Raw genomic sequence first — 461,319 nt, 5'->3', positions numbered from 1 at the left:
GGGTAGGCTTTTTGTAATACATCATTCAAAATAAACGGGCCCAGCTAAGAATAAGGGCCATTTTTTTTTCTCCTTCTATGTTCCTTTCGTTTAATAAAAATATTTACCCACCCAGGTAATAAGGTGAATGTGAGCTGACTTTATTACCCTTACTGACATGAAGTGATTGGTTGCTGGGTGACCTTGCTTCTGGTTTTATGGTCTAGACTAGCAGAGGGGTGTGGCTACACTGTTGAATTAGTACTGAGTTGTCAAGTTTCTCTTGACGTGAACAGAGGTTCAGTGTCAGGGCTGCTATAGTACCAGAGAAGCAAATAAATCTGGTTTGCCATTTGTTATGTTCAAACCTGGATCTGCAAGTAAGATCTGAGGGAGATAAATATCTGACAACAGGAGCTGTCAAGTCCTGAAGAGGCCATGCTGTGTACCTCGTAGCAAACCTGTGAAAACCGGCAAGGAACTGTGATCTGAAATCTTGGATTAGCTCAAGAGAATATAAAAAGCTTGTGTTCAGCTTGCTGAAATGCTTTAGCAAAATGCAGTACTGGAGAGTCTAGCTGGTTTGGTTTGGTCTTGCCCGGAGAGTTATTTGATGTTTTTCCCTGGAAATCAAAGCTTTTCAACTAACAAAACATGGAAGAAAATGAAGGAGCAGATATTCTGAGAACGAGCCCTGTTTCTAATGGCCCTTGGTACAAGGTGAGAAATATATATATATTTAATTACAGAAAATATTCTATGTTTGTGTAGTTTGTAACTTTAGTAAACCATTTCCCTAAAGCCAGAGTGCATACACATGCTGCACCAGCCTTTGTAAACAGCTGAAAAACTGTCTTCAGAGCAAGATTGTGCTAGACATTAAATATAAATGAAATGGTGATACTGATTGGTAAGAATAATGTTCTTGCCAGTGTCAAATACCAAGAGTTATTACATTAGAAGCACTAAATAACTGAGTGTGTTGCTCTAAGGAAAGAAATTTAACCAGTTTTTTATCTGTTTGGAATTTCCGACAACTCATAATTTTAGCAAAGCCGCTCTTTTAGCATTTACAGGTCAAATACGTTTAGTAAAATCACAGTGAACATAAGGTAAGATAAGCATTAACTTATGCAAACAAGTTGACGATTCAACTGCGGAGAACTTGATGTCCGTGGGTAAACTTCTAATATTATTCTACCAAAGCTCCCTGGACAGCATTTAACTTTATTAATGAGAACAGCTGTGCTTCTTGTCAAATCTTGTACAATGACATTTTGAGATTTGTTTTCTGTTGGGTTGTGTTTGTAATTTGATCTCCTGTAACAACATTGTCCTTGGTTCACATATATCCACAGTAGCAACTCTGACATCCTGTTAAAAAAAAACAAAACAACAACAACTCTTGTTTCCTGTGTTTTAAAATTTGACAGATTTCCAGTTTGGACAGGTTAATGTGTTTATATTCATCTCATCCTGTTACATGAGATTAAAAGATTAAGGTTTGGGGAGCTGGGCATATGATTCTGATTTTGGTTTCCTGTAAAACACTGATTTGTGCCCCCTGCCCCCCTCTTTGCCAGACCCCGGCTGTAAGATTCTTTAGGAGTCTCCATAGGAGTTTTGCCCTTAATTATTATTATTATTATTATTATTTTTAGTGGGATCAAGTTTTTACTCCATATATTGAAGTTCTGGCTAAGGACACCCTGCAGGCAAAAATCAAGAATGTAGACACATTTAGATCCTTGTCTACTGAAACATATAAATTCTTGTTTAGTCTAGTCTTGGTGCCTGGTATCAAGGTACCTTTTTTCTGACAGTTACATTGAAGATTTAAGTGAACATATTCAGGATATGTAGATGGTGAAGGGTCTCTCTGTATTTACCACAGTCTTCAATGTTTTCTTATTGGAAATAGAAACTGGTATATTATACAATGATTTCTAAAGCTTGTTGAATGCTAAAGAACCAGAAAAAAAAGAAAAAAAAGAAACAGGGCAATTGTTTGATTTGACTGTGTTTGTGCAGCTTCTGTGTACTGTTTAAGTTTTTGATCTTGTGAGGGACTTTAGGGGCGGACTTTTCTGCCTGTGAATTCCCTTACCAGGAATATTTGTAGGTTTGCCTTTTAACCATTCATAATTCTGGACCTTCCTGTGTAGAAAGTTTGTCATCCAATCAGGAAGCACAAACAAAATTATCTGACTTCAGAGACCAATTAACCACTGCAAACAGAGACTGGGGACTAATCAGATGGAGCAATTTGCAAACAAACAAGCTGAAAATTGTTCATCCAAACTATTTGGCAAGTGGTTCCAGATAGAAAAATATGTTAGCAGAAACCTGGATCAGCTTGCAAACACACACAGTCTTTATTCATTCATCCGTGCTCATGATTTATAAAGAAGATTAGAGTAAATTTATTAACCATTTTGAAGGCAACCTAGAAAGTCATCCTTCACTTCTTTTCCTTTCCCAGTACAATTCTTTTACAGCTCCCATCAGGCACTGTCTTATTGTCATCAGAAACCTTTGCATAGGAATCTTGACAGCATGCAACACCGAAGCAGTAGTAGACCTATTTAGCAGTAGGAGTTGTTCTTGGTTGCTCTGAAAGTTTTGAGAACAGGTAAAGTTTTCCATGTTCCTGTTCATGACCCTAAAAATATGACCTTCCCATGTAAAAGTCATGGCTTTTTATAGCTTTCATGAAGACCTAATGGAAAAAACCCTAAAGAGCTTTTTCAACATTATTTAAGATGTAAAGTCTTACTAATTTTTATCATGTTATAGTACATTTCTCTACCATCTCATTAAGACTCAGAGTTTTTAGTACAAGCCTTCACATTTGCAGATGTAGTTTTCTGCTTGTGAATCACTGTAATTGCAACTCGGTTTTGGTGAAAACGTTACTGCTTAGACATCTACTTGTTTGCACCCAAATATCAGTCTCAGTGCAGAAATGAGGTACAGTGATTTGTAGGCACAAAACTGCACCTGTAAAACAGGAGGCGGTGTTATAGCACAGCTGAAAACATGACCCACTCTGTCAGTCATTCTTGTACAATGACGATGACAATGTACTCGGCCCAAGCTAGTCTGTGCCCTTGAGCTTTCAGCCTAACACGCTGATCAAACCAGATGCAGGGGGAAATGCTGGAAGGTGTTCAGTTCTCCCATCCTCCTCCCACTGTGCCATGCTGAAGCAGAGGGCCCATGTTGTTTACTCTTTTTAGGCCTTGCAGAAGAATAAGTGTTGTAGGAGTGACTTGAAGCTGTGGCCAGGATGGGAAAATTCATGCATAAGGCAGGAATGAAAATGCTATTGACGCTGGCATTTTAGGCAAAGTGAAGGGGGGGACACAAATATAGGACTCTGAGGGCATGGAGGTGCCAGTGAAGCAACTGGTGGAAGGGAGTGCCATAGTCTGATCAGGCAAGAGGGTTTAGTTTTGTTCTAAAAATATTACACTTTAAATTTAGAAATGAGTGCATTTCTTGGAACCTACTATGATGGAGGGGAAGAGAGCAGAGTGTGTTTATGCACCATCTTTTTGGCATTGAAGCCTTGTGTTCAAATCCTGCTTCAAGGCACAAGGGAAAAGGGGTGTTCTTCTCCTATTTGCTTATATTCTACAACCAGCAAATATTGGTATAGACTGCCAACTTCCGTTTGAAACCTGAGAAGAGTTTCTGCAAACATGTATTGCTGGGATCCAGGATGAATGTGTGGAGAAGCAAGCATTCACAGTGTCTGGCTCCAGCTGGTCTTGTTGGTACCTTGCTTTCGTATATACTAAGTGTACTTGCAGATTTTAAAATAAAAAGAAGCTGGTTAGATATTAACTCCTGGAAATAGCTGATATTAAGGAGTAGCAGATTACAACACAAACTGGATGTTCATAAGCTGCTGAAGGGTAAACAGCAAATTTGCTGGGGGGGGAGGGGGCAGAGAATTTGCTCATTGCATCTAGCCAGAGTGCGCTTGTGTGGAAACCTTCGTTCTTTTTACTAGTTCACAATTCATGCTAGTTAATCCTTTGGGAAAAATCAGTACATTTGACACAGGTGCTCAACAGTCTGTCCTTTTTCAGATGGCTACAGACAAAGGGTCATGGCGGTTATGAATGGGCTTTTGAGCCCTGACTTTCTCCCAAGTCTGCACATACCTTTTGTGCTTTAAGGGAGGACAGGGAGTTATCACACTGCATACTCTGGAGTAACTGTCCTTCTGTGCCTACTTTTACCCCAGCATAAGTGAGAACTGAACCAAAGCAATTTAGCCCTGATTCATTTAGGGTCATCTACCTTGCTTTAGCTCTCCCCAGGGGCATAGGGGCAATTACTGCAGAGCAGCTAAGGTGCAATGCATCCCTGGCCCCTTAATTGCAGGCCCATGAACAACAGTAACTGTGTGTATGGGTTTCCACAAAATTCCCGAAGTGTGCTTCCCAGCACAAATTTAGGAACAGCTGAGCTCCAGCCTTCAAAGATTAGTTTGCTCACCACCTTGCATGTGCTTTCCAGGAAACTCTTCACACATGAGCTCTGTGAACCTTAATTATTGATGCATTGCAGAGCGCTGGAGCAGCAGTACTCTTGGCATTTGTTGCTTTGTAGAGCAAGTTGCTGGCGTAATTGTGACAGGAGCTGAGTTGTTGGGGGGGGATTCATTTTGTTCTTAATGCACAGAACAGAAGTTTGCTGAGATTACAAGTAGAGAAATTACTCTATTGTAGTATGGGCTCTGGAGGGAATGGGTCTTTAGTGGGGGTATTGAGTAACAGGAAATCTGGCTAGGAAAGTCACTTACTGTAGTTAAGTTACTAAACTGCAAAGATAACTTCATAATGTGAAGCTCCAGTAAACGGATGTGTTCCATGAGTCCCGTGGCCCTGGCATTCATGGTGTTCTCTATACTTAGAGAGAAAAGTGCCTATTAAAGACAGGATTTCTGACAGGGCTCCTTGTTGGCCTACCTCTGCTCCTCTTGAAGTCTTTGGAATCTGTCTGCAGTGTGTACCTGGGGAAGGATGCTCTGCAGCAGAAGCCACCCACACATCCTTAATCACATGTGTGCCAAACCCCAACATGACAGCAAAGTTGTACCTGGGATGTGCCCTCTCAGGGCCTGTGCCTGGTGTGCTGGAAAATAGCCACCAGTAAGGCCCCTGTATCTGTGGTTTCCCTGTTGCATTTCTGAGTTTGGTGCTTGTGACTGGGAAAGCATATGCAGGGCATTTAGAAGTGTCATTCATTGGACCAGAGGGGACAGTGTAGACACACCTGGAGGGTCACTGCCTTCAGTGCCTTCAGAGGCAAACCAGCAGTGACTGTTGTCCTTATCACCTGGTCTTGCAAGATGCTGAGCAGTCTTGGCTCTGACCACTTTCTAGGTGCTCTCCAGCTTGCAGGATCAACTCCTTAGATGTGGGGTACTTACCACTAGCAGTAAGTAAGGACACAGATTCTCACAGTGGTGAAAATGTCCAGCACTGCAGACAGCTCTGCTCTTTGGAATTCAGACTTGAATCTGCTACACTTGGCCTCTGTTTCATAGGAATTTTTGATTTTGGACCTGCACAGTCAATGATATTAAGAAAGCACTAGGGTTTCTGGGACCTGTATTGTAAGGCTGTGAAATCCTCACTAAGATGGAGAATGGCAGTGTTCTTATTTTGCCAGTACTGCTGGGAAGGGGACTGGTTTGTTGCATCAAGGGCCACATCCAGACAAGCGCGGCTGTTTGTTTCCCTCGGGACAAGTAGCACTGGCACACGTTGCAGGTTACCCTGGATTGGGTAGGGGACTGGCCCCAACAGCCTTACCTGGGTTTCTGGGGGCCTTAAGGAACTGCAGCTGTGCTGCTCCTGCAGCTGGACGCCTGGCAGGCAGCTGGAGCCTTGCTTTGGCTGGCCAGGCTCTGGTTTTGGGCGGCATGCCCTGCTGCCACATGCACCGCTACTCTTTGCTGTTGGTGTGGGGTTTTTTAATGACAAGAATCTAAGGATCTCCTGGGGTCAAACCTCCCCTTCCCCCAAGGTAGCAGCATGGGGCATTCCTGTATGTGCCATGCGTGGTGCCACAGATGGGTCTGTGGTGCCACATACTGCACGTCTGCACTGATCTGGATGTGGCCCTGGAGTACAGTGAAAAGAGCCCGATGCTGTAGCCAGGGCTTGGAAGTATCCTACCAGCCTACCAGCACCTTTCTTCTGCGACCTTCTCATTCTCCCAAATTCGAGCTTACCTATTTCTGTTTGGTTGGTTGGTTTCTGAGTTGGAGTCTCTCAATGAGGGTGCCTTGAAGCTATGCTGAGTGTCCAGGACATGGGGACCCCTATGATGACAGTGTGTGGATAGTATGGAATTAAACATGTTATGGCTCATCATAAAATACAAAGAGGGAGAGAAAGGGCCATATTATGAACATCTGTATGATTCTCTGTGAATGATTTTTGCCTTTTGGTACTATGAGTGAATGACCTTGGGAATATGCTGCCATTTATCTTCACTGTCTTCCACTCTTAATAAAGATCTCAGAACTCAGTGGGATGTTAGAAGTGAAATTTTAAAGGCCAGTGGCCCAATGAAGCCTCATCAAAAGGAAGCCAAACTCAGGGAATACATTTGGAAGTCAACGCCTTTAAGGACAATGGCAGGTGGTGAGTACCACCTCTAAAAATTGGGGCAAGATGCCTCAGGCTGGCAATCTAAAAGCAGTGCCCATTTGTTAGTTCATTGCTATATGCTTCAGTTTCTCCACTTGTAAAAGACGGATAGTGATGTTGTCCTCCTTTGTAAAGTGCTTTGAGGTGCAGGGCAGGGGAGTTGTTTTACCTTGGCTACGTTTGTATTTCAGTTCTGCCTATCTTTTTCCACCTTTTAAAAAAAATCTCTTCCACAGCCCTGTGAAAGAAGGAGCTTGCCCCCATACTAGGAAAGAGTGAAGAGCAGTGTTCTTGTAAACTTGCAGTGCACAAAAATGTGACCTTAGCTAATTAAAAATATTACATTAGAAACTCTGCCCTTAGAGTTGCACAGTGCTGTTGCACAATCCCGGAGAGCTATTAATCTCGCAGGCAAAGCAAAGCTGTCACAATGAATGATGGAACCTCATGCAAATAACTTTTCCTGTCTGTCAAGGTCTTTCTTTTCAATATCTGCATTTTGTTTATCCCTTGTAATTCCACTGCATTCACTACAGGAGGGGCTTCTGCACTGCTGACCAAAGACAAACCGAGCGGTGGGACTGACTCATGAAAGCCTTGCCAAGTCAGCAACTGGCCCCTGGGCTGGGATATTACAAAAGCAGCTGGTTTCATTCTCTTACTCAGCAGCGGCCAATGGCTCTCCTTGCAAATAAGCAAGAGTTCTCTTACAAACACTTGTTTCATAAAGGCTGCTAGGATTTGCCGCTGTACACTTTTGTCTTAACAGATTTGACAGATAAAATGGCCATCCCGTTATGATAGCCTTTATATGCAGGGTAAAAGGAACAGAAGCTGTGGTTATAAGAGGATGGGCTGTAGCTGAGCTGTGTTTCCCTGTCTTGATATCCCATAAATGTGACTTGAGAAAGAAATAGAAATAGCCTTTGCTAAACTGAATGCATGTTAATAGCTTCAATAAACACCCAAATCACAATAATTCTCCTCAGCTCTGAAATTTCCACCATTGGTTACTCTATGAATTGATCTCTGCCAAATTTTAACAAAAATAGACTTTGCTATTTGGCAGTCATCCCAGAACATGTGACACTGGGCATTTAAAAAACTGAAGAGCCGCAGAATTAGTATCTATGTTGCTGACTTTGAGTCTTGATTCTTTCCATCAATAATTCCTCCATGGACTTCTTCCGTCCCCCAACTTGTATTGACATTAAATTCAAGGTAACAACGCAGCTCTTTTGAGCTCCATTGAAAATCTTGTCCACTGGCCTTTTCATGCTGGAAATGGTGCCTCAAGAACCTTATTGCTTTTTATAATTGTAGCAATCTACTTCTCACCTTAGGATAAACTGAGCACCCAGGAAGCAGGCTGTCTATTACTTTCCACTTGGCAAGAACACACAAGTCTTTCTGCTAGCATATGATCTCCAGGATTTCACAGGTTTTACCGCTGCTGTGCTCTGTGCACTGTCTGGCAGTATTAGAGTTGTGCTACTTTTCAGTGAGCAGGAATACACAAGTTTCACATTAAGCAGAAAGCGACTTCCCCACTCTGTGATCTTACAGTTAAGGTGGCAAGTAATAGTCTATTTGCATTGAGCAAATAGCTACTCCAGGCTGAAAGCAGACCAGTGATATCTACGTGAATGTCATTTACACTGTGTATTTTTTTTTTTTATAATTCTGATTCTTTCAGGGCTAATTCTACACCAGACCTGAATAAGTCACATCAGCACAGAGGCTGTCCTCGGACTTATACTGGTGTAAAAGCTGCTTACTTCATTGCAAATGTGTAGTTTGTCCACCTCTTTCCTTACCTGGGAAGTTTTTCACCTAAAGGGCTGTCTGTTTTCTTTCTTTCTTTTTTATGTGTTTTATACAGTGCTGTGTATAGTTGGTGTTTCCTGTCCCTGGTTGGTGGTCCTGTGCACTATTAAGCATAAGTGACAATGGCAAAAGGGACAGGGCATTTAATTTTCAAGTCTTCTAAGGAATCCAGTTGGTACTTGGAGCTAGTGTTGCTTATCTGTGGTCCCCTCTACATTTTTGGGGCTGCAGATATGGGCTTTTGGGAGTTCTGAGGCCTGTACCATGCTGATAGCTCTTCTCCCCAGGTCTTACCAAGACATGCAGCCCAGGTGTCTGAGTTTATTCCAAAAACCCCAAGCTTCCAGAAAATGACATAAAATAATATTGAAATGGGAACCGCAAGCTATAAAAACATAACTAGAGCTGGTAAGTTAAATGAATAAGTAGCTGTTAAATGCAAAATGAAAAGGTATAAAAGGACAGTGGAAGCTTTTGCTATTTAGTGTAAAGTGTTCTATAAATAAAGTTAGGTTGCAAGATATTGACAAAATGGGTCACCCCTAATTTAAGATGTCATAGGCAAAGGAATAAGTGGCCCATAGAGCTGACTAATGTGGATGGAAATAAAGAGTAATTTGGGGAGGTAATGATATAATGCAGTGCTTTTAACTGCAGAGCTTGCAAACTCAATGCCAGTTAATACTGTCCACTCAATCATAACACATTCCTCCAATAGCCCTATATGGAGATTGAGACTGATCTTTATCTGACACTGTTTACTTTGAAGTCATGATAATTAAGGCTAGAGCACCAGCTACCTGGTAATTAAAGCTAGAGTGTCAGCTATGCTGTAATTAACATGCTCCTTTGCACCTAATTTATTTTGACAGTATAGATTAATGATGGTAAATGACCAACAAGGTTTTATCATGAGATGATTCTTCTACAGTAAGAGCTGCCTTAGACAATTACAGGAAGCTATTGTTAAATTCAGCTATTGTCCTGGTGTAATTGTGCTTGTTAACTCTTAGCATTGCTTTGCAGTAAAACCAATCTAAGAGCTTAATAAAAACTTGGTTATGGTCCCTGAGAGCCTGAGCCACACTTGTAAGAGGGGAGAGGCTAAAATGTCCAGGTAGCACTGGCTGGAGGTGACTTCTCTGATTTTTTCAAAGTTGTTGAATTGCTTTCAGCTCCCTTTTGATATCAACAGGGATGGGGCTGGATCAGCATGTCTGGGCAGTGGACTGTCATGTCAGGAGGTCTGCTGTGCAACAGGTCTTGCTATGCAGTGTTGGTGAGGCAGTTGGTAGTTACCCAGCCTTGACCAGCAATAGCGTTGTTGGTGGCTCGCCTGTCCCCCTGTACTCCTGAGTGCACCTGCCAGGCTAAAACTCTCTCCTGCTTTTGCATGCATTCTGCATCCTCTGTAGCATATCTGTGCAGGAGCTGCCACTGTTTAATTTTGTGGTTAGGTTCATGTAACAGGCACTGTTAGATATTTACATGATGATTCCCCAATGAAATATATCTAGATGAGTCTTTACATTTGGCCATCCTAAAAAAAAAAAAAAAAGAGGCTGAATCGATATGACTTGCTCAAGGGGCTCTCCCAAAGCAGTAGACGTGCGCGTGATGGAAGGTGGTTATGACTGTCTTTCCAGAGCTGCTTACATCATCTTGATTTTCAAGCCAAAGGAGAACACCCTAGCTAAACACTAATGTGTCACACCTTGCAGAAAGTGATAAATGTTACAAGTGCAGTTACATTTTCCAAAACACCTGACACCCCATCTCTGATTGGTTCTTGCAAAATGTGGTTTCTTCATCATCTTGTCTTCTGAGAGCTTCCTTGTGTACACAAGTACTTAACCTGACTTATTTAAAGTGCGTCACACATTGCTGCAAGAACACCTGATTAATGGAGGTGATGAAAATGTATTCTTCCTCTGTCAGTCAATAGGCATTAATATGTGGGAGTCCAGTCCAAAAATGTGTAATCACAATAGAGATTTAGTCCCTTTGGTATTGAAGGTTGCCTGAGTAAACTAGCTCTAATGCTGTGGGTGCTATTCCCTGCTGGCCCACAGAGGTGCTGCATGAAATGTCTCTCCGAGATGTTGCAAAGCTTGAATCCTGCATACCTATAACTGGCTCTTGGATATTTCAAGAGAAGGTGTAGAAGTCAATAGTCCAGATAAAAGAACAGAGGGACAAAAATATTATACCAAGATATTTTAACACAAACAGGTATCCAGAATACCGTGCTAAAGATTTGAAGTAACCTTTCACTGAAAAATGTATAGATTCTCTCCTGAGAGTCAGGACAGAGTGGCCCCAGAAATTGGGAGAGATCATTAGGCAGAGTGGAAATAAGGAGCTGTGGCACCTCAACTTGGGTTAAATGTACAGGCAAGCAAAAAAAAAATGCTTTCCGGGTGCCTTCTCACATGGCCAAGAGCCATCCAGCAGCTCCTTTTGTTGTGTAGATGGGCCACAAGAAAATGATGCAATTTATTTAAATTTAAGATGACCCTGAATGTAAAACAACCCCCCCAATAATTAGATTCTATTCATGGAAAATTTGTACATTTGTTACAATTATTGGAGAGTCATCTTTAATTCATCCATCCACCACTGCAGGGGGGCAGGTGGGAGGATCAAACAGCTTGCCCCCTACCCACCCCCCATCCCACTTCCTAGCCTCTGCTCCCTGCTTCTACCCCTGCCCCCCTTTCTTACTCTTGTTCTGTGCTGGCAGGCTCTGTGCATGCTGCAACCCGAGGCACTGAGCACAGCCGTTGGCCTTAGCCCTCTCCCCTATAGCAGCAAAGCAGGCTGTGTGCTGCTGCCATGGGGCCAGGCTGGGGCTGTGCTCAGTGTCCCAGGCTGCAGCAGGGACAGAGCCTGCCAGTATGGAGCAAAGGTAAGTGCCCCACTGCCTCATGTGTGATAATAAGGCAAAGGGCTTCTTCGTCAATGTTAAATCTTAGAATCAAGTAAATATGGTAACATTGTTACCTTTGAGACTTTAGGAGCTGAGCAAGTGGGAGACAGGATTCTTTGCAGGAAAACCCAGTGAGGAATGTACTTTTATAAAAGAAAGAAATTGAAGAATGATGCTGGCTAAAAATGTGTTGACCAGTTCTCATTGCCAGTGATTGCAATGATGGGGAAAGTTGAGGTCCTCAGCTAATGACTGTCCAGTTGGGCTTACAAGTATATGTATTTGCAAACAGGCATTCAATGTCTACTTACTTTTTTCAGGCCCTGGCAATAGAGGATGAGTTTTATCATGAATTTTTGGACAGCTCTAGAACTTGCATTTGCACAATCCCAAGAGCTCTTCACATGTGTGAATGCCTTCAAGTGCCTTCCCCTTGCTCTCTAAATCAGTGCTATGGATGTTTACCTGGAGAGCAATTAAGAGTACGGTGCACTGGATGAAATTGTCTTATCTTAGTGCACAGTAGCATGCACAGTAGCATGCCAACAAAAGTGCATGTGTGCAGAACCGCTGTGCATTCAGTTTGTCCCTTACCTCCTACTGTAAGCCGAGGAGCGGTATTTTGCTGAATTTCCAGCCTTTGCTCTTACCAATGGCAAGACCACAACAGGCTGGGTGGCAGATTCCCAGAGTTAGGCTAACTAGGTCTCATGTTACCTGCCAAATGTATCAGGTTAGTGGCAGGCCAATATGAGGACCAGGTACTGACGTAACCACCTACTCAACTAACATCCCTTCCATTCAGACAGAGGATCAACTCCAGTCTGCAATTTACTTTTTCCAGGCAAAAGTCCTTTGGAGGATCCCCAACCTCCGTTTATGCCTCTGGAACAATTCCCTAGGAAAAGTCAGTTTGCCAGCGATGGCTAGAAATCCATTCCAGACTTACCTATCCTAAATGGTTTCTAGTTATTTCTCTGTGCATGTCATCTGTCAGCAAGATGTACAGTAGATTGCTGGGCCATAATCCAGCAAATGGGTCATTAATTGAAAGTATCTTTACAAATTTATGGAAAAGCCATTATTGTTCTGCCTTGCCATCAGATATTAACTTAATCCTGGCTGCTGATGGATTGTGTGTGATGCATTCTACATTATTCCTTCTGATCTGGAGTAGGGTGCCTGTTCTTATAGCAATGGGTGATGAAGAAATAGCTGAGGACTGGCTGGGGGGAGCCACCAAGAGGGGAAGGAAGGAGCGGGATTCAATCCGGCCCCTTTCCCCCACAGGAAAAATCAGCTCCACGTGTTCTGAGTCTTAGTTAGATTTAGAAAAGAGCCAGAAGTGACAGAGAGAAAGCCACGCTCTGGGACATCTCTTGAAAAACCCTGGGGATTTTCTTGTCACAGCAGTGTTGAAAGACTCCTACCCTCCACTTCAAACCTCCTGAGGGAGGCCTGTGGGAAGGGGATGAGGCAGTACATGAGATGATTCAAGGTCTGGGAAGTTTTTCTGCTGTGGATCCAAGAATATTGTAAATTAGAGCTAGAGCAGGGGGGGAAACACAGGGAGGCTGCATCCAGTGATCTCTAGAGGTCCCTTCTAACCCCAAACATCTGTGACTCTGTGAACCACCATCAGGGCTGGGGGTGTGGAGAGAAGGTTATGTAGGACAAAAACAGGGTGTGTGTGTGTGTGTAACAGGAAAAAAAATGTATCAATGCAATTTGCTTTGTTCAAACTGAAACAGTTTGTTTTGGGTTTATAGGACTTTTTTTAATGAACAGTATTTTTATACAAAAATACCATTTAGTGAGGAAATGTTATTTTGAAAATGGCAAAAGAGTCCCCCTTGGTCTTTCTGAAATAAAGCATTTCATTTGAAAATATTAACATTTAAATGTTTCAACATTTTTTTTAAACTTCCTCTCAGTTTCTTTGGCTAAAGCCATTTGTCAAAATCATCCTGATTTAGCAGCTAGTTTTAGTCATCTCACAACTCCATCTCTTGGCAAATGTAATATTTGTTTTTAAAAAGTTTCACTCCGTTATAGTTGGGAGACCCACATCCAGGGTTTGAATTACAGGAGAGCTTGGGGGAGGGAGGGGTGAGCCCTGCCATAAGAGACAAGACCCCTTCTGTAAGATTTGAAAATCATAACCTGGGGTGTCTCCAATTTTATTAGGGCATCGTGATGGGCTGCCCAGTTTTGTTTCGTTTTTGCAGACCCTCCTCCCCTGCCCGCCCCGCAAGAATCAAAGTTCAAACGCTGCCCACATCCTGTTGGTGCTGAACTGGTGCGACACTTCCCTAAGCCCTGCCCTTTACCTTCCACATTGATGAATACTTAAAGAACTCCATGGCTTTTCAAATCCCTTGCCTTCCCCTTTTCACAGCGGCTCCACACACACACAGGAGGGCAGTTCTTTACCCTCTGTCTGCACATTTACTGTACAGTTCTTGCCTATAACTGAGAAAAGTATAGACACGTATGGAGGAAATAACACAATGTTTGTTACGAAAACTGGGAATATGCTGTCTGCTTGGCTTCCAGCTTGCTTCCCTAAATAACAGAACTGCTGTCATGTCTGCCAATAATTTGCGAATGGGATGAGATAGTGAATCTGCCATTTACACATTCCCTTTTTTTTGGTTTCTGAATTGAGGGAAAATAAAACTGATGGAGATGATGGGAGATAGAGACCAGCTGGTGACCAGAAAACATTAATTACTGGGATCTCTCTGGTTTCAGGCTTGGATGTGCCTGGAGGTTTATGCCATAGATAGTTTAATAACAAAGTCTACATTGGGAAAGTAGACTTGCTGGTGACCAAGACAACCTCATCATTGTGCAGTGTGTGGCTTGTTACTGGAATAAACTCTCACTAGCTGGAGGTTTGCATATCATGCTGCCAGTTACCAAACATGCTTTATTTTCTTATGGTAGCTGGCATGACTTTGTACATCAGTAAATGCCCTTTGTAGTCAATAAATATGACAAGGACTTTGAAATGTCGGTTTTGTCAAATTTATGATCCTTGGGCTCGACAGACTGGCCTGAGCAATGATTTTTTTTTTTGGTTACCTCTGGCCACGCTTGGTGCCCCAATGTGGAAATTAGAGTCTGACCAGGCCCCAGAGCACAGCATGAGAGTTTGTTCGTATTGGTCTTCAAGGAACAGAATGGAAACGATTGCTCTACGTTCAAAACAAGTCTTAATTTGAAGCGTCTCTACAGTGTTTGCTTTTTGCCTGTGAACAACACAAACCAGTCACATTCTGGGACCAGTTTGCAAAAGGATTCTGCTTCTTTCTAGCCACTTGTATGAAATGGCTAGGATTTTACAAGTTCTACAGCCACTTCATAGGGGTGCTGAGATGTAGGTGGAATTTAGCTGTAGGTTTTGGTTAATTGGTTGAATCAGAATGTAAATGATGATGATGATGATAATTCAGGTTAAGGCAATATTCAGCTCAAAATAAAATGTTTAATTTTAAGCTTCTCCTTCCCCCAGTGTTCTTAAAATATACATTAAGTAAATTTTGAAAGAAAAATGTCATTTTGAATTTTAAAAAAGTAAAATGATTTGATTTGAAATAATGATGCAGCTTTTTCTAGCCTTTTTTGACTAAAACAATTCACCAAAATTGGCCTGAGTTTGCAAAAATTTAAATTGACCCAAAAGAACATTTTTCATCAGGACTTGCTCAGTTCTGGAGTGGACCTGTGAGCCCTTGTTGGTGCCTATCTTAGTACAATACGTTTTGGAGAATTTGGCGCCATGTAGGAAATGCAATATTTCTTCATTAGGTGCTTTTCCTTGTTCTCAAGGTTTTCTAATTTATCACCTCGGATATTATCTCTGTTAGGTAATTTAACATCAGCTGCTTCCAACTGCGTTGTTCTATTTTTGTCACCTGTTCTTTCGACCTCTTCCTATGTGTGAATGATTATCTTTTCACATCAACTTGAAGCAATTTATTTTTCCATCCATCCATTTGCTCTTAGCCTTGATTTCTTTATTTCCTTCTTCGGATCACTTGACAAATATCAGATTTTGAAGGAACTGTCATCTGCAATAGTTTAATATATGAAAAATATGATGACAGCTGTCCAATTTCCATGGCTTTTAATCATATTTATTTTTTATCACTACCAGGATGGAACATGTTTTAAGTTGCCAAATAACTAATTTTAAGTGTAAAATGATTGTACAAATGAAACCTTATTCATCAGAATTGCTCTCTGAGTCTATGCAGAGTCCTAGCTTTTCACTTTACTGACGGAAAGGAATGTTTCTCCTATCAGCTTTGTAATATTAAAATATAACCTTGTAGCTGCCTTGATTTGTATATCTTAAAAACAAATTCACTATTATTACATAATGTCATTTTGTTGATCTGAGACTAGAACAAAATTTGTTCAACCTCTGATCTTTTATATGATGTACATGTATCAACCACACTTTGGATCTGTGTATGCAAGGCACATGCACTATTATTACTTTACTCATGCAGGAGCTAAAAAATGGATGGACAGATCCTGCTGAAACACATCCAGAAGAAATCATCTCTGGGCTGAGACCAAGCACAGTCCAAATGGAATTTGCTTGAGAGAGATATGAGCAACTGAAAAAGTGGGGTTACAGTGAAAGCAGCTTTCCAACAATTAGCTATTGTAGTCACTACTGATGAAATTTATACTGTGCTTTGTGAGAGAGAGAAGCCAGTCTGAGGCCTGCCAGTCAGCCAAAAGCACTAAATGTTTTTTGCCCAGAAGTGGGATGTGTAAAACTACATTTCCCCAGGATCCATGCCAAATGACTAATCTTGGCCTCTTCCAGGCATTCCAGCGTGTCTGGTTAGTGGTTATTCCAGCCATCCTATTATGTTTTTGGGAATCATGTTTAACAGCAAGGTGCATGCTATACAGAGGGAGTTGATAATGGAGCTAGGTAGAGCTGGTAACCAGGTTATGGTGGCTTTACATTAAGGGTATCCTTTATAAAGAATGTGCATGTACTTGAAGTCCAAGTTGTAAATCACTTATAGGCTATTTGGTTTCTTTGGCATAGTATACTCCAGGGTCAAGGGGGTGGGGAGTGGGAAAGGAAGACTTTTGCTTTCCAACCTTGAGCAAATTTTGTTTTTTTCCCGAAGTGACAGCCTCTCTGTCATACCCCACAGATGAGCTAGAAAGACTCTACCCTATAGTAAGTCACTTCTGATATGAGCTCCAAAATGCTTCCAGTGAAGAAGGAAAAAAAAAGCTTGCACCAGTTTCTGGAAAGGCAGATCAAGCTAGCATGCCCCCTATATAACTTCAGCTGCCACAATTTACTATGTGCACCTTAACATAATCCTATGTGCAGCCATCCCTTTATCACGATGCACAAAGCTGCTTTTGTAATACAGAACCACTTTTTATAGGGCTCCCGAGATAGGTTTTGTGTCATTTCACATGATTTTCCACGTTAAGGGATAAAATGTGTTTGAAAACAGTGGTAGTATTGGCATGAGGTTGTAGTTGTGATGATCTAGGAAATATGTAAGAGGAGAGGATTTTTTTAGGATTGAAAACAGTAATATTTTTCACCCTGTGATTACCTTCTGGCAGGAAACCTGAGGCTTGAACACTTTTATCTTAGCTAGTATAGCTGCAAATAGTATTTCTTCATACTCAAATGTTTTTTGGAATCGTAGGGAACTGTTTTGCCTGCCTCAGTGGTGCACAGTATGGTTTCCACACGTTAATCACAAACCTCCTGCAAAAGAAACATGCTGTCTAGTTTAAAATGGCTTTCTTTTAGTTTTGCTTGAGCCAGACTTTGTTGCTAGACTATGAGATATTAGGTGAATTGTGGACTATTTTTATATGAGGCTTATTGGTTTATAAAGTTCTTATTCATTTGCTTGCTCTCTTCTAGTTTTTCTGTTCTCCTTACCTAGAAACTTCCCATTTCATACCACATGGCCTGTGGTTTGGCACCAGTCCCTTAGTGGAAAGGTGACGTCATAAGACCACTTTACCCAAAGTGCGTGGGTGAGGACAACCACAAGAATGAGCTGACCTGCACAGCAATATGTTCTGGGATAGGGAAGTGTGTTATAACCTTGTGGCACCCAGACTGTGTACACAGTTAGCTTTGCCTATACTGTATAGGCACTATTACATTTTATTCACATTTCATGGTTATATCAGTTCAGCCTCTTTGCACCCTGACCCTGATGTAATATTTTGTTTTAATGCAGGTCCTTAACATGGTAGATGTGCCCATATGGAAAGATTCTCCCAAGGCCTAGCTCCATGCTGGTTGGCTAAACCAGCTTTAAACTCACTTAGAGTTAGTCCTCAAAAAAGCTCTAAATTTGCCACAGGGGTAAGGAGTTAAGCTGAATTTCCTACTGTATACATCAGGAGTCAGATGTGTGAGTCAGGTATTTTGAATTTGTAGGGATTGGGAGTTGCTAATAATAAATTGACCAATATTAACACGGGCTCCTCAACCATACAGAGTGTCCTTCAGGACTGCATGAATTGGGCAGCATTGCTAGTTGCCATCAGAAGCATGTGGAGGGGAGGGGAGGGCTCCAGTGTCCACCCTTTTGAAGTGCAGAAAAAAAAAACCTCCCTAAACCCTAGCAATTTTCTCAGCAGTAGAATTAGTGGCTGCTGCCCTGTGTTCTGTGGCTTTCTATGGCTCTTGCAAGCGTACCAAGTTGCATAATATTTGGGATGAATATATGCCAAAGGCATGTCTGTCATTTTGCTGTGCCCACAAAGTAAAATCTGAAAGATGCAGCACAGTGGGCCTTATTGCAGCTTTGGTAGAGCTGTAGCTGGTTCGAGGGTGAATGTGTGTCCCCTTGCAGGGAGTGCCTTGTTCTCAATCGCCAAGCCCACCAGTATCCAGGCCGGGAGGGAGCAGATCAACTTTTTTTGTCTATCGCTTAGCCTCTTTTCCATTAATATAGCTCTTTAATTCCATCTCAGAAAATAATCCCAACTTTTATCATCATTATCTATAATAAAACCTAGCCCTTAAACTGAGCCAACATATAAAAATTAAAAGTCTTTAAAACTAGCAGCTTTAAGAAAATAAACAGAGGTAGGAAACATTTCCTGGTACACTGTGTGAGATTTGGTGTTGGTTTTTGCACTTTCTCTGATGTGTTGGTTTATATACCATACAGAAGCCAGGATACTGGCCTAACTGCAATCTAAGTTAGCTCAGCGTAGCAGCTTCTGTATTTCTAATAACTAAAAATGCAGGCTGTTCCTTTATGACAGCAGTATGCTATATTGACACCTCAGTTTCCTTGCTTTGCTGACTGATGGGGCCATCTTCCATGATGTGCTGACCTTAACAAAAATAAGGGCTAGAAGGTTCAGATGGGTTCAGAGTGCTCAAGCAATAGTGCTGATGCTAGATACAACTTTGGAGGCACTGACTAGGTAGAAGTAACAACTTCTTTGGTGCTTTGTTGGAAATTCTTAGTTTAGCAGAGCTGTGGCTCAGCATCCAATAAAGGTTTAATATTGCCTAATGCCCATTTTACTGAACACTTTGAATGTGTGGTTGCTTAGACATCTCAGGGAAGAATGATGATTGGTTAAGGAACTTAGAATTGGACTCAGTTCCCAAAACAGCTTGGGTGAGCCCTAGGGCAAATTGTTGACTATCTTTACCTTTAAATGGGGAATTTGAATTGCAAATGAATTGACCTATCCAATGTATTCTGAGATAACTAATGGCAACCATGGGCAGGTATATTACAGTTTTGTTGTTACATTCTTTTCAGAAGTAACCTTTACAGTATCTTATGAGAGAGAAAATATAGCACCAAACTCATCCATTCTTCCTCAAGTAAAATCCAAGATTTCTGTAACATTGTTAAAAAAGTTCAAACTGAAAATGACTAAGGTAGCCTGGATGGCCTAGGTATATTGTAATTGTATTGTGCATAATTTAGTAGAGCAGTTAACATTCTTCTAGTTATATGGCCCCTGCCTGTCTGTTTTTGTTGTACTTTATTTTTCCACTGCTCAACTGCATCATTGTTCCTTTTAACCACAGTCACCTAAGGTCAAGCTGTACCTTGCTGGGGAGATGAATTGCAAACCAGCCTCGTTAAAACAAGTGACTTCAACTTGTCCCTGTTATTTATCCTCCCAGGTTGTGAGCCTGGAGTCTGGCAGAGCACATAAAAGTAAATTTCATATCTCAGAAGCTCATCAACTCTTCAGCTGAAGGATAGGGCCAGCTGTCTTTAAGGGGGGTATGGTACAAGAGCTGCTAAGATATATTTCCCTTATTCAGAGGCCTGTGAAACTTCTTTCGATAGTAAGTTTGGGGGGGGTGTTGTTTGTTTTGCAAATGACAGTTGAATTCCAGTCCTTTCACAGAAAGTCAATTCCTCTTGCTGTTATGAATCAATACTGTTCTCTCTTTCATAATTATCTTGGGGGTCTGAGCTTGCTCTCTTTTAATCCATGGGTATTTTGAGATACTATCTCAGTTACAACTGTCTGAAGAATTTGCATGCTTTCCCATTTCAATCTCTTCCTGGCTCTGTTTCTAGTAAAGATGCTTTCTCTTCCTCTTGCATTTTTACAACCTTTAGCTTTACAGCAGCCTGTTGTCTTCCAAGTCTGTTGGGTGGAAGCAGGACACCACCAATTCAAAAACTCCACTTGGAATGAAAGGGAATTTTGGTAAAAGCAAACCCTGACCTCTGCAATCTGATCTGTGTAGGCTGCCAGACTGTTGCATCCAGCTGATTTCAGTATAGCTACTTCCAGACATTATGGTCTAACATGCAGCATCCCATTTAAAATGAATAGGAAGAGAAGTCTGTCTGTATAAATCAGGTAGCAGCATCAAGGCCTCAAATGGGACAATACCAATATGTAGTGAGGGCAGGGCCCTCTTTCTTGGATCTCTCAAGTGTACTTTAACAATATACCTGCAGCAGCAAGATATTGACTGGCATTGTCCCCCTGCTTTACATGTGGCAGGGCAGGGTGCTGTGCCTTGTGGCTGTGTGACAGGGCTGACTGTAGTTTTAGTAATAGGTTAGACAGGGACTTTTATGGGATGGTTTGGATATGGATAATCCTGCGTCAGGCAGGGGCTGGACTAGATGACCTCTGGAAGGTCCATTCTAGCCCTATATTTCTGCTCTATAAGTCTTAACACATTGATACTCCAGTCTTAATAAGTACAGATAGTCAAAAAGCTCAAGGCTGAATCAATTCAATCTTCACAAGTTAGTTTAAACTGCATAAACTGAACCAATAAGCAAGTGAACAGACATTCACTTTTGATTCTGGAAACGCAGCCTCATGCCTGTAGTAGCTCAAGTCAGAAGCTGGGGGGCGCTAGACCATGCCTCCCTGGTCAGCTGGAGCAGGTAGCTTGGGCCAAGGCTAGCCTACCTGTCTTATGAGGTGAGGTTTTGTGGAGGAGGTTCAAAGCATCCTGGGGTGGTGAGGGACTGAGTTAACTTGAATCTGGAGGGGATCTGGAACAAACGTACAATAAACTAATTAGCCCAAATCAGTTAAGTCTGATACTACATCCATCCAGGTTTATCTTAAACCAGTTACAGCCATTTTGAAAGTGGTTTAAGTGCATCTGAACTTCTGTTGCATTACAGATTTGAACCAGTTTCTGATCACTTATACTAGTTCTATGTAATTTCTGTCCCTAGCCAGTGTGATCACTTAATGGTTCAGGATTGCATAGTATCAAAACAATAAACTGGATAGAGATAGACATGCTCAGAAATGATGACAATAGCAAGTCCTTTAAGCTTTTATTCTTGGTACCACATCTTTTCTCATCTGGTGAGTTTTACTGTCATATTTCAGGACGAGAAATGTTTAAATGGACCCTGTTCCTGATTGTGACGTGTGCCTTTGTGATGCTATAATCACCATGAGAGATTTTGTGCATAGCAAAATTATTTGGGTAAGAATAAGTCTATGAAACATATGTGCTTTAAAATAATGAAGAACTTGATGAAAATGGCCTGGAAATGTTTGATTCATGGCAGCAAATAAAATTCTGAAAGTCGCCTATTTGCGTATTTGTGAAGGAGGAAAATGGAAATAAGTTTTTAAATAAACTTTCTGTTCTTCTGAAAGCTGGAAGCTCTGATGAAATGGCATTTTCACAGTACTGATACTTGTGTGTCAGAATGTACGTGAGCCTGTGCCTTTTAGCTGATCAGTGTTAACTTGCACATTCTTTGTGAGAACTGCAAAACTGTTGGGTTGTTATCACTTTAAGAGCAGGAGATGACTTTATGCCCCTATAATAATACCTATTTGGATAGTTGAACCCTCTTCTCTCAATTCTCTCTGTGGAACACTTGTCAGCATGAAGGCAAGCAGACACATTAAGATCTGCCCTTGTTGGCTTCAGCCATCGACTGTATTAGATAAATGATATAAAATATCTACCTTCCTCCACTCCTTTCACTATTGAAGATGGGCAATTTAATGTCCAGACAACATTTCATAGTAGGCATTTACAGGGAAAATACAAGACTTATCCTGGGAGGATGACATTTTTTCCCCATCATACCGGATGGCTGCAAGCCTGTGAGTATGCAAATTTATATATAAACTTTGTTTTAGTTCACAGAAAAGTCATGTCAACCCAGGAGTTGATAGTAAATATAAACATCTAGGGATGATATGTTGTGAAAGCAGTAGTGTTAAACTCTCAGACATCAAGAAATCAAAAAGTTATTTCCATAGAAAAAATATTAACATGGCTGTATTGTATATTCTGGATGATTATGGTACATATTTAATAACAGACCGTAGTATACAAAATTATATATGTAGGAAGACAAGCAGGAATATTTATATGCATAAATGCAGCATGGGGAAGGTTATGTTTCTCTGAAAATCTTAACTTTCACTTTATTGTGCAACATTATTTTATTCTAACTTTTTCTTGTTTATCCTGAGATCTGAGAGAGATGGATTTAATGTATGAACTAAGTCCCAGATTTAAAAAATAACTTCATTGTTATAGCTATGGGGGCAAATAAGTGGACCAGATGGGAGAAGAAGGATCTTGACAGCTGGTAGGGTCCATCGTTAGCCAGAGTGACTATCTGGAAGTAACATCTGGCTCACGATATGAGCTAAGGAATTCTGTTCAAGTAGATCTGAGACCTGGCTGGAGCCCTGCTGACACTGGTAGGGCCCTTAGGAAGAATCGGGTGCCCTGAGGTCATTGCAGGATCAGACCTAAGTTTTCTACTGTATGTTCTTAAAGTCTTGTTTTTTTCAAGCAGTCATAGCTCTAGATCAGATCATCTTCCCTGTGGAGACAGCTGGGGAAAAAGGAAAGAGGCTGAAGAAACTCCATAAACAGACTGACTGAGTTCCTATCCGGTGCTCCCCAAAGCAGGAAAGTTTTGGGAAGAGCTTCCATGTATGCAGGAGTTAAGGCTGCCCAACCTTGGAAATCTTCAGGGTCCAAACATACACCCTCGCTGCCAACACACAGAGCAGACCCTGACTGCATGGACTTCTCTGGTCTTTGTGCTACTCTACTGCTCACAACCATTGGTTGAGTGAGGGTCAGGCTGCTCTCAGGCAGACACAGAGGGGCCCTGTGGGGAGTTGATATATCTTAGAGTTCTGTTTCCTGTCGGTTAGATTTCTTCAAAGAAAGGTAGGAGCTGAACAGAAAAGCAAAATACAGGCAGACTCTTATTTGGTCCCTGTGGATCAGAAGCCCTCCCATGCAAGCCAAAGAGAAAAAGCAGTCCCTTGAAATCAGCACAGTCCCCTTCCCTGTGGACCAAGAGAAAAAGTCCTGTACTTGTGCTGTATTTGTTCTAACACCGTACAAGCTGTTGCCTCAGGGGACCTGTACATTATGGCCTCTTCCCTAGGAAGGTCTAATCATTTTACAGATACAGAATTATTTCAATTACATTAGTGACTGCAGCCAGACTTGTGACCCCAGTATGTTAAGACTGTACGAGACATAGTAAACCATGATTCTCAGAGGCTGTGTATCTAGATAAGACAGCCAAGAGGAGCAAGGGTATGGGTAGCATGTGGGATAAAGGGACTTGTCAGAGCAGGGAGCGGGATGTGTATTTCCTGGTGGACAGGCTGGTGTGCTGTTCACTAGATCATGCTGGTTCCATGGAAAAAATAAAAGGAGTAAATTGTGCCTAATTACATAAGACGGCTTTCAAGTTTTCAGATTTGATTTTTATATTTTGACACCACAAAAGCCATAATGTAAATACCTATTGGGTCAGAACACATCCCGGAGGCCCCAGCTAGGAGTTGCAGGGAAACCAGACTTTCCAAACAGCTTTCTAAAAAAGGGAAATTATAGTCATCAAGTGTTTGAATGGGAATTAGTGGTGTCCATAAAAGGCCAACACAAAATAGAAAAGACCAGTGTTTGTCCAGGAGGGGAAAAAGGAGCTGGAAGAAAGCTGCCACTGTGGGCTGGAGATATTAAAAAGTTATACAGCTTGCTGCCCAGCCTGTGACAGCTTGGTTCCTTAACATTCGTACCCCATGCCTCATTGGCAACAATAAGTACCTTTGTGAAGATGAGGTGAAAAGGCATCCTCAGACCAAGCTAGTCGGACCTACTTGGAAGAAAATGTCACCAATTTTTTATTAAAACATTTTTTAAATGACCCTTGGTTTGACCAGCTGAAATGTATAAAAGACTGGGGCTGGATCCAGCATGTTGCTGGGAGCTCCTGATGCTAATAGTAGTAAAAGCTGCTCAGCCTCTTGCAGGTTCAAGTCCTGTATCCCCAAACCTGTGCAGGGACTAATTAACGTCTACTTGAAATCTGTTCCCCAAGCATAGTCCCACTGATCAATGAGGACCCAAATGCTAATTGGAACTAACCATGGTGGTGACTTATCAGGGACACTCCATTTCTACCTGCCACAACACTTCCCAGGCAGGCCAAGGCCAGGAGGCAGTGTCAGCAGAGAAAAATGTTTTATATGAAGCTAATACAATGGAGGACTCTAATCAGTTATTTAAGCATGTGTGTCAGCGATCATTACAGGGTCTGTAGTGTTGCATGTAACTTACAGATTATTATCTTTGAACTACTGCTCTCCTCTCTTCAAGTAACTTTTTTTTAAAAAAAGAGCTTTTTATAAAATAGATTGGTATATTTCACTTACACTCCAACCCCATTGTCTGTGTATACAGTGAATGGTTGTTTCCTAGTATTTGCGCACGCACATGCGCGTGCGCACACACACACACACACTTTAAGGATTGTTTAGAAATACCATACTAGGAAACCGCCAGTCACTATATACAGACAATGGGCTTGGAGTTTAAGTGAAAAATCTGCATAACGCTAAATAAAAACCTGAATGCAAATAACAGGGGTCTGTACCCAGGTAAGTGACAGGGGTCCGGATAGTCCTAGGATCAAGGGGGTGGTGCAAGCAGCCATAGGAGGCCTTAAATGCCTCTACACTAGTGCTTGTAGTATAGGGAACAAGCAGGAGGAACTTGCCCTCCTGCTAACTTGCACAAACCTGGACATAGTAGGGCTCACTGAACCTGGTGGGATTAAGCCCATGATTGGGCAGTCAACATTAAGGGCTACAGACTGTACAGGCGGGATAGAGCACCACACCCCGCCTTTCCTCCCCGTTCTATGTCAAAGAGCAATACACATTCTCAACAAACAGCGCTGGGCCAGAGGAGGGGCAGGCTGAAGTGCTCTGGGTAAGAATACAAGGGGGTCGGGGGGAAAGGGACTTAACAGTGGATGTCTATTACAGACCACACAACCAGGGAGAAGAGCTGCACTGGGAGTTCTCGGGCCAGCTTGTGGAGGCAGTTAAGTCGAGGGATGTGGTTGTCATGGGTGATCTGACATCTGCTGGGAGGAGCAGTCAGCCAGGTCTGACCGCTCACATAGGTTCCTAGTCGAGATACAGGATCTCCACCTAACCCAGGAGGTACACAGTCCAATCAGGGGAAGTGCCTTGCTGGACCTGGTCCTGGCCACAGACCTGGTGAGGGGGCTTCGGGTTCTCGACCACCTGGGCGATAGCGATTATCGTCTACTGGAATTTACTATCCAGCAAAGGGTGTTAAGGGCCTGCAGCAGGGCAGTAGCCCTTGACTTCAGGAGGGCCGATTTCAATGAGATAAGGAGATTAGTAGGAGAGACATTGAGGTCCTGGAGGGTAGGGGAGTTGGGAGTTCAAGATGAATGGTTGTTCCTTAAGGAGATGATCCTCTGTGCCCAAAGGGTGACAGTCCCAACATGACTCAAAGGGGGCAAGAGCACTCAAAAGCCCCCATGGCTCACCAAAGGCATTCAGGAACATCTGAAAGCTAAAAAGGAGGCATGCAGCTGGTGGAAGGGAGGGGCTATCACCAAGGAGGATTATACCTCCATTGCTTGAGACTGTAGGGCAGTTGTTAGGAAGGCTAAGGCGGAGACAGAACTAGGACTAGTGACCAGGATCAAAGATAACAAGAAGTCCTTTTTTAAATACATAGGGAGTAAAAAGAAGGCATCGGGTAATGTGGGGCCCCTGCAGGATATGCTTGGCAATCCGGTAGTTGCACCAGGTGAAAAAGTTGACCTCTTTAACAAATTCTTTGCCTCCATTTTTCTAAGCAGGGACCGGGACACCCCCCCCCTCAGGATTCTGGACAGACTCAGGAGAGGTACCGCCAGGCCTAGGGTCAGAAAAGACCAAGTTAGGGAACTTCTGGTGGGGTTGGACGTGTTTAAATAAGCAGGTCCAGATGCTCTCCACCCTAGGGTGCTGAGGGAATTGGCAGGGGTCATTGCGGGGCCCCGGCACAGCTTTACAAGCACTCGTGGTGCTCTGGCCAGGTGCCAGAGGACTGGAAAAAGGCCAATGTGGTTCCCATTTTCAAAAAAAGGAGGAAGGAAGACCCAGGTAACTATAGGCCCATTAGTCTTACCTTGGTCCTGGGAAGCTCTTTGAGAAAATTATCCAGGAGCACATCTGTGAGGGACCAGCAGGGAGGATGATGCTCAGGGGCAACCAACATGGGTTCATTGAGAGCAGGTCCTGTCAGACCAACCTGATTGCCTTTTACGATCAGGTCACAAAAACCTTGGATGCAGGTGTCGTGGTGGACGTAGTCTTTCTGAACTTCAGGAAGGTCTTTGACACTGTCTCTCACCCCATTCTCATTAAAAAGCTAGGCAACTGTGGCATTGATGCCTACACAGTCAGATGGGTTGTAAATTGGCTAGAGGGCCACACCCAGAGAGTGGTGGTGGATGGCTCATTTTCAGCCTGGAGGGATGTGGGCAGTGGAGTCCCCCAGGGCTTGGTCCTCGGGCCCATGCTGTTCAACATCTTAATCAGCAACTTGGACGAGGGGGGGAAAAGCACCTTGTTCAAATTCATGGACGACATGGGCATGCTAGAAGGGAGGGACAGGCTACAACTAGATCTGGAGGTTACAGGGGTGGGCGGATGAGAATAGGATGAATGGGATTCAATACTGACAAGTGCAGGGTACTGCACCTGGGGAGGAAGAACCAGCAGCATACTTACAGGCTGGGGAACTCCCTTCTCGTCAGCACAGAGGCAGAAAGGGATCTTGGAGTCATCATGGATTCCAAGATGAACGTGGAACGCCAATGTGAGGACGCAGTCAGTAGGGCCAACTGCACCTTGTCATGCATCCACGGATGCATCATGATTAGGTCCAAGGTGATCCTCCCCCTCTATGCGACCTTAGTCAGGCCGCAGCTGGAGTCCTGCGTCCAGTTCTGGGTGCTGCAGTTCAGGAGGGATGTGGACAGCATGGAAAGGGTCCAGAGGAGGGCCACTTGCATGATCGGGGGGCAGCAAGGCAGACCCTATGAGGAGAGGCTACGGGACCTGAACCTGTTTAGCCTTCACAAGAGAAGGCTGAGGGGATCTGGTAGCCATCTATAAACTTACCGGAGGGACCAGCAGGCAGTGGGAGAGTTCGTGTTCCCCCAAGCACTACCCAGAGTAACAAGGAATAACAGCCATAAGTTGATTGAGAGTAGGTTCAGGCTAGACATCAAGAGGCACTACTTCACAGTGAGGGCTGCTAGGATATGGAACCAATTTCTAAGGGAAGTGGTGCTCACTCCTACCTTGGGGGGTCTTCAAAAGGAGGCTAGATAGACACCTTGCCAGGGTCGTTTGACCCTGCTACTCTTTCCTACCCATAGCAGGGGGTTGGACTTGATGATCTGCCAAGGTCCCTTCTGACCCTACCTACTATGAAACTATGAAGCATGAGGGATAAAGGTTTACTGGTGGGTTATCTTGATTTTCTGTTACTAAACAGAGGTAAATTTACTTTGCTGTTATGGCTATGGTTTCTACTGCAAGGTGCCTCCAACTCTTGGAGGGAAACAAGTGTTTAGGGGAGAGGGCAGAAAAAGTGGGAATAATATGCAAGAACAGAGCCCACCCTGCTACCCTTCCTCTGACACTGTTGTGAACCCAGGACATGTAGGAAAATAAGGATCAGGTTCCTTGTTACTAAATTCAGGGCAACCTTAAAAGTCCTGAGATAGAGCAGGACTGATTCTCCTTCTCCATGTTTGGGGGCTTAATGCATTTGTGGAAAGTGCACCTTGTAGGTGAGGAGCACTAGGTTCCAGTTATAGCTAATTTGCTCCAGAAGTGGTGAAAATGCTTTGTGGGAAAACCCACAGGAGAAGACAAGAATTTCCTGACATTCATCTCTCAGTGCTTCCTGGAAATCATCCCCTTAATGGGGAGGGGAGGGCTCAGTGGGGAGCCATGTGAGCAGACTGTAGTGGTTTACTCTGGGCTTAGTTTTGCTTTGTGTATGGCTTGTTCCACTTATTACTTTAAGTAGTTTTCTCATGTTAACATTTGAGGACCCCCTCCAGCATTCACAACATACCCCAAGCTCCTTCTGACGCCAGCCCAGCATGGCTGCGCATTGCAACTCCCTCTACTGGGAGTTACAGCTGCAGAGGGTGGAGCGAGAACTGGTTTTGACAGCACTAATTTTCATGGCTTTTTGCCAGGGAATTTTGTGGTGAGCCCCAGTGGACCAGGCCCCGAAGTGCAGTTGCTGATATGGCCCACTTTATGGGTGAGGCCTACCCCTGCAAGACAGATTGAGAGGCTGAGGATAGGGAAGAGCAGGCAATAGACCTCTACTCAGCAGTGTGAGAAAATCCAGCCCAGTTTGCATGTGCTTTTGGTGCATCTGCCAGTGCAGATGTCTGAAAGCAAGGCCCTGTCTTTCATGCCTTTGTGTGCAATCTTCAGCTGCTGGGACTGCTGATGGAGTGAGGGAATTAGGTTGGAAGAATCTGGCCTTATAAGAGATGAGTGATATTTAGCATTATACATAATCTAATCCCCTGTAAGTAAATAGCTACTGAGACGCTGAGAGACATGTCATGCCAGCAGGACATCACTGTTGAGCACAGTTCCCTTTAAATCTGGCTTTATTGGCACAAAATTGGAGCTTATGTACATATCATGTGAGCATCACACAATGGAAATTATTCTTTGTCACTGCACAGCATTGCAAGCCCTGCAGGGAGCTTCTCCTGCAGCTGTATCATGTGCAAGTTTAACCTGCTTGGGGTAGGATTAATTTGGGCAGTTTGCTTTTTGACAGTGTTTCTTCTTGCATCCCTGTGCTTTATCCCCAGTGAGAGAGATTTCCTCTGGGATGTCTGATCTATCCAGAAAGCAGGCATTGCAGCGCTGGGACGAGGCATTGGGAATTACATTGTTTTGAGCATGTTAGTAAATATGTTACATACCAAGACTCTTCAGTTATTAAAATGCCCACTGGGCCTTTTCCAAGTAAATCTATAGAAATCTGCAGCGACTAATAAAAAGCCAGTTTCTTTTCAAAGGCTACTTGCTTAGGGGCAGATTCTCAAGTGATCGGCACCCAGAGAACTGAGCTCTTTTGAAAATGTGGTGACTTGTTTTGATGCCCAAATGGAAATGGAGCTATTTTTTGTAACACAGACTTCTAGGAGATGGCAGAGATTCCTGTGCTGACAGTACAAATACAAACTTGGAGTTTCAAAACCCAGAGTGCATGATCTTCCTCAGACAGGAATGCTACTCAGACTACAGCCTTGGCTACAATTGCGATAATTACACCCAACTTGGAAAAGTATATTTCATTTCCGATTTTTGCTGGATGTTCTGTTTTGTTGTGACAAGTTAAAGCCAATTGGTCAGTTTGGCTTTGCTTTCTGCTGGTGAGTGAATATGGTGCCACGATGTTGCAGCTTGAACCTTCCAGAGGATACAGGAGCATTTAAGTCTCCATCCCTTGGTCTCTTCCACCCACCCCACGTCCCAGGGATTTCTTTGGAAAGTTTTAGAAGATGTGTTGGGTCAGGCCCTCTGCTGCAAGACTACTTCTTTTCACCAGGGTGCCAGCAAGTTCTGACTGTATGACTGTAGGTCCAGAGCAAGGCTCTTTCTCTTCCCTGCTTTTTGGGGGGGGGGGGGGGTTGGCAAAAGTGCATCTGTGCGTACCAGTTTGCATCAGTGAGTTTGACTCCTAGACTAGCATCAGCTGACATTTATCAAATTGCCCCACAAATTCTTTACTTGGCAGGCAAATGTATTGATTACATGATATTCTGCCAAAGTGTGTCCAAAGTATGCACCTACAAGCATTAACTGATAGCTCTGGATTTGGCTACCTGGGTATGAATTTAAAACAAGAGCAAAGAAATTTAAGTTTTCTCTTAAATCAAAAGCAATAGAAAAGGTAAGCTATAAAGTAATAGCCTGAGTCTTGTCTTAATGATTTGGAGCCATGGTGGGGAAGGAGTTAACAAATGTAAAATATTCTCCTTGACAACTGAGATCCACTAACCTTGAACCAACAACCTATATATTCCACATGACAATCTTGCATCCCAGTCAGCTGAAAGCTCTGTTTGCTTAGTTTTGTTTTTCCTAAGCACCATGCTCGCATTGACAGGAACTTAAAATGTGTGAGAGAGAGTGAATTAATTTATGCAAATGACTGATCTGCAAGAGTGCTTAAAAACAAAAATCATTTGTGGGGCCATGTTATGTCTGTGAGCCATATAGATGAAGAGACTGAAACTTCTGATTCCCACAGCAACAATAAATTGCCCCTTGAGAGGTGAAGGGTGACATAGTCCAGTGGATAGAACACTGGATTGGGATGTGAACACATGGCCTCTCTGCCCCCTTTGCCACTGGCCTACTGAATGACCTTGGGTATGTCACTTCACCCTGTGTGCCTCATTTCCCCACCAATAAAATGGCAATAGTGATCCTGGCCTCTTTTGTGAAATAATTTGAGGTCTGCTGATGCACTGTACTATGTAGGAGCTATAAGTTATTTTTCTATTGCTTTGCCCTTCAAGGAGCTGGTTAGGATCTGTTTAATAATTCTGTAATCCTGCCACTGTCAGTTACTTCCTCATGTCATTCTGAGCCAGACTTCTTTTTAAAAGAGATTAATATTTTGGGGGACTGTTGCCCTTTGAGTTTTAAAAAAAAAAAGTTTAAAAAACATGTCATGTACTTAGAAAAATGATGTCACTTCCCCGAGCTCCTGTGGAAGGTGAGTTTGGGTTAATGTTCTAACTGGATAGCACTCCCCCAACCCCATGTGCCCTGGGATAAGCAAGGAGCCTGGTCTACTGCAATCTGCATGCATGAGCTGCTAATTCCACTTGCTAATTCCACAGCTTCTTTCCTATGTGAGTCCCATCAGCAATAAACTATAAATGAGTCAGGAGACCCAGTAACAAAACAGTTGTCCCCTCATCTGGTTACAAGACCTTTAAAAGTTGCAGTATAGACAGGACCTGGTGATGTCCTGGTAACTGATCCAAAATCTTGGGTGAGCCCAGGTTTTAACCTGAGTGTGGGCTTGTGGGTAGGCTCTGTCTGTCCTGTGTTGTTATAAAATTCCCCTGATGCACTTGTGCACTGCAGGTCCTCGTTCTTAGCAAGGAATTCCAAGTTGCAAATAAAGCAATTGCTAACATTATCTGAACACAAGTAACCCTGGCTTTGTGAGGTGCTGAGTGACTTGTTCCTGCTACCATCAGTGGGAGAATGGGATGCTCCTTTAAGACACTTGAAGAAACAGGAACTGCAAGCTGTGATGATTTGGGGAATCTGGCTATGCTCCCTGCGAGTGTGTGTGTGTGTGTGTGTGTGGGGGGGGGAACGGACAGACGGATGGACATTTTTTTTCTTTTTAAGACTTTTAAACCTCTATAATAAATGTATTAAAAACAAAATGTAGAAGTGCGAAAGCGCCTGTTTCTCCCAGGAGCTGAGCGTGAAACACTTCTCAATAATTAAAACATTTGTGTTGCCAGATATTGAACCACCCTCCTCTCAATGACCATCATGGGGTTAGACATTTAGGACTAGCTGTCCATCCAACATCTTGCAGAGTGCCCTCTCAATGGCCTAGTCCATATTTTGTTTCAAGGTGAAGCATCCAAACTCAAAGGTGATGTGTGCCTGATCAAGAAGTGAAAGAGTTGGAGCTGGCCTCTGCAAGCTGGTTTCCCTGGTTTTTCAGGGTCACCATCTTGGTTTGACATGCTCCCTTCAGCCACTCGGTACAGGATAAAGAAAGTGTATATGGTCTTGGAGAGATCTAAGTCCAGCACACCAAAGAGGGCACTGAGGACAGCAAAGAGTGGCTATAGTTGGGGGCAGATAATAGTCTTTCATTTCCTCATCACAGAAGGGGCAGGCCAATGGCTGACAAAGGTGCCTGTGGCCAGGGTTCCCTGCAGCAGACAGCACTGGAACTTGCCAGTTCTCTTGGTGCTGTGTAGCTTGTACAGGGTGCACCAGTCTAGGATGGCTTCCTCTAGTGTTACTGGCATTAGGTACTACCCCCTGGTCATGTTGGGGTAGGCAGTGAGGACACAGTATGATGCACTTTGGCTGTCCACATGTACAGTGCCTTCCAGACAGGATCCCAAAACAGATGCTGCTGCTGTCCTCACTGGGCACAGCAGGCGGAACAGCAGGGTACTGGCCTGGCCAGAGAAACAGACTGCAATGATTGGAGGAGAGGGATGAGGTGAGGGACTGTTCATACATCTGCTTATTGCAGAGGTAGATCAGCTTTATGGTGTGTGACCAGACCAGCAAAGTGATGAGGCCTCTGAAAGTGAGGCATGCCGCCTCTTCTGCAAGGCTAGGTTATGGACCAGGGGCTCCTGCAGCAGCTCTGGAAATTGCAGGCACCTGCCCTAGGATCTCAGTTGGAAGGAGGCCTATCAGGCCCAGGCTATGTTGGGTAAAAGGGTGGCAGGGCATCCCAGTTCAGGCAATCAGGGTCCAGGAGGAAAAGGTCCAGACCAAGGTTGAAGTTCCACACCTGACACAGGAAAGTGATGGCCAGCCATTGGCATGGAAAGGGTTCATCAGCAAAAAGCTTTCCCAAAAAGCCTTGCAAATGGAAAACAGCCATATTCTTTGCTGGGTGGAGCAGAGCCTGCCTGTTGTGGTGGTGGGCAAGTAGAGGACAGCCAGCTGGAGCCAGTGGTGCCCATTCCGGAAGTCCCTGAGGAGCTTCTGGAGCATTTCAAGCAGGATCATTGATGAGTCCAGGGTAGAGAGAGAAAATTGAAAAGCTTTCCATGTGGAGTATGGAGTTTACTTGCTCTGTTTGTCATCTTTTGCCTCCATGGTGAAATAAAGCTTATGTGAGGTAATAAGAGAAATGACTGTATCTGCCAGAGGGCTAACAAACTAGGGTCACTAAACTTTTTGGTTATCCATTCAGTGGACAAGGAGAACATATCGCCATGTGCCCCCCCATGGCGACTTTTGGAAGTACTAAATGACAGCGCACTAACAGCTGTAACTGCGCCAACCCAGCGGTGCATGGTTATTTTTATACACTTTGTCACAGTAATGATGCACTATAACAAGGTAGCTTATCGCTACAGTGATGTAGCATCAGCATCATGGTTTGTGCCACCGACAATATGTCACCATAGTGCATCACTACAGCAACATAGCTTCACATGGAGACACACTCAGAGAGAGATATTATTCGGGACCAAGCAGCTATTCAAGTCTGAACTCCAAAAGGAAGGGATCTGGGTGTTCTGTTTGCTGTGGGAAAACATGGATTTTTCTCCTTTAACAGAGAAAAATGCAGATTTTTCTCTCTGTTAAAGGAGAAAAACACGGGAAATAATGGATTGCCCCTTGCAGGCTGGCAGTATTCCACTAAGTCTCTTGACAAAGCAGGACTCTACACTGAAAAGCAGACCTAGGGTTAGGCTCTCAGGCTGGCTGGTGAGCACTTACACTGTAGAGCCATGCAGTTACAGGTAAAGGAGACAAAAACAGCTCTGGCAAGAGAAGGGCATGCTTTCTTTTTCAACTTCTGGACCAGCTGAAGGAGGAGGAAACTGGATGCACAGGAGAGAGCAAGAGTCACAGTGCGAGAGCGAGTGTGATCTGAGGAGAAACTGTGTTCAGGAAGGGCAGTTCTGAACTCCTGCGACTTGGACTCTGACCTAAGTCCAAAGAACTCTTGAAGCTGGTAAGGAAACTGAGGAAGGAAAGTGTGTCCTGGTGTGTTATGGTTTTATCCCGAAATGTATATTTCTTGTGCTATTGAAGTAGAGAGTTACTGTTTTTAGGACTTCTTGCAAAATGGCATGCCTGTCTGCTGCCACTATCCTCTGACCCTGAAGAGATGAACTGCATGATCAAGTGCACAAAGCCTGGAGCTTGGGCAAAAGTGTGCTTAAGCTGCAGAGTCTTAGTGGGGTCCAGCACTCATCCTTAGTGCCTAAGCTTAGTAGCTGGGTTGTGAGGTTCTGTTTCTCTGCAAAGTGAGAGGCTGAGCACCTATACCCTGAGAGCATGTCAGAGAGATCGAGGAGAGACAGAGCTTCAGCCTATTCCAACCAAGGAAAGCTTAATAGGTTTAACATGGTGTGACCTAAAAACTGGTAACTGTCCAGTAGGTGAGATATACTTGCATCACAGCTCAGGTCCAAGTAAACAGTGAGGTGGATTTGGGATTAGAAAACTGAGACTTCCCAGCTAATGCAAGCTTAATTCTGAGTCCATCCCCACACAAACTAGAAACCATGTTTTAAAACTGGATCCTTTCAAACTACACTAATGGGAATTTTGTATAGTTTTTGATAATGTAATTGATTTACAAAACTCTGTCACCTTGGCCATCACATTGTGCTAACTACTCATGTACAAAACCAGTTATCAAGTACTGTTTTGCTTGAAATGGTATAACCTCACTTGATAATCTCTCTATAAAACAGCTGTAGCTGTATGGTTTGAAAGAATGGTACCCATGTGGATGAGGTTTGTATCTTCTAGAGATGTGTTGATTGAGCAGTGAGGCTGCATTTCCCACATTAAAAACTGATAGTGCTGTCTGTTTCTTGCAGACAAAATAGAAATTCTCTCCAGAACGCGTATGTGGTCTTGTCCTTGCACCTGACCTAAATGTGGCTTCTCTTCTCCTGCCTACTCTGTCATCTTCTGCAATCCTTGTGCTGCTCTTCCTGCTGTTCTGCTACGTGTGCTGACAGCTGTAAAATGAAATTTACAAGAATCATGATCTACGAGCGCTGTGGCGCAGCACTGGAGAGGTCAGGATTCTTGTAAATATCTCTTTACAGCTGTCAGCAGGCAGAGCTGAACGCAGTCAAGTGGTGGGCAGGGTAACTTCCCTGATGAGAGCTGTGGGATCTAGAATACAGTTTGAAAAACCATGAGAATTGTGAATGAATTCTACTAGTAAAAGCTTTACCATGTGGAAAGAAACAGCTGGACCTGAATTGTTACATGGACTTCTTGTGAAGAGAAACAAAAAAATCATAAAATTGTCTCCGTTTATCTGATGGAGGGTTAGAGTCGTTTCCTAGGGAAATAACCATTTAATTAAAGGCACGGATTCTGATACTTTTAGGAAGGGCAATGCCATTCCCCATAAAAGCTTAAAAGATCAATGGGATGACTCATCTCAGATGCTCTGAAGTGTGGGTAAGGATATCAGAATCTGGTCCAAAGTTAGACAGTGCTTCTCACAACATGGTCAAGTACTGAAGTACTTAACCAAATCCTGCCTGCTATACTCCTATGTGTCCATGTAGGGTAGGATATTTAAAGTACTTAAGGGATTCAAGACCACAAGTGCCACTGCCAGTGAACAGGATTTGTGCTCCATTGTAGTTATGGCTCTGTATGAGTAAGTAACAAAGAATCTGGTCCTTAATCAGTAACTTCAGCAACCAGCAAGGGCACTCTGTCCCACAGGCACTTGATCTGTCCTTAAAAGTAGCTTTGGAGAGATTCTGAGCTTCCAGTACTGTCATGTTGCCAGCATCCATTTCTAGCTCCTCCGGGATGAACCAGTCTGATTCCTTTCTGTGTTGCTTTAATTTTGCTTGTCTCCACAGTGGCATAAGTTAGACTCTACGTCCTATTTCCATACAGTTACTTAAAAGAATTGGGTAACCCAACAATAGTACAACATACCAAACACCTTTTTATAGCCTTTAGCATCTAAATCAAAACCAGGTGAACAGTATACAAAGTGCAAGCCTGGTTTTCTCAGAGGGAGGTTCTCAAATTATGGTGTATACATCACAGCTGGATCTGGTATACAAAGATTGGTTTAGCAATAAAAAAATAGAATAAAAGCTTATTGTTGGCCTAGGAATTCAAAGCTTGCCTACAGAAAGGACAGAACTGCAAAGGGCTCCCCATGCCCTGAAGCTGTGTCAGGTAAAAGTTGCTTAGGAGCAGAGAGCAGGGAACTCACTAACGGGAAAGAATGAATGCTCCAGGATCCCAACTGGCTGTATAGTCATGTAGCAATATAGATAATGCTGCCTTTGAAGCCCAGACATAATTATAGGGGTGTGGGTGGGGACAACATTGTCTTTGTTCCTCCCTTCCCCACAAAGTTTTGGCTGACTTAGGGAGAGGGATGGGCAGGGAGAGCAGCCAAAGGCCGTGTAGGGCAGCAGTGGCTCTCAAAACTCTTCTTCTTCTTCTGCTGTTGATCAGCTGCTGGACTAAGTAACCTGTCTGGGGGAAGGGCAGTCTCCTGCTTCCAGGGAAAGCTGTTTTCCTTGGTCTGCAGGCAGAAGAAGGTTGTAGATAGATCTTCTGGTCAGAGTTTGCTCAACTTCAGGGGATTAAAATGTGAGGGCTCATCATCAGTTGCTGGCCTCCTTTCTGCCTGCCAGCAGTGGGACAGAGACCAGGGGGTACTTGGGAATCTGAGGGACATTGAGAGTGTAATGGAGATTCCTTTATTGACTGTGTTGTTCCGGGCATTTGGGAGCCAGATAATGGGAGTAAAACGTCTGTTCAAGATGCTTCAAAGGAATGGGAACTCTACTAGCGACTGAGAGTTTTGGTTGCCCTTACAGCTCCTGTCCCTTTGCTCTTTTATCTGGGGCAGCCACTAGGCCTTGTCCATGGTGCAGAGACCATGCTTGCCTACTGCTGTCCAGGTCTCCCTTTCCTGAGCTCAGGCTCTAGGCAGGCTTGCTGCATCCCAGCAACAGCAATAAGCCAAATTTCCAGCTAGCAAAGGTGGGGGATAGAGAGAACTGATGTCCCTCTCTGTCCGACAGCCAAGCAGGGCTCAGGACTCAGACTGCCTTTCACTATGGTGCTGAGCTGTGGGTTGGAAACACTCCACAAAAGGCAAAGAAGAGGATTGGAGGATTTTGGTAGGGACATTTGAGAGGACTTAAGACAGACGAACAGTAGTGGTGACAAGTTTTGAAGGAGGAAACTGGAGATAACTGGGAGGTTTCAGGAGAGACAAAATTGGTTTGGTTAGGCAGAAAGAGGAGCTTAGGCTGGAATGAAGAGGAAGGAGAAACCAATGCTGGAGAAGGTATTTGGAAAAGGGATTGTGAGGAAAGAATAGAGAGAGAACAGAGAATAGAGAGAGACTGAAATTGGGAAAATAAAAATGGTTGCAAGAGAAGCTTTTCTGGCTCAAGACAATTTCTGCCCCTATTTTCTATCACCTACCAGTGCCATATTCTGGGTTACCATCTCATGAGATTTGCCCATTCTCAGAACTTTATTCTTCCACCAAATACTCACTGTGGGCCTATGTACTTATTATTTTTAATGTAGTTTACATAAAGTCATGACACAATTGGCTAACGCCTAAATCTAATATTGACAAATAACCATGCAAGGGGAGATCAGCAAGGGGCATGTGAAATGGATGCATATTCCTAAAACTGTGGAAGTTTTGTTGGGGAGCAGGTGTAGCTAAAATGAATGTGTGGATGGGAGGACAGAAAAGCAGAGGTTGTGGCAGTGGTGTAGTCTTTGGCAAAGATGATAGAGGATTATTCTGAGGTAGGAATCTAACTGATCACAGGTATATGTATAATGACAAAGAATCTGATGGTGAGGTTTAGGTTTTTTTGCCATACACAATATACATTCTATGAATGCTTTAGTATCTGTTCTGCTCCCATTCCTGTACAGGTCATGCTGATGACTTAATCATCTCAAATTCCTCTGTTGCCCTCTCTCTCATCCTCCAATTCCTCAAATTAAACTTTGCGCTCATTCACCACTCACCTCTTAAAACTAGGGAACTTTTCTGAATTCTCTCAACAGAATCATTTCTCCTTTGCCCTCATTTACTGATTCTGTACTGACCCTATGCATCCCTTGTGCCCCTAGTCTGTCAGTGTGTACACTTCTGTTCTTCCTCTGCTCTTCTGTTCTCTCAAATGGTAAACTCCATAGCTGAATTTCATTGCAGCAAATAAACCCAAATAAGCTTCTCCTCTCCCAAAACTTAATGCAAAAAGTCATGCTGAAACATGCATGTGTATAAACTCCTCCCTCTATTGCAGATAGTAGAGCCTGAATACATTTGTTTTAATGATATACTATTTTTGATATTTCAAATAGAAACAACAGTGTGTGTGTGTATGTGATGTCTATATTGATAGATATATTACATACACATAGATAGATATCGATATATATGGGAAACAAGACATGACTACACATAACCAGTACCTAAAACCAGTGTCCATGCCAGCATTTTAATTTAAATACATATTTTTCCCCTATATTGGATAGTCACACTGACTCCGTAGTGTTTCTGCAGTTGGTTGCTTTAAGTTCTTTGGAGCCTAATTGTGTGTTCTGTGTTCACCTCATATTCCCATTGAAGACAAAATGGGAGTTCTCATGGAGAAATTTTGCAGGATCGGGCCCTTGTTGATTCTGGTAAGCTTTTCAATCGTGAAATCACAGATAGGAAGCAGTAGCAATAAGCTATGTCCTATAATAACAGAAAAGCTCTGGAAGATTAGAATACCAGTATGAGTCAGTATGTGGGTGTGATCCTCATGTCTGGGTAAATAAAATTTTATATTCTGTCATACTATTGTTATATAATATTAAGTTGTCCATATAAGTAATATTTTTCCTACATTTATTTGTCTGTGACAAGTTGAGGTATTAACTTGAAATGAAATTTCTTTGCCTCCAAAAAGCTTGACTCTAGATTTCATAGACATCAGGGCTGGAAGGGACCTCAGAAGATCAAGTCCACCCCCCGCCCAAAGGGCAGGAAGTCAGCTGGGGTTATAGGATCCCAGCAAGATAAGCATCCAGTTTACTCTGGAAGGTGTTCAATATAGGTGCTTGAACCACCTCCGATGGCAGACTGTTCCAGACCTTGGGGACTCGAACAGTAAAGAAATTCTTCCTTATGTCCAGCCTGAAGCGGTCTTGCAGGAGTTTGTGACCGTTCAACCTAGTCATCCCTTGGGGCGCTCTGGTGAACAGACGTTCCTCTAGATACTGGTGGTCACCCCTGATAAACTTATAGTGGCCATCAGATCACCCCTGAGCCTGCGCTTTTCCAGGCTAAAGAGCCCTGTGGCTCTCAGCCTGTTGTCGTAAGGTCTGTTTTCCTGACCTCTGATCATGTGTGTTTCTTCTCTGGACTCTCTCAAGCTTCTCCACATCCTCTTTGAATTGTGTCAGCACTGAAAACTAAGCTTGGATCCCTGCAAATTAAGTTATGCTCCTTTTGCCTTTTCTATCAGCATGGGTAATCAAGGGGTAAGAGGAGCTTAGCCAATGATTTTGTTGATGTATAAGGCAGAATAGACTGCAGCTCCCTCTGACAAAGCTGTGGCGGCTCTGAAGTGCTAACCACAGTAACAATTTGCTGGTTAGTAGAGCCAGGAATTATAGCACCTTCTTCCTCAACAGAGGCACTTTTCTGTTGCCACTTGTTGTGTGTTAGCCAGTAGCACTTAAAATTTAATAAACTGAAGGTGGAAAAAGAATGAGGACAAGATGTTTCTAAAACCAACACTCAGGTATTTGAAATTAATATGTTAAGCCATATTCTGTCATTGCTGTGAGAGATCCTAAAGGTCTGAATGACCTTGAAACAGCATTATTGTCTGACCTTAAAACGTCCCAGATCAAGTAAATAAGGGACATAGTCGCATAGGAGAAGCTACCATTACCCATGCTTGAACCACTTCTGAAGGTGAGAATGGGAGGACTCCCTTCTTAGCTTTTAAGCCCAATATTAACTAGAAATAACTATAACAATATAGGTACTAGGGTGAGACTAAAAAGCCATGTGTGGCCCTTGGGTTTGCACCTTTATAACCTGTATTTTTACCTCATTACCTGTATCTCTTCTAAGCATGCACACACAATCTTACGTTATCACATGCTCAAATACACTGAGAGCTTTTGACTGAATGGGAGCTTTGCTGTTGCATTCTATATTCATCACTTGCACACACATTCTGTTTTTAATTATGGCAAATTGGCAGCTCTGCTATAGTGAAGGTTGAGAGTCACCTACTGTTTAAAGGATGGCAATTTTAAGTGCTCTAATATTCATGTGCTGGCTTGGATTGCATATACATTTGCTGTGTCTAAGGAATAAGCAGGGTACATTATTTGGAATCATTGCAGGGATTTGTTCCCATCTCCCCACCAATCCAGCTGATTACAGAATCACCTAGTTTTGTTTTCCCCCACCTATTTGGCTCTCACCTTCCCCAAACTGCTTTTACTCTCAGGATTTATCTTGAACAGGGCATGTCATCCACTGTCTCCTTGGGGAAGAAATGCTAAAAAGAGTTGTTGAGGCTAAAGTTTGGAATTCTGGGTTGGTACAAGTTAAAAAGGAAGTGCCTAAGGAGGTGCAAGGCATATGTGCAGTAAGACTGGGGCTCTTAGCAGCTAGAGGGCTTGGAGTATGAGGACTGAGAGAATGCAGGGAGGGGTTTTGCCCTTTCTAGCCATTATCCTGACAGCTGTGCTCTGGGGCCAGCACACCCCTAGAAAAAAGACCCTTAGTAGTATAAGGGATTTTCCAAACACTGGGGCTGTTTGAAAACCCAGTTCATTGATTACTAAAGCTTTGACAAAGACCCAAGTCTCTAAAACAGTAGCTCATTCCGTTATTCACTAAGGATTAGAGAAATTCTACCCCCGCCCCAAAAAAAGCAAAAACAAAAAACCTAACTCAAACCCCTTTGTTTTCTGGAAGCCTGGAAACCCTCACAGAGTAGAAGCATGAGATGAAGACATTTGAGTACCTTCCCTTTCCATGCTGTGTTTGGAAAGGGAAGTGAAGACATCTGGGTCCTCTCTCTCCTCCCCCACCATTCCTTCCTATGACTGCTTCATGAAGCCAAGAGAGGCTACTCCAGGTCTCCCATTGTCTTCACTCATCCCATGTTGAAGAAGAGTGTCCAGAACTCTCAGTGTATCTTCCTGGAGTTCGGGATCTTCCTTGCCCTTGTCCTGTAGCTGCTTCTGGGGCAAAAATGGAGAGTCGGAGCAGTGCACGATAGGGTGCAAAGGAAAGAAGGGAGTCAGAGCTATGCAGGGGATTGTGGAAGGAGGCTCCTGAGCTCTCCATACCTCACCTCTATTCACCTTTCAAATGTGCTCCTGTAGTGATGAGACCTGGATGGGGCACTGGGAATGAGCACAAGGTGGAGTGCTGAGAACAGGCACGCTGACTGCTTGGCAGTCATGAATTTTAGAGATTTGGGGAGAGTAGTTGGAACAGGCAGGCTTGGTGTGTGGCACAGCATGAAGCACTAAGATCATAGCTGAGAAGTGATAAAAGGCATGCCTGGAGCATGCACTGAGCACACGGTATTGAGATTGGGATGAAGAGCTGAAAACCATGCCATAGATTTGTAAGTGCTGAAACTCTTGGGGAAAAGGGATAATGAGAAGGCTTATGAAGATAAAAGGAGCAGTGCATAACATTTCTCTAAACCCAGTGTTATCTGAGACATTAAATACCCCAGAGGAGCACGGGCCTGGTATGTTTCAGCAGAGAAGCACAGGGATCTATGACAGTGTTAACTAATAATAACTAATATGTGACGGGGCTCTCCAGGGCTTAGTGAAAGGTTCAGAAAGGTAATGTCCTGGAAGAAACTTTAAGAACAAAGGGGAAAATATGGGGCCTGAGACAGTTTGGAGCAGCTAAGGTGGAGAGATGGTCAGGGAAATGAGCACAAGGGAGAGAATTTGCGTACGCTGAAGCGCAGTGGTGGGAAACACGAGCTGGAGCCACTGGGAAGAATAGGTCAGGTATCCAGGTTGTACCCATATTAGTCTAGAGGCAAAAGCAATCGGGATTCGTGATAGAGGTGATATCTTTTAATAGATCAATTAGATTTTTGGAAAAAAACTTCTTTAAATTGCAAACTTTGGGACACAAACACCCATCCTCACGCATAGGAAGGGTGAAACCATTGCATGGTTTCATCATTACTGAAGAGCTGTTAGCAGTAAAGAGACTAACTTGGGCTGTAGCTTATACAGATGCTGAAAAGTTATTTTTGAAGAAGTTAACTGCTCAAGAAGTTCATTAATGCCAAGATAAGGTTGCTTATTAGTTCACTGTACTTTTCAGACCACAGAATTCATCAGGAGGTTTTGCAGCTAATGCTGGAACCCAAGCCTGTGGACTCAAATATAAACAATTGTCTCCTACCGATCCAAAAGGCTACTGCCAGCTGCAAGGAGCAGAGTTAAAGGTTACATTGTGGCAGCAGCATATCCTGTAGCTTTTAATTTCCTAGTTGTCACAGGTCTTAGCATAAGGCCTCAATATGCTGGAAGTGTTCAAGATGCCACTGAAGAATTGTAACTCAGTCATCATTAATGAAATGTTGGGGCAGTTCAGTTTCCTTTGCCTACACTGTATATTATTGATGATGGATAATTATTATATTGTGGGTGTCTGCTCTGCTGGTACTTTCTTCGCTTCATTAGACAGCAGCTTTTTGAGTGTTGGTAATGTGCTCTAAAACTGTCTTAGCATTTGTAGTGTCACAATTCACACATTGGTACTAGATTAGTTGCACATCTGTGATCTTGAGAAAATTCTGGCAAATCTGCATTAGTGAAGTAGCGCTTCCTTTTTTGTACTTAGTTACTTGATAAGATGCTTTAAACATAGCCAAGTGCTTGACATTTTTTTACGTTACAAAACAGTTTCAGCATCTATGTTTACTGTAACTTTTTAGCATATTTGAATGCATTTCTTCTCCCTCTGAATGCCTTTGCTGCCTGCTTCGTATACCTCTTCCTCACTAGCAGACATGCATATGGGCATGTAATTCTTAAAGAAAAAAATTACCTGGCAGCCTTAGAAGGAATCGAAACACGACAGAAAGGCTGCAGTTACCACCCCAAGCCAAATGTGATGGACTTAAGTTCAGAGCTAATGTTAAGGAATCCAAACACTTGCAGTGCACAAAGGCACCTAAGCCATCTCACCCTGTTTGATAGCCCCGTGATAATTATGATCACTGCATGTTGATGTTTGTGGTTCAAGATGAGAGTGCTCTGTGCATGTCTGCGCAAGATGCTAACTGTGCAATAGCCCAATAATGCTGTGAAGTAGCATCACAGCACTAATGTTGCCAGTACACTAGTGTGCATTATTGTTAGGCTACTGCACAGTAGCATCATCAAACAGGTGTCCACTAGGACTATGGTGCAGTAACTTGGTTACTGCGCATTTACTACTTGATTGTACAAGTACTAAACCAAATGTGCAGTAACCACTGGCAGATAAGATTCTTTGGGTACATTTGATCTTTTATTAGACCCACGCAGACGGTTGGAAAAATTCTTCTTTCAGGTATAAATACCCTTCATCAGGCTGAGGAAGCACCTGCAGTTGGTATAACCCATTAGTCTCCAAGCTTTTTAAGTAGGAGATCACCTTTGGCATTTAAAAGCATCCCAAGATCTACCATGTGCCACCACCACCCACCTTCCCCCTGCTCAGCAGGTAAGTCTGTGCGGCGGGAAGAGGGGACAGATTGAGAGAATTATTTGGGGGCACACCTCCCCAGCAGGTAAGTCCCACCTGGCTGGGACTCCACTCAACTTACCCCTGTTCCTGCCTCTGTGGCACTGTCCCGTGGTGACGTGTAGGGGGTACATGGGGTGCATGTGCACCCCCTAACAGGCAGTACACCCTGCTTAGGTGATGGGCAGGCAGGAGCGCCGGTGCCCCCCTGCGCGTGCCAGCTGGGGCGTGGGAGTGCCGGATGAAGCGCCGGGGCCACGTCCGGGAGCGCCGCGGCCCCGAGTTTGGCCGTGGTGGCCCCAGTGACCCGTGGCACTGTCCGGCACCGCGGGGCCTCGATCCGGTGAGGGGGCGCCCCTGCCCCTTCGCAACGGACTGACCTGCTGGGCCGGGGCGCCCCCCCGCCTCCCATCGACTCCGAGATCTACCGGTGGCTCGAGATCCGCCGGTTGGTGATGACGCGCTCACGCGGAGCGCCCCCTGCCCCCGGGACGGGCCCAGGCGGAGGCTGGGGGGGAGCGGGCTCCCGGCGCTGCGCCCCCGGCGCTGGTCGGTGCGGCGGGTTTGAAGTTCCCGCCCCTGCGCGGCACCGCCCCCGCCGCCGCCCATTGGCCCGCGCCGCCTCATTTGCATTGACGCCAGTAGAGGCTGGAGGTCAGCGCCGGCGGGGGCTGCGATTGGCTCCGGCGCGCCGCTGTCAAACGCCGGGGCAGAGGAGCGGAGCGGAGCCGAGTGGCCGGGGGCGCCGGGCGGGTTGGGCCGGGCAGGGCCGGGGGGCGCAGCGGCACTCCCCCGCCTCTCGCCATTTCCGCGCCCCGGGGCGGGGGACCCGCGCGGGCCCCGTGGGGGCCCTTTGATGCCGGCCTCCGGGGCGCCCCGCTGGGGGCCGCGCTGAGCGCGGCATGCGGCGCCCGCTGCTCGGGGCCCTGCGGAGGAGGAGCGGGGCATGACTCGGCCGTGAGGGAGGGCCGGGGCCCCCGGCCGCGCGCGGGGCGCTGCAGCGTGAGGCCGGGGCGCCGCTGAGCCGGGCTCCTTCCTGCGCGCGTGTCCCGGGCCGGGGGATGACAGCGCCCGCGGGGCGGCGGGGCGGCGCTTCCGCCCGGTAGCGGGCGCGGGGACGCGAGGAGCCGGAGCCGGAGCCGGGAGCAGCCCCCGGCGGCCGCGCGCCAAGCATGGGCTGCGCCCCGAGCATCCACATCTCCGACAGCCGCGTGGTGTACCGCAGCAGCAAGGAGTCGGAGGAGTCGCACTCGCCCCAGCAGACCAACGCCAGCATGGCTCAGCAGCAGCAGCAGCATCCGCCGGGCAACCCAGTGCCGGGATTATTCATCAAGTCCTCCAACCCCGCCGCCTACAAGGCGAGGACTAATTCCGCTCGGAAGGAGCGCAGGGACAACAGCCAGAGCCTGGAGGCGGAGACGCAGAGCGGCAGAGCCAGTGTTAAGGTAAAGCCCGGCCGACACCCGGCGCGGGAAGGCTCCGTGGCCGGAGCGGCAGGGGCCGGGACGGGCGCGGGCGCGGGCGCGGGCGCGGGCGCGGGGCAGCCCGCACTGCAGCCCCGTTGCTGCTCGGGCTGTTTCCCCGGCTGGCAGCACCCTGCCTCCCCGCGGCCCGGGGCTGGAAGGAGAGGGACAGATTTGGCTGGCGGGGCTTGTTGACTTCGCTGCTTCTGGCTGCTGGAGAGAAGGTCGAGGGGGTGTGCCTGGGCGCACAGACATGGAGCACCCGAGCTCTGTGTCCTAGGGAGACGCATCCTCAGAAACAAGCGTGCGACTGAAGGCGAAGGGAGAGTTAGGAGAGCTGAAGAAATGCCTTTCTATTTACTTCCTATTCCTTGGTCTCCCCGCGTGGGGCCTGTCTTTGGTCAGTTCCTACTGTCGCAGGCTTTGTTGCCTCACCTTTACTCTGTGGTTTTTTTTTTTTTCGGGGGGGTGGGGGTGGGGAGGAGGGAAGGCACTCTGCAGTTTGGAGGGGAAAAAGAGACCCCCCCTTCTAATTGAAAAATCAAGTGATGGATGCACCTGAGATGTTATATAACATGGCTGAGTCGCTCTGGTTCCCGTGCTAGGGGCTGAGACGCACGCTTGTCCATGTAAGCTATAGGTATGAAGGATAGGAAGGAGCTAAAAGAATGGCAAAGCGTTTTGCAGACTTGCTGTAATAATCATCAGTTTTCTTGTGCATTTAATGTTTGTATCAAGAATGCCGCTTAGTTACCGATTTGAGCAAATTCTTCTGCGGGGAGGGTGACTCTTAAATAATTTTCTTCATAGAGATGAAAAAAATGTAGGTAACAAGAAGAAACTGCGCAGGTTGAAAAGGGATTTAATGGTATCTAAAAGGGTTCGTAAAAGCAATTCCACATCAGATTACTATTTTTGTGTGTTATAAATACTTTATAGGGAGCTAATCTATAAGCCTACATACATGCATCAAGACACACTGATAAAATCATGGTAACCACAGTAAAGAATTGTAGGTTATTTGTTTTTGTGCATACCCTGAGATTTCTCTGGGAAGCTTTTTTCCCTCTTTCAGTTGTAAAGAATGTTTGAAGAAGCATCTTGCAACATTTTATACAAGAAGATCACAACTTTCACCTTTGAAATGACTTCAGAGTGTTTTGCTCTTTTTTGGCTTTTTCAAATAAAACTTGTTTTCAGAAAGACTAATTTTTGTGACATTTTCAGTTTGATTTCAAGATGCTTGTGAATATGCTGCCTATTATTGGGGGGCCAACGACATGAGAAGTAACTGGGCTGGACATCATATAGTTCATTGTTGTTCACATGTGCACTGTACTTTATCCATAGTTTTGGCTTTTTCACTAAATGTCGTATTTCATAGGTCTAGTAACACTGTTTCAAAATAATTGTTTTTGCTAAATATGAGTGGGATTTTTGTTGTATTGATTTAATACAGAATCTAACCCCCATCTATGCAGATTTCTTGTTCAAAATCCTGCAGTCTCTTTCAGATACATAACACAGCATCGTCTTTGTTCTGTGCTTTTTTATGTATGTTGTGATCACGTTTATTTTGCTTGCTTTATTAATATACAACCATATTGTCACTGAAATTATGCTGGGTATGAAAGCTAACTAAGCAATTATTGTGTCACCTACTTTTCACCATGCAGTCAGGTTACCTTAGAAAAGAAACTGAGCACAGAACTGCAAATAAGGGGCCTGCCAGTCCTATTACTAGTGAAGTCAGTGGGAGTCTTGGAGCAGGGTTGGATGCAAGGTTATACAAACACACAGTTTTGAAGGTGATAGGAGCTTGGCCTAAGAGAGAATTGTGGGAAGGAGCGTGATGCCACCAACCGAGCCTCTGCAAAGTGCTGAGTATGTCCTTTAAAGTGTTTGGACACTGTCAGATGCATTGAGCCTGGAACATATGATATTAGCACTTCTCAAGGCTGGTCCAGGTACTGTAATCAGAATTTGTGTGGATAGCAGTTACCTACCTGAGGTGCATTTTTCTCCGTGTCAGGATGATATTCATTCACTAGGCCAAATTACACATGTACAAATTGAAGTCCAGAAGGTCATATGTTGAAGATCAACAACATTTGACCTATTGCGTGTATCATCTATTTTAATTCTAACTAACATTTGCAGTTACCCTTTTCTTTTATGCAGTTTGCACAGTATACCTTTTTACATAATGTTGATGATTCAAATAGAGGAAGTATATGTTAGTTATAAGATGTGCAATTTCTAGTAAAAAGGAACCATACAGAAGAACAGCAAAATCCTACCTGTAACACTGGACTATATCTATTGCTAGCTGGCACTGAGATTTATTCTCATTATTCTGTGTTGTCCAATGGCAGAATAACTTTCTGAGTGTTTGATGTTCTGTATATATTTCATAGCACCCATCATCCATGAAGCATATTATCTGAAAATATTAACTTTTCATCCCTAAAAAGGAACAGAAAATCTAACTTTGTCCAAGGTAAGGTTGCTGAATAGCTTGTGCACATTCATGCAAGGCAATATCTATATGTGGTGCACATAATTATGGCGATATCTATTCAATAATAAGAGGAGCCATGCAGTAAATTGAATTTGGTGGCCTTACCTGCCCTCTCCCCATTACTCAGTGTTTTTGTGTGTTATGTTAACATTCCAAATCTCCAAACAGCTTGAAATAAGTGTTGCATTTAAACAATGAATAGACCACAAGAATGTTTTCTTTCCTCCCCCATATGTAGAATCTTCAGCCCCAAATTGCACTTGTCAGAAGTGCAGGATGAGCAATACTTAACTCTGGAACAGTGACAGGTTTAAGGTTTGGTTATCACATGACCCATCCAGGCAAGCAAATGGAGCTTTATACTGTGTTTTTGGAAAGGAGAGCTGTCCACAGAGACAGCACTTGTGATCTCCAAAGGTTCCTACACAGGGGATTTTCAGGTTGTGAAAGTTGTTTGTGGAGGACATTTATGTCTGTGTTTTCTTTCTGCCCCTCAGAAGTGTGTAGCTGGACTCTGGGGCAACTTTACAGAGATACTCTAAATCATTGATACTATGTTTTCTCATTTATAAAAATGGAGCATAATGTAGTGAAAACTGGTGTGGTGTAAAAGGTTTATTGGCTTCTTCTTTTTTTTTTACAATGACTTGCATAACATGTTTGAGGCTTTACCACTTGTGAGCAATGTGCCATCCCAGCAGCCTGGCATTATTAAATCCTTTTTCTACCCCACACTGCATACATTATCTTTCTATTTTGTGCTGTAGTTCATTCACTTGTGTAATATTTTCTTTTCCCTTGTATTACTCCTTACTCCATGAATATGCACCCAGATATGAATATATTTTTGGTGAAGTGGGGAGGCAGGCAGTAAATCAGAGGTTCCTTTATTTTATGTTAGACACAAGCCTAAGTCTGCAGGGCCACATTGTAAATGACCATTTGTTTTACCTGCTGATTAACCTGCCTTTGAACTCCAAGGCATTAAGACCATATACATTGACATCACAATATAGAATCTAATTTTTGCATATAACTGCCCATGATTTAAGCCACCAAACTCCTCTGTTCCTTTTTCTGCTTGTTCTGGTAATTCTCTCCCTTTGGAACACAGGATGAGCTATCTCTCCCTTTGAAACTCCCACATGTACTGTCCCAACTCCCACTGAGGCCATCCAAGCCTCTCCTGCTCCCACTGAAGCCAATTCTCAGTCATTTCCCTAACAACCTTCCCCACCACCACTTCCCTCCCACTTCCACTGACGTCAGCCCTCCTGCACAAAGATCCTTGCTCCCACTGAGAGGATCCTTCCCACGCTGAGACACTTTAACCTTTCTCACTCCCTGTGGCTGCCAGACTCCCAGGTTGACTTTTGATGCCTTCCTTGCAAAGGATGGACCCTGTTTTACCAGAGAGCTGTGGACTTATTTTGAATAGACTGTAAAGTAAACTTAAAAGAAAAAATAACAAAAAAGCACTTGATGTGACAAAGCATGCTTTGTTTTAGTATTTGTGGTTGGAATACAGCTGAATAATTCCTTTATCTTGTTTATAGTAGATGGCAGAAAAACACCAGTACAAAAAACAGTCTTTAGGCCTCTCATCAGGTATAAATTGCTTCACTAGCCGCGTCCAAACAAGCGCAGCAGTGCGGTACGTGGTGCTGCAGACACATCTGTGACACCATATATTGCACAGTCTGTTTTTCTCCACGCTGCAAGGGAGCAGCATGGAGGGGTTTTTTTGATCCTTGGATGTCCAGGGGGCACAAAAACCAACATGGAAAAAAAAAAAGTGGAGTGGTGCACATGGCAGCAGCGTGTGCTGCCCAAAGCCAGAGCCTGGCTGGCTGGAGCCACACTTCGCTCCTGGCTAGACTCCATGCAGCAGGATTGCTGCTGCTGCAGTCCTGGAAGGCCCTGAGGACTCAGCCTCCCATACCCCTTGCCATGTATTAGAGCGCATGTGGCACAGACGTTCCCCAGGGACAACCAGCAGCAGCACAAGGTGGGCAGCCGCTGTTGTCCCCAGGGAACCAAATGTCCACGCATGTCTGGATGTGGCCACTGAGAGCAGAGCATATGTATGTGATTTTTGATTACTCCACCTACCCCCAAATGCTTGCACAGGTCTTAGCCCTGCTTTTGCTGAATTAATAGGATTTTTGCATAGGAGCAGGATCATTCTTGTTTCCCTTACTGATAAATCTAGTTACATTTCATTGTAATGTCTTGTTTGAATAAAGCAAGTAGGGTTTGGCTGTGGATGTTTGTTGTGGATAAAGTTAATAACTACTTCGTAATGTTTTTATTTTTTAATTTACATCTTGCTAATAGATATGAGGCAACCTCTCTTCTCTGTCTTCTAATCTATGCTACATCCTTCATCCTCCCTGACTTAAGCTTCCTCGGTGTAAATTACTTGACAATTTTAGGCCTTCCAACAGGTTTTTGAGCCCTTCCCCTCTGTACATCTGATGTAGTTTGATGTAGGAAATGTTAAAAATGAGCCTTTCCTTAGTCTCCATCATCTGTCTTAACACTGTGCCCTTTTTAAATAACTGTATTTATCAGAGGATGTGTAAAGATATTTTGATGGATCAACAGTAAAGAACTTTCTAGTGATAAAATTTCACACTTTTTTTTTAATAAAAATACAAAGTTCACTGATAACTTAATAATATGCCACCTAATTTGTTTTGCCCTGTACTCTTTGTCATGTGAAATTAAAGAATCCAAGGCACTGATTTCCGTAGTATCTAAGGTATGAACAGTTCAGCTTTTTAAGATTTGGAGCGATAAGCACAAATAGTTAATAATGATCACTGTGGTGAAAAAGTCCCACCAGGTGTAAAGACTTACCCCTGGATCATGTTCAAAGACAACATTCCTGCACTTTCAAAATTAGAACTGGCTTGCTAACTACCACTGTTCTCTATTATGGTGCCCTATCCACCCAGTAAACAGATTTGCAAACTACACAGGGAGATAAAATTTTTTTAGTTAATTTATAGTTCAAAAGAGTGTACATCAAATGTAATTTCGCATTTAATTCCCAAGGTGAATTTTTATATTAATTATGTCTAATGTTTTATTGGTCAAATTTGTGTATTAATTTTAGTGGAACTTCAACAAGAATTCATTTGAGTCTGTGACATTCTATATGTACTTGTCAATCTGCAGTGCTCAATATTTAGATGTAATGATTTAAGCACAGTTTTAAACTGGCAACAGGGGGCAGGATGCATCTTCAGGTTTTTGTCAATGCATATATATAATAGCTTGATTATAAATACAATATATATACACACTAACTAACTGTATATATGTATATGTATATATGTTTTAAATGGGTATATAAAATTATACATATATAATTTTATATACCCATTTAAAACATTATATATATGTGTTTACACACACACACAAAGAATAAAGTTTTGATTTTTTTTTTCAAAGGCTCCCAGTGAAGTTATTTTCAGATCCCATAGACATTCACTGGAAATTAGGTATGTAACACCCTGGGCCTCTTAAAAGGTCTCAGCCCAAACACATAATTTATGTTGATACACGTTACAAAATTAATAGTGAACATTCTAACTTGTGCATTCTTCCAGATCATCCCATTTTATTGTGGGCTGGACTAAATCAGACTCCCAGTCCCAGTTTTCCTTTTCCTTGTAAAATCTGTAAATATGTCATGCTGCATTATGCAAAAGCTTAGTGTTTTATAAACCAGGGGTTGCAGCTTTCACTTGGTAAGATTTTGTTCCTGGAGAGAGGAAAAGTCTCTGAAAGTTTACACAGTGTTATATTAATTACTGTCCTTTTTGAGTGTGGCTGGCATTAAATTATTTTCTTCTTTTCAATAAAGGTTTAACATTGACAGTCTTAACACGAGGAAAAACAACCTGCCAATAAACACGTATAACAATGTGATGAACAGCTCTTACAAAGTAAGATAGCCTGTAGCATGTTGTTAAAGGAGTATAAAATTTAAAGGCAATGTTTAAGATGTTGCTAATTACACAGACCCTCATCCAGCACCCGGAGGACATGGACAACAAGGGGTGTGTGAGAGGAACCAAATGCTGGGTTGGGTCAGAGGGAATAGTATTCTCTTTTTGTTACTTCATTACATCTAGGCTATTTTTATTCTATTAGTCCTTGCATTTCCAAGATGTTCATGGCATCTTAACCACTTAGCTCCCTGGACCTGTACCCACCAAAGCCAGTAAGAGGTTTGAAACTGTTTTTAAGAAGAACAGGATATGGCCTGTTCAATTTAATGTGCCATTTGGCTGTTAGATCCTGTATTTAGGTTTTAGTTTAGTTTAACTTTATCTGCAAGTGATTTTTTTTCTCTTGGTTGGATTTATGCTCTCTTTTACGGGTGGGGTTTTTTTCAATGGAGGAAGGCAGTGCTGGGGAGGAACAGTTGTCTCATTTTGTCCTTAAGAAATACCAGATCATGTTTGGTTTTCTCTACTTTTTTTTGAAGAAACTCCTGGGTATGATGGAACATCTATATTGTGTCCTTTCACATCTTCAATAGTACTCTAGATGGTACTGAATCTCTAACAAGTACTTCCTGTCTGTAAAATGTTAGTCATTTAAGTTAAATGAGTGGTAACCAAAATAAACAAAGAATGACTTTTTTAAAGCGCACTGACTAAAATCTCTTCCTCATTTAGTTATGCGACTTTCGTGTTGCAGATGCTTCCTTTTGGTGGTTCTTCAGTCATCGCATGGTATTTGTTGTAGGGTAGGCAGCATCTGGACCATGTTGGTATGACTGTGTCTACCAAGTCTGTTTTTGCACATCATATGGCAACAGAAAGGTCGCAAGGCCTTATTTTGTTCTTTGTAGCTCGTGTGTTGCTGCAGTTGGGCAGTTTGAGGCGGTAACAGTGTTGTGAGCTACTGCACACGCTCACCTCATTCTTGCTTCAGTGGGCGGCTAGTTCCTCCCCGCGCTGCCCCAGGATGGGACAGAAGAAACCTGAGGGGACTGGGCCACTTTTGAGATGAAAAGTCTCCTCCCTTCAGATTCTGTCACCCTAGCTGGAAAACGGTGAACTCCAGAGTTTTTGGAGATCTAGGAAGCTGACCTCAAGTCCGGTTCTTTTCCCACATGTACATGTGCATGAGGGGAAACCTTGACACCTAAAAATTAGGGTGACATATTTTTGCTGGCTTGAAAACAATTTTCCTGTTGTTCACATGTGCAGTATTCCTGTGTGAATTGCATAGCTAATGAATTTCAAGTAAGGTATTCTTGTTTTTTACCCGTAAATTAATATAATTATTGATACACAATCATCATCAGTTAAACAGCTCTGGTTTAAGGAGTTTGGGTGATTTGTCTGTTTCTTAAGTGGTTATGATGGGAATTCACTATCAGCACAGGTGACATTATTACCACTATCCTTCTATAGTTCTGTGAAAAACTGTATGTTACATGTTTGGAATAACAAATATTTTTTTTTTCTTTGTAAACTAAACATTTTACAAAGGGATACTGAGAGGCTTCTGATATGAACAGCTTTATTAAAGAAAAAAGGTAACCTTGAAATCACTTCATTGTTTGCTGGATTCCCCAGTTTCCTAAGTAAATCCATACAAAGAAAACACAGAATCGCTGGGCAAATATAAAAGAATGACATCCTCTACTTCCCATTGTTTTTAACTTTGAGTTAGCACTGACCTTTAACTCCCTACTGGGATGCAGTGGAAACTTTCTGAGGCCCCATTTTACTTGCCACTAGAAGACAATGTATTTTTAAAGTTACATATTTGCCATAGCTTTCTATCTTTAACTTTGAGACTCTATCATACTTAATAAAACTCCTTAAGAAAAATAAACTTAAAAGGGTTGGCAACATAAAAATTGTGGTTTATAAGGAGCTGATTTGGAAAAACTATTCTTATGTTTTAGGTTCTTCTTTTTTTTTAAAGGACCTCAATCTGTCTTTCAGATAATCATTCCATGTATTAAGGCAGGTAGACAAGCAGCATAACCAAGCACATTTCTTACTCATGCTGGATACTAGAAACTCCTTTTTTTTTTTTTTTCAGACTTCTGGCTGTTTTAGCACAGTGTTTCTAAAAGAATGGTTTTAGTTCCAAATTTCTATTTGGATAGTAAGCTTATGTGTTGCCCTCTGCAACCCACCTTATGAGCTTTGAGTTTGTATGCACATGTGATTCTTTCTAGATAACATTTAGCCTTGTATGTAGTTTCCCTTTAGAATATTTTTTTGACTTTTTTCAGAGTTCATGTTAGAAATTCCATGAATGGTTGAGGACAACCACATATACTTTGGCAACCTGAAGTAGAAACAATTTCTTCTTTTCAATACTATAGTTTAACTGACTCAGAAGTGAAGATCTCCATGAACCTCACAAAAATAATTTCTTGATAAATGAACATAGTTCTTAGAATAAATATCAGGGCCCTACTCTGCACTCATGGAAGTTCTGCCATTTACTTCAGGGATAGTTGGTGCAATCTTGGATTCTGTATGTTTGGCTTTGTAAAGAAAAACAAATAATTATATTAAATATACTAAAAGGTTTTGTGTCTGGGCCCAAGTCTGTCCATATGTCCAGTCTTATTGTCCGTTGCTTAAGTCAGTGGATTCTACTGGTGAAACTGAGTGTAGGACACAGACTGCTGTGTTTACCTTTCAATGTTGCTGAAAATAATTACCTATAGTGTGCAAGGTTTTAAAATAAAAATAGTGGCAATAATATTTGTGTTAAGACCCAAGTTTTGTCTATTTCTAGAAATACATCAGTGAAAATTCATTGAGCAAAATCCTGTGGGACTTGATTGTGTCTAGGTTGTCTTCCCTTGCCTTTCTGAATAGCATCTCTCTGGATTCACACACGTGGAACTGAGAGCCAAGACCTAATGTTGGATCTTGGATTGACTGAACAGGATCTTTTATGATTAAGTAATCTATTAATGCAATTACTAAATGTTTTACTTGCATGTGTGAGATTATAATTAATGATGAATTTGAAGGTAACATCTGTTAGCAATGCTACAAGAGGGCCAATGGAGGAACAGGTACTTTCTCTCTAATATAATGTGCTTGTCCATACTGTGGATATATTATGAATGTATAACTTGTTGTGACTTCAGATCACAATATAAATTGAATAATTATGTTGACCCTGTATAGTAAATGGTCTTTCAAAGAGAGAGCCTTTAGTTTGTAATAGTTGAGCAGAATTTTATTTACGAATATTCATGCCATCATAATTCTCCAATTCTGCTTGTTATCATTTGTACAACAAAATGTTTGTCTGATATTTAGTGATCATATAATACGATACCATGTTGTAAATATGTAATGAGGCAGTGAGGCCTAGTTTTAGAGCAGTAGGCTGAAGTCAAGAAAATTGCATTGGCTTCATAGTTTTGCCACTGACTGCTGTATCACCTTTAAATTACAGAATATTTTCACCTATAGGCTTAATGTTAACTGACTTAGTATAAGATAAGTGCTTTAATCTGTTTAGAAACTCAGGGTCCATGTCCTCCAGTATCTCCTACAGTTGCTTTTGACATGCCTCAGTTACTCCTCCAATGACTATAGTCAGATCATACCCATTCAATTCTTATTTTTCATGCTTTTGGCTTAAAATATAGCTTTATTAGCAAAGTTCCATCTCTTCCAAGATACATTGTCAATGTTGAATAGACAAATTTAGTGGCAAATTAAAACAATGCTGGGTGCAGCTTTTAAAATGAGGAATTATTTGATAATCATTATTTTGGTGCTTGATCTAATATTATTTGCAAACACTGTGGCAATGGCCAAGAATAAACAGCTTTTGCCAGAAAGGGAAACACCTGCAACCTTAACAATTGCTTTACATTTTGAAGGGGATCTTCATGACCAAAGGGGCTTGATGCTCTTTTTGTATGGAAAAACAATATATTATACCATGTTGCAAGCTTAAACCCAAACAGCTGTCTGAGTACAAGACACCAGGGAAATGCTGTAGAATAGAGTAAGGGTATGGACCTAATTCTGCTCCTGTGTAATTCAGAAATCCTATTGGCTTCATTGGTCCAGAATCAGTGAGTGACTGTACGTGGAGGAAGAGCAAGCCTCACAAACTCAGCTCCTGCTGTATGCTTCTGTTGACTTTGCTTGTAACTTTTAATTTAATTAATGAAGGGTGGGGGGGGAAACTGTTTCCTTGTAATCTTCTTTTCCCTATGGAAATGATTTACTTTTTGCAGAATTTCAGATTAAGGGCAGCCCTTATTATCTAGTCACTTTAGTTTTGTTATCATGCTCCTTCACCCTCCAGCTGTACGAGAAATGATTTGCCATTTAATACAGTGAAACTGAAGCTTTTAACTAAAGCAGTTAGGTCAGATTCAGAGCTAGGCTTCCAAATTGCAGCCCCAAAATGTAAGCTTAATGCCACATTTCCCCCCCTGATGATTAATGTACCTAACCTTTGGCTTCTCTCAAAGAATGGAACTTTGTATTTGGGGCTGGCTGTTCACTTTGTAGGAGTTATTTTAATTTTCCTAAATATTGTGGCTTGTTACAGCTTTTTTAAAAAGAGCATGTTTACTAATGAATCTGAGAGGATTAACTAACTTGGAACTGAGTTTTTTTTTCATAGGCTAAAAATTAGCATGTTGCAGCCTTCTCTCAGCATTCTGCCTCTGGCATTGGCACTGACCAGTGAGGACCAGCTTTTTGGGGATAAGAAGGGATTTTATTTATATGGGCCTCATTAATAATAAATACATAAATAGCACAGGAAGAAATGGCTGAGTATTAAGACAGCATCACTTTCTCAGTGCTGAATAATTTCCCAAGGTATTGTTGGCATGACCAGAACTCTCTTCTCTTGGAAAGCTGCTAGAACTGTCTCACAGCTGGGTTGGGTGGGAGAGAAAGGGCAGTGACTGCTCCAGTGGGCAGACTTCAGCTAAAATGCATTCTTTTACTAGCAAATGGAAAAACAAAAGCTTTTTCAAACAGGTTTTTACATTTTTTTATGGTTCATCAGGCTTAATATTCACCTTTTACCACATGCTTTTTATTGAGGATGTTAAATCTGCTGTCACTATTAAATTATTACCTGTATTTGAAAAAGTGATTTAAAAATATATATATTTCCAATTGCTGAGTAAAAACAAAAAGTTACAGATTCTCACATCTTCTCTCTCATCCTGCTGAGAGGAAGAAGCATGCCTAATGGTTAGAATTAGGTGGTGGAGACTTCAGTGCTAATCTTGGATTTACCACTGACTCAGTCTGTGACTTTTGGGAAAAATTTTCAAAGTTGCTCAGACACAATTTTTTAGGGGCACTCATGATTAAGGCCAGATTTTCAAAGAGCTTGGCACATAGCAGCTCCCACTGTGACATTTATGACTGGATTATCAAAAGTATTTGGTGCACAGTGTGCACTAAAAATACAACCTCTGGTTTCAGGGACTGAATGGGAGAGTAGTGTTTTTGAGAATGGGCCCTACTTTGTGGCCCTTTGGAAAAGCTGAATTTGGCACCAGTGGTATAGACCAGGAATTGTCAACCAGGGGTCTGTGTACTCCCCGGGGTACCTGGGAAGGCCCTAGGGGTACCTGTGAGCGGGCAGGGATGGAGCGTTGTCATCAGCCACCCTGTGCTACTGCCTCCTAGAAGCATGGCCAGAGGGGGCAGGGTGTGAGGGCAGTGACACCCCTCTGCAGGCTGCACAGGTGCCACCAGGCTGGCTGGATTCAAGGGGGAGGGGGGGGGCTGAGCTCATGGTGGGTGGTTTGGCCTTCTTCTTGGCGCACACAGCCTTACCTGCACCTGGCACCACTGAATTGTTCCATTGAGCTCCGTCCTCTTTGCATAGCAGAACGACACTAGTTTCAATGACAAAAAACTCTGCATGTTTATAGAAGAATGATCTTTAAAATATTTGTCATAAAATGTTAAGGAACATGCTCAAATTTTCCTTGATCAGTAGGGTAGGGGGGATGCTTTATATCAATCAGGTTTTTTTGTTTGTTTTTTTTTAAAATGCATGTATTTAACAATAAGGTCACCTGCTTTCACGTGTCGTTTACACAGTTGAACAGCTGTCATGGCTGCTCAGGCTGTTGTCCCTTAAAAAATGTCCTCAGGTGATTGGTCAGAGAAATACACATAAGCAATCACTTGTTAAGGCTTTCTCAACCAGTGCCATTCACATCAATACAAATGGCCTCAAAAGTTACTCTCTGCCTATGAAATCTAGTCATAAAGGCTAGGGACAGACATTCAAAAAGCCTGAGTCTGAATTGATTAAATCTTTGCAGGTTAGTCTAACCTGCATAGATTGAACCAATTTGCAAGTGAATAAATGTTCACTTCTGATTCTGGAAATTGAGGCATATATGCCTGCAGTGGCTCAAGCTAGAAGCCGGGGGAGTGTTCGAGCGAGCCCTCCCTTCTCTTCTGCAGCAGCCACAGTGCTAGAGGGAAGCTGATCTGGGGTGTGTGGCCAGCCCCAGGCTGATAAGTATGATTGAGGAGGGGCTTAAACCCCTACCCTGGCCTGCAGGGGCGCCAGCTGGGGTGTGCCTGGAGGGGGAAGCAGCCCTTGCCTGGCCTGCCCTCTAGTGGGGTGGGGCATGACCAGACACTGCCCAGCCAGCGCCTTAGGCAAAGTGGGGATTAAACATAGAGTCACTGATGGCTGAGAAGGGCCCTGCCCCTGTGGCCCAGCCTGGGCTGGCCCCTTTGGGACCTTCCTAGCTGGCTGTGGCTGGGAGCAGTCTGGGTGCACAGCTCACCTGGCCTCAGCCCAAGATACAGGCAGCTGGGAAGGGCACTGCCCCCCCCCACGCCCAGCCCAGCCCGGGCTGGCCACTCTGTGCCCGCTCTCAGCAGCACCTGCAGGCCGACCCAGCTCAGCCCCCAGCCCAGCGAGGATAAACCCTCTCCCTGCCCCCTTAGGCTTACAGGGTCATGCCGGGCCGGCATCTGGCCAGTCCCCTGCCCTTTCTCTTGCTAGAGAACAGAGGAGTGGGGCCAACCCTGCTCTCTGGAGCAGACAGCACAGCCCAACCCAAGGTTGAAAAGCATGCTGGTATGCTGGAGAACTCTGGTTTAACTTAAACCAGGAAGGGGTCTGGGACAGAAGTTCCATAAAGTGGTTTAACCCAAATCAGTTAAGTCTCATGCTGCAATCACCCAGGTTTATCTTAAACCAGTTTTGGCCATTTTGAAACTGGTTTATGTGTACTGATGTTTATGTCTACTGATGTGTACTGAACAGGTTTAAACCAGTTTCTGATCACTTAAACTGTTTTATGTGTAATTTCTGTCCCTAACCAAAGGGTATAGTGCTTTTTGGGAGTACAACAGCCTCCCTGCTGCAGAGATTCAGGCCATGTGTTTATTCCTCTCTCCCCCTCCCCCCCCAGTAAATTCACCAGGGTGGTTCAGTATCATTATTCCCAGTATACTCAGAAGCAAAAGAGCAGAGGCAGTCCAGTTAAGCACTGTGCTTCTGCTGTAGCTGGCTGCCGCGAGAACACCAAGGACCTGTAGCAGCTTGGGTTAAGTTGGCTTTTTCTTTCCCTTCCCGCCCCTACCCCCAAATTGCAGGGGCGTTGAGATTTGTCCACACTACAGTTCCTAACCCCAATTCATTGATTGCTATAGTTTGTATTGGTTACTGCAAATACTTATGTCCCAGAACAAACATTTACAGAGTGAACATACAAATCATACAAATATGCTTACCAATTAGTTCAAATTAGCTAGCAATTGACTTAAAAATCCCTCCATATACTGAAAGGGCTTGTTAAAGACCTTGCTGGTGGAGGGAGCTGAGAGAAGTAGAGTGGTGGCAGTTCTGGGTAGGAGGTGATATTGTTTCAGTTCTGTCTGAAACTGATTTATGGAGCATGTTCCCCTTGATGCTCCTGAAGTGGTTTGCCTGCATCTATCCTGCATGTGCATGATACCTCTAAGCACTTTGACTTGGCTGTGTTATCTATGACTTCCCTCTTCACTGACAATCAGAGAGGCCATTTGGCACAGATTTTGAAGGCCCGCAGGAGATTTCCTTGCTCCCCAGTCTCTCCTCAAATCAGTTTTCTCATTCCACAGGTCAAGCTGTTTCATGAAATCTTTCATGTTGCTGGCCATTTCCCAACGCATATACTACTTAACTAATGATAGAGAGAAGTATAAAACTTTCAGGCACGTTGGATGCTTTGTCTATTGGTGCAATCTTTCACCTATTGAATACTTCATTTCTGAGTACATAAAAATATAGGACACTATGTGGCAGCCCCCAGAGCTCTGCATGGAAATATAGTTGAGGATATTTGGAGCCTGTTTTTTCACATAAAATTGTTAAACAATGGTTGCTAACTAAGCTTGGCTTAATTAAGTTGACAATTTGAACAGATGATTTGAACAGTTCATTAGCTGTGGACTCCGGCTTCACATCTAATGAGCCTGCTGACAGGAAGGTGCAACTTCCAGCTCATGCTTCCTGAGACCAGGATTAATGATTTTCATTTGCTGCAGTCCTCTAGCTACTCAAACCAGGTCTGTTCATCACTGATCTCAAAAATATCTTGCTCTCAGGCTCAGTAAGGATATCTTTGAGTTTAGAAATTGAATGGAACAGTCCAGCTTTGGAGAACTGTGCACTTTACAGCAGGGGTGGGCAAAATACTGCTCATGAGCCAGATCTGGCCCACCAGGCTATTCTATCCAACCCATAGGACCCCTAAAAATATTAATTTGCTCCTGGCTGTCTGTCAAAGATGACAGGATTGTGGGGCAGTAGGACCCAGGGGGAGCTGGAAGCAGGAGGCAGCACCCCCACCCTGCCCACCCCCAGCTATTCGTCTGCTTCCTGCTCTGGCCCTGCTCCAGCACCACATGGCTCCTGGCTCCATGGCCAGACCAGGGAGCACAGTGCTGTGCACGGTCTACGCATGTCAGGAGGGAAGAGAGAGAGAGGGAACACAAACATAAGCAGGGGCAGAGTAGAGTGTATGTGTGTTCGGGTGAGTCCCACACTCACACCCCACCATACACATGCACCCCCCCCCCCCGCACTGCCATACATGCAGATGCCCACACCCCCTCACACACTGCAGCCACCTCCCCCCACACACATCCCCCACAAACCCCATACCCACCCACACTCCACACACCCACCCACATGCTCCCTCACCCTAGATGCCCATCCCCCACAATATACAAGTGTAAGACTTCATTTTAAGCTATCATGGAATCACCTCTATGTACACTACACAAACACATGTAAACCAGAGCAAAAAGATTTTTTGAAATCAAATTAATGAATGTTTTAGATGCTCATTCTTTCGAATCTAATTTGGTATTTTTCTGGTTCCAAGATGGCAAACCCCTTGCTGAAAGGAATACTTCTGGGGGTAAGGGGAGGGACTTCTGGTGGCAAAGGTCAGGGGTTAGGGGGCGGGACATCCAGTCCCAAGATCTCGACAAGGGGGCGGGGCACCTGTCAAGGCATGGGGCTACCCATGTGGCCCTCAACAGCTTGCCAAAACTGAGTAAGCGGGCTTCCACCTGAAATAATTGCCTGCCCTTGTTTTACAGGCTAAGGCTGTTACTAGTCCATATATGCTGACAAATCTCTGATGGTGTCTTGGGGGCATGGCTGAGGGTGCACAGGCAAGGAATAGCTACTGCTCTTGGTAATATAGGTGCCATTGTAATTTATTACCTTTCTTTTTTGCAAATGCACAGTTCTGCACATGCAGATTTTAGTTGCTCAGTTTTAAAAAAATATAAAATGGCTCATTTTCTTCTCTTTTCCTTATCAATGAATTGATGCTTTCCTATGAATCTTTTTGCCCTCCGCCAGTTAATAAACTCTTCATTCGCTCCTTCTGTACTCTAAGGGTTTCTGTCCCTAATCTTCTTAGTCTTTGTGCTACAAATTCTTGGGAATAACTATAACAAATCCCCTGAAGTCAGTAGGAGTTGAGTTTGCTTCCTTGAGGGCTTCTGTTTGGCTGTCTTGGTTTCTCTCCCATTTTTAAATAATTTTAGCCTCACTATATTGGTAAAGATGACACACACTGTTGGCTTGTAATTCTCCTAGTCCTCCTCTTATAATGATTTAGTTTTACATTTACCTGTAGCCTTCTATGATAAACCGTCATCCACATTTGCTCTTTCCTCAGACCTGAAGATGAATGATTCACATTCGAAAGCTCTTCTAAGTCTATCCCAACCATGCAGTTGGCCCAGTAGATAAAAAATATCACCCACTAAATCTTGCCTCTCACATTTCCTGGCCCATCACAGCTACAACATTACTGCAACACTATCATCCACAATAACAGTTTTTTCAGTCTTACTATATTGGTATAACTTACTGATAAAACCATCTAAGTGTAGGCAAAACCATCTAAGTGTAGGCAAAAGTCATGGGCAGGTTAATAGTAGCAAGCCTCAGGGGTGTTACAGTGCCATTTACAGCAGTGCCATTTATGGGTGTGGTTTATTACAATATTTTTAGAAGGCAAAAACTGTAATGATCTAGGCAAGATGTGTTTTTTTGCTCAGATAATTTATATGGGGCAGAATTAAAAAAGAACTTTCTTGCCATTGTAAACTGTGTACATGAGCAGAGCTTGTCAATATGGCTAGGTTACATCCACATTAGAAAGTTTCCTTGCCAGAGTATTTGTTGACTTATTCCAAAGTTGTTATGTTGCTGGAGCAGGAGCCTACTTGACTGGTTTTGTTCATGCTGGGCATCCTCTCTGGAAGAAGCTGCTGTGTCAGCAGAAGATACCCATGTCCCTACTTTGCATAAGAGCCCAGGACCTTTCATTACCAAGATTGACTTTTTACTGGAGCACCTCCACATTGGCCTTTTGCTGGCAGATGTATGTTGGCTTTGTGGCGTTCAAGAAGCTGTATTATTTTGGGCTGTAGAAAGGCTGGGTGTTGCTGGTTTATATCAAATTTCTGTGTGGACATGTACATGCATCTGGCAATAAAAATGGCAAAGTAGTAACAGACTAGATGTGTGATCTTTCAGTTAGGAGAAAGAAAGGGTTATTAATGGGCCTTTTTCCTCTGTCCCTCTTGAAATTAAGTCATATATGCATTTCATGTTGCTTTTCCAAATTTCCCATGATTATGTAGCTCATCACTTTGTGAAACAATGTTAAAGCAAAGCTAAGCTCTTAGTTAATGAGCTGTATCATTTAATGCCTGATATAAGTCCTAATTATCACATTAAAGTCTTTATTTGAATGTAGAACAAATTAGCATTTGCAAGGGAAACATGATGTTTTAGATGTGGCTTAGTGATACTATGTTGGTAACACAAGGGTACATTTTAAAATGCTACACTTGTTACTGAGTTGTCACTTCCCTTTCTGTAACTAAAGGTCTTCACTTGACTATGGCTGGTGGCTTTCACTGTGGCAACCATTCTAGCATGAGGTTCTACTTGTGCTTATTCAGTTATGTAATGGGGGTTCCTACACTGCTTCCTGGATCCAGAGCACAGGCCTCCTTACAGAACAGATCCGCACCCACTTCTCATAGGAGGGCAAGCAGTGATGCTATTGTCATTACTTTTTTTAAATTTTAACTGCCACTTTTGTGCAGGCACAGGCATGGGAGAAGGTGGTGGGTGGTAGGCATGGGCAAGGGCCAGGGCAGGGGGGATGTGTCGGGGGGGGAGGCACAGGCATGGGGAGGGCCAGGCATGGGGGGGGGGGCATTGGATCTGCCCATATGATCCCCCCCACTGATACTTTTCTCTCTACAGTGGTGGGGGGAATGAATATAAGACAACCCTCCAATTAGATTATGTACATGGAAAGTTATAACAGATGTATAATTATTCATGTATAGAATTTAATCATTGGGTGGTTGTCTTAAGGTCAAAGTCGTCTTGGATTTGGGTAAATATGTTATTAAAAAGCAGTGTTTCAGTAAAAATACAAACAAAATCAAACAAACACTTCAGGTAAAAGCAACAATCCTGTTTCTATGCAGTCATACTAGAATTGATTTTATTAGCTTTCAGTGCTGTAGTGTGTTTCCTATTTTTTTTAAGTTTATCTTATTAGCATTTAAAATTGTTGTCATGTACCAGTATATAACCAAAATAAAACAAAAACTTATTTTGTAGGAAATCTTCTAAAATTTTATCTAGTACAAAAATCAAAAATAAATAATCAGATGGTATGTAAACCTTTGTTCCTTAATTAAAGTTTGCGTATGTGACTTGTTTTAGTTAAATATGAAGGGGGCAGTCATCAGTAGTGACATTACACATGACTCTCAGTTTTGTATTAGACAGCTGGTGCTGATAGATTTCATAAATAGAACTCCAAGAGTATTTGTTTGTAATTTTTTTTTCGTCTTTCTCTGGTTTTGTCACCATGCCAGCTGGTATGAATACCTGTTGGGGTAGCTACTTTATATATTTGATATATTTTTGGTCAGACTTCTTAGCATTGAGGGGATACGGTTCTCCACAGCAGAAGGATTCTGATGATATCTGATGATCGATTTAGATAATTTAGAACTACCTTTGCCTGCAGAACGTTATCAGTCTTGCATCTACTATCTGAGTTAATGAAGCCCAGAGCCTCAATTATGTGTGCAGGTTTGGTTTTTTGTTTTGTTTTGCTTTTTTGTAGCATCTACCTCTCCATTATAGTAGCTGTGAAAAATGGGATAAAATACATATAATCCTATAATATCAGGATCTGTCACCACCACCTCTTTTCAAATACACATAGCATCTTTTTTTTTAAATGGCTGTGCTCATCATGGGCCTCATTTAATGGAATAAATCACTGTTTTCCATCTTTAAATAGCTTCTGTGGCTTCCCATTTTCTGATGCACTTGCATCACTTCTCCCTGAGGCAGCTCTGGGGGACACCAGGCTGCCAGAGGTGGGGCACCTTATGGGTAAAGCCAGAGCAGCTGGGTGGTGGTATGGGGGTTGTTACCTCAACTCTGGGTTACTCAGCACCCATCTCCACTCTCCAGCTTTGGTAGAGGATTGGATGTGGCTCCCAGGGTGAGTAACTCTGGCCACCCCATCATTAGTACTTACTGAAAAGCAGCGTCCACTTATTTTTGGTGCAACATATTCTAGGAGTACCCTAGAGTTCACACTTCATGCTGCATTGTCAGCCATTTCCTTTTGGTTTTGAGAGGAGTATGCATGATAATCTCATGTTACTAGGCCTGACTCTTTTCTCTATTACACTAGAATAGATAGGCGGAAAACTCCATGTAGGTCCCTGGCATTACACTGGTCAATCAGAAAGCTCTATTATAGATCTTCAGAAGGTAGGGTGGGGCCTTGGATGTCTTTTTCTTCCTCATTTTTCTGGAATCCTGTTAGTACTTGAAGTTGGCAGAGTTATTGGGAGTCTAGTCTGCTCTACTGTGGTGTAGCAAGGACTTTGGTACTGCTTTATGGCGGTATAGAGGAATGTGGAGATGTAGAGAAAATGTTTACAGCTGTGGTAGCTTGGCTTTGTGCATTCCTTGCAGGAGGCAGATTGGTAAAAGCTGTTAGCTTTAAACAAGCTTTCTATCCTGCTTGAAGCCAGTCTGAGTAAGTGCCTAAAATTCAACATTATTTAATCCTAACATTCATATCAAATATTGTCTGCTGAAAAAATAGCTATAAATAAACAATAACGTGAAGTACTGTTAAAAAAACTATATCCTACGACAGCAAATTCCATGTGTTTACAGTGGAAAACATGTTTTGATGTGTGGCTCTAATATTTTTCTCTGATATTGGACATCAGTGGGGGGTTTTGTCTTTGTGCTTTGGGCCTGAGACCTTCCTTGAAGCACCTGGCTCACATTTCTGTTCCCTGTCTCTGCTCATCTGTGTCTTCAGCTATGTCTTGAGATCTTCCAGTTCATCCTGAAATGAAGCAAACTCAGTGCCTACATACATTTTCTTATTTTATTGCCTTTGAAACTTTTGTAGCTTCTATCCATCAGTACCTAGATACTTTATTCTCCTTGAACATTAGAGTGCTTAGTTCTCCTTGAGGCTTGCGCCAGTGCGGGTCCAGAGATTATGGATTAACTGTGTCAGGGGCATCTGAGCTACAATGTGAACCATCTTCCAACCGGAAACTGGATGCTCACTCTCACCCTGGTGTACTAAGTTCTCACATGCAGTGGGAACAAGAGCGCCTTGCCTGTTTTCATGCCACTTGCATGATGTTGTCTTGCACAAGGAGTATATCACTGGAGAAGCACTTCCTTGCTTTTTCTTTATCCTGTAAGGAAAATCAACTCCTTGATTCTAGGAGCCCATATTAAAATAACAGTTTGGTAGGTCTGATAGATAGCTCTTTCTAAACTGTACTCTTCTGCTGGAGGAAACTAGCATACTAAAAATTAGACATTATAGTGCAGTAGAGGGAAACATGTTACCACAGCAAATGTTGCATAGATACATTGGGAGAGCTTGCTGTTTTATTAAAATGCTTTCTGTACTTTCAGCAATGCTTTTATAACCACCACACTCTTCTTTTTATGAAAAAACAAACAACAATCCCCTACCCCTCAAAAAAACCCAGCAAAAAACCCCAACCCTTGAGATAGGCTGCCTTTTGCATTGGTGGGAAATACTTCTGCTATAGAATGCTATTTTTGTCAGTGCCTTGTGAATTTTTATTGCTTGGGTAGGAAGATAAGATGGTAAAATACAAAGTGTTAACCGTTGAATGATGTATAATGGTCAGTCAAGGCCATCATATGGCTTGTGTCTGCTTAGTGAAAGATAAGCTACAGTGCAAGGACTTCTGACACTTGTTAGTGTTCAAATTTGTGTCTAGCTTGTCTAAATTAAAGGAACTTCTTCTGTGACTAGAACAGTTATTTAATTTTCTGACATTTTATTCTGAGTACAAAAGACTTTTCACTTTAGTCTCATATGTATTTTATTTGCAGGCACAACAAATTTGGTATTGAAAAGAAATAGAGAATATTATGTACAAAGGAAAAGGCTGGACATTTTTTCACATTCCAGCAGCTTGAGGATTTGGGCCATCGGGACAACATTCAAGAATGAACTTACTGCATCTGTAATGTAAAATTTTATTTTTGTGAATGTGTTGAGTTATTGTGCAGAGCAGAGGGGAAGGCAAAGGGCCAGCTTTGTGGAGGGACTGAGGAAAAACAGGAGTGATAGTACCTTCTCAAGTGCCACATTATTTGTAATGCCACAGAGCAATTGCTGGTGGCTTGTATAGGACTTTGTAAGTGCCCTTGTTTATTCTTGTGTGTTTTAATCAGCAGTGAAGTAACACTGAAATAATTGCTTAAGTTCTAAAAAGAAATCCCATTTTAGACTCACCTCAGGGTAGGAACTGTATTTGCTCAGATGCTTGTACAGCACTGGGCACTACTGTGCCAACTGTGCCATGTTTGTACAACTTAGGCATTGGTGTGACAGCTCTGCAGCCCCAGAAACTGGTGCAGGAAGAAAAGGGGAGTTCCCATTTTTATATAGAAAACCATATAAAACCATATGAATCATATGATTTACATTGATATAAAATATATATAGAAAATCATATGATAGAAATCATAGGGATTAGAGTCATAAGCCGGTAGGCCAAAGGGAGGGAACAGGTAAAGGGTTAGGAAACATCAACATTGTGGTAACATATATTCAGCGCCTTAATTTCCCCCCACACCTCCAGAGGTGTCCCTAAACAAGCCTTTGGTCCTAAGAGTGCTCAGACAGCAGCCTGCAGCTGCTCCCTATCTGAGTCCAGTTCCTTCAGTCCACAGTCCCGGTTGGTGAGCCAGTGAGATCTCTAGCTCCACTGTGCACTTTTCTGTGTAGGGCTGACTAGTTTCCATGTGCACTCTGTTCTCTCCCTTCCCCTTACTCCAGCCTCAAGCTTCCTTTTCCTTTTTCCCGTGTCTCCCAGCCCCTGGGAATCTCTGGGAGTTGCAGTCCAAACAAACAGCCAGCTCCGCTCTGCAGACTACCCCCCTGGTTCCACCTGCTGTTACACTCGTTTCATTCACATTACACTACCATAGCACAAATAGAGAGGAATAAAGAAAGGCTGCAATAATAGCATTCTCAGGAAACTGAGTGTTCTTTTACAGGCTCTATATAATTATGTAGCACGCTACTTCTTTTAAACCATATTATGAAATCATTCTTGTTTGTCCATAAGAAGAATGTTCTGTGATTCTGTGACTTGTTTATCTATTGGCACAATTAATTACTACAGGGTTAATGTCCCAATTATTTGTTTTAAAAGTGAAAATTAAAATAATTGGACCTAACATATGAATGGGAGGAAAGGGAAAAGTGCTAAAGTGTGTTTTCTTCATTGATCATCCATTTAAATGCAAGTTTTTCCACTTGAATTTATTTAGATTGTTTTATTTAAAATTAAAAAGGACTCCGAATACCAAGATGTCCCAAATTTACTAAAAGTGTTTGTATTCTGAGAATACAGGTCTAGCAAATACAAGACTTTACTAAGTGCTACCTTTTCCTGTATGAGCAGTTCCATCTGAAATCAATGTGCATTACTTAATGGGAGCAAGGCTGGCAGAACTGGCACCAAAGATGCATAAACCATGCTACTTACAGGGAAGTGAAAGATTTAAGTCTACCTTAGGCAGAAAGCTTTACCCATTCAGTTCTTTACAGAAGGGAATTTACACAGTTGGTACCAAAGGGAATAAACAGACCTAGCAAAATAAATCATATTCTGTTGTTTTAAATAAAGTTGTTCATGCCCCCTCCTCTGCCCCTTTTTGGTGTTTCTTTAGGAAACATTTTTGTTTCCTGGGAAACATGAAAAGCTATACAGGGTTGGGTTGAAAAAGTTCTTGTCCCAGGATGCAGGAATATGCTACCACCCTTTCCAAGGCACTCCACAATTTTCCTCTTCTCCAAAGCATCTGGTTAGCTTTGCTGGTTAGTATATGGCGGGGCAGGGAGCTGTGGTTCTGTTCCATGTCCCCCTGGAAGTACTGGGCATGCATTTTTTCTCCCTTTGATCCACACCTCAACTGCCAGCTGGGTAGGCCTAATCTCTAATTTGGTGATTCTCAACCAGGGTGCCAAGCAATGTTAGCACTGCTAGGTGTGCAAGCATAAAATTCAAAAGGACTCATATTTTAAATAAGAATCCATACTGTTCAAAACATTTCAACCTGCTGTGGCCTTTCTGAGTTCTTTTCAATGGGAGAATTGTTCTATTTTTCACTTGTTTTTTGACTACAGAATACTAAAAGGTGGCATTTTCCAAGAAGTCTCTTGAATCTACTGATGAATGCCACAAGTCTTTCAAGGGGTCCTTGAGTCTAGAAAGTTTGCAAACCACTGCACTAATTTGATTGTGAAAGAGTATACCCCCCTGCTGTGGTTGCCCTTGTCTACTCCCTAATATTTAACAAAACCACAGCTACTGCTGCTGCTTTATATTTTTTATTTTGATTTCTTCTTATGACTTCTGCCAAATCCTCATAGGAAATTTCAGTATAATGTTTTCTCCTTTAGAGTCTGTAGATCAAGAACCAATCTCACAGTGCAAGCTACATCATGGAATGTAGCAAGGCAAGGCTGGTAGACCTGGAGAGAGGTTTTCACCTTCCAAAAAGGAAAAGAAAACATTTCTCATCAGAGGCATGAATTTTACTGAATAATATTTTTTTGTTTGGTAAATGAAGCTCTTATTTCCATGCTCATACCCTTGTCTGACCATACTGTAGTAATTTTAGAGCTAACTGTAACAATTAAGATGAATTGATGAGTGAGCCATTTACCTCCCAAGAATTCTCTACATCCATTTTATACATTTTTCTGGGGGTCAGACAAAAGTTAGGGCACACTTTAATAAAGGAGCGAAGAGAACTTGATGGAACACTGTTTACCATCCTAAATACAGATGATGCTCTGGTAAGACTGGTAGGTAGGGACCTAGTTTCATAGTTTCATAGTTTCTAGGGTCAGAAGGGACCTGAGCAGATCATCCAGTCCGACCCCCTGCCATGGCAGGAAAGAGTACTGGGGTCAAACGACCCCAGCAAGATGTGCATCTAACCTCCTCTTAAAAACCCCCAGGGTAGGAGCCTGCACCACTTCTCTTGGAAGTTGGTTCCAGACCCTAGCCGCCCTGACCGTGAAGTCGCGCTTCCTGATATCTAACCTAAACCTTCCCTCTGCCAGCTTGTGACCGTTATTCCTGGTCACTGCTGGCGGTGCTCGGGGGAACAGGGACTCCCCCAATGCCTGCTGATCCCCCCGATTAGTTTATAACAGGCCACAAAATCCCCCCTCAGCCTTCTCTTTTGGAGGCTGAAGAGGTTCAGGTCCTGTAGCCTCTCCTCATAGGACCTGCCCTGTTGTCCCCTGCTGATACGAGTGGCCCTCCTCTGGACCCTCTCCATGCTGTCCACATCCCTCTTGAAGTGCGGTGCCCAGAACTGGACGCAGTACTCCAGCTGCGGCCTGACCAGTGCCGCATCGAGGGGGAGGATCACCTCTTTGGACCTGCTCGAGATGCATCTGTGGATGCATGACAAGGTGCTGTTGGCCTTCCTGACTGCCTCCCCACACTGCCGGCCCATGTTCATCTTGGAGTCAGTGATGACCCCCAGATCCCTTTCCGCCTCTGTGCTGTCAAGAGGGGAGTTCCCTAACCTGTAGGTATGGTGCTGGTTGTTCCTCCTGAGGTGCATCACCTTGCACTTGTCTGTGTTGAAACCCATCCTATTCTCGTCCACCCACCCTTGTAACCTGTCTAGGTCTGATTGTAGCCTGTTGCATCCTTCCAGTGTGCCCATGTCCCCCCACATCTTAGTGTCATCAGCAAATTTGAACAGGGTGCTTTTTACCCCCTCGTCCAAATCGCTGATGAAGATGTTGAACAGTGCAGGCCCAAGGACCGAGCCCTGTGGAACCCCACTGCCCACATCCCTCCAGGCTGAGAAGAACCCATCCACTACCACCCTCTGGGTGCGGCCCTCCAGCCAGTTGGCGACCCATTTGACTGTGTGGGTGTCTACACCACAGCCCCCCAGTTGCTTAATGAGAACAGGGTGAGAGACAGTGTCGAAAGCCTTCCGAAAGTCCAGGAAGACTATGTCCACTGCTACCCCTGCATCTAATGATCTGGTGATCTGATCGTAAAAGGCCACCAGGTTGGTCTGACAGGACCTGCCACTGATGAACCCGTGTTGGTTGCCCCTAAGCATGCAGTCCCCTGCTGGCCCCTTGTGGATGTGTGCCAGCATAATTTTCTCGAACAGCTTGCCTAGGATTGAGGTGAGACTAACTGGCCTATAGTTTTCCGGGTCCTCCTTCCTGCCTTTTTTGAAGATGGGGACCATGCTGGCCCTCTTCCAGTCCTCTGGTACTTCATCAGAGCACCACGAGTGCTTGTAAAGCCGTGCCAGGGGACTTGCAATGACCTCGGCCAGTTCCTTTAGAACTCTAGGGTGGAGATCATCCGGACCAGCTGACTTGAATCTGTCCAACCCCTCCAGAAGCTCCCTAACTAAATCCTTGGTAACCCATGGCCCAGGTGTGCTTCCCCCAGGGCCCGAAGGCAGCTCAGCAGGGAGGTGGCTGTTCTGGTTCCTTCTTAGGAAGACGGAGGCAAAGAAATCGTTAAACATGTTAGCTTTGCCATCTGGTGTGACGACCAAATTTCCCAATGCGTCCTGCAAGGGCCCCACATTACCCAGGACCTTCTTTTTACCCCCTATGTATTTAAAAAATGACTTCTTATTGTCCTTAATCTGGGAAGCTAGTCCCAGTTCCATCTCTGCCTTGACCTTCCTAACTACCCCCATACATCCCTGAGCAACTACAGAATAGTCCTCCCTGGTGATGACCCCTTCTTTGCATTGGGTGTAAGCCTCCTTTTTAGCAAGGAGACATTCCCGGATGCTTTTGGTGAGCCATGGAGGCTTGTGTGCTCTCCTGTTCCCTTTGATCCTCGTTGGGATTACCTTCCTTTGGGCTTGGAGGATCGTCTCCTTAAGGAGCGACCACTCCCCTTGGACACCTGGCTCCCCTCCCCTCCGGGACCTCAGTGCTTCTCCAACTATCCTCCTTAGCTCATTGAAGTTTGCCCTCCTAAAATCTAGGGCCGCTGCCTTACTGCATGCCTTTGCCACCTTGCGCTGGATGGTGAATTCCAGCAGGCGATGATAGCTGTCGCCCAGGTGGTCGAGCACCCGCAGCCCCCTCACCAGGTCATCACCCATGGCCAGCACTAGGTCCAACAAGGCATCTCCCCTGGTGGGGCTGTGCACCTCCTGGGTTAGATGGAGGTCCTGCACTCTGGCCAAGAACCGACGTGAGCGTTCAGACCTGGCTGACTGCTCTTCCCAGCAGATGTCCGGGAAGTTCAGGTCCCCCATGACTACCACATCCTTAGCCTTCACTACCTCTGTGAGCTGACCCAAGAATTCCTGGTCAAGCTCTTCTCCCTGGTTGGGAGGTCTGTAGTAGACCTAGTTAACTCGTGGTGAGATGGAGCTAGTTTCATGGCCTGCTCATGGCACGAAGGGCTGATTTCGCTGGCATTTCCCAGTGGCCCCACCCCTCACTGCTAATTGGTGGAGAGGCCCTGCCATTGCTGCAGACTGTCAGTAAGTCTCAAGCATGTAAGAGGTGGTTGCAGGGATTGCCACATTGTCTTAAGTATCGTGGTAAAGATTGGGAGATTCCAAAACTATTGTATGAACAATACGCTGTTTGTTTGGGGGGTTTTGAGTTGATTTCATGGGAAACTGTGGCCAATGGGATATTTCCCGTCAATCATCGATACCTCTGATTTTCATAGAAAACCGTAAACCCATGAATTAAGTAGGTCCCCGCTCACAGGGACAGGGGGAACTGCCATTCCAGTGTTTTTTGGCTAGAGCAAGAGATGGAAGCTTGTTTTTTTTAACTGAGGAAATAGGAGTTCTTAACTTTTTCTAGAGATCTAAATATTTCTAAGACCAGCTAGAACATTTCTATAATGTTCAGTATGCCTGGGACTTCCTTAATAAGCTCCTAGGTTTAGAGTAAGAGATTTTAGAATGGAAAGTTAAAGAAAGAGTAAACCATGATGATACATCAGCCAGTAATGCAGCAAGCAGTGCTTACATGGTAGCTGATTTAACTTCTCTTAAGAATCTTTCTCTTGTATGAAATCAACATATGCTGTAAAGAAAGTAGCCCCCAAAGAATGCTCAAGGTGTTAGGCAATTTCCTTACTAAGTGGAATGCTGACCTTAAGATGCCCTAATGTTCTGGTATGAGAACTTTTGCAATGATTGATTCACTGGGATTAAGCTGGATATGTAAGTGGCTGTCATGGAACAAATGTTGTCTATTCAATCCAGTCTAATGCTGCACAGAGAATAAATTATTGTTTCCCTGGACATAGAAAACAATCTTCATTAATTGCAGTATCCTTTTGCCGTCAGAGAAACATTAGCTCTGGGACAGACCTGTGTATCAAATTTACAGGAGTTGCTTCTATAACATCATTCCTGTTTAGAACCTGGAGACGTCTCTCCTGGTGTCTGAGGTTCAGATATAGGTACTGCAGACACTGAAAACATTGGATAAAAAAGTAGGTAGCTATTGGCAAAGTTGGGGAGGGTAAAAATAATTTCCATTCCAACTCCTGGTATTTCTAACCAGAAAAGACACTGTGATTATAGGCATGTGTAAGAGCCTGAAGAAAACTAGTTGCTGCAGACAGTGGAAGTCCTTGGCAGTGCAGAAAAAAGGAGGTCAACCAGTAGCCAAAATTGCTGTGGAAACACAGATCTATCATGCAGTCCAGTGGATCAAGAGAGGTCCATGGGAATCCTCCAGATTTGGGGTGGGTGTGGTAATTGAGAACCCTTTGAGGAGGGCAGCAATTCCTAATAGTGAAGTTGTATTATGCATGTGATTTTTGGTCTTCCCCACCACAGGACTGCAATACCTGTGGAGTACATAAGTAGGCAGGAGTTGTCATGTCTGAAAAGCTGCATACCTTTTCTGTAGGCCAGAGCCCTATATGTCTCCTGATCTCTTTGATTCCTCCCATATGACTGATTCTGTCATAGTTTGGTTAATGCCTGGAGTTTTACCATGCTCATTTTTCGGCTTAAGCTGCCTCTTGCAGTAAGGCACACAACTGGTGCACATAGGCTAACTGCCTTTTTAAAGAAAGCAAGTAGTCATTATCCCTACAGTGGAGTTGTTTCCAGAAGTGACTGTCAGAATGACAGCATGAGGTTCCATGCTTGTTCTCTGTCACTTGAAGATCAAACTTGCTTAGCTGACAATTCAAAAGGTGATTTGTTTTTTAATTGCCACTACTGCAAACTCTCACATTTAGTTCGGAAAATCAAGCTGTTCTCTGAGTCTTACCTCATTGCCGGTAATAAAAATTCCAGCTCATTCGGCCATAGCAGCATTGGGTTAGCAGTGCTAACAATAGTAAAAGCTTGTTTTTGTCAGCAGAGTTGGCAGATAAGATCTCAAAGAAACGTCACACGGACAGCAGATGTAAAGTGCTCTTCTTATATAGCTAGCCTGTTCTCTGTGACCACTGGCTATTGAAACAAACAAACACCTGCTATACCTTCAATCTGCATTTTCTTTCCTGGATAAAGCATAGGATGTCCATCTTTGGGAAAACTTATAAGGCTTGTATACTAATCATTACTTTTCTTGTCTGTTGGTGACTTTGACAGCCAAAAGGTATTTTATTATTCCATTTTTCTTCCTCTTCCTAAGCTTCAGTACCATAATTTAAAACTTATGTAATTAAAATAGATTGGCTTCAATAGGAATTTGTCTTGGTTGATTTGTAGGCCAGCAAAGTTTTGCTTAAAACTGATGGAATGATGCCACGCTTTTCTGCTTGTTTAACTTTCATTTATCACTAATTCTTTATTACAGTGACCTCATACTTTTTCTGTTGCGATTTGTTTCCTCATAAAGATGACCATGTCCTTTTAAAGGACTAAAATGCAATTTTTTGCTTTTAAAGAAAACAAAATCCATCTGTGTAATTCTCATGCATTTACTTTTAGTCTGCTAAAATTACCTGTCTTCCTAAGCTCCTGCTGTTTGTCATTGTCCTGCCCATATGGAAATTGTATCAACATAGTATTGCCCTTTTTTAAGTAGGAAAACCTGTTAGCAAGACCTTTACTCAGGGCTCTCTATCACTAGCATCTTAGCTTTCCTCTTGTCACTGTTGAGTTTCAGATGCGAATAATACCTGTACTTTACAGTAAATGCAGTTGTCTTTCCTTGTTTGAGGGTGACATTGGAGGTTCCAGCCCTCGGTCATCAGATGTGTGTAGGGATGGAACTGCTAGTGTTGCATTTGCCTTAGAAGCAAGTTGGCACTCTGTTCACAGGGGTTTCTATGTTAGCTTTGTCCTCCTGACATTTTCTGCCATTACCACTGCCACTGCTGTGCTGTGCTGGCAGCAGTGGTGGGAGCCCATATGTAGATGATTTCATAGGTTTTAGGGTCAGAAGGGACCTATTAGATCATAGAGTCCGATCCCCTGCCCTGGGCAGGAAGGAGTGCTGGGGTCAAATGACCCCAGCCAGGTGTTTCTCCAATCTCCTCTTAAATACCTCCAATGAAGGGGACAGCACCACCTTCCTTGGAAGCATATTCCATATTTTGGCAACCGTCACAGTGAAGAATTTTTTCCTATGTCCAATATAAATGTGCTCCCCTTCAGTTTGTGGCCATTGTTTCTAGTTACCCCAATAGGCGCCCTAGTAAACATCATATCCCTTATTTCCTGCTGTCCCCTCCTGATGAGTTTGTAGATGGCCACAAGATCACCTCTCAGCCTTCTCTTGTGGAGGCTGAAGAGATTCAGGTCCCCCAATCGGTCCTTGCAGGGTTTTTTCTGTAGGCCTTTGACCAGATGGGTGGCCCTCCTTTGAACCCTTTCTCAGGTTATCTATAGCCCTCCTGAAGTGCGGTGCCCAAAACTGGATGCAGTGCTCCAGCTGTGTCCTGACCAATGCCACATAGAGGGGAAATATCACCTCCTAGACCTGTTTGTGATGCACCTACTTATGGAAGAAAGAGTGAGTTTAGCTTTACTTATTACTTCATCGCACTGGCGGCTCATGTTCATCTTCAGGTTGACTATGACTCCAAGATCCCTTTCTGCAGTTGTGCTACTTAGAATGGTGCCTCCCAGGTTATAGGAGTGTTCATGATTCTTCCTCCCCAAGTGCAACACATGGCACTTATCTTTGTTAAACTATATCCTATTCTGTTTCACCCACTTCCCCAACCTGTCCAAATCCACCTGGGTTCACTCCCTGTCCTCTAGTTTGTTTACCTCCCCCCATAGTTTTGTGTCGTCTGGAGACATGGACAGAGTGCTTTCTACTCCCTCATCCAAGTCAGTAATGAAGATATTGAACAGTACCGGTCCCAGGACAGAGCCTTGGGGGACTCCACCGCCCACATTTCTCCAGGTAGAAACTGACCTGTTCACCACCACTCTCTGGGTACATCCCATAAGCCAATTTTCCACCCACCGGACTGAGTAATAATCTACACTGAAACTGTTGTTTATTTATAAGAATTGGGTGTGACATTGTGTCAAAGGCCTTTTTAAAATCTAAGTAAATAACATCTACCTCCATTCCTTCATCCAAACATTTTGTGAGCTGCTCATGAAAAGAAACCAGGTTAGTCAGGCAGGATCTGCCTGCTATGGACCCATGCTGGTTGCCCCTTAGCATTGTTTTACTTACTTACTGGTCCCCCACAAATGTGATCCTTAACACTTTTCTCAAAGGTTTTGCCAAGGATAGAGGTGAGGCTAACTGGTCTATAGTAACCTGGTTCCTCCTTTCTCCCCTTCTTGAAAATAGGGACCATATTGGCCCTTTTCCAGTCCTCCAAAATCTGTCCTGAGTGCCACAACTGTGCAAACAGTTGTGCCAGTGGTTTTGCTATGACTCCAGCTAATTTCCTAAGTACCCTAGGATGAAGATCATCAGGGCCTGTTGACTTAAATACATCCAACCCGTCCAAGTGCCCCTTTACTAGGTCAGTGCTAACCTGGTTGGTGGTTTGGTATCTATCTTGCACTTATATAAAGTCCCATTGGGATGTATGCTTGTACTTGTGTCCAGGAACACAGGTGCACAATGGTTTCTGGCCTCATTGCCTGCTTGTGCTCAAGGCAGATCTGGAAAGCACAGTGGGTCAGTGTGCTACTGGAGTCTTATCCATGTTTGCTCTTCCACAAGTACTACGTAGGGTGGAGCTACAGTGGGAGTAGCAATACTCGTAAACTTGATAGGGAAAAGGCCAGAGTTTCAGTCTTCAGTGGCTCTGAGCTGCAGCTCTGGGGTTGTAATGTAGAAGTGTTTATGTAGGGAGCTCCAAACTGATGGTGTGTCTTGTGCTCTGTATTCATGTGCACGTATTGCTAATGTGGGGGTCAACTGGCATTTGGACTGAACAAAATCCTTAGACTGAAAACATGAGTGCCTACTGATTATAATGAAGTCTTAACTTAAAGTATTGTTTTGGTATTTCTGATTTGTCTCTAGAGTATGAGAAAATTTGGAGACCTGCAGACTGGATGGTTGTTGAGTCCCTAGATATGCTAGCACGTGACAATTTGAGGGGCAGTATATGTAAGTGTGAATAGCAGAAATAAAGTTTACAATGGTGATATCTGCTTAATTGCCACTAAGAAAAATAAGACATAAAATGCATGCAAGATGTTTTAAGATTATATTTTCTACCTATCACTCTGTGTGGCACCACTTCCTGGACACTCTGGTGATGTGGGCTCTTCCTTAAAGGTTTACTCTGTATGCTTGAAGAATAAAATCCATTTATCATAAGAAGAGTCTCCAAGAAGTTCATCTTTGGAGAAGTCACTTTTTGGCTGTATTCCATAACAGATTTCTGTTACAGAAAGAGAAACAGATTCCTCTTCTTTTGAGGAATTACAATCACAAATGCAAGTGTTCTTTTCTAACGTTTGAGAGTGGAAAGCTTTGAGACATCTGTCTGAATTGCAGCTATGGAGACCCACTAGATACCTGAAGTCGATGAGAAAAGAATTTATTGCTAATTTAGCGCAGGAGTCATTTTTGAGGTTCTGTTGTTTTACTAGTTCTTGGAGACGACTCAGTTTCTGTATCTCCATGGTAGATATGCATTAACTTTCTTTTGATTGCTGATCTTTGGTTTGACCCCACATGGTATTATCTGTCATGTCTAAACTACTTCTGCTACTACATCCTTGCTGAAAAGTAGACATTAACATCTTGTTTTTGAGATTGAGTTATCAATTAATTAGCAAGCCACAGTAACAGTCACTTGAGGGTTAAGCAGCTCCCAAGGGATTATTCCAGCCATTGTTTTTCTTTTGCTCCTTCCCTGCAGCCAGGCTGTTTGTTCCCCTAAGAAACTGTGTCACCTCATTATGAGCCTTATGACTTTCCTCTACAAACACTGCATATTCCACTTTATTGCAAGAACTACTGTGTCCAGGTGAAACTCCTGTGTATGTCAGAAAGATAAATTGAAACAGACACTGATCTGTATGGGAAACCTTGAACTGAACTGACTTTGAAGCCACTTCCCAGTTGCCCTCTTCTGGATCCAGCTGTCTTGCGTGATTGGGAGCAGGAACGATTATCCTAAGGTTGTTTTGCCCATGAAGTGCGCACCCATGTAGAGTAGATCATTTTTTGTTGTTGATCTTGAACCCTGTGTGATTCAGTGGGAAATGCAGGAACATGAATGAAAACCAAGCAAGACGCTGGCAATGGGAGGCCTCCCCCCTCTGTGGGGCCCTTGTGGTTCCCAGATTCAAGCTGTGAATTGAGAAGATTTTGTTGCCAGAGCAATTGCCTAACCAATCAGAAGTGTTTAATTTCATGATTTGACTTGGCAGTTTTTGCAACTTTAGCAGAAGTAAGTGGTTTGCGCTGATCTAACACTGCACATTTTCTCTCTGTGACATATCAGTTCAAAAGTTTCCATTTTCAGAATTCTGTGGGAATATTTTGTTTTTCCTCCTCCTCCTTGGACCAGATCTCTTCAGGTACCTACCAGGTGTGAGGTTTCTGAATGGGTAGTGTGACTTCTCTGAAGAAGCCTCTACAAACCAGATTCTACACTAAACAGTCTTCCTTTTATAGTATCTGTTTGTTACACAGAGTCTCTTTCAGTTTACATTTGCTCCTGCTTCACAGTAAGGATTGCTAGCTACTTCCTTCTGCCTTAGTTTCCTAATCTGTTTGTTTATTCCCATATATTTCTGGCATAGTTTAATTTAAGCCCCGGAGTTCAGTGAAACTCTGACTAGGACTGCTTTCAGAGTCTGTGCACACAATCATTTCACAACTCTTACTTAGCCTGACTACCTTACTATTGAAAGGAAGTGGAACAGGGCTGTAAGACTCTTTGGTAGTTGAAGGAATGGACCTACTGTCCCCCATGCAAAGCATGGAAGAGTCACAGCTTATTGCATAGGAAAAGAAAATTCTGATTTCCTCATTGGGGACAGCCCTATCCATCAAGATACTTTGATTATCTGTTCTTACTGAAATAAATTTGCATATCTTAAGTTTAATTCAGGGGATAAAATGATGCGTGCAAACCCTGTGGCAAAATGTCAGGTCTGATGTGTCATAGCAACTTATATATGTGCTTGTGTAAGTGCTTTGGATCCACCTTTGTGATAGTGCATTTTAAACTTTAAATAGTTTAAAATGCTGTTTGTCATTAAATAGCGACACTTTTGTGTGTTTGGTACCCTACAGTACAAGGAAGTAAAAAAACACTATGAATATCAGTAATGATCTAAGATTATACAGCAAAACTTGAAAGATTTACGGGGCATGAGTGGTATATACACCTACATAGTGTATGAGTAAGTGGTATATACACTGATCAGAGCATGAGTAGTACTAAGCAATAAGACCTAGGAAATGTCCTTTAGTACATTCAGGATCATAGGCTATTTTTGTGGGGTGTTAGAGTTCTTTAAGGCTGATTGACAAAAAGCTGACTGGTGAGAGTTATTTTCAGAAAGAAATAGATGTAGCGATTTCAAAGTTTTTAAAAAACTGACCTAGAGAATTAGTTGGCCTAGAAAGCAAGTTTCTATGATCAGAGGTGGACTCTGGACATTAAAAGAGGTTGGTTTTGTTAAATGAAAGCTTCCTTCGTGCTTCTAGCGAGGGACATAAATATGTCTCATTTGGAAAAAAAAAAAGGAATAATTACTGGTCCTAAAAAGTCAACATTTTGGACATGAAAAGCTAGCTTCTGGCCCTTGTAAACTGGATAAACTTCTGTGGGTTGAGTGTCCTTGTTTGTGTATGTGGCTGATTAGCATGAGTCCTCTACCCAACATAGCTAGGCTCTGTCAATCACATGTGGGTCTAACGAAAAATGGCATTCTGCAGCCAAGTCCAGTGCCCTGCCAAGATACAGCCAAGATATGTGCCCTGCAATGACATGAAAAACCACAGTCCTTTTGTGGCAAATAGAGTCCTTTTCCTTTGAATATAGTAAGTGGAGCAATTTAGGAGAGTTTGCAAATATATGGCATATTTTCTAGGTAAAAGTCAATTTTGCTTTAAAAAAAAAAGTGGGCCATACACAAAAATCATTCCACTTCTAAAGAAATGTCACTAAGAAAAATAAAGCAAGTGCTGGATTAATTTAGCTTGGTTACTATTCGTGTACACATAAGTGATTAAACATGTCAGAGCACGTTCCTTAGTGAGAATCTGATCAAAAGCATTTCACCTGAAAACAGACAAAGTCAAAATAAAGCAAACTCCTTGTACAAAGATGTGAAACGCATTTCATTGTCATTGATTAAAAGAGCTTCAAACTATAATCTCAATTGCCGTGTCCAGACATGCATGGAAGTTTGGCTGTCCAGGGACGACTAACGGCAGTGCACCTTGTGCCACCACTGGTTGTCTCCAGGGAATGCCCCTGCCATAGGCGCTCTGGCGCATAGCAAGTTACTCCAGGTGGGGTAGGGGAGACTGGGGCCAGCACTGGGCTGTCCCCAGCAGCCTTATCTGTGGGGGGGGCTGCAGCTGCATCTCTTCTGCCTCATGCAGCTTGGCTGGAGTGCAACTCCAGCTGGCCAGGCTCCAGCTTTGGGTGGTGCGTGCTGCTGCCATGTGCTCTGCTCTGCTTTTTTTGGTGTTTTTTTTTCACCCGGGATATAAAAACCCACCGCGCTGCTCCCTTGCAGCACGGAGAACAACTGAATGTGTGGCATGTGGTGCCGCAGGCAAGTCTGCAGTGCCACATACCGCACAGCCATGCTCGTCTGGACGCAGCCAATGCATCCAAAATGACGTCACAATTCCCCAGTAGTGTGGGGATTCAGTTTATTTGCTGAAACTAGCTATAAATAACCCTGGGCAAATGACAAAATTGTAGGCAATCGGTATATCATTCTGAAAAGTGACAATTAAAATTGTGTGCCTTTGTAAATGATCAGAGTAAGAATTTACAGTGTGCCAAACCTGGGGTTTAAAACAGACATGCTTATTTATCTGAATTTGGAATGACACACGTCTCTCGCTAAAAAAATTCTACGCTCTTTCTAACTTGCTAAATTATCAGTGGCTGTGTACAGATGTACATTTCTACTAATTTTTCTAGTAGCAAAATAGCCCAGGAGCTGGAGGGCTTCACAAGCAACCTCTCTAGCCAGGGGGCACTCAAGGGCTGTTACCTGGGCTACCTCTACCGTTAAGGGAGCCCATTAATTGACTGCCTGCCCTCTACCCTACCTGAGGAGGAGGCAGGCTGTCAACTGGCAGTTTGCAGCTGCTGAAAAGCAGCAGCTGTTGTAGCGAGCCAGAGAAGGTTCCTGCCTGGGAAAAATGCCCCCCATCCTGCCAGTTGGCAGGAGGGAGACATTCTCCCATTGTGGGAACTCTCCCAGTTTCCCCCACAGGAGACTAGCCCCTGCTCCTTGCACCTCTCTGGGCTGATCTGGAGGAGTGCAGGGAGAGCAGGGGAGCACTCAACTGCTGCAGCAAGGCTGACCCAGAGCATCGGTTGGGGGTGGGGGCAGTGACAGGGGCATTCAGGTGCAGTAGCAAAGCTCCCAAGCCTTGCCATCCTGGCACAGCAGCCTGTCTTACCTCATACTACTCTGGAGCAGCATGGGAGGCAAGGAAGCTGGAGGAGCCAGGAGGTGATCTGGGGAAAGCCTCTGCACACTCAGCCTAACTCCTAGTTCCTACAGCTTCCCTTGTACCCTTGTATTATTGGTAGGGGCAATAATTTAAAAACCAGAAGGTCTGGGAGCTGGATGTGGAGACTTTCTACATCCTGGCTCCCAGCTTCTCTTTGCTACCCAGCTGAGCAGTAGGATGGCAATTTAAAAGCTGGCAGCAGAGTCACCAAGCCTTGCTTCCAGCTGCTGGCTTTTAAATTGCTGTTTCACTGCTCAGCTGGCTGGCAGGGCAGTAAGGGGGAGCTGGCAGAAGCCAGGCTGGGGAGATTTTCCTAGATCTCTGCTCTCAGCAGCTGGCTTTTAAATCATTGCTCAGCTGGGTTGCAGGACTGGTGGGGGGAAGCTGGTGGGAGCTGACAAAGCCCCCTGCCTCTCTTTCCAAAACTGGGATTGGCCCATTTGGGCTGCTAGTTCCTTCACCTCCCTGTTTATGAGAAGTGAGGAGAGCAGCTGCTGCCTATTCCATCTCAAGACCAAAGAGCATTTCCCTTGGCTCCATACCACAGAGGAGTTAAGCTGGGGGGAAGTGTGCAGAGGTTCATTCTCTCAGGAGAAACTCTCCTGGGAACAATCTAACCCTGTTCATTTCCAGGCAATTTTTTTCCTGGAGCAGCCATTTTTGCTCTGAGAGAAAAGACATGAATGTCTGTACACTTTTGGTTTCTACTAGGAGAATGGCAGTTCTCCCAGTAGAAACTGAACCTCTGTACTTGGCCACTGTCTCAGCCAAATTTAATCTTGATGAAGTGTTTGGGTTTTTTCTGTCTTTCTCTCCAAAATCTCTCTTGAACAACATATTTATGTGCAAAAAATACCTATTGAAAGAGAGGTTTTGAATAATAACTTTTTATCAGTCTTAACTATACTCTTGCCCTCACGGTATGATGCAACAGTACTGATATGTAATAATTGACCTTTGGTCCTTTCTAAGGGGGAGTTTAGACATAGGTTGCAGAACAGGCCCATTTGAATGGATCTTTTTCTCTTCAGAGTAGGGACATTAATCTAGCCAGAGCCAGTTCTTTTTGGTCTGATCCGAGTGTTCTTAATTGAAATCAGTGGCAGTGGAAAGTGCCCAGTTTTTTAAAGAGGTGACCAGCACCTTGCTGAATTGGGTTGTAGTTTAGCAAATGAGAATGATTAAAAAAAAAAAATCAATACATTTATTAATAACCATCAATTTGGTCTCCATAGAGAAGAAGTAGCATCTTGAAAATCATTGTGTCCCTTGGAACTGTCCATCTTAGACTCAATAGTGGAGGTGAATATAGATTAGTTATCTTATACAAGATGTAGGGGAGCTATGGTAATTTAACTCTGAAGATTTTAATCCAGTCTTATTGTAAGCACATCCATCCACCAGGCATATTTCCTTGGGTTTTTTTAAAACTTCTTATTGTGCAATAGTAATGTTCGTTTAAAGATGAAGCCAGAAACAGAAGCTGATGCTACCTGGGTAAGAAGTACATTTTTAAGTTGTAGTTCATTTTCATGTTGTTTCTAGGAAAGATTTGTTTTTTCCTATTATTGCATATTTTTTCTCTTCTATAGTATTAAATGTTTCTAGCAAACCTGGGCAACTTTTTAAGCAAAAACATTGGATTTGATTGAATGCTGTGCTTTCTTAGGACACTGGATTCTGGCATAAATAGCTTCTAACTTGTCTTCTGAACTGTCAGCAAGGAAGATTTAAGGACTTTTAGTGAAGGCTTAAGTGGCTGGACTTTTAAAAAAAATAAGCTCAATTCAGTTGATTCTGTAACATAAGACGTTTTGGTGCTTCATAACAAAGCCCCAAGTTCCCTTCTTCCTGCTTTTTCAGTATTAGAAAAATATTTTTGAATCTACAAACATCAGATCTGAGGACAGTGTACTAGTACACAGATAGTATGTGGTGGTATTGTAATTTTGCTCTAAGAATTTTATGGAGGCTGCAGAACTGTTGCTATTACATATCGTTAAAAATATAGTTTAAAAAATCCTCTTTATCAATATCACTGATAACAGAAATCAGGTTTTTTTTTGTTTTACTCCCAGAATTACAAGCCATTTTGCTTACCCTAGAGACTTCAGAGCTCTTCAATATCTTATTAAAATAACAATAATAATAGCTTGGATGATTGGGTGAGGGTTTTGACTAAAAACTCTGGCTAGTTTAAGAAGGGATATCACTAGTCTTTCTCAGATGCACATTTTGAAATTGAAAAGTAATTTCTTAACTTTTAATACTGCAATTACAGACAAATGATATTCAGCCTGAAATGAGGTCAGTTGTAAAACAATTGCATAAAATAACAGTGAGGGAAAATGCTATGGATTTTCAGTAATATTGGCTTTAAGAAACTATAATGGAATATGTTTTAGTTCCTAGATTAAATTGTCAAGTATTTTTACCATTCCAGCCGGATTGTATAGAGTGAAGTAATTTGGCTATTAGTATAGTAATGCACTTGCCATGTATGTCAGTGTTCTTTTTTAAAAATTTAGAACAGTTTAAAGTTATATCCTTGGAATTGTATCTAATTTTCTTTTTAAAAATATCCTATAGGAAACATATTTTAGTTTTGAGCTATAATAGAACTTTTTTGTAGGCATTCTGTGATTGAGTGGATAGTATCACTTACTTGTTACCCAACAGTTACCACTATAAACCCATGTTTTCAGTTAGTTATAAATTTTTAAACTTTAATTATTTGGGCTGAAACATTTCAGCCCAGTGCATGAAAATTTTCATGCTCAGGTTCTTCATGCTCATGATTGTTTTTTCTGTTTTAAACTTCAGCCAAAATGGTTTAGCTGTTCACAAGAATTACCTTAAAGTGGGAAGAAATGAAACATTTTTGGTCATGTTGTAACAATTCTGAATACACATTCTGTAAAAAATGTTAGTATTTCTACAGCTTGGCAACAGAGACTTTGCCTGATGAATCTCTGTTGTCCAAAGATATTGAGGATCTCCAATCTCCATACAAATCAAATTGATGTCACACCAGGGCAAGTGTCTAATTTCATATTACTTTAAGAAACTTCTTTTTGATGTGTAGCTTGCTTTATTAGTCTTTAAAAAAAGTTCTTGTTGTAAATCTTTGCACGTCACTTAAAAATATTGACAAGTGTGTGGGGTCAAGCATGTTAAGTGCTTGGAGGAGAAATTCTTAACTAGGTTATTTTATTAAAGAGGAAGTTGCTACAAACTTCCCTTCTCTGGAAATCTAGAATTCTACATGGGTAAAGGGAAGAAAATGTAAAAGGAATGAAAGAAACCTAGTTCATCTGTTTCCACTAATGTCTGGGAATGGCATGTACAATACAGTTATAAAAAGTGATATTTAAATAATAGGTAAGTTCACTGATCACAATAAAGAAAAACATGGAATTAAGAGATTTCATTCCCTGTGAAAAACTCAATGTGGCGGTATCTAGCACTGCTAGAGGATTATATTTTAAAAGTATATAAAAGTACAGTTAAATAGAAAGTAATTGTAAACATTACAATATCCCATGGTTGCATTGCTTAAAAATACCAAAAGTAGAAATTAACACTTTAGGGACTAGCCAACTATATTTTTTCGTATGGCTGAATTTTGCGTTTTGGAAGATTTAAAAATAGTAACATACAGTATCTGATCCTTGCATCTCAAGGAAAATAATAGATTTTTTTTCCCCCCCTATGAGAGATGCTACCTGAATTTATAGCTGAAAAGTTTACAGTCTTCTAAAACTTACGCTAATAATGAAGCCAGTTATAGCATATTATACTTTCATGGAACTGAATCCTTTTTATTTAAAAAAAAAAAAAAAATGCCCATTTGGTTAAGCAAATACCAACTAGATTTATTAAAAATATTATGACTATATTTCAGATATTGTTTGATTTAAACAGCTTTAATAGATTAAACTATGAGCCATGATACAGCAACAAAGAAGTAAATATTCACATGTTCTGTATTTTCAGAATTGCAAGCTACAATACAGGAAGCATTGTACTGTTAAGCAATAAGAGAGGGCATATAGCACAGGAGAAACGAAACACTTTACAGCATGGTAAATGTATTTATGGGGGATGAAAGTGACTAGTATAGCATAATAAACAGTGAGCAGTCTTTGGCTCCATCCACTGCTGGCCATGAGTTTCTATGCTGACTAAAATACATTTCTTTTTAAGAAAGTTGACTTCAGAAGTTTTCTGGGGTTGTTCTAGGAGAGAAGAGCTCTAACATTTCAGGATTTTTGTTAGGCTGAAAAAAACTTGTATCTGACCGTACTCATGTCACTGTTTTGCCATTGGGTGTGGATAGTTGTAAGGCTTAGGGTGTTCTAAGTGCACTTTAAATCCCAAGAGTTTAGAAGTACAGGCCACTTTAAGACAGGCTTAGCTTTCCTAGAGAGTTTCAAAAGTACATGGGGAAAAAGCAAGTACTATTTTGAGCCAGTCCTCTGTGAATCGGTCCTCCTATTCCCCTCCCCCCACCAGCCTTCTGCTGTTCCCAGCTGATGTAGGGCAGAGGGGGCCCCAGAGCCACTTCATTCCTGCTCCAGCTGGGGACAGCAGCAGCAGTGGGTGGATCCTTCTCTGTACTTGGTCTCCTCCAGGTATTCTTTGCCAGTTTGGGAGCAAGCTTGGGGGGAAGGGGAACCTGACTGCTGCCACTGTCCCTGGAGCAGGGCAAGAGGAGCTCTGGAGCCCCCTCACCCCCATCCTGATGAGCTCAGGACAGTAGTAGTGGCAGGTAAAACACAGGGGAATGGAAGGGGAGGGGAAGTGCTGCTGAGGATGGAGGAGAACAGAGGGGAGAGATTTGTACCTGCTTTGGGGATTGCTTTACCGTGATCTGAAAAGGGTGGGATGGGGTGCAACCCTGCCACCGCACCCCCTGTAGATTTGCCCCTCCAAGTGCTGGGGGCTATGTGGCTTGCCTATCCCTTGCCCCAAATGAGCCTCGCATGCCAAAGAGCAACTTTTCTAGTGAGGAGTTAAAATTAACAGCACACTTTCAAGGCAGAATTTGAAAAGCCACAGAGATCCCAAGCAGGGGGAGGGGCTGGGAGGAGGGCAGAGCATACAGCTGCCTGGGAACCACAAGCAGGGGGCCACGGAGCCCCCCACCACCTGGCAACCTGTCCATTATTTCCTGGATAGCTCTGTGTACTCTACCATGCCCTGGCGGCATTTCGGCAGCAGTGCAATTCATGAAAGGTGCAGTTTCAGCTTAGAACCCTGAGCAGGACGTGCAGGGATGCTTCTGTCCGGGGACAAGTGTGAATCAGTTCATAATTGGTGACATTCCTGAAACTGCTCAAGTGTTATGTCTGTCTGTACCTATTGACTTGAATAGGCACAGCACTGCACCACTGTAACTGTCCTTGTGGGCCTACCAGTTCCACCGGTCAGACCATAAGCCCCAGTTCTGTCATGCAGTCACATGTTCACAGGCACAGCAACCCTCTCATAATGTCAGGAGGCAGTGAGTGAGCTCAGGAGTTGGTGTTTGCAAATTAGCATGTGATTGGGGTTGTAGTTCAAAGAATGCAATGACTGGGGGAGAAAAAGTTCTTTCATGTTTGCCGCCTTCTTCTTAATGGCTCTCTTCAGATTATTAGAACATATGAGTAAAGACCTTACCATCTGCTGGAAAAGGCAGAACAGCAGCTTCCTCTAAAATGGAATAATGCTTGCTCTGTTGATTGGACAGCAGAGTAGCTAACATCTGGATTTTGATCACTGGTTATCTTTTAATCCTAAATATGTAAAACTTTTCAGCTACAGAGGCCAGAGTATAGTGAGGAGGAGATATAGATTACAGATCATAAATTATTTCACCTTGAAAATCCTACATGATACAGCACAATGAAGAGGAATAGCATAGCAATATGACTTTTTTACTGTTCTTAACTGCAGATTTCCCTTTCAACCAAAGTAATTTGACTTTTATGAACATTAACACATGCTTGTTATCAGAAGCTTTAGGTAAAAAAAAATTGGGAACAAATATTATCTACAAGATCGTTACATTAGAAAAAAGTGAATTTAGTGTTAATGAAAGATGTAAAGTTGATGGTAATGCAATGGAATCCCCCTCATGCCCATAGAGTGGGCACTACTTTAGGAGTGTAGGGGTCCAGTAGGCTGCCTTCACCAAGGGTGAGAAAATAGTTCTGTTCCCATCCCTGCTCCAAGATTGACTTCCCTGGGGAGATGGAGAAGGAGTGTGCAAACTGGGACAGCACAATTTAGGACTGGTTTATTTCCTTAGAGGTCAACGCAAAAACTTTTGGGAGAAAAAAAAATGTTGACTTGAATATGCTGGGGATGATGTTTGCATGCACAGTTGGAAGTAAATTATTATTTGAAAACTTCTTTATGCTGATGAAACTCAGTTCCAAGAACTGAACTGTTTTTCATGAAAGATTATAAATCTTATATAAATTAGTGAAGAACATTGTGAGGATTTAAAAAAAATGTATCATTGGAACAGAGGCAGGGCTGGAATTTGTGCTTCTTTATTTCAGGCTTTGTTTCAAAATTAGTTGTTTATTCTTGTAATTGCCATAATTGTATAGTTCTTAAGTCATCAATAGGATCCTGTCAGCTTTTTAAAATAAAATGCTTTGATTTAATGCAGCATAATTTTAGAGTAGTGGATGAGAGATTTTCACAGAGAGAGTTTAGTTTTTAGAACTTTTAAAAAAAATCAGTTTCCAAGGCCAGTCTTTTTTAATGTTGGCCTTTACCTCCTTAATCTCCAGGGAGAAAGAGGTTGGAAAAGCAGAGCTGACTTTTGCAGCTATGATAAACAGACATTTATCAAGCACAGTGTGCCAGAACTCTGGGTTGTAGAAGCCTGCAGCATTGGGTTTCAGGTGAATAGAGCCCTTACTTTTTCTCCCACAGAAAATATTTGAGGTCTTTCAATCTATATAAGCCCTAGAAGACTTTAGCTCCATGGGATGCCAACTTCTGCAGGGGAAAATTAGCCTGCTATACAGAAACCCATAAGCCAAGAGTTCAGCATAGGCATCATGGGCACCATTTGATTGTGACTCTTTCAGATTCACTCTGTCAGCAACTTTTGCCTCCAGAATTATCTTACAACTTTCATTGCAAAAGTACTTGGATCCCCTCAAGGCTCCAGGAAAAGGTGAGAGTGGAGATGGATGGAAGAAAGCATGGTACTGATGTGGGACAGGAGGAAGGTAGAAAGCATTGCAGATGTAAATAAGGGAAGTAATAACATAGGTAAAATGCCTTGGAGAAAAAAGAGAGGTCTGAGGAAGAAGAAAAAGTGAAAGCATAATAGGCAGTGAAAAAATTAGGATACACAGAAAGGATGACCGCAAAAAAGGCAGATGACAGGATTCTGGGCAAATTGTTTGGGGCCCCATTTGATGATGTTTGCTAGACAATGAAGGCTGGTAAAGAGACAGGAATAATTGGAAATGGGAAAGAAAGGTACAGCTCAGCTGAGGGACTGAAGAAAAAGTTTAAATGTGTTCAATATTGTGGCTCACCATGACTTGAAAAAGAGTAGGCAGTACCCTATAACTTAGTCACATATCCTGCAGTAACCTGTTTTTGGGGTAAGTTCCCATCAGCATTTTCTCAGTCTCTTGGGCTAAGATCAAGTGATCAGCTGAAAGCCTGATCAATGCCTTAAAAGCAGAGACAGGGACTGATGGAGCATTGGGGTATAAGATGACTGAAGGAGGGAAATGGGAAGCTGAAAACAGCATCAGTGGTGGCAAGTAACCAAGAAGTGGAAAGGGAAATGAAGAGCAGAAAAAATATCTACAGATAAATGAAGAGTGGACAGTCTGAGAAGAAAGTTGACAAAGATGGGAGCAACAGGGGAAGTAGCAACAATGACAGAGGCAGTGGCAAAGAAGGTGATGGGGAGAGGAACAAGGCCAGAGGAAAGACAGGAGCAGAGAAGAATGGGACATAGACCAGGAACGGCAGGAGAAGGTACATGAGATGAGAGGCAGAAAGCGGCAGCAACATGATGGAATTCTGGTCCACCAGGAGCAGCATGGTGGCAGGACATGGAAGATGCACAGAGAGATGTTAGGGAGGATCAGAAACTGTGAATAAAAGCAATATCAGCCAGTGAAAGGATGCAGACGAGAGTGACGATAAAGAGAGATGATTTCATAGGTGTAGGCTGCTATGGGCAAAGTCTGGGCAGATCACAGCAGTGTATATTTGGTCAAGCTAGTTGAGCTGACCAGTTGTACTTTTGCTTCTGGCTTTGGCCAAGGACCCAATGTTCAGGGCCCTTGCCTCTGCTACAGCCAAGCTAGTGGATAATACCCAGAGACCACCCCAGGCTTGTTAGCGATGTAAAACAAACAAAAGAAGTTAAACAAATTTAGCACTTAGCTGTCTTCCAGTGATTCTTCCAAGCATCACCTCCTGGTTGCCTCTTACCTTTCAGAGGCTTTGCAGAGCCTGCAGGCTTGTGCAACAAAGCAGATGATCAAGCAAACAAACAAAGAGAGAAGAGCCCTGTGCCAGGTTCTCCTGGTGGCTGCTTAATCCCTGGGAGCTCCAGGCAGCCAGCTCCCTAGCCAGGTGAGGCTGCTTTCATTGTCTTTTATCCTTCCCACTTTGGGCTTATGTGGCTAACCCTCTTTCATTCCCCACACCTGTGTCAGCTCCCTTGCTGTGGTTCTCACTATGCCCCAGAACCTGGTTCCCCAGCCTCTGTTGAGTTCTTGCAGGTCTGGGGAGGGTATGCAGAGGTGCTCTTGGGGTGTGGAGCTGTTCAGACTCCCCCAAACCCCTAGTAACAGGGCAGGATCCTTGTTACAATAGGAAAGATATTGTCTGAGATATTGGAGGTGCAGACAGAACATCTCACCAGCCTGCTTTTGAAAACAGAAAGACTTACTGGAACAGTGAAGGGTATAAAAACTTTGGAAGAAACATGAGGAGGAATGTGGGAGGGAGGAATTAAGAGGGAAAAATTTATAGCAGGTGAAAAGTCAAGGGAATGAGTTATTATATTAAGACTGTATACAGATGTATTAGAGGCAGAAGACACAGAAAAGTGGATGGAATTGCATGTGGAAAGAGTAACGTGTGTAGAGAAGGCTCAGGACAAATATAGTATTTGGACAGGGTCATGGAGGGTATGCGTTATATTGAGAACAAACAAGTGGAGCCCACATGGGGTGCAGCACTTCCCATCTGTGATCCAGGTGGGGCCCCACAGATATGTTATAATATACCATGGGAAACCAAAGCGATGCAGCAAGCATGGAAAGGAGGGACACCTGTGTGCACACTGTCCCCTCATGGTGTGTTACAGATGTGAAGGGAAGGGGCATAGAGCTGCAGAGTTTCAGGAGTCCCTAAAATACAGTAGTTGGGAGAGCGTGGGGGGAGGGTGTCTCAAAGCCTATGCAAGCAAGGTCAGACCCCCTGAGCAACAGTGTGAATTAGAAAGGGATGGTGGGGGAGAAGGGAAGGGTGAGAGTGAAGAAGAAATGGTGGACGAGACCTTACAGGAGGGAGGAAAGGAGAAAGAGGGGAGTATAGTATTTGTAACTGAGGTGGCTCAAGAAAAAACAGAAGAAGAAAGGGAGGAGAGAGTGGGAGAGAACCCAGACACAGAGTTGGGGGTGGGGGAGAAAGAGAAGGAATCAAGCAAGCTGAAGAAATGGAGGTGGAACAAATAAGAGCAAGGGAGAGAAAAGGAAGAAAATCAGGAAAAAGAAACTTGGATATGTGGTGAATGAGTTGGAGCCAGAGCCAGAGAGCAGTTTCCTTCCATTAACTCCCCTGGGCTCCAGCCTGGAGTGGCATGCTAGATGCAAGAAGTAGCAGGCAGGTGGGAAAATGAAAGCTTTCCTGAATGTGAAGACAAGCAGATTGCAAAAGTGAGAGGTGGGGTGGGGGGAAGAGTCCATCACGGTGAGCATCAATGCTACTGAGCCCTAAAGAGCTAGGTGCATTCTTTTAAAATCAAGCACAACGGCACTGATAATAGTATCTATTAATGTCAAGAGTGTACTAACAAGGAAAAGAAGGGAACAGGTCGAACCAATGTTAAAACAAGTAAGGGCAGGCAGAATCTGCCTACAAGAAGGTGGGGTCTGGGAGAAAAGGGCTTATAAACACTTTGAGAAAAGGTGGAAATGGAGACCATTCTAGTGGTCAGGGACAAATGAAAACAAAGCAGCTGGAGTGGCAACAGTGTTCAAGAATCCAGAAGTGAAAGCAAAGCAAGTGGAAGACGTCATCAATGGCAGACTGCAGCCAATCGTACTGTCAGTCAGGGGAGCAGAATTAGAAGTTTTCAGTGGATATGCGTCAGCAGAGTGGGAGGACAGGAAGACTCTGCTTAGAAAGCTATCAGTTGATGTGGTTGGAGGGAGACCGTGGATAATAGCAGGTGACTTCATAATAGAATTGGGTGACAGAACAGGGGAAGGAGGAAGCAGAACTTTACACAGTTCATCCAGGTTGTTAGCAAATATAATACAAGCAGAGTCACTAAGAGTCATGTGGGTAGGGGAGAAAGTTTTCACTAGCACTGACCCCCATTTCAAAAGAAATAGAGATTAGAAAGAAAGAAACCATCATTGTGGCATTTAGTGTTCACTGGATGTTGAAGGCAGAACTGAGTCTTGGTAAGAGCACTGTAAGAGGAAGGGGAGTGTAGAAGTTAAATGTGCGACTGCTACAAGATGAGGAGATATTTCAAGTGTACACAAGGCAGTATGAGGGGTGGAGACCCCTGAAGTAATATTTAAGAGTACAAGAGGATGGTGGATGATGGTGAAGAAGAGGGTGGGAGAATTCTTCAGGAAGGAAGGTCAAAGAATTATTTGGAAAAGAACAAAAAGGCTGAGAGAGCTGCAAAGACAGCTGCAGGAGCTGCTAAAGGAAACTGCTGAAGGTCAACAGGTATAAGAAGAACTAGAAGAAACAAGGCAAGAGCTAAAAAGCTGGTTTAACAGAAAGATGAGAGAGAATGTTTTAGAGGAGAGCCACATTTATGATCAAAGGGCAAAAGAACAGGCCTTATGAAGAGAAGCTGAGAGTGATGAGACTCTTCAGCCTGGAAAAGTGCAGGCTCAGGGGTGACCTGGTAGCAGCCTATAAATATATAAGGGGTGTGCATCAAGATCTGGGGGAACACCTGTTCACCAGAGCACCCCAAGGGATGACAAGGTCCAATGGTCACAAACTCCTCCAAGACCATTTTAGGCTGGACTTAAGGAAAAACTTCTTTACTGTCCAAGCCCCCCAAGGCCTGGAATAGATTGCCTCCAGAGGTGGTGCAAGCACCTACTCTGGACTCTTTTAAGAAATGTCTGGACACTTACCTTGCTGGGATCCTTTGACCCCAGCTGACTTCCTGCCCCTGGGGCAGGGGGCTGGACTCTATGATCTTCTGAGGTCCCTTCCAGCCCTAATGTCTATGAAGTTGAATCCAAGCACCCTGTGTGGGAGAAAACGAAGAGTAGTCCTGATACTTTCCAGGCTTAAGTGAAGATGCTGAAAGGAGAGTGAAAAACAGTGCAAGAAGAAGGTGGTACCCAGGTGGAAAATCAGGCTGGGTTGTTGGAGGCAATGAGTAGATTTTATGAAGAGCTGTATCAGAAGAAGGAAAATGGGAAGAAGATGAAGTTTTACTGGAAGAGATTGAAGAAGTAGAGGAGGAGGAAGTAAAGAAAATGAAAAAAAAGATAAGCTTAAAGTAAGTGGAATAGTGTTTAAAAACCTTTTAAAATAAGGAAATCACCAGGAGCAGACGGACTACTATGGAACGTTATAAGAAATTTTGGACATGGGTAGGGAGGGATATAATGGAACGTTTTGAGGATCTAACAGAAACAAGAGAAGTAGGGAAAGATTTTGTATTTTAAGCGGTGTTGTGTTCTTACTTTTCAAGAAAGGGGAGAAGGGGCTTCTGAAAAACTTGTAGACCAATTATACTACTTAACAGGGACTGTAAGTTAATGGCCAAGACACTGGCTTTTAGGATGAGGAAACACCTCCAGAAGATAATACATGAAGACCAAGTATGAACAGTACCAGGTAGAAGAATTTCCAAAGCAATCAGAGTGGTCAAATACTGTCGCACATCTGAGAGCGGAAAACAAACAGTTATAGTAAACCTAGATTTAGAAGAAGCATATGACAGAGTGGATCATGGCTACATATTTGAGGCGCTAGGAAAAATGGGGCTCCCAGACATGTTGGATAAGGTTACTGTATAGAGAAGTGGAGAGTGAAATCCAAATTAAGGGGCACCCAAGTGGGGCCTTTAAAATCCATACAGGGGTGAGACAAGGGGGCCTCCTGTTGCCCCTACTATTTTTGTGCAGCATGAGACTGTTAGCCTCAAGAATGTCAAAAGCGGAGTAAAGATACCAGGAGGGGGAGAGGTAAAATGCATATTATACATGGATGAGATAAATATAGCTAGAGATGGACTGAAATATAGATAGATTGAAAGGGAGTGCTAAAACATACATCTGAGTATGGAAAAGTGAATGGGGGCTAACCTAAGTAGATTGAAAAGCACCATAATGTGAGCAGGGAACTGGAGGGACTTGGAGAAGGTGGGCCTTCACATAAGAGAGAGAGAAAAATCAGTGCTAGGAATCCCAATGGACACCGAGGGGAAGGGTAATACAGTATGGGAAAAGGTGATGGCAAGGCTATGGCAAATACTTTGCTTATGGTCCAGAAGGACACTGTCCTTTGCCAGAAAAGTGGCAACATTTAAGGCTTTGCTACTGCCAATTATTCTATATATGGGAATTGTATTCCTACCAACGTGGCAGCAGATAGCAAAGTACAGAGGGAAATATGTGCGTTTTTCTGGAATGCAAAAAGAGAAAGGTTGGCTAGAGCTGAACCGTGCAAAGCAAGACAGATGGGGGAATGCGAGCTGTTGGACTTGGGATTGTCTGTCTATGTGAAATATGTAAGCGTGGTATGCAGGGTGGTAATGGTGGGAGAGGGGAAAGCAGCACGAATCACCCAATTTCATGTCTGAGAAGGGGTCTGCCATTTTCTGTGTCACCAAAATAAACCTGCTAGCGTGGGAGATTGTACTATATGGACGTGCACCAAAGGGACTGGAGGAAACACTATTAAGAACTTTATTAGCGTTTGTTAAAACTAGTCTGTGGAAAGTAAGAAACCTTTGGGTGTTTAAAGGTTTGGCTTTTACTGAAAGAGAGTGCCTGAAGCTGGGGCTGCATGAACTGAAATACTACGTTGATTGGGACAAGGAAGAGATCAGAGAAGAAGAGGTGGAGAAATGGATGAAAAAGGACTGGACTCACTTGTTTTGCTGAACCAGCAGAGAGGACTAATGGGAGGGGTGGATTTTCATGGGGTTCTTTATGAAGAAAAATAGTTCAGTAAAGGTTTGTTTTTTTTGTGGGAATTTGATTATGTTGTTTCAGGGTTTAATATATGGAATTGTATGTTTTTGGATAGGTAGTTGTTTTTGCTGTTATGAAGTTTTGGTAACACAATGGTGCTCAATATATGAAGCTTCAAGTGTAGGGTCATAAGTGTGCTTTTAATAAAATTTGTACATTAAAAAAGGCTTCCATAAGTATATTTGCCCGGTATGGGCCATGTATTTTATAGTGCTGCTCGTTGTTGATTGCAGTTGATCAGCTGCATAGTTGATTTCCATTACTGAGCACATGCAGCTTTTGCCAGCAGTTTACTGATAGTCAGTGTATTTAATGAGATTTCCTTGTCTACAAACATAGATGAGAGATTCTCTTGCCCACCACCCCCAGAGTGCTGATTGGGGGAAAAGGCCTTGTCTTATATTTGAGTAAATACAGTAGCTATAATAAATACTATAGACCAAAATTTCTGAGTATTAGCTTGGTTTCTGGATAGGAAGAAGGCCTTGCACTCAGTCTCCTTTAAATGCTGCAGCTTATATTAGGATTCTTTTTGGAAATTTGGGGGGGAATTTGGAATTTTTTTTACCTTTGTCAATTGCCAGCTACATAGACTCATTTCAAGATGGATCAAAACCTCAGGAAACATGTCTGGTATTTATTTTACTCTAACTTCACATGCATAGAATAGTAATAGAATTTGGAGATAAATGGTACTGTTTTACCCAAGATGAAAATAATACTCTAAATTGCAGAAATGAGTTTTCAAGCAGGAAAAGTTTGATAAAAAGTTCAAGGTAGTATTCCTGCGTAAGAATACAAAATCCAGTAACAGGTGGAGTGAAACAGATTTATTATTCACTTGATTCTAAATCATTGAAAGTGCAGAGGCGTTGCAAATGTTGGATCACATCATAACTCCACCAAAAATGAAGCATGAGTGATTTCATGTGAATAGAGTCTTGAGAAGAATTATAACCACGTGATTTATGAATCCTTATGAGAGTTATAAAGAATTACTGGTGTGAGTGAAAGCCGTAATTCCTGATCTTTACCATGATGACTGGTGGTGAGAACCTAAAGATAATTTGCTTGAGTGTCAAAAAAGTTACTACCCCAAGGCAAGTCAGAAAATAGGATTTTTAATGAACAATTCTGGGTGACTTTTTTTGGCAGTTTCTGTTGTACTTCCAGGCAGCTGAGGCAGGACGTTTTGTTCTGTTATTATTTTTCCAAATCAGAATCCCAAAGCTTCTGGTTGTATTTGTAGCAATGGGATGACCCCTTAGGAGAAAGGAAAGCATAAAAGAGCTTGTAGCCAGTGAAGGTTGCAGCACTGTCTTCAGCTGAATAATTTTCCTTCCTAAAGCTTAGATTGTAAACTCTCCAAAGACTTTTTTACTATTTGCTTGTATATCACTTTGCATAATAGGGTCTGATCTCTAGTGCTACTAGAGTATAAATAATAATTAAGTAGCAATAGTTTGGGTTGACTACTAGGGCTATGCAGTGCTTTGGTTGCTGATACGATTCGGCCCAATTCGGTGGCTAAATCTCCAAATCCTAATCGAATCAGGAGACCCTTTAATCTCTCCAAATCAAATTGGAACCCTCCAAATTGATTCAGAAAGATTTGATGATTTGGACATAGACACAGCTTTAAATGTTTTTTTCTACATACCTCAAGGTACCAGGCGGCTCATGAACACTCCTGTGGGGCACTCCATCCGCCCCAGCATTGCAGCGTTCATGAGCCACACCTGGTACCTCAAGGTACATAGAAAAAACATTTAAAGCTGTGTCTATGGCCAAATCACTGATTCTGTGAATCAGCATTTAATATTCAAATTTGGATTCGGCTGAATCAAATCAGGACAGTGATCCAAATCAATTAATTGAATCACTGTCCCCAATTCAGGCTGAATCCCAATCAAATATGGCCTGTTTCGCACACCCCTATTGACTACCCAGTGAGATTTCACCTTCTCCATTGCAGGCATAAATATTTCCTCATCTTAAACCAGTGGTCACCAACCAGTGGATCTCAATCTGCCGGTATATCTTGGAGCCTCTTGTGGTAGATCTTAGAGCCTCTTGGAGTTGATCGGAGGCTGGGGTGGGGAGCTGAGTGCCCGCATGCATGCACATGTGTGCCCCAGCCCAGCAGGTCAGTCCATTGGGGAGGGATGGGGTGAGGGCTAGATCAAGGTCCCCATGGTGAGGGACAGTGCCACAGAGGCAGGAGCAGGGATAAGTTGAGTGGGGCCCTGGCCGGGTGGGACTTACCTGCTGGTGCGGTGCACCCCCAAATAATTTTTTCTCCCTCTGCCTTCATCTGACCTTCCCACAGACTTACCTGCTGGGCGGGGGGGCAGGAAGGGGGTGGGTGACAGTGCTGCACGGTAGATCTTGTGTTGCTTTTAAATGCCAGAGGTGATTGGAGACCACTGTCTTAAACTCTTAGATGAAAACTGCCTTGGGGGGGGGCGGGTTCTGTTTCACTTGATTTCTGCATCCCAGGCTCTGACCTTATAAAAGTGAGGCATATGAGTAGGTGTTTTCAGGTTCTAACCCTGTATGTTAATATTGATGTTGTTACTACTAAATACACTAAAGCCAGGGCTAGATTTGAACATTAGGTTTAAAACTTTTCCTGTACTGCAAATGTTTGTTCTTAATTATCTTTTTCTAATGTCTGTTGGACTGCCTATGTTGTATTACAGCTGTTTTACAGAAATATGATTAACAGATGGTAACCCAAACACACAATATATTTGTCCATCCTTTTTACCGTTATAACTGATATAATGGAGAATAAAAACATTTTTCTTAGCTACAGAAACATAGAAAAAAGGTGTATAAGGAAGTAGAATTTTGCAATCCTGGTATTACTTGTTAAGATTCTAAGCCTAAAAATGCTTAAATGTTCAAGTTGAAGCATATGTGTAGTCCTATGTGACTTAATCATGTGTAAAATTAAGCACCTGCTGAAGTGTGAGCAGGATCAGAGCTTATCTTATTTAATTGAAAACCTTTCATGCTAACATTCTCTTTACGTGATTTAAATCGCTGTTACAGAATATTAAACAAACCACAGTAGATCTGGGAGTTTAGTACTAATGCAGCATTGAAATGCAAGCATCATGATGTAAATCCCATGGAAATTGTGATGCTGCCTCAGACCCAAAGTGCAGTCTCTTGCCTCTGAGAGAGTCCAGCACTATCTGCTGCAGAGGAAACTAGCAAATTGCTCCCCACATTAGACAAGGTATATATTATAGACCTCTGCTAGTGTAATTATGCTCTTTCAGGTCTTAATAAGTGAATGAACAGCTTAATGTAGAGCCTTGGGATACCATAAAGAAAACTGATGATTTAATACAATATTTTGTTTTGTGTCCTCACCATTTTTTGATCTGGCAGGACTTTTCCTCTCATTCTACATCTAGTTAGCTTGCTTAGTAAGTTCTCATATGGGATGCTGTCAAAGGTCTTTTGAAAGTCTAAATAAATGACATCAATGAACTCTCGTTTGTGCACTGCTCTGACCTGTTCAAAGCATTCTGAGATTATTGAGACAGTTTTCACTTGCTGCAACCACACTGGTTAGAGTCTCACATATCATTTTCTTCCAGTGGTTTTATTGTTCTGTTTTTAATTATTTGAAGTAGTTTGCCAGGTAAAGATTTACTGGTCTGTAATTCTCTGGATAATTCCAGAGAGTTATTTAAAATATCAGTACAGTATTTGCTATACGCCACTCCTGTAGGAGAGCGACCACTTTTTGATGAGAAGGTGCATGTTTTTGTTATTAGCTCAGCCATTTCATACCTAAGCTCCTTTGGAATTTGTGGATGTAATTGTCTGGGCTGGGTGATTTAATGCAGTGTTTCCCAGACTTTTGATACCTGGGGCACACTGTTTCTGGATTAAAATTGGTGGCACACTTTGCTGAAAAAGATCTGAGTCCTTTTCCCCCTAAATATAGAACACATTCCATTCCTCTGCTGGAGGAAATCATAGCTGTGCTGAGATAGTACTGTTTAAAAAAGTGACACTGAATGCATATTTCTTGAAGCAAAGCATTAGTCTCTATACTACTGGTTCTTAACCTTTTTAGCCTCAAGGCACCTCCATAACTTTTTTGAATTGCATAGCACCCCATTTGAAAATCACTGAGATGGATCTCAATTCAGAAAAGATTTGGGAGGGGTCTTAAACTAAAAATGCTGAGACTGCCTAATCTCTCAGGTGCCACGTAAGGGCAGTGGGGGCAGAACCTCACCCTCACCCTGACCCTGCATGCCCTGCTCTTTCTACTGTCTGCCCCCTCCTATCCCTTGGTCAGTATCTCAGAGGGCAAGGGCAGCCTTTCACTACTCCTGCAGGGTCTTGCATGATGGCCACCACCCTCCTGGATCCTCCCACTGGACCCAGAAGCATGGCCTGCCTGCCCACTTGCAGCAGAGTTCGCTTCTGGGAGCATGGGAGATCCAGCACAGGGGGGTGGGGGGAAGTGCAGGAGAAGGCAGCAGCAGTGACAGCAGTCCCCACAGGAGCAGCTGCAGGCAATGCTGGGGCAGGCATAGGGTGCCAGAGAAGGGAGCACATGATTTGCCTCCTCACACAGGGGGATCTTGCAATACAGTTCCTTGCTCTCAAGGTGTATGCTAACATGCCACAGCATGGCCTTTTGTTTCAGAAATTCTTCAGTCTCCAAGAATACATTACGAGTAAAGGAGTCCAGGGTAATCTTGGCTGTGAGGATTTAAGCAGAGAAAACATTTAACCTTTCAGTCATGTCTTTATCTTCTTTGATCGTTCCTTCTAATTGGAGGTGACCCAGTAAAACTTGTTTTTGTTTTAGCTTTTTATTTCTCATCTGAGTGAAGAATCTCTTATTTGTCTTTGAACCTTTAACTCTTCGCTGTTGGGAATTCATTTTGACCCTTCTAATTCTCCTCATGCTTAGAGCCTGGTCCAAAGCCCATTTATATAAATGGAGGTTCGCCATTCACTTCAGGGGATTATGGACAAGGCCCTTAATCCCTAGGTAGTGATTCTCAACCAGGGTGCTATGGCACTGTGGGGTGCTCTGAGATCCTTTTAAGGGTGCCGCACAATATTTGCACTGTCAAGCATGAAACACCTACTCACGATTCATAAAATAACCCAGGCACGTACACTAGGAATCCATAGTGCCAAAACCATTCTGACCTGTTGTGATTTCTGAGCTCTTTGCAACAGAAGAATTGCTCTACTGCTTTTCCATAGTCAAAAAAACAAATGAAAGCTAAAAGCTAGTATTCTCCAAGGGTGGGAGGCACTTCAAGTCTAAGGAGAGGTGTCTTGAAACTGATTAAGTTGAGAACCATTGCCCTAGCATCTTGAATATTGCTCCAATGTCATTAAGCCAGATCCCACTCCTTTTGTGTGTTGGAGACCGGACCACATTATTGTGAATGGTAATTTTAACCATAGATTTTTATATTAGATATAGGGTTTGTCCCAAATTTTCAGAAAAAGGGCCTCAATATGATGACAAATTTGGAAATTTTCTAAGGAAAAAAGACCTCCTGTTTGTGTTTGGCATTTTGTGGAATTATCTGAATGTGGGGGAAGGGGGACAGAATGGGCAAGGGACTGGCAGCAGAAAGTATGGTGGGGCCAACATCCTGTTCTGCTTGGGAGCCAGTCATGATATGCTCTTCTGAACTTCTTGTATGTTCAGCTTGGTGTTTTTAAAAAATCTTTCTAACTGTGCTAATACAAACCTTGGGTGGTGCCTGAATTCTGCAAATCTTTCCTTTTTCCTAAAGCAGCCTGTGATTAATTGAAATAATTAATTCCAATGTTAGTAAATTATGCTATGTGCTTCTTCTAGATGTAAAATATATGTCAACAGGAATTGGTACTAAATTCATGCAGAATGTGAATTCTAAATTCCATTATATCCCAGATATCCTATTAAAGGTAAATCAGGTAGAAAGTGAATTCTGTGCAAAATATCCATTGTATTAGGTCCCAAGGGATTTTAGAGATTCTCACAGGGTAACGCATCTTACTCGGCAAGGAACAGTAAAATGTCAGCATCTTCCAGGCTTCATACTAGAAGTCTTTGTCTGATCTGTACCCAGCATTTTAGATTGAAAGAGGATAAGTGTTTACTCTAGGTATTTAGCACCAGTGCAGAGTTCAAGAGACACATTCACGAGACACGAGAATTCATATATGGTGATATCATTTGTTCTGGACTTTCGGAAGAGAATCCTAAGGTCAAATCTATTTTGAGTCTGAGAAATCTCTTGCTGTTAAGTGCTTCATCCTGCAAGGTACTGAGTGCCTCCCACAGAGCACTGAATTACCTTATCTCCAGCTGCTGTCGGAGAGATGCTCAGTATCCTGTTGCACTAACTTTGTTTCTTCTTTCTTTCTGTAGCCTGGGAGTTGTGTTTTGCTTTGTCCAGCTTGCATTGCTGCCAGGATATAACACCCTGCCTGATATGCTGAAAGGAGCAAAAGGGAGATGTTATTTCTAACAAACTGTTTTTCTCTGAGTTTCCCCTTTTTTTTTTGTTTTCTTTCTTGAATGAATGGCACTCCCCATGCCTTTCTTTTGTAGTATCCAAATCCTTTATGCTTCTCTAATGTCTTTGAAAGGAGGTAACCTAGCCTCCTAGTCCTGTTAGGATTGTCTGTCTGAGAGGCCTAATGGTAGTTTAGTTCATGAGTAGGAAAATGTCTTGTTCTTAGTTTTTGTGCCAGGGTTGTTGAAGGCAGGATAGTTCATCATATTTAGTTGCCAGCTTCACCAGCTTTCTTTCAAAACATACATGTTTCCAGGCTCTTGAGTTGCCAAGTTTGGGGACAGGTGGCTCTATCTATCAACTAGTCCAGACCCTACTTTTACTACTGGGGAAAGAAATGGTGTGAAAGAGAAGAATAGAATGAAGAGTAGGGTGAAGAAAAAGTAAAAATGTATAGTATTTGGGACAAAGGAATATTATTATTTTCTCTACTCAGATATGAGCACTGTAGTGTCTTTTGTCTTCCTTCTGTGAGCCAACACCAAAGATTGATGTTGAATTAATTGGAATGAATTTGGACTTTAAGGAGAACCCTGGAAGTATAGTTTGAATATTGTTAGAAGCCAAAAATGTTTCTGAGCAGCATTTTTTTTAAAGGCAAACAATTACACCGTCCTCATATTGGCTCAATAGTGGCAGCTGCATTTTTGTTGCAAGTCAGAAAATGTTCCCAGTAGAATTGGCATTCTGTTTATGGTGATCCTGCTACATGATGTCTCTGTATATGCATAAATTGTATACTCAACCAAGATGATAAAAAAAAACCTTAAAGAGCTGGAGACTAATAGGAAAATAATCTGGCCACCAAAAATATTAGAAATTCTCATTAAAAAGCCAAGCTGTGTACAGCTGCTGAACCACTGAAATCCTTAGTATGATGATACAATAATAAATTATGCAGCATCTGAGAGCAAACATCACTTCAAAGGCATCCTATTCATGTTTAAAAAACGAGTACATTGCAGTCTATTCAGATCCTCATTGCTTAGCCTTATTTATATGATATATGCTGCCCTTTCCAACAAAGTCTTCAATGTATTGCAAAGAAATTCCCTCAAAATGGTGCTCACAAGATGTCATGGCAATCAGAATTTAGATGGAAAGCAGTAAAAGGAGAAAACTGGACAGATTGCAGATGTGGGAAAACATGAATGATTGCAGAACATGCTGATTTGTTATCCATTTTAAAACTGCCATTTTATTGCTATGACTCCTCTTTGGTAGAGGAGTTATTTACTCATTTCTGCTTAGTCTCTTATCTGACAAACTATGGAAGTAAACTTTTTCTTGCCATCCAGGACCAGCCTTACTGTTTGGCTCAAACTAGGGATGGTCTGGCCTTTGTGCTTTAGACACCTCAGAGCTTTGACGGGGTGCACCTCGTGAAGTGATGCCAACCTTTGATTAAGGCATCTCATTAAAAATGCAAAGGTAACTGAAGCAAATCTTTTTCTTTGAAGAAATCCTATCAGCTAAGTGCTCATTTCCTCTCTTAAGTCTTACATTAAAGGAGCAAAGACAGGTGGTCTGATAAGACTGAGATAAAGCTTATTGAGTCAATTTACCCACTGATTTGGCAAAAAAGTAGTACCTTGTTTCATGCAATTTTAAGAGCTTGTATCACTCATACTTGCTGTATAAATATCTAGGGTAATCATGAAATGGTTTTATATGCATGTGGTAAATGGATATATTTACATATTTCCATGGGATGTAATGTCAGTAAGATAAGATCTCACCTACATGCACTGCCAGCAGTCTCTGATATTAATGCTTTCTCTCTGAACAGACTGCTCTTTTAATGAAGATGAACTCAAACTATTGCTGATTTTCCAGATGAGGTTAGGATGAGGTAGTACTATTGGTCTCTGTATCATTTATACTGCAGTGACATATAGGAGCCCTCTGTTACACTCCAGCTGCGTACACACTGCAAAAGCAAAAATAAAACAACAACTGGTGTATCATGATTTGCTTATAAATCTTTAGTATGGTTAGTACATTTGCATACATAATGACTTTTTAAATGTTCTCTTCAGATAAATGCTCAGACAGAACTGTTGTCTTGGCTTGAAGTTTCTCCACATAGGATTATAAAGAAGTTAAATTACCCTGTCTGCTGGAGAGGTGCTATAGTAGTTGCCTGTTTCCTCAACTCTCCCCCCAGTTTTCTTTGAGCATTAGGCACAATATTAGACTATTAAGATCCCAAAGGTACAAAAGCAGCCACAGTGAGATAAACTTAAGGATATGCATGTAAGGAATGTGAGAGATCCTCCTCATCTGGAGCATCACAGTCCTGGACTGAAAAGCTTTTATAGCTGCATTTGTGGATGCAGCTCCTCATTATCACTACAAGTCTTCCTGCACCTTGTTGTATTAAACACCATTACAATCTGGGGGGACAAAGCTCTCCTTTACCTCCTATTTCAGAGGGCTCCTAGGATTTCCTCAAGGTCAAGATGACTCCATTTTTAGAACATGGAAAAAGAGGAATTACAACACATCTGTGACTTTTTTTTTCCATGAGAAAATAAAAATAAACTGAGAGAAATTTAAGGACAAGTTCAAGCTTCCCTCTAGAGACTTGGACATGCATTTTCAAATTAAGCAATTCTGTTATCCATGCGGGAAAATCTCCCCCTCTAAAAGAGAGAATTATTTTGGAAGAATAGCTCTTAAATAGCTTAGACGTAATCACTGACTACACTAGAGAAATATTATAAACTGTTCTTGGCATTGCTAAGTCCACTTCCTCTCTATTGACCATAAAAATACTGTGAGTGCTGGTGTAAATAGATCTCCCATTACCACCGGTATTTAATACTGTTATGGAGCCCTGGTCAGAGTGGGACTAAAATTGAAAGCCTGGTCTCATTAAACTCAAATAAGAGTTTCATCATTGATTTCATTTTGATCAGGATTTCACTCTAAAAGGTGAAAAAAAAGGAAGAAGGGAGGACTATCTACACTAGTGCTCACCATATTGCGAATGTGCTATAACTAGAACACGTACATTTCTATATGTGAATAGCTGTAATTTTGTCAAGTACCATAACTTTGATGATAACTTTTGCACCTAATTCTGGGTAATATGTTTATTATTTAATTTGCTACTGACTTACCGTGGATGCAGATAAAATGGTTAAAATAGGAAACAATCTCTGAACAACATTTCTAGTTAGTTGTTAGAAGAAAATGGGATGGTAATTCACCATTTCTTTTAAAATATATGAGATAAACATGCTAAATTGGAACATTTTTTGTTTATTTTTTTCACAAACAAAGGTAGGCAGTGTGTGCGTATGTATGTAGGATGCCTGGAGGACTAACCAAAACTGTCACAGAATGCGTAGTGTCCATGCATAACAGTTAACTGGTTCAGAATAGTGCTTGATTTTCCAGGTACACTTTTGAACTTTCCAGGCTGATTTACAACAGTTTAACAGGCATGTATGTCTATCCACTTCAGGTTTAAACCACATTTAAATTGTTCGAAGTGTTACATGTGCCCATATCCATTTGTTCTGTATGGATTTGTAATACTGTCAAACAACTTCACATTCAGTCCATTTTAAAGGTGTGATTTGGTACATCTCCTACACTGTTATTACACCTTTCTGTTTGCTACACTTTTCCTCCCTTTGTTGTTCTTTGCAACCAGTCATGCTGTATATATGATATGCCTTTCTCTCTTACTCTCGGCAGTTGCCAGAAAAAGGGAAGATAGATGGATAAATACTAAGGAGCTGACCCTGTATCTTGCTTAATGGCTCCATTTCTTCTTCTCACAGTTCGTTTCTGAGGAAATTGAAGCCTCCAACTTTCCTTGGCTGCTACATGGGAGAGAGGGAACAGCCTCCTGCCTCTGCTTCCTTCCTGGTTTCTGTAAGGAAGATAGCAATGGGTTTCCACTCCCCTGATACCCCCCAATCTCTGTGTTTGGGGCTCCAAACTAGTACATGGCTTAGTTAAGCTCCTGCTGCTGCTCAGATCTTTATCATAAAATCATAGAAATTAAGAGCTGGAAGGGACCTTAAAAGATCTAGTCCAGCCCTCCTGCTCTGGGCAGGAATACTTTTGAGATCATATGATCCCAGCAAGGTGTCCATTCAGTCTCCTCTTGAAGACTTACAAAGTTGGGGACTGCACCACCTCTTTGGGAAGTCTATTCCACATTCTGATCACCCTAACCATGAAGAAATTCTTCCTTAAAATAATTCCTTGTTCCCACTGGGCACCTACTTCCCAGCTGACTCTCTAGGGCCACACTCAGACTTGAACTCGCAGTCTTCCCACCAGTAGCTCAGCACACAAACTCCTGAGCCAATTTAGCAGAATTAAAGGGAGGCAGTTTCTGTAAATTTCCACTTCTGGTAACCACCAGCACCTGTGAGACTGACCCAATTCACCATGCTGCAACATGCAGGAAGAAAAGCTTTGAGCAGGATAGACTCTGTGACACTGCCTAGGGAAAGCCTGAGAGTGCTTCAGGGCTCCTGCAAGCCAGGGGTCAGCAATGTTAAGCAGTGGAGACCATTTTAACAGTGCTTAGCTCTATATGTTTCCAGCCTGGCCTGCACTGGAGCTGGAGTCACAGCTACCATCTATCTGTGCTGCCTTTTTGGCAGTTTGGACATACGTTGTGGGAGCAAGCAGTCAGGGCTTTTTTTCTTGGCAGCTGGCTCCGTAGGGAGGCAATATAGACATGGCCCGTGTTTGCAGATTTGGGAAGCCAGCATTCCAACAGATTGTGCTCAGTTTATATTTGGAAGATTATTTTTACAAGAAGGCTAAAACCTTAACTTGAAAAAGAGGGAGTGAGAATGTTAGGGACCAGGGCATGAGTGATTGGGAGCAGTCACCTGACAGATGGGCAAAGTCTAGAGGGGCAGAGAGAAGTGATAGTTTTTGCTCAATCTGGCCCCTGAAAGTGGTCTACAGCTGTGACCAAACAGGAGTGCATGGCTGAAGAGCACTTTAAAAGGGCCTGATCCTGCAGAAGTCTGAATTTTCATTGCATGAGGGTTCATATGAAAACTCTCCAAAATGGATCAATTTCAGTATCTTGCATCTGCACTGCCTCCCAGCTCTGGCATTGTTTTCAGAGTGGGAACGGGGCAAGGGAGTGGATACAGTTCAGTTTGAGGTCTTTTCAGTCAGTGCTGGAGGATGGGATTGGGTGTATTGGAGTCCATTCACCCCACCTTCCATCACTGGTTGGGGGCCCCCCAGAATGAGCTCCTTCCCACTCCCTTTCCCCTCTCCCATTCTGAAAATAGTGCCAGGGCTGGGAAGGGGAAGGGTCCAGGGAATCATTAACTCGTGGTGCTTCCTGCAAAGCACCATGAGTTACAATGGAAAGCTGCTCTTCTGTCTGCACCTTAGGAGTCAGGATCAGAGCTGGAATCAGAAACTGAGGCCAAAGTCAGGGTGTGCCAGAGGTCAAACCAGAATCAAGAGCCAAGAGTCAAAACCAGATATCCAGTAAGACGGAGCACATAGAGGTCAGAATTAAGTACCTTAGTTTTTGCCAGGACATAGAACTGCAGGCTGGGCCCAGTTTTTAAGGGATAGAGGGGTGGAGCATGTTGCCTATGGCCTCAGGCTGTTTTAATTGCCTCATTACTCATTAGGACTGACTGGGCCCTGGGCACTGACTTGGACTTGTTCCACATGGCACCTATTTCATTGCAACCTCTGGATGAATTGTCCTGATGCATTGATTGGGACCGGCTGAGCCCTTGGGTCTGAACTGGCCTTATTACAGAGAGAAATCTTAGTTTTAAGAAGCAGTTGATGGCATCTCTCAGGAAACTTCCTGTTTCAAGTGCATGGGCAAATAGACTTTCCAAGGTCCGAATACTAGAGTTACTCATTGGAATTACTCGCTGAACGTCCTTTCTGAGCTGGAGTGGCTCTTTAATGGACATATTTGTGCCTGTATCAAATCAGTAAAGCCACTTATTTATCATCTTGTTTAGAAAATTTTCTAAATATTCACATAAGCTTCAATATAGTTTATTTCCCTTCATAGCTTAGTGCAATCTTGGATTTCATTCCTACTGGCTTTCTTCAGAGATTTACAGAAGGCCAATGGGGCTGAAACGTAGGATTGAACTAAGCTATGTAAGAAAACTATGTGAATCCTTAGAATCTGTTTGGTATGCTATGATGGAAGTGCAGTTCCAGGAACTGCTTTTTAAAATATAATGGTACATTATTAATTTTTCTGGGGGGGGAGATGGCAGTGGATCTACAATGTCCTTGTTATCATGAAATGTCATGTATTTGTTCATAGGGACACAAGGTTCTTTGGGTAAATGTGATATCTTTTATTAGACCAACTAAATAGTTGGAAAAATTGTTCTTTGCAAACTTTTGGGCACAAATATCCTTCATCAGGCAGAGGAAGTATCTGCAGTTGGTCTGTGCTCTTCCTGGATGCAGTAGTAAAGCAGCTAGAGGTCAGCACCTATGCAAGAAAGGCAGTTAAAATGTAAATTAAGGTAGTCAATAGGTGAGAGACAGGTGAGGCGGAGAAGCGGAATGACTGTAACTGTAATCAATAGATGAGAGATGGGTGTGGGGGGGCAATGAAAGGAATGAGTATAGTTGGTAAGAAGTGGAGAGGTTAGCTGGGGAGTCAAATGTTAGACAGGTTATAATGTGTCATAAATCCAATGTCTGTATTTAATCCGTGATTTTTTGTATCCAGTAGATTGATGAAATTAAGTTCATTGGCTCATCTGTGAAAGGTGTTTTGTTAATTCCCTTTGAGGATTAGAACTGAGAGACTGGAGAGAGAGTTGTTTTTTGTAAGAAATGTGCCCCCACAGGTAATTGGGTATTCTTGTCTTTGATAGATTTTCAGTGTACTGTATGTTCATTTTGGTGCACAGTTGCTGTTTGGCTTCTCCTACATATTTTCCATCTGAAGGTGCAAGTGTAAGATCCAGGAATGTTGATGGTTCTGTTGTGGGGTGTAGTAATTGTGGGGGTGGTGGAAATGTGTTAGCAGGTTTGACATTTCTTGTCACGGCATGGCCTGGATCCATTTGCTGTGTTTTGGGCCATAGGAAGTTTGCTTCTGGTGATGGGGCTGGCAAGGTTTGGTACTTGTTTAAAGGCTAGGATGGGTGGTTCTGGGAAGATCTCTTTAAGAACTGGGTCTCCTTCTAGTATGGCTTGTAATTGTTTGAGGGTTTTCCGTATAGGTTCCAGGGAAGGATGATATGTCATAACCAGTGGTGTGCGATTCATGGGGGGGGTTTCTTCTGTACTGCAGTAATTCTTCATGTGGTATCTGGGTGGCTCTTTCAAAAGTGTGGTCTCTCTTTCTGGAGGAGTGACCTGCAAAGGCTCTTTTGAGATTTGTGAGGTGACATCCATACTTTTTTGTATCCAGTAAATTCTTTCTGATTCCTTTCAGCAGAAGTTATGGAATAAGATGAGTCATTTCTCCTGAATAATGTACAGGTCCCAAATGAGTGAAGGGTAAGCTGCCTCCACCATGTGGTTTTCCTTTCCCTGTTGAAGGATGCTGTGGAGTGTGTTTTGGAATTCACATTGCAGGGCAGAGTTGGATGAGGCACGCTATTCCTTTAGTAGCTTCTCAGATATTCATCTGGGAAAGTAACAGAAGTTGGGCTTGAGTCTCTAGTTCATGTTCCTTAATGAAACTAAACATTGCTTCTTTCAAAAAGGATCTAAATGACTGAATTGTTCAGCAGAGACCATGGCACAGCTGTTCTGTCAGGGAATCCGAGCACAGGCCTCTTATGGGAATTTTGTTGGCTGGATTCTCCACAGGTTCTGCAAACCTCCGCTCACCAACAAAGTGATGTTGGGGAAACTTCTATAGACACTTCATTGAGTTTTCCTCCCCTTACTGCTCTCCTGCAGGTTTTACTCCTAGGAGGCATAATCCAGCTATACAGTTTCTGTCTTGTTTGGGCATTTACCTTGACCCTGTCACTATAACATCTGATTCCTTTTTGGCAGTGTATCCATGAGAAGAGTTTATGGAAGGAAGAAATTAGAGATTTGTTTAGCATTGGGGGTGATGAGATCTGTGACGATTAATATTTCATGTTGAGGGATTTCCACAGCCTAGTTCCTGAGAAAGTTCTGTCTCCTGAACTCATGCACCTTCCCTGTACCAGTAGACAATCTCTGTGTTTCACTGGAGCACAGTTGTAAGGGAGCATGGCTTCAGAGGCCACATAGGCATTTCTGGGAGTGCAGAGCCAAGGTGACTTGTTCACAGAGGCTTGCATTACTAAGCAGATGGATTGTTGTGTCTTGCTCCAACTGGAGTTTTTTGGCCTGAGTTGATTAATTCCTAGATATAGGAGTGAGTTGCAATAACCAGCTTTGGAAGTTATGAATGTATGGACTGCTAAGGCAAGGTCTTTGTCTAATATGATTGTACCTTGTCAGAAAATTGAATCCCTGTACTATGTGGTAGTATTAAGGAATCCAAAGACATTGTAGAGGGGAGGCAAGTTCTTTGAAGTGTTTATATTTTCTAACCAGAATCATGTCAGTCTTGTCTGGCTTCAGCCTTTGACACTGCTTTTCATCTAGGCCAGTGGTTCTCAACTGGGGGTGCCTACACACGAGCGTGGAGGCTGCTCCGACATGCTGGAATTCCAGTGCATCGGAGCAGACTTGATTTAGTCAAGTCTGCTGGAGTGTGGCAATGGCTGTGCTCCAGCAGCCTCCTGCGTCTTCTGTATCAGCATCCCCGCACTTAAAAATGGCAGCAGGGGCACTTGAACTAAAGCTTGTTGAATGAGCTTTAGTTCAAGCACCCACGCTGCCATCATTAAGTGTAGGGACGCTGATACAGGAGACGCAGTGGTGCTTTAATTGGAGCATCTCTATGAACTGCACTAATTAAAGCACTGCCCTTCCACCCCTGGAGTACGTGTAAAGAGTGCCTTGAGATACCACAGCACTCTGGGGTGCTGCATAATCTTTTTAAAAGTACCAAGGCACTGGCACTAGTGCTGCCACTGTTGCCACCATCTGTTGACACTCCCTTCCATGTATCTCTGTTTCCAGGAGGTGTCTGTGGGGCCAGGAAGCAGCTGTGGCAGGAGCAGGTGCTCTTGTCTGCATTAGGTTACACAAGAGCCTCTTGAAAACAGGTGAGCAGGGCAGATCCACCTGGTGCTGGCAGTGTGGCAGCTTGGAGGTAAAGTAGGTAAGCTGTGACATTATAACAGTGGTTCTCAGCTGGGGTGTTGCCAAATTCACAAAAGTTATGGAGTGGTGCCTCAAATCTAGCTGATCTAGGTGCTCATTTTGGGTAAGCACAGAGAGAGCTGATAGACGGTACTATTTACTGATAGTATAGAAGTGATGTAAAGTTGGTTGTCACTTAACAACTGTTGCTTCTTTGGCCTGTTTTGACTCCCCAGTTTTCTAACGGGGAAAAGACTTCAAGATTTGGATCACAGTTAAGAAACTGTATAGGATTCTCCTCTGTTTTGGTAGTTCTGTGTACTGTTAAAGTGTTGTGATGTTGCTGCTGATGCTCCCAAAATGGGCATGCATGTACCTGTATTTTTTTAAATGTGGTAGTAGTGTCTTTACAATAATTTTGTAGATTGTTTTTCTTTGGCAATATTTTGTATGTTGGTCTTTCTGGCATGAGTGAGGTGTGGTGATGGAAAGAGGTGAAGTTTGAGTCTTTGAAGCCTAAAATATACTGAAAATACAAAAGAATAAAAAAGGAAGAATTTTGAACATTTAAAAAAATCTTTTCTTTATAAAAGGCATGGCACTGTGTCTAAAAATACTTTAAACTGTGCAGGTATCTCTGTGGAGTTGCACACTGAAATCTTTGTCAATGAATCAGATCTTTTGCTAAATGCAAACTACTCTGTGAAAAGAGGTTGTGTCCTGTGGAATGTTTGCTACATTCTGTAAATCCAAACCTCGCTGTACTAGTTGCATTTAGCACAGAAGGAGGGCTTTTGTACACACCCAGGTTTTCTTTGTAAAACATGAGGAGCTTTCCTGATTTTTTTTTAATTATTATTTTTTATTATTATTATTAATCTCTTAGACTTGTATTTAAGTCATAGTATGTTTTTTTGAATAAGATATACTTTATTAATATCAGCTGAAGATGATCCAAAATGAATCTGTTTGAAAGAGTATCTACTTTTTTCTTAGTAAACAAATTATTAAGCTTTCCCTTGAACTACTGTCATGTTCATATTTCTCTTAAACAAAAACAAAGCACGCAAAGTCTAAAGCAGTATAAATATTAGAAAAGTTAGTGACAATTTGCATTTTAAAATAGATTTCACTCAAGTCATTTACAATAAACATGACAGCTGAGGTGTACTCACTTTCGACTGCTATTCTATCATGTTTCTCAAATAAGCATTAGTATTTACAATGCTGTATTCAGTCGGAAAAAATGTGAAGCTGTCTTGTGTATTTTCTCTGAAGGTTAAAGCTTTGAATCACGGGATAATTTGTGATAGCTCTAGGGCTTATTGAAACAGTTCAAGAACACCCACAAAAGAATGTGGTTTGTGCCATAGTTATATAGTATTTAACATTGTGTTCCTTTGGCTTAAGAGCAAAGATGAAGATATCAAGGAAAATTCAACCACCCTGTATTTTAGCACCGCAGCATGAATTTTACCAAAAAAGCTAACTGTTCCATAAGATACAAAAGTTACTTTCATATGCCATTTTTCCATGTGCTTACTTTCCTTTGCAAATGCATATCTTGCGTATTAGAGAAACTAAGGAAATATACTTCTAATTAAGAACTTTTAGCTGTTCAAATAAAATGAATTTATTAAAAATAATTGCGAGTGACTAATGCTGTAGAAAGGTACAGTATTTAAAATAAAAAAGTTTCACATTTAAAAACATATTTGTCTACTTAAGGAGAAATCAATGTTTCACCCTTTTAAATGAAACCTGTAGGAGCTTATGATCATTAGCTTGTATTGACAAGCTCTAAGTTTCTTGGGTTTTTTCACTCAAATATTCCTTGAAGAGCTATGCATGTGAAGTTTTACAAAGAGAATTGAGCTTCCCTTCAGACTAATTACTGTTTCTTGTCTGACTGCCAGGGAGAAGGTTATAAAAGCCTCCTCCTATTTCCATTAGCCAGAAAGTTAGATATACAATATTTAATTTCACATGAGTTTTTGAAAATATACGTCTATTCATTATAGCTACACTAAGCATAATGGCAGTTTTCATAGTATTTCAGTGTGACTGTGATACTTAAGTATTAGATATGACTGATAGAGAATGTGTTTAAAAAGAGGGAGATTTACTACTACTGCAGTAAGGTATAAGAATGTCAACTTTTTGTTTGTGACCAATATTTGTCACAATATACATGTAACTGAAACAACAGCCAATTGCTATGGGTCTTATACACATGTTTTATATAAAAAATAGTATTTAGGATATAATCCATAAAAGTAGACCTTATAAAACCATGCATTTGCATCATCACTAGGTTGTGTGGGTATCTCAGGTGTACAGCATAAACCTCACCAATCAGGCTCTCAGCCACTAACTTAGCACAATGTGAAACTATCTGTAATATATTTTGTAACAGAGTCTACAGTTGGGACACGAGAATTCAGGTTTTGTTTACATGCTTTCCCTGCATTCTGCACCGTGTCATGATTTGGACTTAAAGTACATTGAGGGTACATACAAGCATTACATTTAGATCAGTCTAATCAAGGTCTATATAAATGCCCCAGCATGTAGATGTTCACAAGGCTTAGGTTGCCCTAAAAATGGCATGCTCGATCTAAAGATTAAAAAAAAGAGTTAACCTAATCTATTGAGTTTTAACCTAACCTAGTAAACACTTACACCTACTGAACAGCATACCAGGGCTGTGCTATTCTTATCCCCACATCCTGACCCTGACTGTTCTGTTCCCCCCTGACTAACTTACCTCCAGCTGCCTGTGCCACTCACAGCAGACTGCAGACACCTGTACACAGTCCTTCTGGTTTTGATTTTAGATGGCTTTTAACTAAGCCACCTAAACCTAAGCCAGGTCTCACAAACATTTGTTTGTACCCTGAGTGATTGATAGGCCTTTGATTCCCTTTTGGAATCAAAATGCTTATCTTAGCCTCTTGATACTTGTAATATTTTTTTTCTGTATTAATTTGAATCGTTTCCTCTGCAACAAGCAATATAATATATAAAAACTGGAAAATGAAGGTAAATTTGGAATTTTTTATTTCTAATGTTTGCGTAAGATACAAAGTGCTGTTTCTTAACTCCTCCACAGCTTCTTAGAAAGCTGTCTATGAGCAAATTTTCAGTGAGTTTTCAGTGAGTTTAATGGATATTTGTATATGACAGCTTGATATTTTTACTCGCTTTATATCCTTGTTCAAATATTGTCTAAGTTGTTTTTCAGATATTTTCAAAGGTATTTTTTGAAATCTTCACATTGCTGTCATTGCTGGGGGGGCATGGGAATCTTCTGCTTTGCTTTGGCCCTTTAAATCATTGTGATCATTTCAAACAATGGAGGATCCAAATTTAATAACTTGGGCAAATAAAAAGACTCTTGCATGTTGCAGTTGACACTTAAGAGCTCATTTGAAACTGAAAATATTAGTTTCTCATTCACAATATAAGAGTGACTTCAAATTGGAGTGGTAAGTGACAGGAAATTAGTGAAAGGATCTTTGAATTGAGGAAAAAAATGTATTTATGCTTTCTCATGGGTCAATCTAAAGCTGTGCTATTCCCACAGCCACCATGGGCTGCACAGGATACTATGCTCTCCAGTGCATCTCTTTAGTTTGGGTTTGGCTGCTAACAATGCATCCACATACAATTTTTTCCCTGGAACTGTATAATGGAGTTGGCAGCAGCCTTTACACGAGCAGTCCCTGTTTCGTTTAGTTGAGTGTCTTGTATGTCCCCTGTTACAGAAAGGGGGCATGAAGTTAGAGGCTGTATTGAGTTCAAAGTGCAACATGATGGAAGGTACAAAGCTGAGAACATTAGTAGTGAGGAAAGAAGACTGAAGAGAAGAAGGCAGAGATGCAAGGGGCACTAAGAACTTTTCAGAATTTATCACTGTGGAAGAGGGACTTCATTTGGAGGTGCAAGTGACAGGATGTCAGGGTGGAATCTAGGGATTGAGGAAGGAATAAGGATTTTTGTAGCTGTTTCTTTTGGGTAGAGTGGAAGAGGAAGAGTTCGGAGGTAGGGAAAGGTTACATTAATCAGGATGAGAGTGGGCCAGATGATGGCAGTTGCTCAAGAGGAAGATGAGATAGGACATATCTAATATTGGAAATGAGGAGAAGAATGCAGGAGTCAAAGAAGACTGGCAGATTACAATCATGACTTGGAAAAAAAAAGTAAAGAGGTAATGGTAGAGAGATTTCAGAAAGGGAAGAACTTTAATTTCTGGAAGGACTGAGTGGCAGATGGTAATGGGTCTGTTTAGAAGGAAATGGAAGAGAGGAAGCTGGAGACTTAAGGGTGAATAGAGGTTGAAATGATAGAATAGACAGAGAAATTGGAGAATAGTTTGCTTAGAGGAGGTAGCTGAAGCCATAGGGGCCTGTAACACTGCCAGGATGGAGATGACAGAAAGGGGAAAAAGGAAGGAAGGAGAAGCCTAAGGGAAGGATCAGGATCAATATCAGCAGATAGGAGTATGAGGTACCAGAGAAGGTGATATAGAAGGAGCAGTCAGAAAGGTATCTGGGCTTCGTCTGGCAATATCAAAGCAATGGAAGTTTGACTGTTGACTTCAGATCAATTTTAAGGTGAGAGCAGTCAGAAGCCTAGAGATTGGACAGAGTAAAGTAGCAGAAGTGCTCATTTGTCATGAATAACGATAGGGAAATGAACCTTTGAGCTGAATAGGTAGTATCATGGGATGAAGAAAGAAACCAATGCATGAAAACTAGGGAAAGAACTAGAATAAAGGCAGAGCTAAAGATCTCATAAGTGACAGAAAGCTTGAAAGCATATGTAAAGGAGCACACTAAGGAGCTAGATTCATTTGCTGTCTAAAATTCCCTTACCTTAAGGCCACTCCTTGTAATAACTTTTAAAATTCCTAATAGAATAACGTAAGTATTCTGAGGTTACAATCTTAGAAAAGCAAACTAAAAATATACATAATTAACTGCTGTGTAAAATACTATTATCATTTGTTTCCCTGAAGTGTAAAAATAAAGTGGTTACATATATCACATGGTTGTGTCAAAAGTAGATCAAGCTCTTTGAACTGAACCTCATATTTAGTCTCATGATTCTTGGATGATCAGAGGTAAACACATACACAGAACAAAGGAATTGAGTCATCTTTTTCATCAGTTTGGGGCAGTTTTTAGAAGTTAGGCGAGGTAGCTTAATCATTAATAGCAATTAAGTTGTAAATTACGCTGTTTTTTTCTTTGTAAAATTGCAACGGTGAATACTCCAAAGGTTGTGCTTTCATCTTCAAAGCCAAGTAGCTGTTAGAGCAAAACTTTTAAAAAACAGTTTCATCTGAGGAAACCCCAGAATCTTCAGCATGACTCAACTAAGAGTGTTTTAAAAGCCAAAATCCGTGTATGTATGTATTTCTGTGTGTGTACGTATATGTGTGTGTATGTGTACCCCCCCATGTATGTGTGGGTATATATTTGTGTGTGTGTATGTGTGTATTAACTTTGCTGTTAGATTATCATGTATTTATGATGTGCTCAATGACCCCAGCTAGATTATACAAGAGACTTCAGGAAATTTGTTCAAATGTTCAGGATTATAAGAAACCACCTCTCACATTATTAAAAAAAAAAAAAAAAAAAAGGACCATAACTGAGTTACTAAAGGCCACCATTTCTGTAGATTTCAGTCAGGCAGGCAATGGTATGTAAATGACTGGAAAAGTATGTACAAGTGTACTGTATTGAGAGATTCAGCCAGCCAGCCTAGCAACTTGACACCAATGTGCACTAAAGATAAGTGCAGAAGCTGCTCGTTTTTCATCCAGTAGACTGGAAAAGCTTGAACACTTTGTGAAGGTGACTTGAATTCAGAGAGAAAAAGGTGCCAATTACTAGAGAAAGAACATCATCAGTAAAGAGTAGAAAGAGGATAAGAAGGCGCATCTCTTTGGAATGGTGGGGTGCTGGCCCTCAGAACATTATCTAAATTAGTCTTTCTTGGAATAGAGGCGGGCATAGAAAAATGATGTGCTCCAAATGCCAGTGATTGTGCATTTACTACAGTTTTTCTAAGACAGTGCTGTCCAATTCATTTGGGTTGGTGGGCTGGAGCTGGACCACAAGGCTTCTCCAGGCTGGATGACCTACCTCTGGTAGTAGAATGAGGGGCAGCAGGGCAAACACCTACATGCTGACCATGTTGCCACTACTTGCCCTGCTGCTATAATACATCTCTAGCGGGGATCTCAACCCAGCAATTTTACAGCAGAATGAGTGGTGGCAGCATTAACCCCCCACAGCTCCTGGCCCCGCCAACAGAGTTGCTTTGGCTCAGACAGTATGGAGGTTTACACTGCCACTGCTCACTCCACTACGGAATTTCTGTCCCCATGGCTAATATTTAACCACTCATGTCATTTGGACAACCCTGGTCTAAGAAAACCCACCACCATCAACAGTAGAATGTAAGTCAAGATCAGCCTTTCAAAAAGCACCATCGCTAATAATCCACTTTATCTAACCAAATTCTTCCTCAGTATTTTGCACCACCGAGACAATACCTTCTTATTGCTCATCAGCAAACCAAAGTCACCAGGACAGAAATAACATTTCTTGTATTTCCTGAAACAGTGAGGCTCAGGTGGCCACCAGTTTAGGGACCCAACTTGAGTCTCCAAAGATCTGGTTTTCCAAGGTTCTGATCTCCCCCACATCACATCCACGTGATTTTGGGTCTGAAAGTCAGACCCAAAGTACTCCAAACATTAAGGAGCTCCAAACAATGAGAACTTTTGATCCATGAGCCATCAACCATCCATAAAAGCTCAACAGATTATTACTGCTAACTAGATACAATTTAAGCAGACAACTTGTTTGGCTTGTTGCTTCTTACCCCAACAGAGCTTTTGAGATTATTATTAGGTTTATTCTATTGTAGATGACATCAAAATGATGTATTTTTGGGTCTTTTCATTTTTTTAGTTTACCTTTAAAGTTTTTTCTACAAATCCTTATATATAATCTTCAGCATGTAATCTCCATATAGATATATATATATGGAGATTATATGCTGAAATATTGATTTGATTCCTTTTCTTCTGATATCGAGATATATAGATATAGAGCTATAGATATAGATATCAGAAGAAAAGGAATCAAATCAATATTTCATAGATAGATAGATATCTCTATCTATCTATCTAGATATCTATATATATCGAGAGAGAGAGAGAGAGAGAGAGAGGGATTTGATTCCTTTTCTGATTATATAGATATGGAGATTATGAGATGAAGATTATATATAAGGATGTGTGTGTGTGTGTGTGTGTGTGTGTATGTATATATGTGTGTATGTATGTATACACACACACACGTGCGTGCGCGCACACACACACAAAAGGATTATAGATAGATAGATAGATATAGATATATATAGATTTGATTCCTTTTCTTCTGATGCTTGCAAAGTTACTTGAGAACGTGGGGTTTGGAAAAATCTCTGTTTACACATTTTGAGATTGACAGAGGATGTTTAATTACAAACATCTTGGTCTCTGTCTCCATCTGTTGGAATGAGGAGGATGTAATCCTGGCGTCTAATTGGCTGCTTATTTGATGATTCACCCCAACAGTGCAGACATCTTAACTGTTTTTTTGTTCATTGCCTCTACTCTTGTAACCTAGATCTTGGGTTAAAGAATTATGTCTTTGGAAAATTACTAAGGGCAGTGGCCTTTCATTAATATATCTCGAAGAGGTAAAAATAACAATATGGCAACCATGGGAAAACCTCCCTGGTCTTTGGAGGGTCAGATCATAGAGGCTGATCTTAAACAAAAGGCTAAGTTCTGTAAACCGTTGGGGGTAATGGACATATATTTAATATTAATACTTTTAGAATGTAATCCTGCTGCCTTTGAAATCAGAGGGAATTTGATCAGACTTCCGGGATAGCAAAACTGGATCGTCTAGGCAAGTGGAATTTATGCCTTTCTTCAGTCAAAGTGCTCACTTTATAATGTCCTTCAAAAAGCATTTGAGTCTGAGAAGATGCATAAAAATACATCAATTTTAATTCAGGACTTGTCCACTTATAAAGTTCCTCCTGCAGTATCTTTCTGTTCCAGACCCTATATCTCTCTATCCAAAAAAAACTTGCTTCCCCTTCCTTTTCTCCAGAATGATGTCAAGCTACAATCATTGCAATGAGTCAACAGGAACTGGTTAGACAGTTGACATCTGCTGTCAGGGCTGGTCAGCAGGAATGTTCTGCTATCCTTTTTTACAGTACTTTAGCTACCCTACCCTTTTAATGTGTCTTCAGCATAGGTTATTAAAGCTCCATCCTTGGAAAATTTTAAGACCAAGTTAAACAAATACATGTCTGGGCAGTTCAAACAGAGATAATCCTGCCTTGAGTGGAATTGGGCTAGGTGACCTCCTGAGGTTCTGCATTTCACTGATCTCATAATTCTCTTGTATTCTGAGTTGCAGCCTGGGCTGGTAGGAAATGACAACTTGTAATTTTAGTTTAAAATATTTCAAACATGCTAACCAAAACATCTACCAGAACATTTTTTTGTTTGTTTGTTCATGTGACACATAGAGATATTTCTGTTTTTCAACATTGCATCAGATTCTCTTCTCACTGGATTAGTTAGTAACTATACAGTTGATCCTGTATGCCAGTCAATGTAAATGAGAGAAGAATTTAGCCTTTTTGGTTTTCAAATGTATATATTACATTTAGGCTTTTCTGTGTTGCATAACAAGAAAGGTATTTTGGTGAAGTGAAACACAGAAATGAAACATTATAGTTTGAGATACCACAGGAAAGATTTTTAAAGATTGAACCAGGTAGGCATGAGCCCTCAGTGCTGACTAAGGTGGTTACAACCTAGAGTACTTCACTTTTGGATCAGACATAAATTTGCTAAGCCTTGACTGTAAGGAGATGTTCACAAGAGAAAATGAAGACATGTCAGAGCTTAGTAGGACAAGAATACCTTTTTTTCTCTATCTCTTGCAGAATATTTTTTTCTGTCGTCATACATGGTAATGGATGGTGAGTTCTTGCAATAATTTGTGGTGAAGTAGTCATCTCTTAAGGACATCAGCCATTAAATAACTCCTTTTCAGCTGCAAAAGGGGTTGGTAAAATTAGGATTGTGGGTTTGGGTCAGTAGGTTTTTAATTAAACAGGTCATTACAAAGTGAGATTAATTAAAAGACAGAGGTTTTGCGAAGTCCATGTAGAAGAACTTTTGATAAAGTGCATGCAGGGGTCAGGGATTTTCTACCATCTTACCTAGTGGCTGTTGGGGAACAAGGTTTCCAAGGTCTGCACCTCTCAGAGTTCTTACCATATGGATTGCCTCAAAGTTTATGCCCCCAGGGTTTCCAGAATTCATGTTTCTGGGACAACGGGGTTATATGGACTCTCCCAAGGTTGAGGACAGCTTCTGACCACCCCTGCCTTGAGGCTGGGAGCCTCAGGACTGGTCTATTCAGGCCTGGTTTCATTGCTGATTTTTAATTGAGAAGTTTTGATAATTTTTAAACAGGATGTGTATCACATTTCCTTTCTGCAGGAATTTCCCCCTTTTTTTTTCTGAAAGGGGATGACAATTGGGGAATTTATCATGGAACACAACTTGTGACTTTTGTCCTAATTGTATGGAGATTCTGTCTTTGTACAACTGCAGAACTAGGATTTCAAAAGGGGCAAGTAGTTCAATAATTTGGCTATAGCTTCTGAAAATCAGCTCACAGAAGAGGGTGTTCACCAAGTCTAGATGCAGTTAGCGTGCGATGGATCCTGCCATCAGAAATAGCCTTTTCTGCCTGTTTTGTTGCATCCTATTTTTCATCATCAGTGATTAAAGACCTCCAATCCACAGTTGCCTTTGTATTATCTTCTTTCTCTTCTGTTTTTGGTTTATTTTCTTGTTACTGAAAGAAAAACAAGAATTTTGGGTCACATGAGGTTGAATTTAGGGTCCCAAAACATTTTGGTTTACTTTTCTTGGCATTCCCTGTGGAGCTGGGCAGGAGTAGTGCATTGCCATTAAAATGAAATTAAATGAACAAGTAAGAAGTAAGAGAATCATAAAATCCTTGATGAAAACTTCTGTTTTCCACTCAGCTCTCAGAGTTTTAGGGGGATAGTGGTAGTTATTTCACACCAAACACTGTGGAAGAGCATGGTTCATTTGTTCTTTCTCTTCCTAACCATTCAAAAGAAGCCTACCAGCAATAGATACCACTTTTAAATGCTAATGGTTCTTGGTTCGATCTGGAAAGGTCCAAGTATTTCTCATTCTTTTTTTCCATAACAGCACCACAGCTACCTTCTCTCTTCAACTGGGCTACAAATCTAATCCTTCAGAATTCATTTGGATACTCATTTATTTCAGCTTTTCGTTTAATTATAAAAATAGATTTATTTTTGTTTTCAACCGTGAATAATCAGGTTTACAAAGGATAAAACTCCCTTGCCCATCCACCCCAACTTTAATAGTATTCATTTGGTTAGTAACTCATCCCACCCCCTGTTAAATGACTCAGTAGATTAGCTCAGATCTCTTTTATGAAAGGTTTCACTTTTGGGATTAAGTGAACAACCACATTCTTAAACTAAATAACCCTACCCTAAGGTTTTTCAAGGATGGGGTGATTGTCCTACATAAGATTTTCCTCTTCCTCCTGACAAACATCCTATCTGAATTACACCTTGATGTAGTCAGTCAGCTTATCAGTTATTGAACCTTTAGCTTTTAGATGCCGAGTTGAAAGGTCTTAGAAGGTCCATCCTGCTTTGTTTCTATTGACACTGGCACTACCAGTGAATCTACTGCATGCTACTATCCATGTATCATGCAATGGTATGGGAGAATCTGCTGTGAGGTTCAGGTCTGTTATTATTTGGGCAATTAGTGGAGCAATAGGGTGGTGTTCTTAACCCATTTTGACAAAACGCTACTTGTATCCAGCCTAAAAGTGTGATTCAGGAGTTGGCTAATAGCATTGCAAACCCAACTTCTAAATTTAAATTGCTTCTGTTCTTGCTCAGAGTAGACAATTAGGTTTTTTTTCTAAATTGATATTATACTTGTTTATTTGTTTGTGGTACTTTTTATTCCTCATAAATTTCAAAACTTGTTGCTTAGTTACCTCTTGGGAGCCTTGTTTTCTCACCACTTTTCTAGTCTGTAATCTGAATGTTTCATTTATCATTTGTTGCAATCTATTTTTACAAGCTAGTTCTTTACAGGGACACTCCTGGAATATTTTAGCCTACAGGAGTGGAAACACATACATTATTGTTTCTTTAAAGTAATAACAAGAAGATCCAACTTCCCTCAAACCCTCTCTAGCCAAAGTAGAAGCGCTACAGTAACATAATGAAAGGGATCTGTGAAAGTTTAGGGACAACCCCAATTCTGAAAATGTTCCTTGCTTAATGGGAAACTGCTTTTCTCAGCTTCTTGGCCACTGTCATATGACAGAGTGTCAGAGGGTACACATGTACATTTGGAGCTGTTTCAAAAAGGAAACTTTCAAAAGGGCAGCAGCTGTTAGCTTCTAATTGTTACCTGCCAACAAGCTGGGAATGATACAAATGTAGCAAAACTGCTGCAACTTTAACACTGCTTCAGTGACTCTGAAGGAGCATAAGCAAGAAACAAACAAAATGTCAGATGCCTGTCTTTCTCATGGCTTTCATTTTGAGAAGCCCAACAATAATATGAATGGATGTAGCAAAGTTCAGGTCAGTATTTTTTTTTTAAGTTTATAGGATTGGGACTGATGCTGAAGAGATGAATATATCATTTCCATTGAAAGAGATGAGGCATCGCCCCGAGCTGTGGTTCCTAGCTGTAGTTTATTGCACAGATATCCACGTTTAGGGAAATCTGCAGGTAGACAAGTATAGCATAGGTGGCTGTATGCTACTCACTTCCAGCTCTGTCTCTCTCCCAATGTGTAAGGGAAATTCCAAAGATGGGGGAAAATGTGAACAGAATATGCTGTATTTTGGTAATCTTGCACCTGCAGAACTGCCCTCTAAGGCTGGTTCAAATAAAACGTGCCCTAAGGTTGCATTTGTTTATACTGTGGCCATATTTGCTCCTCATTCCCCCTCAGTTTGACACTATTGGCCCCTCAGGTCCTCCAAGCAGATAAGCAGCTGCCCCAAAATCTCTAGTCCGCAACTTCTAAATTTAAATGATAAAATAATATTCTCTCTCCTAGATGCAGCCACAGTGTTATGGCAAGTCCCGCTCTACCCTGACAAGGCTGTACTGACAACATTTAGCTAAAAGGCCTTCTAGCATTATTAGGAAAAGCAGAATCAATTTCCCTGAATTGCTTCTTGAAAATACTTATTTTGTATTTAGTAAGATGGCAGTAGCAGCTCACATTCTTCATCTGCGTGCTTTGTTTTTTTTCTCTGCCATTGAGGACATGGTCTTCTTGAACCCTGCCCCCTTTTAGTGAAAAATTCTACTTCCATAGTGTTTTACTTCTACATTCATAGACTGGAAAAACTGTGTGACTCAGTAATTAAGTAGTTTAATGGAAGGTGCAGCTTTAGATCATTAATTTAAATCCAACTCAGTCTGAGAGTCATTATCATCTATCGGTTGCTTAGTGTAAGCCACATATATAAATAGCTCGGTGATCTCGGACCAGTTCTCTTAGCAGGTATGTTATCTGTTATCACCACAGGCTATGCAGAGAGTCTCAGTGAAGGTCTATGGCTGAAAAGGTATGAGCACTAAACTATCTTCCCATCCCCTTCCCACATTGCCAGGGCAGTGTTGAAAAGCTTGTACGGCTATAAAGTGTGTTGTCCCTACTGTGTGGATACGTAGAAAAGGTTAGTCTCTCGCCTGTCAGTCTGAAAGCATGCTTGAGTACTCTGTTCCCTTTAAAGAAATGGAATATTTCCACCGCTCAGCAGAGCTATGCACAGCAGTGTAGGGATGATCGTGTTACAGCAGAACCTGTTCTTAGTGTATGTAATCTAGATTGTACCCTTCGACCCCACTTTTGCACATCCAAAAAAAAAAAAAAGTTTGTGGAAAGGCTACAGGAGCTGGTAACTGCCTGGGAAGAGAGAGATTTGAAATTCTGGGAACAAGGGAATTTCTCCCCCACCCAGTCTCTTAAATGTGGGTGAGGGGGAAGAGGTGGGAAAGATGGGCCTTTATGTCCTTGAGTCTCAACAGTCATAACATCAATATTTCCAGTCCCGCACCCCATTTAAAACTAGGTTTCAGTGAATCAAAGTTATAGAGTAGAATTGAGTCAGAGCCAAGGCAAAACTCTGGCTTGAATCCACCAGCTCCAAACGAGCAAAACTTTTGAGTCGGCCTGGAATTTCTCTTGAACAAACAAACAAACAGTCTTTTTTCAAATCCTTCTCTTTTTTTCCTCCAGCCTTTGCTTTATGTCCGCTTTTCCATATTTCTTTTTTCCTCCTTTCCTTCTGTAATATTGTTTTGTTTTGAGAAGTTTTCAGTCCGTTGTGGAAAGTGTTCCTTCTTGTGGTGTTTTCTTTGAGACAATCAGGGGCAATGTTCTTGTGGCAGTGCCAGGTCTAATACCACAGGAAGAGCTGTGTCCGCTGGAAATACCACAGAAAAGTATAGAACCCACAGTATTTTCTAAAAACACAAAATGGTTTTGAAAGCCGAATACTGCAAGGTCAGCTCAAATGATTATTTTGTCTTGCGTGTGTTTCTTTAAAGGGGTGCTGAGGAATTTTGGTTACGTTTTAACTAGGTATTGCCACCATATCCATATTCTTCTGTTTACAAATGCTGCTCTAAAGCCCTAGGAATGTCATGATTGCATCATCTCACACCTTTTTAGAGAAACATAGCTCAGCCCACAACAGACAGAAGAATTGATCTAGACTGGGTTTGTGTTGTCTCGTGTCCTTGTTTTCACCGCTATACAGTCCCATAGTATTTTATAACATAACTGTGCCCCCTATCCTGCAAATATTTAGGCACAGGTTAGTTCTGGTGAAACAAACAGGACTTCACATACCTGTTTGCGAAAGTGGGGCCATCATATGTAAGAAAGTACACCAAGCACAAAAGAGCTACAATAATCTCTCATCTTTTCAGTGTGACAATGAATTTGCACACTAAAAAAGAGACCACCTCCACCCACTCTTTATGTGTTGTGGCTTTTTTTAAATCCTTCTTGTCAACTGTGACCAGAATTCAGAAAAAAGTTGGCTTAATCCATTCACCAACCAGAGGGTTTTGCTAAGAATAGCTAAGACCATAAACAAGCCTCATGAGGACTGGAAGCTACTCCATTAAAAAAAAATCTATGAACACAAGATGTGACTTTAAAAAGAAGAAATCAGAATACACGTAAAGGCAAGTTGTAGAGTAGTTGGGTTTGGAAACATGGTTCTTATGTTTTCTCTCCCAGTGAGAAGAGCCGAGTAAAGGTATTAAGTAAATGATTTCCCAATGACAGCGAGTTAACAATGGTTGTTACATTGAGATTAACAGATGGTTCCTGGAGTGAATACACTCATGGGTCTTGGCTGACATTGTAAACTGTAGGAGTGTGGCTCAAGCGGTTTGCGAACAGCATCAGCGCTGCGAGCATGAATTCTCTCTGGGGCCAGCTCTTGTTATTGTGATAACTTAACTCTCAACCAGCTAATGTACAAAACTCACTTCAGCAGTCCAGTTTCTACTCTAAGAGAAATCAATTTAAAAGTTCCACACCCTTGCTGTTGCCAACAAGTTATTACTGAATTTCATTTTCTAAATGTTAATTCTACTATTCTTAACCTGTCAGTGAGCTATTGTCACATGACATTAGATTAACTCTGCTAATTATGGGATTTTCTCCTATAACTCGGAAGAAATATTACTTCTGAGAATGTAAGGATGTATTATCTCCTCCCACCAAAAACATGCACGAAGGGCAACTTCATACTTCTTTACCTGGCATTTCTAGCCATGTAGAGAGAGTAGATTTGCCAAGATCCCCGAAGAAATCTGGCTGCATCCATGTTTAAATGTCTCACAGTTTTATGTTAACTTTGTGCTGTGCTACCTATCTCATGTTAGGGCAACATCAGTCTGCTCCAGAGAGATAAGAACAGCAATCTGCAGACCTCTAGCATCCTCTTCCCCCAACACCCAGAGCAGGGATAGAGATCAAGGGTACAGACAGAAGTGCAGCTCCCCTCTGTAACTCAGAACACTTTGCAGGAAGCGTTCTGACTTACAGCGATCTCCTGAAACAAACAGAAGTTCACTGTTGGTTCCAGGCCGGAGGGGAATCTAGCTGCTGGCTGCCAGCCTTCAGCCAGTTCCCCTAGCAATGGCCCCTCCTCTCTGCCAGCCTGTCCCTGTTTCAGAATGTGGGGGAAGGGAGCCAGAGGGAGCATATTCTAGGGTTTCCCCAGCTGGCTCTGGAGGGTGGGGTGCATGAATTGGAGCTCCCCACCACCTTGGAGGTGTGGGGGGAAGGCTCCAATAGACCTGCCCTACCCCCCAGTAGGGGCTGAAAACCCCCCAGGTCAAACTCCCTCTGTTTCCTTTCCCCCTTTCCATTTTGAAAACAGCTCAAGGTTGGCAGGCAGCACGGACAGAAGTTACAGAAGACGCTCTGTTTTGAAACGTCTTCATCTGACCCATCATGCAATGAGGATTCAGATTTTTGCCTGATCAGTCATTTTTTAAGCTGTCTGCAGCTGTGCACTTGTGTTTGGTCATGGCTATAAGCCACTTTCTGTGGCCAGATCAGGCCAAAATTTTAACTTTTGTCTGCACCCCAAATGTCTTGGCTCCTAGACTTGCCCCTGCTTGCCAGCCCTCTAGTGGCAAGTCAAAGCTGTGCAGACAAGAAACAATATTAATCCTTCACATGCAACTGCTCACAGCACATTCTAACTTTAACATCACTTAACACTTCACAGATTTAGTATGACCCAAGTGCATTGTGTAATTTTACCCATGCTGCATTCAGGCTGTGATGCTACCTAGGCCATCCAATCCCAATCAAGCCCCAGGAGTGTTGTGTTCTTACAAAAGGTATCCTGTAGACCCAAAGCACAGAGGGTCAGTACTGTGCTTATGAGCCACAACTGGCCAATATTTGTGTTTGTTCAGTTCTCTGTTTTCCTTGGAGGAAGTGGGGGGTTGTCTCTAATATTTCATTAAAACACTATTTAGCTGCCCTGAGTTTTCTCCATATTTTCGTATCCCATAATCACTGATTACCAAGGGGTGTGTGTGTGTGTGTACACTCAGTTTTTTCCCTTCTAAGTAGCTTATTCTGAATGCCTCCTTGATTCACTGTCATAATCCAGCTTTATGTGACCTCATACACCTCTGTCTCTCCTGCCCAACTGATCCAATTCAGCCAGCTCCAGACAAAAGCATGAAGTCCAGTTTCTAAAACAGTGCATTTATTGCATACTTCCAGATGACACAATGTCAGCATTAAGTAAACCCCTGTCCCTTCTTAGCCTACAGAAAACAGACACACTCTCATGTCTGGCCCATCTGCAGCACAGAAAGTCTGAGAAAACAGGCCTTGCAACATGCCCAGAAGGTCAACAGAACTGGTGCTGTTGGACAGGCTGAGTAGCACAGCAGAAGTTTTCAGAGTCCGTACGGCATTAACAACAAATGAGATATAACGGAGCAGAGAGATATGGATATGTAAAAACAGGTCAGACATTTATGCAGTTTTCTTCAGATACCCTGAGTTTATAGATAATTGGTCTTTGGTTTTTCTAAATAAATCTACAGAAAGTGAGGCAAGGGTAACCAGGTAAAATCAAATTAGCACATGAACACTTGTGTAAGTGTTAGACAGCTAAAAAGGACTCAGTATATTAAGCCATGTTCTTGGTCTGACAGTTGTCACAGATCACTGTTTGCATCCACTGTATATCACTGAAATTCCTTTTGGCTTAGTGACTTTGCTTGATGTCCCCCAAACGAATGTCTTTCAAATTTGGAGAGAACTGGAAAAGCTGTGTTCTGCCAGACTGAAATACCATGTTTTACTCAAACAGATCTGGAACTTTAGATCCAAGCTCTATAAGCCTCACATCTTTCAGCTGAATGATAAAAAGTGCGTGTTGATGGCTGCATATAGAAAATGTATTGAAAGTCCAATGGGTAGCCATGGGAGCTTGCCATGGAACACAACTCTTCCTGGGTACTTCAGCTGACCACATCCTCAGTATATGAAAGATACAAATGTGAGCATGAGGGAGGACATGTGAAAAGTAGAAGAAGACTGAGATGAGGCCAAGAGAGAACAGCAAACTGGAGACAGCAAGGAAAAGAGGAAACGAAAGTATTAGAAAGCAGCAAGATGGAGGGATTTCCACCGCTTACTTCTCCTGCCCCAGGCTTGTTGGCTGTCTTCCTGTACTCAGATCTTTAACTCCCCCTGACTACTCTTCCTCAGGACAAAAGCTCTTCCTATATTCAGTTTGGCAATCTAGTCAGCCTACCAATATAGTAGTCGTGGTGGGAACTCACCACAGAGGAACGCTCCTTTTCCCTGTTCCTTCAGTTAGAGCCAGTACACTGCACCTATCCAGGGTGAGCTCAGGAGGCATATGGTGCTCTGACAGTAAGCATTCCAGGCTTGCCTGCTTCCAGTTTCTTTCTAAAAAAGCTAATCTTTCATATAAACTACTAAGATTTAGGATTTTCTTGTTTTTACCTCTTGTATTTGAAAAAATCACCTTTGGAAACTGTCAAGTCCTTTGAATTAAAGCTCAGGTTTGCATATGTTTTCATAACATGAAAAGCATGGCTCAGTTTGTCGAATAAAAATTGAAGGGGAAGATCTGTTTCTGCCCAATGTATACACTTCATGCTCTAGTTAACAAGCACATACATGTAAAAGTCCAAGCCTATCCCTGCTGTAACCATGCCTCTCCCTTTGTTGGAAGTTGAGTTACACCAGGTGTGAACTGGATCCGAAGAACTTGGTTTTCAATATGGTAAGTGGTGTCCACTGCTTCAAAGGATGTTGCAAGAGGTTCAAAGGCCCATGGGTATTAGAGGGTTCTTGACTTCACTTATGTCAGGCTCTTCCCATTGCTCTCCTGGACCTGGAATCAGTTCTGATGGTATGGACTTTGCCCAGGTGATGATTAGGCTTGAAAAGAACCAGTGTAAGGCTCTCATCCATGACTGTTTGGCTTGGGAGGATTTTTTTGTACCCCTGTCTTCCATTCTCAGTAGGGTTTGGTGGGGTCTGACTCTTACTGGCAGCCTGTCCTCTCAACATTTTCAAAGCTTCATGCTTCTGTCTTCTGTGGGTTTGTCTTGGCCTTAGAACACACTGTCCTCTTGTTTTCTGGGACTTTATTAGCACAGCTGCATCCAGGCAAAAGCCTCCTTTCACACTTACTTGAATACGTGAGTTAGTTAAAAAAGGTGTATACACCGCTATGCGTAGTGCATTATGCCAATTAAAACTACCAGTGTGTTAACAAGAATGTATTTCAAAATAAAGTCATTAACAAACTCTCCTTTACTTCCTGCTCATTAAAAACTAATCTAATAGTCAATTAAAAGTGTGGCCTAATAATCTTTAAAAGTACACTGCAGTGTTTAGGCCATATTTTGCCTGGAACTATTAACTAGATGTCAGGTCCTGACCAGAGTCCAGCTGCTTATAGCGCAGACCTGGGTATTCTTAAACCCTATAGCTTCAGTGTGTACCTTCGCTGCAAGAAAGGGAATGACCTTCTCTGCTGGAAATTAGTTTTCTGCGGGTTTCTCAGCACTAGTCTGGAAACCTTCCTTTCTAAAAGATTGTTGTGCTGCTGAGCTTTTTTATATCCTCTTGTCTCCCATTTTCAGTAGGGAGAATCAACCAAATTTTCTAAGCCACAGATTCATAAAAACATGGAAAATTAGGCTTGGAAGGGACCTCTGTGCAACCCCCTGCTCAAAGCAGGACCATCCCCAACTAAAGCATCCCAGGCAAGGCTTTGTTTACCCAGGTCTTAAAAACCTCCAAGGATGGAGAGTCCACCACCTCTCTGGGTAACCTGTTCCAGTGCTTTATTACCATCTTGGTGGGAAGGTTTTTCCTAATATTTAACTTAAACTTCCCTTGCTTCAGTTTGACATGATTGCTACTTGTTCTGTCATCTGCCACTACTAAGAACACCATCTTCTTTGTAACCCACTTCAGGTAGTTAAAGGCTGCTATTAAATCCCTCCTCAGTCTTCTCTTCTCCTGACTAAATAAGCGCAGTTCCCTCAGCCGCTCTTCATAAGTCATGCGCCTCAGTCCTCTAACCATTTTCATTGCCCTTCTCTGGACTCTCTCCAATTTGTCCGCACCCTTTCTGTAGTGAGAGGTTCAAAATTGGACACAGGACTCTAGATGTGGCCTCGCCAGAGCTGATTAAGGGGAATAATCACTTTGCTCAGTCTGCTGGCAGTGCTTGTACTAATGCAGCCCAGTATGCCTTCTTCACTACAAGGGACCAGTCACCTTTGCTTTCAGCCTTCTAGAGGAATTAGCAGACAACTGGAAGGGTCAAGGCCAAGGGGAGAATAAGCAATCTGCAGAAGTTTATATGGATCCCATGGTTAGGGGGCATTCAAAGGGCCCAAGGAGAAAGTTCCCCTGTAGTGGATGCTCAGTGAAGTTGGCATTGTGTCTGTTTAAAATGCAGAGCAGCAGAAAGGGATAAGTGGGCCTGGTGGTCCTGTTCTGTCAGAGAACTGTGAGCACCAGAGAGGCTGAAAATAGTGTAAACCACTTGAAAGTGCACCATGGTCTGAATCTTCTTCGGGAATGGACCAGGAGAGAATTTCAGTGTTGTTACTCCTATTCGTATTAGAGCCCATTGTGTTAAGTGCTGTACGTAGACATACAGGTCTTGCTCTGAATTGCTTGTGACAACTTTCATGTTGCTAAAGGAAGATAATAAAATATCCCTTTTTTTTAAAATTGCCCATAGCTGCCTAAACGAAGCACCACCATGAAAAGTAGCCCTTATACAGTTAAATTGTTAATCAATCTTAATATGTATTCTTACATTGGTACTTAATACAGTAAAAGCATATGTTTTAGTCCTGTTTTATGCCATTAATAACTGAATTACTTTTATGCGGTAACACTGTGATAAGGTTAATGTGATGATATTTTTGCACGTGCAAAGAAGGAATTTCATGGATGGGTACTTCTGCCAACTGGATTGTATAATTTTATTCACCATTTTTTAGGCTGGCTGATGAACCATCTTAACAACTCTCAGAAAAACACAAGAAAGTAATATTAAATATAAGCAATGCTTTTTTTCCCCTTTTTTGTAAATGAATCGTTTTAAGAGAAACACCTTATTTCCAAATTGTTATTTATTTTTAATTTTTTAATTTTTTTTTCATTTCCATGCCAAAACCCCAAGTTCTCTGTCACAATATGATGAACAGATAGACATCTGAAACAGAAGAGAGCTGAATTGTCCTGTGTATCTGACATATCAGCAGTTGTATATCTTGAGAGAGGGCCGACAGGGTGAGGTTGCTGTGTAAATTAACTTGTATAAAAATAATGGCCAACATTTTCAAACCTGGCTACTAAATGGAAGCTCCTAAATCCATGTTGAAGGTAAAAGTATCGTATGGAGCTAAATGAAGACTTTCCATGGGACTGTAGCTGCAAGAATGAATTTTGAGAATGTGATAGAGACACCTTGAAAATTTGTCCCATAAACTTTGGTTGGATTTTTTGATGTGCAGCGTACTTACATTCCTGGTGAAATCATGAGAGGTTTAGGACTGAGGACCTAAATCTGGATTTTGGATTTGGGTTTGGGTACATAAAGCTTGATAGTACTTTCTTGCCAGTTGCAAGCAGGAAGCTTCTGGGGGGAATTGCAGGAACCAAAGCCACCAGCTCCTACAAATTCAAAACATTCAGTGAAAGAAATAAAAATAAAAAAGCATTTAGTCTATATGGCAACAAAGAGAGCCACCAGAATTTGAATGGTATAAAACAACAAACTCTCCCCTTCACAACTGTACAGAAAGACTTTTCCAGCAGCCATCAGAGCTTTTCTGTGCTTCAACAGAGTTGAAAAGGAGCATCTACTTCATTTTCACTGTATTTGTTGAGCACCATGTTGTAGATGGTGGTGGAACTAGTAAGGATCGCAATCATTTGAATCTACTACTTGGTTAAATGCACACCATGAGGTAGGCAGTAGGGCCGTGCGAAATTTTGCTGGCAGTTTTGTTTCAACGCTGTTTCAACTGGTTTTGAGCTCAAAACAGCAAAATTGAAATGAAACGGAGAGCTTCAAAACAGCCTTGAAACGAAACAAGGCAAGTCAAAACGTTTCGAAATGTTTGAAACATTTCAAGTTTCAAAGCTCAAGCTGGGCTTGCCCGCAGGGAAACAGAAACTAAAGTAAGGAGGGGGTGGAGGGAGTGCTCTCACTGTTGACTGTGTAGCTGGCCAGTGACTGTCACCCTCCCCTGAGGTCTCTTCCAATCCCAGTGCTCTGGGATGGAAAAACTGCATAAAAGGCAGCATTGTTTGAACTGCCCTGCTTTCTGCCTTGGCATCAGCTGAGTGAGGGTGCACCTTACCATGCACACACAGTGTCACCCACCCATGTCACGAGTTTTGCCTGTCAGCAGCCCCAGAACCCAGACTCTCCCTGTACCAATCTCCTTGAAAGCTGGCAGGCTTCATGGGCTCAGCAGGGGCTAATGTTCCTGCAGCTTTCACTCTGCTGTGCCTTGACATACACAATGTCACCCATGTCACAAGTTTTGTTTGTCAGCAGCTTGAGGTGCAGTTTCACCAAAACCCCTATACCTATCTCCTTGAAATGTGGCAGGCTTTGTGGCCTCAGCAGGGGCTAGCACGCCTGTAGTTTTGACCCCGCTGTGGCTTAACATACATGTGATATGAGTTTTCTGCTTTCAAGACTTTGAGATGCAGTTTTCCTGAAACCCCTCCACCTACCTCCTTGAAACTTGGCAAGCATCATGGTCTCAGAAGGGGCTACGATTCCTGCAAGTTTCATCCAAATCAGGCCAGAAATGACGAAGTTATAGGCTATTTTGAGCTTCCCCATTATAGCCTATGGGCAAAACGTCAAAACAGGGTTGAAATGGTGAAATGGGACAGCAGTTTCGAATCAAAATGAAATTTGAAAGAAAAACTGTTCCATCTTAATGGAACAGTGCCGTTTCGCACAGTCCTAGTAGGCAGCATCTTTGAATATCAGCTTTAGCTGGACAGAACAGTGCTATAAAAACTCATCCTGTGGGTGATTTGTCCTTTCCCTATACTGTGTGTACACATCTCTGAGAGTATGGTTCAGGCTGACACTTTGTCACTCTTTCTCCTACTTAATAGACCAAATAAGCATCCCTCCTCCACTCTTTCTAAATTAACCCATGTAGTTGCAAACCATTCACTTCACAGAACAGAAATGTAAGTGTACAAAATGAGAGAAAATACAATAACCTACTATATTTGAAGGTACATTCAGTTTATGGGGAAAGTAGTCACTTCTTTCAAGGCTCTGGACTCACATGCAGACTTTTGAGATGGTTTTTTCAGTCAGGACATGGTTGTAATTATTTTTAATGTATTAAAATCCAAAAGAGCCAAAGTCAATAATTTTTATGACCTGTTTAATGCCAAACATAAAACCAGAGGGCTGGGTTCCCCAGTCACTCCTGCATTTTTTCTTGCTTCTAAGTTAGGGTCTATAGATGAAAAAAGTTATATTTTAAATACAACATGTTAGTTTTGATGGCCTGACCTCTATTTTTTTAAGACTTCTGTTTTTGTACTAACACTTCTTCCATAGTCTACCAACGTAGTTCCCGTGGCCAGTTGATACTAAAGGAGCATGCAAAAAGATATGCACGCAGGCAAATGAAAAACACAAGGGGCTTTTGCAGGGTTTCTTGCCTCTTGATGAGATACAAGATCATAGGACCAGAAGCAGCCTTATGAGATCACTGAGTTCAGTCCTTTGATGGTGCAAGTAGCTGCATCATGTAATCTTTCATAAACTGATTGAGCTCAATCTTAAACTAATTAGGGTTTTATTTATTTATTTATTTTGGGGGTTTTTGCCACTACTATTGAAAGAATGTTCTAAAACCTCACTACTCTAACAGGTAGAAATCTTCTAGTTTTTAGCTTAAACTTATTAATGGCCAGCTACTACCTATTTGCTCTAATACCAACATTGTCCTTCACCTTAAACAGTCCCCCCCCCCGCCATATATGTGGATAGATAGTCTTTGTTTTGGTAGCTTACTTGCACTCTTTGCTTTCCAAAGCTGATTTTTTTTACGTGAGAAATGAAGCCCTTTTCTTCTGCTCGCAACTTCCTGGTTTTCTCTATTTCAGGGTATGCTCCTGAAAAATTGCTCACTGCTACTGTTCCACTAGGAGTAGTAATGCTAGGCAACATTTATAATGATTAAGTGGCTGTTGTACTGAGGCTGATGCCTGTAATGCCTACCAGTATTGTTTTGTTACTTCCTTGTGCTCTGCCACCCTTCTGCGTTCATCTGTTGTCACATGTTGCACATTGGCTTTGTAAGCTCTTTGGGACAGAGATCACCATTTTAGTGTGTTGGTACAGTACCTAGTCTAATAAAGCTCGTCTGTCACAGGGGCGTCTTGCTTTACTTCAATGTTAGATTGGGATCAAATCTGTACAATCTAGGGTGGAACTAACATGAGCTGTAGGCACCCACATCCAAAATTGCATCCTCAGAATCCCTGCTCACATACCACTAGCCTGGGAGGCATCTGGAGTGCAGAGGTGGGGTTTTAAGGTTCAAGTTCCCTAAAATCGTAACATTTTGCTTCTGGAAATACCTAGAAACACCTCAATCTCAACAGGACCAAGCAGCTTAGTGCCTAAGGTATAGAAAACAAAGCAAATTAGTTAGTTAAAAGGCGGTGAGGACTTATGACAGACAAGCAGATGTTTAGTAACTTTCTGTGTGCTGCCTTTTACTGCATGGTTAATGGAAACTAAACCCATGGCAACATAACTCCGTTTCATTGAAGAATAAGCTGCACCAGCTTAGTTTACACTTATAAGAATAGGTACACAGACAGTTACTGGGCTTCAGTTGTTTTGCAGTTGGTCTCTGCCCACATTTGACTTGCTCATTTGTTTGTCCATTCCCTTATATTCTGCATGGCTCAGTTGAGGGGCTTCTGGCAGGTGTTTTCAGCCTGCCTGCTCAATCAGGATCTTTATAAAATGCAGTGCTTTCCTTCAAACACAGTCCAAAGACAAGGTGATTGTGGTAGTCCCTTTTTTTTTTAGAATAGCTGCAGAATTCATTCAGTTCCCTCATCTTCCTGAGAAGATTTGAACAAACATCTTGCACTTTGCATGTGCATACCCTCACCACCAGGCATGGAGGGTGTTCTAGGCTGGGGATATTTGTAACCCCTCATATTACACTTGGGTAACTTAGGGCTGTGGATTTAACCACAGGAGCCAAGCAAACAGGTAAAAAGTTTAAATATTGCAGCACGCAGCATCAAAGTGGCTTAGCCTCTTTGTAGATCTGGTTAACAAGTCTACATGGTGTGGTGGGGAGAATACAAATGGCACTTTGCACCAGAAGCAGTAGTGTTCCCAGTGGTGGCATCAAGAATATACTAATGGAATATATTTCAGGGGGAAGCCAAATATAGAAAGGACGGGAGGGCTAGAGAAATAACAGCACAAAAGCTGAACAACTAAGCAGGGGAGAAATTTCTAGATGGATTGTTCAAGACTCATTTGCTGTGGTAGTCTTGGTAACACCTGTTTAATATCAGTAAGTAATTAAATTACCATATTTACTCAAATATAAGATGACACTGATAATAAGACAATCCCCCAATAATTAGATTCTGTACATGGAAAATACATAAATTTGTTATAATTTTCCAGGTATCAAATTGAATTATTGGAGCCTTCTCTTGAATTTGTTCCCTTCCCACTGCTACAGGAGGGAAATTAAATCTGGAGGGCTGGTTAGCCCCCTTATGCCCTGCTGCCCCTCAGCTTCTTCCCCCTGTGGCCCCTTCTCACCAGACCCTGTTCTTCCTGAGCATATGGAAATGCATTGCAAATTTTGACGCACTGACTTTGAAATAAACATGCCTGTAGTAATTTGCATATTACTATGGGTACCCTTAGACTTAGTTCATCCAGAATTGATGCATCTTACCTTTTTTGAAACTGCTGCAAGTTTTAGCACAGATAACCCATCAACAGACTTTTAAGTAACACATTTGTACCTACTTATATGTAGTACAAATTATGCAAGATATTGGCGCAAAGCCAAAAGACTCATAATGTATCATGGTTCATTGGGTTGGGTCTGAGCAGAGTCAACAATGTTTTAAGCCATGGTGACCCCACAGCTCAGGACTGCTCAGTATGTATGCATACTCCAAATACCACCCCTCCTTCATGAAGAAGCCATGTATAATTAGCCCCTGACTCATGACTAGAACCAAGTATTATTGTCAGAAGTCCTGGGATCCTTCAAAAATGTGTATGCAGAAGAGGCACAGGGCAACCTGGTCCAGCTCTACCTCATATGTGCTAGGCTAAGAGAGGAAGCAACAGAGGGATTTTGAGTGAACTGTTTGGGGCCATGTTTGGTGATGTTTGCCAGATATTGAAGGCTGGTGAAAACAGTAATCATCGGGAATAGGAAAGAAAGGCAGTACTCAAGCTGTGGGAGTGAAGAGGAAGTTGAAATGTATTCAGTATAGTGTCTCACCATGACTTGAAAAAGAATCTTAAAATCATAGAAAATTAGGGTTGGGAGGGACCTCAGGGGGTCATCTAGTTCAGCCCCCTGTGCAAAGTGGGATCATCCCAAACTATATCATCCTAGCCAAGGCTTTTTCAAGTCAAGGGAATGAGTGATTATAGTAAGAAAGCATATGGGTTAATTCGAGGCAGAAGAAATAGAAAAGTGGATGGAATTACATGTGCAAAGAGTAATGCATTTGTAGGTGGTGTGGGACAGATACGGTATTCGGACAGGGTCATGGAGGCATACTCTTTTTAAGCCGAGCACAGTGGCACTGAGGGAAATCACCAGGAGCAGATGGACTGTTTATGGAGTATTATAAGAAATTTTGGGCATGGGTAGGGAGGGACATAATGGAAGTTTCTGAGGAAACAGCAGAAACAGGAGAGGCAGGAAAATATTTTTTTTGAAGAGGCATTGTGTTCTTCCTCTTCAAGAAAGGGAAAGAGAGAAAAACAAACACAGTTAAAGCAAACCTAGATTTAGAAAAAATGTATGACAGAGTGGATCATGATTACATATTCGAGGTGCTAGGAAAAATGGGGTTCCCAGAGAACCTTATATGTTGGATAAGGTTACCATATAAAGAAGTCAAGTCCAAATTAAGGGGCACCGAAGTGGGGCCCTTAAAATCTATACAGAGGTGAGACAAGGGTGCTTCCTGTTGCCACTACTGTTTGTGTGCAGCATGGAACCATTAGCACAAAGAATAAGAAAAGACAAGTTCATAACCAGGAGGGAAAAAGGTAAAATGCGCATTACACATCGATGATATAAATGTAATTGAAAAGGGTGCTATAGCATACATCCAAGTATGGAGAAGTGATGAGGGCTAAACTAAATCAAAAAGAACCATAATGGGAGTGGGGAACTGGAGGGATTTGGAGAGGTTGTTCCTTCAAATAAGAGAGAGAAATCCGAGTACTAGGATCCTCATGGATGCCAAGGGGAAAGGTACTACAGCATGGGAAAAGGTGATGGCAAGGCTACAGCAAATACTTCGGTTATGGTCCAGAAGCACACTGTCCTTTGCCTAAAAAGTGGCTTTGTTTAAAATTGTGCTGATTATTCTGCATATGGGAATTGTATTCCCATCTTCCCACTGACATGGCAACAGTTAACTAAAGTACAGAGGGAAATATTTGTGTTCTTCTGGAATGCCCAAAGAGAAAGGTTGGCTAGAGCTGAACTGCACAAAGCAAGAGATATGGGGAGATGTGGGCTGCCAAACTTGGGATTGTTCCACTATGTGAAATATATAAGCATGGTATGCAAGGCGGTAATGAGTGGAGAGGGGAAAGTAATGTATATTGCCCAATTTCAAGCAGCTGCAATTTTGAGGAAATGGGAAGTATATCAGACCTCTTTGAAGAGTCCATGGGCGTGGCAGCTGCCAATTCATTACACCTGGATGGAAAGCTTCATTCAGGGGTATGAAATAGAGAAGATAGGACTGGAGGTCCTGCAGGATCATAGAAAATTGATGAAAGTGGTAAGGAAGGAAGACAGGATGGCACCAGTGGGAAATTTCACAGAAGCACAAGTGAAGAAGGTGTGGGCAGTGGTATGTAAACAACTTAAAGGAGACATGCTGACTTAGCTTGCATGGTTGTAAAAAATATCTTGCCAATGAGAGAGGTGCAACACAGATGGAGCTTGATGAGTTCATCAAGGTTGCCAAGGGAGAGGCGAAGGGCAGAAGAAACAGTGGAACACATGGGTGACTGGTTCCACCTTAGTCGGGGCGGCACATGCTCCCCCAGCGACTGGGAGGAGTCACCCTGTGGCAAAACTCACCAACTGGTGGGGTCGATCCCCCCGCAGCCAGTCTTGCCAACCAGGGGGTAGCGGGGGTTCCTCTGTGGCAAAACTCACCAACTGGGAACTAGCTGCGTTGCTCCTGAAAGTGGCTGTGGTGCTACATCCGGCACTCCCACTCAGCTGCCGCTTGCAGGGGGACACCAGCGCTCCCACCTGCCCCCCCCCGCCCATCACTTAAGCAGGGGGTGCAGCCTGACAGAGGGTGCACCAGCACTCTCAGGGGGTGCATGTGTACCCCTATGCACCCCCTATGCGTCGCCACTGGTGGGACATGTTTTGGGAGTGGGTCTGCTGCTTCCCAAGTGTCACCAAAATAAACCTGTTGTTAGTATGGGAGATGGTACTATATGGACTCAGGCCAAAGGGGCAAGAGGAAACATTATTAAGGACTTCATTAGCATGTGTTAAAAGTAGTTTATGGAAATTAATAAACCTCTGGGTATTTAAGGGTTTGGCTTCCACTGAAAGAGAGTGCCTGAAGGTGGGATTGTATGAACTGAAATATTACATCCATTGGGACAAGGAAGATATTGGAGAAGAGGAGGTGTGAAGAAGGACTGGGAACGCTTATTTCACTGAACCAACAGAAAGGACTGATGGGAGGGGCAGAGAGTTTCAGGTGGTTACTGAGGTAATAGTTTTTCATGGGGTTCTGTATGAAGAAAACATTTTGTAACTTCTTTTGTGGGAAGTGGTTGTATGTGGTTTAAGGGTTTAATATATGTAGTTGTATGTTTTTGGATATGTAGTTGTTTTTGTGATATGAAGTTTTTGTAAAACAAGGATTCGCAATGTTTAAAGCTTTGTAAGTGTAGAGTGATAGATGTATTTTAAATAAAAAAAAATGTATAAATAAATAAAAAGGTTCCCATCAGTATATTTGCCCAATGTGGGCCATGTGTCTTATAGTCATGCTTAGGGTTGGCTACATTTAATCGACTTCATAGTTGGCTTCCATTACTGAGCACATGCTGCTTTTGGCAGCAGTTTAATGATAGACAATGTATTTAATGACAATGTATTCCTTATATGTAAATGTAAGATGAGGCACTTTTTCCTTCATGCTGATTGAGGGAGAAAACTTTATCTTGTATTTGAGTAAATATGGTATAATTTTGTTTTTCACTTAAGATGTGGGAATTCCCAGTAGCGATGCTTTGAGAATTCCCAAAATTTGTCATTCCTGGCATGGCCAGACAGTGGAGGGAAAAAGGAATTTGTGAATTCCAGGAGTCCTTTAGGCCATGGACAGACATAAGTTTGTAGTGATAAATATCCCCTTTTAGAGCTACAAAAGGCAAGTGTACAGTTTTTCAAAGATGACTGAAGTGCTGTAAAACAGTACCTCTTTGAAAGAGGAACTTTATGGTTTTGTAGTAATATGGGTACTATCTGTACACATAGGCACACAGTCCTTAATTCTTCTTTCCAGAATTCTTTCTTCTTTCCACCCTGCCTGTTATAAACAAGTCGGGGGGATCAGCAGGCATTGGGGGAGTCCCTGTTCCCCCGAGCACTGCCAGAAGTGACTGGGAATAATGGTCACAAGCTGACAGAGGGTAGATTTAGGCTAGATATCAGGAGGCGCGACTTCAAGGTCAGGGTTGGCTAGGATCTGGAACCAACTTCCAAGCGAAGTGGTGCAGGCTCCTACCCTGGGGGTTTTTAAGAGGCGGTTAGATGAACACCTTGCTGGGGTCGGTTGACCCCAGTACTCTTTCCTGCCACAGCAGGGGGTCGGACTAGATGATCTACTCAGGTCCCTTCCGACCCTAGAAACTATGAAACTATGAGAATTTGCCTTTGTAGTGACTTTGTAGTTCTCTAGCCAAGGGGGCTGGAATGCCTGTATGCCCCTACAGCCTTATATTTTGTAGTACCACAATGGTCTGAAATACTTTATAGCAGTACAAAGGAACACCTGTCCATATCCTTATCCTCTATTAAGAGAACAGTCCTGCAATCCTAGTTATGAAACATCCTTTGCAGATCACCAGTGAGAGAGTTTTTCTTTTTTATCTCCCAGTTTCTTTAGGATTTGATCTTTTTTGAGCTTCATTTGTTGTTCCATAAAGGTCAATAATGGCTGCATGGGTGGATCCAGGATCATGGCAATAGGTGCAGATGTGTGGTGCATGCAAAGTGAAGAGAAGAGAGCTCATTGCACATGTGCAACACATGTTCTGTGATCCTGGATGACACTGAGCTCTCAGAGCTCACCAGCATGTCAGTGGAGCCCTCTGGATTCGCCCGTGAATGGAAGGATTGTGGGTCTGAGCTTTATTTGCAAACTCACTGCAGAGAGATCAGGTTTTTGGGAATCTGCAGAGAGCATCACTTCTTAACAATAAATATGTTATAAAAATTAATGAATAATATCAAGCATCTTGTTCAGGTCATCCTCCCCGTATGTATTTTATATTTTGCTGGCTGGCCAATTTTCTTTTGGATATTAACCTTGTCAGTTATGAGCTAGTAAGTGATGAAAAGCCACTTGGTGATAAAGTATTAAAGGTTTGGTTTCCCTGCTTTCTCCCTTTCATGCAAACCATTATTTAATTGAGCAGCTTTCAGGTCTGCTGCCTGCATTGATTTATTTCATGTAAGCTCCTTTTAACTGGATGCATTGTTAGTATGGCAATAGAAAAATATAAACAATATAAATGAGTAATGGCAATAAGGTATTGTTAGTTGGCAATAGAGAACACCTTTTGACTCTGTAAGATTCTTCCTTGTTTAAGGACAAGAACAAGAAAAAGCAAGGGTTTCTTCTTTAACAGGACAGCATATCCAGGTGGAGAGTATATAGTGCTGGCCAGCAATGGATTGCTTCAGGAGAACCCTAGCTCTTTCTATTCTGCACAGGGACCTAGCAAAGATCTCTGCCCCATTTTCAAAAGAAGATACAAAAATTATCAGTATTCACCTGAGTCTGCTTACAGCCAATTCAGAGGTGCTTATAGTCAGGAAACTGCCTTTCAGTACAAAATATCCTCTGTAAATTCCAGCAAAAATTCTAACTCTGCAGTCCTGTTTATCTAATTCCTGTCTGTCCCTAAGAGACCGAAATCCTCAGTGGCTTCTCCATGCTGTCCTCCTAAGCGCTCATCCAGCTAAGAACAGATGCATTACCATGCCACCGCTTGGAATCAAACAGCACAGCTCAAATCCTGTGAGTGAACTATTGACTCTCAAATATATATGCTCACAATCATTCCAGAGAATATGGTTTTTTTGGAAAGCAGGTTTTCATTTTCTGTTAGTTTGCACAGTGCGTAGCAGAGTGGAGCTTGACTCGTACATGTTTCTTCAGTCTACATGTTAAATAGCAAGCAAAAGTTTTAAAATAAAATTTAAGCCATTTTGATTAAATTCAAACAGCCTGCACAAATCGGAGCCTGCACATGCGCACTCCATGAAGACAAACTCATGCTAAATACAGAGGATAGAGATTCAGCTGATATAACTCTGTGCATCTCAACTGACTTCAGTGTATTTACAGACTGCCACCAGCTGAGGACTTGGCTACCAGCATTAGTTGTTTGCTGACCACACATTCTCCACAGTTTGCAGGAAATGATGGGAGAATGCATTGATGAAAGGACAAGCTTTATACTACAATTTTATTTATATTTATTTAACAGGAGCCAGGGTATCAGAATCTGGCTGCTGTTTATTTGTGTGTATTAACAGAAAATAGAAGTATTATAGGAATTTGTAGCTTAATGAGAATTCAGTGTGAACTGATGATGGGATTGAGGCTTGGGCTTTGGCTTTCTATTATTTTTATGCCTTAATTTGTAGTACCATCTGTTAGGATATGTCAAGCCTTTGGATAAGCATTACTGTGGTTCTGTAATATACCTTCTGAGCTCTGGTCAATGTAACTAGGTAATAGAGCATAAAGGGCCAGATCCTCAGCTAGCACAAATTGATACGTCTCTGCAAGTGGAGTGATGCTGATTTCCACCACTTGAGGCCCATAATATGTTATTGCTCCAGAGTACAGGCCATTTGGATTAACGTGATATTAGTAAATTGTGGGGACACCAAACATTACTTTTACTTAGTAGGAGATAACACTGAATTAAAATTACCTAGAAAGTCAAGCAGAAAATAAGGCAGGGTAATGACATAGGGTGCTTGTAGGTGTGCGGGACTCCTGGAGTGTGGTAATTAACACGCTCCAGCTAACTTCTGTGTCTTGTATATAAGCATCCCTGTGCTTCGAAATGGTGGTGGGAGTGCCTGTTTAATGAGTTTCAGTTCAAGCACCCCCACTGGCATTTTGAAGCATGGGAACGCTAATACATGAGATGCTGTGGTGCTTTAATTACAGCAGCTCTTGGAGCCACTCTAATTAAAGCCTCCTCATCTCTCCCCCTGCCCCCCCCAGAACTTGTGAAAGTGCCTTTAGAGACTAGCTCATTCAGAAATGCTTAAGCTTTTGTAGGCAACAGCCTACTTTGTTGGATACTTTGAATATTTCTACATGAAATGGGATTCATAGCCTCTGATGAAATAGGTTGTTGCCTACAGAAGCTTAAGCATTTCTGAATGAATTAATCTGTAGGGTAGCTACCCTGACATGCTTTCTGCCTGTCTTCAGATTAACATGGCTAACAACTTCTCCGTAGAAAATCAAAAAAGGAGATCCAGAGCTACTTAAGGTTTTTTTTCCTTGGCAGGCAAATAAACAATTGTAAGAGCCTGGGAATACCCCTTTATTCCCACCTTTAATAACTGGCTCAGTCGGCCTCCTCAGTCATCTACAGACTCAACAGTAACTTCCCTGTTTACTGGAAGATTGTAATCCTCATTTTGAGTGGCTATCAGTGACAATGGCTCCATGAAACATGGCAAACTGTCAAATTAGAAAAAATTAATATATTCTTTCAAAATAAACTCAAAGCCTTTTCTTTCCAGTATGGACTCTGATGCAAATTCACTCCTAGTTTAAAGGGGTCGATGCGACCTTTGTCTGTTTATGATAGGAGTGTATTTTTTTTGCTTGTAGATTCTCCATTTGAACAGTTTGGAAAGCTGCCGGGAAAAATAATTTATGTATCAAACCTCCTGAGTGAGGCTGCAACTAATGAGAGTTGACAAGTCTTTCAGTGACTTTTTTCCAGACTTAAGTTATTCCATATTCTAATATTATAAAAGCCTAAATCTGTCTGTCTGTCCATAATGCTCTATTCCAGGGGTGGGCAAAATACGGCCTGTGGGAAGCTCAGGTAAAGGGGGGGACCCCGGGCAGGGAAGGAGCCCCAGGAAAAGTAGTCCAGGAAAAGTTGCCCCTCCCCCGCCCTGTGGTCAGTGCTTCCTGCTGCAGCCGCTCACAGCCTGCCGTGGGGCTGTCCTGAGCAGGCACAGGCAGCCCCACATGGGCTGTGAGCAGCTGCAGGGCAGGGTGCCAGCCACAGGGCGGGGGAGGGGCTGCTTTCTCCGTGCTCAGCACCAGCTTGTAACCCGCCGCTGCAACCAGCCTGGGCCCTGCGCCAGCTCCGGGCTCTCCCGTTGGGGCTGCGCCACAGCAGCAGCAGCTGCAGCCCCCACTGCTTGCTGCGCTGGACAGTGTTTGCTGCTGCTGCCCACCTGGAGCTCGCACACTGGGCAGCACAGAGGTAGCAGTGGCAAATACTGCCTGATGCGGCCAGCAGGGGGGCCCTGACCGGCAAGCAGCCCCGACGGGTGAGCCCAGAGCTGGTGCAGGGCCCAGGCTGGCAGCAGGGACAGGTTACAACCTGGTGCTGAGTGCAGGAGGGGAAAAGTGGCCCCTCACCTGCCCTATGGCTGGTGCCCCATGCTGAAGCCGATCGCAACCTGCATGGGGCTGCCTGTGTCTGCTCAGGACAGCCCTGCGCAGGTTGCAAGTGGCTGCAGCAGGGAGCACCAACCGTGGGGCAAGGGAGGGGCCACTTATCCCCCCGTACTCAGCACCAGCTCATTACCTGCTGGTGAGCGTGGGATCGGAGCTGTGCACTGCCCCCCGCGTGTACCATGGGGTTGGGGGGGCACTGGGAGTGATCAGGAACACAGGGCCCACACCAGCGTCCCGGGGCCAGCGCTGGGGGGGCCCAGAGCAGGGCAGCAGGACTACAGGGTCCCGGCCGGTAGGGGCTGTATGGAGCTGGGCTAACTGCCCCCTCTCCCTGCTGCTGCAGCCCAGCCTGGCTCCACAGACCCCTGCCAGCCTGCGCCCTGCTCTGGGCCCCACCAGTGCTGGCCCTGGGACAGCTAGCTTAGAGAGGAATTTTGAGGCGCCTTTTTAAGCAAGAAAGTGCCTGGCAGAGCATTCTTCAGACAGTCCCTCAACTTCAGATTTCAATTGCTAGGAAATTACCTATTTAGTGACCTTCAGGGCATATTCCAAGGCCTAGGTATTTCAGCACCTGTGGGATGTTTGGGGTTTGTGGTAAATCTTTTTGTGCATTCAAACTAGAGGAAAAAACCCAACTAATTTTGAATACATGACAAGAAAATACATGACAATGTGGGCTAGAATTCAAAAGGTGTCAACTTCAGAAACAATTACATGGGGATTATAGTAAACATGGTAGTAGTGCAGCGTGGAAAGCAGGAGTCAAATGGGGTGGAATATGAACTTATTGGTACCAGAGTTGCTTTTGCTATGTTAGCTTCTTGGTCCCATTAGAATACTTATCCTGACTCCCTTGACTTAGTAGCAAGTAAACAAGGTGTACTATGTATTTAGTTACTTCTTAATTGTGTTAGAATTTGCTTTGTTTTGTCAGAAATTAGATTTTCAACAAGGTTAAAAAGCTGAAGTGATACTGTACAAAATGTGCACATGGATTTGAAAATATGGCATTAGTTGATCTTGGGCGCATTTTTTTATGTAAGCTATGTCATACTATGATCCATTCCTATAATAAGCCAAGGAAAAAGAGAAGCAGTTTTCCAGTCTAAGCAATCATTAGGTGTTACAGAGCTATTTCCTTTACGCTTTTTGGTTTGCCAGAGCCTCATTCAAATTAATAAGATAAGCATAGCCAGTTGGTTTTTCAGTTTTCAAGTAAGCTGTTTTGTTTGTTTTTGCAAGCTACGCAAACTTCTTCAGCAAGCATATAGTCTCTGGAGATAGTACTAAGGACTGGTTTAGAATTGTATTTCATGATCTCCTATCCACATGGATTATAATTATACAGTTACCTACTACTAGGATTTCTGGTCTCACGAATACAGTATTTGGTTCTTGCCAACTAAAAGAAAATCCATTGCAATTCTTTTTTTAGGGTTATCTGTCAAAGGCCATTCTAAAGCCAAGAAAAAATTCCATTGAATTGAGTAGGACTTGACCACATTTGTAGGCACTGTTCTGAAAAGAAGGAATTAATGAGAAAAAGACCTAATGCTGGCAAAAGGCCTGATTTCCTCCTCCCCCACCTAAAGCTGTGTGCAGCTGAATGTCAGATCTATATGGGTGTGCAGTTAGGACATCTGCACACTCAAATAGACTGGTAATTTGTGAGTGCACATACCCAGTTTGCACATGTGGACATGGTAACTGCTGCATCCAAATTAGGCATTCCTTTGTACACAGCCCAGATCTTTTCAAAATCAGGTATTACAGTGCTAATACACATCACATTTAAAATGTATGCAGTCTTTAATTCCCTTTAAAATCCTTAACTAAAAAGAAAAATGAGGAGTCCTTTGCACCTACCATCTAACATCTGGCCCTGAGAAAATATATGCTCTGTTCACTTGCATTTTAACTCCAAAGTTATGTGATTTCTTTTCTGCTGTTGCACAGGCTGATCTGTGTCCCTCAACTGCTTTTATTCTTCCTCAGCTGCTCCTGTGGCATCTCTCCTACTGGATTATGCAGTAAAAACTAGTCTTATCTTTTATGTTTGGCCAGCATTTGTTATGTATGTTACTCCTAGCTGAACAACAATGCTAAGGCCTATTTGATTATGAGACAGTTCAGTATGCTCATCTTCCCATCTTGCAGAAACCTAAGTTGTTCAGTATTTCCTTTGAGAATGTTGGTCTAACTTTCTGAGGTTGCATGCTGAATATTAATTCAGAGACCTGACTTAAGGCACAAATTTGGAACATGATGATCCTTATCCTTTTTACCCTGGTTCTCATAATACTTAATGCTTCTCTTATTCTGACTGAACGTCCTAAAGGGTTTGTGACGCAGTTCTGCTAAATTGATACAGTATTGCCAGCCCCCAGGGATTACAAATCATGAGATAGGCCCAAAAATATCATGGGATTGGCTTAAGGATAATAAGTTTGAAAAATAATCATAGAATCATGGAAGAGTAGGGCTGGAGGGGACCTCTAGCGGTCATTTAGTCCAGCCCCCTACCAGAGCCAGAATCATCCCTATCCAAATTTACCCCATACAAATCCTTGTCTAATCTATTACTAAAACTTATATGGTCAACCCTCTTACACAACCACAAAGCAGAGCGTCCTAACTTGCCACAAGTAAAGCAGCAGCAGCCAGTGTCCTGCTTCTGCAAGGGTTGTTACATTATAGTCAAGAGAGCCAAGGAAGAAGGCCATGCCCCCTGTTACAAAGGAAGACAAAAAAACCACTGTCTAGACCAATCTGACAATGGGACCTGACTCCAAATATGACGATTGGTTTGATCTTGAGTGGAGGGTCAAGACCCTCTATCCCAGAACCTCTGGGTTTTAGTCCCAGTCTCAGAAACATTGGCACGCTCTACCCAAAATCCCCAACCTTAGCTTCAGCAACCCCTAATGCTTCTGAGGAAGGCCAAACCTCCCTCCCCAACATGTATAGCAACAGAAGGAGAAAAATTATTCCTGGCCCCATGTGGCAAGCAGCAAAGGGAAAAAGCATGGGGAATACCCATAGAAAAGCACAGGTATAGCTACTCCTAGATAATCCTTAACCAATACTGATCCAACCTCTTCTTGAACACCTTCAGAGATGGAGGTTCCACGACTTCCCTAGGTAGTCTATTCCATTGCCTCACTCTTCTAACAGTGAAGAAGTTTCTTCTGATATCCAATCTAAATCTCCTTTGCTGTAACTTCAAGCTATTGGTCCATGTGCTGCTGTCTGCCACCAGGGAGAAAAGGTGTTTTCCCCTTCTTTAATGGCAACCCTTCAGGTATTTGAAGACTGTTATATCACTTTTATGTGCCTTTCCATAATCTAAACATTCCTTTTTCCTTCAACCTTTTATATGCCTTGCCATCTATGCCCTTTATGAACTTTGTCGCCCACCTCTGAGCTCTCTAACTTCTCTACACCCATTATAAAATAGGCCCAAAACTGCACATAATAATCTGTGTGAGGCCTCACCAAAGCACTATCACCTTCTGTGTCTTGTAACTAATGTTCGTAGTGATGCAGCCCAAAACCACATTTGCTTTTTGTGCAGCTGCATCACACTGCAGACTCATATTGAGTTTACCATCCATCAAGATGCCCAGATCCCTTTCCATAGTGCTGCCATCCAACCGGGTGTCACCCATTTTGTATTTGTGTCTTTAACTCTTCTTCCTCAGGTGTAGCACCTTCTATTTGTCACCATTGAACTTCATCCTGTTAGCTTCCGCCCGGTTTTCCAATTTGTCAAGATTTTTCTGAATTGCACTGGTGTCTTCTAGTGTGTTTACAATACTTCCTAAGTTTTATGTTGTCTGCAAACTTTCTCAAGAACCTTTCCATTCTGGCATCCAAACAATAAAGAAACACATTGAATAGCACTGGGGCTAGGACAGACCCCTGTGGGACTTTACTTGAAACCTCCTGCGATTCTGATATGGATCCATTTATAATTATCTTTGCTTCTTGCTAGTGAGGCACCTGTCTATTCACCTTATAGTTAGGGATCTGTAATTTGGAGTGTGCTGCGCAGTAAGTAGCTCCTTTAATCTTGCTCCTTTTGCCATGCATTCCCCTCCCTCCCACCAGCACCACCATTGATTGGCTAACAAAGGCCAATTGTCTTGCAGCTCACTCCTGATTGGCTAGGAGAAAAACTTTGGTTTTAAATACGCTGCGTTTTTTGCCTCCCATCACTGATTGACTGAGGGGCCCTGGCAGCCCTGACACTTGCTGCTGATTGGCTGGGAGGCAAAAACAACCACATATTTAAAACCACAGTTTTTCCCTCCTGGTCAGTCAGCGGCAAGTGGAGGAGCCACTGGGTTCTCTCAGCCAGCCCTTAGGAGGTGGGGGGCAGTGGGAGGTGCATAGCAAAATGAGCAATATTAAAGGAGCCGCTGCCACCGCACTTCCAATGCAATTTAGATAGATTCCTATTTATAGTTGTTCTGTCTAACCTACATTTCTCCAGTTTGTTTATGAGATGGTCACATGAGGCTTTGTCAAGCCTTGTTGAAGTCCAGATATACTGTATTCACTGCATTCCCTTCATCCACCCAAGCCATTATGTTGTTGAAAGAGATCAGTTGTGTTTGGTACAAAATACGGATTTGGGGGTTCTCTCTGTTTGCATTCTAGTTTCTGAGCCTTTATGATGTGTGCTTTCAACTTTTCTCTGCAACCATGGGGACTAGAATTACTTCCCTGTTTCTTCATGAAAGCAGATAGTATCTTGTAATCATGACTCCAGGAATGCAGACTTTAAAAAAAATACCAAATATCATGAGATTCATTACACAGTCTGTAGAACTGGTAACATAATGTCGCCAATGACTTGATAAGGAAAAAGAAGAAACCCTGGAGAAACAATAGAAACAAATTGTTAGGAGGAAAACAAAACATATCCTCTGAAGTTTTTCTTACTTGTCAGGCTCTCATGGTTTTGGTATTTAAGCTTCATCCAGTCTGGTGTTTGCACGTTGTTTGGTGCTGTCCCGAATTTGTTTGTGGTGTTGTGTAATATATTTCAAATTGAGAGAAAGTCAGCATAGTAGTCGTATTCTCAGAGATAGCCTAAAACAAAAAACTCATCTATCGCTTATTTAATAATAATCTTCAGATTTCTAAATTATTTTAAAATAGCTTTTGGTTGTAATTTTTCATTGTTAACTTTTCTTGTGAACTCCCAGATATTAGCATGTTCTGGCACTGATTTCTTTGGGAGTTGATCTTTTCAGCTGCCGTCAAAGGAAGCAGTTTCGGTTTCTTCGTTCTTCCTTGCTCTTGGAACGTCTCTCTGTCTTTACTACAGCATTCCAGATTACTTGAATTTTTGATGTGGAAATAATTTTTTTTTAAGAGAATGGCTTCAGCTTTTCAGGGATAAATAAAACTTTTATTCACACTAAAAATAATAGGATAACCTTTATAGAGAAAATAAGAAACTAAGGACAGTTTAATAGTTTTGACCATTAATTTTAGAAGTAAACAGCTTAACTTGTATATTTGTCAATCTTACTTTGTTTTATAGTGTTGTTCTATTAAGATTTGAGTAATGATTCTGAATATTTCTATAGAAAATGCAAATCTTCCTGAATCTCAGTAAGTGTTTAGTGCTGTTATGTTTAAGTGTAAGAGAGCAAAAACACTTGAAAGTCTTTAGTTCATCAAAAGAACAGGAACTCTGTAGGCCTCAGACATGCAGGCATCCAGCACACTTCCTGTTCGACAAACTTTGTACCCTTTGGGGAAGAATTATGTCTAAGGGTGAGTGTATTTTAATCTCTAAAACCATTCTATCCAAGGCAGATCTGTCTTGATTGCCAAGTGTACCAATTTGGTTGGTAGTAGTTTTATACAGGTCAGATCTTCAAAGTGGAAGAAATTAGTGTAGCTCAACTCTTTAGAACAGAATTGCAGTAATTTACATGAGTGAGGAGTTGGCCCGAAATTTGTCCATGAGATGAACTATACTGAGACCGTGGAGTCATGCAGAGCTTTGAATAGCTATCAGACTTATCACAGACAACATGTATATTCACTCATCTCTTTACCTAGGAATTAAAAAAATGCTCACACTCTAATCACTGAGGTCTCACAGATGGTTTTTAACCTACACCCCAAGAAATTATGTAATGATGTGCCTGTGTAATTTTGTGTATAAAACGTATAACTGCATAATAGCATAATATTGCATAATTCACGGGTGTAGCTGATGAATGGGAAGGGGGAGCTCTTGCCTGCAGGACAGGGGAGGTGGACATGGGGGTGTGTGGTGGAGGGGGTGTGCCACATGCCCCCCCCCATTGTACACAGTCCCTGCCGCTGGCAGGCCATTGGGCCTGGCTGGGGCAGGCAGAGCCCACAGCAGCATGTGGCTACAGCTGAGTGCCTGTGGCTGCACATAGTTCCTGCCTACAGTGCCATAAGCCCCACATGCTGGCATGGAGTCAGCCCAATCTGGCCCAAAGGCACCCACCAGCAGGCCAAACTGGGCTGGCTCCGCACCATCACATGTAGCTCCCAGGATTTGCTGGAGCTGCATGCTGCTGGGGGCTCTGCCTGCTGCAGCCAGGAGCTTCCTGAGGGCCTGCCAGTGGCGGGGGCTGTACTGAGGAGGCATATGGCAGTGAGGGCTATGCACGGGGGGGCATATGCGGTGGCAGGGGCTATGGACAGGGCAGCCAAGTAGTGGCAGGAGCTATGAGTCGGTGGGGCGTGTGGCAGCAGGGGCTGTGCATGGGGGGGGCATATGGTAGGGTGTGTGGCAGCGGGGCTATACTGGAGGGGCTTGTGGTGGGGGGGCGGCTGTGCAAGGCAGGCTGTGCACAGGGAGGCATGTGGTGAGGGGAGCTGTGCATGGGGACATATGAAGCAGGGGAATCCACACCCACCCAGAAACCTCACACACCCCCCCACACCCCCCATATGCCTTCACAACCTCACCCACAAACCCCACTCACCCCCCCAAACTTCACACCCCCCAACATACCTGACACCCACCTCTCAACCACACACGCCCACACACGAAATACCTGCATATATTTCTAAAGAAGGTTCAAATAGTGTTATATTTAGTTTAAGTGTAAAAGAAAAAGTAATTCATGTTGCATAATTTTGAGCTTTTCTGTGCATAATTCCCTGGGGTGTACTAACCCAACACTGCTGCACAAATGCTGAGCTTGAGGTACATATGCTGCTGTATCTGTGCTAATATTCCAATTTAGACATGAATATCAGGATATTTAGACTGTCCATACTTGACATTTGCAGATTTAGACCTATATTTTGAGGAACTAAAAATTGCTCTCTAATAACAACATTGTAAGGTTCTCCTCAGATAAATAAAACAGTGAGTTGTAAACAGAAGCTTTCTGGTCCAAGAACTGCATATATGATATTTTCAAGAAATTAGAACAAGTTTTTTCATCATTATCAGGACATTTAAAAGTAAAAGTAAAAAAAGTTTATTTTGTCCATACACATTTGCTAGAGGCTCTTTCTCTGCCACACACACATACATATAAAATTGTATTTTTGTCATGTAAAATAAAAACTTGTTAGTCGCACCACTCATTGCAACTCTCCATTCAGAAGTTTTGATGTGCTAGGCACGCAATGAGCTGTTACCTAGTACTTATGGTTTTTCTACAAATGTCATAAACTGCAGCTATGTTTTCTCTGTATTCTGCTGTTGAGTCTTGCCAGAAAGTAAGTCTTTAGATGCTTTTGCATTTTATAATTGACTGTTTGATATGTTGCTAGACAGGTAGCTTTCTTGCATTGTGTTAAAGAAGGGAAAGAAAAAATCACTCTTAAGAATCAGTTTAGACCAAGAAGACTCTTATTAAGAATGTCATCAGATGTGTCTAATGCCCATGAATTCAAGTATATGTTACATTAGTTGACTCTTGGGTTATATTGGCATTGTTACATGCTTTGCAATTCCTTACTGTTTAAATGTATTTACTGCATAGAGTAGCCTCATCTTGTTTTGGAACTAGCACTTTTCTCCCTGTTCCTTTCTCTTAATTTGTCTTAATCTAAATTATCCTTCCCAGTTTCTCAAGGCTTCTTCATACCCTCATTCAGCTGCTCTAAAATTCTCCTTTATGTGCATAGATTTGTGCATCAATCTGTTGCTAGAAATACATTGAATTATTTTCACCATTTCCAAGGACTTCTAAAATGAAGCATTTTGAAGTATACATTCTTATTATATGACTTCTTTGGCTATACGGTGATTATTAATCACCACAGAAGCAAAAAGGAAATGACATCAGTAGATAAGATGAGCTATGCAATAGCAGCAGCTTTATTCACATTGAATACACTATTCATTTACACAAAAAGATCATTTCTCAATTCAAAGAGGAATATTCTAATTTAAGGTCTAACTTAGGCCATATGTCAAAATCTCTATGGAAACAAAGCTTACTACTGTGTAGTGATCCCATTAGAAACACATTCCTCTTTGTAGATGGGATAGTAGTAGGTGCATCTAACACTTGGAACATCAGCTTTTTCTGACAAGCATGCTTTTACATCTGAAAATATTCTTTTCCATATTAATGTGTGTTGATATATTTCTGTACTGATAAAGATGACATTTTTGGGAGGCCATTTTGTTAATCAGATATAAAATGACCTAAAAATAAAATTGAACATAAAATAGTCAATTTCTTATAGAATGCTTGTTGGCTATCTGAAACTTGATCTTGGATTTTATCTGATTTTTCTATCTAAATAAAAATGTTTTTATGCATCACTCTAGGTGAATAAAATAATGTAGGTGAGAAATGACAAAGAATCTTAATACATAGATTAGAAAATAAGATTCCTTAATTAATAACATAAGAGGAAGTACAGAGTTGGACTAAAAGGAATGTCATGAAGTTCAATACGGACAAGTGCAAAATCCTGCACTTAGGATGGAACAATCCCAGGCACCAGTACAGGCTGAGGGCTGACTGGCTAAGTGGCAACTCTGCAGAAAAGGACCTAGGGGTTACAGTGGACAATAAGCTGAATATGAGCCTGCAGTGTGCCCTTGTTGCAAAGAAGCTTAAAAGCATACTGGGCTGCATTGGTACAAGCATTGCCAGAAGATTAAGGCAAGTGATTATTCTCCTCTATTTGGCACTGGTGAGGTCATATCTGGAATACTATGTCCAGTTGTGTGTCCCCTACTACAGAAAGGATGTGGACAAATTGGAGAGAGTCCAGTGGAGGGCAGTGAAGATGGTTGGAGGGTTGGGGAACAGGGCTTATGAGGAGAAGCTGAGGGAACTGGTTTTATTGGGTGCCTATACACATGCTCTGATGCATTCTGATTAGAACGCATAGGGACAGACTCAAGTGATTTGTGAATCAATTTCTACTACGAGAAGTACTAGCAGAATAATCAAGTCTGCTGGAGCATAACTAAGAGCTGCTCTAATTAAAATGTCCCTCCCCTCTGCCCGCTCCCTACCCTGGAGCATGTGTTTAGGCATCTATTTAGTCTGGAGAAGAGAAGATGGGGAGGGGGGGAGAAATCAATCGCAGCATTCAACTACAGCCAGGTACAGACATTACACACAAATCAGTATAAGTGTCCAGAAACTGGTTAAACCTGTAACAGAACAGAAGTGCTCATAGACCAATTTAAAAATGGCAGAACCTGGTTTAAAATAGTCCTGGATGGATGTAGTGTTAGATTTAATCAGTTTAAGTTAGGCTGATCTATCAAATTTCAGTACTAGACCCATCCTGAATTAAGTTAACTTGTAGCTCTCAGCATCCCAGGCAGGGTGGGCAGGCTAGCCTTTGCCTGCACTTATCTGCTGAAGTTGAGCTCTGAACCAGCCTTGCCTCTGCAGCTATGGCAGCAAAGACTCTGTTCCCCAGCTTTGCATCCTACTTACACCTGTCAGCAGGGCCAGGCAGTAGGGAGGGGCAGAACAGAGACCCCTGCCCCCCTTCACGAGCACAGCTGGGAGGGGGAGGGAGGTGCATGGCGGGGACTTCCCACCTCCTCTACTGCATGTCCCAGTGCAGCTTCTCTCCCCGGCCCTAACCCCCACAGCAGTGGGGGGTGGGGAGGGAAAGCAGAGGCCCTCACCCCAACCGTCCCAGCTAGATGGCTGGTAAGAGTCTCTGTGCTGGGCTGTGCAGCAAAGAAGAGGGGAAGCCCCTGCTGCCTGGCCTCCTTCATCAGTTCTTGGAAGGCTGGGTCCATGTGGTGGAGGGGGTCTCTGCTTCCCTCCCCACTTTACCCCCTTTGCTACCACTGTGGGCAGGGGTGGGCCTGGGAAGAGAGTCTGTACTGGCTGCCCCCCTCCCTGCAGCTGACCTTTGGGAGCATGTGCCCATCAACCAGTCTGGTGTGGCCTGCCACTTGGCTTCATTCAGCTGTCCTTGGCAAACTCTGGCATGTTGGGAGGCATATGAGAGCAGCCCCAGCCTGCTGGCCTTGTCCAGTGCAGGCATCTGCATCCCTCCCCAAGGGCAAACATGTTCCATTTACTCCCGATCCAATCTACACAGTTTAAAAAGAAACCCAGGGAGGTTTGACTGATTCTGCCTTGTGCTTTTTGAAAGTTTGTACCTAGCCTACCTGAAACGGGGTTCAAAAGAGGATGGAGCTAGACTATTTTCAGTGGTGACAGATGGCAGAACAAGGAACAATGGTCTCAAGTTGCAGCAAGGGAAATTGAGGTTAGATATCAGGAAACTCTTTCTCACTAGGAGGGTAGTACAACACTGGAACAGGTTATCCAGCAAGGTGGTAGAACCTCCATCTTTGGAAGTTTTTAAGACCCAGCTAGACAAAGTCTTGGCTGAGATGCTATAGTTGGGGCTAGTCCGGCTTTGAGCGGGGGTTGGACTAGACGACATCCCAAAGTCCCAACCCTAATTTTCTGTGATTCTAAGATAGTTTTTTTTGCCAAGCAAAGTCTCTTTGAGCTCTGGTTTTATATACAGAGTTGGAAAAGAAAACATATATGCTTTGTTTATATTGTGCCTTCCATCCAAAAATCTTAATGTGCCTTAGAAACATTAATTAAGCCTCACGACACCATTGTGTGGTAATTAAGTCTTCCAGCCACTTTGTGGATATTAGTTTGAGGCACAGAATGGTTAAGCAGCATGCTGAAGGTCACGAAACGAGTCACTACCAGAGCCAAAAATAGAGACTTGGCATGGTTCTCTCTGCTCACGATACTGGGCCAGAGCGCCTGCCCAGCCTATACCTAAATTCAAGAAAAGGGTTTGGTTTCAAGCAAGGGAGGGAAAATGTCAAGATTCTTAGGTAATTTCTATCTCCAGCTCTTCTGAGATACTTGTGTTTGTGTGCTGCTGTAATTGTTGTCTATGGAAATTGAAGGCAGTTAGGGGGAAGGCGGAAGAAGTCCTCAGAATAGTCATTCTGACAAGAAATACTGAGAGATATCATTAGCCATGCTAGTCTGAAGTCAAGCAGAAATTAGGGTAGATTTGCATTTTATAGCCTAACTAAATTAGTGAGATATAGATAAAAGAAGCTTTCAGGAAGTGGAGATATTTATTAATATTTAATAATCCACTTAGCATTAAGTTCTTAATACATTATATAACATTGACAATTACATATCTTAATATAAATTATTTAATGTTTATTCAATATTTAAGAAATATTAAGCTGAAAAGCGATAGTACCCTCTTTATCAGCAGATTGGTCAGCATAGCCACCCATCCTTCCTTTGCTACCCTGGCCTTTGTGTTTTCATACAATAGGATTCAACTACTTCCCTTTTTATTTAAGGCTATCTGCTGCCTGCCTTTAGTCACTGTGTGCGCCTCCCACTAAAATTACAGTTTGACAATGGAAGCCTTTAAATAAATACACCCATGTAGTTTATAGAGATGTGATTATTTGAAATCTATTCAGGTAGTTGCTAGACTGCTATAACTTCTTTCTCATCAGAATAGACCAGTGTCTCTTTCCCTATCCACATTTTAACCTCAAACCTTTAATAGCCTGAAAATTGACAATTTTAGCAAAGAATGGTGTTTATCTAGGACCTACAAATCCAGGCTTCTGATAAGGTAAGCTGATTTCTTGAACTTGTTGATAACACATCAACAAGCAGTGAGCTCTGTGCCACTGAGACCTTGGGTCTCAGCCTCTGGTCTCTACTGCCAGTCCCACCCCTCATGCTAGTGAGCTGTCCATCTCACCTCACTTTTCAACATCTTAGATCTGCAGAGGGAGGGAATGAATGAAAATGGAAAAGCCTCATTATTCTCTCACTTGCATCTCGGGGTCCTCTGCTCAGATCTGAACTCATGCAAATCTATCTAATACTTTTTCCATGTTGATACCCATATGTGAATGAGTTGGGTGAGTTTTATTCCTATTTCTCAAGTCAACATCTCAGTTTGCATGAATTTTTACGTTTGTTAGTAGGTTCAACAGGAACAGTGTGTGCATGGAACAGAGAAGCCAAATAATTTCAGTGGTATGAGCAATCTAATATAACCATTCTCTGGTTAGGTCATACTGAGTGCATCTACGCAAGATGCTTACTATACATTAGCCTAACACTGCGCAGTAGCGTGTCATGGCAAAAACTGTGCTAAAAGCATGCTGCGCAGTGGTATTAGGCTAATGCGCAGTAAGTGTCACTAAATAACTGTGCACCAGTGCTACTCTGCAGTAACTTTAGGCACTGTGCATTTAGTTAGTACTTTATTAAGGAAGTACTAAACTAAATTTGCAGTATCTAAGGTACATTAATCAATGTATAGACATGCTCACTATGTTGTCAGAGGTCATTTTACTTGATCTCCAACTCAGCAGACATCCAGCTACATAGGTCAAGTTTCTCTGATGGTTCCACTCCCGTTATTATTATCTGTTAGTTCCACTGCTGAGTAGCCACTGGTGTGGATTGTGCTGAACAGTATTATTTCCTGACCTGACTACCAGTAGAGTATCCAGAGGGTTTGCAGGTGAACATTTATGGGAGTGGTTGTGTTTTATTTCACCCCACATCCTGCCTAACTTCAAAGTCTAGCAGAAGCCATCTGGGTATGGTGTACCCTCCCGTCCTGCTTGCAGATACTGAGGGGTATAATTTCCCCTCCGTTCTTTTTCTCAAGCAAAAGCTATTGTAGTCTGTGGTAATTACCTTGAAATCATGGATTACTGTGAAATAAGTATCCTCATGGGGTAATGAAGGATGAATGTGGCTTATTTTTTTGGAAGGGGCTGGCATTATTTGCTCTTGGGTATTCTTGTTTAGCCATTTGTTGCCCTCTGGCTGCTTGCCAGGTGAGGATGAACCAAGTCAGTTAATGTAACTATGGCTGCCTCAGGGATGAATTTGACCAAACACTTGTGCCTTGTCATTTGAGTGCAGCATTGACTTGGCCAGTTCTGTGTCTTCCACTCCAGGATTACATGTTTCTCTCTCTCAGAAGAATTTGGCCAAGAGGTCTAAGGAGCATCCGGCTCATGCCTATTGTTCCCCTTCCCTGTTACAACAAGTAAGGCAGACTTTTGTACTGTTCCAAATTTAGATGCTGATTTTTCATCTTAATTAAGAATCTGTTCACCTTGGTTTATGGCTAAGAAAAATACCTGGATGGCAGGGAAGCCCTGAAATTTTGTTCATTCCTGCTCATTCAAAAAGTTAATTCTTCATATTTTAGGAAACATTCCTTGTGTGTTTACATTCAGATTTCCAGGTTCTCTGAGATTAACACTTCCAGGTTTGTTTCAGTCCAATAGACAGCCAGTTGCTTAGCCTGAGTATTTAAAAGTCTATTTTAAAAGACTCTCTGTTTCCTAGGTAAAAATAGCTCAATAGAATCCAAAGCAGCAGAAAAAATGGCCAAATCTAACCACCACTTTATCAAATACTGCCATGTTCCATCCTTCACCAGTGACAAAACTGGTCAGATCCAACCACCACTTCATTAAATACTGCCATGTTCTTTCCTGTAGAAATACAGCCTGGGGAATGCTTGGCAAGACTGCACTACTACAGAGAAGGACCTGGGGGTTGCACTGGACTGTAAGCTAAATATAAGTCAACAGTGTGCTGCTGTTGTGAAAAAAGCCAACAGCATACTGGGTTTTATTAATAGGACTGTCACTTGCAAATGCAAGGGAAGTGATTCTTCCACTCTTCAGTATTGGCAAGTCCTCACCTGGAGTACTGTGTCTAGTTTTGGTCTGCATACTTCAGGAAAAACATGGACAGCTTGGAAAAGGTCCAGCACAGGGCAACAGAAATTATTAGGGGCTTCAGAGGCAATACTTATAAGGAAAAACTGAAAGAACTAGGATTATTTAGCCTGGAGAAGAGGTGACTAAGGGGGATTTGTTAAAAGTCTTCAGATACCTGCAGGGTAATTACAGAGAGGATAGAGATGGGCTTTTCTCTCTGGCTGTAGAGAACAGGACTAGAAGGAATGGCCTCAAGCACCAGTGGAAGAAATTTAGCTTGGAGATTAGGAGGGGCTTTCTGACTATGAGGGTAGTCAGGCATTGGAACAGGTTACCTAGAAAAGTTGTGGAATCTCCATGCTTGGAAAATTTCAAAAGCAGGTTAGACAGACACTTGGCTGGGATGGCTTAGTCAGGGATGATCCTGCCCTTGAGCAGGAATCTGAACTAGATGACCTTGTGAGGTCTCTTCTAACCCGACTTTCATATAAGCCTATGTTTTGTTGGGCAGTGGAAAAGATGGAAGGCTGCTGTTTTTGTTCTAAGGGTGGCATATGTTATTGAAACAAGCTACTTAGGAAGTGGCACTAAGGCTACATCTCTCTGGTCAATTCTTGCTCTTTACAGTTAAGAGTTATCTAAACTAGATTGGGATGTACATCCTTCCATTCCACTGAAGCAGCAGTTCTGTGTGCCACAGTATTTCCTTGGCCTGGCAAAACCTGGATTCAAGTCAGAAATGAGCTAAAAGATTAATTTGTCAAAATATAGGTGTCGTTTGCCCACAGCTGACAAATATTAAAGCAGTTATAGTAAAATAAATGTTAGACTACAAAGAGATGTTATTACCTCCTGGATCATACCTCCATTACTTCCTGGATAATATGTATATGTACACACATACACACATGCCACATACAGACATTGTTTCTACTGGAAGAGTTGCTGGTCTCCCAGTAGAAACCACAAGTATACAGATGTTCAGGATTTTTCTCCCAAATCAAAAATGTCTGTTCCAGGAGAAAAATAACCCAGGCATAACCAGTGTTAAATCATTCCCAATAGAATTTTTCTTGAGTGAGTGAATTCCAGGGTGTTTTGCTTCTGCCCCTAGAGTCAGTGTGTAGCTCACTGGACTCTCTTGCTCCAGCCATCACAGAGCAGAACATGCCCCCCTTCACAATCCCAGGAAGATGCAGGCTGACCCTGAGTAGTTTGGGTCAGCCAAGCAGGGTTGCCCTGTGCACTACTGCCATCTGTCTTTAGGCAGACTGAGGGAGCCTGCAGAGCAAGCTGAGATGTGTGCATAGTGGACCTTTGGCTGTGCAGCATCAACACTGCAAGCTTTTTGCTCTTCAGGGGCTCAGAACTTGAATGTCTGTTTAGGCATCTCCAAGTAAGATTTTCTAGCAAGAATGCAAATCTGTGAGCATTCTCCCAGATCATTTGAATGTGTTTATGCAACATCATTGTTAAGGTGTCATCTGATAGTGGTAATAAGATATTATAGTCAAATGGTGCCATGCTGTGCATATGCTAGGTGGAATTTACAGTTAAGCATGATCCGTTTCAAACAAAAAATATTTATTTAAAATATAGGCAATCTTGTTCAGAATATCAGCATGAAAATTAACTAAAGTATTAAAAATTATGGCTCTAGAATCACAAATTTTGTCCAGATCCTCAAGTGGTGTAAATTAGCATAGCTCACTGACTTCAGCGTGGTGACTTCAATTTACACCAGTTAAGGATCTATCCCTATCTCACTGAAATGCTCATTTTCATGAAAAATGCACCAGACATCATAGGATTCCAGTAGTTCCGGCCCATTTGTCTGCTGCTGCTAGGAAGTTGTTTACTCTTTGTATCACTCTCTGCTGACGTCTGCTCACTGAACAATGTCATCAAATTTCCTGTTTTTTGGCCTCTGGAAAGTAGCTCCCCCACCTTAATGCTAAGGCTTTGCTGCATGGAGATCCATGGAGCCGGATAAACCCAGCAGACAGGATGTAAGGTTAAAAGCAGCATAGCTAAGTAAATAAAGTAGGTGTTCAGTTGTGAACTATAGTAGTCTGCCTACCATGTGGATAAAACTGACAACTTTAAACACTGAACTAGGTCTTAAAAAACCCACATTATTTCCATGTTTTTTAATTAAAAATATAATCTTCTCTTTGTTTTTCCTTTGGTAAATGAGATTTCTCTCTAAACAATGTTAGCAAAATTCTTCCTGTTGCTATAATCTAAAATAGATTATAATTTAGTGTTATATGATACCACTCGCATCAAGGTATTGCAGAACACTTCGCAGAATATTAGTTCAAAGGCTGGTAAGACTATAAAAGCCATGTTGTGTTTATCAATAGCTCAAGCACTGATTTGAATAACAACCCCTTTCAGCGAGAGCCGAAATGCTGACTTTTTATAGGGATCTAATTCCCTGTGTTTTGTCTATAATATTACTGATGTCACTGTATTAGCCTGCTGCAATCCAGAGCAAAAGGAAGTGACTTTTGGGAAAACACCCTTGTGCAAAAAATAAAACCCCAAACAGGCACAACTGTGCTTTGTTCTCATTCCTCCTCAGCTCCCTAGCAGGTCTGTGACTCCAAACAACTGTTCCTCCCTCCCTCCTCCTCTCGCCCCCCTGCCCCTCCAACTTTTAACCATACTCTGCTCTCTCCTGTATCCTGTGTTTCCCTTTCTCCAAAGCAGCTTCTCTATTCTGCCCGGAGTGGCTCATTGCTTTATGAAAGCAGTGCTTACAGGGGAGTTTAGAACATCTTTCTCTTTAAAAAGTTACTTTTTTAAAATGTGGAACTGCCTTGGAAAGCAGTAAGAAAAAAAAATGGAGGGTGACTAAACATTAGGACAATAACCAAGAGAGTCAAAGTGATATATATGTAAGCTGAGTTGTCATCAGCATGTTAGGGTTGTTTCCTGGTCAGTCAGCTGTGGTTGTTTTTTTCCCCTTTTGTTTGTTTTTTTATTTTATGTTTTGTGTAATTATTTGTTAAGGAACAGAGATTAATTCATGTAAAACTAACGTATTGATTTGATTTTCCTCTCTTCCTTTCTGCCTCCTTCTTTAGAATAAATATTGTGTTAGTATGACATGCTTGTACTTTTAATGAGTGGGAAAATTCATCTTATATGAATTATGAATTGAGTCTGGAGCAAGGTCTACAGTCCTGTAGTGTTCATCTCACCGAACTGAGGGATTATCTTTTTTTTTTTTTTTTTTTGGCCTGCACACAGTTAAAACATGTTGGATCTTCTGACCAGCTCCTTCAAATGTCAAAAGCAAACTAATAGGTTCCTACCCCCTCCAGTCTCCTTTGGACTGCTAGCACCTAAGGTGGCAACCAGCCAACACATCAGATATATGCAAAAAAGTACTGGCTACAGGGTCCAAGTGATCATAGTGCACCCATGCCTCAGAGAAACACATGCCCATGTCAAGTGAAAGCAAATAAGAGAAACCATTGATGCTCCATGATATAATTTTTTCCTGCTTTTGCCTTTCCCTTATGCAGTGCATAAGTGAATATGGCAGTAGCTTAGAATTGTCATGCTATAGGTTTTTAAAATAAAGGGCCTAATACAAAGCCCGCAAAGTCAAAAGGAGTCTTTCCGCTGTTTTCAGTTGGGTTGGAATAAACCCCTAGATGTGGGCCTTCCCCGATACAAACTGCCAGGCTAAAGCTTGATTTGGAGAAATGAGACTGGTAGTGCAATGTATTCAACCTTTGTAGTGCCTCTTGTAGGGTTATAAGAGAAACCAAACAATGATCTGGACCCAGTCTCTGGTGGATATTTGCCCAGAGTGTAAAACCCATACCAGTCCCCTCCCAGTTTGGAGTAAATGCTGTCTTTGCTCAGGAGAGGTTCGGGAAAGAAGTGTCAGAACTGTTGCAGCTAAGGTTTAAAAGTTAGGTAAAAGTAACATGTCTTCCATTCAGTTGGCAGAGGATCCTTTCTCTCTTTCTCTCTCTGCCTCTCCCTGCTCTAAGTCCTTATATGTATTCCCTTTTAGCTCTAGTAATGTTTTACTGCTTCTCTGTGGCTCTTGCTGGACTTTTGTTCCCTACCATCAGATAATGGAAGTCTTTGTACTTCTGCCCCTATAACAACTCTGCATCTCTTTATTCTGTGCTGTGATTCCTCATTCCTTTTCCCCTTTGCATCTATTTGCAATAGTTTGATTTTGCCCCTTCTTGGCAGTGTGGGGATAAAGCTCCACTCCTTTTCCCACTCCTCTGAACAGCTTGTCAGTGAAGGTGAATAGAGGGACTTGTGTCTGATCCATTCTAAGGTTAATTACCTGCCTCTTAACTTAAGGCCATACTGCCCAGCACAGTTGCCTGGACAAGAGCTGGGGGTGTGCTATACCCCAAAAAACATGATACAACCTTACCATGGAAGAAGGGAGTTCTGGAGAAATTGTACCCTCGGGCTGGCCTGCTTGCATAGTTCTTTCTGGGGTCCTATGCCACAGTTAGACCCTAAATGCTCAATTTAGTTCTTAAAATCAGGACCTATTGCTCCCAGTTATATTAATTCCTAACCTTGCCCTTGTAAAAGGGATGTATAACTACAGGTGCACACAAAAACCATTGTAGAGGCAGTTTATTTTAATTCCATCAAATAAATTCCAGATGTTGGCCTCTGTATACTGGAGCTGATAAATGCAGCTTAAAGCTACAGTTAGAATCATAGAAAACTAGGGTTGGAAGGGACCTCAGGAGGCCATCTAGTCTGACCCCCTGCTCAAGGCAGGATTAGCTCCAACTATACCATCCCAGCCAAGGCTTTGTCTGCTTGGGTCTTTACCTCCAAGGATGGAGATTCCAACACCTCTCTGGGTAGCCTGTATCAGTGCTTTACTACCCTCCTAGTCGGATGGTTTTTTCTAATATCTAACCTAAACTTCCCTTGCTGCAACTTGAGACCATTGCTCCTTGTTCTGTCATCTGCCACCACTGAGAACAGTCTAGCTCCATCCTCTTTTGACCCCCCGCTTCACGTAGTTGAAACCTGCTATTAAATTCCCTCTGTCTTCTCTTCTCCAGAATAAATAAGCTCAGTTCCCTCATAGGTCATGGCTCCAGCTGTCTAACCATTTTTGTTGCCCTACGCTGGACTCTCTCCCATTTGTCCACATCCTTTCTGTAGTGGGGGGCCCAAAGCTGGACACAGTACTCCAGATGTGGCCTCACCAGTGCAGATAGAGGGGAATAATCACTTCCCTCAATCTGCTGGCAACGCTTCTGCTAATACAGTTCAGTATGTCATTAGTCTTCACCACAATGGCACACTGCTAGCTCATATTCAGCTTATTGCCCACTGTAACCTTCAGGTCTTTTCCTGCAGAGCTGCTGCTGCCCCAGTCTGTCCCCAGCCTATACTGGTGTATGGGATTGTTTCATCCTAAATGCTGGAGTTTGAACTTGTCCTTTGCATTTGTTCAGTCATTTGTTGGGTTACAGAACAGCAAGGAAAATGAGAAGTACCACTACCACCAGTAGTAAGCAGTCCCTTGAACACACTTAATGAAGTAGGATAAGTGCAAGGTGCTGCACCTGAGGAGAGAGAATTTCCAATACACCTATAGACTAGGAAGTACCATTCTGAGTACCACAGCAGTGGAAAGGGATATCAGAGTCTTAGACAATGCAGAAATGAACATGAGTTGCCAATGTGATAAGGTAATAAGTAAGGCTAACTGCACTCTTTCTTGCATTAGTAGGTGCATCACAAGCAGGTCTAGGGAGGTAATACTTCCCCTCTATGCAGCATTGGTGAGGCTGCAGTTGAAGTACTGCATCCAGTTTTGGGCACTGCGCTTCAAGAGGGATGTGGATAACCTTGAGAGGGTTCAGAGAAGGACTACTCATATGGCTGAGGGCCTGTGGATCAGATCCTATGAAAACAGACTGAGGGACCTGAATCTCTTGTGGAGGCTAAAGAGAAGGCCAAGAGGTGATCTTGTGGCTGTCTACAAACTCATTGGGGGTGGTCAGCAGGGATTAGGGGATACTCTGTTTACCAGGTCACCACTTGGGGTTACTAGAAATAATGGCCACAAACTAAAGGAGAGTAGATTTAGATTGGATATCAGGAAGAAATTCTTTACAGTGAGGGTTGCAAAAATATGGGATGGGCTCCAAGGGAGGTGGTTCTTTCTTCTGCCTTGGAGGTGTTCAAGAAGAGATTAGACAGGCACCTAGCTGGGATTATTTAACCCTGGTGCTCTTTCCTGCCTAGAGCAGGGGGTTGGACTTGATGATCTACAAGGTCCCTTCTGACCCTGGAAATCTATGAAAGCTATAAGTAGGCCTGTTTTTGCACAACCTGATGAAATACAGACTGGTGGGAAACTATATTTCAAGAAAATAGTCTACACCTTACAGAGTGAGGGGATAGGGAAAACTAAATCAGAAAGAGAGAAAATACATATATTTGTACATGCATGTTGGAAGAAATGGATCATGTCAAAATGAAAAATGTACTTAAAAAGTGAATCTATACACTTTTGGAGCTTGGCTTTTCTATAGACTGTGTCAAATTTTTCTCCTGAGATGGAGTACCTTAGATGTAGTAGTCTTAATTATCTACAAAGCCTGCTAACTCAGTTCTTCGAAGTCACAGCAACAAAATGGATTTTTCCTTGAGTTTCAGACATAACAGAATTATTTTAACTTTTATAGCTTTTATATGCTTATTTTTACTATGCTGTTTCATTAATGTAATTAATATACAAATTGCAAGCCTATATTAAGTTTAATTTGACATGCAAAAATAAATCAAAACAAGTAGTATGGATGGGAAATACAGAATAGAACTAGATAAACCATCATAAACAACTTGACGTTCTAGTACTTAAAAGGTACGGTGAGTGGAAATTGTTATGTTTTAATTTTCATTTAAAAATAGCATTAACTTTTCTTTGAGTTATCATATGTGAATAGAAATCTCATTCTTCGTTTATAGCAACAGAAAAATATTTTCAAACATAAGCTATAACATTTTTCATATAAAAATCAATTGTCATTGAATTAAGTTATATTTATTTTATTAATTAAAGCTTTATTAACAAATAATGCTTTGTTTAAAAGAAGGATTTGAGTAAAAGTTACAGGATTGTGTCCCTCAATAAAAAGGAATGGGTGTAGGACTGAAATACCACATTTACTTGGAACTCAAAATTATGGTTATCATGATTACCTGAAAAACTTACCTACTGATTGATTCAACATACCTACTCGTTGATTCAACATGTGGAGCTGGTTGTTCAAAACAGAGGGATTCAACTGAGAAACAAGGAACCAAATGTGTCTTTTTTGATGATTTCTAATTTCAGTAACCTAAAGAAAAGGAAGATGAATATGGGGAGACTGAATGAATGCAGAGTGCACTAGATAATTGCTGCTCAGTGGACTTTGAATAGCTGTCCAGTAGAATGAAATTATTTAGCATGTCACAGAACTACAGCAGAACATGTTTGTTTCACTCAGAAATAGTACACACATTTTGTTGTTTAATTTTCTGAGAACATGCTGAGAGCAACTGATATTGGAAGGGGCAGAGAGGAGGCTTTCAACCTCCAGTATTTTCTAGCTGTCTTGCAGGACATTGTTTTGTTTCAACACACTTAGAATGCTTTGAAACAAAATTATTTTACAGAATAACTAGTAAATTATGCACTTTGTACCATATTCTGAAGTCATCCAGAGTCCAAAATACTGATTCTAATCAAGCAACAACAACAATTTTAGAAGTAGTAAAATGCAGAGAATATTCAAATCCCAAAGTATTAGTCCCTTTGTGCTCACTGCAAATGTCTGCTGTTCCTGAAGTTTCAGGCCAGCTGTGTAGACTATACATATTACTGATTCTAATATTTAGTCAAAATATAAAACTGTCATAAAGTAGTTCAGCAGAATGGAAACTAAAACATTGAAGCAGTCCACCATTTGTTTTGTCTTGGAGAAGAAGGACAGAGATGGAGAGGAAACTGCCAGCCATACAAATATGAATGTGGTAAAAATGTTTGTCCTGGCTCAGAGCAACATACAAGTGCATAAAACATATCAAATGAAATTTCCCATGATTGATAAAAGCTTTCCTAATCAGAACACTATTTCTCTCCGCTGCCTATTGTAAGTCATTACAGCTTTATGTTCAAAGTTCAAGCAGAAAGAGAATTTAGTTATTCTATCCAAGTAATAAAACTTCCTAAGAGTTTGATCCAGGTCATTCTTCAATAAGCCTATAGGTTTTTTCCTTTTAATTTTCCAGAATGATCCTGGAAGGAGCTGGGCAACTATTCTGGAGGTGGTGATAAACTCCGGAGTCCGTCATTTTTTCCCTCATTTATTTGTGGCATTGGACTTTATTCTAGAAAGTAAATTTTTTTTGTTTATCCCTCATATCTGGAGTAGTAGTTTCATATTAATGGTTTCATGCAAAGTATTCTTATTTGACTAGCTTGGAAGTAAGCTTGTAGCATTTTTAAACACAGTAACGGACCTCTCTTTTGCATTAAGCTCAAGAAATTTCACATTTATTCTTGCAGTACAAAAAATCAGGTATAGTGATCATTACCCACTGGAACGCCTGTGCGTCGGGTGTGTTCTAAATAGAATTGTTGTGTTTGCTCTCTGCAGTGTTCTTATTTCCCATTGCTTAGGAAGAAGAGAACTTACTACAGTTGGTATCTTAATCAACCCTGCTAGAAATGTCCAAAAGTTTCTTTTTTGCATGTTGCAGTCAGATCTGAGCAGCTTTGATTCCCCTTAGCTCAGCTGTGCAGATATAATGTCTGCCTCCCCAAGGGAGGACAGGGAAGCTTGGTAATTAATGTTTCCTGCTAAAAATTCTGATATAAACTCCCTGTCAGAGCTTAGCAGCCTGGATCATTGTCTGGGAAGAAACACTTGGTGCAAGGGAGGAAGAAGGAAGTGGTGCCTGTGAACTTGTTAATGGTATCGCCAGACATTACTTTAAAGTCTTTTTGTCTCTTGTTGGTCTTATGCTCTGGCACTATACTTTCCTGGTCTTTCTGATGCAGAATGCTTAGAACCTCTGCATCCCCTTGCTGAGAAAAGTCAGCTAAGTGAAAAAGTAATATTCAGAGTACAGAAATATTTTGGATTGTTACAAAATCAATTCCTCATACTTCTAGTTGCCAGAGTCTGTACCTCAGAGAAGATTTCTGGGTAGTTGCCCATCTTTCTTGAATCTCATCATGGTTCTTGTTTGCTTGCATTAGTTTGGAACAATTTTCCAATATGGTGATTGTGTGGACCCTTTCTCTTTCAGATGGATTCTTCTTTACCTTTGTTTTTACAAATGAAACAAAGCTCCATAGTTAGACTAAATGGTGCTGGTGTTATACTAAGTTCTGTGGTAGAGTTGTTTAGACCGTGGGTGGCCAACCTGAAGCATGGGTACCATAAGTTGCACAGGCAGCCTATGTGTGGCACATAGCAAACTGGGGAGGGAGTAGGGCATACAGTGGCAAATAAGGCAGATAGCGGAAAGCAGAGTAGCCGATTGGGCAGGGAGCAAGGGAAGGAAGTAGGAAGCAGAACAGCAGATCAGGCAGGGAAAGGACATCGCACTGGCACTCAGGAAGGCTGTGGTGGCACTCCTGCTGAAAAGGCTGGCCTCCAGTGGCATAGATTATGTCACCTCTTGCTTGAACTTGCAGTGTAAATTCCTTCATTTTGTTAGCTGCTTCACATACATAGAAGGTGTTTCCAAGACAATGGGAATATCTACACATGCATTAGTGTGCCATGTCCCCCCAAGATTCTGTGGCACATCTGGTAATGTCTGATGACATACCACTTGGGATATGCTGGAATAGGCTACTGCACATTAAAGTGCACTTGTAGGTATGCCCAGTGTCTTGTATTTTGTAAAAAGAGTATCAGTCCCCACCTAGGAAATCATTCCCTTGGAGACCATCTACTTTGTAGGCAAGTTGTTGACAAAATTGTGCAGGAGGTGGTAAGTATAGATTTCATAGGCGTTAGGGCTGGAAGGGACCTCAGAAGATCATCAAGTCCAGCCCCCCACCCAAAGGGCAGGAAGTCAGCTGAGGTCATAGGATCCCAGCAAGATAAGCATCCAATTTATTCTTGAAGGCATTCAATGTAGGTGCTTAAACCACCTCCGCTGGCAGGCTGTTCCAGACCTTGGGGGCTTGGATGTAAAGAAATTCTTCCTTATGTCCAGCCTGAAACAGTCTTGTAGTAGTTTATGACCATTCAACCTCGTCATCCCTTGGGATAAACTTATAGGTGGCCATCAGATCACCCCTGAGCCTGCGCTTTTCCAGGCTAAAGAGCCCCATGGCTCTCAGCCTGTCGTCATAAGGTCTGTTTTTCTGATCTCTGATCATGCGTGTGGCTCCTCTCTGGACTCTCTCAAGCTTCTCCACATCCTTTTTGAATTGTGGGGCCCAAAACTGGACGCAGTACTCCAGCTGCGGCCTCACCAAGGCCAAGTACAAGGGGAGAATGATGTTCTGAGATTTATTTGAGAAGCATCTATGGATGCAAGCCAGCATTTTGGTCGCTTTAGTAGCCGCAGCATCACATTGCAGGCTCATGTTCATCTTGTGGTCAATCATGACCCCCAAGTCTCTTTCTTCCATAGTGCTAGCCAGTGTAGCACTGCCGAGCCTGTAACGATGCTGCAGGTTTTTCTTCCCAAGGTGGAGAACCTTGCATTTTTCAATGTTAAACACCATCAGGTTCTCGTCCGCCCATTTGTCCAGGTCAGCCTGGATCACCCACCTGTCTTCTGGTGTGGATGCTTTGCCCCAAAGTTTGGTGTCATTAGTGAACTTCGCCAGTCCGCTTCTGACTCCAATGTCCACATCGTTAATGAAGATATTGAACAATATGGGTCCAAGGACAGAGCCTTGGGGGACCCCACTGGTCACAGGACACCATGATGAGGGACTTCCATCTATTACTACCCTCTGGGGCTGACCACGGAGCCAATTTTCCAGCCAGTGGATCGTGGTGGACCCAAGGCCACAATTGGCCAGTTTCGCCAAGAGGTGATCATGGGATACCGGATCGAAGGCTTTTTTGAAGTCAAGATATATGACATCAATCTCTTCTCCCTTGTCCAGGTGATAGGTCACCTGGTTGTAGAAGGAAATGAGACTGGTTAAGCAAGACCTACCTGCAACAAACCCATGCTGGCTATCCCTTAGTATGTTGGCGTCGGCCAGTCCATTAAGGATGGCCTCTTTAATAAACTTTTCTTAGATCTTTCCCGGGATAGAAGTCAGGCTGATGGACCTATAGTTAGCCGGATCCACTTTCCTCCCTTTCTTGAAGATAGGCACCACATTGGCCTTCTTTCAGTCTTCAGGCACTACACCAGAGCGCCAGTTTTCAAAGGTCTGTGCCAGAGGCTGGGCTCGCCAGCTCTTTGAGTACCCTGGGGTGTAGATTGTCAGGGCCAGCTGACTTGAAGGTATCCAGCTTCTTAAGGTGTTCCTTCATGAGGTCAGCATTAATGGAGGACAGGGGATCTCCCTCACCTGGACCTTCCTGTCCTGTAGCAGGCATGGGCGTCCCATGGGACTGATAAAAGACTGACGCAAAGTACCCATTTAATGGGTTGGCTTTTTCCTGGGCGTCAGTTGCCCCATCTGGTTCAGCAGGGGTCCATGCGTGTGGCTTCTCTCTGGGCAAGTTGCCCTTGCTTTTCCTCTGGTTCCCCACGTATCTGAAAAAGGACTTTTTATTGTCCTTGATGCTTGAAGCTAGTTGGAGTTCAATTGCAGCCTTGGCTTTCTTGTTTTGCTCCCCGCAGGACCGGACCGTGCAGAATAATCCTCCTTGGAGGTGAATCCTGTCCTCCATCCTTTATAGGCCTTTCTTTTTAGTCTCAGGAGGTCTGCTAGGTCGCTGGAGAGCCAGGGGGGCTGCTGTGCCCTCTTGCTGCCTTTCCTCCGAGATGGAATAGACTTAGCTTGTGCATTGAGGATCGCTCCCTTGAGGAGCAGCCACTCTTCTTGAACTCCCCTCTCCCTGGGATCATGGTCCCTTAGGGACTAACCAGCCTCCTGAGCTCGTTAAAGTTGGCTTTTCTGAAGTCAAGGACTTCTGTGTTGCTGACTGACTTGCCAGCTTTACGGCGGATGGTGAAGGTGATCAGCTCATGGTCACTGTCACTCAGCTTCCCATAGATCACTAGGTCTCTGATTAGGTCATCTCCAGTAGCCAGTACCAGGTCGAGCAGCACTTTGCCTCTCATTAACCCATAGACTTCTTGAGTCAGGCAGAGGTCATCCATGCACGAGAGGAAGCTTTGCGACTGCTCAGATTTTGCTGAGTGATCTTCCCACGAGATGTCTGGGTAATTGAAGTCACCCATGACAACCATGGTCCTGGAGCATGCGGCCTCAGCCAGTTCCTGGGCGAACTCCTGGTCAAGCTCTTGACTTTGGATGGGAGGTCTGTAGTAGACTCCCACCGTTGTATCCCCTGTGCCGTGTTCCCCATGGATTTTAACCCAGAGGGTCTCCAGTCATCCACCCTGGTCGCCAAGATCAGCTTGCAGGGTCGTGTAGCTTTCCTTAACATAGAGAGCTACACACTCTCCCCTTTTATCTACACGATCCCTCCTGTACAGGGTGTAGCCATCAATACCCGTGGTCCAGTCATGGGTGGAACTCCGTGCTAACTCGCGCGCCAGCAGCCAAGTGTGCCTGTTTGCACAGCCTGTTCATGTGGCTCCGGTCACATGGCTCCCTGGGGGGCTGGGCAAAGTAGGGGCCTGGGTGGGGCTTGACCCAGCCCGGCTCCACTCAGCCGCCTCCTCCCACTCAGAAGTTAACCCCCTCTCACCACGGGCCCCACTTGCCTCTGGCTGTGCTGGGGATCAGCAGAGGGCTCTGCGGCTGCTGGGGGGTCTTTGGGGGGGCTTCGGGGGAGCGGGGGCACAGCGGGCTTTCACCTGCATGTCTCTTGCCGCTCCGGAGCCTAAGTAGATAGTAGTAGTCATTTTTCTGAAGTTGCTTTGTTGCAAAATTTAGTTTAGGCAATGATATGTTTAAAGTACAAACATTATGGTACTCCCCAGGACTATGGGTGTGTGAAACAGGCCCTATTCTATTTGGATTTGCATTTGGCCTGAACTGAGGACAGTGATTCGATTAATTGATTCAGATCACTGTCCCTGATTCAATTTGGCCGAATCCAAAACTGAAGATTTGATGCTGATTCAGAGAATCACCAATTCGGCCATAGACACAGTTTTAAATGTTTTTTTTCTATGTACCTTGAGGTACCAGGCGAGGCTCATGCATACTGCAGCGGTGGAGTGGATGGAACATCCCACAGGAGTGTGGGAGGCCCCCTGCGGTGGTGAATCCAAAAGTGGACCAGAAGGCCACTTCTGGGTCCACTGGGGAGTGTGCTTGGGCCCCCCCCCATGCTCTCCTGGCTCGGAGATCAGCCACAAGGGGGACCCCAGGCACCATCCCAGACCCAGGAGGCATCAGTCGCCAAGCCGGGGGGCTGGGGTCCAACGCACTCCCTGGCAGGACTGGAAGTGCTTCTGCTCCACTTCTGGGTCTGCTGCCGAGTGCACTGGGGACCCCCCCACATTTCTGTTGGACACTCCATGCACCCCAGCATTGCAGCATTCACAAGCCACCTGGTACCTTGAGATATGTAGAAAAAACATTTAAAGCTGTGTCTGTGTCTGAATCGCTGAATCTTTCCAAATGTCTCCAAATCAATTTAGAGATTTCAGATTTGATTCAGAGAGATTAAAGGGTCCTCTGATTCGATTCAGAGATTCGGCCACCGAATTGGGCCCAATCTCTGCCAAATTGAATCAAGGACCGAAGCTTAATATGGCCCTACCAGGAACACCAAGAAAAAAGCTCACTTCACAAAAAACCAATGCCGTGCCAGGATTTGAACCTGTTTGTTTTGAAAAGGCCCACTGGATGGTTCAGGTGGACTTGCAGGTTGTAAAAGCTGATAAAGAACTTCAAGGGCTGATTTAAAAACCAGCTCCACCTTTCAAGCAGAGGTGCTGCCATTTTGAAAGCAGCTGTCCAAATGACAAATGAAGATCCTACATCTGCCTGATCATGTGCGCATATGAACCAATATTCATGTTACGCAAAACACACACTGATCATTTTAGATTATTGTGTCACGTATTATCATTAGCCTTGTCAATGTACAGTGTACTCTTTATACTTCTCCACCTGCAGGGCCCTTTACTGGTGCAGCTTCTTTTTTTTTTCCTCCTTTAAAATTTCAGAATTGTTCTTTTCTTTGGTAACTTGTACAAAAAATCTTCATGAGAGTGCTGGCAGCACCTTACATGTAATGGGTGGCTACAGAAGCATCTTTTAAAGAATATAAGTATTTCTAGTTTTATCTCTCCAAATTATTCAGACATCTCTTTCCTTGAAATCTCTGTTAAATAATGATGACATTCATAAGTTTTAAAAGGGGCATTTAGTCTTTATACATTATTATTCTTACAGTTCTGAATTATAACGCCATAGAAAGTCACCTTGACATATCTGGAAAATCTTTGTCATTCTGAAGTTATTGAAAGTTTTACTATTTACTTCAGTGCAGTCCGAATTTTGCTTGCAGCCAGTACTTGGTCTGAGGGACTGAATATGTTTCTTGCATAACAACTGTACCAATATATAGTGTCTTAAAGGTTTCCTTGATGATTACTTGTTTATTAAGAAAGAAGTCTAGAGGGATGCTGAGTCTGCTGAGAGCAGGGTTGCCATAGATACTAGTTCTTCTGTGAGGCACTTCTGGAAGGATAACGTATTAGCCAAACAGGCATTTCTGTTTATTAGAAAGAAAAGCATGCTGCATAATGCATCGTTTTGCATGAACAGTCACTTCTTTTGCAGATCCAGCAATTCTTTTGCCCAAGAAGTGTTTCTTATATGCAGAACCTACAAAAAATAGCTTGGAGTCTAAAAGGACAATATAGTTAAAAGCTGTCTTTGCAAAATGTTTTCAGTCAGAACAAAAATGTACCCTGTCTACAAAACCCCAAATAGAGTGAAATAGTGTTTATTAGAGAAGTAGAATAAAAACCCCAAGTGGTTTTGCTGTATTGAATTATGCTGTTTGGAATTGGGAAGATGTGAGCACCCTTTTCTAGTGAAGATATGTGCCTGAGGGTCGGGGGGGGGGGGGGGGGGGGGGTTGCCATAACTGTAAAATGGTTCTACTGTACTTTTAAAAAAACTGTTCATCCCATCAATGAAATGTGCAATATTTAAGCAGCTCTGCGGGCTGACAGAAGCTCTGTGTATTACTGAACCAGACTCAAGTACAAGATCAGTGTCAGGTTTCAAACTCTCCTGTAGGTCCACAGAGATGAACGGGCATCTGTATTAAAGGAAACTAGTCACTCATTTCCTTGGATAGGGAACAAGTTCTGGCTGCTGAAGGGAAGAAGGGATCCCCAGCTATCTTTATCTACCTGTTTGTTTGTCCTCCTCATAACAGTACCCTGAGAGCTTTATCCATCTGTGGTGGACAGCAGGCAACATTAATGCAAATATGTAGAGAAATAAAGGTAACTGCCACAAATAAAAAGAGTATCCCTGTTTTTTATTGAACAGAAAACTCAGAAGAACACTTGCAGCTGCAACAGTGCTTGTTTCAGATTATTCTCTGCTTGTTAGTCATATGCTTCTTTAGAAACAAGTTTTGAGGCTAAGAAGCCTTCATTTTTTTAAATGTTCATGATTTTCCAAAGTTAAATGAGCATTTGTCGGGCTCAGGATGGGAAATGCAGGGTTGCAGTACGGAGTGGAAGTATTTATTATCATTATTTAATATTAGCGGGTCTGAGCTTTGTTGTGCTTGGGCTCTGTTGCGCTTTTGGACACAATAAACCAGAGCCTCTGCCTTAACAAGCTTGCAGTCTAAAAGGCAAGTTATAGCAGGTGCAGAGACAAACAGATGGGCCAGGGTTGGAGGTACTGGAGCTCTGAGCTAACAGGATGAGGATACATGTAGTTTTCAGCCAGTCAAGAGAAGCCATCTCAACTCATTCCTTGCCTCGCTGTTAGCAGATTGCAGTTAGTTGTAGGCCCTTGACAGCAGTAGGATGATGTATTCTGTTCCCAAAATTAGGTTTTGTAACAACAAATACTAATGTGTAGAAAAAACTCAGGTCAACACCCAGGCATGGAAAGCTGCTTCCCATAGTCAAAGCTCCAGGAGGTTACATTTTATGAGACGATTTCCACAACAATATGCTCCAGGTGTACCTTGTTGTATCATGAATGGTACACAGATCACCTAGGCCATGTCTATATGAGCAGGGGTGTGCATTTGCAGCAGCACAAATAGTAGTGCTACAAATTTGTGCTGCTACTTTGTGCCGCAGTGCACACCCTTGCCACTGCACTTTGCAGCATGACACATTGTCCTGCTGCTCCATGTGCTTGCTGCAGCGGGTTGGCTGGAGCACAGGGGCTGCCTGCTCCCCCTCTCCACACACTGAGGAGCCCTTGCAGTGAGGCATCTTGCATCCCAGCCACGGAGCAGCTGGCTGAGGTGCACCGTGCCTCAATATGGGGGAGCAGGCAGAGCCCTCACTGAGGCACCCTGTGCCCCAGCCAGCTGGGGACAGAAGATGGTTTGCGGTGCCACAAACTGCACGTGCCTACATGTCTGGATCTGGCCATAGAGGCCACTGCAATTTGCTCCGAGGCCCCCTCTCCATACAGTAGTTTTGGCTCTGAGCCACATGCCAGGTTTCAGCACCAAAGGAGAAGTGCATTCCTCATGTTCTTTCTTTAATGTCTCTCCGACTTTAGTAGGAAGGATGGGCAACCAGCCTCTATGAAAAGTTGGTTTGTTTCTTAACCGGTGACCGCTTCCTAGTTTAAGACTGATTTAAAATGTTCTGTATGAGAGCCCAACAGATCCACTGTCAGCTTTGACCACTATGTGCTGTTTCTGTGCTAGAGCTACTTCTTTCTTGTCCTGACCTGTTTGTGGCCGTTGCAGTATTGGTAGATTAAGGTATGAAAAGTTTGCCTGGCATGGAGAAACAGTAATTGGAAATTTCCCTGATTAGGCTGGGCTTTTCTCATAATGAAACCTATTCAAATATAGGTACCACAAAGATAAATGCAAGAGAAATGCATATAAAGGAATTGACTGAATGTCCAAAAAGAATCTTTTGGCCAGTGGCAGACACCTTTCATATCTTGGTGTAGCTGTAAACACCTTGAAATAAATAACTAGCAAGTGGTATCCAGTAGAAAGAAATATGGGAGGTAGATATGAAACAAATTAGAGCTCGTTGCTGTACTCCAGGGTGTTAAGATTGCTGCAGAATTACAAGAGGGTGAGTAGTTATAATAATATTAAACAATAGAACTACTGTGGTATATTTAAATCTCCCAAAATGCATCACAGCTCAACTGTTAAAATGCAGGCAGCAAAAATTTCCCTCTGGGCCAAAAGAATGTATTATTTGTACAAAGAATCTGCAAAAGAAAGAAGAACAAGGCAGTTCTCAATCTGCCTACAAAATTAATACACCCGAGGCAGTGGAAGGTGAGTGAAATATCTTTTTAAGTCATACAGAGGAGTTGGGAAAGCCAACACTAGGTATATTCTCTGCTGTTGCAGAATGCCATAGTCCCAAACAATGTTATTAAACTGAATTGTAAAGGTTTCTTGGCTTATCTCTTGCCAAACTTAAAAACCAACTTCTTTGATGTCTTCTGTGCTACTCCGCCTGAGTATAGTTTCTGTCTGTCAACAGATAGAGAGAGCACAGTATTTTGAAGGTTCTTACTGATACTATCCTCAGCATATGAAGGATATACTGTCTCTCAGAGCTCAGTATTATCTGCTCTCAGCCCACGGAGCAGCTGTATCCTTGTCAAATGAGAAGAAAAAGAAGTAGGTTGCAGAGGTCTATGGGAATTTCTTCCCGTCCACATTTATGCAGCTGCCTCTGAAGAATTACATGAGACAGACTGAGGGTTCTTGCTCCCCCTTGCAAAGGAGGAAGCAGTAGGGCTCAGTGTTGTGAGAGAGTTGAGGCATGGAGTAGTCATCAGGTTCCAAGGAGCATTTTCTAGACATGGACTGACATTCAACTCCGAAACAATAATTTTTTTGGCAAAGGCTTGGAGGACAGTTTCCAACTGATAAAACTGGCAAACTATAGATCTAGCTGACCTACTAGAATTCATTCAATTTGACCTAAATATGGAAAGGGGCACCAGCACCATACAAGTACCTTTTTCTCATCTGAAGCAATTACATTTCCACATATTGTACTTTTTTCCTGTTGCCATTACCTTTGTAGACTTTTCAAGAATACTTCTTCATCAATTAAATTCTGAAGAATTGTTGGACTTGGTAGAGCTCTGAAGGGCTGAAAGTATCTTTACTGCTGTTTTTGCATTTATAGTGGTAGCTATTTCCGCAGCCTATGTATAGATAACCACTATTATAGGGTTTACAGTTTATTCAAAAATACAAGCCAGATCATTTAAGCTGCTGTTTTTCTCTTTAGCACAGGATATAACTCCAAATGCTTTACCGCGTGCCCTTACCACACAGAAGTAGCTGGCTCTAGAGCACAGTAAGCATTCCAAGGATCTGAACTGTACCAAGCTTACAGCCTCCAGGTGTATGTGTATAGGCATGTGTAAAGCAAACTATCAGTGAGAGAAGATCCAGAGCTTATTCCACAAATCTGATCACATTTCGGCTTTTGGATTGTTCAGATCCAGATCTGGATGTTGTATGTCAAAACCATCTTTACCTCAAATGCAATTTTAGCTCTTGTGTGAAGGCAACTGAGGAAATAGGATGCACACACAAAATTTCACTTTAGTGGAGTTCTCATAGTGGTGAGTGTCATCTAGCTTTTGCTTTTCATGTTTTTAAACAGGTACTGAGCAGACCAGGCTGGAAGTACTGTGCATAGTAAATATAGTAATGTATTTGTAGAAGCTTACTAGGTTGGGCAGATGCTGAAACACATCCAACATGTTTGATTTGAAATTAGAATTCTATGTACGAACATGGAATTGACAATTAGTGGGTCAGACCGTAGGTCCACCTTGCCCAGTATCTTGTCACAGTGTACTGGGCCTGCTGCAGTGTCCCTCCCTTATCATGTCCCCCCTCAAACATCTCTCTTCTAAACAGAGCATGCCTAGGCTCTGTGCTCTGTTGTGGATGGATCTCTTTTTAATTCTGTGCTTCAGTTTTCATGGACCATTCTTGGAAATATAGTACACATATAAGTACAAAGAAGAAGTGATACAGTAGTTAATCTTCATAATATCCTTACTTTCAAGGATAGGATCATTTTGTGATAATGAATCTCCTTTTATGTTGCTAGGTCTTCTATCAGTAAGTATTTAGGAAAGGTCACTTTGCTAGCTGAACACACTACTTCCATCTCTCTCTAAAATACAATTAATATATTGTGGTTTAATACTACTGGATTAGATATCATTCTTAAACTTAAAGCTTGAGACTTGACAGAATGATTATTTGAATAAAAGGCTATTTGGAAAAGCCACATTTTACTATGTTGTGAAGTCTGCTTATTATATAAATGTATCATGTGCCTGGGTAGTTCCCACTGGCTGTGCACTGCAGCTCCACCTGCTGGCAGAGAGGCAATTAGAAAGACTGAGGCATTTGCAAATTGTGGATGATTTGATTTGGATAAGCACTCTCCTTTTCACTGCTCCAGTTACTCCTCTGCAGTGGAGCCCTTCTCAACACAGGCTGGTTTACAGCTGAGGCAGCTGTCATGGTTTATACCTTGGACTGGACTGGGAGCTGAGTAAAAACATTGTGTATAACCTTCGTAAAATACTAAGATCAGCCTGCAAAGGAAATGTGTCAGAATAGCATATGGTAGTTAATAGCCAAGGATTTTTTTTCCAGTTGACTGCTGTTTTGGAGGTTTTTTCTCCTTTCCAGTTAGTAAGGGTAACTGAGGCATTTTAGACAAAGCCAAGATATTAGAGCGCTAGTAAATAGGAAACCTGTGGAATGTAGGCCCTTTTGATGTGTCCCACATCATAACCAAGTAGTTTTATCACCATGACTAGCACATGGATTAAGCTGCTTTTTCCATCCTTTGCTACAAGCATTCTTTGAGCAAGCTCATTGAACAGATTGTTTTCCATGTAAGAAGGGAAAAGGGAAACCTTCCCCCTCCTCCCCCAAAAAATGTGAATACATTTTTCCTGTAGATTCTGCTCTTCTGTGTAGTGAAAAAGAAACCTGAAATGCCTTCATAGGTTATGTCAGGTCACCACCTAGCTTGTTGTACTTTAATCAGACCAGTCACAGTTGTTTGGATCTCTCTTTTGTAAGCTTATTTCAGTTGTTTGTATTTACCCAAATGTTCACTTCTCTCTCAGCATTGGATATGTGAATTATTTTTACTATTATTTTCACTAATGTTTCAGTGTAGGGGTCAGAGGGTGTAAAACCCTTCACTGCACATGTAGTTGTTGGTAAGAACCAGATCAACTGCCATTAAGGTCAGTGGACCTATTGGTTTCATAATTTCATAGTTGGTAGGGTCAGAAGGGACCTGAGCAGATCATCGAGTCTGACCCCCTGCCACGGGCAGGAAAGGGTGCTGGGGTCAAACGACCCTGGCTAGGTGATTATCCAGCCTCCTTTTGAAGACCCCCAGGGTAGGAGCGAGCACCAGTTCCCTTGGAAGTTGGTTCCAGATCCTAGCCGCCCTTGCTGTGAAGTAGTGCCTCCTGATGTCTAGCCTGAACCTACTCTTAGTCAACTTATGGGCGTTATTCCTTGTTACTCCTGGTAGTGCTCGGGGGAACAGGGTCACTCCCATTTTAATAAGTCAGATCATGCACTATATCCCACTGATTTCAGTCAGACCTAGGTTTGTGCAGGAGCCAAGCAAGTATGGTTTAGCTGGGCAGAGATGCTTTCTAATCTGTCTTTTTATTTGCACAGAGAATGCAAACAGGTAATACCACTGACATTTTAAAATTGGGCAAATTAAAGATGGGGCCATACTGGAGGAGCCTGTAGAGGGTTGGTACAATCATCCAGAATTTTGCCCGCTTCTCACCATTTCTCCCAGTTGGGCCCTCGTTTAAAGCGATAGTCCTGTCGCTAGGGTTGTACGGGCCAAATAAACATTTTTTTAAAACACTTAAATTCATAACTAGGTCACTTTCACTATCTCAGATTCTGCTGTGTATGCTCACATGTTTGTGAGGTTCATATCTGGGCCCCGAATTTAAAGGAAGTAGCAAAATATGCATCTAGATAAATGTGCATTGATGCAGTTGTTATGCCTTTTGTTCTCTGTTCATTCTTGTAGCTTTAGAGTTATTTGTAAAGTTTATATAGTCCTCCCATAAGTCAGCTTCCCTTTTAATAGTATATTAATCCTTGCCAAAGCCTTTATTGTAATAGTTTTGGGCACAGCACTTAACCAAAACTTTGATTCTCAAGACTACCAGCTTCAGAAATACAGCTGAAATGATTAATCAAGTTATTTGAATAGACTTCAGCAGGTTTAAGAATTAACCAGACTTCACCAAAATTTCTAGCTGACATGAAGACAGGGTTTTTCTTCTATCCAACACAGAAAGTTAACATGTAACAAAACAGGTTATTGCATTTGGGCAGTATGCAGAACTGAAGCTTAAAGAGTACATACATCGATGTTTCCAGTAAAAAAAACCAAAACTCTCCTGGTTGTGGGCAGAAATGTGTTTTACAGACTCAGCTAACTCTCCATTTGATAAATCCTTCTTGTTTTATCCCATTGAGAAGACCCATTGTTTTCAAAGAAGTAGGTTTGGTAATAGGGTGAGTAGGGTTGAACTCTTTGTGCATGATTTTAAAAATGGTGATATATGGTGATTGGTCACAGTTGACAGTATCTACTTAAGAGGAGCCCTCGTCTGAAATAGCAGGGATTTGCAAGGGAGGCTGAGGTGTTTTACTGGCAGTGTGGTAGAGGGGAAAATTTCACAGCACCTGGCAGTACAATGTTGCTTGGCCTGAATTTGACTTTTAGGCCCAATTCTCCTAAGTGATAATGCTTCCTGTAATGTGCTAGTCTCCTTTAATGCCTGTAAGAGTCAGTGCTCAGTCATGTGCAGTATTAGACCTTCAGTCTTTTAATGCTTCCATAAATTGTTTTGCAAACTGTTAGAAAAAAAGAAGCATATGAAAAGCAAAACTGGCAACAATGATTGTATCTTATTGTTAAAATTAACCTTGGACCTGAACCAAAACTCTGTTTTGACACCTCTAAACTTTGATGAAGTTCAGCTGTGGATTTGAATTACAGTTCAGGCCCATCTTTACTTGAAATTGAAAACACTTGCTGCTTTATGCTGGCAGCTGGACTGCACAAAAATAAATATTTCAAAATTTAATTTAAAGTGTGGTTGCGGTCAGAAAAGTGACTGTAAAAATGGTATCTCTTTGCAGCAGATACGTTCCCTGTATATCCTCCAGGAATTTCTGCTGACTTTACTGATTAAAACTAAGTTCTTACTATTGTTAATCCTGCAAAGCCAATAAAGCTATGACAGGGAGCTGGACTCACATATGCCTCATGCAATATCAACAAAAGTATGCATTAATTTCTTAGTACAGAATTTTTAGGACTGGCAGTAAGGTGAGAACTAGAACAAAGCTGATAGATTTTTACATTCCAGAAAGAATTTCCAATGCTGGAAATCACAACCCCCCACCTCTCCCCATTTCAGGAAGTGTTTAAACTGAGGAAGCCTGGTCTGGAAATCACTGTGTGTAAATCTGGGACCCCTCAATATCAATTGTAGAGCCGCTACCAAAAGCCCTCTTTAATAACAAAGGTGAACATCAATTCCTGTGTTGGTTTTTTGGGCTTTACACTGGCATTTCCCCCCCCCCCATGGTTTTTTGCCCATTTAAATTAATATTGCTGATTTCCAAGTTGATTCGATAAAGCACGCGTGAAAAATTTTAAGGGCTGAGGAATGGAGCACTAAGATCATAGAGAGAACAGAGCATATCATTTTAAAATATTTTATGTGAACTATGTTGATGGCTCTTTAAAAATATTTCTTGGAAAAAAAATGAGGCTGCAGAGGAATATCTGTCTTCAAGTGTGGTTGTGCTCTGAAAAAGAACAATGTAAAAATACCACCTTTCCACTCAACAGATCTGTTCCTTGAGCGTATGTATCCAGAGTCCTTTCTGTTTACTACATTGCCAAAAATAATTTTCTTCTGCTTTTTCATTCCCCTGTGCCCTGTAGTGCCTACACAACTAACAGAGAACCAGCTAGCTTCTAGTTCCCCTTTTGTATCAACAGAATTGTTTGCAGATTGTTTGTCATATCTCTCGGAAACCAAAAAAACCAAAATAAAAAACAAAATAAAGGTTAGCTGTATAAGGTTAAATAAACAACGAGAGATGCAGATAAACAGCAGGATTTTCAGAAGCATCTACCCTGCTTAAGTGCTTTTGAAAATTCTACTAAACCTCTAGATATGTACTTAAATACCTTTGCAAATCTGTCCTCAAGCCTCTAGGTCACCTTTGTACTTAGTCCTGCCCTACAGGCAAGCGGATCATAAGGCATAGCTAGTGGTATCAAAGACAGTCAGTAGAGCTTGTGAATAGTAATTTACTAGTATTTTACACAACCACGGACAGTGTCCAGCACTGCTTATATTTTCTTTTATGACACAAGAGAAGGAAGGATTCCATTGTGGGTCTCAGATCCCAAGCTGAGTTGGCACTTAGAAAGACACCCTTTTTACATATGATTTGAATATAATTTGAGATGGTAATCATTACTGATACAATAACCATGGTACACCAGAATGGTGCCTTTATACTGTTCTCAAAGTAAAACTGTATTTTGAATATATGTATGATGTCAAGCATTTATATCTGAGTGCTGTAATCTTCAGTTTAGGAAGGTGTCCTAGCAATCTGACCTCTGGGGAGTAATGTACCACTCAGGAGATAAAACATGCATGTGCATTTGTACAGCTTTCCTGTACTTACATAAGGAATTTCATTCCTGAAAAGCTTCCTTAAAGTGAAGTTACATGCTTTTGCCTTTCTTTTGAAAATTAAATGCTTTTTACACTTCTAAAAGGAAGCAATTTCTTAGCGTTTGCATGCGTCATAGTGTAGCTAAAATGATATAGAAATTTCTGAAAAATAATGAGCTGTCTGCCGTGCTTATGTGACTAATATATTTCTTTACATTTAAAGTCACAACGAGAAATGACTTAAAGAACAGCTTGCTGATTTATAACCTTGTTAAAGTGGCACTGAATATGAATGTCCGAAAGCAGCACAGCACCCTTGTAAACAGACAGACTTATAATGATAGCAATATATCTACTGGTAAATAAGAGATGTCTTCTCTAAGAGAGCTAATTTTCTTCCACTGTGTGTGGATACTTCTAATTAAGAACATTTTCCTGTTATTGTTTTTAGGTGCCACTAACAGATGTTCAGTTTGGCCCTATGAGACTCCATCAGGATCAACTTCAGGTAACACCTTAGAAAATATAAAAACTCACATGCGGGCTTATGATCAGAACTGTCTTCACACCTATCCTCTAATTTGCACGGAGAACAATTAAGTTAAACTAAGTATTTCACAGCACAAATTAAGTCCAGATTTTTGGCAAAGCTCACAAAATTGGCCTGCAATATCTGTGCATGTAAAGCCTCTTGGGGCTTATTTGCATTTAAGGTAGTGTGTATTTAACAGATATTTATGTACAGCAATTCTAAGTAGTTTCACATGCTAAAAAAAATTCACTTTTGACCAGCCCATCCCCAGTTTCTGGCTGGATCCAGTTTTCCCCTGGATTTCTCAACTAACTGAATATACCATCTATAACAGAGGTGGGCAATTATTTTGGGTGGAGGGCTGCTTACTGAGTTTTGGCAAGCCATCGAGGGCCACATAATAGGCAACCAGGGGCAGATAAATATTAATTTTCTAAATTTTTTAGGGGCCACGTGGGCCAGATAGAATGGCCTGGTGGGCCGCATCCGGCCCCTGGGCTGCATTTTGCCCAGCCTGGATCTATATAACCTGTTCTGGTTAACCTACCACATTTCCATCCTTGTTCCAATCCAGTCTGTTTTTTACCCACTTCATTTTTCTGAAAGTGATCTCAACAAAATTGCTCTCTGATAGTCTGGATAGACAAATCTCACAACTCTGCTCCATTCATTCTCTTGCACTTCTGCCTTGTGATTACCTTTAATACTCATGAGGGTAATCTCTTTCTAGAAATTCTGTCCTTCCCTTTTTGTTCTTCTTGCCTCTCTGAGTGTTCCTACAGTATCTGTCTTACCACTTTTATCTCATCCCCTTTTCAGTGGGTATAGGCCCACAGGCGCAGTAGGCCATTATCTATGCTCCAGTCATCTTCTTTTTCTATACCCAGTTTCAATATAATATTATCCATTTTTATGGCTTATACTAATGTCTAGCTCCAAAAATTAATGTAAGAGTGGCATCTTCCCCTTTCCTGATGGGTCTTCCTCCTTCCATACTTGTCCTTTTGACATCTTCTGGATGTTTCACTGTCAAAACTTCCAGCCATTGTCTTTAGATCTAGCTTTGTGTGCTGTGAGGGAGAGGCCTCTATTACCAGTTTTTTTTTTCATAGTTGGTAGGGTCAGAAGGGACCTGAGCAGATCATCAAGACCCCCTGCCATGGGCAGGAAAGAGTACTGGGGTCTAACGACCCTGGCTAGGTGATTATCCAGCCTCCTTTTGAAGATCCCCAGGGTAGGAGCGAGCACCACTTCCCTTGGAAGTTGGTTCAGGATTCTAGCCACCCTGACTGTGAAGTAGTGCCTCTTGATGTCTAGTCTGAATCTACTGTCAGTCAGCTTATGGCCGTTATTCCTTGTTACTGCTGGTAGTGCTCAGGGCAACAGGGACTCTCACATTGCCTGCTGGTCCCCCTTGGCAAGCTTATAGATGGTCACCAGGTCCCCCCTCAGCCTTCTCTTGTGGAGGCTGAATAGGTTCAGGTCCCGTAGCCTCTTGTTGTAGGGCCTGCCCCGCTGCCCCCTGATCATGCGAGTGGCCTCCTCTGGACCCTTTTGATGCTGTGCACATCCCTCCTGAAGTGCGGTGCCCAGAACTGGACACAGTACTCCAACTGCGACCTGACCAGTGTCACATAGAGGGGGAGGATCACCTCCTTGGAACTACTTGTGATGCATCTGTGGATGCATGACAAGGTGAAGTTAGCCTTCCTGACTGTGTCCTCACATTGGCAGCCCATGTTCATCTTGGAGTCGATAATGACTCCAAGATCCTTTTCTGTCTCTGTGCTGATGAGAAGGGAGTTCCCCAGCCTGTAAGCATGCTGCTGGTTCTTCCCTCCCCAGGTGCATCACCTTGCACTTGTCAGTATTGAAATCTATCCTATTCTCATCTGGCCACCCGTGTAACCTGTCCAGATCAAGTTGTAGCCTGTCCCTCTCTTTTAGCATGCCCACTTCGCCCTGGAGATACTCACAAACTGATCAAGTGACCTTCTCTTGAGTAAGGTAACTAGGTCAAGCTCCTGAAGTCTTTACTTGAAGGCCTGGTTTCCAGTTTTTTAAGCAATCGTGTTTCTCTTCCCTAAATACTCTCTACTTTTTCAAGATACTTCTTGAATTGAGGACACCAGAGTAGAACACAATAATAGAACAGAAGATTCACCTTTAAGGCCTTGATTAGGCTTTCAGTGCTGATGGGAATGTACCACAAGGATGGGCCAGTATAGCCTCTCTGAATAAAACATACGTTAGTGCCCATTACACACAGCCCCCCTCACTGCCAACTCTTTTTGAAGTCATGATGAGCCATGACATTACATACATTTTGATTTCCTCTTCAGTCCCTCAGCTGAGCTATGCCTTTCTTTCCCATTTCCAATTATTTTGTTTCTTCAGGCTTAAATGCCTGGCAAATATCATGAAATGGGGCCCCGAGCAGTTCACCAAGAATCCCTCTGTTGCCCCATTTCTCAGCCTATTGCATATGATTAGTATGGCCTCACCCTCCGTGAGATGAAGCTGGACCAGGTTGCCTTGCACCTCATCTGCATATATATTTTCGGAAGATCCCAGGATTCGTGGCGAGAACACCCAGTTCCTTTCATGTGTGGGGACAAATTAGCACATGGATACTTTGTGGAGGGTATCTGAAGTACACACACATACTGAGCAGTGCTGAGCTGTGGGGTCAGGATGGCTTGAAATGCTGTTGACTCTGGTGGTGCCTAGCCCGATGAACTATGTAGTAAATCATAAGTCTTTGACTTTGGACTGCATAGTTTGTACTACATATAAGTAGGTTCCAAAGTGCAGCTCTAAAACTTGTTTATGGAGTATGTGCGCTAAAACTTGCAGCAGTTTAAAAAAAATGGTAACATGCATCAATTCAGGATGAACTAAGTGCATAGATAGTATATGCAAATCACTACAGCCATGTTTAATTTCAAGGTTGTTTTTCACATTTGCTCCTCACTTTAATGTGCTCAGGGAGAGCAGGGTCTGATAGCAAGGAGAGGGGGAGTGGTCTTCTAGAGAAAAAAGTTGGGGGAAAGCAAAGAGCAAATGAGCTACCTGACCCCTGCTGTAGCAGTGGGAGGGGACAAATTCCAGGGAAACCTCCAATAATTAGATTCTATACCTGGAAAAGTATAACAAACTTCTATATATTCCATATATAGAATCTAATTATTGGAGTCATCTTATAATCAGGGTCATCTTCAATTCAATAAATATGGTATTTTCTAGAAATCTTTTGATTGTAATTAACTATAGTAACCTTCTTTAACTGTCTATTAATTAATTTCTTTAACAACTGTTCCATTATTTTGTCTAGGATGGGTGACAGCCCCTTAATTACCAAAGTCATTCTGGTTACACATTTTAAAGTATTGATACAACATTACCATATTCAGTCCACTGAAATTCCCTCAGCATTCCAAGATTTTGTGAAAACCAGTATCAATGGTCTACATAGCTCCTCTAAAACTCTGTTATAAGACTAGCTGTTTTTAAGAAGTTGAACATTAGTAACTACTGTGTAACATCCTCCTCCTACTTGGTGGTGTAGAAAGTATTTCATGATCAGTCATAATATGATGAGGAAAAAACTTCTAGCTTTTTCCCTTGACTGTATCATTGTTGACCATTGCTATCCAGTAATGAACCAATCAAGAGTTTAGTTAGTACAGCCTCATAATATACCTGGCAGGTACCTAGGTATTATTATCCCCATTTTAAAGATAGTAAAACTGAGGTACAGAAATGTTAAACAGCACATTTATGGCAGAGTCAGGAGTGCAGCCCAGATCTGCTGACTGCTGTCCTGTGCTTTGTTATAAAGGCATTTTCCTCATAAGGGCGTTATAAATTAACTTCAATAAATATAGCTCAAACTACGACATGTTTTTAAAAAGAGTCTAGTAGAAACTACTGTTCATTGCTATAGAAGGAATCTGAGCTAAACGAGTACAAAGTCTCTTACCCTTACAAAAATATGCACTACATGTAAACGTTAAGATTTATTGGTAGACATTCCATCAACCTGGTCCAAAGTGTAACCACGGGTGGAATTCCTAAAATAATGCAGAAGTATAAACTACAGTAGACTCTGGTGTGTTTTTAAAGAGGTCCTAGATTATTGTTTGACTACACTATATATCTGTGCATAGTTTGTACATATATCTGTACATAAATTATCAAAGGTGTGCTGTTGTGAGACAGTGAGCCAAATTCGGAACATGTCTTTGTCATTCTCAGCTGGTTCTCTCTATGAAGTTGTTTGTATAAGCAGCGTTTAACTAGGCCTTATATTCTACCCATGAACTGCCCAGAGACGGATTCCTCTTCGCTCCCTATAGATATCAACCTGATTCATATTACATTGAAGTCAACCAGAGTTTTGCTATTGACTTGAATTTCCTTTAGGTCAGGGCAGGTCTTCACAGTTACACAGTGAATTTGTGACAGAGCCAGTGCTAGGTCCCAGTCTTGTATTTTAATCACAGCATTCTTGCTGTGAAATAAATTGCTTGACAGACTCCACATACAAGTTCTAACTGGGGTGTGCTGCATGCAGAGAAATACTGACCAAACTCTCAAATTGACATGCGTTCATGCTAACATGCTTATCCAGGATTCGGAGGTCCACCAGAACAGGGAGTGCATATTACAAGGGAGCCCATACCAGTAAAGTACCTGTGCAGTTTTTTCCCACAAATTTGAGGCAGAATTTATGTATACACATGCACAAGGTAAGCCACCCCTTGACTGCAGCAGTGTTAGTATATCACTCTAGCAAACCACCTCAGCATGGATGGTGGCTCCAGGATGCTGTAAAGGGGATTGCAGAGCAGCAGCCAGCACTGCAGGGGGTGCACCCCTGCCTCCAGCTTGCCAGAGCTGCTCCTGTCCTGCTCCAGCTGAGCTGCACAGGGAGCTCATCTCAGCCAGGGACAGCGGCAGTGGCAGCAATGGTGAGTCCTGTGCCTTTTCCCAGACTGGTGGGAAACACCTAGGGGCATCTAGGGCATCACGCTGAGAAGAGAAACCTTCCTGCTCTGCTGTTACTGTCACTGGCTAAGCCCATCTACCCAGGCAGCAGGGCTGGGTTGGGGCAGGAGTGGCTCTGGAGCTCCCTCCACCCCTAGGGCAGCTGGGTGTAGTGGCAACAGTGAGTGTGAGGAGGGGGTGGGAAGGAATGAGTGTGCCACTGAGCATGGAGAAAGAGGGAGGGGGGAATTTTTACCTGATTCAGGGACTTAAAAATGTTCCTGTCTGATGCTGCCAGTGTCATCAAAAGGAGGGGTCGGATCATGCCACTCTACCCCCTGTGGATCTGCCCCTGCACTTCAGTAGACGGCACTTTGTACACACGTATTTACACTTATGTAGTACACTGGAATGGGTGGGCCTGGAGAAGTGTATATTATAGGCTCCTTTTGTGAGAAACCATAGGTTTACTGTTCTTATATATGAGCAGTATTCTAATTTTAATAATGTTGCCATGAAAGCATTCCATGGGTTTGTAATAAGCAGGTACATTAAATACTGCATGTAAATCTTACAAGTGAACTTCATTAATGTTTTCATAAAATTGCATATGGAGACATAGGGACATAATAGCAGTATTTAAGTATCCGGAAATTTTAAAAATTTTAATTTTTAAAAAATGCTTCACTATCTTCTGTTGAACCAGGTACTTTTAGTGTTTGCCAAAGAAGATAACCAGAGTAACGGGTTCTGTTGGGCATGCGAAAAAGCTGGATTCCGGTGTAACATTGCCAGGACACCTGAATCTGCACTAGAATGTTTTCTGGATAAGCACCATGAAATCATCATTATTGATCATAGACATTCCAGATATTTTGATGCAGAAGCACTATGCAGGTAAACCTAGTTACAATGCCATTTTAAAACATACTGGTTGTAGTATAACAAAAAAGTTTCTCATTTTATAGCAGATGCTTTGCTACATATTTGTTGTTTTTATATTAGAAAAATACTAGGGTCTCATTTATAATCTCCATTGCTTCATAGCAGGAAAAGCAGTAAATAACAGCTACCATTTCCTTGCCACAGCCAAGTATGAGTGTTGGAGTTTCAAACAGTTAGGTCTACAATTGCACACCTGATTTGCGCACACACATACACAATTGCCATGATTGCACACGTAAACCAGGAGATTTTTTGTATAAATTCATTTAATTAGTTATTTGCATGCTCAGTCATAATAACTACATATGTACAAGACAACTTATTGTGAGTACATTTACAAGGTTTGAAAACCTTGAATGAAATGCACATTTATACTTAAAAAGACCATATTACAAATTTACCCCAAAATTCCTTCTACAAACTATGGTAACACAGGAATAAGGGACAAAATAAAATGGGCTTTCTTGCATCTTCTACAAAGTCAGTGGTGGCTTTATTTCCTTGACTTTCCAGTGACAGATCCCTTAGGAATATGTCTAGACTAAATAACAGACAGTAGGGTGGGGGTGGCAGGGTCAGAGTACTACTGACTGCGTGAGTGTAGTGGGGTCAGGGCACTGGGACAAATGCTGTTCTCCTTGTTATAATAAAGTAATTAGTTTAAGATCTGTCAGGAGATCTGAAGAGCAGCAGTGTTCCCCTTGTTCATTTTTTTACCACTCAATCCCTGAACAGAGTAAAATGCTCGTTAACAGAGTGAGGATAAGTCTAAAAAAACTGCAGAGCAGCTTAAGGGAGGGGCTTGTTTTGAAAAGGAGCATTGAAATGCTGTGTCAGTATGCACTTCATGTCATTTGTTATGGAGCAGAATATTTCCTATTCTGTCACTGGAACTAGCTGAGACTTTGATGAATGTAAAATCTTCGTGTTATATTTTCCATTGATACTCATAAGCTACTAAATTTATTCTCTTGTCTTAATTACCAAACACGTTTGGGATTTGGGCTGTGTTTTGTTTTAGTTGGAATTAAGCAAGAATTTTATAAAGGTACAGTAGTGTTTATGGGGATATGAATTAAAATGAGGTTAAGTGATCTTGTTTTTTATTTTAAGGTCTATCAGAACAACCAAACCCTCAGAAAACACAGTCATTATCGGTGTAGTACGAAGGTAAATTACAAATATCTTTATTCTTCAACGTGAATTGTTAATGAATGTGAATTGAGTCTTTTACAGATACAGATACTAGACTGCTTTATATCAGAGCATTTTACTCTGGTGGCATTGTATTTATATCATGTGCTGAGTTCTTCCCCCCTGCTGAACTAGGGGTGCCGGTTCACACCTAGGGCACAAGAGCAGTGGTGACTTCTCGTTGCTGACGCAATTATGTAGCTGCCGCAATCATATAACTGCCAGCAGTAGCCAATTTTTTTTGGCCCTCACCCACAAGTCAGCTCCCAGAGGGGTGACCCATTTTCTCTGCCCTAGTTAAGCCACTGATGCCCACCCCTACTGGAGTACATCTATAAACATGTTTTACCCACTAGCTTCAGAACAGGAAGTGTCACTGCACTGCTGCAGGTGGTCTGATTAGCAAATGCACTGCCCGCTTCCCCCCTTTCCATCCCCAGTCCTGAACCCTATGCAGACGAACTGCTAACACTGCCCCTGATAGATTACCATTCCATCTTTCTTTTGGCCACATCCTTTTTTTGCTAAGAGTGTACTACTGTAGACTCTGCACAGCAGAACAAACCAGAAGGAAAGAAGGAGGTGGCAGTCAAGACAGAGATGAGTTGGTGTGTGACTCATGGGGCCAGGCCAGAGGCAGCTGTTGGGCCTGACCTCAGTTAAAAGAGCCAGAACAGTAGTGGGGTGGGAAGAAGCACTGGGTGGGGAAGGGTCCCTGATGATTCCATCAAAACAGCAACAAAAGCAGTTTAAGTTGAACCATCCAGAACAGTAGGAGTGTACCACACTATGGAGGCAATCCTGGTAAACAGGGACAACTGAATCTCCCCAAACAGCAAGCAAAGTGTCTACACAGAGAGTGTGGAAAAGGGACTGAGATGACGAGCTTCCTGTGCAGTTTAGGATCTAAGGATCCAGGCAGCATGTTTTAGAAATGCTTATGCCGGTTCCATCACATGAAGCCATGAGAAACTCCACAGTTTTGCACATGGTCTTGCACTTGTTCTTAAAAATGCCAGTGACCCAAAGAAAATAATAAAAATAAGAGACCCCTATGCTGCTGCTGGATGTACCCTGCCTGGAGAAATGCTGGATGCCTATTCTGTTTGGGGTAAGGCGCACAGGAATCCTAGTGCATTTCTGGTATACGTGTCAAACTCTTTCATTATACTACAAGCAAGAGACACTTTGATCTTGAAAAGAAGATTAGATACTTCAATCAGTGTTGAGTACCAGCTGACCTGAATTGATTTTTAAAACAACATCAAAGTGCTGGAACATTTCAGCTATTTTATCTATATCAAGTTATAACACGTCAGTAGAGGATTTCATATATTCTCTTCCTCTCACTATTGCTAATACTGACATATCACAAAATAATGTAAAAGTAATATTAAAAATACATTAAAAATAAGATTTCTAATAATAGCAAAAGGAACAAAATCTTGTTGAGAACATTTCCTGAGAAATGGAATTTAAGAATGTATATTGTTATTCTGAATTTCAAGAAAATCAATTTCAAAATGTTGAACTGTCCCATGAAACCAAAATATCAGGTTTTGATCCAGTGGAATCAGCATACAAAAGGCCTTTATTAAGCACTTGCATACACTCCCTTCTTGAGTATTACCCTCAGTTCATTTATGCCAGGGGTTTTCAACCTTTTTGGAACAGTGAACCCCCAGGGAACAGCTTATAGGGAAGGGAACATATTATAAGCCATGGAGGCTCAGCCCCTAGATCTGGGCCACAGAGCCATGCCATCTGGCCTGCAGGGTTCTCAACGGGTCTGGAAATTTGGTGGCAGGCGAGCAGTGGCAGAAGTTCCTGCCCCCTGGCTGCCAAATTTCTGGACCTGGCGGGAGCCCTGTATGCTTCCCCCAGGATCAGTGCACAGAGGTGTCCCAGGCCCAATCTAGGCACACAAGGGCCAGCTGGGGGTACTCAGGAGGGCTGTGGGAAACTGCTATGTTTCATTTCAGTTTCAGATTCAGCCATTTCAGAGGGACAGTGATTTGTTTTGGTGTTTCAGATCACTGTTCCATTTTGATTCATCTGAATCTATTTCAGAATTTTGACACTGTTTCGGTGCTGATTCGGAGATTCGGATTGGCCAGGGAGAGGCAGGAACAGCTGGGGGGGCTGCAGGTTCTCCCCTGGTTCCTCCAGCTGTGCCTGCCTCTCCCCAGGCAGGGCGAGCCTCAAGAGAAAACCCCATGGTTGTCCTGCCCTGCCCCATCCCCTGCCCGGCCCCAGCCTCCCAGCTTGAAGAAAAAAAGCAAAAAAAAGCAAAAAAAAAAAAAAAAAAGCCCAGCACTCACCAGCTGTAGCAGTGGCGATCTAGGCCTCTGGGGGCTCGTGGCAGAGCCCCTCTGTGCAGCATGGGGCAGTGGGGTGCAATGATGATCACCCCTGCCTCCTGCTTGGCACCTGCACGGCAGCTGCTCCATGCCCTCGGCAGGGTGCTTTGTGCTGTCTGGGAGCTTGGGGCCACTGGAGCTGAGCGTTGCCAGGCTCCAGCTGACATGTGGAGCCACCCCAGCTCCCAGACAGCACGCAGCGCCCTGGCAAGCTGCACTGCACCTGCATGATGTGACAGCCGCTATACAGATGCCAAGTGGGGAGGGCGATCCCTGCTGCCTCCCCACTGACCTGCGCTGCATGGGGGGCTCTGCCACGAGCCCCCAGAGGCTCTGATTGCTGCTGTTACAGCTGATGAGTGCAGGGTTTTTTTAAAGTGCTGGGTGGGGGATGGGACTGGGCAGGGCAGCCATGGGGGCTTCTCCTGTGGTTCCTCCGGCTGTGCTTGGTGCAGGCTGCCTCAAGTAGACTTGGGTACTGGCACTGGCCCCAGCTGGCAGTGGCAGCATGCTGTCATCCCATACATAGATCTGGGGGCCTGTGCCCCCTGGGAGGGCTGCAGGGATGTACCAGACTCCTCCTGGGGGGTGCAGGCCCCCGGATCTGTGCACAGGAAGACAGCAGGCTGCTGTCCCTCCCCTAGAGCACTGGGATTGGAAGGGACCTCAGGGACAGATCGCAGACACTGGCCAGCTACACATGTCAATATCAGAACAGTCCTTCTGCCCCCACTTCCTAGTTTCTGTTTCCCTGCAAGCCCAGGTCCAAAATATCTGAAACATTTCAGATGGTTTGGTTTCATTTGGACATGTTTCAGAGCCTTTCATTTCATTTTAGATTTGGTGTTTCAGGCACCGAAACAGGCCAAAACATCTCCAAAACTAAATGGCTGCCAAAATTTTGCACAGCCGTAGTGCTCAGGGCCCCAAAGAGGTAGCATGGGGCTTGGGTGCAGCAACATGGGGCCCCAGTTCAACAGCATAGAGCCAAGGGAGGCAATATAGGGCCCCAATCCAGCTGGCAGCATGGGGCTGAGGGAGATGGTGGAGGACCACTCATCTGTCCCATGGCACCAAAATGTTGAGCACCACTGTCATAAGTATTTCTGACTTCACAGTGCCCCTGCCTAGTAGCTGCATATACATGAGACGCTGACTGTGCAGTCTTTACTGTGAATCTACATGAGACTTGTTTAGCACTTGTATAAATAAGTACTAAATAACTGCGCAGTAACTGGAGTTACTGTGCAGTCACACTGAGCAATGGCTTTTTCATGATGCTGATTGTTCAGTAGCATCGCCCCATGCTCCTTGCCATGCAGTGCTACTGTGCAGTAGTCACGGGCTACTATGCAGCCAGCGTCTCATGTAGACATGGCCAGTGTAAATCAGAGAAGTAAATTTGCATTGGGGCTGGTGTAGGGACAGGTTTCATTGCAAAATAGGACTAAATGAGGTGAACCACAGACAGTGGGATGGGAGATGGCCTTGTCTAGTTGCCTTGCAATAGGAACAAACAGTGCCTTATCTCCATTTAGGATTTTGCAGTGGGATAACTGGGCATATTTTCTCTGCTTTTGTGCTGCACCTGATTTCCAGAAGTGAGGCAGTGCAGCTGTGTTAGTGCAGTGCTCAGGACACTCCAACACTGGTCTCCAGCTCTCTGCCTTCCCCGTGACTATCAGCATGTGCTCAGTGCCATGCTAAGCTACAGTGCTTCATTCTGGGGATTTTGCGTATACAGAGTGGGAGCAAGAACCAAGGCGTACTTCAAGGCAACTTTCCCAAGTGCGGTATGGAGACAGTGCAGATTTGGCCTGTCGTATCTGGCTAGAAAAATGCACCTTTGCGTGTCGGTGAAGACAAAGCTCAAGTTAGACAGGTTTGTCTGCATGTGAAATTATCACCCTTGTATCAAGATCTAGCACTTCCTTTATGGCTTCTTGCCAATATTTTACTCCTTTTCCTTTAGGTTCCTGGCTTCCTAGTTAGCTACCAACTTCTTCCCCCCAAGACATAGGCATAGGTCTTTTGAAAGTTGTATATGGCCAAGGTTACTGCTACAGTTTATGCGGGATACCACACACCAGTCTGCTGTTCAGAAAGTGCTGAGCACCTGACATTGGAAGATGCTTTTTGTACATGGGTGTCTTGATTGCACACCTACCGCATCCAAAATTATTAATTGTTTGCTTAGTTTTGTAACCCTTCCAGTGAGAGACGTTTTTCGTGGGTAGCGCTCTGGGTAGCAAAGGGCTAGTAATACAGAAAATTTGCAATAGGGAAACAATTTTGTCAGTTTGTTTGCTTGCAGTCTCCCTTTTGTGTACAAAGAGTTAGGGAGATACTTGAAAAGAGCTTTTTTTTTTTTTTTTTAAATACAGCAAAAAGTGAATTTGACATTCAAGATATTTATCAGTACCCAGGAAATATCTTGTATTCATAATAATGATATTCCAAATTTCTATTATTTTAGTGTATTTCTTAGGTCTTGGTTCAGCAAAGTATCCAGTCCTGTCATTCTTTCATGTGAAGTCTCACTGCAGACACACTGATTCCTATGTGTGATGAATACTGAGTTAGTTATAAAGGTATTTCTGATGTTTTCTTTCTGCTTTAAAAGACATGGTGATCGTGAAGAGTCATCAGTATTGCCCCTCATTTCTGCTGGCTTCACAAGGGTATGTATATATTGTAATTCACAGGATTGCTTTTTAATGCGGGAACTATAACATATAATAAGAAGTTGTGTGGGAGGTTGGTTGTCAGTGGTCCCATCTGTCAGTAGCCTAGTCTGTATATGGTCCTCACTTTTTCCTGTTCATTCTTATAGATTTTTTTGACTAGCTTGCAGCAATGGAAACTGCTTGAGAGAGATTCCTACTAATCAGAGGCTCCTAGAAATAAAATGCACTGTTGTATACTTGCATTTATTTAATACATTTCTTTTAAAATACGTATGCTAATCTTTTTAAAAGCAAACCTAGGTAAGATTGACCCATTAATAACCACTCTGTAGCAGAGCTGGGAAGTAGTGTGTAATAAACAATAGAATAAACTGCTGGAAATATATTCTATCAAATGCTAATTCCTGTCTGTAAACAGGTTTCACACATTATCAGGTGCTATTATATATTGTTTGGAGTCACCTGAAATGTATCACACTGAATCATTTCCTTGGCAACTTGTCCAATTAAGCAGGCACTATGCTTATTACTGCGTCAGTTAAGTGGAGTCTTCATTACATTAAGTTGACAGGAAAAAAAAAAGAAATATTTGCCTTAAAGTGAGACTCAGAGCATGAACAGGCTGGTTTATATCTACCAGTAAGAATTTAAAATAAATACTTACTGGTAGAGAAATAACCGAGAAACAGGGCTGTACATGTGTTTCAGACCTTGCCTGGAGAGCTACACCGGTAAGCTTTCCAGCCAAGGGACACTAGGGGTGCTGACAGGCCCCCACTCAAGCTCATGACACTTTACATAAAGCACCGTGAATTAGAGCAGCCCTCCTTACCCAACAGACATCTGCCTATTAGATCAGAGCAAGGGAGAAAAATGGGGAGGGGGAATCAAGCTCCATTTTGGAGCTGATCGAGGTGAGGAGCCTGCCTGCAGCCTCTCTCCTGTACACTGCTCCCCCTCCTAGCTCTAGTGCTATCTGTAGAAAGGAGAGGGAATAAATTATGGGTTGGAGTTTGCCAGGACTGAGCTGGAGAGAGGGTGTTGTGGGGGGGAGACAGGGGGGACTCCAATCCATGCCCCCCACCCAGCTCAGGCCAGGCAAACCCCATCTCACAGCTCGCTCCCCCTCCCTTCTCCCCAAACAGCACTAGGGGCAGGGCTGGGCTGATGCAGCATGTGACAGTTTGACCCTAGTGGAGCACCTTCATTTGATACTTCATTTGATGAGGTATCACACAGTTGGCCAATTCTAAGGGGCCCAGCACTGCACGTGTGTCTGGGCACAGCTGTAGAGCGCTTTTAGGGGACTTATTGTGCAACAAATGTAACTTCTGCCCGTGCCCTAGGTGACTGCTCAGTGGGACATTCCTGCCTTTAGGGTAGCCCATTACTTGACGACCTGTCCTCTCCCCTGCTTGGGAAGGGTCAGGCTGTCAATAGGCAGGCCCTGGCTTTTAAATCCCTGCATATGCATCTCTTATAGGCTGCACACAGGATGATTTAAAGCCAGAAGCACATGGAAGCAGAGGTGCAGGGAGTGGAGCCAAGGAAAGACTCCTTGACCCTGGTCCCTGGCTAGGCAGCACATACAGAATTTGAATCCCATGGGGTCGGGAACTATGGCAGAGACTGCTTCTTAGGCCCTGGACCTTAGCCCTGCAAAAGCTCTCTCTACCCTGTGGGCTTTAATGCTGCCCAGGTGGGTGATGTGAGGTAGAATTTAAAGCCAGTAGGGCCAGGAACCACAGCAGGGAGCACATCCACAACACCAGCTCCCTGACTCATGGGCTTTGAAGATGTCACCGACCTGTACTACCCATCTGGCTCTGACATATAAGTGTCTAGAACTGTGTGCATCTGAATCTGTTCATTTTAGGCAGACTTACTCTACTTTATTCATTCGGGTGGGGGTTACATAATACATCTTTATTTGTAGAAAAGTAAACTATTGAAACTTTTCTAACTTTTCATTTGCAGAGATATGTAGAAAATTCTAATATCATGGCCTGTTACAATGAACTAATTCAGCTGGAATTTGGAGAGGTGCGGGCACAATTTAAATTAAGGTAATGCTATCAATGTCAAGAAAATATCAAGAATATCATAATAATAATAATATCAAAACCAAAAAGAGCCAGATTCATCCACAGACTAAAAACAAGTCTTACTGCACAGAGTTTTATTACAAAATTAGATGGTTAGCCATGTTAGTCTGAAGTCAGGCAGAAGGCAGGGTGGATTTGAATCTTATAGACTAAATCAGATATGTGTGTGGCATAAGCTTTCATGAGCCCAAGCTCACTTCATCATATACTGTGGAAAGACATGCACAGAGCAGTATATAAAATGGAGAGAGTGATTTGAATACAAAAGGCAGGAACACAGAGAATAAGGGAAGAGGGGTTAGGATGGACAGTGCTTACAGTTGGCCCTCCAGGCTCAAATTGCATCTCTCAGGGAACAGGCTGCCCAGCTCATTTTTACAGTAGACCCAGATGCTAGGTGTGATCCTTATCAGTACAGACCACATCACCGGACCAAATAACACAGAATTCAAGGTCCATTTGTCATGGAGCGGGAACCAACGAGCGGCCGTGTACTCACTAGCGCCCCCCTGCCATGTCACTTAGGCAATCCAGCACCCTCGACTCGCCCGCCACGTCTTTGATCTTAGGTTCAGTATGGGAGGCTGCCTACTTGCACCTATGACACCGCGCTGGTATTGCCTCCGTTCCAAATGGGGTGCTCTCACCCCAGCCTTATGGGCAGTGCGTGCCTCCGACCTCCCCTTATAGCACGCCCCAAGCCTTGCAGCTCTTCCTGGACGTTGTCTGGTCCTGCGCCCCTTGGCCTGACCCACAATCAGTGCCCCTTCTCTGGCGCCCCTGGGCCTGACCCGCAATCAGCGCCCCTTCTCTGGCGCCCCTTCTCTGGCGTGGCCCCCTTGACTGGATTAACCCTCTATATCAACTGGGCTCAGGCAGCTTAAGCCCTACCTGGCCCCTTCTGAGTCCTGTCGCTGGTGACCATCCAATTGGGCTCAGGCGGCCGGAGCCTTACCTGGCCCCTGCTGACCCCTGCCGATGATGGTTGTCCAACTAAGTGTGTCCTGGTAGGCTCAGGCGACCGGAGCCCTACCTGGCCCCTTCAAAGTCCTGCCAATGATGACCCTGACATAAAGTGTGTCCTGTAAGGCTCAGGCAGCCGGAGCCTTACCTGGTTCCTAGGGCTCCCTGCTGGTACGGGGACCTTCCAGACAACCCTTTAGCTTGCACCTGTCTTGGGTGCCTGTCATTGAAACCTGCCGCCCGCCTTGGGGTGGCTTGATCAAGTACGTGGCCCACCTAGGTCCTCTGCTGCGCCTCTCGCACCCGTTGCCCCCTCTGGGGCCTTTGCCACGCCTCTCCGGCACAAACCACTGTGCCCCGCTGGGCACCGGGAACCCCTAAGTGGCTAGGGAGCCCCCGTGAGGCCTCCTCTCACCCCTACAGCCTCACCCGGTCCTCCAGTGTAATCATAACAAAACCGTAAGCCAAGCAGCTACAACACAAGCAAAAGCCCATCGGCTTATAACACAAACCACACGCCGCGCTGGTTCTCACCGATACCTTTCTCAGGGCTCTCTCTCCCCTCGCATCATTGCAGCGGTCAAACTGCCACCGTAGGCTCTGCTGCTCAGCTCTCCGCCGCAGAGCTCCTGCTCGTGCAGTGGCCAGAGGGGAACTGCTCACGGGCTCCACCCTGAGCTGTTATAAAGGGCCCGGACCTGCCCCCTTCCGGTCACCTGACCGGCTGGTTGTCCCAGCAACCCGCAGCTGCGCTGCTCTGCTGCTTGACAACTCCTCTCCTCTTATCCTTTAAGTCACAGGGCACCTCAGTGCCCCTGTGACACCATTCACCTGAATCTCTACCAATGTCATACCATCACCTGCTTACAGTACCGCTCTGCTGTCTACATTGGACAGATGGGGCAATCCCTGCATGTAAGACAGAATTAACACTGATCTTATGTCAGTGCCCCATAGATGAATACTTTAACTTCTCTGGACAGTCCATCACTGACCTCAGAGTAGCTGTTCTTAGGCAGCAAAACTTTAAAAACCAACTTGAACAAGAAATCATTCACAGACTGGATTGTGTTAAGTATGCTGTAAATGGGGACTACGGATTCTTATCTCATTACATGGGTTAGCTTTCATGTCCCCTTTGTCCCTATGGGTTTATTGCTTGTTGGCCTCTCCCAGAACTGCTCCCCACCTCTCCTCTCCCTGCCTTTTTGTATTCAAATCAGTCTCTCCATTCTGCACACTGTCCTGTGTATATCCTTTCTCAGCATCTGATGAAGTAAGCTTGGGTTCACAAAAGCTTATGTTATACATATCTCTGATTTAGTTAGTCTATAAGGTGCAATGTTATACTGCCTTCTTCATTACAGAATGTCATTTATCCAAAGAAATACATGCCTGTTTATGCTTAAAGCAGAAAATCAAATTACTGTGTTTTGTTTTTGTTACGGTTTTTCTATTTTACACTAGTTTATAATTACATACATTGAGAGACATGTAAGTGAAATCTAATCAGTTTTCTTTTTCCATCTGCCAGGGCTTGTAATTCATTATTTACAGCATTAGAGAAAAGTCAAGAAGCCATTGAGATCACAAGTGAAGACCATGTAATACAGGTTTGTTCTAGTTTATTTTTATAAGTATGGGGGATTCCTCTATGGCTTGCTACATTTTATTTCATATGTAATTGATATTTGCTCTTTTTTAATGGTGCAAGAAGCTGCCATAATAGTTCTGAACAGACGGGGTTAAATTTTGGTCTAAGGCAGAATTTTTCTCGGTTGATTTTTTTTTTTTTTTTTTTTTTATAAAACAAATTTAAAAGAAAAAAAAATCAGTCTTTGGAGCCGCTTTAAGGATCTGTCTGGTTTTTCTGTTGTTTTTTTTTATTTGTAATGCTTAGTTCATATGTCACTTAACTGCTGGTGACTACCAACATTGTTTTATATCTTTCCTTAAAATGTGTTGCTATTATTCCAGAGGCATGACTTCAAAGTTTACTTGGGCTCATGCTAAGGGGTCCCTCCAGTTGAGCCAGCTGTAAAGGGGTACCTGGGTCATCTGGGCTGGAGCGTTAAAGGCCACTGGCATTATTGCTCTTATGTGTCCTGTGGCTTTTGAAATGGGTCTGCCATAATGGTATTAACCTGATGGGGTATTTGGCCTGTATAGGCCTTTGACTCGTCCTAAAATATTGAAAAGTAATTAATTCTTTTGAAAAGTTAGCTGAAATTGAGGCCAATTCAAACTACATAAAAGGCACCTAAGTTTTATTAAACGTGTTATTATAATACAATTTTTATTACAAGTTTTGGCAAATATCCAGAGGCGACTAGAACTAAATTAACAAACTTTACTGTCCTTGAGTTCATAGTTTAATAGTTCGTAGGGTCAGAAGGGACCTAAGTAGATCATCAAGTCCGACCCCCTGCCATGGGCAGGAAAGAGTACTAGGGTCAAACGACCCCGGCAAGGTGATTATCCAGCTTCCTTTTGAAGATCCCCAGGGTAGGAGCGAGCGACCACCTCTCTTGGAAGTTGGTTCCAGATCCTAGCCACCCTGACTGTGAAGTAGCACCTCCTAATATCTAGCCTGAATCTACTTTTAGTCAACTTATGGCCGTTATTCCTCGTTACTCCCGGTAGGGCTTGGGGGAACAGGGACTCTCCCATAGCCTGCTGGTCCCCCTTGGCTAGTTTGTAGACAGCCAAGAATTCCATGATGCACTGCACAATTGCACACAAACTGATTTAAAAGAGAGCAGTTGAACTGATTTTGAATGCAAACCATGTTACCTACTAGTTTCTGTGACAGTGGGGCCAGCTGACATGGAAGAAGATAAATCATATTGGAACTCTACTGAAGCGAAGCCAGAACACACTTTTAAACAAGGTTTTGATAGTGTTTGTCTGCCAACACTAGCTGGGCAAACCCATTTAGGAAATGATTTAGGTGGAACCAAGTTTTTGAACAGTGTTAACTAAAGTCTCCAGGTGTCATTGGCAGTCCATTATTTCCGTGGTTCCCAAACATTTTGAACCAACAGATAAAAAACAGACATCACTTTTCTGTCATCAGACTTCAAACTGAAGACTCTCAGGGTGAATGGGACCTGGTGTGCTCTGTGGACCAGCAATGGATGGGCCACTTATCCTGGACTCATGGTCCAACCATGGTTCACGAACCACAGTTTGGGAACCACTGAACTAATTTATAGCTTGGGAACCACATAATTGCCTTCAGAGAGGAGCCAGTTCCACCTGTCAACACAAAGCCTTTACAGATGATGAATTATAAATGGATCATTTAAATTTAACCTGCTTCTTGGGTCCTCTTGGCACAGATCTTGAGAGTTATACATCAGATTAACAAAAGACCAGAATTTGGTTCCTGGTTACCTAGAAACATATTTTTCAGACCAAATGCTGCCCTCCACAGGTGACTCAAGACATAGCAGACCCTCCCCTACAGGGGAGTTCTGGATCACTCCCATGTGTACTCTGCAGATCTTTTTCTCCATAGTAGGGAAAAAGGAGAAGTATTGTCAGAGGAGAGGTCGGTCAGCAGGGGAGTTTTGAGAATAGTCATTAAAGACTATGAGGCACTTGGGTGTTACTGAGATGGGACCATGTAAACAACTAAAACAGATGTGTTTGCAAGTGTGTAGATTGCAGCTCTGAACCTCTTCTGTAGGTGACATGTAGGAGATTCACAAGGCTGTGCAGCCTCCATTTTTGAGTGACGGTTTTATCTTTCCCAACTCTCTTCTTCATAATTGTGCTTTGTGTGCACTTGAAGCTGCAATACTATTCCTTGCGTGCCAGAGAAGAGAGAGAAGGTTGTCTTACAACTGATGAATAAAAGGAATCTGCTTCCAAAGTTAATGTTGTCTATGATGATTTCTTTTAAATGCACAGTTGAGATGTGAGATGTATTCCCTTTCTCCACTCACGTTTGTACGCTGCCTTTTTGTGTCTGGGTGCTAGATTTCTGGGAGATAATTCTTTTGTTGTGCTTGGAAGAAAATATTGAGGTATCTGTTCCAAAGTTAATATATACAAAAGTTTTTTACCTGAGCTTGATAAATCTAGCATTAGGTTTAACAAATTAGGTAAAAATTTAGTTTTCTTGACTTTTTGACGTAAATAGGATGCTAAATGCTCTCCTGTTTTTATTTTACAGTACGTCAATCCTGCATTTGAAACCGTGATGGGCTATCAAATAGGTGAATTAATAGGGAAGGAATTAACAGAAGTGCCTATAAATGAAAAAAAAGCTGATTTCCTAGATACTATTAATTCCTGTATAAAGATAGGAAAGGTAAGTTACAGTGTAATATAATTTATCATTCCATGATATTAGCATATATTACCTATGGGAAGGATGGTTGCCTGTGCATGAAACAGTGTAGATTATGCCTTCACAAACATGTAATATTTGGGGTTTTCCTACACACATGCACAATCCTGTTGAAGTTGGTTATGTGAATAAGGCAAGTGGGATTTGATACATCACATACTGGACCCAGTCCTCTTCCAACTGAAAACTCTGTATTTATTTAGGTTCTTGATAGGTTGAGAGGGCTGCTTAGTAACAGTGAAAAGCAATCTAAAAAAATCTGTGTCTTTGGGAACAATAAATATTCTGTATTGGTGGACAAACAGGTTACCAATAGTATTTTTTTTGGTGTTGTCAAACCGTTAAAGGAGTCCATTTATATTTTAAAGAAAACATTAGGATGGACTAACCTGTTTCTAGGAGCAGAACTGAGATGAACTTAAAAGGGTAGGGTCTTATCAAGAATGACTCACCCCTTTTCGTAAGGGTCACTCCTTCTTAAACTGCATAGAGCAGGGAGACCTAGTCTCGTTCACTTTTTAGATGTGTCACATGTTAAATGCATTTAGGGGACTTGCCTTGTACATGTGTGCCATATATTGCCTACTTCTGAGGTGCCTTGTAAGGTGTGGAACTCTAATAGGTAAGGGGAGAACAAAAGGAAAAACGGTAGCCTGCTATAAGCAAGTTTTCTAGCGGCACCTAGATTAAAAGAGAACTTAACTGAAATGCTTTGTTGTGATACATGGAAGCCATCTAGTGAGCACAGTATACAGAAGCCTCAGGAGAGTGTTGCATAGGGTGCTGACAGGTGTGCAACTTCGTGCTGTAACTCATGACTCTTCACAGAAAGCACCATGAGTTACAGTGAACCTACCGACCCAGCAGACGTTTTCTGTTTGGTGGTGGGGGGAGGGAGGAGGAGGATCAAGCTTCACTTTGGATCCAATCCAGACCATCTGCAGCCTCTCTCCTAGTCCCCCACCCTGCCACCCAGCTCCAGTGCTGTCCTCAGGATGGGAGGGCAGAAAAGGCAGGGGAGGGAGCTCTGGTCTGGGGTTTGCCCAGGCTGTGTTGGGGGATGGGGAGTGGGTAGATTGGAGGGGGACTCCAATCCACCCCCCAAGTGGGGCAGACCCCAAACTACAGCTCTCACCCCTGCCTTTTGCCCCCTCCCATCCTGAAGACAGCATCAAAGCTGGGAGGGGGGTGCGAGGCTGAGCTGACGCGCAGAGAGAAACAGAAGTTAACGAAGGTACTCTGCCTTAGAGCACCTACATCTGAACTCTCAGTAAACAAGGGTTAATTTGTTGTGTGACTGGACACTTTTTTAATACACTCTGTAGCTGTCCACTAGGGGTGTGCAAAACAGGCCATATTCGATTTGGATTTGGCCTGAATCGGGGACAATGATATGATTCGTTGCTTCAGATCACGGAGCCGATTCAGTTAATCTGAATCCGAAGATTCATGCTGATTGGGAGAATCAGCGATTTGGCCATAGACCCAGCTTTAAATGTTTTTTGTACATACCCTGAGGTACCAGCCACAGCTCATGAATGCTGAGATGGTGGGGCAGATGGAGCATCCCACAGGAGCATGGTGGGGGGGGCCCACATGCTCAGCAGCGAACCTGGAAGTGGACCGGAAGTACTTCTGGTCCACTTCTGGGTCCGCTACCGAGCATGGCTAAGCAGTCAGCCATGGGGGGGACCCCAGGTGCCCCCCTGGACCCAGGAGGCACTAGTCTCCAAGCTGGGGAGGTGCAGGGGGCCCCCCCAAGTACGCTCCCCAGTAGAGCTGGAAGTAGACCGGAAGTACCTTGTCTATTTCCGGGTCTGCTGCTGAGTCTGCTGGGAACCCCCTGTGTTCCTGTGGGACGTTTCATCTGCCCCACCATTTCAGCATTCACGAGCCACCTGGTACCTTGAGGTATGTAGAAAAATCATAGTTTTATAGTTTCTAGGGTTGGAAGGGACCTGAGTAGATCATCTAGTCCGACGCCCTGCTATGGCAGGAAAGATTACTGGGGTCAAACGACCCCAACAAGGTGTTCATCTAACCTCCTCTTAAAGACCTCCAGGGTAGGGGCCAGCACCACTTCTCTTGGAAGTTGGTTCCAGATCCTAGCCACCCTGACTGTGGGGGCTCGCCTCCTGATATCTAGCCTAAATCTACCCTCTACCAGCTTGTGACCATTATTCCTGGTCACTCCTGGCAGTGCTTGGGGGAACAGGGACTCCCCCAATGCCTGCTGGTCCCCCCCTGACCAGTTTGTAACAGGCCAGTAGATCCCCCCTCAGCCTTCTCTTGTGGAGGCTGAACAGGTTCAGGTCCTGTAGCCTCTCCTCATGGGGCCTGCCCTGCTGTCCCCTGATCATGCAAGTGGCCCTCCTCTGGACCCTCTCCATGTTGTCCACATCCCTCTTGAAGTGCGGTGCCCAGAACTGGACGCAGTACTCCAGCTGCGGCCTGACCAGTGCTGCATAGAGGGGGAGGATCACCTCCTTGGACCTGCTCGAGATGCATCTGTGGATGCATGACAAGGTACGGTTGGCCTTCCTGACTGCTTCCCCACACTGCCAACCCATATTCATCTTTGAATCAATGACGACTCCAAGATCCTTTTCTGCCTCCGTACTGACAAGAAGGGAGTTCCCCAACCTGTAGGTATGGTGCTGGTTGTTCCTCCCTAGGTGCATCACTTTGCACTTGTCAGTGTTGAATCCCATCCTGTTCTCATCCACCCACTCTTGTAACCTGTCTAGGTCCGATTGTAGCCTATTCCTCCCTTCTAGCGTGCCCACATCCCCCCACATCTTAGTGTCATCAGCAAATTTGAACAGGGTGCTTCTTACCCCCTCATCCAAGTCGCTGATGAAGATGTTGAACAGTGAGGGCCTGAGGACCGAGCCATGGGGGACCCCACTGTCCACATCCCTCCAGGCCGAAAATGATCCATCCACCACCGCTGTCTGGGTGCGGCCCTCCAGCCAGTTGGCGACCCAATTGACTGTGTAGGTGTCGACACCACAGCCCCCCAGTTTCTTAATGAGAACAGGGTGAGAGACAGTGTCGAAGGCCTTCCAAAAGTCCAGGAAGACTATGTCCACTGCTACCCCTGCGTCTAAGGATTTGGTGATCTGATCTTAGAAGGCCACCAGGTTGGTCTGACAGGACCTGCCACTGATGAACCTGTGTTGGTTGCCCCTAAGCATGAAATCCCCTGCCAACATAATTTTCTCGAACAGCTTGCCTAGGATCGAAGTAAGACTAACTGGCCTATAGTTTCCCGGGTCCTCCTTCTTCCTCTTTTCAAAGATGGGAACCACATTGACCCTCTTCCAGTCCTCTGGCATCATTTAAACCTGTGTTTATGTTCGAATAGTAGAATCTTTTCAAATCTCTCCGATTTGATTCAGAGAGATAAAAGTGTCTCCTGATTTGATTCAGATTTGAAGATTTGGCCACTGGATCGGGCCAAATCTCCGCTAAATTGAATCAGCAACCAAAGCTTCTCACAGCCCTACTATGCACTTCTGTCAGGGCATGGCTGTATAGTGCTTTAAGGGGGCCAATCATATGACAAATATCACTTCTGGCAGTGCTCATAATATCATTTGAGTGATAAGTAGTATCAGCTTCTCATTTATGGGCCTTTTTCCATCCAAATTTCTAATGATTAGGGAGCTCTCTAATGTTTTTCTAGTTCCCACACTGAGGAAATACAGGAGAGTCAGCTGACTTCATAGGGCAGATGTAGGGTTCAGTTACAGAGAGACTTTGCAAGCTGCCTGGTAGCACTATAGTGTTGCTTTGGGTATGTTGCTATTGTAGCACTAATGTGAGGATGCATCAGGGAGATGAAATTTGCATCTTGACACCAAAACGTAAATGCCTTTTGATGTCACTGAAAGGATATGTCATGGAACCCATATAAGGGACATTGATTATGAGGGTAACACAAGGAGGTTTGTAAATTGGCTGTGTTTTCAAGGCGTGTCATAACACATGCACAGGTCTGAGTCAAGGTAGCTAATTGGGTCACGCTGACTGTCTGCTGGGAAGCACCATGCCTTTGACACAGTATAGGGAGGTGCTAAAATGATTCACTAGCACCGCCGATATCAAGGCAACAACAACGCAAAGATGTGATGAGTCACACTTTGTAAATCAAGGCACTAACATGAGTGTTCATTACTCTCTCTGGCACAGATGGTATGCACGTCAGAACATGACTGTAGTAAACATCTGGATGTTCAATGTGCTGGAACAGTTCCAAGGGCTGAAGCCATGGTGTCTCACAGTTTTTGTTTGCCTGTGTAAAGATGTACATGAAAATAGACACATAAATCAAGTTTTGATGCAAGTCAGTTAGTTATGTTGGGCCTCGTGAGTGCCACATCCAGTATTCAAGATGCCCATCAGTCAGATTTTCAATTTTTAGTTTACTGATATGCTCTTGCTAATAGTGAAGATACATTTTAGTGAACTCATGGTGAAAAATTAAACCCAAGTAATATTTTTCCTCAAACAATGGCAGTGTCAAGGCTTCTGTGTTTTACTCCTCCAACTCCAGGACAGTCCTCTGTGGATATTAGCAAGACACCATGCTTTAAATCCCCCATTTCTGGAAAATGTTAAACTCTTGTCCATGCAGATGTCTTCTGAGTCCATATGTCATCCTATTTGCTATTGGGAAGCTTAACAGTAGGTAATTTATATATAGCCTAGAATTTACTATTGGCACAGAGTGAGTTCTTAGAGGAAATACAGTTTTACGTTCAGGTCAGCCTTTTAACAGATGATGCCCTTTGAATATGCTTTATTCTGAAATGTAGAGGAATTTGAAAGGTAGTTGTGTCAGAAAGAAACAGTTTTTACCTGAATCATCCAATTTCATTTGCGTGTTTCTCCCTTCTCCTTTATGAGAGCTTTTTCTATTCCAAATGAAAAAGACCCAGGGATTCTGTAAGTTGGTTACTATAGGTAACAATATACCAAAAAATATTTCAACTTGGACAGAAATCAGAAAAACAAAACTTCCTTGTGCTGTGTTGTTATCTGATCATGCAGCACACTGTAGTTTTTCATGAGACTAACCCGTCCCAGTTTGAAACTGCTCGGTATCATAACAAGCATAATAGCAAAAGAGAATTTCTGATACACGTGGTCCTGAGGCTTGGAGTCAGAGATGCTTAGTCAACATTCAGCAGTACACTAAAGCAGATATACTGCTACTTGTTCCAAAGGTATCATTAGGATATCTCTGCACAGGATCACTTTGCATTGTGCAGATTTATATGCAAGTGAACCAGATTAAATGGCTCTTCTCTGGGCTCAGATTTATGTTGGAGAAAATTGAATTCCTGATGTTTTTCACATGTGGATGGCTGACCTTTAAGGTAAATCTACAGTGCAGTTTGCCATGTAGCATAGTGACCCAAGAAAACATGAGTTTTAAATGAATTAGCTCAAGTACTGGAAGCAGTCTAGCCACAGTAAGGCAGAGTTCAACGCAGGCTCGTTTACTACATTCCTTATTTACATACAGCTCTGTAATCTCTATGTTACTCTGCAGTGTGCACTGTAGACATACCATTAGTGTCTTTTATGTATATATGAATCATTTCAATGAGATCATGGATTGTGTAGCATTACCTTCCAGCGGCGGTATTAGAACTTCTTACTTCCTAGAATATTATATCAAGAAGGTTAACAATTCTTTGCTTTTTACGTAAACTAGAAAATCCTAATCTTTATTTTGACCCCAGCATTTTAGGTCACACTGAAGTAGCTGTAGCACCATATTTCTGTGGTTGTAATCCATTCACAGCTATGAATTTCTATCTGTTTAATCTGATGCAAAATCCATCGTTGAATAGTTCTAACTTGAACTGATAAAGCTACACAGACCATACCAGAATTATTTGATCTGTGCTTTAAGAGTTCATCCCTTTGTGCATGCTCTTAATTTCTTATCTCAAATTCAAGGTTGATTACCTAGTATCCTGGTTTTCTCTGATACAACCCCCCCCCATTTTTCAGATATAAAAAAGTAACCCCAAATCCACTTTTTTCCATGATTAAAATGAAATGCCACTTATATATACAGTAAAATATTTGTTATTCAGCACCCATGGGGAATGGAGGGTGCCAGATAACAAAATATGCCGGTTAACTGAGCAGCCCGAACAAGCATTTTTGCCTGTTCAAGCTGCGCCATGTCTAGGGTGTCACCGGCCCTCCCACTGCATCGCCACCCCTCCCGCGGGCCTTGTGGGCACCGAGAAACAGGGAGGGGGGACCCGCGCAGGCTGCTATGCCCCAGGCTCTGGGAGCTTGGCAGTGCAGGCTGCTTTCCCCTGGGCTGTGGGGGCTCTGCAAAACCAGAAGTACCATGGTGGGCACTTCTGGTTTCACTTTTCCCTTTACAAGCCCTTACAAGCCGGCATGCCAGTTAACAGAGTTTGCTGTCTTGTAAGGTACGAGATAATTCAGCTTTTTGTGTGTGTGTGTGTGTGTGTGTGTGTGTGTGTAGTGGTGCTTCATTTTAATTACATAAAAATCTGGATTTTGGGTTACTTTTTTATATCCAAAAAATGGTGATCTTTTTTTCTGAGAAAACCAGGATTCCTGTTGATTACTCATCTCTCTGTTATCCTGGTTGTCAGGAAAATACTGCTAAGCATTGTTTTTATTCTGAAAGCACTGAATTTTGTAGTGTTTAGTTTCTGATCATTTATAGTCCACTTGCAACATGCAACAACAGATATTGTGCTTGATCCCCAATTTGTTACACAGATCAATGGAAAAACCTTTCAGTAGGGTTTTGTTGGGGAGGGGAAGAGGAGAGCTTGCTTGTCACCATGCAGCCCTTTTACATGGTGGATTCTTATCCTGTTGGTTGTAGGCTACATGCAAAATGTACTGTTTCACCTGTTCAGTTCTGGCCCATTTGTCAATCAGTCTGACTACTATTTGTGTGTATATGTGTTCACCCACATGTAAGAATTGATTCAAAGCCTATTGAAGTCAACTGAAAGATTCCCATTAACTTAAATGTGCTTTTTATTGGGCTTGTATACAGTAAGGAATCAGATGATTATTAATATAAAACTGCTTGAGGGCTTGGAGTCATATTTGCTGAAGATTCTGGGCATTTTTACACATTTTCCAGGGGTGGGCAGGCAGCACTTTAATAGAGTGGCTCCAAGAACCACTTTTATTAAAATGCCACAGCGTTACATGTATCAGCATCTCTGTGCTTCAAAATGCTACCATTTTGAAGTGCAGGGACACTGATACATGAGACGCAAAAGGCTGCTGGAGCACAGTAATTGCCACGCTCCTGCAGACTTGATTAATCAAGTCTGCTTCAGCGTGCTGTAATTACACCTTTATTGTTCTCTAAATATACCCTAGAAATGGACAAAACTTGTGGACATGGCTTGAAATCAACTCAGCTATCAGGACCCAAAGACTGACTTATCCTAAGTGTTATTGGCTTTTGCTATGCGAGAAGAAATAAAAAGTTCATAGAGAAAAAGCAGGTGAAAAGCGAAACAGAAAACAGGCTGGAGAAGGATCAGAGGAGTATATAGGGATGGAAAGAAATCTGCTAAAAATATATTGTATGTTCAGTGTCTATTTGTGCAAACCCTACTTTTGAGGTTTGCCTTCTTGCCAATAGGCATGCTCTGCTTTGTGGAAGGTATGCAGGAGGTCAGATATGATCCTTTCTGGTTTAAAAATCTATGAATGCCCTTTAAAACCCTGGGTTTAAATAATAGGTAGAAATGATCATTTCCTGAATCTCATTTGTCTTCATGCAAGGTTTCTAAGTAAACTAATATTTTCACTGGAACTGGCCGTTTGCCACAGAAAAACCAAAGAATTTTCAGGTTTTTGATGAGATTGCCATTTAAAGCAATGTTCTGCCTTGCTCCAGTGGTCAGGGTCTTTTCAGTAAAAAGGCATAGCAGACAGTTAACTATAGTAACTGTTGCACTGGCCTCTGCTTGATTTAAATTGCAGGCTTCCCAGAGAGCATGATTGCTTCAGAAATCTTAGGGCAGGCTATCTTATTCTCAGGGCAAAAAAATCCCATTCTCATACTTTTCATGGATGTGAGGATGGTTCCAACTTATTCTAGGTTTTTGGAAGCAAACAGGGCACTCAGTTCCAAACTAGAAACATTATCATCAAGCCCTACCACTTCTCATCAACTAGCCAGTGGATGAGTTGTTATTACACAGAAACAGCATTTCTCAAATTTTGTGTTTTTGGACTTCAAGGTAAAAAAGAAATGTCTAGGTCTTGTTTACATTTTTTTAAAATGTGACTTCTCTTTGAACAGTAGTAAATGAAAAGGAATTTGTAATATATATATATATATATCTCATTATGTTGGTCCATTATGTATTGAACGTAGTTACCAATGGCCCCTTTTTCAGGAATGGCAAGGAATGTACTATGCCAAAAAGAAAAATGGAGATAGCATACAGCAAAATGTGAAGATAATACCTGTCATTGGACAGGGAGGGTAAGTGTAAAGGCTGGACTGTCTTGTCAATATGGGATTCTGATCCATGGTTCAATTAAGTCAGGGTGTCCGTTGGCTTCAGTGGGCAATGGTTCAGGCCTCTGTCACTTTCTCAGCTCTGTAAAGCTGGGAGCCAGCAATAGAGTCAATATACCACTGAACTCCTTAAGAAAAAAATAACCTTTATTTGTGTCAAGTCCAACTAATTGTACTATATGCAAAAGAATTGAAATTTACCCCTCTCCTCAGTGTGGAGCCAAGATCAGGGCATAAGTGTAGCCCTCTACCCTTACATCTAGCCCTCTCTACTCTCTATGCCTTGTGCTGGGGTCACAAAGAGTGAAGTATACACTTAGTTCTTTGCTCCTTTCCATTGTTCACTGCCATCCTTTTTGTCCATGTTTACCCATGCAGGGCTGGTGCAGAACTTGCACTCCTTATTTATTCCTGTTTTCCATAATTCCCATTGGATCATGGAATAGGACTCTAAGAGCAGGATTAATTATTAGAATAAATATGCAAATCTAAAAAAATTCAGGAAAGAATGAGGGTCAGGATGTATAAGGTGACAGATGCTCAATCTTCCAAGGACTTGTCAAGCGTGTTCATTAAGTAAAACAACCTGGAATTGACTATGTACAAGAACACATTTTTCCATGGTGGTTCCCCTGTGTTGATTTTGTCTGACCTTTGCCTGAAATCCTTGCCAGGTTGATCAGTCTTACCCTTGAGGAAAGGCTGACTGCAGTTTCTTCCTGAATCATTTATCATTGGAGGTTACTTAATAGAAAGAGGGAAAAAAACCCATTTTATTGGCAGAATATGATATTTTCAATTAATAGCATCCCTTGGAAGCAACCCCATGCTCTCAATTGTCTTTCAGTGGAGCAAAAACATTTTGTAGCTTTTGACACACAGCCAGTAAGATGGATGGCTGTTATACACATTGTTATCTGGGGACAAATCTAATCAACAGGATCAGTTCCAGGAGTTTGATGGCAATCAGGAGGTACTTAAGACTGTAGTAGCCTACAGGTCTACGCTGCCCTTAAGCTCTGTAGACTACCTCGGCTATTGGACTTGTAATACCATAAATTCTCCAGCCACCTCATATCCCTACATTTTCTCCAGCAGCATAGGCAGCCCACAGGGAGCAAAGTCTGCAGTAGACTTATCCACCCTGCATCCTTCCTGCCTTCCTGAGCAGGAAAGCTGTAGTTTTCACCATTACCTGTTAGGTCTCACTGGCCACTGAGCAGGATTTGCCCTGTATGGTTTTATTGCTAATGTGGGACTTGTAAATCAAAACTTTGCTAGATTTGAATCAGAACTGGGAACTGGGCAAACAATAACACACTTTTTTTTTGCCTACAGGAAGATTAGACACTATGTGTCAATTAGTAGACTGTGCAATGACAACAATAAGGTAAGCAAATAAGTGATGTGTCCATTTTAGATTGAGCACAAAATATTGAAGGGTAACTGGGAAATTCTGATTAATTGCATTTCTGATATTGATTTGTAGGTGGAAAAAACATGTGAACGTGTTCAGGCTGAATCTCAGACAGGTATGATACTGTGTTTTTGTCTCAATAAATGTGGAATGTACAGGAGGTTGCTAATGATCAGACTCAAATGTGGGGTACACAATGCAGCAAAAATTAATGTTAACAATAAAATATTTTTGGAGGCAACCAAATAAATAAATGCTACCTGGGGATGGAGGATTTGTTTCAGAAGTGACATAATCAAACCAGTGTTAAAAAGGTAATGTGCACATGTCAGAGGCACTGTAGCTGGTACAGTCTCCTATGACAAGCTTAGAAATGTCAAGGACACCATCTAGTTGGAATTTTATTGTCTCTGGAAAGGAATTAGTGATGTGTATGTTTGTTTTTTATTAAATTATTATTTACATACGAGTGGATGTACTGATGAGCACAGCTCATTTAGGCTTTGATCCTGGTCCTATTGAAGTCCACAGTGGAACTCCATTGGACAGTCTGTTCTAACATGTAGAGTAGACTGTCCAATGGAGCAGAATTAGACCTTACAGTTCCACAATTTAAAGGCTTTTTGTCAATTCTAAAACGCATGCACAGGAAATTAAGTATGGAAGGGACCTTCTGGATCACAGAGTCCACTCATAGCATGTCATATAATCCCTTCCAAAAACTCATCAGGATCTGTCTTAAAAGGGATTATGTTTTTCATGCAATCCTTGTTGCTGTTGGAAAATTGTTCTAGAACAGTGGTTGCCATCCCAGAGCCTTTTGGAGTCAATCCTGAGCTGTGGGGGCTGCACGTGTGCGTGCATGCACATGCAACCCCTGCCAAGCCCAGGAAGTTAGTTGGTGGGGAAGGAAAGGGGTGGAGGCCTGGGGGCATGTGCACTGGAGAGGGTGCAAAGCCCAGCCCGTAGCTGCAAGTGGGGCAGGGGCTGGAGCTGTGAGCGGCTTGTCTGGGGGGTGCTTGGTGGGGGGGGACACGCAGTCCAGGAGGGCATGGGGGGAGGGGTGTGTGGTCTTGGATCTGAATGCAGGGCAGGGCGGAGTGAGCTGGGGCTGGGGCTGGGGCTGGGGCTGGGGCTGTTCCTGGCTGGGCTGTGTTCAGGCTGGGAGTCTGTGGCAGTGGCAATGGGAGTGGGGACACAGGGGAGGCCACAGCTCCCTCAACCCCTGCTCCCAGTGCTGCCACTGAGCCCAGTGTGGGCCAGGCCGTGTCAGAACTGCCCAGTGCAGCCTTCCTCTCCCCTGCCCCTTCCGCCCTCTGAGGACATGAGGGCTGGGGGCTGGCAGGTGCAGGGGAGGACGAGTTGTTGCTGCAGGCTGGAAGTCTGTGCCAGGCTGTTCCTGCTGGGCCTGGCCCACTGTGCACTCAGCGGTGGTCCTGGGAGCAGGGGTTTGGAGGGCTATGGCCCCCCCTGTGGCCCAGTGCCGCTGCCACAGCTGCCCAACCTGAGCACAGCATGGCCGGGAACAGCCTGGCGCCGCCCTGGCCCTTGCCTGCTCTGTCCCACAGGCAGATCTGGGGGCACGTACCCCCCCATGCCCTCCTGGGCTGCATGGCCCCGCCTCCCCATGCCTCCCAGATGAGCGGCTTGCGGCTCTGTCTCACACCCTGCCCCAGCTGTGCAGGGCTTGCCCCTCCTCACCACCATTGTGGGAAGTGAAGATCAAAGCCCCAGCAGTGAGGAAGAGAGTGGGGATAGGGCTGGGGCCTTCATCTACCCTGATCCCCACCACAGCCCTTTCCCCTCTTCCGTCCCCTCCCCACAGACTTACCTGCTGGGCAGGGGGGAGGGTAGATCTTCAGTTCCTTTTAAATTCCAAAATTGATCTCTGACCTAAAAAGGTTGGAGGCCACTGTTCTAGAACCTTGCTTCTCTTATCGTAAATGGTAATCATTAGGAAAACACCCAACTGCTTTTTATTCTGTTTAAGTTAACATTCAGGTAACTACCTCCTCCGTTGAGCAGAACCACTGCTTCTACAGGATCTGGGACCAGTGTTGTAGGAGATAATAGATTTTTTTTTACTGGAGTCACCTTGTACAATGAATGTCTCTTGGTTCCTTTCTACCCAAAGCCAAACATTTGTCAAACCAAACTATGTGGTTCCTCTTCTTTCTGTGACACACAGAAAAGTAGGGGCATCAGGCCAACATGCTGTTTTCTCATGCTGTTGTCCTGGAATGGGTAGCTGAATAAGTCAGAAGGGTGGCAGACTACACACTGGAAGGACCTGGGTTTAATCCCAGGTGAGTGTGGTGGGTTTCCACTTTCTCTTTCTACTTCCAGCATAGGAGCTACCTAGGGATAAGGGTAGCTGGAGTCTGGTTACATCACCTCCTTCTCATGCCAAGGTGAGAGAAACAGTGGAGCCCTACTTCCATGGCCTCAGCATAAACAGATCGCCTTTACATTTGCTCCTGGGGAACAGCTGGGCTGGGGGAGTAGCAAAACAGCTAAGGGTGTAAATAGACAAAATAGGGATTTCATTCAGGGGTAAATGATTGTACTTTAACTCCCACTTAATGGGATAAAGCAGACACACAAAACAAGTTACCACAGGTTACCTGAAGCATGATAAAGTCTTCCTACCATTTTCCAAATCAATACAGTGGTTTCATCTGTCCATTAATTAAGCGGCTTAGACGAAAACAATTTCTCAGCCGAAGAGATTCCATACATCCACCTTTGATGGATGAGTTGATTATCTGCCTATACCTCTTAACTGCCTTGCAGTTTTCAGACACAGGTGTCGTAGCAGTACTAAGATTGTCTTTCTGGTAATGACTCTGTAGGGTGCATCTATACTCCATTCAAAGGTGTGATCACAGACCATGTAGGCCTGTACTTGCTGTACCTAGCATAGGTAGTGATAGCAGTGGAGACACTAGACTCCAGAGTATACACCTCAGGTACCATGAACTCCTCAAGGATCTAGGGTAGTGGTGCCCAGCCTTTTTGCCTGGCAGGCCAGATTGGCAGTGTCTGGTCCGATGGTGGGCTGGATCCAGCCAGTGTTCCCAATCCAGCACCCAGGTAGGCACAGCAGGCACCGTCTGGCCACATGGAGCAAGCCAGCCTCAATGTGGGAAAGCAGCTCGACGCAGCCCCATGGAGAGGAGTGTGGCCCAGCCCCACCAAAGAAGGGGTCACAGCTCAGCCCTGCCCACCATGCAGGGTTTGGAGATTTGGCAGGGGGGGGAGTGTGGCTGTATTAATGGCCACCACTCCCCCACTGCCAAATTACCTGACCCCTAGGGAGCCCTGAAGGCTAGATGCAGTAGTTCCATGGGCCAGAGGTTAAGCACACCTGATCTAGGATAGTATTTCTCAAAATGTGGGTTGTGACCCAAATTGAGTTGCAAGAATATATGAAAGGGTCACGAACAAACTTTAAAAATGGATCAACAGACTATAAAAATGAATTCTCCTTTCAAGGAGAAAAATGTGGGAAACCAACTGTGGCTTTTCCCGTGCAGGCTGCTTGAGGTCCCCCTGCCCCACATACCCATCCCCTGCCCCACACACTGGGAGGTAGGGGGCAGCAGGTGTGGAGTGAGGAGCACTGGGTTAAGACCAACCATCAATGTTTACAAATGGGTCCTGGTACAAAAAAAGGTTGAGAACCACTGATCTAGGAGATGTCCTTGGGTTGCTAGCCTATGTTCAGTTCTGCACCAAAGTGTCTTCACAGCTCCTGTTACACAGGATAATCTGATTAGAGCTATCTGAATGCTCACCTGTGCTGCAAACACACCTTCAGGTGCAGCATAGCCACACCATTAGGGAATACAGTAAAGATCCTTTGTTGAAGATCCCAACATTTTCCTCCTTTTGTTTCTGCCAAACCCAGTCTTTGCTTCCCTTCTTGTCTTTGAAATGTGGAAGGAGTACCTTCTCCCACTCCTGGAGTTCCTGCCTTTAACTGTCTCCTGCTGTTTCTATGATGACTTCGGTTGTGTCTGTAACCAACAGCCGTGTCCCCATCCCAGGCCTTAGGCAACATCAGCTGAAGTAACAAGTACTGAATTGCTCTGGAAGCCATTGGTAATTCAAACCAAACAGTGGTTCTCGTCACAGCCTCCATGTAATCTTTGAGATTGGGATTAGGGTTGTGGACCCATATGCTATGCAAAATTGTGGCCGTGTAATACCTATTGACTTCAGTTCCAGTCAGTATTGCCAGGTGTATAATTATCATATTTGTACAATAATGTCAGCCTTTGTATGATGTACAATAGATGATATTAAAACTGTTCAAAATGTACAGTAATTTTTAAGACAGTTAATTGATGCAGCATATGTAAAAACCCAAGTCACTCTCAGGGGGTCTTAACCAACTTTTGGGTTTGCTGTCAGCACTGTGTTATGACTGCTTGCCTCCACATAAAAAATTGCTTCAACTTTGACCAAGTTCTCGCTCACTCACTGGAGACTTACTGTGTGCAATGTAAAGCAAATAAGAAGTCTTATTTGCATACTTTTTTTTTTTATATACAATAGTTTTTTGGAAAATTCAATAATTTGAGTTTCCAATATAATCGTTTCATATTTAAGATCTGGCAACACTGATTCCAGTACCTATCTTTTGGTACCTGAACCATAAAACAGATTCCTCCCTATAGGCCATTTCGAAGGTTCATTAGCTAAAGTCAGTACAGCACACTGAGTTTATTCTATAAGATATTAATAATTACTTAGTCCAACAGATCGTCCAGGAAGGAACTTCCTAAATGCAGAGTACTCTACCAACAGAGTAAAGTTGCTGAGCCAACAGAGTAGAATTGCTGAACATGTTTTCCCTGCCAAATGTTGCCTGCCTCTGGCTCAAAATGCAGCTGCTTTCATGCTTTACTGTGTCTGTATCCTGAGAGATGCCACAGACTCATCCCTAAGTCTTAAGTTTGAGGGCTTTGGTATGGTGAAGTAGAGATGTGGTCACAATATTTCACCACGTGGCTATTCAGAAAGGTACACAGGGTGAAGTAGCACTTGACACCAGCTGGTCAGTTTATGGGGACTCTTTGGGCATTTATACACATACTTTTTTTCCCGCAATGTGCTGGAGATTTGGCAGATCAGAGCAGACTCAGTTAATCAAGTCTGCTCCGCACACGAGCAGATGTGTACTGCACTGCGTCACATGCAGTTGTATAAGTGGCAAAATGTGCATCAGCATGCAGAAAATGACAGCGGTGCACTGTTGAACTAAAATTCCTGCCAGTTTCTCAGCGCTAACGCACATGTCACTGCTTGTGCGCCTGCCTGTATGTGCCGCAGTGCCGGGCCATAGCGCTGTGGCCCAAGTGTGTGTACAAATTCCTTTTCCCTCAAAGTGCTCTTAAATCCCCTTCACAAATCACGATTTGCTCGGGATGGACATAGCATTCAGTGTGTCATTGGTCATGTCCACAGACGTGCCAGTGGATGGATACAGTTCTAAGAGGCTGTTGTCACTGACTCTCAGCAGTTGAAGTGTTAGGATGTTGCTTTGTTATCAGTCTATATTTGTGTTTAGATTTCTTTAGCACATGCTGGGAAAAGCTTTTGTCATTATATTACATTATTGTCTCCACAGATATTCAGACTTGCAGACACAAAGATAGGAGGAAAGGATCGCTAGATGTCAGATCTACAACCTCCCGAGGAAGTGATGGTATGTTAGATAAGTAGTTTATATCTATTTAAAGAAACAAACAAACTCTAAAATAGTGAATGAATGTTAGAACATCCTTTTAATGTAGAACATCCCCATTATATTTTCTCTGAGCCATGTCTTTGAATCTTGCCTGTTTTGAAAATCTTAGAATGACTGTTTGGATTCTGTCAAACTTCCTAACACTGTAAAGATGTTACATTTTAATACTGAATAGAATTTACTGGCATCCCAGGGAATTTAATGGGAATGGCTATCAAAGTATGTTATTAGTCATTATTAGTTAGAGTAGTAGTTTCTAGAAATGGGCATTGGGCAAGGTATCTTTGAATGAGATCATCAATGGCTGGTCCTGCCTGACCAACCTGATTGCCTTTTATGACCAGGTAACTAAATCCTTGGATGATGGTGTCACTGTGAACATAGCCTTTCTAGACTTTAAGAAGGCCCTTGACACTGTCTCTCACCCCATTCTCATTAATAAATTAAGCGACTGTGGCATTGATGCCTATACAGTTGGATGGGTAAAAAACTGGCTGATGGATGGGTCGTATTCAACCCGGTGAGATGTGATGCATTTGGGTCCCCCAGCGCTCAGTCCTCGGGCCTGCACTGTTTAACATCTTCATCAGTGACTTGGACGAGAGGATTGAAAGCACATTGTCCAAGTTTGCTGATGACGCTAAGATGTGGGGTGAGGTGGGCACACTTGAAGGGAGAGAAAGAGGCTGCAACTAGATTTAGACAGACTACAAAAGTGGGCAGATGAGAATAGGATGGGGTTCAATGTAGACAAATGCAGGGTGCTGCACCTTGGGAGAAGGAATCCACAGCATACATACAGGCTGGGGAGTTCCCCTCTTGAAAGCACAAAGGCCGAAAGGGATCTTGGAGTCATTATTGACTCCAAGATGAACATGAGCCACCAATGCCAGACCGCAACCAGCAAGGCCAGCCATACCTTGTCATGCATCCAAAGATGCATCTCAAGCCGGTCCAGAGAGGTGATACTCCCCCTCTATGTGACACCGGTCAGGCCGCAATTGGAGTACTGCATCCAGTACTGGGCACCGCACTTCAAGAGGGATGTGGCCAGCCTGGAGAGGGTTCAGAGGAGGGCCACCCACTTGGTGAGAGGGCAGCAGGACAGGTGCTACGAGGAGAGACTGAGGGAACTGAACCTGTTCAGCCTCAGCAAGAGGAGGCTGAGGGAGGACCTGGTGGCTGCCTACAAACTCATCAGGGGAGATCTTCAGCAAATAGGAAGAGCCCTATTCTCCCCAGTGATGAGGAACAATAGTAATAAGCTGATGGAGAATAGGTTTAGGTTAGAGATCAGGAGGCAATATTTTACAGTTAGGGTGGCCAGAATCTGGAACCAGCTTCCCAGGGAAGTGGTCCTCACCCCTGCCTTGGGCAAATTCAAGAGGAGGTTAGATGATCACCTGTCTGGGGTCTTGTGAACCCAGCATTCATTCCTGCCTGTGGCAGGGGGTCAGGCTAGATGATTTGTGCAGGTCCCTCCTGGCCCTAGCGACTATGAAACTATGAGAGAAGGTGGATGGGGATGGTACCTTTGAATGATAAGCATTGGGTATGGTGCTCATGGTACCTTTTCTCCCCATGAAAGTAATATGTAAATAAATAAGCAAATGTTTTCTCAGTTTTGTTTGTTCTGTATTTCATACGTAAATATGTCATGTTCACCTCAGGGACTTACATTTCACATCATCTCACTCTTCACCTCAGCAGACAGATCATGTATTGAAATGTTTTATCAATGTTTATAAAACGTTTGTTAAAATATGTGTTTGTACATCTAGACAGTAGTCAAATTCTGGTCTCACTTGCAGTATGCTGGTGGAAATTGGAAGAAAATCTGTAGAGATCATCAGTGTGTGAGCACAGAATCAGGTCCTAATGCAATAAAAACAGGATGAATTCTGATTGTTAAGCTGTGCTCTGCACAAGTAGTAGACAAGTATCTGTATCTCACAGTCCAGAAAAATTCCATTGTGGCTTTTGTTGTGAGGAACAAAAATTACTAGTTGACACAACAAGACATTGCAGTTCTTGATTAATTATATTAGTTGCGATAGGCCAGAAGCACAGGTGCTTTAAGTCATCATGGCTACCTTCACTTCAAAGGAGCTGTGCTGATTTGTATCACCTGGCAATTTGAGTCAGTATGTCTTGACATGTACAGATATAAGGAATGCACTTATTGGGTGCATTACACTGTGATATTCAAGTCCTACATCTATCCCTGTGGATAAGGGGCTTGTAACAAAACATTTTTGTAAAGCATTTTATTTATTTAAAATATAAAAAAGGATCAATGATGTTGCCAGATCATCGTGGTTGCTTCTCTCTCATCTGAGATATCAATGATTCAGCATGCATCTGTGTGCACCCTTATCAGTATAGCAAGACAGGTTTACATATATATGCTGCTATAGGTTGTCTCTGAAGAGTATGGCAGGGAGCAGCCATTGAGATAACAAATTAGGAATTCTTGGCTCAGATGTCATACCTTATTGTTAAATCAGGATGCCAATTTTGCCTTGTTTTTTACACAGGCAGCTCACAAAGGCGGCATTCCTCCATGGCCAGGATACATTCCATGACTATTGAAGCACCCATCACCAAGGTACCGCACAGTTTCTCTCTGTTGGGTCAGACAAGTATATCCTTGTGAAAATTCTCTTGAACTTTTTCTTAAATGTTATGGCTCATATCCTCAGTGCAGCTCCTGGGCTGAATAGCTGGGTGATGTCCAATGGTTTAGAAATCCAGGCCTGGCCCTTACACAGCTTTTTCCCTCCTTTCCCTCTGCTCACAGTGAAATGGGAAGAACCATGAGGTGGCAGGTGCTCTGGTCATAATTTTCCTAGGGACCTTCAGTAATTCTCTGACCCGGCACAATTGCACTGTTTTTTTAATTGTCCTCTACCCACTCAAAGGAGAGGAAGTAAGGAGTGCTTGGACTGATACTCTTTAATGTCTTCATCAGCTACTTGGATGAGGGGGTGAAATGTACTCTGTCCAAGTTTGCAGATGACACTAAGCTATGGGGCGAAGTGGACACGCCGGAGGGCAGGGAACAGCTGCAAGCAGACCTGGACAGGTTAGACAAGTGGGCAGAAAACAACAGAATGCAGTTCAACAAGGAGAAATGCAAAGTGCTGCATCTAGGGAGGAAAAATGTCCAGCACACCTACAGCCTAGGAAATGACCTGCTGGGTGGCACGGAAGTGGAAAGGGATCTTGGACTCGGCAGTGTGATGAAACCATCAGAAAAGCCAATGGCACTTTATCGTGCATCAGCAGATGCATGACAAATAGGTCCAAGGAGGTGATACTTCCCCTCTATCGGGCGCTGGTCAGACCGCAGCTGGAGTACTGCGTGCAATTCTGGGCGCCGCACTTCTAGAAGGATGCGGATAACCTGGAGAGGGTCCAGAGAAGGGCCACTCGTATGGTTAAGGGCCTGCAGGCCAAGCCCTACGAGGAGAGATTAGAGAAACTGGACCTTTTCAGCCTCCGCAAGAGAAGGTTGAGAGGCGACCTGGTGGCTGCCTATAAGTTCATCAGGGGGGCACAGAAGGGAATTGGTGAGTATTTATTCACCAAGGCGCCCCCGGGGGTTACAAGAAATAATGGCCACAAGCTAGAGGAGAGCAGATTTAGATTGGATATTAGGAGGAACTTCTTCACAGTTCGAGTGGCCAAGGTCTGGAACGGGCTCCCAAGGGAGGTGGTGCTCTCCCCTACCCTGGGGGTATTCAAGAGAAGGTTGGATGTGTATCTAGCTGGGGTAATGTAGGCCCAGCACTCTTTCCTGCTTATGCAGGGGGTCGGACTCGATGATCTATTGAGGTCCCTTCCGACCCTAGCATCTATGAATCTATGAATCTATAAATTTCTCCTTACATGCATCTGTGTTGTAACCTGTCTGAAGAAACCATTCAAAGGAATAAGGAAAATGAGTTACATAACAAACTGTCCTTTTGATAAAAATAGACAGGGCTCATACTAAGTCTGTTGGAGATGCTTTCCCTTATAACAGGAAGTTACCTAATAAGATTGGCTTCTTTAAGGCCCCAATCTTGTTACTTAAGTCAATAAAAAACATACTCATGGCTCATGAATGATTCTCTGATGAGTCCACTTGTATTTCTACAATAAACATTGTTACATTCCTATTTGGTAGCAATGTCTTCTCATCTGAGCATTTCTTTGTTTTCTTAAATCTCTTCTAAATTTCAAGGGTTTCTTATATCCACATAGGTAATAAATATTATCAATGCTGCACAAGAAAGCAGCCCCATGCCTGTTGCAGAAGCTTTAGACCGAGTACTGGAGATTCTCAGAACCACTGAGTTATACTCTCCCCAGCTTGGGACGAAAGATGAAGATCCACATACAAGCGATCTTGTTGGAGGGTTAATGACAGTAAGTATATACAACAACAAATATCTGTGGACTTCTATTCTGGAGCCTAAACCTGTACACTTTCTGTAGTTCTCTAACCTGACATGTAGGCTTTTCATTTAAAGCACTGGGTTTTCATCCAAGGGTGTATATCTCTTTTGTGTTTTATTTGCTTGTGTTCCTGTGCTGTGGAGGCATGAATGGAGAGGCAAAGGTTGTAGTGTAAATTTGGAGCAAACTTATGCCCAGACGAGTGGGCTGTGCAGTTGAGAGTGTGAGAAATGAACGGGTTGTGCAGTGTAAGGTAGGCATGTGTAAACATGATGGATCAAACTCCATGTCATCTAGGGGTAAATTTGTCATTGTTTGGGCAGGGCTAAATCACTTTAAATCATGTGTTACCAGCTTTCTTAAACCAGGACAACTTAGCTTGCCATGGGTCTACTTGCCTATGTATTTGTAATCTGAGTGTTGGGTGCTCTGGGGAAATAAGCAGCTGATTACCTGATTTAAAGTTTTTATGGAACTGACAGTGGGGAGCGTGTTCAGAATCCAAACATAGATGTCCCTGATATCTCAACTCTAGCACAATCTAGTCCTTGATTCTGGAGGACAAAGCAAATCTGGTGTCCTGAATATCTATGTCATGGCAGTGTTACTGAGGACATGTTTCACATGCTATAGCAGCAGGACAGCCTTTCCTTACAAGTCACAAAACTCCAGACTAATTTACTTACTAATCTCAGAATAGAAACCAAATGTAGTAATTGTTATAAATGCAGGCATTCCAGGGGTCAGATATGGCATCCAGATTTACCTTTCCTACATGCGGGGCACATGATGTTATTAGTATGTTAGAATGATGTGTTCATAAAGCTTTCTTTTGTTTTTAAATAACTAGTTTTTTCCTGATGGGCTAATATTAATTCAACTCTGTCTGCATCTCAGTAAAGCAAGCACAACTTCGTTCAGTATTTTCAGACTGATGAGCTGGAAGGCAAATATCTAACGCATATTTTCATTCTGAGTAATCATAAAGGGCAAGATTGTGTTTTTGGGTCTCACGCTAGAGTTACCCTTGTGCAACAGTAGACCCAATTATATACCTCTGAGGCATTTTGTCTGCCTGCTTTCTCCTTACTTGAGGGTAAGCCCACTTTAGCAATAGTAATTTTGATAACAGTACTTTGGTAATTTGTGGGGGGCCTGTACCTGCAACAGATCACAAGATCCCTCTGTACTGATGGGCTGTCCAAGCCAACCAACAGAGGATGGTGAAAGCAAGGCCCTGCCTATCTATTTATATGTTAGAGTTTCCAGTATATACTGTCCTTCCAAAGAAAGGCTCATGGCAGCTTATAGTAGGAGACAGAAACAACAAACGGAATGGAATATGAAACAAAAGCTCCTTAAACAATATCCAGTATAGCTTGACTTGCTAAATGCCTGCCCCCTATTGTCCCTCTCTACACAGTGCCTGCTCATTTTTATATGCCCACACCCAAGGTCCCAGAGCCGAGGTAGTCCATATGCTGGTGGAAGGGAAGTTATTCCATGTACATGTCATTCCAGATTGGAGTCATGCACCCAAGAAATTACTGATCAGATCAGTCTAGTTTATACTGCATCTAACACCTTGCTGTCTCCCTTCCATTCTGATTTATAGGAAGATGAAGTATTTGTATTGGCATTTGGAGGTAAACAAATGCAGATCAATACTGATAAAGTAGCTTCTAAGATGTACCAACTTTATTCAAGCTTAAGTAAAATTACTACGTTTTTATTCAGTATAGTTTTATAGCAGCTTACATAACCTCTTCTTTATATTTGGAACAGTAAAAACAAATAAAATCCCTATTTTCATTTAACAGGATGGTTTACGAAGATTATCAGGGAATGAATATTTATTGTCTGCAAAACGTAAGTTTTCTCTTTGCAGTTTTTTGGATAGTAGAATTGTATTTTAAAAGATTTAAGGAATGAAGGAATTTTTTTTTGTAGGGTAGGTGAGATAACTAGCAGGGTGGAAGTGCTTGACTTTAGGAATGCTAACTTCAGTGTGCTTAGAAGTCTAGTCAATGACACACTGCAGGAGAAGAGTATCGGCGAGATGGGAGTCCAGGAAGGGTGGTCGTTCCTAAAGGAAGCGATCCTTCGGGCGCAGAGGGAGACTATCTCAGTACAAGGGAAAAGGGGGAAAGGAGCCAAAAAACTTCCTTGGCTAAACAAGGAAATCCAGGGGAGCCTAAGGGCAAAAAAGAAGGCATATAGAGTTGGAAGCAGGCGGAAGCTGCCAAGGAGGAATATACCTACTTGGTCCGCACTTGCAGGGAGGCAGTTAGAAAGGCCAAAGCAACTACAGAGCTGAGGCTGGTAACACAAATTAAAGACAACAAAAGTCTTTTTTAGGTATGTAGGGAGTAAAGGGAAGGTGCAGGGCAGCATACAACCCCTACTGAACAAGGAGGAGAAATTAGTGACAGACAGGGGGGAGAAAGCTGTGCTATTCAGTGAGTTTTTTGCCTCAGTGTTCCTGAACAGGGCTCAAGATAAGTCTCCTAATTGGTTCTTAGATGGGCATCAGAGGGACACCAGCCCAACAACTCTCGATGCTGACTTGGTGCAGATTCACTTGAATGGACGGGATGTGTTCAAGTCAGCAGGCCCAGATGAGCTTCATCCAAGAGTACTGAAGGAATTGGCCAGTGTCATAGCAGTACCACTGGCAAGGCTGTTTGAGCACTCGTGGCACTTGGGTCCTGTCCCAGAGGACTGGAAAAGGGCCAATGTGGTCCCTATTTTTAAGAAGGGGAGGAAGGAGGATCCGAGTAATTATAGGCTAGTCAGTCTCACCTCCATCCTTGGAAAGGTCTTTGAAAAGATTATGAAGGATCACATTTGTGGGAATGCAGCAGGAAAAATAATGCAGCATGGAAACCAGCATGGATTCATAGCAGGTAGATCATGTCTGACTGATCCGGTTTTGTTTTATGACAGGGTCACAAAATGCTTAGGTGCAGGAGTAGAGGTGGATGTTGTTTTCTTGGATTTTAGCAAGGCCTTTGATATAGTATCTCATCCCATTCTCATAAATAAATTAAGAGGCTGTGACACAGATGTTTACATGGTGCAGTGGGTGGCAAATTGGCTTAGCGGTTGCACCCAGAGAGTAGTAGATTGGTTGGTAGTAGATTGGTCGATGGACCTGTACACTTCAATATCTTCATCAGTGACTTGGATATGAATGTGAAGTGTACTCTGTCCAAGTTTGCTGATGATACTAAATTGTGGGGTGAAGTGTACACCCCGGAGGGTAGGGAACGATTGCAGGCGGACCTGGACAGGTTAAAAAAGTGGGCAGTACACAATAGGATGCAGTACAACAAGGACAAGTGGAGAGTGCTGCACCTAGGGCGCAAAAATATCCAGCACACCTACTGGCTGGGTAGTGACCCTCTCAGCAGCACAGAAACGGAAAGGGATCTCGGAGTCATAGTGGACTCCAAGATGAACATGAGTCGTCAGTGTGACGAAATCAGCAGCAAAGCTAACCGCACTTTCTCATGCAGCAGCAGATGCATGACAAATAGAACCAAGGAGGTGATACTTCCCCTCTGTGCAGCATTGGTCAGACCGCAGTTGGAGTACTGTGTCCAGTTTGGGGCCCCATGCTTCAAGAACAATGTTGATAGACTTGAGAGGGTCCAGAGGAGGGCCACTCTATGGTTAGGAGGCTTACAGGACAAGCTCTGGGAGAAGAGACTGAGGGACCTGGACCTCTTCAGCCTCCGCAAGAGAAAGCTGAGAGGTGATCTTGTTGCTGCCTACAAATTCATTAGGGGGATGCAGCAAGGGATGAAAGATGCTCTGTTCACCAGGGCGCCTCTTGGGGTAACGAGGAACAGTGGTCACAAACTGACAGAGAGCAGATTTAGGCTAGATATCAGGAAAAACTTCTTCACAGTAAGGGTGGCCAAAATTTGGAATGGGCTTCCAAGGGGAGTGGTGCTCTCCCCTACCTTGGAGGTCTTTTAAGAGAAGGCTGGATAGGCATCTGGCTGGGATCATCTGACCTCAGTACTATTTCCTGCCTAGGCAGGGGGTTGATAATCTGTTGAGGTCCCTTCCGACTCGATGATCTGTTAAGGTCCCTTTCGGCCCTAGCATCTATGAGTCTATGAAATATTCCTGAAGACTTTTTGCTTTATTTTATCTATAAAAAGTTTTCTGTAGCATAGCAAAACTTTTCAGAAGTTGCCAGGCATAAAGGTTTAAGGAGAAGATGCTCCATTTTTTAAATAATATTTCACAATAAATTAATATTCATCCCAAATATATCTGTTTACAGAAACTCATCAGGTGCCTGGCAGTTTGATCTCTCCTATCTCCCTTAATGATATCCCCCCACGGATAACGCAAGCAATGGAAAATGAAGAACACTGGGACTTTGATATTTTTGAACTTGAGGCTGCCACTCATAAAAGGTTAGTTACCTGTTGAAATTTTCAAATAAAGTTGCCAAGAATTAGCTTCAACATCATCCTAATAATATGCAGTACTTTAATTTCTATACCCCTACTTTTTAAAATGGGATCTTTTTTTTTTCAGAAGCAAATGTTTGTAACTTTCTTGTATGAATTTATTCATGGTCTTTTCTACTTGCCTCTTCTGACTTGTATTGAGACATAATGGATGTTGTTGAAGACTTTTTATGCCTTCAATATAGCATCAAATAAAGCTTTTCTTTTTTCTTTTCTCAGTTATAGAAAATTTTGATACACCTGCTTTGGATTGTGAGGATCCAAAGTATATTCATTTTGAACTGTCCAACTACACACAACGTCAACCTGCTGACTTTGATTGATTGACTGATGGAAGGATTGATAGATCATGCCTTATTTCTGCTTCTTGTACCTTATAAGATTTATTTCTAAAGAATACAAATCCTTCTTCCAAGATCAATGGCAAAACTCCCATTGACTTCAGTTGGGAACAGGAGAAGGTCCTGATTTTATAAATGCAACAGCTTACTCTTTTGTTCATTTTAAACTATTCGTATAATGTTAAATTGAACAATATTCACTTAAAAAGTGCTACATACAGAACCCTTATCTGCCATTGTACTGATTTTCTAGGTGGGATCAGAAGTTTTATCAGACTGAAATATCCTTTCATAGCAGTTAAATACTGCAGATAAAGTAAATCAATTTCCTGTAGAAATCATTTTTATTAACTGATACCCATCAAAAAATTCCCTTTGGGAACTGAATTTCCCATTTCAGGCATTGCCCTAAAGGTACTTTTGAAAATCTGCTATGCCTGTTTCTTCTGACATTATTTGAAGTTCCATGAGATCTTACTTTAGGCTCTAAACCCTGAACATAGACCTCATACAGGCATTCAGTTTCTCCTGGGAGAGCCACTATAACAGGAGAAAAATAACTTAGGAACACCAGGGTTAAATCACTCCCAAGAGAGTTTCTCCTGGGAGTAGTCCTCCACCATTCTCCCCTCCTCCTCCGCACAAGAGAAACAGTGTGTCACTTGCCAGACACTGCTGCTCCAGCAGGAAGCAGAACGTGCTCCCTTCACAGTCCCCACAGTGTGCTACAGGGAAACGCATGCTGACCATGGGCAGTCTGGATCAGCCAATCAGTGCTGCCCTATGTACCGCTGCTATCTGTTGCCAGGCAGAGCATGCTCCTTGCCTCCCACTTCCCACCTCCCCCCAGCTGCACAGTGTCAGCATTGCAAGCTCTCCGCTCTTCAGGGCCTAAGCATTTGAATATACATGTGGCTCTGGATAAGTTTCTCTACCAGTAGAATGCACATGAGGGAATTCTCCCAGATTATCTGAATGTGTGTACACAGCTATAATGAACTGAATAGCTACTGTATTTGCTCCTATATCACATACCCAAGAATATAATACACATCTTGTTTTTGAAAGGTGAAATGAAAGAAAAAAGATTTTTCCAGAGTTATGGCTGCATAGAACAGACAAAGCCTAATCTTCAGTTGACTGACCCTCCCTTTGCTGCTTAACTAAAGCTGAAACCCCAGCTGCTGCTGAATACTGGTCTCTACAGGTGACTGATTTTGAAAAGAGCTAGAGTCTCTAGGGCTATAAAATGGAGGAGAGAGATCAGGAGCAACTAGCAGACAGCAAAATTGCTCTCAGAAAAGTTAGCTCGATTAGTTTAACATCAAGAACATCACAAAGTAGAGATGATCATTAACACCTATGGAGTGAAGAACAGTGGGCCGTTTAGTCAATTTACTTCATCAGCTGCCTGAATAATAATGCCACAGCTGATACACTGTGGAGTAGGACTGAAAGCAGAGTGCTTCTGTTCTGGGCAGAAAATCAGCTTCCTGCTTAATACATGCATTACAATGTGAGGGGAAAAAAGGCTTGTTGCTTGCAAGAAAATACAGTATTTCAAAATAATTCCTCAGCAGAATACCAAGGAAAATTAATTGTTGCTTAACTCAATTATCACTTAACCCACTTTTACTGGAAATCTTAGCTACATAAACCAAAAAAGAAGAAAGAAAAACTAGAAACAATCCTTTATTTTGTTTTAGAATGATATGATAAATTCAGAATTCACTTTAAATTAAGACATCCTTGTCATCTGTGCATTTGCCTTTGTTTCATGCCCCCATAAGCAGATAAAGAGTAACAGCTACAGTAATTTTGCAGAATGTTAGTTATTGCCTGGCTGATTTATACTGTTAAGTGTGCCCAGTGCAGTAACTGAAGAGTTAATTCTTTCAAAGCCAATTTGTTTGGGCAAATCAGAGGGGTTTCTATGTTCCTATTGGTTTGGAGACATAAAAGATGATGCAATGTTACATCTTTCTCTAATTAAAAGCATTATAATTGAGATTGCTTGCATATTCTCTCACCTCCTTTTGGTGAGAGACAAAGCACAGCATTTGTTAAGGAAACTGAGTGAGCATCATGTGAATCACAGCTATGAATAAGTTATTAGTGCTTTCTTCACATCTAAGTAGATTTGGAAGGAAAGCCAAGACAAAGTTCATTACATGTAATGAAGCATTTGGAAGCAAAACGATACAAAGTTCATTGCATGTAAACTTAGTACAGTAATAGCAAGTTTTCTTACCCAGAAACATAGTGGGGACTCTGTCTAAAAATGCTGCATAATCATAATACCGTTCTACCTTTCAAACGTTCAAAGATAGTTTGAATTTCTAGAGGGTCGGAAATGTATGGGCCCAGATTCAAAGTGCCCAGCATATTTTGTTTATGGTATATAGATAGTCTAGGCCAACATTTTATGGCATAGATAGTCTAGGCCAACATTTTCAGTTATGCTTGCCAGAAGATAGACTTCTAATCCCTAGTTGTAAATAACTGGCTGGATTTTCAGAAACTCAGTTTCAGCAGTTCTTGTGGATGTTAGCTGGAATTCTGGGTATACCACACCTTTAGGACTACACAAGGTGCTTGAGGTGCCTAAATTAAAAATGAAAGGCCTACATGTAGGGATCTGTCTTGAAAGTATTAATCTCAATTCCTGTTCCTCTTTAGGCAAAGAGGGCTGAGAGAGCAAAACAACAGCACATGCATGTTGTTCCCTAGTCAGAACCAGCTGGCTTTAAATCAAACTCCTTCCTAACCTGATAGATCTAAATTACTGCCTGCTCACTACCTTGGTATTAGAAATTGTTCTAGACTACTTCAGTACCTTGGGGGTTTTGTTTTCTGGCATCATGCAAACAACCTGGGTTAGAGCTCTACATTGCATCTCTTGCTGCCTCACCTGCCATGAGCAAGAGCACGGAGACACCATGTTGACACATTGGCTTTGTTTGCAGTAGCATTCATTTCCCCCCAAACGTTCATCATAGCTCTATTACTGTGGCAATGTCACCCACGTTAGTTAGCATTAGAGCTCTCATAAAGACACGATGCCAGTGTCTGGCATGCAGTAGCGTTCCCTCTGGTGGAGCTGCAACACTGCTATGGCAACAGCAGGAGAACTGAAAAACAAAATGAAGGGGAGAAAGTAACTCATCTCTCTTTGCACCAAACTTTGAATCATCTCCAGTCCTTCTGTACTGCAAGGACACTTGCTGAGGAATGGGATTGTGAGGATGGAGGGGAGACACCAAACCACAGGAGAGAGGCACTGTATTCCTACATGGCAACCACAGCAGTGGCTGCAATGCACAGTAACTGTCTGGGATACCAGCAGCAGTCTACCTATGGTAACATGGAGCTCCGAGTCCACTGAAAATTCACAGGACAAGAAACTAAGCTTGATGCTGCCATATTTACACCATGCAGACAGCCCCAGAGAGGACTCCCTGAAACAAACAGTGCTGCTGGTTCACCAGCAGTATAGAGCCTGTTTAATGTTTTTTTATAATTACAAGGAACTGCCAGAGTTGTCATTGCTCTTTAGGCAGATGCTTTCCACAACACCTATTGTGTATTTCTGTGGTTAAGTATAATGAAACCTTTATACTTAATCTGTTAAAACTGGCATGTGTGCTGTCCCATTTGTGCTGCCTAGGTCTCCTTCAAACTCATTGTTTTAAAACTGTTTGTTTTTTCTCTTCAGGCCTTTGGTTTATCTTGGTCTCAAAATGTTTGCTCGCTTTGGAATCTGTGAATTCCTAAACTGTTCAGAATCAACTCTGAGGTCATGGTTACAGGTGATTGAAGCCAACTACCATTCCTCAAACTCCTACCATAACTCTACTCATTCTGCAGATGTGCTCCACGCCACCGCCTATTTCCTGTCTAAAGAAAGGGTAAAGGTAAGTTCAGGTTCCAGCATTAAAGTTGAAATATATGTGATCTGAGGGAACTCTCTTAGTAGACTCAAGTGATGCAGAGCCAAGAAGCAAGGAAGGCCTCTTTTTAAAGGAAAACTATTATATTCAGGCCTACAGTGGGAATGTTGCCTCAGCAAGCAGCAGTTTCTCATTGCCAACACATACTCAAGTATTTTCAAAATCAAAGCCCCTATCTTGGGCTTGCATAGTGGCCACCTGGAAGCACCAAAACAAAGTAGGATCAACACCAGGTAACTATTCCTGGGGGGATCCCACCAGCTTACGGGATGGTTGAGTGGCACAGAGAAAGCATGGCAGCTCCAACAGCAAACTTGGCATGTCTTTGTTGCCTACAACAGGGATATTGCAAAGAAGAAAATAGAACTTGTTTGGGGTTTCCACGTGCCCTGCTTCAGTGTTGGTCCAGTGGCAGCCAGTGTAAATTAGAGCCATTTAGATTAACATTGGAGGAGGTGACTGGCACACTACAGTACTGGCTAAGGATATGAGGAGGAGAAAGAGAAAAATTCAACACCACCCAATGCACACATGCATTGGAATTCCTTTGCCACAGCTTTGAACCAAAGTTTTAACCTGAATTGGCCTATCTGAGCCTATATGGACACCTAATTGGAATGGGCCATCATACATGACTGTAAACAAGTTTCTAATTCTCATTAAAACTGGTATATGTGTTGTTACCTGAAGCTGGGGCTCATTAATCATTTCTCTGGAGGCTGACTCATATTTTCTGTAAGCCAAGGGGAGAAAGAAACTTCACTGGATGTTTCATATCCTTAAAGTGCCAGAGGTTTGGTTGCCTTCTTATGAATCTCTATGAAAAACAGACATGATCTGGAATCATTTCAATGCCAAGAGCGTGCAACTGCCTCTCTCTTTTTCCAACAAGTCATTTTCATTTTCTCTAAGTCCACAGGACAAGCAAAAAATGCAGCAAACAAACTCCAAAAGTCATACTTGGGCCCCAAAACAGTGAAACTGTGTGTAGAAATACTTTCATGGGTGTGCAGAAGGACAGAAGGAGGATTAGCAGCTTGACCTTGGTGTAAAAGCAGCTTTCCCTCAGTGCTCTCTTCACAGACATGCACATGTCTACCTGTGCTTTCCCCAAAACAAAATGAACAAATCATTTCTTCTGTAGGCTGAGGAGGAAGGAAGAGTTGTGGTAATGGGGTAATAGCTACTATGCTGGGGGCGGAGGGCTGTAATCATATATAACAGTGGTGGAACCATATAATAATTCCTCAGGCAAAGAAATGTAACTCTGTTTAGACGGGATGCATGTCATTTTGTGGTCTGCTCTCTGACAGAAAAGACAACAGTATAGAGCTGTAAATGCTGATTGTTGCAGCATCAATACACCATTTCAGAAAGAAAATAAGCTTGCTGTGTGTCTCTGGGATGCGCGGCTCACAAGAGCAGTTACAGAGGGCGAGGAAAGGGTGTCCGCAAACTCTGCTCTGAGGCAAGGGGTGAAGCCAGCTTTATGTGTGCTTATGATTAGGGCTCTTTCTTCCCAGTTCTTTCTTTTGGTCCTGTCCTCTTTTGTGTTCGAGGTTCACGTGCTTTTTGGAAGGGTTCTGAACAGGTAGACAAGCAGTTACTTGTGTGAGCCACTGAAATACCTTGTAGCAAGGCTGGTTTCTCAGTGTGTCACTGTGGCTTGAAAAAATGTTGCCTTTGCTTGAGGTTCCAAGGACCAGGGAAAAGGTGCTGAGTTATTATTGCTAAATGTGACCCTGCCATTGAACTGCCCGCGGAGTAAATCACATGTGATATGCTTTGTGGCCCCAAGAGGCATTTTGTTTCCTGAACTCTCCAGGAGGAACATGCCCTGCCATTTTGTGGGGAAGAGCTTCCCTGCATTGCCGAGCAGGGGGAGGACATGGCCCTGCCTCTTTCATACTCTTTGTGGGGCTCTGAGCAATAGGCATAGAGCAGTCTCTGGGCTTCAGTGGAAAATGTGTTATTCTGCTGGTCCTTACCCAGGTGGCTTCCTCATACCACATAACTTCATCAGGACCCAGCAGAATCTGGCTGTGCCCATAGCTGGAAACGGCACCAGCAAACTGACTGAGAAATGTGCCATTGCAAGTCAGGTGGTGTGTCCTTTTCAAGGATCCTGCTTCAAATCCTCCCCTCTGATTTTCAGACACAAGTAGTATCATATAAGCAGCACTAATAGGTAGAAGCAAGCCAGCACCAGCGTACATTTTCAGGCAACACTTGTGTCCTACTGAGATGAGAATACTCCGTAGTCAATGCATAATCTCTCAGTAAACCTTTTAGAAGTGGATGAAATCCTGCATCCATGGAAGTCAATAGCAAAACTTGCGGTGACATCCATGGGGCTTGACTTGGAGCTCACGTTTCACCTACCTTTGGAATATTCCAGTGCCAACTAAGGGATTGGGCATCAAATGACCACTAGCCTCAATGGATACTTTGTGTCCAAATCCTAAATGCAGCTTCGAAAATCTTAACCTCTGATTCTTTCACTTGGGTTATTAAAATTTCTGCTTAAATATTTCTGATTAGATGATACTTTGTAACAGATCTTATGTAAACATGGTTTGCCTTTACAAACTAGTTTTCTTTTGTGTACCACCACAAAGTTTTCAGAGACAGTTGGCCCTTTTCTCATTGTCTTTATAATGAAATGCAAAATAGTCAAATGCCTACTGATGAGGTAAAGTACTGAGAAAAACTACCAGAATATAAGCCAAAGCGCTGATCCCAGTGCACGCTTGTTTCATAGAGTAAACACTTTATCAATCACCAAAAATTCCTCGTAGAATTTTTTCAACTCTAATCCTAAAGACATTGCTTTTTAGAAGTAAAATCATGTAAACATTTCTTGAAAGACTGCTTGGCACTCAAGCCTTTTTGCATGTCATTGTGAATTTAACAGAAAAGGGCGTGTAGTAATTGATTTTCCTATCAAAATGGGCCAGTGTTCTGTGAAAACTGTTGGTTTAGCTTTGTTTGTTTTTACATTAATCTTCCTGTTTCTAAGCCAAGATACTCTCAGTTTTTGAGTGAAAGTGGCTTCTGGCTTGACAGTTTTTCACGTTTGATGTATTTTGTTAAACTTGGTAGTAAGCAAAATTCAGAGAGTGCAAAGGACCTGCTTGTGCTAAGACTGCTGCTGAAGAAAAAGCACTACCCACCTGCTCCATTTATCCACATCAAATCCTGGGAGTCAGCATAAAGCTTAGAGTGGCCCCCAATAGCCCAGAGTGCATGTACTACCACCACTCTCTTGGCTTCTCTACACCACAGCAGCAGTGTGTCCAAGCAAGAGCAGAACCAGGCACATATCAGACCCAGAAGTTTACCAGACTCTTTCCCTGCCAGAAATGGCCAGAAATATCATGGCAAGTTCCCTGAAGTATATAGTGATTTTTCCATGGCTCCCTTTACAACATCTGACCCTAAATCTGCAGAGTTCTCACTTTTGCCACTAGGATTCCTAATTATTCTGCCAGGAATACTAAACATCTTTCTTTTTTCAGCAAACATTGGATCCCATTGATGAGGTTGCTGCTCTCATTGCTGCCACTGTTCATGATGTGGATCACCCAGGAAGAACAAACTCTTTCCTGTGTAATGCTGGCAGTGAACTAGCGATCCTCTACAATGACACTGCAGTACTAGAGAGCCATCATGCTGCCTTGGCTTTCCAGCTCACTACCCGGGATGATAAATGCAATATATTTAAAAATATGGAGAGGTCAGTTTGAAAGGTGGAACGTTCCATTAACCACAGATTTTTATTCTGTGCATCTTACAGCAATATCAGTAATGCAAACAAACCCATCAGAGGACAGTAGCCCCTTCTTAATAAGTGGACTTAGCCTGGGGGAGGGCCGGCTCATGAAACAACACCTACCTCTCTTATCCTACAGGGAATGTAAAATATCCATGTACCTCTTATTTTTATTACAGTCTTGCCAAGGAGCCCCTCTCATGGGTTGGGACACCACTCTGATCAGAACTATAAGTTCCTGCCATAGGTGACTGGTAGGGAGACACGGGGGGGGGGGGCACATGCCCTCCCTGAGATTGGCTGCCACTGGTGGCTTCTGAAAGTGGTTGCTGCTCACCAGCCCACCACCGACGTTGCCACCCACAAATTGTGCCCCCCCCAGTTTCCATAGGACCTATGAGCCACCCGTTGGCTGACCCTGCGTATGTGTACTGGGTAGAGAAGAGAGGAGAGGGCTCAGGGTGCTCCTTGCTCAGCGGAGGCAGCCCTGGGTACTGTTCTAAGGGATGGGCATTGTGATGGGAGAGGATGGCCATGGCTGCCACCTCTGCACATTCTTCAGTGTCAGCAGTAGTTCATTGGGGGGCATGAACCACAGCTGAATGTGCTTGAGAGGCATGTCCCGGCAATATCACCTCTCTCCCACATGTTACTCACAGTCAAATTGTGACAATTCTTTACACCAAAATAATACAGTTATTTAGCAAAGATCTACCTTGCAAGGCATTTCTCCCCACCTCTCTTTCTTCCCCTATATTTCTTTGAAATGCAAATGATCTGCAGCACTTTTTCAGCTGTATGGTTTAGTGAGTTGGAGCAAGCAGCCCTCAGCACACGAGCCAGCTTGTTTAATTGTTTCCTCCTATATACAGGAATGAATATCGAACCCTGCGTCAAGCCATTATTGACATGGTCCTAGCAACAGAAATGACAAAGCACTTTGAGCATGTCAACAAATTTGTCAACAGCATTAATAAACCTTTGGCAGCACTAGAAGAAAATGGGGTAAGCCAGACTGTAAATTCTTTTTCTAATTAACAGGCAGACAAAGAGGAACTGGGTTCTGATCATCCAAATCCAAAGAGGATTCTGAGAATAAGACACATAAAACCTGTGTGAGCCAGCCACCAGAAACAGAGGGAAAGGGAGAGACACTTTCATGTCTTGCTTATACTTTAGTCTAGGATGGATTTTTTGGAGGTATATGGAAGTAACTTGGATGTCACCAGATTAGATATGGCTAAAGCTAGTAGTGTTTTGTCCCATGAATGCCCCAGAATCTGGATTATTTTGTTAAAAGTGTCACAATTCCAGGAACAGCAAAATAGGTGGTAGTCCAAAGCCTTTTTGGTTACTGACATTTGATGACTGCATAGTCAGTTGCCTTTACAAAAGGTATTGATGGTTTCACTCAAAGATGCAAGGAAAAGGGTATAGATGCCCATGCTGCAAACCCATCAGCATTTTTGGCATGCCTTTTTTCCTTTTCTGCAAAGGGTCCCAGGGCTACTTGGGAACAGAGATTGAATTGCTGTCTTAATCTTAGTGCTCTGGCCCACAACTCAATCTCCCCACCTCCAAGCCCCCATCTCCTTGCCCAGCCAATCCCAGTTTACTTTTATGGTTTCCAGACCCAGAGTTTGTTCATCCAGTCCCAGTATCTTCCACAAGTTCCAGTCTTCTCCTCCCAGCCCCTTGGTCTCAATGGAGTGGCTGGCTTTTGTCCCTTCTCGGTTCAAGTCAGCTTCCTCCTCTGCATGCTGTTGGCCCTGAAAGTTGGTGGTTCAAGGATACAGAAGAGAGAGCCTCCCTATTCCCAATTCTGGGCCTAGACACAGACTTGGCATGTAATTGCATGGAAAGACCTACTCAGCCATAGGCATAAATAAGTCTCGCCTGAGCTTATATTTTCTATGCTTTTTAATATTTTTAAAGGCTTATAAATTAGGCAGTGGAATTTCACAGAGGCAATTGGCCTGTCACAATGAGCACTCCAAGCCAAATGGCATGCCCTTGCTCTAAAGTATGTGTAATACTACATTTTCTTGAAGAAAAGATTGTCAGAATTTTTCAACATCAGCAAAAACAACATGTATTTTTCTATTCCTTATTTCTGGAAATGGCTGAACCAGTTTGACTATTTTTTTCTGCGGGGACTCAGGCTGGGGCAGACATCTTGGCAGAGAGGTGTTTAGCTCAAATAGTTAAAGGTTGGCAGAATTATGAGAAACAAAACAGGGTCTTGTAAGGGGATGTGTCAGTCTAGAGCCCAGCCTGCAAGCACATCTTCAGATGGTTTCTTTTCAGTTCTGCCTTTTGTATGATCTCTTCCTGGCTGTAGAATGCTTTGGAACAATACGGTAGTTTACCTAAGAACAACGGGAAGGCATAAAGACTCCGTTGTTGTTTCACTGGAAAATTGTTGACAGGTATTTTAATGGAACCATGAGGCCAACAAAATGGATGATGAATAGTTGGGCTAGATACTGCTCTGTTCCAGTACAGAAACATGTCAAGAGGAAAAGTTGCCGCAGTGGGAGGAGTGAGGATTCTTTTTCATTTTCAGGCACACAGAGTGGCTGAACAAAATGAGGTGTGCTGCTCGTGCATGATGGCATGTTTCTGTTTGCCCAACTGCGATCATCTGTAAATCAAAGAGCCATGTGATGGCAGCCATTAACTTCCCCCAATGTAGCCAAACCTGCCCTTTCAACTCTGCCTATCACTGCAGTGGAGTGTAAAAATATTGACTCCCTGAATGATTTGTTTCCCAACCAGAAAGAAGGGAATTAAGAGGGAGGCAGAAATGGGGGTCTTCTGATGGGATGCGGGGGAAAGAACAGACAAGGTTAGGTTGAGGGAGAAAATTGGAGGAGGAGTGCTCTGTCATGGTGGAGAAGAGGGAAATGGCCCACAGCACTGGGAAGAATGGGGGTGCATAGAACCATTGGCAGCTGGGAAAACCGGGGGACACTGTCCTGGAAGCAGTGGGAAGGACACATGAGGGAGCAGGTGGGGAAATTATAGTAGGATGAGAGGAAGGCGCATAGGGAGCTTGGAGCAGGGGAGGGTGAAAGAAAATAAGGAACCTTTGCTGAGGGCAGCACATGGCCTGAATAAGCTGCAAAGTGTGTGACCTTCTGCAATATTCATGTTGTCAAAACCTCTGATAACTAAAGCATCTAGATGCAAACCCTCCTTGCAGAGTGTTCCAGAGCATAGACTCAATAATGAATATTATTTTGCTCCTTCAGCAAAAGGGGTTGTTAACATGTTTGCTAAATGCAGCATATTCTAAGATAATCAAGATAATTATTGGAGGTGTTCAAAAAGTACGGATGCTGGTAACACTGAGAAATAAAGAGATAAAGAATTTCAAAACAGAAATTAAACCTCAATGTTAGCTAGCTGCCTTTGAAATATAAACCAGGCACTTCCTCCATTAGGCCACACAACTACCAGAGGAGTTGCAGGTGGGAAACTAACTTCAAATCCACAGATACAAGTGAGGATTATTAAGGGCATAAATACTTTCCCCTTCCTGTGAGCTATCAGGTCCTATCACATGCTCCTTCTCTCTGCCCTTTCACCACCTGCATCCTAACATGTATTGAGTGGCCCTTTTACTGGAACTAGTCACAGTCAGCGAAGGAAGAAAGTTGGGGCAGGGTCTTAGGCCTCCAGTCCTTTCCATTCAAACAGGAGCAGAGACAGGTTCAAGTCAAAGTGTAATTCTGCCCAGGCTCATAGTCTGTGCAGCCCCACTGATTTCTTGGCCAAAACCTGTCCCAAAGGGTATTCTGCAAGATGTACCTGTGTACATATTTTCAGAAGGTGAGAAAAAAGGCTTCATTTATTGTTTTATGTAAACAATGAAACAAAGCATTTCCCCCGTTTTATCTGTGCAGTTCTCCATGGAGACAGGATTCTGAGCTAGATGGACCATTGGCTTGACCCAGCATGGCACTTCTTATGTTCTGATAAGCTATTCCTATTAAAAGGACTGTAATGTTTGAGGGGTTAAAACAGCACATGTGCCGTGTCTGTTGTTGGCAGGGCAGCAGTGCAGCACCTCCTCTCAAGCCTGGTCCTGCACAGGATGGCAGTGGCAGAGTGCTCTTCTTCACCTGGCCCCAAAGTGCTGCTGGGACTCTGCACTCTTTGTAGGCAGAGCTGCCAAGTGTTTGTTCCAAGTGGGACAGTTCCTCTTGCAGTATTTTTTTGATACATATGTGTTCAAAGAGCCATGCTGAGGAGTTACTGTTGTTGCTTCCTTTCTTCTTTTGTTCCATAAACTGAAAAAAAACCCCTTTCCAGCTCCAACTTTTATCCTCCCATTTCCCTTAATGATGTCACCTACGTTTATGACAGGAAGCCAACATTTGACATGCAGAGACACCTCTGTACTCCCAGCAGGATGCTGAGACTAAGCCTGTTAACAGATTCTATTCCCTAGACATCTGTCCACTGACAAGAAATGTGGCTTTGCTGTGAAGAAGGTCCAGATAACAGAAGCAAAATCCATTCTCAGTCCCTGGAGGTTTACTCAGCAGAGTAATCCACAGTGTTCTTTACTGAATAATCCTTATTCATTTTCAGCCCTTCCATTTTATAACTTGTCTGAAACAAGTAGTTTTAGGGTTTCTGTTGCTTTACTTTGCCTCTTCAGTCACTTGTCTTAAATTGCAAAACTGTTTACATCTGCTAAGCTCATTCAGTAACTAGTTCACTTAGCTGTATATCTAGAAGGGGTGTGGGGGGAGACACGGAGTAATTTAGAAATTCAGTCTTGTGGGGGCTGATGCATCTGAGTAAATAAAGGGCCATTTTCCAAATGGCTTTGTTTTAGCAGGAAGGACTTAATTAAAAATTAAATAATTAAAAATCTGTGCTAATTATAGACGGGGATGGTAGAAATTCAGATTCTAGCTGCATTGGCTGACCACAATCCATGTTTACTTTAGCCTTGCAAACCCTGGAAATCTGTCTAGCAAGAACCTGTTATACAACAGGTGCAGGAACTGACTGCTTTCATAATTATATTGCCACCAGCACACCTCACAAATGGTGAATCCCTTATTCTATACATAGTAAAAAAGCAAAACAAAAGCCAGTCCCTGCCTCACGTAATATAAAATCTGATTATCAGACAAATAGGTTGATGAGCCAAAGAATCAGTGTAAGAATTTGGCCAACATGATTGACGGTGGTCCCAGCCCACCAAAGGCCTTCTCACAAAGGGCCTTTTCCTGCTCTGGTAAAACTGAAGGAATGTTTTTTCTTACATTAACAGGAATTGGATTAGGTTGAAAGATGGGTTAGGTCAGTGAAGGAGCAGACCAAGTAACTGAAATAGATGGAAATCAAATGAGGGCAGGGTATGGAAAGGGAGCAAACACTGCTCTTGTGGGTGACAAGATGTGTCGGGACAGGACTCAGGAAGGGGAGACAAGACACCTGGATTCCATTCCCTGCTTTCCCTGTATCATCTTGTAGAGGTGCACTGATACATCAGTCTGATATCAGATTGGGACAAATATGAAGAAAATTGAGTGTATCAGAAATAGGCTTTTTTTGCCTGGTGCGGCCAATAATTTGGCCAATAAATGCCCCTTGCGTGTGCGCAGCTGCAACATGTAGGCAGCAAGGAGCACAGCCTGGCAGTGTGAAGAGCTGCATCCAGCTGGTAAGTCTGTTGTGGTGGAAGGGGAAGGGGTAGAAGGGGGCAGATCAAGGCCCCCATGGTGAGGGAGGGAGTGGGGCAGGAGCTGGGGTAGGCGCTGCCCAGCCGGGGTGAGGCAGGGTGCAGGACAGAGCCGCGGCTCATCTGGGGGGCATGGGGGGGGGTCTCACCACTGCATGCACCCTGGGAGGGCATGGGGGGGTGTTTCCCCAGATGTGCGCGGGGCAGGGGGGCTGCCACTACAGGTTGAGGCCGGGGTTCCACCAGGCTGTTTCTGGCAGGGGCTGGGCCAAGCTGTGTGCAAAGTGGGTGGCAGGGCGGCACTGGGAGGGAGGTTTGGGGGGCTACAGTGAATTTTGGGATGGCTGAAGCCTCCCTGTAGACTCCCTTCCAGCACCGCCCACCCCGAGCACAGCCCAGCACAGCCCTGGCCCCAGCCTGCAGGGGCAGCCACCCCACCCCGCCCCATGCAGATCAGGGAGGCACACCCCCCCCGTGCCCTCCCAGGTTGCATGCAATGGTGGGAACCTCCCCCTCACCCTGCATCCCCTGGATGAGCTACAGCTCTGTCCCACGCCCTGCCCCACCCCATCTGGGCACTGCCTGTCTCAGCCCCTGCTCTAGCCCCACTCCTTCCCTTACCACAGGGGCCTCGATATGCCCTGCCATGCCCCTTCCCTTCCCCTCCCCCTCCCCCTCCCTTCCACCATAACAGACTTACCAGCTGGTCAAGCTGCTGGGTTGTGTATCAGAAATCGGATCGGTACCGGCTGATATGTTCCTTAAAAATCAGCTATCAGTATCAGCCCCAAAAATCTCTATCAGTGCATCCTTATCATTTTGGGCAAGTCCCTTCTGTGTCTTAGTTTCTGCACCTACAAAAGAGACACAGAATGACAATTCTTCCTTCTTTGTAAGGCACTTGGAGATTTATGGATGAGAAATTCATACATACAATCTAATTAGTGGTAGCACTTATGGCCCTGTCTTTAATCCATTCTGCAGCTATAAGGCAGACAAGCATTCCAGTTCTTAGAGGTGCTTCTGATGCCCTGTCCCCAGAAATTCAGAGCTCAGCAAGAAGTGACTTTTCAGACACAGCTTGTAAAAACTTTGTTTTTTAGCCCTTGCTTGGGTGAATTATCATGCAGGAGAGACGTTCAGCCTAGGGTCTAAATATAGCTCACATGTCTTAAGTGGCCCACAGCCACTTTTTCTTCAGTCCTACGATGAGGAGGAAGATAATCAAGACCAAGTTTCATTTTGTTTTTTAATTAATTGATCTAACAGTGGTGAAGGCTCTGAAAGCAGAGTTCCTGTTCTATAGCTAAGCAAACCAGTGGCCAAAAGGTTTGCTTGTACATGCCACTGCTTAATGGCACTCTCTACCGAGGAAGAATGGGAAGAGGTGTGAGGGTGGAAAACTTCATGCACAGGAGGATTATTAAGAGCTGATATTGCTAACAATAGTGCTGCTGTCACACTAGTTGATCTCATAGTAATGAGGCAGGCTTGTTTGCACTAAACAGTTGCAGGATGGATGGATAGATATAAGTTGCATCTCTCTACTTACATGCTTCTTATCACTATAATATCTAAATATTGAGCATGCTAGGAATGCAGAACTGGGGTTCTGTTGGAGACATTGGGAGTTGTGTCTCAAAGCAGAGAGTGTTTGAACACTTGTGCAGAAAACCTTCTGATTCATTGCTTTTCATTCTGAAATATTGCAGAATAATGGTGATGGAGACCCAGTCAAAACCGTGCTCACATCTCCTGAGAATCGTATCCTTATAAAGCGTATGCTGATAAAGTGTGCAGACGTTTCCAATCCATGCAGACCTTTAGAGCAGTGCATTGAATGGGCCGGTCGTATCTCTGAGGAATACTTTGCACAGGTAAAGTAGATAAAGGTCAGAGAAATTCCTGCTGAGTGTTTCTAGTGGTAGCCTGGGAGGAAGTGGCAATCTGACTCCCCTTACTCTCAGCCAAACTTTCCAGGCTGCACTTTTCTATTCCAGGTATTAGCTTGTATTTTAAAGTAATGAATATTGTTGGTAAAGAACTGTTGCCAACTCAGATGTGAACACATGGAAGCTGGCTGTCACTACCAGGCAGGCTTTGAAAATGGTAGTCTTACACATGGCTTAGTTTGCAGTTTGTTTTTTTGTCCATGTTTTGCCTAAAAGTGAACTAGTCACAGCATGCAGAGGAAGAAGGTATTCTGCATATGTGTATACTGGCTGTCTTTCAAGGTTAGGGGGAGAATGCTAGTGTTGGGCAAGGAGTGAGGTTCAGAAGTTTGAAAAGCAAGCAAGGACTAAAGAGGCTGAGTTTTTAGCTGGGGGGAGGGGGGTGGAGGTTGCTGGACAGCTACCCTTACAGACTGATTGAATCCACATTCTTAATTTAGGCCTGTGTGCCTTAGCAGAAAAACAGGGCTCTTCTGGTATAGTTAAAACTCCATTTCTCACCAGGACTGGCAATTCTGGTGCTTCTGTTGGCTCCAAAGTAATTTTAACTCAAAAATAAACCATGAAATGCCACAAACCCTGTGTTGTGAGTAGATGCAGAAAGTAAATGTCTCCTTTTGTGAGAAACACTGGAGGGCACCATTCAGTGTTCTGTGCATCTGCAGCATATATCTGCTCTCATATTCAGAATCGCTAGCTTGTTCCATTCTTTTAATTAAGCAGTAGCACGTACTAGTTGCTGTCCAACCATCTGCCACCAAAGGAAGTTCATTACTAGAACGATGTGTCGAAAATAATCACTTGAATTTTTCTTTGCAGACTGATGAAGAAAAGAGGCAAGGTTTACCTGTGGTGATGCCTGTTTTTGACAGAAATACTTGTAGTATCCCCAAGTCCCAAATATCGTTTATTGATTACTTCATCATGGATATGTTTGATGCTTGGGATGGTAAGCAGGCTTCTGCAAGAAATTTCCTCCTGATAAGAATTTTGTAATTGTTTTGAGAAGACTGCAATACAGTATTGGTGCATCGTGACTCCAAATGGGAGGGGGATTCCCATTTAAATGCATTCCCATTTAACCCAGTAGCTTAATTATTGCTCGCGTGTATTTTGATACTATGAAGAATTCTTGTGGCTTCTTTTAATATGCCATTTTTACACAAAGTTTGGTTTCCTCTTTATCATATGACTGACTTGCATGTTAACTGAACCCACTGGGATAACATCATGAATGTTCTCATATAATTTTCTAAAGCTTAAAAACTGCTAACAGCCATTTCTTTTCCCTAGCTGTCATGAGTGATTAAAGTAGTAGAAATGGTCGCACTTCCATAAATGTCAAATCATCCATATATAGAATGAGGCCTTATCAAGCATAATGGGTATGATCACAATTGATGGAAAAATGATCCTTTTTATTGTTTGCATCACTGTTATTAAATATGTAACATTTAACTAGCTATTCTGGGATGGTGCATAAGTGACCTCAAGAGCTGTAAGACTAGAACCATTTCAGGTATCAATGTGACAGATATAATCCATCCTCCTGAACACATACAGTTTCCTGACTATTTTCAGTTGTTCCAGAAAACAGAATCAAGTGACCATTTCAGTTCTGCAGGCTAAATACTTTGTGTCCTTTTTTCCTAGCATTCGCAGACCTGCCAAATTTGATGCAGCATCTGGATAATAACTTTAAATACTGGAAAGGACTAGATGAAAGGAAGCTTCGAAGCCTTCGACCACCACCTGAATAGCGATTAGGCCAGGGTGTGTAATTTACCTAACCAGATGCATATTTATTCAAGCTCACTTTTGTTCATGTGATTTCAGATTTGTTTTGGTCTCTTCAGTATTACAGTAAGGCTAAATCCATGCACTTGTGGAACTGTCCATTTTAAAAGAACATGAAATCAGCCGCTGACTCCTGCAAACTATTGTGTATGGACTCCAATGAAATAAGCCTATGAAGCTGAATTACACTGGATTGCTGCAGTAACTATACTGAAGAGGATCTATTAGTGAACATATTTTTTTGCATTATCTTCATACCAATATGTGAAGCTTGAAGACATCCTCGTGAAAAGGGTGTACTCTAGAAGATTTTGCTTAATCCTCAATTCTGAAAGTGAAGAAGTGTCTATTAATAGTGACTCTCAGCTTTTCTGAGAAAGCTCCATGCTTTTTATAAGCACTTAAGAACAGTTACGTATAACAATCAGACATTTAAACTGCAACTCTTCATGAAGGAGTTTTTGATCTATGAAAAATAGATGTACTCTATTTTTTCACATCACAGAAGGTGCAATCATTCACTTCTGAGCACTACTGAAAGTGAGTTCTCTTAAAGAAATTTAGTAGCAAATGTAAAAAAATAACACAAGAATTTTTGAAGTTGATTGTTAGCATCTATGATTAAAATGATATGTTTTATTTATTTTGTTAGATGTTCAATATTTTCTATGAATTTATAAATACTTAAAAGCCAAAGCCAACTTTAGATGCATTACAAATGTACATGATTCATACTCATTAATATACATTTAATTGATGTACAGACCTTTTATTTTCATAATGCAAATACAAAATACTATACAATGATACATTTTTATTGCACTGTAAGGATAGATGTGTATGGTTAAATATTGTCTGATTTATGTTAATTAAAATAAGTTTTATTGAAAGGTCTCACCTGAGAGTAGTAAAATAAACAAAAAAGGTATACTGTCTAAGCAACAGAGCTGCAGTACTTATCTCTCACAATCCTTGTGATGACCGTATGATCTTCCCTTTGATTAAACAAAAAAGAAGTTGGAACCTTAATTTGTTTCCACCCCCCTAAAATTTTATAATTAAGCTCCCTATCAAAAGTCTGCCTTATTTTATACAGTATTTCTACAAAGCATTCCACAGCATAGATGAGGGGAGTAATACTAAATATTTAATGAATTTCCACATTTTATAGCCTATGTATTTTCCTCTGCAATGATAAAAATCTTTACTCCATAAGTTTGTAAAGGCTGTGTACCTTCACAATTTGAATGAAACATTCACAGCGAAACACCAGAAAATAATAAAATGTATATTTTAAGAAGTGTCAAAGTTCTAGCCATTTCATTTGGAACATTTTCTTTATTTATTTTTTTAATTTGCACACTAGCAGATAGAGATGTGAAATTAAACAATTTCTTTTAAACATATCACAGACTTGCTATTTTTTCTTTTGTTGTACTTTGATTGGCATCCAAACTAAAGGTATAGCTCAAGGCGACATGATGTAGACATGCACTGTGAGTTCAAATCCTGGTCTTGGTGATTTTCCCAACATGTCTGTTATGGTGATCAACTATCCTCTGCCTCTGGAAGAAGAAACAACCATGTAGTCAAGCTGCAGCCCTGGCCTACTTCTTTGCTCTACTATGGCTTTCTCTGTCATTTGGCAAGTTCCTGTGTCTCTCTTTGCTTCTGTTCCCCATCTATACAGTGAAGCTAAGAGCATTTCCCTACTTTATGGGACCGTAGTGAAGACTAGAGATTGTGTGAGGTGTTCAGATACTGTTGTGCTAGGTGCAGTTACAAGTCTTAGATAGATGCCCTGTCATTTAATAGAGGGAATTGTTGAAGGGGAAAAAAGACATTGTAGACGAGGTTTATGACTCTAAAGGGGTATGCAAGTCAGGGAACTGAGGCACTGGTGCTTGAACAAGTTGGGTGTCTGGTTTAAGTAACAATGCTGATGTGCCTTCATACTAACAATCTTGATACTGGTTCATTGGGATTGGTGCTCTCTTCTACTGTTGTTGTCATGTTGCATTCTGGATACCTACCCCGCAGTTTCCAGCACAGCTCCTTGAAACTGACTTGAAGGAGAATTCACAAAACTGTTAGGAAACTTTTGAAGGACTGTGAGGAAAAGGGTCAAACAAAGATGAGGAGGACCAACCTCACACCTGATACATTTTCTGACCATTTTCTCTTGGAGCTCCTAAAGAGCATTATGCAAGTGTCTCAGATTAGCCTAAGGAAAGCACTGAAGGGTGTATTACCAAAGTTGGTGGACAGGCAGCGATGAGATGTTAGATTAGTGCTGTAGCTCTGTGCATTACTGATTAAAAAGACCCAGCACTTCAGGCCTGTACCACAGCTCCAGCTTTGTGTGGCTGAGCTGAGTCCTGAGACAACCAGCTCTGGCTTCAGGGACACCAGCTCTGGCTGCAGGACACCCAAATGGAGAAGGAAGCCTCTTTACTTCTTTAGCGTCTTTTGTCCAGGCTTGGCAGCATCGGACAACCACAATGACAACTCTGCTCAGAAGGGAACATGGAGACAATGTGCTCCAGGGGAACTGCTTGCCCTGATATTTTGCCAGTCTGTTGGACATTAAAACAAGCACTTGTATGAGCTTGGGGAGTCTTCAGTGGGTGCTACTGTTGTGGATGTTTCCTTGGATCTCGATGGTGAGCTGGGTGTAAAGATTTGGGCTTCCTAAACTTCATGACACAATAATTTATTCTGTGTCTCCACATCAAGCTCAGAAAGGCATTAACAGAACAGGCTGTAGCCCTATGATGATGCAAGCTTCTTGCATAAAATATAGCTGAAGTTTTCATAGAGCGTGATACCAGAATTTTTAAAAAGTGCCCTTCAAAAGCAGGTAGCAGGACATGCAACTGCAGAATCAGCCTTCCTTGTGTCTCCATCTGCATGGTGACCTGGCAGACCAATCAGTAGCTATTAGTTATTTTGCAATAGAATCAGGAGTCCCAGATGCAAACTGGATCTCCACGATGCTACACACTGTGCAGACACAGGACAGAAGATGGCCCCTGCCCCAAAGAATTTATAAAGCTATACCTCGAGTACACAATACGAACAGATGTAGGGAGGCTGAAGGTGAAGTGGAGATGTCTGCTGACTCTGCCATTAGCAACAGAGCTATGATGACACCTGCACTTTGAGATTGGGATACTATGTGGGAAAGGACAAGCCAGGTGGTGGGTAGGCTATGAAGTTAGGAAATAGCAAGACTTGAATCAGCTTCTGCACAGGCAGAAAGCAAAGCTTTTGACACTGGATGCTCTGACTCCTGTTAGCACCTCCTGCAGAGGTGGCCAGGAGAAAGGAAGAGAAAAGCATGCTATTGTATCAGGGGAGGTTCTATTTAAGCCCACAGTGAATGAAGTTTTGAGCCCAGGGTGTGGGCTTTGTTTTGGAGTAGATTGGGAAAGAAACTTGATCATGCCTGATTGTAAAGGACGAGCTACCTTTGAGGTGTAGCAGATGCATAACAGCAGAGATCATGAAGGGGACATTGACTGCAGCACAAACAATTGCATTACAACTGTGTCAGCAGCAAATCCTACTGCAGTGTATGAAGGAATGGATGTCCCCCTCTAACCTTCCACCTCCTCCAGGAACTCCATCCCTTCCTTGTCTTATACTCATCATTTCATCTTATTCTTCTCTTCAGGTCCTTGCCCTATTCAATACAAGCACATTTTTGTCTCCCCCATTGTGAAAAATACATCCTTAATCCTTTGCCTCTCCAGCTCTTTCCCCATCTCCAAATGTATAGGAAACTATCTACAACTTCTGCAGTTGGCTTCTTCTTCAGTTCAGTCTTTGGCTCCCTACACTCCTGTCTCTGCCTTTCCACTGAAACTGTTTAAATGTTCTCTTCCTAGACACAGCCCAAGAACTCAGCTCTGTGTCCTCCTTACTCTCTGGCTCACCTTTGACCAGTCCCAACTTCTCAAAAGCTTGTCCTCCCCTAGCTTTTAGCCATTTTGGTTCTCCTGTCTCTCAAACAACATTTCTTTGGTGGATCTCTCTCTGCCTTTATCCTTCTTTTACTGGGCATCCCTCAGGCTCCATCTGTATGTAGGTGTACCTGTCCACAGGCATGGCTTCAAAAACCGTCTTTATCTTGATGACTCCTAAAGCTACCTGCCTTCCTCCATACATCTCTGACTTCTCTAGATGTCCAGATGGCAAGTTAAGTCCAACAGAGCCAATGCTTTTGAGCTTGTAGATCTTTCTCCACAATTCCTTTGTACTAGCTCTTAGTTTTCACTATTATTTTTAACTACAGAAAAATAATACAACAATTTTTCTCTTGCAAAGAACTCAAACACTCATAACTATGGATTTCTGTTTGAAATATCGGGGCTTATCTTGTGAATCATGTTTGCAGACCTAATAGTGCTAACTTTATATGGCACCCTGATACACCCTCAAAAGGATCTCATGGCTTCCTGGTTGAGAAGTGTGGAAGAAATCAAACTTCACATTGTGATTGAATCAGAACTGACAGAACCAGCTTTTCTTTATTTAGGGCTATGCTGTGATCACAGGGAGGATTTCATACAGCAAGGGGAATCACCCACTTGTCTGTTTCAAAGGAATCCTCCTCCTCCTCTCTAGGTTTTCAAGCATTTTTATACTTAAGACAGATAAAGAGAAAAAAAAATACAACCTTGGAGAAACTAAAACAAGTTTACTTAATTGGACATCTGTGCACAGGGTAATAAGACATGCAGGATTTCTTATCTCAAAACATGTAACTGAAATAAGCAGTATCAGCACTTCTGGTCTCTGTCTGCCTTTCTAGTCAAGTAGGCCAGAAGCCTGACTAAATTTACTCCTACATTCCCTAATTTTCTTTTTCAACAAGTTAGATATTTATAGTCATTAGCTTTTCAACTTCTAGTTTTTCTTTCTCTTTACTTTCTGCTATTTCAACATACAAATTATATACTTCGTTTCTGGTTGATGAGCTATTCCTCACTTGCTTGGCAGCACAGCTTAAGCAACATTGTATTATCATAAACACTAGGCATACTCCAATAAAAACAACAAACAATATTAACAAACTATGAATGACGGTAGAGCCTAAGGAACTGAAAACAGAGCTAAACCAATTCAAATTCTAACTATCTGACTCATGCAGTTTAGCTGCTTCTTTTTGAATATGTTTACTTAAATCCTGGATTTCTTCTGAATTATTGGGAATATAAGTACAGCCTTCTTTACCTATTAAAGCACAGGCTCCTCCTTTGCTGGCTAGTATATAATCTAACAGAAGTTGGTTTTGCAATGTCATTTGCCTTATTTCCTTCATTTCTGTATTTATTTTATCAAAATTATCAGCAGTAGCATTAGCAATCTTTTCCAGAGATGCGGCAACTTTGTTTATCTCGGACATAGCTAAGCCTGCCCGTAGCTGGGGAACATTATACCCCAAAACCTTTGATTTTCTGTAATTTCGCGAACATTGTGAATTCTTCCTTTAGGTAAGTGAGATTTAATAGTAAAGGCAGCATACGCTGCGGAGACATAGCACGTTCATCTCCAACCGGAGAAAAGATTTTTATAGGCCTTATCTCCACACACAAAATAGTGACCAGCTAGTGCAGTATGTCCACCTGTATTACAGCGTGGGGACATCATCCATTGTGAATAATAGCCTGAAAATTGACCTGCAGGGGAGTAGTTAGATATCCAGGAACCATTAGAAAACCAAGCACCATATCTCTTAAATTCTACCTCACTTACTGGCTCCTACTACAACACTAGATCCATTACAGGTCCAACAGAACTTTCCAGGGGTGGCATAAGCTAATCGTAAATAGTCAGACCAGTTGCAACTTACATTCTGCCAAGTTTCATTTCCATGAAAATCTGAATAGTTGCATTCAAGGGTACCGGTATCATGGGTATTCCTCTGGTAGAATAGATAGGGACATGACTACACATCCAACAACGAGAGACATTTAAATCTATCCCAATTTGATTAACTAAAGACAAGAACATATTTTCATGAAATGATCTTCTTTGTTGGTGCAGAAGTGTAGTTTGGTTTACAGAGTTTCTTATAACTGATGAGTCAAGTTCATACAAGATGGCCCAAAAAGAAATACTGAGAACTACCCAAATCATGACTCATCAACTCCACCTGGGGAACCAAGAACTAGGTAGAGGCCTTTTTCCTGTCCCGAAGGGCATAGTGGTATCGTTGAGGCACATCTTCTTCACGCTGTAGTGGCAAATCCTCTTTGCCAGTAGGCGCTTGGCTCACTACTGGTCTTGAGCTCTCCTGCTGGCAGGCGCTAGGCTCACTACCAGTCTGTGGAGGCTGATTACAAGATAGATATGGAGGAGACTCTAGGTCTACCGGGGCTGATGTTTTCTTACTGTGTGAAGCATGGATCCGTGTCTGGAATCCTTGACACTTTATTGCAGTGTTGGTGGTCAGGAGTACCTGGAATGGGCCTTTCCAATGAGGTTCCAGCGATGACTTTTGTTGATTGACTTTTATATGGACCCAATCTCCAGGCAGGATAGAATGGAATGGCACGGCTCATCTGGTTCTTTGGGGAGAGCTGCCTGTACCTGTGAATGAAAAGCCTTAACACACTTCATTAGTGCCTTAAAATAGCCCAGAATAGTATCATCAAGTGAATGTATATCGCAAAAGTGGGAGGCAACAGGTGGCGAGGCGGGGAGCCTCATGGGTCTTCCCATTAGAATTTCATGTGGGCTAAGCCCAGTCTTTTGGTTGGCAGTAGATCTCATACTCATAAGGGCTATGGGAAGTGCATTTGGCCATTTTAGGTGAGTCTCAGCATAAATTTTGGCCAGTTTATTTTTCAGAATGCCATTTTGGCGTTCCACTTGGCCCGAGTCCTGTGGATGGTATGGGCAATGAAAGTTCTGTTGGATCTACAGGACTTTGCAGATTTCTTTCATTATCTGTCCAGTAAAATGAGTTCCTCTATCAGAGTTTAGGGCTAAAGGAATACCAAACCTTGGAATAAAGTCTCTGAGCAACTTTTTGCTTACAGTGATGGTGTCAGCTTTTGCACATGGGTAGGCTTCTACCCATCCAGAAAATATACGTACAATAACAAGAACATATTCATAAGAACAACATTTCTGTATTTGAATAAAATCTAATTGTAAATTTACAAACGGTCCCCAAGGTAGGGGATGTGCTGCCTTCTTTGTTTTTACAGTCTTTCCCATATTATGGGCTTGGCAAATAGGACAGGTGTGGCAGTACTGTTGAGCCACAGATGGAAAAGTTGGAGCAAACCAATCAAGCTTAACAGCTTCTATCATCCCACCTTTGCTCACATGTGCCATGCCATGGTGTATGCGAGCAAGATGAGGAAGAAGGACCATTGGGACCACCGGGCGGCCGTCTGGGGAGTGCCACAAATGGTCAGGGTGTAACAAACACCCAGCCAGTCTCCATGTATGTTTCTGTGGTTCTGGAGCCTGATCTTGGAGGGCAACGTCGTGAAGACTTGCCAATGGAGACTGGTCAGTTGAAATAGACAAAAACACAGGCATAGCCTGAGGAGTGGAAATAGCCATGGCTTTGGCAGCAGAGTCTGCCAGAGCATTCCCATGTGTAACATCATCATAAGGTTTCTGGTGAGCTTGGCATTGAATAATAGCAACAGCAGAAGGTAATTGTAAAGCATTCAACAAGGCATTTACGTATGGACCATTACTAATCTTGGCACCTCCTGAAGTGAGGAAGCCTCTTTGTTTCCAAAGTTGACCATAATCGTGTACAATACCAAAAGCATAGCGAGAATCAGTATACATATTAACAGAGGCACCAGAAGCTAGGGTGCAAGCCCTGGTGAGGGCCACAAGCTCGGCAACTTGAGCTGCATACACATTAGGTAAGTGATGGCTTTCTATAACATCATATTGGGAACATACTGCATATCCTGCAACAAGTGAACCTTTTGAGTTTCTTTGACATGCTCCATCAACATAGAATACTAGATCTGGGTTTTGCAAGGGGTTGTCCTTTAGATTGTTAGGTGAGCAGTAACAAAAATGTAATCATGGGGTTCACCATCTGAAGGGGTAGGTAACAGGGAAGCAGGGTTTAAAACAGGGCACCTAGTTAGGGTGATATTTCCAGCAGAGAGAAGCAAGATTGCATACTTAATCTAGCATTTGAAAGGTGTTGGGTTTTTGTTTTTTGTAAAAGGGCTGCTACAGCATGTGGGACAGCAACAGTAAGGGGAGAACCTAATACAAGGGTGGAGGAAAGTTCAACAGTGACGGTAGCTGCAGCTACAGCACGGAGACATGGAGGAAATCTGGCTGCAACTGAGTCAAGAGCAGAGCTATAATAAGCAATGGGATAGTGCTTGTCTCCATGTGTCTGAGTAAGTACTGCAAGTGCAAATCCATCCTTTTCATGACAAAAAAGAATAAAAGGTTTAGTATAAGCGGGAAGGCCTAAGGCAGGAGCTTGCAACAGAGCTTGTTTAATAGAGGCAAAGGCGGCTTCAATCTTTGAAGTCCAGGGTAAAGTCTCAGGGTTATTAACAAGAGTCAGATTTTGCAATGGCTTGACTATAGAGGCATAGCCGAGTATCCACTGATGGCAGTAGCCAGCCATGCCTAGGAAGGTATGCATTTGGGACACAGCAATTGGTCTAGGGATTTTAAGAATAGCTTCTATTCTGGAAGAGGAAAGCAGTCATTCTCCAGCAGAAATATCATGACCTAAATTGTGGACATGAGGAAGACAAAGTTGTAGCTTTTCTTTAGATGCCTTATGGCCTTTTAGGGCAAGAGAGGTGAGGAGAGTTAAAGAATCAGTTTTATAGGCTTCAAGGGAGGTAGATGCCAAGAGCAAATCATCAACACATTACACAAGCACAGAATTTTGTTTAAATATTATGTCATCTAGATCTTTCTTCAGAATTTGAGAAAAAAGAGAAGGGGATTTAGTATAGCCCTGGGGCAACTGCTTCCAGGTATACTGAAGTCCTTGATAGGTAAATGTAAAGAGAAACTGGCTATCAGGGTGTATAGGAATAGAGAAAAATGCAGAACACAAGTCCACAACAGTAAAATAACAAGCATTAGGAGGAATATAGGACAAGATATTAGCTGGATTTGGTACAACAGGAAAAGTAGGTAAAACTGCAGAATTTACCGCACGAAGGTCTTGTACAAAGCAATGGGTATTCTTTCCAGGTTTTTTACAGGAAGAATAGGCGTATTACAAGGGCTCTTAGTCGGGACAATGATACCTTGCTTTAAAAGGGCAGTTATAACAGGGAGTATCCCTTCTTCAGCTTCTGGATGTAAATGGTATTGAGCAACTTTGGGTAAAGGCTTAACTGGGTTTAATTTAATTTTTACAGGCTGGGCAGTATGGACTTGTCCTACTTCATTAGCATGCTGGAACCAGAGAAATGGAGGGACAGCTTTTATGATTTCTTCTTGCAACACAGAAAGATCAGGGAACTCAGGTTCAGGAGGTGAGCTAGCTAAAGTGGCAAGTACTGCTATCTCATTATCACAGGGGACATCTAAACAAACACCATTAGGAGAGCAAGTTTACAAAGCAAATCTCTGCCTCATAAATTAACAGGAGAACAGGGACTAAGGAGAAAGGCATGTTGATCAGAAACAGGACCAAGAGAAACATGTAATGGTTGGGAAACAGGATGAGGAACTATTTTATTTGAAATTCCTACAGCGTTTACAACAGCAGAGAAGAGGGGAGTTGTGGAAAATTCTTCAGCTCCAAGAGTAGAGCAGCTTGCACCGGTGTGTACCAAACATTTTGTAGAGATGCCATTTATCACGCAGGAAACAAAAGGATCATCTTGATTAAGTGGGAGAAGTGGGGCTGTGATGATGTTACTATTCCTCAGGCTGGCCTAACAGGAGGCTTTCTGGTTCGGGACAGAGAACTGAATGAGAGGAGGTGTTGGCGAGTTAAACATCATCTCCGGCTGGCCAGGCCAGTGAGGACATTAAGCCTTCCAGTGTCCTAGTTGGCCACAATAATGACAACTGTCATTATTTTGGGACTGAAATCTTCTTCGTCCCATCCCACGACCACATCCCCTGCCTCTGAACTGTCCTTAATGGAAACCTCAGTTTCTGCTCCTGCCTAAAGTCTGTAATTGTAATGACATTAGCTTAGTTTTCGTGGATTTCTTTTTCTTCTCCTGGCAGGTTGTACAATGATTTGCAATGGTGACTAGATCTGCAAATGGCTTAGTCTGCCAACCTACAGCAATTGTGCACAACTGTTTCTGGACTTTAGAAAGAAGTCCGTGGACAGAAGTGGAAGCAACTGCTTCTGGGGCAGTTTCAGCTCCATTTACAATACCAGAATGTCTTTCAAATACTAGTTTCAAGCAGTGCATGTAGTCTGCTGGGGATTCTCCTTTATTTTGTTTACAGTTATGTATTTTGGCCCAGTCAGTTTTCCTGGGGCAAATTTTAAGCACAGCCTTAAGAAGGCGTCTTCGGGCATCACTAAGTAATCTCCTATTCCCGGGTCTTGAGGTCAAGTAGCCTGTGCGATGAGGTGGTTGCAGACCTCAGAGGGCAGAACACTTCTCATTAATTGGTTCAAATCTGCCCATGTTGGATTATAACAATGGATTACAGTGTCTAATTCATCTCTAAATTTTTGGGGTTCCTCTCTGATGTTGGGAAATTGTTTAACAAGTTTTAGGAGATCTCCTGGGGTCTAGGGAACAGGGACTGTGATTGCCCTGGAAGTTGGTGTAAAGGCGTAAGCTGAGCCTTTTTAGATTTTAAAGAAGGGCCTGGACCATATTGAGTACCAGACCTTAAACAAGAGGAGGGGGTTGAGATTTCAGGAGACAGATGCCATGCCTCCGGTGGACGTGGGCATGCCCCAGGAGCAGGTGACGGTTGTTGAGTGATAGTTTCCTGGTAAGGTGGGCTAATCCTGCTGGAAGAGCCTATTTGGTTACTTTGGACTTTTTCAGGTTCAGATTGTGCCTGGGACTGATATGGGGGTGGCACATTAAGAAAATCAAATATATCTTCTGCAGATTCATTCTCAGTTATTTGTGGATAAAGTTGTTTTGGTGCTGATGGTACTATTGATGTGGGTCCCCCTTTTGGTGCACTTTTCTGTTTTAATTCCTTTATCTGAGATTTCAGTTTCTCTTGGGAGTCCTTAAGACTCTGAACTTGAGATCATAGAATCATAGAAGTAGGGTCGGAAAGGACCTTGTAGATCTTCAAGTCCGACCCCCTGCTTGGGCAGGAGAAAAAACTGGGCTCAAATGATCCCAGCTAGGTAGGCATCAAGCCTCCTCTTAAAGACCCCCAGGGTAGAAGCCAGCACCACTTCCCTTGGAAGTTGGTTCCAGATCCTAGCCACCCTAACTGTGAAGTAGGATTCTTGACGTCTTTTGAAAGCTTCTTCATACCAATCAAAAACTGTGTCCCGCTGAGTCTGTGGTATATTACTACCTCTTAACTCAAGATCTCTGCAATGTTCCCTCTAGGGGAAACTGCCGGCTAAAATCATCTCTAGTATACCAGTTCCATTTGTCTAGAAACTTACAACTTTTATGGCCATAGTGCATGTACATGTACAATGCTGGAGTCCCTTTTGGCGGAGCTGGTATGTCTTTAGACTCTCCGCTCCCCATATCTTTAAACTCAATTCACACTGGTCTTTCATACAGGAATGGCTTATTGAGGGTGTCCAGTTAGGCTGTGAGATTTGCTAGTGGCACAGAGATGCTGTGGCTAATATCCAAAGACAAGACTCCACTGCAATAACAGCATACAATGCAGTTACTCACGGTTAGACACGGCTCATTTATGAGGGTGGGGAAAGGGTAAACCTGTCTACTGAGTCATGAGGTTCCACTTGGGCCCCCTTGCATTCAAAACTGCCCTTCCAGACAGCCTTGGGGTGGCTGAACCCAACCTTAGTCTCAGACCTGGTCAGTGGCTCATATTTCTCAATTCATACAAGGGAATTTCTGTGTTGAGGCATGAGGTTCAAGAGCATTTCTTTAGTCTCAGCCTTGGTCAATGGTTATCGTGGAAAACACTCACACTTTAAGAGTTTCCACCTTGCACCCTTGCTTTCAAAGATCACACAGAACAAATCTGTTGTCTTCGGGGAGGCTGCACAAGGTTTCCATTCCTGGCCTCAGAGAGACCTCATGGTTCTTTACAGAACTTAATTCACACGGGGAAATACTTTCATTGACAACAGCAACACAGAGTCTTTAACCTTAACTCTTTCTACTCACAGTTACCACTTACAGAGTGGGTCTGACACTTCTGGCAGAAAAAATGTTCAGATAGGGTGAGCCTCAAGCAGTGAATCAGGAAGACACAGAGACAGACTCTCACTGAAAAGCTCCAATAGAGATTTCAAAAGGTCTCTTACCTTGGTTTGGTGCCAGGACTTCAGTGAAGAGATGTCTGTGTCCCAAATGATCACTCTGGGCATCTCTATCCAAGTCACAGCATCAAACTGTGGAAGAAATCAAACTTTGCATCGTGATTGAATCAGAACTGACAGAGCCAGCTTTTCTTTATTTAGGGCTACACTGTGATCACAAGGAGGATTTCATACAGCAAGGGGAATCACCCACTTGTCTGTTTCAAAGGAACCCTCTTCCTCTCTAAGTTTTCAAGCATTTTTATACTTAAGAGAGAAAAAAAAATATGACCTTGGAGAAACTAAAACAAGTTTACTTAATTGGACATCTGTGCACAGGGTAATAAGACATGCAAGATTTCTTATCTCAAAACATGTAACTGAAATAAGCAGTATCAGCACTTCTGGTCTCTGTCTGCCTTTCTAGTCAAGTAGGCCAGAAGCCCGACTAAATTTACTCCTACAGAAACAATGTCCTAAGTGAGCAGTTGGGGTTAAGGATCTTCTTTGCTAAGTGTTGGAGCCTTGATCCTCAACCAGGGATGCTATCTAATATAAAAATAAAGCAATAATGTGGAATGGTGCAGATACTCAGAAAACTTGCTGGCAATCTTGTAATCTACCATGCAGTTCAAGGAACAGGTGCTTCACAGAGGAATCAGGAGCTGGACTTCTTGTTTTGTCACGAAACATGGAGTCTCTAACTCCTATAAGTCATCTTACTGCCCTCTTCCAAGGAGACCTGGAAGGAGAGGTAATGAGTTGGCCACGCAGCTGCCATGTGATTTATTTTCCAGGCAACATTATATCATTTTCCATATAAATGAGCCTAGTGTAATCTGCTGTAATTTTCCATCTCAAGCTATGAGCAGTCCTTCAGTTACATGAGAGCTCATGAGTGATTCACTGAAAAGGCTCATTTTAACTCCATTAGCCCAGAGATTCATCATAGCATCACCAGCCCATCTAGGTCAAATGGAAAGACAACAAGAGCAATGTACAGGTCACCAGCATCTCAACATCTAAGGGCCAGCATTTCTCCATAAGCTTCAGCAAGGTACTGTATTGTAGTAATTTGCCCTTCTTTAATAGAAGTGTGATGCATCATCCTTGAAAAGGGCTGATCAATACAATTCCCTGAAATGCACACTGAGACTACTGCCATTGCTTTGTAGACGGAGCCGTGCTAACTAGCCTGCTGCCCCAGGCAGATTTACAGCCACATGGATGCACAATATCTCATCTGACATAAAACAGTCCATCACAATCACTTAATTTGCGGCCTCTGAATGCTGCATTGTTTGTTCCTTCAACTGTCTAAATCTCATCGTTGCCAGGGACTGATTAGGACTAAATGAAACCCAGATCCACCAATGCGTCTGCCCTCCTCCAAGAGCTCTTCCTACCCTGGAGAGACCCTGGGGATTATACTTTTCTTCCTTCTTCAGCCTGGCAACTCCTGCTCTCTCCACCAATTAGAAAAGTCTTTTTCTCTCATGTCCCCCCCCAACCCTTCCCTTTTCTTTATAACCTAGCAGCTATCTGCTGGCATTTCTGCTCTGCTATAGCTCTTTTCATTTCACCAGTGCAAAAAGGGCAATAAAAGTGACTGAACTGTGTACCTGGGAACTCTCTCTACCTAAGAAGAAACACAGGTTGTATTGTGGCTCTACCAAACACCGCTTACTCTCTTCTATGAGGGGAATGTAGCAGTCTTCAAAGCTTGAATTATTCCTAAGAGACCTTGGCTGTTCAGCATAATTTAAAGCAGTCTTGAGGCCTGAGTCAAACACAGTTAAGCCAGACCCAAATATAAGGCCATATAGATTTATATTGCTTCTTCTAACCTCCTCCTCTCAGCAATCTCACTCTCCCCTTCCTCTCCAGCTGCCACTCAGGGATTTTTCTCACCTGGTCCACAGCTCAGTGATCAGGAACGATGAAAGCTACAAAGGTGACTTAGACCTATGTTAGAGAACCCTAGAAGAGCCTGTCTGTATCTATTAAGAGCTTTCTTAAACCAGAGCTGAAAGCAATGATCAATAGGAGATGGAAAGACGGAGGAAATTAGCAGATGTTTGATATAAAGTGGGAGGTAAAAACAAACGTATATTTAAGCAGCCATGAAGAGAATGTTATTTTACTTTTTAAAAGCATTAGGGTAAAAACAGCATCTCTCCAGTTGCAGGTTCTGTTTCTCTGGTCTTCCCCTGGAGCACTTGACTTTGCTCTACTCTCTCTAGTTTTCTCTCAACAGTCTAACCTGCCAGGCAACAAACTTTTCCCAATGGAGATGTCAGACTTTTAATCCAGACATTCCTTTCCCTTTGGTTCCACTCTAACAAACAGCATGTTCGTATAGGAAAGCCAGAGAGAAACATCCTATCCCACAGCCCTTTGCATTACCTAGGGACAAGCTATCGTTATTAGTGCCAAAGGCCTGAGAGTTACATCATGTGTTTGCAGTTTGGGAAATGGTGGCCCCGGGGGGATGTTTAAGGCAAAGAATTTTCTGATAAACATCTGTATTTTATTTCTTGTTTGAGGCAAAAAAGTGTACAAGTGTCATGCTGGGGAGACTCCAAACTGGTGGCAGTGGAGCCCTTCAGGGTTTTATGTCTCCGCACTTTTTTCCTAAAATTCTCCCATTGAGGTTTATGCTGCTGCAGCTGTGTTTGTGGTTATGGCAGTTAAGAGTGTGGACAAGGTCTCTTTGGCTCTCACTGTGTTTGCTGGCATGGGACTAGGTGTCTACACTGGAAAAAAATGAAGAACTTGCCTGACATTACTCCCAAATGGAGACAAGCCTGCTCTGAGCAGCTTTTGACAGCACAGTGTCTACACTCCAGTCCAGTCGGCAATTTTTTTCACACAAATAATTCACATGATTGTAAGCTCCAGTGTAGGCTGCACAATGATAGGTTCTTTTTCTTCTGGGATTTGTCTTTAAGGCCTCATATTCAGACAGAATAAGACTCAGCTATTCAATGAAGAAATCACCCATTAAGAACTATTTCCTCCTTTTGCAGGATTCAGTGTTTTGATTTACTGTGCTGGTGCTAACAATCTGATTATCACTTTAGATACCTGAGAATAATAAGACAGCAAGGAGGAACTGCAATGATCGCCTGTCTAATGTGGCAGAAGTACTGAATTCACCAGCAAGTCATTCTAGAGAAAATCTCAGACCTTTCAGTAGGCAGGTGCAGAATGGCCAGTAGTAAACTCATTATTACAACAAAAGAAACAAGGCTGACACTGTTCAAACTACTGCTCTGACATACAAACCAGGCTTTCATACGACAATTTTCCACTGGCTGATCTGAAAATAAAATTCACCTGAAATGGAATAGATGTCTGTTTTTGTGCTCCACTGCCCTTCTGTATGTCTGCCTTTACTTGTCTCAATAGAGCTATCAGTGTAGCATGAACAAGGTGGAATTCAAGCAATAACAATGCTCCTATACGTAAAGAAAAGAAAAAATAAAATATTCTATTAATCCCTTACTGGGAGCTTGGAAAAAGAAAGCACCGGAGAATATACAGTCAATTGTGCCCCTTCTGTGAGACTAAGAGGGTTTGATTCATGAATCTCTGTGTGGAGCACTTTCAAATGAAGTCTCAGAGCTGTTCGCAAGCTGCAAAACAAATAATCTCTCTGCTGAGGTGTGACATCATGCCTCCAAGGTACAGTGCTCCCAAGGGCTCTTGTTAAACCATATCAGGATGGATTGCATTTCACTGACACAATGTTTGGATAGAGAAAACAAGCCTTTGCGTTCCTACAGCGCATCTGCTCAGTCAATCCTGGTGGGTCAGAACACAGGGGGAATTGGAGTGTTTCACGTTCTTCTTTGCTGAAGCTGTGACCCTGAGCTAAATGCAGTCCTGGTACAATTCCACTGTGTGATAGTTCCAGCTGCCTGTACTGAATATTGAAAGTGCAAAGCATCTCCAACAATGTAATTATACTGCTCCCTTATTCATGGTCTTTCCTCTGAGAATGTAAAACCCACAGCAAACCCCAGTGAATTTAGCCTCACAGGACCACTGATGCTTCTTACAAATGGGGCAACCAGGATACAAAGGGGGCCCAGACCCTCAAAGGTAATGAGCTGCCTAACTCCAATGCAAAGCAACAGGGTCTTAGCCTAAGAGACTTGCCCAAGGTTATGTGGTAAGTATAGAACCTAGGTCTTCTGACTTTCCAAGCCAAGCTTCAATCTCTTGGTCATGTTTTTTTATTCTTAGGAGGTTGCTCCAACTCCATGGAACAATTTCCATTAACTTCAGCAGAGATTGGATCGTGCTCAAATACCTAGGTATTGTACTGATTCTGCCATGCAATATCTGGCATTTATGCTATGTCTCTTGGACAGCCAGTAGACAATATCCAAGCTGTAATAAGCCCGGATAAATGCCACAAATTAGCTTGAAAACTAGAATCTAAAGGTGGGTAGTAAATAGAGGGGTTCTGTAGTCATGTATGCAGTTTACAAGAGTAAACCTGTTTCATGTCAAGTGGTATATCCAAACCCTTTATGCCTCAGTGGGAAATTTGGAGGATTCATGCCAATTGATAACACATTCTATAAACCAGAGATGCTTGCTGAAATTGGAATCTATCTTTGCTTGATTTCTTCCCACCCTTCTCAAGTGGGAACTCATAATGTAATTATCGCTAATAATAAGATAATCTGTCATATTTCATTTCACAGTAATTAACAGGAGTCATTTCACTTCTCCCAGGACAGACTGCATCAGCTCACAACAACGATACTGAGCAGTTTAGGACAGGAAGTAGAAAAGTTTACTACCTCCCTTTGAAACCAAGGTAATTTTTTGCCAGAAGGTAGTTACTTAAATGAGAATTAGGTCATGTCTCTCTACTATTTCAAAGTGGGATCTTTATGTAAATCTTTTAGTGGAGCTCATTACATAAGCTTGTCTCAGATAAGCCTGCTCCTTTTCCAAGATGCTGAATGCCAAGTTTCAGCCTGGAGCGCATTTTACAGTGAAGGAGAATAATGTCGTCTTAGTCATGACACAATATCCTCAATCCTGGAAGGAGATGCATTGTGTCTTCAGCCATAAAAGTGAAATGGAATCTTCTTGACTGATTTCCTTAATAGTGCAAATAGTGTTACAAGTCGTGGTTTGTGCCCACACCTGGGAATGCATCATTGTATCTAGAAAGGCATTCTCCTTTTTTTTTTGCAGATTGTTTTACAATGCTTTTCATCTATAGCTCCCACAGTGCTCCACAAAGCGCCAACATCCTTATTTCACAGATGGGGAAATCAAGATGCAGAGAAGAGCAGTGGCTGTCTGATTCCATCCACAGGACAATGACAGACCCAGGCCTGGAGCCCAGCCCTCCTGACTGCTAATCCACTGCTCTGTTTGTGGGTCATCTTGCTCCAAGAAGTGATTTTGACATGGTCAGTCTCCTCATGCCCTTTCAAAGCTGCATTACAGAGGTGAGTTGGAACAAAACCTGAATGTAGTCCCACATTCTCACGGACTTCAGCAGGTCTTTGTGAGCACAGGAATTACTTTCTGAGGGCACATGAGGGTCTCATCTGGTCCTTTGTTTAGTCCCCAACAGCATCAGGTATTTCTGAGGGAGATGCAAGAAATCCCAAGCTTTGCAAATGTGAAGTAACTTACTGAACAAAAGAACTGCCTTCCTTATCCTCAGCAAGCAGCATTAAGCATAAAGTTTTTTTGCAGGTTTTCAAACAAACTTAAACTAGCTTTGTTTTTGGTACATAAATGAGATAGCAGTTCAATCTCTCTTATCAGTACAGGTGTGAGGGAGCTTGGGAGGCAGCTCAGCTTATACACACACTTAAAGTTACTGGACGCTTTACAGCACATACAGCATCAGAACTGGCTTTTGATGTTACCTTGAGAGAAAAAGAAAAATCTGCTTGTCTGAGTAAACTGTTGCCAGTGAAATATCACAGCAGACTGAAATCTTGCATACCCAATACATCCTGGCAGACACGGTTTGAATGTCCTGTCCTGCATTATGACAAATACCTGACAAGCCACATTCAGACAGTAGAAAGCTCTTTCCACTCTGCTGTCCTAGGAAGAAATGGAGAAAAAAGCCTGAATATGTTTTAAAATAAGCTGCTTGAGTAGGAAATGTTCTCTGAAGCATATCAGAGTACACACCTAAGACTGTTCGTTAATTAAACATCAGTGACATATTTAATGCTCTCTATACGTTAACAACATGGTATTTGTATTGCCTTTGCTAAAATCAGAGGCTGCTCCTACAGGAATGATTGAAGAAGTTAGAATTACACATGCAAACATTGGCCCCAAGTAAAGCCCCTTTTCAAAGATATTAGATCATATTCTGGACTCGGTTACATAGGAGTTGCTCTGCTGATTGCATCCCTTACTCCATGGTTTAGCTTAGGTCAGGATCTGACTCCTAAGGATACTGTTTACCCACAGGTCATTCTTTAAGATCATTTTGGCTTCCTGGGAAAGTCTGATCTCAGACACAAATTTACATTGCAATATCTTGGGACTCCAAATGTCAGTGCTAAGTAAAGTTCAGATCCATCATATCCATTTTGATTATCCTTTCCTCTAGAGATTTTCCGAAAGCTGAGCACTAGCACTGTGAATTCATGCACGTGTCTCACACATGCGTAAGCCCACAGAGCTAAAGGATAAGAACACTCTACAGGCTTAGCTCTGCACTAACACTACCAACATAAGTGATGCTATACCAGTAGTGAAACAGGGCTCCATCTTTTGCTACTGAGACCAGATCCATTTGCAAAAGGTGCTTTGGGCACTGACAGATGTTACATTTATTATCTGATTATGTTACTTACATGGTAAATTGTAACATTCCACACATTCAACCAATTATGGCAAAATAAAATGGCAAACCAGCCACAAAGAGTTTCCACATTTAACATGGATTGTCTTTGTGATAGGTCTGTATTGTGCCTTGAGTGTGTGGTATGTGTCCCACACCTAGGGCTGCCCTGTTTTTAGGATGGGCATAAAATTCTTCAGATCCCAATATCCAATGATATTAACATCTGGCAGAAGCCTTACTGTGTTGTTTGGGTTTTGTGTTTGCTTTTCTTTTATGAATCAACTCTTCATCTATCATCATGAAAAAATGGCACTCTGATCACTAGATGTAACCTACCTCTCCTGCTAAATGCCTAAGAGTGAAGCAATTCATAATGCTTTGACCAGCAAGACAGTATTTTCCATGATATGGCCAACTAAATTCTTTTTTTTGTGCTAAACAGACAGAAAAGTCTGGACTGTTTTTCACGCTATTACTACCCAGGCAAAGTTTGCTTTTCCACTGTTACAGAATTAGGTCACTCCTTCAATTAATCTTCTATTTCCCCTGTAGTACCTTTGCCATTTTAGCACATATGGTCTGACCTTTTTCCCCTATTGTCTCCCATACAACTGAAAACCGGAATGAGCCCCCTACCTGACAGCTCCAACCTTTTGGAACCATTTTTCTCTCACACGTATTTATCTATAAGATGCCACTTAAAAAGCATATAATATTACAATAATTAATAACAAACTATGGCAAATAATAACACCAAACATTATGAGCAAAACCATGCTTGGCATTCCTTTCTTCCAAACTACTCCCAAACACAGATTTGTCTAGACAAGTTTAATTCCATGCTCTTGCTATAAATAACATCGAGGGCATCTATAGTCTCTGCACTGTTTTTACTTTAGAACCTTCTACCAAAAAAATGTAGCCATTATTTTAGCTACTAAAGGATCCAAACAGTCTCAACCAGACTAGACTATAGTAATGTCAAGGTCCTGGGGAGATTTAAATCCCAGTAGCCCATTTTTACATAAAAGACACTAGTATCATAAATAAGGGTGTGTACAGAAGTAGCTTTTTTTGCCATTTAAAGTGCTTTATAGCTGTGCTGTGACTTAACAGATGTGCACAGCTTTACAGCACTTAAAAATGGATACAGTGCTTTAAATTAACCCTTGTTAAATGAGGTATTAAATTTGAAGCATTGTATTTTATGGCACTTTCACAATTTACGGCATTTAAATAACTTCTGTAGGTTGGTCAAATTTCTGACCAGTGGAGAAGGCCCAGGAGGCTACAAAGCACCCCTTGCCACCTAACCTGGAAAGTACAGTGAAGCTCAGAGGTCAGCTGCCTCATCCCCGCAACACTACACCTCTGTCATATTTAAGAGTGCTTTAACTTTATAATGCTATGAAAAGTGTTCTAAATTGCAGTGCTGTAAAAGTGCATGGAGCGCTTCTGTACATACCCATAAGGCAGCTAACAGGATACAACTCAGCAATTGCTGTACTTCGTAAGTTTTGTGCCTTTTTTGTAAGAGTAAAAAAGAAGTCTTGAGTTATTGCTAGATGAAGCAGATCATGTTGAGCATGTGCATCTGTTTCTGCCTCAGCATCGTTTTAGGACTTCCAGACACCTTTACTTTTCTCAAAGGCATATCACAAACCTAAGGTTAACGGATAGATGGATGCAAAGTAAAAGAGCAGGTTGTGAGCTTTATGATGCTAAGTCTAGAAATGGCTGCTATTGAATCCTGGTAGACATGAGCCGGAAATGTATGTTTTTTTTTCAAACTGATGGGTTATGACTGAGGCTGTTATACTGCTGCTTCTAAGATCCCTTTCCCATGTGTCAACATGAGTGATCTCTGAGCATGCGCAGAAAATAGGGGCTTAGTGGAATTGGCATTAACTCATCATAGAAGGCCACGCACTTCCATGTATGGGAATGGGAGAGATGTGACCTTTTAGTGCATACTAGTGAGGGGATGTTGTTGAAGAACAAAGTTCATGCTCTGTAGGATCAGAGTGGAAAACTTGTAGCTCATAAATCAGATGGGAGCTTCCCTAAAACCAAGCCACTGAAATTTCATTGAGGCTCTGCAGGCAAAATGACACACATATTTTCATCTGCAAGCAGCGTCATCACAGGTCGATACTGTGACTTCCTTTTCTTTTACATCAGAGCAATCAAAGCCCTTTACCTCCCCTCTTCACTTGGTGCGAGTTAATAATAGAACATGTCGTGCAGGTTTGGAAGAGATTTTGCTTAGATATTACTCTTTGATAGTCTAGTACAGTAAAAGCCAAACTTTTTGGCAGGTGAGAAACAAATTAGCCCCTCACCCTCTCCAAGTGCCACTCCAATCCCCTTCCTCCGCCCGATCTGCTGCTCGGCTTCCTTCCCTCTAATCCCTACCTGATTTGCTGCTCTGCTTTTTGCCTTACATGCTGCTGCCTGTCCCTTACCCAGTCTCCTGTGTCACACACACAGGTTGCCTGTGCCACTTGTGGCACCCTGCCGCATGTCGGCCACCTCTGGCATAGTACATGGGGTAGGAAGCAGAGTCTACTGTATTTGCTGCATCAGTGGCTCTTTAGAGATTTGTTTTGCAGGTTCATTTCATGTGTAAGAGAGTCCAGGTGTAAACGGCCACTCCAGCGTACGGGAATTTGTAAGGGGGCTTAGAGCCATTACCTTGCAGTCCCTACACAGGAACAGAAAAGCAATGAATCCAAGCCAGACTCTACTTAAACATTTAAGCAGCTCATTGGGGCTTACTCGACTGGGCTGCTGATTATTAGGGACAGCCGTTTCACCCATGCAGCTTACTCAGGGTCTCTGTGCTCAGCCTTAGGGGCCACGTCTGCCTTGGAGGGCTTCTCTCTTTGCCAAACCGAAGGAGACAGCCGACAGCGGGCGGCTGTCGCTACCCGGTGGGTTTCACAGGCCCTGCCTGAGTCTGATCTCTGACAAGGGACCCGCAACCCGCACTGGAAAAGGGGGGGGCAGAGGTGGCTCGTTCTGCTGGTCGTTTGGCTCGCGGCCCGCGCTTCTCCAGTACCCGTGTACCGACAGCTCCGGCACACGCGGCCCTGCAAGCCCTAGCAATGGGGCTGGGAAAAGCCACAAAGCCGAGGGCTCCCGGCGGCTCCAGGCCTAGCGCTAACCAGCCCGGCCACCCCAAGGCCCGACAGGGCTACGGGGCCGGCGCCGAGACGCGGGGGGCGGCGCGCTGGGTCCCGCCCTCCGGGGCCCGCGGCTCGTCTGGGCTGAGGAAGCGCCGTCAGGCCCCGCCTCGCCTGTGCCGCCATTGTCCGGGGCCCGCACCGCCTGGGCCCCGGCCTCGGCCTCGGCCTCGGCCTCGCGGGGCCTGAGAGCCGGCGGCCGCCGGGAAGGCCGAGCCCGGAGCGGCGGGCGGGCCCCTGGAGGGAGCAGGTCGGGGCGGTGCTTCGGTGCCGTGCGGAAAGGACAGGGCCCGACGGCGCCCCCAGTCATGACTGCCCTCACCCAGGCAGCCCAGACAGGCGTTTTTCTTATCTTTTCTCTGTCTTTTTTTTAAAGTCAGTATGAAAAGCCCCGGCTTTAGTGAAGCTGGCCTGAAAGAAAACGAGCCCCGGCGGCGGGTAGAGGACAGCGTGGTGTCTCCCGCGGTAGAAACCTGGTTGCGTGGGGGACGGCGCAATCGCCTCCTCTTGACAAGGCGGCCTCTGGGCCCAACGGCATCGGGAAAACCCTAGAGGATGGGACACTTCCGTCTCCTCCATCTTTACAGTCGTGGAGATCCTGAAGTCTTCTTCCACCTGGTCCACTGTGGAGGACTTGGAGTTGGACCGTGGTTTGTCTAGTACCTCCCCTCTGACCTGTTTGCCATGGGTGACCCTGCCAGGAGCCTGCGACTCCAGGCAATGTAGCTCTGAGGATTGGGGGGACATGCAAGCCTCTCTACCGCTACAAGGTCTTGGTCCACAGAGGGGGTGGAAAAAGCCTTGTGTTAGTTTCTTTTATGACAGAAACTTCTCTTCTGTAGAAGCACAACAGGCAAAAAGCTCTGGGCCACCGTCAGGGCCCTCCCTGAAAGGCCCTGTGTGCAGGGACACTTAGAAGTGCCTTGTGTGGCCCCCCGCCCCCCTGGGCACAGAGGACATGCCCAAGTGGTTGTGGGTTAAGGCCAGGCTGGAAGGAAAGGAGGTGTGCAGAGGATTTGCACTGTAGCAATATTGCATTTTGCAAGATCTCAGAGAGACCAGTGCAGAGGGGAACAACTGAGGGACGAACCAGCCCCCGTGGGTGTCATTCGGAGCGGTGCACACTGTCTCCATCTGTTATTTCAGCAGAGCGGTGAATCTGGCTCTTTAGAGCAGGGGTGGGCAAAATGCAGCCCGCAGGCCAGATGCGGCCTGCCAGGCCATTCCATCCAGCCCTCAGGGCCCCTAAAAAATTTAGAAAATTAATATTTATCTGCCCCTGGCTGCCTGTCATGTAGCCCTTGATGGCTTGCCAAAACTCAGTAAGCAGCCCTCCGCCTGAAATAATTGCCCACCCCTGCTTTAGAGCGTATCCTGCAATCTCCATCTCCCAGGGAAACTAATCCCTTTGCGAGTTGTAGAAACAACTCTGGTTTTACAGAATTCTTATGCAAATCTCTACCCATAGGTCCAGCCAAACAGAAAAAGAGTTTAAAAAGAGACATATTTTGCAGGTCAAATGAAGTTTGCTGAATAGCTTGGCTTGTTAACAGAAATAGAACTGCATTTAGCCATCCTGAAGGGAGATGGTGACTGCTGCTCAGTCTATAGCACCCTCTTGTGTGATAAGAGGGCTGTATGTGATTATTATGCACAGCTTCTTGGCTTTGACTTGGAGTAGGTATTTATATTTAATTTATAACTGCCTGTCGTCTTGTGTTTGTTTATTCTAGATGCATCAGTTGGTGATATCTGCTAGTGTGCTTTGGTCGTACACTGGAGACCCTTCTGTCTTTTCAGCGCCTTTACATCACTTCCATCAATGGCTGCTCTAGGGCCCTTGTCAGGTAACATAGAAGTTTCTCTGACTTCAGCATTTTCTCAAATTAGAAAGGCAGGCAGTTATTTTTTGCGTTATCCATCAGGTTTTCCTGTTGGGAGGGTGTTGGTTCAGAGAAGCAAAGATCAAGCTGTGTTCAGGGGGAGGTTCAGACGGGCTTGGTGTCAGGCTAACCTGGGCCTTCATTTTCCATCACTGCAACCTTTTCAGCTGTTAGGTTGCCTCCTAATCCCATTTCGGCACTATTTTAGGGTAGCGACAAGGATTTCATTTGTAAAAACTGGCTGCTGGTGTTTTCAGCTTAAAATGTTGTGAGAATGGGTCTAGTGAATGTAAAGGTGGAAACATCTAAGCCCTGTATACGCCAACACTGGCTGTTTTTAACAACAGTGGAGCTACACTGGCTCTAGTGCAACAATGAGAGAAGTTAGCAAAATTTTCTATGTTGAAAGAGCTTCTTGGAAGATCTGGAAACCAGTCCAGTTTAATTTGTGTGGCACGCTCTCAGTAGGTTCCAGACTCTGGCTTACATCTGTTTTAAATAAGAGGTGATTTCTTCACTATTAGTTATGGAACCATTATCAGCCAGTTGTCTAAAATAGTGAGATATAAACATACTTATGAGTTATGAACTCGTTAACTCTTGTATAGGAGGAAATTAGGGTGAAGCAGCTACTTTCTAGGGCAGAGGGTGGGTCTTGTGAGTAAGCACTGGACTCTGCAGGAAAGCTGTATTCAGTTCTTGGGCATGGGGACTGTGACAAACTCCAGAGGGTGTTTGTGTGATCTTCATTTGGAGGACTAAGAAAGTAGAGCCAGTCAAGTCCAGTTGGCTTTACTGATACTATCCTCCTAGATTAAACGGTGGAAGAACAGGGCCTGTCTGTGAGATGGAGTCAGGACCTACTTCACCTACCAACAGTAATTTTTTAGTTTGTTGCAGATTCTTACAGCAGTTAAAGGGATGTGACCAAGTTGATGATTAAGTTTTATAGACAGAGCTGCTGTCGCTAGTAATTACCTGTCTGAAATTTTCAAACTCCTTTGTACCTTTCCACGCTGCTTCCTGGTGGTAATGTCGTTTTAGGCACATCAAGCTGCATGTTGTTAAATTCTTACTGTTAAATTTTTGCATCTTGTCTAATCTGCTTATGTTTGTTTGTAGCATCCTGGATCCCTTCGTCCCAGGCTCCTAATTGGGCTGGACTTGTGAGAGAGGCTGGCTATATGAAAGATCACGGTAACCAGTTTGCAAGCTGAAATTGTGCTAACTGAGAAGCTGTGTTCTGCAATTATCTCGTGAACCTGTCAGCTCTCCGGCTGGTGCTTTCATGCTGCTGCTCACTATATCACAAAAAATGCAGTCTTAAAACAGCTTCATTTGATGCCCTCAAGTGGTGACACTGTGTACTGGTATATATAAATTAAGAGTGCACAGATGAAATGGTAGCAGTCAGAAAAGTTCATTAAATACTTGGCAGCCCAAGTGACAAAAACGCCAGAGTCTAAAATTCCTTGCTCTCCCATGGGCTCGCTGTGTGGCCTTGGCAATAGAGTATTATTCATTATTTCTATTACCACGTGGCCTAGGATCCTTGAGTATCTTGGTTTTCTCATCTACAAAATGCAAGTTGTGCCTCCTTGCCTTGGCAGATGTTGTGAGTGTAAATGTATTAATATGAGTAAGCTGCTCGGATACTGAAATGACAGGGAACCATAAAAAGAGACAGAACCAGCAGGGGGTGGGGGAATGGACTGAATAGAGACCACCGCCATTACTATCTGAGACAGTTGTGTTATTCATGACCTTGTCATGCTGGATGAATAAGCAAAAGCAGCCTTGGAAAGAATACTGAGGAGTGAGCTAGAAAGTGAAACTATCAATTTGATTTCTTTTGCAAAATCCTAAAACAGATTTAGCTCTAGGGTCATCACAGAAATGGACACAAGCACAACAAAGCATGTATTGAGTTTTATGGGAGAGTTAATCCAGCCTGCTCTCAGTAATTTAAAGGGACAGTGGATACTTGCAATCAAATAAATGAAAGACTAGAAGTACTTTCAGGTGCTGTGCTTGTCTCTCAGCCCTATTATACAGGATTGTGGTTTACCATCATTTTCTTCTTCCACAAGCTTCTGTTTTTCAGTGCTGCACTAGTGTGAGGCTGAACTCAGCATGGTGCTGTCAGACGCAGTTAATAAACTGACAAAGTAAATAAAACAGCAACAGATTGGAAAAAAATAACATGGAGCTTATTGTAACAGTTGGAGGTAGGCTGTTTTTAGAGACATGTAGACTGTTTTAGATGTGCCAGTGGCCCCCTACATGATCTACTTTTAGCACTGAGCCACATTTTCTTTGGCCAATCCAGAGAGGAGAATTGATTTTGTTTTATTCATAGGTTCGTCTACCCCTGAAGTACTGATTATCCAGTGACATCCATAATTAAGGAAAATACATTAGCAGGAACATTCTTTTCTCAGATGAACCTGGATGGAAATGCTGTTAGTCTGCTATGGGGCTTCCCTGTTTAACAAATGGCAATATGCTCCAACTTAAGGAGGAAACTTATGCATCATTTTCAAATGCAGGTTTCAGTTTAGTATGGGGTTAGGCCCTCATTATTTTCAGTACAGATGCACTGAGCTTTCTCTTCTGTGCGAAGCATGTCTGCAAAACTCTGTATTGAAATAACCTTACAAGGATTGGGTGCATAACCAAATCCAGTCAGTAAACTTTGTAATGGAAATGGTGCTAAGTCATATATTTGCAGGTAACTCAGAGTGACAACTGGATTTCAAAAATTCAGGTTGTTTATGCCTATTTCCTAGCTGCATAAATATTTAAGTAAGTGACAAACTTTGGTTTCCCATGGGAGCCCCTTGGGTTACAGCTGACAAGTGAAGCTTTTATTAAGCAAAACACAGCAAACTAATTTCCTATATTGTTTATAACCAGGTAGTTAATTATTGGCATATCTGTTTTTAGATATTTTTGCAGTTCACTTTGTCAGTCACTTCCTGTCTTTGGTAATGCACACTAAATTCTGTTGTGCTCAGCATCCAGTTCAATATTAAATTGGCGCACATGCTGTGTGCTACAGATTTATAAAGTAAGCAACACAATGACCTAGCTATATGGCACTAGTATAGATCACCACTACCATCTTGTCTCAGCAGCTTACAATTGCGTAATGTATTTGCCCTCACAACACCCTTGTGTGGGAGCAAAGTCTTGTGGCCCCTGAGGACAGCTTGCCAGTTGAATCTGGTAGCACCTTAGATGAATGCACAAATGAAAGGATAAAAACATGGATTAGCACCTCATTAGGATGTAAAGCTGTTAGCATGTGGAAATCAGTTTGTATATCCACTATCTCTACTTTGGGAGTGCTGCTTACTTGCTAAGTTATTCAGTCACCTTTGTGCCTCTTTTCTGTTTTGCTTTACTTCTTTCAGATGTTTTTTCTATATGTGAAAAAAATTGATAGTAAAAAACTCCCAACAGGTAAAGGCATAAGAGTATCCAGTGGGTGGAAGCTGAAACTGGAAATAAGGCACATTTTATGAAGTGAGGATAATTAACCATTGGAACAGCTTACCCAAAGGTGTGGGGGAGTTATCACTTGAGGTTCTTAGTCCAAATCGAAGTTGGTGTAACCTGTCATTGTGCTGCTGACTGCAGTAGAACTATGATGGTTTATACCAGTTGAGGATCTAGCTCTTGATGCCTTACCAAATTCTGGCTTTTGGTCAATCAGAAATGTCACCCTTTGAAGTTTATCTTAGTAGCAAAACATAGGGATTTTGGTCAGACTAGAGGCTATAGAGAGAGAAAGAGACAAACAGACAGACCACTGTAATCCTCTAGTCTGACTAAAATCCCTATGTTTTGCTACTAAGGTAAACTTTAAAGGGTGAGATAGATAGATAGATAGATGTATATAGATATATGTAGCTATTAGGAGAGACTTTAAAGGGTGATACTTTATTTTGATGCTAAGCCCCTCTTGATAGGGTGCTTACAAACCTAACCTGACATCCTCTAAGAGAAGACAGCAGCCATCAGTGTCTTAACTAGATGTCATCTCCCACTTTAATTGTTTCTCTTAACTTGTTTTACAAGGTCTTTGTTTTATTCTTTTGAATGTGCGTGTTGTAGATTTTGGCCTTCCCTGGAGCATCCCAGGGTATGGAAAGCTGTAACAACAATTTTTTAAGAAACAAACATGGTGAATAAATCTGTGATAATACATCGCAGCCAGTTATTTTGTTGTAATTCAAATTGTTTTGATATATTTGAATGAGGGTGGCTGTAGCTTGAACAGCTTCAGGACTGACTGTTGGTATATAACATGTACATTTTACGCTACAGATAATTACAATCCATACACTAAGTCCAAACAAACGCATTGCATCTGAAATATAGTAATTGGGCAATTGTGAGGCATTTAAGAAAGGGTTTGTGAGTTGCAGTGCAGCTGTTACGTAAGGGTGTAAGTGAGGCTGACTAAGGTAAAAAGATACCTCTGATGCACAGGTCGAAGGTGTGCATTTATGCTAAAAAATGGAATGAAAATCACAGGGATTTTGTAAAAATATCTTTAATGTGTAAAATACATGCTGGAGTATTTCAAAAGGTCTTGTTTAGAGTGGTATGAGTCAAGTAGATGATTCACATACGCATGAGACATTTGATCGTCTTGTTTCATGGCATTAATGCAACTGTAAAAACATTTGATGTTCATTTTTAGGGGGAGGGTTGGGTTATGAGTGAATTTTGGCTTTAACTGTTGCGTAGTGATTAAGCCTTTTGCTGCTCTTATCATCTTTCTTAGCTCAATCTCAAACAAACAAGAATAAAATTTGCTGACTTAAAAAAAATTTTGGCTAAAGATACTGGAATTCCTTAGGCCTAAAGTGAGGACTGGACAAGCTTTAACAATACTGATTTGCATCAAATCTCAGCTGACAGGATCCACCCTTTGAAAAGGGAAGGTAGGTCTCTGTCTGCTGCCAACAGTGCAACCAAATGTTAGGATGCCTCTTGTAATCTGTATAGCTTTCCACTAAGATCAGGGCTGACCTTCCCTGTCCTTTCTCCCATCCTTCTGACAAGGTGTTAATGGCATTCGCAGATTCATTGGAATCTGACAGGCCGCAGCATAAGCACTTCTGCTATGGCCTCGAACTTGTGACCTTTGAGCTGTCAACCATGCAACTTCAGCCCCACACTACCCCAGCCTCCTCATCAGGGCTGATACTGTAACTAATTCCTTATTGACCAACTTGTTTCTACTGTTAGCTTGCAGAGGATTCAAAATCTATATCCTAAAAATGACACAGCTTCGTTGCTTATAGTCTGTATCCCTGGAGTATTTCCTCCATTTCTGTGAAAGTTCATAAGCTTATAATAATGCTGTAAAAGTGTTAAGATAAAAAACTCACCAACCTTTCAGAGCTTAAAAGCACACTGAATGAAGAAGAAATGATACGAGTCTGAGGGCTCAGTCCTTCAAGTCTTTAGTTCATACAACTCACTGTTTTCCCACAGGAATGTGTCCCACGAACATGCAGTAGGTGAGCCTTTCATCATTTACTGAGGCATAAAGAGTGTGTGCTTGAGAGGGGGGAAGTGATTGTAAAGTAAGGCTGTTGTCAATTTGCATTAAGCACAGATGTGACATAATTTGAGTAGCAACTGTTGAGCATAGATCACGAAAGTGCAATAAATGTGGGTGCTGCAATGCCATTATGGATCCTCATGAAGCCAGGCCTTTCTAAAGCAAAGCAGGGGTGGACATAGTGCTGAAAGTGACTGTTGAATGTATAGAAATGCTGTGCAATATCCAGGTTAAAAAACGACAGTTTGCAGTTGTCATAGTCCAGCAGGATACCAATCCTTTTTGGAGGAACTGTAATCCTAATGTCTGGTGTTGTCCCACTATGCAGAAATTCATATTTGTGCCTGCAAGTGGAAACAGGAAGGGGAAGAACAAGTCTTGACACTCAGCATGTTTGAGAAGGAAGCTGTGTTCCTCTGAGTATATGCAGGCCACGCCCATCCTCCCATAGCAAATGGACCACCTCACCAGTCTAAGACTGGATGTGCAGCCTTATTCTTCCCACAGTCTGGGTCTGTTTTGGAACAGATTATAACAGGATGTTTTGGCTGCAGTTGTATTCACCATCATTTACAAAGGACCAACGTCTCCCCATCTGGAAAAAGTCAGAGGAAGAAATTGGCCTCTTGTGTTTCTCTCATCTATGCAGAATACACAGAGGTTTGACCTCAAAGCACTGAGGGCTGGAAGTCCAACAGCCACCTTCACAATTCCTGAGTCCACTTCCTACTCCATATACGAGCTGTGCTGGACTCTCTGCCTTCCCCTTCAAATGCATAGGGAGATTCAAAGGGAGTTACAACTTGACAGAGAGCAGCATTTTCTCCTCAGATCTGCAATTGGATGATTGGAGGCTCTGGGAGGAGAAAGGCAAGAAGAATACCTACTCTGCTTTTCTGCTTGTCCTGGGCAAGCCCTTTTCCCCAGTTACTCACAGAGTCCAAGCACTGTGGTTACTTTAGAGAAGGTCCATGAAGCTGAACCAGGGGTAACTAGTGCTTTCTGAGTCTGGGGTGGGGCACAATTGCAGATCAGAAACTGCAGACTGGAAGCAGCTGGCCCAGCAAACTGTGGACCACCAGCCAGAGCACAGGTAAAACTACCCCCATCCCCTGGTGGGGGGGTGGGCCCACGCTTCAACCATGTCTGCCATGGGCCCTGCAGAAGGGGCTGTGGCCTCTCCGCTTGGCTCTGTGGGGCTGTGGTTTGCCATCCTGAGCGGTGCTAAGTTAGGGGCCAGACTCATGGGGGACATGTACCCCTTCTACCAGTCGGCTGTAAGCTGAACCATGCTCCTTGTGCTTTGGGAAGCCAACATTCACTTCACATATGTGTTAGCAGATGCAAAATGTATTCTATCCAAAGCCATCTAAATGGCTGGCTGGATGTCAGCCAGAATAATATCTGCACCTGCTTACAAAGCCACTTTTCCTATCGGCATTTCTCAATCTATAGGTAACGACCCAAAAGTGGGTTGCAAGAATATATAAAAGGATCACGATCAAACTTTAAAAATGAATTGTCCTTTAAAGGAGAAAAATGTGGGAAGCCAGGACCCATTTGTAAATATTGATGGGTAGTCCAAACCCAGAGCTCCATACACCCACCCCTTGCTCTACACACTGGGGTAGGGCTGAGGCCTTGGGGGCGCAGGAGGCAGCAGATCAGGAATGAGGGACACTGGGTCAAGACTGGCCATCAATGTTTACAAATGGGTCCTGGTACAAAAACAGTTGCGAACCACTGTTTTAGATAGCATCTCTGGCTGCTCATCCCAGAGGAACTCCCACCTTAAGTGGAGTGACACTACTAAGAAGTTCCTCTGAGCTTCAGCCACTGCATGTTCATGTCCCTCATTTCCGAGAAGATGAGCTTTTTACGTCGTGGCTCCTAGGGCACAAGTAAAAATCACTGCAATTGTCACTGTGATTGGAACATTTAATGGAACACACGGTGTCTAATGCAGCCAGACCTTTTATTCTCCATTAAGGCACCATTTGAATAATGCAACAAATGCTCAGACACGCAATACCCTTCCTACGTGCAAAGTGTGACAGTCAAAAATACAGGTGGCTTAACAGTGAAGGGAGGTGGAGTCTGCAGCCCTCATTTCTTCCAGCACTAATGAATAGCTGATACAGCATCTCACAGGGTCCAGCTTCTTCCTCAACCATCCTTGCCTGCACCAGTTCAAAGGGTTGGCAGCTTTTCACAGGGAAATGTCTCACCTTGATGCAGAAGGGGTTTGCCCTAGTCAGGTTTTCTTTTCCCTAATAATCCTTATGAAATACCTCTAGAGTAGGGGTTGGCAGCCTATGGCCTGCAGGCTGGAACCTTTGGATCTGGCCTGCAGAGGTGAGGCTTTGGCAGCATTTGGCTGTGGGAAGAGGTGGGGCAGGGGATTGGAGGGGCACCTTCTGTTCTCCATGTGTCACTATAGCAACAGATGCCAGCTGCAGGCACTCTTCCCTCTATGCTGCCCTGAGAAGATGTGCTGGATGTGGACACTTTTTCCTGTGGGGCTGGGGAGACCGGCTTAGCCTAGGCATGGTCCAATTAGAGGTCTGGTTCAATGTAGAAATGGAAAGCATAGAGGCTGTCTGAGAACTGGTCCAAGACTGGATGCTTATGTAACAGTTTGGCATTTTCTTTTGCTTTGTGGCAAAGCAGAGATGCACTTCTGCAAGCACACTAACAACATGGCAGAGCCCTCCCATTCCTTAGTCCATGCACTAAGGGAACTGAGTGCATAGGATTTAAGGCCCATCTTCTCCAAAGCAGGTTTGAAGCTCCAGTGTCTGCTCCCTGCTCACCACCAGGCTAAGGGTTAGAACTTTGCCCTCTTCCTGAAACTGACCTGCTGCATCTTGCATTTAATACTTATTAGCTAAATCAGAGTACAGATACTGCCAGTGCACTGGGCCTAGCTTGGAACCCACAGCCTCAACTTGACAGGGCAGCAGCCTTGTCACTGAACCACACATACCTTCTGCTTTGTTTTTTTCCTCCTGGTCCTCCATACCTGCCTCTGTTGGCTGCTTAGCATGCAGGTTTCAAGAGGACAGATAGTAACAGCTGTGCATGATGCCCAGCCTGTACTCAAGTGAGCAGAGTGCTTTACAAAGAGGCAGGTGATGCTGGTTCAGATCCTTGCGGCACTGACATGTGAGAGCTGCCGTCTTCTGACTAGTTCTTACTAGTTCTGGGACTTTGCCCCAGGGATGTATGTGTCCTTATGCATGTAGCTGGTTGTTATTAACACCTATTGGTATTGCAGAATCTTTCTTTGAGTGAAAAATCCATAACCAGTCTTAGGAACACGAGCCAGCACTCAAGCCCACTTGTTTGGAGCAGGAGTCTCCCTGGGCTCCTACAATGCCTACAATGTAGGAGACAGTGAGGCTTCTACAATGCTTACTCTCCTTTTGGGCCCATGGGTGCTCTATAGGCCAGCTTCAAGAAGAGGATGAAGGGATGGAAAGTTCTCTTGAAAGTTCTCTCGAAAGTTCTCTCAGCCATGACTTAGGGTTTAGGGCATGTAGCCAACCCACAAATTGTATAGGTTCAAGTGAAGCTTAGAATCTGGGTGTCATGTCCTGGACAAGCTGGCTAACTGTTAGGCTGTGCCAGCGGTGTTGCCTACGTGGATGGCTAGCTGCCAGGACAAAAAAAGCTAGGAGAACTACCTGTCTTCATAGGCACAACAGGGTGCCTCCCTGCACATGATCATCTACAGCATGATCTTAGCAGCTGCTACATGCGCCATCTAGTGGGTAAAACAGGCTTTAACACTTGGGGGTTGGGGCACACTTTTGTAGCGCTATAGATGCCCTTAGAGCATTACTGAATGCAAGCATGTTATGTGGTCAGGATGTCTGTGAGGTTATAAAAGCTGGTGGACTCCACCACAAATATGGCCAACAGAAATTTCTCTGTAGTGCTATGGTTTTATAATGTTACATGTAATATGTGGACAGTTGCATGTAATGGTACGGGGTGGGGAGGAGTGCATCTCTTTATTCACTCCCTCCCTCTATAGTGCTGTCAGAGAGCTGCTGCTGCTGCTCCAGGGGCACAGCAGCTCTTCTAGGGGGTGCTGCTGTCACCACTGTAGCACTTTGTGCTACAGATAGACACATGTCCACAGCCTGAGGCCCTTCCAGTTGGGTGTTACTTAGGACGAGGGGTTCAGAGTATGAATCCCAGTGTCACATAGGCTCCTGCTTCCAAGAAGATACCCTTCCCCTTCCCTCCCCTGGGTAGTGTTTCCTATTGCTTGACTTAGTCAGCCTCTTGCTTAGCGTGCTGTCTGTTATGGAACCCCAGTGCCTAATTCTTCCCATTTAAATTACAGGACTTGCTAAGCTGAATTCGTGACTTCCAGCCCTAGAACAGGTAATCTAACTTTTAAGCAGGGGAATGCTCAATGCCACCTTATCCAAGTCCCTTTTTAAATCTTGTGCCTCTCTATTCTGGCCTTGCCAATTCCTAAAACTGAAGATGGAAATTTACAGCCACATATTTTAATGACTGACTTAGTCTTCACTTAATCAGCCCCAGCAGCTAAGGTTCCAGCCACCATACATAAAGAGGAGCTACATTTGCTGTTGTTACCAAAAGAACAGAAATGTAGAACCGTTACCTTGATGGCGTGACAATATGCCTCAGGCACCAGGATGAGTTGTTTGCCCCCAGGTACCCATGCCGGTGTGTGTTTTCATAAGCCACACCAACCCTGTATTCCGTATCTTCTTCAACTTCCACTTCCCAGTAATGCTTTCCTTGGAATGGTATCATGCTTCCCAGGATAGCAATGCATCTGTGGAAAAGATGAGAGGCATGTCTTGTTTGTTTTAATATGCATTTAAAGGATGCAACTTTTGTGCACAAACATGAAATATTTACAGAGAAGAGTGAGGCGGACTGCTTCCTCAGCAACACGACCTAGCTCTTGCAGCTGCTATAAACTCATGCAGCTCAGCTGAGCAGCTGGCCCAGAGAAAGGACAAAGTAATCATTGACTTATTTTATGACATCCAATGGATTTTTAAATATATATTGCATGGGTTTTTGAGGTGTGCTTTTTATAGCTAGTTTTACTGTTGCTAGTTGCTGTGCCTCCGGTTCAGGCAAAACACAGAGCACATATCACCTTCCTCCCTCCCTCACCTGTCAGTTCACCCATGAGACTGGGGCTGAATGCTATCTTGTAGTACACAAGGGCTCATTTAGTTCATATTCAGTTGTGACTCCTGGGCTTATATCTGCAGCATCTTGGAATGCCACAGTAGTCTCCCATCCCTGTACTATCCAAACCTAGGGCTGTTTACCTTCAATAGTCAGGTGCAGCTGCTGTGATCATTGTAGTATGCCACACTGAGCCAAACAAATGTGCCAGAGTATGGCCTTGATCCCAGCAAACCTTCCATTGACTGCAACAGCAGGCCTGCTAGCAAATGTCTGAGTTTTAAATAATTACCATAGTGGTCTTGTGTTAAAAGAGACAAAAATAGATGAATATCACCATGGTCTGCTCACTGCTACTAGCAGAATCTCGCCATACTGCTGGCTTAACTGGGTCGAAGTGGTATACTCTGGCTCTGCCAGTACGCACACTCCCATCATAGCAAGGTAACTACAGCATGGGCAAGCCCTTTATCTATTTCTTCTCTTACAACCCAGAGCTTCATTCTTCTTTTCCTCTTCAACCACCCATATGGAGACCCCAACATCGCAGATCTCTTTAACAGGACAAAGAACCTGGTGACTGCTTCTGTCCTCCCTGTTGGGCGTTGCTGAGCAGTCACAGTGCTTGAGGGACTAGCCAGGATGCACATAGCCTGGATGCAAAATTAAGGTTTAAGACAAGTAATAATGAACCAAAACCTGCTCCCAGCTCTGTGCAAGCAATTCAACAGCAGCTTTTCTATGGGAAATGAAGTTGTCATTGTTATGGTTATGTCTGGACTAGCGTCTTCCTCACACTGGGTGCGTCTTGACAAGATTTTTTTACTGTGCAGTTGACTATTTAACTGCACAGTAAACGTCCCAACATCTACACACGTGCCCCTCTTAAGATGCATGAAACTAATTAACTCTGGAGCAAAGTAAATACAAGTACCACTCTGCTGCAGAGGTTATTCGTGCTCATTAATTACACATGTAGGTTCATACACTCAGTAGCACCTTGCTTCACATATTAGACATAATGGAACTGATGGTGCTACTAAAGACAAGCTGAGACTCAATATAAAAATGGCTGGCAGCACCTACCACAGCACCTGCTGTGTCTGGTTGTCAGAACTTTATGAAACACTTTCCATCTCACTTGTCCATAGGGCTGTTAGCCAGAGACTAATTTCATTTGTTTGATGCCTTTAGCAGTGTACAGTATATGCAACTTTTCAAACTTACCAACAACACTTTAGCAAGGACAGTCAGTCCTACAGAGTAAGCTAGCCACAGTCGGGCATCCTTTTAGAAGACACATACCCATGGTGCAGCAGCCTTCATGCCAATGTCATGAAGGAAAGCTGGTATTAAATCATACAAATAAGGTTTAAATGTGGATTTGCAGACTGTATTCCTCTGATGGAAATAAATTTGGAAAGCAAAGGGCTTAGCTGTCAAAAAAACTCCACCTCAGCCTCCAGGTGATACTGACGGATGATTAAAATCCTAGGATGCTGGGAGCTGGGGGCATGATGAGCTACATAAGCAGCAAAAGAAGACTGTGAGCCCCTCTACCACCTAAGTAGCAAACCCTTACAGTAATCCTGTAGTTCATTAGGGGCCAGTGTTAATGGCTGAGAGGAGAGTAAATGACTGCTGAAACCTGGACTCAGTTAAGAATTCCCCAACAAAACAAAACAAGCTAGCAGCCTGAAAAGCAACCATGCCAAACGGATGTGTGAGCATCTATGAATAAAGTATTACCATAGTAATAAGAATTTCAAAGCCACCAAGGCAAGCCTGAGTCAGATTTTGAAGGGCTGCCATGGCTCAGAAATGGATTACTCTCTAAGATTACATAAACTTCAGAAAAAAAGTGTTTGCTGTGTAATTTTCTTGTAGCCCATGTACGAGTATTAGTCAGGGGCTTTTTTTGCCAATATCCTGGTAAAAAAGGAAGGGTCAGGGAGTTCGCAACAGCATCAAAAGCTTAGCCTCAGAGTTGAGGATTATTTCAGTGCCAGCTCTGGCTGTTTATGTGCAACATAAAAGAGCCTCTAGGATGGGAGATGAAATCCCATTTAGAATCATCAGGATGTCTTTAATGAAGAGAATCTTCTAGCTCCTGGCTCTTTTCCATTTTGCCCTCTAGTTACACACTCATCTTATTGGCAAAAGGGCCTCATGTTTTGCAGAGAAGATCTAAGGTTCATTCTTTTTCTATTCAGTGCATTAATCCATGCAGTGGTCCAGAGTGCTTATGTGTTCTTTACTTGGGAGAGACAAGAAATGGGCAGTAATAACATGAACTAAATATTAGCTGTTCCAAACACGCAATCATGACTGAGGTGGGGACGGCATTAAATAGCAAAGGGCCTAATTTGGGCTACTAATTGTGTTCACTTTGTTATAATAGTGAACACAAGTTAGTTTACCTATAATGCCAGAACACAAGGAAAGGAGGGATTATAGAGTCCCTGCTAAGAGCCAGGGTTGCCTAAGTACAGGACAAGACAAGATGGTTCTCTAATACCCACAGGGCCTGGAATAGCTTTGTTGACATTTCACCAAAGATGATATGGCTGCACCCAGGAGGCTGGGGGACAGCTGCATGACATGAACATAACAATGGAGAGAGGCATATGACCAAGCAGGGTGGCAGCTCCTGGTGGAAGGACTCTGAAGAGAGGAGCTGGAGTCAGAGACCAGGAGAAGAACTCTGTGAGCTGGAGAGACTGAAAGGAGAAGATCAGAGCAATCTTGGAGGGTGCTCTGGGCTGTCTGGGTTAGATTGGGACAATGAAACTGCTGTAGTCTTTGTGGTGACGGTGGAGTGGTGTGGGGGAAACATGGGTAAGCAGAGACCCTCTGACTAGTGGGCCTTTGCCCCATAAATGCCTTTACTGAGAGACTGTGCTTTGCTGCTTGAAACTTTGGGGTGTACTGCATCTCCTCAGCAGAAGGCGCAGTTGTTCTCAGGAGCAGAACTGGTGGATACTAGCTCCAGGAGTCAGGGCCACGGAGAATGAGGGAAGGCAGGAAACCAGAAGGCCAGGATTACAGAGTGGGAAGCAGTCTGGGCTCTCCCCCTGCTCTACAAGCCACGGGCTGCTTTCAGGGGATATTCTCAGAGACCAGACAAGGCCACAGTGCTCCCCAGCAAAGGACGATCTGAGACAGCCACCACTGACATACAGTAGTATTTAAGAGCTAAATCCACAGAGAGGCTGGCCTAACTGCCTTTCCAGGTGCCTAAAAAAATCCCAAATTTAGTGTCACAAAACTTGGGCTCAGCCACCACCTAATGCTGGACATGTCTAAAGCCTATTGGGTTCTTAAAGTTTTTAGTATGAATGTTTATAACATGCTTACAGTTCTGCTTCTGCACATGAAGTGCCTCAATCTTGACAGTGCTGAGTAGATCATGAACTCACCCACCCCCGAGCCCCTAGCTCCATCAGGAATCACCAACAAGCTGCTCCTTGGCTTATCTGGCCTGTGGGACCATCTCAGATAGATGATCTCAACAGACCAGGCTCCGAACAGATCTGAGCCAGAAGAAAAGTGATGGTCTAGCATTCTCTGGTACAAAGAACCCAGGTCTTCCCATCTCCAGCCTCAGGCCCTACTTTGTAGTCTACAGAGTTGTGTTAATGCCACCTCTCCCTGTCTGAATCAATTAATATTGAATTATTCATGCAAAGCGGAACACTTTCAACAGGATGGGGTAGAAAGCACCCATCCCTAGAATATCTGCAAGCCTGGTGGTTAGGGCACTATTCTAGGAGCGGGGAATTTAGATCTTTTTAGTACAGAAGAGACTTGAATCAAAGTCACCATCATCAGAGTGCTCTAACCACTCAGCAGTGTGGTTGAAAAGGTAATGGAGTGGCACTGCCCCTTCCTGTTCTTGCTGTGTATTGCTCAGCATGCTGCCACTCTCGGGGCCGTCTCCTCTCAGGAACTGGGGTGCCCCTCAGGACAGCAAGGTCTCATAAAGATTCAGCAGCAGATACTCAATGTTTTGATGCCCACTTTTGGGGTGGGGGGCTCTAGCTCAAGGTCCCAAACCCAATTCAGCCTTTTTTAAACCCCCATCTACATCTTTAGGCATCCATGCGCTAGAAAGTTTGGCTGTTAGGCTTCTGAATTGCAGCAACTTTCAGGGAGGTTTAGATTCTTATGGGCCAGATTTTTAGAGATATTTTGTGCCTAAAGCCACAGGAAACAGTGGGATTTGGGCCCCAAGGCACTCTAACATTCCCACAACACCTAGCTGTATATTTAGGCAACTAAGAGCCTTTAGAAATCTGTCCCTTACCGCCAAAGTCACTTCTGAGAAGTGAACGCAGACTCCTCAACCACTTAAGGGCTCAAAAAGTTTAGCCATAGGAAAGGATTGTTTCATAACGAGCCAGGTAGGTGGTTTCCATTCATTAGAGACGTATAAAAGCAGCCCCCAAAATCATCATCCATGAATAGCATGAAAAAGGAATGAAAGGCGCAGGCCTGTGCTCCGTGACGTGTGAGGTACCATTGCCATGGCAACCTTGGCAGCATTTAGAAGTAAGGAAGGGGAGAGAGAGAGGAGGAAGGAGGAAACTCTTGAAGCCTCTCAAGTGTGCAAATGTTGGATCACTATAATTAAAAAAAAAAAATCTAGTAATTATGCTAATTTAAAAAATCCCACTACTGTTGGATTAAGAGCACATGGTTTTGATCCGGTTTTTGTGACACTTGTCTTGGGGCTTTGGGCTCTATCAAGAACTAAAAAGGAAATGAGTTTCAAAGGCAAACATAAGTCTGTGGGCATGAGTGTCACGCAGCCAGGAGGAAGATAGAAATTACATAACACGAGACGAGCCCATCACCGAAGTTCTAATAATGCTAAACCAAGAAGAGCAAGCAGCAGAACAGGCCCTCCTGGATGGCTGGGGCAGTGCTGGACAAGGCTGGGCAGCCCCAGGGGCCGGAGACCATTGAACATTCTACTCGGCAAAGGGCCCGTGTCACAAATTGAATTCTTATGTTAAAAGCTGTGGGTCAGTTTGTCTTTTCCCCAGGTACCCTCAGATGTGCTTTGTGAAGACAAAAATAGCTTTTTATCTCCCCTAAACCAGACTGAAGAGCTAAAATCAATTTTTAAAACAATTGTTCATGTGCTGAGACCAAGCAGGACATTTCAGCCTCCAGGGAGAAATCTTTTCAGAAATTTCAAATGATGTGAGAGCAGTGAATCACACTGCAGGCCTCGATGACATTCTAAGTGGAGGTTTGTTAGCAGACTCCCACGAAGACTCACAGCAATATAATGGCCTCCCATTTTCAAAAATAACTCATGATTTTGGGGGCCCAACTTGAAATGCTTTACAAGGGTTTTTCAGAGTAAATTCTGGCTGTGTCTACACATGTGCCTGACAACTGCGCAGTCATTTAGTGCTTGCTTTAGCAGAGCTATTACTATGCAGTCCCAGTGGCACACAGGTCATTTCCAACCCTACTACACAGTAGCAATGAGCTACTGTCGGCATCACGGTTCATGCCCACCGATGCTATGTTGCTGAAGCTCACCGCTAGAGTGATGTAGTGTCTCGTGTAGATGCTCCCACTGTCTACTTTTAAGATGTGTAACCCAAGAATATGGCCTCCTTACCCCTTTGAAAAAACACATTACGTACACAGCACAAAAAGGGAACACATAGCCATAAGGCTTTCATTTGGCATGGTAGAAATTAATCTGTGCCCAGCTTGAACATGAAACAGGCCAGTGAATCAGTACACCTCGTCAAGAGGATTTAAATCCTTATGACAAAAATTAGCAGCCGTGAAAAACATACATCAACTGTGAATTCTAAGGTCCTGCATATACCTTGTAAAACTGTTATCACGGGATGCCAAATCACATTCTGGGTTTTCTATTTCACTGCAAGCAATTGTAAATCCATCTTCTAGAACAGACAGCAAAGGATGGGCACTGTCCTCATTAAGATAGAAATAAGTGCCTGTAAAAAAACGAAAATTTTGTGATTGATTTCAGTCTCAGCACCTTAAACCCACAATCAGTTATAGACCTGTAACCTAGCTTCAGTCTAGAGAGTGGTGTCTCAATCCAGATTAGGGCTAGCCAGCAGACTGGAAAGGGCCCTGAGGCTGATTTAACGAGATTTCCTCCATTTGGGGCCCAGATCTCATAAGCAAACCTGCTTATCCAAAGCCTTAACTGAAGCCAGAAAATACATCTCATCTAGCCTTGTACTTAATCAAGGAACAAACTGACTGCATTGGGTTGGAATGAGAGGGTCAGGTTTGGTCCTTTGCTACCATAAACTAAAAAACCTGTTTACTTAAATTCTGAATTGGGCCAGACATTTAACCTATTCACAAGGAACTCGATTCTGCTGCTGACTTGGGGTCCTCTTAGGGCTGCAGCTGTGGTGATCCTGGTGGCCAGCCAGGCTCCAGTTTTGTGAGGCATATGCTGCCTTTGCATGTATCGCCCCACTTTTTTTTTTTTGCACAGGTTTTTTTGGCCCTGGGATCTCCTGGAGTCAACACCCTGCCCCACACTGCTACCTTGCAGCATGGCAAAGAGCTGAATGTGCAGTATATGGTGCCACAAACGTGCCTGTGATGCCACATACTACATGGCCACAGTCATCTGAATGCAGCCCAGGTATCCTTCAGTGCAGTCCTAGAAGATCACCACTGAGGATGGCTCTAGCAGCACAAAGGGCTGGAGCAGGGCTCAGGAATGCAACGCAGGGTCAAGCACTTTTTGTGCTAGGCCCTCACCAGAGGCAGCGCATGAGACCTGCTGGGCTGCGGTCACTGCAGGCAGATGGCACAAAAGCAGAAGTGAACAAATCTGAAAGAACCAATCTGTCAAATCCCACAGAAGCAAAAGGAGTATCTCCTGCATTTCATGCCCATGCTGTTGTAATAAGCAGAGTTGGAGAACAATATGGGGCCCAGCTCACTGGTGAGAAGTGGGTATAACACCACTGTTACCTAGGAAGACTCCCTGGCACTTGCAAAGAAGGAATAGGTAGCCATAGCAACTCCCAGCACTAGGGGGGCATACCAGAATACTCCAGGGAGTATAGGATGAGCATTGTGAATTGCTGTTGAACTCCCGCTATTGTTGCGATAGTGGCCACTGAGGTATCTAGGCAGGCGGCTGTAAGCTAGACAAGTCCTTAGTGGCCTTTTGGCAAAGAGGAGATACAAAGACAGGGAAAGCACTGGATTTACGCTTTCTCATGTCTAAGCCACAGGTGTTTTAGCTGAAATTCATATGTATCATTCCCAGCAAAAGCACTTGCAGGTGATAACGGCTATTTTCATTCCTGGTGACACTCCTCACACCTTGGCTGCACATTTACAGTTTGTAATAATAGCAATCTACATCAGCTGTTTGCACAGTGCAGATTCGGGGGGAAAGAAATCTCTCCATACCAATCCCAAGAGAAATCAGCATAATCAAAATGCAGTTACAACAGTATGAATACAACACAAACAATAATGTGGCAATTATTGGCATGCATTTCTGAAAGTGAAAACTTTGTAGTGGGCAAAGTAGTTAGGAGGCTGTTTGTAATTTAAAAAACTCGGTTTGATTAAAGCACATTGAAATATCACACAGTTGCTGAAAACATGATTGCAAGTGTGTAGGCTTGGATGTGCTGGCGAATCGCTTCTACCCATTGATTGAAGAATGACCTAGGAGCTTCCCTGGGAATTACAAATGCAATACAAAGCAGACAAACACTTTGTTACTGAATTTTTGTCAGAATTTTGGTAAATAGTTACTCTATGAAAGTTGCCCAGGGAATGAAAGCGTGGCAGAAAGCTCAATTTAACCTGTATAATTGTTGCTGAAAGCTCAGAAGAGAATTGCAGGAATGAAGTAAAGTGAGTTTGTTGGAAACTGGAGTGTTTCAAGATTTCTGGTGCTTTTACAGAATCATTACAGTGAAAGGCTGGAACCGCAATGAGGTAAAAGCAAGTATCCACATACTATCCCTTACAAATTAGTTCTGATCAGGCAATTTGGAGGGGGCAAGAATGTCACTCCCTAGTGAAAATCTCCCTGAACAGGTATCTAAGCTTGTTAATAAATGTATGTGAGATTATTTTTTTGGTGGCGAGCACTTGGCAATTACTCAGTCTCAAGCCTGGTATGGATTGGGGTATCATCACTACCAGGGCCACCACTGTCCACCATCACTACCCTGGAGAATTAACCTCCCAGCACAGTTGTCTTTCACCGCACATTAGAAGATGCTCTAAACTGGACTGAAGGGGGAATGAGACAAATATCCATCCACAGGGCCAGTTTGCAGATGCTCAAAATATCTGTGAGGTGGATTTGCATAACATAACTCTTATCAGAAGTGCTGATGAACTACCTCTTCCACAGTACCTGTGGTGTGGACGGAAACAGGCTCACTCCTTTCACTGGAACCACCCATGTTGACAGCTCTGACAGAGATAAGATAGCTATGTCTTGGCTGCAGCTGAATTACAGCTTCACAGTTAGGAATTCCCACAATCGATCTGTAGAAAACAGAGGACGAATTATGAGCTACAGAATAAAAGCAAATCCTTTGAAGTTATTTTCCCAAAGAACACATAGAGAATTGGATTGAACTACTCATACCTCCAAGTATTTCCTTGCTTTTGCCCTTTTCAGGTTTGTTATTACTAGAATGAAGCTGAAGGGAAACTTCTGTGAATTATACTGTCTTTAAATTAATGTGCTTCACCTGTGTCCCAGAGCCTTGTATGTTCACTTTCTATAACTGTTCATGCAACTGAGTCTGCTAACAATAAAGCTCACCAAAAGTAATTATAATTCAGCATCTGGGAAGTAAATTAAAGTTTACTTTCTGTGAGCCTTTTCAGCAAAATCCTGATAAGAGTTGCCGTTAACTAATCAGGGAACAAAAATAAAACCACATCTCATCTGATCAGTCATGAGAGGAAAACTGCTTAAATTGGGGATTTTCAATTTAAAGCTATTCGCATGGCTGTAATACGTGAAAATCTTCATCAGATCATTTCCACCAACAAAAAAGGAGAACAGTCACAATCTGTTCATTAACAGCCCACAAACAGACAAAATTAATAGAAATAAAGTACTTGTTGTAAAACATTCACAGTTTGAGGTGCCACTTAACAACTGCATTAGCTGATCTGAATTAGTTTTAAACCTTCTATATTTTCTGCTTTTTCTAAAACAAAATGCTTTGTTTCAGATGGACTTTTGGCAACAGAGCTCCCCCCCCTTGGTTTTAGAATCTGATGGATGGATCTTCAAAAAGATAAATTAAGGACCTATAAATCTCACACACATTTATTAACAAGCCTAGACAAGTGTCCGGGAGATGCTTAATGTCTGTAACATGGGAGCTGTGATTAGATTTCGATTACTGTTTAATTTTGCCTGGATTAGACAGAGCAATCCATTACCTTTCTAGTGGTATTTTCAACTTCATATTCATAGTAGAGCCAAAGTACAGGCCTATAAAATATCTGCTTGTCAGAGGTTGCTCAATCAATTTCTTCAGGTACACTGAACATCATACCCTCACATTCAGGAATTCTAGTCTCATCTCTTTGGCCTAACAGTCTTGGTACTTCGAAACATACCTCGTGCCAGCCAACACAGAAGAGCTTCATATCTATATACTATGTGACAGTTTATTGACTCACTCTGTAATAACATCTCCATTCTCTCCATTTGTTACTTTGGACAATTCGACCGTGTAGGACTCAACAGGATTAATGTTTCCTGATTCCCAACATATCAGAGCTGCATTTTCACAGCTTCGGTTCTCTTGACTTTTAATGATAGGTGGTGAAGGTGCTAAAATGTAAGCAAAGTAGATTCTAAGCAATTTTGTTATGGGCTAAATGTGCTTTGTAGATAACACTCCTGGTAGTTAAAAAAAATCTTTTTTACAACACAGTTGTTTTCTTTATAATAAACGGTAAAAGAAACCCCTTTATGGCTTTCCTGATGTACTATAAACTGTTGGGTAGATAGATGCAGGTACTATTTAGGTAGCTTATTATTTGAGCTGTTTAAGTTATGAGAGCAACCACAAAACAATTGATCAGAAAGAAATGTGGGTGGATGCTAGTCCAACAATCCTGTTCATTTTTCATGTTGTTTTGTCCTTGTCATGGTAATTTATCTTTACTGAATGGATTCTTAATTTAAAAACAAGAAGGCATCATCCGTCAACCATCAGGCTCGTGGAGACCATCTGATGCGAGTGCCTGAAGATCTCACTTTCAATGACTCTTGAAGAGTTGGAGACCAGCGTTTTACAAAAGAAAACTAAGGACCGTACTGGATTCTGATGCATTTCAATGTATAGGGAGTTCCACAGGACCATGAATCAGTGCCAGTGGTCTGACAGGTTTCCCTATTCTGCCACATTCTTCACCATAGCGTTTCCTTCTTTAAAAATTAAACTCAAACATTGCTGAACTTAAATGAAGCTAGGATATCTGAAGCTAATAGTTAAGACTGCCTTTTCACAGTGATGGGCTAACCCATGGCCCTTGATCTGAACACATTAAAATGCAGGGATGTAGATCTGGATCTGAATCTTATGTGGCTCCATCTCATTTCTAATCAAACTCTACTGTGCTGAATTGTCATCACAAAGCATGTCTGACATAGAAATGGTAAAACTTCAGAAAGCTCTGAAGACAGAGCAACTTAGGTTTGTCGTTAGATACAAGAACAAGACTCGGGGTCTGTTCCCATCTCTGCCACTGAATTGTATTTTATCTTTTTCAGAGAAAAACACCATCAGAGCAGAGACAGGTCCAAGAAAAAGTCCTTAAAGCATCATTCATGTTCCCCATAAAAATCACTTGCTTGTATTATATTAACAAAGTTAATTTACCTGTTACATAAACTGCTCTTTCACTGGCTGGACTGATGCCAGATGCATTTAAAGCGCTAACCCAAAATTCATATTGTGTATTAGGGACCAGATGAGTAACTGTGTGGTATGTTTCTTTCACCTTGATCATCAGCTCTGAAATGAGAAACACAGGGTGTTCACATAAGACTTTACACAGTCTGCCTCATATTTCTGCCTAACCTCCTCCAATTACAGCCATTAAAACATGGTCTTTGGGGCTCCTAATTTATGTGTCATATGCTTCACTTTATCATCCTTTTGACTAGCTGTCATACTGCCAGCTCATTCATGGCACCTTCTCCCCTCTGTCATTTGAAAAGATGTGAATCTGATGAAGTATCAGCTTCTGTAGCATGAAGCTGCCCAAATCAAAGTTATACTTAAAGGCTAAAGATGTGCGTTGTTCCCTTGGAGCAGAAGTCTTCGGGATGGGCTCTGCACATCTCTACTCGGAGGCTGCTGTCTAAGCTGCACTGTCAGCTCATCCTAGTACTTGGACACTTGTTGAGGCCTTTTAAAGAAGAAGGTACCGTGTATTTTTCACAAGCTGTAAAATTTTGCCAGGTTCAGTTTGTCTTTCCAAACAGGCCATTTGGCCCTATAAGGCCTTTCTGGAAAATTGTGCTTTAACAAAGGAACTTACAATTAGTATTAGCTAATTCAATCCTGCCACTTAGCTGTACGGAATCTGCAACAATAGTTGTGTGGTTCTTCCTTCTGTGCATGTGGGTGGTGAGGAGCTGCCATCTATAAATACCAGGCATATAAACTGCAAAATGAGCGTGGGCTTTTCATGTAGCGCATTCTCTAAAAATACCTCTGATGTGCTCATCTGCCCCCCCTCCCTCACCCCCCCCCAACCACTAGCAGTGTCAGGTAGAGCTATGTTCACAGAAACCATTTCAAAGACCAGTGTTCAAAATGGTTCCAGGATCTAGTTACTTTTCCAGCTGGCTTCTATACAAGCCCCTGAGTTAGTGCCTTCTTACCAGCTTGCTCCTCACTGGGTGTGTCATCGCTCACTTGTTTATAATAAAGCTGGTAACATTCAATGCTGTCATCTGAGAAAAGGCCCCAGCAAACTCTCACAGAGGTGCCAGTTGCTGAATTGGGAGCCTGGGGATTAATCACTGGTGCAGAGGGAGCTGAAATGAGGACAAATGATTCATTTCATGAACACACAGGTTCTGTATAAAGGAATAGGGTGAGCTGTGGATCCCTCTGCTTCTACAGAGTAGCCTCAATGGGAGCCTGTGGAGTTGTTCACAGACAAAAACCCCCCACCAAACCCTTTAAATTGACACTGAGCCACATCTCTGATCAGCATGGGTGCATCCTGGACCTGATCCTCCCCTCACTCATCCTTATATAAACCCCGGAGTCAGTGGTGTAAAACCAAGGTGAATGTGTTCTGTGGGCTGGTCCAAGCTCACCCAGTTCCTGTAATTTGGCTTTCAAACAAAATGACAGAAACATAACGCTAAGCTTACAGCTTCTCCCGAAGCCTGACTGCCCCTAAGGCTACCCTGCGAGTGCCTGCACACAGTGGAATTCACTCTTGGGGAATAAGGGAGGAGAGCACTGGACACCGCCTCCTATTAAGCAGGATGCAGAGCTAACAGGATGCTATGGGAGAGAGATTTGTATTTTTCCCTGCCAAGAGATAAAGCTGTTAGTTCCAGTACTTAAGAGCATCTGGTGGTAAAGCTGAAAGCACAACATTGAGGGGGAAGTACATGTCAAACAGTTGGCTTGCAGAATGCAGAAGTGCAAACAACCCAAATAATGCATGAACATTGCTCCAGTGGACACTTTAAGACCCAATGAAACAGAAAAGGGCTGGGGCCTTTTTGACTCATTATAATGTATAAAGAAAGCCTGAGTTTATTTTGAAACCATCCTTTTCCCTGTGCTTATTTTTTTTAATCATTAGAAATTCAAATCTCAGCTACACTATTTTCCATGCAAAACTCAATGGAGACTTGGAGAACGACTTGAAAGATACCAGAGGGGTAAGCAGCTACAAATCTGATTCACTGAGAGAAGTGGTTTGGGCTTTTTCTTAATTTCAGCTAAATTCAACTAAATTCAAAGTGCTGGGAAGAAAGATGAGCTGGTTAGAGTCAGTACCACTAGTCTTGAGGCTGAGACAATTCAGAGCTCCCTTCTCCAAGTCTTCCCAGAGAAGACCAGACTTGACAGCCTTGATAATTCCAAGATAAAAATAAGTTAGTTTTCACTTTCAATAAACTAATTTTCAATACTCCTTTATCTGTCATAAACATCACAAACATATATGGGGCCTGAGCTCCTGTCTTCCCTCTTACAGGTCCCCTTTAAAAGAAAAAAAAATAGGCTTCCAATTCAACATATACACCTTAATGTGAATAGGTTTGAAATACGGATCAAACAGTACCTGGAACAGTATTAATGGAGTCCATTAGTTGTTCCATATCAGAGAAATCTATGGCTCTGTCTTCAAAGTCTGGCAGTGCTGAAAGCTCTAAATCCAAATCTTTTTTTAAGAATTTTTCCAGCCTATAAGTGTAAAAAGAGTCTAATTGCTATAAGATGATAGTACTGTACCCAAAGAGAAAGGCTTCTGACAGTAATTGTGTTAACAGTAGAAAAAGAGCTCTTTATTTTACCATTCAGCAGAGAAGCTGGTTTACCTCTGGTGACACATGAAAAACCCACAGCAACATCCCTAAAACAATGTTTAGATGTCTGTATGAAAGCCATCCCTCATACTTCATTCACCACCCCAGCCAATACTGTTTTTTCAGAAACATAAGGAGAGATTTGTATTAAAATTTATTTGTATGAGATTTTTACTAAAAATTATTTATACCCAAATTTGGCTGAAACATTTTACATTCTGTCTTCATGCCCTTCTTGGTCTCGCAGTGGATTAGCTGATGTGATGGCTCTCTTCAGCAGTTGATAGGCAATATTTCCCTTAATACTCCAGTTCTGAAGGAATCTGTAAGTGTAGCCAGGTTGCCTTGTGCAAGGTACTGTATGCACACAATTTTAAAAGTGAGCTCCCTTTCTCACCTGCTTTCTTTTACTTGTTTTCATGATGGACTGAAGTGAATTAAAACATGCATCTTGCCACTGATGTGGCTCTTTCTTTACTACTGCTATATTTCACACCATCGGTTTTGCAAACTCACCCCTGGATTTGCTAAACCTCTATGAATATATTAATAAGCTTGTTACTAATCTGTAGGTTTAGACAGCTTGGTTTAGGCAGATTTCTATCCTGAGCATTTCTTTGAGATCTTAAGCAATCCTATTTTTTCAGCCACTGAAATCAGTTTGCTATGACTAAGCTGAAGAGACACGGGTTTACTCAAGTTCTAGCTCTCATGCATGTGCTTTGTAAGATCAGTTTAACATTACTTTCAAGCTATTAAACTTAATTTGGAAACTTTTCCAATTGTAATTTAAACCAGATTGACCAGTTCATGAACAGCTTTGTTAGCTTCAATAACATCCTGTTGCTCCTCTGTTCAGTATAGTATATTGTCACAAAATAGCAAATAATTGATAACTGGGGATATCTGACGTGAGCAATTTCAGATGACTATACTGGCCATACAGGAATTAAATACAAAATCTTGACTACTGATATTACCTGTCAACCAGGGTCACTGCATCCTATAAGAAAAAGGGAGAGAGAGAAAGAGTTAAAGATAGAAAGTCTTTCATGTCTACAGGAGCAACTCGTCTGATTAACCAATAGAGACTACTGAATGCCAGATTTAGCTGATACAATTTTGTTAAAAATGCTTTCAAAGCATTTGCTCCAAAGCCGTAGCTAACCCTCTTGCTCTTAGCCTTTCGGCTACCAAGAATAAAGCCCTAGCAAATCTTGTTTTCAGATGGCCAGTTACTGGCTTAATTTACTTACTGGCCACGTCTACATGAAATGCTTAATGCGCAGTAACCTAATAACACTGCACAGTAACATGCTGGGCAAAAACCGTGTTAATATGCTACTGCGCAGTACTATTAGGCTACTGTGCAGAAAATGTCACTAAAAAACCGTGCACTGGTGCTACTGCGAAGTGTTTTTAGTTAGTACTTCATTAAGCAAGTGCTAAACTGAAGAGTGGTCGTTCCTCAAGGACAGGATACTTGGAGCACAAAAAAAGTCCATTCCCATGCAGAAGAAAGGTAGCAGAAGGGCTGGGAAGCCTTCTTGCCTAATAGGGATGTCATGGTCCTCTTGAAAAAAAAGAAAGAGGCACACAAACAATGGAAGGTTGGGACAGTCCCCAAGGAGGACCATACAATAATGGCCTGCACTTGTAGGGAGCAGATTAGAAAGACTAAAGCAGTGACTAAATTTAAAATAGCAATGGAAATCAAGGACAACAAGAAGTCCTTCTTTAGGTATGTAGGGAATAGGAGGAAAACAAATGGAAGAGTGGGGCCATTGCTTAAGAACTCAGGACAGCTGGTTACCCAGACTCAGGAGAAAACTGAACCCCTAAATGACAACTTTGCTTTGGTATTTCAATGGAAAATCATGCTAGATAGAGTACAGAATGGGCATGGTGGGAATGACCGCCTTCCTACTGTTGATGTTGAGCTGGTGCATGATCAGTTAGAACAGTTAGACATTTAGAAGTCAGCTGGACTGGATGAACTTTGCGGGTCGGACTCGATGATCTACTGAGGTCCCTTCTGACCCTAAAAATCTATGAAATCTATGAAACTTCATCCGAGAGTGCTGAAGGAGCTGGCTGAAGTCCTTGTGGGACCTCTGGCGAAATTCTTCCAAAAGTCGTGGCGCTCAGTCCATTGCATTGGTCCTGGAAGAGGGCCAATGTTGTGCCCATCTCGAGAAGGGGAGGAGAGAGGACCTGGGCAACTATAGGCCAATTAGCCTAACTTCTATCCCAGGGAAAATCTTGGAAAAATTCATCAAGGAATCTATGTGCAATAGGCTTGCAGAAGGTAGGATTCTGAACAACAGCCAGCATGGCTTTGTCGTGGGCAGGTCTTATCTTACCAATCTCATCTCCTTCTACAACCAGGTAACATGCCACCTGGATAAGAGAGAGGAAGTCAACATTGTATACCTAGACTTCCAAAAGGCCTTTGTTCTGGTATCCCATGATGTTCTCATGGGAAAATTGGAGGATTGTGGGCTCAGCTGCTCTACAGTCAGGTGGGTAGGAAGCTGGCTGCGAGGTAGGACCCAAAGAGTTCTCATGAACGGATATGTGTTGTCCTTGTGAGAAGTGGCCAGTGGTGTCCCTTAGGGGTCTGTGCTTGGTCTAGTGCTTTTCAGGATCTTTATCAATGATTTGGATATGGGGGTGAAGAGCTCACTGGCCAAGTTCACGGACGACACCAAGTTATGGGGGACTGTGGTCACACTTGAAGTTAGGCTGCAGATACAGGTGGACCTAAACAGGTTGGCAAGTTGGGCAGATCAGAACCAAATGAAGTTCGACATTGAGAAGTGTAAAGTGCTCTATCTGGGGATAAACAATCCCCAACATACAGGCTCAGTGGCGCCAAACTGCCTAGCACCATGGCTGAAAGGGACCTAGGGATAATAACAGACCATAGTATGAATATGAGCCATAAGTGCAATGCTGTAGGCAGCAGGGCAAACAATACTCTGGCATGCATCAACCAATGCATCTCAAGCAAAACTAAGGAAGCGATTCTTCCACTTTACTCAGCATTGGTGGGACCAGAGCTGGAGTACTGCATCCAGTTCTGGGCACCGCACTTCAACAAGGACATGGATAAGCTTGAGAGAGTCCTGAGAGAGCCACCGTATGATCAGAGATTTGCAAGACAAGCCATACAAGGAGAGGCTGAGGGACTTGGGTCTCTTCAGCCTAAAAAAGAGAAGGCTGAGAGGGGACTTGGTAGCCGGTTACCGCTACATCAAGGGAATACATCAAGGGCTCTGCTAACAACTGTTCACCAAGGCACCCTTGGGAAAAAGAGGAGTAATGGCCACAAACTTCTTGAAGACCGTTTCAGGCTTAACACTACAAAAACTTCTTCACAGTCAGGGTGTCCAGACTGTGGAATAAACTCCCTCCAGAGGTGGTGCAATCACCTACCCTGGAAATCTCCAAGAGGAGACTGGACGGTCGCCTTGCTGGGGTCATCTGACCCCAGGTGTTTTTCCTGCCTAGTGCAGGGGGGGCTGGACCCGATGATCTTACAAGGTCCCTTCCAGCCCCTTACAATCTATGAATCTATTAATTTATTAATCTAAATGCACAGCAATTACTGTGCATTAATAAATGTATAGATGTGCCTCTTATGTACTTACGCAAGTTATAATTCAGCACCCAGTGTCTGTCCCTCCACATCCCACCTATGCTTCCAAGAATGCAAAGTGCTTATTAACGGTCACAAGCAGGAGCAACCAGCATTTGGGGCAGGAGAAGAAAATCTGTGGAGAGCGCTGTGTGTTCTTGGTAAATATACTAGCCAATAACAAAATGCATCCCACCAGCCCCACTGAAGGTCACTCATTTAATGGAAGCTGTGATGCACACTAATGTAGGACTTTGCTTAGCTAAGGGCTGCATTGATGAAATCCCAAAAATCTAAACACCATCCTTGATTTGAAATCAATGAAGCAGCTTATAGCTACTCTTCTCTTTATTCTAGAAGTGCAGCCCCTAGATAACTGAGGTCCCAGCATGCAAGCTGAACAGCTGATTTGAAACCTGTCTCCATAAACTCAAATTCAAGAAATTCCCTCTACAGAACATAATGGGGAAGGGAGACTATGGTCTCAGAAGAGATTAAAAGCAGTTACTAGAGACAATACAAAAGCGCTTAAGGGCTAGGGAAGAAACAAGGTCATTTCCAGGGATGCAGAAGAAAAAGGAAATGTCAGCTCATCAAGAGTTTAACAGGGTGAATGAGAATAGTGAAGAGATGTGCAAGTGGGGGCTTCAACTGGGATATGATATTAGCTTCACATCCTGTTTGGACATCGCAGTGGCCTTGCTATAGAAATGCTCTCATACTCCATTCCTGGAACAGCTCAGATCAGCATGACTGTGAACATCCCAGAGACTGACAATCTTTCAAAAGGGGGGCACTTGTCAGAGAAAATATCTCTCTGAATTGCTTGAGCAGCGGGGTTCATTAATCATGTTGCAGGAGCTGCTAACATATTCAATTTGGAGCCCCTGGTAGTTATATATTTGAACTCCTTGGCAAAATGAGCAAACAGAGAAACAGAGAAGCAGAATCTACTGAAGTAAATGCTTCAAACTGCCTGCTGGGAGCCCAAAATACAGCAAGGAAGCCCAAACTGTATGAGGCATGCAACACTGCTAAGTCCTTCAAAAGCTAAATAAGAGGGGAGGCTTGGAGAACAAACAGTGTTTTCCTCAAACCAGAATTCAACTTGTGAATGATTGAGTTTGTTACTGACAAACCTCTGATTATGCACTAGAGTTATGTTAAATTGAGCATAACTAAGTATAACAGTACAGAGTGCTGGAAGCAGAAACAGAAGAATGCAGACTCAACTCTGAATGTTCTGTGGCCAGTCACTCGAAACCTTGGTGCTACTTTTTTCTACTCTAGATTGGAAAGTACTGGGGAGCTATCAGGAAATGTATCAGCCAGAAGGGATCTCATGAATGTTATGTCCTTACCTTTATAAAATCAACTTTCTTGTTTTCCATGCACAGCTCCTGAATAGTTTCCATCAGGTCCTTGCAAGTGTCAAGATCCTTTCCACAACTGACCAGTTGTCCATACAGGGCTTCCAGCTTTAGCTTCTTCTCTTCCCCAAGATCTTGCAACTTTTCTTCATATCTCTGAGCAAGTGTTTGCATCACATCATTGCAACGCATCTCAAAGTTCTGCTCCTGTCTCCCAAAATTCTCCTGAAAGGCATTTGAGTTTTATGTTGTTATTCACGTAATGCCTGATCCAAAGCCCAGTGAGAGGGAAAATCATACTGAAAGCCACTGAAGGGATCATTTGAAAACATATATTATGAGGAAAAGTTGGAGCAATTGGGATTATTCAGTCTAGAGAGGATTTGATTAGTCTTCAAATGCAGGAAGCATTGTTTTAAAACAGCTGATCAATTGTTTTCTGTGTGGACAAGGCAGGACAAGAAGTGTAGTGGGCTTCATTATAACAAGGGAGATTTAGGCTGAATATAGAAAAGGACTTTCTAACTATGAGGATGATTAAGCACTGGAAGAGATTGCCTAGAGAGGCTGTGAAATCTCCAGTGTTGAAAGTCTAAGAGCAAGTTAAATAAGCATTTTGTTGGGATGGTTTAGACAGAGGTGACCCAGCTTGGGGCAAGAGGTCACATTAGATGACCTCCTGAGGTTTATGACTAAATGGTTAACAAGGAGACAATGCCATTACATACATACAGACTGTCTACGTGAGCAGCGCACTATGCATAAGCAAGTACTAAATGACCAGTGTTAGTGCTCAGTACCATTACTACACATTTTTTTCTGACACTACTGTGCATTAGCAATGAGCTACTGCACAGCAGCATCACCGCACAGTTAGTGCCTGGCAACACTCTGCACGCTAGCTCATTACTACTGCGCAGTATCATCAGGACCCAATGATCTTGCGAGGTCCCTTGCAGGCCCTTACAATCTATGAATCTATTACAATCTATGAATCACTGCGCGGTTAGTCCCTGGCAACACTACTGCGCAATAGCAATGAGCTCGTTGTTACTGCACAGTAGTGTCTCATGTAGACACGCCTATGTGAGGTTATCATTACATTAGAAACAATTAGCAGATTTTTCTATTAATCTCTCTCACCCACCACAAGACACTATGGGGTACACATTAATTCTGAACATAATGAAGCAAAACTAACCTAAAGCCAGGATCACAAAGAAGTACATAATAATCAGGTGTTTCCACATACGAAAAGCACATCCAGGTACCAGGAGAATCATAGCAGCCACTCGGGGATCCCTGGTTTCACTCTAGGGCAGAGAGGCTGAGCAGCTAATGCTTACACCTTTGCTCTCTGCCGGGAGAGACACTGGGAGGGCAGATAAAAGCGGAAAGCAGGGCTTCCTCACCAGCTGCCTCCCACTCCTTGTACAGTGCTGCCTGGTTCCAGCCACCCCCAGCAGAGGGAAGAGGTTGGCTACATGGTGCTATAACCTGCCTTCTGTTTGACTTTAGGCTAATGAACATCTCTTGCTGGATGGTACTACTACAGTCTTCCTCCAGTCAGATTTTCTACCCACAGGGGCCTGACACCCTGGGATAAACTGACATAAACACAGGTGGACTCTAGCCCTTTGTGTGCTGCATTGCATCAAGGGCTCAATTACATGACAGAGATCATGGGAGTTAATCTACCCTAATTGAAGGTGTAAATTTAGAGTAAATCTGCTAAACCACATGAAACTCTTTTATGGACACTTTCATTCAGAATCAAAGGGGCCTTAATTCAATTTAACTGACTTTGTTTCCAGAGTAAATTAAGATAAACTGAAGAAAGGCCACTTTAATGCTGAATAAGAGTGTCTATACAGTGGCTGAATGTGGTTCAAGTAAATTACTTTAAATGTTAATTTAGATTAATATTTCTAAATGTCCCCATGTCGGCAAGCCCCAAGTTAATTAGGAGGTCTATTACTGTTATTACTCATCCTATTAAAAGCTGAACATTTCACTCTTGTCAAAACAGCAATGAACCCAGCTGGTACCACACTGCCGATTTAACCAAAGAATAAACACCTTACCTCTACAGTGATGAAAATTTCTTCCAAATGGCTGGCAACATTTTCCATCTGAGCAATCTGCTCTTCGAGCGTACACATGTTTTTATGAACTTCTTCCTGCCAAAGATAGCATTATCGACACACTTGATTACTGTTAAACAGACATCTAGCACAATGGGAATGTCCACTCAAATACTTCTTACCTTTGCAATGTCTGCTGCATTGGTGAGCTCAGTCACCTCATGATCCTTGTGACTGCCAAACAGTTTGTCAAAAGCTCTAATTGGGGTCTTGCAGGTGGAGCAATAAATATCAGCAGCTTCCTCCTTGCTGTTCAGCTCACGAGTCGGCTCATTTTGCAATCCATAGGTTTTTAGGTCTTCTCTGGGGCATGCATAACTGTTCAGCTCCTCATTTGCACTCCCTGCTTGTTGTAAGTGTTGGTTTTCAACCTGAGAACCTTTCTCAAGAAGCCTTTGTTCCTCCATGCTTTGTTTTTTAGGTTGAGAGCCTTTTATTGGAGAATGGCTTTTTGGTGCATTATGCACAGAATCAGATGACACTGCTGCTACACCTTCCATTTTAACAGGTGTCTCCTTGGTCCTTATAATTCCAGCTTTAACTATACTTCCAACAAGGAGATCCCCCTCTATTCCTTTGTCCTCATCAAGGCCATATAGCTTTGCCAATTCTTCAACTTCCTTTTCCACATCATACCCCATTTCAACTGGCCTTTGAAACTCTTCGCCTATCCTTGCTGATTCCTCCTCAGTTTCACCCAAAGGTCTGCCAGACGGCTCTTCAGGAAAGATATTTAATCTTTCCCTTGTTTCATAGAGATCCATGTGATAAAACATTAAGCCTCCAGGCTCAGGATCATTAGATTCTGGGAGTATCATGGAAGCTGATGGTTCGAGATCTTGATCAAAGTCTTCTGTATCATTAGCTTCGCTCTCCATTATAGTGTCTGGGCTGGATGACTTCTGTATTTTCTCCCCAGTAAGGCTTTTGAGATGTCCAAATGAAAAGTGTCTCAATCCTGTAAAATAAAGGGATAAGTAATTACAAATGATAAGGAATGAGGATTTTGATTTGAAATACACAGGCAGTATAAGTTGCTCTGATTCAGAGCCAGTCATGCGAAGTGTCAAGAAGCACGAGACCACTATTGCTCAACTTGTTGGCCCCACGGGCTGGACTGGTGTCACAGAACAGGTCTGTGGATTGGATCTATAGGATCTGCCCTCATGTTCCAATCCCACCTTGTGCTGCCTGGATCCCTCCACACACCATCCAGACTGGGGTCTGCACTGCACAGATTCCAATTTGCACTGCCCTGATCAGGCCCCACAAGCGCAGATCCTGCTTTGTGCTGCCCAGATCAGGCCCTGTGTACCCAGATCCTGCCTCAGGCTGCCTTATCCCACATGCCCAGATCAGGGTTTGTGCGCTACACATGGTCTAGCACACAGAGCTATGGCATCTGCCTGCACGGTTCCCTATACGCCCATATATTTGGCACAGGGGGGTGGCAATTAATGCTGCTACTGTTCCCCAGCTGCCAAATTTTTAGATCCATGGCCATTCCTGTAGGGAAGACAACACGGCTCCTGGGCCTGGATCTCACCCACAGGCTGGAGGTTCAGCACCCCCATACTAATTTCCCAAATGGACTCTTAATTTTATCAGTAGTGGCCTATTCACAAAGTGGCATAAAATAAACAGAGAAACAGAGGTGGGCATAAAATAAACAGAGGTGGGCACCTGCAATTTTTTAGATTCTACCAGAAGAGCTCTTATCCATTAGGACTCGCTGTGCAGTTGCAGCTTTGAGCTGCTGTAGGTTGGTCCAGGTGTAGGGCTGGGGCTGAACAGCTTTAGGCACCTGATCTGAAAATGAAGAAGCTCTGCTGTGAACCAGGGGTGTCAAATATATGGCACATGGGAGTGGGCCACCTGGCTCATGGGGTTTTTTCCCTGCAGCAGTAATGTTAATCCTGCTATTAATCCAACGCTTGCCTCTCCTCCTTACCTGTTGCCAAAATCAGGGTTTTTAATTGCCCAAAGTGACTAAAATCAGCAGCAAGAGAAAAGACGGCTGGGGGCAAGCAGCAGTAACATTCACTTTATGGGCTCCACAGCTGTGTTGAAACAGTGGCTTGGGTAGCCACAAGATTTAATGCCACCACTGGGCTGGCAAGGGGACAAGAGGAGAAAAGCGTAACAAGGAGAAAGGACTTGGAACTGGGTGGGGGGTGGCCTGAGGGACACGAAATCTGGGCTGCGAGTTGTGGTGGGCAAGGCTGGAACTGCTGGGGCAGGAAGAGGCTAGGGCTAGGCTCAGTGAGGAGGCAAGGGCTGACTAGGTAAAGAAGCAGCAACTGGAACCCAGGAGGAAAATGAGACAGTGGTTTGGGAGCTGTGATGTGGGAGTGGAACTAAAATCAGATTAAGAGACATGGGGGAGACTGGGACTGATGACTAGAGGCCAGGGCTGGGGAGAGAGATAGGACTGAATAACACACAAGGATGGGGCAACTGAGACTTCCTGGGCAAAGAGGCAGAGGGGAGGATGCTCAGGGTTAGGGGGACAGAACTGGGGCTAGCTAAACAAGGAGACTGGGACTAATATGGGAAGTCTGCAGGGGGATGAGTCTAGGATTTCCTGGGAAGGACACTCGGCTTGCAGTGAGAAGCCTGAGGGTGGAAACCTGGGCATGGCTAGATGGGGAAACAGACAGAGCAAGACAGGGGAACAAGCAGAAAAATCTGTGCCTAGTAGAGAAAGCTCCTACCCGGCACCTCAAACAGGAACCATGATTCCCAGCTGCTCCCATTTTTTCTCTTGTCAATGAATATTGGGGTTCCGACCCCTCAAGTGCTTGTTCAAATGGGGAATAAAAACCTACTACTCCTGTCAGTTACTGTGTTAGTTCAAATGGCAGAAACTTCTAGCATGAATCAAAATGTTCTAGAGCCAGCATTCCTGTTGAATGTGCGGCGGTGGTAATACGTCAATACAGGCAGGAAGTTCTCTTTCCTGTTTGCTCTTTTAAAAACCTCAAAACAGATACAAACATACCTCTTACATTAAAGAACATTCATGTTATAAATATAGCTGTATAGATTCCTTCATGTGCATTTGTCTATCTCTATATCAACACCTTTATAAAGTCTGTAGCTCTGATACAGTGGAAGCTTGCTGATCCCTCCACCACAAGATCTTGAGTTCAAAGCTTTGAACTCAAGTTCAGCAGCCGTGTTTTGACACTGGGGTGGAGGAGTAGGGTTAGGATCCAAAATGACCTGGGAAAATCATCTAAAATCAGATGACATTCAACAAGGACAAGTGCAAAATGCTGCACTTGGGATGGAGTAATTGCATGCACAAAGACAAAGACAGACTGGGGAATGATTGGCTAGGCTGTAGTATTACAGAGAAGGACCTGCAGGTACAGTTGACCATGAACTGAAGATGAGCCAACAGTTTGCTCTTGTAAAAAACCAATAGCGTACTGGCTTGTATTAACAAGAGTCTCTCTTGCAAATCAAGGGAAGCGATTCTTCCACTCTTTTTGGCAGTGGTAAGGCCACACCTGGAATACTGTGTCCAGTTTTGGGTCCTACACTTCAAGAAAGATGTGGACTGATTGGAAAGAGTCCAGGGGAGAGAAAAAAAAAGGGCATAGGAAACATGACTTATGAGGAAAGTCTGAAAGAACCAGAACTTTAGAATTACATATCCAGAGAAGAAAACTGAAGGGAGGTTTCGATAAAAGTCTACAAATACCTGAAAACAGATTACAAGATGGAGATGGTGGGTGTCGGGGACAGGACTAGGAGCAATGGCCTCAAATGGCAGCAGATGATTAGGAAGAACTTTATCACTATGAGGGTCAGTGGCAATGTGTAGGGGGTGCATGGGGGTGCACATGCACCCCGAGAGTGCTGGTGCATCCCCTGAGAGCCGCACTCACTGCTTAGGCAATGGGCAGTGGGGCAGGCAGGAGCACCGGTGCCCCTTCTGAAAGCACTGGCCAATCACTGCACTCGCTGCAGCCACTTTCGGGAGTGGTTGTGCAGCGATCGGCCAGCGCTTGCTCCCAGAAGCGGCCGCAGCCACTCCCAAAAGCGGCTGCAGCAAATGCAGCAATCAGCCACAGTGATTGCCTTGTCACGTGATTGCCTGGGGGGCCCCGCCCCCCCCGTCAGCAGGACTGGTCGCATGAGGTACACATGCCCCCCCCAAGGCAGCACCAGTCACCCATGATGAGGGTGGCTAAGCACTGGAACAGGCTACCTAGAGAAGTTGTGGAATCTCCATGCCTGGAAATTTTCAAGAGCAATTTAGATTGACACTGAACTGGGATAGCTTAGTCAGGGATGATCCTGTCCTGAGTAGGGGGCTGGACTAGATAGCTGCATGAGGTCCCTTCCAACCCTACATTCCTATGATCTTATGAGCTAGATACACATGTGTGCATGGAGGTACTCTAGATGGAAGGTACAGTACATGTTGTTCATCATTAACATGATTTTATTGTTCTGTTACAGCAAGGTGGAAATAATGTACTATGTCCTACACATTCTTTATGTTTGCAAAGTCCTCCACATCTTTATTGTACAATCTCTATAATAAATTCGAGTCCTTTTAACTAGCCTAAAATTAATATTAGAATAAGAATTAAATTATTATGGAGAGAACATAGGTCTGTGCCATCAGTTTTGAAATGTCACTATCAACATCATACAGCTCATCAGTACTACAAGATCACGGCTACAAAGAGTATAATTACTTGTGCCTGTTTCTCCAGTAGTTTATTATTATGGTTACAGAGTTTTTAGAAATATTTCAAGCATTGAAGATTAATGAACATATCATAGTGACATTCCCTATCTAGTTACAACTTACACTCAGCATTTTAAAGCTTCTAAAATAGCAATCTGTGCGTCTTCACTTTACTAAGGCAGCCAGAATTGTCAGACGTCAAGTTTAGTAAAGCCATTTTTAACTATAGCTTTGATTTCCCAGTTTCCATGGGATCCTAACCCCTTGCATTTATTTTTATGATTTTATTAATCTTCTTGAGACCTGGTTGGCTAACAGTCTTATTCAAATATTTTTCTCTGCTTTTATATTTTTTACCTGTTGGAACATATTTCAGGGAATAATGGTTAACTTCTAAGAAACCAATCAGCCAACCACATCAGTGACTTATTAAAAGGCAAAAGATGCTGATTCTGAAGGAATGAACTAGTGAGAAATTCAGGGAAAACATTCCATTTTCCAGTGTTACGCATAACTGAGAACACAATCATGCCTTGTGGATTTGTATATAAACACAAAGTTTGCAGTGTTCCCTCCAATTACTGAACATGAAATCTAGCAAAAACACATTTTATGACAGACAAAAATGTATAACAGGTAAAAATATTAAACATGCCACAGATGATAAACTATATCATGCCATATTAAAATATAAAAAATGAAAACAGTCTTGAAATATACCGTGAAATATTGTCCGACTCCTGCAAAAATTTTCACGGTAACAATACACAGCTGGTTTTCAAAATATAAATAATCTACTATAAAACCAGGAAAAAAACCTCAAATATTTTGCCTAGCAAATTGTAATTCAATTATGTCAATTATAACAAGTATATTTAAAAGTGTTTGGAACCCTTTAGCCTAAACAAAACTTTCTGGAGTTTGTGGTTTGCTCAGCTCACAACACAGATACAATTATGGTGCAGTATGTTTAAAGTTCATAAACTTCAATCATCTAAAGCACATAACAAAGAACTGTTACTACCTAAAAACTTGCCTGCTATCTTAAGAATCCATAAATTCTTCTTATGGCCCCGATGACACCAAACTTCCCTTTTATTTCTCCTACTAAAAACTAATCAACAAGATGGCAATTTGCTGCCAGTTTCCTGTGGCTGCAGACTTATTGCAGTAATTCTAGCAGCCTCTTCCCTCAAATAGTAACATACCAGCAATGAGCAAAGGCACAAATATAGCCCTGCCCCAGCTGTCCTTCAGCTTTATGCTACTTAAATGTCTCCAGAGAGAATGTCATATGCTGGAAACCTGCTTTGAAAGTTCTCAGGCATTCCCAGGCTTGAAGTAGTTTAAACTATTATACAACTCCCCCTTAAAAATAGAGGACCTCTTTGTTCTCTGAACTGTTATTAAAGTAATCTGAGACGTCTTGTCACTGAATCTAGGCATATTTCTAAGATTACAGTTCAAGAGCAAGCAAAAATCTCTTACCTTACATTAGGAACCTAGATTTTGCCAAACAGATTCAGATACACAAACACAAACAGTAGCACTGAACTAGCTAATGTTAAATATGGTATGTTAAAGTCTTTATTGAGTTCAGTGGACAGCAAGATCAGATTCTAGAAAATATGGTTCAGGCAAGCAATGTGTCATCATCATCCTGTAGTAGAAGCCTGCGTGTGACTGCATTTAACAGGAGGGAGCTGGTGTAAGAAAACAACCACATAACGTTAACAAGGTAGCGATCTGGAGGCAGTGGCCAAGAAAAATCCTAGATGACAGGAGACCTCCATCTTTACAGCCATTGAGATCCTGACATCATCTTCTGGCTGATCTGCTGTTGAGTACTTGGGGTTGAACTGTAGTTTATCTGAAACCTCCCTCAGGCCTGTTCACCATGGGTGACCCTGCCAAAAGTGCAGGACCTAGCTCTGAGGATCACTGGGACACACAAGCTGCTCCACGGCTACAAGATCTTGGTTCATGGTATTAAATGTTTATTTATATTAATATCAATATATGCACCTTGCAAATACCTGGAAGCTGAAAATAGAGAAAATGGCTACTGACTAGATAAGTGAAATGTCTTATCAAGAGGAAATGACTTTGCACTGATAAATTCCATTAAAAGACACTGCACAAATCATAATAATAATAAAAACGATACAGATTACAATAGCATTTTTAGGTAATGTCCAGTCAACACCACTGACATCTTAACTCAAACCCTGGCACTGATCTGCTTGCAAAGCCATGAGCAAGCATTAATCACAGAAATTGAATGTATTTAAGAACATTGCAGATAACTTGCAGTTGGACAAATTGGTGAAATTCCTTCACTAGGCATCCATCTCAGTGTCCGCATGAATCCTGAACAACTGGAAGGGCCAGTGTAGTTATAACAACTTTGACAAGCTGTATTCTGTTTCACTGGACAAAGGGGAAAAGGTTCTGCGTCTTTCTTTTCCTATCTTGATTTTTATTGCTTCCTCCCTTCAGCTTGTGTTCCTCTAAATGATGAGTTGTGGATGCAGTGACTTTTCTAGTGACCTCATGAGTGTCTCTAGCACTTGGGGGCCCATTTTAAATGGATTATGATAACATGAAAAGAATCAGCAGAACTTCAAATTGTGCAGTGCTGCCTGAGTCTTTGAAGTAGTAAACAAGGACAGGAGGTCTCACAGAGGTATATTCCCTTCATTTATGTCAATGGGGTTTTAATACTGAACATTAAAGAGGGCAGTATAAATAGCATCACTGTTAACCTCTTCCATACTAATTCCGTCAATAACATCTAGACGCTCTGGGATGGCAGACTCTTTTTCTCATCCTGAGCACCATCCACATCACCTTTCATCCCAAAGCTGTCATTTCTAGCAGCCCCATCCCAGTAAGACCAGACTGATGCATTTAAATACAGAAAAAGCAGCACCAAGTTCTGGCTGAATGACAAATATCATCTGTATGTTTTGCAGCAGTCTTCCATCCATCATGATAAACTTGCCAAACTATGTGCTTTATAAAGCCTTACAAAGGTACGATAGAGCATAAACACATGAGGCAAGGCCTAGGCACTGGATGAGACACACATAGCCCAACTCTTCAGGTTTTAGGGATGACTCCATGGGATCAGTTATCTTGCAAGGTGATACAGCTACCCCTGCCAGCAAAGGGAAGAAGGGACTGATTGAAACATAGAAGGGTTGGAAACTGAACCAAGAAAAGGACTAAAGACTACTGAGGAGCAGGACCGGCAATGAGAGAAACCTGTTCCCAGGAAGAGTTTGGAGAAGAAGTTTTGGTTCTGTTTGCTTTTTGGACACTAATGCCGGCAGGGGTGGATTTCTGCACCTCAGTGCCCTAACTGCTGGAGGACCCTGGGGTGCGGCGAGGAGAAGACAGGAAGATGAGGGACAGCAGGATGACCATGCTTGTCATTTGTAATATTAGAAGCAGTAGTGGAAGCATGCACTATTTTTCAGTGACTGTTCCAGTCACATAACTCCCCTCAACATAAAATGGAAGGGCACCTGTCCCTCTCCATTTTCTACATGGATTATTTGTGCTCAAGCATATTTCCCAGTGGCTGCAGGTGCTTGCAGTCCTCCCATGCTCTGCTTCTGAATTAAACCTGGGAGAACTAACCATGTTTAACAAGGTGCAGAGGCAGTTCCCTGTGTTGGTCTCAGCAGCATAACTAGCACGTGGTGACTTGGGCCACTGGATTAGGCCCAGGTGCCAGCCTGGTGGCAGAGAAGGGGCAGAAAAATAACACAGCCCAACAGCACCAGTGGCACGGCAGCCACCAGACACTGCCAGCACCCCTGTGCAACCCGCTGTCCCTGGGTGCCCGGCTGCCCTCTCACACCTCTGGGTGTCAGATCAAGTGCAAGGCTGGGCGAGGGGCAACCAGGGCAGCCCATGACTCTGAACCAGCTAGAGAGAGAGTGGAGGGGAGTTGTAGTGCTGTGTGTGTGCGTGTGTCTCTAGAGATTTGTAGTGGTGTGGGGCGGGGAAGGTGGTTCTAGTGCTGTGTGTGTGTCGAAGAGAGTTGTAGCGGGGGGAAGTGTGGAGGGGGGGTTGTGCTGTGTGTTTGTAGAGGGAGCTGTGGTGAGTACGTGGGTGGAAGTGGGGGGGTGTAGTGCTGTGTGCGCGCGCGTGTGGAGAGGGGTTGTAGTGGTGTTGGGGGAGCGGGAAACCTCCAGTGCTACGTTTTCAAGTACAGCCCTCCCCGCCAGGTGCACAAACACCTACCCCCACTCGTCACTTCCACCAGCAACTCTTTTTCCCCCCTTCCGCCCGTCCTCCTCCACCTGCGCGTCACTTCCGGGGGCAACTCTTTGCCCCCCGCCCCCCAAGCGAAGCCACCAATGGGCAGCCTCGGCCGCGGTGACGCGGGGCACAACACCCTCCAGCCCAGGCCATGTCACTTTCCCTTCCACCGCCCCGCGGGGCGCGGGGGCAATGGCGGCGGCGGCGCAGCCCGACAGCCTGGAGGGGTGGGTGGCCGTGCGCCAGGCCGCCTTCGCCGAGCCGGAGCCGGGCGCGCTGCGCTTCCTCGTGGGCTGGAACGCGGCCGAGGCCCAGTTCGCCGTGACGTGCCACAGCCGGGCGGGCCGGGGCGGGCCGGGCCCGGCAGAGGTGGCGGCGGCGGCGGAGCGCAGCTGGGCCGGGCTCTTCTCGGCGCGGGCGCTGCTGGGCGTGCACCGGCAACTGGCGGCGCTAAGCGCAGGCCTGGAGTCCTGCTTCCCGCCGCTGCCGCCCGCACTGCTGGAGGGCCGCGCCCGCGGGCTGTGGGCGCTGCTGTTCTCCGCGGGCCCGGCCGAGGAGGAGGCGGCGGCGCTGGACGAGCTGTGCCGCCGGCTGGAGTGCTACCTGGCGCTGGCGCTGGACCTGTGCGGCCGCCGCCTGGTGCTGGACGCGCTCTTCGCCCGCGACCCGGACTCCGCCTACTGCGAGCCGCTGGCAGAGCTGCGCCGCGCCGCCCTGCAGGCCCGCCTGGCCGCCGCCACCCAGGCGCTGCGCACGGTACGGCCAGGGCTCGGCCCAAGTCCTGGCCCCTGGGCCCCGCCGTCGTCGGAGCCGAAGCGGGGTCCAGGCGGCCCACACGGCAGGCCTGGCCTCTGCTCTGGTCCCTGCAGCCCGGAGGGGCTTTCCCCTCCCCAGGGCCAGGGCTGCCTGTGGGGAAGCAGAGGCTTCCCTGGCTCAGGGAGAGCCTGACTGACAGAACTCACCTTGCTTAAAGTGCACAGAGGCAGTTCCCTGTGTTGGTCTCTGCAGCACTATAACTACTGCCTGGTATCTGGGGCAACCAGCCCAGGTGCCACCCTCAGCCCCTGGGGAGTGCAGCGGGGTCTCCCCAGGGCTTGAGGCAACCCTCAAGCCCCCAGAGCACCTCCTGGGATGGCAGGAAAGCTGGGGCAGCCTGCCCTCTTCTGCAGAGGGAACACCCCCCCCATAAAGCAGCAGCAGCATCTGTTCCTACCTTCTTGTTGCACCTCTAATTTGCCTTTCATGCAGTACAACAAAGGGAACCGATGCTGTTGGCTTAGTGCTTGCACTGCCACAGAAATTGTGATGGCACAAATGAGACATTGGGCAGTATTGGTTTTCACCCTTGTGCAGAGGACTGGGCCATATATCTGTTTTGGTGCAAGTCCTATTCTGGCCTAATTGGGGCTACAACAAACTGATTGGCTATTTTTACAGCCTGACAGATTGGAGGTGACCTGGCAAAATGGAGTAAGAGGGTGGCTCCACAGGTGCTTGCCTGAGGGAGAAGTGGTGGGCCTGAGGTGATCTTGGTGACTATATGGCTCAGAGGCACAAACTGCTAGGCAGCAGCAAAAATAGACTGTTGGCCTCGTGTGGCCCTGAGAAGGCCAAGACAGAACTCCCAACAAAACCAGACACCCTGGCCATTCACATCAAATGACAAATTGAATTAGCCATGATCCTTCTGAGGCAGAGTTAATTCAAAAAAAATTGTTCTTAAATGTGAGACATTGAGATAAGTTGTCTGTAAGATTTGGACTTGTAACACAAAATGGTCTGGTGTTTTTTCTTGTTTTTTTTTTTTTAGCCTAGTGGAGCTGCCCTGACTCCAGACTAGCAGGGAACTACCGCTCTCCAAGCTGGCTTTCAGTGAGGGGGTGGCACTGTTGAGGCATAGAGGGGGCTGGGGCTGGAGCTGGAGCTAGAGGAAAGTGCAACTAGTCAGTGAGTGCTCCTCGGCCTGGCTACACTGGGAGCTCCCTAGGAAATGTCAGGTCTGAGCTTATACTTGTTTTTGACTACAGAAAAATAGAGCAAAAAGCTCTAGAAGCCCCCCCTCCCACACAAAAAAAACCCAACATCCTTGAGAGGCTCTCAAAGCACTGTAGGATGCCAGGACAACCCTGAGTTAGTGTTTGTCTGATAATTTATTCCTTGTCTATCCAAAAACAGCAAAGTGACCATGGTCAAGTAGTCTAGACTTCTTCGGGCTTAGTAGCATGCAACTGAAGTAGATTTCAGGTAGACAGTACACGTGTGTCTTTTGATGTATTTAGCTGAAGCTTTAAGACTACCAGGACTAGAGTGCTAAAAACAAAACAAAAGAATCAACCACCTATGCCAAAAGAACATCCAGTGTTGCATCTGCCAAAAACAAAATAACTCTTAATCAGTAATACTGTAATAATTTAATCTCTTTCTTCCCTGAAATCTGTCTTTGATGTAAAATACAGTGGTGCATGTGTATCAGTGAAGGTTTTATAGTTAAGTGCCTCACTGGCCCTGAACAAGGCAAATGCTTGATTTGAGGAGATGCAACAATCTTTTTCTATCTAATGCAAAATTCTGGCCTAAGTGCATTATCAAATGATGAAGTCTTTCTTCCTATACCAATAAAAGTATTTCTGGTTTAAGGGGGAAAAAAAAGCCCTCTTCTGATACCTGAGCAGACTAATGAAAGCAAGAAAAGATTCTTTCCTAATTAAAGGAAATATTGAGAGTCTCTGTTCCTTATTAGGTAAGGGTTAAGCACTTGAGGTATTTTGCTTTGTAAATAATCCACTTTAGGAGCACAGGTTGTCCATTGCTTTGTTAAAAACAATTAGTGGCATGATCAATTATGCTGTATCCATATAACTACTTAGCCATTTCACTTCTTCAGAACAAGGGGATGGGAGGTGTTTCAGGACTAGTGTACTTTTGTAGGGGAGAGTCAGCACTGGCGTAGTGCTTTACACAACCTTATGCATCTCATTGTTTAAAGGGTGTAATAGGATTTAAGATTTTCCCAGAACACTATTGCAACAGATAACTCTATTAGACATGATACTCGGGTTTGGTTGTTACACTGTAATGCCTACTATAACTGGATTGCTAGAATAAGCAGGGTCAGAAGTGTGGCATCATATTAACACATAATTTGGGTTAATTTTTCTTTTTGCAAAAGGTACCAGCAGCACCTAGAAATGTATTTCTGAACCATACATCAGCTCTGGTTTTTAGCATGTTTGGTGAAAGTGTTTACAACAGCTTAGTTCCAGCAATGTGGAGACATGACTAAAGCATCTCCTGACAAATCATTAGTCTTGTATCATCAGGCCTTGCAAATGTTGATGAAGTAATGCCCATGAGGTGGCCACCCGCATCTTAGAGGCAAGGTACTTGAGGCACAAAAGTTCACTTATTTCCCCAAGGTTGCATAGGAATTCTGAAGCGAGGCAACTATAAAACCACATAGCTCTTGACTCTCAAAACTGATACAAACACAAGGGCATTCTCTTCCTATATAGCCATATAGTAAATGAAAATATTCTGCTTTGCCTTCCCAGATACTTCAGTCCATCAGAGGGAAGGACAACACCAACATGAAATAATACTATTTTCCTAAGTCAAGTTCACTGGAAAAAAACCCAGCATTACCAGTAATAGCAGTATCGTTGGTGGTGAGCTAGACTTCTAGAAAGTGAAGTGTCACAGTGAGAGGCTTACAAAATCTAAGCTGAATAAAAAACATGCTTGGGGAGAAAATTTTGCTCCCATTACTTTCCCAAATATAAATGTTCTCCAGCAGGGGCATGACCATATCCCTCTCCCATGCATTGGGATTGTGCATGAAAACCAGAAAGGAAAACCAAAGGGTTTTTTTTCATGACAAATACATTTTTTCACTTGGCTCAAATAATGGGAAAAAAATCCAAGCTTCTCGCTGCAGTATGTCCCTTGGGAGGCTTGCTTAAGTTATGCCAGATAGAGGTAGCGTTACCTGTGAGTCTGAAGTCAGGGAAAGGCAGGATAGATTTGTACCTTACAGGCTACTGAAATCAGAGATGCCTAAAGCTTTTGTAAGCTGCAGCTTGTTTTTATCAGATGCTATGACAACCCTCAGAGCCTTTGATGAAGCAAGCTACTGCTTAAGAAAACTTAGATATCTCTGTTTTCATTAGTCTGTAAGGTGCAAACCTATCCTTCTCCTTAAGTTAGGGCAGCCTCCAGGGACTCTATCCCCTGTAGGCCATGGCCCTTTCTGTAATATCAGGTCTGCTTCTGACATGGCCAGCATACCACATCTTGTGCGAAAATAATTAGAAGACAGAAGTTGCACTGTAGGTATTCTGTCCTAGCCAGAACTTAGCTTCTTTCCCCAGGGTAAATTGGAAAGTGCAGAGTCAAAGGTCTTACCCCATTGCTTTCAATAGGAACACAGTTGGGCCCACATTTTCCCCAAGGATTTCTTCTTTCCCTCCTCTGCGTAAAATCCCAGTATCCAAACCAACAACCTTTCAGGAGACTACCTCGTTTCTCATGGAGCTTACCTCAGCTTAATTGGCATAAAAAGCAAAATTTGTGTTTGCTGGCGAATACCACTATCACTTTTAGCTGCTCTCAGATGAATTTGAAAAAACTGTCATCAGTAAATCATGGACTTATCCTTAGCGTGGGACTAATCTGTGAAAATCTCTAGCACACTGTTAAATTTTGCAAGTTTTCAAAACCTGTATGTATTGCAGACACACACAAACCTCATGAGGTTGGGACCCTAGGGATTAGGTGTGATACAGACATGTATTAAGAGAGCTTGAATATGTATGGAAGAAATAAAAGTTAAAATTCACATTACTGGCATTGTTAGGTTAGGTTCCTGTAGTATAAGAATGCCATGCATCTTTAGGGTTATAACTATAGGTTACTCTAGAATAGGGGTGGCCAATATGAGGCATGAGTGTGACAAGTGACATGAGCAGCCTCTGTATGTGGCAAACAGCAGATCGGGAAGGGGACAGGTGGCAAGCAACAGATCAGGCAGGGAGCACAGGGCAAGAAGCAGAAGAGCAGTAGATTGGGAAGAGGAAGTGGGGATCAGAGTAGCACTCAGGAGGGCACAGAAATAATTTGTGGCATATGGGCAAAAAAAAAAAAAAGTTGCCCCGCATTGCACTAGAAGTTAAAAGGAGAAGTAGTCTGGGTCTGAAAGTCAGTGTGTTCATGCCTAGGGTCAGATCTTTGCTTATCATAGCTCATTTCTTATTACTAGGCAATTTGTAGGCCTGAGGGGAACAAGATGCAATAATTACTTTTTAAAGGAATACCTCATTTGACCTACAAAGTGCATCTTTTCTGCTTACCCTGTGAATCTTTATAATGTGGACAAAATTCCCTGTGCACATCTATCAGAATTTTTACAATAAAAAGTGGTCAAGGCATCAGTGCGCAGTCATTCTTCACATGCGATATGTAACAATTAGTGCCCTCAAGAAACTCATTGGTGATATTTCTTATTGGGGAATAGCTGCCAATGCCTGAACTACATCTCCTTGTAACTGGAAGTCTTGGCTATTTCATGTAACAACAAGTGATAGGTTCTTTCTGCTAAAGTATGCCAGTGGTCGTAATGGACACAAATGCAAAAGGCAGTCTTTGAGAGACTATCATGTTTTACCCAGAAACAGAAGTACTGCAGCTGACACTAACTCTCAAACCTTTTATCTGCTAGGTTCTTCAGCGGCACAAAAATGCTGACACAATGGTAGCTTTAATGAAGGTTTATGAAGAAGAAGATGAGGCTTACTGGGATTTAGTTACTATGGCAACACAATTCTACCAATATTTACTGCAGCCCTTTAGAGATATGAGAGAACTGGCAACGTTGTACAAGCTGGAAATCCTGGTAGGTATTCTCTTTGAGAGGACAAAAATCAAATCAGGTGTAGCACCTGTCCACTGGGCAGTTTTGGCCCCAAAATTGCTTAAGTATCTTTAAGCCCCCAGATTTTGTCTTCCCTTACTCCCTCTGTCCCCAAGCCCATATAACTTGATTGACTTGATAAAACCCTGAAGAATTCAAAGCTAAAGCTGATCTATCCTCAAAGGATGTGTAGAATCTATGTAGTATACAGCTGAATAGAAACTCGGCCAATGTTTTCAGTTGACTTTTCACTAACATCTTTTTTCATTTTCCCTATCCAGTTCCTCACCCTGTTCTGCGCTCTGGCATTTTTCCCCCCAGTATTCTGTTCACAGGGACCTGAGCCACTTATGAACATGAGACTCATTAACTTTCTGAGGGATTTGTGCTTCTATGTCGCATGGAAAAGCTCATCCAATGTCAATATTTTCTGTGTTGCATCAGATTGACCCTGATATTATACCACTGTAGTTAAGGAACACTATCATGGATTGCTTTGATTTTTAACATTGCACTGTATAATCTTTAAAACTAGTGTCTCAGATTAAATGAACAGAAGCAGAATAATCCTGAATTAAGGATGAAACACGATTGTTAACTTAGCATAATTAATTGTCTTGGATACTGAATTTATAAATGCTATGAAAAGTAACCTAGTGTGCTCTTTTATTTATGATGTGATAATTGCAGAGTAGGGATAACAAACCTAACTCAGAAACTTCTATTCTTTTTAAATTGAAATCTGCAAAGGAAGATTGTACTCTATATTTCAAATCATCTCTTTAAAAAAACCAAGTAGTAGTGTTTTCAGGCACTGCACTTTTGTGGATGTTACAAGTGTGCTAACTTGCTGCTTAAATCTTTTTTTTTAAACTCTGCTATTGTGAAAACCCTGCTATTGCGAAAACTGTGCTATTGCACAGAGGAAAAATTGAGTGTGTAGTGCTGTCAAATGCACGGTATAAACCAAAGAGAACAGAATGTACCTGAGTTACTTTTATTAGCAGGGAAAACTTTTTGAACCCAAAGTGATTTTTTAAGGTAACTGTTTAGTGCCACCCTAAGAAATAATTGAATCCATTGTTTCTCAGTGGAAATGCTCAAGTCATGATTGTAGAATCATAGAAACTAAGGGCTGGAAGGAACCTTGAAAGGTCGAGTCCAACCCCCATGCTCTGGGCTGTCCAGTCTCCTCTTGTAGGCTTTCTAAGGTTGGAGACTGCACCACCTCCTTAGGAAGTCTGTTCCATACTCTGGCCATCCTTACCGTAAATAAGTTCTTTACATCCAACCCGAAACTATCCTCTTAACAGTTTATGGCCATTGCTCTCCTTGTCCTCCTCTGGGGCACCCTAGTGAACAGTTTTTCTCCTCTCCTGATATCACACTGACTAAATGAACATGCAGCAGCGTCATTTTTTTACTCCTTTTGTAACAAGCAGTGTGGAGGTCACAAAAGCCATTATTGGCTGTCTGTATGGCATTGTTTTGGTTAAACTACATTATGATAATGATAAGTGACTAATTGCACAATATATCTCTTTATAGAAATCCTTGCAGTTTGATAACCTGGGGCCTAAAAGAATAGAAGACCTACAGAAAGAAGCTGCAAAATGGACTAAGCAGGCTGCAGAAGCAGTGTGCTCTATTCAGGACATCACTGTGAACTATTTCAAAGAAACTGTGAAAGCCCTGACAGGTAAGCCAAGTAACTTTTGAAGAATTGACTCTAAGGCCATACATACGCCTAAGCAGCACTGCTGAGAATAAGACTGCAGCTCAGGTAAGAAAAAAACCTTTATATTGTCATTGGAATTACACCACTGCATATCCTGGGGCTAGGAGGAACCCCCAGCATATGTTAAAAGAGTGTCTGCACCCAGAATTGCATCAGTGTAAATAGGCTTAAAAGTCACCTATAGTTAAAGAGCAGTTGCTGTGTAGACAGGACCAAGATTTGGGCCTTACAAGCCTCAGCAAATATTTTTATTTATTACTGGATTTATATGTGTCCCCCCCCCCTTTAACATTATGATAGTGTGAGACTGATGTCAGTCTTACAGAACCAAGGATTTCTTAGAATGGCATCTTTTATTGGACCAACTGTGTAGTTAGGAGAGAACTGGACGAGCTTTTGAATGGAAGACATTTGAAATTCAAATTCAGAACGTCTTGCATTTAAAAGCTTGTCCAGTTCTATCCCAATTACACAGTTGATCCAGATACCACCCTATGAAATTGCTGACCCTTATTGCAGAAGACTAACTGTTAGCATGTAAAACGTTAAGGATTTAATGGAATATTTAATAGGCACCTGGCAGAACTAGTTTGACTTTATAGCACTCTGATTTCAGCCTTTCTAGTCCTGTTATTTAAAAATCTATATACAGTCAGTATGTGTATAAAAGTAATACTCTTACTCCCCCCACCCCAGAGTTCTTCAGTACTTCATTTTCCATAGGCACAAACGGGGGCTATCAGTACAGCAGCATTTATATCTTGTTGAAACTCTTTAATTTGCCAGCAATGAACAAGCAGATGGAACAAGATCAGCTGAGATTTGGCCAAGCCAGCTGGGCATCAGCTTCTCCAAGGCAAGAAAACCTGAAGTACATGTTAGCTAAAGAGACTCTTCAGCACAGGAGAGCAAAAGAATTGTGTCTGAAGCAGAAGAGAGCTGGCATTCGGAAAAAAGTAAGACTGTAGCAAAATGTGGTTCTTGTCCTTTTTTCTACCATGGTAAGGACTTGATCCAGTCAACAAGAGTCTTTTAGACCCTGTTGTTAATGGATTCAGACTTAAAAGGCCCTCTTTCAGCAAAGTACTTGAGCATGTGCTAAATCACAGAGTTGATCAAATGTGCCGAATTATTTTGTTTCTCAACAACAGTTTTGAAACAAAAAACTCCCTGGTTTTCAAAATTAGTTCTGAAATTATGGAAGGATACATACCTAAAATTCTTTACTTCCTCCCCTCAACAAATCATGTCTTTGGTGGAGAAGAGGACAGTATCAAGAAGCAGGCATTTTTACAATTAGCAAAATTTGAAAAAGATCAAAATTCTACCTGCTCCTGTAATCCTCTGATTTTTATTTTCTGTGCATAGTGCAGTGCCCCACCTGTACTTAGAATTAACAGCTATGTATTTGTGCTTCTATAAAAACACCTTTATATTTGACTTTGGCATAATGGAGAGCTGTTATTAATGGTAGCTTTATCATAAAAGAAAAAATCAAAGTTATGTGGACACAGTATTCTGTTCCTTTAATGTTTGTGGTTCTGTTCTGTGCATACCAGATAATATTTTTACTGACCAGAACTTTTTAGTAGTTAAACCAATAATAGATTGCTGAAAATTACAACTGCTACCTCAGTATTTCTGGTCAGTGGGCATAGAGAAAATTCATAGAGCTTGTGCAGCTACATCTTGTATTTTCATTTGGTGGGGGGGGAAAAAATCAGACTTTTAGATACTGATCCTGTCTTGTAAAATCAAATGCTGAACATGCATATTCAAATATAGCTGAGGATTTTACAGGCCATGTCACATGGGCCCTCATGACTGGAGATCGTGTTCAAGCCCTTAAAATTCAAAGTTTCCCGTTTGACTTTTAAAGACTTGATGTAACGCCATAGAGCGTGCTTTAAATGAGTGACTCGAGGTAGTATCAGCTCCCTTTAGTTTCTGCTTGAAGCCCTCTTCTCTTTCTAAACAAAGTATTGGTTGCACTTGTTCCCATGATACCAAAGCACTTGTCACAGATCAGGATATTTATAGGTGGCATGGCCTTACCATGCCCTAACAACTGCTACACATGGCAACACCATGTTAAATGGATAGTTAAGTAAGCCAAACTGAACACACATCCCAGGAATGATAAGCAGTGCAGCTAAGCATCCTGTAATTGCTCACCATTCGTTCTCTTCAGAACTTGCAAGGTCAGCATTTTTCTAGTTCTCCAGTTGCCAGAGAATGTTCTCTTGGAAGACAAGATGTGAATTTCTAATAGAGAAAACTGGGTTTAAGGGGTTTTTTGCACAATACTCTCAGAACTACCAGTGTTCATGAATGGCTAAAAAGCAGTGGTAAAGGTATACTTTATATACTTCTCCCACTTTGTTGTAGGTCACTTTCAGGAGTGACCATATTGCCTCAGCTGAACCAGCTTGATAGTCAGTTGGCATACACTTGCTGTTTCCATCCATGTTGTCAAAAACTAACTTTCATGGGGAAGAGGTGAGAATGTGTGCGTGTGCGCACACTCACTCATGCGCTCCATTACTGATGCTTTTTTATTCCTTGTTTGGAAATGTACAGATGGAAAACCTTGAAGAACAACAAAAGAATATAGCTGTAGTAGAGGAACTGGAAATAGAGTACTATGAAACTCAGCTGAAATTGTATAACATACAACTTGAGATACTGAAACATGAAGAAATGCTGCTCATTGCCCAATTAGAGACCTTAAGGAGACAGATTAAAGGTAAGAAGAAAATAATCACTTACAGCCTAAAAACATAAAAACAGAGATGTACACATTCTGTAAAAGAGTGCATTGCTGCTACTCAGCTCTTGTTCCATGTAAAGTTCTCTCTCAACATCAAAACATTTTGGGAACTCAATTCAGTGTCTTCTGAAACAAATTTGATAACGCTTATTGATAAATGGATAAAGGAACACACAGACAGCAAATCTTAACTGTATCTGTCATGCACATATGCATGTTTTGCAAATATAAACCAGCAATTGTATATACATCTTACACAAATTATATAATTGAAAGAAAAAAAAATCATTGATGGTGCCCTAAAATTGAATGGCAACAGAATAATGCAGAATTGCAATATACACAATATTAACAACAAAAGGAAGCAATTGTAATTTGATTCTACTTAGGATTCTTTTTTGCTAACTAGCTTTTGTCTAAACTATGTATTTATGACAAGTTATAAATATAAGCATCGTCTATTAGTTGGGTTAAGTAGTCTCCATTAGTAGACAGTATAGTGTCAGGATAAATAATGTTATTGCTTATTGTCTAATGTAATCAAAATACATGTTTGTAGTAAAAGAAATGGATTAGTTGCAATTCAGAATGGTTTTCAGTTTGCCAAGAGACTCAGTGAAGGAAAAGGTATGAGTAACCAGAAAAAATCCCCAGTATCTTAAATGGGAAGCCAAACCGTGGCAGCAGTGAAGGCTTAAACCTGATCTAGAAAACCAATCAGTAACTTTACTCCGGTGAGTGAAGTTATATATATGCACAAATATTTTCAGGGCTCAAAGTAGGTTTAAAATGTACTTCTAACAACTTGCTTATCAGCTTCTATGTCTTAGCGTCACTAGTTTTTTAAAGAACTTTAATGCTTTCTGGGTTTTGGGGTTTTGTTTTAAAATACTGAATGCCTTTTTAGAGAAACAAGATGAAGTTGTTTACTATGATACATGTGAAAATCCTGAGGAACTCCAGGTCACTGAACAGAAAATGGGACCACATTATGTTCAGTCATCAGAAGTGACTAAGCTGAGGCTGGAGACTCAGCGGTTGGAGACTAAACGTGGGACTATCTGTGCAAGAAGAGCCTACCTCAGGAACAAAAAAGTAAATGCAGTCCAGGAGCTGGGCACTCTTTCTAGCTTGTAGTGCAAATCCTTTGTAGCGGGTAGAAAGGGAACTATAAGGGAAGCTTTGGGAGGAGTGTATACAGGACAGCATGGCACTGGGTTCTGTGACCCCATCTGGGAAGCAGTGGCAGCTTGAAGCTAGCGTTGTGCTTCTAGGTCAGCTGTGTGGTAGAACAGACTCTCAGAATGTGTTAGGGTTGCTCTAACTTAGGTTGGTTATCTTAAGGGAATGGCAGACATCATGAGGTTCCTAGGGTCCAGTGAAACCTCAGCTGTGTCCCTGCACCAGTACCTGTTATGAGGTTGATGCAAGAAGAGTTTATGCTGGCTGTTCACCTACATGGGGTGAGTCCTCCTATAGTCAGCTATAGTTATAAGTGTTCTGCCCTGGTAGCCTGGCATAGAGCAGCTGCACTTCAGGAGGAAGTCTGCCTCAAAATGCAAAAGGCTGCAGGTACAACAAGTACAGCATGGTGATCTGTTATACTTTATCTTTGTGTGGGGTGATAGAAAGCTTTTGCTACTACAGCTTTATCTCTGGCCTCTTCAGCTTATGGGGTTTTTGTGCTTTATTTTCCATTTGCATTAGTTACAGCGAGCACCACGAACTGGAAACGTGCATAAATTGAGCCTCACAGTCCTTTCAAGCAAACTCTGCACACTCAGTTGCTTTACATCCATGCTATCTCAGACCCAAATGCAGAGAACAGAGTATGGCATATGTCTGCTCAGCTCCAAACAAACGCCTCTATCCTTGGAACTTCCAGTAGCTACTACTTGCTAGTGATACTTCCTGAATCACTGTCTCCTATGATTGCTTCTTCCGCTTTGATTTTTCATTCACTCAATAGCAATTTACTGGTTAGTTAACGTGGAAGCCAAGTACTAGGTGATTTGCAAATGCCTAACCCAACCTTCTAGATAAAAAACCTGCATCTGTAGAATGACAAAAATGACTTGGATAATGATTTGGGCAGAAAGTAATGAAACTTGCAGTTTCTCTGAAGCGTTTCATTACTGATGGCAAGTGTTCTACTGGGAAGTATTTACCATGCTGTGTGTGCGTGTGCTGTCTCTAATTTTATAAATAAGACATTTGGAGTATTGAGTGGAGGAGCCTGGTACCTTTCAGTTCCCCTCTCTCCTCCTTTACCTTTCTCCCTCACATCTCAGCCACCATCTGCCTGGCTGTGGACAGTTAGATACAGCTTCTTTAGCTGTTGTCCTAAATGGACCATAGGGATGAAAAGCAGTGCAAGGCAATTCTGCACTCTGCAAAGTTGTCTGCTTCTTCTGTAGCCCCATCTGCCAGTCTAGGGTAGGCGACATCCTAATCCAGAGCTAATGCCCAAAGTCTGTGGAAAAATTCCTGCGGATGTCAAATTTCTAGTCCTTCTGAACTTAGGATGCTTCTTTGGCAGGGCAAAACCTTGCAGCTGCTTTTCAGAGCATAGATTTCATGCAGACTTTGACAAGCTAATTGGGAGTTGTTTGAATTTTATTATTCCATCAGGAGCAATGTGAAGAGAGCCACCAGCTTCGACTTCAGGAGGCCCAGGAAAGCATAAAACGCTACCAGCAGCATCACAGCATACAGATCGTGAGTACCAAAGGCAAACTTGCAGAGCCTGCCAGCCATGCTTCTGCCTGCCCAAAGCTTACTCACTTGTCTTTAAATGTAGAAACGAGAGACAAAGAAAGAGGAAGAGAAAAAGAAGAAAGCCTGGATAAGCCAGGAACGCCAGAAAACACTGGAGAGGCTGAAAACATTCAAGGAGGCAAGTACTGTAAATATCATTTTAAAAGGATAGCTCAAACTTGAAGATATTGAAGTTATTTATCCTTCTAAACACTTACCTGAAAACTGTATGCAAGTGTTCAAGGTAATGTGATCTACACAGGCTGGAAGAATGTTTCTGTTGAAAATATTGTGCAATTATCTTCCCCAGATTCATTGTTCTTCCTCTGCTGTGAACTTCAGGACTGCCACAAAGGACATGTTTACACATGCCAGTGCTGGGTGCTTTGAAAAGCACTTTTGAAGGTGTTTTCAAAAGTGCACTGCCACCATTTATTCCGCGCTGATGCGCATGGTGCTGTTTATACAGCTGCAAGTGATGCTGTGCTGTGCATGTCAGCTCACATGTGGAGCAGACTCAATTAATCGTGTCAAGCATGACAGTGCGTGTATATAAATGCCCAGAGAGGCTAAGAAAAGAGTTTCAGTAGCCCCTGCTCACTTTAAAACAGTTCTTAAGGCAGCAGTCTTTCCATAAAACAGAACCTCTTCAATCGGTCATTTGGATCTTTGCTTAAATGAAAGATCATTACTGTTGTTTTCAGATGATTTCAGGTTGGATGGCGAGAGGTGATACTGCCCTCAGTAGGCACGTTACATTCCTGTGTACCTACTGGTACATTTCATTAGTGAGTTTGATTGATATAGGCCATGTTCAAACTATTAATGTCGACTGGTATCTGTTTCTTCTCTTCCATTTTATGACCACTGTCCAGAAGCACAATAAAGTTTTGTAAGACTGAATAGTTTATTCAGCACTTTAAATAAAGCCTTCCTTTTAGGCAGTTCCAAGCATCTAAGTGAGGACATCTTAAAAAACATCATGGCAGTGGCTTAAGTAATGGTTAGAAATGGGAAGAATTTGGCAGTGAGCTTCAAGAGGGAAATTATTAAGAGTGGATCCATCATCATCCAGGTTTAGTGATGTCAAGTGTTAAACTAATGTGTGAGTATGTGAGTAAAAAAAAAAAGTGAGATGTGTCTCAAAAGAAAAAGTCAAGAGTTTGTTCTCACTTACAAGACTCTGAAATCTCACCCTGTTTCCCTACCATATGGAACCATGTCACTGCACTACAATCTGACATATGGTTGCCTGAAATTTAGCAAAAAAAAAGAAAAGAAAAGGTCATTCCTATTTCTGCAATCTATTTTTAACATTTGGACTAGGTTCTAAAAGCAGACAGTCCTTTACACTTTCAGTGGGAGGCCAGGTTAGGACTTTTATACTGTGTATAATAGAAGTCTTGCCTTTCTTAAGTTTTTCTGCTTTTTTTTTCTTTAAATAGCAAAGTACAAGCCCCCGGGTTTGTTACGCTGACATTAGGGATGCTGACAGATGTGCAGCTCCCTGCTGTAACTCATGGTGCTTCACAGAAAGTGCCATGAGTTACAGCAATCCCCCTCACCCCATCCAACAGACATTCTGTTTGGTGTGGGGGGGGGGGTGGCCTCCAATCCACCTGCCCCCATCTCCAGCACAGGCTAGACAAACCCCAGGTCAGAGGTCTCTCCCCTCCCTACCTCCCATCCTGCAGAGAGTACCGGGGACATGGGTGGGCTGCATCAGCTCAGCCCTGATCGCAGGCAGGGACAGACAGAAGTTAGTGAAGGTGCTTTGCTTTGGGGCACCTTCATCTGAACCGTCATTAAATAAGGGTTAATTGGTCTTGCAATTGGGCACTTTTAAAGCACCTTGCAGCTGTGCACTTCTGGTTCTGTAGTTTTCTTTCAAGAGGGAAGAACGGATATGGGAGTGGGGTGCCTTAGTTCATTTGTATAATTTAGCAAGAGGTTGAGAGAGGAGTGGCAGAGAACCTGTGGTAATCAATAGCTTCCTAAAGGCCACCAGATCAGCAAGGCGAAGCTGCAAGACCCACTCTGATGACTGTCCTATCTGCAGGCTTACTTGAATGACAGCAATACTCATCAAAGCATAACAAGTAGAAGACAGTTTGTCTATTACATGGGTTTACTGGGTATCTGATGTTAACCTGTGCATCCATTTTACCTCTTTGTGCTCTGACACAGTATGGATAAGGAACAGGCTAGAGAAAAACCAGGAGTGGGATCTTTCTAATTAGCTTTATTAGCACAATTAAAGGAATACTTGCAAACAGATCAGAATACACAGAACATGCCTGAACTGTTATGTGTTCATGCTGCCTGTTTAATTCTGCCTTCACTCCTCAATAAGTGCTTCAGTAAATATCCCTTTTGTCTAAAATAAATGCTTGGAGCCTTCTGCTCGTGAGCAGCCCTTCATTATTAAAACAGCATTTGTATGCAGTGAACTGATGAAAAAAAAACCCACTAATGAAACAGATTTCAGTAGAGAGCATAGGGTAAAGGGTTCTGAAAATCCCTTTGAGAGTCCCTTCAGTTACTGCAGTGCTGTTTCTCTCACTTGAGCAAGCAAGTAGCAGAGGGTCTTTGCTCCACAATTCCTGTCTCTGCCTGTATTTTTTTTTTTTTTTTTTTTTTTACCAACAAGATGGAGACATCATCTGGCTACTTTTTGTTTTCAGAAGTGTCCAGCTCAGCTTGTGCTGAAAACGCCTCCTTCACAGCTTCGCAACACCAAGCACCCGCAAGGTGTTTCCCATGAGATTCCAGCGCTGTCCCCTCAGCCTATGTCAATAATCAGTTTAGCCCCACAGCAGTCAAGCAGCACCCAGCTAGCACCAGGCAGTGGTTTAAAAATGCCATGTCAGAATATCCCAGCAGATACCCCTGTGCAGGTTTTTGATTTCACTGACGATCCAAAGTACAGCGAAGGACTGATGATGATGCCTCCCCCACCGCCACCTCCTCCCCCACCGCCACCTCCTCTGCCACTGCATTTAACGGCACCAGCAACCATCAAAGAGCAGCCACTTCCCCTCATCTGTGAAGACTTCACAGCAGGTGCTGCAACACAGAGACGAGCTGACTTACCCAAGTGTTCTGTAAATGACTGCACAGGTAAACACACTTGTGTTGACTAATCTTTTGCTTCCTCTGGCTGTAGAGGTAAACAGTGTAGCTGCAGTCCTAAGGACAAGAAGTACAGAGTTTCTTCTCTTGACTTGGGTAAGCCTTTAACCCAGCTTCTAGAGACCAGATGCTATTAGCATTGACCATAAGTCAAGACTTAGGAGCAACCAGGGATTTTGGGGAGCCCAGTTTGAGACTCCTCAGAGGGACCTTCTGGGCAGCACAGCGTTTTCTGTCAGGTTGGATGCCCAATGTTACTAGTTACAGGAAAGTTTTGACTTCTGTGCCTGGACTAGAATCCATTTGGTTTCTCACATCCAAATGACCGTACAACACTCCTGCTCAACGGGCATCATAATCAAAAGCAGCATTTAAAAACTAAATGGTTCTCATCCCAGCACTGTATTTTATATGGATTGCTCCACATTCAGCTCTGGCTCTTGCACTGCTTTTGATCCCTGCTCTCCTATTGACTGCAGGTTGAATCCTGAATTAACAATTAGGCTTTTGTAGCATACATGTATGCTCTGCAGTAAGAGGGACCCCCACCTCCCAAAAAAACCTTGCCATAGATATCTTTGAAATAGGTGTGCTGTTTGAGATGAATGGTGTTCTCATGCAAGTTATTACAGCGGACAGTTCTGCATTCCTACAAATCCCACACTTTAGTGTTTACAGAGTATAACAAGTAACTGCAGTCTAATGTTCTAAACTAGGGGCATCAAACTCATCAGGCCCTCTGGGCCAGAAGAGTAGTGAAGAGCTGGTCTGTACCTGTAGAGTATCATTGTCCTTTGTGCACAGTGTGCACTCTGGATCCAGCCCTGCATGCTGTGCATGAGACTGCTTCAAGACTCTTGACTAGCATGACCAAGTGATAGGGCTCCTCACGCTGCATCCTTTACACTCCTGTTCAACTCAAGAATTGTGGAAATTCCTTATCGGCTTGCCCGGATTAAATTGGCTCGGTTTCCAAGACCTACTTTCAGATCCTGGGCAGAGCTTCTGTAAGTGCACTTAGTCAAGTTGTTGGCTTTTTCATTCTGCAGTGCTCACTGATCACAAGAACAGTATGCCCCACGAGATACCATTGTTCTCTGCTTGGGAGTTGTTAAGGTACAAGCCGAGGTTGACTTTTGCAGTTGGAATTCAGCAGTTCAGATACTGAATGGGAACAGAACGCAGCAATCTCCCATAATTGTATTGGCTACTTCCTGCTAACAGGCTTGTCACTCAACTGAGCAGACATTCACAAAACGTGCGGGGAGGTCGTTTTTAAGTAGGAAGGCAGCAACTTTACATTGCCACTCTTCACAGGAGAGCTGCTCTTTGAGCAAAGTGATTCCCTTGGAACGTGTACACTCCTTTCTTTCTCTTTGTCATAATATTCATGCTACAGCTAGCCAGCCTTTGTAACAACCCAGTTAGGAAAGTCACCACAGGCAGGACTGCCTAAAAAGTTCACTTTAATTCATCAAAGAGGCTCTGAAATGGAAGCAAATCTAAACTGCTGAGACAGTAGGGAAGCCTCCAAATCAGCAAGGTCCATGTGGCAAAAGTTGTGTACATAGATAAGTGTGATTCAGCCAGACCAAGCACACAGAACTGGGAGTTAAGTCTCTTATAAACTTTGCTAGTGTTGGTAATTTGAGCTGTTCATAACTTTCTTCCACTATTTCTGTGTGTGCAAAATCTGTTGTATTCCAAGTCCTAACCTCTTGGAACTGTCACTTTCGATGATTTCAAAAATTAAAGTGCAGGAAATTTGCAGTTCAGGGGTGGGGTTTGTGTGTTCTGTTTTAGGAGAGAAAAGCCAGCTATTAATTGCAGGAACAGTTCCAGCATGAACACCTGGACCTTTTCACCAGTGGAAAGCCATCTGCTTAGAAGGTTACACTTAGCCATGCAAAATCCTTGTGCATTAGACACGTTTGCGCATGGATTTGTGGTTTGGAAAGGTATTTATATGCTATATTCAAAATTTTGGTAACTGTAGCATACAGAGATTTGAATGCAGAAGATTAGCTCTAAAGTATTACAAATAAGTGCTCCCCTCATTATCTGTTAATCTCAGTGGCCCATGACCAGCAGCACATCTTCATCTGTAGACCTAATCTGAGTTCTGTAGAAAGCTAATTAGTTTGTGGGTCTTTGTTCCATCCTTACCTGGCATTTGCAGATCTCTCCCAAAGTACTGCAGAATTCAGCAGAGTATTACATTCTCAGTGTGGCGTGTGAAGAATTCATCACACAACCTTCCCTATACTGCACATGAAAACAAACCCCTTGTTCAGCTGACAGCTTGGACCTGCTGATGTAGAGAGATGGCTTTTTTTCATTGCTTTGTTGTGGCGACTTCCTTCCCTTTTCTGAGAGAATCTGAGGATAGCAACAAAGACTCCAGCAAAGTAGCCTGAGCCTGGTGCCAGGGTATTAAAGAAACAGAGTAGTTCACGCAGCCTCGTCTTGGCATGCTGGAGGCTCTGAAATTCAGAAACATACACTGAACATTTAATTCAGATCTTACCACACAATTTATGTTCAAACTGAACTGAGAAGAGAGCTGCCAGCCTGGTTAGGGGTCTGATCCAGCTCTCACTGAAGCCAGTTGCATTACTCCCACTGATTTCAGTGGTTCAGTATCATGCTGTCATTCCACAAGTTTCCACCTCTTCGTTTTTCCCTTAGTTAAACAAAAATGCAGTTGACAGTGGCAGCAGGCATCTGAGCAAGCTAAGGAAAATGCTAGTGTTTCTAATAATGGACACAAGCTAAGGTTTTTGGTTCGGTAACTGCTTTACATATTTTAAAAAAACTGCAGTGAAAGAGAAATGTGTCCTCCTTTTCATATAATTAATTCTCCAGTACATGAACTTGTGCAGTGACAGAGAGGGCTGGATTCTCAGCTTGAGGGGTCCAGTTCCAGATATTGGGACTACTAGCTCGGGAAAAATGTGAGAATCTGGGTCCAGGCAGACAATACTTAAATCTCTACAAGACAAAGGGAACTATTCCAAGCATCCTTAGAGAGTTTTATAATTAAATAATGTAGGTATTGCTGACCTCTCTTTTGAGAACAATAACTTGGTTTGATCTGCCGTAGGAACCATGGATAAGGTTTTGGCCTCACTGAGGCATGGTGAAGTTTTTCTTCGAAGAGTGGAAAAGCCTAATTCATCACCTTCGGATGCATCAATAAAAGACAGCATCCTCTTAGCCATAAGACAAGGAGTTAAGCTAAGGAAAGTGAATCGAGATCCAGAGAAAGTTGTCAGAGAATCCAGCAATGAACTTGAAAGAAGCATAAAGGCAGCCATCCAGAGAATTAAGAAAGTGTCTGCTGACTCTGAAGAGGATGAAAATGGCGATCAGAACAGTAGAGAATGGGACAGTTAACCAGCTCAGCACAGCTTGTGCCTTGGTCAATTTGCACTTTTTAGGTGACTCTGCCTTTCCTCAGCAATAGGAAAGGGTGTGTAGGATTGTTATTCCTGTAATTATCCAAAATCTCCTGAGTATTATATCATACAGTCCTGTTGATTTTCTCCAGAGGCTGTGTAGATTTGTTTTTAAAAGTGAGGCTACACTGTAGAATGCGTTCCTATGGATTAACAAGAGACTGCTGCTCATTTGTGGAGACTCCAAGCCCTTGAGCCTGTGGGGAGCTAAATCCAGGATCACAACATCCCTCCTACTTTAAACTTTACTGCTCCAGAGTGTATAGAAAAGATAGTGCAAAAGGGTTTTAATAATAAAATTAACTAAAATTGACACCACCGGCAAGAAGATAATCCAGGAATTGAAAGGCAAGAACAAAACCAGAGAGCCATTTTAAAGCAATTTGCAACTCTGCATCACTACCTCCCAGGACTGGAAGTTCCCTTTCAACTACATATGGTGTATAATACAGATTCCTTGTAAGGTTTATCACATTAATAACAGGTTTAATATGCAAATAATTTTCCACTGCATTGTAGTGCCTGCACTGTGGAACGACCCAGCAGTTGTGGTTGTGAAGAGGAATGCTGGGTATTGAAATAACTACTACTGTATTAAATTACTGAAAAAGTCCACTCTTAAAGATGTTAGCTTAAAATGTTTTTGCTTTTTGTTTTTTAAAACCACTCTCAGTGTTTTGAAACAGAATGCTTGTTTATGCAAATACAAGCAGCCGTAAGGAACTGTAGTCATATAAGTGAATGCCAAAATGTTATATTTTCTGGGATCTAGCTCTCTGATACAGTGCTACTGATCGTCTTTATGGGAAAATGAGGCTTTTATACTAGCTCAAAATTTTTATTGCCAGATACAGCCTTAAGTATTTATATTATACCTGGAACCTAAGTAATAGAAACAACTGATAAGTGTTCAGCTATATTTATCTTGAGTTTTAACATGTATGAGATTTGTTTTGGGAGTTTATATGGACCCTTAATAAAAAAAAGACCTTGTGATACAGATGAATGATGTACTTTATTCTCATTTTAAAACTGTTTTGGCATAAGAGTTACTTGTTCCTTATTCGTTAAAATCCAGAGCAAGGGCAATGTCAGCATATTGTATGTACATCCTTAAGATGCAGGTACAAAGTGATGTTTTATTACAGCAAACAAAGGTGCTGGATTCAGCTTAATTTTTGTTTTAAACAGGCTATCAGAGGAGCTGTTAGTGCAAATGTGATTGGATGCAGCTGGAGTTATTTTGCTGGAAAAAACCCTCAATTACATGTTTTGTATTTGAGCCTTAGCTGGTGTCAGTTGTGCTTGTGCCCAAACCCTCCTAGCCTCCATGTCATTGCCCAAGCCTCTTTTTCTCTCAGGCTTTGGACCTTCGGCCCTCCTAGCCTCCACATCACTGCCCAAGCCCGTTGATTTTCTGTCGGGGTATGCTCCCTTAGCCTTTCCCCTCCACGGGGTCACTTGCAAGGCAGTGGGACTGAGGCTTTCACTAGGGAGGCACTGGTGTGGTATTCCCTGAGGTCTGCCCTGCCACAAGCAGCCCCACCACATCATCCTCCCCAGCAGGGCGTAGTTTCAGGTCATTCCCCAGGACCCATGCAGGCCTACCTGCTCTCTCCTGGGCACTCTGTGACAGCTTCCATCTCATAATCTGTGTGTCATCTGCTAGTCCCATCACTCTCATAGGCCCCTTGCAGGATATGTCCCATCAGGAAGCTGGGCTACAGCCTCCAAACCATCCTGCTTGCTGGCTGACCTCTCCTCTCTTAGCAGTGACATCGTCCCCACCAAGGGGGCCTTCAGCCTCTTGTAGGCCAGCTGGGGTGCCAGTAGCTCTCTGCAACCCCGGCCTGCCCCTTGCAGTGGGTTTCCATGCCCTTCGGCCTGTCAGCCCCACCCATCTTGCATTGACCAGTTGAGAGTCTGAGGATCAGTGTGGCAGCAGCAGCTGACCTCCCTACTCAGCTGGGGTCCCCCCTTGGCCCCACCTTACAACCATCAACTCCCATCGGACCTGCCTAGTGCCCCAGAGATCTTGTCTGGCAGCCCTCAACTCCACTGGGTTCATCTGAGTCCCTGGCCTCAGTCAGGGCCAGTTCTGATCAGGGACCTGTCTAGCCCCTCAGTAGGCCCCCAGTCTAAGCCCCTTCTCTAGGCTGGCCTAGCTTTCCTTAGGCCCGTGGCCATTTCTTTGGGGCTTGGGACCCCACTGGATTCCTAGGAACCTCTTCCATCGCCATACTTCCTACTCCTAGCCTCCACAATGTTCCTGGGAGCAGCAGTATGCCGGCCAGGAGATGTTACTCCAGCAGTGTCCCTGCAGCAACTGTTGGCCTTATTCCTTAGGGCCTGCTCTTACAGATTCACAGACGCCAGGGATGGAAGGGACCTCAATTGGGTCATTGAGTCCAACCCCCTGCCCTAGGCAGGAAAGAGGACCGAGGTCAGACACCTGGCTGGGGTCGTCTATCAAGCCTCCTCTTGAAGACCTCCACGTTAGGTGATAGTACCACCTCTCTTGGCTGGTAACCATGTCTCCAGATTCTGGTAACCCTGGCTGTGAAGAAGTTCTTTCTAACATCCAACCTAAATCTATTTTCCATCAGTTTGTGGCCATTGTTCCTGGTTATCATAAGGGGTGCTCTGGTAAATCCTATTCCCTGCTGCCCCTGCCCCCCAGTGAATTTGTATACTGCCACAAGACCCCCTCTCAGCCTTCTCTTGCAGAGGCTGAAAAGGTCCAGGTCCCTCAGCTTTTCCTCATAGGAGTTTCCCTGCAGGTGTCTGACCATGTGAGTTGCTCTCCTGTGAACCCTCTCAAGGTTGTCCACATCCCTCTTGAATTGCAGCGCCCAGAATTGGATGCAGTACTTCAACTGTAGCCTGACCAGTGCCAGAGAGGGGAAATATCACCTCCCTGAACCTGTTCGTGATGCACCTACTAATGCATGACAAAGTGCAGTTAGCTCTGCTAATTGCTTTGTCACATTGATACTCATTCATCTTGGAGTCGACAATGACTCTCAGATCTCCTTCCACCACTGTGCTGCTGAGAAGTCTATAGACATGCTGGTGATTCCCTCTTTCTAAGTGCATCACCTTGCACTTGTCCTGGTTGAACTGTATCCTATTGTTCTCTGCCCACTTCTCTGAACTGTCCAGGTCTGCCTGGATTCAGTTTCTTCCCATCAGTGTGTTCACCCCATATACTCATGCAGCCAGGCCCTCCTCCAATCAGGCAACTTCCTGCCTGTCATGCAATTGCCTGATTAGCTCTGCAGTCACCTTCAGGCTGCACTGCTGCCTGCTTGGGCCCTTAAAGTGGCAAGCACCCCAAAGGTGCACTCTTAAAATCTGTCCAAGGGGAAGGGGTGTCCCTCTGCTGCTCACACCCACAGGCTCATCTGCAGCTTGCGCAAGCCCTTCAAGTGGCAAGCACCTCACGGGTGAACTGCCACACCCTCCACAGCCAATGCCACCGAGCACCTCTAAAGAACACCTGAACCTCCGAGTCAGGAACTCCGCTCCACACGGACACTACTATAAGGTTGAAGTTGGCGAGTAGGACACGTTTCTTAGATCGTAGCACAAACTCCTACAAGACTCCATGCCCATCACAAACCTCACCCCACCACCACTGTGTAGTAGGGGTATACTGTATTTCTGTGACCTTGCCACACAAAGCCCCACCAAAATCCACTATTCTGCAGCCTCCCCCTGGCGGTAGGAGGAAAAGAACAAATCATGTGCGACTGCTTAGCAACTCCTAAAAAAAGTGCTTGGATACCAACTAGTAAATAAAAAAAAAATTAAAACAAGGTTTTTAGAGTTAGTGGTTTCACACATTTGTGGCTGATATAGTAAATATGAGCTAAGTTTCTGATTCCTGTATTGAGTTAAAGACCATATTTACTTTAAAAAACATACATAAAAAAAAAAATCAGCTCCCTTTTACAGGAGGTATATTATAGCCTAGATATTCAAATTAATTTAGCTTCTTCCTGTGCAATATCCCAGGCCCAGTTGGGTTACCTCTGCCAGTGCAACTAGCCATGTACAGTGTGTGGCTCCCAATTCATTTGAACAGCTGTTCTACAACCATCTGCTGCAGAGGCCCGTGTGGTCTGCCAGCAATAAAGTTAATAATCTTTCCCCATTATGTTTAGCCTGGTATTGCACATGGATCCAAGAGAAAAAAGTGATTTATCTGTTACTCCAAACACCTACAAAGAAAGTCTCAATAGGCATTTTACTGTCTGCCTCTTACATGTCGCCACTTACCTTGCTGTGCTGAACCAGAAAATGCTAAGGCTTAAAAGGATCCTACATCTTCATCCCATCCTTGAAAGCAACAGGCCTTTCTTTGCTGCTGGATTTATTTTTAAATTTTAGCTTCCTGAGTACCAAGGGCATTTATTTACAGTTATAATGTAGTGTATTAAGTTACCTGGAGACCTCATTAATGGCTAATTTCAGTTATGTGTCTACCTTCAGTGCTGTATGATTGGGCTTTTGAGGAGGAGGTTTGGAAGAGTTCAGCTACCGTAAGTCTCTCACTCCTTTAGCAAATGAAGCCAGTCAAAGACAGTCATGCATTTCCCCTGGGGAAAGCAACAACTGTGGGCTCAGCTGAGCCCTGACCTTGATGCTGGTGGAGTTGCATACAGAGTAAAGGCCTGTGACGTGCCCACACGGCATTAACTCTGCTCCTGGGACTGGCAGCAGTCAATCCCAGTGCACGAGGTTGATCATGTTAGTAGAGTTCTGATTGTGATGGCACTGCATGGGCTCTGTAGCCCGGGGAGGAGCTTTCCCAAAGGAAAGGAGATGTAGGTCCTCCAGTCTACTTCCTCCCAACACTATTGTGTATACTGTATCAGTAGCCGGGCATTAGGGTCCTCTTCTCCTCTGCACTGTTAGCATTTGGAGGGAGATAAGTGTGGTCTCCCAAGCTAAGATGCTAAGTAAAAATATAGCATTACATGGCATTGTGCATAAGGGAGAAAGGAATGTAAAATGTAGCACTTGTCCTTTCAAGTGAGGAAGGGAAATGTTTGGCATGTATGCGGCTTCTCTTCTGTATAGGTCAAAGGCAGAGTATTTCCGTCATGGGAGTTTGGGAATACAGCTGGCATTTGTCTGGAGCCAAACCTGGTAAGAGCAGCCACCTCTTACCACCACCATTCCCCAGAGAACATTTTTTGTGCTCTCTATTCAGATGACACTCTCTGTTACACCAAGAGCCACCGAAGAACAACATAGCACCACAGCACCAACGTGTTGCTACCAGCAGACCTTGGCTGTATTGCTCAGAGGTCAGGGTTCAGGTTCATCTTAACCCTGCACTTTGTTTTCAGACCTTTGAATGTAACCCTATTCAGTATTCAGAAAGGGCCTGAGATGCCTAAATCCTGCAGTGCAGGTTTCTGTCATTGAATTGCCTAGGTGGGATTTGTGTTTTCTTTAAATAAAGGAAACTTGCTCCTTGTGGTTCGCAGCTATTACCTCAGTCATCACACTGGTTTGCAGGGAAGATGCTACCATAGCTAAGTAAGGGACGCTATGTAATACCTGCTCCCTCCTGTGCACTGTGCATATGTTTGCTCTGCAATCACTGCAGCTCGTGTAGACACCCTGAGCTACCTTTGAACTACCCAGCTTGGTGCTGCCAGCAATGCATCTGCAGGAGCACGGCACACAGCACAGGTGAGCTGCCCAGATCCTAGGTGGGTCTTACAGCTAGGCATCCCTCAGGACTGAGCTAGCTGGTTTATGAGGCCCTAGACTGCTCTGTCCTCTCCTACCACCCATCCCCTTTTATTCCACTCCACTCCTAACTTCATGCATTACTTGCTGGGGGGGGGATGGAGGAGGAGGGAGGGTCAAATGACTGGGTCGAGATTCGAGCCACCAGGTCTGCACAAATAAACAAATCTATCAGCCTTAGGAGAGTCCTGCCATGGACTCTCCAGTCCAGGTATCACACCAGGTCCATGCTGACAGGGTCCCGCTTCCTGGCACTGACCTAGAAACAGAAAGGAGTTCTCTTCTCCGCTCCGGAGAAACAGCCATTCTGTTATGGGGCAGGCCAGGCCTGAATTTGGCCACAAACTGTCAGCAGCAAAATCATTTTTCCAGAGCCTTTGCCTACCCAGAGGCTGTCCTCCTCCTCCTTTTCCCCCTCCCCATCACTTCCCTCCTCCCTTGCTCCACTCTTCTCTTCATCCACAGTTTCTATAGCCATTTCTCCCACCGGGGTAAGCGTGGCCTGTCCCTGCTTTCTCTCATTTCCACCAACACTGCAAGTTCTGGGGCTGTTCCAGCAAACACGTGCACTCGGTGTTTTTCCCCTGCCCTGGGAGCCGCGTTGTATACAGCAGAGCGGGGACTCAGCTTGTGGAGCAGCGACGAAAGCTTGCTGACTTGGGCTCTCTTGTAGAATTTCCATATTTAAGGTCTTTGGGCAGAAAGTGCCCATCCAAACCAGGAGCCTCCCCTGTGCCCTTTTGCTTTGCGGTCTGTCACACTGCTGCTTTAAATAGCCATGCGTCATGTGTAAGCGGCTCATTCCAGGCTCCATGACAGTCTCACATGCCTGGGAGTTGACGGCTCAGCTGCAGTGCTGGGAACTAATGCTGCTCTTCAAACAGCTCAGGGGGTGAACAGGCTTCAGCTCCTCCTGCAAATCTCAAAGGTTTTTTGCATGCTGAATAGCAGCAATTTGACTGTGGAACAGCAGCCGGGCTAACACAATTATTGGGCCATGATTATAATTTCCAGCCTAGAGATTTCCTTTTGCAGTCGCACCTACACTTCAGCCAAGCTCTGATAGGAAAGTCTGTTGAAAATATTTAATCTACACACAGCTGAGGAGAGCATAACACTGAAGACACTCTTCAAAAAGGCTCTGGAAACAAGCAACGCTCCACAAACCACTCTCTCCCCCCCTCCCGTTTCCCAAAGCTCATCTCTTCTTTCAGTTTGCAGGCCATCCTTTGCAAAGAGGTCTCCAACAGCAAAATAATCATGTGGGAGACTTTCCCAGCAAATTTTATGGTATTCATCTCATCAAACAACCTTATGCACTGGTTTGTATCTTAATATTAGTATTATGCACCCAAAGCCTTCAGACTCTTCAGCTAAGCAGGCAAAAGGTAATGGATACTTTGAAAAAGCATGCGAAGGGCACATTTTGTGCTAAACCCGTAACAAGCAATGATTTCCGCAGCTGCCTCCCTGTCACTGCGGGGCTGACATTTTGTGTGTGGGCTGTGTTGCTCCGTGGCATGATTTCACTTCCTTTGCATCACAAATTGCAGAGAGCTCAAGGAACAGGAGAGGGTGGCTGAATCTCTGTTTCAGAGCTCTCTTGGGGCAGATTAATGTTAATCTGAAAAAAACTGCTGTGACAGCTCTTGCAATTCAATACCATTTTACTGCGTTTCACCCAGGCCTAGAAAATCAAATCTTTAGCATGAAAGTATCTGCACTGATAGTCCATTATCACTGGATTTTAACAGGAAAACCCAGCATGAAAGAGTTAAGGCTGTATACCAAATCCCTGTACAACTAGCTAATGAGGCAAAAAGGTCAAGGTAAGTTTGTTACAAGCATCAGCTGAAGGTATTTCTAGGGAGGCTCAGCTTTAAGGTATTTCAAGACTGCTTGGTTTGACATGAGAAAGCTGTTGACATCTGTATGCTCGGTAAGGGAAGTCGCAACAAGTCTGCCTGTTGCTCAGCACCGCATCCAGCGTCTGGTACAGGAGTCCCAAAAGGTACAAGTTTGTCAGGGCTTCTGTCAAGGTGCTTTCTAAGGGGTTTCCAAACATCCTCTTCAGAGCCGTGTCCATAATGCAGCTTACAAGACTCATTTAAAAGCTGGGCACAAATGTCTGTGTGCAGGGACGATTGCATGGAGCCTTTTTTGGTGAAAAACCTACATTTCGGCAGACAGGAGTGATCCAGACCACACCTGCAAACGCCTGGAGTGCGACTCCACTCCTGCAGGGGCCCCACTGACTTCAAGGGACCATTCATCAGCTAACATCCAGCATATTCATCCGTGTTTACAGAGCCCAGCACTAATATGATACCGTCTGAGAACTGATACCAAGGTATGCTCAGGTAACAGGCTGTCACCCCGGTTTCTGGCTGGTCAACCACCTGCTATGGCCAGAGGTCTGCCCTTTGGATCAAAGGTCTTAAGTTCAGATCTTAATAACCAGCGCCTGAGAACTGTGACACTTGCATCATTCCTGATGAATTTTACTGTATTTAAATGAGGCAGTAATACACTGGATCCTCTCAGCTGTGCTTCACAAGTGTGCTCAGCTGGTTATCCAGTCACATTGAATACACACACACTCACAACAAATGTACCTGATCTAGCACCAACTCCAGTAGCATCATATGCATGAAAAGAAAACAAAGGCCATTTCTCCATTCAAACCACCCTTTCCAGTCCTCACGTGTTTTTTCCCCACTGTCCATTTTCAGAGATCTGCTATGCCGTAGCTTGTCATGACATTTCAATAAGCTGCTTATTTATGTCCTTATAGGACTGATTAAAGAGCACAAAGACCACAGAGATACTAATGAACTTCCTCTATCAAAGACTGGAACAATTACAGGTCACATTAGAAAATGCAAAAACAGCACTATTTTTCCACACTATATATGGACATGCATTGTCACCTACAGCGCAGTCTGAAAGCAAAAATTAATCCCCAAGAAAGAGTTTTGTCCTCCCCGCTCTTCCAAATGTAGGAAAACCAAGAGAAATGTAATTACATAAGGATCAGCTTCTGACATAAGCCAGGACTGCATCTGGCCTCATAGGCCAGATCCAGACACACACTCAGCACCCCAGGAAACCAACAACTGCAGGCACTCAGAGCCCCGCAAGAATGAGCCCCACTGGGCACACACGACTACAGTGGATCTCAAGTTTAAGTGAATTTTTTTCTCCCCTATTTTCAGGAAAAATCTAATACATATTCAAAAGGCATTTGTTTAAGAGGTCTAGAGTCTGAAGTACTCCAACTACAGAAGGCACAGACAATAGCAGAAGTTTCCCCACTGTCTTGAAGAGACATCTCAACCTGACACATGCATTCAGTCTCTGACAGGTCTACTGAAACTACCAGCAAAGTAAAGCCATCAGTAGAAAATACCTGATGCCAACACCTATGAATAAGAAACTGGACAGACCACTAATTTATTTCAGAAGAAGTCACTGTATACACATGAGGCTGCACTGACTATTTGTCTTGTCCAAATTTGAACTGGTGACCTGAAGGAGAAAGGCTGGGTTATCCCGGATACATGGTCAAACCCACCCCCATTCACTTGGGAAGTACTTTTCTCCAGTGCTTTCCTGCCATTACTTCAAGTCACTTTTCATCTGTTTTTATATTTCAAACTGGAAGTGTGCAGTGTTCTAGAAGAACACAAGCAACAAAAGACAGAAATGATCAAAATCAAGTTATTCATTAGTGACAAAAATAGAAGAGCTCCTTTTTATTCCCTGGTTATAAATAGGAGATCAATAGGCAAGAACACCTACTCTCCAAGAGAAACGGGTGTGTTCTCTTGCTTGGAAAGCACTTTGGGTTCCATTTTTTCCTTTTTTGTCACAGAGGGAACACCTGCATCCTAGGTATTATGATGAAACATTGCTAACTAAAAGGAACATGTTATTTCAACGGTATCCATAGTTTTGAAGGAACATGAAGGGTATCAAAGGAAAGGTTTTATTAAGTGCTACTTCAAACAGTGGCAATAACGATAAATTTAGAATCCCTACAGCAAACACGTGTGCACACACTCACACACACACACGTACACACACACACTCCCCCCATATCAAGGACCAGATGCTCCCTGGTCCCATTGTGATGAGAGGCCTAAGGCTCTGTATTTCTTCCTCTCTGTCCCCTACGCAATGAACTATCCAAAAGCAGAGGGCCAGGCTGAGTCACAACAAGCGACAATATGGAGACAGTAACATAGCCCAGCCTTCCTCAAACCAGGCTGCAAGCCAGCCATGCTGTAGTAAACTAGTGCTGGTAACAACAGCGATCTGCAGAGTTCAGAACTCTCTAGGCAAGACTCTGCAGGACCTACTTGGCCATGTAGTTTTCTTTGCCCCCTCCCACAGTTCCCTTCCTCCTATCAGGCCTTGTGACAGAAATTCTTCCAACAGCCTACCTTGAGATGTCTTCTTACAAGAAGGCCCAGCAGCATGCCACCTCCTTCAGGTCAGGACAAATGGATCACCGTTGCTTCAGCTAGCTCGTTGCTAGGAATGGCCAACGCTCCAAAACGTTCCTCGATCATCTTTGGCAAGAGACTGAAAGGTTTGGCAAGCAGCCCTACCCTCTACAGAGCAAATCAACATGAAGCTACTCTTTGATGTCACCAATGTTCTTGCCACTGGCTCAGAAGGAGAACTCAAATTTTGGTGATCCCATCTAAGGGAAACACAAAATAGGTTGTGCTGGCCAGCCTGATCTATTAAGGCATGCCCAGCCTGATTGGGAGTCAGAAACACAACTGTGTCTAGCCACAGCTAATCCCACAAAGATTGATGAACGCTGGGGAGGGGGGGAGTTGGAAACCAGCAGCAGAACTTGCCGTCAGTCTTCATACAGTACTGGGGAAAGGAACTGGAGAGAAAATATATTTTCTAACTTGGCTCCAACTCCGAATATTTCATGGTTTAACACTGAGATTTCAACTAGAGAACATATAGTAAGCAGTACTGGCCTCAGCAGTGCACAAACAGAGCAGGGCCCCGGGTGGAGGACTAGGCTGTCAGAGTTGCCACAAAGAGGCACTTACAGCACCTCTCTAGCTCCTACACTAGTCTAAGGGGTTTTGTTTGCTGTTCATTAACAGGGCTCTGCTGTCCTGATCCTTTTCCTGTAGCAAGAGCAATTTTGGTTTGAAAATGAAGGTCACAGGTTATGATCATTTCTCCCCACAGGGGCTCTGGGAGGATAATACTGCTGCAGAAACAAGGAACCCTGGAAGCTGTGTTCTGCAGCACCACAAGCGTATACACAGCACACATGGCTGGATGGAGAAGCCAGTCCTTTCTGCTCATAAAAACAGATTCTAATCAATATTTATGAGTCACTGCTGTTCCCCCAGCCTCTCCCAGCTAAATGGTGACAGCTGTGGAAAAGGGTCAACAGGGTGCTAGCTGCCACACCTCTCAATCTGTGGAAAGCCTTTCACACCCTTTTCCTATAGAGAGAAGCCCATTTAATTAGCAAAAGAACCCAGGACGGAACCACACAAACACTGCGCTGAAGCAAAATCCTGCCTGTGTTTAAGGAAGGATTTTGCAGGTCTGAGTACTGCTAACAGTGGAGTTGTGCGGCAGGGAGCAGGACTGAATGAGGCAGCATGGATTTTCCCCTGCATGTGCTCCTGCAGCTGGGAGCCAGCATGAGTTGGGAGGTGCGCGTGGGCCCCCACAGCTGGGAGCTCTGATCAGCTGATGGGGCTGTCAGCCAGAAGTGCACAGGCTACAAATGCAAATTTAAGATTGATAAATACCAGCATTTATGCATTTTCCAGCAATAACTTTATAGCTGGTTGACCCTTTTTAACAGGCCATAGATAAGTGCAGCCATTCTAAATTAATTGCACAATTAACCAAATACATGCAACACAAAGGTGGCCTTCTTAACCCCTCTCACCACAAATCCTCTGAGTGATTTAGGTCCCAGGTAGTTGTTTGAGGTAGCAGGAATACTACGGAGGGTAAATACTCTTGTGCACTTTGATTCAGTTCTGTAGAAAGGAAATAGTCTCATAAGTTACCGGTCTGCAGAAGGCCTCAGACTGGTTGTGCTTATGAAAAAAACTCTGCATTGCATGTTTCTTTGTAATACTCCAATTAGATTTTTATTCATTTATTTTCAAAGGGGACATTTTCCTCCTCTCTGCTTGGCAATACATTGGCACCTGTCAGTGAATAATGAAGAGAGCTCGATCAAGCCTGAATTAAGGTTCTTAGCTGTTTATTATGTCCTGTTCAAAATGGTAGCTACATTCACCCACCAACAATATACTTTATTCCCTTCCAGGCTCTGTTCCTGAGCTGCTACTGAAAGGCTGAACCATGTACACATGGAGAATTTAGCAGTTTTCAGTTACGTACTCCAGCTGTCAAGGTGAGTGTGAAGTGCTATTTAGTGTGATATAGGTCCCTGGATGCTGTCTAATGCCAACACTTTGGTAATGTAACGGCAGTGCTGTATGAGCGCCAGGACAAGCCTTCCTGGAAAAGGACCCTAACCACAGTTCCAACCAGCAGAGCTGGAGGCATCCTGGCAACCAGTGTTACCATGGATACAACAATGGAGTGATGGTAGCCTACAGTGCTATCTCTACAACACATACATAATTATACACCAATCATCCACTCAATATAAAGACAACTTGAATGCGTTTGACAGACCATTGTGCTTCCTGACTTGTCTGGCCATAAGACAAAGGACATCCTGTTAGCACATTATGCAACCTACTCTCTACATGCACTGTTACTAGTGTTTATTTCCCTCTGGGTGCACATTTTACACATACAAATGCAGGTAAACCGGAAGCAGTCTATACTCATTTTTTTGTTTTACTCTAATGCCAACTACCTATGTAATTCTGCAGAAACTACTGGGGAACAAACGAAGGCCAATCAGATGACCGACAGGGAAAATGGTCTCAAGACAGATATTTAGAGCTCCCTTTAAAAAATCTGGTTGTTTGCCTTATTTTCAAACACAGTTTTAAGATACTAAAGTAAGAAAAAGTATATGAAATTGCTGATTGAAAATGCAAGTTGTGGCCTATGCAAGGAGTGGAGTGTTCCACAGGGACAAAGAGGTCTCCTCTTTCCTTTGCTAGAATAAGTTACATCACAATGCCAGAAAACAGATGTTCACAAAAGCCAGCCCATCATACAGTACACACTTGTTTAGTTACCTTTGCTTACAGTATGTATTCCTCATTCAGTGCCTGACACTATCCCTCTCCTGAAATCATTAGAGAAAGACTAATTTATGTTCACAGAAGCTGGATTCAATCCCAAAAGGACAGAGACCGGTGGGGTGTCCTGTCAGAGTTATCTGGATATACAGGCCATTATTGATTCAAATATAGCAGCAGTAACAATATTTTTTAAAATGAACACGTACTTTGTTCCTCTTCTGGCCTCTTCTATTCTTTTTTAGAAAACTTCCAGCAAACTCCTGCAGCTCATCTTCAAGCCAGCAAACAATATTCACATGTTCATAAGACAAAGGAACCAATGACAAAATGGTTTTGAACTAAATGCTAGACAGCGGTTTTCAACCTGTGGTCTGCAGACACCTGGAGATCCACAGATTATGTCTAAGGAGTCTGTGAAAGATGACCATGATCAATCATAAAGTATGCAAATACCCACACTTACAATTCAAAGGGGTCTGCACCTCCATTCACAATTTCCAAAGGGTCTGCAAGTGAACAAAAGGTTGAAAACTACTGTGCTAAGACCTTAAAATGGTACAGATTTAACAACCCAGCTTCAATGAGTGTAACAAGGGAACATAATCAAGGTTGTATGTGCTGAAATTATCCATTATTCCCTGTATCACCAAAATCCCTTAATTAAGCATATATCAAACAAATTCGTTCAGCATACAAACAAATCAAATCCAATGAGGGAAATGTGAAAGACTTGATTGCTTCTTGATTACAAAGCCACATGTAATACAGTTCAAATTTATTTTTTCACAACTTGCCAATAGTAATCAAAGGAGACAAAGAAAGGAGACATGAAGTCATGTAAGAAATCAACACCCCACGCCCCATGAACCTTGATCCAAGATGTGTCATGTACTTATACTGTATCTACTCATAGATCTGACTAACTGCAGGCACATAAGAATCGGGGAAGTAGGTTCAGATATTGAACTCCAAAGTCTCTTGTGTACCAGTCACATAGGGAGGCAGAGGACTGAAGAGGTTGCACAATATTTTATAGGCAGGCAAGGTTCTCTTTGGGCAGATGTGCTATCTTTTATTAGACTAACTAAATAGTTGGAAAAATGGTCTTCGCAAGCTTTTGGGGCACAAGCATCCTTCTTCAGACATTGGGAGGCTGCTGTTGTTTTGAGATCTCCAAGGCAGAAAACAATTTAAAAGTGTAACAAGAAGCCTGTGAAACTGTAAATGGATGGAAGTTTGGAAGACGATGGGTAGAGATACAGGGAAGTAAGTCTCCCAGTGCCTGAAAAAGGGTGCTTGTGCCCAAAAGCTTGCAAAGACCTTTTTTCCAACTATTTATTTGGTCTAATAAAAGATATCATATCTACTCAAAGAACCTCACCTGCCTGGGTCCTTAGCCCAACACAGCTACAACCAACAACCCTATGATATTTTATACTGTGTTACTAGATACAAAATGACATTGTTAAGAAACACAAGGAACCGTGTGTGTACTGAGGTATTGTGTGTTGATGGAGGAACAAGGTCACAAAGCTACATCTTGAAAAAGACCAATTCAGTCAAGTACTTGTAACTACCAGTGGTCTATTATTGAAGCCAAGGGACACATGCATCAAGGAGAAGCACCCTCATCACAAATTCTCCGTTTCCTTAGTTGGGTCCCAAATGAACAGCCTTGTTTTCAGCCCAGGGAGCTGACCAAACAGGGATCGTATGGGCCAATCTTGCATGAGAGATCTAACAGTTTGAAAAAGCTACTCAAATCTCTTTAAGAAAATTATGATGCAAAACCCATAAAATACAAGCATCAGCTATCAAAGCCTGAGGGAAAGAGGCAAGAGAACCTACCAAAAAGAATTTACTTTTAAAAATTCACATGACAAGATTGAGTTAAGCACCACTGGCCTTGTGCTGATTTGTGAAGTACTCCCGTAATACATTAAGATTGCAGGGGGCTGTCTTGGAAAATTAGCTGGGTTGTTTCTTTTTTTGTAATTCACCATAGCCAAGATCCTTAACCCCTCAAAAGAGGACAGAGCTGTACACAGTACTAACTAAATAAAAACACATGCTTGAGGCTGGCATTTTGACTTTGGCAAAGTTAACGTAGAAGTCTGCCAATGGCAACTTTGTGTGTTGCTAATTAAAATTTAGCTTTGCCTCAGAGTTATGCAAACTGTTCTTTCTTATGAAGCACCTTTACATTTTATCTTAGTTAATTCTAGATCTAAAGTACAGGTACACCACAGACTGAGCAGAGCCCAAACTTTACCCAGTTTTCTGCCTTTGCTTTCAAATGACCAACTATATGCATTTACCATTTCTATATGCTATTTTTTACGTTTCAGTACTTACCTCTTGGGCTACTTTGTGTCACTGATCTGCTCTGAGTAGTGACATCCATTACCTGAAGGATATTTAACATTGCTTGTAATTTTGAATCTTTACAAGTGTTTGAGTTTCAGATACATGCCACATGCCATTCATACTGAAGTCAATAGCAAAACTTCCTTGGTCTTATTCCTAAATAAGACCCATATTTAGGCTTGAAAGAACGTGGAGAGAAATGGAAAGAAAATTGGGACTCAATTAAGCTTTCAATTCTCCTAACAAATGAAGATAAAGCTAGATATTCACTATTGTGTATAATTATTCTTTTTTCTTTTATTGTCTTTAGTGCAGATGTGCCTTAAATGACAAGCATAGAAAATTAAAAGTGCTTGAAATGCGTGGGAATAAAATCACGTTGAACTTTACATAACCAAGCTCTATCACCAGTGATGTGCGTTAAACAGAAAAGGCACATTCTTCATATGCTGTACGTCATATTCTATATGGGATGCATCTCATACAGCCTCTTGCTTTTGGATTTGCAAGGAATTAAATCTAGCATTTCCCTTCTCTTTACAGAACGCTCTAAAGTTACCACAGGCAAAGCCATAGGGTCACTTAGTCTAGAGCGTCACTAGAAATCCTAGTGTGAGAATAATCATGGGGAAGGGGGAGAAATTGCTTGTTTAAAGAGAAACTACCCAAATACAAACTGAATTTATAATCCATTGAATAACTCTTATATAAATGTGCATGTACATGAAGATTAAGGGATTAGACACTAGAATCCCAACATGCAATGTCCTTGATTACATTGTTCACTTGTTTTTATTATGCAATGCTATTTACTTTTTAAATGCGTTCACATCCCACATTCCAGAGAGACATTGTATTGATAGCAATTAATATACACCTTTTTCCTCAGAGCTTAAAAAAGTTCAAATGAGGCTGTCCGGTAAGACACAGAAAACAATAGAAGTATATCATATAGGCAAGCTATACCGAAAAAAATGGAGTGACAGACTATCTTCAGCTGGAGAAATATCAGAATTTAATGACAGAGACAACAAAGAAGGCATATATTATGGCAGAGAAATTCTTGTTCCTTTTCTGTTTGACATGTCTTAAGTCACAGACTTTGATGGTCAGTGAATCCTAGACCTAGGTAGTTTTGCTTTAGGGTAATTATAGGTTTTTAATTTTGTGACAGTGCCATCATAATTTTAAAGTTTTTCCTAATATAAATTACTTCATATGAAAATAACTTTTTTCTGAGAATTTAAAGCTGTTACATATGCCTCATATGTGACTGTGCTGCTTATCTAGAAGCAGTCAGATGGGAATGTGACATAGCATGCGACAGAGCTATGAACATCTTCAAGTGATAGCATTTTTTGTATAGGCCAGAAAATGGTGCAATTTATATACATGCCAGCCAACACATGAAAACTTGATATTTTGAAACTTTTTGAAACCACAGTGAACTTTATACAGATGAAGGAGTCTTCTCAGGAACATGTTAATTCTATCTGGTGAGATCATTTTGATACACAGATTATTAGTAAAGAAAGAAATAATAAAGATAAAGATAAATAAATGATAATCAAGATAATAGAAAAGAAATAAACATCATCAGCATAAATGAGTTCAACAGTGTTGAAAGCATCCATCTGTGCATGTTGAAGGTATACAGTCTTATTTCTCGAAATGAAGTCAACCTCTCTAGGTAATGATGCTTACAGCTATTATAATTAGACACTGACAAGTGCAACTGATCACAATTCAGAAAAGACTATTTCACAAGAGCAGATTATTATTAATAAGCATCACACGTGTATGCAGACTCTTAATCTTAGAACACTTCTAATGTCAAAACAAAAGATTAATTTTGTGTCCTCAGCTTCTTGAAAGAGATAACCAGAGCTAATGAAGTGCCACCAGGGGATGCTATATCAGTTCTGAACAGTGTGGCTTTTCTGTTCCTGCGAGTCCATGGAAACCAGTGAGTTTCCTGGAAGATCCTGAACAGTGCTTTAAGAGGTGCTAAAGTAAGGCCTTGTTTCAGGCTGAACCATAAGCAGATCCTACAAACACCTGTAAACAGGCTTAACATTAAGCATGTCTGTAAGTGTCTGCAGAAGCAGGGCCATGTAAAATGATTTCTAGGTATTGTTTTTCAAGTTTATTACTTACACTTGGGTTTCAGTCCTGTAAATACTTGCGTGCATGGTTAATTTTACTACCAGGAGTAGTCTTACTGGTTTCATTGGGACTACTCATAGAAACGTTAAGTAGGAGACACGTAAATATTTTCAGGACCAGAGCATGAGACCATGATGTACTTAAAGAGTACTTTTCCAACCATGATTTCCCAGAGATGCAATTCCACTAGACAGACCAATGGTCAAAACTGTAGAGAAGGTTTCAGGTGCTTTTACCTTTCTGCCATCTCAGGGAGCAGAATTTGTTCCCACACTCCTTACAAATATGCAAAATAGCCTATAGACTGAAACCAAGTTCTTATCACCAAAGAAATACTTCCCTGAGTTCAGAATCATCACCATAGTATTATACATTTGAGGTACTAGATGCTTATTATTCTAAGTTAATGACAGACAGACAAAAGTTTTACTTAAACTATATATATATATATATATATTTTTTTTTTACATAAACCAACTTTTTATGATACAATAAAATCAGATAAAAATCACAAAGGTATATAAGTTCATACAGAAAAAAATCAAGTTTTTTTATATATAAAAACCAGCATTTACTGCTACTAGGAGACAGTCCAAAGGTTAAACATTTACCATTTATGTTTGATTTTTTAAAAAGTACCTGTTCACAGTAGACAGAACAATGTGGTAAGAGACATTTTACAACAATCTGACTGTAGTAAACACTTCAGTTTGATTAACCATATATTAAATATATTAAACTAGGATAAAAATATACATTTAATGCACTGCAGTGTTTACCCACAGTTGTGTATGAATAGAATTGTCAGTCATTCACCAAACCTTACCTGAAACAGTAAAAACAGGTTGTGTGTTTATTACTAAAGGCTCGTAAGAATTCTAAATATTTTGGCATAGTAGACCACACAAACACTCCCATAATTGTCAACTACAAGGGTTATATTTAAGTAAAAAAAAAAGTATGTGAACTGTCCATCCTACATGAGTTTTAGACTTTCTCTTTACAATTAGGCAAAGAAAATAAAAACATCTAAATGCTGCCGAGTACTTTTTATTGAGCATATCTCCACGTTCATCCCACCTATGCTGATCAACATATGGCCAACTCAGAAGATCAGTTCATCATTCTTATATCAGTCTTTTTAGCTGGTATATGGCTAAAATAATTATTGCTGGCCCATGTTAAAAGCAGAAAATACAACAGCAGATAGATTTTCTCTAGTGTGCCTAGGTTGCATGTGCCATCATAATTTGTTAGGTAACTAAGTGACTGGAATTTTTAAAAAATAGACATACTTCAAAGACATGCATATAAAATTAGTTGATGTATAGGCACCTTCATTTGTAAATAATAGTTTAAATTAGTTTTTCAAAAACAAGTAGTGCTAACACAAAACACAGGAGAAATTCAAACTGGTTAGACAACTCAAACACTCCCAAGCAAGGATTTCTTTATCTGTCAGCATCAGCCCTACGCCTCAGCCTGGAAGAGAACAGTTTGGGGTAGCATATTCTTCCTGTCTTCTGTACATGCCTTACTGTATATTTCACTCAAGGAATCTTATTACTTAACACAGAATACAATATTTAAGACATGCAAACTCTTCACATTCCTTTGAATTTGTAGCCTAAAATGAATATATATGGACAAAAAACCTGAAATTGCAAGACACAGCACCTGTGATTTTTTTCTATGTTCTATTTCAGTTAATGGGGTTTCTCTCCATTTTAAAACTTATCTGAATTAATATCTTGTAATTATAAATTGCTGTGTCTGACACTTGAATTTAAAATGAACTGACAGTTCGGAAACAGAAAATTCGCCTGTAGTAGCTCCCTGTGTTCGAAACTCTGCTCCAAAAACAGGATTCCATTAACAACAAAATGTGATCATGCTACCTAAAATGGATCAGAGGGGCAAAATAATTGTCAGCAGAGACAGTATAAGCAAAGAATGGTGTTCTCCCCAGGAATGCTGGGCATATGTTATGCTGCAAGATTGCTGGTATGGCTAGCTGCGAATTGATTGATAGCTTCATTTAATCCTTTTTTTATAACTGCAGGTATTTAGTAAAAGCAAAGTATTATTCAGTAAATACCACAACCTATCATTTTATGTGGACATTACAATGGTTTATTTTCTTTCCACTTTATTTGTGATACGTCCAAAATATGTTTGTACAGCTTAAAACTATCACAGAAATGGTCAGAAGTAAAACTGCGTGTTCTGACAGTTTGATTGAAGATTGTTTCAGACTTCTGGCCTATTAGAAAGTATTGACCTGGTTTGGCACTATGAAAAGACAGCAAGAATTAAAGTTTCTACTAAAACATCAGGCAGTGGAATAACAGACCATTTTGACATTTAAGCAGTGATCATATGGAGTCATCATTACCATCACACTGAGATAAAGGGGGCATTTCAACCCTGCTGGACCTTTTGTTTCTGGCTATTTGCAAACTCAGGATGGTAACTTTGCATCAGCTTATAAACTGTTCATGGTTTCAAAGTTTCTACTAAAATAGGCACTAAGAGAATTTAACAAAACTTGCACCATTTTGTAGCAAAGGGAAAAAAACCTCCATAGCTCCAAGATCACACAGTACCAGAAGAAAGTCAGCTGATTCCATCAATTTCCCTTCAGCAAAGTATAAAGCTGTCAAAATGGTTAGAACTTAATATACAGGACAGCAACAACAAAAAAAGTGAATGCTCATGGGTGGGGAAAGGCAGAAAAGCAGCATAGAAACAGAAGATAAGTACAACGAATACAGTGATGTCATGGTTTTACCTTGTGCATCTCTTCTCCTTCCATCCAGTCAGATTCTACAATTACAGCGTGGGGGAAGGTGGACATCATTTTACTTTACCTGGCAGCAAGACAACTCTGAAGTCAGCCATGGTGGGACATGCCAGCTAGTACTGAGCAATAAAGGAATGAGTTTAAGGTTAAGCAGCAACAATAATACAGTACTATAGTCTTTAATGCTTTTGCTCTCTCTCCCCAAAACGCAATGGCAGCAGCATCTTACAGACCGCAGAATGCTGGAGTGTAGAAACTCTTCATATTGCTTTTAATCCACTGAATATTGGTGGCTTAAGAGGCTTCATCCTAAATTTTTGTACACAGAAACAAAAATATATATTTTTAAAAGCTCCCCCCCTTTTTGCTATATATATATATATATTTATATAAAAGTAGTAGTAACCTTCAACCCCAGTGCTTGGTTTCCTACACACAGGAGTACCTGGGATTTAAAAAACAGGAATTTAATTAAAATATGCTGAAAGTAGAGATTAAATGAATAGAAAAGCAGTGCTGTCCAGTGTAAGACTTGCTTAGCAAAGGAGATGCCAGCTAGACCTGGGGAAACATTTTTTGTTGGACAACACTCAATTTGCCCAAAAAAGTAAATTTCAGGTTGATACAAACAATGTACAAATGCAAATCAAATCCAGCAAATAGTTTCAGCCCAAAGGTTGAAAATTTCCAGAAAATTTGAGGGACTTAATTTTAATAATTTTGAAATTCTTTTGACTTTTCATTTTGATGTTTTATTTCAGAATTGACCTAAATACAAAAAAGGAGACAGAATGAGTGAAAAGGTTAAAATTAACCCCTTGAATGAAACGTTTCCAGTCAATTTGAAAATTTTGTTTTAATTTTTACTTCAGCCACTGAATCAAAATCCATTATTCAACAGCTCTAACACCAGCTAAAAGGTTACTGTGGCATTAAACAAAGCTAAGCGTCACTCCCTATGTTTCAGAGGAGGTAAAGATAATGTTTCTCAACAGAAGACAAGACCTCCAGAGGAAGAACTGGTCTATTGCCAAAGTCTACAAATAAAGTGCTGGAACGAAAAGCTCAGTCGGAAGAGGAGCCATTCCAATTCTTCCCGCAGGATCCCAAGAAGTGGAAGTGGCAGTGCTGAGCATGTGACTTATTAACAAAATGCTCCACATACAAGATCAAGAGAGTGAGGTAGGATATTTCTTGCCACTAAAGCCACTTCACTGAAGAGACCTACATCCAGAAATGGAACCCCATCTTCCAAGTCATCCAGGAGACGGTGTAACCTTGCCTAAAGAGATCCAGCAAGTCTGTACTGTGAACCTAATGCAAAGTGATAGCTTTGGAACTCATTTGGGGGTGCTGAGAACTGAGGGCATGTAGACGAAACAGGGCCCTAAACTGAAGTGGTGGGTTTTTAAAAACCACCATGTGGTGCACACACCTGAACTTACCTGCCTCTCCAGCAGTGGGGAGGGGAGGGCGAGCTGCTGGCAAGCGGAGCGGTCCCTGGGCTGGGGGAGGGAGAAGGTGGGGGAGCTGGTGCTTCCATCTGCGTCAGCGCCCCCGCCCACCGCAGGCACCCAGTTTAGGGGGCTCTAGAGGCACTGCAGTCACTGAGGGAAGCACCAGGCCCCACGCAGTTCAGGCATGCTCCAAAGAGGGGGGGCAAAAAATCAGGCTCGCCACTTCTTTTCTTCTCCTTGGGCAGAGCCAGCCTTCCCAGGCTGCTGCCTGGCTGCCTGCAGGGCTTCCTGCAGAGCCCCTGAGCTGCACGGAGCCCGGTGCTTTGCTCCATGGCTGTAGAGCAGTAAATTAAAACTCGGAGGAGTTTTAGCTCGCTGCGCCCCAAGTCATTTAAGGTGCAGTACACCGCCGAATTTGCTACAGTGGCTGGAATTACTGCATAATATGCTGCCAACATGTGCAAATACTGACACTATTAAAGCAGTGAAAAAGCATTTAACCTGCTTTAAAGTGTCATGCACATATGCCTCTTGCTTAGTCTACACACAGCTCAGGTTTGTAAAGTGCCGTACATTATTAACAGGCAAAAACATATCTGTAGAGGGACTTTTGGAAGCTGAAATTGATGCTTCCAAAAAATAGCAGCAGCAACTCCTTCTTTGGTCACTTTGGTATCTTCCCTGAAGATATTCAAGACTTGGAAGGACAAGGGCACAAATTGATTCAATCTGAGCATGATTCAGCATATTGTCCTGAGTCAACATAACCTACCACAGATATCCTCATACACAGATTATCAATCAGGCCTGCTCCATCAGAAGTGGATCATTGAGACAAATTGATTGTGGCCTCGCTACCTAGGGAAAGCCTGAGCCCTGTGGATACAAACAGGGGAGGTGGAACAGAACTAAAAGTACCATGGTAACAAATGTAAGCTGAGTAGCACTTTCTTGTAAGTAAAAGATAGGCAGCAGAGTGAAACCTTTCCTATACCCTTTGTATCTCTGTAGGATACAGAACACCCAGTAGCTATAACTGAGGTAATAAGAGTCGAACTGGACCCATTCCAGTGATGTCAAGCCTTGAAAGAAACATGAAGGAAAGCCGCATAGCTGTGATCAAGAGACGACTCAAAAAAGCCACCTGCTATCCTGACTGTGGAAGCTCCTTCCAAGAGAGGACAGCATCCAGGAGATGGCAGATTTTGGAAACTGCAAAAAAGAAATCACCTGGAAGGTTTGGGGGTTCCCCACCCTGAAGAAGTTATTTCTACATTTCTGTATTTTCAGTCATTCTCCCCTTTCAGAGAAGTTTAACCCTGCAGGATCATATTATTAGTCACCATCACTCCCTCTCAGACCTGAGCAGGGACTAAGACGGGGACTCTGAAGTTGGACCAAACTGAGAATCAGCGAGAGCTGAAGGACTGGCTGTGGGAAAGCAAGCCCAAGCATCAGACTGAACAGGCAGCGTACTCTGAGGGAGGCTTCAACAGGACACTAAACAACAGGTGTTAGACTTTTGGCAAGTCTCTACTGGTTACCCAACAGGCCTAAAGGACTGCTAGAGGAAGAAGGCCATTGACCAGCTACTGCTGGAAGGGCACCTGCAGTGGCTATGGTAGAAGTGGAGGGACTGAATTCCAGAACTATGGGAAGTTCCCAACGTCTAGAAAAGGATGAAGCCCGAGAAGAGAAAGCCTGAACCCCAGATGTGTGTGTCAACCTCAGAACTGCCACAAAGAAAAGCTTTTATTTTCTTGGGCTTTGTCATTGGAGGAAAGGTTGAGAGGAGGCATTTTTGTACCATAACAAGTCCCTGAGGAGTTCAGTGTGGCTCATATCTGGCACTGAGAGATTATTGCTAGGCTGCAACAGAGCTTCAAATGATAAATAAAATAATATTTTGAACTCACATCAAGGAATTTGCTTTACCCTTGCAGCAAGCTTGTGGTACACAGGCATAATAACCATGCTCAATGAAAGAATAAGTCTGGCAGGGATCAAGATGAGAAGAAAATGCTAGCAAGGTTTCCTGTGGACTGGAAGCCCGGGACATTGCTGCTTACGATCTCTCCTAATTTCCAGAAAACCCAAAAAGTATTGCAGCGGAGAGAGGAGATCAATTCCCAGGGATCTTTAAGCAATGAAAAAGAAATAGGGCCCCAAATCCCAAGACCAGGTACTTATATTGTATTGGAAGGAAAAAGAGCGAGGGAAGATTAATTAAACAGGGAAAGAGCAACTGAAAGAATGGGGGCAGCTAGTGTACCTGAGTTTGTAAACCATCTTCCGAGCTGCTCCAGCGTCTCTGTCACATGGGCAATGAATATGTTGGCCATGGACAGAAAATGAACTTTTTAAAATAGCTTGGTCAAACCAATGCAAACTGTTTTGTAGACACTTACTGGAGAGTAAGTGTGGCTTAAATGGTAAAAAAAAAAGTAGGTCTTAGAATGAAAATTGAGCTGTTCCATTGCAACTGTTCTGTGCATCAGCTATGTCACTTTATCATTTGAAGTTAAACTGTCATAATTTAGCACCTGTTGTATTCAAGGGCAAATTATTGCACTTCACTTCATTTGGCGTGGGATAGGAGCAGGCGCATGGAACAAATACAACAACTCAGTCATTGCATACCCGTGAGCAGTAAGTGCCTCTTTCTCAAAGCACCATAATTGTTTTGTCTGTCCATAGCCATTATTAACTGAAAGGGATTTTTAACTGACAGGCTAAATGGAAATACGCTTGGAGGAACTTAATATGAACCAGGATTAATGCAAAATAAGTGTTAGCGCACAGCCTTTGGCATCCATATAAATAAATAAATTTAAAATCATACCTTAAATTAATTCAGTGCAACAAACCCATGCCTTGCTAGGCATAACAAGAGGAAACAGAAGACTGAACAAGGCTTTCAGTGAGACATGACACTGATGACAGGTAGACTAGTGAGCCTGACTACATATTCTGCCTGCGATTTGTCAACTGTTTTACCTCCTTGCCTTTCAGCTGATGTGGCTAACAGATTCACAGTTATGGAGCCATCAAATAGTATACTAGAAGAAAAGTAGGTCATCTGTGTGCTAAATGATTGTGTCCATTTAGTTTGCATATTCAATGGAAGTGCAATCTAAAGAAAACAATTATTGCAGACAATCCATCTCCACAGACTTCAGCATGTGAATTATACAGCCATATGCAAAACAGCATTCAACACACTTCACCTAAACTATTAAAGTGACCACTAAGAACCACTGTGTATAACTTTACAAAGAAAAGCTTTACTGATTTGTAATATGTGAATGTTGTGACATTGATATAAATTGGCAAGTGCTCTTGGAACACGTTCATTTGAACATTTAAGTAGCCTTTTCCCAATTTAAGCAAATCTGGTACTGGTACTACCAATGTTGACTAAGCTTGTTTGTTATTCACTTGCGTTGTTGAAATACCATGCATTCTCCTGCATTACAAGATGTGTTTAGAGCTGCTGAATAATCAACATACAACAGCATTTCTCCTTTTCTTTTTGGCCTTATAAATGAACAACTGGGTGCCTAATTCCCACATTAATCTCTTGGGCAGAATCTTGTGTGTAGAACCCACAGCAGTTCTGTGAACTGAACTAATTGTCTTTTAGATTAACTTCTCGGAAATCATAACAGTAAAAGGAAGTATTAAGCCAGGTAAGTAGAGGGCTCAGCTTTCTACTTGCAAAAGTATAACTTGTCCCTATTGCTGCGTATCTGGTGCCAGGAAGAAGTATATTTTCCTAAGATTTAACTATTACATTAATTAAAAGGATTTCAAAATAAAGGGCTGGAGGAAGACACTCCTATTACATGAAGCTCTGTCATCAAGTGTTGGTTACATCACATGACTTCTTCAAAGTACAAAGGTTGAAACCTACCGCAACACTTCTGATTGTGTGCCCATCATGGCATGTCCTAAACCCCGGATCACAGGTCACACAGCTGTAACGTTCCATGGCTTCTTTCTGTGTCTTGGGCCTTACTGATTTGTTCATACAGATCTTAGCATCAACTTGGAGAGACTTCCTACACATGACTACTATTTACCTCAGAGACATTTTACCATGCTGATTTATACACAGCAGGAGTCCTGTCTAATTTTAACACCATACTATTCCACCAAAAGCTTAACATTGTATGTTGTGAGGAGTATTGATAACTGGGACTAGAAAATACTTTGTTTTCTGTTTCTGCGGTTGCAACAGCCCTTTAGAAAGATATAAATTTCCCTGCAACAACTAACTGCATATTCATTTTAAGGTAGATCTAGTTCCAGATTCCTGAGACAGAATCCTCTACCTGTTCACAAACCCACAAAGCCAGAGCAGCAATATAGAAAGTTTCTATTCTCAACAGAATTCAGTGAGCAGCACGATCAGTTTGGGAAAAACAACCAACCAACCAAAAATCCCTTCCCAAAAACCCACACAGAAAATGTTCATCTTCTATGTACAAAACTGATGCAAACAAGTGAAACATTCTAGTTATGTTTTGTAAAACAGATATTTGGGATCAACAAAACACCAAAACATTCAGACCCTAGATTACAAAAATGTGTTTCGATCTAATTGTCAATTCCCAGTTTAGACAGTCCTTGTCGAAAATCGTGCAATTCATCTATCTTCCCATCTAGTACATCTAAAAAATTCTTTAATTCAGTTTTAAGGTTGCTCTGTCTGTGCTTGTTCTCTTCCACTTCTGCCCTGAGTGCTCTGACTTTCTCTTCAAGGTCTTTGTTCTTTTTCTCAGCAGCCTTAATAAAAAAACAGAAAAAGAAAAATAACATGAATCACAGAGGAGGCAGATGAACACATTTAACAGAATAAAGCAACAACGTCGGGAAGATTTTAAAATGTTTTACTTTGACTTCCTATTACTCTAACACTAGCACCTATGAAAGCAAGTTTGACATGTTTTGGCTATTATTTCTTTAACCTGACTAGTTCAGGGAAGAATAATGATTAAGTGGAAAAGATGCTTTGCATTAGATATTGTCATTCAGCTGATATCTTAAAATTCAGCTGTATTTAAATCATGCACCGTGCATATATTTCTGTCATTCCTACAGTTGTACAATTAGACTCCAATTATATACAAAATGATCTATTGTGCTTTCAATTTAGAAAATAACATTTCCAAAGTATCATCTGGAGTACCTGAGGATTTATCTATCTATTTAACAGTCTTGAATTATACTTGGGCTTTATACTCAAGCATCTAGTCAATCTGATGTAGTCCCTCAATGTAGTTTACTCTAGTAATGTTTTTTTTTCCTATTACATATCTTTTCTTTTTTTTCATTCATCTTTTTTTCTTCTCATTTAACAGCAATGCACGTACACAAACCTATTCTCACTAAGAATCATGAACAATGCTTTAAGCACATTATAGTGACCAATGCTTTCATTACTTTCTAACCACCTATTTCAGGGGCGGGCAATTATTTCAAGTGGAGGGCCATTTACTGAGTTTTGGCAAGCTGTTGAGGGCTACATGGGTGGCCCTGCCCCCTTGACAGGTACCACACCCCCTGGTTGCCATCTTGGGACCAGAAGTCCCACCCCCTAGCCCCCGACCTTTGCCACCAAAGTCCCTCTCCTTGCCCCTAGATGTACTCCTTTCAGCAAGGGGTTGTGCCATCTCGGAACCAGAAAACTATCAAATAATATTCTAAAAATCAAACATCTACAACATTCATTAATTTGATTTAAAAAAATTTTTTGTCCTGATTTACATGTATTTGTGTAGTGTACACAAAGGTGATCACACAATAGCTTAAAATTAAATCTTATTCTTGTATATTGTTGGGGAGTAGGGGGCATAGGGATGTGTGGAAGCATGTGGGTATGTGTGTTCATTTGTGGGGTGTGGGTGGGTATGGGGTTTGTGGGGAGCAGTGTGTGGGGGGAGGGTGGCCGGAGGTGTGAGGGTCTGTATGTATAGCAGTGTGAGGGGTGGGTGCATATATATCATGGGGTGTGCTTGTGGGATTCACCCTGTGAACACACACACACATACAGACATGCACACTGTGCCTCACTCACTCACTCTTCTTCCCTCATTGCTTTGTGTCCCTCTCCCCCTCATTGCATGTGCATGCATGCATGGGCACGCACGCGTACACACACACACACACACACACACACACACTGGGGGGGGGCTGGCCTTTCTTCTGAGTCCTGCTGGCTTCCCTTGGGTCCTACTGCCCCTGGCTCCTGTCACCTTTGACAGGCAGGCAGGAATTGATAAATATTAATTTTTCTAAACTTTTTAGGTGCTCTGTAGGCTGGATAGAATGGCCTGGTGGGCCTGATCCAGCCTGCAGGCCGTATTTTGCCCTCCCTGACCTATTTAATAGCCTTCCGACTATATTTCCACCATGTTTTATTTATTTTTTTTAAATGTTATGTTTATGGCAGTTTGAAAAAGAGTGTGAAAATGCCAGACTGAAAGAAACCAAAGGCCTTTATTTGTACTCAAACTCAGCCTTGGCAAGATGTCTCAGTTTTTAGTACCCCCTCCATATGAGAGGGTGGCACAGATTCCATTCTTGATCTAGCTGCTAATGCCACTATTTATGAAAATCATTTGAAAGCATGATTTATTTAGCAAAGGCCTAATCAGGCAACAACTTGAAATCTCTTCTTGGACATTTCCAGCCATAGCCACACCAAACTCATACCAATGATCCAGAAGTCTTCATACACCAATCCTACAAATCAAGTTATTCTGCTGCTTTTTGTTGTTGTTTTGCTTTGTTTTTTAATTTCATTTTCCTTCTTACATGCCTTTAATAACCCCCAAGTGAGCATCTTTCCTGAAGAGAGCACTGCTAAACTCATCTCCAAGACCACACTGGCCTGCTCGTTCACTATAGGCATTTATACACATACATTTTCATGCTCTGATGCGTCAGAGATCCAGCATGTCAGAGCAGACTCAATTAACTGAATCTGCTTCGTACATGAGCTGGTGCACACTGCAGTGCATTGCGTTGTGTGCAGTATGTATAAGTGGCAAAATGTGTGTCAGTATGCAGAAAATGGCAGCAGTGAGCTTTTGAACTAAAACTCCTTTGATATATTTTAGTTCAAAAGCATGCCACTGTCATTTTCTCAGCACTGATGTGCATTTCTACACTTATGTACCTGCATCCATCACTACCCTGGGCACTTTTAAAAGCACCTGGCGCTGTGGTGCAAACGTGTACAAATGCCCTATCTGTTTATCTGTAGTTTTGGTATGTCAACGGTGGGGAAAAAAAACAGTTCACTGCTGAGAACGTGACTACATGCTCATAACATCTGGTCATGGGGTATGTTTAACTATGCAAGCTTAGCACTGTCGCTGACTTATGCAGAGGAAGGAGGCTGAGAAGAGAAAACATACAGATATATCTAAAAGAGAGACACCCATAGCTGAATAGATCTTAAAATGAGTCTTTGGTATAGCCCAGCTGTGACGATCTAGAAATAGGACTATGTTTATGTCTTGCTATGTCTTACTGTAAAATCTAAGATCTGTCAGGCTGCTGTTTTTTACCATAACTTTTTTCATTGCTTCATTTTCCATTTCTGACACAAAATACTCTCACTGCTTTGGTGGCAAAGATATTCTCAATTAGGGTGGCTGGGGCACTGTGGGGTGCCACCAGGTCTTTTGAAGGATGCCACAAAGTGTGAGAAGCTAAGCAAGATGTAAAAAGAGAAGCAAATACTTTAAGTAAATAAGCCAGGCTCAGGCTCACCTCTGCCTGGACGATCCCCCACCCTTACTACTCAGCCCCTGTGTAAGGAGGTAAGCACTGTAGTGTATTAATTCGTTTTTGCAAGTGGAAGCCACTCAACTCACAAGTTATGGAGGGGCACCTCTAGTCTAGTGAGAGATGGTTCAAGTTCAAACAGCTTGAGAACTGCTACTCTAAGGTCTTTCATTGCCTATCCCCACCCAGCCTTTCAACTCAGTTGCGCATTTAACATCTCAGTTTCTCCAGTGCAGGCAGACTTCATCACTTGTGCCTCTAAGATTGCTCTCAAGCTACTTCTGTGCATGCAGGGAAAAAATTCCACAAGGGCTACTTCATTATGCTGCTTCAAATCCCTCTTTAAACTTCCTTTGCTATGAGGCCTACAAAAACTCAGTAATTGTTAGGCAGCTGCTCTGCCTTTACTTCTGCTTGTCAAGCTGACCAGTTTTGCCTCACTGCTCCCTTCTGCTCTTCCATCTATCATTCGCATATACATATCACCTTTCCTCTTGCACTTAGACAGAGAAAGCTTAGGGATGGCCTCTCTGTCCAGTTTCTGTACGACATCTGGCAAATGAGGCCCTAACCCATGAGAGCAGGGTGCTCGGGCATTATGGTCATACAAAATTACCAGTTCTTAAAACTGTTATAATGCAAATTCTTGAACTCGTGATTTTTAAACAGAGAACCACAAAACTATTAAAACCAAACAGACTTCAAATCTATAGTGATGTTGCAAAGGGGGCAATAGATGAAGTACTTGGATAAAAAGGGGGTGTTAAGCTAGACCATTACTTTTTTTTAAATGGAACTATCCAGTATATGAACACATTCACGTAATGAACTTTTCCCATAAAGTTATAGAGCTAGCCATTAATGAAAAAAAATTCATCTCCTTTTATATTAGTTAGCTTTAGCTGCCTGAACATTATTCAACAGACTTGGCTATTCAAGAAAGCTATTTGGAAGGTGACTGGTGAATGCCTGTCAGTTACTGTATGCGTTAGCAGTCATTGCCAGCACTTCCATATGAGGCTATGCAAGGCCACGGCAGCATAAATGCTAGATATAGAATATCTTGGAATCAGCCAGGTGACAGTTGCAACATGATCTCAGAGAAGCTACTTCTTCAAACAGCAAGGCAAAGAACGAGTATCAAATTGCTTCTAATTATGGGACAGAGAACAGTATATTTTGCATGTAATTAGCACACAAACTGGGGATTCCTTATATTTAACAATTATAAATACAAACAGGTAAAAATATATAACAATAAAAAACATAAATATTTTCTCAACTTTATTTATATGGATGGTTATGGTGAACTCTACCTGTAATTTCTGAGATACAGATTCACACTCTGACATTAGCTGGGGTATAATTTCACCCTGTTTTTGAAGCTCCTCCAATTCCTGGAGAGAGAAAAAAAGGAAAAAAAGTTTCAGCACACTTCAGTTAAAAAAGAAAAAAAAAGAGGCTGTAAAATGACTTGTGAAAGTAGACCACATGCCACACAACCTGAGTTAAAATACTTGAAAATAATATTTTTTCATTATAAAATACATAGTTAATTAATTTATAATGGGTAGAAAAGTAGTCAAGTTTGCACTGCATTTAATCCTTCCTTAAATACATACTTTCAAGATGACAACACAATCTAGTTCAGCAAGATTATTGTAATTAGCTACATGCATAAATTGTCAATCTAAAATTACTAGAAATCTAGATATTCAATGAGACACACATCTGAAATACAGTAAGGCTAAGAAAGATCTCTGGGTGTTAGGCAGACAGGACATTAGACATGGTTTTGCTTGCATGGCAGCTAAAAAATATCAGTATAGTTTTGGGCTACACTAGAACACAGAATGGGAAAGGAATAGATTGTCTTCTATGTAGCTCTGAGCAATCCCACCTGAGATACTGTTCACATCTTACACAAATGAAATGGACCAACAAAACGAGTTCAGAAAAACGCAGTAAGATAATACGGAAGCAAGACTTACACAGAAAGTTTAAAAGGAAATAATAAGGATTGGCAGCATGGGGACACACTTGAAGGGTGTAACTAACCAGGACTACACAATACCTTCTAGTATTTAGTGGTTATTATATGCAGCCTAATCTAACTTAAATCTGACATGGTATTGAGCAGTTAGGCTATGGCCACACATCATAAGCCGGTTTCTTGGATCTGAAAAAGAAACATTTGCATATTCTGCAGCAATTGTCTTGCTTTCTGCAAAAACTTGCCAAATATACCAGCCTACCCCTAGATAAAAAAAATCCTAGATATCTTGAAATATTAGGATCTTTTATCTAGGAAGTTATCTCCAAAACTGTGTGTTCCTCTCCAACTTAAGGAACAGTCTTCCTTCAATCTGACTTCCTTTTATTTCCTCCTGAAATGAACAGAACTTTAGGGGTGCTTCTTTAATGGCAACATCTATGACTAGGCTCCATGCTGGCTTATCTAGCAAAGTCAGGGACAGACTACTTATGACATGAGCATTAGGAATTAGCTAACATGAGAGAGCAATTTGAAAGCAAGCTGACACACTGCTCAGAAGTAAATGGAATTTAAGCCTGCAACATCCAAGAGTCAACCAATTTTCAGTTTTATTTGGTGTCTCAAAAACATGAACCTTGAGGAAATAGGTGTCACAAAATAGGGGTTATTACATATGCATTACAGTAGAAAGGCTGGGAAGAAAGCATGACATTTTCTTTTGAAACATGGTGCTGAAAACTATATTATATTTATAACTGTACATCAAAATCCATTTCCTTAAACTATTTCCTTGTACCATCTTAAAAACCTTTAACTGCACTGCTGTTTAGGGGCACCAGCTGAGAAGCTATAATGACACCAGGCAAGCTTGACTACACCTGCTGTCTGCATTTGCTCAAGTCAGCACAGAACATTTGGTTGCTATCATGAAAAAAAATGATTCAGTCATTCTCTGTATTCAAGGGCCAAGTCTTCAACATCATTCCCCTTGCCAAAATGAACACCTCTATGTTAAAATAAGAAAATTTATTAACTCTGAATGAACATCAGCAACCTCCTTGGATTTTAGTTTCCCTCTTGGATTTAAAATAAAAGGGTATGAACAGCAATGCAATAAAGCCTAACACCTCACTGTAAAACATCTTAAAGAGAAAGTATATTTCTTAACAGGGAGACGATGTTCTTAACAGGGAAACAACCTTATTTCTCCCCCTTGCTTCTACTGAATACTTTGTATAGTGATTAAAGAGGGGGATTGAGAATCAGAATCCTTGAATCCTATTCTCAACTCATGTACTATATGACTTTGGACAAGTCAATTAACTTGTCCAATTAATTTTACCAAGCTGTAAAATGAGGATACTCCTAATTACCTATCTTAGCAGGTATTATATTGTTTAATTCAGGAACAGAGAAATTCTCAGAAGAAAGGTATAATATGTCCAAAGTATTCATCAAGTTTTGTTAACAATCACCAGATTCAAATTCAAATAAAAAAAGGGGACCTATTGTAACATGTGGAGCTCTGCTTGATTGTGGGTACAATATTATGCAAAGCAACACAAAGTTAAAAAACCCACTCAGACTCCAAAGAATTTATGCCATTTCTATATTTATTTTTACTTACTAGATCTTTGTCCTGAAGTTCTGATTCCAGTTCCTGGAGGCGTCTGCTCAGCTGTACATTTCTTTCTTTTTCTTTATTTATTTCATTACATTGTTCTTCCAGCTCTTCAATCTTTAAGTAACATCATACAGTCAGCACAAATTCCAAACCTCTGCCAATCTGGGGCAGATGCTTAGCTGATGTAAGCAGTCACAGTTCCACTGAAATTGAGGCACCTATGATAATTTACACCAGCTGAGGACCTGCTACCTAGAATGTACCATTTAATACAAAAGATCAAAATTACCTTTTATGCTTTTTTTTTTTTTTTAATAGCAAACTAACCCATTTACACATGCACTAGGAAGCCCCCTTGGTTGTATTTACCATAGCTCATGGAGTTCCTTTTATAATTACATGAGACTGTGCATGAGAAAGCAGGAAGAGAAAGCAAGCTCTCTGACTTGCCTAACATCTCCTCCTCAAGGGCAGCTCGTTTTCCAGACAGAGTGAAAGGACTAGATATTGCATCACAACTTCGGCAGGAGGACCAGCACTGGGTAACAGATGATGCTTTGTTCCTGCACTGAGGAAATTAGCTCACTGATTCCATACCTCTTAGCCACTCCAGACCCTGAACTGGAGCTGAGCTGCCTATACGGCACCAAGCCAGCATGTTAAAGTATATTTTTAAATTTTCAGTGTCCTGTTCTTTTTAGACTGCCCTTTGCTTGTTTAAAGTCAGCCAATGTGCAAAAATGTCTAACTAATTAACAAAGGAGAGAAAACTTTCTTGTGCACCATTTGGGGACAGCATCAGTGCTTAATGAGAAACCTATGCGAGGGAAAAGACAGAAAAGGAAGAGGATGACACTGTATATAAATAGTGCTAGATGAAGCATAGGAAGCATTTAATGGCTGGCCTCTAGGTACTGTAATCTCTCAGCCACAGTAAGGTAGCATTGTGACAAACTTTCTTTTGAAGACTACACTCAGTGTGAAGTGGCATATTTCTGTCTGGTGATGCCAGTGAGAGCATCTTTTTTGTTAGATACTATACATGGTAAGTGAATAATTATATTGCGTACTTTACTACTTAGCTACCATTCACTACTTCAGGCTGCTGTTTCTCCCTCCTACATGAGGGAACTCTGCTTTTATCCTTAACAAACACCAACTCTTTGGCCCTGGGAGCCTGAATCCTCTAGAAAACTAGCAATACTGAGATGCTAACAATTAGCATCAAATCATTCCAACTCCCAGTGTGTAAAGTGGTGTCTACATAAAATGAAATATTTTTGTGAAGTACTGTTTTGTTCTCTCTGAACTACCACAATGTTCCAAAAGCAAACTCCCCAAGTCACACACACAACTATACATAAAATCTCTCTTGGAAAGACTAAGTGAATTCCATCAAGACTGTTAGTGCCCTAACAGGCAAGTCAGGTTAAACCTGGCTGTCAGAAATATTTCCACAAGCTGTAACATTCTTCACTTGAAGGCTAGTGGCATCCAAAAAAGGAGCAAAAGGGCTTTGAAAACCTAGGGACAAGTGAAAAAATATCACATACAATCTGATCCTTACGCTTGAATCCCTCAGCAACCCATATAACAGAAGGACGAAAAAAGGATCCAGCAACAAAAGGACCCAACTTTTTAGCATGTAATTTAGGATCAATAGAGTGAAATTATCACAACAAGCAGTGCTCCTGGAAATGCAGTGTTGCTGTACTCCGACTTGTAGCAAACAACGTGCGGGCCAGTGACAAGCCTTTGATCGACAGCACCACATTAGAGGAGCATCTTATACATTCTCTAAACTAGAATTTTTAAATATCTAAATTTACATCTCTTGCAGCTCACATTCAATCTTTGCACTACAATAGCATGAAATTATACACTCAGTAAAAGCGGGAAAGGGTTTTTTGGGAACTAGATATAGTCTTCAGATTTGTGATGTGGAGACAATTCTTTGAAGCTGGTGGGCCTGATTCTCAGTCTGGCTCTGTGCCCCTCCTCCCTTTTGTGCTGGTAGTGTTGAGGGAATAACTCAAGTCATGGCACAGCTTGCTGAGATTTAATTGCACTATTGCATGGTTCAAAGTTTTATCTTGCAACATTAACACACAGGTGCCCATACTATCTCAATGTGGCAGCAGCCTGTTGGGCAATTGCAGCCCACAGAGCCATGAAATCCAGCCAGTGGGGCTCCCCACAGGTTCAAGTGTTTGGCAGTAGGGAACAAGGGAAAAACTGCACAGCCAGCAGTAGCCTCACTCGGGTCACTACAGCAAAGTGTGGGGGGGAGGGAGGGAAATCAGGGCCAGGCCCCACTCCCACCCCATATCCAGATCAGGTCAGGCTGCCTCCCTACTCTTGCGGGTCCCCCCCACCCCCCATCTGCATCGGGGCCAGGCTGTTCCGCACCCCCAACATGAGTCTGGGTCAGGGCCTCTCTCTCCCATTCCCCACCCCCACCAACCATGTGTGTCTGGATTGGGACTACAGTGCCCTGCTCTTCACGCCCCCGATTCATGTGGATCAGGGTCAAGCTGCCCAACCCCTTGCAGCTGGATTGAGCCCATCAGCTGGAGCCAGCCTGCACCATTCATCTAGCTTGAGGGGTGAAAAGGTTGGGCACCACTGTTCTAGGCAATATGTAAGCCCTAGTCCTCCCACTTGCTCTGAGTTCTGAGCCTTCTGATGCTAGAGGCAGGGAAAAGCAGCTATCTAGTCTCCTCTATTCCCTCTACTCCATTTTTTCTCTCTCTTTGATTTCTAATATAAGGAGTAAGATGAGGCAGCAGACAAGCCAGAAGATGGAGAGAACAAACAAACACAAAAAGATGACATTGCTCTGTGTCTTCTTTTTCTATCCTGGGAAAAGAAGGAATATAAGATAAAAGTTTTAAAAGAGACTCATTAAAATACTTTAAATTTAACTTAAAACTATGTCCATAAATCCATACTTCAAAAAATTTTTGGTCTTTGGGTCTGAATTCTATTATTGGTGGAAATCTCACCTTTGTGCTGGTTACCCAGTAGTCTGCAAATTTCTTGGTAGCTTTAGATTTAGGATTTGGAAAGCCTACTGCTGCTGGTTGCATTGGAAAGTATCACGGCTGCTTGCAGACATTAAAAAAAACAAACCAAAAAAACCCCTTGCTTTACCAGAAGAAACAGTGTGTTACTTCGACCCAGCTCTGCAGCGTCTATATAGATCAGGCACTTCAGCGGGACATTCTAGTGCTTTTAGCTAAAGCTGATTCAAGCAGCTATTAGATAGAAGTGCCAGAAAAGCCGCACTAAAGTACCCAATCTATACAGCCATTGTGCGAGTTGGGTCCAGTTAACACAATGCTTCTTCTGAGCATGTGCTGGGAGCACACCGAGTTTAAAGTGCCATTTTTTAATGTCTGCAAGCACCCATGTAGCACAGATGCTTTGTGAGAAGAATGGCTTAAGGTAAGGAAGAGGAAGTAGGACTCAGGTACCCAAGGGAAAGGGAATCTGGCATTTCAAAGAGTTCTTTGCTCCTAACTATGCATTGGACTCATATTACCTTGTTCCTGAGTTGATCATTTTCTTCCTTGCATGCTGTAAACTGTTTTTTCCAATGCTCTACACTGGCAGCAGATTCTTGCAGTGCAGAGGTTAGTCTGGCATTGCTCTCTCTTAGAGTCTGCAATTCTGTTTCCCATTTCTTTACATTGGAGGAGCTGAGAAAAGCAGAATAATATTAGACTCACTCATGTTTTACTCCCACTTCTTCTAATGCACCCAATTGTAAAGGTTGATGGCAAACTAAACTGGATACAGCATCCTAATGGAATGGCTCTCATGTATGTCTATCACTGACCCCTTGTTACAAAGAACACTGGACCTTTGATTACCTCTCTTCTGTCTGCTAACCAGGCTTTGGAGAGCACAAGCCATAATGCGACTAGCCCTGAGTAAAAGTTACAGCAATTCAAGAGGTAGAGGCCTGTGCTTTTAGACACAAAAATACTATTTGCCAAGGCTGGCTGGTAACTCCGCTGGATGCAGCCAGGGGCTTATTAGGACATACTACATCTCCTGTCTTAAACTGAAGCAATGTTGCTGTGAATTATTTAAAAATAACCATATTTCACAGGCATATATAAAGCTTTCCCTGTACACAGTATGTATATCAGTTTGTAAAGAATCCTTCCAGATGGAAGACACCATTTAAGATATTGTATTACTAAACCAAGAAAAAAGAAATACTTTGGGCCTCTTGGAAGTAAAATATGCTGTTTTTCTGTTTGGTCTTAATACCTATAAAGCACTGAAACTTGCCATGGAAAAACAAAACATTGCATTCCCATTACCTTCCAAGCTACAGGAAATATAGAGGGATGGTAAATGAAGAAAGTGGAAAGCTCCTGGTATCCTGGTGCCTAGCTGTTAGCAACCTCTGGAAGACTCTAGAGCTACTAAACATGAGTAGCAATTTGAAATTATAATTACTTAAAAAATTAAAAAGGTGTGATGACGTAGCCTTATACAAGATGTTCAACCTTTGGCTCTCTACCTGGGTAATACTATTTATGTTGCTTCCTTTTTTCTCTTTTTAATAGCTTTTTAAAGTAGTTGAACCTGATATATATTTCCTTTTAATTCATGGACACAGTCATATGCAAGAGGCAGACATGGCAAATAAATTCTAGGAAAAGAATTATAGCATTTTAATGTCACTGCTCAGAACATTCCAACTTCTATATTGTTACTACGGCTACAAATTATAGTTATGGCCATTTTCAAATAATACATTAAATCAAATCATATAAAATGCAACTCCAAGGGACATTATGCACTGCCTTAAAATGTATCCTTAAGACTTTCAGAAAGCTCAGTAAAGTTAAATTTTTCCTTTAACTTTTTATGGTGCGTTAATTCCCTTTTGTAATTTTAAATACCCTCATTTATTCTCCTAGAAAAGGTACAGCCAGCAAAATCAGAGAGGAATTGAAGATTGGTTTCACATACTATAAGCATCAACTGTTCCCCAATGGCCCAGATGTTATTTCTGTATTCCTGAACCCACATGTACGTGGTAGGCTATTTAAGCTAGTATCAGTAGGGTGAGAGAGATCATCTCAGCATGGATGAAATCAGAAAAATGAAGGGGTAAGTCTTCCAATTTGATACCAGGAGGTACCTACTAAAACCCCCTCAATTCATTTGTTTTACTGCATGGATTTAGATTAATGCAACCACATTTGAATAAATGCTGCTAACACCCTTAATTACCAAATCATTTTTGCACATTCCTTCAGTGTGATTTTGATGTTAAAAGAACTTCACATTTGGTCAAAACAGTTTTTGGAGTTATCATCTCAGACACTGTAAACCAGTGGTTCTCCACCTTTTGAGAGTCAAGGCACCCCCACATAACTGTTGTGAATTGAGAGGCACCCCATTAAAAAAAATAATTCCTTTATTTCAGGGCTTACCTCCTTGCAGAGGGAGCAGGCAGTAGGGGTGGGAGAGCAGCTACGTAGAGAGAGACTGAGCCTGCTCTTATCTGCTTATCTCCTCACAACCTGCTTGTCTTCTTATACTTTCCGCACCCTTCAAAGGATCTCATGGCTTCCCAGGGTTCCCTGACATGCTGGCTGAGAATCTCTGCTGTCACCAGTGCCTTCAATGGTTTTGGTTTAAATGGTGTAAATGGACCCTTTGGCGATTTATTTAAGTAATATTATATATTATATACACACACACACACACACACACTTTTATCATTTTAGCCCTTGAGATGGGTTTTAGGAATGAACTAAAACCTTCCACCTGTTAACCATTTAAAACAGACATGTAAAACAAAGCTGCTTCAGGCTAACAAGTGAGTTCAAAATACACATGCATTTCACTCATACCTGTGCCCCTTAGTACTGTAACATGTCGCCTGGTGTACTGTGCTAAAAATCAAACACATCTATCACTTTTATTTTAGTTTTTGAGAACAGGTTGGCCATCTGCAGGCACTTTTACAGATCCACTTACCCGATTTCCATTTTTCACATGGGCTGCTATTTTATATACTTTGGTATTTGCTTTTGCACAAATATAACTAGAGCTGACAGCTGCCTTTTTGCTATTGAATTATCCCTTAACATAATGATCCAAAAGGCAATCACTACCAAATAGTTGCTGCACATTCTTTTACTAATAATTTAAAAGCTTTACCTTTGGGCTAGAGCAATTTTCAATTTATCATTCTCAGTTTTCAATTGTGCATCAGCAGGGCCACCATGCGATGCCTTCTCATCATCCGTTCCATTCACACTCGAGGCGCGGGTAGAACATGGTGTTTCACGTCCAGATTCCTGTGGCACCATCCACAAACTAAAGTCAAGTTACTGGCTTTTTTGGGAGGGCAGGGGGCAGCTACACAGAAAGCTAAGCACTTCCTCACTAAGCATGTGAAGCATATTGTGTACAAAGGAGTCAAAAAGTTTCTCTTCTTTCCAATCAAAACATGGTGCTACCCCTATCTTCATGTTAATTTTCAAGGGAATACAGTCAGAAAAGGGAGGAAACCTAAGAACAAAGTGTGGATGGTACAAAGTGTGTTTTGCACTTAGCAAACACATTTTCAACTCCCTCAGAAACACAAGGCGTAGCTACATAACACAGCCTACTTAGATGACTGCATACGCTGGTAGAGAGTGAGAACAGGAGCTAGAGATTAGTGTCTTTATAAAACCTGGCTCACGTACCAGTCTTCTAACAACTTCTATGTATACTATCCTTTTATAGCAACTTAGATCATGCATACATTATAAATTATAACAACAAAAGTAGAACATGAAACATATACAACAGTAATAAAAGCTAAGATGAGAAATATGGTTTACTAATTTGATGTTTGAAAAATTTTCAAGAAGTTTTTAAAATCCATTATTGGAAACAAAAAAGAAAGGTTGTCCTGCTTCAAAAAATCAGCTTTATGTATTATTCATCAGGGGTCCCTTGTTATGACGTAGAAGAAGCTCTGAAGTCAGTTATCACAATCTTTAATAAATGGCTGCTTAAAGTCAGGCTCTGAGATCTATGCTTATGGATCCAATAAGAGGACTGATGCATTTTTTCTGAAGTGCTTAGCACACCACAGCTCCCATCAAAACAGCTAAATGTTCTCTTGATCTTTAAATTAGTCGTCAAATGAAACATAGTCAAACACTCCTCCAAATGCTAACACTTTTATGCAAAACACAAATGAGTTGCCAGTAAACAAGAATGATTCTTAGCTGATGATTCTTAGCTTTAGTCTTTACATAAATACAGTATGGGCGGATGAGAACAGGATGGGATTCAACACAGACAAGTGCAAAGTGATGCACCTGGGGAGGAACAACCGGCACCATACCTACAGGTTGGGGAACTCCCCTCTTGTCAGCACGGAGGCGGAAAGGGATCTGGGGGTCATCATTGACTCCAAGATGAACATGGGTCGGCAGTGTGGGGAAGCAGTCAGGAAGGCCAACCATACCTTGGCATGCGTCCACAGATGCATCTCGAGCAGGTCCAGGGAGGTGATCCTCCCCCTCGATGCGGCACTGGTCAGGCCGCAGCTGGAGTACTGCGTCCAGTTCTGGGCGCCACACTTCAGGAGGGATGTGGACAACATGGAGAGGGTCCAGAGGAGGCCACTCGCATGGTCCGGGGGCAGCAGGGCAGGCCCCACGAGGACAGGCTACGGGACCTGAACCTGTTCAGCCTCCAAAAGAGAAGGCTGAGGGGGAATTTCGTGGCCTGTTATAAACTAGTCAGAGGGGACCAGCAGGCACTGGGGAAGTCCCTGTTCCCCCGACCACTACCAGGAGTGACTAGAAATAACGGTCACAAGCTGGCAGACGGTAGATTCAGGCTAGATATCAGGAGGCGCTACTTCACGGTCAGGGTGGCTAGGATCTGGAACCAACTTCCAAGAGAAGTGGTGCAGGCTCCTACCCTGGGGGCTTTTAAGAGGAGGTTAGATGAACACCTTGCTGGGGTCGTTTGACCCCAGTACTCTTTCCTGCCATGGCAGGGGGTCGCACTAGATGATCTACTCAGGTCCCTCCCGACCCTAGAAACAATGAAACTACGAAATTACAGTAAGTGATTGTGATAAAACCTTATTTCCTCATATCTTTTTTTGTTTTTAAATTGTTAACACAAGATAGTGACACCTTGCTACGCAAAGCAGTCCTGGAGACTGTATTCTTCAAACATGCATTGTAAGAGCTCTTCCTACCAGTCACAAACAGTAAAGGATGTTAAAGGCTTATCTTCTGCTTATATACCATAGCACTTCTGTATTAGCGAATTTGGTCAGTAAGACACAAGAAAGCCCTCTAAGGAAGCTTGTACTTTAACTGTACAAACTCACCTTGCACCAAACTAGGTTAGGCAAACAGCAAAAGCAAGCATAACCAAAGATCTGAATTCTTATAAAATTGCTGAGCACAACAGTAAGACAAACTCTCTACTGACCAGTCCCATGCATAACTGTATGAAAGAATCTATGGATACCCTTGGTAATTTTATTTTAAATTATTACAACTCAAACTTTCTGAAAAGGCAACTATAGTTATAAAATAGAGAACATAGGGGAGGAAGAATATTCCTTTAACAATATTAATGGCCAACAGTTAACAATGATCTTTAGCTTTAAGCTGCACAAAGCATATATCACTCATTGGAAAAACTAGCGTTAAATCATGCGTGTGTGTATACGTGTGCACAGGTACATATTTTCCAGACAAACAACTTACTTGGGAATGATTGCTTGATGTTTCAATTTTCTCTTGAGATCTGTCTCTTGCTAGTTTGGCAGCTTCTTTTACTTCCTGGAATTTCTCTGCAAACTGCCAAATGCATGAAGAATATTTATTCAATTTATAATTACAATAAATTAATTTACAAAACATTACAATATATTAACTCAACTTAGAATAATTTCCTTATATTTGTTATTGACAGTCCACAATAACCAAAGGCTATACAAACAGTACTGGCTACTTACATTTTTTTTTTTTTTTTACAGATTTAATATTTTAATTCTTTGTTTGATTTCAGGATAAAAGCAAACAGGATTCCCTTAAAGGAATGTAGTAATCATCTTAGAATCAGAGCAATATCTCCATAGTTTCCTTAGAAACTACTGCAATGTCCCCCAGGCACACTGGGTGTATCCTGTGCTTTTTTGTCTGTGTTCTTTTTTATGTGGGCGAGACTGTCCCCATGTCTTGGCCACGTGCTCAGCACATGGCAAGCTGGGGTCATATCTAGGAGAAATATGGAAAACCCTCTGGCCTCAGTGGCCAAGGGAAGCAGAGGATTCTCAGACCAACTGGTTGGGAGAGAAACTGTTTGGACAAGGCCAGGGTAATGTCATGCAGCGGGATATAAAGGGAGCTAGACTGATTTGTGGGGAGCTGGTAGCAGATGCTGAAGAGTAAAGCCCCTGCAAGGGAGAAGCAGTGCAGGTAGTGCAAAGGGAAGCTCAGGTCGAGGGGAGAAAGGGAGAACGGTCCCAGGGTCTGGAACTCCTCTCTTCTTTTTCACAGAATCAATCAGTGAGTGGGAAGGGACCTAGACAGATCATCCAGCTCGACCCCCTGCCATGGGCAGGAAGGAGCACTGGGGGTGGCAGGGGTCATAAGTCCACAGCCAGGTGCCTATCCAGTCTCCTCTTGAGGATTTCCAGGGAAGGTGAGAGCGCCACCTCTCTGGGAAGCCTATTCCAGGCTCTGGCCACCCTTACAGTGAAGTAGTTTCTGGTGACTCCAAGGGGGGCCCTGGTGAACAGACTTTCCCCGAGTCCCTGCTGGTGGCCCTGATAAGGTTGTAGGCAGCCACAAGATCCCCCCTCAGTCTCCTCTTGCGGAGACTGAAGAGATTCAGGTCCCTCAGCCTCTCCTCATAGGGCTGGCCACAGAGGCCCTCAACCATACGAGTGGCCTCCTCTGGACCCTCTCCATGTTCTCCACATCTCTCCTGAAGTGCGGCGCCCAGAACTGGACACAGTACTCCAGCTGCAGCCTGACCAGTGCCACATAGAGGGGAAGCAAGACCTCTCGGGACCTGTTAGTGATGCCCCTGTTGATACAGGACAGGGTGCAGTTGGCTCTGCCTATTGCTTCGTTGCATTGGCAACTCATTCATCCTGGAGTCAATGCTGACTCCAAGATCCCTCTCTGCCTCTGTGCTGCCGAGAGGGTCAGCCCCTAACCTATAACCATAATGCTGGTTCCCTCTCCCCAGGTGTAGCACCCTGCACTTGTCCTTGTTGAACCGCATCCTGTTCAGATCCACCCACTTCTCCAACCTATCCAGGTCTGCCTGGATGCGGTCCCTGCCTGCCGGTGTATTCCTTTACCCCACAGCTTGGTGTCATCAGCAAACTTGAACAGGGTGCTCCCCACACCCTCGTCCAGGTCGCTAATGAAGATGTTGAACAGCACCAGCCCAAGGACCGAGCCCTGGGAGACTCCGCTGCCCACACCGTGGCTCAAGTCCCCACCCAGAAGTCTGGGAACACTAAATTAATTACTAGGGTGTCCCACATATACAAAAACATGTGCAACCAAAAACAGCGCAACCAAAATAGAGATTTAATACAGAAAACAGGAAAAAACATCAAATGCATTTCTTCCCCTTTTTGCTTTTTTGAGGTTTTAAGGGATTAATATTGGGTGTTTGCTGGGCAGGATTTAGGCCTGGCAGTTTAAGCAGGGTTGGAACCTGGGTGTTTCTAATCCTGCCAGTTTTGTGCCGGCTGTAACCATTAATAAACTTCGTTTCTTTGGAGTTTCCCTGCAGTTTTCATTTCAGCAGGCCATCTCGTCTAGCCCAGAAGTGTGGGGTGTGTGCATGCTGTCTGGAGCCGCAGTTGCTCCCCACACACGTATACAGCCTCTCCATGGGAGCAAAGATTGTCATGCTACTATTCATCTGAGAGCACCGAGGGGCCCTTGCATCTCAAGGACCTGTGCTCTCAAGCAGCTTCCCCTGGTGCAGCACAACCTATCAAATATGCTGTGTAGTTAGTAACGTTTCACATTGTATTTGGGGTTTTTTCCTGTTTTCTGTATTAAATCTCTATTTTGGTTACACTGCTTTTGGTTACACATGTTTTTGTTTATGTGGGACACCCTAGTAATTAATTTAGTGTTCCCAGATTTCTGGGTGGGGACTTGAGCCATAGGTATAAATTTATGAAATAGCCAAAAATGTGAACCTGGCCCTTGTGTTGCTGACTGGTGCCTGGCATAAGGGTTACACTAATAAAAATGAAGGGACAGTTGCTGTAGGTTTGTCAGCTCCTCCCCCCCCCCCAAAAAAAAAAAATTATTAGCCTTTTAAAGTTTAAGGATAAAAGATGTAAGTTTAGGTTAAGGGTTCTCAAATACTTTCTCATTTTAAAGGAAAAGCAGCTGAAGGAAAGAAAATAGAGCAATCAAATTAACCTGAGGGTGAGAGTGCAAGGAAAGAGAGAGATGGTTAAGATAACCCTAATGGTAAAAATCGGATTGTAGGAAAAACGACCTTATGCTAAAAAAAGAAAAAAAAAAGTCTCATTTTCTTATGACTAACTAAAACAAAGTTTTTCATTGCCATGCCACTGTCATGGGTGACTTCAATTACTCAGACAGACTGGGAGGAACCCAGGAGGCAGGCAGTTCCCTGATCATGAGTTTTGAGAGAGAAAGCAAGTTTCAGATGGTTCAGCTCTTCTCTCTCACTAAGTCTCCTTTATGGCTGCTGCAGGTCACAAGGGCTATATAAGTCAAGGACTCCTGGGCAGTCCTTGACTTATATAGCCCTTGTTACCTCATTTACCCGGTCCAATGGAGGCCAGCACCTGTTGGCTGTCAGCCAACCAATTTGAAATGCATCACTAGTTGCTGGGCAGACTGGCAGTTCCTAGCTCCCCAGGGAGCCCAAGCCCCTCACCCAAGTATGTGATGCCAGTCACTTCACCCCCACCCCCAGGAATGTATCCAACTCAGTTTACCTAAAGATAGGGTAAGGTATGTATCCTCTGCTGGGCCTGTCCTAACCAAATTGTCACAGAGCAAAGTTTTTGGGGAGAAACAGAGGTAGCCTTTTGCCACACCACCTAGTTGCCAACCGTGGCTGAAACTTGCATGAAAAACATCACACTGCAAAATGTTTGACACTGGAAAGAAAAGTCATTTAAATACGAGTTTTTATTATTTTCTTTATGTATTGACTAAAAGGAATAGCCAAAGTAGCATTTGATGGTGCAGGATAGACAGGAAAAAAACCAATTGTGAATAAAGTACAAGAACTCAAACATGAATAAGGCTACACTTCACACTAAAATTCAGGAATAGGTACAGAAGGAAGAACTGCATCTAAGAAAGAGACAATGGAGAGCCAGAGATACAGGAAAAACACTTTCAGAAAGAGGTTACACATTTTGTTTAAAAGAAGAGAGGGAAAGACTGAGATGGATTAAAACAGGGGAACCCGACAGGAGACTGTCAGTCATCCATGAAATGAGATACTGATCTCTCTCACACCATACCTCTTAGAAAGGTCATCAAGGGGACATGACTACACCAGTAACAGAGCCAGATCATGCAGCTCTTTAATCCTTATAATACGTTAACAGGTAAATAATACCTTGCACTTCTATCACTGCCCATGAAATATTCCAGAATTCAATGAAATCAAGTAGGCTTGATTTAAAGCATCTGGTGTCAGCCACCACAGACAGTATATCAGGCTAGATTAGGGGTTTTCAACTTTTTTGGATCAGTGTACCCCCAGCAGCTGGACGTGGGGGGTTGGGGGGGTATGGTTGGATGTGGAGCGGTGGCAACCACCCTGTGTGAGCTTCCCCCACTCTGCATCTGGCCAGGTGGGCAGCGCCTGCGCAGCAGCGTGGGATGGTACGTGGCAGGACTCCATCCCCACCCACCCATGCATACTACCCCCACCTCCGGCCTTCTCAAGTAACCCCGGGGGTTCGCTTACCTCCAGTTGACAACCCCTGGGCTAGATGGGTCTGTTTCATTGTGGCAATTCCCATGTCCCTATGTTGCATGTAGGACAGATAAACTTACTCTGAACCCTGTCCTCCTCCATATGGAGAACACCGCTATCCAATGAAGAACAGGGTCTTGAATACAGTAAGTGCTAAACAGGCAGGGTATATTTCCATGTCAGTTGAAAGTGCAGCTGCGTTCAGGTAGGCACAGCTAAGCCAGCAGTCTTGAATTGTGATAACAGAGCAACAGCAGCACAGAGCATAGTGCAGGCTGCAAAACCCACCCAAAAAGCTGGGTAAATGGGAGTACAGCCAGTGCTGAGTTTCATGCTGCCACAGCTAACCTGCCACCAGGGCCTCATTAGCCGATACAAAGCTCAGGTATGCCTACAGAAGCGTCAGCGGCACAGCAGCACAGACTTGTTAGGGGTGTTTGGATTTTTCCAGCATTTTAGGAGCAATCTGCGCACACATGAACAGAAGGGAAATTTCCATTAAGCACCTGGACCATCTTAAGATTCCACTCAATGTGCATATACATGTGAAAAACAAATTAAATTTCAAATTTTAATTTGTGGAGGTTGCTGGAATATGGTTCATGAGATGCATACGGGCTTTAGAGCCTAGCCACCTTTTTAAAATTCAGCTGAGGCTGAGTGTAGGAAGAATGTATTCGGTGTTGGGATGAGTGAGTTATACATAAGTGTATATATGTAGATCTACAAAACTCATTAAAGCAACTGTACTATGTTTCATCTGAAAGTGATGAAGATCTAAAGTTCTCCATGTAACATATTTACTGCTGCTACTGTTATTGGATCAAAACATCTACAAGAGACAGACTATTTTTAACATCCTTTATGTTAACATTAGGCTTTACATTTGGGTATCTTCCATGTGGCTTATTGTTGAGTCACTCTCTTATAATAAATCTTATGTAGGAACATGCAAAATTCATGAGTCTGAGTAAACTAGGAACCAATATGAAAAGATCTGAAAAAATGGCTTGTACAAACCAACACTGTAATGGTCAGAGAAGACAGGTCAGAAAAATGAGAACTGTGCAGAGAACATTGTTAAGTTTTATACAAAAGCATGATTTAAAAAGACTAACTGAAGCCCCCATTCTTTAATGTATAATGAATAATAACTGCAGGCCAGCTACAGTTTATTTACTAAATTTGTTTCTAACAGTAAGATCAGTAAAGGACTTGTCTGCCAACTTAAAAAAAAAAAAAAAGTCTTCCACTTGAAATCTTACACCTCCATTTCTGGGAAATGTTTACTATAACTGAAATTATAGTAGAAGATTATGGTATTTATATTTTTGCAGGTTATTTTATGCACTCAGTCCGTATGGTTTTGTAGTTCCCTCTTTACAACACTTTACTCCTAGATACTGTATACATTTCAGACTTTGTTAATCTGTTTTTCACCAATGGATAGATGCATTTAGCTCTTGGGAGGTTAAAGACTTTCATTTGACTATTCTTTTAACTATACAGTCATGATACCAGTGGCCTAAACTTCTGCCATATTTCTAATGTAACTGATGCATAGGAAGAAATGAGCCATTCTGACCAAGATAGGAAAGACCCCACGGCACCGCTTAGAATTAGTACATTACTGTTATGTCCAGGAAGTCCACGCCTGCCTGCAGAATAATAGAGATTTATTTAATAAGAATTTTTGTATGTTGCATCAGAAACCAAGATCAATGGGAATTTTTAAAAAAACTGCACACAATTTAAGTGATAGGGGGCCATGGATTTTCTTAATTTATTTTTGGGCTTTTTGACTGGCACCCTTTCGTAGGTGGATATCATAGCCTATGGCATAAATGGTTTGCAGTATCTCATGTGACTGCACATATTTTCTTAATATGTACATCCTAGTTAAAGGTGTGAATAGTGAACCTTGTGCCTGCTTAGTTGATTTCTAAAAAATGAAAAAAAGAAAGAGAAAGGAGTAAATGTATTTCTAGCAGGTCAATTATATTTTATTTTAAAAGTAGTAATATTTCAAAAAGTTGTCCTCCTCCTCATCTTTGCTCTCTTCCCTCATCCATCTTCTGCTATTCTGAATGAATTCTCTCAGGCTGGCAAAACTTTCCAAACTCATAAAAAGATGGAAAGAGGGCAGGTGGAAGAAGAAAGGAAAGAACTAATCACTGCTGCAGGTATGAAAATAAATGTCAGAGCTAGTCCTTGCTTCTGTAACAGATCATTAAATATATATAATACCCAATCACAGTGCTTTAGCCAACAGTGGGCTCTGGCTGTGATAAAGAATGAATTTATTGTTAGCAAGTTTTGAGAAGCACTTTTTGTCTCAGGATTATGCAGCATACAAATGCTACATTTGGTTATGAATCTTGCCCACAGAAATGTAATAGGGACTTGGACGTACTAATATGTCATACAGTTTGAATTATTTGAAGGTTATTTAAATCTGCAGCTAGTGTGTCACCTCAAAAACATTTTATTAGATCTTTTTACATTTGTACAGGCTTGGGTTTTAATTCCTGATTCGGTGTTACATTTTATTTCCCCTCGGCACATACTGTGCTAGTGCCAGAGCTACAAAGCAACTGCCACCCTCAAAACCTGCCTCATTTACATTTACAGTAATTGCCTTTTTCTTTTCTTTTTTTTGCAAAGAACCAAGGCCATGTCAAATTCACCATCTGTGTTTTGTGGATGCGGCAGCATAATGGCCAAAGACACACAAGTGGCTCAGATGGACAGTTCTCCTTGATACACCAGTTGAAACACAACAAGTCTAATTTTTATTATCGAATGGATTGGCAAAAAAGTCAATACAAACAGAACAGCAAAGAGCTGGGTGAAAAAAAAGGCCTGGAGAGTGCATAGGATCCCTTGCTAGGTTATTGCAACACAGTCGCAAAGGTTATACAGATCAACAGTTCAGAACTTACAGGCTGAAGGGAAAAAAAACCATTACCAGCATCTGTTAAGCTTCTTGACACAAGACAATTCACTCAGAAATAGGTCAAAAGTGCTGTATGCCAAGAAACAAACTGAAGCAGCACTAGAATATGTCTGTCAAACAGCCAGAAGGCCAGAATATCAGGATGTCGGCATTATACAACCAAGGGCTCATACACACTGCTTTTCAACATGGCTAACAGGCTCAGGCCATAGTACCCTACTAGCATGGCTGTGCTGCTTCCAGTGCCAAACCCGCTTGTTCAGAGCTAGCTCAGCGCTGCATGATGCCACGCAGGCAAACCTGGAGGTTCCAAACCGGAAAGGTTTGGTTGCTTTTGCCACATGCACCGAAGTCTAAGTCAGGACCACACCTGCACATCCATCCTACAGGATATACAGCTCTTTGTTCCTCAATGGAAGTCTTAAGTCAATGGATGCTGACTGCATCATAGCACAGGATTATTCATAGCCCACAGTTATTATTTTTTAAATCAGGCGATTGGAACAAATTAAAAAAAACAAAACAAACCCAAACAACTTTCTTATCAGCATTCCCCTATGTCACCTTTATGACAGCTGGCTAGCATGCAAAATGTGGGGAGTCCAGCATCTGGTTTTAATTAAGTCTACAGTGTATTTACTAAATTTGCTTCTAGCAGCAGAGACCAGGAAAGGAATCATCCAACTTCAAAAAAAAAAAAAATGCCTTTCACTTGAAAACTTACCTCCCCTTCTAGAAAAAGGGAGGTGCACCAAGTGGTGAAATATATTTACATGCTCCACAGAGTTCTGTGTTACTTCACCGTGCTCTGCATGTAATGCATTCTGCATGTATATACTGAAATTGAGACATTTGGAGTCTTCACTTGCATGCCCACTGTTGTTTTACACAAGTACAGAACTACATTTGTGAATGCAACTATACTAACTTCCCTTTAAAAACCTGTCTCTAAGATCACTCATGTCCTGGCAGTCTCCAAATAGGAAATGAAACTTGGACTTATGAAACTTTTCGGAAAAAAACCACCAGGAACTGCTGTGGGTTACCATATCAAACTAGATGGTCCATACTCCCCAAAACCATAAGCAAATTATGTAAGAAAAATCTAATAAAGAACCTAATGTAATTGTATTAGGAATATATGAGATGGCATAAGACGGAGTGGGCAATTATTTTGCCTGGAGGGCCACTTACTGAGTTTCGGTGAGCTACCAAGGACTGCACACATGAAATCTTTGAGAAGATATCATTTCAACAAATTATAGATAAAAAAACAAATTGTATACTAAAAATCAAAAATCTACTATAATGTATTTTAATTTTACTTCAAAAATATTTTTGTCCCGATTTATGTTTTCTGAGTAGTCTATATAGAGGCGATTATATAATAGCTCAAAATAAAGCTTTATTTATACAATAAAGTATATTGTGTGCATGGGTGGGGTGTATGTGAGAGGGTATGGGGAGTGTACGTGTGGTGAATGTGGGGGAGGTAGGTATGTGTGTATGTTAGGGGGTGCCAGTGTACCAGGTCCCGGGAAGCAGCTGGGGGTAGGGGACCTAGGAAAAGGTGGGGGGAGGGGGGGTCAAAGTTTGCCTGGGCTGGGCTGTACAGTGAAGGTGTAGTGTCACCCCCTGTACCCAGTCCATGGCTGCTCCCATAGCACTCTGGATGGGGCTAAGCCCTGCCTGCTCCCACCAGGAACAGCATGTGCCATGTTCTCACCTGAGCCCACTGACAGACCCAGCCCGAGGCCAGTGTGCACAGTTTCCTGGAAGGGCTGCTCCTGGTGCGACTGCAGCCACCCAGGTACCCCTCGGCTCCCCCTTCCTCCAGCGGCTCTTCCTCCTCCTCCTGCCCCTGTTGCACCAATCCAGGCAGCAGGTACCACAGGAAGCTGTGGAAATGCGGACTGGGCAGCTGATGCCCAGCCAGGTTGGGGGCAAAACTGCAGCCAGGTTGCTCCTGACCCAGCATGCAGGGTCCCAGCTCCAGCTCCTGGCCGCCTTCCACCCACTCCACCCACCAGGCACAATGAGCAGCCACCTGGGGGTGGCCAAATGAGTGGGAGGCAGCCGGGAGCTGGAGCCTCACACACTGGGACAGGAGCTGCTCGACTGCAGGTTCCTCTCTGCCTGACTGGGCATCTGGTGCCCAACACGCGTCCCTACACCTTCCCCACATTACCTGCTGCCTGGAGCAGTGCAACAGAGGCAGGAAGAGGAAGAGGAGCCGCTTCAGGTAGGAGGAACCGACCAGTGCCCAGGAGGCTGCAGCTGTACCAGGATCAGCCCTGCCGGAAAGCTGTGCATGCAAGCGGGGCCTGGAGCAGGTGGGAGTGCAGCCCAGGCTGCCCCAGGCAATAGTGGGCAGGGCTCATTCCCATGCAGAGCGCTGCAAGCTAATTACAAATCAATTGGCAGACTTCTGCCCATGGGCTGGATCCAATCAGTTGGAGAGCCAGATCCAGCCCATGGGCCGTATTTTGCCCACCCCTTGCATAAGACAAAGTAACATTTTGGAAAAATACCTCCAGCCCAATAAGTCTTACAACTGCTGCCAGAAATAAAATCTAAAAAATACACTCCTAGCCCCTACCAGTTATTCACATTATACATTTATATCCTTTTGTATTTATTTTCATTCATCTATGGATCCATCTGCAGAACAGAAGTGATTTAAGAATATGGTCAGCTGTTTTAGTTCCACCTTAAATCTTTTAGTAAACCAACTCTCTTCACAAACACTTCAGTACCTAATAAGTGGAATTAATCTTTTGGAGCAGTTGATATTATCGGTCATGTTACAAGGCCTCTGCAAACCATACATTTATTTCTCAAAGGATGCAGATGCATGGACACTTTATAATGGTATAAAAGAGGATGGTGCTTCACAATAATTGCCCTTGTGCCCTCAAGCAAAGAAGATAATAAATTGTTCATATATCAATCCTTAAATCTCCTAGCTTGGCCTATATCCATTTACTGTAACTATAAGCTGACATAATGCCTCTATAGTAGCAAAGGGCCCCCACCTAATATATCTTGCGTTGTCTATAACAGAATTATCATTTTTTTAAATCTTATTCACAATGCCTTTGTCTTTTAGCTAGATCTCCAATTTCCCTCTCTAACCTCATGAATTGGATTCTATTACCAGAGATATGAACTATTCCAATTCTATCATCAAGCATCGATATAGCAGATTTTCATGTTAAAATTATACCTATACTAGTAGATGCTCTTCCAGTTTCATAAATAAATGTAAGTCCTTCCATCATAGTGAAGAAACCTACAAGTGTTGGAGAAGATATAGTTTCATAGTTTCTAGGGTCAGAAGGGACCTGAGTAGATCAAGTCTGACCCCCTGCCATGGCAGGAAAGAGTACTGGGGTCAAATGACCCCAGCAAGGTGTTCATCCAGCCTCCTCTTAAAGACCCCCAGGGTAGGAGCCTGCACCACTTCTCTTGGAAGTTGGTTCCAGATCCCAGCCACCCATCTGGGATACAGATGTTACATACTGTAAGATATTTTATCTGCTGCAGGTATAAACTCATGTATGAAAGATTATCTGCCTCCTGAATCCATTTTAATCCTTTTATACTTCCATTTGCTTACTTATTAGGACGAGCATTCTTCTCTCAGGACAGCTTAAGGAGGTTCCATATTAGTTTAGATAGGCAGGCTGAGGCAGGCTGGCTACACATTTGTTTTTAAGCTCTTCCGCTTCAAAATACCCTTTCTTGAAGTATCGCTGTCAGGATCTCCTCCTTTTTTAATGGAAATGTTTTTTTGGGGTTTTTTGCTTTATTGGGTAGATTAGTCAGTTAACATTCAAGAAGAATCAGAATCTTACCATGACATGGGTCTGGTTATCTCAATAGCAAGAACAATTTTACAAAAATTAATTGGATATATTTATAAAAACACAGTGTTGTGAAAACTGCATGAACTGAGCAAGACACATCTGGTAAAATAAATTTATTAAAATAAGTTCACCCAACTGACTAAAAGTAGTAAAGCTGCAACCATCAAGTTTTTGTTTTTACAAGAATAGTCAATCTTTGATGTTTCTGAAACTGGAAGCAGCTCCATAAATTTGAACTCTAGTAGCTCTTGGATCAAAACAAGAAAGGAATGCAATTACGGTACACTGGAATGTACAAGGACTTTGTGTTTAGTTAACTGATAAACCTTAATGCCAATAACAATTTGGCATTCATGCTTAAAACATCAGTTGTGTGTTGGAGAAGCACCTTGCTTTACTGCATGAACAAACATTCTTGCTCGTGTTCACTCGACAAGCTATTGGTCTAATCAGTGAGAGTATGTACTTTTAATCTGCTGGTTATTCATTACCAGAGGCTGGATATTTTACAAGCCTCCTGCTGTAATCAATCCCTGTTTTGCAGGCAACAGTAATATCTGTGTAAAGCACACATTCGGAAAGCTAGGACTACAAGCCTCTGCCTTCAACTCTGAAACCGCAAGCTTTTTCAAACTAAGGCTCTAAATATGAACTCACTTCTGTGGCTGCTAATAGTTGTAGTTCCCTTAGCGGTTGAGGACTGGTCAAAAGGTCAAATTCACTCAGATACACACCATTACAAGTCTACAGCCAAAGCTTTACATTCTTTACATGAAGGCAACTATGGCTTCTAGGATAATCGCATTAGTTGGATATCACTGTTAAAATAATAAAGCAGAGACTGCATTACAGTACCTGTGCCAGGGGAGAAGTAAATATGTACAGGGTACCTAATTCTGGTATTTTTGGTGTTTTAAGCAGGGATGGCCAATCTGATACATGAGTGGCGCACAGCACATTGGGAAGGGGACAGGCAGCATAGCAGCAAAACAGGAAACTGGACACAGAGCACAGGGATGGAAGCAGGGAAGGATGCAGAAAGCAGAGCAGCAGATTGGGCAGGGGAAGGAGACTGGAGTAGCATGTGGCAAGTGTGCAGGGCTGCTTTACTACACCTGCCCAAAAAAGCAATCCACACTGCTTAAGAGCTTCACTTTGTAGCCTTAATACTCTTTCAATATAGTTTTCAGGTGAAATAAGCACAAAGGTCGGGAATAAATAAAAGATGCCAATAAACTGCTTACACTACCTGAAAATAGTAAAACTTCCAGCCATGCTGGGCAAGGAAACTTAAAAAAATGCTAAGAGATTTTGAACCCCCTGCCCCACACACATGCAAGCCCCAACAATTAACTTATAATGTGTAAACCTTCGGTGTGTGCTGTATATACAGCCACAACTTAGCTAACAGACAGACAACTTGCAAGGAGACAATCTATAGTCAATCAATTGAAGAAGCCTCTAATTTATAGGAGATTCCTGCCAGATGAGCTGCTACAGTGCATATGCCACTCAGTTCATTAAAACCACAACAGCCTTCTTAGAAAGCGAGTCCAGTTACCTTTGTCAGGTGCTGCTCAGAGGAAAAGCCCAAGCCAAATACAGTGTTTGCTCTGCTGTCTGCCCACTGACCAAATTTCTGCGATGTTTTAGTAAAGGTCATATTCGGAGTGATTGTGCTGTTTATAATCACCTGTTTAAAAAAAAAAAAGTTAAACAAAATTAGATACAAAAGATATCCTAGCAGTTTTCTTAATAATGATACACATTTCCAGCCTAAATCTGGCATTTCTGCATCTATGAAGAATTTTTTCGGCTTATGAAAGCCAGGGCCAAAGGGTGCTCAGGCAGGGTGCTGGCTGAGTGTAGCATTTGGAATTTAGGAGTGAATAGACAGTAGGGATCCAGCCTTCCACCAGTTCGTACCTTGTGCAGCCATTCACAAGTGTTAGCTGGGCATAAAGCACCATCATTATGCTAACTTTTAATGCTCATTCAGCTCAGGCATAAATGACTATAGAATGAGCTAGACAGTTGTGAAGCAGGCATTAGGGATGGGAAGAATATAATCTGTAGGAATTATTATACGATGCAACATCAAACAAAAACAATCTTGACTGCCATTTATCTCCTACATTCCTCAACCAGTTTCCTCCCACAACAGCTCCGAATGCTTCTCTCTTTTGCTTCCCTATTGCTCCTTGCCTCATGTTCTCCTCCTCCTTGGCTTTCTCAGCTCTCTCCTTCTTCCTCTGTTAGAGGATGCGCCCTATCCAATGGGTTGTTCTCACTCTCTCTCCCCATATGTCCCCTGCACTCAGGCATTAGACTCCTCCAACTGAAACACCCAGGCATCTTCTAAAGGCAGGTAGAACGTGTTTTCTTCAGGTCTTTGCTCTGCTCTCACCCTGACACATCAGGCAGAAGGGAAAGCTGATCTAGAGGTACAGCAGGAGCAAATCCCAGAGAAGGGAGCCCCAAATGTGTACCATATCAACAACCCTGGACAGACTGCTTACTGTCACTCTTCCAAGTGATCTGGGGGAGCTGTAAGAGCAAGCTCATCACAGAAAATGGTACCCTCTTCAGAAGCTCATCAGGTTGATTAGATTTTACTACATGAGTAGGAACCACTGAAAGCAATGAGCATCTCAAAATCAGGTACTATTCAACAAGAGAAAAGCTAATACAATCAGGCTTCAGTGATAGTTTGTTAAAGGACCTGGAACGCACATAACATACCATCTTACTGAGGGGCATTAGAGACATACCAGTTTGCTAATCAAATATCGTAATTATACAGAAATAAAACTTACTTTTTTGCTGCTGAACACTTCCCCCTCCCCTGAAAGTGAATGTGTGCACATCCTTTTAGCAGAAAAGCTTCCTTTAACAATGAACACTATTATGTCCAATATGCAAATTATGCAGTAATTAAGTGAAATCTACAGGACAGTTTAATTAACATGATCAGAAGGTATCCTGGCAACACCATTTACTATGTACTCCAAGCAGAATTTTTTTCTAAACTATCATTTACATTTAGGAAAGGGAAAATTGTAGTTTCCAGGAGAAAATATTATTTCTCTTCTTCCCCTCTCTTCTTAACTTATGGCCTTAGGACTAGTGCTCCCATTTCTTCTTTATAAGCCATTCAACTTTAGTCTTTCCTTCTTTTTACAGTCTCCTTGTTCTGACTAAAGGATTTTCATAAGTATGTTTTGCCTTATTTTATCGCATAAAACTGAGACCAAATTCAATGTAAAAAAGCAGAGCACAGCAATATTGATCCAAGCGGGAACCAACCAAGCATAAGATGTGTTTGAAAATATTCTTCTTTCTGCTTTGGCAAAAGGATCAAGACTGACCAGACCAGGTTGATGCCACCAGTAGAGTTTGTTTTGTTTTAAAGGATCGCGTGAGAGAATGTGGAAGGCATTTAATAGTAAGCAGTAGCCAAAATGCAAGGGGTATAACTAATTTTTCCACAGCACTTTTTTGAATTACTGACTTACGTTTTTCCCTCTGCTAGCACTTCAGTCCCACTGAAAGGAAAAAAGCAAACAATTTATAATCACAAAATCTTAGGGCTGGAAGGGACCCTGGAGGATTATCGGGTCCAGCCCCCTGCATGAACAGGAAAGACATCTGGGGTCAGCCAATCCCAGCCAGGAGACGGTCCAGTCTTCTCTTGAAGACCTCTAAGGGTAGATGACTGCACCACCTCTGGGGGAAGCTTGTTCCAAAATGTGGACACCCTAGTTGTAAAGAAGTTTTTCCTAATGTTCAGTCTGAAACTATCTTCCAGGAGTTTGTGGCCATTGTTTCTAGTTTTCCTCCAGGGCTCCCTGGTGAACAGTTGTTCACCAAGCCCCTGGTGTACGCCTCTGCATAGAAGAGTTTGAGATCCCTCAGCCTCTCCTCATACAGCTCGCCATGCAAGTCCCTGATCATGTGGATGGCCCTTCTCTGGACCCTCTCAAGCTTTAGCATGTCCTTGTTGAAGTGCAGCTCCCAGAACTGGATGCATTACTCCAGCTGCGGCCACACCAGTGTTGAGTAAAGTGGGAGAATCACTTCTCTGGATTTACTGGAGATCCATCGATTGATGCATGCCAGAGTTTTATTGGCCCTAGCGGCTACTGCATCGCATTGCCAGCTCACATTCATGCTGGGGTTTATCCCTTCCATTTGTAGTGCTGGTCAGGTTAGCAATGCCCAGCCAGTAGGTGTGCTGAGAACTTGGCCAATGGGCTTTTCACCCCCTCATCCAGGTTGTTGACAAAGATATTGAACAGCACTGAGCCAAGTACTGACCCCTGGGGTACACCACTGCCCACATCTCTCCAGGACGAGTCCAATCCATTCATATGGACTGTGGCCTACCCCGCAACCAGTTTTGCACCCACTTGATGGTCCTGCAGTTGAGCCCAATATCTACCAATTTTCTGATCAGTACCTTATGGGATACCAGGTCAAAGGCTTTCTGGAAGTCGAGGTATATGTAGCCAACCACTTTTCTCTCATCCAGGTAACGAGTCACCTGATCATAGAAAGAAATGAGGTTTGTCAGATAAGACCTACCCACAATGAAGCCACATTGGCTGTCATTCAGTATCATGCCTTCTGCAAGTTTGTCACATATAGCCTCTTTGATGAATGCTTCTAGGATTTTCCCTGGAACAGAAGTTAAGCTAATTGGCCTGTAGTTTCCCAGGTCTTCACGCTTCCTCTTCTTGAAGATGGGCACAACACTGGCCATCTTCCAGTCCTCTGGGATTTCTCCAGAAGCCCATGATTTTTGAAAGACCTTTGAAATTACTTCGGCCAACTCTTTCAGCACTCTTGGGTGGAGTTCATCCGGTCCTGCTGGTTTATATATGTCTAATTTCTTTAACTGATCATACAACAGTTCTATGGCAGTGATGGCAATGGTGTCAATCCCGCCCTGCTTGTTCTGTGCGCTACCTGGCATGTTGTTCCCCTTAGGCTTGTGAAAGACTGAGGCAAAGTAGTCACGTTCCGTTTTTTTCTGAGTGGTAGTGACCAGGTATCCCGAGGCATTGAGCAGCAGCCCTACACTCCCATTAGTTTTCCTTTTACTCCCTATGTAGCTAAAGGAGGACTTTTGTTGTCCTTGATTCGTGTAGCTAGTTTTAGCTCGGTTTCTGCCTTAGCTTGCCTAATCTGTTTTCTACAAATGCAGGCCATTGTCAAGTCGTCTTCCTCAGAGGCTGTCCCAAGCTTCCATTGTTTGTATGACTCCTCCTTTTTCTGTAGGAGGGCTGCAGCTTCCCTGTTTAGCCAAGAGGGTTTTTTGACCCTTCTGCTACTTTTTCTCCATAAGGGAATGGATTTTCTCTGAGCCTTAAGGATTGGATCCTTAAGGAATGACCATTCTTCTTGTGCTCCCTTTACCTGTGGTCCTTGGTCTCTCAGGGCATTCTCTACAAGTGACCTGAGCTTATTAAAATTTGTGTTTTTGAAGTGTTAGACTTGGAGCTTGGTGTCTGTTTTGTCAGCCTTGCGACGGACAGTGAACACAATGATTTCATGGTCACTATAGCCTAACCTGCCATCTATATTTGAGTTGGTCACCAGGTCGTCCCCTTTGGCCAGGACCAGGTCAAGAACTGCATTGCCTCTAGTTGGCCTGTGCACCTCCCGAGTCAAAATAGCTCTTCAGTGCTGGTCAGGAAGGGTCGTGATCAATCTGAGCTGGCCGAGCACTCCTGCCAGGAGATGTCTAGGTAGTTGAAGTCACCCATGACAACCATGTCCTGTGCAAGCGTGGCCTCTGTTAGTTTATGGGCAAATGGTAGATCGAGTTCCTCCCCTTGGTTAGGCAGCCTGTAGTATACACCTGCAGTCAGGTCTCTCTTGCTGCACCTCCCCTGGAGCTTGACCCAGAGGGTTTCAGGCTAGTCTTCTTTGGGGCCAACATCAGCCTGTAGAGAGGCGTACTGCTCCTTTACATAGAGGGCAACACCCCCACCTCTCTTCCCTACCCGATCCCTTCTGTGGCTACACTCCAGTCATGAGAAGAGTCCTACCAGGTCTCCGTGATCTCTACTAAATCATAGTGCCAGTGGAAAGCAGGAGGACTGGTTCTTCCTGCTTGTTCCCCATGCTTCTGGCATTGGTATACAGGCACCCAAGTCCTTTTACTGAGGTCACTGGCCGCCTGTTGCATTGAAGAGGAGCTGTTTTCTCAGTTCCCATAAAAGTGGCTTGCTTAGTTTCATTGCTGTATATTGGTCCCCGAATAGGCTCCAGTTAGCATTTCCCCATTCCCCTGCGACCTTAGTTTAAAGCCCTAAGAGATAGGCCATGCTGGCCGAGAAAAGGGACTTTCTAAGGAAAATCTCCTATTAGAAAGCAATTAGAAAAAAAGCTAAATGTAATTTAAGATATCAAAGCTACTTCATCTAAATATGTCAAAAGACAAATAAGATAAAATGCTAAGGACTATCTTAGTGATTGGTATAAATGACAAAAGAAAGATGCCACCATGACGATATGTGGCTGAGTAAGCGAAAGTATTATCACCACCAGTTGAAAGCCATGGTAACAAGACTGTTTCCCAATTGCTTAAAAAGGTAAGTGTTGTATTTTAAAATAAAGGTAATCAGGACTCTTAGTAGAGATGATTCATAGCTGGTATGAACTGACTGCCCAGAGGAGTTTTCCATCTATTAACTTCTCTGTGAAATCCTATGAAATATGAACTTTCATTTCTACCCAGGAGAACTTTTACAATCTTTTCTCCAATGCCTGATGAAGGGTATTTGTGCCCAAAAGCTTGCAATTAAAGACATTTTTTTGCAAAAATCTTGTTGGTCTAATAAAAGATATCATTTATACTACAAGTCCTGGTTGCCTTTTCCTCTAGACCAATACAGCTACAACCTGGATACCTGACACATGGAAGGTATTTTAAAATACATATTTTTAAATAAAACATTTATGTTAAGTGGTTCAACTGCCAAATTAAAACAAAATGTTTTAAGTGCCAAGGTTTAATTTATAATTGGAAATGTAGAAACTTGTAAAATTTAAAATGATTAAAGTTGTTTGGAGTTTTTTTTAAATTCTACTCAGCATCTCAAGCTGGGCTTCTGAAGTAAAACATTAATACAACGGTATCCCTGGCAGAGAACAGGGGATATAGATACCAATAAATTATTCCTTTAAGGTGCTTTGAAAACTCCATCAGAAGCTACTTCGAAAACTTCATCATAATGTCATCCAACTATAAACAAAAACTGGAATTTAAACTGTATCAACCACGATGTGGCACTTAAATTACAAAACAATATTACAAAATAAGCAATAAAGTCTATGAGTGGTAAAAAAAACAACAAACCAGTGACACCTGTTTGGAAAGGAAATGCAAAAGGATATTAGGTGACAGCTAGCAATTTAACCTGTTAAAGGTTTATTTTCTGAAGCCAGGATACAAAGAAAGGTTGGAGAGCAACTTGACATCAAGAAATTGACAGTTCATCTGTCAATTTATAATAAGTAGCAATTAGCAAAACTACCAGGGATCTGGCACTGTGTTACTTAAGTATTGATTGATGGAAGGGGAAGTAAGGTTTCCATTTGTTCATGAGAAAATGAGGGAAAAAAGGTGTAGGTGACTAAACTAAAAGTGCGCTAAAATATATATATGCCCACACACACACACACTTTCATAGTTTCTAGGGTCGGAAGGGACCTGAGTAGATCATGGCAGAAAAGAGTACTGGGGTCAAACAACCCCAGCAAGGTATTCATCCAGCCTCCTCTTAAAGACCCCCAGGGTAGGAGCCTGCACCACTTCTCTTGGAAGTTGGTTCCAGATCCTAGCCGCCCTGACTGTGAAGTAGCGCCTCCTGATATCTAGCCTAAATCTACCCTCTGCCAGCTTGTGACCGTTATTCCTGGTCACTCCTGGCAGTGCTCAGGAGTACAGGGAGTTTATGGGCAATGCCTGCTGATCCCCCCTGACTAGTTTGTAACAGGCCACTAGATCCCCCCTCAGCCTTCTCTCGTGGAAGCTGAACAGGTTCAGGTCCCATAGTCTCTCCTCTTAAGGCCTGCCCTGCTGCCCCCGATCATGTGAGTGGTCCTCCTCTGGACCCTCCCATGTTGTCCACATCCCTCCTGAAGTGCCTTTTACCCTGTTGTCCAAGTCACTGATGAAGATGTTGAACAGTGCGGGCCCGAGGACCAAGCCCTGGGGGACCCCACTGCCCACATCCCTCCAGGCCAAAAACGACCCATCCACCACCACTCTCTGGGTGCTGCCCTCCAGCCAGTTGATGACCCAATTGACTGTGTGGGTGTTGACACTACAGTCCCCCAGTTTCTTAATGAGAACGGGGTGAGAGATAGTGTCAAAGGCCTTCCAAAAGTCCAGGAAGACTATGTCCACTGCTACCCCTGCATCTAATGATTTGGTGATCTGATCATAGAAGGCCACCAGGTTGGTCTGACACGACCTGCCTCTAATGAACTTGTGTTTGTTGCCCCTAAGCATGACCTCCCCTGCTAGCCCCTTGTGGATATGTGCCAGAATAATTATACACATATAAAAACATAGGGTGACATGAAACCATCTGCACTGTTTTATGACCTACCTATTCTTACTATACATCCCCCATCCGCTCATTATAAAAGTGTTAAGAGGGAAAGAACTTTGAAAAAGAACAACCACGAGGAAAAGACTGTTTTAGAACACAAGACACTGTTCTGGTGAACACCTCAATATTCAACCTATTAATTGACCTAATTACCTGAACATTCTGTCATCTCCTTTCTGATGATGGAGAGGTTACCCCTTGCAAGTGAATTATTGTGCTGTGTTTATGGAAGGAAAATGGGTTGTTCTTTTGTAAAGAAAAGACTGGAGAGAAAGTAGGCACAAGATCTTATCTATTCCAAACTATTCCTGACAATATTTCCATCTCAGTGTCACAGCATTTCTAGACTTCTAGGAATGAGTATGGCTGTGTCCAAATTGCTCTGCCTTAACACTAATAGTGTGCGACAAGGCTGGAAGCAATGGGGAAATAAAGTTTTAAAAGATAAGAGTTAATTTTACTTGATTGTGACAGAAAAAGGAGGAAATAAGAAGTGGGATAGTCCAGGAGGGAAAGTAGGTTGGTTTGTGATGCTGCTTGCTGTCAGTCATGAACTTCTCAGCTTCAAGCTGGTCCAACTGTTCCATCCCTAACTTCCAGGAGTCTATTATTCTCCTTCCATAAGAGAAGTCAATCCAAGTGAAATATGCATATGCGCAATAATTTTGCATTTGGTCACAACTTCTATAACACAAGCATGTGATATGCTTCTGATTGTACCAGAAAACAAAATAATCTGACATTTTATACAGGAGAGTTAGTTCAATTGGCATACAGGCTCCTGAATGACAATCTAATCAAATATGATCAAACCCAGATATTGGTAGGACACTTCCCATAGAGACAAAAGCAAAGGGGAAAGTAATATAACAAGCACCTTACAAAATAATAAACTCATTTAGTATACAAATTAAGTTGTGAATATGGAAAAAATAAAAAAACATCTCCGCCTATATTTGAGTGCATCAATAGTGAATGATAAACAATAATTTATTGTTATTTATTTGCACCCACTTCAGAGAAAACACATGATGGACACTCATACCCTGTGCAATCTAAATCCAATTTAAAAGATCTGATGGAACCCTTGCAGTGTAAATGTAGTGCTGTAAGCACCAGAAGCCAGGCTCTCCAATCAAATTCGATTTTAGGCACTTGAAAAATCAAAAAGGTGCATTAGGGAACTAAAAGTATATATAAACATGCTGCTGTCAAGCTATACATGCATACAAGGCACTCGTGCTGTCTTCCCACATGGAGACACTGCCAAGTAAGTTAATTACACAGGTCATGGGGAAGTACGAACCTGCAGAGAAAAATGCACCTAAATTATGGGGAATGTAAACTGCCAACATGCTTGTGAAAACTGTGGGGAGCCATTCTTAAAAATTATGGGATTTTTGGCATCTAAGACTTCCAAGTACAGAGGTTTCTTTTGCGTCAAAGATGAACTCTTACAACATCGCATCAGGCAGAACTAGACTCAGGTCAGAAATGCACTGCATGCAGCACCCATTTCAAAATGCCAGTTCCCCAAAACAAATCTAAAAGGGAAAGGTGGGGGGAAGGGGGAAGGTGCATGGGAGAAAAATCTTTGAGTCAATCTCTACGTGTTTTAGATCTTTTCACAGGGTTACCATATTTCCAGTTCCAAAAAAGAGGACGCATGTCAAGGTGACACCTCACTCCTCATCCACAGCCCCCTGGCCTTGCCAGTGCCCCTTGCTCCCAACCTGCAGCCCCCCATCCCTGCTGCTGCCCCTCACTGCCAACACAGACCCCTGGCCCTGCTGGTACCCTTCATTCCTCACCCACAGCCCTCCGCCCCCCCCAGACTATGCTGATGCTCCTCAGTCCCAACCCACAGCCCCTCAATCGCTGCTTCTGACCCTCATGCCTGACCCGCAGCCCCCCATCCCTGCTCGTGGCCCTCACTCCTGACCCATGGTCCCCTGCTCCCCACCACACTGCCAGAAAGGGGCCCCCATCCAGACTGGCGACTCCAATTCCTGCAGGCGGTGGTGGAGTGAGCCCAGCTCTGGTGCAGGCAAAAGGGAAGAGGGGAGGCCTGTGGCACCCCCCCCACTGCCACTCCCACCCTGGGTTGAGGCTCCAGCACCATGCCAGGCAGCCTGGCCACGTCCTCCTGGACAGTGTCTCCAGGTCAGCCTGGCCCCACAAGCATGGGCACCAGCTCCAGTGCTGCCAGCCCAGCCATGGAGCCCCCCGCTCCCGCCCCCACTGGAGAGGCAGATACCGCCTCCCACGTCTGACACCTGCCATCTTCTCCCAGTGCAGGCACCCACCCCCCTCCATACACCCCTCACAGGCCCCCAGACAGGCCCCCCAAGCCCTGGCCCTCCAGCCTCACTCCTCAAAGACTTATCTGCATCCAGCTGCCGGGGCTGCTCCCACCCCTGCCGGGTTGCATGTCCAGTACGTGTGAGCACGAGCAGACACATGCAGTGCCCCAGCTTCCAATCGCCCTCACTTGCTCCTGCCAACAGAGCGGAGCACAATCCTGACAATTCTTTAGATTTCAAAAAAACCCCACCTGGATGGAGATGGGAGGGTCCAAAAAGAGGACATATTCAGGAAAACCCAGACATATGGTAACCCTACCTTGCCATTAAATCAGGGATGGGACAGGGAACTTCCAAGCACATTAGCTGATTATCCAGACTCTGGAATAAAGAGATCTTATTGAAGTGCCTCTAGTTTGGCTTACTGCTGATATTTGCCCTAGTAAGTAATGTCAGCCACTAGTTGTCACACCTACAGCAGAAGGGAGTAAAGATCATAGCAGCTCAACTCTCAGAGGAAGAAGAGGAAAATGAACTTAGCTGGACCCTGGAAGAACATCACGCAAACCTCTGGGAGGACAAGTGGCAAGTTGAACATATTGAGAAGTACTACTACAGCCTCTAGCACAAGGCATTTCTGCAAGATTACCATCAAATCCAAATAGGAGCCATTTACTCCCCATTACTACTCAGGGTTTCTCTGCATAAGGAAACTAGTTGACCAGATTAAGTCTTGTGCATTAGGCCCACTAGCTAGCAGCCTTTGGCACCAGAATAAGCTAAAATTAATAAAAGTGTCAGGAGGAGGAAGGGGGACTCCCCCCTGCTCCATTTTGGAATTTCCACTTTAAATTCACATTCTGTCCTGCTCCAGATTAACTCCCCGCTAAACCATGCTGCTTCAGTACCCGACTACTCAGAATCACAAATGTCCTCAGCAACAATCTACCAAAAACTTCACAATTTCATTTTTGTATCTATGCCACCCTCCCCAAAGGGAAATTTCCAGTCCCTACCACACAAGGCTGCTTGTTTGAACCTAAAGCAAAATAAAACGTGGAAACTAGCAGCCACTCCTCTGGCTCCAGCTAGCACAGGCTCAGCAGGTTTTTCTGGCTCATCAAGTAAGCCTGAACCAAAGTGCTTACTAAGCTGACTCTGAAGATGAGGCAGGAACTGATCTGCATGGCAATTCCCTCCCTACCCAAACTAACTTCCTAGTATTACCATTTTTTTTCATCTTCCCTGCACTTCCTTGGCTTGCATTATCCTCTGAAAAACAGGACGTCCAGTTATCTGTTTGCTGCTTCAGGAACTGCAAGTAGCTTCTATTTTTGAGGGATTTCACTGGTAAGAGGAATGTGGCTCTGGGAAGTGCAGTAGGAGTGCAATACTTGTCTTTGGTATTGGCAACATTCAAACTTTAATGTGTGGAACATTGTCTATCCCTGCAGGGCAGCCTGCACTACAGCTGCTTGACTCTTTTTAAAAGTCAAACCATAAAGTCACAACAAACTGGGATCCATTTTGGTGCTTGTATATTAAGTTCCATCAAGAAGTATCTTATTAACAGCTATATGAAGCCAGATCATCTCCCTGCCAGCCTTACCAAGCTAGAAACTTCCTTGCTGCACTTTGCTAAATCACCTAATCAAAAGGAGATTTGCTAGATTTTATAACAAGATAGTGTTATAAAAGAAACAAAGAAACCACTGCAGGAGGGTGCCACCTGAGTCCATCCAATTCATCTGAATCAATAGGAGCAGTACAAAAAAAAAAAAACAATCCAAAAGCAACTTAAGAGTCAGAGAGTGAAACTGGAGCCAGTAACTCTGGCTTAAACTTTGAACCGGTAATGCAGGAGGATTAATTATAGTTGTTATAACTGGTGCCAGTGGATGGGATTAAGCCTTTTTTCCACCCTTTTTGCAATATCTTTGTGGCAAGCACTTCCAAAAATTGTGGTGACTGCTGCTACAGCCTGGCAAATGCAATCATACACACCTGTTGTACTGGAAATCGACTGTAACAGCTGCGTGCATGCTGGTCCTGATTTATATGTGAAACCTGCCTCGTAGCAGTTGCTTTGCTTAGGATGAGCTGGGTTTAAGGATTCAATAGACAGATGAACCATCATAACTCGTACAAGTACCAGGATAAGTATCAGTTTCTTACTCTTCATGTTCCCCTTTGCTCCTATCACCTACACATGGCTGAAGGCCTCGAGTACTGGCAAGACCATATTTGATACCAACTATTATATCAAAAGGTACTTATTCCAGGTGCTAAACAAACAAAAGTTCCACATTATATTGCCACATACATGGCAGTTATTTATAGAGACTTTTGTTGTATGGGCAACTAACCCAGCAGGTCAAATACTTCAATGCTTACTATTCCTCATTTGAGAGACTTCTGAAAGAAGTGTGTGGCAATTGGGTGCGAGGCATCCCCTACCAGCAGAACTGGGTTTTTTGGCTCCAAAAGGGTGCAGTGGGAGAATGCAAGATTTCAGGAGTGCTATACTGGTTTTATGCATGAGGGAGGAAGCATGCAAGGGCTGCTTGGAGGAGTTAAGGGATAATACACTGCTATACAGATCATTCAGGCCTCACCCGAATCCTTTTTCATAGGGGAAAACTACTAGAGCGATTAGGCCAGAAGCTGCATGGAGCTAGCCGCCTGGCTGCCTTGTGAGGAACACAGATATTTTGCCCAGTACTGCATGCACTTCACCCTCAAAAACAAACTTACACCTTGCCATAATAACCAAGTCAAATTACAGATTGTGCTTTTTAAACCAACCAAAGAAGATGGCACGGGTCACATCTAGACATGGCCCCTAACCTGCTTTATGAATAGAGTTGTAATATGAATAAAAAAAGAAAAAAAAAAAAGGGAGAGACTTTCCTAAGAAAATAATTCTGTTATGAAGTAGTTGCTGAGCAATGTCTAAAAGCAATGAAAATGTATTCTGGGATTATGTGAATCCCATTATGTAATTTTGCTGGTACACATACTTACTCGAAGATGGTCTTTTTCTTTTTCTTGAGGTAATTAACATCTTCAGAGTTGGGGGGAGGGGTGGTCCAATCTAAATCTCTGAAAATCTAGTTTTTACTTTGACATTTGACTAGAATATTTTTCCCTTCAAGGTACAGCATACAGATCCAACCACCCACACTATTCAAAAGCCCAAGCAGCTGTTTCATGTAGAAAATATACGGCATGTCTTTTCAAATACTTAAATTATTGAAATGAATTGTTACCCATAAATTTCATGCAGTATTTTATAAGACATATAAACAAAAAAGAGTCATGTGCTGTTTTCACTTGGAAAAAAGGACCCTTTTAATTTGCCTGTGGGGGGCATGCAGCAGAGACTAAAAGGTTTTTCTGGTGACTGGAAATGAAAAGACTTGCACCATCCTGGTAATTATAGGTAACAAAAATAGTACATGGTTACATCATATCCATGGTTTCTGTACCTAATAAAAGCACACTGTATTTTGTGCAGCTACCATACTATAATGAAACCTTGCTTGACACCCTGTAAAAAGCCCCTTAGGATCTCTACAGATTTTCTGCACCCCTGGAACTGTAACAACAGCCTCAGACATTTCACTTCGGAAAGAAAGCCCGTTGTGCAGAGACCGAGGAAACAAGTCACATTTGGCCTGTTATGAAAAATAAAAGCCACATTACATTTTTTCTCTAAGAGAATCAGCAAAAATTAAGATAAAAATGTGACCTGCTCTACACAAAAAGGCCTACTGAGATAATCCGTCGACTGTGTTGAATTCATATCTGGTAAAAAAAAAAAAGGCGTGTGGGACCAAATATTAGTCTAAAATGGGGTACTGCAAATAGACCTAGTTGTTGGATGGTCTCTGCTCTGCCTATCAGCCCTTTTTCAGTTCTTAGTTTAACACAAGACAGATGGACTGAAGATGGGGGCCTTTGCTGCCATCCCTAGCATCTGGTGGAAGACTATTTCCACTGTGACATTATTGGGCAGTCACTGCCCTAACATGGTCACTTCCACCAGCTTGGGAGTTCTCACTTTCACCCTTCACCTGATGCCTCTTTCCTTCCCCATACCACACTTCTTTTCTTTCTTCTCTCTCTCTCTCTTTTTGCCTTGATTAATAAGACTCTGGCTTCAACAGTTTCTTTTACAACACTGCTGTGGACCTGTGACCAAAAAAGGCAACAATCAGTATCTTAAACAGCTTCACACCATTACAAGTTTGCCAGATTTCACAGGGGCTGACAAGACCACATGCTGTGATTGTCTTTCTCCAGCAGCAAAGGCTGCAAGGAAGAGTGGACACCAGAATCAGAAGCAGCACTTTCTGACCTCTGTCCCTATTGACATGAGTTTGTCTTTTTCATCTTCAAGACACCATGGTCATGTGTGAACAGCAGCAGCTTTTGCCATTTCAACTCCTCCTTTTCCAAAAAACCATTTGCTGTTCCCATCACTAATAACATCGTAGATTGTAAGAGAAAGTGAGGGATATCTTGAAAAAAAAAAAGCCTTACTTAATACTTTGTATTTCGATGCTTTAACTGTTGTTTCCCTCTTCTGTATCTTTATTAAAGTCTAAAATATTTTTAATGGTAGCATCCCTCTGGTAAACTCCTTCCAAAGCCATTTAGTGCCAATCCTTGAAGCTGTCAGTAAGCAGCGTCATCAAAGACTACACATGATACCATAATCAGCCTATATGACTACCTGTGCTAGAAAAGATGCGTTTTGGGGTAAAAAAATATCTGAGTGAGGAAGGAAAGTGAATGCCATGCGTGTCGAACACACATACATGAGATTTGTATAAAATGGATATACCATCTATGTCCTTAATAGATTAAAATAATTTCTATTTCAGACAGATTTGCAAAAGCTATTTACAAAGCATGCCATTGTATCTGGTACCATTTTTGTGTCTCAAGATCAGGAGCCAGTGAAGACTGCTGTATTTTTAGCAATTATTGCATCAAATTGTTTGATGTACAAAATTCAATGGAGTGTACAAAACAATTTACTTATAAGCTTTGTCTGGCACGGCTGCCTCAGTTAGAACGGATGAAGCATTATCTCGCACTGTCGTAGTAGCTATGTAGAGATTTCCAGACATTAGACACTTCTAGTAGTACAGCAGGGAGGGACAAAAAATAACGAGTAACTTAAATAGCTGTTCCACTGGACAAGCTCCCTTAGAGTTTCAGAGCTTCAAAAAGCGCCACTATTTACATGCATTGCTCTTTATTGTTTTCAGTTGCTGAACTAAAGAAAATTGGTAAAAGTACAAATTAGAATTTCAGCAGCCACATAACTACACATGCACTGCAGTTTTTAGACAGAAGCTGCCTAGTACAAGAACCTGTTTTTTTTATAGCAAATCAAACTGTGCCCTGCTAGGGAGAAGCGAGAGAGAGGTTTATGTAAAAAGCTGATTCAACAAGGAAAGCTTTGGGCATAAACTGCAGAGTGTCAGGTTTTTATTTTTATTAGATAAAAAAAGACTGAATGGGACACTTTAGAAGCCATAAATATGACAAGTATTCTCATACTCAATGCATTCTAGCAAGCAGAAGCAATGAAGTTATCCACTAGCACTGTGGGAAGCTCACCTTTCTCAGTTCAAGGCTTCCTTTGAATTAGAATGAATCAAAAAATTCCCATAGAAAAGCCCCATCAAATACCAAATTATGCCTAGTTTCAAGGCATCCACCAAAGCCTCTGTTGCTTATGATTTTCATCTGATGTTGTGCATCAGTTTATGCTTGCTGCAAATTTGCCCCTGGTTCTTCAAAAGCTCTACTAACTCGCTGAGCCTGACCTGAGGTGAGCTTAGGAGACTAACAAAACCAGAAGCAAGGTGTACTTTTCTTGGTTTCAGCTTTCATACAATAATGTCTCACAGTTTCATGACCCTATTGGTACCTGTGGTCTTGGCATATTCCAGTGCCAAGATTAACATTGTAATCCAGTGACAGACATGCTTTTTTATTTAAGCATAGGAGTTTCCACCAATTCAAGTGGGTTAATAAAACCTCCCTCCAGTTTAAATCAAACAATTTTCCTATTAGCAGATAAATGATGGTTTGAATGAGTCTGTAGGGCACAGCAGTTTGGGAACAACATGATTCACAAACTAGGGCTAGTTTCTACCATTTCAATCAACTGGAGGTAATTCAGAGTGCTCTTTTCTCCAATGCAGAGATACTGGACTAGGAACAGTAAATCAAGCCACATAGGATCAAAATCAAGTGTGGAATCTACCATCATTGCCACACAATTGTTGCCAACAGATTTTTATTTAGTTCTCCTAGGACTCATGGACCTATTTCTAAAGCATACGCATCCTATGATAACAACAGCCAGGAATGGTGGACATTACATTTGGATTTTTATAACTTAAAAGATGAAAGCAGAAACGATCAATTTATTTCAATTGCAGCACTCTAGATGATGGCATTTTACCCTGAAACACTGAAATGTCCTGGACAAATATCACAACTCCTAGTTAATACATATGCAGTGTCAAAAATGCTATCAAGTTTCCTGGCAGAAGATAGCTCACTTTCTTTCATTTCCCAGCTTCTGACAAGTTTTCTGTTCCACTTGCATCCTCCAGTCTTGTTTACACATGAAAAGTTTCAGATTCTCTTTCCACTTCCATCAGCAGTTCAGCTCAAAACAGATTTGTATTTATTTATCCTTGTATACGTAATTCGGGAGACTGCCAGAGTAGACTGGGCTTCTGCCAGTTTTTCCAGCACAAAGTGATGATAGTAGAAAGGGACATATCCATATCAGGGCTCTCAGTGTTGCCGTTCCCAATGGAGCTAAACCAGTATTAGCAACAGTTGGGAATTTCTATGTAGGCATTTGCCTGTATTTACAGTCTTCAGATTCTCAATATCTTGAAATTCCTCCTAGCCCTATGTTCTGGATATATATTACTCTTGTGCAAACAGAGTAATGAAGCTGATGAGTCTCAGTTGTTGCTCAGCTACCTTTTTCCCCACCGGATTGCACAGAAGTTCTCTCATTTATTATAGTTCATGGTACCTACCAGAGAGAAACAAAAGCTTAAACTACTTGAGGTAAACCTGTTGTATCACACATACTGATCATTACACCAACTGTTCTTTATGATATAACTGGATCAACCAATCCCTTGAATTTGCACATAGTGACTCCTCCACTGAAAATTTAGGTTGAATTAAAAAATTATTTTTGAAAGGCATCCAGTTGTGACTTCACGAGATAGAAAGGTCTGCTCTGTCCTTCGTAAGTTGTGCCAACAGGCAGCCAGCACCGCTGATTTAAAAAAACTCAACGCTTTAGGGCTTGTATGTAGTTTTTAGCTTCTGCTTCTAGCCATTAGTTACCCTGTTATCTCTTTATATTCTAAATCAGTGGTTTTTCTGAAGTCACAGCAGAATCAAGCATGAGGAGCTAATAAAAATGCTGGAAGAACTGGATATTGATGGCCAAGACGAGAATTTTAAGAAACCTCTTTTGGGATCAAACTGCAGCAGTGAAGATAGAAAGTGAACCAAGTGATTTCATCCAAATTAAGAGAGATGTGAAGCAAGGCTGTGTTTTTTCAACTGACTTGTTCAGCTTCTATAGTGAGAAAATACTGAGGGAGATTGAGGATTTACCAGAGCTGATCATTGGCAGAGAGAAGTTAAACAACTTGCGTTATACTGATGGCACAGTCTTAATAGCTGATTCAGAAGAGAAGCTGCAAGAAATTTTAGATAAAATAGTTAGTGAAAGCAGAGAAGAAGGGTTTAAGTATCAACTGTAGAAGAACAGAATACAAAGACGATCAATTCCTGTATGCAACATCAAAGTAAATAAGGAGCAGATAAGGCAGGTTAATAAATGTAACTACCTGGGAAGTTGGCTAACATCAGATGGTAAATGTGATCATGAAATAACATGGAGAATAGGATGTCAAAACACACATTTCTGAAAATGAAAAAGATACTGACAAATAGTCACATTTCTACAGGGATGAAGCTAAGAGTTTTGGATTGCTATGTTATACTGGTACTCATGTATGCATCAGACTGCTGGACAATATCACCAAATATGGAAAAAAGAATTGAAGCAACAGTGATGTGGTTCTTCAGGTGCACCTTGAAAGTATGTTGGACAAGTCACCCCTCAAATGAAGATATTTTGTCAAGAGGAGGCTGCTGATTAACATCAGAAAGACAGCTGGAGTTTCTCGGACACGTTATGAGAAAAGAGGAAATCGAAAGTCTGGCCATAACTGGAAAGAATGAAGGAAGGAGAGATCATGGAAGACGGAGGCTGACTTACGTCAAGAGTCTATCTAAATGGATGAATGTATCAACACTGGCAATTCTGTATGCCTCAAAGAGAAGAGATTTGTGGAAGACCATGGTCACCAACATCTTGTTTGGGTATGGTACCTAGAGAAAGAGAGAAGTCGCAGAACCCTTTTATATCACATCTGCCATGGAACCACTACCCCTATCCTGAAGACTAATGTGGAACCAGGTGACCTGGCTCCACAGTGATGTTGCACTGCATCTCAGCCCATCCACCATTACCCCCAGTCTCTCTGAGGAACCACTGAGGACCTATCCCAGAACACAGTCTGAAAACCACTGTGCTAAATGAAGGCACCTGTTACTATCATAGGAAAATAGGGCTGGAAGGAACTGATGAGTCCAGGCCCTGCCTCAAGGCAGGAACTTCCCTGACTAAACCATCCAGCCAAGTGTCTAACTTGCTCTTTAAAAATTTGAAGGATTTCTGGTGACTTTGAGGGCAGTGCCAATGCTTAACCATGGTCATAGTGAGAAAGTTCTTCCTAATCTCCAAAAAAAGTTGTCCCCTGCTGTAGATGATCAGTCATCACTGAACCTTTTCTCTGATAATCTTCACAGGTTGACTATCTTAAGGTCTTTCACTGTAGGGACAGGTTTTTTGTAATCTGAATCATTCTTGTGACTCCTTCCATAAATCCTTTCCAATTTTTCAATATTGCTTTTAACAGGCTATTGTTCAGACCAGACCTATTTTAAGAGTAACTTCCAATTATGTTCAGTGCAACTTGTTCCACCACGCCTGTTTAAACAGAAAATAAGGATAAAAAGACAACATCATTCAAGTTGAAAGTTAGTGGTAACCAGTTATGATTTAGCTCTAGGACAGATGTTCTCCTTAGCTTGACTACAAAGTCAGCAAGAGCTGACTGGAACTCATCCCAGGCTCCTTCTCTCTCTTTTTTTTTGTTTTTTTACCCAAAAACAGATAACCAGAAGCAGCTCCAGATTTTTCACACAGCATTTACAAGTATATTATTTAAAGCAATTGCTACCGGGACATGGATCTTTATATACAAGCAGTTTTCTTTAACATATGCTATGAAGTTGGAAAACCATGGCAATCTAACTTCTGGCTGTCTTAAAAAAATAAGTTACTTGTTTTGATGAGGTTGAATAAGGAGTGATTACAATGATTTTATGACCTAAGGGTTGGTTTCCAGATATTTAACATACAAGTTTTTAACCCAAATATATTTATACTTCAAGTTTGTTCCTACCCTGTGAAACTTCATAATCACCACTACATTTACTAGAAAACCTTAATTACCATGCATGCATTGAAATAGCCAGTTCTCCAACATAAAGGCAGCAAAATAGTGCATACTAGAGAACAGAACTGTGCTCGGAAATTATTATTTGCCTACAGGCTTAAATTCAAACAATTGCCTTTTGCCCTATATGCAATATCAGTGAATTTCATCTGGAGAAATATTTGTGTTATTACCCTAAGTATTAATTTATCTGCCAATTATGTCAAAAAATAGTTTTGATAGTTCATAGGCTTTAAAAACTAGGAGGGGGGCAAAAAAGAAAGGAAAATTACCAACTACATTCAACTTTTTGGGCTGCATTTACTCCGGCATTGAGCATCTCTTGCTCAGGTAATACTAAACCTGAGGCTGAAGAAACACAACAAAGGTACAAGTCACCTCACTGTGGACTATTATTCACTGGAGTCTAGGAAAACTAGTTAAATCAGCATTTAAATCAAGGTCTACAAAGGAAAAAAGGTCTACTAATCTTAATATTATTCTATGCTGCTTCACCTTGAATGGCCATTTAAGATACCTTCTCGAATGGAAAAGTTCCCTTTTGGATTCTTTGTGCAGGGAAGCTCTCCCTTTACTTCCCGGAGGTTTTTCATGGAGGACTCAAATGGAAACTGGATTTTGCCATGTCCAAGATTAATTCTTTCCTGCTCTACTGCTTCCCCAGTCTCCAAAATTGTGTATTTAGGCATCTGAGTTTAATGGTGGGCAAAAAAAGTTGCAAACAAAAATAATTTTTAATTTATTTGATCAGATTTCCCTGGCACAAGTCCTTTGGATGTCAAAGCCCAGTCAGTCCGCAGTCACCAAATATAATCTTCAGTGCAAGGACTATGTCTTGGTTTACATTTGCAGAGCACAAAACACAGTTTTGACCTTGATCAGCACCTTGGCTGCTCCCATAATATAAACGGAAAATTGCAACAACAAATAAGTTCCGACAACAACATCGGAGAAAAAACTGTATTTTTAAATGTGAAAAAAGGAACCCATCTCTTTCTCAGCATGTGTGCGCATGCACTTCTTACATTTTGTTATAGTATATGCACATGCTTTTTTCAGATTGTCATTCTTCACCACAAAAAGCAGATAAAGGAAAAGTGCCTTGATTTTCACCTTGCTTTTAAAGCCTCCTGAGCTTCCCTTTCCCGTCTGAAATCCATGCCTATAAAACATTTACCGGTCATTTAACTGCAAAATGACTAGACTGAGAAATATAGATTTAACAGAGATGAATCTCATATTACTAGCAAATAATATGACTTGTTTCAGGTAGATTACACAACCGAAAACTCGGAACATCTCTACAATAACTATGCAATGTATAATTGCAGCTAATACACACATTCCCCTTGGGGTTTATCAGTCAGAAGCAGCAAAGGCAGGAGTGGAAGCCATTTGCCTTCTAGCAATCTGCTCACAATGGAGAAAAATGCTGCAAAGTCTATGAAGGGCATGGAAATCTAGGACTTTATGCATGTCAGTACTGTCACAGTCACAACAACAGAGAAGAATACATTAGTGATTTCTACAGTTTTAAATAAATACACAATGTGTGCACACAGCTAATTAATCCGTTAGCACAGCATATCAATAGATGCTTGCTTGGAATTTGGGGACAAAGATATAAATAATCAGTTTAATCGCACATACATTTTGCATAATAATTGCTACAAATCAGACCCACCATTCCCAGCTACACAACTAAATGCTACGATGATGTTGGAAGCATATTGCAGAGGTTACTACATGGTCAGACACCTTTTATTCAGTGCCAAAATGTACCAACTTCTCAACCTTACTTGGTAAATTTCTTACAAAGAATTGATGATGTTTTAATTGCTGAACCTAGATCCATGAAAAGACATTTAAGTCTGAACAAAATTTGGAGAAAGGAATTTTATCTCTTTTCCCACCGCCTTGGAGACCACTAATACGCAGCTTCAGGAAGAACATCCACATAGTGTGGGGGGAAAAAAAGATACCCTCCTGGCTTTCACAACTATTTTATGTCCATGAACAAACAAAAGTATTTATATTGTCTGCTTTAAAGCAGTAACTCTGGAGTTCAGTTTCCTACATCCACTACTAAAATTTACCTCTTTTCTCATTAAGAAATATGCACCCTTTGCAGAGGTCTCATGCTACTGTATTAAGTAGAAATCTCAGCTGGTAAAGTCATAAACCCACATGGAATATAAGCACCCTTTTATTCTTTTAAAAGGTATATCTCTCTCGTTTTCAGGTCTCATATGACACGTTGTAAAATATAAAGCCATACGTTTTAACGAGCAACCAGGTCCATTCATTAATATTTTTAAAAACCTTTGTAATGTTTATCAAGAATTAATACAACGCATTTGTAGATATTTATTAAGGGCCTGCCTCTACCAGGCTTATTTGTGTGGATTTGCACTTTGCTCCATTAATAAAATCCATTGACTTTGATCTCCAAATCTGCCAGATGACACCTCTCTATCTACTGTGACCCTTGCTTATTAGCGCTTCAACATAGCTGTCATCAGCTCAGCTACCGCTATTAGGCAAGGATTTGTTGAGGGAAAGAGCAGGGGCAGTGATGTTGCTTACTGGACCAACTGCATGGCTGAGAGACAGTTTAGACAAGCTTTCAGGGACAAAGTACTTTGCAGTTGGTCCAGTAAAAGATATTACCCCACCCAAAATCCTTGCCTCTTGCATATTTCCTGCACCACCCAAGCTAAAATATCACTCCGACGTGACTAATATTAAACATTCAAGATAAGCATTATACTATAAATTGTTATTTATCACCTCTAAACAAAAAGATGACTTCTCCAAAGAACGATCATTCTGAAACTGAAATAAAAGCTTTCCTTAAAGTGCTGAAGGCTACCGTTTCTATCGCATATATTTACCAGGGCTAGACTTGCAACACGGTAACCTTCTTGGTGATTGTTGCTTCATTGCCCTTATTTCTGCCTATTTATCTAATCACCTTCATAGAAACATCTTCCCTACATTGTCACAAGCACAGGCTGCTGACCCCTTAGATCTGGGGGATGCAGCCCTTGCTTACTCTCCTGACTACACCACATTAATACATGATACATTAATGAGGCTGAGCATTGCAGCTTTAATTCTCCCCCAGATTCTGTGTGGAAACATGGTGGCTTCCTATTTCATTCAAAATCAAATGTGTTTTGTTTGTTTAACAAGTATGTCCAGCTTGTTTGACAATAATATGTCATGCCTTACTCCCATGGGTGATGGAGGATGTTGTTGTCTAATCTGCATCTTTTCTTTTCTTTTTTTTTTAAAGGTAGAATAATGTAGGTCAGTTTTAATGAGGAGTCTTGTGTGCATTTTCCAGCACGCACTGCACAGCAACCAGCCACTTGTGACCTCATGTTTTCCCCAGTTTTTGTTGCATTTTATGGGCCTGACTCTTACCCAGTATCCTGGAGTCTTTCATATGGTAGAAGCAATGGATGCCTCATTATGTCCGAAGCATTCCATACACTAGCATTTTACAATATCGTATCCTTTAGTGAAGTGGTTCTCAACCTTTTTAGACTCCAGGCACCCCTGAGAAACTGCCGGGTCTCAATTTTCACTCATTTTCTGACTCCAGAAAAATAACAAAGCAATTCTGCTGCTGCAAAGAACTCCAAGACCACAGCAAGGCAGAATGTTTTTCACACAATGGATTCCTACTTGAACTTTCTTGCTTTATCTTATGAGACATATTTGCAAACCTAACAATGTTAACATTGTGTAGCAGCCTTGAAAGGATCCTAAGGCACCCCAGTTGTGAACTGCTGCTCTAGGCTAAGTACAGACAATCACAGGGATTAGGGGGAGACTAGATTGGCTTCAAAATGGCCACTAGATATAATTTAGCTCATCCCCAGCGCAGAGCTTACATTCAGACCCAGTCTCAGTGATCGGAAATCAGAACTAAACCTGTAACAGCACAGAAGTTACACATACAGAGACTGGTCCAAAAATGGTTGAACCTGGTCTAAGATAGAACCGGACCCATGTCGTATCAGATTTACCTTATGTAGGTTAGCCTGGGGCATGGAGCTTCTGTACAGTTACATGCTCAGCCCCACGGCCGGGAAAGCCCAACCACCAGCCCCAGCCCCTGGACTTTGCTTTTCCTATCCCTGCCTTCCAGGCACCAGGCTGTCTCCCCCCGCACACCCTCTGGACTAGCCAGCACTCCCTAACAACCCCCACTGTGACTCCAGGTGCCACAGGTTTTGTCAGCATCGTCTGCTGCAAGGAGCTGGGCAAGTAAGTCCTGGTGGGAGGAGGGGCAGGAGAGACAGGGGGTGGGGAAGGAGCTAAAAAATAATCCCTGATCCCCCATTCCCAAGCCCCTCTGCAGACCCTACAACTCCCCCATATCACACCAAACCCTCTTGCACCCCAGCAACACCCCATGGACCCTATCTGCTCCTCCAATCCACCCAAGGATCCCACCTGCTCCCCATCCCTCCTGCAGACCCCTGACTCCCCCCATCATGCCTGCCCCCTGTTGCTCTCATGGACTGTGCCTGCCTCCCATTGCTCCCAGAGATTGTGCCTACCCCCCAACCCCTGCAGATTGCAGATTACCCCCCAATTACTCCTGTGAATCACACTTGGCCCCTTACTCCCCTGTAAACCCCCAATCTCCACCAGCCTACTTGCTCCCCATCCTCCTGTGGACCCCCCCATCCCAACTTACCTTAGCTCACATTGCCATTTGTAACACAATCTAACCTCCCCCTAATGTTCGCGAATGTCTGTACTTAGCCCTAGTGTTCATTATCTCCTGTTCAGACAGCCTCTGGCCAATGGCTCCTTAAAGGATTATGAGGAAATTATTTTCCTGACAGAGTTATAAAGTCCCTTCATTACTGTGGAATTAAAAAAAGGTGTGCTAATCCATTTCTTTGTTTGGTAATCATATCTCAGTTATGTTCTCTTACATTTCCATTTGTATGATATCATTGTAAAGTCTTCCTGCTATAAATACTAGCCTACTATCCATAAAGAGTAACATAAGCAATTTTCAGCTGAGAGAGCATACAGCAGGGACATTCACTGCTAATGTAACAAGAAGCCCCTTCTTGCCTGCACCCATTTTGTGCATTTCTTTTTCCTTCTGGAGTACTGGCAGAGACCTAGCACACTCGTTGCACGGGTGTGGCAAGGCTCAGAGCAATTCAGAAAGCTGAAGTGGCTTTCTGGAGGAGAAACCTAAAAACTGCATCTACACATCAATTGAGCTAAGTGTTACTAAAGACAACAAAAACCCTAAAATATCCATGTCAAAGACTGTAAATATATCCTGGTGCTAACCTAACTCACTGTCCCCAGTAGCCTTTGATCCTCCCTACCTCACATTTTTTATATTTCTCACAGCGCATTTTTATATTTCATCTGTCTCAACTTTACCATGCCATTTCGTATTTTACATTTTATACTTTGAAACCCTTAAGGAATGTACTCCCTGTAGAAATTACACCCTGGACCACTGTTAAAAACTGCATTGAAATTGTAATTGTTAAGTGATAAAATCTGCTATATTGAGCTGGTCCCCTGAGTGAATGCAAATATGTATGAATCAGTAGATAAATGAATGGCAAAGCAGAGCCTCTGGCTATTAATTGACAATAGCCAGCCAGAGGAACATACCATCACAAAACTCTACTCTACAAGCCATTTTAAGCTAATCAAGCCACCTGGACCCTGCAGCCATTGAATCAATCAAGTCAAGGGTGGACTTCCAAAACTGCACAATTGGGCAAAACCAGTGACTGTGACTAAAAGGTGTCATGCACTACTCAAGACCCATGTGGGACAGCAACCTCCGGACTTGGCAGCCAAGATGATGCTGGGGTATCGCACAAGTCTGCCAGAAAGTGATAAAAGGCAGTGAAGTACGACCCTCAGTGGTTCCCCCTCATCCAGCACCTAACCTACCGAGACAGAAGGACAAGCAGGTGACCCCCTTCTGGAGATCCAGACATCGCCCTGAAGGAAACAGACCACTGACAGCAGACTCCAGCACCCTGGATAGGTATAAACCAACATCGGTGCTACACTACTATTGTAACAATTGTGTGCAAGCGTGTATATGCATGTGTCGGTGTGTGTTAAGGTGGCCAGTACCCCTCATAAAACTCAAAGTTTGCACATATCATTCTATTTGCAAGCTCACATCCTGTACAATAAATTAGAATTCATTATGATCCAGTGAGTTGGTCCTTTGACGCCAACACTATCTAGTGACTAAGTTAACTGCAAGCTCAGTTTCTACTTAGAGAATAGGGTGAAATTAAAGTTATACAGATAGCCTTCATTTTGGCCTTTCCTAGCTTTTCAGTGAATTCATTATCTAAAAGTTCTCTTAACAGAAGTTTGATTCTTTTTGTTTTGGCAAGGGTTTTTGTATATTTAACCCCCCCCCTTCATCTATCACATGCACTTCATTTAGTTTTTGGGTTTTTTTTAAAGCAACTGAAGAAAATAATTTCTTCATATGAAACTTTACTGTATCATCAGTAAAATGGGAACTTTTCAATCCAGCAGAGAGACCTCTGAAAATTGAGGTAACCAAGGTAACTAATAACATCAAACTGGGGAACATGCTGAAGTTCAATAGGGCACATGACAGGAAATAAAAGGGAAGCAGAAGGGAGGGCATGCCTACACATGTTAACAAGGCAAAGCAATAAACTCCAAAACTTAGCATGCTGGAATTTATTCCTTCTGGGTGCCACTTTTACACATGCACCTGGGACCGCAGCACTTTGAGCCAGGTCAGAGCAGCCCTGGCTGGCAGTGGGCCCAGGGGGTCAGCTTGCCAGCCCAGGGCTGCTCAGACCTCACTCAATGCGCTGCGGAGGGGCTGCCTGGGGCTGAAGGGTTCTCCAGTGTGGGACTAGCCAGCATGTGTGCTGCTGCAGAGTAAAGCAACTCTGCAGCAGGGTAGTACTTGTAGAGCTAATTAGTCTATTTTAGTCTATTTAGCTAATTAGATGCACCTGAAAAGGCAAAATACAAATGAAGGAAGTGCAGCAAAAAAATTATTCTACTCTCTCTCAGGTTGTTGGGGAAGCTTTATTATTCATAGCATGATGTTATACTTAAAAAGGGGTATGGGACTACAAATGGTTTGAAAGAAGCAGCATCAGCCAGTAAAAGTAAGGTATACTTCCTCATGGTTCAGATGTACAGTTGCTGATAGCAGCAGAATTTTTACACCTGGGTCCTATTGCTGTAGCTCTGGGTGAGGAGCAGAGACTGAGTTACAAACCCTTCTGCCTGTACTTGCTCAGAGTTTTCCTCTCTTTCAGCATATCATGCTTTCCTGCTTCTGATCCTTTTTTAATGCCCTGTCCACATCCTTGGCCAAGTTAAAGCATACTCAGTGCAGACAGAAGATTCAGGAATTTTTGCAACCAGTCTCTAACAATCCTCTCATGAAATGTGTCCAAATATTTTTTCAGAGACCAGCAGTTTGGTCAAAATTAGGTGAATTTTCATGAAAGCAGCAAATAGCACCTCTCTGACATAACAAATCTCCTGAAATTTCTTGTAGGGGTTTGAAAACGTGGGAGACCCTAAATCACCTAAAATGGTTGACACTTGCAAAAAGAAATTCAATAAAGGACAGCTGCCCATCATAGAGAACAACTGCCTGGATAATTTAAGCTTTTCAAAGTAATAAGCAACTGAAATCTGAATTTTACTGCAGGCAAATGGACTAAAGGCATCTTGGCAAACTGCACTTACAATGTACTTCCCAGTGTTCGTGTCATTCAATATTTGGTCCTCCAGGTAACTTAACTTACCAATTTCATCTTCACAAGAGATACGTTACCACAAATAGTCACTTTTCTTGTGAGTAAGGTGTTGCTCAGACAGCCTAAGATACTTGGCACTCACATTTAGTTGTCAAACCTGTTTAAGTTCCATGTTCCCTTAACTATTTATGTTTGCTGTAAATATACAATGAATGTATGCTCATAAAAAGAGCTGCATGGTTCCCCGAAGACTTGAGTATGTTCTGTAAAATACTGATAATTATGGGGGGTAGAGAGTCAGGAGAGCAGTCATGGTTTTCAAAATAAATCACTCTTTCAAGGACCATGGCCTTATGGTACATTAGAAGTAAAATAAATATTCATCTAGTTAGCATTTCACAGTCAGTTGCTGACTTTATGAATGGCAGCAACAGTAGAAAGGTTAGAGTGACCCTACATCCTTTTGCATATTTGCAAGTCAACGTGCTGACCAGCACAACCTGTTGGATGCTAAAAGTAAAATGTGGCTTGCATAACAAAGTTACAGGCAATGCTTGATTGAACTTCACCGCACTGCAAATAGCTTTCTCCATATTTTCGTTGTCACTATATAATGTCAGTGTCTTAAAGTAAAATCACAGCAATTGCCCTGATGCTGGAGTTAAATAATACTGTTTGTGCAAATGTCCTGACAGGTTCAGCACAGCTTGTCCAAGCACACAAGTTGCCTGAGAAGTGTTGTCTCATAGTTGGGGCATAGAACAGGAATTTGAGAGTCCTGTTAAATGAAGCTTCCTGGTGTGAGCACCAAGCTTAAGATACCCATATTTCAGCTTGCTTGTCTTTACGATGGGGATATCAGCAGTTTACTATTTGGGTACTGTTGAGAGAACATAACTGACGGCGCACATTCTCAGCTCCTTGGATGGAAGAAAGCTCTACAAACATGCTTAAACTACTGAAGAACCTCTGCTGTCTTAAGACAACATGGCTATTCTCTGCATGGCTATTCTAGTGCCTGGGCTTTCTTCACCAGCTCACAGTCCCACCTTCCCTTACAAATAGAAGAAGGATAATAAAAAACTTTCCAAAGAGCCAAGGAAGGACTATGGACCAGATCCTACTCCACCTATTCAGTGTCTAAATGATAGTCAAGTATCTAAGGGCATTTGTACACAACACCGGGGGTTAATTCTCCCTAAATTGAAGCAAAAGTGGTTTGTTTTGAAATTGAATTGAAGTGGTTTGTTAAAAACACAGTTTCAATTTAGGGCAAAGTAACCCCCCGTGTTGCATACACCCGTGTCCACCCAATCCTCACCTACCTCTCTAACAGTGGAGAGGGGAGAGCGAGTTGCTGGCAGGCAGAGTGGTCAGTGCTGGCGGGCAGTGAGGGGGGGTGGGGAGGAGACTGGTGCTTCCCTCCACAGCAGTGGCAGCCCCTCCCCTCCCAATCACCTGGCTTGGGCAGTCCCAGGGGGTACCACAGCTGCAGAACGAAGCACTGGGCCCCTGTGCAGCTCAGGTAGGCAGGCTCAGGGTGGGGTGGAGAATCAGGCTTGCCACTTTTTCCGCCCCCACACACACAATTCTGCGGACCCTGCCTTCCTGGGCTGCTGCCAGACTGTCTGCATGGTCTGCTTGCACAGCCGCTGAGCCGCACAGAGCCCAGTATGTCCCTCTGTGGCTGTAGGGTAGGAAACAAACTCCTCAGAGGTGTTTTAATTTGCAGCACCCCATGGTCACTTGTTGCGTCCCAAAGTCACGCCGCCAAATGTGTTACAGAGGCTGTAATTAACATGCAATGCACTGCAGAATGTGCAAACAGCAGTGCCATTAAAGCAGTGCAAAAGGCATTTAACCCACTTTAAACACTGCAAAATGTCATCTACAAATGGCCTAAGGGTTTGTCTGTGCTGCAGACCCAGAGACACCTGCTTCTGAGCATGCCTTATCCATTTACTTCCACTCCTACTCACCAATTCCAGAAATCCCTCTCATTTGCCAATCCCTGCTGCTTTGCTGGGTTTGGCACATGTGAGCAGAAGCAGGTGGGATCATGGTTAGGAGGTGGTGCCTCTGGCAGCAGTGGGGATGGGGTGTAGACACCTTAAGTGTAATCATCTTCCACCATGCTCAAGTCCCTGAAATTCCATTCGTGCAAAAAGGTGGCTGCTAGTCTTCCTCCTCCCTGCTTCTGGGCCTTCACCTTAAGCCTAGGACAAAAGCACTTTACAATAGTAGCAGCTTTTCAGGGATGTTAACATTGTGGTATACGATTGAATTTACAGCTGAAAGCTAGACTAGGATGTGGTCCCCTAGCCATGTTTCAAGCCAAAACAGGCCCAGGACTGGAAGAATAATTCAGGTATCAGAAATGATTCACTTTTTGCTGAGATACCTCAGGGGAATGTTTAAATGTAAAGGCTGTATATGCATTTGCTGAATCCCTGATTTTCCCTTCCTTTCCTAATGTATTTTAGTCGGATTATACTGATTCTCCCTATCCCTGAAGAAGGTTGTTTGTGCCTGAAAGCTTGCAAAGAACAATTTTTCCAACTATTTAGTTGGTCTAATAAAATATATCACATTTACCCAAAGAACCTTGTCTGCCTAGGCATAAGACACATTCTCCCCTTAGAGCATCATGTAGCACCATTAATCAGTGCACAGACTGGGGAGAAAACACTTCCCCAAATAAATACCTTATCTCTGACCCAATAATGTAGCAACTGGGCTTCAACCTTCTGCAGAGCATGTGGACAACCCTTAATAGGATGCACATTGGACCTGGCTGGTGTGGCCACCTGATGTACAGGTAGCACCTGAAAACCTCGCCTGGCTGCAACTGTGGAAACCCTGACCAAACCATGGAGCACATAACATCCTGGCCCAGATACAAGTTTGAGGGTAACATCCTGGAGTCATGCTCGCTTTCCAGCTGGGCATTGGTCTGGCTGGGGAATTTGGAATTAAAACTGTGACCACAGCTCTTGCCCCTGAAACCATACAAAAGAAGTGCACAGATACTGAGACAGGCGTGCACCTCCCACCCCACAGCCAGCAAAATTTGTATTTGCTTCTCCTTGCACAAAAATGACATCATAATACATTACATAATTTTGAAACTGAGAAAAATATTCTTAAACTATTTATTGAAAAGTTTATATTTTTAATAAGATTAAGCAGGGAGAGGAGGGTGGCAATAAAGCTTAGAATACAACTTCAGGTTGACCAGCTATTTGCTTGCTAACCGCAGTCAGAACATTAAGCAGTATACTTTAGTTTTCTAATTTAGATATTAATGAGGCAACCATCAAACATACAAAGGCGATAACTCTGTTCTTCAAAGTTAGGGGTCCTCACTGAAATCAAAGCACACATGCATTCGGGGGGAATCTAATCCTAATTATTTATGAATAGTAAAAGTTACACACATAAGGTAGAAAGAGATGATAGCTCTGTGCAATTTCTTCCGTTTTTCCATACTGAGAAAGGAAAAATGCGTCATGGTGGTAAGAACTGACAAAAGTGATCTCCAGTCTCTCACTCTGGATGAGGGTCAGAATTACTCACTGAGAATGTTTTTTCAGCTCCAAGGATGGACAATCATTTCCTTCAAAACTAACACGCTCCAGTCTGTATATACACCTCTCACTTACTATGGCCTTTAAAAATATAATTTTGCTTCCCACAGCGCGCGCACACACACACACACACACACACACACACACACACACACACACACACACACACACACACACACACACACACACCCCCCCCCCCCCCAGGATTACCTTGAATGGATGGTGTTTTGATACGCACAGAAACCCAATTCCTTGCTGTAGTCAAATTTGGGCTAATTTTTGTCTAAGGCATTAATAGGGTCAAGCTGGCTAATATGATATAAAACTCTGTGTATAGAACAGGGGTGGGCAAAATATGGCCCACAGGCAGGACCCATCCTGCCAAGGGATTTTATCTGGCCTGTGGCAGGTCCCTTGGCCCCTCCTAGCCCAGGTGCAGGGGGCAGCCCAGGCAGTTGTGTGTGCAGCCAGTCCCACTGCCTGCCAGGCACACAGCCGGGTTGGGGTGGCACAGCTGGGGTAGGCTGGACTCCTCTTCCCAGCAGCCCTGGTGGTGGTGGCTCCTACCAACTGCTGCTGCCAGGTCACCATTGCTGGACCCAGCCCCACCACCTAGGCACCCTGGCCTGTCTGACCTACCAGGGCGCTGGACAGAGCAGGCGGGTGCGTTATACATGGAGACCAGCCCAAGACCTGCATAGGCAGGGCATGCTCAGCTGGGAGCATGGGAAAGGACTGTGGGTGGGCAGGAAGCAGGGTCCAGAAACAGGATGGGTGAGCAGAGCTGGGGCCAGAGCTGGGATTGTGGAGCGGTGACAGCACGGGGCCAGGGCCCAGAGCAGAGCCAAGATCCACTGCTCACACGTCCAAGACAGGTGCTGGTTCTGCCAGGAGGAGCATGCAGGGAGTGGATCACGGCTCTGCCCCAGGCCCCAGCCCTGCCTACCCGTCCCCACCTGCCCACGGCCCCATTCCATCGGCCTGGCCGAGTGCGCTGTCCATGTGGGGCCTGGGCCGGTCTCCATGGGGACCCTGGGATCACAGTGCAAGGCTGGGGCCTGGGGCAGAGCCACTTAGGGAGCTGTGGTGAGCTGCTGTGGGCCAGGGCGGGGAGGGGGGAGCATTGACCTGGTCCACGACAGCTCACCAAAACTCCCTAAGTGGTCCTCTGGCCCTAATAATTCATGGTACAGAAAGTCATGGTACAGCAACTCACCTGGTATACTCCCAAAATTTCTGTGACAGAAGCTTTGACGGTATTAAATACATACAGTAGATTATACACAATTCAAGTATTTTTTTAAATTATGTTTGTGGGCAAGCCCATACATATCCATCACCAGCTAGTGATGAGCAGCATCATATGATCCGCTCCAATCAATAAAACATGCCAGATGTATCTGTCAGCCTCCTACCTTGGCTCCATCCACACTGATAATCCGATAGCTGTTTCTTGTGCTGTCATAGAAGTAGGAAACAGTTACAGCCTGCTTGCTTGCAGGAACCCAGTTCTTCTTGGTGCTGGGGTCAATTTGGAAGACATGTGCTCTGGTTGTGAAGATGGGCTGTTCTCTGGAATAGGGAGGGACAGGAGAAATGGATGCATGAGCTTGTGGAAGATGAAATGTAGAAATCTGCTCTTGATCAAGCTTGTTGAAAAGAGCAGGCCTGACCTTGCAGTTCACACGACAGACTTCCAGAGTTCAGTGGAAAAACCAGCGCAGTGAAATTGCTGAGTCAGCACTCCCACCTTCTGTACCCATGCTTAGCTTCCTATGGTGACTGACTCTAGCCCAAGAAGAAATCAACGGTTTCAATCCAATTTTTGTCCCCCAGATGTTATAACAACTTGACACCATTAAAAAAAAAATTCCACGTAGATTGCTACATGGTTTCCTGAAGATGCACCAATTTCTTTCTTCCCAATCATTCAGTCATACAAGTCAGACTCACTGCAGTGTCCTAGCCATTCTATCAGACCAAATGCAGAGCGTAATTATTTAAATACTGGAATCTTGATTCAGTTTGTTCTATGGATCACCGTAAAAATTTCATTGGATGCAAACATAGTTAACCACCCTGGGGGAAGGAAAGGGAGGAGGAGGAAAGTGTATTGCATTTCAATTCAGTAAGTCGCATCTATGAGCAAAGCATTTGTCTCCACCTCCCAGCTTCATTCCTAAATACAACACTATTTCCTAAACATTTTTACAGAACAAGACAGTACCACACACAGTGCAAGGTATTTTTTTTTTTTTTAAACAGTTTGACAGCGTAAAAAGTATATGAGAGCAGAAAAGAGACGCATGTAATTACTTGAACTGAAGACTGCAGTTGAGATTTTTTAAAACATTAAAGCAGTAACATAGGTAAATCTCACTTCCAATTTAACTTATGGTATTTACTTGACTATAAGATGACCTTGAACGTAAGATAAGATAAGCCCTCCAAAATAATCACAGTCTATATTTGGAAAATTTATAAATTTATTATAGTTTTCCAGGCATAGAATCTAACTACTGGAATTCTACCTCCCCACACTGTACAACAGGGAAAGCACCGTCTGGGGGGGAGGTCAGGTGCCTGCCTTGCTCTCTGCCCTATCCACTTCCTCCCCCCTTCCTGTCCCCAATACCCCTATCTCCCCACAGCCTCTGTCCCTCCTCACAGTGGGTCTTTCCCCCAAGCTCCCCCCAGTCTCTGCCGTTCCCTCTGCTCCCCCCTCCCACCTTACTGTCAGAGTTGCTCGGGCTACTTCGTCCCAGAGCACAGCACATGGAAGCTCAGCTCTTGTCTAGTCATGCAGCGGTGTCAGTGCTGCTAATCAGCGGACAGGAGAAGGAGCTCCATACTCTCTGATGGGAGAGACTCCATCCCCAGTTGTAGCCGAGCTGCACCTGACAGTAAGGAGGAAGGAAGAAGGCAGGTGAGGGGGCCAGAAGTAGTGCAGATTGGAAGTGGGTGTGGAGTAGGAGGCTGCTGTGGGTCTTACTCTGGCTCAGGGCCAGTCAGAGCTGCAGCAGCCACCTCCTCCCCCTCCATTTCCTATGTGAATAAGACAAGGGGCTTTTTTCCCCAGGCTGATTCAATAAATATGGTATGACTGCCACCTAAGTTTAAATTTTAATTGAAAAGCAAAATCTAATCATGCTTATACATTCCTTTGTGCCCTTAAGTTTTGTGGGCTACCTGTTTAAAACATAATATTGCATATTATATGACTACACTATTCAGTATGCTTTTATCATACAATACTTTTATCACTGAATGATATACCATTAGCATCTTAGCTTGCTGGGCATGATACAGAAAAGCCATTGTATTAGAACACAACCCTTTATGAGAGCCTCATAGTAAAAACATTTACAACATAAATTGAAAAGCTGCCCTAAAGAGTCTTCTATAGGTTTGGCTAATAATGGCTAGGTGACAGTGTTCGTTACTCCTCCCCCCACCCTTTTTTAATGTACTCACGTCAAAGCCACCAACCTGTGCAGTTATCTGGTCACATGGATGGGTATTTTTATTAGTGCTTTAATCATGTTCAGTCCCTTTATTTTTCTGATAGTTTATTAGGCCCAGTTATGTTATTTTTGGCTGCTTTCAGTTGTTCAAGGCAGGGACTGTCTTTTACTCCATTTGCACAACACCTAGAGTAGCAGGGCCTTAATCCAAACTGAAGCCTCCAGGTGCTGGCATAATAAAAAAAAGAATTAGTCATCATCATAAAATTAACATTAATCAGTGTCAGGGGCAGGGTTGTAAATGTACTGACATCAAAGCATATATAATTGCAGAATTAGCTCAATAAAGGTAGTCTGATATTAAAAAGCCTAATGAGGCCTAAAAAAAAAAAAAAGTGTACAAATGCAAAAATCATGTTTTTTTCCTTGTTAGACATATGCAAAGCTTAATTTTTCAAGAGCTGTCAAATAAAGTTTCTTGATGAAGGGCTGCACTGAGTTTAATAAAATGTGTGTGGAAGGAACTGCAAGTACAGTGGGGCTGTTACATGTGTGTAAAGGAATGTCATTTACTCCAGGTTTTTCTTTACTAGTAGCACTTTGAGACTGATGTAACGTTTAGTCCTAGGTATGGGATTCTGGCTTTCATTTAATATTTTTGCAATCCCTAGCTAGACAAAGGGGGCAGTTCTTTAGGTTATTCCGAGAATACTTTCATCATACAGTATGGAGACTCACCATCCAGAACCCCAGAGAACTGTCAGGTTTTTATACAGCTAGTAAGAGTGAGTCAACCTTCAACCATGGCAGTTGTTTCTTTTACATGAAAGGCCACTGGAGTGTCACCTAAGTAAGCAGCTTTAGTTTACTTATAATGGAAGCCAAGGAAGTTTCTCCCTTAACCTATTTGGTTCTTTCCCTGTTATAAAAAAAAAAAAAAAAGTTTTATACATCTCCCCACTGACTAAGGAGCTACCGCATATATTTCTCTTTTTGTCTTGCTCTGTTGCTCTGCATTCTGTTATCAAGGATCATTCACTAACTATAATATAATGCCATTTACGTCAAACAACAGTTTCAAGATTTTTGGATTTTTTTTATACCTTCCCCTTTCACCAAACTCTACACCCATCAGTACTTTCACAAATAAATGCCTGTTAAGCCATCTTCCAAATGCCAAAAAATATTATTGAGTTTTCTGCATCCTCTATGTGTCTTCATCTGTAGTAAATTACAATACAATGCAGGGGCAGGCAATTATTTCTGCTAGAGGGCCACTTATTGAGTTCTGGTGACCTGTCAAGGGCTGTAGCCCCAACCCTTGACAGCTGCCCTGACACCTGGTCACCATCGTAGGTCTAGAACTCCTGGCCCCTAACCCCTGCCATTTGCTACCATAAGTCCGTCCCCTTGCCCCAAGAAGTACTCCTTTTGGGAAGGGGGTTTGCCATCTTGGAACCGGAAAAAAATTATACACTAAAACAAACACTGACATATTTTATTTTAAAATTTGTTCTTATTTGTGCGCGTTTGCATTGCGTAGAGGCAATTGCATAATAGCTCAAAATTAAGTCTTACTCCTGTATATTGTGGGAGGTGCGGAAGGGTGTGGGGTTATTGGTGGCTGGAAATAGGGTTCTGGGGGGCTGTAGGGGTGTATGGATGTGAGTGTATGTGAGTGTGGGGGTATGTGTGGATGGGTATAGGAGGCTTGTAGGGGGTGTTTGTGGGGATGTGTGGATGGGTATGAGATTTGTGGGGTGTGCGTGGTTCTGCTGCCCCCTGGGCATACGGCGAGGCTGGGGCAGCTCTGTGGCAGGACTGCCTTTCCAGACAGCCCAGGCAGCAGCCGGTCCTTCTGGATGTCACTGCTGCTGGCCCCAGCTTTGCTCTACCAACAGGGACCTGGGCACAACCCTGATCTGGCATGCCCTGTGCCTGCTCTGGATTTGCCTGTACTGAGCAGCGCCAGCACTGGGCAGAAACTTGCTGGGGGGGAGGGGTGGGGAGGAGGAGAATAAGTTCCTCCCCCTCGCTGCTGCCAGCGCTTCTTGATGCAGCCGCCTGGACCCCACACCAGGCTGCCCTGCATCTCTGGGCTGCTCAGCCACACAGCAGTGACAGTGCAGAGCAGATGCAGGGCAGTCCAGCACAGGGTCCAGGCAGCTGCACCAGAAAGTGCTGGCAGTGGCAAGGGGGAGGGGATATTTTTCTCTCATGCTGAGCAACAGTTTCTACCCAACGCTGATGCTGCTCAGTACAAGCAAGTCCAGACCAGGAGCGCAGGGCGCCAGATCAAGGCTGCGCATGGGTCTCGGCTGGTACCATGGGGCTGGATCCAGAAGGAGCTGCCACTGCCTGAACTGTCTGGAAAGGCAGTCCCGCTGCAGAGCCACCCCAGCCCCACTGTGTGCCCACGGCGCGGCCGGATGTGCCACAGGCAGACGGTGCCTGGGCCAGGCAGCACCGAGGGGCCCTCCGCAGGCTAGATCCAACCTATGGGCTGTATTTTGCCCTCCCTGATATAATTCAACAAAAACAGGAAAGTAGCTGGAAGAGGCAGAAGATACCGAGAATGAATTACAACACACAGTGAAAGAACATAAAGGAGAGACAGCAAGAGGCAGACAGCAAAAGAGAGAAAACGGATACTGAAAATAATGTAGAGGAAGAGGCATTCTTGTTCGCTGTATGTTTTGTTTTTTAATTGGTATGAAAAAAGTGTGGGGGGACAATTCACAACTAGCCAGTCAGATTTGATGAAAAGGCCAAATTTTTCTATCAATTACACCAACAATGTGCTTAGCTTCAAAGAGTATAATGCAAAATCATTTAGTCCCTTATAACTTAATTTTAAAGGCATATTACATGTCTATTTGTTATATTTCAAATGCAAACACCCTGCAATTGACAGCTAAATAAAAACCATGCAGTTACCATCTAGAATAATAATGTGCAAGAAAAAGATTTGCTTTATTTCAGTAGGCTGCAGTGTGTAGTTGTTGGATTATATGCAACAACCTCTTAGAGCCATATATCACCAAACATCTCACTGAAGCAAAGCATACTTGTATTTTGTACCCAACATCATCTCCAACAGCAGCAGCACTCATTCCTCCAATAAGACAAGGTCTTCAAAATCCATTTACTGCTAGGTTTCTGTCTTTCTGAATCTAAACCCTTCCTGTGTGATCAGCTGTTACTTAGGGCACAAGGATCCACTGTCTCTGTCTGAATAGCAATCGTATTATACTTCTGTAATTTAACTAATCTAAAAGGAGAAGCTGTTGGCCTATCCTTCAGTCCTCACACTGGAGGGCCAGCAGATTGCTTTTTCCTGGGTTCCTATCCTTTGACTTGTCTTGACTGGATAGTCCTGCCAAAAATTAAACCTCCTGCCAGCACAGGTCTTTGAGCTGCTGGAACACACAAACCTCCTCACTCAGTCAAGGTACAGGCCCTAACAAAGAGATTTGTTATCTTTGGCTCCCGATTATTCAAAAAAGAATAGGTGTATTTAACCAAGCCATGGAGTCTTTCTAAACTCAAGCAGACACTGGTGACATCTGCAAATGAGCAGGTAAACCTTGAATAGCTCTCCTGTTTTCAGACACCCAAGTCCTTTGTTTTCTAGGGCTTTCCTTGTTGTCCTATTTCAAGACTAATGCAGATCACAGCTTATCTTGGCTTGTAATAGTCACCCTTGCCAAACCTATTTCCATATAAAAATTACAGAGTTTTCATTTCAAAATAATAGCACTGAAAGGACACAGCTTTATTAATATGAAACAAAAGAGGCATAATAGTCTGGTACTCTAGCTCAGTGGCTCTTGGTTGCGGTTCTTAGCCCATCAGCGGGCCACGAGTGTGGAGCCGGAGACAGAGGGTTGGCTGATCCCTCCCCAGGCCCTGAACAGCATCACTTTGAAATGCCACACTGCTCTGCATGCACTGCTTCCTAAATGGGAAGGAACACAGATGCCTTAGTATAGTGCTGAGGGGAAGCTAATTAGCTGTGCAGGCCATTCGTTTCTGCCAAATTAGGTTCCATAACAAGTCAGATACCTTACTTCTGGTTCCTGAGGTCATGCAAATCACTTTACAGTTAAGGTGGTCTGTGGTATCAGAAAAGCTTAGAACCACTGATATGGTTTATCTTTAACACAGTCAGAGTCATTAGAGTACCAGACATGAAGCTATACCACAGAAGTGGCCAACTAGCAGCATACATGCCACAAGTGGCAAAGGAAACCTGTGTGTGTGGCATGCAGCAAATCAGGGAAGGAGCAGGCAGTACAGGGACATAAAAGGCATGGAGAAGACAGCAGAGCAGCAGACAGAACAGTGGAAGATGATTGGAGTGGTACTCAAGGAGGGCACAGGGCTTAATTTGTGGCACACCTATCACAAAGATTGCTAGCCATCTGCCATGGGTGACTGGTGCCTCCCAAGTCGGGGGGTGGGGGAGGGAAGGGGCACTAGATTGCTGTGGGGGGAGCAGGGCAGCAGCCTACTGCCAGTGCACTTCCAGTTTTGTGGCCGGCATTTCCAGGGGGTGCATGTGCACCCACATGCACTCCCTACATGCCACCAATGCCATCTGCTATATATTTTCTCTTCATTGTTGCCAGTTTAACTGCGTTGAGCTCACAGTTTTCAATTTCCCTGAACTGCACCAATGCTACTTTAATTCTGCATTCAATTTTTTACACTCAAAATAATTATTCTAGATCAATGGTTCTCAACCTTTTTGTACCAGGACCCATTTGTAAACATCAGTGGTCAGTCTCAACCCTGTGCCCCTCACTCCCAACCTGCTGCCCCCACCCCCAGGTCCCCAGGGTGTGGGACAGAGGGTGGGTGTGTGAAGCATGGGGAGACACCAAGAAGGCTCAAGCAGCCCCTCGCAGGCTGGACCTCTGCTGTGGTTTCCCGCATTTTTCTCCTTTAAAAGGAGAATCCATTTTTTAAATTTGTTTGCGACCCTTTCAAATATTCTTGAGACTCACTTTTGGGTCACAACCCACAGGTTGAGAAATGCTGTCCTAAATTATGTTTTTAATGTTTGGTATTTGAAGGAAAAAGATCAACAGATTTATCATCAGTTCTGAACTAATTTTTATTTTGTTTACAGAAAAAACAAAAACATTTGCTGTCCACTTTGTTTGTTTAATATAGTCATTCATTCAGAAGAAATACTTGGCATGAATGGTTCTGTTTTCCTAATTTTACTTATAGCTTAGTTCTTCGTAGCACACACCAGAAGGTAAACTGGATGCACATGTGGTTTATTTTAAGCCTCCCTTCCTGCTCTATGAAACAACCTAAAGAGTTTTCTGACCACTTGTTTTGTGTGTGTACAAGTAAGAATTTTTATTTATCACTAGCAGAAGATAAATATTTCCATTTGTGGATAGCAGTTATTTGGAAGAACATGAACAATGTCCATACAAATGGAATTTACAAAAGGATTAGATTATGCCTTAGTTAACTACACCCTGAGGAATTATGAACCGCATGCTCTATGGGATATTAAGTGACTCAGCTGACAAACCTGTATCAAATAACCACTATTTTTCAAGTATTTCAGGTCACGGACTTGAAGGCAATGTCACTAATCAAGTCTTTCCCCGCTCTGCCTGTCTAGTTCCTGGCTATCAGTCCTTGAATAAAACCCCAGAATGGCTCTATTTGCAATTAGGTATAAGAAAACAGGTGTGAACACCGTGGAGACATAACACAGCAACTCATTGTAAGTCACTTTGCCAAAAAGTAGGTGCTCTTCCATGAGAGATGACCGCAATCACTTTAACTGTGCCCTTTGTTGGTGAACTGTAAAGGAACAAACAAATAAATGCAAAAAAAAAGGGTAGCGAAGGGCTAGTTATTTGTGGATGATTCCAGGACTGCTACCATTTCCAGTTCACAAGAGCCTGATGCAAAGCAACAGCATTGCTAGCTTGATTTTATAGCTGTTGTGCTAGTAGATGCAACTATGTGAAAAGCTCATTTTTCATTAAAAAAAACCCATCTATTTCTAACCATCCTGTTCTTTTAGAGAACAGTTTAGAAAATATCTGAATCTTTAAAAGTAAAGAAAACTGAGGCCAAAAACTCCTACAATTTAAAAAGAAAAATCATGAATTCTGAGTAGGGAAAATAAAAGAAAAGTAGAATATTTATGTTAAATATGTTTTTCCTTTTTAAAAATAATTGTTTAAAATTTAATTTGAAAATTAATATGAATACCTAAACTTGGTAAAAAAATGTTATGTATGAATGAGTCCTCTGCAAGTTTTTCAATTATATGAAAAAGTGAGGGAAACTTACTTTACCTTCTGAGAGCATCTTAAGTTTTGTCAATTGCTTTATAATGTAGTATCTTAAGTATCTTTTATTTCCAATCTATAATGAAGTAATTGCTGGTATTTAGAGTTTCTTAAGTGGAGGTACTTCATTTCTATTGTGCAGAAAAAATATTTTTGTCTTAATTATTTGTTGTTTTTAGTTTAACTAGGTAGTACAGGGAAAATATTTACTGCATGTGGACCAGTTTGCTTAAGTTGAAGAAACTGGGAGTTATAAAAGCAGGAACACTTGTTTTCCATGCTATACATAAAAACTCAATAGGAGAAATGAAATCTGTTAATTTAGAAAAAACAAACAAACCCCAAAAAACCCCATACAACCTGAAAGAAATGGATAAGGGTTTTCCAACGTATTTTGATATCCAACATCCTTAAAACATGCTAGATGCCTAACAAACAACTATTAGGCACCTGGCTGCACCTCAAGGCACCTATATACTTTGGAAAATGTGGCCCATATTGTCCAGGAACAATCCAACAATTCACTAGTTGCAGTTAATATTTCATGTTGTATTAGATGTAAAACATGTTTTGATAAACATTACTTTTAATGTCTAATAAAAGATATCAGATTTACCCAAAAAACCTTGTCTGCTTATATCTTTAGACCAACACAGCTACAACCTATATACCTTTTTCATGTACTGATCACATTATGTAAAAGTTTATAGGAGCACAGGAAAATAGAGCTGGAAGGGACTCTATGAGGTCATGCAGTCTAGCCTTCCACTCAAGTCATCCCTGAATTAACCATCCCAGTCAAATGCCTGTCACATTTGCTTTTGGACATTTCCAGGGATATTCTGTGCCCTGGGGAACCATCAGATGACAAGTACAGGGTTCCCTGGAGCCATGTCCCAAATTGGGACCTAAATGACCACAGCCTTTTTCACTCAAACACTGAGTACCTGTAAGATGATTCATGAGCTTGTCGGCAGGATAAGGGTTTGTCTGCAAAACTAGGATACTGGGCAACATAATACATAGCAAACATTTGTCAAAAACAATTATACTTGAAAGTTGCCTTGAGATCAGATACAGTCAATCTAAAATTCCTAGATTAAGAGAGTTCTCACCTTGATATTGTACAGTTACTTACACTTTGTTTACACTGACCAGTGGACAGTATTGTATCAATAGAGTATGTGGCAAATGGAAGCTTATTGAAGTAGTAATTTTACTGCTATTGTTCATATAATTTACATCTTGAACAGAATTCCTCTCTCAAAGAAGCATCTAAGTAGTACTAGAATATAGTTCGTGTGTCAGCTCACTATCTCCGTGCAGGTACTAATACACTTGCACGTTATGACAGCTCCAAAAGATTTGAGAGATGAGGATTTCCACCAAAAAAAAAGTAACATAGTAACACAAATCCAACTGTTATGATACATACTCCCTTTGTCATTATAGCACAAACGTGGCACGCTTTGTGGCCTGAGCAGGGACCACCACCCCTGCAGTTTTCAGCCCGCTGCACCTTAACACACACAGAGTCATATGTCACAAGTTCTGCCTGTCAGCAGCTTGGGGTGCAGTTCCCCACAAACCCCTGCACCTATCTCCTTGCAACTTGGCAGGCTTTGTGGCCTCAGCAGGGGCCACCACCCCTGCAGTTTTGACCCCCATGGTGTAATACATACACAACGCAAGTTTTGCTTTCAAGAATTTGGGGTGCAGTTCCCACTGAACCCCTGCACTGATCTTGAAACATGGCAGGCTTCATGCTCTCAGTAGAGGCTACCACCCCTGCATGTTTCATCCAAATCAGACAAAAGACAACAAAGTTATAGATATTTCACTGATTACCCATTATACCCTCAGCTGGATCGAAGCAGAAACCCAGTCCGGAGCTCCAGATCGGATTGCTGTAGCATCTGAAGTGACCAGATCTGAAGCCAGATCAAATAGCTGCCTACTCGCACAGGCCTAGCTAACAGCATATCAGTGAATCGTGCATGTAGCCAACATAGCAAAAAAAAAGAGCAAACACATACTACACTTCAAAAGTCATAAAATTATTTTCTTAATAAAGATGTCTGGCACCTGAACCAAATGCCAGTTCTGCTATTTAGCATCTGGATAAAATTGTAACGGCTGTTTTGGGGATTTATTTTAAAAGCAATGTGAGGGGCAATAGTTCACTGTTTTACATTTCACATGGAACAGTGAGAGAAGGAGAATTAAGGAGCCTTCAAGAGAAATCCACTAAGAATGAGTTTTTTTGGTTATGATGATGATACACAGTATCCAATAGGCAAAATAAAGGCCTCCATATTGCATGAGATCCTGCAAATCTGAGAGTGCCAATTCCCAAATATGCATGATTTTTAATTCCATCTATTAAAAGATAATAGTCAGATCTGCTGGAGAATAAAAGGTGCTACATTTTTTAACCATCTGCTTTTCAAAGTGAACACACACTAAATGTATTCCGATAGCAATTACTGGTACTACTATCTATACAAATCACTTCCTATGGTCTGCAACCTTCTTGCTATTTTTTCTTTCCCTTTTCCTCACCTAATGAGACTTCATCCTTGTTTGCAAGTATTTTAAAATGACCACTTTTGTAAAAAACATAAAAACAAAACCAAATTCATCCTCCATTCCTCTCCCACAAAAATATGATTAAAGAAATTAAAGTTTGCTTTCCCACGTTCTGCAGCAGTACATAGGGAGGAGGCAAGTTCAGACAGATTAGTTCTGAGGGAGAAATTAAATGAAGCAGATGATCACACAAGTCAGGTTCACTAGGTACTGGCTAACTTGGCAGATGCATAATGATATTTTAAAGCCCTTCACAACCAGATCAACAGTTCAAGTCAGCCCCTGTTCAGTCACACAAAGACACTACTATCCACTGCTTTTGATGGCCTACATGAGGCCAAGGATTGACTGGACACATAAAGAATAACTATGTTCTCATCCAAAGAAGTGACCCTTCCAGGTCCAGGGAGAAGCACGTCTGTGTAGTAATACCTCAGGGAATTCTGAACGGCAACTGCTGTGCATCTACAACCTAACTAAGCCAGTGATGCATAAGCTTTTATGAGCTCATAAGCATCTGATGAAGTGATATAAGGCTGCCAAAAGATTATGCATCTCTGATTTAGTTAGTCTACTCTATACGGTGCATCTCTACCATGCCTCCTGCCTGACTTCAGACTAACACAACTAACTATTCCTCTCTGCATCTATGGACTTCCTCATTTCCCAAGTGCTGTCCAGATACTTTGTTCATACTATGTTCATTTGGTCCTTTTTTCCTGGTATGTGGGCTTTTCCTTTAAGATTTATATTATATGATTTAGCAATGTCACTATCTGTTATGGTTCCTTTCAGGCAGTTACTTATTTAGGGACCTGTGTAGTAGATTTTTAATATAGGAAGCAACTATTTTGTGCAAGATAAATCATCTTCCATAGTACAAAACCTATAAATATACAAAAGATGTCATTATAAGGAAGTGACAGCAGCACTGATAAAAGTACATCTTGATGCAACCACTTTTTGTCCAAGAAAAATGACAAAAAGGGGCTTAGAAATCAGTGAACAGGGAAAAGTTTCCTGATAAGCATGTCACGTGAATTTATTCTTCCCTAATTGAAATGTCTGCTGTGCAGGGTGAAGCAACATTGCAAGGAATGTTTTTTGAACACTGGACTGCACTTCCTCCAACTGAGAAAATGTCAAATACACAAACAAACAGCACCTACTCTTCAAAAGTACGTTACAGATGCCACTTGTGCTTGCCTAATTCCTAATGATAATGCATGTAACCTTTGAGTCAGAAATACATAAGCAAAAAACATAATGTAATTTTAAGTAAATACATGTTCTGAAGTGGCTTCCTAATTTATTTTAATTGCATCATTTGCATTCCCATAGCACCCAACAGTCTAAATCTGGCTCTTATCCAAAGCACTACACAAAAACACAGAGAAACTTCAGTCCAGCACCAATCTACTGCACAAAAGCCAGCCCCATCCAGTCCTTTTTAAAGATAAGCATCTTCTTCAATGTTTTTATTATTATCTGGAAAAATTAGAAGAATATGACTGACAACCTTTTCTTGCCATTTAGCCTGAATTGTACAGCATTTTCCCACTAACTGCAATGCTTGCAAAGTAAGGATACAAATTTAATTACAGATACAAGCGCGATAAATCTGAATACTAAACCTGTACTACACTCAGCTGTACTATTTCTTTTCCATGATAAAATATGATAAGAACCTAGACTCAATGGACCACTAATTCTGACATATCATTTGCCATTTCTGACCACAGTTCTACAAACTGCTGCAAGTGAGCAGAATGTAGCCTATGTAAGGAAATTTGCTGGAGTCACCTGGGCTTTCTCTCCATGCACAATGAGCCACAGGAGTGGAGCCTACAGTATTAATTCACAAATCACAACACTATGTACTATGTCTGGCCAGATAAGCTGTTTGCCCATGCCTGTCTATAAGAAACACAGGTGTTTTCCTTTTATTAAAGTTTGTTTCAGGAAAATGTCAGAATCTTCTAAGATGAAATCACTATTAAGATTTACACATTTACTTCTGATGGCTCCCACGTTCCTCAATTTAACATTTCGGTAATTTACACAGAAGTTTTAAATGAAGAAAAAACTAAACTGTTTTTCATAAAATAACAATGTAATATTTTAGGATTATTCTGTTCTGACCTCCACGATCACTTCTTATCTACGCAACGCTGCCCAGCAGAAGAAGGTTTCAACTTCAAATTCCTTCCTTAATATTTATGCATTGATAGATATAATAAAGTAAGCAAATAGATCTTCTAGTCAAATCACTTTTAAGTTCTTCTCTTTTAAAAAAAAATTCTATATATTTGTGTGAAAAATATAAATAATCCAACCATACAGTGTACAATGCTCTGCAAGCCAGTTTTGTATACCAACGGCCTTGCATAACTGTTCAGCTGGTGAACAGCTGTTCAGCAGCAGCTTCTGTGTTTGCAACAGACTTCCCTACCACAGCGGGATGGCAACTTGTTCAGTGGTGCAGCAGGTTAATTCATCAGCTTCTGTCTTTTTGGATACTTCAGTCTCAAAATCATAGCAATGTGAGGCTAGAAATGATCACAAGAAATAGTCGGTCCTGCCCTGTGCTTGGAGGCAAGGAACGAGTATACTGAGACCCGCCCTGAGAGATGTTTGTCTGATCTGGTCTGAGAAACTCCAATAAAAGAGATTCCATAACCTCCCTGGATAGCCTGGTATAGGTGTTCACCACCCTTGAAGTTAAAAAATGTGATCAGTATAACCTAAATCTTCTTTACAGCAAATTGAGCTGACTTTTTTCTTGCCCTATTGTACACTGAACATACAGAAGATAATGATAAATTTCTTCTGTAAAACCAGTTATTATATAGTGGCTAACTGTTGTGTCAAAGCCTTCCTGCATGAAACAAACCCATTTCTTTCAACCTTTCCTGATGAGGTCAGGAAAACATGACCTTCTCTGTTATAGCTGCTCTCTCCAATTTACCTATATCTTTCTCGAAGTGCAGTGCACAAAACTTGAAAGTGCTCCTTCTGATGCCTCACAGAAGAGGCCCAAGTGAATAATTACTTCCCATGGCTCACATTCTTGTTAATACACCACAGAATGATGTTTTTCTCCTTCTGTAGCAGCACCGCAGAGTTGACTGAAACTTAGTTTGAAACTTTATAACCCCAGACTCTTTCCTGCAGTATTGCTACATAGTAGGGCTGTGATTCAGGTGCTGATTCAATTCCGAGGAGATTAAGCTCTATTCAGTGGCCAAATCTCCAAATCCTAATCGAATCAGGAGACCAATAAAAAGGTCTGAATCAAGTTGGAAAGCTTCAGAGATTTAGGGAGCTGGACCCGGACCCCATGCTAGTAAGTGGGGGGGGGGGTGCTGAAGGAGAGGGGGAAGGGACCATGGAGGAACTCCCACCAGGCTCCATCCCCTGCCTGCTCCCCCAGCGCACCCCCTGACCCCCGCCCACTCTCCCAGCCATGACAATGGCTGCCCCACTCAGCCCCAGCTCCCAGTTCTTTAGGAAAAAAAAAAAGGCAAAGAAACAAAAAAAAAAAGCCCTGCACTCGCTGGCTGCTGCGTGGCTGTCGAGGCTTCTAGGGGCTCGTGGCAGGGCCCCCCATGGAGCACAGTGCAGTGGGGGGCAGCGGGGATCGGCCTCCGCCTGGCAGCAGCCAATAACTGTGAGGCTTTTTTAAAAAAAAAAAGAGCCAGGATGCTGGGGCCGGGCAGGGCAGCCATTGATGGCAGCAGCCAAATCTCTGAATCAGACTTGGCCGAATCAATTCGGGACAGTGATTTGAATCACCAAATTGAATCACTGCCCCCCCCCCCCAAAATTGGCCGAATTAGAACAGAATACTAGCCACTTTGCACAGGCCTACTTCACAGACAGTCAGTTTTGTACAAGTTTCCCTCACTTTGTGCTGTACATGCTCTCCTGGAAAATGGCGCATAACTTGAATTTGCATAAAGGGAACCCACTTTACAATGTAACAAACAGGGATATGTTCCAAGACCTTGACTGTACTGATCCCCAGACCCATTTCTACCACTTATACAAGACAATTTTGGTACTCACCAACAGCAGAGAGGGGTAGGAGATAAGCTAGCAGGACACTTAGACATCATAATGGAGATGGCAACTATAGAAACACATGACACTGACAATGAGCAAGGAGCACAGATCCACACAGGAGACTATATTCTGGTGTGCATCACTCGCACAACGCACTGCACAAAGCAGCTGACTGCGGACTTCCACCATAAGAGTGAATTTGTCTCACATATACGAATTTTCGGTATAAAAAGGGTCATCACATAAGAGCGAATTCACACAGAACTCTCATAAAGCGAGGGAAACCTGTATTCACGAACTTAATTGCTCTTCACCAAAAGGTAGTGCTTTGCACTTTAACTGCATTTTGTTGATCTCTGACCTTTCCTTCAAATCAAGTTTATTTTGCATTCTGTCTCCAAAGTACTTGTAACCTCTCCCTTGTGCCCAGGGGTCATCTTCAGATTTTACAGGCACATATTTTGTCCCCTCATCCAAGTCATTAATGAAAATACTGGACCCAGGACAGACTCCAGTAGGACTCCACTGCAGAAATGCTCCCAGGAAATATGATGTAGCTAAAATTACCATTAGGTAATTTAGGATAAAACTGCTTAGGGAAGCTATAAATTGTTCAGGGCCAAATTATTTTACTTACACCATACTTACGGAGTAAAAGCTGCGCTAACGTCAGGACCTATCACACCTACTGATTCCCTCCACAACATCTGCCTTTCCATCATATCATCCTTAAGGTGCTTGCAGGCCTTGAGGCAGGAGCAGGCGAAGTCCAGCCCATGGGCCAGATCACGCCTGCAGTGAAGTCCATTTCCCAGCAGCCCCTGCCCACATTACTGTGGCTAGTTTCCATAGAGACCCTAGGAGCGGCGGGGGGCAGTAACAGCGCAGGGCCCCGAAGACTGGCCCCAGCCGTGCTGGGATCTTGTGGCAGCGACAGGGTGGTCCGGAGCCAGGGCAGAGCTGCGATCTCCTGCCCCCACGCCCCACCGATCCTGGGGTCTCCATGGAAACTGGATGCAGAAATGTGGGCAGGGGCTGCTGGGAAATGGAGTCTGGCCAGATTTGCCATTTTGCCTTAAGGCCTCACACAGGTTGCTTAATAATTTGTTCTAAAAACTTTCCAGGAATCAAAGCCAAATGGACTAGCTTAGAATTCCTGACATTCACTCCCCCTTTCTAAAGGGCTGATAATGTATTTATCCATCCTCAGTCACGTAGGGTTTCCCTCATACTCAAACATAACTTGCTAATGGCTCTAAGACTGCTTTGTCTAGTTCCTTAAGCATGAAGTGAAGCAAGAATAACAAGTCCTGCTACCTTGTATACAGCTTTCTAATTAAATGTTCTTTAACCTGTAATTTCCCTACTCTCCTATCCCATTGCTACAAATCATTTTGTGAAAAATAATTCTGCTAGGTAGCTGGTGACAATACAGATTTTTTATGAAGACTGAAGCAAAAATAGGTGTTGAACACTTCAACCTTCTCACCAGTGTCCTTTTTTCCTCTCCTTTTCTACTTGGTACTTTCCTTTTATCTAGATCTTACTTCTAGATTGATTAATAGATTCAGAGATTGTAAGGGCTGGAAGGGACTTTGGAAGATCACTGGGTCCAGCGCCCTGCACCAGGCAGGAAAGACAGCTGAGATCAGGTGAAAGAAGAACTTCTTCTTTCCTTTTGCATCCCTTCTTAATTTTAACTCATCTTGTGCCTTACCCTTACTAGCTAATTTTACTTCTACAAGTTTGTGCTATTCCCTGATGCACATTCTTAGTTCTGTGTCCTTGTTTCCACTTTTTGTACCAATCCTTTTATTTTCAGGGCCCCTCTGCACATGCAAGTCAAGGCATGATGGGATCTAGTATGTCATCCAAATAATCATGCCTCCTGCCATGCCACACATGCATGGCAGGAGCCACAATTTTAGGAGTGTGTATTCAATTGAATCAGGCCTTATTGCCAGTGCAGGGGGACTTAGGATCGGGCTCCCCCTGCACCAGCAAGCTCCCCTGGCTGGAAGCAACTTCACGCTGGGCACAATGCACCTCTGTGACTGGGAGCCCTGCCAGCTGACAGGGCTCCCACCTGCAGGAGAGACCTTGATACATGTGCAAATTAAAGCTGCTATACCTTTGAACAGTCTCTCTCAAATGCCTGTTCTCCTGCACTTTTCCCTTAGAGGATCTTCAACAGAACCCACTTACCATGTCTCTGAGTTTCCTGAAGTCCATTATCCTTATTTTACTGCTCTTGCTCCTTCCTATTCTTAGAACAGCCAACTCTGTGACTGCTTTCAAACCAATTATCCTCTACCTTCAACATACCATATTCCACAGTCCACCAAAACAGCCTGTTTCTGTCAAAGATCAGAAAAGCAAGACATGTGCCAGCCCAGTAAGGAAGGATACTCTTAGGGGCACTTGGCAAAACCTTAGCTGCTCCCTCCTGAAGTTCATAAATCCGTAACAGAGCTCTGAACCAGTGAACAAGCTGTGTGGGCAGAGAGAAGAAGTCTTGGATAACTTCAGTATAAATAGCAGACATTTGGGAGATCGGGGGTTCTTTTTTAAATAAATCTGATATCACACCTCCATAAGGCTCAGCTGTCCACATTCTAAGCTGAATTTCATTTTGTATACTGAATATTTTAGATGTAAAATACCATGGAAATGTAATGAGTTGTTTGTTGTTGTTGGTTTTTTGGGGGTTTTTGGGGGTTTTTTAAGTGTGAGGTTTGTTTTGTTTTCTTTTTTAATACGGTATAAGGCAAAATAAAGCAGTATAGTAACAAACTTATGAAAGCTATACGTTTAAGACCAGCAAGAACAGCAAGCAGGCATTATAAAACACAGGTAGTTTGTTACTTTCCCAAACCGGCAGCCACAAATTAATTCAGATCAGTCAAGTTCCATCATACTCTACACACAAGTTAGAGAGCCTGCTGCAGGATGTTCAACAATCAAAAGCCACACGCATGTTTAAACTTGTAAGATCACAAAACAACACCACAGAGTAAACAGAAGATCAAAGACCGATGGGATGAAAGGATACATTTTAATTTTACTTCAAAGTATAGAAGCACAGGTAATAGTCCCCTTTCACATAGTCAGAATGAGGCAGTAATACAAACCAATGGCAAGGCTGGAACTAGAACTCAGGTCTCCTGTTCTTCATGCTAGCTATTGCCAAGATTGCAGATTAGTTTTACATTGTGTATGTCTAAACCAGGAAAATGTTTGTCTGTTTAAAATAACAGGGGTTAACCACCATTAAGCTGTTACCCATTGGGGAGAAGAAAAAAAAAAAAAAATCACACACAAAACACACAAACAAACTAGGATTTACAGTCACCAGCTTTCATGATTACGCCCATAATTTTTTCAAAGCAAATAAACTGCAATATCGAGGCAGAAGGTCACTGCCTAAGGAAGGGGTGGCCAATTATTTCAGCTGGAGAGCCACTTTACAGTTTTGGTGAGCTGCTGAGGGCCACACACACAAAATATTTTAGAAGATATAATTTTAACATGTTATAGATTAAAAAACAATTCATATAGTAGATATTTGATTTCTAGTATATTTTAATTTTATTTCAAAAAATACAATTGTCCCGATTTGTTTTTTTTGAGTAGTGTATATAAAGGTGATTACATAATAGCTCAAAATAAAGTCTTACTCCTGCATAGTGTGCGTGTGGCCGGGTGGGAGAGTGTGGGGGGGCTGCCCTCACACTAGCTCCCAGATGCTGTCTGGGGGAGACCAGGTGTGCAGCAGGGCTTGCTCAGGCAGCGCAGATACGATCCACCCCCCACCCCCCCGGGGGCACTCTGCATGGGACTGAGCCCCACTTGCTCAGGGAGTCTGCACCATGCTCCTGCCCAGTTCTGGCCCCAGCCAACGCACAATCAGATGCCAGCTAGATCTGGCCTGCAGCCCATATTTTGCCTATCCCTGGCCTAAAACCTGAGGGGAACCCTTTAAAAATGTTTAGACAATCTCTTTTTCTTCTTTACTCTGGTTTTCCAGGCAATTCCCTCCCTGACTTTCCAACCAAGCCCTTTTCCAGGGCCAGTTAGGTCTGAAAATCCAAGCTTTTCTTGAGGGGGAATCTCATAGCCTATGATAAGTGCAGATCAATCCTGAGCAGAGGAGAAGAGAAACAGAAACTATATAAACATAGAACTGGAAAGCAGAATAGAAACTATCTGCAGCGTGACCAGCTACGGAGAAGCAGATAAAGAGAAAGAGGGCCAAGCATTAGGTCTTCAGTTTTGTCTCCAAAAATAAGCAAGGTACCTTTAAAAGTATATTTTGTAGCATTTAGACATGCAAGTGCCTGATTGGTGAATGTGAACAGGTTCTTATGCATCTACATGCCCTGGTCATCAATAATTTATGGATACAAATATTGGAAGCACTTGTGAAAAATCAGGACCCTAAGGAAAAAGGGTTCACTACACAAGGAAGAGATTTAGTGGTAGTTTTTTGCAATCTGAATGCACTTTGGGAGTTTCGAGTTGCAATTTTTCAGCTGATGAAATTCAAGTGCGTTTGGTGCACAAATTCTCATTAATGATTGTGATGAGGTTACCTACATGAAAAGAAGTTCTCAACTCAGCAGCAGTGCTAATTAACTGCAGCATCATGTGACTTCAAACAATCACAGCCAGGGTTCTTTAGAGCCCATTTTATATTACACTTGATATTGACTAGCACCCTGGAAATATGAAATCCATGCAAAAAAGCCATTTACTCAGCTCCAAGTTCTTTTCTTTTTTAAAAATAAGATAGCAGTATTGTAATAGACAGAAGACAATTAGCAAAGGAGCTCTTTACATGTACAGGAACTGTAATAGCTCTGACACTGGAGTAAAAGGCAAGAAATAATAAAGAAAAAATCCAAACCTGTTAACAAGAAATTCTCTCTTAAAAGCCAGGAATGTTAATTAAGACACATTTTAGGATTGCAGCTGACAAAGGAAGATTGGGAAGCACAGTTTTCAGGATAAAAAATATCAGATGCTAAAAATCATTATAGTGTCCAATTTTGTTGTAAGCTTATGTGCTCGCTAGAGTTAGAACATTTTAATTTATATATTAGATTTATAACAAAAAGATCACATTTTGCTTCTGAGGTTACCTGTAGACAGCCATTAATTTTTCAAGATGCTCTATGAATAGATAATAAAAGAATATATATGATTTGGAAGGGCTGAAAGAAACTAAGCAATATTCTAGATATAATATCCTCTGTAATAAAAGTACAGCCTGTCAATTTAGTATGTGACAGCAAAACATTATAAAGTATTATTTTAGGGTTTAGGTATGTGGAATTGCTGTGTATATCTTCAGTAATCCTGAAAATTCTTAGACACAATATACTTAAAGCCTTGAAAAGATAATCTACCAATTTAACAGCTATATAAATCTGGTTCATCTGTACTCATCCATGGAATTTCACACAGGCCTTGTATAGACATTCAGTTTCTCCTGGGAGAGTTGCTGCTCTCCCAGAAGAAACCATGAGTGTACAGATGTTCAGGCTTTTTCTCTCAGAGCAAAAATGGCCACTCTAGGAAAAAGATTACATGGGTATCATCAGGGATAAATCACTTCCAGGAGAGTTTCTCCTGGGACAGATAATCTCTGTACATGCTGACAAGAGAGGCTGACTATAGGTCACCTGTGTTAGCCATTTAAGGGGTGTCCTATGTACTGCTGTCATCTGTTGCCAGGCCAACTAAGGGAGCCTGCAGAGCACACCTCTGGCTGCACAATCTCAGCACTGAAAATTCTTCACTCTTCAGGGCCTCAGCATTCGGCTGTTTGTACACGTGGCTCTGGGTAAGTTTTTCTACTAGGAGAACAATCCTGGGAGAATTCTCCCAGGTTATTTGAATTACATACGCAGCCATGGTATCAAACTGATGTAGAAATGAATCCCAACTCCAGACACCCAAGGAAGAAGGTTTAAAAACTGCTTTTACCCCTTTCCTAGTGCAGAGACCAAATCTTCTACCCAGAATGTCACATAACAATTTAGGCCTTATTAAGATGTTAGGAAACCTATGAATTATTGCAGTTAAGTGAACAATCATGTCTGCCAGACAGGCTCAGTTCCAGTAGCAACCAAGGGTTATAGTATAGCTTCCTGTGTGATAGATTCATAGATTGTTAAGGGCTGCAAGGGACCTTGCTGATCATCAGCTCCAGTCCCCCTGCACTAGGCAAGTGACCCCAGCAAGGTGACTGTCCCGTCTCCTTTTGAAGATTTCCAAAGTAGGTGACTGCACCACCACTGGAGATAATTTATTCTACAGTCTGGACCACCCTGACTGTGAAGGAGTTTTTCCTCAAACTGAGCCTGAAGCAGCCTTCCAGGAGTTTGTATGCGCTGCTCCTGGTCTTCCCCAGGGAACAGCTGTTCACCAAGTTCTTGATGTACTCCCTTGATTTAGTGGGAAGCCACTACCAAGTCCCCTCTCAGCCTTCTCTTCTGTAGGCTGAAGAGGCCCAAGTCCCTCAGCCTCTCCTTGCAAGTCCCTGATCATATGGGTGGCTCTTCTCTGGGCCCTCTCAAACTTTTCCATGCCTTTGTTGAAGTGTGGCACCCAGAAATGGATGTAATACTCCAGCTGCGGTCTCACCAGTACGGAGTACAGTGGGAGCATCACTTCCCTAGTTTTGCATGAGATGCAACGGTTAATGCATGCCAGTGTGTTGTTTGCACTGCTGGCTCATGTTCATGCAATGGTCAATCACTACTCCTAGCTCCCTTTCAGCCGTGGTGCAAGTCAAATTGTTGCCACTGAGCCTGTAGGTATGTTTGGGATTGTTTGCCCCCAGATGGAGCACCTTATACTTCTGAGCACTGAACTTCATCTGGTTCAGGTCCGCCCAACTCTCCAGCCTGACCAGGTCTGCCTGTATCTGCAACCTATCTTCTGGCATGACCACAGTCCCCCATAACTTGGTGTCATCCACAAACTTGGCCAGAGAGCTTTTCACCCCCACATCCAAAACATTGATAAAGACGTTGTAAAGCATCAGTCCAAGCACGAACCCCTGAGGGACACCATTGGTCACTTTGCACCAGGATGACACAGATCCATTCATGAGAACTCTTTGGGCTTCCCACCTACTTAACCACTGAGCAGTTAAGTCCACAATCTTCCAATTTTTCCACAAAGCTATCATGGGATACATTATGTACTCAGGCCTTTTGGAAGCATCGGTGCATACTGTTAACCTTCTCTCCAGTGTCCAGCTGGCGAGACACCTGTTCGTAGAAGGAGATGAGACTGTAAGACAAGACCTATCTGCAATAAAGCCATGGTGGCTGTCATTCAGAATCTTACCCTCAATAAGCATATCACACACAGATTCTTTAATGAGCTTTTCCAGGATTTTCCCTGGGGTGGAGGTTAGGCTGACTGGCCTATAGTTGCCCGAGTCCTCCCTCTTCCCCTTCTTGAAGATGGGCACAACGTTGGCCCTCTTGCAATCCTTAGGGATCTCCCCTGTGTGCCACGATTTCTGAAAGAGTTTTGGCAGGGTTTTTGCAATGACCTCAGCGGTGATGTTTAAGATACTGCTTCTATCACCATATTTCACAGGTCCGAGCCGATTATTGCAAGGCAATAAAAAAGAAATAGAACCTAGTCTTTAATTTTAATCATCTCTGTGATACTAACAAGTCCAGACTACACTTTCCTTCCATAACTCTTTACATCAATAAGCTGACTCCAAATGCACCAAATAAAGACATCTTCTGTCAAAGTGTATTAGCATGTGAGGCAAGACCACGTTATTTCCATATACTCTCCATCTCCCAGGCTGCTCACACTGGGCTGGATTCTCTGCTACAGCCCAGACACATTTAAAGCAGCAGAGGGGCAATCGCATCACTTGAGGTTCTGACTCAGTCAGGCTGTACACCAATTCAAAGCAGCTGTAAACAACCCCGTGCCCGGGGAAGTTTTCATTTGACCAGAGTCCCCATCTTTCTGTTGTCGGAGCAACTCCAGGGAAGTAGAATAGGGGAGAAAGTCTGGCCCTGTGCCTCAGGGTTACCATAAGCCTCATTTATCAAGTAGCAAGAAACAGCTAATGTCTCCAATTAAAAACAACAACAACAAAACACCACTCCTTGATAGACAAACAGCAAGTAAATTTGTGCTAATTGGTGCTGTGAGGTGCCACATTTGTCCACCAGCAGTGCTAAAGTTATGATTCACAAGATAAAGCCAGAGATTTCAAATAGGAATCCATAGTGTTAAAACCATTCTAACCTGTTGCAGTCTTTCTGGGTTTTTTGCAACAGAAGAATCACTCTTATTTTTCTATAGTCAAAACATGGGAAAACTAGGAGCTGGCATTTTCTGAGGGGTGTACCTTGAGTCTCTCAAAGGATACCTCAAGTTTATTGAGGGGTACCTCAAGTCTAAAAGGCTGAGAACCATTGAACTAGAGCCATTTATGCTCATCATTACTACCACCTCTGACATTAGCACAGCAGAAAACTTGTAATGTAATGAGGTTAGGCACAGGTCTTGATGGAACAGAATAATATGCCTTGCCATCACAAACACAAGGAACATCTTTCTGCAGGTTAGTTAAGTTACGCTCATGAATTTTCAGTGCTGTGCCAACTGCTGTGCTGCTAAAGACTGGGGTATTTGTAGGTTGCATGTGCTGGTTGGCATTTATCCATTAAAAGCCAGAACAATTAAATTAAACTTCATGAAAAAGCTCCAAATTACTAAAATATATGAAGCTTGAAAAAACTAAGATGTGCATCTCTCTCATCTGCAAGAGACACAGAGAGAAACTACTGACATCCCCCAAGGCACCATGTTTGTCTGCAATATTTTTGTTCCTTCACATATTAAAAGTTATAATGAAAAAGATGTTACCTTTGCATAAGAAAATCTGAAATCTTGGAGTTTAATCAGTAACACAATCAAAGAATTGCTATGGCAAAATAATTTAATTAAATGCTCAGTGATTTCAAGTGCCATAAAACTGGAGAGCTCCTGGGGAAAAAAAAATTTATGCATTAATCTACACGTGAAGTTATTGATATGCTCTCCTATACCCTCTTCAGATGCTTACCCTCAAGCCTCATCTTCCACTTCCATAAAAATAAGTCACAAGTTCACAGTTTAAAGAACTAACTGTATAGCTGTTCTTGAAGTATTGTGTAAAACACCAAAAAAAGACTTCCACCCACTCTAAATATAAAAATAATAATAATATGGAATTCCTCTTCTGGGAGATCCATAACTAACTGTAATCAGCTCGGAGAGAATATTCTTAGCATGTGCATGATGCATGAATCAACACCTGAAATATTGCCAACACACATGAAAGGTCCTGAATAAACATTCAGATTTCTGAAAGGCTAATTGAGTTGGCAGAAGAGAAAGAAAGGTATAACAGATGGTTCAAATACAACGATGCATACTTCAAGAAAAAAAAAATTGAGTCCAGTTATAATACAAAGTTATTTAAGAATAAGAAACTAATCTGTGAGAGAGATTAAGCAAACTGATGCCCACGCTGGGTTTTCAATGCATGTCAGGACTTGCCCATGTGGAGAGCAAAAGCAGGCTATTTGCATTTAAACAGAATTGCAGCTAACTACATGGCAAAATTCACTGAAAAATGTGTATGCAAGACTATGTCAAAGATAGCAAGGAGAAAGTAAGACCCATCATCCACCACAAATGCAATCAGGTCAGTTCATAAAAGTTCCTAGAACCAGTTACTAAATCCCTGGTTGAATTGTGTCTGCAAAACAGATTTTTTTCAGGGCTCCGCTCCTGTGTCAAACATATTGGGACATCCACACCTTTCATGCTGCCAAACAATGTCTGCATTAATGCCTTCTAGGAAAATCTGGGCAGCTATTCCATAGTGCCTCAACAGAATAGAAAGGGTACCTTGGGAAGTGACAGAAGAAAGCAGCCACACGTGGAGCAAAGGCATACTGGATGTCCAGCCACATAGGAAGCTAGTAGACAAGAAGACCACAGACATAATAAGGGACTCTTTTCCATGCTATGAAAAGCAGCCCACAATAACATTTTATTCCATTTCCAGGATGGCAGTCACATCTCAGCCCAGACCACGTGCAACAGTATTAGCCTCATGGTTAGTAACTGGATATTAACCATGTCCCATATTGTGCCTGGACACAGACTATGTTTCAATCAACAGCACTGGGAACTTGGCTAAACTTACACTGTAGATAAAAGTCTGATTCTACCATGGGATTTCATAACAAAACATAATTACACTGTGATCCCACTGTATGAATGTAACCTAGATAGAGAGCTAGCTCCAGAAATGAGAGTGGTAAGCTGTGTGTTGCCACAGCTTTACAGTAGGCAAGCCTTCCAAATGTTTGCCCATGATCTCAGCCAGCTTTTGCACTCCATGATGAATCCTGTGCTATCCTCTCATGAGTAGTGGAGTTGGCAAGTTGAAAGCTAACTGAGGTATGCCTACAATCACAGCTTTGCATTTGGGCATGGACATAACCATTCTAAATCAGAAATCCTACAGAGAAAGTCCTAGAACACTCCTAAATGCAGCTTGAGCAAATATTATTCCACAATCAGCACAAAGTAAGGTTTCTATTTTCTGAGACTGAAGAATAAAATTAAGTTGTGAAATGTACAGTAGTATCTTTAGAAACACTCACATAGCAGTTCTTTAAAAAACAGTCATTATACCGAGTTAATTTAGTGACAGCCAATAAGAATAATGAACGATAGGTGTACTTTCTTTTTCCTGCCACAAGTTACAAAAAGAGAAATGAAGTTTCAACCAATTAGAAATCAGCTTCATTCATCAGTGATAAACTTTAAAAATGTAATACTATCTGTTACCATCAGATCTGCATCACAGACCTCTGAAGCATAGATTTATGAGCATAAAGCACTGCCAACAATCTCTGCTTGGAACTGAGGATGCTCTGGCATTCTCCTGACCTTCAGAAAGAGCAGATCTCCGGATCTGCAAAACTAATGTCAGCATAGTCCCAGAAAGAGGTATGGCATAAATGAAAGTCAGTAAAACAAACAAAATACATTACTAATTTTTATTATACTAATTAATAGTACCTGGATGAAATTCAAAGCACAAGCTAGTATTAAAAACCTGAAATACCCAAGAGTTAAAAATGACTAGTAAATATGGGTTCCTAACTGAAGACATTCTAAAGGAGCCTGGTTTTCAATACTTTCTGACAATCTGGTCCTTTATGGTAGAGGTTCCCAACCACTGGGCCTGGCTGAAGGGCTGGCTGCAGGATTGTGCCATGAGTGCCCCGCTCAGACCCCTGTCCGTCTGTCCAGGGAAGCAGTTTCCACCACCGGCAGTCGCGTGCAGAGTTAAAGCCTGACAGTGGGGCAGCCCTGGAAGGGAGGCAGCCAGCTCTGTGCTCCCGGTCCTGCTCTCATGCTGGTCCACAGTATCAAAAAAGTTTGGGAAACACTGATTTATGGTACCAACCTGGACACCCAAAAATCACTGCCTACTTTTTAAAATCTTGGCACTAAATCACAAAATACTTTGGTAAAAAAAAATAAAAAACAAAACAAAAAATAAAATAAAATCAGGGGCTCTATCTATTCATTATTTAAAACTTAAACAAGGCACCTTGAAGAAATAAAGCATATTTTGCTCTGTGTGTGAGATTAGAGCAGCTCCTGGACAGCCCCTCTAATTAAAACACTGCAGCATCACATGTATTCAGAGTCCCATGTTTCAAAAGGGCCAAGGGGATGTTTTAACAAAGCTCAATGGTGAGGCACAGTGGAAGAAGGTTCTAATTAGTTAGACATGCAGGGTGCCTATACATGTGCTCCAACACTCCAGCAGACTCTATTAATGGAATCTGCTCTGATGCATTTTAATTAGAACGCATTGGAGCACATGTACAGACACCCTGTATGTCTAGCTCTAGCTATACCACATGGTTAGCATGTAGGTTTTTAAATCTGATTCCCACACTAACAGGAGAGCATCTAGCATTAATATCTTTATTCTGTTTTGTACTGTAACTGCATGGCTGTAAAATAAGCTGAAACTGAAGTTGGACTTTGTTTGATAAAATTAAGGTCTCTGCAATTTAAAAATCCAATTGGTGAGGTACACAGATTGCTAGTTGTCAACATATCTTCAAGTGCCCTTATCTGTATATACATTTTTCTTCTGTCTACACCATGAAGAATTTTTTTTCTGGTTCATTTATACGTTGATTCTAATAAGCCCAGACAGGTAGACCTATAAAACTTCTGATTCTTTCAGCAACCAGTGTTACTAGGACTGTGAAGACCGTCACTTATGGATTGATAAATTGACTATACAGGCTAATTGTATTTAAGTGGCTTTGGACAGATGGCAAATCTTACAGCCATATGGTAATTATTTCCACTGTGTTGAAAGTATATTAACACTTACCAAAAATGTTTAAGTGAGATGGTCTAAAATAATTTTTCCATGAAACCCAGAATAAATGAAAAACTAAAGAGCTCAGATAAGCAAGCTTTCGGCACTCCAGAGCGGGCTATTTTTCCCAGGATTTCAGTTTAGTGCAGACTCAGGGGCCTTGGGGTAACATATCATTATTGATCCAACTGGCTGTATGCAGTGACTCCACAGCTTGAGTACAATAGTGTTGTAGCCAGAGGATAATGCGGGCTCATTTTCAGCTCTTTTGCATTACCCTTGATTTAGCTGCCACATTTACTACTTGATATTTACGCTGTCTTCTGATTCAGTGGCATAACAAGCAAGGTTTGCACCCTAGGCAAACCCTGCAGGAGAGCTGGGGGTGGGAGGGTAGGGAGGAGGGCACAGGAGTTTTATCCAGTCCCAGTTTTATCCAGCTATTTCTACTGCCATTGCATGCTCTGCCTATGCCCTGACGCTTGCTCTTAAAGCAGCAGTGTGTAGTACCTGTACATTGGCTGCTGCAGGAACAACACTGTGGGGCTGCTCTTGCTGCCAGGGCATGGACTCCATGGGGGTGGAGGATGATTTTGGCTGCCCTAAGTCAGTGCCAGGCCCCTCGCCCATCCCTACTTATGCTACTGCTCTAATTATTCTAGAGCTGCCAATATTGCAGTATGTTTATTTTCTCTTCCAGGGAAGAATTTAAGAAATAAAGTATTTGGATCCTGAATCAGCTTTAAGTCAACCATATTATCTCAGTTATATTCTAGTTTTTGAACGTGAAAAGAACCAGATCTTCAACCAAAGGGTGCCAGAAAGCTGGCTTTATCAGGGCTGCTGGGGACTCTTCTTGCGTAGGAAATTCTCTGGATGACAGGTAACTGGCTCCACAGGATCTGCTCCTGTCTCAACCATCTGGTACATGAACAAGATGATCAGTGATGGGCCTGTACCATGAAAAGGCCTGTAGTGGGCTGTTACTGCAACAACAGAGATTAAATCAATCTGTGGAGGGCAAAGAGACTGGTGACTTTGGATTCAGGGTGCCAAAAAGATGAAAAAAACCCCAATCTATGTCTAGCCCTGTTCTCAGGTACTGTTCAGGTTCATATCGGAATCACAGCCACAGGTCCTCTAAACAGTGGTCTATTGATTGTGTTCTTAACACCTATAGAAGTTCTTCAGGATTAGGATTGTAGTTTATCATAGCTACCCAATACCAACAAGTCATTACATGGATATTATGTCAAGGTGATACCCACCCTAAGGCAATATTCAGCATTAGCCCATATCCATTATTTTATGTTTTCATCATTGGGCTTCTATGGTCCAGAAAGTAAATGCAACCTTTAAAAGACAACAGAAAAAAAATACACAAGCAAGGCCCAATTCCCTTCTTAGTAATACCTGTTTTACAGTGCTGTAACATAACAGTCAAAGTTACCTCTTACACCAGTATGATTGGGAACAGCCTGGCCTCTAGTGAAGCACTTCAGTGCCAACACTGTACAGCCAGATGGTACAATCCAAGTGAATTATCATTTAACCCTTTAGAGAAAATGTAAAATGCTTCATTCCTTTGAAACAGACTTGGAAAGAACAGCCCTGCAGACTTAAAGTAGTCTGGTTGGGCAGTGCCAATTGTACATGAGACTCCTTGCCACTTAATCAACAAACATAGGGAAAGGCAAAATTTATGTACCAGTTTCTGCTTCTTCCCATGAATAACTTCGTGTCAGCTAAAATCTACTCCTCATAGTCATTAGGACTGAATGCAGAGATCAACTACACAGTAAATGAAGATAAAGTACCAGCTGGTGAGAAATTCTTACTATATTTGTGGCGCAAAAATGTAAACTTGCTACAACTATAAATTAAAAGAAAGAGAGAAGTGTAGAAAAGAACGATCCCGTGACTTGCAGCGTTCTGCCATTAGTCACTGGTCACTTTCTTCAGAGCTCTGGAGAGACGGCAAATTACAGCTTCAATGGCCTCCCGCTAGACAGACAGAGGTGTAATGCAGCAGCCCGGCTCCCTGGGCAGCGGCAACTTCTGGCTGCCAGTGCCACTGGTGCAATTGTGCAGCTGTGGTGGCAGCTGTTATTTTTTTGTGTACCCCTCCAAGTTGGCAACTGGGGCTGCTAGCCCCAGGCATCCTGCCTTAATTACACTATGGTTGGATTGATACAGCATAGGCTAGAGCCTATTTCCATAAGCTACTTTAATATGGTTCTGCCAAGTCCTAGAAATGCAAGTCACCTCCACAAGCATGAAGATTGCTCAGCCTGTGTTTGGCTCTCTGTTGGAAGAGCCAGCAAGAACACCCTTGCACCCAAGAGCATTTTGTTAGGCACATATCCATTAGGAAATCATTTTTATATGCCTCTTCACAACTGTTACATGGTGGCAACTGTCAGTCCCTATCAGCCTGGTCCACTTCAAAAGGCTCCATCTCTTATGCTGTTCCCCTGAACCAACCAAGTATGAATTCGTTAACACATTTGTGAGGGCCACCGGAACATTTTAGAAGATTATGAAGATGGTGTTTTACATGGAATTAAGACAAATTCAACATTTTTAAAAACAGTTCCTTATGGGTCTCTTCCTTGGAGCTGCCCCCACTTTTTTGGATCAGCTTGGATTTCAGATCTATTTGAGGCTCCTCAAGCTTCAAGTTCTCTTCATATCAAATGTCTTGCACGTAATACATACAGCCAGATTCTCATCTCAATTACTGTGGATCAATACTGATTTAATTTCCATTAAAAGCCAACGGAATTATATTGCTATAAACCGTGTGTCAAGTGAGAAGAGAATCAGGTGCCCTGGTGCTATCAACAAAATGATCACATCCAGAGCGGGTCACTTCGATAGTTTTGTAGTTAACATCTAAGATCAATATTATCAATACTACAGAATGCTATCTGATAATGATTTAAACACCTACTGCATTAGACACATGGTATTTAGTAATTTGGGGAAAAAAGCCCATAGTTTTCTGTGTCTTGTGTTTAACAATAGCATGAAAAATCTTTGCAATACCAGATTGTGCTTAGCAAAACTCCAATACAATCCTCCTCCTGTTTTTCTGAGGACTGAGCATACATGATGACTGTACTGAATCCTCCTTCCTCCCACCACTGGAGGCAATAAAAAAAATATTTTTGCCATGTTTGTGCAGCGTGTTTATTCACACTGACCAGGTGAATAATGGTAGAGCACTGATCATCACTGAAGATCATCTCTTCACACTCACCAGATTTTTTCAGATACCAATGAATGGCATCTGGAAAGAGTATTTTGTAACCTCTATCAAAAAGACTTCAGTGAGAAAAAGGTAGGTGCTGTTTAATGAACAGAAAGATATCTATCCTTATTATACTACATCTGCAACATTTGTATTCATATAGAAATTTGAAATTTATTTTAAAAGGAAACCCTTTCCCCTTTAAAAAGGAATACATTTTTATCCAAAAAAGTACATCTTTGCAGAGATATTTCAGATGAAGCAAACAGACCCTGATCTCTTTCTCCCAATTCAGCTCATAACATAAGCAAGTAATAAGTGCCACTAATGCACATTTTCTCTACACAAACAGAGTCAAAATCATGCAATGGCATACAATAAAATATTTTATTACATCTTAGTCAACTGTATGAGGGGGGATTGAAATCAATTGGTACAATTTGATCTTTATTCTGAAAAGTTATGAGACTTAAAAAATTTCCAAAAGTGCAGACAAATTAAGACCATGAATCACAAATATAGCAAAATGCAAAGAAAACAACACCCAGAAAAAAGACACTTGCCTACTGAGTTTCCATGGCAATTCCAAGCTGAATTAAAAATGGATTATCTGAAGAATCCATAGAATGTAGGTCTTCAGAGGGATCCCATATAAATATCTGCTAAGCTTCTGGCCATTTCCCACCAAAAAGCCCACACCCCAGTTGCTACCACGTACAAAGAAACATGCTCTGGTTTGGATAAAAAGAAAGATTACACACACGTGGTCTGCTTACACACAATCAAATGATCTGGGCGAATCTCCTGGTAGAACAAACTTACCCAAAGACGCCTGAACAGACACTGGAAGGCTGAGCCCTTGAAGAGCAGAAAGCTTGCAGTGCTGATGTTGCACAGGCAGGGGACATCTCAGTCTGCACTGCTGCCATTCTGTCTCTGGGCATAGGGCAGTAGCGACTGGCCGATCCAGACTGCTCAGAGTGAGCCTGGTTCCGCCTGCAGCATAATTTGGGATTGTGAAGGGGGTGGGAGTAGCAGAGTCCAATGAGTGACATAGTATCCTGAGAAAGAGGAGGGAATACGCACGAAGTGCCCCGGGATGCTGAAGGACTGTGCTGTGGCTTCTTTCAGAAAAGAACATGTACAGACATTCACTCTAGCAGGGAAACCTCTCCTGAGAGTGACTAACTTTGGCTGTTCCCAAGTTATTCTTTTCCTGGACTGAACATTTTTGCTGTAGGAGAAAAAACCTAAGTATCTGTACACTTGTCTTTTCTCCTGGGAGAGCAGCAGCTCTCCCAGGATAAACTAAACATCCATAAATGGACTTCATCTTCATTAGTTTATGAAACATACTACAACCATACTTACTCAGTAACCCTCTCAGTAGCCAATATTCCCACTGAAGAATAGGGATGAGAATTATGAATGTTGTGGGGGAGAGGCATTAGGATAGGATGACCCCAGAAATTAATTTAGGGTTTTATGTAACAGAAAAGTATGCAACCACTGCTGGGCATTGCCATAGATGAAGCCAAGTTGGAGCAGGCAACCACTTTAGATCATATTAAAATGGTTTGTTTTCATCAAGTGTCTTGGGGAACAATCAATCAGTCTGGAACTTCACATGTTTAAAATTCATTTTAGGCTGTTCAGCATTCAAATTCATGAAGCCCAATCACTGTATAAAGGAATGGCATGCAACACTTTTGAATAGAGAGGTGCCATAACATTTTGATTTATTTTGTGGAGTTGAGCGGTATTTTGTTTGCAGGTAAATACTTGACAGGTCATTCAGCTGAGCAGAATGACCTCTTGCCACTGCGGTCTTGTGTCATGGTGTCATTTATACCAATTTATTACTTATTTGAAAGTGATGCAAAGCACTGCAATATAAACATTCACAATACATTTAAAATTTACATGAAAAGGCCACACACAGTTGCTGTACTTCCTACAGAAAGAGAGATTCCAATTCAAAATGTATTAGAAGGAGATCTACCTGGGAATGCAAAATAGAGTCAATATTTCAGTTCTGCTATTTACTCAAGTCCTAATCTGAAATTTAAATGAAAACAACTAGCAATTTTCACCTGGAAAAAAGTTCAATTTTTCCCTGTCTAAAGTAATGGAGAAAAGTTCTTGCAACTAAATCTAAACAAAGTCAGGCAGAATAACTGCATTAAAGGGTAACACTCCCAAGCAGGACAGCTCAGCAAAGGAAGTGGCTAGTAGCCGCAATAGCATGGAAGAAGAGCTGCCAGATCTGAACAGGTTTATTTACTGTAAACTTTTGAAAGAAATTCAACAGAACCGTGAACTAGCTGATAATAAAACCTCTTTCAATAGCAAAAAATTTAGTTTCCGGAAGATCCGGTGTAAGTTTCCAACTGAGTAAGTCTGAGGATCTGAAAAACAGATGCTCAGGATTAGCTTGAGTTTGGGGATTGTCCCTGAGGAATCCAATAGAAAGATGGGCAAACATGAAACTGGTTAGTACTAAAGACAGGCCAGAACAATTCATTCATGAGCACATGGGGCTTTTAGGTGTAAACCTGGCCATAACTCTGAGCTATTGCTATGACATGTCTAAGATTTACAAGTAAGAAATTAGTCCTTCAAGATGCAGAATAAATTCTAGGACACTCACCCACATTCAAACTGTACCACACAGAAAACAAGTGAAACGGCCACAGAGAAATCATAAGAAAGCTTGGATAGGAGAGTGGCATCCTCCCATCTCAATCTCAGTCTATGAAGGGCAAATAAGGTGCTTTAAAAACCTCGAAAATAGTTGCAGCCTCCCCATCCCAAAATAGCTTTTCTAAAACAGTGTCAGTTCCTGGAGCATTCGAGGAATACAAAAATCTATCACCTGCTTTACTGTCATTTCATTTATTTGGACTAAACTAAGGTTTTGGAACAGATCCAGTTTCTGGTCAAGCCCGCATTTATTTTGACTTGAAAAAGAAAGCATCAATTTAAACAACTTTTTTATTTTGTATTTTCCAAAATTATTTGAAAATTCCTATAAGTAGTTTTTTGTTGACCTTTAACTGCAACTCCCAAAAGCATCTATAGAGACAAATTAGAGAAAGTGACAAGTAACTGTCAGATGTATGAAATAAGAAAACTGGAAACAAATAGAGAAAAGCTTTGCTAGCTTCTCTCCATTCAAGTGATCTGAAGTGTTTTTATAACTACAGGTAGTACAACCTTTTCTGGGTAATAAGATTTTGATGGTTTCTCCTTCAGCTGGAGTCAGCAGCACTCTCACTGCTGGCGATACAGGGGAAACTTATCAGCGGAACATACTGAACTTGAACACGCTGTAACAGCGTAGGGCGCCGTCGCTCGATTAGGTGCTGCATCTGTTTTAACCAATTCAATTCCCTTTGCCTTCCAGGGAAGGAAAATACTGTTTCTTTGGATACAGGAGGGGAAAGATTACAGGGCATAGGTAACAGCACCCATGAACACACTTCACACTGCCTCTGGGCACCACATTCCTCTCAGTCCAAAAACATACCAAATGCTTCCCTTCCTGTTTCCGTAGCTCTCAGATGGGCTGGTGAGAGAAGTCTCAGCTTTTCCACACCAGTAAGAAGTTCTTAAGGGAGCAGCGTGCTTTCGAAATAAGAGTGCATCATCTGGAAACTGCACTGGGTTATGGTACGTGGCTCTAGAATAGACCTCCCCATGAAGGGCAGGCTACCAGTAGGGGAGATGCAAGCTATCCCTTCTGGAGGACCAGGGGTTATGTCAGATGATGACATATGGTTAGTAGAGTGGGAAGAAGCAGAAAGGAGCAATACTGGAAGTATAAAATGTGTGCTCTCTGGGGCAACAGTACTGCACAGTTTGACACTGCCTAGGACAACGGGATACAGAGTGATCTTATCCCTAGTTACCACCACTGAAATGCATAATAAAGAAATACAAGTTTTATCTCCCATTTTCAGCTGTATATATTTTACAAATTAATTCTGAAGCCCCAATCAAGCTGCTGGCTCCTGCTGGTTTTTCTTCTCAGGTAAAGCCTACAGAATTTGACTCAAAAATATTTTCCCCCCCCTTTTCAAATGCTTTCAGTGATATTTTTCAATATCACAAAACAAATTATACAATCGTATTTCAAACACCTTGGAGATCCAAATTTCCAGTATGAGAGAGAAGCACACATTCAGGGGGAGAAGCATAACTACAGAAGCATGGATCAGAAAAAGATGGGTGTGGATCAGTAGTGATAACAAATTGCTCCAGTTGTCTGTGGTTAGATAATAGAATGACTTCCCAAAGGCAAAAGATTCAATTTTACTGAACTCAAGGAGTCAATGTCGGGGGAAAAAACCCTATATATCCTACTTCCATGGAGAGAAAAAGGCCCAGAACACTAAATACTTCTAGCCATTACCATGCTACCTGTCCTCTATCTGAAAATGAAGCAATCAATAACAAGTGTGGGGGAAAAAAAAAGAGAAAAGAAACTCACCACCTCCAAACAAACAAAAAATGTAGTGGTTTCCTTTAAGACTATAAACTAGTTCTAAAGCTTATTATACCTATTATTATATTTTTTAAAAAGCAAATTGTTCCATTGATTGTTGACTTTCGATTTCACTTGTATCTCTGCTTCAACACTTTGCACAAAAAATGCCCGTTCAGTAAGATTTACTTTTAAAAAATGTATTTCCTTAACATCGGGGACATAACTTTCCAACAGTCCTCATACAGACATCCACAACAGAACTGGAAGCAGCCTATGAAGATAGGCTGTACTTGATTGGATCTGTAGCAATACAGAAAAATGCATCTAGAGAACTGCTGCATTCACTTAAGAATCTGTTCCAAAGAGGCTTTTTCTTGCCTTAATTCATCAATTCTAAAAATCTGGCCTGGTCAGAATGAAGTTGCAGTGGTCCTGCTATCGCTCTTTCATTACTTGTATTGTACTAAGTAACACCCAATAGTCCCAATTAGGGCCCCTTGTGGTAGGCTCTGTGTAGACATGAAAGGTCGAATTTTCAAGGGGAAAGTCTCACTGAGTTTCAATGAGGTTTGAACTTCTAAGTCCCTTCAGGCTCTTTTGAAAATTCCAGACAAAATACAAATTTTAAAAAGCCTGTCCCTCAGCCCAAGTGCCTATGATCTTGTTTACAAGCATCAACAAATGAAGGAAAAAAAACCATCAGACCAGAGGGTGGGGACTGTGGGGGCAGGGAGGGTGAGTTAAGCATAAAAAGAACCTTTTTCCCCCCACAGCAAACAGTCACTAATTTTGCTTGCATCTTTACTACCAGACCCCACTTCACACCGTGTTAAATCCACTGTCTCTTCTCCATGATGTAGCAGCAATGCAACTGTTTTTCAGCTAAAGCTCCCAGCTTTAAGCAAGAAGGAATAAAGTTACCATCAAACCTGCAAATCCTACACACCTACACAGCAGAGCCTGGTGCTCTCGCATGAGTCATTCAGCAGACCAGCATTAGTGATGTCACCCAGAAATCATTTTTTAAACTACCAAAATATTGAAGTGTTTATTAAAGTCTCTCATTTAAATCGCGACCAGAGTGGGAAAACCACCTTTACAAAGATTCTGCATGACGCAATGAGGACCAGAACGGCTCAGTTTCAACCTCACTGTTGAGGTAAAGCAACAGGCAACAAGTGTCACATGTGCTAAATGTAGGACATTCCAGCCAGCTGCACTGGAGAGACTTCCTCCCACCTACAGTAGGTAGAACAGCTAGCACATGTCAGAAAAGACCAACTGCATCATCCAGTCTGATCTACATTTTGCATGAGTATTTATTACACATAATCCCTACTGATGCTTTATCTAACCTGTTCCAAACAGCATGCCATTATAATGCTTTAATAACTTCTCTTGATACACTAAAGGCCTATTGCACTGCCCACCTGCTCTAGGTTTTACACACATGTTCTTAATGCTCAAGTTTATATGTTTCCTATTCTATTTTGAAGACAATGCCCCCTTGTTCTGCCATATTCTGAGATTTAATAACAGGATTGCCAGCTATTTACAATTTACTGCTGAATTATTGGAGAAATACAGTTGAAGTATGTTCCCCTAAGCACATTTACATCCTAACAAGCCAATTCCAAAATACAATTTAAATAAGTCATACACTGTATTTGCATAAAGGGCACCAATATGTACAAATGTGACTAAGAGCACTCACTGTTGAAAACAGACAGAGATTTGACCATGCACCAGCCTTCAGAGCTGAAGAACTTCCCACACAATATGCATCCTATAAAAAAACAGCAGCTGTTTCAAAATACCTATGAGCTCATAAATATAAGTTTATGGCCGAGGCTATTTATTCAAACTATTGCAATAATATATCTGTAAAGCTCAATGATAAAGAAAATCCATGAACAAAAACTGACTAATACCATCTTATCCTCGTTTCTTTCCAAAGTCTATTCTGTTCTCTTGCTCACAAAGAGTATATCTTTCTCTAACAATTAAAGTGCCTTTGTCAAAGCTTGGGCCAATTTAAAATTGTTTTAGCCTGAAAGGAGTCCTTTACATATCTTTAATATATTAAACGGCCAGTTGTCTTCAACATTCAATTGCTGTTTCATTATCTGGGGACCCCTGCAACCCCATCATTTCAAGCTAGACTCTGCTAGAGGATGGGTTTGGGGGAATATAAATAAAATAGCCTTCCAAAGTTGGAATGAGTGGCTTTTGAGTGTCAATCAAATTAACAGTGCTAATTAGCTCAGTAGCTACAAGAAATCCAGCTTAATTATAAAAGGGGAGATCATAGCTATTTCTCTTTTTTTTGCCCTTGTTTATGGAAGCACAAGTACTTTCTGAAATTTCCACCAGTATTACAATAGGAATTTTTGCTCAAATTCTCTACTGTAGACACTGTCAAGGGTATCTCTTTCTGTTCCCTAACCCTAGTCCTTGAATAGTTTCATCAGATATTTTTTTCTTACAAGCTGAAAAGCTACTGACTACTAGGCTGGGCTGGATTGGAACAATCTTTCCTCAGCCTCAATGTTGCAGCGTACCACATTTTCTCAGTCAAGGAAAATCAGGTGTAGTACTTTCAAGAGTTCATCAATGCTACTCCCCCTTCAGGTAGCTGGAGAGGAAGGGATGCAAATAATGTTCTTCCTCGTTGGCAGATCTAACTCCCAATGAAACATACAGCAACTTCACAGGACGAGGTCCAAAATGAACTTCCTCTGCAGTAACTGATTCTGTTGTACGCAGCTCATCTCATCACCTGGGTACTGAGCGCTCCATCCCCAGCCCATGTTGGGGGGGGTGGGAGGACGACTCGATTCCCCAGTCAGCACATGCCTTGCACAAACACCGTTTTCACTTAATTTGTCTTTTTCTGTTCTCCATTCCTTTCACCTTACATTTGTTTCCTCCTCCCAACCCCAGTGGCTAAAGAAGAAAAGCATTCATTAAGCATCCTGATTTTTAAAGAGCATATTGCTAACAGCAGGGGAAAAAAAGTGTAAAAAATAATTTCACAGTGTTCTTAAATGTCATCACAGAGTGAAAAGGAACAGGGGGCCCATAAGTATCCTCTTGCCTCAGCAATAACCACAGGAGAGGCAGAGAGGTCAAAACACCATGTGTCCTACTTGGAGAAAATAAATCATTAACCTCTAAGATAGGAGACACTTTGAGAAGCACCAACAGGACAAGAGGCACCATGTACCAGCCTTACAAATGCAGGGACTCACTCACGGGGAAGCAAAACTATCATGGCTGAAGAGGAGAAGCAATGAGGCTGGGGGAGTGTGGTTGACTCCACCATGGGGCCGCATTCCTGCCTCCTCTTTGCTCAGAGATGAAGAATAAGCCCGTTAATACGGTTTCAAGTAGCATTCATTTAGGCACCACATACAGTTGGGCCCAGATACTTTACAAGGTTAGGTCCCTTTCCACCCTGTGAAAATGACGGTTTGTGAACTAGCCAGGATGTATGTGTGTATTCATTAGCTGCAGCAAACAGCCGCAAAGATTGGCATTTCTCCAGTCAGCAGCTCAGGCCTGCTAATGAACTCCAACGGATCAGAGAAGCAGCACCCTTAGAAGTAAAGGCCACTGCCACAGGAAGCAGTGAAATGCCTTGTCTTTAATACAGCAACCCACTGCAAACTTAGCAGAATAGGAACCACCCAGATACAAGGGATCCAGGTTCTACTTTATCTTCTTTAGTATCCATGGACTTTGGGGGAGAGTGTGCTAGAGAACAGCTCATTCTGACCCAAGCCCAGCCTTGCCTCCTCATCAACAGCCCCCTGACCGCTGCTGATACAGACTTTCAGAGCAGCTTCTAGGTGAGGAATGGGAAAATGACAAACCTGTGTCCACTTCCACAACGCCCAAGTCCCCTTCATTTACTTTTATACCAAGTTACGCGCCATTTATGTAGATAGAGAGATTTCAGCTAGTTTCTTAGGTTCCTTGTATTAGTTTTCAGTTTTTGGATGGTTAATTATTTCATTGTGATAGAAATGCTTTATTAAAAACTGGAGGTGTGCCAATACATCAGCCTGATATCAAATCAGCACCAATATAAAGAAAATGTACTAGACTGGAAATCAGCCATATCAGGCCAATAGAAGACCCGTGCATGTGCAGGCAGCAAGGAACACAGTCCTGCAGCTTGGAGAGCTGCCTCCAGCTGGTAAATCTGGTGTGGTGGAAGGGGAGAGGGGAGGGAAAGGGCTGGGGAGTCAGATTGAGGCCCCTGCAGTGAGGAAAGGTGTGGGGCTGAGGCAAGCGCTGCCCATCTGGTGCAGGGTGGGCATGGCATGGACTCACAGCTCATCCCGGAAGGGAGGGGAATGGCTTGGCCGGGAGCCACTGGTCTGGCAACTCTCACCACTGCTCCAGCTGCTCATCTGGGAGGGCAGGGCGTCTGCCCCCAGATCTGCACAGGGCAGGCTGGGGCAAGGGCTGCGCCAAGCTCCCCCCCACACTGTCCCTTCCCTACCGGGAAGAGCTTAACCCAGCCTGCTGCATGCCAATCTGGGGGTATACACCCCCTACCCCCACCCTCCGCCCTCCCAGACAAGCAGCTAGAGCAAGGACGGGAGCTGCCAGACAAGCAGGTGAGCACCGGAGAAGCCACCAGACCAGCACATCCCAGCCGAGCTGCCCCTCCCCTCCCCATGCCCCCCAGAAGAGCCATGGCTCCATGCTGCGCCCACCCTGCCCCGCCTTGGCAGTTGTTGCCCTGGCCCCACACCCTTCCTCATCATGGGGGCCTTGATCTGCACCCCCAGCCCTTTCCCTTTCCACCACACCAGGCTTGCCAGCTGAGTATCGGAAATCAGATTGGTATCGGCCAATGCGCCTCCTTAACAATCGACTGCTGGTATCAGCTGAAAAAATCTCTATCGGTGCACCCCTATTAAAAACCATTTGAAACGTGATATTTTATTGCTAAAAGGCATTTATTTAATTCATTGAAATTCATCTAATATGAACAGCAGCAGCAAGGTACAAATCCTGAATGATAAGCAACATTTTATAACTCAGAAACAGAAAATTAAAAGGGAGTGCAAGTACACTAAAAAATTCAAAGGGTAACAAGAGGGTAAGATTACAGAAAGAAAAAAGCATGCAGCTAATACCTCTAAATCATTCTAATATCTAACACTTTGGCATCTTCACAATGGAAAGTTAGCTTTTTTGGTTAAATTGAGGTAAAAATGAAACATCTCATTTAATAGATTAGCAGATACAGCTCACAAAAAATCTGAGCAACAGATAACCTTTTCTTTGTTTTGCTAGCTCTTTGTAGCAATATGAAAAAGCATAAATAAATCAAAACCTTCAGATACAAGAAGTCTCAACAACTGGAAACCTGACATACTGTGTTTTGCCATATTATTTGCCATAATATTAAGATGATGACGGGTATCATCACAAATGTAGGACTATAGGAAGTTGTGATTTAGTACCAAGGGAAGATAATAATAATACCACTGTTCTCCAAACTATAGAAATACTACTATATTTCTTCACACTAAATATTTTAGGACCAGACCCAAAAGCAAAGGGGAGTCAGCAGGAATATTTGCATTGACTTCACTGCTCTTTGGAGTAAGTTCTCTTTTTTTATTGTTTAGGGGTCATTTTATATATTCCCATAACTACTAAACTATATAAAATATTTTTCAAATGTATAAATTGAAGTTTTAAAGCTCAAAATAATCTTGCTTTCTACTAGCTGAGCTGCATTACCACCAGCTTCTTTAACTCACTCACTTCACAAGAGCTGCATAACTAACTCTGCCCAGGCCAAGCAGCTATGTCAGTGTCCCTAGTACTGGAGTAGCACAGTGACAACTCTACACAGGGCACTTACCAGACTTACTAGTGACAGCATTTGAAACAGCTTCTCTGTGTAAGCCCTGAAAAGAATATGGCTCATCCACACACCTGGAACCCACCATAAGATGAAGTGGGTCCATGTACATTCACACAACCTGCTCTGTTATCCAAGCTAGCAAGAACTGTCATGACCTAAACAGTTAAAATGCTGTTCTTGCAATGCAGACAGGATTGTCCAATAATCTCAGATCCCAGTGTCCTGATAAATGCCATGACAGAAATTACACATGTATATTTGAAAGCCATAGATCTTAAAGTGGGTTAACTGTTAAATGTACACATTTTACAGATGGGGGAACCAAGGTAGACAGGTTAATAACAGATTTGGGAATAAGATTTAACTACTTTGATTCCTAAACCTATATTTACTCCACTAGCTGCTTTAGCATGACTTGTAACATAGCTCAACATAATTTTTTTGGAAAGGAAGCAGGAGGGGAAAGCAGGCAGAACGTGGTACGCAGTACTCATCAGCATTTATTCAGCTCATACCAGAACTTGCCTGGTAAAATCATCAGCTTCTTCATTACATATAAGCTTTCAATTCAAAACAAAATAGTGACTTGGCCTTCAAGTTATAAAAACAAGCTTTAGAACATGAACGTAACGCAACACGTAGTAACTACACAAGCCCCTGTTACGTTATAACTATATCCCAAAGGCACCGTGTAGCTGTTCAAACACTAGAAAAAGTTAGGCTTGGAGACTTGGTTCACTTCTCATATTTACTTACACTGGTGTGAGTCTCCAGGTCCTTCTTTCGAGTTGAGTGAAGTATTTTCTTGTAAGAACAGCTGAAGAACCAGGCACACCGGTGAAGGTACCCTGCACACATGCAGGCCTTCACAAAAAGGCAGCCTAGCTAAGCTAACAACGCACAGCTGCAAGAAGTACAGATAAACATCCCGTGGCAGGTGAGCGGGCTGGAAATCCTTCAGAACTTTTAAACAAACATTTTTTTCATGGACTGTGACTGTCCCATTCCCAGAGATCAGATTTTTTTTAATTTGTTTTTTTTTTTTTTTTGAGAGGGTGAAATAAATTATTTTGTACTTAGATTATTCTGACGTTATGGGCGGGAGTTCCAAAAAAATTGCTATTAATAGGAAAATAGTTCACGACATGCTGAAAGCCTTGCCTGACTTGCCCATCGCTCCCGGGAGAGAAAGAGGCAGTTCTCCGGGTGCACGTTTCTGTCCTAGGGCAGCTTTGCTCGGGCTCATACTCCCGATGCTTATTCTTAACAGTCTGACGAGCAAGATACCATTTTGTGCTGAAGCCAGAGCTCAGATGATAATCACGACACCCCCAAACCGAGGAGCCCAGGGAGCGGTTCCGGGACGACGTGCCGCGTCGAGCCGCCACAGCCGCCCGCTTCCCGCGCCTCCTGGCTTCTGCCCCGAACAACTTGTGCATCGGGCGCGGGCAGGACCCGGGCGCGGCGGGCCACGCACCTGCACTGCGCTCCCGGCGCCGCCTCCCGCTGCGGCCCGCGGCCCCCGCCCGCCCCGCGCTCCCGCCCGCCCCGCGCTCACCCCATGTCTCGGCACTGCTCCCCGGCGGCGCCCTCCGGCCGGTCCCCCGGCAGCGCGGGCCGGCTCCCAACTTCGCACATGGGTCCGGCCGCTCAGCCCCGGCGCATCGCAGGCTCCGGGCACCCGGCAGCGGGCGGCAGCTGCTCTCCGCCGCGGCTGAGGCGAGGCGAGGCGAGGCGAGGCGTCCTGCTGCTGCTGCTGCCGCCGCTTCTGCTTCTGCTTCTGCTGCTGCTCCTCCTCCTCCTCGCCGCCTGCCTCCCCCTTACATAACCTCCTCTCCCAGGCGGCGGGGCACGGGCCAGCCGGGCCGGGCCGCTCCCTCCCCTGCAGCCCGCGGCGGCGAGTCCCACCTGCTCCCCGCAGCCGCCTCCCACGCGCGGCCCCTGCCCATGCTGCCGGCGCCCCCCCGCGCGCCGCACGTGCTCCGCGCCCGCCGGGCTCCCCCGCGCCTCGGCGGCCCGCCCCCGGCTGCCTGGGCCGGGAGACCCGGGGCTCAGCCGAGCTGCGGCGCCCGCCTCGCGGCCGGCGGGGACTGCGCGGGTCGGCGCCCGGGCGGGCGCTGCGGCAGCTGCCGGGGGGAGGCGCTCCCTCGGCGCGCGCCGACCTGCCCCTGGGGCGGCCCCGCTCCGGGCCCGGGTGGGCTGGGAGAAAATGTCACGGGGAAGCGTGGCGCTTGCCGAGGTGACAAGTTCCCCTCGGTCTCCGCACACCTGGCTTTCGCAAGAGGCGATTTACTGCCCTCGCAGACTGGAGCCGTCTTGTGATTTGTCCGTACAGGGCTCGAGACCTTGAGCCTAGGTGTTACTGCAGTACAACAAACAATCCTCCTCTCCATTTCACAGACAAGGACACCAAAGCCCACCAGGGGGAGGGCAACCTGCGACTGGGGTCCTCGAGGGGCACAGGCATGGTGTGGGGGGCACCTGGCAGATCTGGGCGGAAAGTGGCAGCAAGCAGAGCAGAGAGGGTAGGTAGGGCAAGAAGTAGAAAAACAGCAGCAAATCCAGGAGAGGAGATCCGAGGGGGTGGGAGGGTGCAGAGCTCATTTCTGGCAGGACCTGGGCCAATCTATGCAGAAACAGGTGCCCCAATCTAACTTAATTCTTCAGTAGAGCTGCATTTGGCCATGGCACCTGCTGCATCCTCACAGCAATTTTGACATTTCAGAATTTGGTGCAAATTTGTGTCAAAAATGTTATTAGGATGCAAGATCAGCATGTGATACCTTGCAGGCCAGAATCAATTTTGTAAAGGCTTGGGAGGCCACTTGTTAAAAATCAAGAGAGAATCTCAAAAATGTGCAATCTGTTTGAATCATCCTTTCTTGCATATATTATGTTGCATCCTCTCTTCCCTCTGGTCTCTTACTTCATGACAATTATATGCCCTCTTCCCCAGCACCCCTGTTCCTTCTCCACACTGCCCTCTACTTATGAGCAAATCTTCTGTTTGGTTATGATTATCCTGCAGAGTTGGGGGAAGATGCCCATTTTTCAAATACTTTCATTCAAAATTACAACTGACCAGTGAGCTTGATATGCAGTCATCAAGAATGATTTTTGCATTATTTTCTAGTTGCACATTAAGTCATAGTTATTTTTTTGCAAAATAAAGGCTGGGAATTTTGGTTAAATTAGTTTTTCCTTGTATTAGTTCTGTGCAACAGCCGCATTTAAATATTGATCTGCTGATGGCTCTGAACAAGGCAAAGAAATAAAACCTCTCCAGTAACAAAAGGAAAATGTTTCAATTGTGCAAAATAAGGCTGACAGTCCATTAGGGCAGTGATTCTCAGCCAGGGTCAGGTAGCACCCCGGGGTGCCTTAAGATCCTTTCAAAGGTGCTACAGGGTATCACACAATCTGAGCACTGTTAGTTGTGCAAATATGGTTTACAAAATAAACCCAGAGATCTCAGATAGGAATTCGGTGTTAAAAATGTTCTGACCAGTTACGGTCTTTCTGAGTTCTTCGCAACAGAAGAATTGCTCTATTGTTTTTCTGTAAGCAAAAAAACAGTGAAAACTAAGAGCTGACATTTTCAAAGAAGGGGGTAGGGGCGAGGGGTGCCTCAAGCCTAAACAATTGAAACCACTGCATTAAGGGTTGGTGATACCAGAAATACTGAAATAAAGACTTAATAGACTGCTAATACCATGCAAACCCTGAGATGGACCTACAGGTGTGTATGTGGCCCTCATAAGCTTCAAGCACAGA

The 461,319-nt window shown here is 42.8% G+C and overlaps 4 protein-coding genes, 2 long non-coding RNA genes and 1 other non-coding gene across 13 annotated transcripts; 4 read left to right on the top strand and 3 right to left on the bottom strand.

Moving 5' to 3' along the window:
* Nucleotides 1-233: 233 nt before the first annotated feature.
* PDE8A (phosphodiesterase 8A) lies at nucleotides 234-246,727 on the top strand. 5 transcript variants are annotated; one of them, XM_090028623.1, is made up of 22 exons: nucleotides 234-699; nucleotides 183,558-183,614; nucleotides 189,334-189,524; nucleotides 190,686-190,742; nucleotides 195,750-195,807; nucleotides 197,791-197,879; nucleotides 200,416-200,494; nucleotides 203,062-203,199; nucleotides 211,674-211,762; nucleotides 213,137-213,188; nucleotides 213,288-213,330; nucleotides 218,851-218,928; nucleotides 221,508-221,578; nucleotides 223,219-223,383; nucleotides 225,234-225,282; nucleotides 227,711-227,846; nucleotides 231,960-232,158; nucleotides 235,713-235,930; nucleotides 236,839-236,971; nucleotides 243,383-243,547; nucleotides 244,442-244,571; nucleotides 245,276-246,727. In XM_090028623.1, exons 1-22 carry the CDS (start codon nucleotides 634-636, stop codon nucleotides 245,380-245,382), a joined length of 2,370 nt encoding a protein of 789 aa, XP_089884749.1. In that variant the 5' UTR covers nucleotides 234-633; the 3' UTR covers nucleotides 245,383-246,727. The 5 variants fall into 5 exon arrangements, 4 of the variants coding, with proteins under 4 accessions (XP_089884749.1, XP_089884748.1, XP_089884751.1 ...); XM_090028622.1 differs by lacking the exon at nucleotides 234-699 and adding an exon at nucleotides 44,649-45,276; XM_090028625.1 differs by lacking the exon at nucleotides 234-699 and adding an exon at nucleotides 66,916-66,939.
* A 2,295-nt stretch (nucleotides 246,728-249,022) lies between these two features.
* On the bottom strand, nucleotides 249,023-263,938 carry LOC149852177 (uncharacterized). Of its 2 annotated transcripts, none has more exons than XR_016439301.1 (4): nucleotides 263,889-263,938; nucleotides 261,183-261,304; nucleotides 257,850-257,936; nucleotides 249,023-252,052 (listed from the first exon to the last, which is right to left on the bottom strand). It is a non-coding gene; the product is annotated as an uncharacterized LOC149852177 (long non-coding RNA). The 2 variants fall into 2 exon arrangements; XR_016439302.1 differs by having other exon boundaries at nucleotides 249,023-252,016.
* A 4,026-nt stretch (nucleotides 263,939-267,964) lies between these two features.
* LOC149852175 (uncharacterized) lies at nucleotides 267,965-273,973 on the top strand. Its single transcript, XR_016439285.1, has 3 exons — nucleotides 267,965-268,528; nucleotides 269,612-269,725; nucleotides 270,884-273,973. It is a non-coding gene; the product is annotated as an uncharacterized LOC149852175 (long non-coding RNA).
* Nucleotides 270,512-270,642, top strand: LOC149852176 (small Cajal body-specific RNA 15). The gene has a single exon (XR_016439489.1).
* Nucleotides 272,007-307,168, bottom strand: FSD2 (fibronectin type III and SPRY domain containing 2). 2 transcript variants are annotated; one of them, XM_090028627.1, is made up of 13 exons: nucleotides 307,004-307,168; nucleotides 301,394-302,229; nucleotides 301,212-301,307; nucleotides 299,119-299,352; nucleotides 295,098-295,120; nucleotides 293,874-293,995; nucleotides 292,447-292,602; nucleotides 291,437-291,571; nucleotides 290,229-290,382; nucleotides 288,937-289,070; nucleotides 286,384-286,516; nucleotides 279,985-280,161; nucleotides 272,007-275,686 (listed from the first exon to the last, which is right to left on the bottom strand). In XM_090028627.1, the coding sequence occupies exons 2-13, from the start codon at nucleotides 302,147-302,149 to the stop codon at nucleotides 275,434-275,436; spliced, it is 2,373 nt and encodes a 790-aa protein (XP_089884753.1). In that variant the 5' UTR covers nucleotides 302,150-302,229; nucleotides 307,004-307,168; the 3' UTR covers nucleotides 272,007-275,433. The 2 variants fall into 2 exon arrangements, with proteins under 2 accessions (XP_089884753.1, XP_089884752.1); XM_090028626.1 differs by having other exon boundaries at nucleotides 307,016-307,168.
* Nucleotides 307,169-310,367: 3,199 nt separating this feature from the next.
* Nucleotides 310,368-331,009, top strand: WHAMM (WASP homolog associated with actin, golgi membranes and microtubules). Its single transcript, XM_090028711.1, has 10 exons — nucleotides 310,368-311,007; nucleotides 315,965-316,138; nucleotides 317,705-317,855; nucleotides 318,681-318,850; nucleotides 320,475-320,640; nucleotides 321,572-321,759; nucleotides 323,296-323,382; nucleotides 323,465-323,560; nucleotides 326,106-326,541; nucleotides 329,657-331,009. Exons 1-10 carry the CDS (start codon nucleotides 310,444-310,446, stop codon nucleotides 329,947-329,949), a joined length of 2,325 nt encoding a protein of 774 aa, XP_089884837.1. The 5' UTR covers nucleotides 310,368-310,443; the 3' UTR covers nucleotides 329,950-331,009.
* A 25,156-nt stretch (nucleotides 331,010-356,165) lies between these two features.
* HOMER2 (homer scaffold protein 2) lies at nucleotides 356,166-459,377 on the bottom strand. Its single transcript, XM_090028713.1, has 9 exons — nucleotides 459,104-459,377; nucleotides 416,419-416,575; nucleotides 384,614-384,745; nucleotides 371,985-372,077; nucleotides 369,412-369,551; nucleotides 366,764-366,920; nucleotides 363,223-363,333; nucleotides 360,916-360,996; nucleotides 356,166-356,590 (listed from the first exon to the last, which is right to left on the bottom strand). The coding sequence occupies exons 1-9, from the start codon at nucleotides 459,181-459,183 to the stop codon at nucleotides 356,402-356,404; spliced, it is 1,140 nt and encodes a 379-aa protein (XP_089884839.1). The 5' UTR covers nucleotides 459,184-459,377; the 3' UTR covers nucleotides 356,166-356,401.
* Nucleotides 459,378-461,319: the final 1,942 nt, after the last annotated feature.

The sequence above is a fragment of the Crocodylus siamensis genome, chromosome 15 (assembly GCF_052110815.1).
Source record: "Crocodylus siamensis isolate JL-2025a chromosome 15, ASM5211081v1, whole genome shotgun sequence".
NCBI classification, from domain to species: Eukaryota; Metazoa; Chordata; order Crocodylia; family Crocodylidae; genus Crocodylus; species Crocodylus siamensis.
Note: the sequence above shows the minus strand (reverse complement) of the source record. Positions and strands in the feature narration are given on the sequence as shown.

Bases quoted from the DNA above. Each gene is read 5' to 3' on its own strand.
- FSD2 (XM_090028627.1), bottom strand. From the start codon at position 302,149: ATGGAGAGCGAAGCTAATGATACAGAAGACTTTGATCAAGATCTCGAA. The intron at 299,353-301,211 runs GTAAGGTGTTTA...AATGCCTTTCAG, and splicing joins AAATTTTCATCACTGTAGAG to GAGAATTTTGGGAGACAGGA. The intron at 280,162-286,383 runs GTATATGCAGGA...TCTTTTCCACAG, and splicing joins CGTGATAACAGTTTTACAAG to ATGCATTGCTATCCTGGGAA.
- HOMER2 (XM_090028713.1), bottom strand. From the start codon at position 459,183: ATGTGCGAAGTTGGGAGCCGGCCCGCGCTGCCGGGGGACCGGCCGGAG. The intron at 372,078-384,613 runs GTAACTGGACTC...TGCATTTGGCAG, and splicing joins CTGAGCAGCACCTGACAAAG to TTTGCAGAGAAATTCCAGGA. The intron at 366,921-369,411 runs GTAAAGCTTTTA...TGCTTTTCTCAG, and splicing joins AAAATTGCTCTAGCCCAAAG to CTCCTCCAATGTAAAGAAAT.
- PDE8A (XM_090028622.1), top strand. From the start codon at position 45,004: ATGGGCTGCGCCCCGAGCATCCACATCTCCGACAGCCGCGTGGTGTAC. The intron at 195,808-197,790 runs GTATGTATATAT...TTTCATTTGCAG, and splicing joins TTTCTGCTGGCTTCACAAGG to AGATATGTAGAAAATTCTAA. The intron at 203,200-211,673 runs GTAAGTTACAGT...CCCCTTTTTCAG, and splicing joins CCTGTATAAAGATAGGAAAG to GAATGGCAAGGAATGTACTA.
- WHAMM (XM_090028711.1), top strand. From the start codon at position 310,444: ATGGCGGCGGCGGCGCAGCCCGACAGCCTGGAGGGGTGGGTGGCCGTG. The intron at 320,641-321,571 runs GTAAGAAGAAAA...ATGCCTTTTTAG, and splicing joins CTTAAGGAGACAGATTAAAG to AGAAACAAGATGAAGTTGTT. The intron at 326,542-329,656 runs GTAAACACACTT...GATCTGCCGTAG, and splicing joins TTCTGTAAATGACTGCACAG to GAACCATGGATAAGGTTTTG.